Source organism: Apus apus, chromosome 16 (assembly GCF_020740795.1).
Source record: "Apus apus isolate bApuApu2 chromosome 16, bApuApu2.pri.cur, whole genome shotgun sequence".
Classification (NCBI taxonomy): Eukaryota; Metazoa; Chordata; class Aves; order Apodiformes; family Apodidae; genus Apus; species Apus apus.
In genome coordinates, this window is record NC_067297.1 from 10,855,459 (window position 1) to 11,327,815 (window position 472,357).

Genomic DNA, 472,357 nt, shown 5'->3' on the forward strand with positions numbered 1-472,357 from the left:
CAATGGGCCAGCACCTTCTCCTGTCCCCCATGTCACCTGCAAGTCCTGCCCAGAGGCAAGGGCCTCCAGCACAACCTCCCCAATATGGCAGCATAGAAAGAGAAGCATTTAGACAGCATTCCAGCACATTTTTAAGTGTGATTTTTATAACCAACATCCGAAAGAAGACTCAAGGTGAGAAATTTTGTAGACTGGAAAAACACTGACAAGGAACAGATCCCACTTACAGCTCCAGGATCACTGGCCCAGAGGTGCTCAGCCCTCAGAGCACTGGTTTGGTCAATGCCTTTCCAAACTTGTGCTTAAGATGAATAGTAGAGTTGTACTGATTCATCCTGTGCCTCACTCCCAGCTAAATAAAGAAGTATGATCTCCTCCCTCCTCTACAAAATGCTTTAATGCTTTTATTGTCTCTTAATGAAGGCTAATATCATCCAGCTACAAATGAAGTGGGGAAAAATATATGAGGTGATGTCTACAGCTTGTATGATGGTTGCTCTGGCATTGCCCCCCCTCCTCTTCCTGCAGGTCAGCTCAGTTGTGTTGAAAGAAACAAACTAGCAATATACAATGCAAACGGTAATCAACCCCTTTGAAGGATTTGCCCCTGAACACTAGGGACTGTGTGCAAACTGAATGGGTGAAAACAGAAGTTATCACAGAAAAACGGCATCAGAATTCAAGATTTTCCAGCCCAAGTTTTCCCACTCACCTTGCAGGGCAAGCCAGTGGCACAGGACTTGCTCTTGGGGCTAGTGGGAATTCCTGCAGGCATTTCCACGTGGGGCAGCAAACCCCTGGGAGAATCCAGCTGATCACTATCTCTAAGGGCAACAGGGATTTCTTTCCCTCACTCAATTTAAAAGAGAAGGGGATTATTGAGGAACAGAAAAAGCATAAGGAAGAACTGCAGATGAATCAAGAGGAAATAGCTGGAGCTGATGAAGCAGTTTCCTCACCAAAGCAACAGGACCATAAATGCCTGTTGACTGAGTTTGCACAATTCATTGGAGCTCCTCTTTTCTGCATCAGCCACTGAGCCATTCCCAATGGCTTAGCAGGCTCACAGCATGGCTTGTCTTCTATCTTCTGGTGCAAGAGCTGCAAAAGCCAAGTGAGGAGATGCCACCGAGACAGCCAAGCTGCCCAGGGCCATAATCTGGGTCTCCCATACGTGATCCTCAAAATAATTCCTTTCCCAAAGGAGATTTTCTTGTAAGTTATTCCTGTAGGATGTTGCTATACTCTTGCTTTATGCCAACGTGATTTTGCACACAGAGGCAACCTGTCTTATGGAAGATTTGAAAGACTTTGCAGCATTATGGAAAGCTGTTGGGTTTTTACATCACTCAAATGTCAAAAGGCAGACGGTTTTGAGAGAGCCCTTAGGTAAACAGCAAGGATGAGAATTTTAAAGATGTCTAAGCATTTTAGAAGGCAAAAACCCATCTGTGAGATAAGGAGAGGTAGAGATGGGAAGAATTGTGTTTAATTACCTGTTGAGGTGTGTTACAGAATTTGAAAGCTTCCCAAAGCTCATGATGTTTTGGAGGAACTCAAACATCACGAGCTGTCCTTCCCCCACTATAGAAACTTTACCACCTGCACCACATTTGCCAGCCCTGACACTCAAATGAGGTCCTTGGGGGATCTGCCCCCCTCTGCTCCCTGGAAGCAGCTGCAGAGGGAGAAACAAAAGGGCCAAGCTGGGGAGCAGGAGCTCCCCAACTCTCTTCTCCTGGCAGTGCAGGGCCAGCCTGAGTCACAGAGGTAAGTGATCCACCCAGCATCACTCAGAAGACCTGTGAGCAAGGCAAGAACAGAATCAGGGAGGCTTTTTTTGCCTTTAATGATCTTCTCTCTGTCTCATTATCCTAAAAGCCTCTTCCCAGAAGTGAAGGGAGCTTTGTGCACTAGAAGGGAGCAAGTTAATCACTCCCAGGAGGCAAAGCACAGAGCAGTGGGGATTGCGGGGCCCCACCACTGAGCACCTGCAGAGACTAAAAGGTGATGGATTGCCATAATTTCTGTTCCCTCCTTCACCTGTGTTTAATTAAATCAGTTCAAGACAGGGCTGAGCAGGAGACTGGCTGATTTCTCTGTATAACTTAAAACACTTGTATGGTGGGGGATGCTTGGCAAAACCCACATCTGTGTCGGGTTGAAATGCCCCATGTCTGGCAGCTGTAACCAGCTGAAACCCCCAGCCAGCACCACCAGCATGAGCCACCACAAAGGAGATGGGGCTAGGGCACCTGGGGCATCTCCATCACATTGGCTCTGTCCTCTCTTCCTCTAGTTGAGGAAGTACCAGAGATGGGAAAGGATCAGAGTCAGAGATATTACTGATTATTTATGGCAAAGGAGATGCTCAGTGAGCTCAGAGGGCTGGGGAGGGAGCACAGAAGGATTTTCCAGCACAGCTGAGTCTGTGCCAGGAGCCAGGAACACACCAGGGGCAGCAGGTTGATCACACACCCCAGGGATCACAAAAGGGCCAGGGGACACATGTTCATCTTCCCTCAGGCTCCAGCCAGAAGGGCTCAAAGGATGGCACATGAACTTCCTCCTCCCCAGGTCAAGCTCACACAGTCAAGGGGAACCCACAAGAGCTTGGGAACTGCTCAGCCCTACGGAAAAGCAGAATAAATGTCCTTAAACCCAAAACAGAGCACAACTTGTGTCTGTGCCTTGTGCTTGTCCCAGCAGTCTGGGGCTCCTGCAAGCTCACAGAGATGCAGAGGGTTTCAGTGCTGCCCTCGGGCTGGGCTGCACCAGCACAGCTCACACCCCATCCTTCCCAAAATGCCAAAAAACATCCCCCAATGCTTCACCTGATGCCCAGAAACATTATGGAGGGGACATACTTGTTCATGCTTTTGGATCCACCCACACAGGCAGAATGGACCCAAGCAGATATGCTTGGGCTGGTGCTGTTCAGGCTTCCTCCAGGCTCAGCCTGGACACCCACCCCTGCTTTGTTTTTCCAGCAAAGCAACGATGCTTAAAAGTGGGGGAACACTGCACCCCTCTGCAGGGGACAGGAGGGACACAGCCATGGCTGGAGCAGCTGCCCTGGGAGGAAGAGGCTCAGCCCCTGACACCGTGTGCAGTTGTGATCAGCCAATGAGCCCGCATTCCTCAGGCATTCGAGATTGGCATTCCACAGAAAACAAAACCAACCCAAAAAAAAAAAATCAAACCTTCTCCATGGAGTTCACAGCTGGGAAAGCTCTCAGGTAACTCCATCACTGAGGAGCTGCTAAGACAGGAGGCACACAAAGCTCCGTGCCTGCCGGCTCATTAAAACAGTCTTTGTGCTCCAGAAACGCGTATAAAAGACGCACAGAGGACCTGCCACTCTTACAGATCTCTTCTCTTATGTTTGCTCAGTTTCAACTAAACAAAGAGATGCCCGAAGCCGTGGCAGGGGCTGTTTGAAAGGCAGCCTGGAGACAGCAAGGGAGCTGAGCAGGCGCCCGGGAAGCCTCGCTGATCGGGGAGGGGACACGCCTGCTTCCCTCCCTCCCTTCCCGAGCACTGCTCCTGCCTCGGCTTTGAAGACCTGCCACCTGTGACATTCCTTTGCTTCAGCATTTATACTTGAGATATTTTTTTTTGCCTAGAATATCCATACTTTTTTTTTTGCAACCCGTCCACCCACCCTCTGCCTCGCAGCGCTGGAATCTCCGAGCAGGAGCATTTCAGGACCTTGAACAAAGCAGAGAGGAGGTGGCCTGGGCTCCAGAACCACATCCCCACCCCAGGCCATCATCTGTCTGAACAGAGGTGGTTTTTTTCACCGTGCAGGTGCCAGGCAGGCTGAATCGAACACTAGGAGCTTTAAAAATCCAGGTCTGTCTCTCTAATGAAAAGACAGACTTTTGCCCCAGGAGCACTACAAAAATTAATGGATATTATGACTGTAACTACTTGAATCAAATGCAAAGCCATGTGTCACGCAGCCCTTTCACAATTTTAGCAGCTTATTACAAGCCTGTTTACATCTGTCCCTGCCTGATTTAAGCCCAGCAGGAGTAAAACCAATAGGAAGTGAGCAAAGGGAACCAGGAGCAGAGATGCTCTTAACATGACTTGACTGAGCCCAGCCCTCCTGGCATCAGGTCCTGCTGCCACCTGGAGGGGCAAAGCCCAGCAGGTACCAGGGGGAGGCCCAAAGGCACAAACCCAGACCTGTCCCAGCTCCAGGACCTGTTCTTTTGTGTCCAGTGTCCCCTGTACCATAGAGGCAGGGGACATCCTAGTGCACGGCAGATGTGTCCCTGGATCCCTCCAGCCAGCAAAACCCCCGGGGCTCTCTCCTGGCTGCAGCAGGGGCTCAGGTCAGGGCATAGGGAAGGGACTGAAAAACACCATGAGGATCCACTTGAAGTAAAAGCAGTTTCTACAGCAGCCCCAGCTGCAGACGGTAACTCAGGCAACTCGGGCTGCATTCGTTAAGCTGAACGATACCTCTAGGATGAGATTTGAAGAGCTGCTGTAGCTTGAGAGGCAGAGGTGGGAATTCCGTCCTGTTCTGCACCGTCGAGACCTTTAATCTCCACCCACCCCGGAGCCGGGCGCTGCCACCCTCGGCAGCCCGCCTGCCCGCGACGCCGAGACACACAGCAAAGGGGCTGCGGAGCAAAGAGCAACTGAGGACACACTGGCTGTGCAGAGGGGTTTGTCTTTCCAACAGGAGTCACTCCTCACCCCCTTCCTGCACAGAACAAGGTCCCTGGCTGAAATTAAGATACTCCGTTAGTAGATCCCCAAACTTGCCCATCTGTCAGGGAAGGGTTTGGTAGACAACACTGTGCAGGGAAGATGAACAGAACAGCTCCATCAACCCAGAGCAGCAGCATTTTATTAATTACTTACAGGTAGTTGTGGCCTCTGGGCTGGTTTAGTATTTCATTGAGTTTCCATTGGTCGGATGCTGAACAAGATCCCAGAGATCAAAGTTCAGGGCTCAGTCCTGTCAATGCCACCACTTAAGGTTTCTAAGGAGCCACAACTGTGCTGCTCATCCCTGCAATTTGGATGTGATGCACATCACGTGCAGGAGAAATTATTCATACCAAGTAATTCCTCCTGCTTGTATTAGCCTTTGGGAGAGGTTGCAGCAAATCCATAGGACCATACAAGAGCTTCTGCTAAACAGGTACTTAACAGGAGCAGACCTGAGAACTGTGTGGCAAAGGGGAAGCTGGAAAAAACAAAACAAAACCAAAGCCCAGGGTTATCCAAAAAACCCAGCAAAAGCAGCTGCTGAACAGGGCTGAATGTGGCCAAAACCATCATCTGCTGGAGCAGCACAAACTAGAGTCTGCACAGCAGAGGCAGCACAGCAGGATGTGCTGCTCAACTGCTTTTGCAAGGTGTCCTAAACCCAGATTTCTCTGGAATTCAGAGGAGATAAGCAGATATTAGGCCAGAGCTGACCTGCCTCCTGGCAGGTCTATGTTTTATTCCACAGGACAAGGACTTGGACAGGGGCCTGTGGCTGACAGTGTCTCTTAAGCCTGGGTAACCCAGGAGCGTGAGCTGCACATTTCTGAACTACTAAGAACAAAGCAATTGATTTTTCTTACTACTTTAATAAATGAGTGGGAAATTTCCACTACTTAGAGCAGGAGATGCTCTGAATATTTATGTTATTGTTCACCAATTGAAAAAAAGAAATAAGTGCTATAAACGAACATATTTGGTGACCCAATTTGAGTGGCTCATTACAATTAGATCAAGCTAATTGCCAGTCTTGTATTTCATTTGGCAACTTGTTAAGCTAATTGAACAAAATAAAGCTAATGAACAATTATAATGAAGTTTATAATTAGACCATTGGAAAAAAAACCTTAGTGTGAGAATATTTAAGGCATAATGGATATTCAGGAGGTTTGAGGGGGAATGGGAGGTGTCAGGAAAATCATGCCACTCTCTCCCACAAAAATGTTTCTTCCCAGAATTTTAAGTTCTTGGCATGTTAACTATTTCCAAATTAAGTCAACCTGGTGCTTTCATAACTATTTATCACATTAATGCCCTTAACAGACATACATAGCATTTGCAGTGATCCTGGGTGTTGTTACAGCTCTTAAGTCCATCCTTGCAATATGAACCCAAGTCTCAATTAAGGATGGGTTGATAATGCTAAAAGCAAAAAAAAGCCTGTGGTGCAGAGAGGACAAGTTCACAAAACCCCACAGACTGATCTTTCATTTCAATATTCAAACCTGCCTGTCCAGGTCAGGAGGCAGAAAAGGGAGGAACAGAAAGAGCATTGCTCTCCACATGATTAGAGCCATTTTTTAAAAATAAGGTTGTCTTTGTCACATTAAATTCCTACTTAGATTTGAATAAACCCGTTCTGGCTTCCTTTCAGCCCTGCTGCTGAAGCACAGAAAATTAAATACCATGATAAGACACAGAGTGACCTTTCAGAGTTTCAATTTACAGGGTCAAGCAGGTACCCATTGAAACCTAATAGAATTGTCACATCAGACTCTGCACAGCATAAAAACTTCTTTCCTTCCAGTTTGTACATGAAAGTAATTATTTAACATAGAACTAGAGGGAACTGAGGTTTTGCATCAGGGAATTAAGGCAGAAACTCTTAAATGAGGGAAGAAATGTGTTCAACCTTTTCTCTTGGATGTCTAGAGGTTTCCAGGGCTTCCTGTGCTCTGAAAGCAAGTGCATGTTTTCAGCTGGAGCCTGTGGTGCCAAGTGGCATTTGCAGGGCAAGGACAAAGACAAAGCACACATGGTCTGGGTAGACTGAAGGGTGGGGAATGAGAAGAATCAGAGATACTAAGCAGTGTGGTACTGGTCACACTCCTACCTGTAACCCCTGCAACCCCTGCCTAGAGTCCCAGTGATGATCACTTCATTCTTCCCACTTACACAGCTGCTGTCCTTTCCCAAATATTAAGGATAATAAACCAATGCAGGATAAAAAGGGGATTTTTGATCTATCAAAGTCTCTGTTCCTCCCTCCCCAGTTTTAATTCCAGCTGCATTAGGAGAAAAATCTTGGGTTTTACAGCCATCTCTTAATATTATGCCATCAGAACCAGCTGTCATCTTTTCAATCTAATTATAGTTTTCACCAGGGGAGTGATAACATCCTGGTATCAGTGTGTTTGTAGCTGTCTTTGGCACTCCCCACATTTCATCACCTTACCATCAGCTTTGGCTTGTTGTTTTTTCTGCAGGTGTCTTTTCATCTGTCACACTGGAACTGCTGGCACAAACCCACTGGGGCCAGGGCTGCCCTCCCCTGGGTTCACACTGGTCAGAACAGGGTCTGATCCCACCTCAGCACTGGCAGGAGGGAGTTTTGGTGGGGAGGATGCAGGGAGCAGAGGGTTGTGGCTGCCTGCATCTCCCCATGATGCTCAGAGCATCCTACCTTATCCCAGAGAAGACAGTGGAGCTTTGCCTCTGGATCCAAAAAGCCACAGAGCTGCCACCCAGCAGATGTAACCCCCCCAGGTTACAGATCTGGATTATTCTCATTACACCAACCCTGGAAATACTCCATTTTTTGTCCTTTGCATGAAAGGAAAGAAATCCCTCTGGGTGTTTTCCCTGCTAGGCAAAGCACCTCGACAAAACCAATCAGGCCTTTTTTCCCCCCACCCCAGCAATCCAATTCACACCAGCAGAGTTTAATAATTCCTTTCAACACATGCACTGAGGAGAAGGGACAGCAGGCTGACAGGCTGATCTTTCCCACTGCTTCCTCCCAACTATTCCATCACTCCATAACAAGCCACAGGAGCCCCTGATGTGCTAAAAGCTTACACACATCCACATGCAGGGGTTTACATGGGCTTATGCCAGGCATTTCTTTCATACTTCCCTCCCCATGTATGCATATATCCTTTAATAAAAAAGCTCAGGAAATGGGAACAAACCCTGAAGTGAAGCATGAAATAGGCTCCATGATTCCAGATAGCCAGGTCCATGTAAAGCCTTGCTTGGCATTTGCATAATAAGAGCAAACCCTGTACAAGAATCCCTCCACTCTTTACACTCTTGCATTAATTCATGAAGTGTCATGTATCTAGCATATATTATACAGGAGAACTAGGCAGATGAAAATTCTCAGTTGAATATCACATTTGCACACTCAAGGCCACCTCCTTAGGCTTAGAAGTCACACCTGTTTAAACCCAGCTCACCTTTTTAACTGAGTTAAACTAGCTCAAATCTTCATAGTTTTCTTAACACAATTTACTTCCATTTAGCTTTAACCTCTTCATAGCTAATACAAGCTTAAGAGTAACAATCTGGTTTAAAGGGAAACAAATGTGCTGCCAGAGAAGTTCATTGCATTTGAGTTCTTGGGGTGTAGCCACCTGCTTGCTGAGCTGCCACTGCCTGGGTCTGTCCCAGGCCCATCACACAGGTGCCCACAGGACCAGCTGCACCAGGCAAATCCCCCAAGTTTAAAATCCACTGCAAAGGAAGGAAATGCAACTCCACACTTTAGTGAGCTCCTAAAGATAACACACACCTCACCTTTTCCTGGGTAACACAAGATACTGCAGACCCAGGCAGAGTTTGAGCAGTGTGACAGCACTGTAAGCAGACTGGGACTCCCTTCCGGCTGCTCTAGGAAGAGCCTGAAATGAACTCTACATCCATCCACTTTCAACACTTCACATCCTACTGATTTCAGGTCTCCCTCTTGACCAGTTCCTACTGCTCATCTTAGAGCTTGCTCTTATAAACAGACCCTTCTTTCCAAGCCTGGTGATTGAGCCATTTTATGTAATCCAGCGCTTTGGAGAACAAGCTAACACAACCAAGGCATCTTCCTAATGGCAGGGTTACAGCAGACCATAAAATGAGAAGAAGTACTCTCCCATTCCCTGGCAAAACACAATGGAACAACATGCTGGAAGTGTTAAAACCTTCTCCTTGTAAAACTCCAACAGAAAACAGGCAGATACCACATCAGTGTGACTGCTGCCCTGCAACAACCAGTTCTTAATTTCCTTTAGCTCACTACAGAAAGGAACAAAACTGAAAAAGGGATTTATTTCTTGAACAGACTCTTTCATTAGTGGTGTGAGCCTCTATGTGCACACTTTAATATGGTATTGTAAACTCATTAACCATTCTGGTGATGTTTTTTTCCAAGGGACATTATTACTTTAGCTGGAGTCTCAGGCTGAATGCTGATAAGCCTCTTGAACTTTGCAAAACCCACTTGTCAAAAGTAGTAAGATGATAATTTGTTAAGGTCTTCTAATTAGAAAGTACAAGGTCCAATTAAGCCTCTGCTAATGTGCTACATAACCCAGTTAAACAGTGGCCTGCCCAGGGTTTGCCCACCCCCACCACCACAGTTTGATCACTTAAGTTCATCTCCAACTGGTGGTTTGGAAAAGTTTCTCTGGCCATCAGAAGCAATGATGAGGAATTGTGTGGACAGCTGCAGCCTGCTACATTAATACTTTGGGACATCTTATTGTTCTGCAACTGAAATTGTTGTGAGACACTCTTTGACTCACTAATAGCATTTCAGAGCCTACTTCCCTCTCCTTTGCATAACAGATTCACTGTCACTTTGCACACAGATCATGTAGAGCAAGATGCTCAAACTGATGTTGATTATCTCATTATTTGAATCTAAAAAGGCCCCTAATTCCCAGCAAAGAAAATATGCATGCTCTCATCAGCTCTGAGGCTGCCATGCTGGACTGCAGCCACACTTCACAGCAACTCAGACCCTGATTTTATTTCTGGAAGATCAGTGTATGACACAGCTTCCTCTTTCTACAAAAGCTGCAGAAGAAAATTAAGTTGCATCTTGTTGCTGTCTAAGACCTGATTATTTAAGAGCTAAAAATACTCTCCCTCATGAAGCAAAAGAGATTAAGCACTTTTTGATTTATCACCTCAGCTCTGTGGGACACAAGAGATCCAGCCAGTAGACAGACACCTCAGGAACCCAGCAACGAGCTAAAAGATCTAAGTGGAGAAACTGCTGAATGAGGAGCTCCAAAGATCACCTGTAGGAAGAAGCACCTCAGACCACAGTCATGAAGGTGGACAGAGGTTAACTGCTCAATAAAATAACTAACTAGAAGAAAGGGAAGTGCAGAAAAAGAAATGAAACATTTTTTCAAAACATTTATTCCAAATCGATGTCTGTTCCATGCTCTGACCCAAGGAGAGGACATGGGGCAATTTCAAACAATTAGTTGACACATCTGTCTTTCCCTCTCCCACCTCACCCAAGCTCTTATACCTCTGACCACCAGGGAGACAAATCTCAGAATTAAGGACCTGATTTCATGCTGCTCCTGCCCTGTGTTCCACCACCATCCTGCTCCAAAGGTGTCACCTTCATAGAAGAGCTCACAATCCATGAACCTTCTCCCTCAACAGCCTGGTGAGCTCCTCAAGATTCACATGCTATCCAGGAAAATATTTAACAATTCAACCTTGGTATTTAGCCCCACCAAAGCCCTGCTGTGTGCTGCACTCATCAACATGAAGACTATGGCAGCATTTGCATCCAGGCATGTAACATGGGGAAGATCATTCCCAAACATCATCCACAAAGATTCACTTGGACACCACCCATCACTCAGACACCATCTACCTGCCAGAGCATTCCCTGCAGACACCAGTTTTTCCCAAACCCAAACTTAACTGTTTCAGCTCAAGAACAAACTGGTACTCCTTACTAATGCATTTTAAATATCATTTTAACACCCATTTACCTATGTGACTGACTGTTCTGCCTTGTAAATGATATCCCCCTCAGTCTGTGTGCATTAAACTGAAAGACAATAATGGCCCCAGGGAAGTTGGATTCCATCAGGCAATTACCTGTGTTTTTAAAATCACTAAGTAATTCACACAAGCAATTTCTCTTGCACATAACAATAAACTATTTTACTGGCTATGCCCTGCTTGGGCTGTTGTGTACCAGCTCATTTTATTTGTTTGAGAACCACCACTAACCAGGGAAATTAATTGACATCATAAGGTAGTGGGAGAGGGAAGGACCTGCTCTAACAGGAGCTGACAACAGCACATTTCTAAGAGGAGAGTGATAAAACTACATCTCTCAAAGAGTCAAGGGCAAATGGGCTGATTCCATCGTAATTCAATAGTCACTCAAATTTGCAGAAGACCGAGTGAGAAAAGCACCAAGCCTGAAGTACCTCTGCTCTGGATTTCCTTGCCATTGAAAATTTATGCCAGAGGCTCAAAGTTTCCAGAACTAGCTCTTTGCACACCACTAACATCTGCAGATGTAGCTTCCCAGCCAAAGCACTGTGAAGCCCAAGTTATTAACAGGCAACAAAAATGAAAGGGGGGGATACATGTTACAAGGTACAACTAGTTACACACTGACAGCCCTGAGGCTTCAAGGCTCTCTGGGTTAAGAACACCAGAGGTTGAGGAGCACTCCAGTTGCTCAGACACCTTCTGCAAGGGTTACTCAGCTTACACCTTAAGAGCACCACAGCTACAGCACTCACAGGATCTGTTGTTGTTAACACTATGGTATCACTACCCTGCCAAATCTTCTTTTAGCCAAGCATCTGGGCACCACCAGTTTGCAAGGACCCTCCTTGAAACCACATTTGACCACCATTACCCCAAGCCCTGGAAAGAACACACCAAGTTTATAGCCAATGATAAGAAACAAAGAAAACTACTTTCCACTCATCCCTTGCAAACTGGTGAAATAATCTCCCTGCTTTATGCTATAATATTTTTATACAGCCATGTGCACAGCTCCATGGCAGGATCCAAAGCAATGGGCCACTTGTATTTATCTTTGCTTTAGTCTAAGTTAGTTGTTTGGAGAACAGGATTTGGAATGGGAGGAGTTGGACTCAGGAGGTCTGAACAGTGTTCCCAGCCCTGCCACAGCCTCTTCTGAGTGCAAGTCATTTCCCAGCACAACCCCCCACTCACCTCTCATCCCTATATTTCCATGAGCTGTTATAAAGCACATCAAGGTATAAGTAAATCTACTTTGTTTGTAACTATAGTCTGGGAAAAGCTTTGCAACATCTGACATTTGCATGAGATCAAATTATATCAATTAACAGAACTTTCTACAGTGTTTCCAGCAGCATAAAGGATTAATAAAAGCAGCCTCTAGGCATTGTGTATGTTCTTAATGTGTCTGCTTTTCTAAACTATCTTTAATTAATGAAATACTCCAAAATTACTTATTAATTAGGATCTGTGGGCTTTGTAAACTCTAGACATTTTGCATGAATTAAAGAACAATATAATGAAGCTTTAATGAATACAAAGTCACACTTAATGTAAAATTTATATGTAGCATGCCAGAGGGGAAAGGCATTTAAAAGTACTTTTAATCATAGGTTATTGACAGCTGGTAGCTTATTTTTACACTTTGCTAGTGTAAAAATGCTTGGTATTTATATTAGCACCTTTATAACACCAGCAAGGTATGCTGTCCAAATTAGTCCAGTTCAGAAAGTAAAATGGAAACCAGTGCATTTAAAGCTGCATTTTGCATCCTGCAGTGGATGTGAAGCTGGTGTCCACAGTGACTGATCCAGCCAGACCTCTTCAGAAGGGCTGCTCCTCAGCTACAGTTCTAGGCAGCTTCACTCTTACTGAATTATTAGCAGCAATATTTAACCTACTCTGCAACAGCCTTCAGCTTACTGGAACAAGCAAGAAGGCTGAGGTTATCACAGAGTGGCAGAAATAACACTTTTCCTAACTGCAGCTAAACACAAGCAGCTGGATTTTGCCTTCACAGGATACACACCTTTCACTGCCCAGGTTGATCCCTTTTAGCAACATCAACATATCACAACCTGTAACTTCTTTCTGCACTGACTCAAGGCAGATTTTCAGCACTTTCTTCCACTGCTGCTCACCTGTGGCCTCCTCCACAAGCCAGCCATGTATGCATAACTAGCAGCAATGTTTTACTTCTCCTGGGCCCTGCATAAGAAAACAGGATAAAGCTTTCAGAGAATAATAGTTGTGGTGGGTGGACTTGAATTCAACCATTGAAATTAGTAAAAAAATTAAGCTAAAAGTTATTTCATGACATCCAAGAAAAAGGAAAATAAAAATGAGACAATAACTGAGAAAAAGTTGAAACAAATGTAATATATAATATATATAAAGAATCAATTTTAATTAACTCTTTACCAGTGTGGAATGCATTCAACACAATTGTAAGGACATCCATTATTTTAATGCATTAAATACTTAACCCACAAAAGTCAAATAGTGCAGGAGATACTGAATGCCAGAGGTTTTGGTACAACTACTGCAACTGTACTTGATGAAACAAAACAATGTTTTAGTGCTTCCATTTTACTGCTTTAGTATGCTCATTACAGTATTTTTTCCCTTTATAAACTGGAAGGATACAGAGCTAGAAAACATTTTAGTCTTTCACTTTCAATAAGACATTTAGTAAAAAAAGTTACAAAAACATCAGCTTTTTAATAAATGAACACACTGGAGTTCTTCAGCTAACATCACATGGGATTTTTGTCTCACAGCCAGTAAAGAACTTCAAAACAAGGAAGCAAAATCCTGTCTTCAACTGCAATGATGTTAATCCAGAGTAATGCCAGTAAGTTCCATGGAAATAACCTGGAGTAACAGATGGAATAAGGAGAAGCTGATAACTCCCTCACCTTCTGAACCTCCAGATATCTATCAGCTAAAAGCTTAAAACAATAGGAAAGCTACATCACAACAAGCAGCAATTACCTTCAAAGGTACCATGGGGTATTTCAAGACTGAAATTATTCTGAGTCAAGTCAAATGAGTTTAGTGCATTATGATTTGGCTTTATAAAAACATTTAAATGCACATTACATACAGAAAACCTTCATGCTTTGCAATCATTAAAGTCACTGTATATTCCTTACAGATGACTGAAACACATGGACTGAAAAAAATTCCTAAAAATCCAGTTAAAAAAGAAAGCAGGTGTTTTATGAAAGAAATATTATATTTGCAACTGTAACTTATGCTATGGGTGCTCCCATTTGATGGGCTGCTGATGTAAATCTAACCAGAAAAGATGCACTCATATATATAAAAAAAAAATCAAACAGGCAGGTTCTTCCTTCCAGGCTGGAAAAAAACTCCAAGATATATGGCATATTTAACCAATAAAAGGGAGCTAAGCTTTACCCAATCCTTTCATAATGCACTTAATGAAATATTTCTTCCTTTTAAAAGAACCACTGTTATTAAATAGAGCTTTTTCTTTACATACAGCATTGGTATATACAAAACAGAACAAAGATGCAAAAAACCCAAAACAAAACAAAGTGACTTCAGAAGTTCTGAAGCTCAGGAATATTTCTGTACAGGTCCAAAGTCTCTGGGTTTGAGAAAGCTCCTCGCTGCTCAACTTCTTTCCCTGCAATTATTTGCTTCACAGCTACTTCCACTTTTTTCCCATTTATCGTATACTGCAAAACAAAACCAGCAATGATAAAAAGTTACATTTTTCATGCAGTTGCTCTATGGAAATATTCATTAAACCCCCCCACCAACCCCAGAATTCAATCAGAATTTAAATTTATTTCCCTTCTCTTACTCTTGAGGCACCAGAATCTTTCTGAAAATCACTTGGAGTAAGTGGAACTCAAAGACCACCTTGTGTGCTCTTTAGTTTATTATTCCTATTTGGTGATATTGTGAGAACATGATCAAGCCCCAACTTAAACCAATGAAACCAGATCAGAATCATGGTTTCAATACTAAAAATCTTTAATCCTTTATGTTCTGACACATGCAGTTCTCAGCCTTTGATTTTCTAAGTCTGGGCTCAAAGCCCAGATCCATTGGGCTCTGGGAGAAGAAAACCATGACTTTCACATCTTATATGGACAGTCCTTTTCTAACAGGGTAAAGTGAAGTGCTGAGCTTAAGTGGCCCTCAACACTAAAGCATTTGAAAACCAACCATAACAAAGGCTTCACTGAAAGCAGCGATTGCAGACAAATTCTTGGGATCAGAGCACTAATTTGAGCAGTTCAGTAAGGAGTAACTAATTCAATGTTAACAGGAACTTGTCAAGGCTCATTTTAGAAGATGATCTCTGCTTTTATAGGCACTAAGGCTGCTACTGAAACAGCTGATTGAGGAATCCAGCTTGTTCCTGACCTCCAAAGCCACTGGAACTCCAGACACCACCACTTTTCACCAGCTATCTTCCAGAGCCCAGCTAAATAATCCTCAACTAAATATGCTCTTACAAAATTCATCTTGATGCTAAATCAGCCTTTTTCTTCTGAAAACTACTTAAGTCAGATGTAATCCTCCCCTCCTGAACCACCTTAATCAACCACTTTTCCTCCACAACAATTAGCAACCCCATTTTCAGAAGTGCTCAGAAACCAGAAGACCTCAGTGGCCTGCAGGGGAACTGCCCTCTTTAAAAAAAAGCATGCAGCAAAGCAAATTTGTTTACTTTAATCCACATCCACAGTCTTGTCCATGATGACCAAGACGCTTATTGGCTCAGGACAGGACAAGAAAGATTCACACCAAGAGCTCACAATGTTTATCACCTGGATATCTCATTAAAACCATGCTTTTTATTACTGAAGTCCTGATCACTTCAACACAGCTATACTATTTCCACCAGCATAGTGTCAGTACAGTCAGGATCAGATTGTATTTTTAGATAAGGATTCAAATACATTTCTAAAAGTAGCAGAATAGAAAGAGGTTTCTCTTCCAAGCAAAACTTCAGAAGGAAGAAGGGAGACAGCTTTGATCACTTTACCACTAGCCTATCTTCCTGAAAGGTAATTCAAATTCACTCAATTGTAAATTCAGTCAAAGTATGAACTAATTAGTGATCTAAGCAGGCTTTCCTGAGGGGCAGCCCATCACAAACACCTCATGCCATCAACTTTGTGCTGCGCATTCAGGTGATTTACATTGATTACAAGTTCAAAACCTCATGCAAAAGCTAAGCTGCAGCCCAGAAAAATCTACACTTCATTTAGCAAGTGCAAGGGATTTTTACACCCATGCAAAGACAACATTTTGAGCCAACTATTATTTGCCAACAGTGGCTTGAAATAGAAGTAACTCCATAGTTCAGAACCAGATGGAGGCTGGCAGTCCTGAACCCTGGACCACTTTCAGAGAAACCTACATTGGGCATAAACAGGTATCAGAAGAGCAAACTACTTCAAGCCTTTTCTCTAAACACACTCAAGCTTATGTGCAAACGGCCTTGAGACAACTACACTCTTCACCCCCACTTTGCTGCTTGTGGAGCTGTTGAGAAGAGTCTATCAGTAGAGAAGACTAAGAATCAGGCACTCCAGCTGAAGGGTTCAAACAGCAAAGAACACCAGAGAGTAACAACTCTGAAAGACTGAGCTTACAGAACTTTCAGGTATATGAATTCCTCCCCCCCATAAACAAAGATTTCAGTTACTGCTACAGTCAAGACAGTGATACAGCCTCACTGAAGTGACTAAACAGATGTAAAAGTGAAATGGCTTACAAAATAATTTCATAAATTTGTTCAGAACTCTCAGCTTTCCTAAGAATGTTATTCTAAAGAGGGAAACAAAAGCAATAAGCTTGGAGAAACCAGAAGAGCTGAAGTTCAATTACCTTTTTAGTATTGTTTTAAAAGTCTTAAATTTATATTACTGAGAACATGCAATACATTTATAAACTGAGAATGGGCATTTTTAGATATTGTTAAAAAACAAAAACATGCTTAGCTGAAGAGGGAATGAAGTGCTGTTGCTAAGCAACAGAGACCAACTATTTATAAAGCTCGAATACACTTCTGAGATGCTAAAATTTCCATGCATGTGGGTTTGAAGAGCAGTGACAACTGCTCCTTAATTACTATTCAAGGTGACAAAGGAAAAAAAAGGAGGCAGCATTTTTCCTGACATACCGGAATGCCTTTGGTTTCCAGAATGAGGCTGGGAACGTGCCTGGCAGAGAGCGCAATGCGGATGGCATCACGGATCCGTTTCACCAGCTCCTGGCTGAACACATGGTTCAGTGCCATCTTCAGGAAGAGTATCACCCTCTCCTCCCCATCCTTGTTGTACTGAGGGACACAGAGGCTATCAGAAACCTCTTCAAAAGCTTCAACTGAAAAGAAAGGAAGAGTCCTTATTAGCACTTGCATTTGAACATTATTCCGGAAGCACATTTTTTGTGGTTGCACCGAAATATAGAATCATGGAATGGCGAAGGTTGGAAGGGACCTTTGAGATCACCAGGTTCCAACCTCCCTGCTAAGAGCAGGGACATCTCCCACCAGACCAGGCTGCACAAAGCCTAATCCAACCTGGCCCTAAGCACTTCCAGGGAGGGGGCATCCACAACATCCCCAGGCAACCTGTTCCAGCACCTTCCTACCCGCATGGTGAAGAACTTCTTCCTGATGTCTGACCTAAATCTCCCCTCTTCCATTTTAAAACCATTCCCCCTTGTCCTATCACTGCCCTCTCTGGTGAAAAGTCCCTCCCCAGCTTTCCTGTAGCCGCTTCAGGCACTGGAAAGTGCTCTAAGGTCTCCCCTGGAGCCTTCTCTCCAGGCTAAACAGCCCCAACTCTCAGCCTGTCTCCAGAGCAGAGCTGCTCCAGCCCTTGGATCATCTTTGTGGCCTCCTCTGGTATCACCCTCCCTTAGAGCTGCAACAGCAAAACAGACATCTTGCCCAGGTTGTTCTACAACAAGCTTCCCCTCTGGGTTGCTCTGAAATTAACTCCTGCTCAGATGAAAATCCAGGTTTAAGGACCATGTAAATTTAGGCCCCAAGTAGGAAAAAACTTGTAACTTTTAGGACAGAAAACAAGCTTTTACACTAAGTCATGTTCTTTGGCTTTCCTCAGTCCTCATTGCTGCACAGCCAGAAAACGTAACATGCCTGATAAGAACAAGAAGCAACAGGGCCTTAAGTCTCAGATTAGCACCCCAGCAGGCACACAGCTTCCCCACCTTTCACAGCACAGACCTGCTTTGAAATATTAAACACAAGTTCAATAACTTCATCTAATTATTAGGAAAGACACAATAAAAGTCATGTCAAGAGCTTGTCTTGGGGGGAAAAAAGCCTCAGAAGTTAGGTATTCTCAGAAATGTGCATGGTTAGTCTGTTGCTTTGCACAAAAGCAACACCTCATGGAGAACACATCTCAATTCCTTATCTCCAGTCCTACAGGAAACCAACCAATTTCAAGTCTACAAAACAAGAATTGTGCTGTTAATACTAATATGCTCTGTGCTGTCTTCCATTTGAAAAATGGCAAGTCCTGTATTAATCCTTCCAAACACCTTTATAATGCTTACATTTCAGATTTAAAGCAACAGTATCATAGCTAAAAGAGGTGGAAAGTCAATTTCATACCTATGTTATAGATTTCAGAACTTCCGAATCTGACACCATTTGGATTTAACGTACCATCACTGAAAATCACACACAAAACAACAGCATTAAAATGTGATTAGAGTTGGATGAAAATATAAAAGTTGATGCAATTAACCAAGTCTCTCTACATTACATTCACTGAATATACAGCCACACTAGAAAAGGAATTTTAACATTTGATTCAAGGAAGGCATTTTGCTCCTTAGAAATAAGTTGTACAGAGAATCTTAATGTTATTAATTCACCTTTCCCAGTCCCTCCCCTTTCCAGTAGCCTGCAATACACACACACCCCCCTGTGACTACTAAAACAGATGAAGAAACTTGAGTGCTCCATTATATTGGAATTGCATTTCATTACTTTCCAGTCTCTTACAGCTGGATCTTGTGTTTTACACATGGCCACCTCACACCACGTCTGTTGAGTACATTTATTGGTGACAATGCCAGCTTCACAGCATTCACTTAACTTTGTTTTCAACAGCAACTTTTAAATGCAAGCAGAAAATTCAGCCACAACTCTGATCTTGAATGTCTGTGATTACCAACACAACACAACTTAACACCTGACCTTCTATAATTAAGGTTTGCTGGAAAGCAAGTCAATGGCAGAGCCAAGACTAGAAGACAAGTTTCCCAATTCACCACCCTGAATGTGCTGCACTCTCAATTCAAACTCTTAGAGATAATAAACCATGGAACACAAAACCAAGCCAAATACTGTCTTGTGTTCACATATTCAAAAGTGGGGCAGAAGTTCAAAGTGGGCTCCCTTCCCTCTAATCTAGCTGCTCTGGGGCTGAACGGAGTGAAGGGCTGAACTCCACAATTCTGGATCTAACAAAACTAACAAAGCTACCAGCATGACAGAACCATGTACATTATGCTCTGAGGTAAAGCTAGCAAGTTTTAACACTTGCTTGCTCAGAACCCTTCCACCAAAACACTGTACCTGCGACCCAGCATGACAATTCCTCCTGTCTTGGGATTGATTTTGCAGTAATCACCATGGGCCCAAACACCTATTAGAGAATGACAAAGGTTAAGAAAGGTGGAGAATAATTTCTTATTCCTCCAGCCACAGCAGACATCTGTGCAACTGCACTCATGTAACTTAGTAAAACACATACAAAAATATCAGATATAATTTGAGAACTACCCACAAACACAGCAGAACTCAAACAATTCACAGTGCATTTACTACAGAGGTAACACACAGAAGTAGCTCAGACATTAGGATCAAACCCTAGGTTATCTTTGGAAGGTTTGTTTGCATGACTATACAGCACCCTTTAGAAAGCAGATTAATAGCTGCTCTCAGAACTACATTTTGAGGAAACTGGAAGAAGTTTCCACAAAGGTAACATTATCCCCATCATTCTTCCTTGATCCATTTTTTTATGATGTACAATTCTATGCGAGCAGCTTTCTGGGCTTGCACAATAGGTCTCAACAATTCCCAGGGGAACTTCTCTGCTTAATGTTCTTGATTTGTGCAAATGTAAAACCAGATTTAAACTTCAGAGCTGGAATAACTTGTGTATTATTTTTAAGATTAATGCCACTACAGAAAGCTGCCACAAACAAAAACACAAGCCAATTCTACTATCTTTTTCTAAAGAAAGAAGAAACATCAATTATTTGCACATGCATGTGCACATAAGAGCATTTTCTAACTCAACTCTTACAACCTTAAGCCCATTTACAAGGAAAAAAAAAGGGCAGCCTTTCAGACAGAGCCTCTGGGCCACAGTGATTTCAGTCTGTCAGATTTTTTTTTTCGTTATTGTTGTCAGGCTCACATGCAGACTACAATTTCCACATTCCCTCAATCCTCCTGTATGATTATCTCCTGCTGCACGTCCTGACTTCTCATGAATCCCTCTGTATTGCTGCTATTTGTAAAAAACCTTCCATCTCCAAAAAGCAGCAGCTTGAGGTCCTGCTCCTATAAAAGCCTCTGCCCAGTAGGCAGCAGGGAGTTCAGCACTGCTGAGCCACAGAGGCAAAACCCTCTGGATGAGCAGAGTCCTCCACAATTAGGAGGAAAGCCTCTGGCCCACAGTCCCAGTTCTTTTACTCTTCCCCCCACTTGGAAGACTGTATGACTGTGGAATATGCAGCATACACTTAGACTTCATGCTAATGAGGAAGCAGGTCAGCACTTATCCCTTAGGATTCACTGCTCCAGCTAGGCAGGAGCAGCCTGGCAGAGGTGCAGTAGCACTCATTAACAGAGGATTGCTCCCTGACCTATTCAGCACTTTCATTTCACACTGATGCCAAGCAGTCTACATCTGCACTACAGATTATCAGGCTGTTACACTCATATCAGCCCAATGAGAGCAGGAGCAAAACAGGATTGGAGCTGTCCAGAGATTTTTTTATTAAACTGATTTGGATCCTTTTTCAAAATGTAGCATTAGAAAACAAGTGTGAGATATTATGAAACATGCTGTGGAGTTCTCACCCTATCACCACCTTCCTCAGAGCAGCAATACAGGCTGTCCTTGGCCAGTTTGAACTATATCCAAAGCCCCTCATTACGTACCTGGGAATTTTGAAAAATAAGCCTTCCTGTATTTATTCCCATTCTCATCATTCCAGAAGTGTGTGGGCTGACAGGGAATAGGCTTGGTACAAACCAGCTCACCACTTTCACCCCAGACTGGTTTTCCTGTTTACAAAGAAAGAGGTATTTCTGCATTTATCTCTTCTGTAAGGAGGGTACCAAAGCAAAGTGCATCTATAGTTACTAGTTACATGCCAGAGGTGCATGTAGGTAAGAGATGAGCTGGGACTGGCAGTCTGAACAGTTTGTTCAATTCCTAAACTCATCCCTACCTCAACCTCAGCAACCAGGAGAGTTGCAACACAGGGTGGAAGCCAGCCTGGCATCCACAGCAACATGGCTAATTAGCACACAGACCAGAAACTAGAATTTGATCTTGATGTGATTTAGCAGAGCAATGGAAAAGGGGGGCCTTTTTTCCACATTTGTCTTCATTGCAGTCCTACATGATCCATGTCAGATGGGTCCAGATTCAGGTTTTGTATAACATTTTTCCCAAGTGAAATCACCCATTAAAGAACTGACTGTTTACCTACCTGACAAACAAGACCCAAGATCACATAACTACAGTATTTCCTAAGCAAGCATATTTTGAATAATAGTTACCTTCATCATTCCATGCTTCTACAGCCATTCCAAGATTTCTGGCCTGTATTTCTCCTTTGTAAACCGGAATTGTAACATTCTGACCCATGAAACATGAAATTATATCTGTTCCACCTACAATAAAAGTAGTCCATTTAGAATACACAACATTTTTTGGAAAAAGGAAGAGAGATCACATAAGAACTGTAGAAGAGCAAACTGCCACCCTTTCTGAATGCTTCTGACCCACATTGATCAGCATGGAATAGGCAGTATTATTTGGGATGTTATGTGACTTAATAGAAAGCTTCTACTCTTATTTTATATGCCTTTTTTACACATGTATGCCCTTCCTGAGGAAATATTCCCTAAGGCATAACTTCCACCAATAGGTTCTTTAATCTCATTTAAGGAAATTTCTGTTCATATAAGAGTGAGAAAATAGAGCAGTCCTAGTTTACAGACTTAGCTATTCAACATCACTTAGAAATGTTTCCTTGTTTGTTTTCATTAGTTTAAAGTGATCAGTCAATAGTTACTTGGCTTTTCTATCTTGTTCTCAAGGGAAGGGAGGGAAGCCATATCTATAGGATGAACTGACAAAGTGCTTATTTAACTAGAATATTTATAGTCTAAGACTTAAAAAGTAGAATTAGAAGACAAATCCATGTTAACTTTACTCAAAAATAGTCTTCTGCATTTGAGAATATTAATGTCTATAGTAGCAAACTCAAGGTTCAGCATTAGTCTTACTATGACCAAAGTCAGATGATTTCCACAATAAAATACTCAGACTTGACCAAAAAAAAAACTAAACTGAGTTTAAAAGCCCTTTGAAAAAGTCAGTCCTCATTACAAAGCAGAATGAAGAGCTCTATAAAGGACCTTATGTGAATAGAACTTGGCTCAGCTCGCGCTCCTCACAACAAACTGCACAGTATGTGGGCTCGATATTTCTCTAATTACATAATTTACAAAAAAAAATCTGTCTGCAGTGCCAATTACTTGGCACAAAAGAATTGAAATGGGAGCATGGAAAAACCTCTCCAACAGGTATTTTCTGCTAAAGTCAGCTATTTGCAGAACAGTATGTTCTGTAGGTTAATAGACTCTTCTTGATCTCACCCAGCTACCCCTCTAAGGACAGCCAGTCAAAATAAATGATCCTGCTTAATAAAAGCTAAAACCCAAAACATCCACCACCTCAGAAGCATTCCACCTCAAAGCCTTGGAGAGCATGAGCTTTGTTATGGCACACTAAATTATGCAGAAAATCTCTGCACTGAAAAGACAATTAATTCCAGTTTAACTACAACCAAGCCTGAATGATCCAAGACTTAAGCTTCCCAAATATACAGCAGCAAAGCAGCAAGGAAGTGTCCAGGCAATGGTCAGAACTAGTGAGGTGCACCCAGCATAAAAACCTCACCTGAGATCGATCCCAGGAGGACACTGCTTTTTATGTGTTTGTAGACATAGTCGTAGCTTTCAGGTTTGAGTGGTGATCCTGTAGACAGGATAGTGTGGAGTGTCTGGAGATTGTGTGTTTCACCTTAAAAATAAACCAACAAAATAGGGTAAGGTAAAATCTTCTGAAGAGTTCGTACCTGTTTGTCACTACAATCCAGAATAATTACACAGAGGACTTTGTGACAAGATACAGGGCCAGAGCCTGGAGAGGAAAGGCAGGAGGGAGGCTAGAAGGATTTCAATAGCTTTTTGACACTTACATGGCTTCAAATTTTTCTCTTTTAACACAGCCAGCCACTTCGCACCTGTTCCAAGGATGGTGATCCTAGAGGAGAGAAAGATTAAATGCTTTGCATATTTAAATATGCCAAGATTCTAAAGGCTTGCAACTCTCCCTGCAGTAAGCAGAGGCTGTAGACACTCTCTGTACATTGATTAGTCAAGCAAGGCAGTCTCAGAGCTTTCCAAGGAGCATCTTTTGAGCAATCAAAACTGGTCAGATCACATGTCATTTCTGCAGCTTTGAAACATTCAATTCTGTCTTTAAATATTAAGTAAAGCTTTCTCACTTGTGGAGAACATTCACTTATACTTACAGAGATGCCTAACTGCCCAGCACTCCAAAGGCATCTCAAGATATTATGTTTACTTCATTAGTGGGCCATAATTGCCACTGAGCTGTTTAACACCAAACTGCTCCCTTGTTATACTCTTATATATAAGAGTTTTGCCATTTCAGGGCACAGTTTAACAAAGAACACTTCCCTCTGAACACAGCAGCCAGTGATTTCCTTTTGGATACCTGCTTAGCTTTCACTGATGTGAAGTCTTGAGTTGCAGGTGCCTAACTGAACATGAAATTTGGCCTAGTAATTGAATAATTTAATTATGCCCTTGGAAAAAGTGTATTTATTGCTTTCCAATACAACATAATTAAAACTTGAAATGAAGGCTGCACCCCTTCCCTGCTCTATCAGTGGAAGTGCTAGTTTAATGCTTCTGCTGACTTTCAGAAAAATCTTCCCTGCCTTCTGCTAATTCACTTTATATTATAGCAATAAACTCACCCAAGAAAATGCAGAGAGACAGATAAAGGGCTGTAGTCTGAGTGCACAGATCATGGGCAATACATCCATCAGTAGAACTTAATATAAGATCATGCCATATTTGCTTTTACTCCAAAGGCAAGATGGAAGGTAGAACAGCTCTTGAGATAACAGTTTCAGTCACAGAGAGGGCTGTTTCAATACTATCAAACAGGGATGTCTTACTTTGCCATTCAGGAGAATGGATGACAGCTCCTGAGAGGCTGCCACCTCTGGGGGAGGGACAGGGACAGGCTATTTGCACTGACACATGGGTACACAGAGCAATTTATCAGGCTCAAGGGAAGAGGACCATGAGACCCCCCAGAGGTATAGCTACTCCAGTTACACTGCACCACAATCCTGTGAACTTCTACTCTTGTGCAGCATTTTACTTTATTTCAATGCTTCAAACTACTGCTTATTTTCCAGTTAGAACACAATCCTTCTTTTTAAGCTCTTTGACACTTCTACTAGTCTCCTGTTATTTCCTTCCAAATGCCATATAATTGTTGGATGGTGACTAAATACACTCCAGGAGCAGATCTTCAGCTGGTGTCCTCTGAAGTAATTCTTGTCATGCAGTATGAGGAATCTTGATGATACTACAAGAATATGCTATCTGAAGGGAAGGATGGTACATCTTCAGACAAGTAAGGTAGCCTTAACATGTTGAAGCCTTTTTTTAAAAAATATTTAACATATGACTGAGTTGGGAACAGACTGCATTATCAAGTACCACACAGATGGCCACCACTTAGCACCAGATTACCAAAGTGAGACATGCAGACACATTTCAGTTATCTTCACTTACTTTTGGCATGTAGAAACAATGCTTAAAAATAAGCTGTGTTATTTTTCAATTCTAAATTTTCACCTGTTCTGCTGGGGGGGGGGGTTGGGGGATGTCTTAAGCTTGTGGGTTTGATATTTTTTGTACTGGAAGCATTCTGACTAGGCATTAACCTTCAGCTGTAATAGCCAGAGACAAAATGTCAGTCTTTAAATATTACATGTCACAAAAGATGGTGATGTTTAAATTATTAGTTAGAGTCAGAAAGTGAATCTTTTGGCATCCATTTTCTACCACAACTGAATTTTAAGTATCAATTAAAAATTACATTCATTTTACCAGTAATACCATTCAGATCTACCTACAGCCAGTTGGCAATACAGGACAGTTATCAAACAACAAAAAAAAAAAATCCAAGTTTAACCAGTGTACAAAGCAAAACACCAGTACAGGATTTTTCAGGTTTATCCAATACCTGGCATTTCTCTAGGCTTCAAGAGAGGGCACTGTGAGCATCTTTAGGCACAAAGAACTGAGCAAAACAATTAACAGCTCGACAGGGAGAATTAGGCATTAGAGATTAAAAAGCAAAATATTAAAATATGAGCAACCCTGCTGAGCCTTCCCAGTCAATTAATGTCTTTAAGTCAAAGTTATACACTGAGTCTTATGCTGAGCTGTTTTGAAAGAAAGGATTTTTATTTTCCAAGTTCTGAGTGTGCTCAGAAATTACTCTTTAGATTGCTTCCAATTTCTGTGTTTTGAAAAGGCTGCTCTTGAAAACTGGCTATTGAACCAAAAAGTCTTTGTTTGCCTGGAATCCAAACACTCAACTGAAACTTGGAACAACCAGCTCTTTGTGTCTCTGCTCTCTCTCAAAGAACATTTTAATACAAAATTATACAACATAGTTCCACTCAAGGCTAAACCAAAAGATGAACAATGTCATGCCACATACTAGTTTCTGATCAAGGCAATGACACTTCACAAGGTTGCTTTGTTCCTGCTATAATGACTGCATTAAAAAAACATTATTCTCCCATTTCATGTTGTTTACATACCCTAGTCTGTCGGTCAAGTCCCAGAGCACATTTGGTGATGGAACTAGAGGAGACCCATCATACAGGACCACTGAAGCTCCTGTAGCAAGTGCAGTCACTAACCAATTCCACATCATCCAGCCAGTCTGGAAAAGAAAATACTTACATCAGTTTCTGTCTTGGGCAGCCACCTGTCTGCTACAGGCAGGTAGAAAACGGAGAGGGAGCTTTTGAGCATCATCTGGACCAAAGCATGCTCCCTGCCCTTCTGTAAGAGCTGCCATCTTCCCCCTCCACTTCCTTTGCCTTAAGGTTCCCTACTTTAAGAACCTGTTAAACCAACACCTGAGTTTTTGCTCATCTCAGCTGATTATATCTAACTGCAGTATTTAGTAATCAGAAAATCAGGCTGAAGCACTGCTTGGCCTCTCACCTGCCCCAAGCCTGGCTCAGCTGTGTGTTCCTGGTGGATCTTCATCTAATTTATGCTTACAAATACCTATTGAGATGGGGATTCCACACCTCCCTGTACACACACCTTCAAAGTAGGAGTCAAGAGACAGGACAACTTTGGGACAAGGTAATTAATCCTCCATAGAGATATTATAAACTGACTAGTACTGTTAAAGTTCAGAAAGCAACTCCTGTGGGAAGACAGCCTTCTCAAACTGCTACAGTCAGAAAAACTTTGGAACAATCTTCAATACTGACAAACCTTGCATGATGCAGGAAAGTGGAGCATGTTTTGCAGGTGATATTGAGGGGGTAGATCAATAAGCTTGAGACTAAACATCAATCCATTTTCCTCAGTAATTCAATCAGAAACTTTTAACATGAGTTTGACCTTTCACTAGAAAGGTCCCTGTTGCATTTCAATAGTTCACCTGATTTCTTTTAAGACAATCCCTTGCAGGAAAACAATTACAAATTCACCAACATGCACTTGTAGATTTGTAGGAAAAGCTCTCCATCTTTGTAAGCAAAATTTATTAGTGTTTTTAAAAATGTCTTAAGCCACACTTGCCGTTGTATAGTACATAATAATGTCATTGCTGGTCATGTTGCCATGAAGAATGTGTTCCTTCAGGTGCTGTATTAGTGTACCCTGAAAAATAGTGAAAGAAAGACATGAGCTCATCTAATTGAAAAGTAAAATTGACAGCACATGAAGACTTAAAAACCCTGATGTTGTCAGTTCTTTACAGCTTGTACTCCAGGATTTCAGTCAAGTGTTTCCTTTAACCACAGCTGATGTAAATCCCAGGGCCAATCTACAGCAGCAGTTGCATCCTCCATTTTCTCACACAGCTTTTCAACCCCTCTCATTAGGCCCCAGCAAATCCCACTGCACATCACTTGTAATCCATGGAAAAACCAGCTTCCTTCACTTCCAACTCTGCCCAGCCATCAGAGTTGCAGATCACTCCACACAGGCTATAATTTGAACAGCTTGCTTTACCAGTCAAGATTTTCCAAGGTAAGTCCTTGGACAGTTTCATTTTCAGTATATCTAGGCAAGTGGGAGGAATGAAGGACCTGGAGCTGCTATAAAATAGAGCAGCTGTTGTACAGTAACAATATTCAAACTATTAATATCAGGAGATAAATGACTTAACTATACACCTCTCTTGTAGACCCTGAAGTGACTAGCAATGTGAAAAATATCACAGCCCAAAACATTAATAATGTAGTTAAATATATTACTTCCTTTTCTCTTTGGTCGGAAATACTGAAGTACCTTCCTGATAATTATTAAAGTCTAACTTGTTAGGATAACTAAATTTACAAACTACTTTACTAAGTCACTTCACTGGAGTGACAAACTAATTGAGTTGATTTTATAATAAAGATTATTTTTGCATTTACACAAGGAGTTATAGTGGAACTACTAAGAGCCTCATAAGATTTATGCTGAAAGAAAAGACATCACAGATAAACATTAGAAATTGAAAAGGAGAGTCATAAAACTAGCACACGGTTCAGGAGAAAAGGCAAAAAACATGAAAAATAAAGGAGTAAATCTTCTCATCTGCAACTCAAAGGAACCAGATCTGAATTCACCTGCTACTGTTTGAATACACTACACTGTCCCAATGCTGCCATCTACCTATAGCTATTGCTACTAGTAGCTACATCCCAAGAAAAAGCTGAAATCTCTGCAAGGTCTCCACATCAGTTTCTAAACCATTATCTCCTTATTAATGCATATCTGCTTTCAAACAGTCACTTACAAATACAAAGTCTCATGGCAAGTTCCTGAAAGCTGTCAGCAATCAATTCTTTCTTAAAGTACATTATGATAAGACACTATTAAGGAAAAAAGTAACCCAGGCAGTTAAATATAGAAAGTGCAGCTCCAGGAAGGCAAACATACCCCTGCTGAATGAACCATGCATTTTGGTGCCCCTGTTGTGCCTGATGAATACATGATAAAGAGAGGATGACTGAATGGCAGCTGCTCAAACTCCAGCTGGGGGGCCTGGTCTCCTTTCCCAGTAGCAAGGAAGTCCTCTAAAAAGACACTATGAAGAGAATAAAAGAACATTTTTCATCATTACCCCAGCTCATTTAAGATTAACATTGTATCTAATAGTTCCTTTACAATAAGCTATATATAGTTTTTATTTCTAGTTTTGCTACTCTGTTTGAATTGCTAATTGTTTTGTTTCCTTTTTCTGTTTTAAAATAAAGTATTAGGATAATATTGAAGTAGCACAACAAAATCAAACCAATAAATCTGCACCCTATAATCAGCTGCCAGCTTCAAAAGCTCAAAGCAATCTAGAACAATCTCACCCTCAACATGAAGTCTGGAGCTACAGCATTTCTAAAAGGTATTTAACATGTAGTCCTGACCAGTAAACATGCAGAATAATTTCTCTAAAAATGTCACTGAAATTCTTTGTTGTTCATTTCTGGAAGCCACTTTTTTCTTCATGCTATATCCTATCAAGTTTTTTTCCTTCATTTTAGAACCATTAACAGTCACATTGGTTTTGTCAAAGCAAAACACCTGCAGCAACATACTGCTTGTTTTCAGCATGAAGCTGGACCCACATGAAGAAACCTGGCTAAACCCAGACTTTTGCCAGTGCAAGAGGTCAGGCAGTTTCAATATCTATCAGCATCCATCTCATCCTTATTTAGGACAGTCACAGCTCAAAAGCTCTCATTACCTGTTTGGAATCTTAGAAATATCAATGGTTTCTCTTGAGGAGACATATGGAATCACCACCACTTTTTTTAGATCTGGAAGTCCTGGAATAAAGAAGAAAATTTCATACATTCAGTTATATAAACTACAAGTCTTTTCTGTCTGATTGGCTCATACAAGTGTAATGCACCAAGTAACATAAAGCTGAGGCACTGAGTATTGGATATAGTTTTCCATGTTAAAAACCCCAGAAGATTAAATTGTTACCCAAGATACATTTTCCTCAAAATTTTAAGCCTTTTAAAAATACATGTGTAAATCTGCAAGCTTTAGTGCTGCAATACCTCTTCATTTGTTTCCAGCAGCACTTCACTTGGGCCTAATATCATGAGTCCCTGTTCCACTACTTAATTTATTGTGATATATTTAAGCTAAGCTAGCAAAAATCTGCTAGAATTACACAGAAGACTGGTTAGATTTTACTCAAGTTAGTTTTAAAATTTTAAGTGGCCACAGAGATACTATAAAGGAGGAAGGACAGCAACAAGCAGTCAAAACTGTCACTTTTAGTGGCAGTGCAGGCTTAGAGAGCTCACAGAACCACAGCATAACTCAGACTAGATGGCATGCAATGAAATACCTTTTACCACACTCATCAGCTTTTCCAAGTGGTTATGTTCTTTGCCATTGTATATAACAGCTTCAACAGAGAAGATGAGCTTAGGCTGAATTTGTGAAAATCTGTCGAGTACACCCTAGGTACAAAGAGAAAAAACAAGTTTTAAAAGATTAACTGCTACAGTAGGAAAACACTGGATGCTAAATGCAACTCAATTCATTCAAGAATCAGGACAGAAATTAGGTGGGGAATTGTTAGAGGACTGCCTGCTTGTCTTTCACTCACCCAAGAGCTTTAAAGTACAACACATTTGTAGCCATCTATTTCATGACCCCTAAATATATCAACCAACAAAGATAAAGTCACAGATTACAGAACATCTTTCACTAAAGGATCAAGTTCAGAGCTATCTAAGCAGTTAAAAATTCACTTTGAGCATCAGACTTAGAAACTCATCTACAGAGGATAAGCACCTAACTCCTGTCTACCCCTGTAAACTGCCCCCAGTGCTCCTTTGACAATGCACCAGTAGGTTGGTAGTCTGCAAGGGGGGAATCCCAAAACACATCTTCTGGAAGATGCATGTATCCCATGGCAAGGTGGCACTCCACATGAACTGGCAGTTCTGTTCTGCTACAATTAACAAAGGGAAACTACCACTGATTTTTACCAGAACAACTAGATACTGAAAATGCACATAGCACCAACAAGCATCACCACAGCTCCTTTAGAGCCCCTGGGCAGGACACGTTCAAACACCAAGTTTCCAGGTGTCTCCTCCAGCTTAAACTGTTGTAAGGCATTTACCAGCTATCATCCCATTTGAGAGAAGGCCCTTCTGGCATTATTTTTTTCCAGATACACTGCATGCAGCAGCCCAACAGACATGGATCTTTTTGTATTCACCAGCAAGAAGCAAATCCTTTCAGTAAAAGCTGTCAGCACACAGTAATGTTCATCCCTCTCTAGCTACATTACTTGAGACATTAAGAACTACAAGATTACACAAAACTGTACAATTATCAGCTAACTGCAAGTACAATCTCCTAAATCATGTTGCAAGAGTCAGACTTCAGGCATGTGCTTATTCCCCATATTCTTTATTCTTCTGTCTCCTACTTTGCAGCCAAAATGAGACACACTGTCAAGAGATGAACAAAAAAATATCACAATCAACTAATCTCTATTAAAATCCTCCTTTCCAAGCCAGGCCTGTCAAGGTTGCAAACAAGCCTAGTGCAAAAGTACAGAGGTCCTATCCTGCCAATATCTCCATGTTGTCTTTTTAGCAAAGTTCACTGACCACCACAGGTAGGGTCCAGGGATATGACTAAATATAAATATGCAATTGTCACTGCTGAATGTCACTTAACAGCTTTCTCTCCCTTCAACTGAAGATAAACCTGAAGATAACTTTAAGACATGAACAAGGAAATGCATTGTCACTAGTTTATCAATTAATTAAAAACAAGCATCACCAGAACCTGTTCTGGTGGCAGATGATGTTTTCAAGAAGCCCCTAACACACTAGCTAACAAATTCAGAAATGCAGGTTTAATTAAGACACTAAAGTTTCTCTCTAAGGGAACATGAAGTGAAAATGTATGTTGCCATACCTACTTCCTTCATATCATTCTCAAAGACATGGAGCAAGCTGCCAAGTTACTCACAGCACATGGATATATACCTAGTGTGTGCAAATACATGCCCCATATCCATGCTGCCTGATGCAGTGAAAGGACTAAGGGTTCCCTAACTGAAGAATCAAAGCTGAAGAGAAGTGTGAATCAGATACAAAGATGACTACAATTCTCAGGGTCTTACTGATCCTGCTAACACACCCAGTTGGATTCATTAGCACTGGCAGGATCAAATCCCACAGGGCAGCCTGGTATGATACAAAGGCAACACAAACAGATGGAACATGTAATTGCTACACTGGAACTTTAATCCAACCAGATGGCTCAGCAAGAAATTGATTTCATGAAAAAGCTCAGGTATACCAGATATGGCTCCTTCTATTCTATGAGCCTCAAATCCACTGCTAAAAATGGTGGAAGAGGCCATGAATGGAGCTTGCACTGACATTGGAAGGGCTCACTAAAGGTTTCTTGCATGGTTCTAAGAGCAGAGCCTCTTTTTAAACTTAGATCCAAAAATTCAAAGGCCACTAAGAACCACTTTCCTATTAATACACAGAAATGGATAACAGGGACTAGAGAAATGAAGCAAATGCTGCCAAGAGTGGCATCCTGCGTGGGAGGGAGCTCACTGGTTCTCTGACAGCAGATTTCCTGAACACTTGCAAAGTCTCTGGATGTGTGGCATTCAGAGCCTGCAATGTGTAGGCAGCTCTGAGAAGTGACATTTCTAAGCTCCACAAAACATACACACACAATTGGATTTAAAGTGTTGAAAACCCTAAACTATTGCCAAAAAACACAAACAAAATCTTCATTTATATTAACAGGACTAATGCAGCTGCACAGAAGGAATATTTTTTCCTTAGGGTGGAACTCAATATCCCTCAGGACCTCTGCTGATCTCCCTCAAGATTTTAGTGCTTGAATTCATGCCAACTCATGCTGCCAAGCCAAAGGGTAATCAATTATATCGATGGCACTGCTGCTCCAAGGCTGAGATTCATTAAAAAACTATCAGAAAAACTAAATAAAGCTGAGCACTGATAATAACAGCACATCAACATGGACAGAACCCACACCAGTCCTCTGTGCTGCAAGCAAAATGAACAATCTTCCTCTAGATGAGAGATCAAATCACATTGCAAAGAAAATACTCCATACTGTCATTTTCTGAGCAAGCAGACAATATTTGTAGAACAGATTGATCATTACATGCTGTAATGATTTTTTAATCATTTTTTTTTCCCCAGTGCTACACCGTGAAGTGTAGCAGCATGGAATGCTGCTGCCCTCTAGTGCTGATCCAGGCAGGACAGTTCCATATATTTAACCAGCTACCGGGGTTAAACACCGGGATTGTGGGGATATATTACCTGAAAGCTTTGGTATTTTCTGTGTTCTGCAAAGCACAAACAGCACATCCTCCAAATGCTTCCATGCAAACTCTTGGATAAAAAAACTTCACTCTGTTACAAGTGATTTGAATCTGTTGGTGCTTTTGATGTCTGCTAAAGGCTTTCCAAGGAAAATAGAATATATTCCTAAAGCTTCCATGGACACTGATGTCTTTTTTGGTTATAATTTTTACCATACTTTACACACAGTGTTTATTCACACACTGAAGAGTTAAACAGGTTAGTGATATTAGTCTAAAATTCCCCACCTTGTTGGCAAATAAAGCCTTCTGGAAAAGACCAACTGGGGTGTTGCTCAGTTTACCCACATAGGAACAGGCTACTTAGACAAAGGAACAAATGTGGCCAAGCAGCCTGGGGAAAGACTTGGGAAAGAAGGGCCAAGTCCCAGAAAACTCTGCTGCACTGCTGCCCATTTGTACATTTAATATAATAAAAACTCTTCAAGACAATGTACTCTGCCCAAAAATATCCCAACAGTGAGTTAGCTAAAGATTACCATGCTTGAAGTCATGATTGGCAACTGAAAGCGTGGGGTTTCATTCAGTTTGTGGTAGCTGGAAATAACCTGGTGTACCTCGCTATGCCAGGAGGTGGCAGCAAGACTAAAGTGAATAAAGTCTGCCACTTTTAATTTATCACCCTCACAGCTGTCTGAAACACAAGGATAATTTTCTGCAGCACAGTAATAAGGCTACTCACATTAATGCCAAAGTCTGGTGATGTTGAACTCCAGATGGCACCAATACTTGCAGCAGCCAGCATTGCTTCCACTGCATGGATGCTGTTTGGTAGGTACCCTATGGCAGAATTCGAATGGTTATAGATGGAAGAAAACAAAAAATACATCTTATAGTAAATACAATGTACATAATAGCCAGTTCAAACAGATTTTTAAAAACTAAAAATCCTAGACTGAAGCATCCTTTGAAGTTTGCCACACAATCATAACATCCTCCTTCAAAGTCAAAATAGTTAGACAAGGAATGAGAAATCATTCCATTTATAAAAATAGTTGCACCAGGTTTTATATCTGCAAGGTGACTCAAAATTTACAAGTGTTTCTGCTTAATTAATGAGACTTTCAGGATGAGAGGTCAGCACACTGAGAAGGTGAACTAGGAGAGTGAGTTTATGGATTAGATATGGTACATAGATATTAAGAACACAGAACCATACAGAGGAACAGAACAGGTCTGTAGAAACTGCCATTTGAGAAAGACCAAAAATCTGAAAGGAAAGATTATAAATACTCAGTTCAAAAGCAGATATTCAGCTTTACAAAGCTAAACATTGTCTGGTAGACACTGCCAGAATCTTAAACACAAACAAGCAAAACCAGTGTCTCAGCTGATAAGGAAATAATACAGTGAGACAAGCCAGGGGACATTCCCACACAAATGTAGCTCTTCAGGTTTCTCTCATTAGCTGGCAGCAAGATGGCAAGATTGAAGTTCAGTTTATCTATGGAAGAAAAATGTCAGTAAAGCTGGATTTTCAGTGGCTCAGTTTTAGCAACTCTCCAAAAGGTGCTGGGGGGCTGAGATTGACTCAACGGATGAGAACCCAACCCACAAAACATGTACCTGAAATTCACAAGCTACACTGAATTGCATCAAAGATCTGGAGTTTCAGATCCTTTTGAAGCAATCAAAAAGATGTTCAAGTATGTTAACAAAGACCCAAAAAGGCCTAATTGCAGTACTTGGACATCTAATTAGATTTCTGTGTTTGAAAGCAAATTTCAAGGGCAGTAAAAATGCTTTCCAACCCATTTAAAAGTGGTGAGCAGTGACAAATCTTGGACTGTAGTAGAAGTTGCAGGTGCCCCACAAGTATCTACCTGACAGCAAAAACCTCCCTGGTACTAAGCACTTGTCAAAGATATTTATGGATGTACCTTTCAGGACAGGTACCAAGATCAGATTTTAATAGCAATTTCTATTACATTAACTTTATCAAGTAGGAGGGTACTCAGATTTATTTTTGCCAGTGTCTTTACTCAGCTTGAAAAAATCTATCCTTTTTCACCTTTGCAAAAAGGTAGACTTGAAGAGCAAGTCTTTGTTTAAACTGAGATTCTCCTTCACAATTGAAAAAGAATCAGTGATATCAGTTTCTTAGACCAGCTTGGCCACTTCAGTTGATCTATAAGCTACCGTGCTTTTGGGAGTACCAAGTTTGTGAACAGCATCATGACTTCAGCTCAACAATTTCTGGAAAAATTTAATAAAAACCTCATGCCATGTTAAGGAACTGCCTAGTTTGTGGTGTTTTGTTCAGAGAAGTTCTTCAGTATCTAAGATGTAGGAAAAACTTCAAGCCTATGAAGGCATTCTTTATTTTGCTGGTTTCCCCTTAGAGTCAAGGTTCATGAGACAAGGTAGAGTACTCCAAAATTTTAGTGATTTTTCTTTCAAGAGAGATCTCCCTCCCTGAAAAATAGTGTTAAAATCAAGAAATATTAGCCAGAACAGACTTAAATGTCATGTTGTGTGATGGAAGCAGTTCTTTAATTGATGCTAAATATTTCCACTAAACAATTATTGAATGAAACTCTCAGGAGGGCAATTAAAACTGGAAGACATCTCTGCATGCTTTGGAGCAGTTATTACCTTGCCTCTTACAAGCATCAGTTCTATTAAAACAAGCTCTTCTTTTCACAGCTTCTACAAAAGTCCTCAAAGCAAGAACATAAGTCTCTGCTTATTATTGCGAGCCAGACAATTAAGTCATTACTTTCATTTGTCAGTGTCTTTGAGGTGGTGGTTGAATTTAAGGATATCAGCCAAAACTGCCAGAAAGTATGAAACATGCAAGGCAACTTACTCTACGTTTCTGTATCTGCCTGATCACCGCAGGCAGCCAGCCCACCTGCTCACCAGGCTTCTCATGTATTTATCCTAATCCCAACACCAGGTATGAATAAAAACATGGCTCTGTTCTGGCAAGGGATCCTTCAAACATAGCAATGTAAGAATTTCTGTTGCTCTTCTCAACAGCTCCCAGCTCCAAATGGCATTGAGTATCGCTGGTCAATCTTTCAGGTTAAAACTGGATTCTCAGAAATAAAAGATTTCTCCCTTTCTCACATCAGAGATTTTGCAAACCAACTACAGCAACTATCATATGTTAAACTCCCTGCATTTGACTATGCCCCTTGAGATATTAACTGACTCCTCAAAGCTTTCAGCAGACTGACACAGGTCATGAGCTTCTAAAACTTAGTAAACAAGAATGCCACTGACAAAGATGATTAAAAATCCAACTTTCATAGCTGGATGCATTATCAGGGGTCAGAACAGTTACCTGTGTACAGAAGAATGGCACAGCTAATTTAAACATATGAACAAACATAAGTATTCAACTAGAGTCATGTTCCTTGATATAATATTTCAACTAAGAATCAAAACTGGCATTTGCAACATGGGCAAAGTCTGTGAAAGGTACTTCCCTCTATCTCAACTTACCCCTTTCTTAAAAGGTAATATAGGTGGAAACTACTTTCTGTTACTAGAAGGAGGAAGATCTTCACACTTTCTTTGGGTGAACTAGAAAGCAACTGAATAGTGCTCAAAATAAGAGTTGGGAAGCCAGTACCTAGAATTTCAGAATATGACACACCAAGGGTCCTGACAGCACTCTAACTATGGATAGAATCTCCATAAGGAGAAAGAAATAAAAGCTGTACTTTAAAAAACCCGTGACAAATCTCTAAGCAGGACAACTGATACGTTAAAAACACTGTGTGGATTTTTAAGAGGCACTTACAGCCTGATCTGCTGAGGACAGCATTTTCTGTCAGTAGCTATTTACTTAATCTAGCATATACTGGGATTGAACTTGTTTGTTCATTTACACTGCAGGACTTCACCAGCAGAATAGATGAAAAGTCTAATAAAAAAATTTATGGTATAATCATGCTAGAAACTCTATCAAAAGTCTCATTTCTCAGCATGCTGAAAACATTTCCTGCAAGCATTGAATGCCTTCATACAGCAAAATACATGTGTACTCAGAAACAGAAGCAGCCAAAGATCCATAGTCATCTGAATGAAAACACCACACCTGGACCCTGCATCAAGGATTTAGTTTGAGCCCTGGAAGAATGCGTCAGGAGGAAGGGACCTGAGAAGCTGCAAATTAAATAAACTCTCAATGGCTCATCATATTGAACACCAGCTCTCAAAAAGGAAAGATAATTCAAAAACCAGACTTCCAGTTTCTCTTTTTGATGTTAACATAGCAGTTCATACTCCTGTAGGGCTGCAAACTGGTCATCCTACCTAGTATTGCTGCAGCCTGAGACTATTAGTAACACACTAATCTTCTTACAAAGCTAGCTTTAAAGCCCACGTAAGCAACTAGGGCTAATACAGTTACTATAGATAAAATACCAGCTTTAAACAATGTAACTCATTGATGTTTTGTTGAGGATTTTTTGTGTGAACACACGGGGGAAAATTAGTTTTTATCTGCTGACTTGTAAGAGAACAAAGCTGGCTACAGGGATAGAATGGAAACAACCTATCCAGAGATGAAAAACAGATATCCACAGATATCTTATTCCTGCTGCAGTCACTGTTAGTTGCCAGAGAGCCTATGGGAGACCACCAGTACCTCACATGTGGATTTGTGTAGCCTGCATTAGGTGTAATATCCAACTGTTCCAGCATCATTGCCAGCGTTAAAAGACATCTTTAGAATAAGACAGATGTTCCACCACACATCTGCTTCAATCATGTTTACTATTAAGTGCTATTCCCTTTAGTGATGAAAAGGGAGGACTGGGATGAAATCAAGCTGATCAAGTGCTGACAGTGCTGCTTGTCCACCCACATTCACCCACCTCCAACTTTAACACACTATTTACAGTCATGATGCAACCGTAAATCGTATTGAACAAAGCAGGGGATATGTTAAGGGTAATGCAGAGTTAAGGCAGCCTTATCTTAGAGGCAGGAAAGCATGGAGAGCAAATTCACAATTAAACCACATTAACAGTCTCATGTACAATTGTAACAGCTGAAGATCTGAAGTGCTTTTAGGAGACAGGGGCAACAAAGGACATCAGAACCCAGCAGGCTGATGAGGTGTTAGGCAACTATAATAAAATTAATAATTTATCTCCCTTCCATTTAAAAGGTAGTTTTTCAGAAGCCTGCCCTGTATTAGTGGTGCAAACCACATGAAGAATCACCCTTCCATCTGCCATAAATTTTGGCAGAAATTAGGTCCCAACAGATTTCTGGCAAGCTTTGAAGAGCCTGATCTTTGGTAACACAAGTGGGTGTATGACTCAGGTTTTTCCACCCAACACTTAACATCTCTCCCCCATTTCAACTTGGGATTTGGAGAACAGCCTGCAGCTTCAACCCCTGATGTTACGTTTCAGCTCTTCCAAGGGCTGCCAATATCCTCTGACACAGGAGAGAAACATATGAAAGAAGCTGAGACCAGATTTTAAAAAATATCTATCTAAATAGCTGGATTGCTGTCAAAAATCCCATCCTATTTCTTTCACAGGGAAGCTCTCCCTAGATGGGGGCTGCTGCCCAAGGCAAAGCAATCTGTCAGAGTCACAAGTCAAGGACTGGAGGCACCAGGGAAAGGGAGGGAGAAAAGTGCACAACAGCTCCACTGATGGGTTCATCTGAGCAAAGATTACAAGAAAGTCACAGAAAGGCTAAGAGGACAGAGCAGGTTAAAGTAAAATGAGAAACTACCCAGAAAAGCACATGAAGACTCTGGATATTTTAAAAAGCTCTACCTGAGCCCAAAAATGTACTATGATTTTAAGGAAACAAAAAGGCTGCCTAGACTCAGTCTATTATCAAAAGTAAAGGGCTCTCTAAGGACTCCAAGCACAATGTTAACCTGCTTCCAGAAATGAATGATAACTGCTCATCAAGATGTGCTTAAGCTACTGAACTCTGATTTGTAACATGCAGAAAACAAACCAAATAGTTTCATCACTTTGTGTTTGCATCATAGAAGAATTTACACATACTTAGGATAATGGCCAAATACTGCTCAAAGAACATGTGAATCCAGCAGTAAGATAGATATGCAGATCAGCAGAACTATCAGGTAAGAGTGAAGGAGCTTCAAGGATATGACAGTTCTGCCTTGCACCATCCTGACAAAACTGAAGAGTGTATCTTACTTTGTGTACTCTGTACAGACATGAAACAGCTCAGCTGGAAGATCAAAACCAGCAATTCAGAACTAAATGGACTGAGGCCAGCAACTCCTTTCTATGCCTGGACTGTATACTGTACAAACTGCTCATAAGACAAAACTGTTTATATAGGAAATCCACATGACATGCTTATGACAGGAAATATTCCTCTAGAAATCTGGGATCCTTTCAGTAACTTACAGAAGTTTCTAACTACTAGGCTCTGCATTGCTATGACTTGAAAAGTTACTCCTCACCAGCTGTTCACTACCACCGTTCTGGAAAACACTACTCCCAAATGCCCTGGTGGCAGAAAGCAGGACAACTCCACCCCTCAGGAGCTGTAACTCCCAGTGCACTGCATTGCCTGGGGCTGTAGGGGCAGTAACTGCCAGCAGGCACCAAGCAACCAGCCTGGGATGGTCATCTCCAAGACTGCCACCAAGTGAATCTGTCAGACCTTAAGACACAGCTCAGCAACATGCAAAGACCCACATCTCTTCCAGACTGCTGATGAAGCTGACTTCAGTGAAGGTATTAACAAGGTATTTTCCTTCCCCCTCCAGTGCTAAAGAACTTGCAAGCTATTCCAGGTTGCTTCCCTCTAGAAGCATAATCATACAGATGTAAATACAGCAGCATAAGAGCTTTTTGTTTGGAATGTTTCTGTGAAATACTATTTTATGTTCATGTTTTTGAAACCCTGACTACTTGCTTGCATATTTCAAGAAAATTTCATCTCTTGTCCTTTAAAGAAATGTTACTCACCCACAACTCTGTCTCCTACTTTTATTCCCATCTTCCTCATGGCTGCAGCATACAATGCCACAGCTTGTCTCAGTTCTTCAAAGGTAACTTTCAGGATTTCTTCTTTGCCTTCCTCTGAGGAAAGATTGAAACAACCAGTCAGAAATTAGGCATTGCAACATAGATGGAGTCTAGCACAAACACCTAATTCTGGAAGAATATGAAGCAATTTTAGGAGAAGAATTTCCAATAATAATAATTATACATTTTGCTTTTTCAAGCTCCTCTTATGCTCTACCAAGCTTTTCTATTTCATGGGAATAAAATATTAATTAGTAGCATTAAGTTGGCACCAGGACATTTTTTAAGGACACCGTCTCCCACAGCATCCTTGTAGATAAGTTGATCAAGTATGGGTTTGATGATCAGGCAGTGAGGTGGATCAAGAACTGGTTGAAAGGAAGAAGTCAGAGAGTTGTAGTCAATGGGGCAGAATCTAGTTGGAGGCCTGTGACTAGTGGAGTCCCTCAGGGGTCGGTACTGGGACCGGTGTTGTTCAATATCTTCATCAACGACCTGGATGAGGGCACAGAATGTACCCTCAGCAAGTTTGCTGATGACACCAAGCTGGGAGGAGTGGCTGACACACCAGAAGGCTGTGCTGCCATTCAGAGAGACTTAGACAGGCTGGAGACTTGGGCGGGGAAAAACCTGATGAAGTTTAACAAGAGCAAGTGTAGAGTTTTGCATTTGGGGAAGAAAAACACCATGCACCAGTACAGGTTGGGGGCTGACCTGCTGGAGAGCAGTGTAGGTGAAAGGGACCTGGGGGTCATGGTAGACAGGAGGATGACCATGAGTCAGCAGTGTGCCCTTGTGGCTAAGAAGGCCAATGGCATCCTGGGGTGTATTAGAAAGGGTGTGGTTAGTAGGTCAAGAGAGGTTCTCCTCCCCCTCTATTCTGCATTGGTGAGGCCACATCTGGAATATTGTGTCCAGTTCTGGGCCCCTCAGTTCAAGAAGGACAGGGAAGTGCTTGAAAGAGTCCAGCGCAGAGCCACAAGGATGATTAAGGGAGTGGAACATCTCCCTTATGAGGAAAGGCTGAGGGAGCTGGGTCTCTTTAGTTTGGAGAAAAGGAGACTGAGGGGGGACCTCATCAATGTTTACAAATATGTAAAGGGTGAGTGTCAAGACGATGGAGTTAAGCTTTTTTCAGTGAAGACCAGTGATAGGACAAGGGGTAATGGATACAAGTTGGAGCATAGGAGGTTTAAGATGAATATCAGGAAAAATTTTTTTACTGTAAGAGTGACAGAGCACTGGAACAGGCTGCCCAGAGAGGTTGTGGAGTCTCCTTCACTGGAGACATTCAAAACCCGCCTGGATGCCTTCCTGTGTGATGTACTCTAGGTGACCCTGCTCTGGCAGGGGGGTTGGACTAGATGATCTTTCGAGGTCCCTTCCAACCCCTATGATTCTATGATTCTATGATTCTATGATTCTATGAACATACATCTGTGAAAATACAAACTATCCACTGTCAAAAGGTGTGTTCTCAAAGAGCATTTGCTATTAACAGATTGCACTCTCCAAGGCTACTTTCTAACATGGAAAGAACCACCTCATTCTCCCTTTGTGCTCAGTTTTCTCAATAGGTCTAGGAGGCCCAGCAAGGTGCCAACATCACATTTTATTACAGCAAGTCAATGTTGACTAGAAAATCATGCACATATAGTTACTAAGGCCTGACTTTCAATATGCTTTCCAAACATCCGGGTTTGCCAACACACCTCAAAGCAAATAAACTCAACTGGGCTCCATTCATCTCCAAGAACATCTGCAGGGTGTTTTCATTTTGGTAATAATGTCAGATGTTACATAAGCAGTTAATAAATCACTCGTGAAATAAAATGAACAAATCTAAATGTTATGAAAGGCAAAGTTTGTCATCTTAAAGGTCCCTTCCTGTAATTCCTCAGTGTGACTCCCGAAAACTATGTGGCCTGTCCTGGTTCCAGGATCTAGCACTTCTTATCACACATATGCCAAGGATGTTGCAATAAAGATGTACTGCATGCCCTGGTACAGCAGGTCCTTGCAGAACAGACTCCATCAGTCTGATTTTCTTAAGCAGGGAACAGTATTTTTATTCTTTTGCCTTCCTAGACTTCCATCCCACTAAATTTAGACCTACATGGAGCAAAAGAACAGGTGATGGGAAACAAGAGTCAATGTAACATGTAGCTCCTAAGCTGAGCAGGGACTGCTGGTAGATACTGTGGTCCCCTAGAACAACAGAAAACAGGACTCTGATCTTGTTCCATGATTAAAAACCCCAGGAGAAGGGAATCACAAATAAGAGACTCAGTGAGAGCCAGTGACTAGTGAAATTGTTTAGGAAAGTAACCTTTACATTCCTGTGCTGTTATACCCAGATTGCTCCTACAGAATCATCCCCAGAGAATACACAAACCTCCCTAAACACCACTCTGACCCAACAGTGAGGGGTTAACAAAAAATACTCTGACTTAAGAGACCTTAAGAAGATTAAACACAGCAGAAGGTCATTAAAAGAAATGCAGGTGGAATTCTGGTCACCACAAAAGTGTGTTCAGTCCAGCACTGACACAGTATTCAACTGGAAAATATTTCTGCTCTTTTTTCTTATTACACCAAGACTGGGTCAGATTTTCCATTTCTCCCTGAACTGACAGTTGATTTTTAATATATATAATTAGAGAGGTTTCTTTCAATACTTCTAAGCAGTAAAATGCAACTGCTAAGTATTTCTTCAGCAGTGAGCTTACAGAACAAGATTGTTGTCTCACATTGTTCTTAAACAGGTATCAGAACAGTAATATACATGTAATTAAAAACTGACCTGCAGATGTCAGAAATCAGAGACTAAGATTTAACACACAATCAGTCCATAGTTCTGCATAATTTTCTCTGTTAATGAGCTGTAAGATTGCATTTTTTTATTGTTAAGCTATTAAGAAGCATCACTGCTTGGTCAGTCTTATGATAAGGATTAGGTCCAGCAAAAGAGAAGCTCAGAAAACAACTCCTTAAGGAAGCACTGACACCTGCACAGAACTCATCCCATCTACTGGATTAGAATCATTTTTTAAAGTTATCAAAGCCAGCAGATGTAGAGATGGAACTTGTCTTAACATTACCATCTTCATGAGTACACAGCAACTTTATTAGATACAAGTCTTCTCCAATAAACAAAAAAATCAAAACTAAGCTCTAGTGTTCCAAAAAAGTGAAATTCCAAATCTTCCATGCATGCAACTCCTTCCTTTCTGTATTGTCAAAAAGAGCTAATTGCTACCTATGCCCCATGCAGTGTTTAATATTCTTAAAATAAGAGGCACAGGAAGAAAGAAGGAATGCATCAAGCAGATCCAGAACACTTCCTGAAAGCAGGCATCAGGGAAGTGCTGAAGAAATGTGAAGTAACAGATCAAATATTGAGTGATGTTAAACACAGCATGATCTCAACTACTTCAGTTAAGCACATTTAAAACTAACTTGAGTTTGCCAAGGACTCTTCAGAACTATCTGTACTTCCAGGGCATGTGTTGCTCTTTTTTGCAGAGCTGTATCAGATTCTGCAGAGTTACTGACTTTATTTTCCTCTTTTCTCCTCACCCAAGCCAGTTTATTTCAAGGTTTCATAAACAGTGAGCTGTTTTATGAGGCCTAGTCCTGTGAACTGTAAATAAATACAAGCCATTAACTCTTCCTTACTTGCTGCATACAGTGCAATCTTGTCGTTGTCCTTGTGCTTCAGAAGATTCTCAGCGTAGTTCAGACGGCTGCCTTTAAACCACTCTGGGACATCTGCAATACTTTTGGATGTATCAACCACCTGAAAAAACACAATACATCCCATAATTATTTTTTTTTCTTCAGAGCATTGCACAGAAATCAGCTAATTCCAAGCTCTTGGTACACTTTTAGAGGAAAACAATTAATTGCAGCTTACACATGGCAAAGAGACACTAAATCCTGTCATTACAGGCCTGGAAAGATTAATTATTTGTCAACTGCCACAAGCAAAGGCATCATTGCAAAAAAACCTGAAAAAAATTCCTTGCTGACAGTTCTATTTTCAGACTAGCCTTTGGTAATTCAAATTAACCCTTGACTACATAAGTGAACTGTGCAGTTAAATGTAACTAACACATTTGAGCTTTATATTCCAATTCTCCATGTTAGGATGAAGCTTCAGTGAACAGGTGAGTGCCCAGTCTGCAGCAGAACTGCTAGTGCAATACTTCAAACCACCAACACTGCATCACCTACTCTCAGTGCTCATTTCACCATCCTTGATTTTTTTGCTTTCCAAAAACTGGTCCAACAAACCAATAAGACCCTATTAAGTAATTCACCATTTAGGAATGAGATACTCAACTCAGTGAAAAGAAGCCACAAAAATATATTCAGCTGAAATTATTTCCTTCATCTTGAGCTAATTAAACCTCAAAATATTAAGTTACCCCTTAATACTCCAGTTAAGACTATACATTTAGTAACAGTGACAGAAAAGAGTCCCTTAGCATTAGCCATGAAGTTACATAAAGTCCATCCAAAACACCCCACTCTTTAGAGATTCAGCTGCCTGGCAGCACATGTATTTTGTATTCTTTAAATTGAAACTATTTTCTAGTTGTGTTCTTAAAAGCTTCAGTCTATACCCTCAGGTTCTCTTTCATGGACTGCACACACATTACAGAACCAGCATTGTTTCAGACCAAGTAAAAGGCTCTTCTGAAAGCCAGATACAACTCCAAAAGTACCTCTTATTCCAGAAAACCTGATGTGTTTGTGCTCAGAGTGTATGTATGACTGCAGGCAATCCTAACATTTATTTTAGAAGAGAAGTTCAAGCTCATGTGGAAGTGCTCTGCTCTACTACTTGATTTGAAATGAGTTTTCTGAAAACGGGAACTCAAGTAGATTTTTTTTCTTGTAACAATTTTCTAGAACTGAGTTACACCACTTAGAATTTACCTACTCATGCTGCAAAAGTTTTTTGTCCACACTGACATTACTGCAGTAATTAGAAGTCACTCTTAAAACTGACTCATTACTGACTTCCTTAGCATCAATAAGAGTGAGCAAATGTTCTCACCATTCTCCAGAACAAGATCTTATATACCTTTATTTTTTTCCTGAAATGGAACATCCCTTCAAAGAGCTCCACTAGCATAAGGTGCTGGACTCACATAGTTGGTGCTCCATTAGTTTCTTCTCCAGTAACTCCTATGATTCCTAGTTGAGGCAAGTCTCTTTGGCAGTGGTATTTTGTTCCTGATCTCTACCTTAGAGGCAAGTTCCCAGTACACAACAGACACTCAAGGTCTGCTAATGATTTAGTGGAAGATCCCAGTTCCAGCAAGTCTATAAAAACAGAAAGCTCTGCAAACCTTTCACTTCATCCAGTCCCAAGAGATGCTCAGCACAGCCACAGGAAAGGGAAAGGAGAGCAGAGCACAGCACTGCTGACTGCAGCCCTCTGACTCAGTACAGCTTCACCCCTACCCACAAGGGCCCTGAGGCACACAGGGCCCATCTGTGCGGTTAGGTGAACATGCCAAGTACCAGCTGCACTGCCATGCCACCAGCTCCTGTTCTATTACTGCTCTCCACAGCAGCTAATCAGTGACTACTTCCCAAGCCTTAGTAGCTACAAACAAGCATCACATTAGCAATATCCTCTCCCCACACTTCTGCTGTTTCCCCTGACCAAAGTGGTTTGCTCTCTGTGCTATGACCTGCATTGCCCTGTCCCAGAGATTCTGCTTACCCTGGGCAGAGCCCATGCCTTGGAGAATTAATCTCACCCTTACAGGACACAGATAGTCCTTGCCTTACTGGGGTACATGTGATGTTCTGTATGACCTGAAGAGCAAAATAGCATGCCTCATGGAAGGCCAGAGAGCAGATACCACCAGAATGCTCAAAGCAGCCTCTCTACAGGAAAAAACAGCTGTCAGGTGCTTCTTGTAGCAAAAAAAGTTTAGAACACATTCCTCATTTAAAATCAGCTACTTGTGACATGACAGAACAGTGCCAATGCTGCCGTGCCAGTAGCTCTGTACAGTGCAAGTATCTTTGTTCTTTTCAGAACTGACATGGATCTCAGTTGCTGTAGAGTGACAACACCATGTCTACATCAAATACTTAAAACCTTTAAGTTTAAATAAAACACTGGCTGTCTTTATTACATATAGAATATTTTATTGGTTTTTTTTTCTTAGAATGACCTGCTAAAGTAGAAAATGTTTCACTGGCTGGGAACAGATGAGTCAACCCTGGGTCATGAAAAATTCTATTTTTCCTCAAAGCATAACACTTCCTTTCAACAGGCAGCAGGGGCCAAGCTGCAAGACACCTCAAACTTTTCAGCTCTTTAGCTACCACAGAACAGGTCCGTTACTGACCAGCCTTTCCTCATGACAAAGAACAGAAGTGGACCAATGGCAAGAACTAACAGCAAGTCAGCTTTGAGGCTCAACAAAGCTGGAGTCAAGCCTTGAAGCTGACAGTGAGGAAAAGGTGGAGGCCAACAGCCATCTCCATAAAGAGCAGGTCAAGTATTTTCTTCTGCAGACCTTGTCCTTGCTGACTCTACCTCTCATGTTTTAAGATCTCACATCACATGCAGACTGCTGTAGAAGAGGCACACAGAGGCCTAGACTAGTTGTGAGCTTCTAGTTAAAGCCTTCCTAAACATCCCCATCTTCTTGCTTCTCAACCTCAGAAAACATCCACATTTAGGCCACCACTGCCTGCTTCAGTCTCCCTTCCATGTCAGCAGCCACTGGTGGTGCCTGGAGGGACACACTTCCAGGAGTACCAGTCCTGTAAGCAAGGGAACAAGTGGTACTGCCCAGCTCACTCTGTACAGATACACAGGTACAAAACTCCTCTGAACTACTTGCTCAGGACAAATATTCATATGGAACTTTAGAAAAATAGCCCTGCTAGCAGCACAGAATCCACAGAAAATTAACAGTATCCAAATACAACCTGACTAGATTTTGGACTACTACCTGTAGGAAAAACAGGTCAAGTGTTTACAGTCTTCAGGCTACATACTTCAAGAAGCAGGACAGTTCTTGCCAAGTTCCCTCTTACAGAGAGTGGGTCACACTAAGACACCCAAGCACACAGTTTCATGGCAGAAGCCCCTTGGTCCATCATATCATGCAGTACAGATATTTGTAAGAAAGCAAAAGGCAAAAGAAACTTACCAGTTCCCTATGCAGAACTGCCAGTACTGAGTGTTCCTGGAACAGATGACCTCCAGAGATTAAGGTACAAGTCCAGTCCTCTCTACTAAGTCCCAGGAAGGTTCCTCTGCATCAAGCTTTTGCAGTAATTATTCCATCAACTTCCTCAGATGGAAAACCACAGGATGATCTTGATATCCTACACCAGGTCTGTACAGGGGCTCCATTTGCAAGAGCTTCAAAGTCACCTTTATCTCAAAGCAACTGTAACACGGTCTGCTATTCCACCTGAGATTGTGTTCAACCACTAACATTCCCTCAGAGATCCCTCAAGCCTACATCTGATTGCAAAGACTTCCATAACCCGTTCTACAGACCCAGAGTGGAACAGGTGTGCTTACCAGGAAAGCTGACTTAGGGAACATAAACAAACTTGACTGCATGCCAGCATACAGAAAATCATGATGGTATTTTACCAGCATACTCCTAGAGCAGAAGGCAGCATATTGGTAGGCTCCTCACAGGCAGCCAGGGCTGCCAAGGTATGCAAGAGCACACAACCACAAGGACAGTAGAGCAGAATTGTTTAAGACAATAGAACTTGAGGATTTCACTGCCTAAAGTGTATCAGCAACAGAACACCATGATCCACCACACAAGGAAATTCAGGACTACACACTTCACAGATCTTCATTATCACTTGCAAAGGTTCCAGGAACAGGTCAAAAGATTTATTGTAAAACTGGTTTATCTCCCTCTGTATTACACTTGACAGTGGACAAAAAAAGTACTGACTTACCTCATCATACAGGTGAGAGCACACGATGTTACTGTACTTCCAGAATTCTGCCCAGAAGTCTGAGAAGGATTCCACTGACCACTGGTATAAGTCATCGTAGTTGGCTAGAAGTAATAGTTCTCTGTTAGAATTATGCAGAGAATTACAGGACTTCAGACAAACTACAGTTAGAGATATCCCAGATGAAGAAAACTTGTGGCTAGAACAACCAGCAAGATAAAACTGACCACAGAGATCACTTCTGCTCAAGGCAAGTGACTCCAGCATGAACAGAAGAAAGTCTGATTGAGCACCTGAACAGATGGAGTCATCTCACCTGACTGTTACAAGCCATTTGCAGCCACAGATATGGATCTAACAACTTTGTGCACTATCTAGCCTGCCCCAATCAGTGAAACTGGAGATTAGACAGCAGGACAGTGTCAGCACCTGCTGACACCTCTGCTTCCTATCATATCTCCAACATGATGCTTTCATACAGCACAAAGTAAATAAGTGTCCTCTACAGGAGACACTTACTGTAGGGCTCTACTGTGGGACCAAAGACCTCTGACAGCACAGTGACATGGAGATTAGAGGCACTCAGTGTCTAACTGGAGCACCAACAGCACCACCACAAAGCAAGCATGCACTGCTCCTCACTGAGGGGTCTGGCAGATGACAGCTCAACTTCTCATGCTACAACAGCACAGATGAGGGGAAACAAAATGTTTCCTAACTAAATATTAAAACCACAACCTGGCATTAAAACCAGAGAAATGAGAAGTTTAATTTTTAATTGTGAGACAGATGAAGTAACCTGTAGAACACACACCAAGAAAATCATGATTCAAACTAAATACTGACATTCAGTGTGTAATACAATTTTAAGTACAAGTAACTGAGGTGGATGCCTCATCACCAGCTTAAAAGTAACATCTCCAAATCACATCCTTTCAGTCTGAAGCTGTGCCAACAGCCAAATTAAATATGAGTATCTGCCATCAGTAGCAGTAGTAACAGTTCCCTGCTCTGCCAACTGTTTCCCATTAGATGCTTTCAGCTAAACCACTTGAACTCATTTTCCCCAATTATCTTTCGTTTCACATCCTGTTATCAAGCTGCTTGGTTCAGGAGTCACCTTTCTATCCTCCTCTTCCTACAAAGAGGACATCTTACAGCTTTTTAAAAGAGAAAGAATATTCAGAGTAATCTCTACATGTTACTCACACTTGATCACTATTGCTGTTTCCTCACCCAGTTTGTCCCTTCTACATTTTATTCCACTATCTTTTCCATCAGTGTGAGATGACTCCCTGGCTATTACTGACACAGAAACAAAGACTCTTCTCCATAGCTCAGCTTTTGACTACACATTTCCCCAGTCTCAGCCTCCTACATTCCTTTTTTTACACTCCACACAAATTACTCTTCACTATTTTGTACACTGCTGGTGTGGGGATAAGACTTTACCAAAGGGAAGTTCAAGCTTCCATCTCCTCCTTCAAAACCTAATTGTACCACATGCTCTGAATCATTTGACAGTGCAAAAAGCTACAAGTCACCACTGATTTGGTCTCTTACAATATGAAGAATTTGTTCCGTGTTGTCTGTACAGCTTGTCTCTAAATGAGCTTTAGCATGCAAGTCCTTCAGGGCACAGGCCTGTTACTCAGCAATTAAACATTGCGTCTCCTTATTGTATTTTCAGAGTTGGACAGAGCCAAGCTTTTTAAAGGGTTATATTGCCCTTAGCTCCTCAGCCCCTCAACAGCTTGATGTTACATAAACAAACCATCCTTGTTGATGGATAGCACACAGCCCAATGAACATCAAGTCTAATGGAAGTGACAAAGGTTTTATATAGGCTCAAAAATGCACTTTTAACTGGAGATATCCACTTTAAAGTGGGGTGAAAGAAGTTCTAGTTGTTACAGCTGTAAACATGAGCAGCCCATCAGAAACTGCATTCACTCTTGAGCATATGGATACCAGTTACATGACATTTCTACTCAGGGGTTGACTAAAATCCTGTAGTAACTTGTGTCCTTTGTACCAGGAGAGTTAGACACCAAACATGTATTAAAATGGGAAATCCCCAGGGAGTCAAAATAATGACCTGGCTTGCCCACACAGTAAGTTCCCAATCAAGATGCACAATTGTTTTCCAGACATGAACTGCTAAAAATACCAGATACATTGCTACTACTACTCCAGAATGTCACTGATTACACCACACATTTATATTGGACTGACAAACTTGTCAGGACACTTAAAAAACTACTCACTGCCTCAGACAAATGATGACAGGAAAGCTACAAGCAACCTGGTCCTCAAATACTTAGAGAGAATGGACAGCATGAAACAAGTTAATCAGAACTAGAGGGTTTGACCACACACACACACCCCCACCTCCCCCCATGCACTGGTTCATGATGTGAACAAGTCCACACAGCCAGCACCAGACTCCTGACACCCTGAAGAAACAACCTGAAGTTGACAATCATTGCAAAGTGGAACAGTCTGGGTTGAAAGACACCTCTGGAGGTTCACCCCCTACTCAAAGCAGGGCTACCTTCAAAGTTGACAACTTGATTCTAGGCCAAAGGACTGTGTACCTATTCACAGCCACACAGGTACTTCTGAATGAGTATGAAGCACACCTTGAAGTTCAGAAGCCTGGGCAGCTGCATAGCAAATAACCTTCGTTTCCATCACTGAACTGACACATCACGTTTCACTTTGCAGCATACCCAGAAGTTACAGAGACACACAATTCACAAAGATGAGGTTGCAAGCATGGCCTCACCTCAAATCTGTTTAACCTCCCAACCATGAAGACAGCAATCCCTCCTTTCTACAACCCCTTAAACGCTTCAGCAATCCTCTCCCCAGGAAACCCCTGCAAACAGGACCTGAGCGCTGCACAGGAGCAGTCAGGAGCACAGAGCAGGTACCAATGCCTACACTGCCTGTGCTGACATGCAGCAGCAGCACCAGTCACAGATAAGGCTGTCTGCACTTCCCAGCCGCACGTACCTTCATGCTAAGCGAGATGCTGCACCGGGGGCCTCGGCGTGAGGCACGGGCCGAGCATCACGCTCGCAGCCTGGACCACCTCGCCCTCTCAAGCCTCGGAGGGGCTGTCTGGGCACCCCGCGGTCACAGGGGCCCCCTCTCTGGGGGAGGGGCAGCCCTGCCGCGGGGCCGCGATAGGGCCAGTCCCGGGGCAGCAAAGCCCCGCCGACCCCCACAGCCTGAGGGCCTGCCCGCCTGGGCGCTGCCCACCCGCCCCCGCCCGGCGCTCACCCAGGCGGAGCCCGCAGCTGCTGGCCACGGCGGCGCGGAACCGGTCCATATGGGTATTGCGCTTCGTGTCAGGCTCCCACATCACCTGCGACTCCATGATCTCGGGCTCCCGGGACATGACGGCGGCAGCGAGCGAGCGCAACGAGCAGCCTCCCTCTGCCGAGCGGCCGCACGCGCGAGACGCTCCCGCGCCCCGCAGCCCTGACTGCCGGGCCCCTCCTCCGGCCGCCCCTTTTAAGGGCCGCGGATCCCCAAGGGGCCGCCTCACTCCGTAATCTTCCGCCGGAGAGAAAAGAGTGCGGGGCGCCGTGCCCCGCCCCGCCCGCCGAGGGGGCGGTGAGGGAGGGAGGGGGGGGGGGGGGGGGGCAGCCCAGCCCCGCGCAGCTCCGGGGGACGCCCCTGGGGAGCGGGGGGTCCCGTCCTCGGCTCCCGCAGGGTGGGTGCGGAATGAATGGCGGGCAGGGCCGAGCCCGGTGCTGCGCTGGGGGACCCTCAGGGCCCGGCCTCTTGCTGGGGGGTGTCCCGGCGGGCTCTCACCTCCGGCGGCAGCGAGACCACCCCCCCCTCTCCCCAGTCCGGTTTTTTATCCCCGGGGCAGCCCCGACCCGGCGGTTTGCACCGTGACAGGAACCCTGTTGTCTCTAACCACCGGGCTGTAACAGGATTACCGGGCGGATCCCCCCGGTGCCCCCCCCAGCAGGAGTGGGGCGGCCTGGGGGCCACGTCCTGCCCTCGGAGGCCGGTGGGGCCCCGGGGACCCCCCGCCTGACCCCCCCCGGGACCCCCTGCCTGACCCCCCCCGGGACCCCCCGCCTGACCCCCCGCCACCTCTACCGGTCACCGGCGGGGGAACCTTCACGCTTTTCAACGAATCTCTGCAAAATTACCACCGCTTTATTATGACTATTTTTCTTTTTTTCTTTTTTTCTGTAAAATCCCGGCTGGCCAGTGTCTCTGACCCAAGCACGAAGCATTTCCCCACAGCCTCGCCATTCCAGTTACCCTTCTGCCACATTCCCTGCCTACATGTCTTGCCCCTCCAATGAAAATCCATTGCTTCTCTTTCCAAACGCGAGGGCTTTTCTCCCGCGGACAGCAGCTCTGTCCTAACAGCCGGTTTTGGCCAAGAACTGGTGGCAATTAAGTACTTAATAACAACCGATGCACAAGTCACCGTGTGTACGTGCTGCTTATGTAACTGTCATTTTCAAGGTCATTCTTTCCCTTCAAACTCGTAGATGCCTCGAAAAGTGGAAATTTGATGGTAAATTTTATAGGCATACAGTGTAAACGCGGCAGTAAAACACATGTAGTAGGCAGCAATAATAGACTTGCAATAAATTTCAACCATATCTTCTGTGCTGCTAAAAAATAATGATTAAACTTGCAGGCCATGACAACGTGATTTGAACAATCCCGCAATTTTGATTTCCCTCAAAAAAAGACCTTACACGTCGTGTATTCTTAAATAACCCTCTCCGGAGCCTGGAGGACCTGCAGAGATTGGGGGTGGAATCAGGACACGTTATCTGCTTTTATCTGCCCGCCCTGCCTTGGCAGTGAAGCTCAGGGAGGTCAGGGGAGGTGTGAAATCCACAGCATGGACACCCTGCCAAGCCTCGAGATAAGGGAGGGACAAGGGACACATGCCCCAGTGCCTGGGCCCTGCTGCTTCAGCTCTCCAGCTGGACTCGGGAGACACAGCCAGTGGTGGAGGAAACCAGCTCCCTAGGAGCTCCATCCTTCTGCACGCCCACAGGAAAGAATGCTTCTACTTTTTGCCCTTTGGGTTATGAAGGTGTTTATTATGGTAACAAAGCAATAACCGATGTGGAGATACATACTGGCGTGGGACACGAAGTATTGTGGTGCAGCTGCCAGGGTCAGATTTTACAAGGGTACGAGACCTCCTGCCCACACCACAGCCCTCTGCGAGGGATCTGCAGGGCAGCCCTGGCCCTCCACAGCTATTGACCCCTGGCTGGTTTACAGCCCGTTCTGCTCTGGGGTGTAAAGAGAAGCTTTTGGTCCGGTTTTCTTCGGTACTCCATCAATTACACCCGACACAAATACGCAGTGAAGCTGTCAGGGCTGGTGTTCATACAGGTATCATAGAATTGTGGAATGGGTTGGGTTGGAAGGGACCTTAAAGATCACCCAGTCCCACCCCTGCATGGGCAGGGACCCCTCCCACCAGCCCAGGCTGCTCCAAGCCCCATCCAACCTGCCCTTCAACACTGCCAGGGATGGGGCAGCCACAGCTTCCCTGGGCAACCCGGGCCAGGGTCTCACCACCCTCACAGTGAAGAATTTCCTCCTAATGTCTAATATCAATCTAACCTCTTCCGCTTTCAAACCATTCCCCCTCGCCCCATCACTCCCTGGCGCTGTCAAGCCCAGCTCCCCTGTAGGCCCCCCCTTCAGGCACAGCAAGGCCGCTATAAGGTCTCGTCAGAGCTTTAACTCCTGGAAGCAAACCGCGGCTTTCCCATTTCCGCACCATTTCACCCGCCCCAGCCCCGTCCCCGGCCCGGGCCGCGCGGCCGCCGCCCCTCAGCGCCGCGGACGGATCCCTGGCGGCGCACGGCGGCCGCGACGCCGCCGCGCCTGATTGGCTGCCACGCGCCTGGCCCCACATCAGCCCAGAGCCCGCTCTCCCTACGCCCGGGCCGACGGCGCAAGAGCTGACACCACGGGGGACCAATTAGAGCAAAGGTCTCTCAAGGCCTCTTCTCTCTCGACCAATGGGCGGCCGCAGGAGAAGGAGGTGTGCCCAATCGGGGCGCGGCTCTCATCCTGCCCGGCGGGAGGGTGCTGGGTCCCGCCGTGATGCCCCGCCGCGCTGGGGCGAGCTCGGCCCGGCCCCGCCGCTCGTCCTCGCTGTGAGATGGAACATCAGCGCCAAACTAGCCGCCTTCCTCCACCGAAAGCAGCCCCCGCATCTAAAAGGAAAACGTGCAGCCGAATCACCCGAGCAGGGACCCAAAAATCCCCTCATTGCTCTGAATAAGGTGGAAATTAAACGGGATTGACCCATTTGGTGTTCAAGGAGGAAGGGACATGCTGGGAATTTGGTGATAAAACTTGGGCGTTTAGACCTTCTCATTTATCAACAGCAGTTTTACTCTTGCACCCTAACTTAGAATCAGTCATACCGATGCCTCCATGTTCCTCACCCTCATTCCCTTTTTTTTCCTCATCCAAACCCGTCTTTTCTACTTTCAAAAGTGACTTTGGAAAAATAGGAAGGGAAAAAAAAGAAAAGGAAAATTAAACAACCCTCTGATGAGAAAACGGGCATTAACAGGACTGCAGTGACTACTAAAAATAGTTTGGAGACTAGATTAGGATAGCTGGAGGAAAGTAGCCTGAACAAGATTAACTGGAATTGACCATTTTCAAATCTTTTTAAGCCTCACTTTATACCTACTAATAGTAATAATAGGTTAGAAATTAAGTCACGTTTTCAGCTTTAGATTGGATTAGGGGCCCTTCAAAAAAAGATGCTCCAGAACCGATTCACAGGGATAATGCTGCTGATGGCACTACCTCATTTGTGGCCTGCGAGGTACCTCATCTGCAGACAGTCTGTGAAATTAAAACAAGTGATGAAATGCAGGGACCTGTGAGATTAAAGTTTTGTAATATAGCTCACTGCAATCTGCACGACGCTGGGGCCTGATCATTATCCATTGATCCAACAGATGGATTAGGAAATCCAAAGATTTTGGAAAGTTGTGTGGTTTTTTTTAAAAATTCAATATTCAGAGTGGCCACCAGCTGGTTAATGAGTCTGTATAAGAAACTTCTGGCTTCCTTGACAGCCATGATCTTTGCAACCTCTTCATGGTGTCAGGAGAAGTAACCAGAATCAAAATCAAAAGCATTTGCAGAAAGGGAAGAAGAAGGAAAAAAGAAAGAAGGGAAAGGGAGAGGGAGAGGGAAGGGGAAAGGAAAAAAGAAGTAGTAAATGAGCAGTGACACACTGCAAGGAAAGCTTCACAGAGCAGGTAGCAAATGTCAAGAGAAAAGGCTTAAAATGGCATGAGGTCAGCTGTGACAAGTTGAAGCTGTCAGATGAGGTAAAGACAGAAAAATAAAGGTCAATGAGGTTAAGGACTGGTGCACAGTAACACCAGCTGGCTTTCTTCAAGGCTGTGCCATTTTTTTAGCACAAGAATTATTTTAAAAGAGAGAACCCTATGATCTGCTAGAACTTTGATGTCTAGAAGACCCCAATCTATTCTTAATACTGTCCAGATTGTTGTTAAATCTCCGTATTTGAGTAAGACACCTTGCACAGTTTCTAGTGCAGACCAGGAAACAGAGAGGTACACCCATCAGAGGTTCTTTCTAGAAACCTCACAGTTGTCCTTACTCAAAAGTTCAACAAGGTTGAGATCGATATTTGATGCCATGATGCAATGTATTCTTTGAGTGGGCACAATTTCATTTATTTAAACGGGAAGGGTGAAATACTGCTCAGTTTCCTAAGAGCTGTGGATTTGGCGAGATGAATGTACCTGAAATAGGCTCATTGAGGCAGGTGAGGAAATCAATCGAATACCAGGAAAGACTCCCAAATTATCCTGACCTCATCTGAAGGACAACCCTGAGCACAGGCTCTCAAAGGCTGCCCCTAAACTCTGGGCCTTTGGGCCCCTGTGAAGAATGGATGGAAAGAAACAACAGGCACTTTGGGGAATGTGATTTTGAGGGGATCTCACCACGGAAACTCACATAGGGAAGTAGGAACATCCCCAGATTGGCCAAAATGAGACTCATCAGACCAGAAACAGCACAGGGGGACCCAGAGAAGGCTATGCCAACTGGAGGCAATTTGAAGAACTGGTACAGAAAATAATACTCGTGACAGTTAATATAAAGAACTGCAAGGTTCTTTACATGCAAGAAATGTCCCTGGAGCAGCCACTTCACTGTGTGCTGGGAGTTCTGGCACTGCATGGCACTGAGGCCAAATAACCAGAATCATTCTAAGAACTTAAAAAATACCCATTATCAGTTGCCAACCCATTCTGGAAGAGTATGAGACAGACTTCAGAGTGTACGTGGGTACCAACATATCAGCAATTTTGGAACCACCTTAAAAGAGAAGAAAAGCATCAATTATAAATAGATAAAGAATCTGTATCCTACTGAAATCAAGTAGGAACCTAAGTACCTTCCTGGATCTTGGCCCAACTCTTTCAGGACCAAATATAAATAAATATAAAAGGTCTAGCCCATTCTGCTAAATGTGAAAATAAGTGTTTTGGCCAGACTAAAACTAGGAAAAAAGCCATCATGAGAGATGTCTTTATTATAGATGTCTGCTCAACTGCCCAGCAACCAGGCTTAGGCCAGGTTTGAACATCAAGGACAGAGGGTACGAAACTGGAAAGAGATACCCCGAGTTACTCCACTGGTGGAGGAGCTACCAGCCATGCTCCTGGCTCTGGAGGAACTCCCCAGGAAGGGCCAGAGCTTGGTCTGTAGTTTTCAGAGCAGAGATCCTGAATGGTGTCCAGACACAGTCACAGGCCACATGCACATTCCCAAGCACATGGAGAAGCTCAGGGGGGTGTCTTGGGATCCCCCGTGCCTTCAACTTACTGTTGGGCAATTTAGCAAACATGTTCTGCCCCTCTCACGTCGCCACTGGGTGCAGAATCCACACAACAAACATATGGATCTGCTTTTATATTGTCTTCCCAGCGTTCCTATCTTCTCCTCAACCTCCTGTCAATTCACAATGATGAATCAGAAGGTGCTTTGAAGGCAATAAAGTGCTTTTCTTTCTTCTGGGGATTCTTACCTCACTTTGCTAACATCCTGGCTGGGTTTCACCACCCGGAGGGAGCTGATAACATTGTCTAATTTCTGCTTCCCAACAGGTCTTTTGTTAGCTTAGTTAGTCAGGAAAAACCAACACAAAACCTGTCAGGAGAGGGAGCTCTGAGTGGAGCTGCGTTTCAGCATCTACAGCTGAGTCAGAGTTCCTGAAGCATAAAAGACACGAGGGAGGCCTTCAGGATCCCTCGATCAGAGGGGACAGTGTACAGAAAAGATGTCCATTTTTGAGGTTTCATGTGCATATTTTGGGGATCACATCTGGGAATCTCTTCTGAGAAGGATACCCAGGCAGGAAAGGCTGTATTGGCTGCACCTCAAATACTGTGTTCAGTTTTGGGCCCCTCACGACATTGAGGGGCTTCGAGTGAGTCCAGAGACAGACGACCAAGCTGGTGAACGGTCTGGAGAACAAGTCTTATGAGGAGCGTCTAAGGGAACTGGGGCTGTTCAGTCTGGAGAAGATAAGGCTGAGGGGAGACCTCATGGCCCTCTGCAACGGCCTGAAAGGAGGCTGCAGCAAGGGAGGTGGTGTGTCGGTGTCTTGACCCTAAAACAAGCGATGGGACAGGACCGCGTCCCCAGCACCGCGTCTCCACCTCCTTCCCACGCCCCCAGGGACGGTGATTCAACCACCTTCCCTGGGCGGGGGGGTTGCATCTAGATGACCTTTAAAGTTCCTTCCAACCCAGGCGGTTCTAGGGTGTCTCCGGCAGGTTCACACTAGGTACTAGAAGAAACGTCTTCACTGGAAAGGGTTCCCAATCCCTGGAACACTCCTCGGGCGCACGGACCCGCCTCCCGCACCGCCTCCGACCCCCCCCGCCCGAGCGGCCGAGTTCCCGGCGCGGCCGCTACGCGGCGCCACAATCGCGGTGCCGGCGCGGGCGGCCATGGCGGCGCGGCTGCCGGCGCTGCTGCTGCTGGCGCTGCTGCTGGGCGGCACGGCGGGACCCGCGGCCTGGGCAGCGCGGAGCCGCGGCGCCGAGAAGCAAAACAGCCTCCGCCGCGCTGCCAGCGGGCTCTATCAAGGCGTCAGCGGCCTCTTCGGCGAGGAGAACGTGCGGGCCCTGCAGAAGGTGAGGCGCCGGCCGCTTGCCCCCCCCTCCCAGCCCCGCGCAGCCTTCGCTTCCTCTCCCCTGGCGCCCTCTGCGCTGCTCCCGGGGCTGGGCGGGCGGTTCTGCGGGGCAGAGACCCGCGCTTGGCCGCCCTCAGCCCCGGCGGCCTCGCCTGCCCGGTGAGCCCTGCAGCGGCTGCGGCTGGAGCGCTGCTGTGGGAGGAAAAACGGGGCGCGAGGCTTGAGGGGGAGAGAGCTGCGCAAAATACCGATTAAAAATACCTCTAGATCGAGGTTCTTGCGGGTAGGGGAGGCGGCTGGGGCAGGCTGCTGCCTGCGAGGAGCCCTCCGACCGAAATACGGTCCGTCTGCATCAGTAGAGCATCCTGTGTCTTGCGGGGCCGCTGAGGAACTTGCAGGAAATAAGGCGTGCGGGGAGACGGACCTGCACGTTCCTCTGCTCCTTCGCTCCTCTGCCAGGACGAACCAGTAACAAGTACTGCTGAACTGACCTGTAAATACATTTAAAGCGTTTGGGGATGTCCCTCAGTTGCTCGGTAAAACTACAGTTCTCTGGTTTGCTTTACCCATGTCCATTGCTAGTCGTAGTGATTTCTTTAAACTTCAGAGCAATGGTGAAACTAATAAAGTGCATTTTTTGCATCCTGTCAACATACACACCTTCCAAAATGCCTAGAATTAAGGGCAGTTGTAATAAACAAACTTATGATTCAGAGATAAAGAACATATAGAGTTACATTTTTTTCCCTTGAGGGCTTCAAACCAGTCTGCAGCTCTTGCTTCGTGAATTGTGATTTTAGTCATGACTCCAAGTCTCCAACTGTGTTGAAGGAGTTGAGGATTTATTTATTTATTTGTAATTTTCCATTTTATTTCTCAGTTTTTCTCAAGGTTGACAGAGAGGTTTGTGAATGGGGTGGACATATTAATGGACACATTCTGGAGAATATGGACTGATTTGTTAGATGTTCTTGGAATTGATGGTAAGTGTGATGTCTGTTGAACTGTATCAGCCTGTATCAATGTTTACAAGCATAGAGGAGTGGGGAAATAACTACATTTTATCACACTGCTTGAAACATCCATCAGTGGTTTCTGTAGCCACTTCAGATGGCTTTGGTTTTGCTGTTGGTTCTTTCACACAAGACTAGAACCAGCCATTTGATTTCTGTGTATGTAGCTACAGGGTATCTATAAAACTCATTACAAGTCACGGTTGGTTTCCTAGTATCATTAAATGGGTGCACGTGGCCAAGAATGGTGCAGGGAAATAAAGGAGGACTAGAAGAGAGAAAGGTAGAATTGAGAACCTTTAGAGTATAACTTGTACAGAGGAGAATGTTTAGCCTCAGTATGAACTTTGACCTCAGGCCCTGCAATAGTTTGCCTTTAAAAAACTTTTAGCACCTCTGCTGTAAAGGGGTTTATTCGGTTGCCTTGTTGGAGCTGAGCCAGTGATTTGAAGAAGGCCCATCCAGAAATGGATGAGCTAACTCTACCCCTGAATTTAGAAAACATGATCATGACCCTGCAGCCTGACCCCATGAAGCTGTGCTGGCATTTTTGCCCCTGTCACTTCGGCACGTACTCGTTAATGTTCGGTACCTTTTCCTTTTGTATTTTTTTCAGCCTCCAACTTGACTCATTATTTCAGCCCTGCAGCAATTGCCAACAGCCCGACCCGTGCTCTTCTCCTGATTGGTGCCATTTTACTTGCCTATTGGTTTTTATCTCTCTTCCTTGGATTCTTCTTCTATCTCCTGCACATGGTCTTCGGTCGCTTTTTCTGGATCGCCAGGGTCGCCCTTTTCACTCTCTCGTGCATCTACATCCTCCAGAAGTACGAAGGGGACCCAGAACACGCAGTCCTGCCTCTCTGCTTTGTTGTAGCAGTCTACTTCATGACGGGGCCAGTTGGATTTTACTGGAGAAGAAACAGCAACAGCAGCCTTGAGGAGAAGATGGACCACCTGGATAGTCAGATCAGACTTCTGAACATACGTCTTTCCAGGGTGATTGAGAACCTGGACAGAGGCAGCGAGCAGTGAGCCAGCCCCTGCAGAGCCCTGGACACCAGCTCCTGGAAAGTCCTCCTCCAAGTTACAAAGCAACAAAACATCACATGGTAAAAAGTGTGCAAAGGTAGAACTTTTCATCATGTGTAAGACTAATTTATCTAGATTATACACTCAGCCATTATACTTGTAAGGAAAAAAAAGAAAAACGTTTTAAAAAAATCAGCTATATATTCAGAGAGTTTTATCCAGTACTAGAATTTTTCTCAGTAGATGAACGGTTACTTTTACAAGCATTGAAAAGCATCTTTTGTAAAGTTTTTATAAAAGCAAATGGAGTAGTCTTTCAGATATTGAAATTGAGCTAAACATATGCAAATTTGACACTTAAAAATTAAAAAGAAAAAAAAAAAGAGTCTCAAGCTACCAAACACATTGAGAAGTAACTGCTGTGGGTCCACATTTTATTTTTCAAATAGGTTTTGTTTCATTGTTGGCTTATTTCATTGCCTTGAAGTTGCCTTCCACAGAGTATCAGATGAGGAATTTTCTGGTATCCAGGCCAAAAAACTCACACCGTAGCTTTTAATGGGAGGTGGGGAACAAGAGAGAAGGAAGATTTCATAACTTTGAAGTCCTTAAATGCCAGTCCAGCATGAGGAACTGAGAAGTGCATTTCATCTCGAGAGCTTTAATTTGGTGTCTGAAATGTTCTGAAATAAGTTGACACAAAGCGAAGAGATGGAGCATGTCAAATTATAATTCATATTGGATCTTCACAGTGAAGCATCTTCCAAGCATAAATGCATAGGATAAAACATGATTATTTTACCTTGGGGACCCATGTACTTTTCAAAAAAGGCAGCAGTGAAAACGCTTGCAATTGTATTGTTGCTTAAAGCTTTCTCAGGACCAATAAGCAGCAATAAATTATCTTCAGGAAGATCTGGATTTTTTTTTTTTTTCTAAAATTGTAATAGTTTTATAGGAGCTTTTTGCTTGAGGTTGGTGCCCTCACTCTGCTGGGTGTTGGGGAAAGCGAGGCCCGTGCTGAGAAGGATGTATTAAGCAGTGGTATTTCAAAGTGATGTAGGACCTTGGGAGCAGTTTTGTTTTGAAGGATTGTATGTATTTGTAACCTTACAAGTGGGTAGGTGGGCTGACTCGCTGCTTTGTAGGGTTTGCAGAAATGCATTGAAGCAAAAGTGACCTCAGGGAAGAAAGCCCAGCAAGTGGTTTGAACCTAGAAATGTGGACGTGGGGGGAGGGACCTGAACCATAGGGACAAGCACAGTATCAATGCCATGAGGTAAAGTGGACCACAGCTGAAGAGCTACGTGAGGCCGAAACGAACAAATAAAGGAAACAATGCAACAAAAATCGATCAGTGATAGGGGCTGGCTACAAAGGAAGGGGAACAAACCCAGTAGGTGACCCATGTGCTGTTGCTTCCATGCGAGTGCTGGCTCCAGGCAGCTCAGCACTGGGTCTTGGGTTTCTTGTTGCCTTGAGTAGAGCTTTTGTGGGATGTGGTGCTTAATGAATGTAACTGTGGGGTGACTTTATTTTTCTCTTTATGCTGAAGGTTAATACTCTCCTTAAAATGTGTGTTACTTGCCTAACTTTTTTGGGTCTGTAAGTGACATTTACATGAGGGATTATTTTAAAATCCACGTTAATGGCCTTCGCTCCAAACGGTGATCAGTTCAACACGGTTAAACTTCATATGCACTTGGCACTATTGTAAGCCATTTTAATTGTTTAAGTTATCTGGGCCCCTATTTTTCAAAAAATGCACATTGGGAGTTGGAAAGTGACTGCTTTTGATAACTTAGTCTTTTCCATGAACAGATTAGTGCTCTGGCAACAAACAGTTGTTTTGCAAAGTTGAAAATGTAAACTTGAGTACATTCCTTTTTACAGCTCGTTTTCCATAGTATTACAGTCTTCCCTGTAAGCTCAGTTTTCCATACTGTTGTGCACAGAGGACTGGGCTGGGACAACAACCTGGGAATTGGGAATTGATTAGCAAAGCTCATCAGGTCTGTGTGATTTGCTGAGGCCTGAGGACCAAAGCCTGCAAACCTCACTTGTGTCAGTGGCTCCATTGATTGCAGCAGGACCATGTGCATGAGTCAGTTTTGCATAGATTGTATTTCGTGTAATCCATATTTAACATTGAAGCTAAAAGTACTGAATCGTGACATATATTAAGAGGTGTCTATGATAAAGATTTCTTTTAAAATACTGTATAAAAGTTAAATTGGATTATAGTTTCTCCCTGTCTCGCTATAATAATTTATCTTAGTTTTGTAAAATCAACCCTGCTATATTAATACTCTTCATTTTGATCACCCTGCTGCTTGGAAGAAAAAGTATTTTTGTATTTACTTGCATCCCATGTATAGCAAGATGTTATGTGAAAGTGGTATATATAAAATTGGATATTTTTAATCAGTATTTTTCCCAGTGCTCAGTTTTCATGTTAGTCAAATTCAGAAGTAATGATTTTTTTAAAGGCACAATCTAATCTCAAATATATATATATATATATATACATACACTTTAAAAATGCTCTGTATTTTTAAACATGCACTGTAGTGAAAGCGCTTTCGGGACATGAATGTGATATTGTATTTAACCTCTTTCAACTTTTGTAAATGCCTTTTACAAGTACTTTCCATGCCAACTCACCTAGTTTGCCCATGGAGGTTTTTTGCTCTGTTTTTTAGACCTCGTTTCAGTGACAGTGGTTGCACTACTTTTTTGTTGGCCTTGGTAGGAGCAGCTCCTAGGGGCTGGCAGAGATGTGCAGGTGTCTCCTGATCACCCACAGATGAACTGAGACAGAGTTGGACAGACATCCCTGAGTTGGTGACAGAAATGGGAATGAACTCTGGCTTTGGCAGCTCCCGGCCTCGTGCCCCAACAGCAGAACAGCTGGATGGAAGGTGGGAGCAGTGTCTGTGTGCTCCTGCTCCCCTTGGTGCCTGGCCTGCTGTGAGCTCTGGTGCCCTGGGGCAGAGGCACATGCCCCTCTGTCCTCTGTGCCAAACAAGGGCCGCTCGGTTGGAGCGGTTCCAGCTCCGTGACCTTCCCGTTCGCAGCCGCTACGCCAGAGAGCGTCGCTCTAAGGGTTTAAATGGGCGCAGTATCCGGAATTCCTGTGAGGTCTGAAGTGTTTTAAACTTCATACTTTCAGACCTACTCTTTGGAACGACTGTAGTATTCTTGATGTGTTCACATACGTGCAGGACGAACCATTTCTTTGGCAGTGCACGCCTCGCCTGTAGATAACCCATCTGTCACTGGGACGTGACGCTTTCCAAAGTGGCCCTGGGTGCCAGTGCCACGTGTAGAGCCGGGTGTAGTTCAGTGCTGTGCTCAGTAGTGCATCTGTCCAGTCGTGATCTGCTTCCCAAGGCTCGTTTGCACCGTTAGCGTGGAAAATAGACCCGTATCAACCTTAGCTCTTTGGTGGCGTAGAAGTTTCCGGGTGTGATTATTTGCCTCGCGTACTGATCCGTATTTGGCAGCTAATGACGTAAATGACCATGAGTTCTCTTTGTCGGGGTTGGAAAAAAAATAAAATCAAAAGTGTTATTGTATCCGCATGTATTTTACACTTGGGGATGATTCCGCCGCGCGGCTCCCGCGGCGGCCGGGCCTGTCCCTCCAGCCGGAGGCGGCACACGCGGCCGCGCTCGGCGCCGCTGCTGGTGACTTCACCCCCGTTTTGTACATCAGATTTCAGGTGATCGTGCTTAAGTTTGTACAATTGTGTCGATGTAAAAAATACCTTGGTCTGAAGCGATGCCGTGTGAATCCTTTGGAGATACGATCCGTAGGGAACCGTTAGATTCTACTGATAATAGCGTTAAGTAGTTACAAAATAGATCACTTATTTTTTACAGAGCTCTACTTGCCTTTATTTATTACTTATCTGACCACCCAATCAATGTGCTGTGTAGTTCAGTATTTGTAGCCCGATTTCACGAACCAGCTCTGCTCTTTGTGACAAAGCCGACAATAAACGTTGACTCAGACTTTGCCCCGCGCAGTGATTGTTCCGTGCCAGGCCCGAGGGGCTGTGAAATACGCGGGGGGCGGGGGGCTCGGCCGGGCCGGGGCCCGCACCGGTACCGGGGGGGGGGGGTGTGTGTGACCGGACCGACCCCACGCGGCTCCGTCCCGCGCCTGCGCGCGCCGCCCGCCCCGCCCCCTTCCCGCGATATCGCGCGCGCCCCGGAAGCGGCGGCTCGGGAGCCGCACGTGCGCCCGGTGCGGTCCCGTCCGGCCCGGTCCCGTCCGGCCCCGCCGCCATGGGCCGGACCCGCCGCCGCCACAACTGGAAGGCGCGTCTGCCGCCCGGCCCCGCGCAGGGCCCGCCCGCCGCGCAGCCGCTGGAGCTGCCGCTGGAGCTGGGAGGTGCGGGGGGCCCGGGCGGGCTCGGCTCTCCCGCGGGCTGCGCTCGGTAGCGCTCCCGGGGGTGGTGAACGTCGGTGCGGGGAGCGGGGAGGTGCTGGGGCCGGGGTTCTGTCGTGTCTGTGCCCTGTGCTCCCCGTGCTTTCGTGGGCAGCCTTACGTTTATCCTTTAAAAGTATCCCTGGAGGCTTTGCGTTAAGGCCGCTAAACAATTGCTGCGTTTAAGCCTTTCTTTATTAAAGCAATGGTTTAAAAAAAAAAAAAAAAAATCATGTTTAACACTTACATTCTCAAATGTTACTTTCTAAAAGGCGTGTCCTCGGCTGTTTTTTATCCTTCACTCTTCAGTAATAGGGATTTTTGGTAGGAAAAAAACTATGTCTGGGAGAGGCAGGAGGCAGTGGGGTCACCCAGAGTCATGTCCTGCCCTGGACTGTCCCTCTGCCCCCTGATCCTGCTGGAATTCAATCGAGAAAAGAAAAAATGTCCTAGTGTTATTGCATAAGTCAAGGAAAATTACCCTCATGGCTCTAGCAAGTGCAGAGTGAGTGCCCAGTTTCATGGTTTTGCCCTTGCTGATGGTGTGGGTTTTTTTTTTTGCCTGGGGGTGAGGGTTATGTTTAAAATAGCTAAATCTGGTAAGGTTTGTGACCAGGCTGTTCAGGCTGTGCTGAAAATAACCTGTCTGGCATGGGGGAATAACCAAACAAATGCTTTCAGATGAAGCAACACTGAAGGGAATCGATGGAAGTAATGCCCTGGTCCTGCCAGGGAAAAAAGCAAAGAAGAAAAAAATAGCCCATGTTGTGCAACAGCAGAAGAAACCTCTGAGCAAGAAGCAGAAGAAAAACCTGCAGAAAGTTTTGGAGCAGAAGGAAAAGAAAAAGCAGGTATGTGTGAAATACCAGAGGTGGGGCAACCACTGCAGTGCTAGGGAGTGGTGTTGGGATGTGAACTGCCTGGGGTGTCTCCAGGACATGCAGATGTTCTAGGCTTTGTGCTACAACAGCATCAGCCCTCCCTTTGCTGGGTGCTCTGGTCATCAGGTGCTGCAGGAACACACCATTTCTGAGTCCCATCATCTCTTTGGCCCTGGGCAAAGAGGTGCCTGTTGTGAAGTGCATCTCCAGCAGAGTAAACGGCATGAGATTCTAGAAGTGTTCGTGCAGACTGTGTGGAGAGTTCTGTCCTGCAGAGCTTGGGGCCTCTGGCTCTGCCACTGCCAGTGCTTCTGCAGGATTTATTTCTAGCTCTTCTGTGTTTGCTGCCTGCAAATGCAGCTTGTCTGTCCTTGTGAAAGCTTCCCAGGCAGAATTCCTGTTTGTCACAGTGTCTAAATAATGGCTTTGACAAACAAGCTCTTTTTGGAGGTAGTTTAAAACTGCTGTGTGACCTGCCATCACTGTGTCTTGCATGAGAGTTGGAGGGAGGCTTCCATTGCTCCAGCCCTCACTCCAGCTCAAATCCATTTTCCTTGCTGCTGTTTGAAGGGTGCAGCTGAGCTTTTCATTGCAGCCATGAAGAGTCTTCTGGTTTTGTTCTAGTGCAGGGCTGAAACCTTCATCCAGAAGGACTGACCATGTAGCAGCAGGAGCATCTTTACAGCTCCACAGCAAGATCTGCCAGAGCACACCCTTTAGAACTCTGGACCTAATCCTGAAATGAAGTTGTTTCCTGGTGAAAATAAGCACTGATTATGGTTGGTTTTTCCCCACAGCGAGCTGAGCTGCTGAGCAAGCTGAATGAAGTCCAGGCTTCTGAGGCAGAAATGAAACTTCTGTACACAACTTCCAGACTGGGTACTGGGGAGCGCATGTATCAGACTAAAAGGTAAAGCATTAGTTGGAAAGAACCATTCTGGTTTATTGTTGTGCTTGAAAACTTGGCAACACCTTGGGTGTTTTTGCTTGATTTGATTATTTTTTTTCTTCTCACTGCACATGAGTTCTTCAGAATGGTTGGAGTTAAATAATTTTGCTGGTTTTGGCTGGTAATTTAGTAGTTGCTTTCCCAAGGAGATGATGTTAGTTAAAATAAACTGGTCTTCCCTTCCATAAGGGGGTGGGTCACAGCTATATACACCTGTTCTTCCAGTTATGCTAAACCACATAATTGGTGGAATAAACATTTACTTTCTTGTTGTATTGGAACACATCAACTGGTGTGGCTCACAGTTACTGGGTTTATCAAGAGCTGTGTTTTCACAGAAGCTGAAATAAGTGAAACTGCAAAGGTGTCTTTTGAAGAAATGAAAAAATAGCAGTATGGAGCAGAATCCAGGCATCAGATCAGCCAAGGCTTTGCCTAGCAAAGTTGTGAAAACCTCCAAGAATGGAGATCTGTCAGAACTGGGTTAACCTCTCTGGGTAACCTCTTCAGGTGCTGCACAACACCCAAGGTGTAGCAGTTTTTCTCATTTGAGTAAAATGTGGGTTCAGGCTCAGGCAGTGGCTTTGGATGATGCAAGTTTTTTGCATGGAAGACGTGTCTGACTTGAGGTCCCGAAGAGCATTGACCAAAATGTGGTTCACGTGTTGATCTTTTGTTCTAGGGTGATACAGGAGCCAGAGGCTGTGGCACTTGAAAAGATCAGGAGCATCGGTGGTGCAAATAAGAGGAGACGCAGCTCAGATTCAGAATCAGAGCCTGAGGAAGAACCCAGTAGCTCTGAGGAGGAGCAGAAAGAGCAGAAACAAGAAATTGAGAAATCCTCAGCTAGTGATTTGGATACTGCTGAAAAGCCAGTGGAAAGCGTGAAGAAGACAGGGGCTGACCAGCAGTCAGCTGGTCCTAGTGCACCAGTTTGCCAGGCAGCCTCCAGCAAACCATCTTGCAAGCCGGCGGTGTTTGTTCCGGTGGACAGGTCTCCTGAGATTCAGGTGAGGCTCTGTGAGCAGTGAAGTGCTTATCAAAGGGTTGGAGTTGATGATATCTGCCCTCAGACCAGGTCACAGCAGACACTAGTGTTACCTTGTGTCTTGCTAGCAGTACTCTGGCAAGTTGTGCCCTGCTTTTTTTGAGCCCTTTTGAATCTAGCAGAAGGAAAACTAGTTTTGATTTGGTATGTAAGTATTTGTCTCTAGTTTTAAATAATCTCTTAGCAGTCTGTTATCATTCTTTGCTGGAAAACCTTGTGCAGTCACTTTTAGCTCATTAGGCTGGTGTTGGGCAGGGTGGTTTTATTCCATTTGCTCTAAGTAGGACATCCTGTAGAAATGGGAGAACCTGTGTGTGTGTCTGAGCAGATGAGGCAGAGCTGGGAATTTCACTTTCTGCTGGATAAATAACCACAAGGGACTCTGAAGTTTCACAAGCTGAAGTGTGGGGCTGCCAGCTGCTTTTTGGGAAGCTGTTCTGGTGACTGTAGTTCTTGGACAATGTGATGTTAGTTGGTTTAGAGCATTTTGAGCCACCAAGCTTGCAGAATTTCTTTTTGTGGGTCCCTTTATAATCTGAGCTAGGGAATGAGTTTCAATCCTGGGAAGAAAAACCAAACAAACAACAAAAAGGGATGGAAAGACAAAACAGTGCCAGTAAAATATATGGTTTATATTCTTTAGGAAGCAAGACTAAAGCTTCCAATCCTTGCTGAAGAGCAAGTAATCATGGAAGCCATTAGTGAGAATCCCATTGTCATCATATGTGGAGAGACGGGAAGCGGTAAAACCACACAAGTACCACAGTTCCTCTATGAAGCTGGCTATGCCAGGTAAGAGTCTGCTCTTATATGCAGCAAAGGTAGTTAGAAACATTCAGACTGAGCTCAGTCACTTCTGATTTTTCTTCTTTTCCTTTGATATGGCTGCCCTGAACCTGGTCTTTCCTGGGCAGTGGTAGTGGCCGTGTTGAGTGGGCTTTTATATATTGTATAAGTGATACTTAATTCAGAGGCATTGTGCAGAAATCCTGTTGTTCTCAGTATTCCTCTCTTTAAAACAGCCCTCTCTTGTCTTTCCTTCCCCACTCTAGTTCAGGTGGTGCTATTGGGATCACTGAGCCTCGGCGTGTGGCTGCAGTGTCCATGTCCCAGCGGGTCGCTAAGGAGATGAACTTGTCACACAGGTGAGGAGGACAAAAGCTGAGACCTTACTAGGAAAAGAACACTGAGTTGCTCCCTGTGTGTGATAGGCTGAAATCGAGACTTTCACATTGTTGTTCCATCTCTGGTGAAGAGCTGTGGGAAAGTTACTTATAAATTCCTCTATGTGGTCGTCTTTAAAAAAACAAAAACACACACACACCTTTGCTTCTACTAATGGTTATAAGTTACTTTTTAGAAAGAACTTGGTGTAGGTGGGGTGTGGGAAGAGGTCCTAGTTTGTCTCTCTCTGAGGTAGCATCCAATAACAGTGAAATCATTGCAGATGACATTGCTGTATATCCCAGCTTCTAGTGTTCTGTGTGTGCTAGGCTCTGGGGTGTGTGCTTTTTGTCTTGTCATGCCCTCAAGCTTGACTTAGTTAGGCTGAAAGCTGCCCCCTGGTCTGAACATGAATTTTCTGTTTCTTCTCGTGGCTGTTGTTGTGGGTACCCTGTTGTTTCCTCACAGGGTGGTTTCATATCAAATCCGGTATGAAGGCAACGTTACGGATGAAACCCAAATCAAGTTCATGACGGATGGAGTGTTGCTGAAGGAGATTCAGAAGGTAGGTTGGTGTCCTCAGTGTTATAAAAAAGGGAAATATTTTGTATAGCTGGAAAGAGAGGCCAGTTGCTTTGTGTGGATTTGTTGCCAGCCTTTCAAATCAGAATCTCTTTCAGCACTGGAGATGAACTGCATCTCAGCCCTTTGTAGTCCTGCCCAAGTCCATGAGTGTCAGGTTATCTCTGTAAGATGAGAGCAAAGAAGGGTGTCTTGGGAACTAGTCTGCTTTGTGTATGCCTTGGGTCTTAAAGATGTCTTAAAGATGGCTTTGGGTGAGGCTTCATGTCATGAAGTGTATCTCTCTTCTCAGGACTTTCTGCTTTCAAAGTACAAGGTTGTTATCATTGATGAAGCCCACGAGAGGAGCATGTACACGGATATCTTGATAGGCCTCTTGTCTCGCATCGTGCCTCTTCGAGCCAAGGTAAGAGGAGCAGTATTTCCATGTAGGTGTGCTGGGCAGGGGGATGTTAAACACAAAGAGGCTCTGAGGAAGAACTCTTGTGCTATGGAAATTAATGGAAATCTGTCAGAAAGCGTGAAATAATGCTCAGATAATGAGTCTGTCTTTCCATATGATCAAAGAAATGCCCAGAGCCTACAAAAAAGGAAAAAAAAATAGTAGACATCAATACCAACAGATAACTTGTCAGACAATATCCAATGAATTTTAGATTTACAGTGCCACGAGACATGCAAATAGAATTAGCAGCCTGTTAGAAAGCAAGATGCTTCCTGTTGCACTGCAGTAAGCTGCGAGCAGCCATGCTTGGGAGGGGATGTTTTGGGGCAAATGTCCTGACATGTTTGCTCCTGAGTGATGCTGGGGCTGCTGGGCTGCAGGGCAGTGCTCAGCACCTGCTTTTGCTTTACTTCTGGATGGAGAGAGAACACGGCAGTGTGGGGTTCTGTGTATTTTCAGCGAGGCTGCCTGTGGAGCTGTGTGAATCCTCTGCCACTCAGCACAGGGCTTTTGTTGTCTTGGATTTTGAGTGCTTTGGTGCAGAGACTTGTACCCAGTCCTGCTGGAAGCTCTGGGGCTGTGTAGCTTTCCTGCCATGTGCTTTTAGGCACAGAATAACACATTGTGTCCCTGCAGAAGGGGCTGCCCCTGAAGCTGATCATCATGTCAGCCACCCTTCGGGTTGAAGATTTCACCGAGAACAAGAGGCTGTTTGCTGTTACACCTCCTGTCATTCAGGTATTGTGCTCCCTGCTGGCATCTGTGTCAGCTGCAACGGCTGAAATACAGTGAGGTTCCCTTTATAAAACAGTTTAAAAACTGTTTTTAAGCAATCTTACTGTAATCTTTCCAGTTGGTCCTGAAATCTTTCAGCTATCAATTTAAAAATAGCTGTTTTGTTTAGAGCATTGTTTCTTCTGGGACTTGGTGTTTTTCTTTCCACTTGTATCAAAAAACTGGCTGAGCAGAATCTGATAATCTTGAAAAACTGTAAGTTACAGTTCAGGAGAACTAGAAAGCCTTCAATCCACATTGATGGTTTTGTGGTGTTCAGGATAGACAATGCTGGTAGCTTCTGTGGGTCTGGGGTTTTGTAGGTTGCCCAAAACAAGAGTTGAACAGAAAATACAGGCTTAACTTTTCTACTCCTACCATGGAAGCTGTAATGATTATGCTGGAGTTAAAACAGCAAACAAACTCTGCTTTCTGTTTCTTCTCTAGGTAGATGCAAGACAATTCCCTGTAACCATTCATTTTAACAAGAAAACCCCCCTGGATGACTACAGTGGGGAGTGCTTCAGGAAGGTGTGTAAAATCCATCGGATGTTGCCCTCAGGTAAGGTCACTGCTGACAACCTCTCAAATTCTTTACACTTAACATATCCAAAGTTTTCTGGGTTGTAGTTTTGTTGGGTTTGTTTGTAAGTTGGACCTGGGACTGCAATGATGTGCTGTGTGCTTTTACTTAGAAGGTTTTTCTTGTGCAAATTACCTGCTACCCTTAGGGAGCAGCAGAAGACAGATACAGTGAAACTCAGTGTTCCTGCTTGTCACTTCACAGTATATTCAACCTGTCTTTTGTCAAGAGCAGCATCTGAAGCTTCCCAGGATGAAGTACTGAGGTTGAGAGTGATTTCTTCTCTTGCAGGTGGGATTTTGGTGTTTCTAACAGGCCAGGCAGAAGTTCACTCTCTCTGCAGAAGGCTAAGGAAAGCCTTTCCATTCCAAAAAAACAACACTGCAGGTAATGCTGTAGAACAAAGGACTGTTAAACTTTATCTCACTGGGAAATGAACTGGCTTTGCACCCAAAAGATAAGAGATTTTATTTAACAAACCCAACAATCAAAGGTTAGGGAAAGGGCTCATTGTGGCTGGTTTTGATGAGTGGTTGTGAAGTTTGTGCTGTTTGGAGTTTGGGGAAAAGGTTACTGTGTGATGCTTTCCAGTTCCGCAGAACCCATTTCTTCCCTTACTCTGTTGCTCATGAATTCAAGTGGAAATGCTGCTGCTTGTTGGAGACCATATTTAGGATAGTGGCATTTCCCAGAATGACTGTAGAAAGTTAGACAGTCACATTCTAATATAGGTCAGCTTAATTGTCTCCTAAAGCCCAAGACAAGCAGGCACTGTGTGTGCTGCTGTCAGTCCCCAATGGTTCCTAAGTGGAATTGCAACGTGGAACTTGCATCATCCCTGTCCCCTGTGCTTCTTTGCTTCTTCCCTACTGTGATACTTTTTGAATCCCTATGAAGTTGGGAGTAGGACCAGACTCTTCCACCCTACCTTTTCTGAGAGGAAAGCATGCTCAGCTTGCAGTCATTCCACTGGTTGTTTTTTTAGGAGGAGATTATGACAAAGAAGAATCAGTGGAAGAGATCAGAAAATTTAAGAAGTCGAAGAAGCGGAAGAAAGTCATGGTAACGTGTGCTGGCTGGAATTGCTCCAGGAGACAGGGAGGAGCAGGTGCCTCCCTGCAAGACAGTCCTCCTGTGGAGCTGCATTTAGCTGCTTTAGACTTGCATGAAGCCTTGTAGCTGACACATGTCCCCTTGAAGAAATCCAGTTATAAAGCCTGCACTGACAACTGCTGCATTACAAGCTGCAGAGTGCTAAAATGTGTCCCTGGATATTATGGGCTGATCTTGATTGACTGCTGGCCATTAAAACTGTAATGGAAGCAGTTCCAGACTTGCTGGCTCCAGGGCTGCTCCTTATCTTGACATTTATTACCTAAAATTGGGACTGATGCATCAGTGATGAAGGGTTGTGTTTGGCTTCTGCCCAGATCCTACAAGCACTTTGTTAGCAGGAGATGTTGGTGTTTTAGATACACTGTGCTGATACTGGGTCCTGGTAGCTGAAAGGGCCTGAGTTAAGGAAATTGGACCCTTACCCACTATCCTCCAAGTGAAGAAGCTTGACTCAGCACAAAGTGGGTGGGTTACTGACTCTCACAGTTACCAAGTGCTCAACCCAACCTTGGCATACAAGTGGAAACTCTCAATCCCTCTGTCAGCTTCAGGTCAATGAGTGTCTGGAGTAAGTGCTCAGCTTTGCTTTCAAAGCAATAAAAAGTGCTGCTTGTGTCCCCCTCTTAATGCTTTGTGGTCTTCTTTCCTTTCTTTCTCAGACACTCCCCAAAATTGATCTGAACAATTACTCTGTTGTACCAGTGGATGAAGAAGATGAAGACAGAGACATTGAAACTGATGATGATGTTGCAGGCTCTGATATCGACCTTGACTTAGGAGATGGAGACTCAGAAGAAGGTTTGGCACTTGGGAAATAAAATTCAGCATCCCCTGTCACCTGTGGAGTGTGTGACAAAAGCTAGTTGTCGTTTGCTGAACTGATGTGATAGCACATCAGACCTGTGTCATGGAAAAGCTGTCAAGATTTTCCAGCTTTGGCTTCGTACCAGATACTTTGCTGGGCTTAGGTGAAGTGGTGCTGGTGAGGACGTTGCTGGGGCGAAGCCTGGGAGTTACTGTGCATTTAAGAACATTGGTTTGTTTCTTCACAGATGAGAAACCAGATTCGTCCCTTCCGCTCTATGTGCTCCCGCTCTATTCTTTACTAGCACCAGAGCAACAAGCAAAGGTAAAGGATTTATTGTCACAATGAGGAATGATCCTTGTAGATAAGTGTGATCATTGCCTGAAGTCATTTGTGCTTTGTGAGGTCAAATTTCCATCTTGGACTATCCAGGCCTGAATGGCCCAATGGGCAAGTTGGGGTATGGTTGGAGCAAGCCTTGCTTGGGTTGGGATCTCCCTGGTGTGCCGGTTCAGCAGGTTGGGAGAGCTGGAAAGTGTCAGTCCTGCAGCCTGTGGAAGCGAGTGGTGGCCACAGGGCCTGTCAGGATCCTGCGGCTTGTGCAGACTCCTGCGTTCCCCCTTGGGCTTCAGAGGTGGCAGCAGTGTGTCTAGGTACGAGTCTGTGCTGGTGTCTGCTCCACCTGGAGCCCCTGGGGATGTTTTTAAGGGATTAACTGAGCTGGAGAGAGAGCTCCAGAGCAGGAGGCAAAGAGTTACATCCTGGGTTTCACTTCTGGGTTTCAGATGCAGAGCTGTGTGCCTTCTCCTCCTTTTGCAGCCCATCCAAGTGGGTTTCCAGTCTGTTTCCCGTGGCTGGCCCCGCGTTTCACACCCCACCTGTTTCTTGCAGGTGTTCAGGCCTCCTCCTCCGGGCACCAGGCTGTGTGTGGTAGCCACCAATGTGGCTGAAACATCACTGACCATCCCAGGCATCAAATACGTGGTTGACTGCGGAAAGGTCAAGAAACGTTTCTACGACAAGATGACGGGGGTTTCGTCTTTCAGAGTCACCTGGATCTCTCAGGCCTCGGCCGACCAGCGGGCAGGCCGGGCGGGCCGCACGGAACCAGGACACTGCTACAGGTGGGTTGGCTGCCCCGGGGAGGGCTGAGGGAACAAAAAACCCAGTGAGTCTCGGTGTGAGTTTGACACCTTCCCTCATCCCGCTGCCCCTTTCACAGGGGGCTGATGGTGCTTAAAGCATCGGGGTTTTGTCTGCTCATTCAAAGAGGAGAGGTGAAGCTGAAGTTGAGCTGTCACTGGTGATGTTAGGTTGACAGGTTGGCTCCTCAGGGCTTTCTCTTGCTGGAAAACCCTTATTGTGGTGGCCAGATTAACATGGATTCCACTCCCAGCCAAGTCAGCTTTTTGTCAATAAGGTGACGTGCCCCAACCATGTGAATCATCAGATGGTTATGGAAATAGCACCCACAACTGTTAATTTTTTCTTAATTTCTTGCCAATTTTTCCTGCATGTCTTCTGAGTTAAGTTTTCTTCTAAGTCTTTAAGCAGCGTTTCTGATCCACTAGGTTATATTCTTCAGCAGTCTTCATGGACTTTGAGAAATTTTCTGCTCCAGAAATAACAAAGCGACCAGTAGAAGACTTGATACTGCAGATGAAGGCATTAAATATAGACAAGGTGAGGTGTGGCTTGGCTCTGTGTGCAGCACTTGCTGAAGCAGTTGCCCCTAGGAGCCAGAAACAAACACAAATGCCTTTTTATAATCTTTGCCTGAGGCTGTGCCTTGTGTTAGAAATTTGGATCCTGGGACTTGATTTTAGTTTTGCCAATTGCAGAAACTGCTGTGAATTCCACCAGGGCTTAACAGACATGTTTGTTTAGGTATTAAGAGTTTTCTTGTCTTTGTAGTAGTTAAAAAAAAAACATCTCTGGGACTGTCCACGAAGTGGTTGTGTTTTGGAGATACTTGAGCCCTCTCAGAAAGCACAATACTTAGAATTAAAGCAGCCTGCCCTGGGTGGTTCCTGCAGGCGGTGGCAGCAAAGGGTGACACTGGTATTCCTGTTCCCTCATGTTTTTGTTCTAAGTGTTTCCTCCCATTATATGGCCTTTCCTCTCGCTCCTGGCAAACATCCTAAGTGTTTTCCTTTGGTACAGATAACCAGAGGTGAGGGTTTCCCTCCCTTCCAGGAGTTCTCACTGGGTTCAGACTGTTTCTGAGTGGGAGCCATGTCAGTGGTGTGTTCTGAGAGGCATTTTCTCCTGGTGTCCATAGGTAATCAACTTCCCATTTCCAACACCACCTCCAGCAGAAGCCCTTGCAGCAGCGGAAGAGTTGCTGATAGCTCTGGGTGCCTTGAAGGAGCCCCCTATGACAGGAAGGTAATGTCTGTGGTCCTCCACAAATTCCCTATCAGCACCAGTTCTTGAGGCAGAGGGCACTGCTGTCCTGCCTGCTTTTCCATCTCAACCCCCACATCTGAGGATGAGCTTTAGTGCAGAGGCTGGGATCATCCTAACAGCCTCTGGTTCACCTGTGTTTGTTTTGCTGGCCCAGGGGGTGCTTGGACAGGGAAGGAGTGTGCCAGGAATCCCCCATGGTGGGTGGGAGCTGCATGAGAGAGAGGAATCTATCCTCCAACCTGTGGGACCAGCATGTAACAAAACCTGGGAAAACACATTAAATTCTCAGGCTTGCAAAACCTGAAGTTACTTCATAAGGTGACTTTTCCCTTCCTCCCCCAGGCTGAAGCAGCAGCTGGCAGCAAAACTGAGCTGCCCTATTAGTCCCCTGGGCAGGATAATGGCCACTTTCCCCGTCGCCCCCCGCTATGCCAAGATGCTGGCACTGAGCAGGCAGCACCACTGCCTGCCCTACACCATCACCATCGTGTCTGCCATGACCGTCCGGGAGCTGTTTGAGGAGTTTGACAGGTGGGTGGGAGAGCACCAGGACAGGCTGCATCACCTGCTCACACCTCCCCAGCAGCCAGGCCCCTCTGCACCTAAGCATAATATTCATCTGTGCTGGTTTGTGCTTCTTCTAGGCCAGCAGTCAGTGAGGAAGAGACGGCTAAACTGAAGGGGAAGAAAGCCAAGTTTGCACAGATGCAGAGGATCTGGGCTGGGCAGGGCCCGATGCAAAAGCTGGGAGACCTCATGGTGATGTTAGGTATTGCAGGCAGCACAAGCCTCATCCAACCTGGTCTTGAACACTTCCAGGGAGGTGGCAGCCACAACCTCCCTGGGCAGCCTATTCAGGAAGAATTTCTTCCTGATGTCTAACCTAAATCAGTTTTGATCCATTGTTACCCCTTGTTCTCTCACTACAAGCTCATGTCAGAAGCCCCTCCCCAGCTTTCCTGGAGCCCCTCCAGGCACTGGAAGGTGCTCTAAGGTCTCCCTGGAGCCTTCTCTTCTCCAGGCTGAAGAGCCCCAACTCTCTCAGCCTGTCTCCAGAGCAGAGCTGCTCCAGGCCTTTGATCATCTTGGTGTCCCTTCCATTCCTTCTCCTCCCCTCACCCTGAGCCCTCAGCTTCTCACAACCGAAGGCTCCTCATGCTGTAGGACTAAATCCAGCAGTGTTATTTTCTAGGCTGTTCTCTGGACAGCCTGCCTGTGTCCCAGGCTGTGATGTGCAGGTGTTGACCCCGGCAGTGCTGTCCCACAGTTGGTGTGATGAGGACAACTGATCAGCTGAGTCGTTGTTTTCACCTGACTCTTCTCTTCCAGGGGCAGTGGGGGCCTGTGAGTACGCGGGGTGTCCCCGAAACTTCTGTGAGGAGAACGGGCTCCGGTACAAAGCCATGCTGGAAATCAGGCGCCTGAGGGGGCAGCTGACAACAGCAGGTGAGTGGGCTTGGAGAGGAACTGCTGTGTTTATCCTCTGCTGGAGGCTGACAAATCCACTGGGCTGTTGGTTGCAACCTGTCTTGTTTTTTTTTCCTGTGGAATCTCAACTCCCCTTCCCCCCGCAGTGAACTCTGTCTGCACTGATTCTGGCCTCTACGTTGATCCGAAGATGAAGCCCCCAACAGAAGCTCAAGCAACTTACTTGAGACAGATTGTGCTGGCAGGGCTGGGGGACCACATTGCCCGGAGGGTTCAGGCAGAAGAGCTCCTGGATGAAAAGTGGAAAAATGCCTACAAGGTAAAACAGCTTGAATTGATTTGAATTCCTCTTTCTTGGGGGGCAGGAAAGACAGTGCTGTGCAAAGCCTGGGCTTCTGGCTGGGCAGAGCACTGAGGCTGGGTGTGCTGGCCTGCCACAGCTTCTCTCCATAGAATTTTAAGTCTCCAGTGTTGCAGTTTCTTAGTCCTCACATAGGAATTTTTATAAATGAGCTAAGAAGTAGCATTAGTCCATCTTGCAAAGGCAAAGCAGAAAATTATGGGGTTATTAAAGATCTCAATCATTTAGGAAAACCACATAAATGTACACCTGTGAGAGACTGAAATTAGATACAGTCAAGAAATTGGATTGCCAGTAACTCATCTTACTCTGCTTCAATCTTTCTTAAAGACTGCTCTCCTGGATGACCCAGTGTTCATCCATCCAAGCTCAGTCCTCTTCAGAGAGCTCCCAGAGTTTGTGGTGTATCAAGAAATTGTTGAGACTACGAAGCTGTATATGAAAGGTGAGGCTGTTGTGGTCCCTGCTGGTTCTGCAGGAATGGTGAGGATTTCAGAAGAGCCTCAGCAGAATGTTCCCCTTGCCGTGGTAACTGAGGCCTCTCCTTACAGAGTGGTCATGCCTCCTGGGATTTGGAGCCTTATGCTTCCTAGATTTGCAGCAAGGGAAAAAATTGGTGTGGTCTATTCTTTCTCTAGCAGGTTGGGCTGTAGCAAAGCTCAGCTGCTGAAAGAGCTGCTCTGCACCAGCCCTGTCAGCCATACTTAGCTGGTCTCCTTGCTTAGCTGGTCTCCAAGGGATTTAAATCTGTACAGTTGACTTGAAAAATGAGACACAGGAAATTCTGTGGAGATGAGACCCTGACCATGCACTGTGCCCCTAGGGCTGTAGTTGAGGGGCAGCTCCTGGCAGCAGTCCCTCATTCAGTTGTGTTTTCCCTCCCTAAAGGTGTGTCTGCTGTCGAACCCGAGTGGATCCCTGTCCTGCTGCCACCATACTGCCACTTTGGGAAGCCTCTGGAAGACCCTCCCCCATCTTACTGTCCCCAGACCGGCCGAGTCCGATGTCACAGGCCAAGTGTCTTTTGTAAGTGTCTGGACAAGTGTCACTTGGTAGTGTTGTCTAGGAGCTGCTCTGTAGTTACTGCAGGGCTGCTTTTGACAAAACTGTCACTGGATCAGAAAGCTCATGCTCAGCTTGGACTGATCAAAGAGCTCAGCAGTGGTTTGAGTAGTGCCAAAGGTTTAAAACCATTTAAATACCAGCATTTCCCCATGGACACGGGCATTTGATGCCCATCTGCTCTCCCTGTGAAGGAAGGCTGGCTGGGTGGTGGCAGTATCCAGGCTTTCCAGGTTGCCAACATCTCCCTTGGAAATGTACCCTCCTCCTTGAGTGTTGGGGAGGCTCAGTGAGACCTTTCTTTCCAGACCGAGTTGGTTGGCAGCTCCCTGCTGTGGAGGTTGATTACCCAGAAGGTATCGATCGCTACAAACTCTTTGCCAGGTTCCTGCTGGAGGGAAAGGTGAGTGTTTTCCAGCTGCATTATGTCCTTGATGTCATCAGGAGGTTTTTAGCCCAGTTTCTGGAGAAGGTGAGCCTTGTGGCTTCTTCCTCTCCGTGTGTGTGTGCCCATTCTTCAAAGCTTGCTGGTGGCTGGAGGAGTTTGCAGCTGGGGGAGGGTGGGGAGGATACCTTTAAAATACAAAATGGCAGGAAAATCAGCAGTTGAGTGACAGCCCCAAGTTTGAGTCTTGTTCTTGGAAAGGTAAAAAGCTGTATGGCTCTTGGTCCATTCTGAGGCATGGGAGTCATGTAGCAAGCCAGCCAGGATGAGACTGGTGTGGAGATGGGATGGTATGGAGGATTTGGGATAGAAATCCACAATAATCCAAGTTCCCTGACTCTTGACTCCACAAAATAGTTATTTTACCTTGTTCATGATATACTTCTGATAACTAACCTTTCAGGTCATTGCAAAGTTGAGATCTTACAGCCAGTGTCTGTTGTCCAGCCCCCTCATAATGCTGAAGACCTGGTCCAAGTAAGTTGTGTTTAACTTCCTTTTAAATGAAAAAAAATCAATGCTGGGAAGGGTGTTCTGGGTAGTGATCTGGGCTGTACCTGCAGGGAGAGGAAAATTAGTTTCCTTAGCAAGAAGAATTGGGTCCCAGGAGACCTGGGTGATGGTGAGGGCAGCCTGGAGGAGCACTCGGGACCTGCTGGTCACACTGACCTCTGCAGGTGGCTCCAGTCTAACCAACTGCTGCCACCTGCAAGAAGTCCTGGCTTTGCTTCTCTTCAAAAACTGGCTTCCAAAAGACTTTTATTTTTCTTGGGGTTTTGGTGGCATTTCTAGAGCTGTGACCCTGAAAAGGGCTGTCAGCTTTTGCCTCCCTTGCTGTCCCCCCAGTGTCCTCTCCTATTTACCAGAATAATCTGTGAGTTTTCATGGAGCTGGTAGAGGATTTGGAAAGACTGTTAAAATGATCCCACAAATTGTTATCTGAGGGCTCCACCATTACAAAATATTTCCTTTTTGGATCACTCCAGAGCTCAGCACTGGGACCTGGGGCTTCTCTGTAGCTTTACCATCAGCTGTAGAGCCAGGGATATGTCTCTGCATCCCCTGCCTAAAAACAGGCAGAGGATGAATCCCAAGGGATGAGCTGAACGCTGACACACTGCTGAGCTGCACTCAGGAACTTTGTTTTTCTGCACCATTTTATTCTGGACTGATTTAGGCTCCAGCCCAGGACAGAATCCCTCCTACAGGCTCTGGTTGCAGAAAAATGTGACAATCGTGATGCTTTATTGGCTGCATGGAAGAAAAATCCTAAATGTAAGTGGATTATGGATGTAATAGATTGTGAGTCAGAGGTGATACCTTGAGCACTATTGAATTATAATTTAAGAAATGGATGATATCACTTGATATACTCCAAATATTTGCTGCTTGCTTACCAGAAGCAGTCATGCTCTGTGTTTGGAACTGGAGTTTTTTAAGAAAGCAACATTTATTTTTGTATTTTAATAATACAACTAATAATACTACAATACTAATAATACTACAATTAAATACTTGGTTTGGGGCTTTTGAAGAATCAGACTGTGACGGTCCTGCCCCTGGGTACAGGAATATTTCCCCACCCCGAGGTCAAATGGGTTTTGTTCAAGGTTAGAGGACCAGGTGATCAGAGCTCTTTACAAGAGCAGCAGCAGAGTGATGCTGTGGTGGCTTCCATGGGAACTGCCCACACTGAATGTTCTCACATCTGCATGCAGCTGTCCCAGCTCCAACACTGCTGGGAAGCTGGTTCCTGCTGGGAGCAGGCAGGGGCCACAGGACCTTGTCTTTCCAGCAGAACCATTCCTGTCCTTGGCTCCTGCAGCCACCTCACTGCTCCTGCCTTCTGTTGCAGATTTGCTGGCAGCCTATGGCCAGTGGGTCCCTGAAGCTCTGCGGGATGACCTGGCCCAGCACTGGCCACCAGTGGCCCTGGGAGGTTCCTGACCCTGTTCCTGATGGACTCCTCTTCTCCAAGACATTTCCAGAGCTTGAGTTTCCATGGAATTCTGCTGACACAGACGGACTTGCTCTTAGAGACACTTGTTTGAAAGAGTACTGGGGGTGACTCTGGTTTTCTGGGAAGCCTCCTCTCTTCCCAAAAACCCTACTGGCTGCTTCCCTGATATCTTGTAATATCAAAATTTGGATAATTTTATCCATTGTATTTTTACATATATATTTTTTTTAATAATCAGAAGTTTCTCTTTGGACTATATTAGTCATATGAACTCTAATAAATGTGTCTAGTTCCTGGCTGGGTGTTTTTTCCACACGGGACGTTGCAACAAGCAAAACTTCAGGCCTTTCTCAATCTTAGTGCGTGACTGGAGCTCCAGCTGCAGCCTGGGCCTTAGCTGGGACTTTTCCAGATGTTCCGTGTATGGAAAAGGACAGAAAAATGAGAAAAGGGCAGGATGTAGGGCAAAAAAAAACAAGTGGAGATGCCGGGGATTGAACCCGGGGCCTCATACATGCAAAGCATGCGCTCTACCACTGAGCTACATCCCCTTGTTAAAAAGCAGTTGCCGCACAGCGCACATAACACTCAGCAGGGGCAGCGACAGCTGCGAGGGGTACCCGGGGGTGCGGGGTTCCCCGCCGCGGACCGACCTGCCCGCACCCCTCCCCACCGCTCCCGCGGGTCGTGAGGCCGTGACACCCCCCGGGGCGGGAGAGGCTGAGCGGGCAGCGCTGCTTTTTTACGTCAAAGGAAGAGGAATCGGGGTCCGCGGCTTCTCAGGGTGTCTGCTCAGCACCCCGCTGCTGGGGGCGGTATGTGGGGGTGCCTGGGGTTCCGGCCCCGCCCGGAGAAACGCGGTGCGAAGGGAGGGGGGGGAGAAGCCCCGAGCGCCCCGGGGGATGATCCCGCGGGGGTCGCGGAGCCCGGGGGGCGTTGGGTGGGGTCGTATCCACGGCCAATAGAGCGAATGATGGCTGCCGAAATAGCTCAGTTGGGAGAGCGTTAGACTGAAGATCTAAAGGTCCCTGGTTCGATCCCGGGTTTCGGCAGGGCCCTTCCTATTTTTTTGGTGTCTTTTTTTCTTTTCTTTCTCTCCCCGCGGGTTTTTTTGCCGCCGAACGGGGCGGACCCGTCCCCGTGGTCCCGGCGGTGCCCGCGGTGTCCCGGCGGGTGCTGCTGCGGGCGGGGGTTTTGCGGCAGGAGCGGTTCGGGGATGGCGCGGCCCGCCCGGAGCTGCTGCCAAGCCGTCCTCGTTAGTATAGTGGTGAGTATCCCCGCCTGTCACGCGGGAGACCGGGGTTCGATTCCCCGACGGGGAGGTTGTACTGCTTTTATTTTGTTTTTTTTTGTTTTTCTTCCCCCTTCTCATAATTTCCGACCGGCACAGATTTATGCTGATTTCCGAAAGATACAAATCTGTGTGTGTGCGTAAACCCGGAGTGTCCCCGTACTTCCAAGAGCTGCTTAGGCGGGGCTGTGCCGCGCCCTGCTGGCACCCGCAGCGCCCCGCTGCCTGCCCGCCTCCCGCTGCCCCCTGGAAGGAAGGACGGGCCGGGCAGGGTCCTGTGCAGCAGGCAGGGCAGGCAGCGCCGGGCAGGGGGATGTAGCTCAGCGGTAGAGCGCATGCTTTGCATGTATGAGGTCCCGGGTTCAATCCCCGGCATCTCCACAAAAAAAAACGCCACCAGTGGTGTTTTTCTTTCATTTTTTTTCTCCCCCTTGATTTATTTCCTTCCGGGCGCCTAAACGACAGCAAAATGCGCTGCCCAGAAAGACCCACGATTGCTTACTGTCACAAAATGTGTTGTTTTTTTTAGTCACTGGTTTCTCCTCAGGACTGTGCAGATATTTCAGATCCTGGTGTCTCTGGGAATTCCAGGAGCGCAGGGGGACGCGGGCCTGGCAGCCCTGCCCAGCACCAGCAAAGCCTGCAGTTGGCTCAGGGTCAAATGCTCAAAGCCCTTTTAGAGCTTGAAACAGCTTTTATCTACCCTGTGACCAGCGGATTTTCCTGCTCTGTTCAGTTACCAACAGCATATCCAGCTCCCTCTGGCAGGGAGAGCTGAGCAGGGGCAGAGGTAGAGGGACAATCCCTGCCAGAATGGTTGAAATGCTCTTTACACCTTAACAGGAAATCAGGATTTGCCAGTGTATCTGTCAGCTCCCGGTCTGTTTGGACCAAGCTTGTCTTGAAAACCGCAGCAAGGGGGACTAGTGCAGTGCTGGGGAAACATGGAGGGGCTTTGTCCATGGAAAAGCCCCTCCCCGTGCAGGAAAGTCCGTCCTGCACAGCAGCCTGAGGGGCTGGGGGCTCTGTGGCAGTAGGACCTGGCTGTGCTGCTCCAGCACTGGATGCAGACGTCAGGCACAAGCTCCTCCAGGATGCTCAAGGCTGGCTGCCTACCCCAGCTCGATGGAGAACAACGCTGGGTCATCTCCATTCCTTCCTGTCAGAAAGCATCTTGTCACAGATCACACTGCCTTGTGCCTCACCAGCCATTTCCAGACTGGTTGCCAGGGCTCACGTTGTACCTAAATAATCATCTTACCATTCTCATTCACCTTCAGATGAGGATAGACTGAAATTGGAGAGGCTCTTCCAACCCGTTATGTTTCCACACCTCTCCACGCACACGGTACAAGCCCCTCAGCACGAGTCTAACCTGTGAAGAAAGCAAAAGACTTGTGTGCCTTTTTTTCTTTCGTTCTTTCTTTTTGTCCCCAGCCAAACGACCTGGATGTTTGAGATGAGTGTCACTCGTGCAACGCTGAGTTTTAAGACCAACTCAAGGCACCAGCAGCTCAGACGCTCCTCAGGGCCTCCCCGTCCTGTGAAAGCTCCATGTGGCAGGAAAACACAGGCTGGTTCCCCTCAAACCAAACACAAAGCTGTTGCTGGGCCTGCCCTCCCTTTCTCCTGGTGTGCAGCCCCGGGAGTTACCCGAGTCCCTTCAGCCCTTTTCCCCCCACCAACCTGCCTGCGGCCCTTGCCTGGGCCTGTCCCGCTGGGTCTGTGCCCACTCGCTCCGTGCCGGGTGAGACAGACCGCTGCTCTCCCTCTGCCATGCTGAAGCACATCAGAGGCTTCCTAAACAGAAATACGCCTTTCCAGGCTGGAAAAAAAAAAAAAGGCCCCTCACCCCACAGGCACCTCAGCAAGGCCCGCGGGCCAAGCTGCCCTTCACCCGGGCCCCACAGGAGAAAATCAAGGAGGTGCTTTTGAAACTGGGACGCAACGGCAGGGATTTAAATCCCGACAAGAAGCTTTAGGCCCAGGGGCGCCTCCAAACGCCGAGGCACAGCAGCCGAGGCACGGCAGCCCCGCTCCGGGCCTGGCCCCGCTCCCGCAGCTCCACGCCAGGTTTTGCCCGCGCACCCTCTACCGCCCCCAGCCCGCCGAAGCGGACGCATCGCACTTAACGTGCTGACTCCTCCGCCTGGCCGGACCTCACTCCCTTCTACCTTCACAATAAAGCTACGGCGCGCGCCACAGGAAAAGTAGTGCCTGGCGGAGTGATCTGAGCCTCGGGGGCGGGGCGGAAGAGGTTATATAAGGGGAGGGAGAGGAAGGGGTGGCGTAGTCGCGGCTGTGTGAGGGAGTCGGAGTGTTTTGCTGTCGGCTTGGCCTGCGAGCCCCGCGGTGAGTGCGCCGTGTCGCGGCTTGGCCGTGCTTCCGCGGGGAAAACGGAGAGCAGGGCCGCTTGTCGTGGCAGCGGCAGGGCTTGGATGTGCGCTGGGTGGTCGGGTGGGAGATGCGTGTATGCTGGTGGGGGCTGGAGGGGAGGCGGCTGAAGAGAAGCTGGGCTGCAGGCGGGATATGTGCCGGGACGATGCTTTGTCCCTCAGCGGCAGCACCGTGAGCTGGCGGCGGAGATGGGCGGGAGAGGTGGGTGCGAGCAGCCACTGAGAAAATGGCGGCCGCGCAGGCGCAGCGGCCGCTCAAGATGGCGGCCGCGCGCGCCTTAGGCGGGAAGGGAAGGGGGCGGGTGGCGCCGCCCCTCGGCGTCATGGGCGGGGCCTCTGTTGTGACGTCATCGCGGGGCCGGTCCCGGGGCGCAGCCGCCCGGAGCGCTGCCTCGGGGGTGGGCGCCTGCAGACCGGCCTTGCTGCAGCCTCCCATGGGCATCACTAACCTGCAGTGACCTTCCTTCTTCCAGAGAAACATGCAGATCTTTGTGAAGACTCTGACTGGCAAGACCATCACCTTGGAGGTTGAGCCCAGTGACACCATTGAAAATGTCAAGGCCAAGATCCAGGACAAGGAAGGCATTCCCCCCGACCAGCAGAGGCTGATCTTTGCTGGCAAGCAGCTGGAAGATGGGCGCACCCTGTCTGACTACAACATCCAGAAGGAGTCCACCCTGCACTTGGTGCTGCGTCTGAGGGGTGGCATGCAGATCTTTGTGAAAACTCTGACTGGCAAGACCATCACCCTGGAAGTTGAGCCCAGCGACACCATTGAGAACGTCAAGGCCAAGATCCAGGACAAGGAAGGCATTCCCCCCGACCAGCAGAGGCTGATCTTTGCTGGCAAGCAGCTGGAAGATGGGCGCACCCTGTCTGACTACAACATCCAGAAGGAGTCCACCCTCCATCTTGTGCTGCGCCTGCGGGGTGGCATGCAGATCTTCGTGAAGACCTTGACAGGCAAGACCATCACCCTGGAGGTGGAGCCCAGTGACACCATTGAAAATGTCAAGGCCAAGATCCAGGACAAGGAAGGCATTCCCCCGGATCAGCAGAGGCTGATCTTCGCTGGCAAGCAGCTGGAAGATGGGCGCACCCTGTCTGACTACAACATCCAGAAGGAATCCACCCTCCATCTTGTGCTGCGCCTGCGGGGTGGTAACTGAACTGGCCAGTTGTTTGCTTCCAAAGTAAAAGTTTCTCTGCACTTGTTCATCCAATAAAGCTGTTGCATCCACAAAAGTTCATGTTTCCAGTTACATGAAAAACTTGTTTATGCCACTAGCCAGCTCTAACTACTTAATAAACTTTAATTAGCCAGCTTCCACACACAGAGGTGTTGCAAAACAGCCTTACACAAGGGCTACACGTGTGAGCAGTGCCACTAATCCCTGCCGTGGTTCCCTGCTGTTGTGTAAGTGCTCCCGTCAGGAGCTGAAGCCCTGGCTGAGCTTGGTGCCGGTGTGCAGATGTTACGCAGCTGTTGGGGTTGTGTAAGGGCACATGTAACGTGAAACTGGGAGGCTTTGGTAATGCTGCTGTGCCCAGTAATTACTGGTCCTGCCCCTGGTGTTTTTGCATTAACAGTAATAGAAAAAGGACGAGCTGATCCCAAACCAGCAGCTGCTTCCAACATGTCTGCCTGGCAGAACAGCTCTGCTGATCCTGCAACTGTTGCACCAACAGCTTGAGAAGTTCAGCCTAGCTTGAGTTGTCATCCAGCTGCAGACTTACTTTTTCAAAGGCATATTAAGCAAATTTCATTCCAGATGTACTAATTTCCTTAAAACAGATTGCAATGTGCTCTCGTTCCCTCTCTGCATCAAGTGGAAGTGCAGGGTTCATGAGCTGAAGCAGATGTGGAGCCGTTCCCATATGCTGTAAAAACACTGACTAAAGGGAGGTCTCCACTGAAGTGCAGATTCAGGATCTCATGAGTAGGTAAGGGAGCTGTGCTGGGGTAAGGAAATGGGAAACGGGTGGGAAGCTGAAGGAATAAAACACCCAGATGTCCCAGACAAGAGTGGTGATGCCACCTGCCTTTGGAAGGGGATGTGGTGGGAGGTGAAGCGGAGGTTTTGGCTGATGCAGCAAGTAACAATTGTGCAGCTCTTCAGCAGTTCTGGGTGTGCTGCAGTGATGTTTCTTGTCCGTGGGTGCCTGACCCAGTTCAGGGCTGGGTGTTTCTGGAATGTAGGAAGCTCTTATATACAGAGGAAGCTGCAGCCGGATCATGTTATCATAGCTCCTTTCTCTGCACACCTGCAAAACTTTCCCTTTGCAATGTGGTAATCCAAAGGAAAAAAAACCAAAAAAATAACTGGAGATAGTTCTGATTTGGAGGTTCCTTGAGCACTGAGGGGGAAGAGCTGCAGGAGAACAAGGGGACACTCAGTGTCAACAGCCTGCACGAGTAGAGCTGCTTTAAGGAATTCCTTCTATTTTAAATGCCTCAATGAAAAATTAAACAAACCCCTATGCTGCTGTACTTCAAAACTGTGATGCTGTGGAAATGTGGAACAGCCTTGAGTGTCATCCCAGATGAACTCCAAGGGGTCGTTAATGGTGGCTTTGCAAACACTCCAGGGTGCAGCACCCGGGAGCAGAGAGCACAGCCCTGCTAGGACAGCCCCCAGAGCAGCAGTGTTCGGTGGAAACAGCAGAGCAGGGTCTGAAGGTGTTGCTGTGGGCAAACGGCACAGCCAGCAGCTGCCTCTGCTATGGGGACCCAGCCAGGATTGACCTGAGACAAAGGCAGCAGCTGAGGAAAAAGTCTAGAATGAAAAATACAAACCCACATAATTAATTGTAAAGACACAAATACAGGTGGGAGCTGTGGGCTTGTGTCTCCCTGTGGTGCCCAGAGGTCACGGAGGTGGCATTTTACAGGTGGATGCACTGCAGCTCTGAGGCCCTTCAGCTCAGATCAACTGATGCTTTTGATGGCAGGATGATATGTGTAATTATTTTATGAGAGGCTGCCACCGACTTGTCTCTTCCCTTTGTTTCTTATTTACTGCTGACTTGAGGTGCTTTCAAGAAGGGACGAGTCTCAGCAAGGCTTTTATTCAGGGCTACTTCAGGTGCCTAAGATAGACAGAAGACTCAATTCCTTGGAAAAACAGAGGCAGGTCAGAAGGAGCTGATGGATGTTTTCTCCTTGGGGAGACCCTGGGGTTGAGCCTCGGGTGTCCAGCCGGTGGCTGCCTCGACCTGCTCGCGCTGCTTTTGACGCAACCCGTGTATTTTTATCACTGTATCGGTTTTCATCTACTTACATTTTTATCTATTATATATCTTAACATACTTATATACTTTAATACATTTTTATATTTCCCATATTTATCTATTTCATCTATTTATATAGCTATTCGACTATATTTACGTATCAATAGATGTTTTGACAGCCCGCCGGGCTCCGGCTGCCCCCGCCCCCGCCGCGCCGTGCGTGTGGGCGGGGCTCTATATGGCCCCGCCCCTCCCCCAGCCCGGCCCCCCCGCCGCTCCGGCCCGGGCCGCGGGGCCATAAAGCGGCGGTTCGAGGCCCGGGCCGGTTCTGCCGCGGTTCCTGCTGCTCTGCTGCGCCATGGCCGTCGCCCGGTGCGGGCTGGCGCTGGGGCTGGGGCTGTGCGGGGCGACCCTGGCTGTCCTGGGGGTCTGCCTGCTGCTGCTGGGGCCTGTCATCATCAAGCAGCAGGTCATCAAGGTCAGCAGGTCCCCGGGGATTTGGGGTGGGGGGTGCGTGGCTGTGGGGGTGTCCGGGGCCAGGGTGCGCGTTTGGTACATGGGGGCTGGGGAGCCGGGGTGTGCCTGGGGGCTCGGTACGGGGCTGGGGTGCAGCCAGGGCATGGTGCAAGGCGCAGGGGTAGCGGTGGTGCTGGAGCCTCACAACCTCGCTGTGGGCTTGGGATGTTCCACCCTCGGTTACAGCGAGTGTGCCTGGGATGAGTGGGCTCTCACCTCTGGTGAGCAAGGGGCGTGTGGAGCTGGAGCTGGCTTGGGGGGATAGAGCTGGTGGTGCTGGGCTGAGCACCAGCCCTTCCTCCTGTCCCTACTGCCTTTGTCTGCAGCACGAGTTGTTCCTTGAGTTGCTGTTTTCATACGTAGGTGTGCAGACTACCAGGCTCATATGTGCTCTGTTGAGATGAGTTCCAAACTGGAAAGCGGACAGATGATGTGCAGGGGTGCTCTGAAGGAGCCTTGTGCATGGAGCATCCTCTCCTCCAAGACCTGTTTCTCTGAAGACCTGTCTTATCCACAGGAGAGGTTGTGAGGCTGAAGGGGTATTTGTCCCCCACAGTAAAATGTGGATGGAGGTGTTGGTCTGTTCAGTTAATACCACACAATCCTGGGAGCTAGTGCTCCAGTCCTCGCAGTTGGGACACTAATTACCCTGCTGTAATGAAGCAATTGGCCCGTTCCCACATTTAGCCAAACCTTTTTCTCCCCTCGCCCAAAGGAGAAGTGTACCCTGCCTAGGCATCTCTCCAAGCCTTGCATCTGCCCAGGTGAGCACCTGGAAACGTGCTTCTGATGAAAAAGGTGAATAAGTATCCCATGGTCAGCTGGGGTTACATGTACCACCAAGTCTCTGTGAAGAACAAACTGCTACTTAAATGTATCCTCTAGAAGTGCTGCTGGCTGGGCAAAGCCAGTAAAAGTCAAGCTTTGTCCACTTTGGTGGACATCAGGAGTTGGGACCTGCAAAGAAAAGACTGAATGGCCCCTGCAGAACAAGAGCAACATTTTTTGATGAAAAAAAAAATGTTTCTAGCCTCTTTTTAGCCAATCTTGATTTGTTTTACCCCATTAATTAATTCCCGATAACTTGCAGGGAGAACAGAAGATGAGGAAGAGACCAACCCTCTTTCTCTGCAGGTCTCCCTTCATCTTGAGCCCTCAGTCTCCACGTCTACAGCATGACCAAAATGGTCCTGAGTTCCTATGAGGCTTCATGTGAAATGGTCAAGGGTGGTGAGAAATATCCAGGGCCTTACTGAAAATTCCTGGGTTGGTCTTCAGAGCTGTGGGTAAGAGGATGAGCTGGGTCTTGAAGGGTTAGGCAGGTGAGGTGTGGCTTGCCAGTCCTGGCTTACCAAGATCTGCATGGAAGGTCTAGTGTACCCAGATAGAAAAGCACTTAGTTGTGAAAAAGGTTGTATTTTTTGGGGTATCTTTGAAGTCTGTAAGGGAATACAGGGTAGAAACAGGGACCCAGCCCAGCTCCTGCCCTATTTGCAAAAACTAAATCTCCATCAGCTGCTGTCCTGACATTATCCCTGTAAAACTTGGGGATGGTGTTTTTCTGGAAGCTTGTGGAGTGCCATGGACCTGCCTAAGATACAAGTACAATGAAACTGTAATGACTCCTCTCTCTGCCACTTAGCATTTCATCCCCAGCTGGGAACTCTTGTGCTGTCCTGCCTGAAGCTGGCAGAAGACTGGCAGCCCTGTCCTCGCTGTTTTAGCAGGGTGGTGAGGATGGTGGTGGGAGGATGTGGAGGATGAGAGCTGACACTGAGGTTGCACACAGCATGATTGCTCCTCTTGATCTGAAGAGGAAACATGAACTCTTGGTTTTACTGAGCAGGGTGGCTAAAGCCTCCCTCTTGGACATGCAGGATTTGGGCACAGTTGGTGGAGCTGCTGCTCCTCTGACCATCTGGAGAAGATGAGCACTAGCCATTTCCTTTCAGTTCCTCAGGAACACAGATGAGTGTGGTCAGGGGTATCAGACCTCTCAGTGACACTTTGTAACCCATCTAAGTGAAAAATACTCTATTTTTATTTCAGACATGACTGTGTTTGTTTTGACCTACAAGTAGCTGAATCCTAAGGCTACCCTGTTAAGTAGGTCTTGCTTAACAGCATCTGTGGAGCACTTTGAGCTGCTGTGCCCAGCTGGGAGAGGAATGAGAAAGGTTGCAGGGAGCTGGAGTGTGGCTCTATCTGACTGGGTACATATATTATGAATAAATGCATATCCAGTAAGGGATTTAGGGAGTGCAGGGCAGAATAAGCAAGTAAAGGAAAGCAGATGTTGCTATTCAGACTCAGTTGGAGGCTCAGGAGCAGGGATTTGCCAAGCCCTGCTGCCTGTGGGTGGCACAGCCTTGCTATGAAATGGCTACAGAAAGACAGGGCATTAGAAGGAAGCCTCCAGCAGCTTTTGTTCTCAGCCTCCTGTGGCAGCAAATATGTGCATGGTTGGCTCAAGCTGCTCTTGGGCAGGAGAGCAGTTGTGGGGCTGCCAAGCTGCAGTGGGACAATGCCCACAGCCCTTCACCAGTTAGTGGATCAGACCTGCTTCCATAAGCTGGCTGGGTTACTTAACAAGGGAAAGGGTTTGGGCTTGCAGAGGAAGCAGGGATTGTGGTGGAACACACACAAAATAAATGCTCAGGCAGGAACAGGCTGTTGTCCATGAGGCAGGGAAGGAGTGGAGACAGATGTGGCCAGTTATCAGGTTCTGGGCTGGGGAGCTGGGGATGGCTTAAGCTGTGTTTGGACTCCTGCAGGCATTTCCCAGCAAATGGGACAGTGATATGGAAGCCACAATTGTGCATTCCCTTTGACCTGCCTCATGACCAACCATGAGTCACTGCAGGAGGGCAGCTGAGAGGAGGCAAAGGTGTCCTGCTTGGTGCAGTTGGGACACAGCTGGGTCACAATCTCAGTTCCCTATCTGCTTTTTGGGAATCTGGTGGGCCCTCCCTGCTGATACCCAAGCAGTTGTGTGGCTGGGTGTGCCACCTCTCCCAGCCCTTGCTGCTTCCAACTGTACGGAGCTGCCAAACCTGGCAGACGAGCGGGGGCCTTGGGGACAGGGTTGTTTGTGCCAGGCTGGTAAAACATGCAGAGCTGTGAATAATTCAGTGCTGGTTTATCCAGCACAGTGAGCCTCCAGCACATCAAAACAGATCCGAAATCCTGTGGGTAGGATCTGGAAAATTGAGCTTGAATAAATAAGCCTACAGACATCCTGTGGCATGAACTTGATGCTTCTGCTTACATAAGAGTTCCTGGTTTACTTCTGGCTTGATTTCAATCTGCATAACATGTCTGGATCCTCTGGAGAGCCCCTGCTGGAACTGCTGCCTTTGGCTGGGCCTGACATGGAGCTGCAGATGGATGTGTTTAGCTGCAGCCACTGAATCCAAGGGAGTTGTGTCTCCTTACCCCTCTTTTTTTTTTTTTTTCCTTGCAGAATGTCAGGATCGACCCCAGCAGCATCTCCTTTGGCATGTGGAAAGACATTCCCGTTCCTTTCTACATGTCTGTGTACTTCTTTGAAGTGCTGAACCCCAAGGAGGTTCTCCGCGGAGCAAAGCCAGCACTGAACCAGCGTGGACCCTACGTTTACAGGTCAGGTACCACTTGTGGTCCAACTGGGTGTGAGCCTGACCACCCTGCTGCCTGCCAGGCTTCTGGCTGACTCCTCTGGCAGGAGGACATAGCAGTAGCATATTGGTGTGAGTCTAGTGGGGTGACCCAAATGTGCTGTTATTGATGTGATCTTGCTGCAGCCACAAGCAGGATCTCTGGTTCCTGGGGTGGTAGGGGTGGTCTGTGCTTCACTGAGCTGTGGAGCTCAGTCCTGTGCTGCGGCCTGTTGGGCAGCCACACCTGGGCTGATACAAACACAGGCATGAGGGGGGTTGGTGGGCGGTCCTGTTCTTCAGATTTGACTTGTTTCATCTTCACTGTGCATTTAAGAGTCCAGCTCCGGAGCTGGAGTCACCTCAATATCAAACTTCATGGATTGGCCTAAGACCTCTTACCTAACATGAGACCCAGGTCTGCCTAATGGGAATGCTTTGGGCATGGGAACTGGTAGGAGCACTGAAACTTGCTCAGGCCCACCTACAGCAAGGCTGGGTCTGTTTGCCATGGTTGAGAATGGTGCTGAAGCCCCACATGCTTTTCTGGAACTGAAACATGAAGTGATGGCTGATGTTGAGTGTGTGAACTTACCCACGAGTAACAATATTCAACACATTGGTGTCTACACATGTAGGCAAAGTTAGGTCAGCAGCCTAAGCAAGCTCATGTGGGAAGATTACTGGTTTAATCCAAAGCTGTTTGAGTAGTGCTGGGAGGAGACCTGGCAGTATGGATATGCCCTTGTTTCCCCTGGGCTGGCTGGGTCACACCAGACCATGTGGGTTCTGTATGTTGTGACCCCATCAGTCCCTTGGCTTGGGGAAAAGGCTTCACTAACCATAAATAAGAATAAACAAAGGGGCAAAGCTTATTAGTGTCCTTATTTTCCCGCTGAGCAAGATTAGTGTCCTTCCCTCATGTGGGCTGTAAAACAGAGGCTCCACAATAAAGGACTTTGTTTTTGCTGGTGGGTTGAGCTTCAGCTCCCTCTGGACCTGGAACAGGCTCATGATGTTTGGGACAATCTTGTGCTACTGGGGAGCATTGCAGCCCCCCTGAGACTCTGCCACCCCCATGGCATGGAGCCCAGTGGTGCTGGGCAGTGTGCAGGAGATGGCATGGCCCAAAGCCCTGAAGAGGAGGAAAGCCATGATGCTGCACCAAGAATTGAGCTGCCCTGAACCTTGGAGCCATCAAGGAGCTCTGGGGCAAATCAATGTGGCCTCATTGGTGAGGCTTATTTGATCCTCTCCTGTTTTGCAGGTTGTTTTGGCATGTGGGTTGGTGCAGGTCTGCTTATCTGGGCATCTCTCTGACAGGGCTGGGCTTTTCAGCAGCTGTAGGTGAAGTGCTAGAGGTGACTTATTGTTTTGCCTCAGACATTTCTTCAGCTGGGAAGGACCTCTTGGTGTCTGCAAGCTGCAGCAGAATCTCATCTGTCAGGCAGACCTTACTCCTGTGCTGCCATCTCCTCCTGCTAGACCCTGGTCAGGCTGTGAGGTGGCACTGCCTTGTTTCCCACCATGCTGCCTCCCCTGCTGTCCCATGGCTTCTTGCTGGGGCTTGATCCCCTTCCTATGCTTCCTCAGAAGCAAGCAGAGGCTTGTGCAGCCCATCGTTGCTCCACAGGTGTTGAGGGGCACTGAGTGTGGGAACCTTCTCATGGTCTCTCCCGTGTCTTTGCAGAGAGTACAGGTATAAAACAAATATCACATTCCATGACAATGATACTGTCTCCTTCCTGGAGTACCGGAGACTCTTCTTCCAGCCACACTTGTCCAACGGCAGTGAAGAAGAATACATTGTTGTGCCAAACATTTTGATGATGGTAAGAATTGCTCCCTCAGTGGGTACCAACTTCAGAGCTTGCGGGGAGGGCGATGCTGGTCAGTGTTGACTCAAAGCTTGCTTTCTTCTAGGGCTTAAGGCTAGTCAAGTCTTGACATGGTTAAGCTTATAAAATGAGGTTTTCTGCTTTCTGGGTGTTGGTTGTCATATTGGGTTGTTAACCTCCCAAAAGCAGAGTGTGTGGAGGGGCTGGCAAAGCAGCTTGGCTCAAGACTGCAACCTGGTCTGAGTGTCCTTTGGGCAAATGAAGCCCTTCAGCCCTCGACTGCTTTCTTCCCGAACTTAGGGTATGTGGTGAACCTCAGTTTGCTTGAAGGATTTCTCTAGGGCTGTATATGGTGCAGCAGAAGGACTTTGCTGAGCTTTGCTTCCTTTTTTTTGTAAAGATGAGGGCTCTCACCTCAGAGTTCTTTGTTTCCTTTCCCAGGGAGCAGCTGTAATGATGGAGAACCTGCCAAACTTCATGAAGCTTGTAGTGAGTGCAGCCCTGGCTGGCCTGAAACAGGAGGCATTCATGAACCGGACAGTGGGGGAGATCATGTGGGGCTATGACGACCCTCTTGTAGACAGAATAAATAGTCTTGTTCCTGGCCTGATCCCTTTCGAGGGGAAATTTGGTTTATTTCTACAGGTAAGTAAACTGTTGCTTGGGAAGACTAAAATCACAGCAATATTGGTTTTGGGGTTGAGTGTCTGGGCTGTCCTCCTTACAAACTGTTAAGGCTGCCTTCCTTCCCCCCTTAGGCAGAAATGCTTGTTTTGGAAGCTGTTGCTGGCAATTGAAATCAATAAGTTTGGTAGCTTCCAGTGTGAGGCACCTCTAGAGCTGATGAAATGTGCAAAGTCAGTAACACATGGCAGCCTTGCTGCATATAATGGATTAAATGTTAAGTTTGTTCTCTCTGCAGATGAACAACTCCCATTCAGGACTGTTCACAGTGAACACAGGCATGAAGCACATCAGTAGAGTTCACATGGTGGAGTCATGGAATGGACTAAAGAAGGTAAGTGTCAGGCAGCAAACCTCTAATATGGGGCAATGCCTGACCTGAAGTGGGGTCAACAGAGCTCTCAGTGCTGTTGTGTCTCTGGGTTGTAGGTTTGAGGGCAGGTTTCTATAGGACTTGAACTGCTGCAGCTGCTGTTGCATCCAGTTGTCAGAGGGCAGCCCTATGACAAGAGGCTTGTCATGAAGCATTAAGTTCAGGTCATCATCAGTATCTCTTGGCCTCCCTTAAAATGCTGATGGAGCTGGTTTTTCCTAATGGTCGACTGTGGCCTGTGTTTGAGGTGGTATTTAAATGTCCTTGTTAAAGGGGTGATTATTCTTCCCTTGTGGAATTCCATTCTTGACTAAAATCAACTGAATCTACAGATCGGCCACTGTTGGGAGCACTTGGGACAGTGGGATCTTGTCCTGGTTTTCTCTTTATTGGGCCAGATATTTGAATGGGAAAGATCTTGGAAGCTCTTCAGTGTTGCTGTTCCAAGCAGTGTAGAGTGATGGATGTCCCATGCAGGGGCAGGAGCCAACTGTCCAGCAAGCTTCTTGTTCTGAGCTCTTCTCTCCACCTGCCCCACAGACGAAGTACTGGCGGAGCGACGAGTGCAACATGATCAACGGAACCTCAGGGGAGATGTGGCCACCATTCATGCGCCCAACATCACTGGAGTTCTACAGCCCTGATGCCTGCAGGTGAGGCCAGAGCTGCCAGCTTGTCCCTGTGTGGGTGGCAGGAGAAGTCTCATGCACTCAGAGCATCTGTGCAGTGACATGGAGGGCTCGGGCTTTGTTTCTGGAGATAAAGTTCAGCTGTGTGGCAGTGTCTGAGCTTAGCAAACAGTGTAGTTGTCTTACTAGCAATGGCTTGTGGCATTCATAAATACCTTCCAGATCACTGGAGAAATCTAAGTTGCCCATGTTGAATCAGAAGAAAATAAGCAGTCTAGGTAAGATGTGGGAGGCAAGAGGGAGAAGTAAGAGTCGGGGTCAGGAAATCCAGCTCTAACCATTTGGGGAACTGTGTCAGCTGACTAGATGCTTGGAGATGTGATGGGGGTAGGAGAAAGAGGACCTTGTGCTACCATTTCCAAGCTGCTGGGGTTTCTTTGTGTGTCCTTGTGTAAGACACCCTGACCTTAGGTGATCACACAGGGGTTAAAGTACGTGGAAACTCCCTGAGGCTGGAAGGAGGGGAGGCCTGAGGCAGGTGGCGACACAAAACCTTGTCCTCAGCTTAGGTAAGATAATGTTAATTCAGACTTTGTAGATAGTGCTGCAGAACAAGCAAGTGCTCATGTTGAATAGAGAACAATGACCTCTTTCATGGAACAAGCAAAGTCAGCTGAACCAAGTGTTAGTGCAGGAATTCCTCTACGCAGGGACATCGGCAAATACCAAAATGACGTGGAGCCAAGGACATCCAGGGCAGTTTATTGGTAATCAAAGCTGAAATGCTCATACCTGTTTCTGTAAAGCTACAGAGATCTAGGGATCTGAGCGTGTTTCCAGGCAAGACACAAAGTGAAGTGGAGAAAACTAAGCCTGGTTTCTTGTTAGCACAGGTGGTGCTGTGGAGAAAGTGGCTTGTTTTTCTCACTGTCTGTTCTCCCCGGGTCTCTATCTTGGCCACTCTGTTAGCACAGCTGGTTAGAAAGGACTCTCAAAAATCAGTTGAGTAGGAGCATATCTGCCTTGCTGCAGGGTAGGCAGCTGTGAGGAGGGCAGGGCATGGGAAGGATCATCTCCTTTGTTTGCACATTAAGCACAGCTGATGCTGAGATGTCACTCTCAGGATGTCCCCCCAGGGTAGGCAAGGCTTTAAGCGGTTGATGTGCTGCAGCAGCCTCTGCCTCCTTGCTGGAAGGTAAGCACAGCCAAGAGGCGTGTACATCTGCTGAACATCCCCTGAATTCCTCATCCTTTGTCCTGGTGTCAGAGGGCAGCTGGTACAAATAAGCACCCCCCCTAGGCTTGCCCAGGCTGTCTGCATCCCTGCGAGCCTCACTTAAAGGAGCATGTGTGAAGGAAACAAACTTCCCTCCTGGAAACTTTCATTTAATGGCTGGCTGGTAGCAATAATGCAGCAGAACATCACTAGCCTGTTATATCACAAAGAATCTTGCTGCATAATGTAGTTCATAAGGTAGAATTTTCCACCCCCGTGGACAGCCTGTATGCTGGAGTTGTCCTGCAAAAGAGGTTTAGCTGGTGTCCATCCCTGTAACAGAGCACTTCTACCTCTGAGCCAAGGCCTGCACAAAGGGGGGTATTATCTCTTGGAGAGCAGCCCTGGGAATTACTACATGCCTTTAAACAAATCTCATCTGGATATGGCAAACAGACTTCTAAGCCTGTGGTTTCTCTCCATAACTAGTCCTGACCAGCGCTCAATTTCTGCTTAAAATAATGGAAAGCAAGTGGCTTAAACACTCATTCCCCATCCAAAGCCCTGCTCTGAGTGTTTATCTTGATCTCAAAGTCTAAGTTACATGTCAACTGCATCTTATCCACCTAAGATAAGAGCTTGGTTCTGGGCTGGGAGCCTGTTGGCTAATCCTGATCCTTCTCCATTGAAACCCTTCCAGATCCATGACACTTGTGTATGAGCAGTCCGGGAAGTTCAAGGGTGTGCCCACCTATCGCTTCGTGGCACCGAAAACTCTCTTTGCCAATGGCACAGACTATCCACCCAATGAAGGCTTCTGCCCCTGCCTGCAGTCTGGCATCCAGAACGTCAGTAGCTGCAGGATGAGTAAGTCCTTTCCACCCTGGGCTCTCTCTGCCATCCCAGTGTCAATGGTAGGGGTGATACAAGCTCAGCTGTTGGGAAAACTGGCTCTGCTCTCTGGGCTCTGCATGAACGGTGCTCTTGCACTTCTGCAGGCATCTCAGCTGGGAGGGAAAGAGGAAAAATCCTTGTGCCTGAAGTCCCCTTGGTCCATGGCCCTCCTGCAGCCTCATGTTTGTGGGAATGGCCATGGATATGATGGAAATATGATGTCCCCTGGGCTGGGGAGCAAGGGTGGCAAGAGGCAAGTCACGTAACTGCCAAATTAAATGTTATCTCTGGATGCTGACTGCAGATCATGCCAGGGAGGGAATCCAGGCTTAGTGTCCTACTCCATGTCTAGGTACAGTGAGATGCCACAGTGGTGTGGGGGGAGATGGTTACTTAAACCCTGGGTTTTCACCCTCTCAGAGCAATATTGAAGGGCAAGAGCTTTCTGGTTGGGAGGACAAAAGTCTAAAAACCTGTTTGAAACAAATGCTGCAAAGGCTTAAAAACCTCAGCAAAAAGTCTTGGGTGGGTTTGGATGAGCTGAAGGTGTCTTTGCTCTCTTCCAGATGCACCAATGTTCATTTCCCAACCTCACTTCTACAATGCTGACCCAGTTCTGGTGGATGCTGTTGAAGGCCTCCACCCCAGCAAGGACCAGCATGGACTCTTCCTCGATGTGCACCCGGTGGGTGAGCCTGGGGGTCCTCACTCCGTGGGGGTTCTTGCCTTGTCCTGGGACTCCAGCCTGGGCTGAAGGGGAGAACCTGCCACCAGCTGTGTGGCGGCCTCATTCTGTTCTCGTGACACTGATTTGAGCAGGTTCCATAGTGCAAAGACTGACAAGGACATGTGTAGATAAAAATGTCAGAGCTATAAACTAATTGAATAATTAGCCTGGCTTCTAGAGAATTGCAGAACTAATTATAAGCATAATTGTTTTGATAAGCACAATCAAGTTCTTTCTACTGACTCAGGTCCATAACACCAGGAGGTGTATCTAGCAGCAGCCCAGTTATGCCCCAGGCCTGCAAACATGTACTGCTGTGACTGGCTAAATCTGAAGACCATACTGAAGCTGTCACCATAGTTTTTGGGCTGGCTTCTGCTACTCTTTCAACTTGCCTCTCTGGCTTCTTCTGTGCTGGTCTATAGCTAAGGGTGAAGTCACCACTCCAGTGGTGTTGAGTTGGGGTGTCCTGAGCCATCATTATCTCTCTCCATTGGGGAGGGGACTTTGGGATCTTATACTCACAGCCTGAGTTGCCTGTGGTCAGATCTTCCAAACGTTCATTGGTGTTTCCCCAAGCAAGAAGCCAATGCCTCTCTTGAGGGAAGGTAAGATGTGCTTCTTCTCTAGGTATGGGGTTCGCTCTGCTTTTCTTATCACAGTTATGGAAATCTAATTAAATTTATTACAGTATCAAACATATACTGATAAGAGCACAATTGACTGTATTCTTATCTAGCTGCAGCCTGCTGAGTACAAACAGGGGCAATCCAACACAAACTCCCTGCCCTTAATGTGTTGCAAAACTGCCATGTCATGAGAAACCAATGTCAACAAGAGCAGCTTTGAAGTGTGGGGTATTCACAGTCTTGGGGTGTTGCTGGAGAGTGGCTGTTGGTTCCTAGTGATGAGAAATGGTTTGTCCTTTGCTGTGTGCATGAATCCTTTTGCATTGTTGCATTTCCATCCTGCTGCTGGTAGGATGTACAATAAAGGAGGCTCATCAGGCTCCAAAACCCACTGAAGTTGCTGTGAAAACACCCTACCTGGGGAGTCATTTACAGGCTGTTAATGCTCCTTGGTCATTTAAGCCTGTCAAAGTTCAGTCCCACAAGCCCTGGGTCACACAACACTTCCCTGGCTCATGCCCTCTGCCCCCTGAATGTCTGCTGCTTTCTTCTGCAGCAGCCACTTCTGCTCAGGTTACTTTTGTGCCTTCAGACACCTCAGGGGAGATACTTCCTTCTCAGTGCTGCTGTGTGCAACACTCTCACTGGCTGGTGAGTGTTCAAGTGAAGAGGACAGACTGCAAACTGCCATGGGGACTGTGCTGTCCCTCCATGAGCAGTCAGCCCCAGAGCCTGGGGACTGGTGCCTGGTTGATTTGATGCTTTGGTGGAAACCCTAGCCACGCTTCTGGTCTTGTGTGTGGTGACTGCAGTGGATCCCTGGAGGATCCAGTCCATCACTCTGGAGTGTGGCACCCAGAGCAGCTGTGATGGAAAGCAAAGGGCTGCTCTTCTGCAAAGCTCTCCAAACAAATGTTGGCTGTAGTGACATGTTGGTTGGTCTCTTCCTTTGCAGATGACAGGCATCCCCATGAACTGCTCCATCAAGCTCCAGCTGAACCTGTACATAAAGCATGTGTCTGGCATAATGTAAGTAGTCACCTTTCAGGAAAGGCCATGCCCCTTTCTCATGTGGGGAGCTCTGCTGAGGCTGGGGTCACTGCAGAGTTATTCTGCCCAGAGATGAAGCAGCATTAACAGTAGCAGTTGTCTCAGCTGCAGAATCCAGCTGGCTCATGTGGTGAGATGGCAGCTCTTCCAGTGACCTCCACTGCCATTTCTTAGCAGTGCAGCCTGTGGCTGCCTGTTTGCTGTCTGTCACAACTGTCCCTTTAGGAAGAATTGTGTCACTGCTTGTGGTGGGATCAACCAGAAATCTAAGTGTGTACTTACTTTAATTACTACTTTTTTTTTTTCCTCCTCTCCCCTTTCCCCCTCCCCAGGCAAACAGGGAAAATTAAGCCAGTGGTCCTGCCACTGCTGTGGTTTGCAGAGGTGAGCTGCTTGCCTTGACCTGATTCTGCAGAGCCTCTCCTGTGAGAGGAGGGAACCTGCTTCCCCATCACCCAGGGCTGGGGAAACTCCACTCTGAATAAAGCTTTAAGCCAGCCAGACTAATTAAGCACCATCAGAAGGCTTTGCAATAGTCGGCTGTTGTTAATCCCCCCCGAGCTGAACAAACCCTGCACTATACTTGGTAAACCTCTGGCTCTGCCCTAGATGTGGGGTTAAATAGGGCCCAGAACAGAGCTGCCAGCAGCCCTGTGCCAATGTGGGCCAGGGAGTGCAGTCTCCAGCTCTCTGCATGTCCAGCTGGCTCCAGCTACTTAGTAAGAGCTTCTAGCCTTACTGAATCTTGCATATATTCCCTCATCTGTGCTGGGAGGTGGTGGGAGAGGAGCTGTGCAGCTGGTCTGTCTCAGCTCTGGATGGGAGGGAAATGCCACTGACAACTTTGCTTTTTTGGGGCAGAGTGGATCCATTGAAGGCACAGTCCTAAAGCAGTTTTACACCAACCTGGTGCTGATGCCATCCCTCCTGGACTACCTGCAGTATATCTTCTTTGGGCTGAGTGTCCCGTTCATTATCTCAGCAGCTGTACTCATGGTAATGAGTCAGGTAAGACCTTGCAGATGTCTCATGGGAACTGCTGTTAGTCAAATCAGACCTAATCAGATGTAGATTGGGCTGACAATCTAACACTCCTCAGGCAACATTGGCTGATGCCACAAACCATGTCCTCGTGGTGCCAGCGTATGGCAGCAGGACTTCCTTGGCCATCTAGAAACTGGGCTGCAGAGAGATAACAAAGGCATTTCTGGCTGTCTCTGTGCACAGCAGTGATGGAAGTGGGTGCCTGTAGGAGAAGGCATTTCTCAGCTGGTGAAAGAGCAAGCCTAGCTCATCAGCCTGGCCTCCATGGAAAGCAGCAGGTCTGTGCCATTGCACAAATCTGTGCATCTCTGCAGGGTCCCAACAGTTTTCTAATCTGAACAGAGCCTTCTCGAGGGGATGGAGCTCCTTGAGCACAGCTTGTTCACAAACAAAATGCAGGCACTTTGTTCTTGCAGCAGGGACACAGGCACTGTGGCTGCTTCTCAACCCAGATTTTACCCTTTTTTTCCCCATGAAACTCACTTGTTTCCCTGCAAACTACTACAGGTAGCTCTGGAAGTGAAACCTGGGCCTTTTTGGAGCTTTCTGAGAAGAAAAGACCTTTGCATCCTGCAGGGAGCTGGTGGCTGGTAGCAGCTGGCCCACAATGGGCAGGGCAGTTGGTACCTGGCTGGCATACGTGTCTATTTGGAGCCATAAGGACAGAATATAAAACAGCTAAAGCACTTGATGGAGATCTGTGGCTCCAGCTCCAAAACATGCATCTGATACCACTAAGCTCTCTAAAAGCTTTAGCTATTGAAGTAGAGACCTAGCTCCCTACCCTAATCTATATCTAAGCAAGCTTATTTAGTTTTGCAGTATGAATGGCTTGAGTGGGCTCTGAAGCTGCAGGAGTGAGGAGGCTACTTGTGGGGATACAAAGGCAGGGCTTGGGGTGAGGGCAGGCTATAGGGAGGACATGTGAGAGTGGCTGCTTCTGCTCAACCCCCTCTAACTGCCCTTACTGAAATGCCAAGGCAAACCCATTTTAAATAGCACCAGGGTTCTCAGAGTATCATGTAATTGGATTTTAACCAAGCCTACAAGTGCTTAATTGACTTAAAACACATGATCCCAAATCCCCTTGTTCCTCCATGTACTTCACTGCCAGGTGGGAGTGATGGTAGGGCCAAGGTCTTGTCTTAAACCCCTACTCTGCTCCTGAGATGGTCAGGCTTTGTGTGCTGGACTTCTCTGCTTCAGCACATGCAAGTGGTTGCTGGCAAACAGGCTTCACTCTGCTGAGCAGTACCAGTGTGTCTGAAAAATGTCAGTATTTGCTTGGCAGCTCTTTCTGAGACCTTATGCAGCCCCAGGCTGGCATTTCCTCACCCTGCTTTGTGCTAATCTTAATTCCTGGTATCAAAGAGCCTTAACCATGCCAGAAAGGGTCAGGAAGAAAAGCTGGATTTTAAATTTGCTGAAGTCAACTGAGTATCTGCTTGTGAAATATCCTAAACCCAGGCTCAGCCAAAAGTGTCATGAAGTGTTAGAACTAAAAATCAACTGCAGGAAGTGCCTGACTACCTGGAAAGTAATTTAAACAGCCTCAATGACCTTATAAATCCCTAAGGAAGCTATGCAACAGTACATGAAAGTATCTGTCAAATGAATAGATAAGAACAAGCTCTTGTAAACTGGAAGGCAGCAATTGCAGCCAAGGTATGTTCCTCATTTGATTGAAGTGTTGCTGATCTAGTGGTGATTGCTCAATCATCTGCAGTCCTCCCTCTTGAAATCACAGGCCATGTTAGAGGGGACACTGAGTGAGAGCAGTGTCTGCACCTTCATGTGTCTGCCAGCATGAAGGTGTCCCTGACCACAACTCCTTCCTGGAGTATCTTGTGTGCCTCTGGCTTCTGGAGGGAGCAGTGTGTTCCAAACCCAGTCCAGATGAGGTACTGTGAAACACTTAAATTTTAGCCTAGTGTCTTAAGTCTATAGCCAGTTTAAAATGCATCTGTTGGACCTGCAGTTCTGAAGAACAGGCCTAAAATGTGCCCAGATGGAGAACTGTACCTCTTCTCTGCTAACCTGGCCTGAAACCTGTGTGCTGATGCATTTAAAAGGCAAACAGACCATTTTAAAACTGGCTTTTAACCCTGACTGAAATCTTATCTAGAACTTAGTTTAACCTAAATTAACCTTAATTAATAACTAGATTCTAGTCAAACAGTGATTCTAAATCTCCTAAAATTGGAACCCCTCATGGAATTCATGTCCCAGTGCACCATAAATGAGCCTGATTGTCTTCTAGGAAAAATGCTCTTTATTTTGGAGTAGCAATGAAAAGAACTCAGACAGTAATAAGGCCAACCAGGCCACCTCTGCCAAAACCCTGCCTGCAATTAAGGGGACGATGTTGCGGGAAGCCAGACTGTAGGTGGATACCCAGCCAAGGTAACACACTTTTCTCTCATCCTGATTTGATTGAACTTTACTTAAAACCAATCAAACAGATGTTTACCATCCACATCTACCTGACATGCCCTCCTGGCAAGCTTTGATATAATGATGGTGTCTCGTGGCTTTATTCAGGACAGCTTAGATGTGTTAACATTCACACTTAACCAGGTGCCAGGCACATGCTCTTATTGTTTCTCCCAGTGTATCTGGTCCCCAGCCCTAATAATATCAGCAGGGATCAGGATGAAAAGTAGGACTTGGTGTGAGGAAACACTTTTCTTGCCTATTTCCTCTCCCTCCAGGTGTTTGAAAGCCAAAGGTAAGTTTTGTAATGGGTGAAACTCCTGGGGGTAACAGAGGTAGTGAAGTGGGGGAGTCATTCCCCTCCTGCACGCAGGAGCCTGGAGGAGAGGGTTTCCAGAGGGAATTTCTGATGTATAAAATCTGGGTTTGTATTACAGGATCACAAAATCACTGAATCATTGAGGTTGGAAGAGACCTCTGGAGTATACGTAATCCATCTCCCCTGCCCAGCAGGGTCACCTAAAGCTGCTTCCCAAGGAGCATGTTCCGATGGTTCTTAGTATCTCCAAGGATGGAGATTGCCCAGCCTCTCTGGACAACCTGTTCCAGTTTTTACAGTTGTCAGTTAAAAAAAAAAGTGTTTCCCAGTGTTCAGATTGAACCTCCTGTGTTTAAGCATGTGCCTGTTGGCTCTTGTCCTATCCCTGGACACCACTGAGAGGGGCCTGGTTCTGTATTTACACCTTCCCTTCAGATCCTTTTACACATTGGCAAGATCCCCTGATCCTTTTCTCCAGGTTGAAGAGTCCCAGCTCCCTTGGCCTTTGCTCACATACATGATGCTCCAGTCCCTTCATCATTTTTGTGGCCTTTTGCTGGACTCTTCCAGTGTCTCCATCTTGCTTGTCCTGGGAAGCCCAGAATAGGACGCAGTGCTCCAGGTGTGACCTCACTGATGTTGAGTAGAGGGGAAGGATTACCTTCCTCAACCTGGTAACACTCCAAATGCAGCACACGGGACAGTTGGCTGCCTTTGCTACATGGTCAATGCTGCTCACTCATGTTTAGTTTGGTCTCCAGTAAGATCCTCAGGTTCTTTCCTGCCAAGCTGCTTAGGAGTTGGGTGGCATGTACTGGTGAATGGGGTTGTTCCTCCCCAGCTACAAGACATTGTACATCTTCTCGTTGAACTTCATGTGGTTCATGCCAGCCTGTTTCTTCAGCCTATTGCAGTCCCACTGGAGGGCAGTGAGATTTTTCTGGTGTACCAGCCACTCCACAGTTTTGTGTCATCAGCAAACCTGCAGCTCATTAATAAAGATGTTAAACAGGATTAGACACAATATTGACCTCTGGAGTACACTGCTGGTTACTGGCCTCCAACTTCATGCCACTTCTCATGACCCTCTGGACCTGGTTGTTTGCCAGTTTTCAGTCTGCTTCACTGTCTGCTCATGCAGCCCATAATTCATAGCTTCTCTACAAGGTTCTTATGGGAGATGGTGGCAAAAGCCTTGCTGAAGTCCAGGTAGATGATATCCACTGCTCTCATCTACCAAGCCAGTCATTTTATCATAGAGGTTTATCAGGTTGGTCAGGCATGACCTCTTGGTGAAGCCATGCTGACTGCTGATGACTTTCTTGTCCTTCATGTACCTGGAAATGGTTCCCAAGATTAGCTGCTCCATCACTTCCCTGAGGATTGAAGGGAGGCTGACTGGGCTGTAGCTCCCCAGGTCTTTCTTCTTGAATTTCTTCAAGAGAAGAGTGACTGTTGCTTTCCTCCAGTCTTTGGGCACCTCTCCCAATTGCCAGGATTGTTCAGAGATTCTGGGAAGTGCCCTTGTTCTGGTACTAGCCAGGTCCCTCAGCACTCATGGGTGCATCCCATCAGGGTCCATGGATTTATGTCTAGGTTGCTTAAATGTTCTCTGACCCCATCACCTTCGCTAAGCTTATGTCTTCCTTGCTCCAGACTTTCCTCTTGTCTCTGGGGTTCCCTGCTTCACACAGCAACAGGCCCACGTCCTCTGATCTTCCTTTGGTCACCTCTGTATTTGCGGAAGCCCTTCTTGTCTCTGACATCCCTGGCTAGATTCAATTCCACTTGCGCTTTGGCTTCTCTATCTTCATCCCTGCATGCTGGGAGAGTGCCTTTGTGTTCCTGCTAGGTTACCTGTCCCTGCTTCCATCTTCTGTGTGCTTCCTTTCTGCATCTGAGTTTGGCTGGGAGCTCCTTGATCCACACAGGCCTGCTGGCGTTTTTGCCTGACTTGGGATGCTTGTTGGGGTGATCATTCTTGTGCTTGGAGGAGGTGATCCTTGAGTATCGAGCATCTTTTTTGCTCTGTCTCCCCCACCTGAACTCTCTAGTCACCTGTGATACTTTCCAGATGGCCCTGGTGGTATCATTGATGCCCACACAGAAGAAGCAGTGGGTAATAGTCAAAGGTTTGGATAAACCTCACAGCCCTTCCACAACACCCTGGATCCAGGTCCCCAGCAAGCAGCATATGTCTCTAGATGACAGGTCAGGTGGACAGATGGGCGCCTCTGTCCTCAGCAGCAGGGAGTGACCCACTGCTGTCATTTGCTGCTTCCTTCTGGGGGGTCTTGCATGGTTTAGGGTCAGGAGGCCCATATGCTTTGCTTGAAAGTGTATCTGGCTCCCCTTCAACTTTGAGGGTGGTGAACCTATTTGGTAGTTGTAAGTCTTTAGGTGGAGCAGAAGTCTTCCTTCTGGTGCCAAAAGGCAGCTGCTTCCATCCTTCACCTTTTCCAGAGGTTGCATTTACCATTATAGTGGGGATGGGTGCTGCCTGTGTCTCTACTGCAGCTGGGATCTGGGGGTCTTCAAGCTGTTGTGTCCCTAAGAAGATCCCATCATTCTCCCTTTCATCTTGGATGCTGTGCAGCCTGCTGACTTTCTCCTGTAACTCCTCCACTTGTTGACACAGCTCTTCAGGCTGGGTTTTTGGGGGTGTTACAAGTGGTCGTTGGCAGGAATGGAAATGACTTTATTTTGTATGGGGAGGACATACAAAAACTCTTCCATTTAAGAAGTCATCAGAAAGGGGTTCTTGGCAACAGGAGAGTTCAAGAGGCCTGAGGGACATGTCCCCCAAGTGGGGATGAGGTGACGCCTGTGCATGACAAGGTCTGAGCACAGTGCCACCATCAAGGGCGTGGCTGTAACTGCTGTCCTCTCCTCTCCAGAGAACCACTGCCCAGAAGAGCCCAGCCCACCCCACCATGCAGAACCACCCACTCCCCTTCTCAGAGACCACGCCGCTCCTCCAGGCCGCCGGCACCCTGAGCCAGGACACCACCGATGCCTGAGCCACTGGCCTTGGCACACTTCCCACTGGGACACGTCAGTGCTGGGGGCCTGACCTGCTTTGGATCCCCAGAGGTCTCTGGAAGGTGAAGTCATCCTGGGCAACTCTTATCAGAGACCCTGCACGCCATGGCCAAGCCGTGGGACAGCACTGCTGCAGCAGTACTCTGCACCGGGGCACAGGAGACCTCATCCACACCCCCAAAACACAGTCTTGAAGAACCTTTGTCCCCAGGGGGCTGGTGTTTGCCATAGCCCCTCTCCCCCCATGGGTCAGCAGGAACGAAGACAGTCACTGGCAGATCTGGGAAGTTGTTTTGCAATTTAAAACTGTCTTGCTAGGAGTAAAAGGCACTTTAATAGGAGCCTTTAAAATAAATGAGGTTTGTATATGTAGCACTGATGGGATTTAGTGATCTTTTTAAAAGCCACTGTTCATCTCACTCAAATGGGGCTTGCTGTCCTGAAGTCACTTACGGTTTTATTGCCCCTTGATGTGACTGGACTACTCCACAAATCAACTCTGGGTACTGTCACTTCAGTGATGTCTCTTCCCAGGGTACCTGGAGCCTGCCGGGGGTTGCTCCAGCCTTTGTATGTGTTGGAGAGGACAGTGGTGACTTTTAAAGCCCCAATTCTGTGCCATGACCTTGCGTTCCAGTGATTCCAGTCCAGAGCCCTTTTACTTAGCCTGCTGGCTCTCTCCTTGCTTTGGGTGACTGGGATGAGCCTTGCCAAAAAACTCGGCGGTACATCTGACCTGTCACTCGGCTCCTGACAGACAGTTGTCCCTGCTGCCTGCTCAGATGTCCAGAGTCAGCTCTGCTGGCTGTGCTGGAGACCATCACATCTCCCTGCTCATCCTGCCTGCATGTGGGAAGGGAGCAGGCAGGATCTTGACCCTCGAGCATTAACAAAGAAAGATATTTGGGCTTTTGGGGTGAAGGAAGCTCTGTACAATCATGAAAGTAACAATAGCCTCAGCAGGCTTTGACAAAACTATTTCAGATTTCTGAAAGGAGGTCTTGGGGCATCTGGGGCTGGATGTTAATTGGGGGTGGATGGGCTGGGGTCAATCTTCAGTGTAAAAAAAGCCCAAATCCCAGGAATATTCTTGGCTAACTGCTGATCAGTACTTGCCTACCACACCTGCCTTCCCTGCTTCCAACCAGGAACCAGGGTAGCCCTTGGGAAAGCCAAAGGGGACAGTGCTGGTGCCTCTAGCAAGGCCAAAACAAAATTTGGGAAGTCTCTGGTCTCTCTTGGACCAGAGGAGTGGTTGCACTGTGTGTGATACAGATACTGTCATAGTATGGAAACCATTGTAATTGTCTAGAACAGCCCTGTAACCTTGTCCTCTTACTAGGCAGGATGAGCACAGGACCTAAAACCAGCAGCTTCCTAATCTGGTGTTCATGTCCCCAGTCCTGCAGCTGGGCTTGGGCTGTCTTAGCACAGAAACAGTTGTGATCCAGCCCAGGTCACAGAGAACTTGGTCCGTGGGCTGAACTTGCCTAGATGCCCAACGTGTGTCTTGCAGGCAGGATGGGACCAGCAAAGTCACTTCTTGTGCCCACTGTTGCTGGAGTATTTCTGTAGCATGAGTCCTCGCTGAATGTGATGCTTAAACTGCAGCCGTAAAGCCCCTCTAGCCTTGAATCCAAAATTATCCACCTGCAAACAGCTGCTCCCAACCTACGGCCTCCCGGGCGGAAGCGGGAGCAGACGAGGCACCGCAGGACCCCTCGACTCACACAAATAAGCCCCCCCTGCCTTTGGCAATGCTAAGGGCAGACCAAAGAGAACTACCCATGGGCTCACCTGCTTGAGGCTTTAATGATGAACTGGTGCTAATTGCTGCTTCACACGTGAAAAACAAATAAAATACAGGAACATTTGGCCTAGTGCAAGCTGCGTGGTTTTGTTGGTTGTGTTTGGTTTTTTTTTGTCTTTGCAGATAAATATGTTGCAAGAGCTTTTTTTTTTTTTTTTAAAAAGATATACATGTATAGATCTGCGTGTTGCAATCAGTCTGTGCCGCGCTGCCCCGGGGGTGCTTCTGGGAGGGGGGGCCCCGCAGGCCCCGCGGGGGGCCGGGCCTGCAGCGGCGCGGCGCGGCCGCCGGGGGGCGCTGTGGGGCCGCGGAGGCGCCGGGGCTCCCCCGCGCGCGCACAGGGAGGACCCGCGCGCGCAGCTCAGGGCAGGCTGCGAACCCCGCTCTGCCCGCCTCGCCCCCGCGAAGATGGGGAAACTGAGGCAGGGATGAGGAGCCCCGGGACCCGGCCCGCGCTGACAGGGGCCTGGACGGACACAGAAATCGCCTCAGGCTGTTCAGCCATTTTCCCGCCTCAGCAGCCCCTGCCAGGCCGGACTGATCGCAGAGCCCCTTGGGGGCTCGTCCCTGCTCCCTGTGTGATCGTCTTTAGGTGACCCTGCTCGATCAGGGAGGTTGGGATAGATGATCCTCAGAGGTCCCTTCCAACCCCCACCATTCTGTGATGCCGTGTCCTGCTGCAGTTGATCTGCTCGGAGCGCTCCGATCGTGTTTCTCCAGTGCTTCAGCCACCTTGCTGACTACTTGTGAAGTTCCCAATTAATTTAAAAATGCTTCTCATAATTTCCAAACCCTTTCCTGGCCCTGACTCATTCTCCCTCACAGATTCCCTTTGCACAGAGTGTTCAGGGCTCTTACAGCCCCAACACCAACAAGGCCCCTCAGCACTCCCGGTACAGCAGGACGGCACCTCCTTTGTGCCAAGATGGATTAAAGTAATTTACTTTCTCCCAAGGATTTAAATTGGCCTCCATAGGCTCAGTAATTATCACAACAATCTCATTTTACTGTGCAGAGCACTGTGTGACTCCATTCGCCCAGCCTGGCTTGGGCCATGGGAGATGAAGGAGTTCTCTCCATCCATGAGGGGCTTCACCACCAAGTGTCTCCAGCTGAGAGCAGTTGCCTTTTGGTGTGGGCAGCAGTGCAGGTGGGATCAGAGGAGATGGGGGGACATTCAGGGCATGGTGTCTATTTTTTCCCCTCACTGTGTGATGGAACCTCCACCAGCTCCTCTGGAAGACACAGCAGGAGTAATGCAGCCCTCCCCATTTGCACTGGGGATAGGGTGATTTTATAAATGTGCTATAAATGCAGCACAGGAGCTGTTCCTATGTCCCTTCTCCAGCCCTATCCTACCTTCCCTAAAGCACCCCTAGCCCAGCTATCTTCTGGGACTGAAGGGCCAGGGAGGGGGCTTAGACTCCTGCACCTGGAGCAGCCTCTGTGTTATCCCCTTCACCTGCATCCCCGGTGCTCCCAGGTGTCCACCACTAGTTGTGCTGGGTTAAAAGCCCAGCAGGCAGAAGAGATTCTGGTTTGAGCCCATGGTTTGAGACCCAGCAAGCCTTTACTCTGCTCCACTGTGGGGTGTGGCTGCTCCCCTTCTCTTCATTGCATCTGGATTTGCTCCTGAGGACACACAGACTGCAGCTCCAGTCCCCTACATGCAGAACTCTTACAACAGTGGCAAAATCCTCCGGTGATGAAGCCTGGTGAGTGAGGGTGCTGCTTGGGGGGGTTGTGGGCAGGTGCATCTCCTGTGGCTCTTACTGCTTTAAAATACCCAAGAGAGAAGACATGAAACAAAAGAAAGAGCAATCAAACAGAGCAACTGTAGCTGATGCTGTTACAGTTGTGGGGTTGGCATTGTTATGTGTGATGAGGAAGTGTTTTTCCGCTGGCCACTGTAGGGGACTGAGCTTTACATGCAAGCAACTTGGCAGTGTGAGGCTGCAGTGTGGGCCTGCTGGGCCCAAAGTCCAGCCAGGGAAGGTGCCTGGAGGAAATGAACTGAATGGTGGCACTTGGTTTCTCTTGTATATTTCCACAAGGAGTGGCTCTGTTTGGGAGGAACTCATTGGAGGGAGGACAAAATGCTCATGTGACTTTGGAGGAGAGCTGGTGTGGTGCCTGGGCACTGCAGGGTTTGCCTGCGCTCCCAGGCTGGTGGGGTTCAATCCTGCCTTGGCTTGGGGGATCTCTGCTGTGCTGCATTGTGGTGCAGGGCTTGGATCCCAGCTGGATGCATGAAAACAAGAACCCTTCCTAGGTGAGAGCTGGGGGCTCAGTCTGGACCCCCTCTCTCGTGTGTGCACGGGGGTGTGCTCTGGTTTCAGCCCTTTCTCACTGAGCAGGGAGCGTTTCTCTGCCCCGTGCCGCAGTGCTGGCAGGAGCCGTGCCCGGCAGCGCGGGCGCTGGGCTGCCCTCGCTGCTTGGCCAGCGCAGGGCTCTGCGCAGCCGTCTGCCACCTTGGCTGCTGACCAGCCTGCCCAAGAGGTGCCGTGTGCTGCAGAGATCTCTGCCTGCATCCCTGCCCTCCCCGTGTGGCAGAGGGGCAGTGCTGGATGACCCTGGCATTGCCCCCAGCGTGAGCCGTGCCGTGGGTACACCCTCCACGTGTGCAGAAGCGTTGAGAAGCGTGTCGAGCGTGTTGTTCTTGCAGAAAGCAAATAAGGGCTGCTGGGCTTTGGCAGTGAAGTCTCTGCTCCCAAATGTGCATTGGATGTCAGCATTAAACTTTATAGTGCTCGGTGCCTCATTGAAAGAGTGTGACTAAATGTCCTTCTACCTTCTGCTTCTGAGGACACAGGAGCTCAATGTTATTGCCTCACTAGTCACCAGAGTCAGGGCTGGACCATTTCTGGGAAAAAGCCTCTGTGTGCACAACCTCCTCCACCCAGGGCTGACAGAAGTTCTTCTGCCCTTCAAAAAGGGAAGGAAAAAACTATAAAATACTCCCTACTTTGAGCAGTTCCTTTTATTGAGGTGCTGCTGTGTTCTGGCAATGAGAGCAGCAGCCACAGAGCACCAGGAATGCTTTCTTTGGGAGGCTCCATCCTTGCTGCTGTGAGCATGGGGCTTCCTGAGTTACCCTGCCATCACCTTCCTGTGGTGGTTCCCATGTCAAACCCTGGCTCTGATGGGGCAAACCAGACTGTGGCCCCATGTTTTCCTCTCCTCTTGGGGTGTGCATCCCTGTAGGGTGGTGCCCAGTGAGAAGGTCCTGCTCAAGTCTGGGACCAAGAGCCTTGGAGTGGTGATGTGCAGCTGGCGTGGAGCCAGGGCTCCCTGCGTGTGGTGGCTCCCTGGGAGCACTCGTTTTCTGGAGCAAGAGAAACAGTTCCTAAAAAGGAGCAGTCAGATGGAAAATTGATACCAAATGGTGATATCAGTCTCTTGAGAAATAAGGTTTGATCTCTCAGCCCATGGCTCCTGGGGTTTGGGACACAGGCACACAATGCTATTTTAGAGAGATTATTTCTTTTAAAAAAAGTTTATTATTTTCCCCTTTTTTAAGTTGATGATCTTCCCAGATGTGATCTCACTTCAGATTTGATGTTGATGGCACAGGCTGCTGCTATGGATGCTTGCAGTGTCTGCAGGATGAGAAAGGTCCTGCTCCAGCTGCTTCATGGGTCGTGTGGGGCCAGGGACTGTCCCCAGCAGCTGACATTGGACTGGGGGGTCTGCCACCCCACATGGTTGTTGCTGTCAGGTAGAGGCAGTAGCCATGCTGGCGCCTGCCAGCCTGGTGATCCTTCCCATCTCCACTCTCTACCCTTGTGACCACAGATGTTGCTGCTGAGCACTTTTTTCTGGAGAGTATCCAGCTGAATCTCTGGGCTTAATAATATTGCTTGTGGCTGTACTGCTCTGTTAAAACCCCACCCCCCACCTCCCCCAGCTGCTTTCTGCCTTTTCTGTCTGAACTGGTTTCTGGACCTGTTCTTGTAGGAAATTGCTGGTGCCATAGATGGAAGGCTTCACCATGTGCCCACAAACTGTGGGCCTCTGCTTGGTGGTGTCCTGCTGCATGTGGTGCCAAGCAGGAGGCATCACATGGGCTTTGCAGCCAGGGTGGGGAAGGGGGGAGCTGAGCTTTGCAGCTGAGCTTCCAGGGAAGGAATTTCCAGCAACTGCAGATCCCATCCCCAAAGACAGCATTTCAAGGAATTACCCTCTCCCCCCTCACTGCAGACTTCCTCTGCTTTTCCAAGTAAGGCTCTGGCTTGGGGCCATGTATGTAGAAATTAGTGGAACAGATCCATGGGAATGTTGGGGGCTGGAGGCCGGTGCTGGCCAGGTTCACAGTGCATGGCTCTTATCTGCATCAAGTGCCCCCAATTAAGATACTGAGCCTCTCTCTCTTAGTTGTCTCCCCTGTGAGCACCATGTTTCCAGCATTCTGGATGCCACAAGGAGTATTGAAATCACCTTCAGTGCCAACAAAAATAAATGGTGATTAGGAGTTGTGGGTTTTTTGAGCATTATTTTAGCAAATAAGAGTTCCTGGTGTTGGTAACTTAATCTCCTCCCTTGTGGGACTCTGGCAGGGATGCTCTGTCCAGATGTGCTGAGCACCCTGGAGGACTGTAGGGGAGACTTCCTGTGGGATCCATCTCACCTGCACCCCTGATACCCAACTAGCTTGTCTGTCCCCATGGGAGGCAGAGACAAATGGGCAGTCCCTGCCTGCCTGCACAGAGCTGCCAAACAGCCCTGTGTTTCCTCTTCCTCCTGCTCTAGAAGTTGCTCTGTGCACAGCATGAATTTCCATGCCCTGGTGGGGATAGCTGGGGGGCTTTGGCTGGGCTCTCAAGGAGGCAACTCATCTCCCTGGCAGCCAGGAATCACATTGCCTGCTTAAACAGCACTTGGTGCCCTGGTGGGTGCGACCCCAGAGACATACCTTGTGAATTTTCTTTGGCTCATAAATACTCCCTTGCCCTTCCCACTGCCCCTAGCAAATAAATTATCTGAAGCTACATTTCCCTGTTGCAAAGCCTTGTGAAAGAAACCAGAGGGTTTAGCAGCCCTGACTGCCTGGAGTAGTTCACATACCATCCATCCATTTGCATTTGATCTACTTCATCCTGTGTTAAGTAATCCTTGAAAGCTGCAGTGGGCTGCAGGCCCTCTTCGTGCTTATAAATCACTGGGGCGTGTCACACGCTGTAAATGAGTGGGTAAGGAAGTGTGTCCCACCCCTTAATCTGATCTGAAACACCCCCTTGCCCCAGAAAGAAATTGTCCTTGTTGAGTCAGAAATGCTGCTTGCTGTGCTGGGCTGGTTACAGGTGGTGGGGTGGGAGTGTGCTTGGCCCAGGAGGTGTGTTTCCATGCAAGGCTTGAGCAGAGGGCTCACCTGAGGGGCAGGTCTCTAGGGATACAGTTTGGGGATGGATTTGTTGCCCTCCAGGTGCCTGCATCTGCCTTAGTCTGGGTGGTCCCAGTTCACCCCTGCCCATGTCTCCCAGGACATCCCTCAGTAGCCCATGAAAGAGACTGCCCTGTGTCTAAGAGCAGTCATGGCCCTGTGCACCTTCTGCACCTCTTGCCCTTTTTTGTTTACTTTCCATCCCTGGAGGTCTTGTGGGCTGAGAAGGAGCCCTGCCCCATGCAGCAGCCCTGCCTTGTCCCCTGGCCCCTGCTTTGCAATAGGATTTGAAGTCACTGGGCTTGTGTGACTCCACAAGTCCCATGTGCAGTCAGGCTACGGGCTCTCTTTCTTGCAGTAAATCAAAGATTATTCCCCTCTTTCCCACTGCCTCCCCCCAAAGGTCGCTATTGCTCAGCTGTGGCCTGACTTTAATTACAAAATAAGAGCACTAGGTGCTGTTAATTGCCTTTCCAGGAAAGGTTTCAGTAGAGAAGGTTTGACAGATGAGCGATCGATTTATTTGGTGCCTCATGTGCATTAGCTCAGCCTGACACAAGCCCTTTGCCAGGTCCTAAATTCAGTGTACTGAATTTAGGCATTCACCCAAGAACTATGGCCAGCCTCAAGGCTCCAAGGTCCTTTTCCCCAGCTAATTGAAGCCTCAAGGGCTCAGAGCTCCTCTGCCTGCACCAGGATGGATTTTAGCTGATGAGAACAAATTCCAAGGGGGCATGTTGAAATAAAGCAGATGGGATGGTTCTGGAGGTCAGAGTGAGGGAGAGAATGCCCTATCAGGCATCATATGATGAAAACATACTTACTGCTCCAGCAGCTGTCAAAAGCCTGAACAGATGAGGCAAGGTGCCCAAGGAGTGTGCAGGGATCTCATTTACCTGGTAATTAATGGAAATTGTGAAACAAATCAACACATGGTCCCCATGGAGAGCTTCAAGCTCTGGTTTCAAACTGCTGATAGAGAACTGTGTATGGCTAAAAATACAAGGGCAGTAAGTGCTGCCATGATGAGCCAGGACTTGGTCCCACCACCCTGTCAGTGATGGAGCTCCTAGTTTTTTGAGGGATGTCCTTATCAGCCAGTGTGTTCCCTCATAACGTGTGGTTGAGGGATGCTTGGCCCTGCCTGCACTGTCAGGGCACTACTAATTGCTCTGCCCCTGCAGCACACGGGGGACTTGCTGTCTGTCACCAGCAAAGATGCCTTGGTTTGAGGCTGTAGGGCAGGAATGAAGATGTTATGATGAGCCCCATCATCTCCCTCTGATCCCGCTTGGCTGAACATGTCACAGCTGATTTTCCTGGTCCAGCCCTCCCGCCACGCTGCACGGGCACCTCCACCCTGCTGGGAGGGAGGTGAGGATGGGAGCCTGAGCTGGAGGCCAGACATGCCCTTTCCTTTGCTGCTGTAGGTAAAAGCTCATCCCAGAACTGTGCCATTTTTTCTTGCAAGTTAATTAAGTTGGTTCAGTTTAAATATTAAAACCTCTGTTCTCTGGTAGTTTCCTCCTTCCAGAGCAGCGACGTGCAACTCTGCAGTGCTCCTGGGTGGGAGCAGACAGGCTTTCTCTGATGCAGGGATTTAAAGATGAGAAAGTGCTTTGGTTCCCTTGTCTTCTTTATTCAGTGAGTGCAAAATGGTTTTGCAAAACAAAATCTTGCAAACAATTAATGCCAATCAGACTTACTGACAGCCCTGCCCCATCTGCTTGGAGCATGGGCTGAGCTGTGCGTGGCAGTGTCCAAGCTCTTCCTGCTCCTGGGTGCTGCCAGGGAGGGGAACTAACCCCAAAATAGCAAAGGTGAGTGTGTAATTCACCTCCTGGCATAATCCCTGAAGTGCAAGGTTTATAATCCTTTCCAAAAATTTTACCTGAATGTTAACTATATTCTGAAGTATAGTAAATGGTAAATCCCTTTTGAATCTTGCAAAACATCTCATTGTAAAAATATGCAAATGACCTGTCTGTCTGAAAAGCTCCCTCCTTCTGAAAATTAAAAAAATAAACATTGCTACTGGATAAAAATATGTAGTACCTGAGCTTGTGTGAAGTGGTGCAGCTGCCCTGGCTGCTATCAAGGTGGGTCAGGTAAGGATCCTGCCTCTCCTCGATGGGCCCTTTACAGGCTGGACTGGAGCAGATCATTGAACCACTGTAGTAAAATCTCTCCCAGATACCCTGACAGGAGAAACTGCAGAAACTGCCTGAGGGATTGGTGGGCTCTCACTCGCTTTGATATCACTCACATTATAATTAAGAGATAATGTCAATAGAATAAAACATTGTCTCAGGATAATGGTCTCCTGCTGCTACAGGAGTGCCAAGGTGAAGTCAAATCATTTATCAAAAATGAATGTTGAGGCAAGTCTGGGACGTTTGTTTTCACAGCAAGAGGCATTAATCCTGAGACAACAATATTCCAGTGCTTTTATTTCTCCTGTGCCCGGTGATTGATGCCAACGCATCACTGTGCCTGCGGGTGCAGCTGAGCAATGGGCTCTCCTTGCAGCATTATTGACCAGGTGAATTTTGACGTGTTGAAATGCATAACAGTAAATCGAGGAGCACTAGATCATGTGGCTGTGTGGCAGTAATTGTAATTTTTTTTATTTCTAAATGTGAATAGTGCTGCCTGTGTGCTGGCTCTGGCTGGGCAGGGTGCAATTTGGGGCTGTGTCTGTCTTGCTGCTGCAGCTACTGGAGGGTTGCTCATTCATTAATCATCTAGGGCTAATCTCAGAGCCCACTCTCATCCTCAGCCTGACTTTACACTGCTTGGAAGGTTTTTCTGGGCTGCTCTCTGAACGTAGGGGACTGGCTGTGCCTTTCTCGCCAGGCTTGTGCAGGGTCTTGGCACAGGGCTGAGCAGCTTGCTGGCTTTGTGTTCTTTAAGTGCTCCAGAGTATAAATACCACAGCCCAACAGAGGTGAGTGTGGCACTGTGAAGGGCTGGGAGGCTTGGAAATCCACTGCTGTTTGATGTGACACCCACTGCAACCACTGCTGCCTCCATGGCTGGGGAGAGGAGCAGCCTCTGCAGTCCAGCCTCAAGTTTACATCAGGAGAAGTTGCAAGGTCAACACCTGCAATTATAGATGTTTTAGTGCCAATTAGACTTAAAACAAAGTTCCAGAAGGGTGTACAAAAGGCCTTCCAGAATTTTTTTTTCTCCTGGATTTGTTAGTGGAGAGAATTACGCATCTAGCAAACATTTGGGCAGCAGAGGAACACAAGTGCTTTGTACTGTCTCCAAATGGCAGATCATTTTCTGAACTAGAGAACTAATTGGAGGTGACTTCCTGAATTAGGGTTACTCTTAAATTGTCCCCTAGCATTGGACTAGTCTGAAGGACCTGAAGGGGATTGATGCCCTGTGGTGGCAGCAGTGTCTGGATGAGTGATCTGCTCAGTCAACTTGTCCTCTCCTCTCTCTCTGGGCTGTTAATCCTCCATTGCAGCACGTTGCATGGAGGTGCTGTCAGTAGCTTGGACACAGGACAAGGATTGGGGTGCACGTGGACTTTTGGGCACTGAATCTGCCTTTTGAAGCTCTGGGTGGTCCTGGTCTCCCTACAGAGCTGCTTCCTTCCCAATAACTCCCAGCTGTGTGTCGGATCACCTGAGCTGAGCTTGGCAGCCAGGCTGCTGGCTGGGGGGGTCTGCAGGGCTGGCTGTGCTGGCAGCACACAGTGGGCAGGAGGGGAAATGTCCTTGACATTTGGAGCAGCAGCAGAGATCTGCAGAGGTAGCTTGGGTCAGGCAGTGGTGGTGATGCTCAGTGCTGTGGGTCTGAAATGGTTTTTATGTGCTCTCTATCTCAAGTGTAACGAGATGCAGGTTCACTGGGGTAGCACAGAGCTGGCCAAGAACCTGCTGGCTGCCAATATGCGTTCATTTTGTGCATATCTGGCTAAAAAAAAATAAAATAAAAATATTCCTAGTTTTCAGTGCTTAAATCCATGAGGTTTTGGTGCTTTTGCAAGTGGGTAGTGGAGACAGAACTGGTTCTCCAGCTGGGATTGAGGACACTGAATCAGGGCTTGTAATTATAATTACACTTCTGTGTAGCATCTGACAGGTTAACTAAAAAAGGAGAGGGAAGAAACTGTGCATCTTCTGGACTGATGTTAAAGTCTCAGGCCAGAGAACTCCAACTTGTTTGAAAAGAGACAGTTCCCACTTACCCTTGAAGAGTGGGCACCAAGACCAAGCTCAAATGTAAGATGGGCACTTGAGAAAGCCTTGGTCTGCAGCTGCCAGGCATAGTGAACTCCTGCACATGTTGTTATGCTGGCAGCTGCAAGCATATGGTGATTTAGCCAGGAAATTATTCACTCCAAATGAGGAATATTCAAGGGCATCCCAAGATACTGGAGCACCTCGTGCTGGGCATCAGAGACATGCGATTGCTCGTCAGGGTCTGTGTGTGCCATCCCTCTCCTGCACTGAGGTCTGTTCCTGTTGCAAACACCAATGAAGATGTCAAGCTGATGTGTGCAGGGAAATAAATCACAGCTTTTTTTCCTGCCCTGAGCATCAAGGCCGCTTCTGGTGTGGCATGAAGGGAAGCTGAGGAGAGGTGTGCTGTTGTGACTGCAGATGCACATTGTGCTGCAAGTGAGGGCCCCTGAGTGCCACCCATGCCAGGCACAGCCACTTGCAGCCCTGTCGCACTGGCATTGATGCCACAGGTGTGCACAGCCACCAGCTCAAGTGTTTGGGACATGCTCACTGCAGAGGGACAGCTTGTCTGCTGGCTGGTCAGTCACCATGGCCTCAGGGTGGATGTGAAGAGGAGCCCTCACCCCAAAGGCTCTTCCTCCCTTCACCTTTGTGTGCTGCAGGAGGACTGGAAGATAATGCCATTGCCTGAGAGTGGTCAAAGAGGGGGGGAAAAAAAAGGTGGAAAACTTCAAATGATGAAGTGCTTTGAGCCAGACCTTTGCTGTCGGTGCAAAACAGCAAGCCCTGATTTAAACAGCCTCTTCAGTAACTGACCTACACTGAACAAATCCATTTACAGTGTCTTGTTTCTCCTCACTGTTTAACTACCATAGTTCAGAGACAATTCCTTAAATGTTAATGGTGCAGGAATTTGGAAACTTTCCCAGAGCTGCTAGGGGAGCTGTGCAGGAATACGTCTGCTGTGCTTGTGCAGTTCAATTTCCTGCTGAACATCAGGCAGGCTGTTCTCACCTACTGCTATGTAATTAAAGTGCTGAAAGACCATCACTCTTGGAGCCTGATCATGCTCAGATTCACCCCCTGGGCAAGGTCCAGCTTTGTGCCTAGCTGTAAGGAAGGCAGGTTGCAAAACCGACAAAGACACTGTCCTAGCCTGCTCTCATCCTGCTTCTGCCATTCCTCAGCTTGGATGGGGCCAAGGACTTTTCTCTGCACCCTTGACAGACTGATAGAGCCCACAGGGCTTGAGTCCGTATCTCGTTGCTGCTGCATCCCTTGTGCTGCCATCCCCAGGCACCATCCATGGTGCTCATTGCTCAGGGGCCAGGGTGAGAGTTTGTCCCCATCCCTCAAACAGTTCATCCCCAGGGCTCAGTATCAGGAATCTGGCAGGTGAAGGTCTCCCACCATGGCTGTGTGTGAGTCCAAATTGCTGGAGTAAGTTAGGGCCACACTGGAGGGTGCCAGTACTTCTCCAGAGCCCTTTTCCAGAGGAGCAGAGCTAGCCTTGTGCATGCTAAATACAGGGTTTCATCAAAGCTGCTCTGGGCAAGCTCAGCCCAGTGTCAGGTATGAGAGAGTGGAAACAGGCTCACACTGGCTGCCTTCAAACCCTGCTGCTGTGCCTGTCCCATCCTCCCATGTGTCCTCTGGCCCTTCCAGGTGTCATAGGGTACAACCCTCATGTCCTTCAGAGCTGATGCCATGGTTTCAGCACAAACTGTCCCTTGCTCTCAGAAGATGCTCCATCCCTTCCAGCAATGCCCTGGTAACCCTAGTGCAGATCTCCCTGCATCTCAGCAGCTCTAGGCACAAATTTCAGTTTTCTGCTGTGTAGGAAGCACTCACTTCAGCTTTGGGCTCATTGGATTAATGAATTCTGTTGGTTATAACTGATACTATTGTTGGTTTTCCACTACTCAAAATAGCTGCCTGGATCTTTCTTCTGCTGTTCTGCAGATTGCAGTGCCCACGGGGACAATGACAGCAGCACTGCAGAATGCAAGTTTTTTTGCTGGCCTGTTGTAGTTTTACTGTCTTGCCTTGCTTAGTGCAGAGATCTTCAGGCCAGCTTCCAGGCTTGTCCCATTTCACAGCTGGCATTTTGTGACTTGTTGTGTCTCTTGGTGTGTCACCTCATCTGGTGACTGTTTCCACCCCCACCTGCCCCTTTTTTATTGTGTGCATACCCTGTCCTTTTTCTACCATCTATAGGCAAATTCTCTGCCTCTGACTCAGTGCTTGGTGCTTTTTCATCCCCTTTGGCTGCTAACTTTGGCATAATGTCCTCCTGCTGTGTGTGTTGTCGGGGGTAAGCACATCAGGGCATTTCTCTAGCACTCTAGGGACCAGTCTCTGCTAATTTTTCTCCCTTGCTATTTGCTTCTCCCACATCTACATTCTGCTTCCATGCAACATAAGAGGTGTATTTCCCCTGGAGCCTGGTAAATCATCCCTCCCCACGGCTCTGCTCCTTCCCTGAGTCTCTTTGCAGAACATATTCTCTGGCTTTGAACACATTTGTAGGTCTTGGCAGACCAGGACCTTACCTGTAAGGGTGCTCAGTGAGCCAGGGATGAATTTTACCCCACATTATTTCTGCAGCTCTTTCTTATGGCTCTGCACCCCAAGCACTGGCTGAGCCTGAGGTTGCTCTGCTCTGTTCCTCAGCCCTGCTCCTCCTCTACAGCAGCTTAGTGCATCTCTTAAACTTGGATCCTCACAACATCAGCCATCTGGTGCGTTTTTGCAATACAAAGAGCTATTGTTTGCTCCGGAATCCGTGTTCTGGCGAGGTAGCTCTACTTCTGGAGCAGTCTGAGGGTTTGCCAAAGGTCCTTCTGTTCTGCTGGCAGGTGCAGGTGCATTTGGAGCAGTCTTTGTCCCTGACAGAGGCACTGCTCAGGTTTTCTTTTCTTGTTTTTCCATGCCTAATAATAATCCTGAAGTTTCCCACAGTGAGCCTACCCTGAGAAGTGCCCCCATCCCTTGGCAGGGGCAGGACCTGCGGGTGCCCCTGGCTGTCTCCTCATGGGAGCAGAGTTCTGAGCTCTGGGCTTTGTCTTAATGTCTTTCTTAGTGTTAAATCTTTGAATGTCCTTTAGCATCAAACCCTTCCTCAAAGTCAGGGTCTCAGTAAAAATACAATGCTCAAAGCATGTCCCTCAGGAGGGTGGAGATAAAAGGGGTTAAAAGCAGAGCCCTGTTGCCAGCTGGGGACACTGGTGCACGACAAATGTGGCTTTTGCATTTTGTTCTGCAAATGAGCCCAGAGTCAGCCTAATTTTGGAGAGGGCCGCCTCTGAACCAGAGTGACTCAGAGGAATTTGTTTTGCGAGGCGGGCGGCGGTGTCTGGCGCTGCCGCACCGCTTGCAGGTTTAATTTGTAAATGCTGACACATGGCATTTCCTCACCCTCTCGTCGGGAAGGGCGCTGTGTCTGCCGGCACTTCCAATTTGTCACTGTCAGGACTGGCCCCGTCTCCTGCTCATCTCTGAAATATCTTCTGATTGGTGCTGGGGAAGTTATTGGCACATAATTTATCATTTAATATTACCAGAAGGATTTTTTCTACAAACATTCACTAAATGATTATCCAGATCATGTTGGGTAGTGCTTCCCTTCACCTGCAAAGATCCCTCTGTGTCTGGTGCTCTGCTGTAGTGTTGGAGAAAAACTGCCCTTGATGCAATGTCTTGTTCACCAGAAAGCCTTGATTAGCAGCCAGCTGAGGCTGCCCCAATGCAGCACTTTCCTAATCCATGCTCTTGAAGCAGGAGTTGCATCAAGGAGTTTTTCAGGACTGCACCTTCCCGTTGGCATCCCTCATCAGACAGCTGAGAAAATGTTTCCCCAGACCTTACTCTTCTGTATGGAGGAAAGATTTGGGGGTGAATAAAGGCCATCAAGGTGTGTGGACACCCCTTACTTGCATGTGGCTTTCCCCAACTCACAGCCAAAGGCAGGATGTGGCAGCTGCTTTTGGGGCTAAACCACAGTACTTCTCCAAAGAGAGGGGCCATCACAAATGTGTCATTGCATGTGCTCCTGTAATGACCAAAGCAGGTTTGCAGGCTGAGACCTGCAGTGCAGTGAGCTAGATGCCTGCTTCTGCAAGCATGGTGGAGCTGGTGGTGCCACACTGGGGTTCATCAGCATGTGTGGGATGCTGGTAACACCTAGAAGGACCACGCTGAGCACCCTACTTGAACTGTGACTCTCTAAACCACCTCTTCCTGCAAGGTATCCAGTACCTCTGTAACTCCACTGCGCCTCGGGGAAGGGTTAATTCTTCCCTCTAGCCTGCAGGCTTGGCCGAGGCACCCAGTGCAAACGACCTGACCATAGCTGGGCCAAGCCTGGGCCCATGCCACATCCCTTGTGGGGGTGGGACACGCTCTCTTGGCACAGCCCCTCCTCTCACACTCGCCTTGGCTGCTCCTCCCAGGCTGAGCTGTGCACTCGGTTAGAACCCCAGCTGGCCCCCTGACTCAAGCAGGGCAGCTTTGCTTGGAAGCTGGCTCATGGTTTTATAGTTCTGCTTTATTAGAGACATGAAAGTGATTTTTGTTGTTGCTGTTTATGAGACAGACTTCAAAGGACACTGTGCAAACTGGGCAAAGACCTGCTGGTATCTCCTGGAAAACTGTGAAAACGCCCTTCCCTCCTTCCCTTTTGAGCCTGTTCCACAGCTTGGCTTCACTTCTGTTATTTCAATTGAAATTTCTGATTTCTGGGGAAGAGTGCAGTCAGAGAAGGTCTTTGGTGGCTGTGGTCGTGGTTGCTTTCCCTGGCTGGGTGTCCTCATCCCATGTGATATAGCAGAAGTGGCCATGAAAGTCTCTGTGGTGTTGCCACTGTTGGATGATGGCTTTGTGTTCAGAGTGGATGAACTTATGGGAGACAAAGGAACCATTGCTGGAGAATTATCTCAGGAGAGTGCAAAATGGCTGGAAAGGGATGTTTTTCCTGTGTGAGTTGGGCAGTGCTCCTTCTGCAGGAAGTGCTGGGTATGGCTGTGCCTCCTCAGGCATTGACTCTCCATCTTGCCCCATGTCCTCTCTCTGGCTGGGTTTTAGCTCTCCGATGAGGTTCCTGGGGTGGGGATTTTCTGTTCCTTAAGGACTTTGCACACAGGTCTGGTCCCAGCTCAGGGAAGGGGTTATGCAGGTCAGGTACCTCCTAAGCTGGCATCCCAGGAGTGGTTGGGCACCTCCTCCAGCTGACATCCATGGTCTATCACATGTCCTCCCACCTCTCAGGTTGTTTAGGAGACAGTGCTGTATCTGCAGTTTTCTCCCTCTCTGCATTGCTAGGGAAAGGTGCCAGTTCCCTTCTTGCCTGAGCAACTGATCACCACAGGGGACCCTGCCTGAAGTGGGATGAGGGTTGGTTCCCATCAGTAAGAGTGCAGGGTTGATTATGTTTTGGAGTGTGTTGGTTTTTTTACGGATTGTACTGTCAAGAGTCATGGTGCAAATGCCACTGTTCTCTGTGGCTCCTGAGCTTGCTTGTGCAGATACCCTGTTGATAAAATCCCAGCCAACTTCCCAGTTTCCAAAAGCAAACCACAGGTGCTGGGTGGCTTCCCTGGAGTTGATGGGTCTTTTCCTCCTGGCTTCGCTTTGCTGCTCTTCTCCAAGCCTGCAGGCATGGGGAGCCAAGCCCTTTATCAGGCCTTGTACACCAGGAAATTTTGTAAGTGTCTGAGAAGACCCTGAGGCTATATAAAAGTTCAACTTGTGATTCATTTCCTTCCTATTCAGGGGTAGGCTAATTTGAGAGTATGTGCTGAACATTAATTACCTTCCTTGCCACGGTTTCCTATTCAGGCATCCTTTCCCAGATGACTTGCTGCTCACTCAGGTCCCAGGCCATAAAAGCTCCCCTATTAGAAAAGGAAATATTTTACATCAGGTTTATACTGTATGCCTGAAGTCATCAGAAGTACAGATCGAGTGGCAGAAATACACACTGCTCTCTCCTTCCAGCATGAAAGATGAATCAATAACTCATCGATTTAAATTAAAATGTCTGCCTTGCAAAATGCCTCCGAGCACTAATATTTGCAGCCCCCGTGTTTTGTGATGGCGACTGGAAATCTGCCCCTGCAAAGTGTGCAGGGATCCATCTCTGTTTCAGCATACAATTGCTGACACCCAGAAATAACCTTTCCCTTCCCCTGAAAGGATCCAACAAGGTGAACTTTTGGAAATTGCCTCTCCTGGCACATGAATTATGTATCGAACAGGTGGCGGTCAATATATCTGACTTCTTCACAAGGTAATTAAGAATAAATATGGGACTGTCAGCACTCTCAGGCCTAATGTTTGCTACAAATGAAGGAATCCTTCACTGCCTGGTTTATCAACTATTGGACCTATGTCCCTGTCCTAAACTTAAGGGGAGTCTACTTCAGGTCATTTTAGGCAGAATGGTTCTCAGGATCAAACCCTCCCTCTGGATTTGTATGTCAGTATTTTTAAGTTTGACTTTCCAAATAATTTGTCTCAGCATGTTACCCTGTTCAACATTAGTGTTGCCTGTTGAGAGACCAAAGGGACAGATGTTGCTGCTTGTGTCCCTTTTCCACGGCTTGCAATCCTGCCTTCCTCCCGACTGAGGGAATATCCCCCATTTTCCAGAATTCACTGGGTTATTTGCTGCTCTGTGTGCACTGCCAGCCTGGAAGGTGAAACAAGCCCGGATCCACCTTTCCAGGTCTCAACAGGGTTATTACCCCCAAATTGCTGCTCTTGGAGGGGGAAGAAGGCTGCACACTTGAACCTGTGCTGTGTGGGTATCTTGGGATAATACTGACTTCCATCAAAAAATCTGAGCCTCCCTCTCCACTCAGAAATCTTCTTGTGAGCTAATTAAAAAGTAGCTGTATTAGTGAACACATTTATGGTCATTAGCAAACAGTCAGCTAACTAATTTTAAAGATTTATGATGCTGACAGCAGTTAAATTATAGTCTTCAGAGAGTTTTCTTGCAAATGATCTGAAAATAAGGTTTGTTCTAGCCTCAGGGAAACAAAGGAAATGCATTTAATGACCACAAATTGTATGTGCTGATAGTCTCAATAAGATGTTTAATGCCTACTTGCAATTTTAGCAGTTGGAAAAGTACAGTAGCCTTAATACCAGTGTGTGGGTTGCATGTCCTCTCTATTGGTTTGCTCTGGGACCTGCCATCTCCAAGCAGCTGACAGGGCCCCAGGGGAAGGATCCCCCTTTACCTCATTAGGAAAAAGCTGTGATATCTTAGCCTGTGACTTGTTTTCCAGAATTGGTTATAAAAACCCGCTGGTCTCCAACTGTGACATGTATTATGTTCTTGGTGTCACAGTTAGCATAATGTTTAGGTTGGCAATGAAAGCCCAGGGTGTGCTTGCAGGGGAGAAGACACTTGCTGCTCTTTCTAGGAATTGCTTTTAGCCACTTTGGTTTTTATTTCTCCTCTGGGCAGCCCTCCCCACCTGCACTGACAGGTCACTGCAGTGTTCCCTGGCACAGTTGAGGTTCAGGGCTGTGTTGCAGGCTCAGATGGGCAAAAGGTGGGGGACAGCACCTTCATATCTCCTCTCTCTGGGCATTGTGGCAGGGGGATGCCAAGAGCCTCCAAGAGCAGTCAGGCTGATTGCAGGTCACGTATGTGCTATTAAATCCCCACTTCTGATTTTTCCCCAAAAAACCCCATGTGTGAGTAAGAGCACCAAGGCCAATTATTAACAACTCTAGGTCCAGAGAAGCAGTAGATGGTCCTAAATGATTGAAGATGGCAATTTCCCTAACAGAGCCATGGGCCTCTGGCAGTGATTAGTGCCTGAGCAGAAGTGCATCACTTAGCTTGTATTTTTTAAGCAGAAGACACTTGAGCAAGCACACAGAGTTTAGTTTGCTGTATGTTCTTGCCCTCGTTGGAAGGAGCTGTTATTTACACATGCGAGTGCTTGTGGTGTGTGTGGGAGCTTCCTCGCCTGCTTCTGGACCCACATAGAATATAAATGACCACATTTCTCCTTGGTAGCAACAGCTCCATCTGAGGGCTATCTTCCCTGCATGTTAACTGTTAATTATAGGATGCATTTATATAATTATCTGCGGTCCTTTCCTTCCCCCTGTTACATGGCTAATGCGTCTTGCACGGATTCATTCCCTGGACTTCCCCTCCTGTCCTGCGAAGGCATGGGGATGGCTGTAGCTGGTGAGAGCAGGGCTGTGCCAGGCTGGCATCTTGGAGGATGACCCAGTGTAGCTGATGGGATGAGGCTCTGGTGCTCTTGGCTCATTGCCTGCCAAAACCACCGCCCCAGAGAGATGAGAAGTGGAAATGTAGCAGACCCCTGAATGAGGACAATGTGCTGTGTGGCATGGGTGAGAGGCTTGGTGTGAGCCTCGCTGCTGCTTGGGAGGTGGAAAAGCAGTTGCTTTTTCCCTTCCCTTAATGAAGAGGTGTTTCGTGGGCCTGGGAACATGCCTGGCTCTAGAAGATCATTAAATAACCAAAGCGTTCACCAGGGAGGATGCCCCAGGGATGTGCAGCTTGGCTGTGAGCGGGAAGGGCTCCTCTCCCTCCAGCTGCAATTAAGCTCTTGTCAGCCTGAAGCTGCCAGGATGTTGGGGGGAGATGGACGCCAGTCCTGCCAGTCCCCTGGCACCTCCAGCTGCTGGTTAAGCGATTTGTATTTCAACTACCCATTAACTGGCATGAGCCCTGGCAGAGCCTGCTTTCCCATGCACCTGGAATGGGCCTGGCCCACAGGAGGCTGCTGTGAAGGCTCATTCTTGCTGCTGGAGGCTGAATCCTGCTTTTCTACAGCAACCAAATGGCTTTTCATGCCTATGTTTTAGGGGAAACGATTTCTGATGTATCAAGGCAAGGCTGTGTTTTTGCAGAGGTCTGAGGGCTAACATGCTCCTCAAATATTGGTGTGGATTTGGGATGTCAGGGGCTGGCCCTGAGCGTGCCCTGCAGCAGGGTAGGTACCAAAGCTGCAGGAAGATGCGGATTCATCGCTCTACTTTATATGGTGCCTGTTTATATTGAATTGCAAAAAAGGTTTTCCTGGGTTCAGAGAACTTGTCTGTGTCTCTGTCTCCTTCTCCTTTTCTTTCCATAACTGCTGACAGTGGATTTCTGCCATGCCTCAAAAACCTGTTCACATAAAAACATTAAAGGGAGCAAATTATTTAAGAGCTGGAAGCATGGGTGGGAGAGGAGGCAGAGGCCAGCCCTGCATTTTTTGGCTATTAAACTGCATATCATGCTTAATATAGCAGGTGATATCTTCAACCTCCCCACAAGCTCAGGGCAAGAGCCAAGAAACAGAGAAAATGGCTCTTTTCAAGACCAACTTATTTTTACTAGATGCTACCCTTAAATGTATTCCTTTAAATACCCGGCCTGAGCTCTGTGGGTGTTTGCTGGGGGAATTGTGCCCATTGCAGGACGTGTCCATGGGAGGTGGCAGTCGCCAGGCAGATGCTGCTTGTCCTTTGCTTGCTTTCTGTGCCAGGAGAAGGCAGGACACGATGCCTGGCTGAGTGAGAGGAGCTCTTGGAAATCCTGGATGCTTCCATGGGCTGCAAGTGCTGCTTGGGTTTTGGCAACACCAAGTCTGAGTGTTTCCCCAGCCCCAGGGTCTGGTGTCACAGGGCCAGGCTTTGGAAGAGGTCTTGTTGATTGTTGGAGATTTTAAAAATATGAAACAACCCCCTAAAAAAACTTCGCAGCCACCTTGTGAGGCAGAAGGTTAAACCCTGCATACCTTCAGGCTCTGTTTGCATTTTTGCAACTAAAGCTATCATAAAAACTTCAGTACAAAAATGTTATATGTGCTAATAAATGGAGACTGGCTTGTTAGGTTGCTGGTCTTCCAAACATGGCTGGGTGCCTGGGAGCCAGGCTGACTAGGGAGTGCTGCTGGGCCATCCATGAGTGCCCATCAGCCAGGTCCCTACCTGTCCTTAACTCTTACCTTATGGAGGGCCTGCTCCTACAGCCAGCTTGTAACTCCTCTAAGTGTTTTGTCACTGGGCTCTGCTGAGTGCTCTGCCTATCATCATTTCCACACATTTCCTCCATCTGTAATTCCACGTATGGTTGTACCTGGGTGCCAGGGTTGCTTAAAATATTCCTACTTGGCACATGTGTGTGACACAGCTTGAGAGACATGAACATTCCAGAGATGATGGTGATATGGCAGAAGGCACATGGAGTGAGAGGAAACCTAACATGTCAGCCTCCAGACTTGCCTTCCAGAGCCATGCTTGGGGCTTTTCCAGGCTTTGTTAATTGGAGGGAGGTGATGTTTCCATAACCATCCCCAAGGCCTGAATTCAGCCCCTGCCTTCCTTTCCTCATCCTTGGCTGATGCCCTCATTTGAGGAAAGCACAAGACCAGAGGAATCTGCTTAAATCCAGCACAGTGGCTCTTCTCATTCCCTTTTTGTCCCCTCCATTTGGACAAGGCAGAGGGGGAGGCTGGAGGGCTTGTGCTTTGGTTTGCACCTCACTGCACCTTTGCTGTGTCCCTGTCTAAAAATGTTAATCCTTTTCCTGTCCTAAGCTTTTCCTTTATTCAGAGCAAGCTTTTCATCCTGGGAGGCTGTTCCTTATGATCCCTTGGGGTGCTCTGATGTTAATTTGGGGCTATTTACACCCCTGTCTTATGGGGGGATACCAAGGCAGTTATTTTTCTTAAAAATTCCAAGCAAAAGCTCCCCCCAAGAGCCAGTTACTCCCTATTTAAACTATGCAGCTAAAAGCCAGGCTGGGGACACTTAAACCAGCCCTGATAATTTTAATGTACTCCATGGTCTCTGCTTTGGCATCACTGAGCTTCATCCTGGGCCAGGGCTGTAAGGGCTGATGCACGTTGTCCTGCCCTGCTCCTGTCCCACCTTCTGCAGCTGCATCATGGAAATCCCAGCACTTGCCCAAGAACTTTGAAGACATTCCCTGAGGCACAAGCTCTGCTGGCAGTTTCTCTGCTGCTCCACATCCCTCAGACTCATATTTGCAGCCTTTAAATAGGCTTATTTTCAGCATTAATAGATTTTTGGGTTTTTTTCTGCTCTCAGGGATTAATAAAATTTGGTGATTGGAGCAGCTGAATGAGTAGCTGGGGGAAGCAGGAGTTAAAAATGATGAAAAGGTGGTGGTGGGATCAACTCCAGCATGAATTAATGGATGAGGCAAAGCCTCTGAGAGGTGGACAGGAATTTCCTCTGTGCAGTCAAGAGCAGGAGTCAGCCCCTCTGCTTTTTAAATCATTTTATTGTGGAAGTGACCTAAAAATTTGCAGTCCCACAAGTTATAATCTGGGGGAAGGAAGCAAGGGATGCTGCTGGTGCCAAGGGGCCACGGTGAGGGGCAGCCCTCCCATGGGAGGACACAAGCCAGGATGGAAGGGGTGAGGAGCAGCACAGGCTCACAGCTGAGGTGATCCCACATGGGGTAGAATCCAGCCCAATGCAACTCTTCACAGCGGTCCTGAGCAAGCATCTCCCGTTTCCAGGCATTTTTAGGTGGCTTTTTTTCCCTTTCCCCAGAACCTGTGCTTTCCCTGGCCATCATCAATCATTTTGGCTGGAGACGGGAGCTTTATCTTCTTTTTTTGTCCTTGAAGAAGATGCCATTGTTCCGGCGTTAATGCGGGAACATTGCCGTCTGCTTGCCAGCACTTGCTGTTCCCTCAGAGCCTCCTTGGTGGCCTTCACTGCTGCAATAGGCTCTTTTATTTCTTTATTTCCTGAGGCTGAGCTAGGAATAGGGGAGCTGCTTTGGGGCACAGGCAATCTTGTTCACCAAATGAAGCGTGTCTTTGGGGTAGTTAGGTTGGTAGCTCTGAGGTCTGGTCATGTCTTCTGGTGAGACCCAAAACCCCCATGGGTGTCTTGCTGAGGGTGTTGTGCTGGTATTTGGTGACTGTTACATGCTCCAGCTTTGTGCTACTGCTTAAGTCTCATCTAAAAGAAATAACCAGCCTCTCCCCCAAATCATACTCCTAAATTTAGCTTTATTTCCCATCCATGTGTGGTTCCATGGGCACTGTGGGACTTACTGCCTGTGCTCAGGGCAGGGTGAACTCGTAGGCAGATGTTGAGCATCTCCATGAGCCATTCCACTGCCCTAGTGTCACCTTGGGTTTTTAATAATTTCCATTCTTTTGCAATGACATCCCTGTATATTAGCTTAACATGTTGCTAGTGTAATATCTGGGATGCTGATTGAATTAAAGAAAGGTTTCTGCTAAAAATGGGATTTAATTATGTCTGTTAATCCCTTTTCTCCTTCCAGAGGAGATGTTAGGGGAGTGTGGTAGGTGCTTTCTTGCTCTGTGAGGCTTTATCCAACATGTGGTGTGAGCAGCTGGGGAATTAAAACAACAAGAGAAGACACTGCACAGTTTGGTTAGTCAGAAAAAAAGGAACATTTCCTTCACAGACAGGAAAATCCCACTTTATACTTGCCTCTAGTCTTCAACTTAACAAGATTTTGCTCATTTATCTGTTAAAAAAAAATGCTCCTGTGGGAAATGTTTGGTGTGCTGTCTCCCTTGTGGTATTGAGATCACAGATGGGGCAAACTGGTAGCGGGCTTTAAACTTAATTGACTAATTTTTGGATCCTAGGAAAATTTGGACATGTCTTGATCTCTGTCCAGCAAAAAAGCTGATCCAGGATGCTGACTCCTGTGCTGCATTGATGAGGCTTTTGTGGCACAGGGCTGGGTTTGGGCTGGATTGAGTAGGGTGAGAGCAGAACCGACAAGCAGAAGTACTGGGGCCTGCCTTGGTGCTCTTCCTGAAGGGGAATTTCCTTCCCTGCCCCGCTCCTGGGAAGCAGCACTGAAGGTTTTCCAAGCACTTTGAGAGCTCCTGTTAAAAGGTGCGATCAAAATGAAAAATGTGGTTTTGTCTGAGTGGCCCCACCTGTGACTCATCCATCTCTATTAGGGCAGAGAGCCAGAGTGAGTGATGGGAAGTCCTTGTTAACCTCTGGAGAATTTTTTTCCTCATTTTGGGGGTGGTTTTGCTCACTGGGGAGATCTAGCAGAGGGTTCTCAGGAAAACACATAGCTTAATGCTAATATAGCACAGCATTTATTAAAAGGAAATATTTTGCACTTCAAAGAATCTATCAAAGGCATTCATTCAGAAACAACAAAAAAAAATGACTTTATCTGACCACAAAATCTTGTCAATGCATTATCTGTTCGCAGTAGGTAACCAGATTTGAAACTGGGCTCTCACTAGGGTGATTGTTTCCATCCCCAGTCAGGGAATGAGGTAACTAGCTTTAAAAAAAAAAAACAACAAACAAATAAAAAGTCAACATTTAGTTTGGCCTAAAAAATGGAAGCCTCTCTTCTGTGAGACCGCTTGCTCCCCGAGACGCTGCTGACCTCAGGGAGATTATTTTTAGATGACCTCATTTTTAGGCTTCTTCCCACCAGAGTGGGATGGGGCCAGAAAGCAGAGTTTGTCCCCAAAGCATCACTGAGCTGTCTGAGGAGCTGCTTGGTGCTGCTCCAACCCATCCTGACCCATCTTCACAGGGGCAGGAGGAGGAGCAGATGCTGTGATGGTCATGGTGGCAAGAGACAGGGTGGATGGGGCAGCACATCCTTGGGGCTTTTTTTGTTAGTCTTTTAAGTTATTTAGTTGATTGTTTTGGAACATTTTTCTTGAATTTATGAAGCCTGTGTGAAAAGGTATTAAACTAGAGCAGGGGTTTGCCAAATCAGAGAGCATTCCTGAATGCTCAAAATGAGTTCCTGCTTTTTTCTGCCTATTAGACAGAAATATTAACATTTTCTTCAGAGGAGGGTGTGTGTGTGGGAAATCTGGTTTGTGGTTTTAATCTGAAACTAGAAAATCTTTCTACTTGCTGCTGATTGTTGTGAAAAGATTCATTTGGGGACGTGGCAGCATCACTGTCCCTTGCCACTGGTGTGAGTTACCCTGGGACAAAGCTCGTGCCTCTTTCCAAGCCAAGAGGGTGGAAATTCTGGGTGAGAAACTCTTCCCCTTGTCCCCCTGAGTCCCTGGCATGCCGTAATAACCTATATTTAACTTCAGAGCCTGCTTAGGCTAAATAAGAGCCCTTTTATAGGGAATGGGAAAAGTTAAACATATTGCTTGGGTTTACAAGTAACCATTAAATATTTGTTGCTGGGCTGTGATGGGTTCCCGGTCTGTCTCTAGCTTGCTGTCAAGTCTGTTTAAAGGGATATAAATAATCCCGGAGGGGCTCTGTGGCTGTGGTGGCCCAGCCCTGATGGGGACAAGCTCCTGGCTTTGAATTTTTGGAGGGATTTTGGCTTCCTAGTTTTCCCACTTCCCCCATGTCGTACAGAACCACCTGATAAAGCAATAACTCGGCTTTATTGATTATGTCAAAGGCAGTAATTCAAGAAAGCTATTTAAATTCACAAGAGGAAGCTATTGCAATTAGAAGTGTCTGCAGCAGATTATTAATCATTTTTGTTATGGCTATCAAGCCATGAGACAGACATTTTCTGTAAGGCTTACGTGAGTGCCTGCTTTTCAGTAATGACTTGGGTTTCGTTCGCTCATTGGTTCATAATGTGGAATAAAAAATAAGCAAACTGTTCTTTATCTAAATCAATATACATAAAGCTTTATAGGATATTGCTATGGGAATGTATGAACTTTCAGTAGCTTAAATTCATATTCTGTTTAATCCAGCCAAATCCCAGCACTAGCTCCGTGCTCTCCTTCCCCTTATTTTTCCAGTGTTATTCCTGCACTAATGATGTGATTTGTAGCAAAGCAAGTTGAGTCCTTGCAGGGATGTAAGTGGCAGTGAAAGGCTAAATCCTCACCCCTTGCTGTGGCCAGGGCTCTCAAAGGAGGATTGCTGGGTGCAGAGCTGGGGGAGCTCCCAGGGTCTCACCAGCAGGTTGCATGTGGCCGGCGTCATGTCCTGGTCCCTTGGTGGGTTTCCGGGTCTGAGCCTTTGTGTCTGGCACTTCACATCCCCCACTGTTGCCCAGCTCCCTGTGCTGTCCTCTTCCCCATCTGCTTTACTCTTGCTTCGCCCCCTGCCCAGACTCCCACATTGTGCCGCAGCTCCCGGCGGTGGGGAAACCACTGGTGAGTTATTCCTTCACACAGGAATATCCAAGACGTTAGAGGAAATGTAGACAAGGAGAATAAAAACCAGTGAAGTGATGGGGAGTGTGACTGATGGGGAATGATTAAGAAATGATCGAGGACCTATGTGTTACTGGAGACCTGTGATGGTCTCCTGGACAGGGCTGGGGCACTGAGGAAGGGAAGGGGCTGAGCTGGGTCTTGTGTCTCCACGGTGCTTTCGGTGCAGAGGACTCTGGTCCAGGTGATGCTCTGCTCCCCCAAGCTGGAGCTGGCCTGGGGACCCTTCCTCCCACTCTCCTTGCCACCGATGGATGTTTTTGGGGCTGGTTATTGCTGCTCAGCTCTCTTGTGAATATCTGGCTCTTCCAGCCAGGGAAAATAGGCTTTTACACAACTCCTTCAAATTACTACTTACCTTTGGTTACCAGCGAGACCTCAGAGCTGATCACACTGGCAGGTTAAAGCTGGGCAGCCTTGGCTGATGGCCAGTCCCCATTTATAGCCTGGACAGGCTTTTCCTTTTTTATTTTCTCAGAACAGCAGTTAAGCAGAACATTTCTCTATAAAAAGCTGCAAAAGAGATCAGAGCAGCTCTCACTCTCCTCTTCTATCTCCTCTGCTTAGTGACCTAGAACTAAATGTTTTATTATTAGAAAGAAAAAAAAAAAGTAATATATATTCAAGGCAGGTCTTTGATACAGGGCTATTGAAGGGCTGTTCTCTACAGCAAGATGAAGTGATGCTCGCATGGGTCACCTGCTGAAGAGGATAAGAGGCCTAAAGCATCCTCTCCAGCAGATGAAGAGCTGTGGGGTCCCTGTGAGCACATAATCAGCTCCCCACTTTCATCTGCTGAACTGGAGCTTGGAAGCCTTGGTTTGGGAAGGTGAGGGGCTGGTGGGGCTCAGCAGCTCTGTGGAGCACGGTCCTCTGTGGGTCCAGCCCTAGGACCCCCATAAAGGACCAGCCCTAGTCCCCTCTGGGCTTCTGAGGAATGCCCAGGGTTTGGTCACTTGCCTCTTGTAAATCAGAATGGTGGGGTGGGAAGCACAGGACAGGTGGGGAGATGCTCCTGAAGCAAGCCTTGTCCTGTGTGGACTGAGCTGGGGGACTTAATGTCCTCCAAAATGCAGCAACACACCATCTTGGCACAATCCCTTTTTCCCTGCTTAAAGATGTGCTGGTTTTGATTAAATTCCTCATCAAATGTTTATTTTGCCTGAAAGGAAGCTTTTGTTCTTGTTCTGGGGCTTTTCGGTTGTAAAAACTTCAGCCGAAAGCACTTAATTAAAAATGTCTTTTTTTCCCTGCTCTGTCCCTCGGGAGGTTATTTCAAGGCTTATCAGTGCTGGGATGCATAACGGGGTGTCTGTGGGGGTAGCAAACCTGGATGTGCAAGCTGGGAGGGTAGCAAACCTGGATGTGCAAGCTGGGAGGGAGGCAGAGCTGTGGGGTAGCAATGGCTCCTATGGGCTCTGAAACAGCAGCATGAACTCTCATAGAATCCTAGAATATCTCAATTTGGATAAGGATCATTGAGCCCAACCCATCGGTGAGTGAGGATGTTGGACAAGCAGCAGCAGCAGCCTTTTCTGGGAAGGGTGGCATGATTTTCCTTTTGGGTCTAATTTACACTCAGAGGAGAAAAGTAATTTATAAAGTGGTCACGTTGGCTCAGGTTGCCAAAGGATGCGTGACCATGACGGAGCAGAAAGCAGGGTTTAATTTAAATGAAAGGTCTCTTCCTTGAAGATGTTCTCTGCTGTTAGTCAGCCCAGGCTCAGTGTCCCTGCAGCCACGTAGGGCTTTGCCTTTCTGTCCTCCATCAATATCAGTTACTGTGGGGCTGACAAGTGAGCCCTTCCCTGGGCTCTGCCTCTGAACACTTGTACATTCAGATAGCTAAAAATGGCAAAGTAGAAGTGAGATGTTCCTTGCCTTGCTGAGCATGAGGGCTTTTATTTTGGCTTTGTCACATCAGCTTTAAATGGCTATTAGAAAATCTCCTGCAAGAGTTAATGTACAAAATGCTTTGGTTTCTGTCCCAATTATAGAGTGGCAGAAGGGAAAACACTAATGCTGCACTAGCAAATGTCAGGCAAAGAGGTTTTTCTAGGGGAATTGCCCTGAAGATGTAGTTGGCAGTTGCCTTGTATTTCTGCCTGCAGCTCCTGTTTGATTTTCATGTTAAAGATGGCTACAGACCCCCCAGGGTGGGTGTAATTGCAGCTCTGGGTCATCCCTCCACTGGGTATTCTGGCTCTTCATTGAGGAACAATTAGCAGTTAAAAACTTGTCTTTCCAGGCAGTTCCTGGGTATTGAATACAACTCTGGCCAAGAGCAAATGCAGCCGGGAGGGTGCCCTGTGGGTGATGGTTAATAGTGGGGCTCCCTCTAGATGCTGCCCTGGTCCAGGACATGGGGAGAGGTGTCTTGAGGCCATGCTTTGGCCATCCTCCCTTAACTTCCCAGCACAATGTCCTCTGGATACAGCTTTTTCATGAAGGAGTGGGTGCTGGCACATCCCAGCAGGTTCCACTGTGGTGAGTTTGGAGCTGTGCTTCCCAGCACTGCTGCTCCTGTGTGGGCACAGGCATGAGGCACTGGCCTGCTGCCTTTTCCACCTTCCCTATCTTAATTTTCCAATCAAACCTTTAATTTTTGGCAGGCACTGTGCCATGGGCCAACAGAGCTTAGCTGGAGGTTTCATGCTAGGTGAAAAAGGGGTGCAGTGTGTTATTGACTGAGCTGTCAGTGCTGGGCTGCAGTGGGGATGGAGAGAGGAGTGGCAGCTACACACTGTCTTTAGTTCAGGGGCAGATTTAGTTTTCTTTCCTTAAATGTAGATATCTCTTAAATAAATGGACTTGGTTTATTGTGGCCTATGTTTGTGTTGCTTGATTCATCTTTCTTTGTCCTTTTGCACCCTTTTGTATAGAGAGGGATGGGTTGCACAGAACAGATGGGAGGAGAGAGGCTGGAAAAGCACGGTGATTTCCCCTTTGCCTTTTGCAACTGTTGTGAAACTAATAGCCAGAGCCTCTGCTTTGCTAGCAAACAGCTCAGGACTGATGGATGCTGCCATTTTACCGTGTGTCACTTGGATCATATTTTTATTCGTGCTATACAACCTCTCCCTTCCATTAGTACTAATGTTTTTAGGTCCTGTTTTCACATACATTTCGCTGTGTTGGTTCCCAAAGGCAGTGGTGCTTTTGGCTTCCCATGGCAGCTGCTGTGGGCATGTCTCAAAGGAGTAGCCATCCTGCTGGGATGTGCAGATGGACAGACAGTGCTGCCAGCCCTGGCATCAAGGGTGAGATGGTCAGAGCCAAGGTGAGAGTTCACACTGGGTAGGAGGAGGATCTAGAAGTCAGGCAGGAGGTGCTGTAGATGGACAGGGCACGAATTTCATTTTTCTTCAATTTCATGTGAGACCAGGACTTACCGTCGTGCGCAGTCTCTGATGCACCAGTTCTTGAGATGTAAAAAAAACACCCCAACAAACCAAACAAAAAAAAGTCCTGCAAACAACCCCCAAACAGTCTGTTCAAATGGGAAATCTCACCATTTACTTGATACAACCTTTCTGGCTGAGGGGAAGGGAAAGCAGGTTTGTATTTCTTGTGAATCACAGTTTTGTATGACAGCAGGAGGAGCAGAGAGAAAACATCTCCCAGAGCAGCCCAAGGGTAACCCCGTTTCCCAGCCAGCTCTGCTGCTGACTTCTGCCAGAGGATGCTCCCACCTGGTGGTGCCAGCACACCTGCTGCAGTGCCTCGTCTTCCTGGTGTGAAATTTGGCAAGTGATGGAAGTTCAGGGGGGTCAATGTGTCCCTTTGGGGGTGTCTGCTGGCAGAGAGCTTCAGCCAAAAACCATGTTTGTGGGGATGTGGCAGCATCCCTTGGTGGTGGGAGACTCTGGTGAATGTGTGATTAGCAAACTGGGGTAACAAACCCTCTTTGGCAACAAGCTTATTTCTGGTGGGGACCTGTTACTGGGATCTGAGAGTTGTCCAGAAAAGAATTGCAGGACACTTGGTGTAAGGAGCTACCTCTTCCCTCTTCTCTTCCTTTCTGCCTCTGAGAAAGAATGGGAAAGGTATACAAAGAGCAGACCACACTTTCAACTGAAAATGGTTAGAAATGTCCTGTGTTTTGTAGGATTGAATGAAAACATTTTCCTTCCACCCCCTACTGTCTACTGCAGTCTGTCTTCAAGCCTATAGATTTGGTCTGTGGGTGAGCTAATTGCATCAGCACAGGAACCAAACCAGCAGGGTTTTACCCCAAGATGAATGACTGGACTCTGTGGTCCAACTAGGTATTTTTATTGCTCTCCTGGATCTCCAGGAAGGAGTGGGATAGATCTTCCCAGGAGCAGCCATGTGGCCAAAGAATTTTCAGAAGAGATGTGTGGGGCTGGCAGCAAGGGTTTGCCTCTGATGGGAGCTCCAGGCTTGTTTGGTAGCTCTGGCCACCCCTTGGCACGTCCCCAGGGCTGTCCCCAGGGCTGTGTGCCTGCCGGTGTGTGTATCCGCTGCGGCACAAGGCGCTTTCTCTTTGGCAGAGCCATGGGGTAATTAATTTCAGGGCCATTGTGCTGCTGTGGCAGGCTCTGATTTATAGCCCAGGGAACAGCTTCTGGTTCAAAGTGCACATCCGTTGTGTTAATGCTCCATGATCTTTACCCCCTTGAGGAAATGGCAGAGAATGAGGAGATTATTGCCACCAGACTGGGCTCCTGGTATTACCATGATAAAGCCAGCAGAGATGAGGGGTGGGCTGTGCATACAGAGCAGCTTCCCCTCCCTAAAGCAAAGAGCCCACAGTGTCTTCCCCAAGGACAGGGCTGATGAGGGAGTGCTGGTTGCACAGTTCCTGTCCCCAGCTGCTGCTGGGACTCTTCTTATTAGTATTATTTTTCCCCATCCCTTTTTGTCAGTTAATTATGCTGCTAAAAGATCCTTTAGGAAAGGAGTGTGATGGGACAGGCTACAGGGGGAGAGCCTGGTGGGCTGCCTGGCTTGTCTGTGGCTGGGGGTTTTGAGATTCCTCCTTTTCCCAAAGGAAGAGGCTAGGTGGCTTGGAGGACAGGTGGGTGGTGAGCTGGTGTGCAGGGCATTGCCCATCCCCAAACACCTCCTTCCATCCCCACTCTTTCCAGGAGGCACCCCAACCCTCAGCTTCTCAGTTCAGCACCTTTTGGAAGCAGCTTTTCCATTTGCAGAGCCCATGGAAGTCATTCTCCTGGCAGAATTTTGCTGGATCTTTTAACTGGGTTGGTTTTCTCTTGGTTTCTGGGAGTGCTTTCAGCTCTGACATCCTGAAACCTGGTGAGGTGGGCAGGCAGTACCAGGGTTTCCCAGGAGCAGCTGTTGGTATGCAATGAGTCTGTCTCACCTGACACCCAGTGCTGACCAATTTTAGGCTCACCAAAGCTTTTGAGGGTTTGGCTTTTGCTACCTGCTGAGGATGGTTTTGCTTTTTGAAATGAAAGAGTTGCCTTTCTGGCCTGTGTCATGTTTGAAGTAAACCTGGCTTTGCCCAAGGCTTGCCAAAAGGACTTGGGGCAGGCCATGAGAGTGCTGTGAGGGGCTAAGTGTCACCTTTTTGGCTGAGCTGGGTACCTGAGATAAAACAAACCCTGTGTGGGAAATGTGCTCCAGTCACCCCAGCCCCTGGGCTCAGCACGACTCCCCACAGTTGCAAGGGGCCCTAGTGCCAATAGGTGGGGAGAAATGCTACATCCATCTCTTAAGGATGAGGACATGGACCTGTTGCAGGGATGTGTGTTGGGCAAAGGATGATGTTGGGTATGTAGCCTTGCAGGGTACATGCTAAGAGGCAAGCTATGTTTTTGGAAACACTCATAAACCCCATGTGAGATTTTGTTTGGGAAAGATTTGTGGCTGTACTTGGGTGATTTGGGGTAATTTCACAGTTACTTGACTGTCCCTTGGAAAGCAGCTTCTTCTTGTGCCTGGTTTGGAGCCACCCTGATCCACAGCAGTGAGAGGTCCTTTGGAAGCTCCTGAGCACCTTCACTGGGTCCAGCCATCCCTCCCAAGGGCCTTTCCCAGACCTCTGAAGGATCACTGGGCCCAGATCCTGGGTTACTTCAGCAGGATTTGGATCAAACCCAGAATACTTAATGCCTTGAACAGGAGGGCTCTGCACACTGCTGGGGTTTTGTAGGTGTTAGTCTAATACTGATAATTAATACAGTGATGTGTATAATCTTGTGCACAGAGAGCTGAAGCGTTCTCAAAGCTTCTTTGCATCATAAAACTCCTAATCAAATACAGAATAGATCCCTGCCCTCTCCATAGCTTTAATCCTGCTTCTCTTCCACAGCTAAACGGCTTTAAATTCCTCAGCCCCTGGTGTATTCAGCTGCAGAGGCAAAAACTTTGCCATTTTTAAATCCTCCCCTAGTGCCAGACCAAAATCTCTCCAAACACAGACTCCATAATCCTCACTAATTTATCAAAGGTGCTCCTGAATGCTGATTTTCTTGTGCTGCACTCCTGGATCAGAATTACAATTGATTGACTATAAAATTATAATTATACACTGGGAGCTTTGCATTGTGTAAACACCTTAAATTGATTCTCCTGCCCTGCCAGTTGCAAAATTCTTTCCATCGCCTGCTGGCTCTATCTGAGATCGAAATGATTATGCCTTTTAAAAACTTTTCTACCATGTATGGATTTTCTTGTTTAAAGCAGGCAGCAAGCACGGCTTCTGCTCTGCATGGGGCTGATGATGGGGCTGCAGAAACTCTCCCTGAAAACGGTAGATGGAAACAGAGGTTTTCCAAAGGCTGGGGCTGCAAAATAAGGTCCCTGTGAGGGCTGCTGGCTCCAGGGGTGACAGCTGAAATGGGACAGCAGCTTGGGTGCTTGTGTGGGTGTTTGGTGGGAGCTGCTGGAGGTGCTGTGGCTGGAGTGAGGCTGTCCCATGCTTGCCCATGTGCAGCACAGGCATCTGGAGATGGTCCTGCTACTTCAGAGATGGTCAACAGCACCAACAGGATAGTATAGAGAACAGTGGAATAGAAGAGAATAAATTCAGTTGGAAGGGACCTACAACAGTAATTTAGTTCATCTGCCATATTGCAGATCCTTCAGAGGCCATGATTCACCCAGGAATGCCCTTCCCAGGAATCCCGTTTTTCCTCCAGCCTCCCATTTCCTGTGCACACGGGTCTGCCCCGCATGGAATAGTGATTTGCTTTGCAGAAACAGGCTCTTAACCTTAGACATTTTAGGAAGGCTCGCTTTATATCAGTATTCTGTCTATAAAAAGAATCCTACAACTGTAGTCGTGAAGAAGAGCTGCCCTTCCATTTCTTGACACATCTGTATTTTTAGCCTCCTACTTTGAATAGAAGAAAATATTCTTGCAATCTGCCTCTGGACTTCTATGTTCGTTCACATTTCCCATATTCCAGGGAGGGTTTGTTCCGTGAAAGGCATCAAGAGGCAGCCCCAGACAGCCAAACCATCTGGAAAACCCAGAACCCGGACTGAGCAGACTGGAAAACAAACTTCCCTTTCAATCCTCCTGAGGGCCACACTCAGCCCTGCCAAGGGGAGCAGCCACGACGGCTGCTGGGCTGCTCTGCAGCTCCTCTGTCCCAGCTGGGGGAAGGAGAGGTCTTCCTTCCTCCTCTTATAGGACACTAAAGTAGCATTCAGAGGACTGTGCAGCTAAATCAGTATTGCAACAGCATCATTTATTTAAATGCATGCAAACCACTGCCTTTTAATGTCTGTTTTGCATGCGTGGCAGGAGGATGCTGTGGAGTGGGGGAGCGGGCATGGGGCCAGGGCAGCAGAGCAGGGACCAGTGTGGAGTTAATGGACCAAATCCCAGGCCTGACCCTGCTGCTGGGCGAATAAAAGCAAGGGCAGGCTGCCTTCCCCTTGCCCCAGTCCTGTTTGCTCAGAGCTGGCAGGCTGATGGCCATCCATCTCTGTCAGCCAGCGGGGAGCTGGGAGGGTGGAGAGGGAGCCTGAGGGGTGGGTGTCAATGGTTCAAAGCCCCTCATGTGCTCAATGGACAGAGCATCCAATATATGGGGCCAGAGGGGAGGGCATGGCTGCACGCCCTGCCATAGAGCCTGAGCAGTGGCTGTGTCTAGAAACAGGACCAGAGAGAAAATTAAACCAGGGAGATAGATAGGTAATTATGTCTGGCTCATCCCCAGTCCCTGGGGCTTGCAGTCACCAGGAGGCTGTGCAGAAAGTGTGGGGGGTTTTAAGGGTGGTTTGCTCAGCCTGGAGAGCTGGACCAGGCAGTGAAGGGCCCCAGGCTTTCTCCAAGATTAATAGTGCAACAAATGTTTCTATTTTTTGCCTATTTTTATTTTTTAAAGCTGCTGTGGATGTCTTGAGGTTTTGTCTGCGGTTTCTGCCGGTGGGTAACCACGAGGCATACTCAGAAATGAAGCCAACTTTGCTGGGCACCAGAAGCTGGTGGTACCCCAGGGCAGGCAGGAGTACCCTAGGGATTGCCAGCACAGGGCTGAGGCAGCAGGTCCAGGGAACAGTCATCTGGCTTCCCCCTCAGAGCAACCCCTTATGCTTCTGAATTTTTGGAAATCTCTTCTTCAGTTGTTCCCTTAAGTATTTGTTGGATGTCTTCCTTTTATTTTTTCTTTAAAGCTTCTTCATCCAAAATTCTTTGCTCTGTTACTCCCCTAAGGATCATGTTTGCATTTGGCAGGAAGGGAGCTGGCTTGGTAAACACAGACCTTGGCAAAGTGAAGCCAGGGGGATTGCTGAGAGCTCTCTGTACCTCTGTCTGCAGCTTCAAATCATGTTCCTTTCTGTCTTACCCAAGTAGGAGACACAGTGCACCCAAATCCTGGCATCCTGCTGGCTGGCACTGGCTCTCCTTCCCGGATTTTTCCTTGCAGGAAGCAGGCGAGGGCTGGAAGGCTGCACTTCATTATTGACTGTGTGCAAACACAGCCTTGCATCGCCCGCCTCGGCTACGTGCTCTGGAGCAGCAGATTGCTCCCATTTACCAACTTTGGTAGCTGAAGGAAGGATATTATTTTGTTAGCAAGGGCACATTTGCCCATGTGGTTTGGAGCCCCATATTGGTCTGTGTCCCACCTTTTGCTTTCTCTGGGACTGTTCCTTTGAGGTGCCAAGAGGAGCAGTGTGAGTAACCTGGAGATGAGGGGAGGAATGTGAACAATTTGGGACGAGGCAGCAGTACCATGGTGCTGGCTGGCACAGCCACGGCTCCTTTCTGCTCTTCCCCTCTCTTCCTATTTGGGATTGCAGGGGAGCCCTGGGTGCAAATGTACAGAGTACTCCAAGAAATCCCATAAAATCCCTCAGCCCCACCACGGAGCTATGCTCACAAGAGGAGCTAGGCTTTTTCTTCATTAAATGTGTGGCCAGGGTCTTTTGCACCATCTCCCTTTCTCTTTCCCCACTTCCCCCTGGGATGATGTTGAGCCCATCTAATTGCACTGTAAGCGAGTGGCAGTCTAAATCCATGTCACAAAACTGATTGACTTTAATCCCATGATCACAGCTCCTACCTTCCCTTTAGTGGGCGGGCTTGGCTCGAGCAGCAGCTACCTGCAGGGCTGGTGGGCAGTTCCTGCTTGCCTGGGTTTTGGTGGATATCCCCAAGCCCAGGGACCTGACTTTGCAGCAGCATCTGGGCTCCTGTGCACTGTGCAGGTGGGACCTGGACACCTCAGTGCTGTCCTGAGGGATCTGTTGCATCCCTGAGCTACAATAAATTAAACTTTGCTAAAGTGAAGGCATTGCCCAAGTGTCTGGGTTGCATTAACACATGCCAAATGCACATGGAGTGGCTCTGTGTCTGGAGGATACAGATACTCTTTTTAAAAAGAGTCCATCCCAGCAGCACTGCAGTGTGCCAGGCTGTCTGCACGGAGGCTGCTTAGGGCCTGTGTCCCCCAGCATTCCGTCTTCATCCCACACTGGCAAAGCCACTGGGCTTGTTGGCCTTTGGGGCACTGCCCTTGGCTTGGCATTTTCTCCCCGAGTTGGCATGTTTTCAGATAAGTGTTAGTGACCTAGTCAAAATAAACTGATTTACGTACAGGGACCTTTTTCTGTTACAGAGTTTTAATATGTGGCTGGTCTGTTTTTCCTTTCACCTCCTTCAAATGATTCATCTTTGCATGCATCTGGTGTCCTTATTTCAGACTAATGATTCATAATGCTGGTAATGCAGAGGGAGCAAAGGGAGAGGTGTGGGGTTGGTGCCTCCACGGGGAGACTCACTGGGTGAGTCATGGCAAGCGGCCCCGCAGGACACGGCATCCCAGATGCTCCAGCTTCCCAGGGAAAAACCAGTGATGGCATGGCAGCAGGAAGCTCAGCCTGCCCTGGAGGGCCAGGGAGCTCCAGCTCCAGCCTTTTCTCCTTCCCAAGACAGTTATTCATTGGTGTAACAGCTGAAAGCTAATCCTGTGTGATATCAAAGAGCCTTATATGAGATATCTTAGTTTTCAATCCTTATGTGCAACTGGTTGCTTAATCTCACTGTGGGAGATGCCTGTGGCTGCTGAAGCCCCTCTGCCCCTGGTGGATTTGAGCACACAAGGATGTTCAGGGTAGTAGTTTTGGTGACCTGGCTGTGCTGATGCTGCCCAGGACCCTCCATAACCCTGTGCTGCCTCTGGGCTGGTGCCAGCTGGTTCTGGTGTGGGTGTCAAGAGAGTTTGCAGGGGCTTTGTGGAGATTATTCACTGCTCAAGCTACATAGCAAATTGAGCACAAAAATAGATTTTTCTGTGAATTTATTCTGGCCAAAATGTTGAAGAAAAGCCACAAGCCATGGGTGGGGGTGTCCCGTAGCACAGGGCTGGAGGGGCAGCTGCAGAGGAGGTGGGTGCATGGGCATGGTCAGCCTCAAAATAATGACACCCAATGCCACAAGGAGGTAAAGGCTGTAGTCAGGATATGAAACACTTTTGTACAATAAGGCATTTCTGAACCTGTTGTCTAATTGTCCCCAAACTGCCCCATCAATCGGCTCCCACACCTAGAGAAGGAGGAACAGACACGTGTAGGAGTGGGAGGAACAAGTGCAGAAACACAATTCCAGCTCCCCATAATAAAATGACTTCCACGAGCAGATATCTTACATGTCACAGGAGTCAAATATGAGGAGCTAAGTGAAATTGTGGCGTGAGCCTTTTGGGCTTGGGGTGGTTGAGGTGGGGATGAATTTGGCCTGGAGATTTTTGTTCAGCTGCATTGAGTTACCAGCCATCTGGCTCCACACGCCGTAATCCGCAGCTTCTCCAAGTCCATATGGGGAAGCAATATTTTTTTCACTGTATATGTTATGTTTCCCAGAACGTATGGCACATACGTTTAAAATATTTGAGAACTGCCTCCTCTACTAGCAGATAATCTGCAGCAGTGGCACTGGTTATTTCTTTGGAGGAGGATTTATTTCCCTGTGTTTTAGGTGGCTTTAAAACACGATCCTGGGAAATGCAGAGCTGGGAAGGGGGAAATTGGCTTTGTGCCCTTTGCCTGAGCCAGTCGGCGTGCAGAGGCACAGGGCAGCCAAGGGGCTGGCAGCACCAGCACTGCCTAATCCCACTCCCTAATGCTGATACTCTAATAATAATTTGAATTTTTATCCTTTTTATCTCTCCATTTGCAACAATTTGGGGACATAAATCCCTGCCCCTTTTCAGCCTGCCTGCCCCTGGGTTAACAGGGAGGTAGCACCAAGCACGGGAAAGTACATCTAAGCCCAGGGTCAGCCCAGCCTGCAGAGGGGCTCAGGGGGGACCCTAGGTAAAGGAGGCTTCTTCTCCAACAACCAAGCCATGGCTTTGTTGCACTTGGCAGCCCTGTATCCATGTGCCCTGGAGCCAAACTGCCTCTGCCAGGGATGGGCATCGCCTGGGCTTGGTGCTTGCCCAGAGGGTCGGGGTGTTTTAGCCTCTGTTTTGCAGTGGATGTGGCAGAGCATTGTGAACATTATTCTCTGAAAGTCAATAGATCCAGGCAGGGCTCTGATAAAGACCAAGTGTTTAAAAACATGTTGATGGCATAATTTTAAACACAAAATACATGGCAGTGCACTATACAGCTTAAGTGTAAGTGAGTGATTTCATATTCCTTTGAATATATGGACAGCTTAGCTTATGAAATGCATAACTCATCCGGTGTATGGAAAACTAATACATCCTCCATATGGGCAACAAATCAGAGATGATTATCCTCAGGGAAAAAAAAATGGCCATGCTGTATTAAGTATTTTGACTTGGAATAGACACAAGTTTTCATTCCTGCTTCATGACTAAATTTCCTAAGCTGAACAGTCAAGTAAAATGATCTCACTCCTCCTCTGTGCCCTAGCACAGGTTTTCTGACAGCTTCTTGCTCTGTGCAAGAGCTGGAGCGGGCTGGTTTCTAGCTGGGGAGAGCAGCAGGAGTGTTCCCAGCAGCCCTCAGATTGTGCTTGTCCAAAGGCAAAGGGTGGTTGGTGGAGCAGTGCTGGGATTATGGCTCCAGCATGACGGAGCGTGCTGGTGCCTGCCATGGTGAGCCAGGGTTTGGGGAGAGGGTGTGAGGTGGAAGCTGAACTCCCACAAAACAGCTAAGGCCTTGGCAGAAAATGCCTGCTCTCAAACAGCTGGAAAAGCTGGCAAGGTGCTGGCAGGTCCCTCTTGCCACCTCCAGTGTCGGCATCCAAAGGGCCATGGGCGCTCGGACACAGTCCTTCCTCCTGGTACCAGCTCGTAAATATGTCAAGCTCAGATGATGATCTTGTTATGGGAAGATTATGCTAATGAAATGTTTCCTGAGATCAAACTCATTTTGTGTTCAAAAGCATTAAAATAAATGGCTTCTAATTGAATCTTATAAACGGTCCCCTCCTGATAATGAGACACTATTAATTATAATTGAAGGAAGGCAGAACGTAAACACAGCGGCAGCGTGGGGGGAGGCAGTGGGAGGCTGGGGCAGCCGCTCCTCTGCACTGCCTGTCCCTGAGGGGTCCCAACCTTCCTCCCCACGTCCCTCCTATGCTGCCAGGACCCTAGTCCCTTGGGTGATGCATAATAGTTTTGCCAGGGGTATCCCCAGCTGCTTGGGGATGTCCCAGGGGACCTTTCTTGGCTCCTTAGAGAAGAGGGGAAGCAGATGTGTGTGCTGAGCTCCTACATACGCTGTGCCGAAGCTTTTAAAGCCTCAGTCCTTTATTGCTGCTATTACTATTATAATTTTTTCTTTCCGTGGGCCCAAATCCCCGCCAGGCACAGCCTGTGCAGTCCAGCCAGGGTGACTTCATCTGCTTCAAAGCAGAAAATGGGCATCTGAGCTCAACCAAAGAAAATTTACAGGAATTCATCTGTCAACAGGGACGTTTCCATTTAATAAGTGCTCAGTTTGAGATCACATTAGCCCTTCAATTATTTATAAACTGAAATTGTACAACTTCTCTGTTCAGGTCTAAAAAAAGAAGCTAATGTATTTTGCTTTCCTTCCACCTGAAACTCAGGGGGGCCATGGCAGGCGTCCCTGAGGGGTGATGGGGGTGACAGTCTCATGGGACTGTCCCTGGTGCAGAACCAGAGGAGTTTTGGGCTCTGTGAGTATGGGCTTAGCAGGAAAAACCCACCAAGGATGCTCAGTCCTTGGTTACTTTTTGCAATGAGTGCCTGTGGGCTTAGGGTGCTCCTGGAGGGGTGGAAATGGGGACTGGGGCACCTTCCTCCTTGCTTTTCCCCCTTTGACATCTCTGTTTAAAGCACTGCCTCCCACCTGGTTGTCCAGCACTGAGATGGTAGGAGGAGGGGGCATGATCCAGGCTGGGACTTGCTCTGCCTGCCAGGCTAATGCCCCTGCACATCACTCCCCAGTCACTGATGGTCTTTGCTTTTATGTCTCATCTGCTTGAAGGGATGAAAAGGGAATAATGAAATAGCCAGCAATACAACCATCGATAACATTGCACTGGTAATGATGGGAGAAAAGTGCCACCAGAAGAACATAAAGCTGAACTGCCCTGTGCAGAGTGAGGCAGTGCTCCACAGCCACGGCATGTTGGCAGGAATCATTAGGCTGGGGCAGCTGTGCCCGAGGAGCTGTGTGTCCCCTGGGCACGCCTGGCATCCGTGCATTTAGCTGCTGTGAAATCAATGAGAGCGACTCAGATTCCCAAGCTGGAGTGAGCTGGCTATTAGACAGCACTGATGCTATATTTAAAAATGTGCTCAGCTTGTGCAGTCAAGGGGAAAGAGAGTAAAATTTCCCAGGAACAGGGATCACTACCCTTCCTGCCTTGGCAGGCCTGTTGCTGGGAGCATCGCATTCCCAGGGGTCTTGCATCTTGGATGCTGGGAGGAGAGAGAAGGTCCTGCAGCCCCTGCATGGTCCAAACCTCCCTGGTTCCAGCAGCAAGGGCTGCAGAAAGTAAACCCACTGGCACTGCAGAGGGGAGGATGTTAATTTAGCACAGGGGGATGCTTATTTGGTTAAAACATGGAGTGAGGAGGACCTGATGGAGGTCCCAGGGAAAGGTGGAGTGGTGGATGTGATTTTTGGAGGTCAGCTCGATGTTGCTGGTATTTGCAAAAACCAGAGGAGGGGACGCCCTTTGGACTTCCCATTGCTCAATGGTTTCATAGCTTTTTGTGAGGACTAGAGGCTGGGAGAGAGAGGGCCTGGAGCAGCTAAGGGGAGCCACGTGCTGCTCCTCCACCAGAGGCTCAAAAGCATGTGGTGCAAAGATCTTTGTGATTAGAAGCAAAAACTTTGCATCCCCTTGGCTTGAATTTTGCTCTGTCCCAGCAACAATTCAAAACCACTGTGAAATTTTGCATGAGGCCTGTGCACAAAATAAAATGCACTCTACGTACCCCATGGTACTTTCTGAGGACTTTCCCATTCAACACAGTTGAATGGCAGTGGAAGGTCAAAGCATCAGCACCTTTGTCCACAAGTGCCCTGGTTTGAGGAGAAACCCAGCTTTCTGGGGCACAGGGATGGGGGGAAAACACTGAAGCATCTCACGCCTTTGTCCCTGGCAGTTTGTAGGGATTCCCCCTGCTGTTTTAGAGCTGGGAAAGCCAGCACTGATGTGCTAATTAGATTTAACACCCAAGCTAGGAAAGTGGCAAATTAGGCAAAGCGTTAACCCTGTGTTGGAGCTGGGTTCCTGCATCCCTCCCTGGGCGAGCCCAGGAGTTGTGAGCTCAGCCTGGACCTCTGGCATGGTCAGATGCTGGAAAATCTCTTGGTGTTGTGGTTCCCTTTAAGCCTATTGCTCCCCTTTTGATGCCTCCTTGTGCAAATCCATCTGTCAGGATGAAACTCTCCATCGTGTGTCCCTTTCCATCTCTGTGAATGAATGTGCATGGGTGGTGGGGTGGGGAGAGGAGGGCAGGAGCTGATGCTGCTCACATGGATCCCCATCATAGATATCCCATAGGGGATGATCAACCACTGAGGTTCCTACCCAGCTCTTGGAGCTGCCCCAGCTCCCAGCTGGAAAGCAAAGAGACATTAACCCCCACAGCACCCCCTGCCCCAGCAGCACAAACAAGAGACATGGGTGTTTTTTTAAGCAGCAAATCCAATCCCATTGGAAACTGAATCAGCTGCTCATTTCAACAAGATGTGGCAGGGATGGTAATTGTATGTTGAGTGCTCTCCGGTTGATTAAGAACATATTTATTGAAGTTTATCTACTGTAATATGTATGAGTCTCTTATTAGATAATTGCTAAACCTCAAACACCTGTTTAACAGATCATATATATAACCCATTACATAGTTGTTAAACCACACTGGTTTTAATTCATCAAATGCCAATGTGAAATCCATTCTAAATTAAATTCATTTTGAGGCACTTTAGAGGAGGCCTTCCCTCCCCTTCCCTTGTGCAAAGGGGATGTGAGGACTGGATCTCCTGACAGTGACAGTGTCTCAGGCCAACTCTGCTCTCCAAGTGCAAATGTTATCTTTTTGTTTTGGGAAACCAACTCACCAGAGATGGGCAAAAAAGCACTCAAGTGTTTTCATAAAAAGCCAGAATTAAAATGCTGGGCGTTCAAGCCAGGGATGCCGCTGCTGCCTGATCCTGTCTGCAGGCATCTGGAGGAGGAAAAAAGACAGGGAAGCAGAAAGGTGGAGGGGCTCTGGGCAGCTGGGTGGAGATGAGGGTTGCTAAACCCAACCCAAAATGGGATGGTTTGCTTGGCTCTAACTGCTGCATTTTGCTCTAAATCAGCAAATGCCCATTTCATCCCGAAGCGCCACTGACTTACACCCTCTGTGAGCGCAGCAGTGCTGTGCTGCTGCCAGAGCCCCCATCCTTCCTGTCTGCAGCATCAGCCTGGAGCTTTATTTTGTGCATTTAAGGCCCTTAACACCCCAGGCAGCCCTTGCAGCTGGGCAGGGCTCACCTGACATGGCCCATGCAGACGGGGCACATCCCAAATCCCTGGCCCTGCCGTGCTGCCTCTTTGTTTTCTTCTCTCTTCATTTAATTGTCCCATGGAGGAATCGCTGAGTGCCCTTCATTTTGTGATGCAGAACTGGTGTTGACATGCTTATTTATTAACTGAGTAAGGGTAAGGCCCCTGGAGACATTGTTTAAATAAGGCAGAGATCTTGCTGCTGGGATAGGAATGAATAAATGCATGTTGGGCTCTGGTAACCCATTCTTTCCATCATGGTCCTGGGAAAAATTCTGCCAACACAGTTACCTGCACGGTTGCACAGCAAACTGGGCTGTGAAATGACAAAGCCTCCATCCTGCCATAGACACATGGTCTCCATCTTCATCTTTGGGGGATTTTTCTAGCCAGATGTTGAACATCCAAGTGATATTTCTTGCCAACATCAGGCTGCAGCCTCCATCCCTGGCACGCTGTGCTTTATCCCCCTTTCCTTTTTCTGTAGCAGTTTGCTGTGTCCTTCCTGAGGGCAAGGATATGTGAGTGAGCTCAAGGCTTAGGCAGAAGTGGATGTGGGTGCAGGAAGACACCCTGAGGTTGAGAGAGCCTGATCCAATCTCACTGTTGGTGTGTTTCTGGCTAGTGTCTGTGCAAATGCAGTGCAGCTGTGGTGTTTCTGCCCTCATTCCCTTCCTTCCCTGCCAGCTCTATGGGCAAAAAGAGGGCAGACTGGTACCCAGCTTGGCTGCAGCCCCTGCTTGTAGACATCCAAGGCTTTGGATGCTTTATCAAGAGTTTCAGCTCTAAAGTCAACATAAATCACACAGTTGGCAGGCTCTCCCTTTCTGTCTCTCTCTGGTTATTTTCTGTTCATGATAAAACAATGTGGAAAGGAAGCACGCAAGCCAAGGGGAGGGTGAGAAGAAACAAGATCCCTTATCTCATGCATGCCTGAGCTGCTCAAATGTTTCTGTATCAGCAATTATTTTGCCTGGCTTTGGGTTTTTGTAAAGCTCTTGAGTCTTGAAAGTGCAGTCTGAGATCCCGCTGGCAAAGCACAGACCCACATTCTTCCCTTGTCTCTGAATCTTTCAGTACTCTTTGGATGAGACCCGTGAAACATCTCACGTGCACACCAGCACTGGGGAAACGAGCTGGAGGAAAGAATTTACTGGGGAGATGCTGAGCATCTCCAGCTCCATCCCAGAGCCCCCAGCACTGGCTGTCCCCTGCCCCCACTTGCTGGATTCATTAAAAACTGGGCAGGATCAGGCAGCTCGGGGCTGGGGAGGGACTGCACGGCCGTGTGTTTCATAGCAGCCTGCCCTGCTGTGAGTGAAGATTAATATATTCCATGCAAATGACTGCAAATGCCCTGTATGTGGAGGCCTTGCATTCTGTGCAGGCTTGCACAGTGAAAATGCATCGTGGGGATGAGTTCTGTACACACCTCCATGTCTGATGGCCCACTCATTTAGACCGTGAGCTTATAAACTTCTTGCTAAGTGGAAAGAAAAGAGAAAAAAATGCCTTGCTGTTAATAGGAAAGGCATAATATCTCTTCATCTGTGTCTGAAACACCGTTTAAAGCCATACATATATGCTACATTTCAACTAAAGCAATATACAGCACTCAGAAAAGCAATATCCCTCAGCTCTGCTCTAGCCCTCGTGTTTTGATATTTTTAATATTGCACCCAGAGAATGGAGCCCATCAGCCACTATGCACAGCATTCATTTAACTAAGCCAATTTAAAATGTGTAACAATTATAAAGAGATGGGTTCAGATGAGTCAATTTGTCTCAAGTGTTTTCTAGCTGAACTTAATAATATCGGAGATGTGAGAAAAAATGGAAAAAAATTCACCCTCTGTGTTCAATTCTTCTGAGAAGTTGAAATACCTAATTCACTCTGGCAAATTATAAATGTTCCTCCCCTCTTCTAATTACATCTTGCCTTAGTCACAGTGGTGTCTAGTAAATCTCCTTTTGAGACTACACGCATCACACACCACCCTTGTTGGAAAAAAAAAAAAGGAAGAAAAGTTCTTTATTAGAATTTTGTTTTTTTAAGAGCAATTCATTCTGCTTATACAGGATCTGGAATTGGCTTTTCCTGCTGCTAACCCCCTTTGTCGTCGCTCTTCTTTTATGTGTCATATCCTTAAAAGATCCTGAAGTTTTACTAAAAACAAGTGATGTGGTGGCCTATGGAAGTTGTTGGGTGAGTGTCCCTACAGGGAGCTTGGTGAGCAGAGACAGGAAGGAGGGCCTATGTACATGACATTGAGTTTAGTGTTGATGAAGATTTAATTGCCAGGACAACAGAGAGGTTTGAATTTCCACACCTAGAAGATGCTCATTGCTTGTAGACAGTGCCTGTGCTTCACTGTAGGTGCAGTTGTTTCCTCCTTATTTGAAATTGTTGCTGTTTTGAGGCACATTAAATATTAACATTTTTGTCCCCATTTGAATGAAATTCAAATTTTCCAACCAATGAGGATTCCAGTGTAAGAGTAATTTTTGGTATTCAAACCTCTCCAGTACCCCAGAAGGAACAGCCAATGTACCCTTGAAACCTCAGTGGCCAAGCCCTGTCTGTGGGCAGCCCCATCACCTGCAGATCTGCCCTTCAAAATTCTCCCCTTTGTGTTTTAAATAGACTCGGGTTGAGCTAACATGCCTTTTGCAGATGTCATTTGTCTTCCCAATCTCTTACCTGCCTGGGGATAGCTTCCATCATATTGTAATTATAAAATGTATCAGCTAATTTCCCCTTCTTAAAATGTTTGGGTGGTTCATTGCTCTGAATGGGTGGGAGGTGGGTTTGCCACAAGGGCTGGGGAAGCTAGCCCCATGTGGAGATGAATCAGTAGGAAAAATGAAGGGATTTATTTAATTTCCTCCAAAAAAAGAGAGACTTGAGGCTTGCTGGTGGGTTTGACAGCCAGCTGTGGGCTGAAAGCATCCAAGGAAAGCCTGCGGAGGTGGTGTGGGATCTCCTTCCTGGGGCTTCCAGCCACATGCTTTTGGTCTGACCTTTTTTGCTGAGCATGTCCACAAATATGAGCAACATTTCATCTCGAGGATGTCGCCTGGAGTGGCAGAATGGAGCTAGAAGCTGGGATTTATGGCTGGATTTGACAGCAGGTTATATGGGAATGGCTCTGTCTGGTGCCTGTAAAGCCTGTCTGTGATGGAGGCAGAGGGGGGGAGGAGAGGAAAGCCCCAGGGCTGGCCCAACTGCAGGGGAGGTCAGTCCAGAAGCCAAGGTGGGGGTTTCTGGCCCAGATAAGGGCTTCAGCACCCCATGTGCACCCTGCCCTCACCACAGGCTCAGAGCTTCTGCTGGTGCCTGAGGGCGACAGCTCGGGCACACCAGAGGGGTGCCAGCACCCAGCCAGCTCTGTTTGTTTTCTGGGTAATCTGGCAAAATAATGGCTTTAAAGGAACAGGCACATGATGAATCCAAAGGCTTGTCTTGGAGAGAGGGGCTGTGAACAGCTTTAACCCTCCTAATAGGGCCTGGGAAGGAGATGCTGATGCTCCTCCTGGTTCTGTTGGGTCCTAGAGCAGGGTGATGCTCATGGGGTGATCCTCCTCAGGATCGCAGTTCCTGCTGGTCATCTTCACTCCTGCTAAATGCATGTTGTCTTGCTAAATATATATGGCCCTGCTAAGTGTATATGGCCTGTTGGGTTACTGAGAAGGTGCGTGGCAGCTGGGCACTGCTGCTTGCAGGCCATCACCTTTGTGGCTCAGCTGCTGAGCCACATGCCCTATGTCTGTCCATCCTCTTCTTTCAGGACCTGGCACTAGGAATAACTGGCATTCCTCCAGGATGGAGGAAAAATGGATAAGAGCCCTTTACCCCTGCAAGAGAGGCTCAATGTGCCTGTCCCCATGCATTGCCACCCTGTGCTGCAGCAGGACAAGCCCCAGCCCCATGTGAAAGGGGCCCTGTGCTGCTCCGACATAGTGACCTCTGCTCTGCAGCCAGAGACAGAAAAGAGGTTTAGAAATCTGCTTAGAAGTCTGGCTCATTAATACCCTGCCCAAAGCTTTTATCAAATAATTAGCTTTTGTATTGCACTTCCCAGTCAGCAATGAATAAATAAAGAGGCAGATAAAATGAGCGTTATGCTTAAGCTGTGCTTTTGGAAATGGCTCCTCTGACCCTGCTCGAGGCCGCTTCCCTGGGCCCTGGGACTCAGCCACTGCCCCTTGGCACAGGGTTGGTAAGAAGCTGAGGGGCTCCTGCATTGGGCAGACAGGGACAGTCCTGCCAGGCTTGATGTGATGACAGCTTTGATCTTGGTTGCACGATGGGTGTGCTCTCCCTGCAGATGTGCAGTGGTTTGGCTGGAGGGATGTGCAGAGTGGTGGTGGCTTCATCCTCCCTGTATCTCTGCCAGTGGCTTGGGCTTGGACCCTCTGGTGGCTGGGGAAAAGATAGACCATAGGGTAGCTCTGCTTGATGTGAGAGCTGGGAACATTCCTGCTGCCATGTGATGCCTCCATGCGTTACATGCATGAGCTCAAATGGACAGTGTGGGGTCACTGGGGGAGGTCCCTGCCTGTGGGATGTCCCTTCTCCCACTGCTCCCCACCACCACCCTGCAGCCTTGCAGTGGATGGAGCTGGGAGCATAAACGTGCCAAAGCTGCAGTTTCTATTTGGACTGTTTATCTTGTTTGGTCTAATTATGCCAAGAAAGTCATTATAATTTTATGCTCTTTGGATTAACGTTCTTGCCTGGGGCACCACAATTAGTGTATGGTTTGTAGCTTAATGATTCTGAGCGCAGTCAATGCAAACTTTGTAACTATAAATCAGGGGACTCAGGATGTGGGGACTGACACCATAGCAGATCCTCTCAAGAAATAAGCATTTATCTCCCTGTTTACAAGCTGGGCATTCAGCTTCATAGCACCCTCGAGCTCTCTCTCCATCCTAATGCACCCAAGAGGCTGCTGAGGAATTGCCATGAGCCGCATCCCTCTGCTGTGTCCAGAATGCTTCTCCCAGGGAGGCTCCTGCTCTGTGGGGATCCTCAGCCCTTTACCCCCTTACCCTGGTGCCGAGTTGTCCTGCTCAGAGGAGCACACAGCATCCCATGGCTGTGCAGGGAAACAGGATCTACTGCATCCCTGGAAGTTTGCCCAGCTCTCTCCAAGGAGCAGGCAATTTGGATAATGATAATCTCTCCTTTAGCCCCAGCTATTAGTCACTTCAAGCATCCTTTCTTTCTTGATATTAGTATCAATGGTGGCCAGGGGTGTCCATGCTAATGTGGAATGACTCACAGCATGTGAGTCCAGGTTTTGAAGGCCTGCAGCACCCCTACCTGTACTGGGAGGGGTTTATTGATATTTTAAAGAATATTGATATTCTTGATATTTTAAACCCATTATTCAACACACTGAGCTCCTGCAAACATGCTTTTCCACCCCCTCGCATCTTCTAGCTGAGAGGTATCAATGGAGCCAGAGATGCCCAACTCACCCTCAGTGTCTTTTGTCATCCTCCTGGTTTCTTATTTATTGCTCATTAGGCTGGTGATGAGCTCAGAGCCTGAGCGAGACGCCAAGCGGCCAGACTGCAGTGGGCTTGACTTGACAGATTGTTTGGGTAGAATCAGAAGCTCCTGGGAGAGTTTCACAATTTCTTTTCCACTGGAAAATTTCATTAATTCATTACCAAATTGCTAACAGAATCAGGGTCTCTGGTTTTAACTGAGGGATATTCTCAGGATAAATATCATGGCTTCCCTTGAGCACAAGTCCAGGGGAAGGTTAAAGAGCCAAAGCCCATCACCTACAGCACTGGGCATCTCACCATGCACAATCGGTTTCCAATGAGGAGTTTGTCCTTGAGGCCAGTGGCAGGCTGGGAGTGATCCTTGGGGCATCGCAGGGACTCCTGCCAGGGAAATGCCACCATCCTGGGGTGGTCCGGGCCCATCAAGATGTTACTTGTTCCCCCAGCCCCTCAGTGTCCTTACAGCAACATTCAGAGTGGTGTAAAATGCTCTTTCCACCTAAAGCTGCCCCACCTGCCGTGGCCCTGGAGCAGTTTGGCTGGGGGACAGCTGGGGTGGTCAGGCACTGCTTTTCCCTGGGGACAGCTGAGCTGCCATAAGAGGCTGGTGAGTTTGAAGCCTTTAGCAGAAGAATAAATTGTGGTGAAGTGCATGTGAAGAGCAGCTATTAGATTTTGTGCTGGGGTGATTAAATTTTCATGCTGTTTTTGCAAGGCTGTCTCAAAAACAAAGCATTACCATAACCGAGGGAAGGGATGCAGGGAAGAGGCATCTCACAGTGTTGCCACATCTTAACCTCAGGGTTTTTCCTTTCATCTGCTGGGGAAGGTGGACTTCCCAATGCCCAGAGCTGGGTGCTGGGCTGGGCTTAACTTACGCTGGCGACACCACAGCTCTACCGCCTCCTGGCACTGGGGCCACTGCACAGCAGTTTGGAAGTGGGATGGAGAATGAGCTCACCCGATGGAAAGGTGCCAGCCTGCACAAGTGGTGGGGAAGCATTTACTCCATTAAACAAGCCATGCCTTTTGGTATGTATTTTTTTTTCCCTTGGTGCTGGTCTGCAGCCTGGGAGCTGGCAGGGCCCTGGGGACATGGTGTCCAGTGAGCAAGGGACTCCTGACTTCTGACACTCACAGTCCCATGGCACGGCATCTCAGTAAGGATTCAGGATTTTTCTCTCTGTAGTTCACAGTGACCGGAACATTTTTGTTCTCTTCATATTGCTGAGGGTGAGCACTCTGCTGAGCTCTGCTGTCTCTCATTCCAGCAGTGGCTGCATTTCAGGAAACTAATGAAGTGCTGGTTTACCTTAATTGGCCTCACAAATTTGCTGATCACTCTTAAGGATCTCAGGTTAAAAAGAAAGCTAGTGCTGTTATTATCAGTGCTGTGTTTCATGGCCAGTGCAGGTGCAGAGGAAGTTTTTGGAGCATGAGCTGGGTGTTCTGAGCTGGCTCATGGTTTACCATCCCTGGGTGCTCGCTGTGTGGAGTCCTTCAGCTGGTGAAACAGACATACAGGGCTCAGACTGACTTTTGGAGGTGTCTCAGTTGTTAAGTAGGTTTTATGTGGCACTCGCCTTCCGATGCATCTGACGTGACGCCCCAGGGGAGAACAGCAGTTGTGTTTTAGGGATGACATTGGGTGTGCAGACCCAGTGAGCTCCTGCCTGCCCGGGCAGTGTGAGCAGTTGCTTCAAGCTAATGAGAGATGACAGGGAAGGGACGCTGGGCACACTCCCTGCCACGCGCCACCTCCTGACGTGGGACGTGCTGGGCTGTGGCACCATGTCTGGGGGACATGTGCTGCCACCAGCCTGCCCCTCAGCCTGGCAGCAGAATGGCCTTAAAAACCTTCCCTGAGCTGGTGAGTGCACCTCGCTCCAGGGGAGCTGTGGCCCTTCACTGCAGAGCCGGTCATTTGATGAGAAGGACAGGTAGTGCTTTTGGGACAGCAGCAATTACACTGCAGAGCTCCCAGCTTCACTGCAGCTTTAGAGGGAGGAGAGGGGGGCTTGTGCTGGGGGAGTGACCCTGCCCTGCACCAGGTGCTGTCCCCTGCCTGTGGGGGATGCTGATTTGGGGTAGGATGTCAGGGGATCATTGCAATAGGAATAATTATTTTACAGGAGGGGCAAGGTTGAATCCATAACCAACATTTTGGCACGGGCTTTGCAAGGCGTTTCTCTGCCTGGCAGTGCAGGGCTGGGTGGGGAAAAAACATGCTCAACCAGCACAGATTGGGAATTTGTTCCTCTTCAGAATCTGCATCTTATTTGGCTGGTTTGGGTAACAGCATGTCTGGGGAGGGCAGAGGCCAGGAGCGTTGCCTTCCAGTTGTGAGCTCAATAAAAAACCATGTTCATGCCATCGCCGCGGGGTGGCCCAACTGGCCGAGGAAAGAAATCCGAGTCCCAGATTTCATTCACAGTTAAGTGCCCATCCTGGGAAGTGAGTTTCAGGAGGAATCCGGTGCTGGTGTGAGTGCAGAGGAGCCCTGCAGGCAGCCAAGCAGCTGGAGTCCAGCCCAAGCCACAGCTGCAGGGAGTTGGTTACCCAGCTTCCAAAACTACATTTTTCTGTGGTTCCCTCATTTGAATGTGGAATAATGTAGATATTGTGAGCAGAGCCTGCCTGGGAGGTGCTAGTAGAACCAAACAGCGGATGCACTTGTGCTGCTGGTGGTGGTGGCACGTTGGGGACAGTGGGCAGGAGGACATCCTGGCTGCACATGAGGCTCTGGGTGGAAGCAGGAATTCAGCCAGTCACTTTGCAGGGGATGGAGTGTGGGATCGGAAAGCTGGATGCCAACTTTCCATGTGGGGCCAAAACCAGAGCACCCCCAAGAACATCCCCTGTGGGTGCCTGAGGTGGTTTGGGAAGAAGGGAAACACAAAACCGTGCATTGCCAGGGGAGATACCCTGAGCTGCAGCAGAAGAAAGCCCATGTTCAGCAAAGGGACACCTGAACCATGATGTCCCTTGCCCAGTGCAAGCAGAACATGAGCAGCAAAAGCCTCTGCAGCCTCCTGCTCTCTCTGCTCATTGCTTGAAATTCCTGGTCCACCTCAGTGGTGACCATTTTGGTGTGGGACACCAAAGGGTGCCAAATAAGCCCCTTGGGTGTGTGTTTGAACTCTTGTACCAGTAGGGATGTGCCATTTACTGTCCTCACGTCCCAGAGCACCTCTCTGGCCATCCCATCCTGCACAAGGTCTTTGTGGGAGGAGCAGATTGGTGTCAGAGGGACCTCTGTGCATGGATTGTCCCCATGCATGAAGGGGACGTTGCTTTCACAGTGCCTGGGAGGGAACTGGTGACGGAGGGGGGTTGGCTCAGAACAAAATGATTGTGAAGGTGGGTTAATACAGCTTAATCTCTGAACTCCTGTGTTATACATGCAATAGCCCAGCTTTACATCTGTCAGGCTGCCAACCTCCCTGGGGCCAGATCCCGGACAGGTTCCTCCAAACAAACAAGCAGGGCTGTGCTGAGGGATGCAAAACCCTGCTAACAGGACGTTCAGCATTTCTGTCATTCCAGAGATTGCCTGCAAGGTTTCAGCCAGACCAAAAGGCAGCCATGTCAGGGAAACCAGCATACACAAATATTTCTCATTCCAGGACATAACCCAGGCTTATTTTAACCACTCCATGCCCATTTTTATCCTCCTGCCAGCGCAGAGCCCCACAGGAGGGCCTTGGGTTGCACTTGACAGTGTTGAGCTAGTGGGATGTCCCCATCCTATTACTGCTGGTCATCTTCATGGATTGCTTCTACCTTTTGAATGGGGAGGAGGCCCACATGGCAACACGGTGCAGCCAGTAAGGGTACTGAGTGAGGAGGGATCATGAGATGATGGATGGACTCGAGTTCAGCCTTGCCTGGGCCAACCTGCTGGCTGTGCCCAGGCTGGCATTAAGAGGGCAAGGCAAGGGCACCAGGGCTGTGCAAGCAAGTGAAGCCACTCCAGAGGACAATGGCTTTTGAAAACAAACACAGCAGCACCAACGTCCACCACAGGCACAGAGCTATGAGGTGGGGAGGAGGCTCCAGTCCCCAAGCAGAGTGAGTGCTACCACTTCAAAATTAAATGCGGTTGCCATAGAAATATTAATTGGGAACAAAATCTGAAGATGACACTTAAGGAGATGGAGCGTTACGGAGAGATGAGGACAACGATGAAAATAGAACAGTTAAAAGGAAAACTCTTCAAAGGAAGTATCGTGTAGGTGAATATTTAATGCACAGCCAGCAGGTTGCCACGTCAGTGACGCTTTTAATATTGTAGGGTAAAGAATGAGAAGTCCTTGCTGGAGGACAGAGCACCCTCCTCTCCAGCCAAGGTCACCAGGTGCTGGAGGGTGAGTCTGAGGATGGATCCTGCAACAGCTGCAAGTTTCTGCTCTAGCTTGTAGAAGGGCTGGAGTGCAGGAGCTGGCCAGGTGCTGTCTCAGCTAACCAACATCTGCCTCTGACCTGCACGTTGTACTCGCTTGTTGGTTTGCACCCAACCCACAAGCCAAAAGTCAGATGGAGCACATGATGGATGTCCTCACAGTCTGGATTCTCTGCCTCGGGGCAGAGACTGGCAGGAGGTTCCCAGCTCCTCCCAGGAGCATTTGCATGGAGGGCAGAAAAACGTTCCTAGTCCTGCCAGATAATGCAGTGGAACCAGCTCTTTCAGGTCCCTCTTGCTCCCAAACCGTTGCTTGGCCTGGGTTTGTTGGGAACGTGTCTGAAACGCCCATAAGCAGAGAGGTTTTTTTAGGTGAAGCAGGAGTGACACGAGGCAGAGCAGTGTCAGTGCCTGCTGGGCAGCAGTCCCCCTGGGAGGGGTACCCTGAGCTCTGCAGGGACGGGCATGCTGCTGGGTGACCTCTTCTTGTGGTGGTACTGTCTTTGGGAGGGAAAAGGAAAAGGATATTCCTGTAGAAAAATCAGTTTTGTTTGTTTGTTTGTTTCTCAGAAAAATAAGCAGCTGGTAACAGGCAGCCCTCTGAGCAGTGCTGGGTCCAGTGAGAGGAAGAGCAGCTCCACCCTGCTGGGTGGTCTGGTTGGATCTGCTAGATCCAACCTGGTCAGCACCAGTTCCTGTTTTTCCCAGAGAAGACGGTTGCTCTTTCAGTTGATCATGAGTCTTTCATCCCTTTCTTCTCTCTGCTTTGGGAAGGTGTCTCCTGGGGGCTGTGGCATGGGAGCCATGTTTTGATGGGGATGGAAATGCAGATGTAGTGAGGGATGGAGAGAGGGATGGAGCATCTCATGCAGGACCACTGTGTCCAACAGTGCAGGTGGTGACTACAGGCAATCAGAGAAAGCCCAGTCCTAGCACCCTGCCAGGGCAGCAACACAGGGTCAGGGCGTGGGGCTGGCAGCTCCTGCTGCCCTCACCTCCTCCCAGTACAGGCAGCCCAGAGGCAGTGGGACTGCAGCGACTAGGCAGGAAGCAGTGGCTGCCTGGGCTCATCTATCTCCACTGATCTTTCCACTTAAAAGGAGGGAGGATTACAATGAAGTCGTACTTTTCCTGTGAACCACCTCCCACTGTGTTATGCTCTGAAGTTAATTGCAAATGAGGAGATGGAAATAGCTTATTTTGACTTTCCTTAAACAGTGCTTCATTGATTTTTTTTTTGCTTTATTTTTTTTTTTCTGTCTCGAGAGGCAGGCCTGTATCTATTGGAAAATAGCAATTATTTCTGTAATTCCCTAGAATTAGTGGAATTAGTTGAATGGGTAAAATCTGAAGTGAAATGCTGATTATGAATATACTTGAGTTGGAAGCACCACGAGCGTTGTGGTGGAGCATCAGGCGCTCCTCCTCCATCCCCGGCATGACAAAGCTCAACAAAGGTTTCTTGGAGAATAGTCAAAGCTATTTTGGTTGTGGTGGGAGCCCATACAGACAGACTTGCCTGTCCTGAGACACAGGGGAGATGCACTGTTGCCTCCAGCTGCTGTTGGGCTGTGGTTGTGCCTGTGGACATGCCCAGCAGACCCGCAGCTCCAGTGGGGGCTGCAATAAGGCAGCTGAGGATGGGCCTGTCCTCCTGCTTTCAGCAAAAGGAGGTGAAATCCCACCCCAGCCACTTTTCTTCAATGGAACAAGCCTGGGGGGTCCATCCTGGGCACCTCCTGTGGCGTGCAGGGCATGGTCCAGGTCTCGGGATCCTTTGTCCTGCCAAAGATTTGGGGCTTGTGGTGCTTCATAGAAAAAAATAGCAATAATGATCCTGTGGTATTTTTAGTAACCTGATGGTATAACTCAATTATGAGAGCATAATTAACTTGCTGAGATGAAACAGGAGATAAACCTTTGATTTTTTAATTTTTTTCTTGAAGGATGCTGCAGATAGATTTTGAGCTTTGTATTCAATTACTTAAAAGAGAAAAAAATTAACAGGCTCTGATGAGAAAAGCATACTGCCTGCTTCATAAAGAGAGATTTATTAAGGAGAGCAAACGAGTGTACCTCAGGGCTCAATCATCTACTGTTTTTTTTCAAGAGGTGATTCAATTACTTTAAGATGTGTTGCCTAAAAGAACAAACTGGGCTCTGTTACTTGGCAAATTAATCAAGTTCCTTTAGTGGTTTCTCAGGGTTAATAATTTCATTTAGGCGACCTTCTGTTCCGTGGTTTCATCCCTACCAAGAAAACTCTCAAACGAGAGTTGCTGGACGAGGCAGCAAATGCAACTGCAACAGGAGGATTTTTTTCCAAAATCAGCTCACTTGGAGGTGCCTGTGAAAGCAGCAACTCGTTGGGAGATGTTAAAAAAAAGAAAAAAAAGAAAAGAAAAAAAAGAAAAGAGAAGTGTTAAGGCTAATATTTTCACTGTGTAAAAAGGCCATTTGGATTTGTTGTCATCTGTGAAGGGCTGTGGATTTTATTCGTAATGCCTGCGAGTGACATTCTCTGGCTAGTGCGAGCCAATCCTGAAAATGTCACCAATTTTTAACACATTTTTTGGTCTTGAATATTCATAGCTCTGCTGTTTGATACAGATGGAGAAAGCGCAACAAGGAAAAAAGGAGTTTGCAAAACTGAGCTGTCCGTGCCCTTGTAATTACAGTGTTTTCCCAAAGCTCTACCCTGGGCAGGGGGAGGCAGGGAGGGCTGGACCCTCCGCTGGGACAGATGCTGGGGGCTCAGCATCCTTGTACCAGCAGCCTTTGGTCCTGCCAAAAACCACCATGAGCTGGTATTTTGGCAGTTATGCCCAACACTGTTTCTTGGTAGCAAAGTTTTCTCAGTGGAAAGCTAACTGCTCCCACCACCTTCACCTGGAGGGCAGAGGACTGCGATGCTCAGCTGATCCAGGTTCCCCATCCCTGCTGGCTGTGCCCAAACCCCATCAGGGAGAATTTTGGGAAAGGCTTTAGAGCTATTTTCATACATTGTAGAACATCTCTATAAAGGGTGTGAGCAATCAGGTTTTATTCTCCCATCGGTTGGGTATAAACACAAACTTGAACTGTGGCCTGGGTAGCAACATTTCACATGAAATAGGGGTGATGAAATGCCAAATTCTGCAGCTGGCAACATTTCAGCAGAGGGGACAGATGCTCAGTGTGACCTTTCTGTGTAAAAACATGACCCCTGCGGGCACCCAGGGCTGTGCTGAGGGCTTAAACATCAGCCTGTGCCAGCAGAGAGCAAATATCAACAGTGCAAAAACGTTGTGGGGAAGGCAAGCAGCTGGGAAGGCAGGAGGGAGAGCTCTGGCCCCGTTCGCCCCAGTGAGGTGCTTCATTAGGGGCTGGCTGGGAAGTGCCTCCCTCCCTCCTGTGGCTGGGACAGGGATGCTCGTGCCATGGTTCAGTGCTTTTCATTTGGGCAGGGCTCAGGCAGGGATCGAGTTAAAGGGAGGGACTGTAGCTGTTCCCAGAACAAGAGGTCATCTGTTTTCTTTCAGGGGATTTGGCTCTGGTTTCATCATTTTGAAGAACAGTGAGGCCCTTTTATCTGCTGGGGAAGGGCTTTCAGGAAGGGGGGCATGGTGGGCTTGTCTCTCCCTTGAGTGATAACTTATTTTAGATTCTCACATCAAACCTGGGATCTGCTTTCTGGCTTGGGAAAGTGCCCTGATGAGACAGAGCAGGGGCTGCAGATGCTGTGGAGCTGTTGTGACTCGGATCCCAGGGACCAGACGAGTGTGTGAGCACCCGCCACGCTCCACACTGAGCACGCTGCTGTTGGTGTGATGCTGTGGAGATGGCCAAAGTGTCCTTTTTTTTCATCTTTATTTTCCCTGCAGTGCCTGTAACAACTCTTTCCAAGGTTGCAGAATCCGGTACTAGTCTTAGCCTCTGCCTCCCAAATACATTTTTGGATAAAAACAGGAGTGCCAGCATGTTGAGGTGGGGTGGATATTTTTAAAGCAGCTGGCAGACTCCACAGAGCAATTATGCTCCAGGTTCCCAAATAGCCCCGAGCTCAGTCACTGGCTGAAAACACCACATGGTCGCTTTGTCCAGGGCTGGTGTGCACTGGGGAGCTTCACGAGCATCCCAAAATATTGGGATTAGGCACAGCTGAAGCTTGAGCAGGGCCAGAGGGGCCTCTCATCCCTGCTGCCTAAGCCCACATGAAAGGGGATGGCTCCCAGATGTTGCACAAAGCCCACCTTTGGCAAAAAAACAACAGCTGTGGTCTTATTCTCAGGACTCCAGGCATTAACTTTCTCTTCTTCCCACCCTCCATGCTCTTCCCACGTGAGCAAGGGAAACAATGACATTGCTTTAATTATCACTGTCCTTTGAGCAGAGCTAGAGATGGCACCGCACCGACACTCAGCTCCACCAATTCTCCTCTTTAATCCCTTTTTGCATCACTGGCTGCTCCTGGCTCCAGGTTTCTCCAACTGCCCATCACTGCCCTCTCCCTGGCCAGCTGTTGTATGCAGGAAAATAATGTGGCCCAGCCCTTAAAGCTCTTTTGCTCTAAGGTTTTCAAGATGCCCAGGAAGTCTGGGTGTCCTGCTGCCACCCTGTCCCGCCTCAGCTGTGGCTCCTCCTGCCTGCAGGAGGATTTATCACCAGGGCACTGCAGTGCTCCCACTTATAAAAGTAGGGCATTTGTTTGGCAGCTCAAGAAATAATGGGAGATTGGTTTAATTATTCCACAGAAATTCTCAGATTGTGCAGATGTTTAACTTAGGTTTAATATAATTAAGATAACTCACATCTATAAACATGCCTGGGACTGAACCTGATGTTTGAGCCATGGATCCAAGCCTGCAGTTTTCCTCTGATTTCAACTGGAGCTTCAAGTGTCCAACATGAGCAGAATGTGCTCAGGCTCAGCCACGTGCTTGACCCCAAAAGGAACCACCAGACCCTTCAGTTTGGGTCTGTGATGCTGAGGAAAATGTGTTTTTCCTGGTTCCCAGCTGGTTTTTCATGTGGATGATCCATTGTGCTTAATGGAAGAGGACGGAAAGAGAAAAAAATGCCCCTAGAGCTGGCAATATTCATGCTTGAGCATTAAATTGAGTCTCTTTCTTCTTCTTTTATAGAAAATTGCCCTTTCCCCCAAAACATGCCTTTGGGAGCAGCCAGACCACTCTGCCTGGGGTAGTTTTGCAGCCCAGCTGAGCCCAAATACGTCTCCCAGGGCAGGTACTTGGGATCTGCTTGGCAAGGTGAGCATCTCCTTGGCGTGGCAAATTGAGGAACTTGTTAGGCACCAAAAAGCTGAAATATTGCCTTGTTTTTCCTCCACTTCCATCTCCCTCTGGGTTTTTTCTTCCCTCAGCCTGGCTTGTTCCCCCCTCCCCTCTGTGTCCTACTCTTCACACCCTGAAATGCCTCCTGATGTTCCAGCAATTGTTTATCAGCCCAAAATGTGGAAGCTGGGCTGTGACTCGCTAACGGGCACCTTGGCTGGGGTGTCCTGGGCTCTGGTGCTGACAAACACCAGGCAAAGCCCAGCCTGTTGCCCTACTGAGGGTGCAGCATCCCCCTGGCACTGGCTGGCCCCAGTCCCCATTGATCCAGGCTGTGATTAATCTAATTTTTAACTTTGACTTCAAAATCCCAGGCAGCACGGAGGTAAACCTGCGAATGGCACACGTCACCGCTGAGTAATTAGACTGAACACACACACACACACACAGGCACAGCAGTGCTGATTTCTGCATTAGCATGATAATGAATGTTCTCACTAGAAGCTTGTAATTATGTTTCTTCTTTTTTTTCCCCTCCCCCTGAAAGTATAATTAATTATGAATAGATCCAGAGTTTGACGTTAAGGCTTTTTATTATTATTATTTTTAAATTCCCTTTTGGTTCTATTTCTGCCCTATTAAAAATTTATGAAGGAACCAGAGGCAAAGTCATTCTCACAGACAGTTGCTCCTATAAATTTAATGGGAATAATGTTAAAAATGATAGTAACAGAAGCAGACAGCAGAAGACTTTGCAGAGGGTTTTCTCCCCTCTTCTTTGGATCATTGCCTGAGTAAGATGCTGCATTTGCCAGTCAGAAACCACAGGCCATCCATGTTGTGGCAGCTCAGGAGAGCACAGCCAGGTGCTGTTGGTATCCCGAGGTGACAAGCAGCCTCCAGAGGTGCCACCCCTACAGGTCCCCTCCTCAAAACTGCTGCAGCCACATGGGGCAGGTCAGAACGTGGTGGCAATGTGCTCTGGGAGGAAAAATAAGCACTTTCAATACCTTGGGAAAGTTATTTAGGAATATGAGATGCAAAATAAAAAACTTTTAGGGAAGTGCTTTTTTTTTTTAGTTGGCTCACAAAGAGGAAGATGAAGTACTTGCTTTCTTGCTGGTAAGGTGTTTGTGCCTGTGCGGCTGCAGCACACCAGGACCCTCCCAGGATGCCCATCCCTGTGGCGTCCTGGCTGTGTGGATGCAGGAAAAACCTCAGGCTTTGGTGCCAAAGGCTGTGATGGTGTGACTGCTCATGGGGGGTGAAGGTGCCTCCTCCCCACCTCCAGTGTGCCTCAGCCTTTCCATAGGAGATCTGTTTGAGCACACCATCTTCTGGGGACAGAAAGTGGGGAAAATGGTTGAAACCAGCTCAGTGGTTTGGGGTGATTGGTGTGGAGATGCAAAGTGTGGGGACAGGGACCAAGGATGAAGTGTTCACAGGATCCATCCTTCCAGCCAGCCCAGAGGAGCCCCTCCCAGTGCTGCAGGCTCTGCCCCACTGCCGACAAAGCCCATTTTGTTTCACCCTACTGCACCAGTTGCCATTCATCCCTTCATCCCTTGCCATAGGTGTGAACTGTTTTTCTTCTTCAATTGCATTTATTCTAACAAATGTCTCATGCAAACACAATTGCAGGTTTGCTAGAGAGAGATGCTATTTGCAGGCAGCCTTGCACAAAGGCAGATTTATTCTCCTTTCATTCATTTGAAGCTAAAGTAATAGCTCTAACTACATCTGACTTATAATAAGCTCGTTACTGGGAACAAACCTGTATTCTGCATGTATTTCCCTCTTTGTCAGCTCCATCGAGGCACTTTTTCTCCCTTTCTCTTTTTTTTTTTCTTTTTTTTTTTTTCCAATAACAAAATCAGAGCCCTGTCAGTTGAAAGTTTATATGCCCTATTTATAGCTCTCTGCTGCTTCCCGGCTTTTATGTTCCAGCATAAGTAGCTCTTTACCCTCTGCTCACAAGGAGCCCTGCGTGAGCCTGAGCAGAGCCTGCAGCTCCATAATAGCTCTTTTATCCTTCCCCATGGAGGGAAGCAGGCCCTGCTTCCCACAGACTTGCCTGCTGTGGCTCCAGCCTTGCTGGAGGTGAGCAGCCATCCCCACAGGCTGGAGGACTCTACCCTGGGAGTTTTGGCATCTCCTGTGGTCACGGGCCCTCAAACTTGAGGGGTCACTTCATGGACTGGGAGTGTTTTTCTGGGGTTGTGCCATGGTTTGCTGCTTGGAACTCTTGAGCTGGTGATCATGGGTCTCATCTCTTGGCCTGTGATGGCTGGGAAGGCATCACCAAAGTTTGACACATGAATTTGCCACCTGCTAAATGACTTTCATTAAGAAAAAAAATGTAAGTGTTCTTCCAGGGAGCTTCTGTATTTACTTCAATGATTTTTGTAGTTAAGCTGGTACCTCAACACAGTTTGTGTGTTTAGGAGGTCACCATAGATGGGCAAGCCTGGATTCAGCACCACCTGCAGTTCCTCTACAGGCTGAGGTTGGTTCCTGAACTTCTCTGTTCCTTGTCTCTGAGTGTTGTTTGGGATGAAGACTCAGGACTGGGTCTGGCAGAGATCCAGAGCAGGGTGGGCCTGTGGGCAAGCCCCTCCCAGCATGGCAGTGGCTGAGATGGAAAGCAGAGATGGTGGTCTGAAAACAAGTCAGTCACTGTAACCTGCAGTAGCCTTGCAACTCCTCCTCCCCAGGGTGCCAGTTCTTGTGCTTCCCAAACCTCCAGGTCCCTCGTGGTGTTAATCCTGGCTGGCAGGCTAAGAGAGCAGAGCTGGTGGGAGCTGGGTGTCAGTGCTCCCATCCTGCTGGGTGCTCCTGCCCCGGAACACGGACAGGCTGTGTTCCTCTCTCTCAGCAGAAGACACAGTGTCTCCTCTGTTACCGTGTCCTTCGTGGCACATCATCAGGGCTCAGGCAGGACTCTCCCATCTGTTCCAGGCAGACAGATTAGGATAAAAGGGGCCATTGTGCACTTCTCCCTCCAACTAATTTTAATCCCAGTGAAGGAAAAACTCAAAATGCTAAAAAAACACCTGGCTGAGAGTGTCTTGCTCAGATGAGATGTTTACAGGTTAAACAACCATCACAAAATAAAATTGCGAAATAAAATAAATTTTAAAAAGGCAGAATAAACAGTGTTTCAGGCAGTAACACCTGGGCTCCTCCTCAGCCCAGTGCTGGAGAGATGGGGCTGGAGGAGAGCAGCTCCTCTGTGGGGTTTTACTTGCTGAGGAATGGGCCTGTCTGTTAAATATAGCTGATGAGCTGCTCTTGGATTGCACCTAATTATGTCTCCTCTGCAGTGTGCCGGTGCTTCCCAGCTCTTCCAAGCTACAAGGAACTGGATGATTGTGGCTTGAACTCCTCAGGTGGGGTGAGACGCTCGTTTGTTATCCCCGTTTGCCTGTCTTGTACTTGGGAGGAGGGAGATGAAAAGTTGAATTCTATGAGAAAGGAGGAAAAAAGAAAAGAAAATAAATCCTCGTAAGGTTCCTTTTGAACTCCTTGCTCATTAAGATGTCAAAAGGTTGGGTGCCCTGGCAACTGCTTCTCATGTCTAAGCAGGGCTTGAAATGGCTGCAGTCATCGTGCAGGGAATTCACAGGCACTTACCCAGCTCTGTGTCCATGGGAAGGTGCCCGTAGCTGGGTGATTGACAGCTACAGGGTCCCTCCTGGAAAGCTGCTTTAATTTAAGCAAATGCAGGTCTCCCAGGAGGGAGCAGCCACCCCATGGGGATGTGGGCACCAGGTTCCCATCCTGTGTCAGCCCAACACTCCCTGTGCCTCGTCTGTGCCTTTCCAGCCGCACCGAAAATATCCATTCAAGGCCCTCTGGGTCATTCCTGTGAAAAAGTAATTGCCTGAAAGATGTTTGGATTTTATTTTATTTTTTTTGTTTTTAGAGACTGACTCCCAAACATCAGTTTGGTTTTGCTAAGGTTTTTTTTTCTCCAAGATTTTGTGAAATTTCAGCCAGCTGCTCCATCCACCTCCTGTCTGCGAGGCGTGCAAAATTTCTGCCCCAGTTTTTGTGGGTGCTCCCTGGCATGCACATCATCTGTCTTTTATTAAAGGATGGTTCTCTCTCCCAAAGCAGGGATTTCTCTGGAGTGTAAGTGGGTAGAGAAGAGGGAAATACTTTTTTCTCAGTCTCAAAAAACACGAAATGTCTTAAAATGAAAACCCTCAAAACCCTGTATTTCCCAGTTTTCCCAGAACAGCACATAAAAACTGGGGAAGCAACTCTTTTTGCAAGGATGGTGGTGGAAGGGTGAGAAGGGGCTCTGGATCTGCTCCGACTTCAACTTTTTTGGGAAAGTAAAAGCAAACCCTGCTACTCCTTCAGGGCTGGAGGCTGGAAGCACAGAGAGGTTTCTTTCGGTACCCTGTGCCAGCAGGTTATCCTCTCCCATGGGAGTTATCACTCCAGGGCCACGTTAGGTCTCCAAAGGCCACTGTAGGAAAAGGGGGAAAAGGCACAGAGCAATGCCTTGGGCTGGACTGCTGGTGAAGGGGTTCAACCCCCCAGGAAAGGGGCCATCCTGCATGGATGTGTGCCAGGGCATTGCCACCAAAGCAGGGCAGAGGGGTGAGGCCAGTCCCCTCCTTGCTGCTTTCAGGGAGGCTCCCGCACCACCGGCTGAGCTCAGCTGGGAAAGAGACAGCAGCAGTGATGCCAACACGCCTCAGATCTCTTCCATGGAGAAGTGCCAACACGGCCAAAAATATGCAAAAGATCATCTCCCTGGTTAGAAGTGGCCTGGCTACCCATTTAGGTCTCAGGCATTTGGCTTTGCTGTGGGAAGCCCTCATCGTTTTCTACTGTTTTACTCGTAGCCAAAAAATATGATGAAACCAGAACCGAATGTGGTTTTTTCTGTCTCATTCCAGTAAGCATCATCAATTATTCACCCATGAGACTCAACAGCATTTCTTGCTCAAGAGGAGCTTCCCTTTGTTGTCAGGGACTTGGCCCTTGGACCCTCCCTGGGCTAGCGGTGGACCTTAGGGCTTTCCCACCCCCCACAGCCTGAACACATGGGGATGTCACTACTGGCTTTTACCCGCCATCCCCACAGTTCCGTGGACCCAACTAACCCCATGGTGGGAGCAAACCTCATTAGGTGGTGTGGGTGTGAGTGGTGGGACAGAGATGGGGCAGAAGCCGTTTTTGGGGCAGTGCCCAGCATGGACCCCCATGGCAGCACCCATGCACCCCAGCCCTGGCACCAGATCCTTCTAGAAATGCACGTCCTCGGACAATGTCAGTCTAATCAGCGCCCTCTTCATTAGCAGGGTCCTATAATTAGAAGCAGCAGCCAGCCATCTGCTTTTATCTCGTCACATCACATGGTGCCTCTCCGCTGTCCTTCATTACCGGCCATCGTTTTAGATCAACATTTCCCTCCACCCCCAACTGCATCTTATCTCACTTTCATTATTGCTAATCACCAGCTCTGGCACTGCTCTGTCACACAGCAGAGATTGAGCCTGTGTTTGCTGCCTGCCCACCGATTATTCCCTCCCATGTGATACTCTTGGGGTTCACAGCCTTGCCAGGGGACCTTCCCAAAATACCCTCTGCCTCATGCCAGGTACCAGTGCTAAGAATAAGAAAGTATTGGGGAAAATGTACCTGTTCTTAAATATCCCAAGTTTTTTCAGGTTGTAATAGCTTCCTGGTGAGGATGGCATCTGCTGGGACATCAAGAGGACACCCTGGTCCAAACCAAGCAGCCAGGGGCTGCCAGGTAGCAAGATCTGGGATGAAGGGAAGGAGAAAGCCCTTTTTAATGTATCTTTATGTTTGGTGCCTAGACAAAAGCATAAGACATATAAATGGATTAACAGCCATGGTTTATTAGAGCTCCTTAATTCACTTCACAGGGCTGAGGGAAAAGTTATTAGCAGATGTATGGCCAGTAATAAGCTAATTATAACCCTGTCAGATCAGAGATTTTAAGAGGTGGGTAGTTTTGTGTGTGAGATAACTATAATTGTCTGTTAAAGATTATGAATTAATATTGATTTAATAAAGCTGTGGCCATTTATTTCGGTGGTAAAGCCTACTTAGTTATTCTGTGAGCTGCCCCACCAACCTGCCTGCCAGAGGTGTGTGTGCGTTTGGGAAGCCAAATTGTACAGAGGACTGGTCACCAGTCTCCTGGTGATGGGTGTTTTGGGGAGGCCAGATGGAGCATTACCCGCAGCCAGGCCCTGGCATGGGGCTTGCAAACCCAACCCCGCAGCGGGGGAGGAATGGGGCAGCTGCTCAGGACTGCTTGGCCCATCCATTTGGGAGAGGGAGCCAAGAAAACGGCCAGAGAAAGAGGAGATGCCAAAACTGGTGGCCACAGTCAGGCCTGGCCAGGAAAGCACAACCCCTTTGCTACTGCAGTGTGCTGGGATGCTGCTGGGGTCCCTTCCCCACGGCAGGGCTGGTGCAGAAGAGTGGGATCACCTTCTCTCCTCAGGAACCAGGGCAGCCCTGGTGCTGCTTAGGTCATTTCCTGATTCACAGCCACCAGCCACGATCTCTTCAGTTCTTCCCCTCTCAGCACACAGCTGAGTGCCACCTACTTTGGGATACTCACATTGCGTCATTTGTTTCCGTAAACCTTTGCCAGCACGGAAAAAGGCAGGAGCAGTCATCTCCTGCAGATGGAGCATGGCTGTGGGGAGCTGGTGCAAGCACCCGTGCTGCCAGCCAGCTCCCCAGGCTTTGCCTTTCCTCCTCCTCCAGGCTGGCAGGTAGAAATCTTTATTTTGGAATTTATTTTTTTTTTCCCCAGGATGGATCCATTTCCCCAAGGTGAACTCCAGCCCTTCATACCTCCTGAGTCCCACCAAATTCCTCTCATGCCTAGAGCAAGTAAAGGCAGGTCACTGGGGTGGTGGGAAGGTGCTTTGGAGGGAGCTGCAGTGCATCACACTGCGTGGGGGTGCAAACCTGCCAACCCCACCCTCTCTGTACATGCCCCCCAGTGCTGGGGGTCCAAGTGCCCTCATCCCTGTGCCAGTACCCTAGGTCACACGTGGTCTTGGAGAGTAAAAACCCCACCGTGGTTTTTACACACATGGGTCCTAGTGGGCTGATGTGCCAATAAAGTCAATTACAGGATGACTTGGTTGAAAGGCTGCGCTTGCTGGAAGTGTAATTACTTTCCCCTGAAGCTTTCCATGGGAGGGTGGTTTCTGTGAGGTTGGCTCGTGTTTTGCATCTCGCTTCTCTTCCTGGAGGAGTTTAGGTGAACTCAAGTGAGAGAACGTCCTAATTTCTTGCATTTGTGCCGGGCACGGGGCAAGTTCAGTGTAAACCCTCTCAAGACAAAAATCCGAGGCAGGACTCCAGTTTTCCACTGAGGCCTGAAATCCTCGTCTTTGATGCTGCCCTGTTTCAGAGGTGCAGTCACGTTACCAGCTTATCTGATGGAATAGCTATCAAGGCAGCTCCCAAGTGAAGGGCTAGGGAAAATCTCTGTAAGCTTCCTGCAGGCTCCCGACGCGGGGGGGCTGGGAATGCAGCGACAGCCCGTGCCCGTGCGTGGCTGCGGCCCGGCAGCCCCTGCCAGCTCTCCCTCTGCTCTGCCTGATGCTCGAGGCTGGCTTGCTGTGGCCTGTGCTTTTGTAAAGCCACAGCCCCCAGAGCCTTGGGATGCTGCCACAATCTCATCTGTGATTTGACTGCAACAAGGAGCTTCCAGCTTCCACGGTCACAGGGAGAAAGCTTGGAAACACGAAGCCTGGAAGGTCTGAAAGCCAGAACCCCGTTGTGCAGAGCACACCGTTGCTGTCTGGTGTTTGCAAGGCCAGTATTTTAAAGCCAAGCTTGTTATTCTTGCTCTGAGACGGGGAAGGGACTTGCTTTACCAGGATCAGAAACACCAAACAGCCTGTTTTGGAACAGGCTGCCCAGGGCAGTGGTGGTGCCACCATCCCTCGAGGTATTTAAGAATTGTGGAGATGTAGTACTTAGGAATATGGTTTAGTTAAGAACTTGTCAGTGTTAGTTTGATGGTTGGAGTCAGTGATCTTTGAGGTCTTTTCCAACCAAGGGAATTCTGTGATTCTCTGAACAAACACATCCAGCCTCTTGCATTAAGTCACACGCTCCTCGTTAGGAAGTTGTTAAGGTGGGGATGAAGAAGATCTGGGATATTATTGGGTAATTTGTGTATTCTTCTGGGTATTTTGGGTTTACTGGGTGCAGTGGTCTTGCATAATGTTTTATAAACACCACTGGGATCTGGTAGCTGCTAATTACAGATGGCCAGGCTGCCAGAAGATGCAGAAATGCAAAATGAAATAATCCCCTCTCTTGTAAGAGCAATGCCACAGTGAATATTCACACTGCAATACCAACCCAGAGATTCCCTTTGGGACTGTGGCCTTCTAGACTGTAGGAACATGGACAAAAAAAATCTGTCTGTGCTCTGGCAGGATAGTCAGTGTTGCTGGAAAGTGTGTTCAACCCTAAGGGATTTTTTTCTTTTGAAGTAAATTTGATTATAATGTTGTTCTAAGGTCACTGGAATCTAAAAGCCTGGCTCCTGGCTCCTGTAAAATTAATGTCTTGAGTCTTTTTGCCCTGGTATGGGACTTGCCTTCCGTTCAGTAAGTGAAACATCATAGCCATAAAAAAAAGAAGCTCAAGAAATGCTGCATGGCTGGAGAGGACACCCCTGAGTGCAACGCTGATAAACTTGGTCCTTTATCTTCCAAGATAATCTCATCTTTGAGAGGAAGATTTGACATGGCACTTTGCTTCACAAGATGCTCAGCTGGTGAGATGAACACTTACAAGCAGGGACCTGAACCACACGGAGGGTGCTGCCCAAAATCACTGAACACCCAGCTGCTCCTGGCACGAGATGGCAACTTTTCCTACTTTTCCCTGCTTGTTGGGCTCCTTTGAGGCAATTTGACTTGCGTTGCTGGTGGTTATGCTTGCGTTGACGCTTGCAGTGAGGCGTGTGCCTGTGCTTACGTTTCCAGTCAGGTCACTTAAGGAGATGGAGTCTGGGCCTGGGAAAGTCCCTCTGCCCCGCAGCTGCGCAGCCGTATTGGGGCAAGGAATGCCATGAGCTATCGACCCCCCTTCCCGGGGAAATGCCACTCGTGGAGTTGCGGGAAAAAGGAAATAACCTGTGGGGAGGTAGAGTGGCTGGGAACCCGCAACACATCTATCTCTGACCACGTGGAGCAGAAAGGGAGACATGGAGTTTTGCAGGATGCTTTTTTCCCCCGCTTTTGGGTGGCAGCGCCCGTGTGCTGGGCGGTGCCGAGGCCGCACCTCAGGTACTGTCTTCAGTTTTGGGCTGCAGGAATGACACTTGAGGAGCTGGGCCAATGTCCAGAGACGGGCAGCGAAACTGGTGACGGGTCTGGAGAACAAGCGTTACGGGAGGGCTATCTGAGGGAACCGAGCGACACATCTCCCTGGGCGGCTCGAACGCAGCCGGCCCGGCGGGCGGCAAAGCGCGGCCCCTTTAAGGCGCGCGGGCGGCCCGGCCCGGCCCCGCCCCGCCCGCCGGGGCGGCTGAGAGGGCGGCCTGAGGGACCCGCCGCCTCCCGCCGCGCGGAGGCAGGGGCAGGCGCTGCTGCGGAGGGGCGGCCCCCGAGCCAGCCGGCGGGCTGGTCTCCTTGTTGTTATTATTATTTCTGCGAGAGGGGTTGAGGGTGCGGGGGGGCGGGGGGAGAAGAGAGAAAACACGGCACCCCCCCCCCACCTCCTTCCCCTCGCTCCTCATCCATGGCTTTGGATTTATAAACACGGCGCAGATGGCGGGGCCGGGCCCCCGCCGCTGAGCGTTGTCCCGCCGGCCGCTGAGGCGGGAGGAGCGGCGGCGGCGATGGGGAGCGGCGGCTGCCGGCGGGATTAGGTAAGGCCGAGGGGTGGAGGAGCTGTGCGCGGGGGGGGCGGTGCTCGGAGCGGGCCCGGGGGGCCACGGGGACCCCTCCCCGCTGTCAGGCGGCCGGCTCGGAGCGGCGGCAGGGCTGGGCTTTTTTGGGGGCCGTTCCCCTGCAGGTCGGGGTGCAGGCGGCCGCCGTGACGTAAAAATGAGAAACGTGCGGCGGGAGCTGCCGGCTGGGGGAGAAACTTTATTCTTCTTTTTTTTTTTTTTTTTTTGGTTGTTGTTGTTGGTTTTGCTTTTTTTTAACCCTCAAGGGAAACGCGCTGCGCAGGGAGCTGCGGGGTTTGGGGGTGCTCAGGGGGAGCCCCGCGCTTCACGAACTAAGCGGGGACCCTCCGTCTGCAGGGTGGGGGCTCCCCAAGGGCCTTTCCTTGCCCCCCCCCACCCCCCCCTTTTTTTTTTTCCTCCTCCTTCTTTCAATTCTACTTTATTTTTCGGCTCTTGCCCCACGTACATATCTGAAGCTGGTGGTTTCGTGCTGACACAACAGCCCGGGGCAATTAATCTGCATCCAAGGCGTCGTTCAGCGCCAGGTGGGAAACCCAGCGCTAGCCGAGGCTCCCCCCCGTGCCCCAGAAGTGTGTCATTGGTGTGTTGGGGACAGGGCTGGGGTCCTGGGCACGGGTCCCGCACGCCCGGCGATAAGAACTCCAGAGCTCGTTGCGCTCCGATGTGGTGTTTAGTGGCTGGTGTGTAAACATTTATGGTGGGTAAACAGGGCCGGTGTCTGCAGGCAACAAGTGTATGTTTCTCTAAATCCCAGCTGCAGTCTCTGGAGTGATTGCTTTTTGCTGTCGCGTCTGATGATTTCCTGTTCCCTCTTCTCCCTCGGCCCTTCCTCCTGCTCCCTTTGCCCTGACAATGCGCAAAGAGCAGGCTGCAGTGGGTGCAGGCAGCTGCCTGCCATGTAGGCTGCTGCCAAAGCCACTGAAGCAGCAAAACCTGCAGGCTGGGGCTCTCCTGGGGCTCGCCCTGCCCGGGGCGAGGGGCTGTGTTGACCCAATAAAACCATCCTTCTTCCCAGCGCTTTGAAGCCCGTGGCTGTCCCTGCCTGTGCAGCCTGCCGTGCCTGCAGGCGCTTTGCCGGAGGCTGGGTCTGCGCCGTGAACTTTGTGTTTTGGGTCAGCTCAGGAATTTGCCGGAGAGGACAGTGCTGCTGGAGGTGATCTGTGCAATGGGTATTTCCTAACGCTGCCCTTTCAGTTCAGAAGCGTTTATGGTTTGAACTCTTTCTGTGACCTCTTCCTCGGCGTTTGCACGAAGCAAAGGTTGGCACTCTGAATGCCTGAAAACCACAGGGTTTTGCTGAATCTGGTATTTTTAATCTGACTTAGGTGGATGTGATGTTGTTGTGCCTGATGTTCCTTGGCCACATGGGGCGAGAGTTTTTCCATTTAGCATAGGGGTTTTTATCAGCAAGGTTAAGTTTGCCGTGTGCTTTACAGGTAAAGGTTTGGTACTATTACAAGTTCATAAAGGGAAGGAATGTGAGTTGGTACAACTGGATGAGTACTTCCATCTCTTCTGAAAGTGGTGACAAAACTCCCGGAGGGCTGTAGTGATGCTGTGCTTTCCTTAGTGTCTTTAGTGAAGTTGTACTTAATTCTCTCAATTTCACTGCTAACTCGTTTGGTGACTTTGGGACTGTCTGCCAGGCTCTGCACAGGAGCCAGGCCTGGGGTGGGGAATATGGTAAGCAAGGCTTGCAAAGTGTTTTGCGGCTGAGTCCCGAGATGTCACAGGAGGGAGGGGATGTTTTGTGTGTGACAATATTTTATAACTTCAATTGAGTAATTTTCAGTATGAGAGAGACTCTTGCAAAACGTGTTTGGTTTATTGAAAGCAAATGCACTCAAACCCCTGTTTGTTGTTGCCAAAAGGGAAAAAGTAGAAGCTATTTTTGGTGCGAGAGAGGAGATGGGGCATGCACATGTCTGGGGCAGGAGAAACACTGGTACTTTGTTCTTCTGGCTTTATGTGGGTGGTGGTTTCTGTTATTTAGCTGTGCGTTCCTGCCAAGTTGCAAAACGTACCTGGTTGAAAACCCTGCAGAGGTCAGGGCTGGCTCTGCAGAGCTGGTACTGGGCCCATATGGGAACATCTCCCACACTGGCACCTCCAGTGCTGGAGAAGTGGGTGGAAGCTTCTGGCTTCACACGTTTGAGGGCCAGGGAGGTGACTGGCATTTTTTCATAATGGAATCTGAACTGAAACCATAAACTTGTTTCATGCAAGCCACCAGACAGCTGCTGCTTGGCAGTACCTTTCACTTGCTAATGGTTGTGGTTGGATTTGAGCCGAGTTGCCTCAAGTGCAGGTTGTACCAGTCCCTGGAGCCATCCTGTGCTAAATTCAAAGAGGGTTTGGTTCAGGCTGTGTTGGCATCTTGTAATTAGGAGATCCAGTCTGGTAGAGGCAGTTTTGTTACTATTGGTGATGGAGGCATGCATGCAGCTGTGCTGATAGCTACGGGTGTTATGAGAGCTACCCATCTCATCTCCATGGCAGCTCTGGGCTGTGCTGGTCAGAGAAGTCATAGGGCCATCTTTATCTTTCATGACATGGTTGTAAATTATTTGTCTTTTTGTTGACTTCTGCTGTTCCTCCTGCTGCTGGTTCTAGTTGTTAGTGGCCTCTGCTGAAATACAGTTCTGGTTGTAGTCAGGTCATCCTAGGATAAACCTGCTTGAAGTCAACCAGAATTTACATGTTTGAGTTACTGTGATCTTCACAGCTCTTTGGGAAGGAGGAAAGTTACGATCTTGTCAATTTCCTGGTGAATAGGTAGGTGAGCAGGATTAAATTGGTAAATTTCCAGGAGTGGGTTTTGAATGGCTGATTTGAGCAGTTGCAAAGGAGCATGAGTTTGAGAAGGCCCATGGTTGGAACGCAGTACTTCCCATCCCTAACTCAGTGTCTCATTCTGACCAGATTGCTGGACATGTCTGAAAATTGAGGCTGGGGAGGTTACATGAAGTTCAGTGTGCCAGAGCAAGTCTGCTGGAGAGCTGGTGAAGAGGAGTCTCTTTCCCCATGAGTGCTTTGCCCATTCAGCCCATGGGCTCATGGCTCCCAGTGGCAAAGTACTGGTTCCCTTCTGGGTTTCCGCACTGTGAGCACTGATCCCCTAAAATCAGACCATGGGCTAGATGCAAGGGTACTTGAGGGTGGAAATCCAGGGCAATGTCTGCTTAAAAGGACTGTTATCTTTGTGCAGCTGCATTTGTGTGAACAGTGGCTGGCTTTAGTCTTCACTGATTCAGCGGAGAGCAGGGTCAGCTCTAATGGAGTTAGAATGAGGTACAGCAGCACCCAGTCACCTCTGTGATTAGTGACTGAGGCTTTTGCAGCAGCTTAAGGATTTGGGCATCGTGAGGTCATGGTATCTGGTATACTGTGACATAGGCTCTTGTGTGGCTTTGAAGGGCCCTTGCTGTGTATTGAAATAGGAAAGTGGTGGAAAATTGCTATTTCTGGCTGGATTTTTCCTGGCACTTAGGTGTCAGGGTCTCTGATTTGCCTTGTAATGTTGAAGGGATAGATCTTTCCATCACAGCAGAAAATGGAAATGGGTAGCATTTAATGAGCATGGCTAGAGCAGAGGTGCTTCCTAAAAAAGAGTTGAAGAGAGGAGCTGGAGCTGCAGAATTAATGGCACAAAATTGACCGTAACAGCCTGGTCAAAGTCAGGGAAGGATCTGATAGGAAGGGGAGGAGGACAGAAGAGCAGAAGGAAATGAGTGGTGGCAGTTTTGGGAAGTGAACCCTGACCAGCACACGAGGTGGCAGCGGGACTGTACTGGGAACTGAGAAATCTGGGTTGCGCCCCAGTCCTGTTGGCCACCCCACTTGTCACTTCCCTTCTTGAGGCCACCAGTTCTCCCTTCCTACCAACAAAAGATGAGGAGAGTGCCCACAGAGGGGATGTTTCTGGTGAGCAGACAGTGCTCATGTGGTGTTGCTACACCCGTTGTCTATGCTTTGGGTAGTTCAGAGATGGGACATTGTGGACCCTGCTGCTAGCAGTGTGTGCTTGGCCACTGGTCTGAATTTGTTTTGGAGATGTGTGGAGAGAAGCACTGTCTGCAGGGAGAGATGCTGGTGGAAAAGCAAGAAGGATGGAGCAAGATGGCCGTGGCCATGATTGCTCCCATGGTGCTAGGGCTGGAAGAGAGCTGGGCAGGGAGGACACAGGAGAGCAAAGCAATCAGCAGGGTTATGTGCCTGCTGGGTGGCACAGAGGATGCTGGTAATGGTTAGTGCTCTCAAGCGCTTTATAGCTGCGGAGCACTGAGCAAACATTAACGAATGTAAAGGATAGGAGCTTTGTCTAGTTACAGAGAAGGGAAGTTAACTCCAAATTAACTTTATGATCCGTGAAACTGAAGGTTATTTAAAAAAATAATAACATAAATGGAAATGCTGAAGTTTTCCATAGTCACTGAGTGCGCTGCTTGTTGTTTAATGCCTTCCATTTTTTCACTCCCAGACTGTGTTTTTGGCTCAGGAACAAATTACAAGCAATATCAGCTTACGCTTGGATTTGAACCCACATTACTCTTAGTCAGCTGAAATATTTCCCCTTATCGCCACTCCCATAATGTTTATTTTAGACCGGATAGCATCATGGCTTTTCTGCTAGCTGTAGGGAAGAAGCCAGCCTGTGAAACACCCCAGCACCTTAGGAAGAAATAATCTCAAAGCTATTTCGATGAGGTACAGCTTCATTTTGCACCGAGAGCTTTATGCACGGCTGCATCCCAGAACGGTTTGCGGTGTTAGAAGCCCAGGAGGCAGCAGATGGATGAATTGCTGACGGATTTAAAATCGTCTGAGAAACATAAAGCATTCAGATGGGAGGCTAAGGCAGGAGGAAAGGTTGCAGGGGGAGGTAGAGGCAGAAAGGTCAAGTAAGTTAATCTGGGTGGGAGAAGATGTCCAGGCAAAGGTAGGTTGAAGTGGGCTCAGCCTACAAGGGGAAGGTCTTAAAGGAGAGAGATGTGACAGAGAGCATGTTCCCAGCAAAGGGCATGGAGCCCTTGGTGTCCTGTGCCAGCGGTGGGAGGAGGAAGGGAGCCAAGTCCAGCCTCAGCAATGTGGCCAAGAGGAGTGGGGCTGCCCAGGGAGGAGACAATGTGGCGTGGCCCAAACAGCTTCCTTCTGTGGGAAGTGGTCCGAGGGAGAGTGCCAGCGCCCAGGGAGGCAGGGGATGGGGTGGGTATTGTCTCTGGTAGCTGTAGTCCTGGCTGTGGCTCTCATGGTGCTGCGTGTGTCGTGGGAGGGAGAGCCGGCAGGATTTCCTCTCTGCAGTGCTGGCTCTCGGGTTAATAACTAACCAAGCAGTCTAGGTTTATCCTTTCATTGTGGAAGAGAATTATTTACATAATACCGCTCGCCATAATCTTTATTTAGCATTGTTTGCCTGCTGTAACACTGGACAGAGTGGCGGTGCCCAGAAATGCAGTTTTGGCCCAAATAGGTGGGAAGTTAACCCTTACTGTCCCAGATGTGCTTCACCCAGCCCATGCAGCGGCTGGAACTGGCTGTACAGGAGCAGGCTGTAAACTGAAGAAATACTCCTGTGGCCCGGCTATCTGTCACATAGGTTTTTGGACCTTTAGGTCTTCTAAACCCTGTTTTCCGCAGGCTCTGGGATGGTGCTCTGTTTGTACCCGAACACTTCTTGCCAGCTTGCTGGGCAACATTTAAGGTTTGTCCTGTGCGTGTTAGGGCAAGAGAGTGGTTTTATATTGTGCTCTTCTGTGTCTCTACGTTGAAGATGGCAGAAAGAAAGCAATGTGTCAGCCTGTGGGTGGAGTATGACAGGATTTGGGAAGGTTCCTGGTGCAAATCATCCCATTGTCTGTGATCAGTCCCTGAGGACTTACTGTCTCCCAGGTGGGCAGGTTTCATCCTCCTCAGGCAGTGTGTGATTGCAAGGTTGGGAGGCTTAGGTGGTTGTGTACAGCACTGGGGCCTGATTGTTGTGGCACCCTATGGTGAAGGACTGAACCCTGGGCTTCAGTTTCCGTGGGATGCGGTGGGAGAGTGAATGGGTGAGTAGGATGGCAAGAAAGCTGAGCTTTCTGAAAATCTGCCTGTATCTCCAGTTGTGCAGAGCTGGCTGGAGAGCGTGGAGGGTGTCTTTCCTCTGTGCTGTGGGAGGTGTGTGCTTCTAACAAGCTGTGGCAAACAATGGAAAGTTTGCTTTCTTCTGAAAATATTCTAGAATCTTATAAAACGACTGCAATAGTGATGTTTTTATATGACCTGGTCACAGTGGTACTTGATCACTTTGTAAATAGCTCAGTCTTTGGCCTGTGCACACTTCTCAGACTCGTCCCTCCCAGCGCCGCAGAAGCGCGGGTTAGCACATGGTTTATCGGTGGCAGCACCTGGCTCACACAGCGGAAGCACTTTGCAGCTCTGCCTAAGTGTTTACTGCCCAGCCTGCCTGATCTCTTTGGCCTGATGTTGCAAAGAGCTGGCTTTTCAGAGGCTGTGAGTCCCCAGTGATTTACAGTAGATTACCCGGTGGTACGAGCACAGCCCAGGCTGGATGTTGGCATGTGAGGTGCTCTGTTAGCCTTGCTGGAGGGTGATGTAGACCCTGTGTCAGTTTCATGCTGTTGATGTGGATGTTAGTGATCAAGCCTAAAACTTGCTGGAAGAAAGGGAGCTTGTTGGCACCCTCCTTGAACTAGTTACACTTGGGAGGGTGAATTTGCACTGGATCAGTGCTGTGATGTGTGACTGCAGCGTTCCCTATCCACTGCTTGAAGCCATAAAGCTTCGTCTACCGAGTTGTGAAGCCCTCGCTGTTACCATCATGCAATTCATGATGTTGTGTGGTGTGTAATGGGGTGGGGGTGGGGGTGTTTGGTATCAGAGCTGTGCACTTGGGACGTTTCTCCAGTTCCTTACCTAGGGGTAATTTTCCTTCATTGGGACCTTAAATAAATGTGCCCCATCCCCTCTGGCACAAGAGTTTCTTCTGTTTGGTGAAGAGGATGATGCTTGCCTGTTGGAAAGACTTCCTTTATCAAGCCCTTGTTTATCCTCAGGTACCATGTGATATACTTCCACTAAGAAGCTTTTCAAGCTCCATCTTAAAATCAGTTACAGCTTTGTTCTTTTTTCTTTTTCTTTTTTTTTTTTTTTACCCCTTTGCTGCACAGTTTCAAGCTCATGCCAAAGTCTCAGCTTCATTTCTAGGTCACTAGTCTGGCCTTTCATTTCCCCCCTCATGTTGAAGTTGGTCTGCTTGTTTTGATTTGCTAATATGTGAGGTGGTGTCCACAGACAAAAGCAGGCAGGCCAGCAAAGTTCATGTTTCCCTGAAGCCTTATTCCTGGTGTGTGTGAATAATTTCCAAATGGTAGACCAGGTGATTTAGAACTGTCAAAGAAAAAAAAAAAAGTAGCAAAGTCTGCGTTACAGGAATCTGTACATCCAGTGTTTTGGGAAAACTCTGAACTGGCAGTGGAAAAAGCCTTCATTATTCCTACTTAAGGTTTTCTAGTCTTAAACAAATGTCACTTATTTGGGAGGTGCTGATGAGGCAGCCTGAGCGTATCCAGGCTGTGCAGGAGGAAAAACTGCTGCTGGCTGGGTGCGGGCCCTGGGGCTGCAGCGCTGCCTTCCTGCGCTTGCTCTGCAGGGCTGTTTGGGATCCTGAGCTGCTGCTGAGCTGGTTTTGCATGAAGTGGCACAGGCACCTACCTGGGCAGCTGGCTCAGCTGCCGAGCGTGACTGGCAAAGAGCAGGGGGGTGAAAAGCTTCCCTGCAGCCTGAGTGGATGCTTGAGTGGATGTGAAGAGCTGAAAATCCTGCTGGGGAGCAGCACACAGTGTCTTCTGCTTGCTCTGAGTGAGTACAAGTGGTTGTTTTTTACCAAGCTTCAAGGCAATGGATGCTCAGAGGTTTTTTATGCAGCTCTGGTGTTGGGACCGTGAAGCACTTCTCATGTCATCAGTTAGATGCGTTGAGCATCTTTATTTTTGGAGCAAATGATCCTGCTGACAGCATGTATACGAGGTGTCAGCCAGCCCTTTTTCCCTCTTCCTATTTTTTAACTTTATTTGTAGATTTTAGTCTTGATTTTGCTTTGCTGTCTTGTCAGAGTAGCAGCTACATTTTTTTTGTTGTGCTTTTTGATGCATTTTAAGAGGCTATGACTAGAGATGCATGTAAAGAGCTGCTGCATTTTTGGTCCAGCTGGCTGCCAGCAGTGTTCCTAAGGGCTGTGTGGTCATGGACTCAAACACTGCAGGATTTTGGGTTTCCTCCAGCATTAAGAAACAAAAGTAAAGAGAGAGGTCAGCGTGTACCTTAAGGGGTGTGTTTTTGTTCTAACTCTCTCAATGCGGAAAGCTGTGGAAAGACTGGTGCTTAAGAAGTCTAGAGCACTTCTATGAATGTGCTTAAACTCTGCCAACAGCAGGTGAAAGCTGAGAACTGGGGAGTTCAGTTTGCCCAGGCAGACACAAGCATGCAAGCATCCTCGTTGGTCCTCCGTCCCTGCCAAAGGTGGTGTGAGTTTTGCTGTCTGTTTCAGTGAGACAAGAACTTCAAGCTCTGTCTGTGGCTTGCTTTTTCTTTTTGCGTTTTGTTCAGTTGTGCTTTTTAAATGTATGTGGATTTCTTCTCAGCAGGAGGTTTTATTCCCCACACAATGTCTTATTGTGTTTGTCTTGCTCTAGTTCCTTGTTTTATGCGGAAACACCTTGAACCTTTGGCTGAGTTGGAAGATGGGTGCAGAGTCAGACCCCTGGCTCCAGGCGTGGGGCTGCTGCAGGAAGAACATGTCTGTGCAGGACTGCTCAGCCTGGAGTTACCTGATGGCTGCTTCAGACATCAGACATGTTTGGCTATTGCAGGCACTCCCCTGCGTTTGGATCAGGCAGTCCACACGTACTTATTTTTGTTTTACAGAGGCTGATCCCTGGGGTAAAGAAGGCTGTAGCCAGAAATAAGTGAGTGTTCGCACTTGCCTTTATGAACTTCTTGAGTACTTTGCCAATTACTTCTTAGGTAATTGCAGCTAAAATATTTACTGTAAAGGACATGGCTGGGAATGCTGCTAACCTTGGGCCTGATCCTTTCTTCGCAGATTCCAGTTTTGCATCAACTTGATAAAAGTCCCTGTGCTGTCTTGGCTATTTGCAGTCTGCTTTATACAGCCTCTCAGCCAGCAGAAGAAATGTCTAAATAAATACAGCAGCTTCGCCTTGCAGTCTTGCCAAGTCAATTTGGTGAGTATGCTGAGGAGGCAGAACAATTAGTTACAGAGACAAATGAGTCTTCCCTGCGTTCTGTGCTCCCGTCATGCAGCCAGCCCCGGGTGTTGCGATAAGCATAACAGTGAAATCTGTATTAAGCAGCCAATTAAGGCATCTGCAGAAAAAGGAGGAAAAAAAAAAAGAGCTTAACATTAACCTGCGAAGAAAGGTGGAGCTGAATTGTATCTCTTAATGGGTTTGAGGCTGTCAAACAAGTGATTTCTTTTGGCCGTTTCACAGCATCTGGCTGACTTTTTAGGCTGTATTTCTGAGATATGAGAGCTTTGGTTGTAGTGCTGGCTAAAGGAGTTTGTCACCTCACTGCCCCTCACTATCACAGTGCTTTTCTCTTATTTTTGACCTGAGTGGTTGAATTAATATCTTCACCAAGCAGTCACCACTTTGGGGGTAGTATGGGTGCTGCAAGGAGGAGTGGGGAGCCAAGGGACAGTCTGAAATCGAGTGTTAGTGGCTATAATTTACACAGCTTGGTTACATTTCCATTGTCTTTTGTGGGACTAAATTTTACAGTCCTGAAACTTCCCTCTAACTGGGAGATTTTTCTTTCAAACTGGTGTGCAGACCTGTTTGCAGACATCTCTCATGTCTCTCTCTAGCAGGGAATGAACCTATTTTGCAATAGGTAGTACAGATCCTCACACAGAGTTGTATTTGCATTTCTGCAGCAGTAGTGGTTTCAGTAGAGGTAGAAATTAGTCCTTTTCTACCATGCTCTGGACAGCTGGAAAGGTCGGTGGCATTTGCTCCTTTTCAGTAGGCTGGAAATCAACTGCCTAGTTCAGGCAAGTGGCTGGGAGTGCTGCTCCATAGGAGGGTTTGGGCTTTTCTTATTGCCCTCCATGTGCCTGTCACTGTTTTGGGTTAGCTGCTGGCTGCAGGACCTTTGTTCCATGAATCTTGCTTGTGCTCCCTGGGAAACTCAAGCAGTCTGTGATTTTGTGCCTTTGGCCCAGCTTATCCAGGGCCAGAGAGCTGCTAGGAAAGTTGGTCAGACGCCAATCCTCTGTGCTCTGTGGCAGCTCCTGCAAGCATCAGTTGTGGCTCAGTTAAGCACTTGATGAACAGAAAATGAGAGAGGGAAGGGTCCTTTTCCCAAGGGAGTTTAAAACTGTTCTTCTACAGGAGCTTTGCTGCATTGCTAATTGCTGGTTTTCTCCCACTTCTTTTCTAAATCTGCTGCTGTTCTCTACTAGAAGTGGCAGTAGGTTTTACTCATGCCCTAGTGCATAGGTGAGTGTTTTGCAGCATAGAGATGTAACTGACATTATATTGATGATAACTGGGCAGGGTGATGGTTAAAATATTTGTTTGGGAAAATGCTGTAACCAGCAGTGGCCTTTTCCTAGGCACTGGAATAGGTAAACAAGGTTCAGATGTATTTGCATGGTGCTTGGAGAGATGGACAGCTTTCTATCACTTCTTTAACAGGCAGGTTTTGAATTTTTAAGAGGAAAAAGACCATCTTTTTCCTTCCTCCACTTGAAAGCAAACAAACAACAGCCTGTTAAGGGTCGAGTCTCGCGTGCGTTCTGTTTATTTCCATGTACAAATGCATCTTCTTGATGTGTCAGTAACCTGGTTGCTCTCTGGTGCTATTTTTAGCATCCTTTGATCTATGGACAAGGAGCTCTTCCAGTAAGCAGGTGTAAGCAGCCCAGCCTGGGATATAATACGTTTGGGAATAAAACATGTTTGTGCAGGGCCTGGGTTGTGCTGGGACAGTGGGATCCTTCTCTCTGCGCATTGAGGGGGGCCTGGGGGAGCTGAATTCAGCACCCCCATCCCCAGTCCCACATTGTGAAATCTGTGTATAGCATTACTCCTCAGTTCCTGTGACCATAGTAACCGACTTGGATACATCAAACTTGACTAATTAACCTAATGGAGAGTTGTTTCCAGGCTGAGTCTCTCCCCTTGGATTTCAGAGCAGAAACTGTGTTGTCTGATCCACCAGCAGTCTCCATGGCCAGTGCTGACATTCTCAAGGTGGTTTCCTTAGAGTTTTTTTCCCTCATTTGTATGAGCTGAGGTGGATGGCTCTAAACTGGACTGATGTCTCAGGTGCTTCTCTTGATCTACATTGCCTTCTCATTTTATAATCTCTCAGATTCCCAGGAATTAGGGGAAGGTCCCAAACCCAGATAGGGAAAATCTTGCATTTTCTCCTTGGTCTGGGTGAGGTGCAAGTGAATACTCTGCATCTCTTCTATGTCTGTATTGCACTGCAGGATCACTGCCACCCCATCTCTGCTTTAAAATCTGGTCAGATTCTTGGGCTTGAAACAAAACAAGACCTCCTGGAGGTGTCTGTGCTTGTCTTTGGGTTTCCTCATCTCACTGTAATAGTTACAGGCATCACTGCTTTGCACAGTTTCTCCTGGGCTTAATTATTATTTCAGTGATTGGAGCTGCAGACTGCAGCAGGGACTTAAAGAGTTCAGCCTCAATTAAAAGCCATCCTGCGCCAAGCAGATAGCAGCAGGCAGCACTGCTATTCTCAAGTGTCTCCAGCAGTCCATCTCAACACCATGTGATTGGTTCAGTTGAGAAATCTGAGTAGGCAGAAAGCAGTTTCTGGGATAAACCTTGTGAGTGCTTCTCAAAATAGCCTGAAAGCGAGGTTTTGCTTTCCACAGTCGTTTTTGGTCCTTGAGGCTGGTCAGAGTTTTAGGTGGTTTAAAAAAAATATTGCTAACTTCAGATCTTAAAAAAAAACACAACAAAACCATGAGATTTTTTTTTCTTTTTGATGCTGCCTCTGGTGTGTTTGAACTTAAAAGGACATGAAAATTCAAATAATTTAGCCTTAATTGTAAGTACTGAGACCTTCCTTGCTTGCAGTTTCAGCTTTTTATATTTTTCAGCAAAGCTGAAATCACAGCGCGGTTGATGACCTCGTGTTTGACCCTTGGAAACCTCTTGGGCAGCCCAGCAAACAAATGTGCTGTGAGAGGAGCACATGAGAGTAGCCTGAGCCATTACGCTGGTCAGTCATTGACTAGGACTCTTGTTTTTCTTCCTTTGAAGATCTGCTTAATCATTGCCATTGCAGCCCCCACTGTGCTGGGCACCTGGAGGGGTTCACTGGCCGCTCCCTGTGACATCCCGGGTGGTGTGGGAGGTGGCAGGGGGGCTTTAGAGAGTCCAGTGCTGTAATCGGGTTTTGCTGGGGAAGAGATTGTCATTGATATCCCTGGGATTTGGCATCTATATAAATACATGAGCCAAGCTCTGTTTAAGTGTGTAGGTTCATGTCAGTTCATTTGCCTGAGAACAGGGTAGGAAGCATCCCACAATTGTGGTCCTTGCATGTCATTTCTACTCAAAATATAAAACATACATGCTGATGAGGTGGGGCTTGCTGAGGGTAAATCCCTTTAAATGCCGGTGCAGCTGGATGGAAGTCACTGCTTCAGACAAGGCTGATTTCAGGCCTGATCAGCAGATGGGGATAAAATCTGCCTGACTAAAATGGGTACTGTCACACTGATAGAGACCACTGCCCATGGGCCTGGGTGTTGTAAGGGTGACTAACAGTTTGTGAAGCGGCTCTGAGATCTCACAGTTATGACTTGTTTTTTCCACCCTTATTTACCTTAACACCTCTGGGTGACACTGAGCGTTCAGGACACGCTGCAGAATTCAGTTCTGCAGCTGAATTTGCACAGGAGATATAAGAATATTTTATTTTTGTTGTGGAAAAGTCTACAATCCTTTCAGCTTGTGGTTTAGAAAATTGATAGTGAGGGATGACCTGCATATGGAGAGAGGTAGGGTCCTGGCTTTCTGTGGGCCTTACTTGATGAACTTTCTTGTCCTTCATGAGCTTGCTGATAATGTTGGTGGAACTGCATTTTACTGGCAAAAATGTGGTTTTGAATGGATATCTTAAATTCACTCTCAATTACTTGCCTAAGAGCAATTTTAAGCTGGTTTCCAGGAGCATCCCTTGCTCCTGCTGGTCTGCTTTGCCCTACTGGTCCTGCTGTCTGCACGAGGGGCGTCTCTGCAGACAGCAGAAGGTTTCATCAGCAAAAGCCGTGAAAAATGTTGTACAGATGACAGTGATTTGGGGTAGCTCTAAAAAATAGTTTTCTACTGGTGGACAGTTCCAAACTTATTTCCCTCCACCCCTTCTCCAAAACAAAAGAAGAGATGAAAGGATTCATTAGGAATTACTCACTCAGCTCTGCCGCCTGTCTGAGATCTGGCTGTCTGCGTTCATCCCCCAGCTCAGGGAAGGTCAGAGGGCATCTCCCTGGGGAAGATTTGCTGTTGAGTGAATTGCACTCTGTCATTATCCTGCTGGATAACGAATGCAGTGGCCTCATTGGCACTGGCTTCAGAAAAAAGCATGGTCATCTGGATGCAGCCTTGAGGCGAGAGGAGAAAACCTGAGGAGAGCAGTGTGGAAAACCTCATCTTGAGGGAAAGATACGGGACGGACCCTGGCGGTTTGGTAAAGCAGTTTGCTGTCTGTGTGATGCTGAACAGGTCTGTAGGCACTCTGGACCTCTCCCTTGCCTTGTTCTTCCTCGGGAGGTGGGGAGACACAGAGTGTTTAAAGGACAAAACCCCTTCTGATGGGGTGAAACTAGTTAGATTTCCTTCTGCTTTTTTTCAGTGGAAAATGTGTGCTTGTGACACAGTTTGAAATCTTTTAATGAGATTTAGACCTTTTTTTCCCCCCCTGTTTGTTTTGTTTTCAAATAGGTTTCCTGAAAGAAAAATGTACAAATCCCCCTGAGCTAATTGGTGTGTGATTTGAATTCAGCTGCTACCTTGGAAGAGCTTTTCCAGCAGCTGATCTGAAAACAATCTTTCCCACAATATTGTGGGTTGTCAGTCAATTCTAAACGATCTTGAAGTTGCTGGTGGGGAGGAGAGAGATGTATTTTGATATGCTGCATCTTTGAGTTCGAGTGTCATAAAATCACCAGAGATGTGTGAAGAAGACCCTAATGAAGAGAGGCTATTGGAGAGATGAAAGTCTTGGAAGCTGGAAATGAGTTAGAAACAGTTGTGGGTGCTGGAGCCTGTTGGGCTGGCTGAGGAAGTAGATAGGCCTGAAGAAAGTTTACATTTTAAGCAGTGATTCCAGATGATACCCACTGCTTTGTGCCTTGATCTTCTGGCAGCTGCAGGTGTAGAATGGCTTTAGGCTATGCCCTTCCAGCATGTGGTTGCACAGCACTGAGCTGCATGGGGGTGGCCAGATGCAGCCTTGTGAAGTAAAGTATTAAGCTTCAAACACTGGCCTTCATTGCCTTTAGGCTAAGTCAGTTCCCTGGAAGATGCTGTGATAAAATTGCTGGCCCAGGTAATTTGTGGCCTGATGACGAGCAGCAGAAAGGAGAGCAGGAGTTTGTATCTCTGCTTATTAATATATTCTATCTTGCAATCAGAAATTTATGAAACGGCCTTTTGTGTTACAGAGCTGTGTGTGTGAATGCATATTTAAGTGGTTAGGAAATATATCCAGTTGCTAGATTGGATATACACACAGTGATGGTTCACATCTGGATGTCCTGACAGTGCAGTACAGGAGGAGGTGGTCTTAGCGAGCTTTAAATCTTATACCCGAAGCAGAGTAATAGTTGCTTGAAATAACTGCAATTCTGCCACTAGCCCCAAAGGATATAAAATTATCTTGTGCTGTAATAGAACAAACAAAAAAAATACGGCTGCCTGGAAAATTCTTGTTGCTGTAATCCAGCACAAAGTATATGGGAGGGGTTGTGAATCAGTTTAATTGCTTTTGGAGTTCTGTTCCTCCAGATCTTTGTTGCTGAAAGAAATTCTCTTCAGAAGGGTGGTTGTCTTTGGGCTGGTTCGGCAGTGCCATGCATGACCGAGTAGTAGCTTGTAGCATTTATGAACTAGGGCAGAAGTAGATGTTTTTATTCAGGCAGACCCGTATAAGCCTTGAGCACTATACTAGGCCCCACATTTGCCTACGTTATAAATAAGCATGTGGCTGTGTGCTTGTGTGTGTTTCTTTTTTTAAGCTGAAGGCAACCCCTTAAGCTCCTTTCTGCAGGTCTGTTCAAGCTGGGGCATGGGGAATTCCTAAGAGGATTATCATGGTTTACTTGATACAGAACTTGAACTTGAGCAATGGCTTATCTTATCAGTGATAAAAGACATGGAAATGAAGTTTACGTAACCAAGGAGGCCTTGAACATGGCACTTTTTTTTTCCCTCTGCTGGAATGATGGATCTCCCGAGCTTTCCTGTTCACAACTGCATTGTTTTCTGTTATCTGGTGCATACTGCCTGGGTACCACTGGTAATCTAGTTCCAGTGCTGTGTTTGAAGCAGTTCTCCAAGAAAAGAAAAAGAAAGGACTGGAGGGCTGCAGAGGCTTAGCAAGAGAGGCTGGAAGGCTTTGTGTCAGGGCTGGAGAGGCTGGTGCTGATCACAGCTTCTGCTTTGTACTGAGCTTGGCAGGTCATTTGAAGAAGAGCAGAGAGCAGACCCACGTCACTGTTGGGCTGTGAGCAGAGGATTGGAAAGTCTCTAAAAGTCATGAGTAAACTTGACCCTGAGAACCAGAAAAGGCCTGGGAATAGGGAAGGATGCCCTGTCTTGTTCCCAGTGAATTGGAAAAAGCAAGTGTGCAGGGGGGACTCGAATAACCTTTTTGGTGGCAGCTAGTAAATAAATACAGGCAAATGTCTGTTGCTGTACTCCCACTGTGACAATTGCTCTGACACAGGGTGGGACACAGCACCGGTGCCTCAGCACAGGGCAGACAGGCAGTGCTCAGCAAGCAGCTGGGCCATCAGGTGTTACAAAGGAGAGAGGAGCCCTTCCACCCTGCCAGATTTCAGTGCGTTTGCTTGCCTTGGTGTCTTACACCTGCCTAGTCTGTGCTGCGTGGGAGGAATTTTATTTTTTAAACTCTAGCTGTCACAGGTTGTGACAATGCCACAGAGGTCCAGCCAGTGCCGTGCTTCCCGCAGAAGGACTCAGCAGACAGTTGAAGGCTGGCAGGCTGACAGCACTTATTGGAGGTAACCTTCAGGAAATGCCACACACGGCCCTCACTGAGTTTTCTGGCTCTGGGTGCATACAGTATTTACACCGTGCTTCTTGAGTTTCCCTGAAGGCTCTCAGCCTGCAGCTGCCTTTCCCTGCTCTGCCACCTGCCCCATGTCCTCATACCTGGGGTTGGTACTGGCTGCTGGGCTCCCATCATGCTGGAGGGGGCTGTTGACACCAGCTCTTCCTCTGTGTGTGGCACAAAGGTCATCTCCTTTGGCCTCCTAAAAGAGGTTCTTGTGGTAATGTGCTTTTGGAGCCTTGGGTAAAGCCAACACCCAAATGTTCATACTTGTATGTGCAGGGAATGAGCTGTTAAGAAGGTGAGGCACCTGCACAGCAGCTCCTTTTCGAAGTGTGAGGGAATTACATGGGATCAGCTCATCTGACTAAGCAGGTGACTTGCTTGTGTGGCTAGGTCTAGTCCTAAAAGCCAAAGTCTAAGCCCTAAGATTTGAAAATTTTCTTCATATTGTCTTGATGGTGTTTCTCCATCCCACGTAGAGTGGACGAAATGATGTTTGGTAATAATTGTGTTCTGGTAAATGACAGTGCTAAGCAGCAGCACCTGAAATACTTTGTGGTGATAGAGCCTGGGCTGTGTGGGTGTGGGGAGGCAGTGTTGTGCCACACCTTGGGACATTTTATCCGAAGGAAGGTCAGGTAATTTTTCTGCTTACTAGGAGACAGTCTGGAGATTGTGTATCTGCAGAGTGGGATTACAGGATGTGATCAGGTCTGGCCTTGCTCTGCTGCCCCCAGAGTTGGTGGCTCATGTGTCTACTACAGACTGAGGAGTGACTTTGCCAGCAGCAGCCAGCTGGAGGTTGAGCTCAGGTTCAGTTGCCTGAGTTGGTTCAGCTGCTTGATCCACCCACTCTCATCCTACTGCATTTAGTGTTCAGAAGTCTCCTGTTTCCTTGCTGCTGTGCTCTGTTCAGCAGAGGATCACCTGTAATCCATCCCTGTTGAATCTGCCCTGTGAAGAGCAGAAAACTGCCATAATCTTCCTGGGTGCAGCCCTGCCTGGCGACAGCAGGAACCTGCTGGTGCTCAGAGCTGGTGAGATTACACTCCAGGATGCTCCAAAGCCTGTTTTAACACTTGCATTTGCAGAGTGGGAAGCCCTTCCTTCTACCTTGTGAGCACTTACTGTATCAGAGGGGAACCTAAAAGGGGCATTAAAATCCCACTTTATTATTGGTAGTTTCCAGTAATATTTATTGTGTGAGAGGCTCGGAGCGACTCTTTGCTTGGTCTTGCTCAGTGGGGAAGAGCGGGACAGACTGCCTCAAGCTGAGGACCCTTGGCCCTGTCTGCTCTGAATCCCCTGCTTCTCTGGTGTGGATTTAATTTCCACAGTCCTGCAAATGCTTCCCCAGTGCCCAGCTATCAATTGAAAAGCAGTGGGGAGGTCTGCGGGGGGGTGGCGGTGATGGTGGGGAATGACTTGTGGTCTCCATGGCAACCCACAGACGATAAATGGATCAATGTGCTGTTCTGCACCATCTGAAACTCAAGCGGCGCTGGCTAAATCTGGGGGCTGCCTTTGCCTGCCAGATCCCGCTGTGGGGCCATTAGTGTGAGACAGCTCGGCCTGAAGGCCTTCCCCCAGCATGCCTCTGATCCTGGGCACTTGCCCTGTTTGCTACGGAGCATGTGGAGTTTGTGCTGGAAACCCACACCTGGCTCCACAGAGTCCTGCAGGGCTTTGGGTGCCTTCAGTGCTGCAACATTGCGCTGGGCTTAGGTGCTGTTATGGTCAACTGGCCAGGCATCCAAGTCCCTGCAATTTGGAGAGGGTGAAGAGAAATTACTTGTTTCCCCTCTGCCACTTCTTAAAACATCCAGCTCTTTCTGCTCAAGCACAGGGAGATTTATGCTTCCTTTCTGTGAATTAAAGGCTCAGGATCCTGGACAAGGTTTGTGTCAGGGTGGTGGGTAAGGGCAGCTGCCTTTGTTCTTGCCTCTGCCTCTGGTGGTGTGGATAAACAGAAAATCTGTCTTCTAAGCTGCTGTTCCAGTGTTTTCACAGTGGCCAGATTTACTTAACAAAAGAAAATATTGATCTTCCTCCTCTAGATTTTGTAAAAACTTATCTTAGTATGAAGTTTCCAATCCACTGCTTTAAAAAGCAAGATTCTTTCCAGTGCTGAGGTCTTGTACATGCTCAGGAGTCACACCTGGCTCAGAGGTTCTACCAGACACTCCCCAGTTATCAACTAGGACCAAAGGCTGGTGTTACTGGAGCCAGTGGAAGGCAGTGGCCAGCGCAGCCCATCCAGATGTGCTCAGCAGCACTCCTTTACTATTCTGTGTGTGTGATGGGATAATCCCAGGTGTCCGTGGCACTTTGAGGCTGCAGATCTAAGGGGCCACTTTCTTTGGGCATTGGAGGTTGGCTGCGGTGTGTGGAGCTGTGCAGACGAGCTCATGATCTGAGGCACTGCCTGGCTTCTGCTGGTCTTGCATCTGCGTGCATCAATGCATTTCCCTCACAAGGGGAGGAAAAAGTGTTGCTTTCCGTTTTACAAAGGAACCTGGAGAGATGAGTTGCCAGAGGCTGCACCTGAGGCTTGTGATGAAGCTGGGAGTACCTTGCAGAGCTCTTCAGTTCAACTTTTCTACCCAGACTTATATCTGAGATGAAAACTGGTATCTGTAGGGCTCTTCTCACCTTGATTTCCAAATGCCTTTCAGGATGATTGGAGGGACTTGGATTCCTCAGCCAAGTCTGCTTGGGCAGGGATGCGGGTGTATTTAATTTCTAATTCATTGTGTTATGTTTGTAATTTTGTTAATGCAGACATGGAGACCTGCTGTCTGCAGTGGGGTGGAACATCCCTGAAGTATGCTATGAAACCATTTGTTGGTTGTGGTTCTGTCAGTCCAACTCTGTCTGTAACCCCTGGTGTGCTCTGCAAAGCTGTGACTGGGGTGGTGACCTGTGATGCTTTCAGGCACCCGTTTTGGAGATCTTCGTTGCTCTTTATAAAGGCTGGACTGTGGTACAGTCTGGCCTGATATCTGAGCTCTTAATTCTGTGTGGTGCGGCACTGAAATGACCAAGAAATCTGCCATCTCTGTTGCCTTGCAAATAATTTATGTCTCTCTTGACTCCAAGCTCATAAAAATCAATAATTTTTCTTGTTTTTTTTTTTTTTTTTCTTTCAGCAGCAGCTTGGCTAAACTCTCCTATTCTTTTGAGCTGCTGATATTGAAAGGCCGTGGCTTGTTCGCTTACCTGAGCCATGTTTTCTTTTGCAGCAGGATTGATCCAGGCTTTTGCACAGACCTGCCTGTCGCTGTTCTTCACCAGGACATCAGTCTCAGGTTACTGCAGGAGAAAATTGTCCTCCCTTCTGCCTTTTCCATGGACCCTTGAGAGTCTTTGCTGTTAAAACTCCTGCTCTGGGGTAAAGCTGCAGAGCTTGGAGAGCTTGAAGTGTTTTTCTTTTCCACTCGAGCACTGTGGTACCAGCTAACAAGAGGTTAAAGCAGCTGCTGGGAGCGACTGGCAGCAGCACAAGGCCAATTCCTGCCAGCAGAGCTGCAGCCCCCTTAGCCCAATAATTTGGATATGGATATGTTAATTTATTCCTGCAATTTCTAGGCCTGTCTCTGAACACTGAAGCGCTCTAATGATCTTTGCTCCCTGTCAGGCTCAGAAACATAGACTGAAATGTACCAGTAACAGCTGTGCCCTCTGTGTTGGGTTATTATCCTTTCAGAATTTAATAACGTGACACCCCTTTTTACTGGGTAGCTTGTCCTTCCCTCTAGGAACAGATCGATAACAGACCTTGTATCCGCTATTTGGATGTAATTGCTAGTGTCAGCTGATGTCTGGTGCTGTTTGGAGAAACAGCCCTGGGAAGCACGGTGGGCGGTGGGGAGCAAGGATTTATTTTCCAGGCTGGTGCTGCACCACATCTGTGATCCTGAAATGAGGAGATGGTTTTGGAGAGAGGTTTCACTGCTCCCTTCTCCTCCTGTTTGCGTTTTGTGAAACACAAATGGTGTGTTGGGGTGGGGGAGAGAAGGAATGAAGCCTCCAAAGGCAGTGGCAGATGACTGCGTTATGAGCCACCGTGCCGCATTTGGAGGACTCCAAGGAAATTAAAGCTGACTGCCCTGTGATAATCCTGGTCTGCAAAGTGTACAGATTTCAGTAGGTTAGCTGTAGATGGAGGAAGGGCTCAGCTTTTCATGGGGAGCAGGCAAGAGAGCTCTCTGTTGCAAACAATTAATTCTTCCTGAGTCTTTAGGGTAATTGAAGAGGGTAATTGCTGTACTATCATGCATCTAATCCATGGGTTGCCTGGGGAGGAGGGAGGAAGTGATTCAAAGGGGAGGTTTACTCTGGGGCTGCCTGGTCCTCCCTCTTCTTGGCTCTCATTTCCTTCTCCCTGGTTGGTGGGATCCAGCCTTTACTGGGATAACTGGTGGGTTGCGTAATTGGGAAGGAGACCGGGTGAGTTGCAGGTAATCTGAGGACTGTTTTTTAAGGGAGTAGTGCTTTTTTTTAATGAGTGGATTTGAGTTGGGGATTGTGTGCATGGAAATACAGTATTCAGAAAATACCGGAATATAGTAACTATAAAAAGTATGCAGTATCTAGAACTAAAATAATACTTTATAAATACTTCGTAGCAGTGGGGTTGGTCTGTGTAATCCTACAAGGAAAGAGAAGCAGAGTGATTGATGGCTGGCTCCATCCTGCTTTATCCCTAGACAGAGTGCTGTATTAAATATGGTTGTCTCTTGGTATCAAACCCCTAACGGGAGGCGTAATATTAGGTTACAGTCTGTGTAGCTGGCTGGGGGAGGTCCATGGGATGGCATTCCTGCCTCATTTCTGTCTGTGGCAAAACTCCCATAGATGGAGTCAAGGCCGGGCTCTTGCTCTGTATATTTGTTTAATCGCCTTGTCTCCAGAGAATGCAGAACTGCTGGGAAATGCAAAACCATTTCATTAACAGTACTTGATGCCCGTTTTCCCAGCTGAAAGCTGCATGCTATTGTGGGCATATTTTTGTTTATTTATAACACCTGCACTCAGAGCTGTGCAAATCATCTGGAGAATGGAATGAGTACCTAAAATCTGGGGAGGGAGACCAGGGAGTATTTGGAAATACAAAACCTGCCCTGTGCAGCTGCATGTGCTTCCACCGACCAGAGCCATGACCTGCAGTTGGCCTGTGCTTTCTACCACACTTCCCCCTCTTCTTTTATTTCCTTTTAATTTTCATTATTATCTCTATTTTTGAACCAGATTAAACTGGGAGGTGGAGGGTTGGGAGAACGGAACAAGGCAGACAGATACAATGGGGCTAAATCCTGCCCAGCTGTTTTCTCAGCAGCCATCTCCTTTACAATCCCAAGGAAATAAATGCTCCTCTTGAGGGTCCTGATGGTTAATGATGATTTGAAGAGTGCACACAAACATCTCTGCAGATGCAGCCTGCCTGTGAGATTCCGGTCGTGCAGTGAGCCCTGGGACCCCGCTCCTCTTGCATTCAGTGTGATGATAAATCATTCATAGCCTCAGCAAATGCAATTCCCTTCCTTGCTCTGCACATAAACAGTCCAGGACCCTGAAGAAAGCCTGCATTTGTAGTCCTTGGAGAATGAGGCAAGTGCTGTGACAGCTGAGAGGATCCAAAATTAAAGTTATGGGAAGGGCTCTGATCGCAGGGGTGTAAAAGCAATTCTGCCTGGATGGGGGCTTTGTTTTGTAGCTGCCCCAGAATGATTAAGGGAGAACAGGGATATGTTCCTCTCATGTCCTGACAAATCAAAACTATTGTAGTGATCTTGGTTGCAGTCATTCATTGTGGTGCCTTGTATGTGGGTCTTGTGTTCAGGTGCCTCCGTTTCTTCACCTCTTTACCTCTATCCTTATCGCCTGGAGTCCTGGCTGTAGTTGTACAGAGCATAGGTTCATGAAGGTCTCTTTGTTGGTTTGGTTTGTTTCAGTCTGATATGTGCAGCAGGTTGGCTGGGTGGAGGGTGAGCCTGGAGCCAGCTACAGCTGAAGAAGCTGCCTTGCCTAGTGTTGCCCCCAGAGTAGGGATGGCTGAGAGCCATGGCCATATGAGCTGCTTATGCTGAAGCTAGTGTGGAAACGAAGGGTGTGAGGAAGGAATTGAACCATGTGTGGCCTTGAAAAATCTCAATGCATGTTTCTTCAGATGTGGTTTGAACACCCCTGCTGTCCTGGAGAGCTGAGCTCCTGGCCCAGTGTGGTGCTGGCCCTGTTAGCATCCATACTTGCTTCCCTTGTGCAGGTGGTGTGTTGGCTGGTCAGTATTCCAGCCCTAATCCCCTGGAAACCCAGGGCAGGAGGAATGCCCTTGGCCACAGCTGCCAGCTCTGGCCAGCACGCTGAGAGAAGGGTCACTGGGCTGGAATGACTCCACCTCTCGCTGTTTTAAACGGACATCCAACCCTGAGACTTCGTTCCTGTCTGCGAACTAATCTGGTTTCTGGTTAAGAGTGTCACACAGAGCTGCTGCAGGGAACGGGAGAAACACACATGCACCTACACACGCTCTAGAAATATGTCAGTTGGGCTTGCTGAGAAACTCAAGGCCAAGCATGACCTACTTTGAGACTGTTAGAATCTGCAGGGGAATGCCCTCTGTATTAGATCAGCATGATCCTATCAGTTTGTGCTCCGGACTGGAGGAAGCACTGACTGAGTTGCTTATTTTCCCCTTTTGCGCATGAAATGAGGAAAGATCTTGTTTCTCTTAGCACTCAGACTTGAGACCAGAGGAGGTGTGTTTGGCAAGTACAGCAGCCTGAGCTCTCCTTTTCCAATATTGGGCTGTGCTGAGCACTTTTTTGCTGGGAGGCATCCACACCATGAAACTGCAGAGTGTATTTGTGTCTGCTTGATGAGGCTGGCTGGCAGAGCTTCTGGGCCTGGCCATGGAAAGATGCCTCAGCCAATCTCCCCAGTACCCTTTTGATATTAAACTGTTTCAATCTCTTTGTTTGGGTTTGTGCTTTGTCTGATCTGCTGCACTGAGAGACACTTTAATAAAATGTGAGAAATTTTCCAACCCTTGTCTTTCCCCTCTTGTCACCAGCTGTTGTTTATACAGGAGCTAGAAATCTTTCTTTATATTTTCCCAACTAACAAATTGCTTCCAGAGCTCAGCGAGGATGTGCATATCCACAGCAAGAAGGAAATAAACAGGGAGGCTGCATTTAATTTCAGCATCTGCTAGAGAGGGGGAACCCAGCACCTGCCAAGGAAAGATTTTTGGAATAGAGGTGCACCACACTTAATTTTTCCAGGAGACTTTCTGAAAATAAAGAAGCTGGAATGGAAATAAACCTTGCTGTGATGAAGAGAAATCACTACCTGTTGGCTGGGAGTTTAGCCTTTGATTGCAGAGGTGGCTTTGCCTCGGGTGACTCTGGGGGGCTTTCAAAGAGGCTTTTCTCCCATCTGCAGTACCTGGCACAGCAAGAGGAATGAGGAGCAAGGAGTGTTTGGTCCGCTGGTGTGAATTGTTCTGCCAGACTTCAAAGAGATGTGGAAATACCTAATCTGTCGCTTTCAAAGGAAGGAGTAAAATATTCTGATAGATTCTAAATGGAATTGCATCTGCGGTGCCTCTTCCACCGGTGCCTTTGAGCTGCTCACTGATCTTTCTGATTGGGGTAATGCAGTGAGGAAGATACAGTATTCCCTCGAGGGGAGCAGCTTGTGAACATTACTGTTCAGTCAGCCTGAAAAGCTCTATTACAGACAGATTTAGACCCGTCTTTGTGTGCCGAGAGGCACAGCCTGGCTTCCGGGAGTGGGCTTTGTCTGGAGGACAGGTGCATGTTAGGCTGAATTATATTTACCCTTTTTATCTCTTGCAGGCACCACTTTCACCTGCCATCTCAGGGAGGGGGTTGGTTAAGGGGTTTGAACAGGCTGCAGTGGGGCTGGTTACCCGGTTGGTGGGTCCCAGCAGTGAGGCATCTCTCCAGCAGGACTGCAGCATCACTTGCTCAGGCCCATCTGTTTTTGGCAGCTCTCCAGGCACCTAATGAGCTGTTCTCAGCGAGACCGGGAAGGTGAGGAGGGAAATAGATTTGCAAACAACCTGACTAGTATTAATTTTCTTCATTTCTTGCATACCCTGCCAGGTTTCTGTGCACTAACGCAGCAGCTGTGGGTTGTGCATATTGCTGGTGGGACTGAAAAAGCTTGTGGAGTGTTATGGGGTGAGTTGGGAGGGCTGCCCTGCTTTAGCAGTGGGATTTCCCATGGATGTTGCATAGACAGGCTCAGTTGTCACTGCACAGTTCCTTCAGATGCAGTTGTTGGATACAGAAACGGAAGGATTGTGCTTGATGTTGGCTGCTTCTTTTGCTGTATTCTCTATTTCCATGCCCTTACATTTGAGTTTCAGTTCTGAAATCCTGGATCTGCAGTGAAAGACACTGGGTGCTGCACGTGGAAAAAGTCCCAGGAAGTCTCTCTGTTCTTGGGAGCTGCTGAAGACAAGTGGGGGAGATGAGTGTCAGGTAGATAAACCGTCAGCCTCATTGAATATGCTGCAAGAGTGTCTTCAAGGTTTGTCTGCATTTCCTGAGTTCTGTAATAGCTTTCACTGATTTAGAGTGGATGTCATGTAGGAGTTTTTGGAACTGTATGAATATGGAAAAGAGAGGATTTCCTGAAAGCACAGTACAGATTGTTCTCTGTGTCTCAGCTACACTGACACATTTGAGAATGTATCTTTTTCTCACCATCCTTGTGCTCCTCACGTCCATCCCTGCAGTTTCAGCAGGGCAGTTGGGATTCTTCAGCCTTCACATAAATCCAGCTTTTTCCATGCTTCCCTGTAGTGGTCATGTCTTGGGTGTTCGTTGAGTATCGTACCTCCCATGTGTCCTGGAAAGACCACAGGCTCCCCTGTCATGGTCTGCAGAAGCAGCACAGTTAGAAGCAGCAGTACACAGCACAGAGTAAGTGCTCTCACTGCTCTGTGGGACTGGGATGCATCCAGCAGTTTTAGGAGAATCAGGCTGTAAACCTCTTGTACCACAGCACAAGGGGGACGCATTCCTTGGAGATAACAGTGGAAATCCATCTCAGAGTGGTTTTGCTGCCCTGACTGCTGAAAGAGGAGTGGGACTGATTCCCTTCATGCCTTGAAGCTGTCTTATCTCTTCCTAGCACTCATCTGGGACTGCACATGTTGGTGTTCCTGGGGTAGCAGCCTCTTCTGTGGGGGCTTGAGCTGTTGCACGTGAAGGACAAGGATAGGATTTCATAACCGTGCTTCTGGATCAGGTCCACTGGGGTGGGAGGGTGTCTTTGAGGCAGCTTCACAGCTGCAGCAGAAAAGCCCTGGTCGTGCCAGCAAAAGCAGCTCATGGAGATGTCCTGGCTCTGGCAAGTTGTCCCAAAGCACCACATGGTTGGCTCCACAGAGCAGAACAATCTTCCAGATCCAGCTTAGTGTGGTTGCAGCTGTTGGTTGGGCTGCCAGAGGAGGCGATGCAGAAGGGGAGGGAGGAAGGAAAAGTTTCATTTGAAAAATAGCAGGGACAGCAAGAGAGCAGCGAGGGTGAGGCCTGTTGATTACACACATATCTCTGTTTCTTTTGTGCCTCTGAAGCCGCGCTGTGTGGACAAAGAAAACCTCTGCAGTGGTCTGAGGAAGACCATAGTGGAGCAGGGTCTGGTGCAGCCTCTGGGAACTGAAGCTGCCAAGTCTGGTCTGTTTGGACTTAACAAGACTTCACCAGCAATCCTGACTTCTTGGAGACAGGAGAACATCCCTGGTGAGACAAGCTTCCTGGAAGAAAAACATTAGCTCTTAGTATGGAGTCTGAACTTTGTAGTGAAGGCAGCTAGCATGTGGGCTTACTGAGCAGCTCTGAAATTTTGAGGATGTCTTTGTGCGTCACTGTAGGAATCCATAAAAGTCCTATTCATGCAGTTGGCATTAAAAAATTTAAAGGCCCGTTTATGTAGAGAACTAGTCTTGCTCCTAGAAAGAGATAGCTGGCTCAGCAGCTGCACACAGATCTGTTGTGTTGCCACATGGTCTAGGACTTATCCTGCTTGTAAAATGCTGCATTTAAAGAATTTCTCAAGCCCTGAAATGCTTCCCTCAAAGCCAGATTCTTATTGTCTGAGTATATTCCCTTATGTTTCAGCTCTCTGCTTTCCAAGTACGTAATATGGATTAGCTATGGAGAGCTTCCAGTCTTTTTGAAGGCGGGCAATGGTGACTGTGAGCCATCTTCTGAATTAGGAAGCTGAGAAGAAGCATCAAGGTGGCTTACCTTCCTGGAAGCTGGGAGAACTTGGTGTTCTAACTCTGGCTGACTTGCCTGGTTATCTTTGTCAGGGTGTTGAGTGCCTGTTCCTGAATCAAATGTTGTTGGCAATAGGCCCTTTAGTGTAAGGGTAATTTTGTGCCTCTCTACAAGTAGGATAACACCTTCCCTAAGTCTGGCTGGGAGGGCTGTATTCTCCTGTAATTGAGCCAAAAGATGGGACCTGCAGGGCTTGGCATTTGCAGGGCATTTCTGTTGTCTTAGGGCTGTGCAGAAGACGGATCTCTTGCAACAGTCCACTCCTCGTGTTACTCTGGCTGTTCTGTGTATGTGAGAGATGGAGACAGTCTGGTCCTGGGAAATGCCTTTTTTTTCCCTTTTAGGAGGGAGTGAAGAGCTGACATCAACTGGAGGAACAAGCTGTGTGACAGGGGGTGATTGGCAGCCATTTATACATTGGCTCTCTGGCTGGAAAACCTGGGTCTCCTTGGGCACAGACCATGCTGGGGAAGGGCAGTTCTAGGTGGATGTCATCAGTGTCACCAACTGGTGGAAGCAAGATTGCCTTTTGCTCTGCACCTCCTGCTAAAAGTGCCACGGTGTCTTGAGGAAGGTATGATACAGGCTGGAAAGCCTGTGTGTGGGCAGAGAGGTATGGTAGCAGCCTGTTCCTCAGGGAATTGCTGAGGAAATCCAGCACCTTTGGAGTGAGGACCCAGCACACAGTGAGGCAGGTGTTGCGGCCTCTCACGAGGTACGTGGTCTCCTCTGAGAGGGCAGATGTACCTCGTGGCATTTGGGAATGTGAAATATGGTAGGTGATGCAGCTCCTGCCCCAGGTTTCTTACAAAGCCAGCTGTGTCCTCTGCGTGTCACTGACCAAGTAACACACTTTTTTGTTGATCTGGAGTGGGAAAACATTGCTGGAGTGGGAGTGCACATGGCAGATGCCTCTTTTCTTTCAGAAAGCCTGGGGGTAGTAAAGACCTAATTAGCATTCTTGTGAAGGCAAGTCATAGGGAGGCTGCAAGATTTAGGTTTGCAAGGAGAGAGTTGGCATCAGTGAAATGTACAGATTGCTGGAAATGTGGAGGCAAAGTACTTGATGCTCTGGTGGAGGAAAGAAGGCAACATGGCAGGGTGGTGGGAGCAGTCAGGTCGTGGTACAAGGACATGGCATTCCTTCAATGCTGAATTAGTGTTGGCTAGAGTTAGTGTCCTGTCCTAGTGCTTTGTACCTTCTGTCCTGAACCCCACTCTGATAATGCTGAAGTGGGGAGACCTGTCTCAGGGTTTCTGTTTGATGGGGTGCTAACCAGTGCCTGGGTGTGGGACTCTTGACCGTTAGCACAGAGTTAAGTGGCAGGTTGCTTCACCTCTGCGGCTTCGCTTCCTTTGCTGTTTTGGAAGGCTTTCTTTGGAGGTGATCCAGGGATAAAATCCTTGTGCGAGTCCAGTGATTTTCAAAAGTTCATGATTGTTTTTCCCTGTGCCCTTTTGTCTCTGAAGGAGATTATACATGTGCTTGTATTGGCTGGGAGAGATGGTCTTGGAGAAAACCAATTAATGTTTAAGACCTTGAACCTCCGGTGTACATCTAATCACTGTATTTTTGCATTTGCAGTATGTTCAGTGGGTTTCATTTATCATGATGAAGTTTAGTTGAGCACAGCTCTCTTGCTGGTCTTCCAATCCTCTGCCTGAGGCACATATGCTTCCATTAATTTTCTGCTATTATCCACTCAGGTGTCCTGTGTGATCCAACATGCTTAATTTCATTGTGCTGAGCACCAGCTCTTCCGATCTGAAGTTACCAGTGTGATTTGCAAGCATCATAAGGAAATTAATCTTTCTTTTCTGGAGATAACTGCTTCCTGATTTTCTGTTCTATTTGTAATGCACTAATAACTTCCATCCACCAAACGCTGCTCGACTCTTTGCATCCCTTGGGCTTCTGTTGAACTGGAGCATTCCTTGTTGTATTATTATTGATTGCATCCACAGCCTGCTGAGGACCCGTTGTGCTTGGTGCTGCTCCAAGTGAAAGCTGGTCGGTGTGTTAGACATCTTACAGGCTCTTCCAGGAATGCTGTGGTGCAGAGCTGCAACAAACAGTTGCAAGACATGGTGTCCAAGGCCTTGGAAAAGGGAAAAAGACTACGTTTACATGGGCTGCCTATGTACATCTAGGGAATGTGGTGATGGGTATGGTGTAAAGCTCTCATGTAGAATAAAGATGTTATAGAAAAGCTGACTTGAAAGGGGCTGAGTGTTAGAGCTGGCCTTCCTAAAGCACAACCAGGGCAGGGTCTCTTTGGCAGTGTGCGGGTGGACAGGAGAGCTTTGAGAGCTGTGCTGTGGCTTTGCAGCTGTCTGGTGCTTTAAAAATGTGGCTTCAAAGATGCGGTGCTTTGGGTGGTTTTGTTCTTGGGAGAAGAGGCTGGGGTCCCCCTTGGCTCTGACACCCTGGGATCCTCTGCAGCATCCCTGACATCCGGTGCTGTGCTCGGAGAAGGGCATGCAGAAGGCCGCTGCTTCTGGTGCCTGATGTTAATTCACTTCTGCTGGGCTGAAGTCCTTTTTCACAGCCTGGGTCTCTGAGCTGGAAATGACCAACTATCAGGCCCTAGAGCTGGAGAAAAGTGCAGGATACTTGTGGACTGAGCACATACCTCTCATAGCAGACTGTCTGCACAGAGAAGCAAAGTTTAGAAGCAAAAGCAAACACGCACTGGCTAATGGAGAGGGTGAGGCAGGAGAGAAATCCTGGGACATGTTTTTCTGTCTGCAGATCCCTTTGGCTGCTCCTAGGTTTTAACACTGGCAATCCAGAACTCGACAAGGCAACTTCTGGTACATACTTGTTAAACCCCTGAGCCAGTGTAAGGCATTTGAACCCCAACAACTTCTGCCTGCACACGGACACTTAATGGACTAGTGCAGCCTGGGGGTCTCTGCTTCCCTTGGGGGGTCTCACACTGCCTGTGAGGAGTGACAGGGGTGAGTGTGCTTGCATGCATCCTTGGGAGCAGGAAAATGTGCCCTTGGGGCTCAAACAATTGTGTAGCTCGGGTTTGTGTATAGAAGGAATCTAATGAGGCTGCTAACAAGGTTAAGTTTCCTTCTGAATGTTCCCCTACCTAAGGACAGCTCTGTTTCCCAGAACAGTGTGAGTGGGCATGACTGGCCTTAGAGGAGGGAAGGGCAGTGAGATTTATCTTTTGCAATTCCCTTTGTAGTCCCTATGTCATGCCTTTGAAATGCTTGTGTGCATTCATAGACTGGGGGGGTCTGCAAGGCAGCAGGAGGAGGAGAGTTGAGAAATGACAGACCCAAATATTTCATTAGCTAATGATGTTCTATAATTTAATTAAAAGTATCTTAGAATATCTAGGCAGCAGGAGGAGTATGTCTCTGCCTCCCCTCAAGCCTACTGCTGATAAGGGCATTAATCCGTTTGCATTTGGTCTGTAAAGGCATGTTTCTATCGGGTTTTCAGGAAAGTGTGTTTCCTTTTAAATGGAACAAAGATAAGGCAAGACACTTGAGTCCTTTGTGGGCAGAGCCTGTAATCCTCTGCATGAGGGAAGTTCTGTTTGAGGCTTTGTCGAGCGTTTCAGTGGTACACTATGTTGCTGACTGTTCTTAGTCTGCTTTGTATAGGTAATTACCCCCTACAGTAATTTCTCTGTAGTGATAATGCAGTAAATGCCATACTTAGGTGGTTATGTGTGAGTAAATGTAAAAGAACTAGTCATGGTGTAAATGACTGAGGTTATGAGATGGATGCATAGAAAATATTCTGCATTGGGCACTAACAGCAGGCTGCACCCTTTTCAGCATATCATGCAGATAGTTCACACTCTGTTCATAGCCTGAGCCCTGAGGAGGGTACCAAGGGTGCATGCCATGCTTGGAAGATGTTTTTTCAGGTGTTTCCATTTATCCCTTGCAGTGGCAAAGTTTTGTTCACTTGTGAGTTGTTTTTTATTGATGGAGAAACTGAGGTTTGGAGACCTTAAGCGACATGTTCCAGGCAGATGTTAATCGGAGCCAAGATTAGCCATCGGATGTTCTGTGGCTTTCTGTCTTGTGCTGCTGAGCAGCCTTGCAGGGAGGGTGGAGGTTAGACACCCTGAGACACGCTAGCTCTGTGTTCCCTCGGGCTGGGTGGCAGAGTGCACAAACACCAGCTTTGCTTTCTTCCTTTGAGGGACAGAAAGGGCTGGTTGCCAGCAAAGAGCAGAGCTGAAGATGAGAGTTTGCTTGCAGTAAAGAGGAGGCCCTTTATGGAAAGGGCACTGTATATAATTGGGCTGAGCTGTGTGTCAGCTGTTTCCTGCTTGTGTGGCATTTGATCTGCAGCAGAGATCAAGTCCTGGTGACGTCGTCCATTGAAGCTTTTGCTGTTGTTGTTTCAAGGGAAGCCTGTATTACTTATTCATGTGGTTTTCAGAAGTTGTCCCACAAGAATATGTTTGAGGGTCATCTTGTTTGTTTCTCCTTCTCTAAATGTTTTCCATCTATTAGACATCATCTCTGCCTGTCACTTCTTCAGAAGCAAAAATTTCTGGCATTCTTGGTAGTTTATATTTAAAGGAAAATAAGTAGAAAATCAACAAGAAGGCTTCTGTTGTATGTGCATTTATTTCTTTGTGTGCGGGGTCTTTCACTGCTCAATTCTAAATGGTTGAATTACTAAACTTGAAAAGCATCTGCTCCTTAGAAAGCGTTCACATGTACTATAAACATGATGGATAACAAGGCAGAGCCTATTCTGATTAACACAGCTCTGTTGATGTTTGTAATATGGGTTTGTGAGAACTCTTATTTTTAAGTTGTGGGTTTTTTGATTTATCACTGGGGTAGCTGGTGACTGGTCTTCTGGAGTCAGCTGCCTTCTTCTGCAGGACTGAGCATGCAGTGTGGAGCTGGGTTTTACCTGCTCCAGACAGGAGACAGCCTAGGGATGGCCCAGGGGTGGAGGTGAAAGGCTGCTCCAGGCTTACCTTGTAGAGGCCAAAGCTCCCCAGCCCAGGGCTGTTTGCACAGGTGCTGTTGTGGATGTCTTGCGGTTCCCCAAGAACTGCAGTCACCCGTGAATGCACGTCTGACCTACAAGGGGGTTTTGGGCACAGTTCACCAGGGCTGAAAGTGAACCAATGCAAACTTGTGTCTGTCCGCTGGCCACCTCTTGAAGGTTTTTCTTTGGTGAGGTGGTTCAAGGTTAGGACTGAACTGAGCTGTCTCTTCAGAGCTCTGCTGCCTGGCACCGTGACATGGGGGAGGTGTGCGATGCCTGTGGCTGTGGACTGGGGGCTTGGTGCTTGTCCTCCTAGAGGAAAACCAGGGGAAGGTAGTGTCCCTCCTGTGACCTGGGACAGATTTGTATTGGGTTCTGATGGGGCTTTGCCTGGGCAGGAGCTTGAAAGCTGAGGTGCTGCCAGGTCTGTTGTGTGCTGGGGAGAGGAAGGATTGTGCCTGCTGATCTGCTTGAGTTGTTTTTTTGACTGCAATATTTGGGTCTGTTATGTTTGACCATATTGTCTTAATCTCTGTACTGACTTCTAGACCCTTTTCTGGTGGGGAGGCACAGAGAGACTGATCGATTTGCTCTGAGTCATTTCTGAATCCAAGGCTGGCTTTCCTGTATGCTTCCTCCCCAGTGCCTCTGAGCCTCATTTTTTAAGCTTATGGATGTGCAGAATAAGCAGCTCTGTCAACAGCTGCCTGGGTAGAACCAGAGGCCTGTGCAGTCCCTGCATCTGAATCTCTGCTCCAAGTGGCTTCCCCCTACACTGCCTTCCACCCCACCATGAATAACTAACCAGTACAGAACTGATGGTAGTTGAGAGGCCAAACTGGAGCTGAAAACTTTCCCACATGAAACACACTGGCAGTGCCAGCAGAGATGAGGGCGAGAGGAGATGGATCTGCTGTGCCAAAGCACTCTTTCATCTCTTTTCAGCTCTCCCTGTGAGGGGTCCTGGCTCATAGCACTTGGATGCCTTGTGCAGATGTCTTGGCTGGGAAAGAAGTGGCCCCTTTTCCCTCCCAAGCAGAGCAGAAAGATAGAAGAAAGCTATTGATTTGCTTGTAGCCAAAGTGAGCTGAGCCAGGCTCTGCAGTGCTTCATTAAGCCTGGATTAAGGCTTTGTTACTCACTGAAATAATAATAAAAAAGTAAAGAAAAAATAATGTTCAAAGTAGGGGTGTTTTTCTGTGTTGGTAAGCAAATTGGTAGCTGGGATTTGTTTAGCTCCTGGTTATTTCCCAAGCAAAGGAGAGGCAGGGACAGACATTGAATAAAGGCTGCACTTTCTCATCCTGTTGAAGAGGGGAGCGGGGCAGCTCTAGGAGCTGCCAGACTGGTGATGGGCACTCAGAGCTGTCTCATGGCACGGGGTGGCACAGTGCAGTGAGTCGGTGGCAGGAGTCCAGTTGTTAATGGGCAGGTGCCTCTGCTGCTGATGGGAAACCCAGTGAGCTTGTTAGCAGCAGGGAGAAAGATGCCAAGGAGTGGCTGGGGTGGGAAGCTGAACTTCATTGCAGCCCTTTGTGATGGTTTCTTGCCCCTCAGTTGGATGGAGATCTGCCCAGCCTATCTTTGCTGCTTTATTTCACTTCTGCTGCAGGAGAGACAGAACAAGCTCGTCTCCAAGGCTCTTCATCTGGTCTTTTTGACTGAGCTCTAAATTCAACCTTGAAGGCATATCCCTTTGGCAAGCAGGTATTTTTGACAAAAAAGGGATTTGGGGAAACAACATAATTTATAGCCTTGGTGCTTTCATGGAAAAGCTGTTAATTTTGGCTTAGCATTCCCTTTGCTGCTGTCGTGAAGTGGTGGTTCAGTGCCAGGCTCCTGGTGCTGCTCTCGTCAGCCTGGGCAGGTTGGTTAATGAGCCATGGCAGGGAGCGATGGCTGCAGTGGGACCAGCACAGGCCAGAGTGCTTGGGGTTGCCTTCAGCACAGGGAGGTTGGCCAGAGGACTGCAGCAGGCACCTCTGCAAGGAAGGTGAATTGGTGTTGAGATCCTGCTGTCTAGATGTGTGGAATTTTAACTTTAATTGTGTGGTGGGGCATGAGCATGGGATCATACCAAATACTTCTGTTGATCTTAAAGGCTAGAAACTCTGGTTCACCTGGTGAAGCTGTTTGTGTTTGCCTTGGCCAGAGTTGGAGTCTACTGCTTGCTGAATTCACATCACCTTGTTTTATTTTGAGGAAATAAGGTTGCTTTGTGGTAGTGCATGAACTTCAGCTGAGGTGTTCTCTGCATGGTGCCTGCGTGATTGGTGGTGTCACCTCATGCTCACTCTGCTATTGTGTGATGGAGAAAACGCTTCTTGGACTGGGAGGGGAAAGGGCTTTTCTGGGTGTTTTCAGTTGCTAGAGAGCCATAATAATCTTTAATCTTAAGGTGCAAATTGTCATTGCAGCATTTTCTGGGAGAAAACCAGCCTTGGGAGGAAGTGAAGCACTGAATGAGCCTGGCTGGGCTTCTGGCTGAGTGTTTTGAGCTAGTTTGTGCTCTCCCTTTTGGCTCGGGGCCAGGCTTTCAGAGGCAGCTTGGCAGGGCTGTGCTGCGTGCCCAGGTGCCCCCCAACCCTCGCCTGCTGATGAACTGATAAGCAAGTGTGTGCATCCCGAGTTGTGGCTGACTACGTGTGTGCTCACCCCTGCTTGCAAGTTGGTGTGCCCTCCTGGGGGGTGGGGCTCTGTGCTGGCAGTCTGCATTTTACCCACAGACCTGGAGAATCTAACCTTCTAATTTTAGCAGCTGGTTTAGCTCTGCCTCTGAGCAGATAGGCTAGTTAAAATAAATAAATAAAATTTCAAGCCTGTGTTTCCTGTGCATGTCAATATTGGAATAATTGTAAATGGTGTGTTTTCCCCTGGCCACTGACCTATAGTTTATTCCATTATCGACTGCTGGGTTACTGGCTCTTTGTATTCTGTGGTTAAGTGAACTGTAAGGCTGAAATCATTTGGCTGGGTTGGTGTTGCTGGGCAGGAACTCGCATCTGGCTGACTCAGATTGGGGTGAAAGTGTACCCTCTGGCAACTCAAATACTCATTTATCTCCACCTCCTCCCCCTAATAAACGGGTTAAACAACATAGTGGAATATTGATCCTGCTTTCATCTGGCAGCCCCAGGCTGTAGCAGTTACCTTTGTGCCACATTCCTGCTGCTTTCCCAACGATGCCCTACATTTTCTCTAGAGCTCCCTCCCCTCAGTGACCTTGTCCTGGTTCAGCTGTGATGGACTTTGCTGCTGGACACCATCACCTGTGGGGGTGGTCACTATGCTGTGAAGCACATGCAGCGCCAGTGCTAGGCAGAGCTTGGCAGTGTTGGTAGCTAAAAGCTTGCTTAGTTGGTTGGATGCTGTGAACACAATAATAATGAGTTTTGTGGCTTGGTAACATGCTTTAGTTCCTCAGGCTTTGTTCTGTGAACTGTTGGCCACACTATTTTTTCAAGGGCCATTACAGGTAGACTGAAGGCTAGTTGAAGACCACCTTCTGTCTTTATTGGTGTTTGAATTAGTGCCATAGTTACTAGTAGGTGTTCAGTGATTGACTCCTCATGTTCTTCCTGCTTTTGTGGCACTGGTGGACCTCTGCTGATGCAGTGACTTATTTAAAACTCTGATTAAGACTCCTGGAGTGGACAGTGTTGCTGCTGTTAGCGAGGTGCTTCTTTCTGAGAAACACCTAATGCTTCCAACCATGCAGTGCTGAGTGTCTCCAGCCTCTGCAGGGTCTCCATGCTGACTTGCACACCAAAGGCATCTTCTGTTTTGAAGGAAGGAGAGCAGTTCTCTATTTCTTTCCCTTTAAGCTTGAGCACATTTACTGAGCTCCCACATGCTGCCTGGGACTGCTTTTAGGCTCTTTGGGTTTTTTTGGTGCTGTAGAAAAGTCGCTTTAATACACAAATACCAAAAATGCTGTCTGCACAATCCGTTCATATTTCATGTCATCTTTGGAAGTGAGTGATTGGCATGTCTTACTTGTGGGCTATGGGTATGATAACAAGGCCTTTTTGTGTGCTGCTGCTCAGGTTCCCAACCAGATACATCTGTCATTTTCCAAAGAAGTGGAGAGAAGGGTGGCTTATACCTCTTTTTGAGCCACTGGTATTTGGCATCCAAAAAAACAGGTGTTCTGGCAGGGGAGCACAGGAGTACTTGTGTCTCAGAACTGCTGTCTCTTATGTCAGGGAATTTGTCTTGAAGAGCTGGGTTTAGTAATTATTTTTTTTCCTGCTAGGGGATTGCTGAATAGCCAGATTCCTAATTCTTAGTGTCTGTGGCAGGATAGGCTGGTGCAAGAGGTAAATGTCTCTGGAGCACAGCCCCAGAATTGCCTTAGAATTAAACTCTGAAAGTAAATAACACATCTGCTCTGCAGACCTCTGGAGTAATCCAGTATGGAAGGTACGGAAAAAGCCTTCTATGACTGGTGTTTGCTTGCCTGAGCCCTGCCAGGGGTGCGTGCAGATGGCAGGTGGGTCCTTGGGAAGACCAAGACAGCAAACTGGTCAGTCTTGACTGGTGGCGGTGCTGATTCCAAGAGTAAGGCAAACACTGAACTGGCCTAATCCAGGGACCTTGCTGACATCAACGCCTGCCTGCCCATCAACCTTGCTGGACTTTGGGTCAGGTTTCTTTGAAGGCTAGGCACTGAAAGCAAAGAGCTGAAAGGGTAGCTGGGGTCACTCCAGGCTTGGCCAGGGTAACTCGAGTAAAGACGAGGGGCAGGCTGTGTGAACTGAGCCTGTTGGGAAGGTCAACTCAGTTGTGATTGAAGATGGAGAGGTTTTGCCTGGTGCTCTCTCTTGAGTTTCTCATGCAGAACATGTCTTACAGAGCTGCTGCTGATGCTCTTGAAATGCATCTCCTTTTATATGTTTGTTTACCTGCATGTCCTCAGGGTGCTTTGAAAATCTCTGGGGGTGCTTAAGTGGATTGAGGCACCCAAGTGCCCATGCACAGGGTCAGCGCTGCAGTGCAGCTCGCTAGGTTTTTCTTTGACCTTAAATAAAAGCAGTGATGAAAACATTTGTGTGAGAGCTGTGTGCCTTTGTTTTCATGCTGTCTCCCCGAGCATCTAGAGAGATGCATTATGAACTTCTTGCTTTAAAGGGACCTTGATCAGCAGCCTAGCTGGAGTGGCATCAGAGTGAGGGGCCTTGGTTGCCACTTTTCGGTGCTTGGTGTTGTGAAGTGCTGTGTGCTTTGGGGGCTGCCTGTGAAATTCATTGCAGCTCTTGTCACATAGAAAAAAATCCAGATACAAGCCTAGATTTGTAAATTGTGTGGGAATAACATAAGCTGGCCAGGAGACATTGCTGCTAGGTTTTAGACCTCTACATAGCAAACAAAGAGAAATAACCGACATGGGGTTTGCTTGGGAGTAATGTGGATTTACTTTTTTATTGTAAACCATAAGAGAATAATAACATTCACCTAGTGTGACCTTCTTACAGACCGTGGCACTTCCCTCGTTTGCTGCCTCTAGTGCACACTGGTGGTTGTCTGCTCCTCATGTTGTCTACTGTGTTGATTGTGGTGATATCTGAAGTTTCTTGGTACCTTACTGACTGTTGTGCTCCTTTTCTCCCCCTCCCCTGTGCACATGCTGTTTCCTCAAGGCATTTTGGCACCAAGGAGAAGGCAGAAGTAGCATTTAAAACATAAAGGATTCCAGATGTGAGTGTGCCTTGAACACTGCTGGTGTAGGAGAAACTCATAATCCACACAGGTGTTTGCATTATGGTGTGGCCACACGGTATGTGGGGATAAATACATGCCAGATAAAGTTGCTTGTTTTTGTATGTTAGTTTCCTCTTGTCTTTTTAAACTGTAACTTGAAATCCACACCCTGGGGAGCATGCAACTGTATACCTGCTAGCTGCATTCCCTGCTGTGGTGTCAACTTGATGGTTGGAGCTTCACATTCTTAAGTGTCAGCGATTAGGTGTTAGAAGTTCCCCTCTTCCTGCTGGAGGAGGTTGGAAGAGGCCCCTGAGAACTGTTTGCTGTAGGAAATGAGAATTGCCAAGATCCTCTATTGCTGTGGAGTCTACATGATCCCTTCACGTTATGAAGGATGGAATAATTCTGGCATTGCCACTTCAGTCCCATCCCTAGTGAGACAGCAAAGCCTGGTTGTCCTTCTGATGCAACATTTAGCTTCTGCCACTCTTCTCTGAAGACAGGCCAGGAGAAGTGGCTCGACTGTGAAACTGAGTCTCTATCCCTGCTGACGGGAACTCTAGCACTTATATTTTCCCCAACACTGTGCAAATCATTTTGTGAATAGTATTCACAAAGGCAAATGTTTCAAACTGCACTTGGGGAAGGCTGCATGCTAATGAAACTGAAAATTAGGTTTTCTTTTCCTTGGTGTGAGATTTAATTTTGAGCATCTTGAACACAAGATCAGCGTGGGGTTTTGAGCTAGACAAAGTTTTGGTTTTATGAGAGTTAGCTGGAAAACTCGTCACTTCTGCTGATGCTGGTTCTCCTTGAAGGCTTTGTAGTGACTGGTTATTACTGCTGTTGACTACATGTTGGCTTTGTGACAGAATTGCTAATCTTTGTGGCAAAGGTTTCAGTCCTTCTATTTACCAGATAACCTCAAAGTAGAAGACACTACCGGTGGATCTCTTCCGTTAATTTAACAGGTCCCAGAGAGCACAAGCGGGCAATGGTCTGTTCGTAAGGCTGCTCCTCTGAACTTCTCATGCTTTGGAAAAGCCCTGTGTGTTTGTTGGAGCAAATTACATTGAACTTCTAAGCTCTGAAATGATTTTGGGGTCTGGAATTAATTTGGAGTGTGAAAAATGGATGTCACAACACTGTCTCCAAGACGCTGCGTGAGGCGATGATGTTCTTCACACGGTGTGCAACCCGCTTGCCTGCACGAAGGTGACAGCCCTTCTGCGTGGGCAGGGCTGTTGCACAGGGGGTGTGAGGGCCCCCTGGGGTGTTCCTGGTTTTGTGCTGCTGTCCAGCTTTTTTTTGTTTGTTTTGTTTTGTTGGATGCTTAGAATACTCAAAGCAGTTTCTTTTAAAGAAGGAATGTTGAACGGAAGGAATTAATAAAAATCTGAAACAGAGCATTACCTGATTTCAAGCTGGTGTCTATAGCATTTCACACTCTTACTCCTGCCAATCATACGCATATATATGTGTGTATATATATATATATATGGATATTCTGAGGCAGACTTTGCTGTCTGAGGCTGAGATGTTTTCCTATCTATGACAGGTTATTTCAGGGATCTGCTTCAGGTGCTGTTCACTGCTTTTCCATTTTTCAGCCATGGTGCTGCTTCCCTTCTGATCAGGCAAGGAGTTGAGACTTCTGACTCAGTCGTCTGAGGAGCCTCCTGAGGTTGACTGGGTAAATGTTGACATGTCGGAGCTGCCAGAGGGGGCAGGCAGAGCTGACAGATGGGGAGGGATGCAGCTGCCTGAAGTGATGGGAAGGGGGGTGCGTGCAGTGGACAGATCCTCCATTTCTGGGTTTGATTTGGTGTGAAAGGTTCAGCTTCAGGCTGCTGACCTCCCCAGCCCCAAAAGTGTTGCAAGAGCAGTTGCTTGCGTGTGACCTTTTTTGATTTCTGTCCTGACCTGATGTGTCATGCACTGGAGATGATGGTTTTATAAGGATGCTCTTGGGTGACAAATAAAGTTTTCTGATCTGTTTCCCCCAAACTCCATACACTATTATTTTTGTGTATTTCTCAGGTAAAAACAAAAAAGTCTCTGGAAACTGTGTAGGTGGCTGCTGCTTTGACTGGTGTGCACAAGCATTTGCAATGATAAATCTGCTTGGGAACTTGTGTTTTTTTTGTTTGTTTGTTTTTTTGGGGTTTTTTTGTACTTTTTTTTTCCTTCTGAGTTCCTCTAGACTTCTTTGCATTAAGGTAGAAAAATGAAAGCATTAAACCTAAGACATGTAAATGTATCTGTCCCAGAAGAGGTGCTGAGTGTCAGGGGAATGTGTAGGCTTGGGGCTGCAGCATTCCCAAATGCGTCCTCCAGCGCGTTTCCCACTGAGGTGGGGCCCAGAACAGTTATCTGGAACAGTAGTAACCTAAATTGAATGAGCAGTCCGGTTAAATAAGTAATGAAGTTAGCAGGGTGCCTAATTAAATTAAATTCAAAATTATGTATGGATGATGCCTTTCTAATAATTGCTGTCGGTTTGTCATTGAGGTACTCCACACTGCCCTCTTGGCAGGAAGATTCCCCTTTCTCAGATGAATACCTTGGTGCCATGGGGGATGCATTTTACACTTCAGTTTGCTTTGGCTCCTTCCTGATGCTTCCTTGAGGCTGTTGCGGTGTTGCTGTTCCTTATTTTACTGAGACCGATGGAAGGAATTGGGACAGTTTCAGTCTCTGCTGTTTATAGGGTTTTTTTCCCCTTCCTACAAAGGTTCCTGCTATGCTACTGTTGTCTTAGACAAGCCCTGGTGCTTTTTCCTTGATCCCTGTTCCACACTGATCTCATAGGGCTGTTCCCTGTCCTTCCCAGAGTGCCTGGGGTGTCACTCCCACTTTTGTAAAGCTCTGAGGCCTGATGTCATGAATGGGGACTAAAGGTACTAGGATTTAACCCATTGCTTTGTTTGAAAGTAATCTCTTAATTTCCATCTTTCTGAGATTCTTTCAAACAAAAGTGCTTTGAGGTGTGTGTCAGTTTGGGGAGGGAAAGTTGCTGAAATTAAAGACACTGGAGAAGACACGGCTACCTCCTCCCTCCAGGCAGCACATTGAGAACAGTCTCTTGCTGTCCTGGGCATGGTCAGGCACTTAGTGTGCTCTGAAGATGGGCTGTCAAAGCAGAGCTGGCTCTGGCTGGCAATTACTGACCTTTGAGGTAATGTGTCCTTAATAGAAGGATCCGAGTATATCAGGGGAATAACTAATCATTGTCATAACCATCTCTTCACCTCTTTTGAGGAGGACAGGTTTATTAAAGGACCTGTGCTCCTCCAGCAAAACTGGCCTTACCCGTCCGGGAGGTGAACATTGGCTTTTCTGAAGCAGATGTAGGGAAGGGAGAGAGCCCAAAGGACCAGAGCTCTTGCTGGTTTGCTAATTTTCTCCCCACTCCTCCTCCTCCCCAATACCTCTGTTAATTTTGCTTTAGGGTTTATGTATTAAATTCCAGGCAGTGTCTTCATTGTAGTATTTGAGCTTGTATGATAGAGGGGCAGGGCTCCTGGGGGACCCCCAGCTAGGCTAGCAGTGCCTTTGGGGAGGGGAGGCTGGTGTGTGTGAATCAGCCTGTGCATTGCAGAGACACCTGGACAGCAGCTACAGTGATGAATTATGGAAAATCTTAGTCACATTTGGGGCAGAGTCTGATTCTTTCTTGTTGGTCTCCCTGAGAAAACCTCCCACTGATCAACAGGAGGCTCTTGTACCTAGTTTGTTTTCTCCAGGAATGACAAATGTTTTGAAATAAGTTTTCCTGTGCTGCTTTACGAGAGAAACTGAAGTTCCTTTGCAAACCCTTAATCAGTCCTTGCTTGGCCCTGGCACCTGTACCTTGTGACTGAGTGGCAGGATTGGTGAGCCGTGCTACCCCCCATCTCCCAGAGTGGAAATGTGGAAGGAGAAGGATCTTGGCCAGAGCCCTTATGAAGCTGGAGGAGTCTGGAAAACCACAGGGTCTTAGTGACTGATATAACTAAGTGACTTGCATGGGTGCAGTGACCTGAGCAGTGCTCTGCACATTTCATGCACAGTTGATTTAAAGGGATGCTGATCACTTTCAGCATGACCTGCTAATTATTAGAGCAGATGAAAGCCTTTTTTCCTTTTTTTCTTCTTTTTAAATCCTCCTCCCACTACATGTCCTCTTTTCTCTCCTCCTTCCCCAAGTCCATATCTAAGCTAATCAACGTGACACAAACAGCGGAAAAAGCACTATTCTTGCAGCTATGAACTGCAGCAGCTATTAACTAGAAAGGAGACAGCAGACATCTGAAGCCCCTCAGGAGGGACTCACCTAGAATAACCCATTACTTTCAACAGCCTACGTGAGACCTGCAGAGTTGGAACAGAAAAGGTTTAAGCTCCTTTCTTCCGAGTTCCTAATATGCAGTGACCTGTATCCTGTGATGTAGATTTTAAAGATTTAAGCGTGGAATTTCAGTAGTGAGGAGAGGTTTCCCAGATATCTCTTATATCCCTGATTAAAGGTAAATAAGTATCAATATCTATATATCTTTTTCTGCTAAGTGTTCAAAAATTCAGGCCGTATGGCTGGGAAAGTCTTTCCATCCCAAATAACCATTTAATGTTCATGCAGTGCCCCTCAGCATCATAAAATAAAAGTTGGGGAGAGTAATGTTAATTTGGTGCAGTAGTTTCTGTGATTGCGTCAAGCTGAACACATGTGGTTTTCTCCTGTATTTCAAGATTTCTTACCTAGAGACATGGGATGGATTTTTGAGAGTCCTCTGCTCTGTTTTAGATGAATACTTAAAAGTTGTGGTGATGACTGAGTAGGCTGAGACAGAGGATGAACTCATCTTACAAATTTCAGCTGTGATGGTACACTGGAAGGAAGCTGAGCAAATGGACACAATGTTTAAATAGTGTGTCCTGAATTGCTTTCATTTGGTTCTTATTTTGTAAGCCATTGGCTGGGTTTTCCATCCTTTCAGAAATCAGCAGCTTCTTATGAAATATGGAGCTGTTTAAAAACAGACAGCAGCTGCTCCATCCTTGCGTCAGCAAGGGCTCGGCAGAAGGAAGGGGAATGGTAGACGGTTGTTTAGCTGTGATACTCTTCCCTTCATTGCTGTTGTCATATTGTGTTAACAGAAGGTCTGATCAAATATACACCAGGAAAGTAAGACTTAATGTTTCTTTGTTCTCTTGGAATGGTGCTGGGAGGAGAGGGGGGGAATGTTTGAATGAGACTTTTATTTATGTGGTTCAGCTAGCTTGGTGTTGCCTGTGTCAGTAGATATGTTGTTCTGCTCTTATTTCTTAGGCTGCTTGCTGTATTTTTAGCTGGGAAAAGTCTTTGCTTTGTTGATTGTACAGAACCTCTGCGATGTGATATAGAAACCTCTGAGGGAGGAAGGGGATAAATATTTAGGAGGAGGGAATGCTCTGTTCACACTGACTTCCTAACTTGTTTTAAACTCTTTTTAAAAAAATCTCAACCAGATAATTTAAAAAATAAAATGAAAGATGAGGAACATTGTTGCACAAGAACTGGAAAGAACCCAAATATTTTGCTTACTGTTAAAATTGCGACATGACTGGAAGCATTTGGTAAAGAAAAATTAATGGCCTGGTGTATTTGTGGTTTCCTGTTGAATCTCGATTTCTAGAGGAGGTTGAAAAACCCGTGGATGTTTCCTCAGATTACTAGATAGCATTATACCTTGTGTGCCTGATGAAGGACCTTCACCAAACCGTGTCAGATATCCAGGGCTTGCTATAAAATGTCTCTCCCATCTGGAACATTAGTGTTTCTCCTTTTTAGTCAAATGGTTTGAGCAGAGATAAACATGCAATGAAATGTAGCCTGGTCCAGCTTTACTTCACTGGAAGAAGTCTTAAGTCTAGGTGCTGTCTAGAAGCATCCTACCTGTCCTCAAGTTAGTGGTAGGGACAGGGTTTCTGAGCAGTTCATTATGCATTCATCCTTTTGCTTATGATCTGCCTGCATGGACAGTTGAAAAGCCACTTCTGTGCAATATTGGAGCTCCTTTTGAAGGAGCACCTGGTTGTGTACAGGGTTAAGGGTGGGAGGAGCTGGGTGGGCAGGTAAAGTGATGAATGCTGTGGCAGATGGCTGAGGAACATGGTGGTTTCTGTGCCTGGAGGCTTTAGGAACATCTGAGAGCTGCTAGGTGAAACTGTGGGCTGGAGACATCTGGTCAGAGGTCAGATCAGAGGATCTTAGCTCCCCTTTGGCCCACAGCCCCTGGGCTGTGTTCCCGTTTGATCATGCAGATGATGTTTGTTTACGCAAAAGTGTAACTCGTGATGACACAGAGCTTAAGGTTGTGAAATCTTTGAGGCTCCTCTGGATATTCCTGTGGGAAGGGAAGAGTTATCCCTCAGATAACTTCCACGGGGAAACAGTTCATCTCATTAAACACCAAAGGTTGTTTTCTAAAGCAGAGGCTGTGGGGGGGAGTGTGGTTAACCATGTAGACTGGAGACAGGCTAAAACTCATAAAGGAAAAATGTATGTAGGAGTTTGTAGCTGTGTATGAGTGTACTAAAGCTTTAATTTGAGATCACAGAGATCAAAATGAGCTGTCACAAAGCTGCACTGCTTTCAGGGAGCTGAAAGCAACTTTTTGAGTTGGATGTTGGCCCCAAAGCTGCAGGCATGTGATGTCTGAGAACATGCACAGTTACTTAAAATCCGCTTCTTGTTGCCCTGGAAAACAGTGAAGTGTTGGGTTTTTTGGTGTCATTTGAAGGAATGGAAAACTTATTAAAAAACTAATGCTCATCCAGTCCTTTAGCTTTCTGACAGTTTCCCAGCTAGTTTCAGTGTGTGTGTGTGTGTACTCTTGGGTAGTTGGGAGTTAAATTTTCCTCTTGACTCAACTGTGGAAACGGTCTTCATTTATCATTTCCCAGTTTAGCTCCTGTATTAAAATTATAGCAAGGCTGGGTTTATTTTGGTCTTGTGTACATTTATCTCTGTGTATCCTTGTGTCTATTATTGGAGTCCTGCTCTATTGCTAAATGGATTGGCCGAGCTCTTGGGGACAAAATATTGAAGCATATGACTAGTCTGCAATATCCCTCAGCCACTTGGCTTTTGTGGTGTTGCAGTGACTGGATTTACCCAGCATTTGTCATAGCTTGCTTGTTTTACACACTGAGGATGTAGTGGGCAGAGCCAGCGGAGATCTTAAATGCCATATCAGTTTGTAAGTCGAAAGAGGGAGGAGGTGGATGTAGAGGGCAAGCTCTAGCTGAAAATAAACAGAAAGCAGTGGTGTGTGTTTGGAAAGCATCTGAATTGCATGACCAGGGTACAGCTCTCTTCTTGTTTGGCTTTTTTTTTTTTTTTTCCCTTGGTGTGATATTTCTGTTCCAGGCTGCAAATAAGGGAATGCCAAATTCTCCAAAAGAGGACTTCTGTGGTGGTTGGATGGCTATGGACTTACCTTTCCCTGAATTAAAAAATAAATGGGAAGCTTCTGGTGGGTTTCAGCCTTGTTTCAAAATCCCCATGGCTACCACTTTTGCTGATCAGTGGCTGGACACTTGTCCTCAAATCAGTACCTTGCTGCTTGGCTTGCACAAGAGTGATTTCTGTGCCTCCGCTGCTCTTGTCTCCTGTTTCCACCCCCAGCCTGAGCCAGCTGCTTCCCTAGTCTTGCTGGGGTTTGCTCTGCTTTCTGACTTGGCTATTGAATATCTTAGCCATGTTTTTCCTTTTTTGTGCAGGGTCTGTTTGTCCATGTAGTCTCTTAACTCTCCCTCCAGTCTTAGGAAGATACTCAGAGTTCTGCACACTGGAGTGGAATGTCTTTTAGAGGACTAGTATGTTTGTGCTTTTGAAACTTATTTTAAAATAGCCTAGGCAGTGCCTTGGCAGGGACATGGTCCAGACCTCCCTGGAACAATCAGAGAACACTCTTACTGGTATAGCAGGACTTGGGATCAGATTCTTGATTTTGTTTTTCTTCTATTTTGTTGCTTTAAAAGGCATGATGAAATACTTACCCTGTTGTCCTCTGGGTTGTTTTGTGTGTGTGTGGGTGGGTTTTTTTGTTTGCTTTTTGTTTTGTGTTGTTTTGTTTGATTGATTTTTTTGTTGTTGTTGGTTGTTGTTTTTTTTATTTTGCTTGTAAGCTGTTTCTAGTGTGGATTTTCTTGCTTCCCAGCTACTTATCATGTACCAGTTTGGGGTGTGTGTCACCTTGGGTCTGCTTTGCCAGCGTGGGTTTGTTAAGTCCATGGGATGCACTCTGTTGCTGGACTTCTTGATGCAGTTGGAGGAGGGCTGCCTGGGAGTGCCAGCTTTTGCACGGATCCTTGGATGGCTCATTTTTTCCTGTCTCCTCCCTTCTTTGTGTTCCTACGTATGTGCCACGTGCTTCCTTGTTTTGCTTGTGTTAGCAGCATTTTCTAAGGTTGGAGCCTGTTCCTAAAGACATGGCTGGGCTCATGTAAAGCTTTTTCTCTGCTGCAGGCTCCGCTAGTAGAGACAGGTATACCCAGTGTGTGATCTTACCTGGGGCTGGGTGTGTTTGTGAAGGATCTGGCTTGTGGAGCAAGAAGGTGGTTTAGCCCTGGCCACCCAGCTGTGGGCAGAGGAGGCTGGGAGCTGCATGGTAGGATCAGCACACAGGACTGAGTTGCCCAAATGGTTTGTTACTGTGACCACTGAATTACTTGGCAGGTGGGGGAGAATTGATAAAACAAACTGACTTCCACTATTTGTCAGGCTTTTGTATTTGTTTTTGTGATTTTTTTTTTTTTTTTTTTTTTAATGAACTTTCAAGCATACATGACCAAACACTTTAATTAGCTGTGGGAACTGCTGGAGATAACTTAGTGGAATTTTCTGCAAAGCTCACTGCCCTTTTTACATTTTCAGTGCAGCAAAATTGCTGTGAGCAAGCAGGCAGGAGTGCCTGTGAGCATAGCCCAGATAAGATGTTATCACCCAAACAGAGATGAAAGTGACTGTGCAGTGGTCTTGTGTGTAGGCTGGCTGGTGGGAAATGGACCCTGATCTGGTACCCCTCTCCAGGCAGGCTCTCATGAGAACGAGGTGCACTTTAGGCATGGCAGAGCAGACTTCAGCCACAGACTTGAGCTTGTGCTTTCTGGGGATATTGATACACCGTGTGGACCTGCCTCTTTCATCCAGGTCACCTCCTTGCATGCCTCTGTTGCAGGGGAGACCTGACACATCCGTGAACTTCATTAATTGCACTCTAATTTGGTAATCTCTGGGTTTCATCCTGTTCCACCTGCCACCTCAAAACATTCCTGTGGCTGTGAAACTGCTTACAGAAGGAATACCAACAGTCTTGTTAAAGTTACATGGACTTTGTGAAAATGTGGAGGTTTGTCATGGTCTGCCAGCACGTATTCAGATGCTGCTAAAGGGTGATATTCCTGGAGATTGGGTTTGAAATCCTGCTCCCCATGCAGTGAATGGAGGCTCCTCATAGAATGTTTAAGGTTAGAAAGGACCTTAGAGATCATCAGGTTCCAACCTCCCTGCTATGAGCAGGGTCACCTTGCACTAGACCACACTCCACAAAGCCTCATCCAACCTGGCCTTAAACACCTCCAGGGAGGAGCCATCAAAAACTCACCTAGGCAACATATTCCAGCACCTTATTACTCTTATGGAGAAGAATTTCTTCCTGATGACTTTGCAGATGCTGGTGCTCCGACCAAGTTCTCTTCCAGATCCACCAGGAAAGTCAAGTCTGGATCCCTTGCCATGGCTGGACATGTGCTTTCCAGACCATGGGCACTGGCAGCAGAGCTTTAAGTGGCTGCAAGTGTCTCCTTGTCCAGAGAGAGCAGAAGTGATGACCCACCTTGAAATAACAGAGGTTATAACAGCAAGGTTCTGGCTTGTGGTTTCAGTGTTACTAGCAATGACCAAAATTGGCTTTCTGCTGTATTTCTCTTGTGCTCATGGTGATTTTCTGTGGTCACATCTGCCTTCTTCCTTATTTTGTCCCTGCACATAAATGGGTTGTATTTGGAGCTGGCTTCCATGCTACAGAGGCAGCTTCCTCCTGACCCAGAGCTGCATACTCCCAGGTCCTGCAGTCTGTCTGGAGGCTGTATGGGATTGAGTGGTTTTAATTGGGTTTAAATTGTTAAAGGTCAAGGATATTATTACAGGAGATTCATTTTTTAAAAAAGCATCCTGTAAGAGGTGTTGTTATCTAAATACTTAGATTTGGGGTTTGAGAGGAAAAATTATTGAATGAGGTCTTAAAGCTGAATAAAGAAGTCAGTATTGAATGTTTTAATGTCTTACAGATGCTGTGGGGTTGCAGTGTTTTATTTTAAATTTAACAATGGGAGTTGGAGTGGCTCCAGCACTGGAGAGAATAGTCTCTTTAATTAAGGGTTTAAGCTGGAGAAGCCTGTGTAGTGTGATGCCATTTTAAAGTTTCAGCGGGGCTTTGTAGTTGTGACTTGTTATTCCTCATCTGGGATCACACATCTGCGTGTCTGGGGTCGTGGTGGGGATGTCCCTTGCCCAGAGAAGGAGGTTGGTCTGAGTAAGTATAGCAAGGCTTTCCTGCAGGTTTTAGCTCTGACTTTATTTTCCTTTCCCTGAGGCTCCTGATGCCTACGTGGAAGGTGCAGTGTCTTTGCAGGCACATCCACACGGTGTGTTACACCCAGGAGAAAACACAGTTTTTGTTTATCCAAAATACTTTTTATTTTTTCCTTTTCAGGATGGGGAGAGAGTGTTTTGTGGCCATGTTCTTAGATGTTTTCTTGGTAATAGCAAGTTGTGAAAGAGATTGTAGGGTGAAGGCCTAGAAGGCCCAAGATCCCAGGACTGGGATCAAAGGCGATCTGCTCGGGAAGGTGTCCCTGAGACTCACTGAGGCTTCACTGGAGCAGCAGAGTATGGAATTTAACCATGTGCCTGCAGCATTCAGCAGGGCAGGGCTGCATCCCATCCCTGCTCAAGTCCCTAGGTTTCACTTCTCTGTGGCTTGTTTGCCTGTTAGTCACTGGGGTGGAACCCAGAAAATCATCCACTGAAACAAAAAAATTATTGTTCTCCCCTAGAAAACGCAGCTGTTCCAGACACATACCCCTGAGATTTCATCTGACAAAACAGTGTTAAGAGATTTCACGTTATGTCTTTTATCCCAACCTACTCTCAGCTCGGGGGGCTCAGGTGGCTGCTCAATGCCAGTTGTGGTTGTTCCCTGTGCATGGCTTTGCCCAGCTCTGTGGTAGCACAATGTGCATTTAATGACCTGAAGCAATGACTGCTACTTTTGGCTGTCTCGAAGTTTTTTGCTGTAAGAATCAGTGTCTGCCAAGGTTTGCTGCATCCTGGTTTGTGCTAAGCTGATTGCTTGAGTCTTTTCAGATAGTTGCTGTGAGAATTAGGCTCTTGTGTGACATAAGGAGGTGCAGCCTTGTAGGAGCTGCAAGCCTGCCAGGTACCAAGGAACCTTTATGGTTTGCACTTAGTATCTCCTAGTATGTTTATCCCCATAAAATAATTAATTGAACTAGAGCTCCAAGCAATGTTATCACCTTTGCACATTAAAAAAATCATAATCATGCTCTCCGACTTAATGAGATTTAGAAATAAATGTTCTTTTTTTGTTTGCCTTCTGCTTTTCGAGTGTTAAAAACTCCCATGGGTCAGGCATTGAAGCCTTTCCTTGAGATGGTGGGGGCAGGGGGCTGCCTGTGTGTGGATGGCTGGCCGTGGAGTCATTAGCCACTGGTGCAGAGCAGGGGCCTTGGGGCTTCCTAGAGCCATTGCCAGACTCGAGGCTGGATCGTGAATGCTGGCAACACTATTTTGAGTGTTCAGATGGGAGCTAACTGTATTTTTGTGGTGGCCTTGGCTCTGCTATTTTTTAATTTTCTCTTTAATTCCTATTGTTTTCGTTGCTTATTTGCTAACTTGCAAAATTCAGCAAATTGCAGAGGATCTCCCAGCCCTTGGGGTGAGTTTTACTCAGAGCTGCAGTGAGCCAGCACATGGCAGTGGCACTCACTGAGCTCCTGTTTGGAGGTGTAAATGAGGCTGGTGTGGTGGACCTGCTGGTATTTGGGTGGTCGGGGTCTGTGCCAGGGTGTGGAAATAGTTGGGGCAGCTTTGTGTGTTAAGGGTAAATACTAACTTCACATGATCTTGGGAGCTGTTGTATCTGTGTTAGCTGCTTGTTTTGGTAGGAATTGGTTGAAATTCTATCAGAAGCTCCTTAACTTCAGCAGTCTTCACCACACTATTGACTTGAATGCTGTCTTGAGTGTGTTCTCCTCATCTGGTTGAGTTAGTGCTTTGAACTTGTTTAGCTGCAGAGTGCACCCAAACTGTGCACGGGCAGGTTGCCCTGTATTGCCAGAAGGGTGCAGGGCATCTCAAGTGCAGTTGATTCTCCAGGATATCCCTGCAGCTCTGTCCCAAAAGGACATATCAGTTCTCCTGGGACTTACTGAGATAAGATTTGGAAAGTGCCCTGCTTCCCTGCATCTCTGCACATTGCACAGTCCCACAAGCCTCACCACTGCTCACATGGGAGGGCAGTGACAAAATTGCACGCACAAGTGTTGTTTTGCTGCCTGTTTTCCGCCTGAGGGGAGAAGCTTGTGTGCAGTTTGCTGGAGCGAGCGCAGCAGAGCAAACCTACCTGCTGAGTAACTGCCTGAAATAAAACCAGAAAAACCCAAACATTGCGCCGAGTCTGTGGCAGTTGCTGCAGATGCTTGGTGAGAAGTCAACAAATCCATTAAATGGGAAACAGTCCCTCTGGGTTGTCTCCGGGGATGAGGAGCATCCCCTGCACCACTGCTTGCCCACCCGGGGCCACACATCTGGGTGACGCCAGGCGGTGGTGCAGGAAGGAAATGGTTAAATGAGGAGAGGCTGTCCTTGGGTTAGCCATCAGATAGCTAATATTTTAGAGGTTTTTCAGAGCTAAGCTATAAAAAGGCTGTAGCAGTATTTCAACTCGCCCATTGTCTGCTGGAAGCCAGCCAGCGTTGCCATGCCGACGAGGAATTATTACTTGCTGCCAGAGCTGGAGGAAAAGCTCATACTTTTGGCTTCAAAACAGGAGGGGTGGACTTATGTAATCCACTGTGTTTATAGGCTGAGACTGGCAGGAGCATTGAGAAATAATTACAGGCTTTCCATTTCATTTCCAACTTGGTTTTAAAGCTGTGTGGCCTCTCTTTATTTATTTAATTTGAAGTTGAGAGGGTGGCTGCTAAAGATAAAGGAGGTCGTGGAGGTGATGTGGGGATGCTGCTAGGTAAGTACCCCCCCCCTTCCCTACCCAGGCTGGCTGGGCTGCTTTTGTTTTGGTGGCGTTTTGTCTGGAGAGCTAAACTAGGCCACAGCAGAAAGAAGTTGCTTTGAAAAACTGGGACTTGGCCCGCCGACACAGAAACAGTGTTTAGTGCTGGAGGCTGAGAATACACTTCTGCGGTTGCCCGGAGGTGGCCAACGGAGGGAAAGTGCGAGGTTTTGCGAGCCCCTGCTGCTTCCTGAGGTGATTTTATCCCTCCAGCCCTCCTTGGCTTGGAGTGTGTGCTTTCTGGGGGGAAGTGAGTAACAAGGAAAAGGAGAGTAAAAGTTTTTTGTTTGTTGTTTTGGTTTTTTTTCCTGAACATCTTGGGTCTCACGTGTTGCTCCATCGGCTGGAGTGGGATTTGTCAGTGGGATCAAAGGAGTTTTGCTGATGCTTCGTGCTTTTGAGAGGTGAATTGCAAAGTTTAGCCTGTAATTAATGTGGGTTTGTTGCTCCCAGGAGCAGATGATGCTGTAATTTGGGTTTGCCTGAAAAGCAGAGCGAGGTGTGTTTGGACTTCGGTCAGGCTGGTGGGAGTTTGCAGCTGCTGTTATTGTGCTGTTTGTTGCATAAAGGGAGTTACTGCTGGTAAACTCTGCTTGCAAAGCTTTGAGGTCGGGTGGTTTTGCTGGTTGTAAGGGTCATGGTCCTGTAGTCCTGGGCAGGATGCTTCTGGTGTGGTGGGAATCCCTTGTCCGGGACAGATTGTGGGATGGTGCTTTTGCTGCTGCTGGAAAGTGGTGGCTGAGGGGGGGATGTTGGGGCTGGGATGGGCGAGCTGGGCTGGGGCAGCAATGATGCCAACTGAGCTGGGGTGAGGTGTGCCTCACTTCTCCTTCAGTAAATAAAACTAATGTTATGACTGTGACTTTTAAAAATCTCTCTGACGTTGGCTGTAAAGCTCCTAAGAGTGTATGAAGCCTGATTTTGGAGGGGATATGAAGAAAAATGCTTTGATATGCTGCAAGCTTGCTGTAGAGGTTACAAAGGCTTATAGAAGCTGTACTATGCAGTGATTTTTTTTTTTTTAATTTATTACCTTTTCCTTTGTTGCACAGAGTCCTACTAGGGAGTTACATTTTCAGTCTGTGCTAATCTGACTTTTTGCCATTGTTATTTGGTGTGTACAGATTAAATATCCGTACTGCCGTGCCAAGTCTGCTCTAGAGAGCAGAGGCCAGTGTTGGCTGGCATGCTTAACTTCAGAGGTACTGCACTGTTTAGGGGTAATCACAGTCCCACAGGAGCACATTTTGGCCCTAACTTGGAATACAGGGGTGCCTCAGGGGAAATGATGTGCGTGAGGGGTTGTTGAGCACACACTGCAGGAATAAGCTGCTTTTTCCACAGTTTCCCACAGTTGCTGTATGTGTTCAGCAGTTACAGGCAAAAACTTGGGAGAGTGGTGGCACACTTTGGTTGGGAAATGTTCCTTGAAACAGCAGGCCTTATCAGAGGCACGTAGGTGTGTTACACAAAATAATTCAATAATTTAATGATCCATAATAATGTTCTAAGTCCTACCACAGATGCTGTTGGACTCAACACGAGTTAGATTTGTTACTGCAAGGCTTTTTTGCCTTTTTTTCCCTTCCTCTGGGATTCATGCCAAGATGATCTGTATGTTCTGTTCTTCAGAGCTATGAGTAATGTATGTGTGAATCTATAATGTAAGTAATATGAGTATATAAAATGTGTGAGTATGCAGGATTGGTGTATCCTGCATCTGCACACATGCTCTGTGTGTGTTCAGAAATGGGGTGCCATGCATGTCTGGGCAGAATCCATAATGTGCCTTGGAGTTCCTGCTCACCACAGAGCATCTGATGCCCTCATACCAGAGAGCTGAACCCAAATCCCCATCACCAGCTACAGTTTGCCTGTTTAATTGCCCTCTTGCAGGAGTTACAAATTAGGGAAAGCTGGAAGTCCCTCCCTGTGCTTAGAGGGGAAGTCAGCCTTAACAAAGCTGAGGGGAGATGCTTGTGCTGTTGCCTGATGTTTCCTGAGTAGCTGGTGGAGTGGTGGGGTGTCTGGGATCACTGGGGGGTTATGCCTTGGAGCAGGGGGCACAGAGGGTGCTGGGGATCCCGCTTGGTGGTTCCCAGGTGGGTGCAACTCCAGGAGTGGCTTACAAGGAATGCACTCCAAGGCAGGCCTGCTGCTTCTAATGGGATATGTATATTTTTTTAGATGAATAAAATGAGCTGTCTCTCATAAATAATTTTTTTTATGTGAAAAATGAGAAGGTGGCAAGTAGCCAATTCCCCCGCCTCCCTCTTCCCAGCTCCGATGAGGTCATTGCCTCTTAAAGTTTATACTACACTCTGTGAGACATGGCTGGAGGAACAAGAAGGCAACAAATGTCTCTCTCAGGGCGGGTGGGAGCGATGACCGCCAGTCCCTGAAATACTAGTGAGCTGTAAGTGATGCCTGAGCGGGACTAGTGAGTGAGAAGTGGGGCCTGGTACAGCTGTCTGGGAAAACTTTGCAGGATGCAGATCGGGGTGGGAGGAGAGTGCCCTGGTCCCTTCCCCATCCCTGCGATGCTCCAGGGTGGTGAGGCAAGGCAGGACCTGAGGTATGTTGGATGTGGGTGCAGGGGGTGGCTGTGCTACTTGGTGGGCTGTCGGGGGGAAGGAGCCTGCGTGAGAAGGGCTGGACATGTGCTCAGGCAGAATGGGAGGGATGGCAGCTCTGGCACTCCTTGGCTCACTCTTGCATCCCTTTACTTTTCCTTGGGAATTTTCTCAGCGCTGTTTTTTGCAACTGGGTTGCAAAAAGTTCATGACCCAATGAAGGACCTCTCCTAGACCTTTAGGTCCCTGGTGGAGTGTCTGCCTGGAGAAGTTGTTTTTCCCCTTGAACACCATGTTGAGCTGCTTGTGAATTCCTGAGCTATTGTTTTCTCCTTGTCTGTCTCCACCACTGTCCCATTTTGCTTTCCACTGTGGTGGAAGTGATATGGAAACAGGAGTGCCCAGGCCATGAGGTGATCCTTGGGGCTTTCCCAGAAGCTGCGGAAGTATGGATTTTGAGGGCTGTACTGATCTGCCTTCCTCCTCACAGCCTCCACTGGGGTGCCTGGGGATGATGGCCTTGACTGTCTGTGGTTTTAAGGTGGGACACTGGCCCAAAAGAACTGTTTCATAGGTGTCTTAATTACTAACATTTTGTAAGAGCATATTTATTGTTGCATGCCTTTGCCATGGCTCTGATTTTGGCAGAGTTTACCTTCCAGGGGTGGTCAGGAAGAGGACAATTTATGCATTTTTATTTAGCACTTATTGTCTCACTGCCTCATCATTGCTCTGGGGTAGGTGCAATGGGCTGGGTCCATTCTGCGTGATCCTCCAGTTACACACCTAAAGGAGTGTAAATTGTCACTGAATTTGTGTTGTAGCCCAGATATCAAATATTTGCTGAATGAGAAAAAGAAGAGTTGTGGGGTGGCAGAGGAGTGCAGATAGGGGAGAGAGAAAGCAAGAGAGGTGGATACTCAGCCATTAAAAAAACCCACCCCTTTGCAAATCCCTTGGCATCAGTCAGTGCACTGGGTAGAAGTGTGGGTGGGTGTGCTTTGAGGGGTTCATTCCCCCGTGCACTTGTGTAGGGTGCTGTACACTGCCATCCCTCACCTGTCAGTGGTGGGTTTCAGAGGTGGGCTGCTGCTTCCACCATGGGTTATGCAAAGTGAATCTAGGAGGAAGCTGTGAAAACATTAAGAAGTGGGAAGAAGTTGGGAGGAGGCCGTTGAGATGTCATCTGTGACCTTGGAGGCTTCTGAGCAGACAATAAAGACCAAGAGTGGCAGATCAGCCAGCATCTGCCCAGCATCTGCAGTGTTTTGCAAGGATGGTAAAGATCTGGGAGGAGGGCCTGGGAGGTCACTCAATTTGCTGATGCCAGGAACTTAACAAATCAGTTTGTTAAATGAAAGCCAACAGGTAGCTCTTCTATGTATAGATGTGTCCCCAAGGGCCTCAGGTGCACCAGTGAGAGCAGCCTAAAGCTTCCCTGATTTTGCTTTGGTCTTGCACAGGTAAAGATGCAGCTCTGATCTTCCCTGGCACCAGGGGTGGTAATGAAGTGCAGTTGGAAGTTAGTAAGGGAGGGGATTTGGCAGGTGTCCCACATGCTACTGTGCTTTTAGGCACAAACTTAACAAAAAATAATTAAAATTGCTGTTCTACTGCTGCTTGTCCATTCTGTGGAAGTCATTTTGGCATCCTGTTAATTGCAGCTGCTCTGATGCTGCTGCACCTCAGCAAAATCTTCTGTTCACTTCTTTGTTTTTGTGCTTCTCCTTAGTGGTCTCGTTATTTTTTTTTTTTTTTCCTGTTGACACGATACAATCACTCCTTGTTAGCCTACCTTGCTCCTTCCTCTCTCAATGAAGGGAAGGAGCAAGGGAACCAGATCTGATAATTCCAGTGAGTAGAACTGTTCCCCTGAGCCCTTTATAAAGAAATAAAAAGGCTCTCCTTCTCTCTGCTTCTTTTTGAGTACAAGCACTTTACCCTCTTGGATTCCCTGCAGGCTCCTCATACTGCTAAAATTGAAACATCAAGATGTCTGAGGCAGCAGGAATTACCATCAGTGTTTTGACACCTGGAGGTACAATTTCTATTAGCTTTTTATATAAAAACAACACCAGTTTTGCCAACAGAGTTCTTGTTAAATAATGCATGAAGACCCTGCTCCTGGCAGTAGGTATTTTTCTTTCACTTTCCTGGACTCTTGAATAATGGCTTAATTTTTTGTGACCATTGAGGAAAAAGATACACACGGGAAAAATACATGTGAGCACACATGTGCTTAACTCCCAGGCAGAGAGTCAATTATCCTGTTTGCTAATAAACATGAAGAGGTGGGGAAAGCAGTTCAAGGTTGGTCTGTTGGGAAGGCTTGGATCACTGTTTTGGTTTTTTTTGGAAGCAGTAGAAGGTGGTCTTCCTGAGTCCTATTTACTATCTTTCCTGAGATGGTAAATAAAACTGCTTATATGTCATATAGGAGAGACCCTAGGGGAGGGTGTATGTGCCCTCAAATGGAGAGGAGCGTGGGATAATCAGCAACAAAAAATAGGTAACTAGTGGTTTTGCCTAGATGGTGCCTGGCGTCAAGCATATGCTCTGTGCTCGCTTTTGGGGGAAATGAAGTGGAACAGAAGGGCACAGCATGTGGATGTGACTGCTAATAGCGAGAATCAAAGTACAGTTTTGACATTTCTAACCTAATAAGTGGTGCTGTGTGTGAGAGCCTGCTTATTTTTCTTTTCACCATGAGATGCTTTGACAGAGGAGTAAAGTCCCATTTTGACGTTTCTGTCATTTTAACTAAAGAGAGAGATTACAGTAAATTGGATTAAGTGAAAATCTTCTTCAGATGTTTGTGGTTTGGGCTGATTTATGGATAGATGTCATTTGAACGTCATTCTGCATTTTTTAAGCATCTGCTTGATGGTTGCTCTAATGCTGTTGCTGCAAATTGTCCACGCAGAGGAGAGAAGGCTAAGCAAGAAGCAGCTACCCGTGACAGATCTAATGCTGGTATGTGGCATGGGGACAGCAAAATACTGTCCTTGTTGTGTTCCCAGTCGCATAGTGCCAGATTCAGTCATGGGTACTTGGTTCTCGTTTGAGTTCCTGTTATTAAACTCCGTTATCTTCTGCTGAGAGTCATTTAAACATGCTTTTCAAAGTGTTTTTCCCATCCAGGAGGGAGAATCGTAGAATTGTAAAATGCCAGGTTGGAAGGGACCTCAAGGATCATCTGGTCCAACCTCTCTAGGTAATACTGTAGTTTATGGCTCAGCACCCTGTCAAGCTGAGACTTAAAACTGACCAATGTGGGGGAATCTGTCTTTTCCCTTGGGAGACTATTCCAGTATTTGTCCTCATGGTGAACAATCTACCTAATGTGTCCAACTGGAATTTCCTCAGGAAAACTTGTGCCCATTACCCCTTGTCTTCTCCATGTAACTCCTTGTAAATAGGGATTCTCCATCTTCTTGGCAGCCACTCTTTAAATACTGGAACATGGTAATAAGGTCTACCCTGAGCCTTCTTTTCTCAAGGCTGAACAAACCCAGTTTTCTCAGTCTCTTCTCATATGGCAGGTCCTCCAGTCCTCTGATCATCCTCGTGGTCCTTCTCTGTACCCTCTCCAGGCTGTCCCATCCTTTTTGTAGAGGACAATACTCCAGGTGTGGTCCCTCCAGTAGAGAGGGATGATGAATTCTTTATCTCTGCTGGTGATGGCCTTGTTGATGCAGCCCAGCATCCTGTTGGCTTTCTTTGCTGCTGCACTTCACTGTTGACTCATGGTGAGCCTGTTATCCACCAAGACCCTTGGGGCTCTTTCCACAGGGCTGCTCTCCAGTCTGAACTGCACTCCTGGGTTACATGTTCCCAAGGATGGTTCAGTGCACACATTCCCTATTGGAAATCTCTTATTTGCAAATCTTAGGTTGCCCATTCTCCTGTGACCAGCATGACATTCTTCGTGGTTGCACTCATGCGAAGTCTTGGCCTCCCTGTTGCAGGGTCTTGCACTCACCATGAGAGAGTGTGTGTGTGTGTGATTTTCCAGGATCCAAAATATTCTCCTAAGCATGTGCTGGCTTGCTAGCATGTGAAAATACTTTGTCCATGTACTGATATTTCCGAAAGATAATGCTGAAAGTTTTTCCCCTAAATTAACAGCATGAGACTTCTTAAATATGTGTGTTCTTCATGGCTTCCTCTAGATAAGCTATTTAGAAGCTGCTGGTGTCATTTGGAAAGCTGCATAATCTCTTGTGGGTGATGATGTAACCAGCACTGTAATCAAATCTGCCAATGATGTAATTGATGAAGTAGTCCACTGTTGCCTGGTGCAGTGATTAGTGAGATGAGACTGAAGTCTTTGTGCAGATGGTGATGGGGAACTGGGAAGTCTGCATCCCTAAATTGTTCTATTTGCATATGTAGTTTTTAATTTCTGGCAGAATTTTGGAAAATACTTCTGATCCAGCTTCAAAGCCACTAGTTTTGAGTCTAGCTCTAGATGCTTATAGATTTCAGTAGTGGTCTCTGAAAGTTTATTTGCAAGCTTAATGTTGGTTTACAGTTTTGTACCGACACAGAGAGGTGTTGTGTAGTTAAATGCCAGCTTAGTGTCTGGAGCTGACTCTGCTCTGCACCAAGCAAAGGCTCCTCTGGCCCAAGGGAGTGTGTGGTTAGGGCTGGGAATGAGAGTATAAAAATTACCCTTAATTGTCTGAAGGGGCTGGATGTCTTAGACTGTGCCTGTGACCGTTTTTACAGTCGTGAGGCAGGAAGGCACTGCCCTGGTGTAAGTTACGGGGACCAGAACATACCATCAGAAGCAGAGCACGTCAGATCCCAGCTTCTGGGAGTGAATTGGCTGGTGGTGTGTCACATATTCTCTCTGCACCAAGCCCTGCTGGTTTGGTTTGCAGTGCCTCAGCACTGCCTGGGTTTTCCTGTGCTGTTGTTGACACCAGGGCTGCAGTGTTTTTTCTTCATCCTTGCTCCCCCTCGGTGGGTTGTGTCACCCTTGCAGTTAAAAGAAAAGATTTTGTATTTTGCTGTGTGTGCATTTTGTGTCTTGCTGGTGACTCAAAGTGCAATTCTTAGAAAATATTTTATATTCTTTTCTGTGATATGATTATTAGTGGAAGATCACACTACTGAGGGAAGATAAATTTGTAATCCTGCTTAGTGGCTGATCTTATCCTAGCTGAGTAGCTCTCGTTGCATAAGGGACAGTGACCTGAAATAATCTTTTTAAACCCATGGGCAGGATGTTGTTCCCTTCTCCCCTTCACACACATGAGTGTGACACAGACTTTTAAAACGGTTTAAAGTTTAGTGGTTTTACTTTGAACTCTGAATAGCTCCTGATAGCAAACCTTTAGCTTGGTGTGCCCAGCAGAGCAGTGGTGCTGCAGGAGGTGGGTTATTTTAGTGTGTCAGCCATCATGTTAAACAGACTTCTCTGCATCTTCTGCAGCCTGGCTTGCTTTTCAGGAGTGCTAAGAAGCGTTTACAAAGGTTACCTGGCATGAATGACAAGGAGGAACAAGTGAAGAGCTTGATCACAACCCACCCAGGGAGTTTTATGAGGAAGGCTGGGATCGGAGCTCTGAGGGGATGGCTTTGGCACTCAGGCTCAGCTCCATCCCTCAGCTTCACGCTCCCACCACTGGATGCAACAGGGAGAGCAGGTGGACAAGCAAGAGAAGAGCTGCTATTGTGAGCAGTGAAGAATTAAAAACATCTGCTGCAGCTGTGTGCCTCTGCACTTATTGTTTTTAACTTCCTCAGTAAAGCAAATGAGGAACTGGCAGTGCATTTCTTGGCAGGCACCTTGTGGTGTTGAAGAGATTTTCCCTTTCTGCTCAGTTGACCCTTTCTCTTTTCTTCTCTCCCAGACATGCAGCAGCCCCAGGTTGAGCTCAGGTGAGACATCTGGTCTGTCCTTGCTGGGAAGGATGGTGGGAGTGCACTTGATTGCTCCCCCCTCGCATCCGCTGAGAAATGCCATGCTAAATATCTTAGAGTTAAGAGCTCCATCTAAAGATGTGGGGCTCATTCTGTCATCTCACCAGCCTGCATTCAGAAGTCCCCCTGTAGGGAAGAAAGCACAAGCTGCTTGTGTGTGCAGCCAAGAGCAAGGATGGGAATTGCTGCTGCCGAGCATCGAGGTCAGTGGAGCACACTCCTGGTTTTCCATCGAGGGTCAGACCTGCAGTGTGCAGTTCCCGAAATCCCCCTGCTCTGAGCTGGTTGTGACTGGTGCTGGGTACAGCCTCAGGCTGCTGAGGAGCTTCCTCCAAGCTAAGCAAGGATCCAAGCAGACAGATGCCCTCTCCTCTGAATGCTCCCCTGTGGAGGGATGTTCACAGCCCCCTGAAAGTTGCTAAGGCTCGGGATTCCAGCCAATGGAGTGAGTGAGGTTCACCAGCTGTGCTTGCAGCAGCTGGGAAGTGTTATGCTGTAGGCAGCACTTGGGAGGAGGTGCTGCCTTCATTTACTGAAGGTGATATCCTGGTGGCTGGTAGTGAGGAGGGAAAAAGAGGAGGTTTTCTCTCTGGTGTGGGTGAATCAGTGCTGTCTGTGATGTATCCTCACTGTGATGGACTCTAAATGGAAACTCTCAGGGGAAATTAGCCTGCAGCTTTTGACTTATTAAATATTCTCCAGAGCTACCCCAAAGGACCACTTGTTAGTGCTCCACAATGTTTTATCTGTATTTTTAACATCACCTACGTGAAGTGAGACCATGTATGGCCTACATTTACAGTAAAGTATGTACAAATAGTTAAGAAATGGTAGTGTGTTCTGTTCTTCAGGTCTCTAACATATTAATGTCTTATACATAGAAAGGAGAACCTCAGCTGGAGATAATGCAGATTATTATAAAGTGTGATAGCTTACTCAGAGTTATGGCTTATAATGATTGATTTAGCCATTTATTAAAACACCTATTAAATGATTGATTAAGTCTTTATAAACTGTTTGTAACTTCTAATATGTGACCTGATGTATTGTAGCTCCATTAGCATCTAGCTAATAAAATATGCTGTAGACATGTAATGCCTATTAAGTTGACAGAATTTATATTTTGGGCCTTACATGTGTTGAAGTTTTAAGTACCTTGTTACAGATGATTCTTGGTGTATTTTAAGGCACAGAAGTGCCATCTGATCCCTTAAAGTGAGCTGTGGGGCTGATCTGGCAGTGGTGTTTACCTTCTGGGTCTCCTGTCTGCTGGGATGGACACTGTGTGTTTTGGCATCACTGGTCTGTGTAATCTGTCATCACCTGGGACCAACATTGAGCACCCTGATAAAATGATCTCTTCCTGCTCCTGATGAGGAGTGAGTCCATCTTGTGCTTGCCCGAGAACAGTCTAGATCTGGGAGCCAGCAAGCAATGCTCTTGGTTCTGCTTGGTGCCTGTGAACACTGTCCTTGGAAGCAGCTTTGACAGAGCTTTTTGCTGCAGCAGAGCAGAGCCCCAGTCACACTAGGGACTGTTAACAAGGATCCAGCTGACCTGGCTTCCTGCTAGAGCAGATGGGGTCCTGCACTTCCCCCTACGGCCCTGTTTGATCTGTGCTGAGGGAGCTGTAAAACTAAAAGGACAAGGATGATTTGGTCAGAGGCTTGGGATGCCAAATTTAAATTTAGTAGCAGGCTGGGGTGGAGGTAGGGAAAGGGGGAGGTTTGCCCCAAAAGAGAAGAGGTGCAGGTTAAGCTCTGTATCCTGCTTTGTGTCTAGAAATGTGTTGTCTTCCCAGGGTTTCATGGGGTCATAGAATGGTTTGGGTTTGAAGGGACCTCAAAGATCATCTAGTTCCACCCGCCATGAATAAGCAGAGACACCTCCTACTTGACCAGGGTGCTTGAAGCTCCATCCAACCTGGCTTTACCTTTATTTAGCCAAGTACCAGAATCTAAAAGTAAATTCTGCATACAAAATTATAGGGAACACTCTTTTTTTTGTTTGTTTGTTTTGTTTTTTGTTCCAATCTGACTCCTTTGTGTATAGAAGCATTTTTTTTCCTTCCACTGGTCAGCTTTCCATTTGCTTCAGCTGTACAGAGCTGGTTTCTGGGATGAGCTGTGTAATGGGATATCTGAATTGCAGCAGGAAACCTGCTCCAGTTTAAGCAGACCTGATTTAAAAGCAAATTAAGTCAAACCAGTACAAACTCCTGTGTGGAGAAATTAAAACTTCTTTGTGTCTGATTGATGCTACTTTTGCTCAGGTTGTAACTACTGCTGAGGGTTGCTCAAGAGGATAATGAGTGAAACCTCTCAAGTGCAGGTTAAGGGATGGGTGTCCCTGATGCTCTGCCTTTCTCACAGGGCTGTAGGAAGCAGATCAAGTTTGGCAAGGAAAGGTTGTTGGTTTCATGTGTGAACTTCTCATCTGTCCCTGCTGGGCTCCTGCCTAGCAAGTGACTTTTCTGCTGTATGTGGTTAAATGCTCTTGATGAATGGTGTATATTTGAAGAGTAATGCTGTGCTTTTCCTTGGGAGTGTGAGCTTGTAAAGCTTGGTAGTGTTGTGGCAGGGCTGGTGATGTAAATGAGCACATGGGGATTCATGGGATGTGGGAATGGACTTGCCTTGTTAGTGACAGATGTAAAAACAAAACTGAGAAGCCTTTTTTGAGGTTGGGATAGGGGCTGGGTGAGCTGGGAGGTGATTCTGGGGAAGGCTGCAATTAGTATTTCTCTTTTCATGTTGTCAAACAATTCAGCATTAATTTGCTTACCTCTAGCATCTGTCTGCCATATTTATTTGTTTGTTTCTGGAGCTTTCCTACTAATTGGTAAACAGCCTTGCAGCAGGAGACACAGGGAGAAGGGGTTGGCTCTGGTGGCCCATACCCCATTGTTTGGTTCCCAGCCAGCTGTTCTGCAGCTGTTTTCACTGCTGGTACTGCAGGGATTTAATCTGGAGGGGTTTCTCAGAACTCACCCCTATGCTGGGAGGGAGGTGGTGGGAGACAAAGGTATCTCACTGTCCTCCTGTTTTTCCTGCTGCCCTGCTTGCTGCCCTCTCCAGAGGATGTGCGTGGGTGCTGTGGTCCAGTGCCAGGTGCTTCTCTGGGACACTGAGAAAGGGCAAAGAAAGTGAAGGTTTATTTTGCCCTGTCTTACAGCTTAATTTTTTTTCCTTGATTTTGCTTTATCTGTAAATTTTCTAACTTTAACCCAGGGATCAGAATTAAACTGTGGTGGACACTGATGAATTGTGAGGGGGGGAAACAGCAAATTCCCCTTTGGGTAAGAGTTTACCATTTAAGCCTTGACCTTGTTAAAACATGTTAACTCAATAAAAGCCTCAGTTTTAAAGACAAGTGACTTCTTCCTGCCTTGAGGGGTATAATTAAACCATTCCACACCCCTTAAAACAAGAGTTGTGGGAGGAGGACTAAGAAGCTCCTTATCCTGCCTGCCTAAATCAGCAGCCTTCCACCGGGATCACCTCCGTGAGCTGCTGGGAGAGTCTGGCAGTGATTGCGCAGGAAACCCGCAGTTTCCCAACTGCTGGGAGGATGACATTGCTCCTTGTGCAGGGCAGGCAGTTCTTGCATCAGTTGAAATTGTGGTCGAGTGTTTTGTGTTCAACCAGACTGAATTTCATGGGTAAAGCATGTGACAGCTTTGTGGGGGGGGAAGCAGGAGTGGTTATGCTGGTTCATAAAAATTCCCATACAGCTTAAAAATGGGAGAGTTATCCCTTTTCTCGGGGTTTCTTTGTTTAAATATTCCTTATAAGTTTCTAAAGGACATTGTACTTTTGTATTACTGGTCAAAGAATGGATATTAATACACATGGACACATTAATGTGTCCAAAAGCACCTTCAACCCTTAATGTACTACAGAATTTTCAAGGGAAGTACAGAAACTTGCTGTGTTTCCTGTTTGAAGTGGCATATTTGTGCCTACTGAGCTGTAATTGGTACCCGCTGGTGTGAATACTTCTGGAGCTGCATCTCAAAAGATGAACAAATAAGGAATCCTCCATCCCAACCAAATCCCAGAAGAACACACACATTAACCAGCTGCATGGAGGGGTAATCTCTGGTGTGACTGCTTTACACCTGGAGTATTGTTGCTGCCTCTTAGCTATTTAAACAGCATTGGGATTTTTTTTTTTTTTTTTTTTGCTCCTGAACTCTTCACTTCTGTGCTATTTTCTCCCTGGGATAAGTGTGTTTTCCCATACCTTTCTGGACAAGGCAGAGATCTGTGCTTGGCAGGGACTCTGGGAGCGAGTCTGCAAAGTCGCAGCATCCAAGTGGAGTCATGTTTGTACAACTGTCTGGGAGACCTGACCTGCCACACGGGACCACTGTTGACACCCTGTGCCCTGTGGCAGGGGCTGGGTGGGATGTGAAGAGGAGAGAAAGGTGGTTTGGTTGGATTCATGTTCCCTGCCTGGGCTCTGGGTGTTTGTGGGGCTGTGTCTGTCTGTGTCTCGGTACAGAGTCCTCACAGGATTGCTGCTATTTTAAGTGAAACCCAGCATCATTGGCTACTCCCATTAAAATACCAGAGCTGTGAACTGCAATTGTTTAATGAGCAGCTCAGTTGCCCAAGCAGAAGTGATGGAGATTTGGGGATGGTAATCATCTTAGTTATCCCTGTCTAAGCTGCCCTGTGTCCTCTTGATACTAAGGGAAACTCATTCCCTTTGCAGGGGCAGTTTCAGATGCTAAGTCTCTTCTTGCTGTGGGTAGCCAGAGTTCATCCTAATTTAAATGAGGCCTTCATCCAGGTTATACATTCAATGCATGAAGGGACTGGGAAATACCCCTAAGTATTTTCCCCCCACATGCCGTCTGGAAAGATTATGCTATAATTTGTTTCTTCAGCTCCACAACAGCAGTATTTGAGTTTGAGGCTATGACTGCTTTTCCCCCTGCCAGTGTCCTCAGTGGTGTTGTCCAGACCAGTTTTGTCCAGATTAAATGCCTCTGTGGTAGTTTCTGTTTTCCTAAGAGAAGTGCTCCCAGCTGATGAGGGTTGCTTTGCATCAGAAGTTTTTCTTTGGTTTTCTTTGGTTCTGGTGTGAGGCTGAAGGGTTAGAGGGTGATGAACCATTGGAAACCTCAGCCCCAGGGCAGGTAGGTGCAGGGAGGTACCTGCTTGTGCACATACAGCCACAGCAGTGAATGGGCCAGTGAGTCATCTTAGGAATAGCTTGATGTTGACAGCTGAGGTTTTTATTTAAAGTAGTAATAATAATTATTAATAAATAGCTTTGAATTAAGCAATTGCAAAACAGGGTGGACTGATAGCCCAGGGACTAGGCATTTTGCTGGCAAATGAGGCAAAACTCTCCCCTCCCTCTGGTATGACATGGTAGGGTGGCCAGAAGCTTCCAACCTCATCTTGCTGAGACTCATTGCTTCCCAGTGGGGAGGAGCAGACCCTTCGAGATGTCTCATCTGTGTAGTGTGAGTTTCAGGCACCTTTCAGGGATTCCTTCAAACTAATTCCCAGGCTCCCAGATGCCTTTAAGCAACAGGCTGAAAGCCATTGTTCCAAGCTCAGGAAAGGCAAATTACAAAGGGTACAACCAGGTTGTCATTTGAGAACTGTCTTGATGAGAAAGCCGGGACTTCTGGTCTGCTGGGGACTGACTGATGGCTTTGGACAGCTTGTCAGCAGGACTGAGCTTGGCAGGGAAGCACTGAAATCCCATTTACCCACTTGCTTGGGTTCAGTTATTAAACACATCAGGAATCCATCTGCTTTGTAAGCCTGTCTGTAGAAACATAACCCAAAGCTTGGCTCATGCAAAGTGCTGTTTGCCTTTGAGTGAAGCTGGAGGGAGCTGGAGCTGTGCAAGACTGCTTCTTAGGGAAAGGCTCCTCTGTGGATGCAGAAGGGGTGAAGCTCTTTTCTTTGCACTCACTGCCTGCCAGGGCTCTTGTTGAAATGGGCTGTTGGTTTGTGTACTTGGGTATTTGAGAAGGGGATGGAGGAGTTGATGTTCTCCTGTCCCCCTTCCCTCACTGCCAATCCTCCAGCGTTCTGCGAGATGCAACACGTTGGATGCAAATGCTAAAATTCTTTTGATGCCTCTAGAGAGGCTTTGACTTTCTGTCTAGAAGCTATTAATTACCTAGACAAGGAAAGCATAATGTACCCAATTAATGGCTCCTACTGCTTAGACCTGTCTCTCTGGCTGATCTGCTGCGGACTAATGAGCAGCTCCTTTTGCTGGGCTACCAGCGAGCTTGAACTTCTCATCAGTTTTCCTGGGGAGAAATGAAAGCAGCAGCAATGTGCAGGAACAAATGGCTGGAATTTGGTCATTAACCTGGGCTGAAAATTGACTCTGTCTGCTAGTAATTACCTGGGGGACATTAGGAGAAAGGCTTGGTGGAGGGTTCAGAGCTGGTATTTGACAGACGATCACAAGCAGTTGAGTTAGCGTTACTGGAGTTCCCGTCCTGTGTATGAGGTGCAGCCATGTGCTGGGTAAGTGAAGCAACTGCATTGCAAGTCCGGAGTAACATGGGTTAGTTTAAAACAGCTCCACTCACAAATGACTCCCTTCTTTATTGATATTTATGGCACAGCTGCATAGCATCTCATATATTTTTGAGTACCTTAGTTTACAGGTCATTTAATTTATTTGCAGCCTTTGTTTCTGTTCCCGGGGGCAATTTTCTTCTTTTGCACATGTCTTCCTATGGAGGCATTAAATTGTGCAGTTTGTCACAATAGTTGAGCTTTTATGCTGGCAGTCAGTGCTCTTCAAAGATTTTTTGTGTGAAGTTTCGATTCCTGAATCATTAGAGGATCATGAAAGAAAAGGAATAATTTAGAAGGCGAAGATGTTTTGTCGTCTTTGAAATTGGGAACGTGTGAAAGGAGAAAATGTTTAGCAGTACAATATGCCTCAAAGAACTTATCTGAGGAACTCCAGAAAATGAGTTTCTCCTCTTTATTCAGGATGTAAATAATGGAAAATGTCACTCCTGAGCTGAGTAATTTGTTCAACAAAAGGATCTCAAGGAGATGACTCCCCTTGCTTTCATGAACGTGCCCAAGACATCAGAGGACCTGTCTCTGCAGCGATATGAACTGAAGGGCTTGAAAATCAAATGAGCAGCGTGTTCTGTGCAAAACATATAAATAAATCTCACAGGTGGGTTGTAATCTCCCTTGCATTTTAAGAGCCTTGTTTATCTGGGTAGTCTGGGGTTGGGGTTAGCTCCTGGGAGCTGCGAATGGGTGCAGTGATAATGTGTTGTTACAGTGATGGTTGTTAATGTGCTGTTTAATGTACTTGGGAGTGTGGCTGACACAGTCCTATGGTTCCTGTGTCACTATTGCTCATGGGCAAGGAATGACTTTTTTTTTTTCTTGAGTTAAAGTTGCTTGTGTGTGTTTATTAAATGCAGATTGGTGCTGGGTAACAGTTAAGCCCACATTGAGTCTAAGAGGGGTGCAGCTGAAGTGGAAAAGACATGGTATAGTGTGTGCAGGGAGGGGATGGGGCGGTGAATGGGAGTGGGTGCTCCAGGGACAGTCTGTACTACCTTGAAAATAAATTTTCTCCCCAGATAAAGGAGCACCCTGGATCCGGGCTGATTCTGGCTGCTGGGCTGGAAGGAGCTGCCTGCTTCTGCCTGCTCCTGGGGCAGCACCACGGGGTGCTGGGGGCAGTGCTGGCAAGGAGCTTAGCAGGGTATCTTGAAGAGCTGGTGGAGTGCTGAACTCTGTCCTTCCGTGCTGTTTTCCCAGAAAAGACAGGTTTTGGAGCTGTGAAGAACCCCCCCTAGTTTCTGGGGAGCTTAAGAGGAGAGCATAGAAGGAGCTTAGCCCTGGAATAGTCTGTCTGCACTCACCCCACAGTTAAAATTGCTCTGGATCCTGGGTGGATGTGGCAGCACGGGGTGAGTGTTGGCACCATTTTGGGCTGCCTGGTGGGGGGGGGTTGGTAGAACAAGAGGAGAGTTTGGTTTGTGCTTATGCAGTCCCTCTTGTCCTGGCAAATGCATTTTTGAAATTTCAACTTCTGCATTTCTGTATCTGGAGCTTTGGGCTGGGCTTCCATCAGAAAACAAGACATTTTCAGCGTTTTTTCCATCCCTGGAATTTTACTAGTTAATCCTGCTTGTTTGCTTTTACTGTCCTGCACTAGTTTTCTTATCTCTTTTGGCTGCCTACTCTGTGCTCTGGCATTTGGTGGTCACTCCTTTCCTTTCCTCTCCACCTCTAGTCCTCTGCCCCATTTCCCTTTGCAGTCCCAGTGCCCGGATGGTTTCATGATGGGTGTTTTGTGTTGGTTTTTTGTGTGTTTTGGGTTTGTTTTTTTTTAATTTCCTCTCCAGGCATTTCCATTTGTCTTTGCAGATCATCTTCAACAAAGGCTTCGCATGGTCTAATTTGTTTTCTATTTCCAGCCTACACTTAAAATAACTCCTTTGTTTCATGAATGGCCTGTGCATGGATCCAAATCCCAGCCTCCCTCCCTGTTTCTCCCCCCCCCAAAGTGTGTGTTTCTCTTTTGCTGTTCCTTGTCAGTATCTTTAATTATTTGAAGGGTCCCTTTTGGGCACTGAGCCTGCAGCTGCTGGTCAGTAGCTGTGGGTTGCATGTGGCTGTTCGCTTGCAGCTCTCTCCACTTCCTGGTAGAGCAGCATGGGAATGGGTTTGCCAGGCCATGGGAGGCCCTGGTGTGGGAGCAGCTCTGCCATCACATCCCTGCTGTCCTGGTGATCCATGGGTTGTCTGCCTGCTTTTGATGTCTCAACTGCAAAACCCAAGAGATGCTTCTGTTTGTTTAATTGATGAGGAGGGGAAAATCCAGCAACAGGATTAGGGAAACTAAAGGGAAAGAGGCACATTATGGAAGGATGTTAAAAGCAAAGCCTCATGCCAGCCATGTTGATGCTGACCTGAGGCTGGAGATGTGGCCACACCAAGTGCTGATGTGTGGCTCATGCATTTCAGTAAGATGATGTCCCTGCAGCTGGGGAGTGACAGCTGAGTGCTCCTGCAGAGAGAAGCCGATCAGTCTTGTTCATTTAAGCACATACATGCACCTCTGGGAACCATCACAAGGTCACTTGCTGCCTCTTCGCCAAGGGCTGTGAGGGACTTCAACTGTGTGAAATCCATTGCAGGTGCTCATCTGTCAGGTGGTGTCCATGGTGGGGAAGATATCTCCTCTGCTCCCAAGCAACCAGATCATGCTACTGAGGAATGGGTTCTGAATGAGGGCTGGTAGCTACAGAAGTTGCAGGACACAGTGTGGACTTTTCTGCCAGAAGCATCAGGCCAGAGTTGTGTGGCTGCCCAGAGCAGCCTGTCTGGCAGATATGCCTTCCGAAACACAACCAGGAGTGGGGCTGGCACAATCCAACCCTGTGACCTTGCACCCATGCAGCTGCAGTGCCAAGATCTGTATATGAACGTTGGCAGAGGTTATCTCAGGGCAGAGCTAAACATGGGTCCTGTGCCCAAAATAGCTTGAAAAGGAGAAACACAAGTTGCAAATCCTGCTTTGCTGCTTTGGGCAGTGACAGGAGCAGGGCAGAGAAGTCACCTTCCATCGCAGATCAGAACCGGTTCTGCGTGAAGCTGTGCTGTGGTGGGGAGAGCTGGTGCAGCCAGAGGTTTCCAGCAAGGAGGCAGCAAACCAGGACAAGAGACTTCAGCTCCTGGGCTTCTGCCATTGCCTCCGTGGCCTTGGGGGACTGGTTGTATGTTCTCACAAGGGTAACGTACTGTCTTGGGTGCCTCTGTCATGGTGCTGTAGTGCCCTTTCTTCCCCCACATCTGCTGTAATTGCTTGTGCATCTGCACCATCAGCCAGGCTAGAAAATTAACTAGTTCAAAAGTCATCTGCCCAGATAAGGATAGGGAGGAGGGCTGCTGCAGTGGGTGGACCTCAGAGCAAGCTGGGGAATGAGACAAGAGCTGTTACAGGAACCACAGGGTCTGACCATGATGTGCAGGGCCCTGTGGGCCCAGATTTGTTTTCTTCCAAAGCAAGAAAAATGCTTAAAGATCACACACAGGTACAGGCCTTGACCCCTGGGGTTGAAATAACCTCTCCTCTTTGCCACAGAGCTCAGGATGTGCCTGATCTTTCCTGTTGACCCTGTGCTGCTATTTTAATTTAAAACCTCTGTACCCTGCTGTGATTGAACGCTACTGTGCATTCCCAAGCTGCACACACTGACATTGTTGTCTTTGTTATTCTGAAAAGAGTCCTAAATTTATGGCAGATGGCCTGCTTTCCCATTGAAAGGACTTAATAGATACAGTACGTACAAATATTTGTGTATAGTGTCAACTGTCTCCCAAGAAAATTTCATGCACATATTGATTAGACAAATCCATTATCATTACATTGCGGTGCATATCTTAAGAATGTCTCTCTAGCCATTTTCATCACATCTTAATTATTTTTCCTTCCACTAGTCCTTTAAAACAAGTGTGGATAAATCTCTTAACTGCTTTTCAGGTCTGGTTTTGATCTGGAGCTGTGTGGCGTGTCTGTGGGATGGCTGCTGTCAGGCAAGGTGCTTTTCTGCTGTGCTGCACACAAGTCTGTGCTGGGGTTTTTAAAGCATGATGGGTTGGTTGGTCTCTTGTAGGTGAATGTTGTAGCTTGGTATTAATTGAGCATGATAAACAAATGTCTCCTTAACTTTTGTTTCATAATACATGAGCTGACTGGTAGAGGAAAATTAGCCTGTATTTAGCATTTCAGTAAAGATGACTTGGTGGTTTTTTCCTAGAACTTGCATCATTTAAGGTAATTAGACGTTAGCTTTGTTGTCAATACTCCTCAATTAAATGTGCCCTGGTGAGTGCTGGTAGCATTTTGCTTATTTGCCTTGTCTGCATAGCGTGGTGATACTAGTCCTTGCCTTTCAATGAGGTCTTCTGCAGTCATTTTGTGGCCTACATCCTAACGTCTTTAGTAGACTATCCGTGGTCCGTAGACCACAAGTTGAGTAACATTACTGTGGACTTAAGAAACTGAATATTCTGTTATTCTTATTTCAGCATGTCCTTGCTTTGAACTTGAGCAGTGTGTTTTCATTGGGATCTTTAAAGCTTTTGTAAGGACGGATAAACCGGTATTTTCTGGGAGCTGGGAGTGTCTTGTTGTTCTCACCTTTCAGACAGATGAACTCCAGCATGGGGTAATTACGGGAACTCATCCACATGTATATCATGTCAGTGGCAAGTCAGGGACATCACCTGGGAATCCTGCACTCCCTGAGGAGTATGGAGACAATTAGGAGGGTTGACTCCAACTTCGAAGAGCAAAAAGTGTGTTGAATGGCATTAAGTAAATCTTTGCAAATAATTTTAACTTGAGAAGCCTTATTTTAGACTTGTTGGGTTTTGCATGGTCAGGGCTGCAGGTGTCATTTCCCATGAATCTGTAGCTGGCTGTGGGGTGTTGTGAGCTTGTCTGTGCCCATCTTCTGGGCTGGAAAGGAGTCTACTTGGCCTGGTGCTGTACACCTTGTTAGCATGGGCTGTGCTCAGGCTGGCATATGCTGCCAGGAGCTGGCAGCCACTCGGGCAGCCGGGTGTGTGGGCAGAGCTCCTCTGCATGCAGGCAAGCCTGCAGCAACTTGCAGTGGCTTGCAGAGTGCTTTCATGGTGTAAATTAGAGTGAATAGGTGATGGGGAAATTATTTTAGATAGTAAATGGCACATGAAGAGGAGAAATGGAGGAGGAGAGTGGTGGTGGTTTGCTGCATGGAGTTGGCAGGGGGGAGGAGGGGGAATCTTCTGAAGGCTTTGGCAATGGGGCAGGATCCTGGGAGTCTCCCAGACAGGTGGAAATAAATGAATGCAGCAGCCTCTGCCACCTCTCAGGTTTTTGTTGTAGTTCTGGTGCTGGGCTTGCTGGTAACCTCTGGCTTTCTCCTGTTCCTAATCAGAGGCTGTAAATCTCCTGGTACCTTGTGCTGTAATGGCTAATACAGGTCTGTGGATGAAAGTCTCTGATGGAGACTCCAACTGGGAGGGGAGAATACTTTTCCTGTGAGACAATGTCTGTTCCTCATCAAAATCAGTTGAGAAAAGTAGGAACCAAACAGTTCAATCCTAAAGACTTAAAGAGCCTGGCAGCACTATTTCTCTTTTATTTTCATTAATCTGCTCCTATTGTTTGTGCTTCTCTCTTAATGATAATTCAGGGTTGCTGATGGGGAGGCACCCCATTATCTTTTGCTGAGGATAGCTAGCCAAGCAGTGTCCCAGCACCAGTATATCCCTAGCGACATGCTATGGTCCCAGTTTGCTCCCCAGCAGGAGCACCCACATGCCAGCTGGACATGAGCTCTCCTCAATGCACTGCTCAGCTAGGCATGCTGCAGCAGCCCCTTTCTTTGCACAGGGAGCATAAAAAATGGTATCTAAGGCAATGGCATCTGTGAAGCTACCCCAGTGCTTTGGTGACCTCATTTGGCTCCATCCTGCAGTCCAGCTGCAGTGGAGACCATCCAGGGCATTGGACTTGCCCTGAGATCTTGCTGGCACCCTGCCACTGTGTGGTTGGCAGGTGTAGAAATCTATGGGCAGTTCTTTGCCTGTTTGCAAACACGTGATTTTTACTCTTGGGTTTCCAGGGGCTGCTTCTTGAGGCAGAGGTGCTATCTGCTGCCTTTGATAAGGGAAAAAGCATTTATGGTCCTCCTAGCATGGAGTTGGTGCCCACCACCAGCACAGCATGGCTCATAGGCAGTGTGCCTTGGTGCAGAATGATTTGGTTGGCTCCTGAAGTTTCACCCAGTGTGTATCACTCTAGTAGAGAGTTAAGGTTGTTTTGTTTGTTTGATGCTTTTTTTTTTTCCTTTCTGGTTGTGCAGACAGAAGCAAAAAAGCTTTTGAACAGTTTTAGAGCTTGACACTGTGTGGCTTTCCACGTGGTGCTGTGTTTTAAAGGTGAACTTCTGATTTTGAAGGGTTTAAAAAAAAGAAAAGTCATCCTGTTTTATTTACTGTAGACAGATTCCATGGCATGGTCTGGTCCACTTGCTGAGCTTCCAGGGAAGCAATTGGCTTGCTGAAAGCTGCCAAGGGCTCTGGGCCCCTCCTGCATGAAGTGTGTGTATATACTTGTGTGTGTGTGTATATATATATATAATTTTACATGTGCTAGTTAACTCTTCAGTGACTGCAAGCCAAGATGTCAAAATTTGAATCTGTTAGTTGGAAAGTACCTTAAGCTTCTGCAGATCCCAGCCAGCCTTTGAAGCCCTTGAGAGCATCGTGCATGCAACATTGGCAGCTGCGGAGAGGGTTGGGGCACAGTTTGCCCCTGTAGAAGAACCTGTGGGCTGTAGGAGAGCTGGGTGGGTGGTGGTGTGTCCCTGGAGATGAGCAGAGCGGGCTCCTGGCACAGCCCCCAAGCTTCAGGTGGGAATTGGCAATTGGAGTGGCATCCAGTCGGAAGCACAAGGGGAAGTGGGGTAGTCATACTGGGAGGACAAACACACACCGGCCGCCTTCTGGGTGCCTCTGAATTCCCCTGTGTGCGCAGGGGCTTTCCTGCCCCACGGGTGGATTGCACTGAGCTCCTGTCTAGGGAGCCTGTCCCTGACTGGGATGAGGGTCAGGCTGTTCCCGGATCACCAGTGCTTCCCAGGACTGGGGTAGGAGGTAAGGTGCCCCAGGGCTTGGCAGGGAGGTGTGGGTGCAGGGACGGGAGAAATCCCAGCTGCCCCGCAGGGAGTGAGCAAAGAGTGGGAGGAGACCTGGCTGTCCTTCCTCTCCCTGCCCTGAGAGCCAGACATTGCTGGGTGTTTTCTTGTGTGTAGCTTGGAAGAACACCTTTTACTAAAGAGGCTGACCCTCAGTGGGAGCAGGGAGCTGTCTCTGCCTGTCATCCTTAGGCCTGAATGGGAATTTGCTGAAAATTATTATTACTGTTTCTTAAAAGCTTGCACTCTTTGTAAGGGGGCCTCCTTAGGCTGCTTTGCTCCAGCTGCTGTTGCCCTGCTGGTCATGCCCAGCCTGCTGGAGACCGTTGCCTTGGTTTGGTTTTATTTCTGGCTGGGGAGCGGTGCGTGGATGCTGGCAAACCAGCCAGGGGGTCCCGTGCCTGCCTGCAGCAGATAGCAAGTGTTTTATCAGCACGAGTTAATCTGTGGTCTCACAGGAGGAAAAAAAAAATATATAGAAAAAGAAAGACTTCCTCTTTCTTTTTTTTTTTTCCTTTCCCACCCCTTTTTTGGTTTTTGTACACGCCAACTGCTGTTTCAGTTGAAATTGCGTTGGCTCAAGCTGGCTGTGCTCCCTGTGCAGCAGAGACCACGGAAGTGTGGGGAGAGGCTGCCAGGGAGCTTGTGCTGGAAGCTTTCTCTGCTGCTCCTGGTGTGCTGATGGCAGATTTTGGTACTGCCTATAGGTAACATGTATAGGTAACGCAATACGGGGAAGAGGAGTGTGAGTGTGCACAGTGTTGTGTGGGATGAAGAAGGGATTGTAGGGAAGAGGTGTCGGGAGGATGGGGCTCTCATGCCCAGGGTTGGTCCTGGAAACATCCTCTGAGCCCAGGCAGTGGTAGGAATTTATTAACCATTAATATGAGGGTAGTGGTTAATGCCTTTTAAACTGGCAGCAGTGGTGAGCAATGTTTAGATGTCTGTTACTTTTTCATTGAAATCCAGACAAAAAGCAGAAGGCTTGAAATCCTTTCCAAAAAACCTACGTGAAGTATCTATAGATACCAGCAACTTGTAAATCTCCCACTTTGTTGGCTTTCCTGACTTTGCTACAGCTGCAAAATGGATTGCAACATGTGGTGAAGCATCAAACATGTGGGTGTCAGGGGTGTTTGTGAAAATACCTTCAGGACCACGGCATCTTCTCTGGCTCTTGGTCCTGATCAGAAAGGCTGATCTAGTATTTATGTGGCACTGGAGGCATGTGATGGGCTGGAGTGGAGAGGCTGGTGCTGGGTGTCCCTCCTGGCATAGATCAGGGCTTACCTCAGGTGGCTGCAAAAATGGACACAGTTTGGAAAGAAGGGCATTGAAGGAAAAGTGAGAGGACCCAAGAGGACCCAACCCAGCGGTTGGCAGGCCTGGTCCTGCTGGTCCTAGGGGAAGGCTTTCCAGGACAGATGGGTGGGATGGATCTGTGATGATCTTATACTTCGGTTGCTTCCCTGGGATAGGAGTACTCCAAAGCCAAAACAAGGCAGGTTATTTTCCAAGCAGAAAATGGAGCTGCTGTAAAGCTGTGAGGTCGGTCAGGTTTTCATGATGTCCCAAGACTTGACGTTTTTTGTCTCACAGGACTGTGGTTGACTGGATTTTAACCTGCTGCTTTCCTGTTTGCTTTCAGTTGTTGTGTGACGTGGAAGGCAGACACATGATGAAGAGGAGCTCTCGGCTCTCCTAATCCTTTGTTGGTGATTTGGAAGCAGCGACTGCCGTGCCTGCTCTTTCGCCATGTCTGGATCCACGCAGCCGGTGGCGCAGAGCTGGCGTGCTGCCGAGCCGCGCTACCCCCCGCACGCCATGTCCTACCCGGTTCAGATTGCTCGACCACATGCGGTAAGGCAAGAGACTTCCCTTCCCTCTTGCAGGGTAGGAGCTGTGTGTCCCCGTCACTGGGGCAGTGGTTCTCTTGTGCTGGTCTCTGATGTGCTGTTGCAGAGAAATCAGACCATTTCCGTGCCTGTGGTATGGGATTGCATTGTTCCTCTCTCATGGGATCCTCTTTTGCTTCTCCATGCAGTACTTTCAGCTGTTTTCTTCCTTTCCAGACTCTTCCTGGCAGTTGTTGTGGTGGTGTCATGGGCTCTGGCTCATTGCTTATGAATGCAGAAGTTTGTTTTCCCAATGACAGTACCCTTGGTTGGATGGAGCAACCACCCTGGGGGGAGAGGGGAAGAGCGGTTTACCCCCTGCATGAAGCAGGCACATGTGGCCTCCAGCCCTCTTCAGCTTGGCCTCCCTTGGTGTTGAGTCAGAGAGGATAAGCATCCTCTCCTGTTTGTGGGCTTACAGCTTTCCAGTGACCCCAGTCCTTCATCCTCACACCCACAGGAGAGCTCTCCTGATTTTCACTGACTGCCAGGTTGTGAACCAACAGCCTACCCTTTGGTCAGAAGACCTGCCTCTCTCTATGGGCCATTCCTGGCTGGTGATGGTGGCACTCCTGGGGAGCAAAAATAAAACTGAGCTGCTGATTTTTTTTCCCCATTTTATCCTTCCCTACTTTCCCCTGGCTCATTCGACCTGTACTCTTGTCTCCTCTCAGATCAAGGCATAAGCTGCTGGTGATTTTTTGTTAAATGTACCGGAGCTTGCGCAGGTTAATTCACCCAGATCCAGCCTCTCCTTTTTGCACTGTCATTCACGTCTGTGCTTGCTCATCCTGGGTGGTTGAATGTTTCAGGTTTAAGCCCTTAACGGAAAAAAACTCTCCTTAGTGGAACAGCTTTAGTCAGCTCAAGCTGCTTAAAGGAATCTTATTAGGGGCTGGAGTGTGGCAAACACTCGCAAGGCTGCTCTTTGGAGCTGGTTCTTGGTGGGTTACAGTGAGGTGGCCACAGCCAAGAAGATGCTTGTGACATGAGTTAGCGAGGAGACTGTGTCTTGAAGTTACCTTTCTGACAGTGGCGGCTATGGAACAGTAAAATTCCTGCTGTGAAGATTTTAGGGTTTGACTTGAAAGCCTGGAATTCCATCAAGTGTCAGTGAGGCAGTGAAATTCCCTCGCCTGCCCGCTTTGCTGTGCTTCAGCAGAGCAGCACCGGGAATGGAGCTGGGCCTTGGAAAGGCTTTGAAATAGAAACGTTAAGGAGGGCGTGGGACGAGCTTTTGGCTGCGTTGGCTGGCTCATCTAGATCGCTCCGGGCCTGCGTGTTTCTGCACAAAGAAGCTTTTCATCCAGGGCATGAGACATGCTGACCTGGTTTGATTTATGGGAGTTTTGCTTCCATCGGTGCAAGCATGTTTGTTTGGGAGGTGAGACAGAAGGAGAGCATTTGTCTCAAAGAAAATCCCAGTTCTCTTTTTATCTGAAACCTGAGCAGGAGAATGTGACCAGGTGAGCAAAATCTGCAGTTGTTGCAAAACTGTGCTTTAGAAACAAACCAAAGAAACCTCAGTACCCAATGTGGAGATGGATTTTAGAAGAGTGCAAAAGGTTTTTCGCTTCAGGGATGAGTCCCTGTCCCCTGCAAATCCCAGTTGCTTCCCCTTAGTGTCGCAACAGCAGAATGAACCAAGCAGGGCAGTTGTTTGCAAGTCAAACAGAGCTCTGGGTTTCTCTGCCTAGAGTGAATACTGGTTTTATTCTATCATATTCATGTTGGAAGTAGTTGCTGGCATTTGCTTCTAGAAGCTATTTTTACAGCCGTGTGTAATCTTCCAAAGTTATGTGATACCTTTTAGGTGTCTGGGTGCAGGAGAGCTGAGATTCTTTTGGATGGAAAGCCAGTAGGCTCCTCTTGGCAGAGATGTGCCAGCCCCACGCAAACCAAAGGCACCTTGGTTCTCCTCGGGAGGGTAGGGAGAGTGTTTCTTCAAGCGTGTCCCTGCATGATCTGCCCAGCCGCTCTCAGCTGTTTGCAAACACGTGTCTCCTGTTCTCAGCAGTGCTGTGAGCTGGCACTTGGCCATGGCTCTGGGGCTGGAGCTGGTCTCTGGTGGGATTGCTTGGGAGAGAAGAACCCAGTTGCTTTGAAGTCGCTGTACTGTTTAATATTAAAAGCCAGTGGTATTTGCTTGCGTGTCTTGGCCAGGTCAGTTTTGTCATGGGGTGTGTTTGCACAGTGAGAGCTTGTTTGGAAGAAAGCAAGAGAGGCCAAAACCAACCCAGCACTAGCATGTCTTGCATCTAATTACATTTTGGTTCTGGTTTGCTGCTTTCCATGACATCCTTTCCTAAGAGCTGGGAATTCAGCAGCCTGGGGATCCTTATCCTGGTGGTGGAAACACCCTGGGTCACCTCCTGGGCGCCTGCGCAGAGCAGGGCTGCAAATGCCAGTACAATATAAATAAGTAATCACAGCCCGACTGTGATGGTCGCACCCAGGGAAATGCAGCACGGCAGGAGCACTGAGCTCAGAAATGAGCCGTGACATTATTTTAGGCTTGGAGACACTTTATGAAAAGTGATTTAAAGGATTGCAGCTGTTCAATTTCACAGATGAGGCAAGTGAGAGGGGGTGTTGTGAAGGGGCAGAAAGCAGTGGAAGTAGGCTTGGGCACTTTTCTTCTCCCATTGTATAAAACCCAAGGGAGTATTCAACTAAATGGGGAAAAAGACATTTCAAGTGGACAAACAGAAACATGATTTGTGTATATGGGCACTATCTTTCAGTAGTGTGTTCCAGGAGTTGCTGCTGAGTTTGAGCTGGCAGAGAAGATTCAATACTGGTTGAGTGAGGATGTTTGTTGGCTGGTTTCACTCTTAGGTGCCAGTTTTGGGCAGGGCTGTGAACCCATGGGTCTGATCCAAAGTGGGCTCTGATGGATGATGCAGGCTCTTCTGTAGGGTAGGTTGGTTCCCATCCATAATGGGGTGTCCTCCTTCCTTACTGAGAGGCATCTGGTCCCAACAGCTACCAGGATGTGAAAAGAGTACGATATTTTAAAATGACCCTGGATTTCATTCTATCTTACTGAAAAGTAACTTGTGAAACAGCTTTGATAGTTGCTTTTAAAGGGAAGAAGGAAACTTGGTGAAAAGGTTCTGGTTTGACTTTCTTTAGGTAAAACTAAAATCTCCAATAACCAACAGTTTCTTCCTAAGACCACCGTGTGGCTGGCCAAACTCCAGGGGAAACACTTGTGTTCCAGAAAAATTAACTGTAATGTTGGGGTGCTTAGTTGACTACTGTCATGTTCAGCTTGGGAAGAGAGGAATTGTTTGAATGCTACATGACATTTAGCTAAAGGTGAAAAAACACGTTACTTATGCTCTTAACCTTCTAATGTGTCTGAAGTTCATGCTCACTCAAAGGAAACTTTCACATGAAGGACATTCATTTTCAAGCAATCTGTAGATCTTTTCTGTAAACAGATCAGTTTCCCTGTGTGGTGCATGTAACCCTTTCCTTATAAAGCATCTTCATGATCAGTATTCCTTGGGATCCGAAGAGTTCCTGTCTCTTCCTCCCCCATGGATCCAGTTCCTTGCTGTGCCCTTCTTAGCAGCCACTCTTCTCCTTTTAGGGCCCTGACATTTTGGTGCTGCAGGAATGATTCAACTTTGGATGCAAACAACTTCTGCTTTTGGGCTGCTTCTAGTGTTTTACCTACTAGACATACTGAACAGGTTTGGGGATTGGTAAGGTTGGAGTGCACATGTGTATTAAATGGGTGCTCCTTTGGCACTTGAATCTCCATTGGAGAGCACTGTGCCCTCCCTGCAAAACAATAGGCCTTGGCACGTGCAGTTTGCTCTTATTCCCTGCATATTCTTCAGCCGAGGTGAACAGGTGAGCTTAACCCCTCTGCTCCAGCTTTGAGACCTCCAGGCTTTCTCCCATGCTGCCTCTCCTCTCTGGGAGCAGCTCTGTAGTTCCTTCATCAATGTCCCTGTTTGCAAACCAGCACTTGTGCAGGAGCGTCCCAGCATGATTGCTTTTTTTTTCTTTTTTTTTTTTTTTTGGCCCGTGATAAATAACTTCCTTGTCTGTCTGAACCAGAGACAAGAGGTTGGTGCAAACTTGTGTGTTGATTTGGTGTCCCAGCCAAATGGTGGCCTGAGGGGAGCTGAGTGCCTTCCCTGCCCAGACTCCTCCTCCCAGTATTTTGAGCAGGGCAAGTTAAACCCAGAGTCCTGCTGTGAGGAGATGCAAGCTCCTGAGGTGGCAGGAGCCACCTCCTCTCCACAGTGACATGACCAGCACAGCATGGCGACTCCAGGTAAGCCTGCAGAGAGGCTCCATGTTTTGTGTTACATACATGAGGCGCCTTTGCTGCTGTGTTGGTTTTCCTTGGAGTAGTTATTCACACTTTCATCTGTTGGAAGCCAAATGCCAGTCTGTGCCGGTGCTCCAGGAGCTTGCAGAACGGAAGAGTTTACAGTGCCAAATGCTAAAATACCCCAGGCTGCAAAGAGCCTTCTCCAACCACCTGCAAGCACAAAGAGAGGCCTCCTGCTGCCAGCTACGCCACCAGGCAGGGGTGGTTCGGGCCAGAGATTCTTGTCCTGAATTCTGCCTGCCGGGCTCCAGCTCATGTTTTAAGGAATGACTTGAAAATGAAGAACATACCTTGGAAATACCAGCTCTGATGGGGTCTGTCACAAGAACCTGGCGCCATCTCTCTTGAAGAACCTCGAGGTTGCCAGTGAAGGGTTGTGTGAGCTCTGTGCAGCTCAGCGGTGGATTTGGGGGAAATTGGCTTTCTGCTGTGAGACTGGGAGAGCGTGGAGGTGAAGGAACAGGACACCTAATTCCATGCCCTAGGGTCTCTCTCCCATTGCCAGGAAGGAGTTGGCTTGCAGCAGTTTGCATTCCACATTCGTTTTCCCTAGGATACAGCCTATACCCAAACAGTTGTTTTTCTTCAAGCTACTGCAAACTTCTCTGGTTCCTCCCAATCTGCTCTTTGGATGTGATTTGGTGCTGAGGGTGATGATTTGCTTGATGATTTGCTTCTGGTTGATCTCAAGATTATAAATCCACAGGGGAAGAAAAAACTTGGGCTGCTTATGTGGTTTGGCAAAGGTAGAGAGCCACTAACTTTTGGAGATGTAAAGCCTTTGCCTGCACTCCTAGCCTGACTCTGCCCATGTTGCCCCACCAGTCCCTGTTGACACATTTTACAAGACTGGAGGCTTTTGCTGGCTGTCACTGTCACCACATTTATTCAAAATACTGAGCAGGTCAGGTTCTTTGACCTGAAGGATTTGCTGTGAAAGGTGTAAGGGAGTGTAGGAGAGAGCTGGGTCAGGACCATGGAAAGACAAAAGGGTCTTACATGGACCTGCAGATAGGATATGGGTGTTGCGTGGGAGCATGTGTGGTGGGAGATGTTGGGGACTGAGCTGTAGAAGAGATGCTATGATGAGCAAAATGGCCCAGTGCTTTTAAGGTGGAAGTTTTGGGTTTGTTGTGTGAAGAGTGCTGCTCGCCCCACATGGGTGTTCATGGCGGTGAACAGGTCCAGAAGGCAGAGCAGCAGGCAGGGAGAAGGGAGGAAGGGCAGACGGGTCATTCTCAGCTCAAAGGCGCCTGGATGTGACTGGGACAAAAGTCTTGTGATGGAGAGAGCTTCAAAAGCCACACTGTAATGGGTTTGCTGCTGCTCTGCGGGTACCTCTGGCTGCCAGGGAGAGGGGCTGGTGGCTGGCCCCAGCACCCGGCAGGGGTCAGGTGACTGGGAAGCCACAACAGCTGAGAGCTGCCCCCACCGAGACGTGACTTCTCCGTGAATGGCATATTCAGATGGGACAGCTAAATGCCCCTGGCAGCCCTGGTTGGCTGGAGAGGCGGGTGGAGGGCGTTGGGAAGGATGCATTACTGTGCAGCTGGTGCAGACACTAATGGTGTTGGCAGCAGATGTGGCCTCAGTGCAGGGGTGGCAGCAGAAATCGATGCCTTCCAAGAAGGGGCCACGCGCAGTGTGGTCACCTCCTAAAACAAAAGGGCAAGTCAGCAGCGCCTGAGAGATGGATGGCAATGGGACGCTGCTGGAACAATAAGGGCATTTGTCTTTTCAGCACATGTTGCATCTCCGTAGGCAAGATAAAAATGCCTGTATTCAGCCAGGTTTTTATTACTGACCTTATCTTCAACAGTGGAGCTGATTGTGAAGGAGCTGTTGTTTGGTTTATGTTTTTTTTTTTTTCTTCTTAAATCTGCAGTGAGCTCCTCCCAGGGTTTTGGGGAGGAAGTTGGGCAGAGAGCAGTGTACTTGGGGACGACCTGTTTTGATCAATAACCACCTCCTTTGCACCTCAACAGTGACAGGGAGGGTTTTTCTTTCCCAGAGCAGAGGATGGCTCCTCTGCTAAAGAAGCTGAGGCTGTGCCCTTTGCTGGACCCTTTGCAGCCTGGGCTGTGTCTGGACCTCATGAAGCAGCAGCTCTGCTACTGCCCTGGTTCCTCCCAAGCCTCCCACCTTCCTTTTACCTGAATTGGCTTTGGGAAAAAATATTTTCTCCAGGCAAAGGCTAAAAAGTGCATTTCTCAGTCTGATGAGCAACTGCTGTACTGCCAGTGCCAGGGGGTATCCAGGCACCAGAGAGCTTTCCCTTGTCTTGCTAAAATAGGTCATACTCGCTGTTGGCAGAAACATGTAATGCAAATTCTTTTTTGAAAGGTCAGGATGTACAAAGCTGGGGTGGGGGCATCCCCTCTCTCTGGCAAAGTTGTCAGAGCAATGGCCATGCCACTTTGACCACCCAACCCTGGACTGGAGAGCTGGCTTGCAGGTGGCCCAGCTAGTCCAGCCTGCTGCTCCCAGGGTTGCATCAAGGGGCTCAAGCAGCAGCTTATTGCACAAATTAATTGCTGGGTGGTCAGAGTCCCTGGCAGGCCTCAAGTTGGGATATGCTGTTCCATGCTGGCTGTGTGCTCCTGGGGCTGTGGGAAGCTCAGCCTGTCGTCTGCTTCCCGGGGAGACAGGGTTGCGTAGCAGTCTGAAGCTGTGCAGTCAAGTCCTTGCCACAGTGTTCAGCCATTCTGACTTGTGTGTCCTGGCTGTCCTCATTGTCCACAGGATAGCTCTGAGCATCAGAGGTCCTGGTTGTTCTTCGATTTGGGGAAACACCAGCAGAAAAGTGGGAGGGGGAGAGGGATGGAGCATGTGGCTGGTGCAGGCAACTGCTCCAGGCAGTGGTGTCTGCAGCTGCCCTCTGCTCTCAGGAAATACTAGTGGAAACCAGCACACCCACGATGAAGGTGAGGTGTGGGGTGGAGCAAAGTTTTCAGGTCCCCCAGAGACAATGGGATATTGTTGTGGAAACAAGGCATGCAGGGCAGCAGCAGTAAGGTGCCCAGCTCTGGCTCTGTGTGCCACCAGTGCCACGATCTGGGGGTTCACAACCCTGCTGCCCTCACCCATCGATTCCACTGCAGTTAAAAGCAGTTCACAGAATGGCACGTGTGCTGCTCACGAGCGGCAGGAACGGGCCAGGCGTCCTCTACCAAAATTAGGTAAGGGACGATTTATAAACGGTGAAATAAGTAGGGATGCTTTGGCATTGTTTTTTGCTCACAGTTCGGACCACACCATTATTAGTCGGCCTCATTTGGGCTGCGCGCTTGGGAGTGCTGCAGCGGAAACTGCACGTCATTAAGAAACAAAAACTACCCGTGGTGCAAACCTGGGCGAGCTCGGGATGAGCAGCCCTCGACGTAATCCTTGGTGGAGGTGGTGAGGAGCTGGGATTTGCTCCTCAACGAGCATGTGCAGTGTCCTGGCCTGTTTGCCTGCCTGCAAAAGGTGACAAGGACAGCGTGGGGCAGCGGCTCGTAGCTGGGTGAGGGCTGGGGTGCCCGGGGCTCCGCAGGTGAGGCGCTGCCTGTGCCAGTGCCACCCAGTGCCACCCCCCGCCGGGGAGCCAGCTCAGCTGGCGGATGTGGTGACTGACCCCGGGACGGCTCCTCCTCAGCGTCACTGCAAAACACGAGCAGTGGTTTCGAAGCGAGGCTTTGCACCGAAACTCGGCGGGGAGCTCCTGCTTCCTCGGCTGAAGACGTGGTAAGCGACGGGGGACGGATCTGGTGCTTTGGGCTCCTCAAGCTGTGCTGCAGGTGCCTGCCCGGCTGGGTTCTAGCTCTCCACAGCTTTGCTCCAGAGTTGTTTTCCAAGGGAGCCAGAAGCACTGGGCGTTTGCACTTGTTCTTCTGCTGGTGGGTGGAAGAGAGGAGGAGCAGCTTCACCTTTCTCTTGCAAGACCGGCACCAGGTTTCCTTCCTGCAGGCCTCATGTCTCTGGGGTCTTCTCCTTGGGGACTAATTCTTGCAGCCATGGGAATGTCATCTGGATGGAGCACTTGGTAGATGTGGTCTACGCTGGAGCAGGGAGGGTAGGGTCAGAGCTGCTGTTGGCTGTGGTGTAGCCTTGTCTGGCTCTGTGTCTTGTTGGTCAGTACCCTGGGGTGCTTCCAGCATCGCTTCTAAACCTCCCTTTCTTCCTCCTCATTGGAGGTCAGACAACCCGGACCTGGGGAACTGCTGGCAGGGGAAGAAGAAGTGAAGCACACCAGCAAGTGCACACGTTCAAAACAGAAAGTGAAGGAGGCAGAAAGGATGCACAGCTGCCTGCAGTTCTTAGTTTGTGTGTGGGTTATCCTGAGGTCAAGGGAAGGCACAGAAGATTTTACTGGAGAAGGGATGGTGGAGAAGACAGCAGGCTGAAAGCTTTGAAAAAAGCAGAGGAAAAGACTTCTTTTATTATTTTTTTAATTCTACAAGGCTGCCTCTGTTATGGTGCTGCTGATGGTTTTTCTGTAATACTGCATCTAGTCTCCTGGCTTTATACAGTTTGATCAGTGTATCTTAATGAGCCTGGTAGACTGAGGTTATTTAGGGTCAGAGGATTTTCCAGCAAGGGGAGGAAGATGGTGCTCTCAGCACTCGAATCAAGTAATAACACACAAAGATTTTGAGACTGGGAGTGCTTTCACTGGCTCCCCAGCACCCCCAGGCAGGGGTCACAGATGTGTCCTGCCTTCCAGGCTGGCAGTAAAGGACACTTTTGGCACCTCTGGCTGGGCCCAAGTGCCTTTTCAGTCTGCTGTGTGAAGAAGTGTGTTTTAATGAGGCTGCTTTGGGGTCTTTAGCATTTTATTTATCTAAACGTTGGCCTGGTGCTGTATGGCTCTGTTGGGTGACTTATGGTGCTCTAGGTACTCTTGGTGTCTGTCTTCAGCCATGCTGTTAGTGCTGGCTCAGCCAAGCTACTGGATTTTTGTGCTGCTCAGAAGGACCTGGAGGAGCCAGCTCTCATCTGGGCAGGTTTCTGGCTTGGTTTAGGTAGAAAGCTGCTGTGTTTCAGTCATTTTCCCCGTAAAGATACTTCCACATCAGTGGCTGCAGCAGGCAGCAGTTATGAGATCTGTTTTCTTTCACACCCATGTCAGGCTTCAACTGAAACAGGTTTGATGTGAGGGAGAGGGAGTCAGACCCCTGTGAAAAGGCCAGGGGTTGGCAGCAGCTTTTCTGACTTTGGGGGGTGCTGAAGTCTGGATGTCAACCGGCTCCCAGCCACAGGGATCCAACCTTCCTCTCCCAGTTGGGTGATTTGTATGATTTTCCAGGTGTGTTCCTGACCCAGGCTCATCATTGCCCCTGGCTGGGCACCCATGGATGGGTGTTTGCAGGACCAGGAGGCACCAGAGCCAGGATGCACATAGAGTTGTGCCCTGGGGATGCTGTAGGACAACTTCCATGATGGAGGGCTGGTTCGTCCTGGCAGTAATCTGTGCTAGAGGCATTTTTGGTGGCCTCTGTGCTGTGTCTCCTCACCTTGAACAAGTTTCCCAACTGCTTACAAGGCTGCTCCTATGGCATTGTGTGGATTCACTCCTGTTGGAGAGGATGGATGGACTAGCCTAAATGAAACACTGCCGTGGAGAGCGACTGCTGGAGAGGTGTCTGTGGGACAGGAGGGGTAACCCTGACCATGACAGCTCAGCTTTGGCATCACTGGGCTGGTTCTTGAACCATCCACATGTCTAGACAGTGCAGTGATGGGAGAAGAAACTCAGGCCTGTTTGTTTACACATTATTAGAGAAGGGACATTTCCTGTCACCTGGGGTTAGGTTTTGGGAAGCTGCTGTTTTATCAGGAGAATGATAAGGTCTTAACCTTGAGACTTCCAAAGTGATTTTAGTTGCTTTGATTTGAATTTGTTTGGCAAACATTCTGCCTCTTTTGCTTAAGTAAAGAAGCTTAATTTCTATCAACAGTGTGTTCTATTATACTTCTTGCTCATCCACTCTTCTCTTTGCATCTCTTGCCCTTGCCCTCTGCAAACCCTCCTGCTAACCCCCAAATCTGTTCATGTCTCAGAGCACCTTGACTATGCATGGTCATTCTGCTTTCTTAGTTTCTGTTTCATGACATTTACTGTATTTATGAGGTTTTGCAAAACTTCCACAAAGTTCATTGCGTGGGAGCACCTGAACCACAAGGAACAACAGGAAGGTTGGTGTAAAAGGAACAAAGTCTCAACCAGAGGCAGTGGGAGAACTGAGGGCCCTGGAGAAGGTTCTCCAACACATCACCAGATTTTTGGGGGTGGGAGGAGGTTTTGCAGAGGACAGGAAGAGATGCAAAGAAAGGAAGAGGGAGAGGATGAGCAAAAAATAAACTTGAGCAAAAACCAGTGGAGCAGTGGAGAGGAGAATGAGTAACAGGTAGCTTGGGGCTGCACAGTGTTTTAGTTGCTTTATTTCAGGCATCTTACAGCCCTTAAGCAGGTGCCAAGGCAGTGCTAGAAATTTTAGGTCAGGATGGGGACTAAATGATACTTGTGCTGTGTGCTTCGGCAGCAGGGGATCAAAATGGCACCTTCTGGACACTAGACCCTCATCTCTGCCTGTGTGTGGAAGGTGCAGCGGTGCTGGCAGCAAGGTGCCTCCCAGCATGTGTTTAAAATGCTGCTAAGCCAAATTAAAGGCTTTTTTGAAGGCAGTTCATAAACCTTTCCAGTAGTTGTGTTTGAAGAACACAGTCACAGCTCACAGTGCAATTTACTGTAGTAACTTTCTGAGCGATTAATCCTCCTACGTCCTGCCAGGTCTCCTGTGGTTAACTTTGACAGTTCATCACAGGGCACAGAAACCTGTCAGTTTTAATCCTCCTCACACATTTTTAGGTTATGTTTGCTTCTGGTGAAACTGAATGCTGATGTAAGCAAAGCAGAGCAGGTCAGGATGAGTTGGGCAACGTCTGGAAAAGCAGGAACTGGTCTTCTCCAGCCTTGCCCTTGGTGGAGAAGCTGGAGAGGTATGTCTGCCATCCGGCCCCAAGCTAATGGCCCAGTGTAAGGAGCTTCCCCATCACTTCAGGCCACACCAGCAGGATCTGAGCTCCAGCAGAGATATTCTGATGAAGGTTAGAGAAGGAAAAGGCAAAGCTCAGCTGAGCGTGGGCAGGGGGAAAAGGAAAAACAGATGGTTCTCGGGACATGCAAGAGCCTTTTTATTTTCTCAGGGGCACAGCCTTTGAGCCTCCCAGACGGGTAATTCTTGTTTATACGCCCACAGAAGGTGACAGTCCTGGTTGTGGATCTATTGGTGAGTCTTCCCAGACGTGGTGTGTTTGTTTTGTAGGTGGATGTCAGGAGCTGCATCACTTTTTTTTTTTTTTTTTAAATTTAAAACCGGGACAAGTGCAAACGTGGGGAAGCTCCTTGTAGGCAGCCATTCTTCTTTGGCTGGAGCTGTGGGAGCTACTGAGCTCCATCACTAGTGATGTCTGAGTTTGTCCTATCTGTGGTTGGACCGATGGTGTATTCTGTCTGGCAGCCCCCCATTGTGACCTTGTGTGGAGAGACTCTAGATCTGAAGGAAAAGCAGTCTCATGGGGTAGCATCCTCCCTTAGCACCTGGATTTACAGCAGAAGAGGAGCAACTTCCCTGTGAGGATGAGTAGACACTGTCCCAGTCATGCCCTCCCTATGTTGCAAGTCTGTCTGAAGACACCCCTTGCCCCAGAGGCTGAGGGATGAAATGCCCAGGCTGGAGGTGGAGTTTGGGGCTGGCAGAGGCCCCTGGTTCCTGGTGTTTCCCAAGATGGGTCAGAACAGAAAAGGAGCAGCACCACCCTATTGCTGGTACTAGGAAGAAATTAACTGGATTCCAAAAACTGGTGCACCTTTCGAGGCTCAAGGAGAAGTGGTGGCCATTGCACACTAGCATTCCCCTTCCTCCTCTGTTTGATCTTTGGCTTTCCAAGCTTTTGTGCAAGAAAGCCTGAATGTGAGATAGAGGATCTCCTTTTCTTGGCTTCCCTACATCAAGTGCTCACCATTTCTGTTTTTCTTCCTGGCTTTCTGGAAAGCTACTCTGCAAACATCTTGTCCTACTGTCTTGTAGCCAAAGATGTTGGGCTTTGATATTCCCATCTACTCTGCAGCTGGCTGGAGGAGAACATGGCACCCAGTGCTGGGCTGCTTTGTTTATGGCTTGGGAGAGGGGGTCTCTAGGTGCAGGTCATTGGTATTTAAGCTCCCAAATACTTTATTTGCCTTTCATGCTCCATGGTGGGGCATTTGTCTGGTTCCCTAGTACTGGACCATCTCAGTCTTCACTACAGCAGATCAAATGTTTCGTGTTGCAGCTGTTAGGGCTGAGAGTCCTCTGATCACACACCCAACCACATGAACTTGCCATTTTATTTATTGATTTTTTTCTTTTTTTAGCCTCTGAAATTCCTTTTTTCTCTTTGTGAGAGTTACATTTTTTTTGTTTTTTTCCCTAGCTGAACTGTTCAAAATAGACTCCCAGGTGGGATTGATTCTCCTAACGTAAATGTGTGTCAGTGTTACCAGGGATATTCTGTGGCAGGGCTTTTTGCTGAAGGTCTAAGTTAATTAGATGATTAGTCTTCTGGTCAAGTATCTATCTGCAAAGAGAAAAAATAGCAGTTGAGTGTAGCTGCTAAAATGCTGTTGCTGGAATCAGTCTGTGGCAAAGAGCAGGAGGGCTTCTTATTTAATTAAAATCAGGAACATACTGTACTGTACTCTACAAGGGTCAAGGAACAAAAGGGACCCTACACATAATAAGTAGCAAACTGTCCTTTCAAACCCCTTGAGCTCAGCCCAGGAGAGCTGTGTTTAAAGGGACACTCTCAAGATAACATTTGTGATTTCTCTTCTTCCTTTATTTATTTTTTTCTTTTTTTCTTTCTCTGAACCACTGCGTGAGTTACTGAAGCTGAAAGTATCCTTTGACTTTTAATTTTCTTCTTACCTGCTCTTCCTCTTGGATTTGAAGTTATCAGGACTACTTGGATGCCAAAAATCCCAGTGTGTGTGCTTGGTGGCTGGGTTGAGCTTGCTGGGGTCCCACCCCTGGAGCCAGCCTGTGAGCAGCCTCAGGGAAAGGCTTGTGGGCAGGTTGGGCCAGGCCTGAGCTACCATCCCACCATGGCACGGGACTGGGTGTTACTGGGAATCCTCTGGGATGGGGGAAAGCACCGAGCTGTGATACCCAGCACCCAGTGTTTCAAAGGAGGAGTATCTGTATGGTTTACGCTGAATTGTTGGTGTTCAATGGTTGCTTGAATGTTGCCACCAGCCTAATGAGCTCCTCTGTGTTTGTTCCCGCAGGACGTGGCACTGCTGGAATACCAGCACCCTTCCAGGGATTTTGCTTCCCACCTCCCGCCGGGGTCAATCATGCAGCCGCAGCGGCGGAGGCCGTCCCTGCTGTCCGAGTTCCAGCCGGGCAATGAAAGGTACCAGCACCTACCTGCCATGGGTGTCCCCTGGGCATTAGTGAGCAGTTGGCCCAGCACTGCGATGTGACACCTGGGGCAACGTTGTCACCTGGTTGCATCAGTTTTCTTCATTGTAGCAAACAAAGCCGTGTGGTTGGGTTTGGTCTGTGGCTCCCGAGGCTGGAGGGGGAAGAGCTCATTTCCACTGCACATCTCTGCTTCCTCTTCTGCTGCTCTTCCTCCTGCTTTCATTGTCTGTATTCTCTTTGCATTCCCCTTGCAACATTCTCTGAGCTGTTTGTTCCTGCCTGCTCCCCTCGTGGGATTCCCAGTGTCACCCATGGCCTTGGCACCCCCGTGAGAGGCTGGCAGTGTTCTTGGGTGCGACTCCGGTGAGCGCCGTGTGGCTAGAAGTGCAGTAGATGCTTTAACCACACGAGCTGCTCTGTTCCAAAGGCCATCACTCTCACTCTCTGTTTTGTCACAAAATGCTGCTCTCTCACAGTTTCTCTTCTGCATTTGATGCTTAGTGGTTTTGGAAAAAAAATGGCCTGGGAGTGAACGAAGAGCCTTGCTACAGTAGATTTATGCAAAGCATTTTTTTTAATGCTTGTTCCTTAGTTGGGCTAAGAGCAAAACTGATGCAGCATCACAAAGATGGATCTGTCTCTGAAATGGTAACTGCTAGGGTAGAGGAGAAAGACCCCAGGGTGGTGGATGCATGAGGGCATAGGTACTGATAGGAGCCTCTTTTTCTAGTGGGATGGGTTCAGCTTGATGCTCAGCAGAAACAAACCCATGAGAACTGGAAGGCAGAAAGCAGCATTCCAAGTTAGTTTTGCATCTGCCCTCCTGGATGTGCTCCTGGGTTGTGCCTGTGGTGCTTGCACACACAGAGGGAAATGTCACTTCTGATGACTAGTGATTTATTGCAGCATTTTCCGTTTCCTTGGCTTGCTTTGATTTCTTAGCACAGAGTAACACGTGGAAGTTGGAAGTGGGTCAGATTCGGCTACATTTGGGGGAGGTGGGTAAAGAAGACCCAGCAACACACCTTTGCCTGGCTTTGTTTTTCACACTTCTTATGGTTTGTAAAATGGAGAACCAGTTCTGCTCTCCAGTAAAATGGAGGTTTCAAGGTCTGAATGGGCTATTTTAAAAAAATGTGTCTTGGTTCTTCCATATAACTAAAAATAAGCAACTGCAAACCCTGGTGGTCTGTGCCACACACCTAATCTGCTGTGAGCACCAAAGCATCTTGCTTCAGCTTACAAATGTTTCAGACTCTCCAAGCTTATTCATGCAATTGATAATCACATGAATATGGGTAAATATTTTTGTGTTGACAATCCCATCAATGTGAGTAAATGTTAGTGGAGGCTGCCAGGTCTAGATACACGTCCAAATGGTTATCATGGCTACTTCAGCACTTTCAACCTGAGTGGTGAAGTTTTGGCATGCTATAAAAAAAACCCCTTTTTTATAACACAACCAAACTTGCATTTCTTTCTTTTTCCCTGTAATATCTGAATAATTGAACTTTTGCAAATATACTGGATAATAAAGCTAAAAATACCACTTAAGTTCAGGTCAGTTGGCATCTTGTACCAGAATGCTGGGATATAGACTCATAAAAAACATTTTTGGATCATCTGAGAATGCAGGATGGGGTGTCTGCAGAAGTTTTCAACCCACTGTAATTAATTATTGAAGTAATTCAAACTTGGTGGCATTTGGGTTGGAGAGGTGTTAGTCCATTTTACAGTGCCAACTACTGTTTATCTGCATCTTTCAGCACTACACTTAAAAATCTATCCCATGGGGGCTTTGCTTTTTCATCTTTGTGGTGTGAGGATCTGCTCTAAGCCAGCACCAGATGTGTTGTAAATGGAGCCCTTTAGGTGTTTGGTTGATCATCTGGGAGCTCATCAGGTGCTCATAGGCCAAGTCAAGACAATGGAGCTTCTGGAGCAGGTTGGGTTGGTCACTGGTGTCAATCCTAAAAAATATCTCTGGCTCTGCCTGGTATGGAGTGAAGCCTGGATGAGGGAGGGTGGTGAAAGCAGCCATCTCTGCAGCTGAATCCCTTTGGCAGGTTCATGCTGGGCGCATCTGTAAGGGCTTTGGCTTTGTTCCTGGGCTGGGATTGATGGGTTTTGAGCAGAGGCAGCTGGCTCGCAATGTGAGGGGCTGGGGAGGAGGGAAACAAATACCCTCTGCAAAGCAGGCATGGAGGGGAAAGTAGAGGGAAGCACAGGGGTGTTGCTGTGTCTGAAAGGAAGACCCTCACCTTGGTTCCCTGCCTGATACCCCACCTGGCACGCAACTTCCTCTTGTCTCTCCTGGCTGCTATTCTGCTGTAACCACTGGAGTGGTGGTTAGTTGTGGTCCAGTGGAAAAGGAGTAAAGGTGAAGCATTTCACCATGGGCACAGTGTTTAATCAGGTGTTGGTAACAAAAAGCTCTTGAGTGGTAACTTGCTGGAAGGGATGGGGTGCTGACATGGTTCCATGTTTTGGGGCTCCCTGAGCAAGAAGCTTGTTGAATATCAGGCTCAGGCAGCTGAGCCTGGTGGGTCAGGCAGGGTGGGGATAACTAGTTCCTGAAGCGTCACACCATCGTGAGTTCTCTTCCCTGAGGGGGTGACGTGCTTCCTGCTTCTGCTGGTGCCCATGCAGCACATCCTGATCCTACAGGAGATGCTGGGGAGTTGCAGACTACCCTTCTCCAAGTACATCAGCCCTGAGAGTTGTCATCATCCCTTGGTGGATGGGTAGAGACTTCAACTCCCTGTGCAGCAATTCTGGCTTGGAATGAAGAAGGAAAACTTGAACCACTCTGAATCTGTTGCTACGGGGAAAGTTGGCTCTGTCTTTGCAGGAATATACTTCTTTCCTTGATGGTTTTTTTGGTAGCAGGCTTTTTCTTGGAAGGATCCACAGACTTCCCCTTAGCTTATTCGGTTGGCTGTGCCAACTGGACTGCAGGAACGAAGAGAAGTATTTCAGGATCTGTTGTTGGTACAAATCGTACCATGAATACTTGCAGAGGAATGTCCTGGCAAGGTGACAAGGATTAGGGGAGTCCTCTATATATTTTTTTGGTCTGCAAAAGAAGTGAGAAAAATGGGATTGAGTGTTAAAATGGTAGGTGCCAGTGAGGTGAGGGGTCTGGAAAATGACGGAGCTGGGATTTTCTGACTTTTCATACATGTTATGATTTTAGAGCAAGAATCTGTATGAATGCAGGAATGCTGGGGTGGATGATGGCTTCTCTGGCAGAAAATGTGGCTGTAAATAAGCAGTGTGCAAGTTAACACAGTATATTCCGCTGTTACCCAGAATAAGATGAGTCACTATTTTGATAGATTATTTTCCCATTTCTTGAGACCAGGCTCCTTTTCCGGAGCCTTTCTTCTCAGCAGCCATGAGGACTTTGGAGGGTTTTCCTGATGCTGATCTGAAGTAGGACGTTGAGGGTACGTTCAGCAGCTGCTGTGTTTCTGCAGCCATCCGAGAGAGCCATGTGCAGTATAGCATGAGAGGAGGTCTAATTACTCTGCTTATTGAATGTGATTAATCCTGCTGGCTGAGGAGCCCAGGGAGCGGTGGGAAAGCGGCGCGGTGTGCGTGGCCGCTGGAAATCACGTGCAGCTCTCGATCTTCATCTGTGCTGGGCCAAATGGCACCAACTGCTCCCGAGTTAACAGCGCGACCAATCTGATTTTATTTATGGTCTTTAATTAAGTTTCCATTTTTAAAGGTGACCCTTTTCTCAGGAGTGAGCAGCAGTAAGGCTGAAATCCCTGCAACCATACATCTTTGTGTCTTTGCACACTTGAGATGATGTTCTTGGAGCTGCATTTATTTTATTTTTTTTTCCTCTCCTTAAATGAACGTGGGAAAATAATAACAGGCAAGGGCAGATGCTGGTGGGTGGACACTTCGTGCCAGGGTCAAACATTTTCTTGGAAGTACCCTCTGCTGTGGTGGGGGCTGGGAACACGTCCATGGGTGGGCATGCAGGGTGCAGAGTAGATGAAGGGGCACTGGACTTTGTGGAAAGGGCCAGTTTACCCTAGCAGGGAGTTTTGAGGGGGAACCTGGGCTTTGCCTGGGCTGGGCTGGAGAGCTAAAAGTTAATGAAGCAACTTTTCTGTGCATAATCTTGAACCACATTTATTTTGGGGAAGGAAAGGTGATCTTGCAATGTGTGCAGTATGCTTGGGGAAATGTGGGATGCCCCTCAGGCCGTTAGTCCCAGGAGTGCTCCAGATACCTAGGGGCTGTCAAAGAGGTGGGGCTCCAGGTTTTCGGGAAAGGTGGATGAGGAGAATGTGGGGGAGGTGGAGACACACAAGTAGTTCTTCTCCTGAGTGAGCCAGTGCCATTGTGTGGCAGTGTTAAAGCTTCTGCTGGTGCTGTCCATGAATAATTCAGGCCCTGTGTATAGAGCATTTCAGTATGCAGGTTTTAAACACAGCATCTGCTCTCATCTAAATTGCAGTTAGTTTGGGAGAAGCTGGCTGAGGGGGTTGTGTGGGGCAGCTGAGGCACAGCTACCTGCCTTCCTGTGGGAATGCCCATCGTGGGGATGCACATGGGGCTGCCTGGGCACAGCCACAGGGTTGGACCTCGTGGGGACCTTGGAGTCCTTGGGCTGGACCACGTGGTGAGCTGAGCATCCTGCTTGAGGCTGTCCCACACCTTTGGCTTGTGAAGACTCAATCCTGCTGCTGACAGACATTGCTTAGAGCGTGAGAACTTCACCTTCCCCACCCAGACAGGCGGCTCTTCCCTTGGCCTCTGTTGTTAAGTCATGATGGTTTTTCTCCCTCTCCAGCTCTATGACAGAGGGAATCTGTCAGCCGGCCCTGTACGTGATTTTTCTAGCTGCCTGGTTGCAGGTTTGCTCCTACAAACCCTCTGGTTTCTGTCCTTAACAGGTCTCAATTTGTCCAGTCTTTCACTCTTGATATCATTAGCCAGGAAGAAGTTGCTGAAACCTCTGACAAATCTTAGCATTGGCTATAAATAATTCACTTCAACACCAGTGGTTTTCAATATTGCTTGCTCTCAGAAGCATTTTACTGTCTGTCTGTACCTGTAGGGGCTGGAAACTGGTTCTGGTGTAGGTACAGTGCAGCAGATGTTTTCCCGGTGACCCACAAGTGCTGGAGTGAGTCTCAAGTGCCCTGCACTAGCTGTAGGATTTTAGCTGCTTCTACCTTGCATGAGTCTGCTGAAGAAGTGGAGTAATGTGGCTCTGCAGCTGGTGGTGTGTGGTTACTTTGGGAGATTAGTAATAAACCAAAGTTCTAATCTTGGGTTGTCTTGGTCTTCTGGACTCAGACCTGCCCAAAGTGAAGTGGTGTGTGGATGGCTGGAGGTTGGGGCAAACCCTGGGCAACCAACCTTAGTGTCTCACCAGATCTCACTCTGCTCTGCTTCTTTTTAAAGAGTTCAATGTTTGTGGCAAGTGAGGACATGCCTGCCCCACTTCATAATTAGTGTTGGCATTTCATAGAATCATAGAATGTCTTGGGTTGGAAGGAACCTCTAAAGGCCATCTAGTCCAACCCTCCTATAATAAGCAGGGACGTCTCGCACTAGAATGGATTGCTCAGAGCCTCGTCGAGCCTGACCTTAAATGTCTCTAGGCACCTCTCTAGGCAACCTGTTCCAGTGATCCACCATCCTCATGTTAAATAACTTTTTCCTAATGTCTGACCTAAATCTACCCTTTTCTAGCTTGAAACCATTACCCCTTGTCCTATCGTTTATTTGGTTTATTTCATTTAATCATGCATAGCTCACATGCGATTAAAAACGCTTTCCCTTTAGCAAAGTAGGAATCTCTGAAATAAACCAGCCAGGTGGGAACTATTTGGAAAATGCAGCTAAACCTCAAACTTCGTGTAACAGGAGGGTTTTCCAGGCAGGGCTATTTTTATGCTGACAGCAACATCGTCACTGTATGAAAGTTTTGTAAAGAGCTCACTGCAGGTGTGGATGTAAAGAGTGAAAGGTGTGAAGGCTTCAAGCAAGAACGTTGTATTTGCAGCCAGGACAGGCTGAGCCAGTTGTGTCGGGCAAAGTGTTCTTGGGAGCGGCTGGAAATTCCAGTGGATAAAGTTAATGGCAGTTCCAGTGGATGTGGAAATGGAAATAAAATAGCACCCTGTAACACTGCAGCTGCTTTCCCTGGCACGGCCCCTGCCTTGCTGTCAGTAACTGCCTTTGTAAAGCTGAGTGTTGCTCTTATCTTAAAAATACATGGGGCTTTTTTTCTGAGAGTAGCAGTGCTGGGTTGGGTTCCTGATGATCACTGCAGAGCTCTGGGAGCAGTCCTGTGTCAGCAAGCAGCTTCTTGGTAATACCTTAAAAAAAAAAAGAGGGGGGAAGAAGTGAAAATAAATACATCTGACTTTTAATTGCCTGGGTACAGCAGAGCCTTGGGTGTTAGAAAATTTTAACACCTGCCCAGCTCAACAGTTGCTTATTGTTCCTGGCTTTTACAGCAGAGCCCGAAATGTCAGCGTGCAGCTGCGGGCGGGGTTTGCATGAGGGCTTGGGACAAGCCAGCAGGAAACTTGAGAGGTGCCAGGAGATATTTCTAGGCTTGCTGAGAAAAGCTGCGATCATTCAGTGTGAGTGTGTTTGCAGGTGAAGTGAACTGAGCTCCAGGGCCAAGAGTAAGAGCTCTTCAGCACTGAGAAGTTCTCCCTGTGAGCTGTGTTTGCTGTCTCCTAGGCTGAAGGTTGGAGTGGCAAAGGCAGTGCCAGAGCCTCCCTGGGCCACCATCCCCTTTGTCCCTGGGGTGGGAGGAAGAGGATGAACTGGATTCTGTTCCTGTGTGTCCACAGCAAAGCTGCTGCCTGAATCTCAGTGCCAGCCACCCGCACCAAACCCCCAGAAGCAAAGCTTGGCCTGCACATGCTTTGTGCCTACTGTTGATGTTTAAATTAAAAACTAGAAGAATAAAACCAAACCACTTTATCTTGCTTCTCTGAAGAGACAGAGTTGTGGTTGAGTTTGCCATGCTGCTGCAGGGGAGGGCAGAGGGCTTTGCTTGGAGGCGGTGCCCATGAGAAGGTGGCTTTAATCAGGGTTCTTCTCTCTGGAAGCGGTCCAGAGTTGTTAGAGCTGCTGGAAAAACTCCTGCTGGCCTCACAGGGCCCTGGGTCCTTCCTTTTTTGTCATCCTCTCCAAAATATTTAATTAGCTAGGTAAAAACGAACGTTAGCAGTTGCAGTTTGTGGGTGGGGGCCAAACAGTGCACAAGACCCCCTGTTTTTTAAGCTTGCTCTTGGCAAAGAGCTTCCTCTCCTTTGAGTAGCTTCAAAGGCTGTTTAGTTTGTCAGTGTTTGGTAACTGGGGAGGATACTTCATCGTGTAGCTCTGGAGAACTTGAACAATCTTGTTGAAGGGAGAAAAAAAGCAGTCTTCCAAGCTTTGAATCTCCTGTGCTTCATTTTATTTTTATTTTTTTTAAGTTACACTTCTGCCTGAAGTGTTAAAAACACACCCTTGGAGCTGCTGCAGCAACACTGATCCTTGGGCATAGTAAAAAGTTTAATGTATTTTTGTAGGATCCCTTTACCATTCCCACAAGAGAATCCTGCTGGGAAAAAAACAGACCTACCAAAAAAATTTTACAGTTGTTTAAAAAAAGCAAAACCAAACCCGATTTCCAGGTATTACCAACTGCAGATATTTGACAGGTGAAAGACATTTGAGCCCAACATGACTCGTTGGTGCAGTTGCTATCACTGGATAACGTGCCTTTACAGCTTGCCAGGTCTGTGTTGGAGACGTGCAACTACATGTGGCCAGTTTCTTTTTTCCTCCCCCTTCCTGGAAAAAGAAATCCCTCCTGTCTAGCCACGGAGGAGTCTGCATTTTTTCCCCAGCATATAATCCTTGGTATTCCTGTAGAAGATGCTAAATAAAAACAGGGGTGCAGGTGCCTTTGACTAAATAACCCAAAGGTGGGAGAAGGGAGCTCTGCCTGCTTTAGGGACCACAAGGGAATTGCTGGGCCAGATTTTAGGATTTTTCTGAGCTTTGGCTTGTCCTGGCCAGCCTGACCCACATGGCATGTCAGGGAAGGTGCAAACCTGCAGCCTTGTTCACTTTGCCCTGGCTTAGCGACAGCCCCCTCTGCATGTGATGAGATAGGATTTCCAGGGGACATGGTGGTGGTGCTGAGGAGGGGGATGGCAGGGTGACCCATAGAGCTTGGAGGGTGGCTGTGATGGTGCATCCCATGTCTTGCTCCCTTGGTTGATACCTGCATGCAGTGAGCACTCCAGGAGATGTGCCATGCCCAGAGACTGAGCTATGGAGCTGTGCTTCCTGACTCTGCAAGACCTGAGATGTTTGAGTCCAGGGCCACCTGGCCTCCCTTTGTGCATCCTTCTGGGAAAAAGGCAAAAGTTGAGCCCTCTGTCTTCCCCAAGTGGCTTGCAGTCATGGAGCAGGGGAGAGCAGAGGTGGTTTGTTTTCTAAAGGTTCCTTTCTCTTGGCCCCCAGATCTCAGGAGCTGCACCTGAGGACCGAGGCGCATTCCTATCTCTCTGACCTGACCAAGCAGTCAGACTTGGAGTTCATTGAAACCAAGAGACCACGCCTGGATCTGCTGCAGGACCCGCTGATGCGGCACTCGCCTCTCGTGAACCAGAGCCAGCAGGGAGGGACAGAGGATCTCTCAAAGGTAAGGGGACAACAGCCATGGATGCTAGCTGGGAATGGGGTCTGCATTTTGGGCTCCCCTTGGTTTGTGTAGTGTTATCTTTGAGGCTCTGAGCTGCTACTGAAATTGGTGTAGGTGGTGGTTCTTAATGCATCAAAGAGTGCTTGGTAGTGTTGGACAGATACGAGGGGACCTCTTTGAGGAAAGAGAAGCTTATCAGCCTTTCCCATAACTGTTTGAGTCATGGACCTGCATTTACTGGGCTATTAAATGCACCAGAACAATTTGGAAGCTCTTGTAAGCTGAATTAGGGGTGGTCATGTCTGGCTTTCCTGGGTACTGTGCTCTGATTTGATTTTTACTTGACCTTTCTCATTTATCACATCTCTATATTTAATATTGGTGTTTGAAGAGTTTGAATCGGTTGCTGGTGGTTCTTTAATACAATCTTCCCCAGGAAAGCCTCCCTTGTCCTAGTCTCATTGAGCAAAGCAAATTGTTTACTTGCAATAGAGAAATCCCTTGCTTGTGTGCCTGTTGGGATGTACTTTCATGCTCTGTTGGGGTAGCTTGTATTTTATTTTACCTCGAGCTTGGACACATTTCTATTTGGCAGTAAAGTCTTGCTGGGTAAACAGGCTGGGGGCAGCTTCTGCTGCTGCCAAGGTGGGCTCCAGTGCTGAGCACTGAGGGTTAATGCAGCTGCAGGTTGGGCTTTGTGGTGCTGGATCCCTCAGTGAAATGAAAAGGAAGGGATGGATTGCTGTGTCCATGTGGGAGCTGGCTGAAATAATATGTAGGCAAGAAAGCTCTTGCTTGGGAGTGCTGGGATATTCACTTATCCATACAACTTGCTCTCCTTTAGCTCTTGGTAGTGTGTTGCCTTGGAAAAGATGCCTCTGGGATGCTGTGGCCCTTTGGTGTCCCATCTTTGCTGCTCCCTCCAAGATGTGCCTTAAGGCCACGAGTCTGCTCATTGTGCCACTGGGACATGTTGTGGTGGCTCTGAACTGCAGAGTATACTCAGGGGTGCTGGGTTGTGTAGCTGATGGGGAAAATAAACTGTTGGCCATGAAATAAAAAATATCCCTCTCCAAAGGTAGGAGAAAACCAGGGTGGCTTTTCTGTCTGCACATTATTTCCATCGGCAGTTCTGTTCTGCCTCTTGCTGGAAAACCATGTATTGTCTTAGCTCTTTGTTTCTAGTAGGCAAAGCTGCTCTTGAGTCATTAATTGTTGAGTTTAGGGGCTGCGTTTGCTTCTTCGTCTGTGACACGTTTCCAAGAATCACATGCATTTTATGAGGCTTAAAACATTTGTTAATGAAAGAGAGAGAGAAAGCTATGAGATACAATTCAGCAAGACAAGATTATGCTTTTAGTGGAGCCATCTGTAATTGCAGAGTCTGGAAGGAAGGGAAAAAAAAAAAGTGTTGTCCATGACTGGTGAGAGCCTAAAGTGGAGCTGGGATTAGTTGCTCAAAACCAGTGGGGCCTATTTCCAGAATCGGTTTGATGGAGTTCACAGCAAAACTGGCATGATCTTGGTGCTGTTCAAGTGGTTGGGAGCAGAAGGCAAGTCTGGGGTGTATGACCACCATTGTCTGTGAGCTGTGTGTGGACTGGTGGCACAGGTATGATGACGGGATGTGTGTCCTGGAGTGGTGGTGCACAGGTAGTGGCAGGACGTGTGTCCCAGTGACCAGAGCTGGACAGAAACTGGCCATTCTATCTGTGCTGCTGGATCAGTGCCTGATGGAATCGTTGGATGCTTTATCTAGGGCAGCTTTGCAGGCCAGGTGAGGTGCACCATGTATTGCTGAACACAATGGTCAATGTTCAGACAGAGGATCCGAGAAGTTGTTCACTTACCCCTTAACCCCATTCCACATTGTTGCAGTCACTGCATGTGGAGGAGCTTGGTTTACTCCTCAGAGTAACAGTGCTGGAACTGCTTTTTGTGGTGATTTTGACTGAGCTAATTTTTGCACAGTGAAGAGTTCCACAAAACTCTCAATAAAAAGGGCAGGGTTTAGTTACATTCTCTGGGTGCCAGCCTGACTGTCTCAAGGGATGTAACTGTAATGCAGCAGCAATGCATGTTGCTTTTGGGCCATGGATACCTGTTGGTCTCTGTTAGTTTCAGAGCAGCAGTGCAGCTGAGGTGCAAAATCAGGTCTGTGGTTGTGTGAATTTATAATGTTCCTCGTAACTGTGGGTTACACTGCGTTTACTGACCTTCAGCCCAAGGAAGAGAAGTTAACTCCATTCCTGCACATTTCCAAGGCCTCTGTTTTGGGCCATAATCTTTGCTCTGAACACGGATGAAGTAATTGACATGGCAAATGCTGGTAACAGGTTCCAGAGCCTTTTCCCCCAAAGAGGCTTAGATCTCTTAGGTCTTTTATCTCCCATCTACCTCTCCCCAGCATGGAGTGAGCTGGGCCCCTTTACCCCATTCAGGATCACTGCAGCCTTGCTCCAACCAGGGCTTGGTTTGTGAGGAGAAGGTAATGTCTGCTGTTAGTTCAGTGTGTTGCAGCTGGAGAAGACAGATGTGCTGTTGGGCAGCATGTCTTTGGAAATCTCAGTTGGTCTAGTAAAAAATGTTACCTTTCCTTACAAACCGCATTGCTCATGGCCTTGAACACTGGTGTTTGTTTTCAACTGGGGCAATGAAGGTTGTTTTCTTGCCTGTTTTCCCCTACTTGAGTATTTTTTTCCCTGTGAGGGGGATTGCTGTGATGTTGTATGTGGTCCTGGGTTCCTGCTGCTGGATGGAGCCAGGAGGGCTCAGGCCAGTCTGCTGGGGGAGAAATAAAATCTCCCTGTGCCATTGGGGGCTGATGTTGCCTCCCAGAAGGTGCTCCCTTGAGCTGGCTGAGAATAACCAGGCAAAAACTAAAGCAGGACTGTTTTTTCAATCACTACAAGCCTGGATGTGAGATTTGCTGGAGGAGCTGCCATGAGGCAGATTTGCCGGGTGTGCTCTTGGCAGAGATGCAGAAGCTGGTTCCCAGGACCCTTGGTGGCTTCTGCTTTCTTTCCAGTAGAGAAAGTCACGGACCTTCATCACGTAACAGCAGATAGCAGTAAACCAGACGGCTCCAGAGCAGGCCAGTAATGCATTTGCAGGCTCCCCTGTCTCTGCACATACGTGTGCAGCTGGTGCTGCCTGTGATCCTGCCCCGCGGGGACGGGGGGCAGGACATGTCTGGTCGAGCAGTGCCTGCTCTCCAGAGCTGGAGATTAGTTACTCCTGCCTCTCCCCTTCCATCCCTTCTTATTCCCGTTATGCTTCCACTTGCTCCTCTTCCCATTTCTGAGACTGCTTTTCCACCACGTACGTGGTTTGCTGCTCCTTCCTATAGGATGTGAGTCAGTCGTGATCTGCATTTAGTCCCCTTGTAAGGGCTGGCTGGCTGCACTTTCATGTAGCCTATTGCTCCAGCAGGAATATGCTCGCAGGGAGCCATGTAGTCCCATGGGGACAGGGCTGGGTGGAGGCTTAGGAAACCTGAACCTTGCTGCCATCTGCCCTGGCAGGCTGCTGGTCACTGGGTAAGTCTCTTCCCCTTTCTGTATCTCAGATTTCCCCATGTGTACAAGGGACAATGCCACTTCCCTCTTTTGTAAAATAATTAACAACTATTGATGGAAAAAGGCTATTAGGAAGCCATGTGTTGTTAGGGCTTGGACTCTGCTTTACATTGTTGAAGGGTTTTAATTTCTTCCCTTGCTGCATGAATGTTTTTGTTATGCTACAGACTGAAAAATGGAATAAGAAAAGGGAAAGGGGGAGTCTTGGAAAAAACAGCACCAAGGCCAGGAAATATGTATGGCAGAGCAGAAATTAGGGCAAAGGGCATTTGCTTTGATGCACGTTAATCTAGCTTTAAAAGCAATTAATTGAAAAAGGAGGAATTAACACATTTAAAATGCCTTTTTAATGATGCATTGAAGCCAGCAGTGTACATGCTAAATTTCACACTGGCTGCCCATTCCAGAGCCCAATTTACAATAAACTCCTGGAAAACAGGCGGTGGGAGGGAAAGGCTCTTGGCTAGCCCACTAACTCCTGCCCTGGCCACAGGCCGGCAGAGCACCCAGGACAACCAAAAGGCCTTTCAGGAGCCCTGCTTCCTCCTTGGCATGCTGGCCAGTGCATTGGCAGTGTTGTTCCCTGGTAGCTGCTCCATCCCAGCATTCCCAAAATGCAGGGCTAGGCGTGAAAGATATGCTGGGGACTCCCACAGTGGGATTTGCCTCAGCGTGAGGAGGGATGTTCAGAGCAGCTCCCGGTGTTGATATCTGGGCTGACCAGCTGGTAAATCACCAGTGGCATTTCTGCTCCGTGGCTTTGTTATGGGAACATTGATCTGTTGCTGGGATTAACCTCTCAGAGTTTCCAGTGGGTTGGTCTTGCAGTTATTAATGAAACTGGCTGCAACTTGTGTTGACCTTGGCAGAGGCCCCAGTTGGCTTGGAGGTAACTGGCAAAAGCATAATCTCTAATTGAGTAATCCAGTGCTGGGGGAAGGGAGTGGAGGGGGTGGAACCACAGCCATGCTTTGAACTGGGAGAGCCGCAGTGCTCCGACGGGATGTGGGGGAGTGGAGGTGGGTGCTGAGCACGGCGGCCGCCGAAGGAATTAGCAAGGAAAAAGGAGGTGGCATCTGGGTTCCCGCACCCCAGTCTCCCTCTTGCAGAAATCAGCCTGAATTCCAGCACCTCCCTGTGACTTATTGCCATGGAACAATAGTGCAGAGGGGCTGGAGAAAGAAACGAAGCTGTGAGCATCCGCTGTCCCTGGGCGCGTGTCCTCCCGTGGCCTCTGAGTCTGCAGCATGGATCATGCTGGGCTCTCCCTTCCCTGCTGGATGTTGTTTTTCACTTGGGGAAAAAGAGTTCTGGGCTCATTACTGGGGCTTCTGATGAACTTGCAAGTGGGGACCCAGTGACAGCACAGAGCTCTGTCATTTTTTGGCTGTACACCTCTCCTGCAGGAGGTGGAGCCATTTCTGTGGCCAGAATCTTGTGGGGAGGGAAGGGGAATCTGCCAGGGAGTCCCATGGGATGCCCAGGGTGAGGGATCCTGGGGAGCAGCAGTGGCACTGTTGGAGAGCGGACACACTGGTGCGGCCAGCACCCTCCTGCTCACTCCAGGTTAGCCGAGACCCGAGCGAGATGCCAGCATGTGGCTGCATCAGCCCTGGGAGAGGTGAAATGCATCAAAATAGAACCATAGAACTAGTCAGGTTGGAAAAGACCCTTGGGATTACCGAGTCCAGCCATCATCCCTACTCTACAAAGTTCTCAAAAAATGGGCAAAAATGGCTTCTTGGGGCAAACCCAAATTCTCTTCCTGCAGGATGTTCAACGCAAAGCCTGTATGTGCTGCCATGGCTTTCCAGCTGCTTCTTGAAGAGAGTGGACTTGTATGGAAGTGGCTCTAACCTCAGGTCTTCTGAGCACAGAAATACAACAGTTTAGTGGGTCCAAACATACGATGTCTTTCCAGCTTTTGTTCTCATTCTCCATTGCAGCCTTCTTGGCCAGGAGGCAGGCTGGGCTTTCCCCTAGGTCCCAAGGCTGGTGATGCAGTTAAGTGCCCATCAGGAGCGAGTGGTGTGGGGCTGCTGAGTTCAGCAGCTGTAGGAGGATCCTCCTGCAACGTGTTCAGCATCCACCCATCTGCTGCACGGTTGCTCATGCTGTTGACTTGTGCCTGATAAATATCTGATTGCAAAAACGATTTGGTGGGGTGGGGGAGGGAGAAGGGAGGACTTTGTGTTAGGGCAGCAATGATTCAAAGCTATTTCTGGGAAGATGAGGGAGATGTTGGCATTCTCTGTCATTCCAAACATATTTAAAAGCTGAAATATTTGCATTGTTCACGTTGTCACAGTGCAAACACTTCTGGCTGGATTTTTTCCTTCCCCTGCATTCCTCCCTCCTCTGAAGATAATTTCCAAGTTGCAGGAGAATGAGTGTGTGTTGTCCACTGCTCTCCTATGGGTGAACACACCTTCAGGAGTGTGTGTCTGCCTGGTGCAAGCAGTCTGACTCTTGGGGTGTGCCTGGGAGCCCATTGCAGTGGCTGTGCCAGGATGGCTGTGAGGGCTGGTCCAGCAACTCCTGCCAAGCACCAGCGCGGGACAGGGAGCCGAGGGAGCAGCCAGAGGAGTCCTGTCTCTGGAATGGGGTGCTCCATCCTGTGCACCATGGACTCATGCTGGTTTCATTTGAAAACATGGCACACAGTTAGGGGTTGTGTAGGCCTTGGGAGGTGTTCAGCTTCTCCAGCTAGCCCTGGGTAAAGGGAAGGAGCACTGAGACAAGACAACTGATTTTATTTCATTTTTCAGCAAAGAGTCTATGGCCAAAGAACTGGACTATGGCTTGAGAGGTGTGGGCATGGCTGGGAAAACCCTCATGGGCTGTTGAAATGCTTCAGAGGCAGGATGTAAAATATGAGCTTGGCCTTCCCTGAGCTGTCTACAGCCCAGCTCTCCCCTGCCCCAGCTGCTCCAGCCTGGAGCAGTTCTGGACCCATAGAGAGTGGGGCTGAGACTCAGCACGGCTGGAAAACCGACAGGTGAACTGAGGGTGCCTTCGAGCACGGGTGGTTGTTTCACACTTTTTCAGCTCATTTGTGGTGATTGGCATCAAAACAACCTTTTAAATTGCTTTTCAAACTGGAGCAGTGGAGAAGGGTGGTGTGGTAAGGCTGGCTGCTCTGGGGAGCCTGCTTCATCATTTACATAATTGGACTTTTCTGTTCCATTCAGTCAATATTACAAGGCTTTCGCAGTGTGACATCTCACCTGGTCTGCTTGAGGGAAAGCAAGTGCCTTGATTCTGTGCCTCACCCCTGTAATTGGAAGAAATGCTGCCAGTTTTTCCTGCTTGCAACAGGGCAGTGTTGGGAGCTGGGTGTGCTGCATGCTTTCATGGGGATTTTTCTTCTCCATCTTTGAAGTGTTGGTACATCTGTTATGTGTATCTGTTTTTTTCTTTAACAGCAAGGATTATTATGTGCCCTTTTATGTTCTGAAAATATGAGAGCAAAGCTAGTTTGCTGTTTCGCTTTGTGAGTCCTTGGATGGGAATTAGGCAACGGGGTTGTGTGGCAAGGACTGGCACCGGTCTCCTGTGCATCATTTCAGGGCATGGGGATGATGCAGGGTGAGGAGGGCTGTGCTGGCTGCTGCTGGTGTCCACCTGCAGTCAGTATGTTTTTGCACATTTGTGGTGAAAATTAAACCCCTGCCTGGAAAAAATCTCCAGGGAAGAGTTCAGTCCCAGTACCCAAAGTGATATTCTGGGTATTTTCTTCTTCCTATACATTTTCAGCTTGATCTGGATTTCTTCTCTTACTTCATCTTCTGGGAAGGGGTGTGGGTGCTGCCAGGCACGGAGCACTGTTCCAGCTCCTGCTGGATCCAGGTGTGCTCCAGGATGAGTGTATGTGAATCTTCCCACTTCCATGTGATCTGGCCAGTCAGTGCAGGTGACAAAGCAGCAGGAGATGGTTACTGATTTGCAAGCATGGATGTCTTCTCACAGATGAACTTTGCCTCTCTCCTTGTTGCACATCCCTTGTGTCCCTTCTCACCAACAGTCTTCCTGGGGAGGGAGACTGATTTAGTGGGAGCAGCCCAGGTGTCTTCTCCATGAATATAAAGCACCAAGCACATTTTTGGTGCTGTATTTTCCATCATTATGAAATGCAGCCCATCCACAGCACTGACTCACTCAGCAAAAGCCAGTGAGTTGTGACACCAATCAAATTAATTTTGTGAGTATTTCATTCTAAGTCCTTCCGTCCCAGAGCTGGGTGGAGAGCTGTGGAGGAGATGCAACAACCATCAGTGGTGCTTGCCTGCTGCTGCTGGAGGGGCTGGCATGGAGAGTGATTTCAGAGATGGATTTGGCAGAGAGGAGTCCCTGCTCTTTGTGCCTGTGGTGATGGAGCTGTAATAACATATTGAACATGGCAATAGCCCTTGCTAAAGCTCTGTGACTTCATGTCCGGGCTTCGTGGAGCTTCATCTCTTAGCACCAGTCTCAGCTTCGATAACAAGAGAAGCTGTCAAGTTCCAAAGGGCCTAGTTACAGTCACTTGCTGAAAACCTCCTTTCTTTTTGGACCCAAACCTGATTTTTAAACATAAAACCTCATTGGCTGTGTATTAGGCAGAGAACATGCAGAGAGTTTTCTGGCTTGCTCTGCCACAAAATGCTCTGCAGCTTTGTGCTGCATGGGGGGGCTGAGGGGCAATGGACACTGGTGTGTATCAGGAATGCTGGCTGCTTGCTTGCAAAGCAGAGAGGGGTTGTTTTAGGACAAGCTGACAGGACCTTGGCTTGTTCTGCTGCTCTCAAAAAATTTAATTCTAATTCTTGGCACCTTTTTCGAGGAGGATAAGGAGAGAGGCAGAGTCTGCTCCCTCTGTCCTTGGAAATGGGCTTTCTCCCAGCGGCAGAGCTGGCTGAGGGGGAGCAATGTGCTCTGTCCTGCTCCCAGTTTGGTGAATCTAAAGCAGAAATTTAGTGGGGTAGAGGCAGTGTGGGATGAAATAATCTGAACCTCCTCCTCCTCCCCAGATACTCCTTGGTCACCTTAGCGCTCTGACTGAGCATCTTCTGCATGTGCCAATGTTCAGCCCAACTTCTGCTCATCCTGGGTTGGGACTAGACCCCTAAATCCTGCAGCTGATACCTTTTCCTGCAGGATGCAGGGCAAGAGCAGAGCACTGTCCTCTGGCAGTGCCCAGCAGCAGAGGAGGAGATGGGCAGCAGACTGGTGGTTGCCCAGTCCATGGTGGACATCACTTGGATGAATGCCTCATCCTGAGGGGTTCCAGCACCTTGCTCCAGCAGATGCCAGCAGTGGGTTTCTCTGCTGCCCTGGCACTTTATCATTTCCTCTCCTGCAAGGTAGCGCCTCCCAGACTTGCCTTTGAAGGACCTGCTCTAATTGCTGCCCTGACAAGGGACATGGCTGATTTTTTTCCTCCCTGCACTGTTCCCAGAGGAGCAGCAGTGATCCTTTCTGCCTTCTGATCTCCCCTTTGGATGCTGTCATTCCTGCAGCTGCTTAAGAAAGAACGATTGCCTAGTGCAGATCAGGCCACCCCATGTGGCTACGTTACCAAACCAAGCTCAGGCTTTTATTCCAGGCTGCTTTTCAAGTCTGTTATTTTATCTCGTGCCAGCCATCCCAGGTATGACGTAGAGCAGATTGCCCCCAGCACCTCGTGTGTGTCTGCCTCAGCAGCAGGCAGAGTGGCAGATGTAAACACAGGAACGTTACGGTCTTTGAAACACAAAAAGCTACTAAAGAACAGGCAGATATGTGTATATAGATATATAGTCTGCATTAGAGTCATGGCTTTCAATATATTTGGAGAGGGATTTGTAAATTCATGCATCCATGAATGTTTCATGTGTGTGTACTTTTTCACAGGTCTTTAGGTAATTGAAAGGCTTACATTTTTTTCATGTACACATACAAATAAATACATAGATATGCTGCTTTATATACTTGTGAGCTTTTTTTTTTCCAAAGGCTTCTTCTAGCTGTGCAATTCAGTGCTCCTGCCTTCAGCAGCCGTGCAGAGCAAGGCTTACAGTCTCGAGCAAAGCTAAATATTGATTTGAGTCAATCTGGGTGCACTTGGAGACATCACTAGTGTTCATGAATACAGCATAATCGCTGATCGGAGTGGGGAAATTTCATCATAAAGGCCCCAAAAGGGAGGTTTATTATTGCTTTCTTCCAAATGCCTGAATTTTATTAGCTTCAGTCATTCTTGGCAGGGCAGTGGAATGGGATTTTATAGTTAGCAAAGGAAAAGTAAACACAGTAATCATTTCACAGCCCTGTTCCTGCCAAACCAAGATGGAAATTCCAGCCTTGGTGGGAAGCTGCTGCTTTGCTAACAGATAATAACAAATTCACTGGGGGCTCATTCTTGCTATGGGAGCAGAGATGTTCAGTTTTCTCCCTGTAACATCCTGGTTTGGAGGCACGGGTGCTTCATGTTTTTCTGCAGGAGTAGCCTGGCCAGAGGTTTGCAGTTTGAGTGACTCCCACAACCATTTGCAATTAGAAATGGTTCTTCTGCCCTGAGCCTTTGGGACCTGCTTTGTTCTGTGCTTTTGTCACTGTTTGGTCTTTTCTTGGTCAGTCTTGCTCTGATTGCAGAGCTGAGTGATCCTTCAGGAGCATCAAGCTGGAGACACCGGGATACTTCCTGCACCCTGAGACTGTCTCTGCCCACTGAATGGGAGGAAAAAAAACGATCACGGCCAAAAAAAAAAAAATCTCTTCAAATAAATCCAAAATTCTTGTGAAGGGTTTGTTTTGCATGTTCTTCTGGGCTTGTCAAGGCAGAGGGCTGGGCTGATGGTTCACGTCTGGACCAGCACCCACCTGCATTTCCTGCTGCTGGGGGACATTATTTCCTCCCACCTTCCTGTCCCGCCGGCTGTGGGGATGGCCACGGGGATGGCCACAGGGTGAGCCACGGGGTTGGCCACAGGGATGGCCAGCACTGCTGCTCCCCTGCCTGGCCCCCCGGGGCACAGGATGCGGCCTCCTGACGGAAAAGCAGGCGGAGCAGTGAAGGAAATGGCTACTCAAACAGGCGGCGAATGTCGAGGCAGCCCCTTCCACGTGTCTGCACAATTATTAGAACAATAAACCATTGAACGCAGCCGGCGGCTGGCTCTGATTGATGGTGCAGCTGAAGGTTGCTTTGCACCACCCCTGCTCCCCTGTCAGCACGGATCCTGCACAGCAGCGCATCCCGCTCCGCGCTGCGCCTGCCTCTGGCAAGGCGGAGGTGCCTGCAGGCAGCAGGGGCCGTGCCCCATGTCCCCAGGTGTGTCCCAGCAGCACACTGTGTGTGGGGTGCTTGGGGCTGCAGCTGGTGCCTAAGTTTTGGATGTCCAGAGGGTCTGCCAGGGTGCTGGTGGATGCCTTGAGCAGTGGAGAGGCAAGCAAAGGTGTTGTCCCCCCGTGTCCTGTGCATGTCTGGGACAGTGTTTTGCAGGGTGTGGGGCCAACACACACTTAAAGGGGAAATCCCAAAAAAGAAGGAGGAGTTAAACAGGCTTCAGTGGTGTATTGGTAACAGCTGAGGCCACTAAAAGCTCTATGAAAAGTCAAGCCAAACTGTCTCCAGGGGAGGGCTGTTTTCCCCAATGAGCCTGTTCCTTACATTGGTTAAAATTTTTTCAGAAGTGTCCAGGCAGCTGTGAGCCTTGTTTCATGCCTAACAAATTTTCCAGTGCAGCCACACATAATGGAAGTCAGATCAGCTGGAATTCCTGATGAAAAAGTTGCTTGTTTTTTTGGTTTCAGCCAGTGAGGTTCACAGCTCAGCTTCATCAGTGACCTCCCTCTGCTTCCAGGCCGCTCAGTTCAGATCTCATGTGCGTGTTTGAGTCTCATGAGACATTCACACATGTGTACTGAGATGTTCTGATAGAAGATGTTCTGATGTTTCTGATAGAAATCTCACTAGATTTTAGGGGCAGGGGAAGTCTCTGGAGTGTTGCCATTAAGTCTGGTTTTGTTGCAGTCTTATAGTTTCTGTTTTATATGGATGAGAGGAATTTGATGTCTTGCTTTGATTACCCAAGAGCCCAGCTGGAATGAAGCTGTACCTTGAGTGACCTTAAAGACCAATGAAGTGGTGGCATGTGGTTGGTGAGGGGAGCTCGGTGGATTGCTGTAGGAGCAGTGACTTCTGTTTTTTGAGCTGACAGTGTTGGAAGAGGAGCTGCTGGGAGGCAGCAGGAGTTCAGTGCTGGGACCCTTCAGCCTGTGACTGATGTGCAGCGAGGCCCTTGCGGCAGTTTTTTATGATCTTGGCTTAGTGCAATGGCTCTTAAATGTAAGCAGAGGTTTGGGTTGGTCCCACATTTTGCACCTCAGCCACTGTTCAGGCTGGTTTAGGTCTTGGTTGCATGTCCTTTCTCCATCAGTTAAGCTCCTCAGTAGGCAGCTCAACCTCCAGGATTTGTGGAAAAATAATTGGGGTGATGGTTATGCAGGGAGAGCAGAGGGACGGAGCATGAGCAGCCTTTAGGTATATCTCACTTGTGGCTGGTTAAATAGAGCTGTCTTCAATCGTTCCCTTCTCTCCCCTCTAAATCCGATGCCCCTTCAGGCCAGCTTCCCGATATTAATACCGTGTGCTCGTCCTGATTAACTCCCTGCCAAATCCCTTCTCGACAGGGTGCTGCCCTGAATGGACCTTGTTTGGATTTGCATGGCTGAGGAGTCCCTGCCCGCTCCCCTGCCTCCTCCTTCCTCCCTGGCAATGGGAGGAAATGTAAATGTTTCTGAAGAGCAACATTTCCATTTCAAAAGCTGTTCGCTCAAGTGCGTCTGGAGTGCGATTTCTCTCCCCCCACTTCTCTCTGAATGGGAGCTTTAGAAGTCTCATTTCCTCTGCTTGATAACACCAGGCTGAGAAGGGCTTTTGTCTTTTCATTTCCCCTCAATTTTTTATTTTTAAATAAGTGAGGTTTGTAGAAGCTGCCGTGGTGGATTTTCCCTCCCCCGTGTTTGTCCATGTGCTGGAGGATGCACCTGGTGTTACCCAAGTGAAGGAGATGGAGCTTCCTGGGGTGCAGGGCAGGACTTGCTCCCTGGCTCAGGGCTTGGCTGGGCTGGGGGCTCCTGCTGCCTTGCCCTTCCCGAGGGGGCACCAACCTGGGGCCACCATGTCAGCTGCCCACTAAGGCTTCTGCAAGCAGAGGAGGAGGTTTGCTGGGCACATCCAAGCTGTGGAGCAATGTGCTGCTCTTCCTGGCCATCCCATGGGCAGCAGTGGCTGAGTGGCGCTGAGCGTGCTTCAGGATCTGGCCCCACTTTAATCTTGCTGACTTGTTGCCCACCTGCTTTTTGGCTGGTGTGGCTACCCCAGTTGGGGTGAAATTATGTTTGTTTTTTAACATGAAGCTTGGTGGAGAGCTGCAAGAGGGAGATGGGGACGTACGGCTGAGGTGACACGTGACAGGCACGATGATGTTCTTGACAGCTCGTTGCTGAATGCAACACCAGCACAGGTGAAATAATGCTCAGGATGGCTGTTGGGTGGACAAAGTGTTGAAAGAACATTGAAGTTGCAAATGGAGGAGTGGAAGAGCTTGCTGCTCTATGGGCCACCCTGACAACCCTCACTTGTCCTCTGCCTTTTTTGCCAAAAGCATCAGGACATCATCTTCAGTTTATATGACCCTTCTCAGTGCCCAGGATGGCTTTCATCTTGGGCTGAGTGGTTGCTGATTGCTTTCCTTCATCCTTACCATTTGTTGGGTGGTTTCAGGCTCTACCTGCTCTCCAAACCACAATTCCTGCTGTTGTTGGTGGCTCTTATAGGGCACTTAATGCTGTTGGCCCAGAGCATTCCACACGTGCCAGTAAGGTCCATCCAGCTTATCCCTTATCTTTCCTATGGGCAGACTGTGATACCTGACCTGGAGCTCCCCAGGACCCCACTCACATGCTCAGTTCAAAGTAATTTTCACTATGCAAACACTGAGATTGTTTTTTTAATATAATTTTATATATATATACTTTTTTTTTTTACTTGGATGCTTTTTCAGAGTTAGCAAAAGGCGAGTCACTGGCACAGAGCAGTCTCGCCAGATGTATCAACTGTGCAGAAGATGCTCAAAGAAAAGGTTCCCAGAATCTTTCTGAATGTTGCAAAAAGGCATATTTTCCTCTAAACTTGTTCTTGGAAGCAGCAGAGTTGTTTTGGCTGAAATTTACTATTTGGGGGGGGAAGCCAACACAACAACCCTAAAAATGTCTGAAGCAAATACTCATCATGGAAAATTACAGTCCAGACAGTTAATGTTGTAACAAACTTTGGGTCAACTGAAAATCCAGGGATGCAGGGTAGGAAGGCAATCCTTAATGAGAGGTGGAGTGATTAGCTCCTCTTTGTAATGAGTAGATGGGTAGGTGAGAATTCATCACTCCTGCATAGTCAGTAGGGAATGTCCCTGTTCAGTGCAATTATTATGCATTAATGGTGAAAGGCAAGAAGGTAATGAAAGGCACAACATCCTAATGCCTTGGGCTTCGGTGGGAGTTTGCCTGAAGTAGGGTTTTCTGGTTTTCACCCGTTATTCTAGGCTACCTCTGAGTCCATGAGCCATGTTTGCTGCTGCTTCTGCTAATATCCTGTGATCCTGAGCTCCAGCGGCAGCATCTGTTCAGGACAGCACAGCGCAGTGGCTTTTTTGAGCACAAGTTTTGCAAAACCAGATACTAGGCTCTGGTTAGTGCATTTAACTGTGTCACTCACTGGCGAGCTTTTACACAGCCTCGTAAATCTGCTGGTGGGGGTGGGGAGGGAGGGTCAGCATTTGGTACTGGTTTTGCAATTAAATTGCTTCAAGCTGTTGAAACATTGGGGAAGTTTTTTGACCTACTTTCGTGCAAGCTTAGAAATTGTTGAGATATTTTTTGCCCTGGCTGTGTGGAATTCAGCTGGATTACAGGGGAGAGGAATTCCGTAGGCCTTCTCAGAAAGTCACAGACTTATTTAAAAATAAATAAATAAAGAGTCAGCTTTGCCTTCAAGCTGCTCCTTAGTCTCCAGCTTCGTGAATTCCCATTAGAGCATGTGCTGGGCTACATCCAGTGAAAGCAGCCCCTTGCCTGCACGTGCCATGGAGTGTAGGGACAGTAGACAGAGGTGGGTGATGCCTTGATCGGAGGTGTGATGTTCCTCAGGCACACCAGTGAGCCTGGCATGGGAATGCCTGTTTGCTCCTGGCTGATGGGCAGCACCACTCGGGCTCCCCAGAGTCATGCTGCGTATTCCCAAAGTGCACATCTACCTCCCACCGCCGAGACTCAGCCCAGCCCTGAGCCCAGCAGAGTTTAAGAGTTAAAACCTCTTTTGAAGGGTTGGGTTGCTGAAAGAGCCATTAGCACAGCAGATGGTCCTGAACAAAAGAACTGCAATAACTTGATGTACTTTTCACTGCTCAGGAGCTCTGACTTCCTACTTGAACATCTCACTGGGGAAACAAATTGGTAGTTTTCAGCCCCTTTGACTTTTTCCTCCTGTTAGTGCTGTCATCTTGGGGCTGCTGATGTGCCAGAATGTACTGAACACTTTTCCAGTTTAAAAACATTTTCCCTTGGTCTATATTTGGCCTATTTAAGAGCTTAATGGATGTTTTTACCTTAAAATCTGAGGGATGAAGGTGTGAGGTATTGACTCTCCTGCTTGGTGTTTGTCCCAGGGTGTGTGGGAAAGCCCTGGAGCCCTGTGTCTGCTGGGGTGTGTGATGTGGCTCAGCTGTGGGTCCCTGGATGGGGGGACAAGCTCCTTCACATGGAAAGGGTTTGGGTGGGGTGTGAGTGTGGTGGGCTTGAGCCATGTTCACTGGCTCTGTGCTGCTGGGAGAGGATCAGGTGGGGGAGGCATCCTTGCCAGCGGGCCACCCTCATCACAAGCCCACCTTTTGTTCCTGTGGTTATTTGGGGAGAATAAATTTGAGCAGCCCTGGCCCACCCTGCCTGCTTTGGCAATCTTCTCCAGCCACGAGGGTGCATGATGTGTGAGTGGGCAGGAATTGGAGATAACACCTCTTAATCCCTCCTGGTGCTGCAGCAGAAAGTGCTGCTGCTGACTGATAATTAGAAAGTGAACAGACTGTGGGAGAGCTGATGTTGGCATCCCCAAATCTCTGTCCTGGGCTTGGGGGAACACCACTAATGATCTGATTTAGAAAGGCAGAGAGAGACCAGGACTTATCAAAGATAATATGTAGGGCAAACACCATGGTGCCGCTCTAGAGATCCTGAGGGTCATCCCCAGCAGGCAGGTCTGTTTGCTTGGTGCCCACCAGTGCCGCACTGGCACTGCCTGCGGCTGTGGAGCCTTGGCAGTTCCACCAGTGTAGTTTTGAAGAGGCAGCTGGCGTGGCTGGAGGATCAGAAGAGTCAAAATGCATTTTGCAGAGAGAGTTAAGTTCATGGCAGAGCAGTAGCTCAGCTCCACCTCTCCTGAAGGTGGGAAGTAGCCAAGAGAAGTTAAGTTTCATGGAGGCTGGGCTATCCAGCCATAGGTGCTGGGCTGACAGGTGGCACAAACACCCTTCTCCATCCCACCAGTTCCCATGAGCTCCCTGGGGGCATCATATCGATAACGCAAAATAAGGAGGAGCCAATGGTCTGGTGCAGGTTCCAGCATGTCCTGGGACCAGGGTTGGGGTTTATACCATCTTTTGTCTTCTGGACCCCCTTGGCAGTGTGTTTAAAAGCAGGGATGTCAAATTTACCCACTAACTTGCTCTTCAAGGCATTGACATGCAGTTGCCTTACCCTTTTTCTTTCCCTTCTTTCTTCCATGTTTTTAAAACCCCTGCCTACTAGTGTGTAGCAGGCTTGCACCATTAACTTTAGCTGTGTTGGGAAGAAAAGTGTTTAGAAGAAATCCACCCCCAAAGCCTGGCCTTGCTCTTTGATAGACTCCTCAGTGATAATTGTCTTCTTCAGTGCCAGCATCTCCTCTTGCTGTAGGAAGGTTTAAGCAGCCTCTGCCGCCCGCTCGCCCACCCTTGTTATCATACAAATCACATAATAATAAGGCCAGGGATAAACAGGAACTACAGTAGCTGTTAGCTGTGTATAAAAACAAATCACATGGAAACAGTATAATTACTGAGAAAATATCAGCTTGAGTAATGCAGTAATTGTTTTCTTCCCTCCAGCAGATTTATTCCAGCTCTCCCAGCTCCTGCTGGTTTCAAAGTCTGTGGCTTCACCTTAATAAGAAGAATTTCATGTTTCACACTGCACTTGTTCACAGCCTGGGTGCAATGCTATCAGAAGCAGAGGAATAGATTTTGAGTGGCTTCTTAAGAGAGCTGGGAGACAGAGCAGTGGTTAAAATGCCTTTACCCATTGGAGTCCACCCCAGGCTCTGGGTGGACTTTCATCTTTGCAAACCTTTTTTCAGCCCATTTTTTTGATTGAGAATGGCTTCTTCGTGCCTTGTGTAAATCTAGGAGCTCTGCTTTTTGGACCTCACATTGCACAGACAAGCACTTTTTTTTGCCTTCGTTTGATTTTTCCTTCCTCTTGCTGCTTGTCAGTTCCTTTATTTAGAGAGGTGCTTGTGAAATGCCAGTGACCAGTTATTTGAGGTCCAGGGACATGGCCTCTCTCTATTGCTATAATCATCTCCTAATACCAGATGATGATAGGTTTTGTGCTGTGACTTGCAGCAAGTTCCCCTTACTCAGCTTCGCTGCTGTTTTGATTCAGATTCTGCAAGGTAAAATGATTAAAATGTATCAGAAACAGTTTTCTAAAGGGTTTTATGCCAAGCAGGAGTTTAAAGATGCCCTCCCTTGCATATTGTCAGATGTGAGAGTATTTTTTGTTTCAAGTGCATGGAGAGAAGTCTTTTTCTCCTGCATTTTTGGTGAGTAGCTTGCTTTCCTTTAGAAAAACCTGCCCACCTACAAGCCACTGCCGCTTCCCCTTCCCATGTCTGAATCTGAACGAGATTTTATGAGCACCTGACTCATTTTTTGCTTCTCGTGGTTGTCCTGCTCCTCTTGGCGTGATAAAAAACCCCAAACCACCAAAATAAAACCTCAAAAAACTCCTAATTGTGGAGAACACAAATCCTTCCTGCTGCAGCAACCTGACCAGTTCTAGCGTCTAATCACAGGGAAGTAAAACAAGACAGCATCTGCTCTTTGGTATTCTCCAGAAACCTTTGATGTTCTAGTTTCTCTTCTGAACAGATACTGGAAACAGTCAGCTTAGCTTTCTGCTGCCTCTGTGCTCTTGGGACTGGATGACCCCCACGCAGGGCAATGAGGAAGTTTTCAGATTGCTCCTTTGCTTTCTGTCCCTTGATGGCAGCAGTGAGAAGTGCATCGATGCCTCCAGGCTGCACCCAGCAGTGGTTCTTCCCTGACTGGCTTGATGTGTTCTTCAGCTAGAATAGGGTTTAGCAGGGAAGAGGAGGAGGAGGAAGAAGGCACCAGTGAACAGTGTTGGTGTCCTGGGACATGGCCACCTTGTTGGGAAACATCCTCCTGGTTCCAGCTCTGCTGTGGACGTTGTTGCCTAAAGGGGTCCATGCCATCCTTGTGCCACCAAGCTCCATTGTGTCACCCTTGCCCTGGCAGCAGGACCAGCCCAGGGAGAGGGTTGGTGGCCGTGAGTCAGCACGGAGGGGAGGACACTCAGCACCATTTGGTGCAGAACAATGTCAGCTTTGTCTGGGGGTGCAGGGCTGCTGTAATGAAGGTAGCAAAGTTGTGTGAGCTTCTTCACTTGTTCTCCTCTCCCCTCCCCAGCAGCTGCAGCTGCACAGCCTGGCTCTGGTGTACTGTTACAAACCAAGCTGCAGCTCCTCTTCCTGCCCCCTCCAGGAAAAGAAATCCATCCACTCACTAAGCAAATAAATAAACTTTTAATTAAGGTGTTGGGTAGCTGCCAGAGAGGAGCAGCCTGGGTCAGGGTAGGCTGGTGGTGTGCTGTGATCCCTGTTTGCATGGCCAGTGGCTGTTAAACAGCTGCTTAATCCAAGGTGCCTTCATCAGTGGTGGACAAACTCATCCAGGCATGCAACTTGTACTTGCAGGAGATGGACTCTTTCATTTGGAGCTGGAGGAGGGAAGGATGGTGGGCAGGTGAGGTTGCCTGGTTCCAGGATGCTCGTGGGGTACTAGCTTCTTGGGCTCAGCGAAGTTGTGGTGCTGGAGGAGGAGCTGAATGTTTTGATGTGATTTCCCTCTGCCCCCAACTCATGGTCATTAGAGCTGCTCCCTGTGATGACCACAGAGGTTATGCTGATGCATCCGGGCTCTGATTTGAAGGGTGTTGTTGAGCTGATAGCTTCTTTAACTGGAATTTAAAATCTGGTTTTCATCAGTTTGGTCTATTTTTATCTCAGCTGACCTCACCTCTCCCCATTCCCTGCATTTCTGGATGGGTGCACTTGACATCCAATGCTCAGAACTCCCTCAAGAATTTAACAAGAGATGGAAGAAGACCTCCATGAAGGAGGTGGGGGTCCTCTCTCCACCCGGGGGCTGTGCTCATAGCCCCTTCTTGTTTGGCATGGTTAATGCCACTCTTCCCTTCAGCATGGCCATAGCCTTGTTGGAAGAGGACCTGACTGTGGCTACCTCATTTTTGTGGAGAAGATGTAGCCTTGAGCTGGCTGCTGAGGTGTGGAGGGACAGTGCTGCTAGAAGCTCCTGCATATGGATGGATTTCTTGATTCTGTAGGAATGTGAGTAGCCTGGAAGGTGGTGGGAATCTCTGAGGCTTTGGCAGGAGGATGAGCTGCAGTCAAGTCGCTGGGACACTAACCTGGTGCTCTCTGGAGATGCTGGAGGTTGCAGAGCACTGTGATGATGTGATCTGGCAGCTGATGCTGCTTAGACTAGCAGGTTTTTGAGGGGGGTGTGTCTCAGAGGGCTGGGAACAGACCAGGGAGCTGTGGCAGCTGGCATGGGTGGATGAGAGGAGGATCCAGAGCCTCCTGGGAAAGAGCTGACCTGGTTGCTTTGTGCTCCCCAGGATCGTGGTCTACCTGGCAAACTGGAGCCTGTGTCGCCTGTGAGCCCCGCTCACCCTGAGGCCGAGCTGGACCTGCTGCCGGCCCGGCTGTCCAAGGAGGAGCTCATTCAGAACATGGACCGCGTGGATCGCGAGATCACCATGGTGGAGCAGCAGATCTCCAAGCTGAAGAAGAAGCAGGTAAGAGTCCGTGGTCTGGAGGGGAGCACATATCCTCACTTCTGCATGCTGCCTTACTCCCTGTCCTTGCCCATGCATGTCCACAGAGAGGAAGTGGCAGGGCCAGTGCCACCAAGATGGTCTCTGTCTGTGCTCTCTGTCATGGCATGGGACATTTGCAGCTGTGCCAGCAGTCTGGAGCTGGTAGTTGCAAGCCAAAGGAGCTTTGAAAAACAAATTTGTGGCATCCTTTGCATTTCAGAAGACCTTGAAGGCAGAAAAATCTGTCCTTGGTGACTTGCTTATGGTCATGCAAGCAGTCAGTGGCAGAGCTGGAAATGCAGCCTGGGTTGCCCAAGTCTTCCACACAGCCAAGCATTAGCACAAGGTCTTTTCTTTTTCCTTTCCAGCAATTGTGTCTCCCCGGTGCTGTTGCTGCCACTTGCAGTACTGGGCTGTTGAAAACATGGCTGCGATGTCCTAGTGGCCCTTCCTGTGCATCTTGTCCCCTTCTCTGGGGCTTTGCAGCTCTGCAGCCATGAGCAGCATCTGTTCCAGCTCCAGTCAGGGCTGAGCCTGAGCCAGGGATTTGAACCTGATCTCCTTGCTTAGCGTTTTACCCCTGCACAAGAGCACTCCCCAGCAGGACTGCCAGCTCTGTGTTGCTGTGTATACAATTACCATAAACCCATTAAGAGATTAATATGACAAAACCTTGGGGGACGTCTGTGAAAAGACCCACAGACTTAAAGGCTTTTCCATTTCCTTCCTGAACCAAATCACTTCTCTTTGCCTCTCTCTTACTGGTGGCTTTTTTTTTCCTTTGCTTGGGGTCAGTTTCTAAACTCCCTGGCTGCTCATCCCAAACAGCCTGAGAGGAACAACCTCTCCTGAGGGTTGTGCAGCAGGAATTTGAGGATGGAGTAAAGCCTCTACTTGGGCTGTCAGTGCTCCTCAAGGACAAGCGTGCAGTTGACCTTCCTCCCCATCAGATTTATATTTTTCCATACCAGATACTATCCCTTTCTTTTCTACAAGACAAAGCAAGGAGTTTTGGGTTTGTTTTCAAACAATATGGTCTAATTAATGTGAAGGACCTTTTTGTTTTGTGTGTGTGCTGCTTTTTGTCTGCAGAGGTATCAAAGTGCTTAGGAAGAGGGAGCCAGGAGTGGGCAGAAGCAGCTGGGCTGGTAGTGCAAGGAAGTAGCCCTGTGGACTGGCTTGCAGGGGCTGAAGAAGCATCTGGAGTGATGGAAACCACGGAGGTTCCTCTTGTTGGGTTTGGTGGGAGCTGGGTGAAGTCAGCCCTTCCCCACTCCCTCCTAGGAAGCTCAGACAAAATGTTGGTGTCATCTCACAGCTGGCAGTCCGGCTGCTGGTCCATGTTCTCCACGCATGTGTGAGGAAGGAGGCGCACACCATGCACGTTGCCCACTCTGGAGAGGGGCTTCCAGAGCAGGATGCCTGGCACAGTGGTGAGGCAGCCAGGAGAGCTGACAGCTCTGCCGATCCACTGCCTGACTTTTTTTCAGAGATGCTGAGGAGCTGCTATTGAAGCTGACGGGAGCAGCATATGCTCGTTGTCATTAAAATCAAGCTGTCCTTCCGTTAGGAAATGGGATTTTTATTGTTGGCTGCTTGGTTGCTTTATTTCTTCCCTCTGAATCAATTTTATGATTCTTCCTCCCCACAAAAATGCTCTGCTGAGGGGGGAAGAAGGTGAAAGTGGTTGTTGGCAGTAAAAGCTTCCCCTTCCCTACTTCTTGTAGCAAATTCCTCCCCCCCTCTGCCAAACATGGTCTCTTTTCCCCTCCAGCAGGATCCTTCCCCAGCCTGGTCCTTTGGCAGAGCTGGCACATCTGGGAGGAAGCACCTTCAGGGGGTGGAGGTGGTGGTGTGGTGGTTCCTATCTGAAATGTTCTGGGAACGTTTTGTCCATCTGTGCATCTGAGCTGCCAGCGCAGGAGAAAGATGAGCAAGGGAAAGCAATCAGCCTGAAACATGTCCTGCTCCTGCAGGAACGGAGCAGGGGAGGAATTGTACACAGCCGGAATATCCTAATGCTTTTCCCCTCTGTCTTTGGGAGGCCTTCTCAGGGTAATTAAATACATTTGTATGGAAAGGCTGGGCAAGAAAAGCCCCAACCAACCCCAATCCACCATCTCTCTCTCTTTTTTTTTTTTTCTTTTTTTTTGGCTGTTCCTGAAATGACAAGGAAGGCTCTGCCTGGACTTTGCAAGAAGCAAATGTCTTCAGCAAGCTCAGAAACCTTTCCCAAACCCTGCACACCCCTGGCAGAAGGCCACCTCCATCAGCCATCCCCCGCTCATTCGTGTGCCATATGTGCTTAAATCTCTCGCTGAGTCCTCTCTCCCCCTCTTCCTGACAGGGAAGGATAATCCTTATGCATTTATTCCTGGCAGAAGTACTGGGGATCTGAAGGAGGAATAAACTGCAGCAGTGCCTGATCCTCCCTGGGCACCAAGCTCGGCCAAGGGCTTTCCAGGAGTACAACACTCCCACCTGGTGATGGAGGTGGAGCCAGCCGGGTGGAAGAGCTCCAGGGTTTCCTCTTCCATCTATTTCCTGGCTGAGTTTCCTCTCCCCTCAGCTCTTTGAAAGTGGTTTTCAGAGATGCCTGTGGCTGGAAGCCCTCTTCTCTCCCCAAGGCAGGTGAAGCATCCCAGTATCCAGGCGATGGCTGCCAACGCAAGGCAATGTGCCCACTGGGTACAAGTGTAATGACCTTGGCTTTGTCAGGCAGGTCCCTCCAGCACAGGGGCTGCCTGTGCAGGGATGGGGTCTTCCTGAAAGTCACCCATCTTCTGGCCAGCACTGCAGGCTCTGATGGCCCCTTTGCCGTGTGTGGTTGAGCCTGGTGTGGTCTCTTACCTGGAGAAGGCACCTTCTTCACTTGTAAAGGGGTTGGCTTATGGGTGCTGTAGGAGCCGAGGCTGTGGCTAACAATGGCTTCTTGCATCCCTTCAACATCACTGCACTGTCTTTCATTTGGGGAGAGGAAGGGGCCTTCGGGCTGGCAGTGGGGAGGGAGAGAGTGTGGAGCCGTCAATACTCATCTCTCATCCTGCTTCTCTCCCTGTAAAGGTCACAGTCCCAGCCTAGCTTTTGTGGCAGACCTTTAAGAAATCCATTTTGTCCATGTCTGGGAACCCTGACCTATTTTGCTTTGCCATTTCCGACAGCTCCCAGGGGCAGCTGTCATGGGCTGAACCTGCTGTGGTCAGGTGTGCTCCTGTAGATCCCATCACATCCTTACCTCCAGCATCTGGCTCTCTAGTAACCATACAGTGTATCACTACAGAGAGTAGAGTTTAATTCTCTGCTGTATTCCAACTACAATTAGATTTGTATTTTTCTTTTAATGAGCTGCTTTTAATAAGCCTCCACTTACTGGCAAACTTTCCTTTCCTGATACCCCATCAAATCCTCTTGTCTGAAGTCACTTTACACCCAGTTGCTTCGCAGAATTTTTGTGGGTTTCCAGAGCAATGTAGCCAAGTCTCTGACTTTTTTTTTAACCAAATATTTTCCTCAAGAGAAATAGAGGATTTGACTGATCCCTTTTGTGGCTCTTTCTTTTGAGTTTTTGGTGTTTAGCACTTGGGAGCGAGGGGGTGTGATGGGGGGTGCCTTGGCTGGTCTGAGGACACTGAGCAAGAGGAGGCAGGTGTCTGGAAGAGCTGCTTCTGCACCAGAGCAGATGCTCAAAATTGTTTTGCAGGCTGTGGTTTCAGCCGTGGCTTCCCAGAGAGCTCATGTCCCCTTTTCCGCAGTGATGTGATTTAAGCCACCTGAGAAACAGCCATGGTTGAGAAGAGAAAGGAGCTTTTGGTCTGTTTCATGCCTAGTTTGTAGCCTTTGGTGTGACACAGCAGTGTGGCTGTTTGCAGGCAGCAAGGGATGGATCCCACAGTGCTGGGGATGGTTCCACCCCTTCCAGGATGCAGACAGTCCAAGCTGGACATTTCCTGGCCATCCTCACATGTGGTTGGAGTAACCCCTAGGTTGTGATCCCAGCATGGGCCAGCATGTCCTGCCCACTGCCAGAGCCTGCTGCCAGGCCAGGACAGTGCTCAGCCATCTCACTGGTGATGCTGCTTTCTTTTTTTTGCTATATCACAGAGTTTCCAACACAAAAAGTTGTCCACCTGTGGGGACGTGGAGCATGAGTGGAGTCCACAGGACAGGATTGCTTCATCTGATGAAACACATTAATTAAAGAGGTGTGAGTTATCTCAGCCAAGCCAGTTAGACTTATCTGGGTGCTTAAGTGTTTTCTTGAACTACATCCTGCAGCCCAAGCATTGCTAAAGAGATATCACCAACAGGAGCAGAGATGATCTGAAGGAGGAAGAGATGGTTCTTCTCAGCCCCCTAGACACTGTTGTCTCTGGGAGGACAGTGATGTGCTTGCCTCTGGTGCAAACTGATTGCTCTCAATCTCAGGTGCATTTTCTTCCCAATAGAAGACTTGCTTGGTTTACCCCTTGCTTTAGCCGCGGGAAGTAAAACCACAAAGATTTGGAGTTTCAGAGACAAGCAGTGAAAAAATCAGAGGAGCTTTTCAACAACCTCTCTTGTGCCTGTGCTGCCCCGCAGCTGCCGTGTGCCGCCGCTGCTCTGCCGCCTCGCAGGGAGCCCACGGCCCCAGGAGGAGCCCAGAGGAATCTGTAATTTCCTCTTTTCAGCTGAGCAGTTCCTCAGACTTACTGGAAGGGCTCAGATGTCTCCCCCTGCCTCATCCCAGTCAAAAGAGCTGGAGGCACAGATTGTGTGTAAGGCATCCCTGCTGGTGGTGGTGGTGTTTGAAGGAGCTCTCTTAAATCCTCTGGTTTATAACTAATGTTCAGCACAGCCTGAGCGGCTCACAGGTGGGTAGGGACATGTTAGAATTCAGTGATTTCTCAAGGTGTGTGCATGGATGTGCTCACTTCTGCTTTCCATCTCCCAAAAAGGTAGTTGGTACTTGAGGCAGCTTTGGGACCAGCTGGATTTTACTACATATGTAGTGGGGACATGGTAGACGTGCTCATGGAACAGCTCTTGAGCTCCTGGATGTTTCTTCTGTGAGTGGGAGTGAAGCTTGTGGTGTTATTGCCTCCTCTGCTGTACTTACTGGCTCATCTGACTGCTCAGCACAGGGTTGTCCAGTGCACAAGTCATTTCATTGAGAAACAGATAAAGCCAAAGGTGGAGAGCAGCCTTGCTGCTCACCCCTTGCACCTCCACCTCCTCCTGGCAGCCCCAGGGGCAGGTAGCAGCAGGGAGCCAGGCTGGAGCTGCGTTTCCCTTTAAGGGTTTCCAGTAAAATAATTATTTCCAGTCTCAAACCACCTTCAGGAGGCTTGTTTGAGGAAGGTCCTCATCCTCTACACCTAAAAAGCATTGGACCGGGGCAAGGCAGCTCTATGCCGGTGTGGCAGGGGGTGTTGGGCAGCTCTCCTCCCTCTCCCTGTCCCTCTGTGGCCTGAGCCTGGCCATGTCTCACAGGAAGGCTCCTGCCATGGTGGTTTCTGTCTTGGTTGCGGCACCGCAGAGAGTCTCGTGTGGACAGGGACGGCTGCGTTTCTTGCTGTGACTCACCCTCCTCCTCCCCCCTCTCCTTCCACAGCAACAGTTGGAGGAAGAAGCAGCCAAACCACCAGAGCCTGAAAAACCCATCTCCCCTCCTCCTATCGAGTCCAAACATCGCAGCTTGGTGCAGATCATCTACGACGAGAACAGGGTGAGTCTGGAAGCGATGGAAGTACAAACGTGCGATCGCGCCGTGTCACCCTGGCCAGGGCTGGGGAGGGTGGCAAGGGGGGGTGGGGGATTCCCTGGGCAAGAGCCACGGGGTGGAGGCCGTGGGAGGTGGGTTGATGGAGCCTGCTTGCTGTGCCATGTGGATTGAGCACAAATGTCTTCTGAAGAACTTGCGGGGGGAGGTTTCCTGCAATCACTCTTAGATTGGAAGCATTCAGGAGATGCTTCAAAGCCCTGTCTGTTAAATAGCTTGTTTCATCCTTTCCTCTGGGACTGAATCTGATTGAAAGCTGTCTCAAAAGATGGGCTTTGGTGTGGTGGGGTGGACTGCATGGATGGAGGGGGACATCCATGAAGCTCCAGTGCTGGTTGGCCAGCTGCGAGCTCTTCTGGCTGCCTCTAAGCCCCACAGGCTGGAGCAGAAAGAATGTGGATGCAGCCAGGGCTGGATTTGTGGATATTTGACGTGGTAAATAGCATTAGCAAAGGTCAGGCTGGCATCCCTGGCTCTGGATCTCTCCTTGACTGCTCTTGTTGCTCTCAGCCATTGCCTGTAATAGCAGCCTGAGGAGACACAAATTTTGCTGTGTGCTTTGGAGTGATTCTAGGAAATTGGGACCTTTGGTAGATAATCAAGCATATTCATTTTCATTTAGGTGTTGGATAAAAAGGATGATTCTGCATAAAAGGAAAACTACCAGTCGCTAATTATTTTGAATTGCGAGGCCTGCGATTTCACTGGGAGCTGCAGAAATCCAGGTGCCCAACTGCTAAACAGAAAAAAAAAAAAAAATGCATACCCTGTGGTCCCAGGCAGTGCAATTTTCCTGGTTTTCCTTTTCCATCTGCTTCTCTCCCTGAGCAATAAGAAGCCCAGGGCTGGCACAGTCTGTTACGTGAGTGAGTGAAGGTTGAGGTGGATGTGTTGGAAGTGTCAGCACGCACTGGCTGGTGACAGCTTTACAGACACTGGGCACTGGGGCGGGTGCCAAATGTTCCTCAAAGCGGTTTTCCCCCTGGCACCACCAAGTGCCCTCTCCAGGGGTCTTGAGCCAGATGGCTTGTGCCTCCTGTGCAAGGGGTTAGGTTCAAAAAAAAAAGGTCTTAAACATTTTTATTCCTATTCCCTTGAGCATCATCCTTCCTGGACATTCACATGTACATGGAGCTCATTAGGAGGGGAAGAAATGGGGCAGGGAGAAAAGGTGATCCTCACCCATTGCATCCCCAACAGCCTGTGTCATAGCAGTCCCCATTAGCTGGCCCTGGCTCAGGGCTGAGTGTCCTGCAACACCATTGTCCTGCTTTGTCACCTCTTGTCTCTGCCCACACCAGCAGCAGGGTCACCCTTTCCCTCCTGTCTCCTGGAGTCTCCCATCACATCCTCTGCAGCAGACACAATCTACTCTTGAAGCCTCTGCTGGGGCTTAGGGCACTCCCACTGGTGGTGGCAAAAATCATAGCAAATATGGAGTTCTAAATTTCTCCTTGAAAGTGCATGGCCATAATACCTGGGACACTGTCGCAGGTGGTGCTCAGAGCTGGTGGCATCCGTTTGTCAGCGTGCCTGACTTTCTTCTGAGTTACACTGATCCTCAGAGCCAGGCTGCTACAGAGCTGTTTTGCTGTTAACCTTTGTGGTAGGGTGCTCTGGTTCCAGGTGGGTGCTCTGCAAGTGGGGGTCATGTCTGACACCAATGTCTGCATAATTTCTAATCTGGCTCCATGTTCATGTCTTGTGTCATCTCTGGGAGGGGTAAATGATGATTCTTCCCCTGTTCTTGTAAAATCTGCTTACGAGTGGCATGTGGCATGTAAGCAAAGCCCATCTGTGGGTAGGAGACTCAAGCCAAACCACCTTTCCCTTTTGCTTGATAGAAACCATGGCAGGCTGGAGGGAAGTTCCTCCTTTGAAGAAGACATGGTCTATTCAGAGGCTACAGAGAGACGAGAGAGTCAACAGAGCCTTGCTGGTCAATTGCTGTGGCTGGGTGATGAAAGGACTTTTACATCCCATTGCATGGAGGTGCTGAGCTGCAGGCTGCAAGGGGAAGGGTGCTGAGCCTTGCCAACAGCATTGCCCTTGGCATGGCTCCAGGTGTGATGCAGGATGCAATTTTCCATCTAAGGGGCATCCCTGAGCTCAGCTTTCAGCCTCTTGCCTCTGTTGGAGACATTTGGAATGCTTTTCAGTGATGATTGCTCTTCCTCTTGGGGCCAGAAGAAGGAAAGCTGGAAAAGGAAAGGACATGGGAGCAGCATCAGTTAGGATCATGTAGGGAAAAGGGTGGCTGGTGGTCGGACGTCAGGTTGCTTTGGGTGGGTGTGGTGGCAGCAAAGCATCAGGGCGTACCCATCCATCTATGGGATGGGAGAGCCCTGGGCACCCCTGTGCTGACCCACAGCTTAATTGCAAGGTGAGGTTGATAGGACCAAAGGTCTGTGAGCCAGACCGACACACGTTGATCCACAGCAGGGAAGGTCACTGAGCCAAACGTTCAGCCTTTCTGCTGCTCCTGTGCTGCAGCAAGCAGTGCAGTTGGGTGCCTCAAGGTCTGCTGGCAGGAAAAGCAGCGGTAACGGCAGAGCCAGGGCTCCAGCCTGTGCACAAAGGGAGGAAGAGCCTGATTGACTCGCACGGCTCAGCTCGGGGCTTGCTTGAGGGAGGCAGCGCGTGGTAAGAAATGCAAATAAAAGGAGGATATTCAGGTCTCGGGAAGAGACGAGAGAGCAAAGCACCCCAGAAGAGTTGGCAAAGCCCGAAACGGTCTTTGAGAAACAGGCTTGTGGAAGGGGCAGAAAGCCAGCGCCAGAGCAGGTGGGAGGCGCCGCAGAGGGGCTGTCGCCTGGCTTGGGTTTGATTTTCCATGAACCGCGGGTCTGTGCCTCCCGAGCAGGCGGTGCCGCCGGGCCCGTTCCCACCGCTCCTGCCAGGCCGTGCCAGAGTTGCACACTGTGTGCAGTTATACCCCGAACAAAGGAGACACCAGAAATGGTCCATGGGAAGAGAAGAGGTTATGTGAGGACAGAGCAGCTAGAAACGCCGGAAAATCGAGTTAGCCAGCCATTCTGTGACCTACTTTCCTTTTGGCGATAGCTGTGGCTTTGCAGGGGTGAATGGTTTCTAATTTTAGCTTACGGTTCATCAAGGAAGTCTATATATTTTCTCGTCGCTGCACTGGGTATGGCTGAGGGGCTGGGAGGCAGGTCCTTGCTGGCCTGTATCTGATTTTCTCAAAATTCACATTGGCTGATTCTAAATGCCCATCACGCTGCTTTTCCCTCTCGTGACCTACTTAACACGTGCAGTTTGAAAAGTTCCTCGGCGTCGGGGAGGATAATTGCAGGAAACATGCCCTGTGCTCCCCTCTTGCTACACTCTGCTGGACAAGTAATTGATTTCCAGAAAAAGAAAGTTGACTGTACAGGTTCTGCTGGGAAAAAAGCCGCTCCTGGCTGCGGCAAAATCCCGTACTGTGAGGCTGTGGTTGCCTTTGGGAAGGTTTTAGGAGACAGGTTATGTAGAGGAAGCTGGTGTTGAAGATCCAGGTGCATCCTGCCCTGGGTGTGTGCTGACTGGAGCCACTTTATCTTGTCTCCAAAGGTGAGCTGTGAAGCTGCACCTGAAGAAGTACCTTGTGGGAAATATTTGCAGTGTAACACAGAAAAACACACACATGTGGATGCAAGCCAGAATTTCAACTGTGAGTGCAAACTGTACCATTTCTGAAAGGATGTATGAGGATGGAAGTTAACATTTTTGTTACTATCCCTAGACTAAACTGAGAATAAACAGTGGGTAGCATTTTGAGAAGCATCCGAGTCCTGTTTTTGAAAGTGCTTTTAGTCCTTGAAGAGACAGAACAATGTTTGAAAGCAGTCATGGGTGCTTAACTCACCAAGGTTGTTTAGCAAGTGCAGTGAGGAGCTCAGGGGACCATGTTGGCAGTGCTGGGTGGGGATGGGGAGTGTTTGCCAGCCCCCATCGCCCCTCCCCAGGCACGAGGTGCCAGCAGGGTGGTGCAGAGGAAATTGGGTTGTGATGAGAGCTTTGGTTGCTGCTAGAGACTGGCAGCAAAGCAGGCGTTGGGGATCTTCTGAATTAAACCATGTGAGCAACATTTAGCAACTCCCCTGCAGGGTGAAGCTGATCCCTGCTGGGTCTGGCACCTCTAAGGGGGTGACTCTGGGGCACAGCCTCTCTGCGGGCTTTAATTTGCCCCTCTGGGATGCATTATTGTGTTGAGAGCATTTTGCTTCCTTCCACCTCAGGGCGTATCCTCTGTGTGTATTCTTAGTCATGGCTTTATTCCACTAGGCTTTTCAAGGGATTCCTTGCATCCATCTTCCCCTGAAGTTGATTGAGCATACCTGGGCTTGTAGATGTTTTGGTGCTTTAAATGGTAATTTCCAGGTCCCTTGCTAAGCACAGGAGGAGAACAGCCTTGCTGTTGCTCCAGATTGCTCTCCGTGCCCTTTCTGAGACTGTGGGCTGGCTGAGCTTCCCTTGTTCTGCAGGATGCTGCACAGTGACAGCCCTGCCCATGCCAGCAGCCCACTGGTGCCTGACTTTGCTGGGTGAATTCTCCTCCAAGTCCTCTGTGTGCCCAGAGTCCCTATGAGCTACTGTGCAGGCAGATGTGTTCGTTCCTTCTCTCTGACCATCGTGACAGCCTGGAGCCCATGTGTACCCATCACCAGCTCTCTACAGACCAGATCCAGGTGATTGAAGGCTTTTTACAGACCTGATGTGCCTCAGAGGCAGGCAGAATTCCTACTTGGAGGCCAGCAGATAAAAAGCAGCCTCCATCCTTGTGTCAGAACTGTCTGTGCAAACAAGCACACATCAGCTTCCCTCTAAAATATTGAGCTCATTTATCAGGGAGGCAGAGGTCACGTCAGGACATGGCATGACTTCACCCTCCACAGTACCAGGGAGGGGACACTGTGTGCTGTGACCCACTGCAGCATGGGGAGGGCTGGGACAAGTGCCCCCACGTCACCTCTGCACCCTGTGGGTGCCAATGGCTTGTGGCCACTCGAGCCCATCCCAGCTCTGCCGTCAGGCCTCTGAAAAACTGGGTTTGATGCGGTGCAGGTGGTGGAAGCAGGCAGCAGCCTCTGCCTCGCTCTGGGGATTGAGTTGGTGGAAATCAATAAGATTAAATTTTAATTCATTTTCTGTCTCAGTGCTTGTTCCTTCAAAAGGGCACAGCTCTCTATCTATAAATTCAGCATTATGCTGTAAAATTGGAATTCAAAGGATTGTTTTCAACTCTTCCCACCCCCTGCTGCTGTTGTGTCTGTGCAGAGTGTGTTCCCAGCTCTATCTGTTTACTCTCCTCAAATACCTTCATAAAGCATTAATGCCCCATCCATAAATGAGAGAATAAATTAACTCTTCCAACATTGCAAAGTATAATCTAGCCATTAACTACTCAAAGGCACCAAGTGTGTCTCAGATCCCACGGGGATTTTACGTCTATAACTGATTTTGTGAGAACTCCTGGTTTACATTAGAAAGGGAAGAATCAGGCCAGTGTCCTCAGTGTGATGCTGCTGCAGTAAATAAAACCTTATCAGTGAAACCACTTTGGAGCATTAAATCTGCAGGGTAGTGTGTGCGTGTCTGTTTGTTTGTTTCAAATTCTAGTTTACAAGGTGAGGGCATTTCATGTTTTGCTGCTGAAAGGGCCAAGTTCATTCTGCATTTGTTGGTGATAACTTTTATTCTGGAGTTGCTTCATCTTGGCTTGGTGATGAGTGATGGGCTTTCAGGTAGTCCAGAGGAACAGTGGACAGGTTCAGAGGTTAGATGCTATTAAGACTTCTGCATGATAGCAAGATCTCCAAAAATACAACATTGAAACATTTAGCCTGGAGAATGCATTCGTTTTCTCTTGGATTTATGGACATTTTTTTGGTGGCAGTTGTTTTTTGGTGGTCCTGATGCCTTTTTTTGTTTTTTAATGCCTCCTTCAGAATCTGGAGTTCCCACTAGGTGTATTGACTGAGAAGCTTTGTCCACAAGTAACCCAGGCCACATAACGCCATGTACTGTGTTTTCAGGTCTTGAAAACACAGATGAGAAGTGCAGAGAACCCAAACCTGTCAGAGGGAGCAGCATAGACCCTATGGGTAGGATCACATGGGGCGTGACCAGAGCTTTCCTGTAACTTTTCCAGTGCTAAGGCTTTAATTTCTAGAAGCCTCCTGTGCAATGGCAACATTTTCAGCAGTTTTGCAATGGGTGAAACATTCAATAATGGTTTGCAATGGCTAAGCCTTGTTAGCACCTTGCTTTAAAATTAAAACATCTTTAAATGGCACCATAACCTTGCAGGCAAGAGAGCATGGTGCTGGGTCAGTGTGCAGGTGGAAACCTAGCCACAATGAGGGGTTCACCCCTTGGCTGGAGATGGTGTATGAGCAAGCTGACTGTGGAAACCAGCTGGCAATGACTAGCCGAAGCTGGAGCAACCAAAATGAGTTGGTGTGTCATGCTCTGCACAGGATAAGTGGGGACTGGTGTTAACACACCGCTCCAATGTGACTCGTTTCCTCAGTTTTGTTACTAGTTGTGGTTGGTCACTGGTAACCACCACAGCATGCATCTGCTGGCCTGAGCCTCAGGGATGGGGCTTCATTGCTGTTGGTGTGTTGAGGAGATGGCTCCAGCCAAGCACAGGGAGCATGCAGGGCACCCGCATCCCCTGGAGACCCTAGGAGAGCATCAGCCCCTGAGCTGGGTGTGAGGAGCCTGGCATATACCACTGAGGCTGACTGATCTCCCCTGGTGCTCAGGGATGACTGGGGTCAAGGAGAGCCTCATGCAGGCCATGCCTCCTTGGGCTCCCACAGTTGGCTTAGGAGCACCAGTGCCAGCCATCCCTGCTGGCTGTGGGAGCCAGGGAGGGAAGAGCCTTCTTTCCCTTCCCACAGTGCTGGGGCTCATCCCACCTGCTTTATGGGGAGAGCAGCAAACTGCTGGGATTGTGTGGCTCTTGGAGAGAGGGTGTTGAGGTTAAAAGAGGAAAAAATCAGTGTCCATGGTTGTAGGAATGCAAGCCTTTCCCCATGAAAGCAGCATGGCCAGGCTGTGGTTTGGCCCTGGCAGGTTTTGGCACAGAGGTAGGGTCTCTAAATCCCCCGAGACTGTTAGCTTTTCTGCTTCATGTAGAAAGGTGTCTCACTTGAGAGTTTCCATGATTTCTACTGTCTTCAGCCACACTTCTCCTGAATTGTGTTGAAAACCAAGTCCAACTCCAGCCTGCCCCTTCGCAGCACCGCCTGCCCCTGGGATGTCGTGCTGCTGGGACAGGAATTTTTCCCAGCACCGCCCTGTGTGCAGCTCTCCTGCCTCTCAAAGGGCTTTGCTTATCTCTGTGCAGGACATGTCTAGTCCCAAACAGAAACTCTTCCATTCCCCAGCACTGCTGCCTACAGGCTGCTATAAATATAAAAACAGGCTGCTACAGGAGCACGGTTCAGCTGCAGCAGCTTTGTGCTGCATGGAGCTGTGGCTGGAGCCAGTCCAAGAAAGTGCCACCTCCTAATTCCAGATCCGCTTTCTCAAAATAACTCGTGTGTTTCCTTCTCTTCCATTTTTAAACTTCACTTGAAGAAGAGCCCACACGAAATCCCAGACTCTCCCTCCTCTGGTTTCAGATACTCTGCTGTCTCGTGGGGTCGGCTCATCATCCCCATGGGAGCTCACATGGCCGGGAAGTTGCTCTCCTGCCCACTTCCCCCTCCCACGCCTATTTTAAGTTTCTTCAAAGGAAACTCAAGGGGCTGGAGTTTGCTTTGGAAGCCAACTGCTTTTTAGGCGAGAATGGAGATTGTCATAGTCTGGAGAGAGGTTTTTGTTGGTGGCGAAGATATCTTAATCTCCAGGCCTGTTGGAGGAGCATGAGATGGGGTAAGAGCACACCCTCCCCAGCCATGGTCTGCCTGCCTGTGCCTTTGCCCATGGGAAGATGAGGAGGGAGGGGTTTTGGGGGCAGATGCTTCTGCTTGCCACATCTGCAGGTCCCCTTTTGCATCCACGGGCCCCACAGTGATCCAGGTCAGTGTTTGCCGTTCAGCCACACTTACTGAGACACCTCAGTCCCTCTGAAATTGCAGATGGAGGACTTGTATGCGATGGGTTTCACCTCTCCATCTGCACCGAGCCCCGGTGCACTTCACTGGAGGTGCCTCTGCCCTCAGACGTGCCTGCAGATCACTCGTGCCTGTACTGGTGCCAAACCCAGAGCTGCTCTGCCTGAGCAAAGCAACTCTGATGGTAAATGGGAGCAAAATTCATCCTGGAGGCTCCAGTCCCTCTGTGAACACTGCTGCTCCCAGTGCTGTGGCAGTATTTCAGGACTCTATGGAATTGGGAAAAGGAGTAATCAGCTGCTTGCTGGGGAGCTGCAGAGGGACTATAAAACCAGCAGGCATCTTCACACATCTCACCACAAGTAATGGCTTCAGTTTGCTTCCTTCTGTTAAATAACAGGGATTGCAGGCACGGGTGGGGTTATTCAGCAGATGTAGGATGAACCCTCTGGTTTCCTTCTTGGTCCATCACTATAAATGTACTAATGACATTAATATTGGATCCAAGTCCTAGGTGGCTGTGGAAATGAAAGGATTTAACAGGGCTGCTAGTGGCCTTCAGCAAAGGTCCTGTGGCTGCGGGGGGACCTGGAGGCTGCCTTTGCACAGCAGTGGTTTGAGGTTTGCCTAAATTCTCAGCTAGGCTTCTGGCTAGCTGGACTCCCTGGCAGGAGCACGTCTCCCTCTGTCTGTCTGTCTGTCCTCCAGGACGAGCCCCAGCATGGTGGGAACCTTCTGGTAGTGGTACATCCTTCCCAATTCTGCCGCTAGCTCTCACCTCAGTCTGCGAGGTCTTTCAGACAGCTCATTACAGTTCCGCTATGATCTGATAAATGCAGCAAAGAGCATCAGCAATTACAGTGGGTGTCAAGTGTTAATTGGGCAGCTTTCAAGATAGAGGCATTTCTTTGTGTACGTACAAAGATATGACGTGCTCGGAATAGCTTCCCCTCCTGATCTTTCGTTCTGGAGACGTGTACATTACAGTTGGTTAATGCAAGACAAATTATGTCATTCTTCTTGATTTGCCACACGTTCTGCCTACGGTGATTTGCTTCTGGGTTGTCTCATTAAGTTGTCTAAACATGGCAAATGCAGCAGCTGAAAATACTTGCCTTTTTCTCGAAGTTAATCGCATTGTACACACGGGCCTCCAGCATCGTGGGTTCCTGGCTGTGCCATCCACTGCTGCCAGGACACCTTTCACCAACGCTGGTACCCAGGAGAATGGGCCTTTGGTGGGACCAGCTGCCTTGAGCTGGGGCTGCAATCTTCTGCCCCACAATTATGCTGCCTGCGACTAATCAAGGTGCTGATTTTTGTCCCAAGTATGCGCTAGAATGTATCTGGATAAGCTGATGCTTCCTGCTGCAGGAAGCGCCAGGCATCTGAGATACCTCCCTGCCCATGGTCCTCCTGGGATGGCGCAGGGACATGGGAGAGGTCAGAGGGGCAGAGCAGCTTGCTGGGACGTGCTCCAGCTGCGTTTCAGGCTCTGCCACAGCATCACTACCTGCTCTGCTTCTCTGTGTGTGTGTGTGTATGTGTGTCCTTGCTTGTGAGGTGCATGCAGTGATGGTGACATCTGTGAATCCCAAGGTCTGCTGCACAGGAGCCTTGTGGATGGTCAGGGGGATGCATTAACAGCAGGGCTGCTGCCCACACCCTGTGGGTGTGTGGGGATGGTGCCAGAGCAGCTGTGCTTGGTGGTTACATCTCTCCTGGCATCCTTGAAGTTGCTTCTAAATTGCAAAGAAGCGTCTTCTGAGTGTGCAGTAAATAGAGGAGCTGGAAACATGTTCTGGTCACGCTGAAGCACCTGGGATGGGTTTTGAGGCACCTGGGGGTGGTTGCAGCCAGGCTGTGGCTGTGTTGTCAGGCTGCGGGCTCAGTGACTCACTGGCTGCTCCCGGGGCCAATGCTGTGAAAGTTCATGCTGGCAGATCAGACTGCACATGGGTGTGCAGAGCCCCAGTAAGGGACTGACACACTTACCAGATGCATCTGTGCTTTTGAGGACCTGTCAGCGGTGGGCAGGGAGGTGGGTGAAGCTTTAGGAGACCCACTGAGTTGGGCAGACGCAAGGGCAAGCCGGCAGGGCGATGTGCCAGCTTTTGGTGAGCCAAACCCCCCTGCGCTGAGACCTTGGGAAACTCCTCATCCCACTGTGAGCCCAGTGTGAAGGTGGGAGGTGCCTGGTGTGAGAGAGCAGTGTGAGCCAGACCCCTGGAGCTGAAATCCCCTCCGAGCCCCAAGGGGGGTCTTCAGTCAGGGTTTGCCAAAGCCCAGAGCTCAGCTTCGTAACTCTGGGGCTCAGCTCCCATCCTGCAGCTCCAGCAAGGCTCTAGTGTTCTATGGGTTAAAATGCTGAATGTGCTTCAAAAACAGGTCATACCCCCAACCTCTTCCCCCGTGTTTAAATTCTGGGGAAGCTTCACCCGTATTTTAGGCAGCTGTGGATTTTCTATCCCCCCTACCCCAAAATAGCTAGAATGACCAATTTTGTTGAACAAATGCCTCTGAAAATCTATCTCCTCACCCCCCCTTGCTGCAGGTATTTGGCTTTCTTGGCTGAGCCCCATGGCTGATCGGCAGCATCCAGTGAGCTGGATTCATCGGGCTGTCAGTAACCCCCCTGAAAAGCCTGGCTCTGCGAGGAAGTGCTGTTTACTGAAAATGTCATCTTTTATTTAGACTCTTGATGCAGCCAACCCATGTCTTCTGTTTTGGGTTATGTTTTTTTTCAGCCTTGTTTAATTAGTAACCACTGCACAGCCCTTGACACGTGTTCCTGGGTGGTTGTTTTTTTTCTCTAATAAGCACTAGGTAGCTTGGCCGGGGGCGGGAGGGAGCAGAGAAGGCTCCTCTGGAGCGGGGAGGGGAGGGAAGCGAGAGCAAGACGAGGAGCCAAGGGCAGCTCAAACCTAACGATCACATGCTCATGAAGCAATGAATCCTAGAAAGGGCATCTCTGCCTGCCTGCCAGCTTGCCCGCCCTCCCGCTCACCCAGCAGCTGTTCGGAGGTACTGGGTGCTACCCACTGGCCTGGCACCCAGAGGGGTCAGAGATTCGGGTCACTTCCCAGGCAGAGCTCTGATGCATTAAGGTCGTGATAGCTCAAGCGCCGGAGCCCTTCACCCATGGGGTTTTTCTGCAGGTCCAGGAGCTGAGATGAACCTTTCCACCTGCAGGCAGGGGTGGGATTTGTGGCGGCTCTGCAGAGGTTTTGGAAGGGTATTTAGCCCAGGGGGAGGGCTGGAGCAGAGGGCTGTGACTGTAACCTGTGGCAGAAATAACTTCTCCCTCCTTTCTTCTTTGCAGAAGAAGGCAGAGGCTGCCCATCGGATCCTGGAAGGACTGGGTCCACAGGTGGAGCTGGTGAGTGTTACCTCTTGCTGTGGGGAGTGGGAACCGGGTCAGGTTTGGAGAGGTCCCTGAGCACAAGCATGTCACCCTGTGTATGTGTGTCTAAGCTGTCAGAAGGAAGTGTGCTGCTGGCCTGGACCTCTCATGGCACAGCACCAAGGCAGGAAGCAGAGTGGCTGAGATGAGTATTGAAAGGCAGGCAGACACACACACAGAGCTGTCTTTGGAGAACCTGAACCCTTGGGCTCCTTCCTCACATGCTGCAGCGGAGCTGGGTGGCAGAAGGGGCTCCGGCACAGTCTGCCTCCCCTCGGGATACTGATGACTTTGGCACCGGGACTGCAGGACTGCCTGGCCAGCTGCATGGTGCTGGCTGGGAGGAATGGGTGCTGCTGTCCTCTGTCCCACCCTGCTGGAACAGAGAAGGGTGCTGGAGGGTGCTCTGGAAGCACAACCCGGTCACAGCTGCAACAGGCTGAGGGTATCGGGGCTCACATGCATCCTATTGCTGCATCCTCATGCACAGGGAAGCTGAGAAAAACAACTTCTAAGTTGTCAGTTTGGTGCTGCCCCCTCATCCAGCAAAATCTAGCGGTGAGTCAAGCAACTGATTGCTGGAGAGGTGGCTGAAAACAACCCCTGGGGAGGCGAGTCCTGGAGGCGGGTGCTGGGAAACAGTGTGTCTGCAACCATGCATGGAAGGGTCGGAACGGGACAGTTGTGGTCTGATGGTGCAGTAGAAGGAGTGGGCAGGTCACAGTCCTCATCAGCTGCAATTTGAACTTGCCTTGTGGAGGTGGCACTAATCACTGTCTTCCCCCCTGTGCGTAAGGGAGAGGTCACAAGGGATGAGTGCTCAGTGCTACGTGTCAAAGCCCACTTCCTTGTTTGGGGAGGTAGCGCTCGTTATTTTCCCTTTGAGTCACCAGGGTCAAACCCTTTGCTCTCTTTCTGCTCTGAAGATTGGCAGAGCCTGGGGTTGGTGCTTCCTCATCAGAAAGATGTTGTGTTTCCTTTCCTGCCCCCCCAATCTCTTTTTTTTTTTTTTCCCTCTTCCTTTTTTTCATTTTTTTGTTTGTTGATGCTTTGTCCCTGGGTGCTGATGCTGCATAGGTAAAACATTTCCTCTGTTGCCCTGCCTTACTCCTTGGAGGGCAGGGAAACCTCTGCTGAGAAAACCCTGCAAAACCCCGGCTGGGCTCTGCATGTGTCTTGCAGACTTTCATCTGTCTGCCCAGAGAGAGACACTTCCTAAGGCCCAACCCCCACACTGTGTCGGGCAAAACTGCACCCAGAACCTGCTGATGGCCTCTGGGAGCTGAGATGAATAGTCAGATCTTCTTCTGAGTTGGAAAGGAAGCAGGTCCAGGAAGGAGAGCAGCTTTGCACGCTCTGCCTGATGTGCACACCTGCTCCACCATGTCACACGTGACACGCAGCAGCCCTGGAGCCCTAGTGGTCTCTTGCAGGGAGGTTGGGTCAGGCTGGTGCTAAGCCTTTGCAAGAACTCTGCAAGGAGCAGTGGTGGCTGTCACCCAAATGCATGGTCTTGGATTGCTGTGGGTTTCTCTTGCTTTTAGTTGTTCAGAGAGCTCTGGTTATTGCATGTGCAGCAGTGATGGTGACGGATGCACATCTGCTGGGTAGCTGGGCAAGAGGACACGGTGCAAAGGGTTTAGTCACAGCAGAGAGGCTGGAGGTGACCACAGCACTGGCAAATGGCAGCTCTGAGCATGAGGTGCTGCAAGGTCTTGGATGCTGCTGGCAGGACAGAGCCAAAGACTTGTCCTGGCATGAATGGGCAGAGGTGCCACGGTGGGGCTCTGCATCCTGTCCTCCTGCAGCAGGTTGCTCTAGAGGGTCTGTGTTTGAGTGAAGAAAGAAATCTTATTGCCTGAGCACATTGCTGGGCTTGTTGAGGCTGTTTGTAGTGTTATCTGGAAGGAGGAGGATGATCCAGTGTAGCATAAGCAGGGGTTTACCGAGGAGTTTTGGGTCTGTGTCATTGGTTTCCCCTCAACTTGGAAGCTCCTGGGAGATGGCCCAGCTCTGCTAGGAACAGTTCCCTCTAAGCTTTCAGGCTTACAAGCTCCTCACTGAAACTGGTGTCCTTGGGTTGTATGTCTCAAGGAAGCAGTGAGTGTTGCTGATTCCTGGCTTCTCATTGCTTTGACCTTACAAGGGCTGGCCCTGCACTTTTTGTCTTGGAGGTGTCATTTGTGCCTGATCCTTTTTGGAGGATCTTCATTTTTGTGCTCCTAAGGTTTTAAACATGCAGATTTGTACCACAATCCCTTTGTCCCTTGCTGGTGCCTCTGCATGCTGCCTGCTGATGTTTTTAGTGTCCCTGCTCCTCTTCCCTGGCTCCCACCTGAGCCCCTGCTGCTCCAGAACACATTGGTGAGCCGCCTGGTCACAGCTGCTGGGACTCAGCTCCTGGTCCATGTGGTAGGTATCACCCCTGCCCAGGTGTCCCTAGGAAGCAGGGATCCCATTCAGGTCCTGGGAAGCTGGTGCTCCCCTGTGGGTCAGGAGGAGGTTGTGACTTGGTAAACCAGGACTTTGCTTGTTTCATCCCTGCAACGTAGTGGGACCATTTTAAAAATGACCCCATGTTTTCCCCAGGGGGAAATGTCATTGAGATGTGTGCTCTGAACACTGCAGTGGCCAGCAAGCAATTGAGACTTTCAATTCAGTTTTATTTTTAATGAGCTTTCAGTATATCCAAGGTTTTTTCCAGTAATAGATTTGCATTGCAATTATGTTTTTCTTAAATGTCATCCCCCAGAGAAATGAGTTACATGTCCCTTACCCTGGAGAAACACTGTGGATGTTTGAACATGTCACCTTACCCATCTGATCTGCCAGGTTTCCTTCTGCTTGCTCATTGAGAAAGTTGTAATTCTGTGCAGGTTGTGGATGGCTCTGAGGGAAAATGCTGCTTCTCAGTCCCCAACCTGTTGAGAATCAAGTTTCTTAAACTATTTAGTCTGTGAGGATGTGTTCTTTATGGGGTAGGTTTCAGAACTGGTCTTCTGGGCTTGCTCCACTGTGAGGGCTGAGGTGCAGTGCTGAGGTTCTGTGCAGACAGAAATCTCTTTGAGATGCTGGTGTCATGTGGGTCTTGGTTTTGAGTCCCAGAGTTTCTTATTTTTTAATGTTTGCTCATTTCTTTTGAAGTGATGTGTTCCAGTGGCTGGCTGTTTACACTTAGATTTGCTAACTAAGAATGTAAGTGGCTGTTTATATCATAGATAAGTAGTTGTGGAACAGAATCAGCAGCCTGTGGTGAGCCAAGTGGCATCAGGGCATCTGTGATATTCATGTGCTCATGAGCAGCTTCTAACCCAGGCACAAACATTTACTCCACCACCTTCTCCCACAGGAAGGCCTCTGTGACTTGGCACGTGCCAGCTTCTTTGCTTTGATTTTTATGAGCAAAGAGGGAAGAGAGACACTTTTATTTTTCAGTATGGCCAATTGATGCAGTCCTCTTCCAAGAGGCAGTTGCTAGTCAAGGCCACCTAGCAGTTCCTCCAGTCCAGCTTTTCCAGGGTGGCTGTGGAGGTAATGCTCCAGAGCTGCAGCTTGATTTCTTCTCCATGGTGCAGACCTGCCTCTCGCCAGCTACGTGATGAGACAGATGTCTGTGTTCCTCTGAGCTTTCCAAGCGTGAAGCACACAGCCAGCTCTAAGCCTGGAGTTGGACCAGCAGTTCTGAGAGGATTCATGAAAGCAATATCCCTGGGGAAGGGACACCACTGAGAACATCTCCTTCTGGGGGACATGCTTGTTGTCCTCTCGTCTGCCCTGGTGCTGCTGGGGTGTCTCCTGGCAGCCCCGCAGCCCTCCTGGGATGTGGTGGTTCATCTTGCCACCTCTGTCTTGCCTGGGTTCCTCTGTGTGTCTCTTCCACCACCTGGGGATTGCATGTGCTTTCCTAGCAAAGAGGGACATGTCCAAGGGCAACCAGAAAAAGGTGATGACCACCTGGTGCCAAGATGCAGTGGTGATGGGCTGCAGCCAGTAGGGAGATCTGTGCCTGGTCTCCTTTCTGTACAGATGGATATGGCTCTCCCAGTGTGTAGCAGGGAAGAGGTGAGGCAGGATCTGCTTTTTACAGGGTGACAGAGACCAGCTGGCTGTGTGGAAAAACAAGTTTCTGTGCCAAGCACCTGTGATGGTGATGGGGAAATACCATGGAGGAGGTGAGAATAACACCTTCTCCAAACTGGAGGAAAAAGGGACCCACCTGTGCTTGCAGGTCCTGTCCTCTCCAGTGCTGCTCACCTGGTTGAGCAGATGTTCAGCAGATGCTTTGCTCTTTTCCTGTGTTTAATCTGGGATGAAATTGAGTGGACCCAGAGTGTAGTGGCAGCCAGATGACCACTGTAGGAAGGTGAGCTGGTTTATATGTAGCCATGGCCTGGATGTTGCCTTCAACCAGGACCTGGCTGTGTCCCCCTTTAGACTGATTCAGTGGAAGTTTGCGGATGAACTGCTTGAAAACTTGGGCAATGTTTCCATGGTTGGACAGGAGCTGTGCTCGTTAGGTGCCCAGTTGCTGATGATGGTTGGGCCATGGCAAGGGCAACTAGGGATGGATCCAGCTCTCCTGGACTCCCTGTGTAGGACCCTAGCACATCCCCATTGAGGGTGCAGGGGGGCAGAGCAGCCTCCTGATGGGTGTTCACATCTGATGTTGGAGACAGCCATGGTTGCTGGGCTCTCCAAAGGGCAACCCTGGGCAAAACACTTGTCCTGTCTGAGCCCAGTCCTTCACCTCCTGGGTGAAGGACAAGAGCATCACTCTACACATGGGTGCTGTGGGACTGTGGCAACATGTCCAGGGGCCAACAGCCTCCAGACGTTGCTGGGAACCGTGGAGGTGAAGACTTGTCCTGCCTGCAGTTGCCTGTGCTCAGCCTCCTGTGGGATTTTGCCGTGTAGCCGTAACAATGGGTGGCACACACAGGCTGTCTCCTCACGTTCCCCTCACCTCCCCCGTGTCGTATGTTCCCGAGCAGCGCGCTGCGTTTGTCAGTCACTGAGTAACAACCACGTACTTGCTCGGGCTGCTTTATGTGCGTTACAGCACAAACTGCCTGTTCTGAGCCAGCTCACTCAGCTGCTGGCCCTCCCACGGGCTCTGCTGGGATGCACCAGGAGTCACCGGAACTCCAGGAGTCAGCACCCTCCAGTACTACCAGGGAGAGGGACTGGGGGTGTGGAGACGGGCACCTGGGCTGGCACTGCTTGGAGGGACGGGACCCTGCACTGAGGCAGCAGTGCTTCTGATGGGTTGTAGGTTTCTAAATGTCAGACAGTACCATTTATGCCTTCATTTTTCTTATTTATTTCAGCCATTATACAACCAGCCTTCAGACACCAGGCAATACCATGAAAACATTAAAATGTAAGTACGTGGCAATAAAGGCTGTTTGAAATGTCAGGTTGAGCATTAGGCTGGAGCGGGAGGGATGCCAGCTCATTCCCAGACCCTGATTAAAGCTGCTGAGGAATCGTGAGCACCCTTTTAGAGCTGGTGTTTCACTCCTCTGGGTGCCTGAGGCACAACCCAGCTCTAGGAGCAGTGCCAGGAGCCCAGCGGGTGGGGGCTGGAGCTTCAGATGGGTGCTGAAGGTGCTATTAGATTTTTTTTCAGGGGTGTGGACATAAGTCCTGCCTGTTCTCAAGGTGTTTTACCCAAAACTGCTCATCTCGGGCACTTTTTTCTGAGTTTCACATATACTGAAGTATGAAATCAGCTGCTATCACGTGTGTGTGTGTTTGCATGCAGGAAAGATGCAATAAAATGAAAAGCTGCAATTATATTTAGATTTTCATGCAGCACCTCTTGAATGTCTAATAACAACTGGTTATGTCAAAGATACTTACCGAGACTTAGCAATCATCTTATTTGACTTAACACTTCAATACATGATATAATCATCAACCTGCATTTAATAACCACAGTGACTTCATGAACATAGAAGAAATAAAAGAGATAATGAGATTAGTGATAATTGTGATCATTGTTGGAAATTTAAATAGTCAAACCAGATCTGAAACTTTTCTCTGCTTTGAATGAACCGACGATTGCTCTGAGCTGCCTGCAGTGTCTCTGTTTTGGTGTGGGCTCGGTCAGCTGGCAATAGTCATCTTTAATGATCTATTAACAAAAGTTAATAATAATTTGCTTTTCAGTGGTATGTTAATTGATGCCAAGGGAATTACAGGGAAAGAGTTCATGTACCTCTGTTGTCTGCTCTTCTGCAGGGGAATGTGGTGGGTGCTTGGTGGTGTTTGGGTGCTGTCTATCCCCAAGGGCTGTGGGAAGGAGGAGTGTTTGCTGAGGTGACCCCACTTGGTTTCTGCTGCACCCAAGGCTCCCTGTGTCATCCAGGCCATGTGCTCCCTGTCAAACATGCAACCCCAGAGTCACCCCAAGCCTGTTGATTCCCGCAGGGTTCAGAAGGTCCCTGAGCAGTCTCACCTCCAGTGCTGGGCACTGGCACTCTTTGTGCGAGGGTCATGTTAGGGTGCTCAGTGTTGGCCTGGGTGCTGTCAGTAAACCCAAGGTGCTGCTGTGGCCTGTGTCTCAGGGGCAGAGGAGTCTTACCTTCTGGAGGTGGGTGGGGAGGGCAAGCAGAAGGAGAAGTCAGTGGGAAATGATTCCTTTCCTGCAGCTGAGAAATCTGGGGTCCCTGATGCCCCTCATCTCTTGAAGGGCTCCACAGCCGTCACAAGCCAGGTGCTGAAGGTGGCAATTTCAAGCTGATGGCTAGTTTTGTCCTTGAAAGAATGAGTTAAAAGTATATCCAGATACTTCGTCCACTCTCCATTCTCCTACCGATATTTGTGGGTTTGTGATCACGTTTTCCTGTGATTTAAACGATTTCCTGTCCTTAGCTGCTGCCCAAAAGACAAGCGCAAATGAGAGGGAACTGACTGTGCAGGTCAGAATGAAACCTGTAATGAGACATGAAGCCCCATCAAACCAGCCTCCTGTGCCAACAGAGCAGACACTCCTCTCCATCCCTTCCTTTGTGGGCATCCACAGGGTTATCCCAGCCCCAGGCAGCAGGCGGTGCTCCCAGGTGGCTGGAATAGTGGTGGTGATAGACCAAGGTGAGGTTGGAACAGGCAGCTTGGGGTTAATGTTTACTGTCATTAGTGCTGCAAAAATAGGGAAAGGAAACCACATGTTTTAATGAAAAGCCTCCGTCTCCTCCTTCCAGAAACCTGGCAATTAGCTGCCTTTAGCTGGTTATCGGTGCCAGCCAAGTGCATTTACCCATCTAGGTCAGTGAAAGGCCCTTGAGCAATCTGGGCTCCAGATGTTTGCTGCTTTTGACCATGGGCCTGTCTCAGAGGCCCTGGGGTCTGAACTGCACTTTGCTACTTGTTGATTGATGTGCAAAGAAATCAATGTGTCCTGTTCTCCCATCTCCTGTGTCCCTGCTGCACTTTAAAGGGCCTTTGGATGCTTGGGGGGCAGATAGAAACCAAAGATTTCAGTGATTCTTCCAAGCAAATAATTCGGGGTGTTTTTACCAAGTCGTGCTTGGATGTTCGAATCCTACCTACAACTTCTCTGCATTTGAAAATAATTTTTTGTTCTTTCCTTTTTCTTAATGTTTGTGCCTTTCTGCTCTAGAAGAGCATCTTCTGCTCCATAGCCTGGAGGTGGTTGTTTTGGTAGGATATCGAGTAAATCCTCAGGCTGCTGGGAGACACCAGCCAGGACCCCACAGGTTATATTTTGCCAAGGTGTAATTGGATGCACATTCTTCTGAACAACTTCACCCTATGCAGATTGAGCCATGATGAAAAAGCCTTTTGGCAGGTTGCTGGAAAATCACAGAATTGTTCTGGCTAGAAAAGACCTTTAAGATCATAGAGTCCAACCATTAATCCAGCACTGCCAAGGCCACTACTAAACCATGTCCTTCAGCACCACATCTGCACGGCTTTTAACTCCCTCCAAGGATGGTGGCAACACCACTACCCTATGCCAGTGCCTGACAACCCTCTCAGGGAAGAAAATTTTCATAATACCCAGTCTCTAATTACAGATATCCAAGCAGGCACCAGGACAGCAGGAGGTTGTGAGTCCATGCACAGAACCTCATTGCATGCTGGCTCTGTTGTGCTCAACAGAAACTGCTCCCACATGAAGCTGGTTTGGAGCCTCACACCTGGGCTCAGGAGAATGACCAGGCTGTTACTATTCACAAATAGCTTTTTTTTTTTCTTTTAAACTTTTCAGAGGGTGGACTTTTTTTCTCAGTTGAATGTTTGCAAGTGTCAGTGGGAAGGCTTTTGAATATCACCAAGCCAGGATGCCTTGATTTCTCTACAGGATCCTCTCTGCCTTGCAACACGAGTTTCATTCTTCCTGCTTGTTTGCTTTGCTTTTCAGCTGGGATGAGTCACTTACGCTAGTAGAGCTGACTGGGACCTTACAGGGAGGATTCCTGCTCTTACTAAAACGTTACCGGTCTCTTATTTTCATGGAGTTTTATGGCCTATCTCCTATTCAGTGCAGTTAAAATTAATTTCATGCCCCAGTTCATTCCAGTGTTTGCAGCTTCAAAAGCTTTTAAGTCCTATTTAGCTGCCTGGCTGTGCTGAGTTACCGCCTGCTGGGGTCCCTTTGGTTCACCTGCGAGCGCAGGCTCCGAGCAAACCTGGTTAATTTTGTATGTTGCATCTGCCGTGGATCCGTGGCACCGCTGAGTGGTTTGTCCCACTTTGATGGGACTGTGTCTGTTCTATGTGAAATACCTGCTGTGTTGAAGGCCAGGACTCTGCCACACTCTTAGCAAGAAAGAAGAGAGCAAGGTGGCATTTGGTGGCCTTGTTTTCATAGGGGTGGAGAGAGCGTTGTCCCCATAGCTAGCTTGGCCCTTGCTGTATGAATTTTTTTGGCTTTGCAATGGGCTGGCAGGTTCCTTCAAGGTGCCTCGCAGCCCCAAACACAACTGGAGGCCACTTGAATGACTCTGCATTGGTTGAGGAGGTTGCAAAGACCCATTTTTATTTTAAGGTTTGGCTGAAATACAGCAATAAACACAGAGGACATGTACTTGTGCACCAAGTTGAGCACCAGTGCCCCTGGTCTGGGTCTGTTATTTCAGTGTTTTGCCAGCTGGATGTACAAGAATAAGAGCTGTTCTTCCTGCCCTGCCATACCAGTGATTTTGCATATTCTCCAGACTCCTGGCACCAAAGATATTCACCTTCTTTCCTCGAAGTGTTTGAAAAATGACAAGATGTTGTTCACATGAGCAGGATCAATTACCTGCTGTCTACCTGGAGAGTTGTTCTCTGAGGGGGCCTTCATCTCTATGGCAGGAGATTCCTGCTCAGTCAGCCATGAAAGACAGCCTGGTAGGACTTTCCTCCCCCCTTCCTGAAGCAGTCATCTGGAAATCATAGTCTGTGGGCTCTGTGTTTGAAAGCAAAATGTGAGCTTCTGAGCCTGGAAGAAAAACACACACAAGGAAAACTGCAAAGCCCAGGGTAAGCACATGCAGGATGCCATTTATGGGGTTTGCTTTAAACCTTCCCTTCAAGAGCTTCTCCTTGCTTTTATGCTGGAATTCAAAAATACTGAGGTGAAACCAGGCTGCATCCCTATGAGGTGCTTGCAGAGGAGTTGGAGAACCAGGGTCTGGTTCTGTACCAGGGTACAGTTAAAACGGATGAAGAGCTGGGTGTGATTCTGGTTTTCATGCATGTCCAGATTCAGCAAAGCTGTGTGTACGGTTAATATTTGCAGGTCTGGGTTGCTGTCTGCAGCTGATGGCTTTTTCTGGGGGGGAACTTTGCCTCTGCAGAATCAAAATCTGAAGTCAGGTATTTCAGATAGGTTTAAGGGCTTCTGGATATCATTCTATTTTCAAAATGTCCCCCTTGCCCTTTCTCCCAAAAGAACAGCTTTTGTGTGAAAATCTACCAACTACAGCTTTCGAAATCACTTGTCACTTTGGAAAATTTAAGTCATCTTTTCATTACTGGCTGTTTAGGGGTTTTAGCAGTGCTGGATTGCCTATAAATTCCTAGTCAATGCCTGACATGTAACACAAATGCTCTTCCAAACCCTGTCATTACTAATGCATTCTCTTTCAGGTCTTTTTATTAGGGCTTGTAGACATTTTCCTCATTAGAAATTCACCTGGCAGCTCCCTGCTCATCCCATTCAAGGTTTCTCATCTCTTTTATTCTCTTCTGGCACGCACTAGGGCAGCACTACTGCCTTGTGATGAATTGCTGAATGATGGAGACACACACTGCAACCTTCTGCTTCTTTCTCTTTCCAGTGCAAAGCCAGGATTTGCATTATCAACCTGGGCTTCGAGGGAAGGCCAAGACATAGGACGTGTGCCTGATCGATGGCCAGAAGTGCTTCTGCACTCACACTTGTCTCATTTTAGTCCTAAGTTCATAGGTGCTAAAGGGGATTGGCATGAATTTGCCATCTGATGTTAAGAGCCGTGGTTGTGGGTGTCACTGTTGCCCAAGGGAGTCAGGTGAGCAGCTCAGTAGGAACATCTTCACAAGGAAATGGCACCACAGGGACCTGGACAAGCTGTACTGGGAGTCTGGCTGGGACAGGCTCTGAAAACAAGGTGCCCACGATTGCCAGGGCATCTCCTCCTTGAGGCACAAGCTAACTTCAGCATGTGAACACCAAGTGAATTAACAGCACAAACTTCTTAATGAATTGGGGTGATGACTTTGGACTTCCAAAGCTGAATGCATTTTGGACCTGCAGAGGACATGATTTGAGAAGCTGGGGGACCTCTGGACAGCTTTTTTCCTTGGAGTGTTCTTTCTGAGCACAGACACAGTCTACTCAACTGTACATCCAGAGTGATGGACTTCTGCCACTCTCTTCTTGGAGGCACTGATGGTGCTTGTGATTTAGTCCATCACAATGCTTAAAGGCTCTGGGGTAAATTAGCTAAACATCTGCCTCACTCTTCTTCAGAGAGCATTTCTGAATGTTGCAAGGAAACTGCTCTGAGCAGCTGGCTTTCCAGGAACATGCTGTGCCTTGGAGTTAGTAGGTTACAGTGTGTTACCAGCTGGAGTTGTGTTCTCTGGCCACTTCAGAGCAAGGAGAGGGCTGAGTGTGATGACCTGCTGGGGCTGGGATTCAGTGACTGCCCTGAGCTGTGGGATCTTGGCAGCAGCCATGTGCAGGAGTGGGCACACCTGGGGGGACATGACTCTTCCTAGACACTCTCCATTGTGTCTTGGCTGCTTCCACCTTGGAGTGTTCTTGCTGTGCTCCACAGGTCCCCTGGTTTGCCCATCTCCAGTCTTGCTCACAGCACTTGCTTTGGCTGAAGTTGCAAGGAGGCTCCTTGTTGTCCGACCCTCTCCTGTGTGATCAGTCTGGCTGTGCAGTGGCTCTGCCAGCTGCTCACTGCCTCCTTCCCATCCCTCTTTCCAGGCTGATCCCTGCTTTGTTTGCACTGGCTGTTTGATGAAAGACGTTCCTGTGTAATGAAATACCTCTGATTAGTTTTGATCAAATGCCAAACTTCCTTTCATCTCATCTTGCTCCGGCTGAAGGTCTCTGCAGGCAGGCCCAGCCAGGTGTGCTGCCATGCATTGGCTCTTTGTACCCTTGGGATTCTTATCCCAGGGCTTTGGCAGTGTCCACATGTCTGTGCACACCAGCTCCGACCTGCATGCGCGCGCACACCCTTTCAAGATCCCGGCCTTCTGAAGGATCACAGCCAAGTCATTCACGTGGACCTGAGCCAAGTAACTCAAAAGTCAGAGTTACCGGTTCTCTCCTTGACTGGCTCCATTGTGAAAGCCAAGAAACGACAACAACCTTGAGCCAAGCCAGTTAAGGTGGAAGTGACTGCTCCTAAGGGGCTCTCTCTGCTTTGCTTGGAGTGGGAGATGCATTTCACTCAGGGGTTTGGAGGCTGGCTCTGAGAGCCATGCTTGGGTGTGGGGTTCACCAGGTGGGTCAGTGGGGCTGTGGGATGAGGGTGAGTTACATGAGGAAGAAAAGATCTTTTAGAATCACACCCACATTACAGGCAGTATTTGAATCCTGTTTCCTGCAGAAGCTCACAGGGTCAGCGACTCTCTGGAGAAGGATGTGGTGGCTGCATGACCCACACTGGTTGGTCTCCCCTCTCTCTGCAGAGGAGAAATAAGGTGCAGTAGAAGCCCCTCTGGTGACTAAAGGACTGGAATAGCTTTTGGCATGGAGAGGGTAACTGCACATGGTGTCCACACCTTGGGGAAGAGCTGCCTTCAGAGGGAAGCATTAGGCTGGAGCTGCACTGAAGTAGGCAAGTGGGAAATGCCTGTTGAGTGTCATTGCAGCCAGTGCTGGAGGATGCTACATGAAGCTGAGAGCCCACCAGAAGGAAAGTCTTTCCCTGTAGGCACACCAGGGAGCTGTGGAGCCCATGGCTGCAGGGAGGCAGAAATGCAGATGAGCTCCAGTGGGGATTAGATGAATTGTGGACCACAAGGATGGGGATGTGCCATCTGAAAGCCCTGAACTCCAGTTCTCCAGAATTTGGGTGGGTTCTGTGTTTCGCTGGGTCCCATCCCAGCCTGCCCAGCCCTGCCTTAGCTGGGAGACCCGTGGAGGGCAGGGAACTCGTGTGTCCTCAGGCCAGGCGTGGTGTGCGATGCGCCAACCCAGCAATACTTACAACTGTCCACAAGAGTCACTGTTGCTTTAGATAAGGAGCCGCCGTCCTTCCGCCCGTGAGCTGCCTGATTTCCTCCCCCCGTGGAACTTCAGCTTTCCGTTCATAACACTTCTCTTGTGCCCCAGCAAACCACAGGCAGGGAGCTGCAAGGGTTTGTGCTGCCGAGGGGGACGATGGAGGAAGGTTGGCACGTTGCAAGAATGACCTTTCCCGTGTGCTGCTCCACGCCGGTGATTTCAGTGCCAGACTCCCAGCAGACACAGCCCTCTCCTTCCTGCCGAGCCTCAGCACTTGTGCTTGGCTCTTGGATTTGCCCAGGGAGCACAGCGTGTGCCTGGGAGATGTGTGGCCCGAATTAACCTCCCTGCAAGTGGTTTCTAAGTAACAGCAGTACGTGTAGCAAGATAAACTGGGAAGCCTATTTATATTTACCAAGTTTGTATTAACCTTTGAGAGCTTGACCTTATGCCATTAAAAAAAAAAAAAGTGGCAAAAACATTTAGGGCATTAGTAGGTTTTGTTGTTGTTTTAATCCTTTCACTCTCTGATTACTTCAGCCTTGGTGGTGGTAAACATACCCTGGCTTTCAAGGCATTCCTGATTTTTGCAGCTGCAGAGCCATTAAGTCTGGATTAGCACTTTCAAGGTCAGCCATGATGCAAAACTCAAGGCAACCCATCAGCTTTGTAAGAGCTGCTGATTTTCTTCATTTACTCTCCTCCGTTTCTGGGTAATTTGTGCAGCAGATCCAGCAGGAACATGTCAAAGCCCCATGTTGCTGCTGGATGTCACCCAGGCTGGCACGAGGAGGGCAGGGGTTCATGTGGCTGTGCTGACCTCCATGGGTGGGCAGAGGAGCTCTGGGTGTGCTGGGGCTGGCTGGACTGACCTTGCCTGCAGGTCCCGAGCTGGATGCTCTAGAGCATTCAGCACAGCCCAGACCAGCTCCCCTTTTCCATGCCGCTTTTTCTGCATGAGTGGGCAGACGTCGCTGCAGCTCCCGTGCCTCAGTTTCCCTACATTTAAAAGGAAGCAAATGCTTTTTGCTTGTAGAGGTTTAGCTCAGCCAGTTGCATATAGCTGCTTTGGGCTTCTCGGTGGATGCACCACCCAGGCAGAGACACAAGGCAGTGGAGAGCAGCCTTTGGCACCACCATTTGTTAATGTGTCTAATGAGGTGGCCCTGGTCTTTGTAGTGCAGCCCAGAACAACAGCAGCTCCTTTGTAAACATACCATCAAGAAAGAGCAAAGGCATAAAACGCCCCATGCGTGGAGTTATTAGTGTTTTTCCACTCTGATGATCAATGCCACTTGGATTTCTGAAACAGAATCAAAGGACGTGGCTTCAAGCCCTTGCTCAGAAAACTTTTGTGGATCTGAGTGTCTGCTCTGCAGGAGCTTTCAGCCCAGTTGCTTTGCTGTGGTGCAAAGACACCCCCCAGCCCCCAAGGGAATTGGTGTCCTAAATAAACCCCTAATTACTGGGTGCCAGTATTATAGTGGTGGCCCCAGGCTCTCTCTGGGTCCCCTCGTGCAGGTGGGCTGGGATTCCCCGGCAGGACTGCCCCCAGTCCTCCTCCTAAGTGAGCTGGATCCTCTTCTCCTTCCCAAACAGTATCTTTTGCTGCTGATTAGCTTTAGGGATTTATGGGGGAGGCAGGTGGGTTTTTTCCTCTCTCCAAGAGGTAGGGAGGGGAATGAGGAAGCAGCAAGGGTGTCTTTTCATTCTGTTAAGTCCTGCAGAACATGCCTACATGAGACTGTTAAGCTTCCAGTCGGTAATTACACACTGCAGCTCTGCCTTTAATCAGTATAAAAAACTTAGGGAAAATACTTTGCCACTGGTCTCCTGCCTTTTTACCTAGAAGTTCTATTGCTGTGAATATTAGTAACAGGACCAACTGCAGGAACTCAGCTCCTGGGTTCGTGCTGCCTCTGGGATCTTGTGCAGCCTTTCCAGCTCCTTACTGCTTTGGCCCTGCTTCTCTTTGAGCAGTTATTTCATGCTGTCTTTAGAAAGTAGAAAGAAGAATAAACCAAAGGGGTGTGTGGGCAGATGCTGGGTTGGTTGGGGTTGCAGTGGCTAGTTTCTCTCTTGAGGTCCCAATTCTACAAGTGGCTGAGCTTTCCTGGCTGGTTGGTTTGCAGCTTTGTTAGGCATGGCTCCAAGAAGGCAAGAGGTTAGGAGATAAGTGCTGCAAGGCCTGCCACAATCCTGCCTCCTTATCAGGGCCTCGGAGCCTGCCGGTGAATAACCTCTTGGGAGTGTGTGTGCACTGGCTGCTCCCTCACTGCCAGCCCTGGAGACCAGGATGGCTCAGGGTGGCCTTTGCTCAGGGGGTTCTGAGCCACCTCCCACCACACAAAGCTTGGCCTGAGCCCCTCAACTCTTGGGACCGCATGGGGTTTTTGCAGATCAAAATGTAAAAATAATCAGGAAACAGCCTGGCCTGTTGGTAAATGCAGAGCTTAATGTCTGTCTGGGTTCAGATGAGCACACAGTAAAGGTGTGAAGAACTGGGAGTTTATCATTTTAGTTCTCAACCTTAGTTTTGCCAACAGATGTGTCCCTCGTGCTTGAGGGTTTGTTGATCTTTCTCTGAAGCTGGCATGAGGTCCCCAGGTAACCGTACTTGCTGCTCTGAAGTGGATGCCATTCCTAGTTAAGGTAGAAGCTGCAAACTCCTTCAGGAGTGGGGAGAGCCAGGCTTTGGATTTTAGCCACCTTGTTAATGAGATCTCTCTCTTCTTTTTTTTTTCTTTTGCAGAAACCAGGCAATGCGGAAAAAGTTAATTTTGTACTTTAAGAGGAGAAATCATGCTCGTAAACAGTGGGTAAGTGATTCCCTTACACCTTATCTAATGTGTATAAAGCAGCATAATTTATTATGTGAGACAGAAAAGGAGACTTTCCAGCAGAGAGGGGCTGGTGCTCAGTGCTTGGCCTTGTGCATTGCTGGGGCTTAAAATAACTTGGATGTAAGGGAGAGGTCCCTGATCCTGCTGCAGGCAGCACCTCCCTCTGCCAGTACCTCCTGCAGAGCAAACATAAGGGGTTGGCTTATACACAGCAGAGCCCTTCATTGATCTCAGAGAGCCTATTCACAGTATAAATGTCTATTTTGTGAGTAATTGAACCCTAAGAGAGGTGTGAAATAAGCTGAGTTTGCTTCCGATAAATGGTCTGAGGACTCGTCTGACTTTTTCAGCTGACCACAGGGCAATGTTCTAGGAATTTGTGGTTTAAAACAAAAATCAAGCCCCGGCCAATTCATTTCTAGGCAGCTTTGCCTGGAAGATAGTTCCAGTGTCCTTCAAGGAGACGGTTCTTGGTTAGGTAAGGGGAAGGTGGGGTTTATTATGATACTTCAAAAGCATTTGTTGCAAGTCCCTAGTAAATAGAGGAGAAAGCTCAAGTGAGATTTACAGAATTTGTACATTTTTGGTGCTGGCAGTTGCTTGCAGTAGTCACCAGCAGGAGCTGAAACCAGCACAGAAGAGGAAATCCGAGAAGCAACCAACAGCCCCACCAGGAAGGTGGATTTTGTGTTGTCTTTCTATGAAGGGTGATCCAGCTCTCAACACAGGGCTTCAAGTTTTACGTGGCAGATGTAAATGCTGGTTCCTGACTCGGTGTCTCTGTTCTGGGGCAGGCTCAGGTGCTGGTGTTAGTGTCCTAAGTTGCCAATGGTGCAGGTGTTCTCAATATCTTTGGTGCTGATTTTGGTCAGAAGTGCTCCAGCTGGGAGGAATTTTTGGAAAAATTCAAAATAATCAGCCCTGGGAAGTGGATTGAAGGCTCTGCCTTTAAAAGCAGTTTCCAGTAATGCTGTTTGCAGGGACATTTATGAGCCAGCAATCAAATTATTTTCTTGTTTTTCCCCCATTTTGTGGCAATCTTCCAAAAGCCACAGATGTTGCACTCCAAAAGGATGGTTGTGTCTCCCATTTGTGACTGAATCCGTGTTTGTTTAGTCTTTTTCATGATAAAAGGTTTTCCAGGTTTCTAGCAGAGGGCTGCAGGGCTTCCACTTCAGCATAACTCTGCTGAGGGCACCTCACTGAGGACTTTTGCAGTTGTGGGAAGCAGATCAATATTCCCTCCCTCAAAACAGGGATTGCAAAGCTTCATGGAGTTTTATTGGAATCAGAAGGGAACTGCCCAGGAGCTGCTTTCTGATGGAAATGGATGGCTACTGTGCTGAATCTAGAGTGACTTACTCTGTTTTGAATATCAAGGAGCTGGGGGAAGAAGGTTTAATTAGGCTGCAAAAGCACAGTTCCTAAAATACAGCTTGCAGTGAAGTCGCCTGTCATGCAAACTAGGTGAATTTCTGCCAGCCGGTTTATTCAGTGTCCTTGAAAGGGGATTTTTCACTTTAGGGAAGCATTTTGCCTATTCTACAAAATAGGCAACATACAGTTGCTGAATTTGCAAAGTGAATACATTTGCTGATGCTGTTTGCAAAATGGGTACGCTTAGCTATTTTTCTGCCTATTTTCTAGCAGACCCTATTTTTAGCAAAGCCCATCTACGTGCCAGCATTTCTTTCTGGCTCTTTTACTTTCTAGGGTATTGTCACTGCCCAGAGCTGGCTGGAGCAGGGTCAGAGCTCAGTCCCTGCAGGGTCCAGCCCTGAAAGCCCCACCAGAGGATCTGCAGGGCTTCCTCCTGCCTCCACTGAGGTCAGCATTGCAGAAGACATTTAATTGCCATCAGAGGGGGTGATGCTGCAGAAAGAGAAGGGTGAAGGGAGCTGTTCTGGCCACAAGAGGTTCATCTCCATCAGCCAGGGAAACAAAACTGTGGGGCTTTCATAGGAATTGGACTGGTTCCTCCTGTCTCCTTTGCTGCTCCCCTCCTCCCCAAAGAGCTGCTCTGTTCCCTGGAGCTGTGAGAATGTGGGCTGCAGGAGGGCACAGCCCACAAACTGCCTTCAGCTGCTACGGCAGCGTTACTATTAATCCATTTTTAGATACGTGTGTCAAGTCCAATTTGGCTCCCCCCATCAGTTCCCTGGTGATTGATGGGCTGGTGAGCCTGGCCGGAAAGGGGAGCGGAGGAAGCACCGATGCTAAAAGCCAGCACAGATCGTTGCTCAGGAATGGACACACTTGCTTAAGGCTGCCCAGAGGATGCTTGAAGAAGGAATAGACACTTTTGCTCTTGAAGTGCCTGACTGGGAGCTTCTGCTGGTAATTAAGCTGTGAAGATCTGGGCAAGGCACAGTGCTGGAAGGTGCCTGTAATCATGGCTTTTGAAGGATGGCAAGAGCTTGCAGGGAACATGGATCCCAGCTGGACCAAAAAAGTGCTAGATGTGGATGCTGCAGGCATGGTGGGGTTTGAAGCTTGCATGGCAGGAAGGATCTCTTTGCTCTGTAGTGGGAAAGGGCTTTAAGGATGCAGACTCAGGTCAGAAGTGCTCAGCCCTGGGTGAGCGGTGAGCTTCAGTGCTGTGCACGCCGCTGCCAGGGTGTGAGCACACTACTGGGAAGATCAGCAGTGGGACGCTGATGCTGCTTTTTCCTTCTGCAAATACCAGTTCCTTAAAAGAGAAATTCTGGATAAAGATTTCATCAAGCTGTCCCAAAGAGTGAGGGATAAGGAAGTGAAAGAGCCACCCTACATGCCGTGAAACAGCCCAGTGGCCGTGCCGGGCCAGTGGTGACGCGGGACCCAGCGCTGGCTCATTCCCACAGGGCGTGAAAGGCCTTTCAAAGCCTGGAAGCTTTTCAGCAGACCCAGCCCCGATGCTGGGCTGTCCCTGGGCCATGCCACGGGCTGGCACACAGCACAGGGCACCAGCTGCCTCTAGCACTGAGGCTTGATAAACTTTGTAGGGTATTTTTAGCCTCTTCCCAAATGCAACATTCTGAAAGCAGGAGGATGTGGCAGGTTTGCTGGCAGGGTCGGAGTTCTTGTTTCAGGGGGCTGATACCATCTCTTCAGGATGGGTAGAAATGCAGTGGCTGTGATTCCACTGAGCTGCCACGGTTTCTTGGAATTACCTGTATCTCCTTACTCATGGTGTGTGATTTCTCCTTGGCAGGTTTCAGGGCAGTTTTATTTTGTTTCTCATTCCTCGGCCATTTCTTTTAGCTCCCAATGAAATCCAAGCATCTCCTGTGCAATCCATGCGGGGCAGGGAAGCCTCTGGCTCTGGGCATACAAGTGGGAATTGATTTATTAGCAGGGCCAGGAGTGTTAGTCTACATCAGCCATGGGGTTTGAGGTGCTTTGTCCACCCCACGTTATTGTCAGGGTGCCTCCAGAAGGCCACGGGATCACAGGACGTGCTGCTGTGCTTGGGTTAATGCCAGGTCCGTGGTGGCTAGACCAAACCCATGTGCCAGGATCGATGTGACGCTAGCTGTGGGTGTCTGCAGGTGCCTGGCACCAGTGCCAGGCCACAGAGCTACTGGTCCTCAGGGTCCACAGTACAACTGACCTGCTTGGCTCGGGATAACCCAGCTGCCTCCTGGCCCAGAATCAGGTGTTTCTGTTGGTTCGGGTTTGGGTTTTTTTTACCTCTTCCCAGTTTTTTGGTGACTGAGCAAGACAAGAGGCAAGCACATCTGGGAAATCCTACAGCCTTGGACTTCCCTCTGGTCGTGGGGCTGCGATGGCAAGAGATGAGTTCCTTTGAAATCTGGATTCCCCCTGTCCCTGCCGTGGTGCCGAACGTGCCGGTGCCGAGCTGTCTGTTCTGCAAGTGGGGAGGGTGGGGGGCAGGAGCTGACCTGGGGTTTGCCATTGATTATTTTGCAGAGCAGCATCTGCTTTCGCTTCCTGATTTGGGGCCTAGAAGGCATTTGTTTCACTCAAAGTGAAACCTTAAAAGCCCCTCCGGTTGCCCAGCTGCTTTCACATGAGGCTGGGCACCATCGCTCCTGTCACGGCTGCAGCAGTCGGGGACTGTGGTCAGGCATCTTCTCAGTGTGGACCTGACCTTTGAGTCTTTCTCCTTCAGCAAGAGAGTGGCCAGAGGAGAGAGGAGCATTTCAGAGGGTGGTGGTGGTAGGCTGATTTGTGTTGCAAATGGTGTTTTAATGTTATGGTTACTGGGCTGCTTCCATAAATACAGGCCTAAGATAGGGGTTGGGTGCCTGGCTCTTGGTTCTGAGGCGTCGGGTCCATGTGCAGAGCTGCCCTGTCACCCTAGTCCCCTCGATGTCACTGGCATGGAGCCGTCAGTGCCAGGCTGGATGGGAAGGGCTGCTGGCACCTCAGAAAGCCTCTCCCTCGCACGGTGAGATGGTGGCTCCAAAATTACAGCTCTGTATCCCCTGCTGGCATGGAGAGGACCCTCTCTCCTGCCCTTTAGTGTCCCTTCCCAGGGCCATGTTTCAGTCCCTTCTCACTTGGTGGCCTCAGGCAGGTGTCCTGCCCTCTGCCCATGTGTGGCCAGCTGTGTCAGAGCAGGAGTTCCTTCCCCTCCCAGCTCCACAGCTTTCGTTGCTGAATGAAGTGCTCAAGGCACTGGAGGATTAACAGGCAGAAGGTGTAGTGGGTGAGCCAGAGTCCTGGTTATACCATTCTGTATGGGATCTGGAAGGGAAAAGCCTGAGGGTATCTGGTGGCCTGTCTTGAGAACTTAATCTTAGGTTGTTCCCAGACCCTGGAGCGTGTCCATGTCCTAATAAACCACCTTTCTTTAAGCACCATGTGACTCACCCTCAGCCTGAGCAGCCATTGAGGGACAGGCCCAGAGGAGCTGCCTTTCCCAGGCACCTCTCCTGAGCTCCATCTCTCCCTCTGCCCTTTCAGGAACAGAAGTTTTGCCAGCGCTATGACCAGCTGATGGAGGCCTGGGAAAAAAAAGTAGAGCGCATTGAAAACAACCCCCGGCGCCGCGCCAAAGAGAGCAAAGTGCGGGAATACTATGAGAAGCAATTCCCGGAGATCCGGAAGCAGCGGGAACTGCAAGAGCGCATGCAGAGGTTAGAGGAGAAGCGGTAGGAAGGGGCTGAGCTGGTATCAGACAGCCTTTCTCTTTTCTTTGGGAATGGGTGTGGGATTGGTTGGCAGGAGGAGCGGGCTGGGGTGGCTGTCGGTCCCTTTTCTCCCCTTCTGGTCAAAGGCAGAAGACAGCAGACAAGCAGCTTTGCTGCTTTTTCCTCAGGATGGCTCAGCACAGAGCCAAGAGAGAAGGAAAAGTCTCACCTCTGCTGCTAATCTCCTGGCTGGCCATGTCAGAGCAACGGCAGCTCCCTTGTGCCAGCACTAATTGCTGCCTTTACTGGTGAGCCCAAATTAAGAAGTACAAGACTTGCAGGTGTAATTGGTCATGTTGATGGTGTAGTTCATGCACCTGCTTTGGTTGGAACATCTGCAGAGGTTGTAGGAATTACCATGAATGATATGAAGGAAGCAAAACATCTCTCTGAAAGGGCTATCCCCTGTCTTTCCCATCCCATGTCCATTTCCTCCTCTTCATTGGAAGTGCAATTGAGGTCATGTTGTTTCCTGCCAAGAGGAGACACTATTTCATGATCTCCACCCTTCTTGCTGAAAACTCCCTGTCCTGGAGTTTCAGCTCTGGGATCTTTCCCAGAGACACCTGGTGTGCACAGAACACAAACCCTTCTGCCAGCTCCCCATCCTTGTGCCCTGCTTTAACAGCTGGATGGGTCCAAACTTCCTAATCAGTGGCTTGATTGTATCTTGAAGAGAAGGGGAGAAATGGTACTGAAAAATTATTTAATTTTTTACCTGCCTAATAAGAAAAGTTTTAATTCCTTGGGACGTGTATGACTGTTACATTGGGTGATTTGGGGGGGATAAATGTCGTTGGCTGGTTTTGATGTAAAGGTTTCTGCAGTATTTGCAAAGCAAATGTTGTGGCACAGTGCTGACAGCTCAGACCTGATGCCTTTGTGCCATTGTTGTGGTGTGATAAAATAATGGGGGAGAGTATGGTTGGGTTTGAAGTGTCCTCCTGTTGTGGCAATCCAAGAGGTTGGCACAGGTAAGGAAAGCAGTTTGAGGCTCTTGACCTGTGAGCCAGAGGACACAGGGGATGGTGCTCTCCAGGCAGGATGAAGCCCACAGGGCTGCAGTAGGTGCCATTCCTGCAGGGTGGGATGGGGTGACCTGGGTGGGGTGTTGGGATAAGGCCATTGTGGAGGTCAACAATGAGGACAACAGGGCCAGCAAGTTGTCATGAATGTTGTTTGTTTCTTATGAAAAGGGGCATCAGTGTCTGAGTGTTTCACTGCCCTTTCCCAGCAGGGTAGGACAGAGGGGCAGTGGCGGGCTCTCCATGTCGGCCGCGCGCAGTGAGCATGAGGTGTCAGAGATCATCGATGGGCTCTCAGAACAAGAGGTGAGATCAAGTTGTCCTTTCTCATTCCTCCCTTCTCCAAGGAAGCCAAGGCAGTATCACCCAGTCCCATGATACCAAATCCCACTAACTTCAGGCCACACTTGAGGTTGGGGATGTTGCCATGATGCCCAATATCCCTTCTGGACAGGATCCAAAGTTAGGTGTTAATTTAATACCCAGCAGCATCTTCCCAGCCACTCAAGTGATGTAACAGAGCTGTGCCCTGGTTCTGCAGGAGCCAAAAATGGAGCAAAGCACCTCAGGAGGTCGTGGCCAGTGGGTTAGCAGCATTCAGCTGCCTCGTAGGGACCTGAATCCCCAGTGTGGTGCTTATCCTGGCTAGCACCCCACAAACACCTCCTGGCTTTGGTTTAAGCTGGAAGTGAAGGTGGGGAGGGAAGGGAGCTGGTGCCCTAGCTGCCAAGGTGGAGGGGTTTTTCTGTTTCGTTTTGTTTTCAATGAGCTGTGTGGCTTGACACAGGGGAATCCTATGGAATGAATGGTTTGTACGTGAGCCAGTTGGCCCACATCTTCTGGGAGTGCTCCATTCATCTTGAAACATCCCCGTGACCTTGGCTTCATTTGGATCTGGTTTCACAAGGGTTCCACTCTCTTGGCACGGAGGCGAGCTGCAGTGAATGGATCATATTTGGGAGGGGAGACCAGCCATTGCCCATAGCTGAGATGTTTGCTGCCTGCACACCACGGTTCCTCCCTTCCCTGGGTCCTTTTCTGTTAGCCAGTTAAGGCAACAGCCTGGAGGACATGTCTTGGAAGCAGAGGGAAAATTCACAGTTCTGCAGAGGTCGTGGCCAAGGGGAGCATTAGACAATTGCCTCTGACCTCCTGCACAGTGTGTTGCTAAACTCCACCCCAATAGCTGAGCCCCAAGACACCCCTTTGCTTGTCTTGGAGGAGACCTTAAGAGCTTCCAGCCCTTTCACAAGGTTGGAAGGAGCCAGGAGGTGAGATCTGGGGAGCATCACCATCGGCAGGGGCCAGCTCTCTGCCCCAGCATGTTGCTGGAGAGGAGAGAGGCCTGGCTGCCTGCTGGTGGGGTGTATCTGCAGCGCTCAGCACCCCGAGGCCCTGCCAGGCAAAGGCAGCAGCCCAGTGCTCTTGACTGCCGGCAGGTCCTGCCCACTGCCTCCCTGCCTGCACCCGCCTTTTCTCCTCCCACCTGGGGCAGGCTGTGGTGCTCAGGGTCTCTGCTCTGGCTGCAGACTGTCTCTGACCTTGCACAATGAGGGAGCTCCCCCAGGGCATCTGAAGAAGCTGGTTGCTAAAAGGGAGGCTTCTAGTGAGGATGAGGAATGTGATGAAACGAGTTAAAATGTTTGTGACCATGCGGAGTGCTGTGTTTCAGGGAGGGGAGGCTGGGTTTGGTCAGTCACAACGGGCAAGCAGAGCAGTGCTGGGCAGCAGGCCTGGGTCAGCAGATTGCTGAAAGGATTGGACGTTACTGTTCTCCAGTTGGGAGACTGTTGTGATTTGTGTGACCAGCGTCCACCGAGGTGACAGGGAGGACTGGGAGTGATGGTGCTACTGGCAAATGAAAGAGTGGCCAAAGTGTCCCTTTGCCCCTATAAGGCAGACCTGTGCTGGGGACCAGCAGCAGTTCACCCAAAAGGACAGCCCAGGTGTTCAGGCAGGGGATGGCACAATGGAGACATCAGACTGGCCACTCGGTTGCAAATACTTGAGGAAACCAGTGTGCCTGGTCTGTCCTGTCCTGGTGTGCAGCCAGGGCTCTGGATGAACTTTGCACTTGAATAGGATGGAGCAAAGGCATCAGATTATGTCCCAGGGTGTTGTAGTAAGAGGAAAGAAAGGAATTACACCCCTGTTCTGGTGACATTTGAAATCTCCTGGAACAATAATAGGTTTCCCATGGAAGGGAAATGTGGCATCTCTTTATGCCCACCCTTTCAGAAAGCTCTGCAGAGCTGACCCCCTTCCCTCCCAATTTGGAGTGAGGGGCTGAACCTCCACATGGTTGTGGGTTTGATGGCTGGAAAGGGGTTTGCGTTCCCTGTGCCACTGCTGCTTTAACTTGTCTCTTGTCGTGGTCAGGAGCTGTTTTGCTTAAGTCAGACATTTCCATACAGTATCTTAAAGCCTTTCAAAATGAAAGATTAATTGTTTCCTGGCTGACAGCGATAGCCTCTTTCAGCATTTAATTTACAATTACTCTAGCAATAAAGCTGTCTAGTGCTTGCTTTTGAATTCTCCTGTTCCTCCGCCTGTCCTTTCCTCTCGAACATCTGTCCCCTGCAGTCCCTGCAGGCCTGTGGTGCTGACCAACTGTTCTCTCTGCTTTCCCCAAAGAACCTGGAGAAGCAGATGCGCCAGCTCGCTGTCATCCCGCCCATGCTCTACGATGCTGACCAGCAGCGCATTAAATTCATCAACATGAACGGCCTCATGGATGACCCCATGAAGGTCTACAAGGACCGGCAGGTGATGAACATGTGGAGTGAACAGGAGAAGGAGACCTTCCGGGAAAAGTGAGTGCAGTCCATACACCTCTCGTTGCGTAGCCCTTGGGAGGTATGAGACAGGACCCATGCGATGCTTTGGCCGGGGCCCCAGCACGCTAAGGCATCAATTTCTCAAGGGCTTGTCCTGCTCCCCTGGGACACAGCCATGATCAGTGTGTTGCTTTGGACCTGGGCACAGGGTGATGCACCTGCACAGAAACGTCAGGCCTTTCCTATGTGGCTGATGTGTTTGTGCCCGTGTGCAAGGGGGTGGGAAGCTGCTGCTTGCAACAGGGTGAGACTAAAAGTTTTTCTGCTTCTGCGTGCTAGAGAACAGCTTTGCTTTATCTGAGATCACTTGGGGAATTGCTGATCCCTTCCCTAGTTACCACTGTGCTGTTAGCCAAGCTGTGGGTCCCAGCTCAGTCTCACATCCAGACTCCCCTGTATCTCGTAGGCCAGCAGGAACCCAGGTGTGTTTGCATGGAAGACCAGAGCATCCTTAGTGCTCCCAATGTGCTCTGTGTGTCTGTAAAAACTGACCTGGACTTTATTTTCCAGCAGAATGAGCTCTTGTCAGGGCTCACTGCTCAGGGGTACGGGGCTGTGGCAGAGCCACCTTGTCCCTTGTGGCAACACTGTCGTAGTCTGACCTCCAGAGGTCTTGAGATGGCTCCATGGATTACCAGCAGGCCCACAGCCAGCCATGCTGGAAGCCTCTCCATGTCCAGAATCCCTCCTCCTGTCCCTGCTTGTGACAACTCCTGTTTGCAGCTGAAATAACTTAATTGCCAAGATGGACCAAAAAAGAACAAAACAAGCAAATCAGCTCCAAGGCTTCAGTAGAGGAAAATCCTCACTGCTAATTAGCCTTAAAATGTGACATCCAAACAGCAAGGCTTGCCCACAAATGACGCAAAGGCTTAATTACTTGGTCTTTAATGGTGGGGCCATGCCTGGGCTAATGGGGCTGGAAGTATCCACACCCAGCTCGTGCATCCTGCTGTGCATGGTGGTTTCTGTGTCATCACCGTGGGTGATGCAGAGCTCGAGGCATAAATACAGCAGGATTTCAGGGCTCTCACAAAGCTCATTTGAGAGGTGGGTACTTACGAGCTGCAAGGAGGGGCCAAGGGAGACCTGCCTCTGCTCTTGCCCTAGTCCCTGTGTGCAAGTTGCTGAGCTGCCTGGCTGTGTTGCAGTTTGTGGTCTGGGTATTTAAGGTGAACCAGAGTTGTGTCATCCGTGATCGTGACCCAGAGCTGGCCTCTTCCTGAGAATGTGAAAATGTGGTGCAACCTTTTGTTCAGCCCTGATGGCATGGGCTTTTGGATAAAGCAGCCAGGCATTGCAAGGCCAGCAAGCTCCAAGTCTGGACTCATTTTAGCTGTTAAAACATAACCACAAGGAAGAGTCTGATGTGATTTGCTTCTGGGCAGGATTTCAGGTCTTTTTATTGAGAGCCCATAGCTAGTCTGCTCCCAGGGGTGGCTGCGGTACCGCTTATCCCGCTCAGGCATTGAGACCCTGTTGTGCTGAGCACCGTGAGAATAGAGCATCGGTTCCTTGTCATGGGACGTGGCCTGGCCCTTGAAAGCAGTGCATTGTCATCTGCATTGCCCCTGATGCTGTGTGAAGCATCACTGATAATGTGGCCTTGAAAACCCTGTCCCTTGGTCAGCCCTTGGTTTGTGCTGCCCACAGAGTGCTGAGCCAGCTCAGGGCTGAGCTCTGGTCCCTGTCTGGCTGTGTAGCCCAGCTGCTTTGCTGCTTGTTTTTGTTTGGTTGGTTTTGGTTTGGGTTGGGTTTTTTTGGTTTGTTTTTTTGCCTAGCATTTCTGATGCCTTTTTTCTTTTACTTATATATTTAGTCACATGTCTTGGGGGATCTCCCTTGGTGTCTGTGTTATCTCTGGGGTGGGGGGGTAAGTTTTGCCCTTCAAAACACTTGGTGGCAGAAAGGCTGATAGAGATTCGGATCCCCATGAAACACCTGAGCATCACATTCCCATTGCTGTCCACGCTCCCACTTTACCCCCATCCCATGCTGTCACCCACAAAAGCCTTGTACTGGCTGTAGGGGAGATGAGATCCCTTGCTCTGCTGACTGGTTACAGTGACAGGGCTCTTGCAGTGCCACCCACACAAGATGAGGGTCCTGCCTCTTGCCTCCTCCATTTCCCCAGGACACAGAGCTGTCAGCTCCTGGGAGCTGGCAGAGCCACACATGCCAAGCAGGGCTGGCCCTGGCTGCTCAGCTCCTTGGGACAGAGCCTGTGTTGGAGGAGATGTCTTTGTGCCTGGGGCCAGCCTGCTCCTGTGTGATGCTCCCTCCTGGGCTGCTGGAGCCAGAGCTGGGCCTGCTGACAGCTCTTCTGCTTGCTGGGCAGGAGGCAGCATTCCTTGGAGCTGCTGTGCCACCGGGGATCTCTTGAGCAACTCTGCAACGTGGCAGCCCTGTGTTTCCTCCCAGGGTTTGGGTTTCCCTTCCTGTACATTGCAGCTTCTCCTGGCCTGGCTGGGTTTGGGGTCCTGCTTAGCAGGGGACAGCCCTGGCTGTGCTGCCTGGCCCTTGTGCTCAGACATTGATGGTGATCCCTCAGCCTTTCCTTGCAGAGTCCTGGCCAGGTGTGCAGCTGCCTCTGCCTGTCCTGCCATTGGTACGGGCTTGGGTGGCTGTGCAGTTAAGCAGGGTGATAGGCAGCTGTCAGGCACTGCCAGCCCTCCTGATCTCTTCCACCCCATGATGAACATCTCTGCATTGAAGCTCTTGACTAGCCTGGCTCCACTGAACTAAATTTAAAGCTCCTGCCTTTCTGGGAAGCTGAGCAGCAGACAAATATCTTCTCAAACCCTTGAGTCCCTCAGGGAGCTGGCCTCATCATGCAGGGCACAGCAGCCTTGCTTCAAGGGGAGTCGGAGCTGACACCCACACTAACCCTCTCCCTTTTGCTCCTCCAGGTTCATGCAGCATCCAAAGAACTTTGGCCTGATCGCGTCTTTTCTGGACAGGAAGGTAAGCCTCCTTGCCTGGCTTTAACCTGCCTTCACTGCCTCTTCTCCATCACACAACTCTTCTGGCACTGGAGCAGCCAGCAGATTTTGGGCATCTGTGGGCAATGGTGGCTCTGAGCCCCAGGCACCATCCAGGCACCTCTTGGCTCCCTGCAGAGACAAGGGACTGACTCCGCTGCAGAGGGACAGGGAGCTCAGTACCCTGAGATGTGTAAATGCATCCAGCCTGGTGTGTAGGTGTTGCACCCCATCCTGTGATCTGCCTGGGGCAGCTGCTTTCCAGCATCTCCTAGAGGTATTTCACACCAGCCAGACTACTCTGGTCCTTGTAGTTAGTTGCATCCTCTGCCCATCTCATGCAGTGTTTCATCCCCACAGTGTCCAATGGCTCTGGGCGAAGCCCTCAGCTTCCAGGGGAGTGGCCTGTAGAGGTCCCTTGCAACCTAAATTATTTTCTGATTCTGTAGGACTTGGGCTGGGAAATAATTTATAAGACCTTGACTTTCCTGCCCAAAGTAGCAAGGGAGCAAAGGTCAGCAGTAACCTCATGCTGCTGTTGTTGCTGTGAGATATGAGGCTCTTTTCAGCCTTTCCCACTTGTTAAAGCCAAAAGTGGTGGGACTTGGATGATGCTCACAATCCAGTCTGCGTTCCAAGCTGTAAAATGTCTTCTAATTTTATTTGTACTCGTTTGTAAATCAGGCTGTAATTATGATACAGAACACATCCATTATCCTGTTGGAGAGAGATGCAAAGTATGGCTCAATGTAATGAATTAATAGTTTTTTAAATTGCATTATAAAAAAATAGTGATCTTAGCCCTTGGAACAGATGACTGTAAGTTTCTGTGTTCTTGTGTGTGCGAATAATCAGGACTAGATTAGAAAGAGATCCAATTAACACTTTAAAAGTTGCAATCTGTTTTTGCAAATGGTTCCACTCCTTGCACAGGGATAGGGGGGGAGTGCAGCTCCCGGGTACCCCTGGGAACACGCAGCAGCACCCTGCTCCCAGGTGCCTGCAGGTGTGATGGGTCTGTGGGATTATTTTTGTTCATGCAAAGGCTGATCCTGGATATGCAGGTGTAGCCCAAGACCAATGTTGAGGTGCCCACCTAGTTCAGTAAAGACTTTCCCAGCGTGGCACACTCTGTTCAGGACCAGAATACGTCCTGGCCTCAGCCCTTCATTTTCCCAGTGTGTCCTGTCTGGGACAGTGCTTGTGGAGCCAGCTGCTGGAGTTGGGATGGCAGCTCCTGAGTGCTGGGATCTCAGTCTGTCCACGAGAAAGTTGTGTGTGCTTGAGCCAGCGAGCTTAACGGCTGGAAATAACCCCAGCTGACAGTCGTGTGACAGCTTGTGCCTCGCACACCCGCAACAGAGGGTGACAGGCGACTCTCCTTCTTCTGCCTTTAGTTGCCACAGTCATCTGGGGCCACAGCCATCTGGGGCCAGTCCTTGCCTTGCCCCCAGCACAGAGTGCTTTCTGCTTTGCACCCCTGTCTCCATCTCTGTACGCCTGCAGGACAGCCCTGGTCTGTCCTGTGGAAGAGCGAAGTCTTTTTACCTGGACAATGTGCATCATCCTCTTCTTCCAAATCCACTGAAGGGTGTTGGGAGGGAGGTGCAGGGAAGCCTGTTTGGGCTGCAGATCTTCCACAGCAGCAGGAGACCTGGCAGTGGCAGGCCTGGACATCTGGCCCCCGACAGCACAAGGGCACAGAACCTTCTGTTCCCTGACTTGCCCATGTCATTGCAGACGGTGGCAGACTGTGTCCTGTACTACTACCTGACCAAGAAGAATGAGAATTACAAGAACCTTGTAAGAAGGAATTACCGGCGGCGCGGGAAGGGCCAGGTAAGAACTGGAGGAGCGTGTGGAAATGTCATCCCTTGGGCTGAGCGAGGAGCTGAGCACTTTGCACTTGCAGCTTCTCAGCAGCACTTTGTCTGAGCAACCCAAATGCTTCTCTCCAACCTCCCCACCCCAAGATGGAAATCTTGCTTGCAGACTGCAATGGGCTTGTGGTTTTGCTCTGTGGAGCTTTTCAGAACGTGCTGTTTTCTGGCAGTTGATGTTTGTCCGTCCCTGTGCCGAGGTCACAGTAGCTTTAAAAAAGCAAACAACAAACCCAAGATGCTTGAAAAGGGGGATGGAGTGAATGTAGAAAACCTGACCACACATCAGGAGTAGCACAGGGTTGCCTGTGCAGGCTGTGGCTGTGCAAGAACAAAGCAGGGCCCGTTTCTCTGTCCCCTCTGGAGATGGCAGCTGATGTACTGATGGGGACAAGGCTCCTGCCTTGCAGAATCTGCCCAAGGCTCTTCCTGTAGGCAGAGGTGTGGGAGGAGATTTACTTGGGTGGGAGTGTCTTCTGGTGACTGCCTAAGCAGAGGCATGTAACTCTGTCTGAAGTGCTGGAGTGTGTCTGAGATCTCCATGGGGGCTGGCAGATTTGGTGCTGAAGCTAGAGGAGACCTGTAACTCTTTGGTTAAGGGCTGGGCAGGTAGCCAGGGCACCATGACGTGCCTGGGGTGGGTGACTTAGCCCTTGCCATTACCACGGCCAAGATACAGATCTAAACATGACCATGCCAGTGTTGCTGCTGATACCACAGTACCATGTACACAGAAAAGAGCTAATCTTTTGGGAAGGTACCTTGTCCCTGCTAAATGCTTTTAGCCAGAGGAAGGTCCCACTGGTGGATGTCCAGGTCCATGAAGTGGACAGTTATCTATGTCATGAGGAAAGTGAGGTGACCACAAAGGCAGTGTCTCTCCAGATAACATGGGGATAGGGATGGAAAAACTGTCCTGGCCCATGCCACCACTGACATCAGCAGCTCCTCATGCTGCATGGCCATAAAAAGCAGCACTTGGGTCTAGATCCTGATTGGGAGGCAGATAGGTAGCCTCACTCCAATTTGATTTCTGCAGCATTAAGACATCAGAATAGCTAGCACATGACGAATGTCATGGATGGGGCCCAATTTTCCCTTATTTTTTTTCAGAGACATTAGAGATGGATAAAGCCCTATTAGATTATCCAGTCCTTCTCCCAGCAAACACAGGGTGGTTCCCTCCAGTACATTTTTATAGTGTTTACCATGGTCTGTTTTGTTAGATCACAGCAACTAGAACATGAGGCCACATTTGTTTCTTGTTAACGGTGGAGACATTTAGCACAGCTCCTTCTGGTTTCAATGCTAAGTTGAGCAAGTAACAAGTGTGGAAGGAGAGAGGCGATCTAATGCTCTGCTCTGCACCTACCTACCTACCCACCCCTGAGGCCACAGACCTGTCCACCCTGCACCCAGTGGGTACTGTTTGCATTTTGGTTTTTAAAAGTATCCAAAGCATCGTGAGCAGCAGAATTTCCCACGTTTTTTTTCCCTGGCTTACAAGTCTGGCAGTGGAGAGGCTGTGCTGCCCTTGGGAGCCTTGCTCAGTGCCAGCCCTTGGGAGCAGGGACTTGTGTCGACGGTAGCAAAAGGCAGGACTGTTCTTGCAAGCAGGGGACAGCAATATTTTTGTAAACCATCGAGAGGGAGCTGCTGGGCACCGAAGGCAGCTCATGCCACCAGTGCTGGAGCAGACCTTGACCAGAACGTTATTGATTGGAAAGAAGAGTCACATCCCAGAGTCTGAGGGGAAAGTGAGGCAGGGAATATTTCCTGTTACTGTTGGATGCTCAGGTGGAAGGCGGGGTGTTCAGACAAGCTTTAAGAGCTGAGGTGGCAGGAGTAGCAGTAGGAGAGAGGTGCAGAGCCAGATTTGCTGCATGGAGTCCAGCCTGGAGCAGTTCTCCCCCAGAGATGTTGCGGGGGGGGCGGTGTCCCTTTGTGCACCCTTTGTGCTGCGATACCTCCAGTATTTCTGTGTGTCATTTGCATCTGTCAGGGATCATGACATGATGAGGGATGGGATACACAGTGGGACAGGCAGGGTGCAGGGAGATGGGGCTGCAGCATCAGGAGATACGGTGCTGCCCGTGCTCCATGCATGGACTTTCCTGCTGCTAAAGGTTTGAGCAGCTAAATGCCAAAAGTGAGGTGTAATTGATTTAGAGGAGGGGAGGAGAGGTTGGCCTTGATGTCAGATGAGAGGAGCGGATGAGGTCTGACACAAACTGTGTTTCAAGTGGCCCTGTGCTGTTTTCTTGCTCATTTTCTCACTGAGAGGTTGGTGGTCTTATTTGCTCTTGGAGGCTGCAGGGAGCTTGAGAACAAAGTGAAGATAATTACACGTAGAAATAAAGCTAGTCTGGTGTCGAGATTATCATTGTGGCCTACTTATTAAAAGTCCATTAAAAAATAAGAATCCCACTGCTCCCTGGCTGATGGTCCCCTGGCAAAGGATATTCCTCATAAAGCTGCTACTTACTGCTAAAAAATCTCCTGCCAAGAGCAGGGACTGCACATGATTCTGCTTCCAGGTTGTCAGAACACGGGTGCCTGCTCCCGGCCCAGCACCCATGAATGAGAGGCTCAGGCATCTGATTGATGATTGTGCATAATATCCAAGCTCCCAAGATGGAGCTCCTCTCTAAAATAACTCTGTGTTCAGGTACGGAAAATGCCACTTAACCGTGAAAGGGAGAGAAATCAATGAGAAGAGGAATAATTTCCAGGCGTGTCATTTCTCGTTGGGAAAAAATAAAAGTTTGAGTCATGGTAAAATGATTTGATTTGATGTTCAATATACAGTAATAAGCATAAATCTGCATGTAGTGGAAGGACCCAAAACTGAAGATAGGCCATTAGCAGTGGGTGCTTTGCTCCTTGGGCAGGCTGCTCCACTGGGCTGTTGGAGTGTCAGCACTGGGCTGAAGTGGTGCTAGAAGAAAAGTGACCCTAGTGCAAGAATTACTCTGCACAAGAGTGTGGGGGGTTTATTCCAGAATAAATTAGGTTTGCTTTTGGAGTAGCATTGCCCACGTGGAGTGGCTGCAGCTCACCGGTTATGCTTCTGCAGCAGTGCTGGTCAATTCCCCAGGGCAGAAGCTGCCCAGGTCCCACGGTGGGAGGTGAGCAGCTGTCCCACCCGGCAAAGCAGCGATGCTCCTGCCGAGTGGGTCAGCAGCAGCGAGGGGCGGCGGAGGAGCCGCCTTCCCTCCCTGGGGATGACTCAGAGGAGGGTGAAGTCAAGCAGTGCAGGACGCAGCCCACAGGACGTGCCGTCACGCCGTTCCCCCTTGGCGCTGCTGTCAGAGGGTGCTCAGATATTCCGTAGTGAAAGGGCGCTGACGCTTTGGAGGCCTCGCTCTGTGGCACCCGGGAGCACTGGAGTGGGTCGGACACCCCCTTCCTCTTCCAGTGAGCGGTGCCAGAGCTGTGCCAGAGGGACAGGGGCTGCAGCAGGACCTGCCTGGGCAGGCGGCGCAATCCCCTGACAGGGCTGACAGCCTTTCCCAGGCCCACCCTCTTCCCTGCCCCTGCCAAAAGCCAAATCAAATTATCCGTCCCGCCGGCTGGTCCGCCCTCCCCAAACACAAACCATTCCCCTCGCCAGCATGGATAAACAGCCCCAGCCCAGATTTTTATAAACAACCCGTTTACTTTTTTTTCACGGGAGTACCAGGGCTGGTAGGGACTCAGGCTGCCAGGCAGACTCTGCCTGCCTGTGGTTCTGGGTCTCCATGCACCCCATCCTGGGTGCAGAAGCAGAGCACCTGCCACAGTCCAACCTTACCCTGCTATCCCCTCTCCTCCATCTGCCAGGATTCAGTCCAAAGCTCAGCAAACTGCCTCTTTCACAGCAGATTGTACATGTGCCCCTACTCCATTAACCATGAGATAAATTATATTTATTTCTGGGAAACAGTCGATTTTCATCAGTCCAGGGAGGGGCCCCTCATTAGCGACAAAGGGTTTGACAGCTTCTCTCTCAGACAAAGGGAGATACTTGTCGTTAAATCCTGGTTTAATGATGCAGCACATCATATAGAAACAGCCCTGGATGTGGCCGGTAAACTTTGCTGCTACAAATACCAGTAAATTAGTCTGTGAGCATTTAAGCCTGTGCTGACTGAAGCTGTGTATTTTAAGGAGTACTGAAATTATCTACTGAGGAGGTGGGGGGGGTCTGTAATGGAGCGTTTGGTGTGCTTGGAAATGATGCCTGGGATGGCAGTGTTGGGGTGCGGGTTTCTCTACTGATGAGATGTTGCTGCAAGATGGGCCTTGGTGTCCTGTTCCCCAGCTGCTGTCCTGTCCCTTGGCTCTACCCTGTCCTGCTGTTGTGTGTGGGCTGGGTCATCTTGCTGCTGGGACACAGAAGGATTTTACTTTGGCTCATTTTCTGGAGAGGTCTGCAGTGTGACTGCACTATTAGTGGCTGGGGAAACCTGCTGTGGCTGCAGGACCCATGAGAAGTTGTCAAACCTGGCCAGACCCCATGGTCTGAGGCTGGTAAAGGGCTGTCACCCAGAGGCCATGACTGCCCTGTCACAGGTGAGTGAGCATTGGTGTGCCTTGGCAGAGCGGGTGGGAGAGATGTGAGACACGGCCACGTTTGAGCTCATACTGATCCTGTAACCCTCTGTTGGCATCTACTCTTTCAGTCTGGGCTCCTCTTGTTCCCAAACCCTGTCCCCCAGGTATGCCCCATAAGGTCCATCTTGCCTCTTCCCCCATTACCAGGGTGTTGCAGCTTTCCTGCAGCCCTGCCACCTCTGTAGGCAAACACAATGGAAACTCACATTCCTGAAATCCCAGCTGTAGTTTTGGGGGTGATTAAACAAGAATGATGTGGCCATATTTGGGAAAAGAATTGAAGGATGCGCTGGCGCAGGAGGATGGCTGCTCAGTCCCCAGGTCCCAGCGTGGCCTCGGGCTGCTGGCAGTGCAGGAACAGCAGTGAGACCTGTGGGCTTGGAGTGGGGACAGGCAGTCGCTTCCCTCCAGGGTATGTGCTGCTGATGGACCACTTGTGGAGGAGCCCTTTGGCCACCACAGCCAGGCTCTTCCATGCAGCTTGATCACGTCTGCAGTTAGCAATAGTAAGAGTCACTTAAAAGTGACGTGAACCCCTCTGTTCTGGTTGGCCTCTGCGCTCGGACTCGTGTTTCTCCAGCAGCCCATCGATGCATGCTCCCGGCAAGTGCTTCTCCACTCCTGCACCCACGTGAGTATTCCTCAGGATAGGGGTTTGGGATCCAGGCTGGGCTTTGCTGATCCCGACAGGGGACCTGCAGCATCTGCCCCGTGGGACAGCAAGTGATAGAAGCAGTTGGATTTTGGATTGAGTTGTTTTTTCTGTTCTTGTGATCCAGGTTTGACTGGAAATGATGGGAAATAGGTCATGTAATGGCTAAATTGTTTTCTAAAGCAGGCACAGCTGAAAATCCCAGAGAAAGCTGCTTCCGTGAGGATACAGGGTTTGCTTTGCCCCGGGCATGTCTGCAGAGCGCATAGATGCAACTCTGTGTCCCATGACCTGCCAACCTCTGGCACCTTCCTCTGTTGGCAGGGCCCAGAGGGGGGTCAACACACGGCCGTGGGCTGTGAGCGGGGGAGTGGGGTAGAGCAAACCACAGGGAAGGGAAAACACGTGTTCCCTGCCTGGGACAGAGCGGGGGCTCATCTCCACCGCTTCCAAAAATTACACTCTCTTCCCCTCGGGTCACTTTGCCTTCACTAGCAATCAAATCACTTTTTAAAAAACTCAGCAGCGACCCAGAAAAGAAACATTTCCTCTTATGGAAAAGCCCTTGGTGGTTTAAGGAGGGATCCGAGCAAGCAGGGTCCTGTAAAGATCTCTTCTATGCTTCACTGAGATGAAGGAGCAAGCAGTGGGAAGGCATCAGTGCCTGCTGGGCTGGGCTGAGCTGCGCAGGGGGCCCTGCCTGACAGACTCCTGGTGCCCAACAGGCTGCCGGCACTGCTGGAGATGAGCCCATGCTCAGGAGCGTGCACAAGACACAATTTTGCTTTGGTGAGTGCTGCTGCAGGATCTAGCATCTCTGCAGTCCCACAGCCAGCCCATCTCCTCATCCCCAGCACGCCGGGAGATGGCACAGGGTGTTCCTGCAGCACAGCAGGGCAGCCCCACTGCGGCTGCCGGTGTTTTGCTGCTGGCACTGTCCACGTTTCATGGCCTATAGTGCTGGAGAGCTGCACTGGTAAGTGTGCTCAGGGCCCATCGTGTGCCTCCCTGGCATGCTGGGTACAGCCCCGGCATTTTCCATCTCTGCCATGGAATGGATGCTGGCTTGCGGAGGTTGTTGTTCACCAGTGGAGGAGCAGCATAACTCCGGGCTGTCACGGTCGGAGCTTAACCGAGTGAGCCCCATGCTCGCTATCATTCTCCTTATCAAACGCGAGCCTGGCCCTTTGATTTTTCAACTTGCTTCCGCAGCCAACAGCATCAAACCCAGCCCTGGGACGCAAGCGATCAAAGCCAAGTTGCCGGCAGACATTCCTCTTCTTCTCCTTGTTGTTTTGGCAGCAGCTTGTTTTGCTTTGTGGTTTTTCCCATAAGCAGAGGGTGCCGCGCACGGCCGTGAGAAGTCAGGCTGTGTGACTGTGGGTGGCAGTGAGAGCTGGGGACATCCAAACCATCTGATCAGAGGCCTCAGGCCCTGGGAGTAAGTTATGTGATGTGTACATGTATTTCTGAGGCATCTTCCCTGTGCTTCATATCCAGCCTGCCACCAAGGCATGGGTAGGGAGATGTGGGGAACAGTGTTTGCAGTGGATGTGCAGCATCAAACCTCAGCAGCGGTGCCTCTGCTACAGCATTAGCAAGCAGGGAAGGATGCTCCAGGGGAGACCTCAAGCACCTGGGCAGCGTGGTGGCTAAATAGGAAGCTGTCACTGCTGGCACTTGGTGGCCAAGTCCCTGCCCTGACTCTTGTTGGTGGGACCTGCCAGAGGGAGGCTTTGAAACAGGTGGAAGGGTGGATGTGAGTGGTGGAGGAGAGGGCATCCTCCCAAGCCCCAGCTGTGTGTTGCTAGCCCTGCTCGTGGCAGAGATGCTGTGTGAGGCTGGGGAGAGGGGTGGGAGCTGAGTACTGTGTCCTGCTGGCTGTACCACCAAGAGCACAGTGCATCCTGCCCTGTGGGGCTGGTACTGAAACCTGTGGGATGTTCAGGGTGATGCCAGCAAGCACCCACACATGCTTGCGGCCATCACAGGCATGCTGGGGCTCCTGGAGAAGCAACAAAGCAAACCCCAGGTGTTCCTGGCCACTGTGGCACAGGCCTTTTTTCTTTGGCTTATCTCAAGCTGGTTTTAATTTGGAACTCTCTGATTGCATGCAATGACCTCGGCCTGAGCCTGCTCTGCAGCCAAGTGCCCCTTGAGGACATAATAAATGCCATTGATCTGAAGTCACCCATGGGAGAAGCAAGGAGCCAGCATGCCACAGGTGCTCCCGGCTGCTGGAGGGGCTGGGTCTCCTGCCAGTGAGGTGCAGCTCCCTCCAAAGCTTCTGTCCAAACAGGCTTTGGTGTGACACGGTGGGGAGAGAGTTGGCACATGTCACTGTGCTGCTGCCATGAGCCTGTGGCAAGGGCTGCAAAGCTGCCTTCGAGCAAAAACCTTGCAGCTCTCTGCCTGTGGTGCCTGGGGGTGGACTTGAGCAGCACCAAAACGGGTTGTTGGCACACACAGCTCCCTCTGAATGAGGGCATAGAGGGTCGTGGTTTGCTCCCTTCTGAGGTAAGGAGCAAACAGGAGTTGGTGGTTTCTGTGGTGTGTTCATCTTCTGTAAGAGCTCAGGGCATGAGAATGACAGCAATGGAGGTGACACACCTGCTGGCAGCCAAACAGCATCTCCTGTGTGGCTGATCCACCCTCAAAACCTGCCACATGAGAGAGTTGTCACCTCCAGCCAGCACTTGGGCTTGAGGACAGGCTCTAGCACAGTGCTATCACTGTGACCTGAGCTGGTTCCCCATCAGCATGTCCACCAGCAGGTGGTATGGCCAGGGGTGGCAGGAGCTGGTGATCCTGGGGCAGGACTGAGACTCCAAGGATGAGCTCAGCTAAACATCACACCTGCTGTGAAATGGTGGTTGCGTCTGACCTGTCCCCAGCAGGACCAGGGCTGGGGTGCCAAGCCGTGTTGGGAACAGTGGTGCTTTGGTGCATGCTTCAAGGGTGTTGCGGAGCAGGGAGTGAGGGGACTGGGAGAGGGCGCGGGTGCCTCCGCTGCAGGGTGCGCAGCCCAGCAGGTAACGCTGGGATGTTCTGTGGGCCGTGAGGGGAGTTTCTGCGTGGGGCTCTGGCACTGTCCCTGATCGCCTGCCACAGCCCAGCACATCTCCCTGTGGAAGGGATGAGGAAGGCAGGAGCAGTCGTTTTCCGGAGATTTGCAAGTTTGGAAAATAAATAGCCCTGCGCCGTAGGTTAGACTTGGCATCCTGGTGGATTAATCACGCTGGCTGCAGCCAGCACTGAGAGCCCCGGTGACGAGATCTGTGGTTTATAGATGATGATTCATCGACTCGACTTAGAGCAACCACGTTATTCCAGCAGATTGCAAAATCATAAGAGGAATGTTGTGGTTAGTTTACGGCTTAACTATGCAAATCGTCAGGAAGCCTTCAGAGCCGGAGAATGTGAGGCACAGCGCGCCCGGATGGCTGGGCGGTGAGCAGGGGCCGGGAGCCGGCCATGGGGCTGTCGGGGACTGGCCGCTCGCTGGAGCCGGGGAGTGGGGAGGTGAGTGATCTGGGGGGAGACGAGGGTCCAGAGCTCACGGTGAGCACGCGAGCAGGGTGCTGTGGAGGCGGGGGACGCGGCGGCGCGGCTGGGAAGGGGCTTCTGGCTGGTCTCGCCGTCTCTGTGCCAAGGCGACTGGCGTCTCGACAGGGCTGGGGAGGGCGAAGGTGGGGAGCTGCTTCCCCACCTCCTCCTGCCCTCCCGTCCTGCTTCCAGAAGCAGGCAGTGCCTCGGCAGAGGAAGTAAACAGAGGGGGAGGAGCCGCACCTCTTCCTCGCCGGGGCTTTCTCCCAGGCAGACTCACTGCCGGAACGTGCGGCGAGTTGATCAGTTCTCAGCAGGACGGGTGTTTCGGTATCCGGGACCTACCTGGACTCCGACGTCCCTTAAAAGCGCCGTTGGAGGCAGAGCTTTAGAGCAGTTGCAGTCCTTTGTGTCGTGCCAGACCCGTGAAGCTGGCCGGGCAGGGCAAGCCGTGTCCCTCCGGAGGGGAGCCAGGCGTGGAGCGACGTGCCGGCCTGCGGGCCCCGGCGAGGGGTGGCCGCGGCGCGGGCCGTGTTCCCGGGAGGGCTGGCAGCGCTCTGCTCCTCTCCAGCTGCTCCGGGGCCGGTGGGAAATTGGGGTAGAGGTGAGCAGATGTTTGTAATTATGGAGCAGCTCAAGCCAGAGTGTGGGGAGCACACGGGGAAGGAGGCTGCCCGTCCCTCTGGACTCGGAGCAGAATAGGCCTCTTGCTCACACGTCCCGGTGTGCAGTTTTTGTCCTGGGGCCTTTTTAAATAAACAGGATGTGTCGGGAGCAAAAACAAGCAGCAGCGATGCTGAGGAGGAAGGGCGGTCCGGAGGTTAGAGCTGGGAGGGAGGGACAAGAGGGACAGCCCTGCCCTCTGCCACAGGCATCTTGCCTGGCCTCGGGCACATCCCTTCACCTTCTTGTTCGAGGTGGGGAGCACGTACCTGCATTGCCTCCAGGAGGTGGGTGCCCCATCTCTAGCTGACAGAGATGAAGGCAGAGAAAGGTTTAAGTTTGCCTGGAGCTGAGCAGTGCTGGCCTTTTCCACATCCCCTGAGAGCTGACCCACCTGCCAGTCCACCTCTAGCTGGGGCAGCGTGAATCAGAGGGAACACCAGCTGGTAACTGGGGAAGCATTTCCTGGCCTGTCATGCTTTGGGATGGCGTCCCGTCCCTTGAATCATCCAGAGCTGGTCCACGTCCAGCACTAAGAATAGCCTCCCCGTTCAGTGCGGGGGCAGCCGGGTGCCGGGAGGGGCGACCGGCCGGCTCATGGGTTCCCGGCTCTGGCTTCCTGGGGCTGTGCCCGTGCTGTGGTCCAGCTCCAGTGCTGACCTGTGAGATAGGGGGTAGAGCACGTAGTATGCATGGCTGAGGCAGTTGCCCTGGTCAGGCCCCAGGGGGGTGTCCCACCTCCTTCCTCCATGTGCCACTTGTAGCTGAGCTCTTGCACAGCTTTGTTTAGGACCCTGGGGTGCCTGCCCTGCCTCAGGGTTCTGGGTGCTGACACCAGCCCCCCAACCTCCAGACCAACACATACCCCTGGGTATCTATGATGGGATGTCTGGTGACATTTGAGAGTGTGGCTGTCCCCAGAGGTGCTTCCTGGGGTGTTTGGGGGATACCGGGGTGTCCCCTGCCATGCAGCTGAACTCCGGCACAGCAGATAAACTGTCACCATGTGCTTATCAATATTCAAAGCAGCATTTAGCCAGGAGCCTTTTTCATAAATACAGCTACAAATGGAGTAAGGAATAGTTTTCCCTACCATGGCCTTGTGCTGACAAAATTGTCCAGTGTTTGCATTTCAGCCCAGTGGGAGAGGGCTGGCAGGGGACAGCCACCCTGTCCCACCATGCACAGGGTGCTGTGCCTGCCCAGCTCTTGCCCCTGTCACCAGTCACCCTGCTGTGGCTGGAGCAGGGCAAGCACTAGAGGGCATCCTTGGATCGAGATGCTCCTCTGTGATGGGAGAATGATTTTATGTTTCATGACAGGGTAGTAGAAATACTGTGAAGCTCATCTGGGCTCCCCTCCCTTGCCAAAGTGCTTAGTGAAGGGAATGCAGGTGGGTGGTGATGGCCAGGGCTGGGGCAGAGCCTGCCCTGGTCTGTGCTCTGCTCCATGCTAGTCACAGCCCTCATTTCTTGGGTGTTTGTCTGGGCTGAACCCACACTGGGGGTTAACCATGGCATGACTCAGGAGTCAAAGAGTTCAGGGCAGCACTGGGTGATGGGTGACAGATGCCCTTTGCTCCTCTGCAGCCAGTGCAGGCCTGCCTGCCTCCCTCTCTGGGCAGGCTGCTGGTTGCCCTGTCCTGCCCCCAGGTTTGGGGGCTAGCTAGGGCAGTGCCTGGCATGTGGCTGCCATGCTGTTTCTTGGCCGGTTGCTGCAGGAGACCGTCTGTTCCCCCGAGGCTTAGAGATTTATGGACTTTGGAAGATATAAAGCAACTTAGTACTCACCCCAGCTTTTCCTGGATCCTCCCAGCTTTGCGTCCCACAGAGCTGTTCCTGGGGGTGTGATGGAGGTGTGAGCTGATGATGTACGGGTGTGTTTGACACATGTGTCAGCGTGGAGGTGCCGCAGGGCTGACCGAGGCTGCCACGTGTGTGCTGCTGAGCATTGATCCTGGAGGCACCGCTGCCTTCCCCTGTACAAGGAGGAACTGAAAGTCTGTGAGGTTTCAGTGATGGCAGTGCCTGTGTTTTAAGGACTTGTGTTGACCTGGGCCTGAAAAAATCAGAAGCCTTCTTGTTAACCTGCTCTGAGGCCCATTTTGACAGCTCCGCACTGTTCATTTTAGCACCAGCCCATGGGGGCAGATGGTTTAGCTCGTACCCAGTGTCACTGCTGCAGGGATAACAGTGTTCAAGGCAGTTCCTGCAGATCGGGGACAGACCAGTCCTGCTGGCTGGAGAGATGTGAGCACACCTTGTCTACACTTACTGAACTGCTCTGTGCCAGCCAGACTGGGCCACCTGGGATCATACTTTCTGTTGATAAACCCACTGTTAGGCAGTTTTCCCCCACCCTGTTACATCACTGAACCCTTTCCCAAGGGGTGGTGGAAACCCTGCAGCTTGGGCAGGGGCTGGGCAAGCCTGGCTGGGTTTCCTGGAGCAAGCAGCCTTACATTAGCCAGGAGCAGGATGGTTTAATAAATTCTGTCTCTTATTTCTACTTCTCTGTGAAATGCTTCTTGTTTGCTGGTCACCAGCGGGAAGGGAGGTCAGGAGAAACGGGCCTCCCCAGCATCCTTCTTCCTGCAGCTGTTGAAACAAAATCCAGAACTATATAATCGCTCTGTCCCTCCCTTGGGTACCGTGGCACCTTCAGTCCCAGTGACAGCAGTGGTGTTGGGGCAGTTGGGTGACAGCCTCCTCTGAGGGTGCCAAGCACTGTGGAGCAGGCAGGGAGCCAGGCATCTTCCCTTCTCACTGATACAGGGCTGTAAACTTTCCCTGTGGTCCATGTCAGATGCTTGGGAAAAAGATGACAGCTTTGGTACTGCTGAGCCCAGGGCATCTCTGGTGCCCCCCATCTCTTTCGTTCTCCAACAAAACACATCCCACTGGCTGCAAATCGCAGCCAGTCTTGCTAAGCCACCATCTGTGGGGAGCAGAGGGGTTGTTCTCACCTGCCTTCTCCCTGTGTTGGGTCCCTGCTTGCTGCCTGCAGCACTGCCTGACTCCAGGGAGCTGCTGGGACTGTCCCGCTGCCTGGAACAGGAGCCGGAGTGCAGCTGCCATGCCTGATCCCAGACTACCTCTGATCTCCCCAGGAAGCTTTTGGCCCCTATGGCCTCTGTGAGCTCCCTGCCTGCACCTTCTGCCTGCACCCTCTGCCTGCAGTGCTCCTTCCTCTTGGCCACTTGCCCCCCAGCATTGTTTCACCACGTTTGTTTAGGTTGGCCCAGGTGCTGCAATGTATCCGCCTCAGCACTCAGGGTTTGTTTTGTTTTATGTCCCTTGTTTTGCAGCAGCAGCAGCAAATGCCCCGGAGCAGCCAAGAAGAGAAAGATGAAAAAGAGAAAGAAAAGGAGAAGGAGGGGGAGAAGGAGGAAGACAAGCAGGAAACAGAAAATGACAAAGAAGAACTGACAAAGTAAGGACAACCCTCCTTGCCTGGCTCATTTGTGTCTCCAGCAAGGTCTGGGCATAGGGCTGGGGTTGTGGTGGTGGGACATGGCATGAGCCAGGGCTACCTGACCTTGTGCAGGACCATATGTGCCCACTTCTCCTCCGCAGGTTCATTCCTCCTCCCTGCTGCTCCCAAAATGGGGAAGCAACTCTGATATGCCTTTTTTTTATATAAACAAAATAGACCCACAAAGCCCCTCTGATCCTACAGATTGTTTTATTGTTGAAGAGCCTCTAGGAATCAGAGGGGCAATCTGGGCACATCTGAGGGTAGCACTTCACCTTTACAGAATCACAGAGTCTTAGGGGTTGGAAGGGACCTTGAAAAATCATCTAATCCAACCTCCCTGCCAGAGCAGGGTCACCTAGAGCACATCACACAGGAACTTGTCCAAGTGGGTTTTTAATGTGTCCAGCAAAGGAGACTCCACAACCTCTCCGGGCAGCCTGTTCCAGTGCTCTGTCACTCTCACAGTAAAGAAGTTTTTTCTGATATTTACATGGAACCTCCTATTCTCCAGTTTGCACCCAAATGTTATTGATGTCAACATGAGCACTTCCAGACGAAGGGCTTCATCCAGCCCTGCCTCCCTCCCACCTGACAGGAGCGTCAGAGCCGTGGCAGGGAGAGGTTGGCACGCAGACCGTTAGCTAGCTGTAATGGGCTTAATACTTGGTTTAAAAGAACATCTGGCTTCATTATATCTAGGCTGCGAAGACATTTACCAGCAGGTCTCTTTCAGGAAGATAAATGAGGAGGAGGCAGGGATGAATTTGAATGATCTGGTATTAAACCTGTCTCTGTCAGGTCTCTGCGTGCACTTGGTGGTGGAGCTGCAGCCAGCTGTAGAAAGCAAACCCCACCACAAATCACCCCACCACCAACCCAGCCCTCTCCCAGCCGGGAAAAGAGCCTGCGTGTGCGAAAAAGTAACGCAGACCTGCCCCTTGGAAAGACCAAAAAAAAAAATCCCCAAACACGTGCAGAGAAATAATTGCTTGACCTAAAAATGAGACCAACCGAACAACGTTTTTTCTTCTCTCCCTGATTTTGCAGGGACAAGAATGACGACACATCCGGGGAAGACAACGATGAGAAAGAAACTGTCACCTCCAAAGGTCGCAAAACCGCCAACAGCCAAGGCCGGCGCAAGGGCCGCATCACCCGCTCCATGGCCAACGAAGCCAACAACGAGGAGGCAGCTGCCCCGCAGCAGAGTGCTGAGCTGGGTGGGTAGCAGTGTGTGTGGGGTCGGGGAGACCTTGGCAGGGCTTTCCACTGGGCTGGAATGGGATGTTGCCCTGCTCACAAAGGAGGGTTTTCCTTCGTGAAATCCTCCTTTTCAGGGAAGCAGCAATGAAGTTTATCTATCCTGTGAATTACCCAGCATGGTTTACCCAGGTAAAGTGGAGGCCTTTGCAATCCTGGGTTATCCTGGCTGAGTGTGAGTGGGTTTTATGGGCTCAGAGGGAAAGGAAAGCATTGTGGAAGATGAAAAGGGAAGATGGCGTTTTTACCAGCACATTGGCTGGGTTTGTGCAGGGCTCATGCACCTCTTTCACCCAGAGTTGTGTTTCCATCTGTGGTGACTCAGGCTTCAAATACCCTTGAGCTCTGTGTAGGAGCCTGCTTTGTCTTCCTGGGCTTGTCTAGGGCCCTGCCAGTTCTCCTGCCCTCCATGTTTCCAAATTTGCCTGGGCCTCAAGCAGTTGCAGGCTGTGGGGTTCAGCCCCTGGCACGGGTAATCAGGCTGGTCCCTTCTTCATCCCTGCAGCTGAAGGACATGGTGAGGAGGCAGCAGGTTACAGCTGCTGAGGAGCCTCTACCCTGGCTACAGTCATGCTCTGTACCCCAGTTTGAGCTTGTTCTGCACAAAAAGCAGTGTTTCCCATGTTGGTCCCCAGTACCCCTGCTTGTATCCCCCATCTGTAGCCAGCCAAGTGTGGTGGTCAGTATTTTCCTTCCTGTTCCCCCTGCACAAGGCTGCAGGGTGGCTGAGCACAGTGGGAAGAGGCCAGGATGGGCTGGATGAGGCTCAAGATGTGCCAAGATGAGGCCAAGTGTGCTGCTCATAACAGAGTACCCAAGGACCATCCCAGTTGGCCAGAGCTGGGCGATGCTGCGGTGCCTGTCTCAGGCCAGATGGGAATTTAGGCAGCATCCACAGCCCCCTGTCCAGTGCATCTGCCTCTCTTATCTGCAGCACCAGTAGCGATCAGCTGGGGGAACTGCCCATATATTGACTTGAAGAAGCCAATGAATGCATCAAGGAATTTGGCTGATTTTCCTCTGTTTTGTACTCTTTATCAAGTACAAAATTATTACTGTGCTACCTAAGGGGAGTAAAAATAAAAGCAGGGTGACTTCTCTCAGTTTCCTTGCTCTGCAGTTTCTTGCTTGTTCTGTTCTGTGTGCTATAAATCATCCGGAGGTGTTTCGCCTCCCTGTTCCTCTGCTGACAACTGGCTGAAGCCTTGATTGCGAGTGCTCTGTTTTCATACTGGTGATATAAATAGTTCCCAGCCCAACAGAGCCCTGCTTTCCCTCTCAAACTTGTTAAGCAATGCTGCAAAGAAGCAGCAGATAATGCCAGTAACTTAGAAGGGATTTTATTTTTCTTTTACCCCAGCATCTCAGAGTCATCCATAAACTTCACTGTGAACACAGGAAGACACTTTAGACCATGTTAAATTTGGAGAAGGGAATGGATCGATTCCAGTGACATATCTGAGCAATTGGTTTCACTTTATGTCTCTCCAAGAGTGCTTTAATTTAGGTTGGCTAAGAAAGTTATTGCATTTTAAATACCAATTGAACATTAAAAAAAAAACACAAAACCGTATTGTGGTTTAACTGCAGCGTGCCGGAGCTCCCCGTAGGCATCTGTTTCATAACTGTGCAACCTCAGTAAATACCATTAATCAAACCAAACGGGTCGTTTCTTTGACATTTCTTTACCATACAATAACAGTCGTCCTCAAGCTGAGCGAAGGGCCTCGCGCAGCGTGTTGGGGACACTGGCTTTTACATAAATGAGCAATGTGGCCCCGGCTCTGCCCGCAGCCAGGGGAAGCAGCAAGGTATCTGCTTCCCTCCCTCTTGGCCAGCGTCCCAAGGGACGGTGTTTCTGGGGGAGGTGGTGACCTGTGCTGGCTTCCGGGAGGTGACACCTGCAGTTGTGCTCAGCTGGCTGTGAAGGAGATTGCCCTGCCCGATGCCGTGGGCATCGCAGCCCGCGTTGTCCTCTCGCAGGGCTTCAGCTTCTTGGTAGAGCTTCTTGGAAGATGCTTCCTTCTTTCCTTGCCCGTATCCTTTATCCTGAACCTATCAGACTGTTTTCCATCTTAAAAGGACACTGTCAAAACATCTCTCATCACTGTTGAAATAATGCTTTGCCTGTTGTTTAGAGTAATAACCCCTTGGCAGCCTGAGCCGGAAATCTGTTTCCTTACTGAGTTGTTTTTTGCCTCTGACTCACACCCTGGTTTGTTATTGTAGGGTTTGCTCTAGTGCCAGGCTGCCAGCAGGACTGTTGCATAGTGAAGGCTTTATGCAGGACTTCAGTGTCCCCAGCACCTCACCTGGGATGGAGAAGAGAGGGAGCATCACATGCTGATGCCCCTCTCTGCCTGTCCTGGCCAGAGTTACACATCCCCCTATGATGGGCACTGCACTGGGTGAGCCCCCAGAATTGCTGGAAGTGGCTCTGAGTTGTCCCAGAGCCTGGTGAAGCCACCGAGGGAGCCCACAGTCAAGCTTGCCAACTCCCTTGATGGATGTGGTCAGGCAGAGTCACTGCTGAGGTGACGCTGTTTCTCCATCTCCAACAAGGGTGACGGTCCCACCCTGTGTCTGCCACCTCCTAAGCACACAACCAAAGTCGGCTCCATCTTAGGTACCTGGTGGTGTTGGGCCAAAGTGCATGGCACCAAATCAGCAGGAAACCTGCTGCCACTCTCCAGTCACCTGCCTTCCCTTCCAGTCCCAGATGAGAGGTTTTGCATCATCCAGACACATCCCAGGGGGCTGCTGTGCGGGGGTTACTGTGGAAAAGCCTAGAGAGCCCACACTGTGAAAGCCCTTTGGCACTGCATCTGTCATGCCTCTGGGGAATAGGTTGTGGGACAGGGTTGGGATATCTCCTCCAAACTCACTGGACTTGTTGGGTCCTGCTCCCACTGACTGCTCTCCTCTTCTTCCTTCTTCCCAGCTTCTCTGGAGATGAATGAAAGCTCTCGCTGGACCGAAGAGGAGATGGAGACAGCAAAAAAAGGTGAGCCACTTGTTTTTTTTCCTCTTGTTGACTCTGCTGGAGTGATCGGTAATGGACAGTGTCTGACAGCCAGACTCGGTGCAGGGAGGTGAGCCTAGAGCTGCGGGGACAGATTCTGCCCATCTTGGCGTTGGTTTGTTCCCAGCAAGTCTCATTGGGGGTTTTGGCAGAGGCAGGTGGTGGCAGCTTGGCCTGTCCAGCCCCAGGAGCTGTGCCGACACCAGGGACATCTGGGCTATGTCTGGAGGTTGCGCATCTCCCACGAGGCGGAGCCAGCTGTAGGAAATGGGGACAGCACTTTGCCTGTTGCATTTTGCAGCTCCTGGTGCCTGTAGCGTGAGGTGCAGCTTCATTCCGCTCTCCGGAGGTTCATGCTATTGGCACAGTCTGTTCCAGGCATGCCAAGAGCATTTGCAGCTCTGGAATTTAGGGAGAAGATGGTGAACCCCAGCACTCCGCAGCCATGTGCCGGGGAGCTCGCGAGAGCTGGGGCTGCTGGCAGTGTGGGGTGACTTTACATCCTGGCACTGATCCAAAGCCTTTGCTGAGACCGTTTTTAAAAACTGCTGAGTGTAGCACAGCCCTTCTTGCCACTTCCCCCTCCTCGTGCCGCTCCTGCGCCAGCTCTTTCGCTGCTTTATGGTGTTGGTTTTTTTTTGCCAAAGTCACGTCCTGTTGATGGGCTGTCGAGCTCACGTCCCCAGCCCGTGCATCCCGCTTGTACGGCTGCCGACTCTCCTGGCCCAGTGAGGATTGTAAATGGGAAATTAAAATGGAAATGAGGGCCGATGGGAATGGCAAACGCAAACAGGCGTGTTAGTGTGCTCAGCTCTGCTTGGAACATGCACCTGCTGTCGGGATGGTGATTACACGTTCTGGAGCTCCGGCTGCCCAGGTGCCGATGGGAGCTGTGGGCTTGGATTACTTTGCCTGTGAATATCTCAAAAGTGTTTGGCTCACTCGCCTTTAAGCTGTTCCAACCCTCTTCACAGCCCAGTGCCAGTCCTACGTGTTGCCGAGTGGGGCCTCTATAGACACAAACTTAATAGATAGACCTTAAGCAAGCAAACTGGCCTGGGGCCAGGTAATGGGGCGAGCAGGTGCTGAGCAGGGGAGGGTCATTAGAGGGATCTTTTCTGAGCGCCGCTTTCTTTTGGAGATTGCATCTGGTTGTTAAAAAGTGCCTCTTGCTGTTTTACGCTGGATGCTGGAGGTGTGCTCAAGTTTTAAAAAGAGCTGCCAAAGCCTGCATGGAGGAAGGATGAAGCATGGGAGCATGTAGCATCATTCCAAGTCAGGGGCCAGGACAGGGCAGAGTGATTTGCTGCTGTAAAACCCAATTGATGATGTTTTCCCCTCTGTTACAACCTGGGAAACTAAGATTGCAACACCAGACTTCTACAGAGAAGCCAAATTCCCCTTTGCCAGGAAGCAGCCGCTTTATTGCTTTGCACTGGCTCAGTTTGGCATTTCCAGGGACCAGTGCAGTGGGGCTTTCCAACTCACAGCGGCTGTGAAACTCCAGAGGTAACCTCAGGGTCTGGAGGAGGTGGCATCAGAGCTGGCTGCCAGCACAGCAGGGCAGGGGTGGAGGAGGCAACGGGCACTGGGCTCAGGTTGGGCTCCGAGACACAGGCACCATCCTCCTCACTGTAAGGACTTGGCTGCTGCAGGCACACTCTCCCTTGGCTATCGGTACTAGTTTGAGCCCACAGCCGGCTGGTTCGGGGAGGTAAGCAATTAAGGTGTGAGTCCTACAGAAAGTCAGCCCTAACACTCTGGAGTGCTTGTGCAGATGGGGATGGGGGCCTCTGCTCCCAGCACCCACTAGCTGGGAGATCAGTCTGACCTTGTCCATCCCCAGCTTTTTTGTGTGTGGTGTGAAGCTCTGGGCCATTTCTGCTCAGCGAGGTAAGAGAAAAAAGCCCTGGCACAGTGAGATGCCAACATTGTCTGCTCTGCTCCAGAGTCACAGAGCTGCACGGAGAATTTCCCACCAAGGGAAGGCAGGACTGTGTCTGCTGGGAGAGACAATAAAGGGGAGTACCATGTTATTAAAGTTAACTAGGGGAACGAAAACCTAGTGAGAGGCAAGCTCTTGCTTAATGACACTTTTATTACGCAATAAACTTTGATTCTCTGGTCTGTCAAAATGTGTGGAGATCGGTATAATTATGGGGTAGCGTGTTTTTCTGATACTGCCTTATTGCACTGTGGCTGTGATCCTAAAAACAGGAGGTCTTGATTAAGAGGAGTTGCTCGAGGATTTACCCCCTTCCCTTCCTGAGCCAGGAGCAGGCAGCACCCACTGCTCCACCTGGCTTTGCTGCCGGGCTGGGTGTGGAGACTTTGGGCAGTGGGATGGTGCTGCTCCTTAAAAGGCAATGTTTAGGCAGCTCCTGCCTTAGGGGGACCCACTGGCAGGAGCCCATGCAGGCAGAAGTTCAGGGTAGGCTGGCAGGGAGTTTGTGAGCAGCAGGCGAGCACCAACCTGGAGCATCTGAGTGGGTTTGTTGCTCCCCAGCCCCTCTGCCGAGTTTTGCTGAGTTGCAGAGCAGCTGCAATAGCACTAGAGCTGAACTTGATGAACCAGGAGGTTTCGGTCTGACCTTTGTCACTCTTTAAAGCCTGGTATCTGTTCTCGCCCCAGCTCTGGGTTTCCCCCCACCCCCCTTGGTGTCTAACAAGTGGTTTTGTTCTTTGGAAAGAGGTGGTGTGGAAATGGCAGCTTCTTGCTCACCTGAGGTTTGCCCGTGCCTTGTCGAGGTTCTTTCCTCCTCACTCTTGGGGCAGAGCCAAGCTCAGGCTCTTGATGCCTTTTCCCAGGCCAAGGAGCTGCAGAGGCCATGGGAGGGAGTTGGCATGATGAGGCAGAAGAGTGTTGGGCACGAATGAAAAAAGCTGATACCAGAGAGTTAAATAACCCATGAAGACTACTGAATAGTTCATTTTGGGTAGATATAAAATATTTCCCTGGATACAGAAGATATTCTTTTAGGGCTGATCTTCAGTTCTGCCAGCAAGCAGCTCAGAAAGCAAGATGAGTTTTGGACTGACCTGAACCATTTTTTTTCCCCAGACTCATTCTGTCCACAAAACTGAAAAGCAGGATTTTATTTTTTTTTTAAATACTGATTTCTTCAAATTAACACACAATGTGAAAGCCCATTGCAAGGACAGCCCAGCCTGCCTGTCCCCACCACCCACTGTCACAAGCAAAGCACCAGCATCTGCCTGCTCCGAGCAAGCTGCATGTTTGCCCTGAAGTTCACACGAAGCAACATGGAAACTACCAGGATGGGTGGACTGGGTGCCAGAAGGGCAAAATGGTGTCCGATACGTGAATTGCCCACGCCTGCCCTGGAAGAGTCTGTGGCCAACTGCTTCCAGTCCCCACCAGCCCAGATTGGAGCTTCTCTGCTCTTCGGCCAAGGTGTTACCCCTGGGGTGGTGCCTGCCGTGCCGCACCCCCGGAGCGGTGCTTTCTATCACCCTTGGCTGAACGTTTCTCCAGCACGTAGGAGCAAACTGCAAGGATTTGCTTAGTGAGTGTCAGCGAATGAAGCACAAAAGGCCTGTCAGGGGGAACTGCTGCGTAATTACTATAATTTACAGCCGGCATTTTAATTTTGAGTGTGTTTTTTTTCAACAATAAGGGAGCAGGAATAATATCCGAATCAGGTGAAGGAAGAGAGCTGGGCCCACCAGGCGTGGCTACTCACAGACTTGCTGCCTTGAGCCAGAGACTCCAGTTTTCCTGGCCCTACCAGAGAGGATGGCACCTCTTGGAGAGCAGGGAGGCTTCCCATCCCCTTCCAGGGTGAAAGGGTGGGGACACAGTGCAAAAGGAGAGTTGTGGTAGGAGGAAGAGAGCTAGGGAGGTCTATGGTCATGGGGTGGATGTTTCTGCAGCAGGTTAATGCAGTGGTCCAGCAACCAGCTCATCCCAAGGGGAAACCTGGGAGGTAAGGGTCCCCCGCTGGGGCTAGTGGAGGGGGAAGATGGCATTAGAGCTGAGCTGGCCGGGGGTCCTGACTCCAGACCTACACCTGGTTTGCTGGCACTGCCTCCCTCCAGAGAGGTGGCATGGTGGGTGTGGAAGCTGCTGGAGAGTTTCGCTGCAAGCTCATACCCGTGGGACACATCAGAGATATGCTTAGGTCCAGCTGCCAAAGGAGAGGTCCAGTGGGAGCGTGGCAGGCTGGTCCCAGCATCTCCTTCCCAAGAAATGCTGAGCATCACCCACCACAACGGCAAGAGCACACCAAGCCAGTTGTCTGCGTGATGGTCCCTCTGGCAACGTCCCTGGTGCCGGTGGGGACATGGGCTCACTGCCCGTGCACCATCCCCTCTGCTTTCCTTGGCGCAGCATCAGGAGCCTGACACTTGTCTGGATCTGCCACCCACTGGTTCCATGGCCCTGGAGAAGTTACCTTTCTTCTGCCTTGGTTCTCCCACGCACTGCAAACCACCCTGACTTCAGCGGGGGGGAGCAGTGCTGCACTGCACTCATTCATCTCAGCGATGCTGACCACGCTGTGGGGAAGCATTGGGTGGTGTCACTGACTCCATAGTGCCAGTCTTTCCCAGGATGGGGTTATGCCATGTTTTGGCTGTGCCGTGGCCAGAACTGCCTCCATCTCCACTCCTGAGAGGGTGCAAGAGGGGCTGGGGAATTGCACCAGGTACCGTTGGGCGTATGGGAATGAGATAACTTAGTTTTTTCCCCTGTAATCTTGATCTATTAATCCACGCAAGCTCCCATTAAGGGATCGTTTATGGACTCCCTCCACCCTCACCGAGGCTTGGGTGGAGCAGGGAGAGCCTTGGAACAACTCTGGTAAAAACCCACAGCTGCTGAGAGCTGAAGGGGGGTGTGAGCTGATGGCCCTCGGCTGCTGTACTGCCCCTCCAGCTTTCTCCTCTGCCCCCAAAAACACCAAGTGCACACTCCTGCGCTCTGTAGGCTGCTCTTATTTCCAGCCTCCACTTGTCAGTACCCTGGCACATGGTGAGACGGATGCCAGACCTCTCCCCATCTCTCCTCCGCCAGGGCAGCAGTGTGCCGGGGTGCCACGGCATCCTGCCGGTACAGCGCTGGGCTCTCCAGCACGCACCTCCCCAAAGAAAAGCGCCTTTGATTCACTTGAGAACGGAGGAAACTATTAGCCAAGCTTTGTTTTCCTGGATCCCTCCCCCTGCCGCTGACATTCAGAGGAGAGCGAGGGAGACAGAAAGTGAGGGAGGGAGGGCGGGAGCGGGTGCCAAGTGGCCGCACCCCTTGTCAGCTTGGGTCAGCGCCACGTTTGTTATTAATGCTCTGTCTAGAGGTCACATTCAGATGCAACGAGCCCCGGGTCAGCCAGAAGAACAGATTAGAGCTCGCTCGCTGCTCCGCCACATACCGACAGCACCGGCTCCCTGTCCCCAGGCTGGCAGGAGCGGAGCTGCAGCGCGCGATCGGCTGCTCCCTCCCCTTTCTCCTGCCTTTTTAAAAAATTATTATTATTTCTTGGCAACATCTGGCATCTCCTGGAACTGCACAGCCTCCCAAGCTGCTGAGTGAGGAGGTGAGGCAGGGGAGAAAATACTGGAGGCACTTCCATCCTCCTTAACAACCGTGGCTGCAGCCAACTGGAAAGCTCAGGCGAGTGAGCATAGGAGCACGGAGGACGCCGTTCCTTGCAGCCCCTCCGGAGGGAAGAGCACTGGGGACGGAGCATGTGTTCCCACCAACTTCTGGCATCGGGGTCAGGAGTCTCCCACCCGTGACCTGGTTTCCAGCCTTGGTATCCGCTCACTCGCCGCTCTTGGCTGCCCATGGCTCTGAAATCCTCTCACCCCCGGGATTTAAGGAACCAGCTTTGCTTTCTTCTCTGTCTCCGGCTGCTGCGAGGGAGCGAAAGCAAAATGCGTGGGGAGGGTGTGAGCGGAGCACTCGCAGCGCTTCACAGCAGGCTGCCGTGCCCAAGGGGGCTTTGAAGAAGTGCCCCGACACCCGCGTCTTTCCCGGCTCGCCTGCTGCACGCTCCGGGCACATTCCTTGCCCGCCGGAGCCGGAGAACGTAAGTCCAGCAGTGGGGTCTGAAGGATGGGGTTAACCTCGGGGCTGCATGTAGCTGCGTGCTTGCAGGCAGACCCTTCGTCCCAGCCAAGAACCGCAGCCTTCGTTAGGATCTGATAACTCGTTAGTCATAGTTTCAGTTGTGCTGGGGAACGAAGGGCTGTGCTAGGGAGCGTGTGGCAGGGGTGGCGGGATGCGGGGGCTGGAGGTGGCAGAGCTCATGGAGCCAGGGGGCCTGACTAGCTGAGGGCTTACTGGCACATGCTGGGGTGTCTTGGCTGATTGCTCCCCAATAACTACAGCGTGTGGAAGCAGGTGTTGCTGGTGTGGTCTGGTTTTAATGTAAAGAGGAGAGTGGCTGGGCTCCCTGCAGGGGGTTGCATGCAGGGGCTGCAAGCAGCTCCCTCCTGCTCCCTCCTCCTGAGCCCAGCAGGGGTGCAGCCACCTGTCTGGCCAGCTGCAGGCTCCCTGGACAGAGTCCCTGCCCCCCAGCTCTGCGTTGGGTAGGGGCACAGCCAGCCAGGGCAGGGGAAAGGGCAGCAAGGAGCTGGCATCACCCACAGCTGTCAAAGGTCACGCCACGCTGGGGACCACTGGCACAGGCAGCTGTCACCTCCCTGCTCCTGGGCTGTGCTGTGCCAGGTTCTGCTTTCCCTGGACGAGTCCTGCTTTCCCTGGATGGCACAGCATCTCGCCCACCACAGCTCCCAGCGTGCTGCTGCCAATGTTGGGCACAGCAAACTGCTCCATCCCTGCTGTCACACTTGGTGCGGGGCCACCGGCGCGCGATGAGCAAAGGGGGCCCAGCCGCTTGTTTGCTTTGGACAGCAGCCATGGGTTGTGACACAGGGGATGGGTTGTGACACAGGGGACTGTCCTCTTTTCCCCTGCAGCCTTCAGCGACTGGGGGGTGGGACTCCCACCCGGGCTTGTTATCTCTCGTGGTAGGTGGCCGGACATCCTCTTTTTTTATTTATTATTATTTTTGAGAAGTCTCAGTCTGCCAGCAGGGTGATGGAGGTCGTGGGTTTGGCTGGAGGGAGGCTGGGAGTTGCAGAGTTAAAGCTCCAACTTGTTTCTTGGCTTGCCAGGGCTTTTTGTGGTGCTCAGTGCCTGTGATGCCTGCCTCTTCCATGCAATTTGATAAGCTCTGGTGCTGGGATGGGGCAGGATACAGGCACCAGCTGAATGTTAACTCCTACTGTGCTGGGTATGGTGGTTTTCTCCAGGACCTGGGAGGCAAGGGAGAGGGGTTTCATTTTTCCTGGTGCCATCTGTTCAATACAGACATACCCACAGTCCCCAAGCCATGCCCTCACCTTGCACGGATCCTACCAGAGGTGCATCCCTTGGGCCCTGATAGCTTGTGGTTGTGCCAAGATCAGTCCATCCCGTGGGGGGTTTGTTGTTGGGTTGAAGCAGAGGTTGTACTGTCCCTTATGTCCAGGCTGGGGCTTGGAGGTGACACGTGGCAGCAGCATGGTGAAGGCTGGCAGCTGCCATGGCTCCCAGGCATGAGCAGGGCTGTGACCTGGAGCCCTAGTGTGGGATCACTGTGGTCCAGAGCCCCACAGTGTCAGAGCAGCCAAGTAGGGGTTTGAGAATGGAGATGCCCAGGTAGTACCTATTCCTGGGCTTCATGTTTGGTGGCTTCTAGGCAAAAAAAACCAAACAAAAGAGGAAGATGTTCTTTGGTTCATTCCCTGCTGATTTTAATCTTGAAGTTTTTTTTTGTGACAGTACTATGTCCCTGGGCTCACAGTCTCTCCATCCTGCATCCTACACAAGGTGCAGGGGAGGACCTTGGGAGCTGTTGGCTCAATGATGGCATCACGTGGGCAGCCAGGAGCCAGACAGACCGGAATGACCTGGCAATGTCCCGCAGCTCTGGCCCCATCAAGCACCACAGGAAGGACTGGCCATGCACTGGGCAGGGTTTCAGGCTGTGAGGTCTTATTTCCCAAAAAGCCTGGATGGTCCTCACCTGAGTCACCTCCTGGGATGGACAGACCAGGGTGCTGCTGCACCCATCCTTAGGCTGCAGTTGTGACTTCCACCTCCAGCTGTGGGACTGGGGATGCCCAGACACCCCTGCAGAGACTGCAAGGACACGGGGGCCAGTCTCACTCCTTCCTCCTCTTCCTCCACCGTGTTGGGTTGTCCCAGTGCTGGCAGGAGCCCTGTGCGTGGGTAGCACCATCTTGCCAGGACTTTCCCCCTTTGGCATGATGCTTTTGCTCCCAAGTCTGGGATCAGCACTAATCCCCTGGCGCAACCCTTCCCAGCTGGGACATCACCTGGACTTCCCTGCCTGCCTGCTGCCACCTCCTTGCCTGGCCTGGTCCTCCCCATCCATAATAGGGCTCTCTGCTCCAGCCTCTTGAACTGCCTTGTCACCCCAGTCAGAGTCATCTCTGGAGCATAGGAGGGTGGGGAGAGCCTTGGCTTCATGGTAGGGACTAAGAGCTGCTGCCCCAAGTTCTCCCAGGCATGGCAACACTTCCTGCAGCCATCCCAAAGGAAAGGGAGCACTGCTCACCTTCCTGACTGCCCAGTGGTGGCTGAGACATGGCTGTGGGATGTATTTTGTTCCAGAGGCAGTCAGCATAGTGCCTTTTTTTCCCCTTGGAAAGAAAAACACTCTTGTAGGTCATCCCCTGGCCTAGGAAGCTGTTCAGACGGGTGCTGGTGACCGTATTGTTCCTGTGGAGTTTGGCTTGCATGGAGAATGTTTCCCATCCTGCAGGGATAATGCTGTCCTTGTGCAAGTGTATCTGGTGTTAAACCCTTCTCCTTTTTCTCTCCTGTGTTCACAGGTCTCCTTGAGCATGGGCGGAACTGGTCAGCCATTGCCAGGATGGTGGGCTCCAAGACCGTGTCACAGTGCAAAAACTTCTACTTCAACTACAAAAAGAGGCAGAACCTGGATGAGATCCTACAGCAGCACAAACTGAAAATGGTGAGAGCCCTGTCTCAGCCTGTGCTGGGCACTGTAGATACTTCCCAGGCAGTGCTTATGTGCTTCCCACGGCCAAGGAGGGTCTTTATCATCTTGGAGAACATACTGGAGTGAAAAATCTTGGGCCTTGGGAGTGGGAAGCAGTGCAGGAAAGGGTTGTCAGGCCCCAGGAGGTCCGGAGGAGGGGGAGCAGCTGTGTGGGAGATGCCTGGGTGTCTGGAGCATGGCTGGTACGCAGGGAGATAAGAGGGAACAGAAGGAGGAGCGGGGCTGTGGTGTGTTGGCCAAGACACAAGCTCAGTCCTGGCTGCACAAATACTTTGACTCCGTTGAGGTTTTGCTGTTCTGCCCCCAGGAGTAGAGAGCCTGGCTGGGCACGCTGTCTTTGTGCCTTGCAGGTACTGCAGTTACCTGGTAAAATGCTGGTTTGCCCCAAAGAAATTCCAGGGTTTAGGACAATGTGAGGAAGAGCTGTTCCAGACAGAGATGACAGTTTTCTTCAGGGCTGCAAGCAGATGCACACCTCTCTGTGCCTCAGTTTCTCAGAAGGGGCTAATGCTGCTGCTTTTCTGGCATGTGGTGCAGGGCATGAATGAAGTGGGGTTTGTTTAGTATTCTGGAGATAGGACAGACAGCTAAGAGCCACTAAGGATTATAATTATTTCATTTGTAGAGTATCCTGGGGTTCCTGGTTTCTGGCTAATAGAATTCACATGGCTAAGCCCCCAAGGGGTGCTTTGAAAATGCAAAGGACAATGTTCAATGCAGGAATCTCTCCAAGCCAGCTATTACAGCAAGAGTAAAAAGAAAGACAGGAAAACATTCAATGACTCACCCAGGAATTTAATATCCTAGTCAGTCTATAGGAATGAGAGAAAGAGAAGACATCGGCGATTCTTTTTTTATTAATTCTCTATGCACAGAGACACTCCTGTGTTCCCATGTTTCACTGAATTGTTTTTAGAAACAAAGCAAACAAACTATGTAAAAGACCCCAAGACCAATATAAAGAGTGGAATGAAACGTGCATCAAGCCCTCCAAATATAAAATGCTACATTATAAAGGTATCATTGTTTGTTACTGGGGAGAATCTGAAATAAGATCATAGAGCTTAGCTGGCAGTGGAGCTGGTGTATATTAATTTACTCTGCTTCCTAATGTTTCAGAAATTATATCACGGAAGTCTTTTTCTGCAGAACTACATTTTTCCCTGCATCCGTCCCTCCAAGGCAGCCACTAGACTTCTCCACTCTAATTGCTCACTCTCACTTGCAGTTTATATCAGGAGCATCATTTTATTTTTTGAGCATTGGAGGCTATGGGATTCTGTTGTGGAGAAGAACAATGAACGTTCAGCTGTTATTTATTGTGTTCTATTGTTTTGTGGCAACAGCAGATGCCAGAAAGCTGAATAAAATAAAAGAACAACTGAGATTAAATGGCCATAGACCTTCCTTCCTGACTCCTAAATATACTTGCAAGCAAACCAGGCCTCCAAATCTCATCCTGTACCCAGTAGTCAGCTGTGACCTCTGTGGAGGAAGCATGTGGTGAGGCAGTGTGGCAGTGCCATGGTATCTCCAAATTATTCCCTGGCCTCACCACCAACAGCTAATGTTGATCATGTGTGGGGAAACACAGTGGTTCTGCTTTTCTTCCTCTTGTTTAGCAAGAATAAACTTAATTAGCAGATCTTGTTCGTTTCCCAAATGGGGCTCATTAGTATTGTAGCCCTGTCTTCCAGGTAGGTGTGACAGCAGGTTTCAGGAGCATGCAGGTGACTCGAAGGAGCTGCAGGGATGGGTGGACAGCAGTGACCAGGGTGGGACGTGAAGCAGAGCCTGGCAGGTCCCCTCCCTCCCCAAAACGTGGCACAGCGCACTGTGGAGCAGGATGAGGGAGATTTGGGGACCCTCCAGGCATCCAAGGAGAAGGCTTTGGGTTGCCGCAGGTTAAAGTGCCTGGCATGCTGACACTCCTTTTCTGCCTCTCCAGAGCCCGCATGGTCTGTACACTCCCATGTGCCATGACAGGGGTTTTAAGTCACATCCTTTTACCAGAGTGGTTCTTCCCCAGGGCAGGAGCACACAGGGGCCAGGGAGCTGCACGTGGGCAGTGTCAGCACACAGAGCCCCATCTCCCCCCACTCCCATGCTGCTCAGCACTCACAAGACCTTTCTCCAGCCCAGAATCCCACTGCGCTCCAATGGGGCTGGGTGTTGCAGATCCTCACCCTCTTCCCTCTGCAATATCCCCATGGATCAGGGTGTCCCTGCCAGCCAGCTGCAGCAAGGGCCAGGCAGCCTGTCAATGCTGGGGCAGGGTCAGGCCACCTCGAGGCTTGGCTGTGTGTTTTGGGTTGGTTTCGCTGCCGAGCCGCTCGGGTGTGTCCCTGGGATCCGCGTCACTTAGCTCTGATCTTCTGCATGCCGCGCTCTCTAATCTCACATCTGAGGAAAGCAGGGCATTGGGGCACATCGTGTCCTCAGAGTTGTTGCTCTTGTTAGGAGTTGGAGATTAGATGCTGTCTTCACCAGGACCTCTTTGTGGTGTGATTGTTATTTTGGTCTAGTGACTGCTGGGGCTTGTTTTGGCTTGTGTAGTGAAGATGAGAGAGTAATTTCTTGGCTGGTGATGATACTACTTGGAGGACCAGTCTTTTGGACCCCTCCAAACAACACCTATGCAATTCCTTGCTTTTTTTTTGGGTGGTACTGGCTTTGCACAGCAAAGCTGCTCCAGGAGGACAGCCTGATGACCTCTTCTTCTGGAGGGTGAACAAGTCTATCTTGCATTGCTGGAGAGCATTTATCTGAGGATGTGGAAGTGATACCCTCCTCGCCATGGTGGGCAAAGAAGTCCTGTCTGTGGGATCATCTCTCAGTCTTTTCCCATTGCTGTTGGCTGCTCCTGCAGCAGAGAACAGGAGTCATGCTGTGGTTAGACCGAGTCCTGGTGCAGTCCCAAATACACATCATTACCTCACACCAGTCGGGGAGTGCCTGGTCCTGCTGAGGCTGATGCTGATGGGAGGTACCAGTGTTCGTAGTGGGGTTTGGAAGCTGTTTTGGCTGGTGCTTCCACATCAGGTGGTGAATGCAAGGAGGGGCCAAATTTGTCAGGATGGCTGCTCTGCCTGCAAGGCAGAGGGCCAGAGAGATGTCAGGTCTGAGGGCTTTTGGCATCTCCATCTCGTCCTCCAGGACAAGACAATGCAGGGAGGGAGGCAGTGCCCAGACAGTGCCTGGAACAGCAACAGTGGGAGGCAGGGGAAGAACTGCCCACCCTAGCCAGGCTGGGAGTCAGCTTGCTGGATGATCTTGGTGAGGCAGGCTGCTCACATGGCACCAAGTCATGGATGCTCCTGCAAAAATACCTGGTGATAGGTAGAGACCAGAGACCCCATGGACTGGGATAGCACAAAATGAGCATCAGAGTACCCACAGGAAATGGTTGTGACATTTTCTTGTGGCCTCACTGGTAATTACTTGGATTAAGAGTATGTTATGACAATGGGAGATGCCTGGTCCCAGGCATGGCTCACAGAGACTGTTCCATGTCCACCACAGTCATGGCTGGGATCCCATGTCAGATGTGGTATCCCTGTGGCTGCTTACAGAGACCGAGCAGAAAGAGACCCCTTGCTTGGGCAGGGTGCCAGGAGCAAGGCTACACAAGGGGGCCATTCTAAGAGCCACAGTGGTGGCCTAACCATGTCTCTAGATACATCCAGGATCTGCTGCCTGGGTTTCACATAATCTTCCCTAAATACCAGCAGTGAGATCTGCCAGGAGAGGGACCCAGAGTGCCCCCAGGGCAGCTCTGTTGGCAGCTGCCAGGCTCTGGCCTTGGAGGGTGCCAGGGCAGAGGCTGGTTCCCAGCTAATTCCCCAGCGAGGAGCCTGTTCCTGCCTGGGGCTGAGTCATGGACCCGTGAGTAAGAGGCAGAGAAGCCTTTGCCATAGTAACGTCGGCGCTTTGTGGCAGCATTAGCATGATGGGAACTGCTGCTCAGACAGGAACGTGGGGCTGCTGAACGGCTGCTGTGGCCGAGGCGCCAACACTGGCAGTGCCAGGGCATCCCCACGGTGCTGGGATGGGCCAGGGCACCAGGGAGCCCTGCCGTGCTCCCACCACCTCTCCATGCCTTCACAGAGCCCTTTCTCAAGTGCTTTTTTCCCCTCTCTCTTGCCCTGTTTGATAAAAATAGATTTTGAGCGAGCAGTGTTTCCAAGCAAAAAGTAGTTGTATTTGTTTGTTTTATCTGGAAGTTTTTTACAGGATTGAAAAGCTGGGAGGGGGAGGGGGGAGGGACCAGCTCTTCCCAGCACAGAGGTCCAGAAGCAAAGTTAACGTTTCCACCACGGCTTTATCTTTTCATCCATGTAAATAAACGTCCTACACACGTCATTCGTGTGGGGTTTGCAGGGAGAGCCGGAGATGATGGGCCTGTTCCTACTGGTAATATTTACTCAAGCAACAAGAGCAGGAAACAATAGCAAAGCCGAGACTTTTCCTTTAGGTCGGCGGGAGGGAGCAGCTCTCCATGGCCTCGTGGCTGTGGCATGTGTCCCAGCAAGTGGGGATGGGGCCATCATGGGGCAGGATGGGGCACCAAGCACCTCGCCTTTGGGATGCTGTGCTGCATGAAGTGTCCCCACCACCCATCAGTGACAGCCTCCCCAGCACGAGAGTCAAAGTCCTTTGGCAGCACCTGACTCAAAAGCTGGTGCACAGAAATGTTGGCTGGGCCATTTCTGGGGCATCAGCTCCGTTATCTGCAGCTGAGCGTCAGGCATGCAAGTCTGGTCCCAAGGAGACTGATTTTTGGAGGGTTTGCCCAGGGAGACCGTGGCAGTGTTAGCATCCCTCTCAGCCCTGCAAGCAGGACCAGTGCTGTCTGGTCCCACATGGCTTCCCATGGAGTTTCATTCTCACCATCTTCTGCCTCTTCCCCAGGAGAAAGAAAGGAACGCCAAGAGGAAGAAGAAAAAAGGCACCGCTGTTCAAAACGAAGAAGCTGCCTTCCCTCCTGCAGCTGAGGACGAGGAGATGGAGGTGTCGGGGGCGAGTGGGAATGAAGAGGAGATGGCTGAGGAGGCAGAAGGTGAGGGGGCTGTGGTGGGGGGACACACTCAGCTCGTGGCATTTTGGATACCTCTGGATTTCACGCGTGTAAGGAGTGTCCTGGATCACTGCCTTCTCCTGGTCTGTCTCTTTGGATGGTTATTTTTGGGAGCGCTTTGGTTCCCAATTTCCATCAGTGCACGCTCCAAGAGCACCCAGCTTATCAGAGCCTTGTGTGGCTTGTGTGCCCTTGTAAACAACACTTCATGGTGGTTCCCTCCAAAGGAAGGTCTCTAGGTCCTTCACAGGGTTAGATAGCCACCACCATGGGCTCGTGAGGAGCTTAGGATGGGCTCCAGGAGGTTTAACCCGTCAAGGTTTGCATGTGCCCATCCCTGTCCCATCAGTGCACCGCTGCTGCTGCTACCTTGGGCAGTGGAGCTCCCAGTGGCCAGCACTACCAGCAGAGGCAGTGGAAGCCCCAGTTTCCCACTGACAAGGCTGGTGTACCTTAGTGGGTCTTTTCCTCCTCCTTTTCCCTTTTAAGGCAGCATTTTCCTCCCTCCCAGCCAATACCAAGGAAAGGAAACAACTTGAAAGTGACAATTTTCAGCTATTTATCGCTTAGAAAGCGCAGCAGCGAGTTTGGAGAAAAAGCGCATAATTTTCCAACAATAGCGCCATTTGACTTTTGTCAAAGTAATTTAATAACTTAACCAGCACTGCTGGCACCACGCTGGTTCCTGGCCTTAGCACTCAGGCTAATGGGACTCAAAATGGGAAATCTTTTCAAATCATCGTTGCGAGTGACTCATTACAAGGCAGATTCCAGGTAAATCTTTGTGCGAGGTGATACGTGACTCAGAGGCGCAAAGTAAAAGGTAGTTATTGCTCTTTGTAAGAGCACTTGAGAGGAAACAATGTATTTTTGAGATTAGAGACGGATCTCTTGACATGCTCCCCAACCTTATCAGCCAAGCCTTGTTTCTTGTTCTGCTGCTGGGTTGGGCTACAGAGCTGAAGAAAGGCAAAAGCAGGGGGATGAAGTGTCACGGGTGCAGAAGTGCTGGGGCTGTTGCGCACAAGATGGCTGGCTCCCAGGTGACATTTGGGGATGATCAGGGAATAGCTTGGGGTCATGTGGCCAGCTGGAGATGGGGAGAAGGTTATGGCATGGGGGTTCAAGTGTAGACCACTGATTCAGCATCTGGAAGGAGCATGCTGGAGCCTAGAGTTTGGCTGAGCCTGGGACAAGGCACCATTGGATGTCTTGATGTGGCATTTAGGGTAGTAGTTGGGGGGACAGTTTGACCAAAGGCACCGTAAACCTTGTCCCTGGGTGGGGGACGGGACACCTTATTGCTTGACTGCAAGTGGGTGAAAGGTTGGAGAAGGCTGAGATTCCTGACCAGTATGGTGCATTTTCCTGTGGAGGAAGGATGGATGTGCACCAATGTACAGCTCTTGGGACACAGTCCCTCTGTGCCACTCATCTTGCCAGCATTTGAAAAGCTGCCTGCACTGCCATGGAAAGGGACAGGTCAAGGAATGTGTGGGAGGAAGGCTTTGGGCACAAGTATGAGAGCCATGCCAGGCAGGGACATGCTGAGATGGGACTGTGGAAGTCTCCTAGTGCTCCTGGCCCTACTTACGTGTGTCCAGCAAAGCTTGGAGGGAACGATCCTCTCTCCAGCTGTAGAGACAATCTTTCAGCAGCACCTCCATCTGCAGCGACACATTGAAGTGCGTGCTTCCAGCTCACTGGAAGCCGTTGGTGGCAGATTTGAGAATGATCCTTTCCATGTAATAATTAATTTGTCCCACAGCACTGCCAGGGCTGTGCTCTCACCGACCCTGACCTCCTTTCTTTTGCGGCTGGCGGCTTCAATAACAACAAACACACGTGGTGTTTTGGGATGGTCCCCAGCTGCCCTGGGGTGGCAGAGCCAGGGACACGGGCGACGTAAGTTGGCAAGCAGGGTACCAGTGAGGTGCCTGACCTGGAGGGAGCAGAGCTGACCCAGAGCCAAGGGTGAGAGGGCAAAGAGGTAGCAGGTCCTGTCCTGTGGATCCAGCCAGCTGCCAGGGTTTTCCCTTAAAATCCAGCTTCCCAATCACACGGTCTCCAGGCTTTTGGGTGTGTGGTTTTGCATTTGGGTGGGGGTTAACAACAGCCATCATGCTGGGCAAGCAGAGAGGCCCCCAGAGCATCCCTTTGCTTAATAGGCTCTGGATCCTGGGATCCCGGGACTGGGATAGCAGCCTTGGGATCATCTCCCCCTCAGAGGAATGAGAGCGTTCTCCTCCCATGGGAGGGGGCGGAGGCAGTGATATGGGAAGCGAGAATCTTGGGCTGATCCTTATTTTTATTTCTTCCCTTTTCTCAGCTGCAGTAAATAACAGCTCCGACACCGAGAGCATTCCTTCGCCAAGGCCCGAAGCCAAAGAAGGAGGCGAAAACGGGGCCAAGGCACCACCCGGGCCAGGAGGTGACTCTGGTACAGAACCGGCAGTCAAGTTGGAAGAGGCTCCAACACCCCCCGAAGCTCCCGCTGCTCCCACCACCAACCCCGCTCCCGCTGCCAGCCCCCCGCCGGAGGCAGCTCCTGAACCACCCAGCAGCGAGGAGAAGGTGCAGGAGGACCTGGTGGTGGACGTGGTGAAAACGGAGGAGCCAGAGGAGAAGGTGAGCGAAGAGCCCTGCAAGAGCGAGGTGAAGAAGGAGGAGAGTGAAGACAGCCAGGAGAAGGACAAGGGGAATGACAAGAAGGTGGAAAGCAGCATCAGTGGTGGAGGGATGGCGGGGACGGAGGGGACGCCCAAGGCCGAGAAGAAGGAGATCCATAAAGGCAGCAAAGGCCCCGGGGTGAACCCTGACAGTGACTCCAGCGCGACCTGCAGCGCAGATGAGATGGATGAGCAGGATGCTGTGGACAAGAGCAGGTAGGAGCGGGGAGAGAGGTGGGCAAGTACACGGCCCGAGGGCCAGACAAGAATCTCCGTTGCGTGCTGCAGTGCCCAAGTGTGCTTTCATGAGCTTCTCCTTGGGAATATCACCACTCAGGCGCTCCCCCAGGCAAAGGGACGTGCCCAGCTGTGTCCTCAAGTGACTGTCGCCCTTTGGCTGTCACTTGCCAAGGGGCTGTGACACAACGGGCAGCACCATGTCCCAGCGTACAGGTGCTACTGGGTAATGGCCGCAGGCAGGTGTTGGATGCAGAGCCACTGTGTCTGCTGGTGACAGCCCATCTGAGTGACGCAGTGAAGCAGGACATGCCCTCAGGGACAGCAGAGTTATGCAGGGACACAGGCTGCTTTGCCAGTATCTGGCATAGGGATGGTTTCTGTCCGAGTCAGCGTTGGCAGGAGAGAAGTTGTGTCAGAGTTGTGTTCCCAGAGCAGAGTGGGAGTGAGCTGCTCCCTTGTTGGAGATACTGCTTGGATTTGTAGGTGTGAATTATCCATTCTGGCCATAGAGGGAGGATGTTGATGTGGACCGGGAGAGTGTTCCTGCAGTAATGCCACTGAGTCTTTACATGAGCCATTGCTGTCCCAAGCCCTCCACCCACCTCTGGGGCCTACAGCTGAGAGTGCCTCTGACCCTTCCTAGGTGGCTTTTGGGACAAGGAGGAGAAACACTGGCCTCCTCTTGTCCTATTCACCTCCTGGTCCTTCCCACAGAGCCCTCCCCACCCAAGAGCCTCACAAATGGGTAGAGGGCTTCCTGTCTTTTAAAGAATACATATGAATACATACATCTCTGTAGTGCTTACTTCTCTAATGGCTCCTGCTTCCATCCACTCTGGGTCAAGAAGGACCTCTGAGTCCACCCTGGAATTGTACATAGGGACAGCACTCTGTTCCCACTCCCCACTTTGAAGCTGAACTGGGATGAGGGGCCCTCTTCCTCCTTCCCGGATGGGAAAACTCCCAGCAACGGAGAGTTGAGGCCAGTAGAGCTGTGCTCCTCAAGTTTAACATCAGCGCAACCAAAAACAGGACAGCAGAGGCTTGTACCTACTTCCCAGCAGCAAAGGAGCGTGTCGTCTTGGGAATGACACTTTCATCCCCAGCTCCTTGCTGAGTCAGCGCCTGTGTCACTTGTCAAACAGTTACCAGCTTCCAGGAATATTAAACATTAAACAGGCATCCCTCAGCTCCCAGGCCACTCCTCCAGTGCAGCGGTGAAGTGCAGCTGATGGCAGAGCCTGCCAGCACAGAAAGCACCAGGCCTGGAGCTGCCCAGCCTGGGAGCCCCGAGAGCTCCTGCAGGATCTGTCTACAGCCAGATCAGAGGTTTTGGCACTGTTGTGCTCCCGGTGGGGACTCTCTTCCCTTCCCTGCTGTAGCTTTCTCCTTAGCATTTCCCACGGGCCAAGGGCTGCTCCCTCACGGGCGGTTGCCGCAGCATGATGGGATGAGCAGGACGAGCAGCCGAGATGCCGCGTGAGCCGCCCCGTCACCGCATCACCCGATGCTTGCCCGCCCACCCAGCACCAGCAGGGCGTGGGTGCTCTTCCCTGCACTTGTGACAGCACCAAAATGTCTGTGGCATCTCCCAGAAGGGGCCAGAGGGTGGCTGGGATGTCCTCACAGCGAGAGGGAAGAGACGCAGGGTTTGGTGTGAGGTGTAGGGGCAGCCTTTTTTGCGTCCTCCTGCAGTTCACACTGGCAAGACAAGTCTGGGATAAGAATTACAGCCTTAACTCATCAAAGCTGAAGAAGGCATCAAATTATCTATGGTTCCACATGGCGTGTGCTGCAAGAAGACTGCTGTCTTCTTCCCCTCTGATGCCAGACACAGTACAGAGCGAGGACTGGGGTGATCCCAGCACTGAGATGAGATTGTTCCCTGCACGTGGCCTTACCACGCTTGTTTATTCATCCAAGAGTGAGCATGGGATGACCTTGAAATTTATAGGCTGAAGAGAGCAGTGAAAGAACAGCTAAAATAAACAAATCAAGCTGTAAAGCTTGAAAACTATGAGCTGGTTTCAACACATTAGAGTTCGGAAGGAGAGAAGACAGAGATGGCCTGGAGAGATCACAGAATATTAGGGGTTGGAAGGGTCCGAAGACCATTGAGTCCAACCCCCCTGCCAGAGCAGGAAAAAAAAACCAAACCAAACCAACAACAAACAAAAAAAAACAACCCAAACAAACAACTAGGGCAGATCACTCAGGCATCCAGACAGGTCTTGAAAGTCTCCAGAGAAGGAGACTCCACAGCCTCTCTGGGGAGCCTGTTCCAGTGCTCTGCAACCCTCAAAGTAAAGTTCTTCCTCATGTTGAGGTTGAACTTCCTATGCTTGAGTTTGAGTCCATTGCCCCTTGTCCTATCACAGGACACAAGTGAAAAGAGCTTGTCCCTGCCTTCTTGGTGCTCAGCCCTCGTGTATTTACAGACATTAATTAGATCCCCCCTCAGTCTTCCCCTCTCTAGACTGAAAAGCCCCTGGTCTCCTAGCCTTTCCTTGTAAGGCAGGTGTTCCAGTGCCTTAGTCATCCTCATAGCCTCCGTTGGACTCTCTCAAGTAGATCTCTGTCCCTGAACTGGGGAGCCCAGAACTGGACACAACACTCCAAGTGAGGTCTCACCAGGGCTGAGTAGAGGGGGAGGAGAACCTCCCTCGGTCTGCTGGAGACACTCCTCTTAGTGCACTCCAAGATACTGTTGGCCTTCTTGGCCACAAGGGCACATTGTTGTCCCATGGACAGCTCTCCAGTGGCTGCAGGTCCCTTGGGCAGCGCGGCAGATTTTCCTGCTGAGTAACCTCCTGTCAGACAAGCGTCCTGATGGTGGATGCTGAGATGTGTGGAGGGGTAGTTGCAATCTAGACAGGTTTGGGGCCAGGGCAGCAGCTTGCAAGGCTGGAAGCCCGAGTGCATAATGTGTTCAAGATCCCATATTCCCAGCAGCCAGCAGCAGTCCAGCACAGTCCTCTCCAATGAAGGGGATGTGATTCGAGGCTCAGCAGCGTAAAAGAGAGGGATCAGGGCACGGGGGAGCGATGGGACATGGAGCTTGCCCATGGCATTGCCTGGCTGATGTGCATGCTTTGTGTCCAGGTTGCTGTCCCCCCGGCCCAGCCTGCTCAACACTGCCAGTGACACCAGGCTGAACTCCTCCCCTCAGAAGCCACTGGACCTGAAGCAGCTGAAGCAACGTGCTGCTGCCATCCCCCCCATCGTGAGTACCCCTGGGACCGGGGGTGCAGCCGCTGCTGCTGCCTCCTGCGTGCTCGGCCATCAGGCTGCATCGGGGGGACAGAGACCTGCTCATCCCCATGGGTGGCTGAGCTCGTGGTCTGCAGAGAGCAGTGCCTGGGCAGTGCGAGCCCCCAGCAGGGAAGGTGCTCTCCATGCAGAGCATGTTCCCAGCTGCTGAAACGACTCTGCCAGCACTGGTGGGATGTCCCTTGAGCTCTTGTATCAGAAAGTCGTGGGAGGTCCAGACAGAAAAAGCTTCTCATTGCCGCGTGACTGCTGCCTCCCATTGCTTTAAAAAGCGAGTGTGCACCTTCCCAGCCCTGTGCTTCTTTTCATCTCATGTGCTTGAAGGATACCACATAAGAAGCAATTATTCTCTCGCTCATCCAGAACCTATTCTTGGTTCCCCTTTTTGGCTACCAGTAACTGTGTACTGAAAGAACTTGTGTTCTCCAAGGCTGATGGTTCCTCCTGGTGCAGTGGCTTGGGCTGTGACAAAAAGCACCCTGGTATCTCCAGGGCCAACACCAGAGGAACAGCATTAGTGAGGATGCAGGGAGGAAATCCCTGATTTGGGGGTTTGTGTGCTCAGGGAGGATCCATTCCTGATCTTCTTCCAGTTTCCCATGTTACAGCTTCTGATGTGGCTGCTCCAGTGTAATTTCTGGCAAAAGCTACAAGCACTTAACTACAAATTAGAGGTTTTAAACAAGGGAAGTCTAAGGATCTCCTGCAGTGTCACCAGCACGGAGTTGATACTCTTTGTTTTGGGCTTTTTTAATCCCCTGTGGCTGGTGAGCTTTGGAGCCCTGTTTGGGATGGTTAGACTTGTGGTGACAGCATGGGGCAGGTGCCTCTAGTAACACCTTGATGTCTCCAAGACTCTCACGGATGTCAACAAGCCCATGGCAAATGCCACCAATTCTTATTGCTTTGCAGATTTCCGAAGGTTTCTCGGAGGGGATATTGCAGAGTGGAAGTGTGAAGCCTCAGGTGCCTCCCCATGCCTTGGCCCTTTACCAGCAGCAGATCACGAAAGCCCACGAGTCTGCCCGCGAGGACATGCCCCCAAACAAGCTGTCACAGTCCCAGCAGCAGGCAGAGAAGGAGCAGCAGCAGCAGCCAAGCAGCAGTCCCAGGGGAAAAAGCAGGAGCCCAGCCATTGGTGACAAGGAAGGTAGGAGGGTGCGCGTGTCGGTGCATGTTCATCCCCACAGAGGTGCCCGGTGTGTGCAGCTGCAGGCAGCCAGCAGCTTTCCTCCTCTTGGGTGGAAACTTGCTTCAGCCCTTGAAAGCTCTTTAATAGCATCTTGAAGCAGGACTGGAGAGGCATGGCTAATTTCCCATGTTCATTAGACAGTACATCATGTCTCATTGAGCCTCCAGCAAACACCGGGCCAGTGTCGAGCGCTGAGGAGGTGAAGATTGCCTTTATTAGCCTCTGCCATTCACTTGAGAGCAAAGAGGCCTGGAGGCATGCCAGGGCTCCGGGTACAATGGCTCTTTTCTACCTTGCTGGCTTTGGATAAAGAATGCTTTTAATGCTCAGCGGGGACCATTATTCATTTAAAATCAATGCTAATACTGTGACTCGGAGTCCAAAGGTTCCTGTAAAGATTCCCAGTGCTTTCTCCCCGGAATAGCTCTGATGTGGTTTGGCTGCCTAATGAGCAATTCCGAGTTTCCCACCGTAGAGCATCTGAAGCGTTATTAGCTTGAGCACCTGGGGATCAAGGTTAAGGAGAGACGGGAAGTCCTGATGAGACCATCTTCTAAATGTGTTTTTAATCTGAGTGTCAGAGTCTGTTCAAGTTCAGAGTCTCTGTCCCTTCCCCTCGTAGTCAGCCTGCAGTTCAGTTGTGTGTGAAGATGAGACACTGTCACCAGAGGCATGGTCAGAGGGGCAGGGAGGTCAGGCCAGGAGGTGCAGTGTCCCCCAGTGCTGGATTCTGCACGGGGGTGGGTGCAACTGCAAAAATTACCTGCTGAGGCATGGAGGTGTAGGGTGGATGAGACCACACTGTTGAGGCAGATCTGCATTGGACTTGGGCTGTGATCTTTGCTGGAAAATCACTGCACTAGTTCACCCTCTGGCAGCCAGGATCTTGGCAGCCAACTCCGCAGTGTCCAGGCCCAGGTATTTATTCTTCAAGCTGTCATGTCCCTCTGGACAGAATTATGTGTATACAAGAAGATCTGGTTGCTGGCACTTGGCCACATTTTCTTTGAACAGTAAATAGCTCCGTGTGTGCATCACACCTCCAGGTTGTTTTGCATGTAAGCAAGGAAGGTGACTGCTCACCTTGAAAGAAAGGGAGTTTCCCCCAAGTCATGGTGTTGCCACTCATTAAGTCCCATCTCCAGCTGATCTTGTCCTGCTGTGTTCCTGTTTGCTTCCCAGGTGGAGCGGTCCCCTCCAGCTCTCCCCACTGGCAACGGGTTATCAGGTTTGATCCCTTCCTGCTCTGTCATCCTGTGTGGATCTGGTTTTCCCCAGCTCAGCTTCCTGGGGAGCTGGGAGACACAGCCAGCCCTCAAACCCAGAGCTCTGCATCACTGTGTCCCAGCACTGCAGGTCCAGCCTCCTGGCCACAGGAGGATGAGGAGATGAATCAGATTTGTGTGTGTTAGGTGCAGGGCAGGGTTTAGGAGTTGGAGGTGAGCCGTGCTGTTCTGAGGCTGTTGGTACCATTATTTAGTGCAAGGGTCGGATAACCTGGGTGGATTTTTAAGGCTTTGTTGTCTGCAAGCACTAAGGATACAAAGTACTTTCTTCTCTCCTCCCGCACCTCTGTAGACTCTGTGTTAATGAAACTAATTCCACCTCCCTGAACCCCTGCAAACATCTTAGCAGGTCTTGGACTCTACTGTGTGATCTCCCAGCCTGCATACCTGTGCGTGAGTGCTGGGTACCACGGTGGGTATGGGCTGCACAGGAGGGTCATAGGCTGGTCTTCCCTGTTTGTGGTGGGAATGCATCTCCCATTTGGAAACTAGCAGGTTAGTGAGTCACCTTGAGGGAGAAATCAAGTGCCCCAGAGCCCTGATTATAGTATGGATATGGGCTCAGGCAGCTGCTCAGCGCTGTCTCTGCCTCTTGGAGCACATCCCAACTGTGGATCAGGGTTAGAGGGGAGACAGCCAGATAGTCCTGGCAAATCTGTATGTCCCTTCCCTCCCCGGCTCACCAAGGCATCCCAGTGGAGTGGCAGGCATGCAGGCTGCAGGCATGGTGCTGCCCCCCACCTCCACAGGGGCCTCATGTTCAACGGGCAAGAAAGACCAGCACAGCCATCGAGAGAGCAGCCTCGTGCTCCCCCCTAGCAAGGGGCCAGCTCTGCCCAAGCAGGTACTCCCATTCCTCCCTGCTCAGTAAGAGAGCTTGAACTCTTGCAGCTGCTCCAGAGATCAACATCCTTTACACCGCTCTGGATCCGCTTCAAAGCCACGTCCTGCACACATCCTGACCCAGGCGCTGCCGCCTCGTATCGGCTTGGAGGGCGGCCAGCCCGGCCGTACCTTCCCGAGCACTGCCCTCTCTTCCCTGCCTTCCAGGAGGAGCTGCTGGTGGTGGGGCTGGGCAGAGGCAGGCAGCCCTGCCTGGATCTCAGGGACAAGCAGACAGATCCCCTTTCCCATTGCCCATATGCCCATCAGGCATATCTTTGGGTATCGCTCGGCGGTTTGAACGCCAGCGGCGTGTTTTGTGTTGATGTAGAGTTGTGTTTCATTTGGCCTTCGTAGGCGACGAGGAGCCAAGAGCATTAATTTGGATGACGGATCATATAAACTCTGACTCCTTCACTCCCATTCCAGGGGCTTGATAAACGGTAATAGGAACTCTCTCTTCCCTGCATAAGTGCTGTTTTATCAAAAGCTGGCTGAGTTATAGCCACCCTCTAAATGCGGGGGCAATTAGGAACTGGCCATATTTTACAGGCTGGAGAGGCAGGCAGGGGAGGGACAGCTCCCAAGGGAAGGAGGATGGGGCTTGCCAAGAGCCAGCTGGGATGCTCACAGCCCTGGCTGACAGAGTCTTGGCACCTGAGAGCATCTTCAGCTGGGACATCCCAGCACCATTCACCCCCGTGTGAGCAGAGCTGAGTGGGGCTGTGCTGAGGGGGAGAAAATCAGGGAGCATGACCATGCCAGAGCCCCTTCATCAGTCTGGAAGATGTGCTTGGATTCCCCCATACTGGCAGGACAAAGGGATCCTCCCTGGGATCCAGCATGGGGAGAGAAGAGGCTGCAGCCGAGGTCTGGCCCCACCAGCATGCAGAGGTGTGAGCACCTGGATACCTCTGTGTGCTGATAATGGATTTCTTCTCTCACTGAAGGGGACAAGAATAATCTCCCAGCTTCTGAGTACACTGAGCATTAATAATGATAATGCAGTAAATCCTCATTAAATTGAGCCTCTGATAATCTACTTGCCCTATTATTAGGCTTAGCAGGATTCTAGCATCTATTTTTATCAAAAAATTGATGGGTAAAGGCTGGGTTCATTTGTGATTGCTATTGTTTACTGCCCAGTTTCTAATTTCTGGTCAATGTGGATGTTACGCAGGTGGGTCTGGGGAAGAAGGACAGTGTAAAATTAAGTGTTTATCAATTACAAATACATCCTACCAAACCTGCCCGTAATCCATCCGGAAAAGACTGTCTCGTCTGTCTGCTCGGCAGTGCGTGAGGATGCACTTGGGATAGAGCTGGTGCAGATAAAGCCAGTCTTTCCCCCAGCAGCCTGCAGAACAAGGCAGGGTTCAGGTGTCTCCAGCAAGAATCCTCCATCATTAAGCACTACTTAGCCTCTGATCAGCCTTTTTATAGCCAAGTGAACCCAGCCTGGCATCCAGTATACCCCCAAGCCAGATAATTTCAGGAAGCTTTCCTGCCCCAGCCCAAGTGCCTTGCAACGGACCAGGAAGCCGTCCCAGTCCCCACAGGAGCATCGGTTGTCCCATCTTGATCTTCCTTTGCCTTTGGCAGTCTTGTACAGCATAGTTATCCCAGGTTTTTGGAGAACATCTGGCTGCCTCAGGCACTGCATGTTATTCCCTTCCTATCCCAACAAGCTGATGTTGATTTCTGCCCACTTCCTGCATCCTGCAAATGCAGCCGTCCTTTGATAGTGGCTGAGCTTTCATGTTGTGATGTGACATGGGGATGAGCTTGTTCCCCATGTGCTGGCCCGTGGTGGTCCCTGGCAGTGGGCTGGGGTTCCCCAGGCACCCCGTGTGCAGCTGCACAGTGAAGACTGTGTTATCACCAGCAAGCCATCACCTGCTGGATGTCCCCCATGTGCCAGAGGGATGCCAACCTTGGAGCCTCTTGGCTTTAGCCTCATTGCAGGGTTTGGCAGGACCATTGTTAATCCTGCCAGCCCTGCTGTAGGGACTGATGCAGAGCTGTGGGCACAGGCAGGATCTGCCCAAGAGTGGTTTGCACATGACCAGGCCCTGGCAAGGAGCTGAACCCTGTGCTCATCCCAGTGATCAGCTGCCCGCCCAACGCCGTCTCTCCTGGGTGGGGTGGGATGTCCATGGAGGTCTGGGCTGGCAGCAACCACCAGCAGAGTCACCAACACAGACATCTGTCCTCCCCACTGTGCTTTAAGCATCTGCATAAAATAAACCCTGTCAAATCCAGGCAGTGACACTGAGGCTTTTTCTTTTTAGTTTGGTTGGGGAATTCAGCCTTCATCCTATGGCCAGATCAGACAGAACTGAAGCCACTTCCCATGCTGGGAGCTGGCTCTGGCTTCCCTGTGCCCACAGGGACTGCTCAGCAAGCTGTTTGCTTTCTGTTTCCCTTGCAGAAAAGTCTGTGCATTTCTCCTCCATAACAGAGGCTCAGAAGCTGAGTGCGGAGCCGACGGCTGCCTCGTGCTGGCCTCCTGTCCTGTCCTACTCCCGGGATGTGATCAAAACCTCTCCCCAGGCAGAGCCCCACTTGTTCCAGTATAACCCACCAGGCAAGTAAAATCCACCGGCTGCGTGGCATGTGCCCTCCATCCCGACCTGGGGCTGAGGACAGGGACTGTGGTTGCAGCCTATATCACAGGTGGTGGTCTGAAATCAGTGCAGTTTTTTTGGAGGGTAAGGGAGAAGGTTGAGCAGAAACCTGCTAACACCAGGCTTTGGTCTGGCCTGGAGCTCCCTCACTGCCGATGCAGCAGTCTGGGGGTGGCCAGGCGGGTCTCCCAGCTCCAGTCGGGGAGATTTAGGGACACAGTTTGTTACAGAGCAGTGTGGGTGCTCTTGATGCTGCTCCCATCCAAACTCAGGCAGATTTTAGCCCTCACTGCACTGTCCCTCTCCAGCTGGAGGGCAGACGAGTCGGGCACAGAACATCCTTCAGGCTGCAGGGGGAGCGAGGCGGTGATTTAAGTTATTCCAGTCGTTTCCAAAACAATTATGTTACTTGGATCCTAGTGCTGGAACACAGCCAGCCAGTTCACTACATCCAGCCCCTGCTCTCTCCCTTGCCCCTTTTCTCTCTGATTGCTGCAGCCACTCTGCCTTCCTTCCATCTTGCTAACACTCAGGTTTTCCACACAGGACACCCCATCCCGCTAAACCTGCATGAGAGCTCTCGCTCAGGGCTACAGAGGCTAGCGAGCATCTCCAACCCTCCTCCCCTCATCTCCTCCACCAAGCACCCCTCCGTGCTGGAGAGGCCCGTTGGATCCATTTCCCAGGTATGACATCGGGTGTGAGCGGTTGGGGAAGCCTCACAGGGACTGGTGGCCACTCCCTGACCTCTCCTCTTGCTCCACAGGGCATGCCCATCCAGCTCCATGCACCCTACAGCTCCGAGCACGCCAAGGTCCCTGTTGGCTCCATCACCATGGGCCTGCCACTGACCATGGATCCCAAGAAACTGGGTAAGGAATTGGGTGGCAGGTGTTTTCTCGCATGCTCCAAGAGCAGTGGGGAGGGAGCTTGCCAGCAGGCAAAGGAGGAGCACAGGACACAGCAAGGGAGCACAAAGGGACCTGCTAAGAAGATGAAGGGATTAGTCTGTTAAGAAAGCAGAAACATAGGGAGCTAAATTTGTGCAGTACAGGAAAGCGGCAACTCAGTCAGGGATGCATCCCAGCCTATAAACACCCTCCAGCTAATACTGTGATTGAAGGAAGGAAATATATTGCTGCTCCCCAGGCTGGTAGGATAAAGAGTAAATGGCCTGAAGTGAACAAAGAAAATGTTTAGTCTGCAGATTTGGAAGCGTTTCTTAACAGCAGGAGGGTTTGGAGCAGGATTGAGTCTGGGGAGGGGGATCTGGGCCCTATTTCCCAGTGTACACTGTTATAAACCAACACTGGCTTTTCAACTCCAGCCCTGTCCCTGGTGCAGGCAGCACCTGGCAGCACTTCCACCGGGGCAAGAACAAGGGTCTGGCTTTTCTCTTCGGTGGTTGTGTGCTCTGCTAACAGCCACAGCCTTGGTGAAGTCCATCCCAAAGTGGTGGGGATGGCAAAGGCACCGAGGAGGTGCTGACCCAGGGCTGGTGGAGCTGGAAGCATCAAGCAGCCAACAGCTGCAGCCCCGTGTCCTGCACCTGCACTGATCCGTGGTTAATGTTTTTCAGTGCCTTTTCCTGGAGTAAAGCAGGAACAACTTTCTCCTAGAAGCCAGGCCAGCCAGCCGGAAAGTCTGGTTCTGCAGCCATCCCAGGAGGGCTCCATCCTGCGGGGTGAGGAACTGGGGGGCCCAGGGAAAGGATGCAGGCACTGCCGAGCCTGACAAACACTGTGCTGGCTGCAGCTGCCCAGTGATTTCAGGCTTGATTGCTGGGTTGTGCCCAGCTGAAGGGTTCTTTTCACCCCTTTTCTCTGGCATTGCCAGTGGGGTGGCAGATAGGTCTGTACAATGTCTCAATATTTCTAGCCATCTCCCCAGATCAGAGAGTTGTTCCTGATGGAGCTTTTATGTTCAAGGAGCACCTGAAAATCTGTTGCTTAAGACAAAGCAAGACATGTTTAAATTCCATTGCCTTTTAAAAGCTCTTCACTGTTGCTTCTGCAGCTGGGTAGGGACGACATTCTGTTTCAATATAGCCACTGCGTGTTTCTCTCCCCATTAGCTAGGCAGAAGAAAACAAATGCAAAGGTGTTGCTTTTAAGTGCAAATTCTGGTTTGTGAAATGCCTCAGCTCAGGCAGTCGGAAGCCTGAGTGCGATGGGCTGGCTCCAGCCCAGGACACATGCACCCAAATGAACTTAAACCACCCCAAGCTGCATCTCACCAGAGATCTGCTCTGATCACATCAGGAGAGGCTGAGACAGCCTGTGCTTTCTCCCAGGCCTGTAGATCTCCCCAGCCCCTCCACCAAGGCAGCAGGGAGATAATAGCCTCAAAATACCCATTCTCTCCAGCTCCTAGCCCCACACTCACAGGGTCCCTCAGGGAAGAGGTGGGGAGGGCTCTGCAAGCATGGGATTCAACAGTGACATTTCTTGGAGGGCTCCCCCTGCACTACCTCAGCTTGCTAGATTGGGTCATATCCTGCTCTTCCTCCATAGACTCAGACTGTTTTGTTCCGAACATCAAATCCAGCCCCAGCTCACTGTCTTTGTGTCTTCCAGGTACTTCCCTCAGCTCTGCCTCGGGAGGGAGCATCACCAAGGGAACACCCACATCCAGACCACCTCCGGAATCGCCCATCACCTACCGAGGATCCATCACACATGTAGGTCACTTGTCTCCAGTGGATTTTTCTTCCTGGGTGCTGGTGGTTGCAGCTTGTGGTGCTGGACACATGGTTTGGGAGTTTGCAGGGTGTCCTGAGCCTACAGCACAGGGATGAGCAGTACAGGGCTGGGATGTTCCCATCCTGTGGAGAGGTCTGTGGCCAGAGCCTTTGCAAACAGCCTCCATGGGGGCTGGGATGAGCCCTGTCCCATGAGCCGAGTCTGCAGAAGAGCAGAGCTCAGCAAGCAGCAGTGCAGAGCCTTGCAGCGTGTCCAAAACCCACTTTCCTTTTCGTAGCTGTCAGGTACAGAGGTGAAAGCAGCTTTTAATGGCTCTGGGAAAACAATCTTGCCAGTGCAAGAAAGTGGAATGGAGAGAAGAAGACAGATGGAGGAGAAGGGGAGGCTGCAAGGTGCATGTAAGGTAGTGAGGTCTCCTGCCAGGGCTGAGCGTGCTGTTCTAGAGGTCCTGCCCAAAGGCTCTCTTGAGCAGGAAGATACTTTGGCCTTAATCTCCACCATCCATCTTTGGAATAGCAGCTGGCAAGCAGGCTATAGATTTTTGCAGTGTGAGTTATTGCTCATCTGGTAACAGAGCAGAGAGCATTAAAAAAAAAACAAACACAACAACCTGTTTCCCTTGGGGATTTTGTCTGGCCATCATTCAGATATTTAAAGCAACTAGAGCTCAGATTTTTGCCTGACTCCTTCAAGGAGAGTGACCATTTTTCCTATGGCCCTGGGGATCTGAACCTGAGTCCTGGCCCAGAGCAAAGGCTTCACTTCTCTGCTGCTCTGCATCCAGCAGCTGCCAGGAATGGGTGCTCAGGGGCTGTAAATAACCCTTCAGAGCAGATGTGGGCTCTATCTCTTCCTGTGGGAATGCTTTGGGCAGCAATAAGTGGGCATGAAGGGTCTCGAGCACCATGTGCCAGAGATCAGAAGATGCTCAGAGTTTGCTGAGGCACCATTTTGCATAAATCTAGGTTGCTTTGTTTGGCTTGGGAATAAAGTACCAAGCTGAGACCCAGGGCGTTACCTGCCTCTCCTGGGCCAGCAGTCAGCACCCCTCTGCTCCCACTGGGGAGCAGGAGCCCCCTGTTCCAGCAGTAGCTCCGGGTACCAGAGCTGATACTTGATCTCACATTAGTCATCCAGTTCACAGAAGGCAGATCTTGAATATATGCTCTCTGCTCTGAAACCATCTGTCATCACTTGCTTTCAAATCCCCTCTGAGCACGTCCACGGAAGGAGGATGACTTAGCCGGGGCTGGGAGAGCTGGTACCGGGTGTGCTGCGAGGGCAAATGATCAGACCTCTGAACCTGGCACATCCCAGCAGCTGCAGTGGGGTTGAGGGACACTCAGCAGGCTTGGTACAGAGCAGGGATGTCTCCAAGCTGGGGTGGGGGAGTAGTCTGCCCTGGCACTACCTGGGAGCACCAACAGTGCTGCCTGGGGCATGGCTTCCCCGAGGCTTCCCACGAGCATCAGTCCTGGAGGTTGGGGCTGTCTGGAGGTGACATGTGCTGCCAGCAGATGTGCCCTGGGTGGGCAGCACATCTCCATGGCTCCTATACCAGGCCAGGAAAATAAGCTGCAGGGAAAAGCCAATGCTTGAGCAGTCCCTGCCATCACCGAGGTGTCCCCAGCTGGTCACCAGCCCTGTCTCCCCAAACCTGTGGGGCCGAAGCGAGCCAGGGAGCTTACTTGGAAACACGCAGGGTGACAGGACTGCTATTTTGGAGATCCATGCTGTCCTCACCCCCCACCTCTTCCCAGCAGCCTCACACAGATCACGTACCTTTTTACCGCTCCTCGTTACTGTCCTCATCAATAATTAAGCTGCAATTCCCTCGCTGTTGGCTGCGCCAGGAAGGGGAGGCCGGGCGCGCTCTCCCCGCACTCAGCTTCCCGCCGGGAACAGCCTGTTCCTGCGCGCGCGCTTGCTTAATTGCTTGTGACACTGTTAAATATGGATCTTGGTGGCTTTCCAAGGGCACCCCGGCAGAAGTGCTGTACAAAGGAACCATTACCAGGATAATCGGAGAAGACAGCCCCAGCAGAGCAGAGAAGGCAAGAGAGGATGCCATGCCCAAAGGACATGTCATCTACGAAGGGAAGAAGGGCCACGTGCTGTCCTACGAGGGTAAGTCATAATCCTCTGCCTTTTTAGGGCAGGTGCTGTGGGTTTGTGCCACCATGGCTGGGAGTTATTTGAGGAAAGGCTGACAAAGTACAGAAGTCCTGTCTTGCATCTTTACTTCAGTGTCATTTCTCTCCTTTCCCACCCCACGTGCCTACTGCCTGCCCTGGCTTCCCTCTGCCCCATGGGGTTATCTCACCTTGGAGGTGGCTTTGCCAGCAAGCAGGTGCGTGATGAGGCCCTGGCCATGGTCAGGCTCTCTGATTTTGGTAGGTTTTGTGGAACAAGAAAGAGGAGAGGACCAGGTGGGAGCATGTTGCCTTGATCCCTAGCATCCTGTGCAGGAGGGGACTGTGAAAACATTATGAGAACATCCCCAAGCTCTTGGGTCAAGGTGGGACTCAAGACCCTGCAAGATGGAGCCAAGTCAGGCAGTTTGGCATAAAGGTTTTTTTCAGACATCAGATTCCTATCAGCAATGTCTCAGGCACCATTCAGCTTTCCCAGCATGGAGCTGCCCTGCAGGAACCCGGCAGCACCATGCTTCAGTACCTTGTGAGCTTTGCTACAGCATCTGTAGCTATTGGAGAAGGTGAAGCCATTCCCACATACGGCAAGGAGCCTGTCTGGGAGGTGCATTGGACAGTGGCCAACTGCTGTCACCCAGGGGTGCTCAGGAGCCCGAGGCATCTGCCCAGAGCCTCATCAGGGGTGAGAAGTGATGGTGTCATTTGCTAACCAGGCTGACCCTGCCTGCCTGAGGAGCAGAGTAGGGCAGAGCAAAGCCAGGCGAGCAGCTGGGCTGCTCCAGAGAGGGCTCTGGAGAGACCCAGAAGCCATGTTGCCACTCACACCCCTGCTATCCTGTAAATGCCAGCAGTGCCCGGCTGCCAGTGGTGTCAGCAGGCAGGCACCAGCTGCTCCTGCCTCCTCTGCGCCTGCTCATCCCGACCCAGCACTGGCCATCGAAGCTGCTCTGCGAGTCCCCGTGGCTCCCAGTAGCAATGAGCAGATGGTCCTCTCCACTGGAGCTGGAACTTACTCCTCAGTGCTTGTCTTTCACTATGTGCTGGGTCGGGCATCGCTGGCGTGGAGCCGGGCTTCTCCTCACCTGCATCTGGAGTTGGGAAGAGATGAGTTACAGACACCACAGCCATGTCCTGCTGGGGTAAAATCCTGGCATGTTCTCTGGCATGCTTGGGTACAGCCCCCCTCACATGTCACCTCTCTTCTCAGTTGGATTTGGAGATGACTTAAGGAGCAAATCCTAACCTCAGCCACACTCACAGAAGTCCCTTTCCTCTTGCCCACAAGTGCAGGCAGATGGTTTCATCCCAGGGCTGGAGGCAGAGGGGTCAGGTCAGGTCACTTGGGACAAATCACAGGCTTTGGCTGCTGCCACCTCTGTGTGTGCCCTGGGGCTGCAGGGACCTTTCAGAACAGAATTCTGCACCGTGCCTCTCACCCACCACATGGAAACCAGCTTGTCCCCTGCCTGCCCACATTCTCTGTCAACTTTAGCCCAGATAAGAAGTGTCACCATGGGAGACTTGTGTCTGGCTGCCCTTCAGGACAGTTGGCAGGGCTCAGACCAGGCAGGGCTCAGACCAGGGAGGGCGCAGGAAGCATTTCAGGACTTGTTTGTGCAAGGAGCTATTTTCATCTTCTCTGTCCAGGCTTGGAGTTGACTGAGGTTGATCTCAAAAGTGGTGCCACCAGTGAAGAGCCGAGGAAGGCTCCCAACAGCAAGGACTGCCCATGCCAGGAGCTGGAATCCCCTTTCCCAGCAAAGGAGACCTGCAGACCAGACTCTTCCCCATTGCATTTGTCAGTGTCAGCCTGAGTCTCAACCACAGTCTGAGCCCATTGCCTCTTGTCCTACCCTCTGTGGACACAGATGAGGAATTAATTCCTTCCTCTCCACAGCAGCCTTTTACATGCCTGGTAGCATTGACCTCACCCCAAGTTCTTTTGCCTGCTGCTGCAGCCCAGCCAGCCCTGCTGCTTGCCTCCTCCCCCTGCACAGCCCAGCACAGCCTGCAGGGGAAGAGTTAAAAAAAAAATTAAATAAGAAAACTGAAATTGTTGGTGATTATGAATTTTGGCAAGCAGAAAAAAAAATTTGCAAATTCTTTAGTGTCATGAGGGTGCTTAAAATAAAAGAGCTGTAATGAGACAAGATCCTGTAGCATGTGCGAGCTGAATTGTGCTAGATTGGTTATTCTCATTCTGCATATGATTGCTGATGGCTTCTGCAAGGCAAGGGACGTGGTTTTGGAGTGATTTTCTTTCTGCTTAGTCCCTTTTCTCCCTCGTGCCCTCCCCCTGCTTCCCAGTGGTACAAAGGGTGCCCAGGACCACATCCCCTTCTGCAGAAGGGCTGTTGGCAGCAGATGTGCCTTGATGACAGGGAGCAGGCACGTCACCCTGCAAGGTGCTTGCCTGGCTGTGAGCATCACCCACGGATTTTTCTGGTCGAATCAATCCAAAGTGAAGGCTCAGGGACAGATCCCCCTCTTGTCTCCCCACACCCTTTCTGGATTTAGTGGGTGCTGATTGCAGAAACCAATAGTGGGTGAGAAGTTGTAATAATCCTATTTTATTAATTACTGGGTTTGCCGAGGAAGACTTTTGTTCCTGATTGTCCACAATGGAACGAATGTTTTTAACTTCTCCATTTTCTCTAATTGTATAACCACCTTCTCTGCCCACGAAGAGGAGGATCTGGGCACCAGCAATACTTGGCAGGGGCAGCCAGGCCAGGGATGATGGGCAGAGATGTTCATCTCTCCAAACCAACATTCCCGCTGGGAGCTTGTTACATAAACAGGAGGCATTCGTAGGTCAGAAGCTGCCTGATGAATTCACAGCCCGCCGCACATGATGGATGCCCATCGCCCAGGGCGCGTGTGCTGCTGCCTGGCACAGGCATGGCTGTGCTAGCAGAGGGGTGGGGGCTGTAGCTCTGTGTTGTCCACTGTTGGTTTGCAGAAGAACCTGCTGCAGGTTTGGATGAGAAGTTGGTCAGTGGCCTTCTGTCATGCCGGTGCCTTCTCCATCAGTCCTGCTGGGGACTTTTCGCTGTCTCCGTTCTTGAGTGCACTCACTGCTGTTTCAAAGGAATCATTCTCAGCTTTGCCTCTCCCCCATTTTCCCTGATTTTCTCACCCAGGGAGTGTCTTGGCAAATGTTAAGGCTGGCCAAGATCCCGAACAGTAGGTGTCTAGCAAAAATCAAAACAAACAGGGAGGGAGGGAAGAAAAATCAAAATCCCCAGACCCACAGGGCCAAGTTCAGTGGAACCGCAGCTGCTCCCAGCAGCGCCATGCTGGCTCCAGGCTGTCCTGCTGCCGACATCTGGCCCCCACAGGGGAGGGAGGGAGTGGGACAGGACAGGGCGGATGCTCCTACCCAAGTGGGAGGCACAGCTCTGGAGTCTGAGGCAGGCAGGGAGGGGAGAAAACACCAGCTGAATTTCTTGGAATCCAACCTTGTGCGACGTTCCTGACGCTGCCGAGCGGTGGCTGTGCTGGGATGGGACCTGACCTTTCAGCAACACACGCAAACAGCACACACCCTCCCATGGCCAGTCCTGGCTTTCTGTGCTCCTGATGGTGCTTCTTGGTGTTCTCTTCCCCAGGTGGAGTTGCTGCTTCACAGTGTCCCAAAGAAGACAGCAGGAGCTCAGGAGCTTCGCATGAGACCACGGGAACCAAGCGGACCTACGATATGATGGAGGGAAGGATCAGCCGGGGTTTATCAGCCCGTGATACCTTATCTGCCAGCATTGAAGGTAGGTCTGGGTGAAAACTTCTACCTGTGCTGTGTTAGTAGTGACCTGCAGAGACCCCATCTTGTCTATATGATGCCCCTTCACTGCCCATGTTTTGTCAGCAGTACCCTGCTGGTACTCTGCAGAACATCTCAGTATCTGACCATTGTGAGAAAACAAGGAACACAAACTGGCCCATTTGCCTTTGGTTTCTGTCCTGGTAGACCAGTTTAAGGACTAGAAAAAAAGGAAGCACAATTTTTAAAAAGAGAGATCGAGTGAATTAGATGTTGATGATGCTTTTTCTTGTTGTCCCATAGATCCCTGGTAACACTGTCTGTTCATTGTAAATGAACTCGTGTCCAAGCTTTTCCCCTTGTATATCTTCTAGGTCTCATGGGTCGAGCAATTCCTCCGGACCGACACAGTCCCCATAACCTAAAGGAGCAACATCACATGAGGGGCTCAATTACCCAAGGTAAAGCCTGCAAGCAGAAGATGGCCATGGCCAGAGGTAACGTGGGGAAATATTTCACATTGTTCTTGTCAGGCTAGGGCTGGAGGAAACAAGGATGGACACACCAAGGTCCAGCAGATCTCTGCAGCCTCAGCTCTGTGCCCAAAGAGACTGTCAGTCTTGCTCAGCTTCCAGCCTAAGCTCTCACCAAAGTCAGGGGTAGAATTCCCAGTGACTTGCATGAAGGCAGGTTGGAGCTAGTGCGAGATGGGTGCAGCAAGTGGAAGGAGGTGGTATGGGGTCCAGCTGCATTAGGGATGTAGCTGCTCTGTGTGCTCAGCTGGGTACCAGTCCACAGGTTACAAGGCATTAGAGACCTCCTGAGACTGAGCATCCCCACGGGGACTGGAAATCCAGTATCTGGCTGGGAAATCACCCTTTGCATCCATTGTCTGCTTGGGGGTTGCAGGAATACCTCGGTCCTACGTGGAGGCCCATGAGGACTACCTCAGAAGAGAAGCCAAACAGCTCAAGAGGGAAAACACTCCACCGAGGGACTTATCTGATGCCTACAAGGTCAGGTCTCATGAAGGCCTTACTCCCCTGAAAATGAAACCAGCCCATGAAGGCCTGGTGGCCACAGTGAAAGAAGCAGGAAGATCAATCCATGAGATTCCCCGGGAGGAGCTGAGGCGGACACCAGACATCTCTCTGACGAGACCTCTGAAGGAAGGCTCCATCACGCAGGTGAGTGTGGGAAAAACAGCAGATGAGATCAGTCCTACCCAGGCTGCTGTACTTACCTTCCCATGGTAAAAGGAGAGCAGAGAGGACTTGGGGTTGGAAACACATCACTAGTGAGACTTGAGGTTTTTCTTGGGTACAGGTTGCCCTTCCCCATCATCTGGTTTTTAAAGGTCCCTTCCAACCCAAACTGTTCTGTGATCCTTCCCAGCAGATAAACACACAGCCTAGGGAAGGGAGCTCAGCAGCCGCTGGCATGTTAAGAAGGTGATGCTCTGTCTGCTCACACACACAGAAGGGGACACATTTGGCTCTTGTTCAAGGCCAGAGTCATCTCGGTGCCCTTGGCAGTTGTGACTCTGGGTGCACATAATCTTGGTCTCCTCCCCTTATGGGCAAGTGTCAATCCAGCAAGCCCAGTAGTTAGGATGAAACTTAACATGCTGTCTCCTGTTTGGTTCCAAATATTTGGAGGGTTCCCATGGCACCTTGTAGTCCTACCTCATTTCACAGTGTGTGTAGGAGAGAGGCGTGATGGGCACAGCCAGCCTTTGGTGGTGACTCATCAGCATCTTGCTGGAGCACAGCGAGACATGCAGGATGGGCCCTCCACCCTGCCCTGCGTGGAGCTTTTATCTCTGCTTTGCCAGTGGCTATTGCCGTTGGACCAAGTAAACTGGTGCACTGACCCGTGGAATGAGGAACCACAAGTCCTGTTGAAACTCAGTGGGATGCGATCACTGCATCCCCATCTGCTCTACACCCCTTTGACATCACCTCTGCCTTCTGTCCCCAGGGTACCCCACTGAAGTACGACAGTGGCTCTTCCTCCTCGAGTACCAAAAAGCACGACGTGCGGTCCATCATCGGCAGTCCCGGGAGGACTTTTCACTCTGTGCACTCCCTGGATGTCATCCAAGACCCGAGGAATCTGGAGAGAGCTTACGAAGAGAGCCTGAAAAACAGGCCAAGCCCGGTGACAAACTCGGGTGGCTCCATTGCCAGAGGAGCTCCTGTGATTGTACCCGAGCCGGGCAAGCCCCACCAAAGTGCCCTTGCCTACGAGGACCACCAGACAGGGCACAGCACGGCGTTCAGCAGCCACTTGCCCAGAGGCTCTCCAGTCTCCACGCGGGAGTCCACGCCACGGCAGCATGAAGGTACTTGGCAAATCTTTGGTTTGATGCCAAGATTTCTGGCAAGGGGAGTGGACATGGTGTGCGGGAGGCAGTTGCAGACCTCACCTGCCTGAGTTGTTCCCAGCAGGTGCCCATCCAACCCGTTCTCCCAAGCACCCCGCACCCACTCCTGCCGGCAGCGCAGCTGAGTCACAGCACTGGGGCAGCTGCCAGGGATGGCTGGGGCTGAGCTCCCTCTGCAGTCATCAGACAGTTGCAGGGACGGCACCTCACATCTGTGCCAGGCTGATCACAGGGAGATGTGGACTGTGGCTGGTGAAGCTGATGACATTTAGAAAGCATCTTCCCTGTCCCAGCTTGGCGCAGACACCCCTGTTTGTAAAGGTGTGCAGGAAGGTGGTGCTCCATGCACTGGGTGGGGGACCTTCAGGCTTTTCTTAGGAAGAATTTCTGTACTGGAAGGGTTGTCAGGCACTGGGCCCAGCTCAGGTTGGGAGACCCAAGAGAAGCCCTTGACATGATCCAGCCTCCCCTCTTATGTGCTGAGAAAGAGCTTACAGTTCCTGTGGGTGCTGTAGCCTTCTGAACTGTGTTTTGTCACCATTGCCAGGAGTTTTGGCGTCCCTGTCTCTGCCCAGCAGTGGTGACTTCCTCATGCCAAGGAGCATGGCAATGCTCCACCACCAGCTTCTTGTGCAGGATGAGCCCACAGCCCACCCTGCATGGCCATAGTGGATGCGCCAGGGTGGAGGGGTTTGGGACAGGCTTCTCCTCCCAGGTGTGACCAGGGTCTGACCTATCTCAGCCTTGGTGGCATAATGCAGCATGGCAGTGCTTGGAGGAGAAAAAGGTCCCTTGAGTTCAGCGGGAGCCACAGGCGTCACTGGGGGACACGCTTGGCCACAGCATTCAGTCTCTGATTAGTTTTCTTCTGCACTGCAGGGAGTATCACTTCTGGGAAGCCGGTGTCCCAGGACAGGAAGATCAACACCTCTTCAAGAGAACTCACCAACTCCAAGTCTCCACATGCCCCCGTGGCCGACCACCACCACCCCATCTCCCCGTATGAGCACCTGCTCCGTGGTGTAAGTGGGGTTGACCTGTACCGAGGACACATCCCCTTGGCTTTCGACCCCGCCGCCATCCCAAGGGGAATCCAGCTGGAAGCAGGTACCTTCCACAGGGCAACAGCCTTTTTGGGATTGTATTTTTTCTCCTTATGCTCCAAAAGCTGGAGGTCTCTGAGGAAAGCCACTTCAAGTCTGCATTCTTTTCTCTCCCAGCTGCTGCTGCTTACTACCTGCCGAGGCATCTGGCTCCAAGCCCTACATACCCCCACCTCTACCCCCCATACCTCATCCGGGGCTACCCGGACACAGCTGCCATGGAGAACCGACAGACCATCATCAATGACTACATCACATCCCAGCAGATGCACCACAACGCCGCCGCCACGGCCATGGCGCAGCGGGCAGACATGCTGCGTGGCTTGTCACCCCGGGAGCCCTCCCTCGCCCTCAACTATGCAGCAGGTCCTGCCAGCATGGCACCAACCAGGGGCTTGGGGGCATTTTGGGAGGAGGAGGCTGCACCAGGTCAGCACCACCAGCTTCAGTGCTGGGTCCAAGGCCCGAGCCAGGAGAATGGTGTCACCCAGCAGTGTAGGAACTTGGCTGGTCAGTATGGAGGACAGCGGGGGGAATTTGATGCTCTTTTTGCCATCTTTAGTTACTTGAGGCTCCTTAGGTGCCAGCTCTGGTTTTGGGTCATGTGAGCACCTCCCAGCCTGGCCCTGCTGGCCTTTCGAGGTTAAAAGATGCTCACAGAGGGATATCTGGCTTCCTGAAAGAAGTGGGGTGCCGTGGGGAGGGCAGTGCTCCTGTCCCTCCACAGCAAGAGCCGCCTCGATCTCTGGCTGATGCTGCCTGCAGCCCCCTCACCCAGCAGGGAGAGTTCTTAGCATTTCTCCTCCCCATTATTTCCAGCAGTGGGAAATAACACTTCTTCCTTCTCTCTCCAGGCATCATCGACCTGTCCCAAGTGCCACACCTGCCCGTCCTTGTGCCCCCCACCCCCGGCACCTCCGCCACCACCATGGACCGCATCACCTACATCCCTGGCCCCCCCCAGACCTTTGGCAGCCGGCACAGCAGCTCCCCGCTCTCCCCAGGTAATGCTGCAGGTTGCTTTTCCCATGGGAAAGCTGGACTCCCTTAACCTATTTCAGGACCACAAGCTTAGTGTGCCGGGGCAGATGGGGGGAGCCCAAAGTCATCCTCACCCAGGGTCCTTCTGACTGGGTCCCTCAAACCAGTTCTTCTTATCCTGCTTATTGGGTGCTTCCTTGCTTTTCCCCCTTCTTCCTTAGAGTGGCATCTGGCAAACAGTTTTTTGGAAGGTCATACCCTGGAGATTGTACCAGGACAGCTATCATGTGATTTGCCCAGGTTTTGTTGCACTGGTTGCCCCTATCTCTCCTGCTCCAGGTGATTTTGGATGGAGCCATTCCTTATCTACTCTGCAGACAGTGATATGAAGAGCAGGCAGTGTTCCCCAGGGGTATTCTCTCTGTCTGCAGCCCTTTCACTGTGTTGTGGTTGGGTTTCAGGAGGCCCCACGCACATGACCAAACAGTCAGGATCATCCGTGTCTGAGCGGGAGCGGGAGCGAGAACGGGAAAGGGAGCGTGAAAAATCCATCTTAGCATCCACCACGGTGGAGCATGCACCCATTTGGAGACCAGGTAGGCTGGGGCGGAGCCCGGCACCACATCTTGGGGCCTGTGCTGGGTGAAGGTAGGAGTTGGGGCTATAAAACAAAGAGCTGAAGTCCTTTGTTGTATTTTCCTCCAGGTACAGAGCAGTCCAGCAGCCGTTCGTCCTCTCACTCTCACAGCCACCAGCACTCTCCCGTCTCGCCCCGCACCCATGAGACCATCCAGCAGCGCCCCAGCGTGCTCCACAACACAGGCATGAAGATCATCTCCTCGGAGACGCCCACCCCTTCCGTCCTGAGGTACGTCTCACTGCTGTGGTTCCTGTTACTCACCTGGACCCCTGCGCTGGGGCAGCCGCGGTGGTTAATTAATGAGCATCCCACGGGGCACCTCTGAGGAGGAGTGAGGGTTGTTTTGGCCTTCAGCCTCAGCAGGAGCAGGATTGAGGCTCACAGGGAGGTTGTGATGGGGAGAAGTAGATACTGATGCCCAATTCCTTCACTTTTCCTGGTGACTTTTACTGCTACCAGGAAAAAAAGCAGGAGCATTCCTGTGCCCAAATAGAGGTATCACTCCTCTTGCTCAAAGTTGCCTGTTAGTGGAGTTATGAAGGTTTCTGGGGCCTGTCTATGGGTTTTATTCTCTCTAGTCAGTTCATCCAGGCCACAGCCAACACCTGGTGGCCAGTTACTGTGTTGGAGCCTTCATCTGAGCCCTCCTCACCAGCTCCAGCACAGGCCAACCTCAGCAGCCCTGGGAGGACCTGGGCCAGGCAGGGCTGGGCACTAGGGCTCTGGTAACAGCACTCCCCTTTCTCCTTGTGCTTCCCTCATCTTTGCTTCATCTTCATTTACCTTCCAGATCCTCCTCCACCACTACCACGTCACCAATCCGCTCTGCCGCCTTCCCCTCAGCCTCCACCCTGCGCTCCTCCATCAGCACAGATGGCTATGCAGCCCTGATGGACCCAGCTGTCCTGCAGAAAGAGGCCTCGAGGGCACGGGAAGGCAAGGCAGAACGATCCCAGACTGACAACAATGTCTTCGCCTCGAAACTGCCCAGTGGGGCCAGTCTCGAACAGTCGCCTTCACCCATTAAAGCCATGGAGTCAAGATCTTTACCCGCCTCCGGACCTGGTTCTTCTCATCACTATAGCAGAGGACAGGGGAAAAGCCAGCAGCACCATCACCCTCTGGACCAGCAGCACGCAGCCTCAGGCCCTGAGCAGCACAGTAGAGAAAAGAGTCAAAGTAAACCCTTTTCAATGCAGGAACAGGAGCTCCGAGCACTCGGTAAGACCACCACGACAGCGGCCAACTTCATAGATGTGATTATCATGCGCCAAATGTCTTGCGATAAGGGGCAGCGAGAAAGAGGCTCGCTGAGTAACGACTCCACTAGTGATGGTAAGAAATTGGAGGGAGAGGCGAGAGAGTTGTGGCCTGAAACCCATTTTATTTCATTGTTTCTTATTTTTAGTTGCACATTTTGGCTATTGGCTTTATCAGCTCCCCCAGTGTTCTTGTCCCTCTGCTTCCCAGTGGTTGTGTTATTCCAGACTTTTTCATTTGCGTGTGTTTTAAGGATTTTCCCTCTCCCTGCCTCTTTTTATTTTTTCCTGTTGCCAAGTCCTGTTTTGCAAATGCTGTTCAGTTCCTGGTACTGCTTTTTATAGACAATAGCAGTTTGCTGATTTTGATTTCCCCATCGTTAGGAATTCTCAGGCAGTCTAAGGAATGGTTGTGGGTAATAAATCAAACAAGAGAAGCAGAGAATGGGGAGTGTGAGCTGGGACGGGGCTGCTGGTTGTCAGACACACACCTCCCTACTCGCAGTTGTACCACTAAGCATGCAGGATCTCAGAGGGCTTCATGGGCTGCTGGATGATGCATCTTGAGCAGGGTCCATTCTCTTGGGGTGACCTTGCTCAGGGTCCAGGTACAAGAGGGCAGTGTGGGCAGGGCTGTACAGGGATCACTCAGCCCAGGTGTACTCAGCACCAGTTTCCCAAACAGACCACAGGAACCACCTGCTTGCAGTCTTGTGTAGCACACAAAAGTGCTGGGATGAGTTTCACCAGAAGGAAATGCAGGGAAGAGGAGGCTGGATTCAGGATCTGAGTCATTTTTGACAGGACTAGCTTTCACCCAGAGCATTCATCCAAGCTCCCACCAGCATACAGAAGCAACAGGCATCCCACAGGGATTTGATGAGACCCCATCTTGAAGTTGAAGCATTTGCCTTGACCATCAGCAGTAGGGGTTGCTACCCAGCTCCCCTTCTTTAACCCAAGAGTGGAAAGGACACAGCAGCATGGCCAGGGCAGGAGAACTGCTCTTGCCAGCTCTTCCCAACCCACCACTTAGTCATGGCTGGTCCTGTCCCCTTCTAGCAGCGTGCTCTGAGACCAAGGACCTGCCTCTGGCCACAGTGTGCTGTCTGGCTGAGCTTTTCCTCCACCTTTTTCCCTGGCATCAGTGTTTCCTCCAGCTGAGGTTGTTGTGCTGTGAAGGAGAGGGGTGGCTTTTTTATAGTCGTGAGCTTACAGAAGGGAGCTGGTGTTCTTCAGGATTTACCTGTTGGTAAAGGAACCTTCCAGGGCAGGACTCATCATCTTGGGTGAATCTGAAGTGTGGTCTGCTCAGTGCTGGCATACATGGGATGATGGGGGATGCTGCATCCCTGTCCCTGGCACAGGGAGGTTCTCCATGAGGGTTCTCCCCTCTGTGGCCTGAGTACAGGCAAGGTCAGTGTGTGGATGCCTGGGCTGTCAGTTGCCTGCCAGATCTGCCTGCAGTGGGCAGCTTCTGGGAATTGAGCATTTGGAGTGTAAAGGTCTGTGGAGGCAAAAGTCCTGAGTGTTGCCAAACATGCTTAGCTGGCAAGAGGCAGGGTGTGCCTCCTCCAGGAGTCCCTCATCCTCCACCCTTGGTCTGTGGAAGCATAATCCATCTGTGGCTCTGTTGAAGGGTAATGGTGGTCCCTCGTTCCAACTCCCAAGCTTGTGTCTATGCAAAGGGCTTAAAAGGCAGAAAAAGGTCAAGAAGCCTTTTTGTCCCTGCAGTGTGTGTCTGCTGTCTCTGGAGCAGGATCTGGGGTCTGCAGGGCCTCATGCCCAATGTTCAAGTCCCCGCTCTTGGCCATGCTGGGCTTGGGGCTTTTTTTTTTTTGTAAAGCACTTGAGACCTCCCATGCAGCCACCCCCATGCCTTGCAGGGCTTTTTCCTTCTGATAGAGGGGGAGTGTTATTTTTCTATTTTGGTAGGTGAGAGAAGAGGGGGGAAATATTGTGAACCGCTTGGGTTGAATTTGATTCCTGACTCTGGTGCTGTCTCTGTGAACTGTTGAGTGTCCAGCTCTGCAGGAATGAAACCTCTTTACTGCAGCTGTCACCACATCAGAGGTGGCTTCGGAGGGTCTTGCAGGGTGACCTGCTAGGTCTTCCCTCACCTCTTTTTCCCCCCCGTGTTGAACATGTGACTCTCCCCTCAAGCACTGGTTACCACAGCACTAGAGAAAAGCCAAGCAAGCTCCTGGCTTCAACTCCTTCTCCTGTTTCTCCAGGTTTTCACGGAGGCTACAGCCCCGAGCGGATGGAAGTGGTGAGTCCTGTGAGCTCACCCAGCCTGTCTCATGAGAAAGGGGCCAAGCTGCTGCAGGATGCAGAGAAGGGGCACGGGGAGCATGACCTGAGGCAGAAGCAGCAAGGTGAGGGTAGGGGCTGGCAGGGCCAGCCAGTGCAGGACAGCCTGAACTGGCATGTGGGGCTTCATCACCCAGTTCCTGTTCACCGTGCCCCAGTGCTGTGCTGGGATGGTGTTGGAGAAAGATGGACACAGACATCATCTCATGCCTGTTGTCTGCTTTGTGTGTCCCCCAGGCTCACTGAAGGCCTCAGCTGCTGAAGCAGCCCACCTGCAGCACCTCCGGCAGCCCGATGGCCCCCAGCCCCAGTGCCAGCCCCTGCAGTCCAGCCAGAGCCTCAAGGGCATGAACCAGCGGGTGGTCACACTGGCCCAGCACATCAGTGTAATTAACCTCGTTCTCACCTTCCTGCTGGGGCTCCAGGGTGGAGGGAAGAGCTGATACAAAACATGTCTGTTGGGGAAGGGCCCGGAGAGATGCTGGAGACCTCAGCACCTCTGGTTGGGGGCTGGGAAGAGCAGGGTGCATCTGGCTGTTCAGCCCAGGTGCTTGTGTCACCAACAAGCTCGTCACAAGCACTGCTGCAGGCAGGAGGCAGAAGTTACATCCCCACAGGGACAAACCAGCCTAATTCCCTCCTGTTTGCCCTGTCTTAGTTGAGCTTAACAAAGCCAGAGGTGGAAACCAACTCTGCTTCTGACTTGGGGATTTCTTCTTCTAGGAGGTCATCACCCAGGACTACACACGCCACCACCCGCAGCAGCTCAACTCCCACATCCAGACCCCGGTGTACTCCTTCCCCGGGGCCGCCTGCCCCGTGCTGGACCTGCGCCGCACCCCCAGCGAGGCCTACCTGCAGCAGCAGGAGCACCCAGTGGCCTCCAGGATCTCCCCACAGAACGAAGGTGACAAAAGGTGAGGTCTGAGAGTCCAACCAAAGCTGTTCCAGTCTGAGCTCAGACAGATCAGGGCTACCCAGGGTGAGGAGCCAGGTGGGTGCCCTTGGCTGCCTGGTAGCCTGGTAAGGTGGCGCATAGGGCTGGTGTTCGGTATTGCTGAATTTATGTTCCTGGGCTCAGGCCTCAGATTATTTGCTTGTTTATGTGGCCCAGAGTATAAAATTGCCTTCTGATCTCTTCTCATCTGGGCATTTTTCCCCTGTGGTGGTGCCTGTCTTGCCATTCCTGTTGTTCTAGAGATGCTCTCCAGACCCCCGTAGAGTCCTTCTTGATCTGGTCGGAGTCACAGAATCATTTAGGTGGGAAGGGACCTCTCCAGATTGTCCAGCCCAATGCCCTGCTCAAGCAGGTCAGCTGGAGCAGGTTGTCCAGGGCCATAGGGTTTTCAGTATCTCCAGTAATGGAGACTTCAGTATGTCTCTAGGCAACCTGTACCAGCATTTGAGCACCCTCACAGTAAAAGTGAGGATGAAATTTCAGGTGTTTTGGTTTGTGCCCAGTGCTTCACGTCCTGTCACCGTCCTCAGACCCTGGCAGGTCACAGTGCAGGTCTGATTGCTGTTGTACCGAACTCAAAAATGGGAAGTGTGAAGATGGGGTCTGTCCTCCCACCTAAACACCAACAGAGACCTAGATGCATCCAGGAAAGAGTGGTGTCTCCAAACCAATGGTTCCTTTCCAGTAAATGCCGAGAATTGGCTTTGTAACATCAGGGGAGAGAGCCCAGCCCTGGCCACCCAGCGATGAAAAAAAAAGGGGGGGGGGAGGGGAGCAGAAAGAAACCGCAGAGAGAACAAAGGCTGAAATTCCCAGAACTTGCCGTGAGGAATTCCTCACAGAGTTGAACCTGGCTGTCTCCCAGGCCCTGGCCATGGGCAGGCATTCGGGTGGTCTGTGTGGGTCTTCTCGGGGCTGCCTGTGGTGCACAGAAGTGCCCAAGCTGTGCTCTTCCCCCGGCTCTCATTGAAGGACGCCATAAGCCCCCAGGGGTGGGGAAGGGTTGCCTGTTTTCCCTGCTACAGGAAAGCTGGTTTAGTCCTTCACCCCCCCTCCCCTCCCAACCCCAAGCTGCTGTGCAGAGCCAGAGGATGTTGCAATGGAGCGATTTCACCTCCCCGTCCCTCTCGGCAGGTCCCCGGAGCAGAGCAAAGCTGCGGCCGCCAGCGGGTCGGACAACTGCATCGAGCCGGTCTCTCCACCAGACGGCGTGGGAGAGCCGGAGCACGCCAAGAACGCCACGTACCCCGTCCTGTACCGCGAGGGCGAGCAGATGGACCAGAGGTAACACGGAGGGAGGGGATGTTCCTCCCGTCCCCACGCTCACCCCGCCCCAGGCTGCTGTTCTTGCAGCCAAAAGCAGCATCACATCCCAGGTTGTCCCATCCGTTTTGTAGGGGCTCTTCTGCAGTGTTTGGTACATTTACGGTGGGAGTGGGGAGAAAGGCTGGAGATTCTGAGGATTTGCACTAAGGGAAGAGTTTGTCTAGGTAGGACTTTGTGAACTGGACGCTGCAGAGATTTCCAATGGTCTTTTTCTTCACAGGATGGGGTCCAAGTCCCCAGGAAACAATACTCAGCCTCCAGCTTTCTTCAGCAAGTTGACTGAGAGCAACTCTGCCATGGTGAAGTCCAAGAAACAGGAGATTATCAAAAAGCTCAGCACGACCAACAAAAATGAAACGGAGTACAGTAAGGACATGTGGGGAGGCAAATGTGGGCAGCAGGGGGGAAGAAAAAGTCTTGAGGACACATGAAGCAAAGGAGACTTAGAAATGGGTGCTGCAGTGTGAAGCTGCAGCCAGTGCTCAGCATTGTGCCGTGGTTTGCTGGGAAGCGTGAGGTCCAAATGCTCCCTGGGATGAGCTGTGCTGGTGCCAGCAGTGGCCGTGTGCATCTGGGGAAGCCACAGGAAGCTTCCCAGCCCTGCAACTCCTGGCTCTGGGGCTGTCAGTCCCACCCACAGCAGATAACCATAATAGGAAGGAAATAATGAGCTGAGCTTGGAGGAGACTTTAGAGCAATTGATATTTTAATGAATGGCCAGCCAAGCTGAATCCTTCCTCCTTGAGACACATCTCCCCCCAACATTACTTTAAGCCCTACATCAATATTGGTATAACTCTGTAAAACTAACCAGGCTGGCTTCTATTAGAAATTCAGCCCGTTCATTCATTAACCACTAATAGAGTAGATAGGATCATAATTTAATTTAGCCCAGCATTATACAGTCAATACTAATTCAATTTGAATCCATCTTACAACAGCTGTATCGGATAAGAGGGGCTGAGCTGTCTCGTCTCCTGGATGATGTTACCATGAGCCAACAGTATTGTTATCCCTCTTTGGGGACATGTGGCTGAACCCTGAGACCTTCCACACTTTCCTTATCAAGGAAAAATATATAGAAATAGGAATCACCTCTTACTTGGTGAGAATTTCTGTTATTCTAAGGAAAGTGATATCCAAGTCAAACAGCTCAGCTAAGAGGGAAAATATTGATTTAACATTTCTTCTCCTCCTCGCCTTCCCCACTGCCCAGACCTGCTTCCTGGATATGGGGATTTGAGCTTTTGGAAGTCCCATAGGCAGGAAGAGAGGGGTTAACTTCACAGAGCTTGTGATCCGAGGGGCTGGAGGGAGGTCAGCACTGAGCATGAAGCTCTCTGGGCTCTGCTTTTCTGCCCTTTCCCAGCTGGTGAGACGTGCTCACTGGTTCCCCCAAAGACAATTACTCCTGGTCCCAGACAGCACCCGCAGACCCACCCCAGTGTCATGCTGGATGCTGTGTTTGGGACACTGGGATCTTGTCCCAGCTGGCATGGCAGGTTTCTCCCTACCTCCAGCTGCACATGCCTCTCTCCATACTGAAGAGCTTCTTTGTTTTTCTCCAGATGTTGGGCAGCCTGGGACAGAGATTTTCAATATGCCGGCGATCACTGGAGCAGGTAACTCTCCCCATGCCTGTATCTTACCTTATTCCCTACAGGTCTCAAGCCATGAAGAGCAGGAGACTCAGGAGATTTAAGCATCTCCTTTTCTCCTTTTGCCATAAGACCAAGCATAACAGTTCCTAGGAGGCTGAAGCCTGAGGATACACCATTAACTCCTTACTGTTGGGTTGGAGACAATGCAGTCTAATTCCTGGGAAAGCCTGGCAGAGTTTGAGGAGAGGTTAAAAGCCAAGCAGGGGTTGGTCATCTGATACCAAGAGATGACTAAACTATATAGCAAAGTGGACCTTATGCTTGGGAGAGACCACCTCACTCTTGGTGGGACCTTGCCGATGGGTAGGAGGACAGTGGTGAACAGGAACTTGAGGGTGGGAAACAGGCCCTGTGTCACCATGGGCTAGGTGGGCTGTAGGAGCCAACTGTGAAAGCAGACTGGGTTGAGAGCAGCTCCCGGTGGCCTTGAACCGTGAGTGTTGGGCTAACCAACCATGGCTGAGGACACGAGGTGTTATCCTGGAGATGGAGGTGTGGTCGGGCACAGGGCTGCTGGCAGCATGCTCAGTCCTCCAGGTGCTTAAAGCATGGGTTGATTCTGGTTTCTCAGCAGGTGGGGGGAAGTGTTCAGCTGGTGGCTGGGTCAGGTGCCACACAGAAGGGCTTTGTGGGCAGGAGGGCTTGGACCTCTGCTGCTGCGCAGGGCAGGGTGGCTTTCAGCAGATGGGGGGGTTCTTGAGGAGAAGTTTTGGTGGTGGTATCTGGGTGCTGCTGCAAGCAGCCATGGTGGGCTTCAGTGAGTCCCTGGCCCTAACCAGCATTAACCAACCAGGCTGCCTAACCAGGAGTTTGCTGGCTAACACCTGGAACCCTGCCCTGGCCCACAAAGAGCTGTCAGGGAGAAAGGGTGCTGGGAAGGGCTCATGATTGTTCCCCTAGACACTGACAGAGATGGATTTGCCATGCTGAGCCTGAGGACCACCATGCAGGAGCTGAAACTGAGGTTTTGGAGCTTCCCTAGGGACAGTGCACCCTCCCCAGCCCTGCTGTGCCTGCAGCCTTCAGCCCAGCTGGGAAAGGAGGAGAGGGAGCAGCTTAAGGAAGGGATTTTGGCAAAAAGGGGGTGAAAGCAGCCCTGTGGAGTTGGACAGCCAGCATGGGCTTCCCTGACCCAGGACAGACACCAGCCTGAGGGACAAGGACAGCATGCAGACTCTCAGGCTGTTGCCACCTGCTCAAGCAGTGTCTGGGTGGGCACATGAATGAAGTTAATCCCCATTGAGGAGTCTTAATTAATAATTAATCATTATATGACTATTATTAATATATTGTAATTACAGTATTATTAATAGTATTATAAGTTATATAAAAGTTAATATAATGTAGGTGTTATTATGTTGTATTAATACTATAATAATAATTTTAATTAAATATTAATTCCCTCCCACATCAGGAATACCTTCAGGTTGTTTGGTAAAAGTAGGAGGAAGGGCCAGACTTGCCCACAGCCAAGGAAAGGGAACTGAGGGCACAGACTCCGTACAGTTGGAGTGCCAGGGCCAGCCGTGGGCTTTGGCCACTTGCTGCTGCAGAGATGTTTGGGAGAAGGAGCCAGCTCACATTGCAGCTGGAGGAGGGGGTGGAGCCAGCCAGGACTCGAGGGTCTTCAGCACCCAAAATTTGGAGGGAGGGAGGTCTGACCTCCTGAGAGCATCACCTGGTTAAAGCTGCTCCCACCATGCTAGAGGGAGGTGTAAAGGCAGCGCAGAGAGCTGAGGACTGGGGTCTGGCCAGAGGGGACTGGAGGGGCCCTGCCTGTTTACAGGAAAACAAATGAACCCAGGATCCATCCCTTTCTGAGCAGAAGGGCAGTGATCCCAGTGTGAGCACCCGTGGGATGGGGCAAGCTGGGGAGGGGCAGGGGGACTTGCTGGTGGGGCTTCCCCTGCCAGCCTGCTCTTTTTGTGTCTGTATTTTGCCCTTGCTTGTTCCCTGTAACCGCGCGTTGGGAATGACGGTGGCGTGGCTGAGCCTAGTGCCCTCTGGTCCCTGTGCTGCACCATAACTGCATGGCTTGAGACTCACAACACACCCACACACCCACCACTTCGCCTCTGCATCCTGCCCCGTAGCTGCTGCTCAGCCCGGGAGGGGACCTGGGTCTGCAGCAGGAACCTGGCCCGGGGTAGGGGAGGGTGTGGGCCAGGACGATGGGCTGGGGGTTTGCAGAGAGCGTGATGAGGGACAAAGGGACTCTGCCCTCTTCCCAGTGTAGCCTGACCCCATGCAGGCAGCATCCCCAGCCCTATCTGGGGTCTGCTGGTGTTTGCCACTTCTCATACTGGGGCCAAATTCAGGCACCTCTTTCCCATCAAGTGTTTTTGGGGGGTGCCTCCTCTTCCTTACTTGACTTTTCCTCCATGAGAAACCCACCCGGACTCCAGATTCCCAGCACACGCTGACTTTTGATCTGTGTGTGTATCCATACACATCCAGGTGACTCCTGCCCCTGGGCCAGCCTGGCGCAACCCTTCCTTCTTGCAGTCACTTCCCAGGGCTCAGTGACAACCCCTTCCCCACCATCCTCAAAGCCCTTTGCCACAGGGAGCCCTTCCTGCCTGCAGCACTCCAGAAACCCACATCCCAGCCTAAGTCCCAGCCCCTGCCAAGCCCTGGGGCGGGATGGAGCGGGAAGGAGGAGGAGGACGGGTGCATCACAGCGCTTTAAAGAACAAGATGACAAATTTTTTTGCTTTGCGAGAATGTGCTGACTGTTTGTTTCTTCCCTTCTCCCTTGTCTCCTTTCTCCCTTTTCCCCCATCCCTCCCATCTTTCTTCTCATTTGGCTCCCCCCCACCTCCCGTCCCCCTCTCTCCTCCCTCTCCCGTATCTCCCAGGGCTAATCAGTTGTAGAAGCCAGTCGGTCCAAGAGAATTCCAGTACCAACATGGGGTTGGAGGCAATAATTAGGAAAGCCCTAATGGGTAAATATGACGAGCAGTGGGAAGAGCGCTCACCTCTCAGTGCCAATGCTTTTAACTCTCTGAATGCCAGTGCAAGCCTGCCCGCTGCTATGCCCATAACTCCTGCTGATGGACGAAACGAGGACGTGCGCTCCTTGCCAGGTCTGCAGCCCTCTCCACCTTCGCTCTCTGTGTTATTAATTCTCAGCCTTTGTATTTCCCCTTTGGTGGGTGGATTTGTTCCCTGCCCCCTTCCCCCCCCCAGTTTTTGTTCATTTTGGTTTTCTTTTCTCCCCTCCCTCCCCCAGCTTTGAGCTTTGTGAATCCTGCTGATTAATCCTGGTCTTGTTTGATGTTAATTTAATAGTCTTGGAAGGTGCTGTTGCTTTCTCTAAACCACTGACTGTGCTCCTTTCCCTCTTTGTTGGTTTTTAATATCTCCTTTTTTTTTTTTTTTTTTTTTCATACCATGGAAAGGTTTTCTGGGGGGAGGGGAAAACCCACATTCCAAAACATGAAGCTGTAAACTTGAATAGTCACCCCAAACTGTCCATAAATCCCAGGTGGGATTGTTGCTCCCAAAATAAGGGAAGGAGCTGAGAAGGGCCAGCTCAGGGGGACACAGGGCAGGGTACCCTTTCTGTCCCCACCCCAGGCTCATGGGGGTCAGGGCAGGCTCTGGCCTGGGATAGAGGGTTGGATGGAGCCTGGAGATGCCTGGAGCAAGAGGGAAAGCCTGGGGGCGGTTAAAGGTGGTAGAGACACGGGACGAGTTCAGAGAGCAGGGCTGAGCATGAGCTGCCCCATGGACTCTAGCATGGCTTGCAAAGCCGGCTGGGCACCACAGCAGGATCTGTCCGGCTTTGGGGGAGGCTTGAGCAGAGCCTCGGGGGTTGTTCTTCTGATCCCCAATTAAGGAAGAGAGGATAAGGACCTGGGATGGATGGGGGAGAACATTTGTCCCCCATGCACTCAAAAAAGGCAGATTGGCTCTTGCACGTTCCTTGCGCAGAGCACAGCAGCCAAGGGGGTCACTCTTGGCAAACAGGCCACAGACCCCGAAGCTGAGGAGCAGGGTCCTGGGGACACACAAACCTTCCTCTGGATCATCTTGGAGCAGGCACTCTTTAGCTTGTTGCAGAAAAGCTTTTCTGGCTCCTGCACGAAAGCAGCAGCTTCTCTGGCCACGCTTCCCAATGCCTGGCGCAGGCTGTGCGGGCAGGCAGGGTGGGATGCAGAGCCCTTCTATCTGTCCCCCTTTGGGAGCTCCCTCCAGTTTACCTGGGCTAACCTCCCCAGCAGAGGCCCTTTAAATTTTTTAGAAACTGGTTAAACATCATCAGGGATTTTTCTGTAAAACTAAAGACTGTCTTGGCCATGTAGGCATGGGAACAGGGTATGTGCTCATGGATCCAGCACCCACATTGCTCCCAGGGGTTCCCTGTGGCACATGGAGCTCCTGTCCCTTGACCCATGTTTGTGGGCTGAGCCACAAGCCAGCTCGGGAGCGATCCCTGTGGAAAAACAGCCTGGTCAAAGCAGCACGGCTGCTCCTGCCCTGGATCTGTTCCACAGGATGGCTGGTGGCATCAATCCACAAAGTGGAGAGCAGCACAGGAGGGGACAGAAACCCGCCTGCTCGCCTGCCTTGCTGCTGAGAGCTCGCCCCGTCACCCTTCCCTACCCTAGTGCCATCGGCCCCTGGCTGAGCTTGTCCCCTGCCAAGAGCCATTTTTGCAAGCTCTAAAAAGGGAATCGCTGGGTACCCGACCCCCCTCCCCGAACCCCGTGGTGACAATCCAGGTGACAAGTGGCTGCTTCTCTTTGCAGGAGGAGGGGGGAAGCCAAAGATCGCTGCCCGGCCCAACAGCCGCAAGGCCAAGTCCCCAGCGCCGGGGCTGTCCTCGGGCGAGCGGCCACCCTCCGTCTCCTCGGTGCACTCGGAAGGGGACTGCAACCGGCGGACACCGCTCACCAACCGCGTCTGGGAGGACAGGCCGTCGTCTGCAGGTACGGCTTGGAGGGAAGGGGATGGGACGTGTCCCCGAAGTGGCCGTGTCACCCTCTCAGGTCGTGTGGGGACATCCCCCGGTGCTGACTCTGCTTCCTCCTCCCCGTGCAGGTTCAACGCCGTTCCCCTACAACCCGCTGACCATGCGGCTGCCCAGCGGGGTGGTGACAGCCGCCCCCGCCGCCCCACTGCCCCAGGGCACCCCTGGCAGCCAGCACCACGCCTGGGACGAGGAGCCCAAGCCCCTGCTCTGCTCCCAGTATGAAACCCTTTCGGACAGTGAATGAAGTGAGCCAGGGGCAGGGAGACGGCGACCAAACCCAGGGCACGGGGAGTGAGCAGGACCCCCAGGGTGGGCACCCACCGCCCCAGCCCCGCCGGCTCTCACGAGCGAAGATGCAGGAGCAGAGCTGTTTTGTTGTTTGTTTTTTTCCTTTCTTTATTTTAATTTTTTTTTCCTTCCCCACCCAACCAGCCAATCTTGGAGGGAGATGTTGGGGTTTTTTTGTTCTTTTTTTTTATTATTATTATTTTTTGTTCGTTTGTTTTTCTTTCTCAACATCTGGAAATTTCTGCAGCCTCTTCGGTCTGAAGGAAAAAAAAAAAAAGAAGAAGAAAAAAAAAATAAAAAAAAGAAGAAAAAAGCCTTAATGAGACAAAACCCAAGGAATTCATCTTCGATCGTGGCAGCCTCGCTGGGCAGTGACCCCTCCGAGCGGCCACACACCCACGTCCCGGGGCCGCGCACTCGGACGCTTTGCCAGAGTCATATGAGGGGCTGTGGGATGCTCCCCTGCATCCCAGGGGCTGTGCAGCAGGACCTTGTGTGGGTTAAAGAAAGACAAAAAAAAATACACGTTTAAGAGGTGTAAGAGGAGGAAACGCCCTGGTTTGGTTCCCCCTGGCTGATCTGAGGGCTGGGCAGCCCATCGGTCCCGCGATGCAAGAGGGATTGGCCCCAGAGCGGTCTGAACGTGGTGCAGACGTGGCTGGGATGAGCAGGCAGGGGAGGGAATGAAGAGTTGTTTCTTCAAAACAAACAAACAAACAAACAAATCCTGGTCCTTTGGTGGAAGTGATCCCAGGCTTCAATCAGAGCGAGCAGGGATGTCCCTGGGCTGGCTCGCGCGCTGCCCCTGGGGGGGCTCAGTTGCTTTAAGTGCATTGTTTTCTGAATGGTGAGAAAAGGCAATTGTAAATTGTATTGGTCTACAGGGTATATTTTTGATACCTTCAGTGAATTATGTCAATATTTTACGCAAGGAAGGACTTAAACAAAACACAGTATTATGTGCTGTAAAAGAGGTTCTGTTCCTACATGCAGGCTTTGATGAGTTTGTCCATTGTATGGAAGGGTTTAAAAAAAAAAAAACAACACACAAAACACAGAAGAGAAGGTAACAACAATCCATCAAAGTTATCTGTGAGTCAGGAGAATGTATGAACATAGTTTAAAAAAAAAAAAAGAAAATCATAATAAAAATCTTGCCACGGTTGCAGGACACCCCCCCCAAACCCCACCCCGTTCCACACACCTTTGCTGAGTCAGCAGAAATAGTTTGCTGGTTGTAGATGTTGATTCTCCGGGGTCGTCGGAGCTGGCCGGGTCTGGGGCAGAGCAGGCAGGAGGCTGGCCTGGCAGGGAGCTCACAGGAAGCTTAAAAAAAAACAAACAAAAAAAACAAATACAAAATGGAAAAAAAAAAAAAAAAAAAAGAAGAAAGAAAAAGGAAAAAAAAAGTTTTTATTGTATTTTTGTGATACACACGAATGCTCTACTTTACATTATGTTTTTTCATTCCATGATGTTGGCTCATATCTGCAGTTACATGGTTAAAGAACAAAATATTAGACTTTTTTTTTTTTTTCCATTCACTTCTGCTTTCTCGCTCTTGGGAGGGTGGGAGGGGGGAGGGGGAGGAGGGAAAAAAAAGGAAAAAAAAAAAGGAAAAAAAAAACCAAGAACAACAAAAAAAAATATGTATTAAATGCTTTGCATTCTATACGCTAGAGGAACCCGGAGCACAGCACAGACTCTGCCTCTGCTGCTGGGTGGGCAGCAGCATCCGACGCGCGAGGCCGGTGTTGTTCCCTTCCCAATGGATCTTTCTTTTCCCCCTGCAACGTTCCCAGGTTGATTCTGATTTCCAAGCAAGAGAACGATGGTGTTTGTAGTTTGTTCAGGGTTTGGGGTTTGGTTTTTTTGTTTGTTTGTTTGTTGGGTTTTTTGTTTGTTTTTTTTACAATGTACAGGTTTTTAACGTTCATCGATGTTTGTGTCTTTTCTGTTGTGCTTTTTTTGTTTGTTGGTTGGTTTTTGTTGGTTTTTTTTTTAAAAGAAAAAAAAATCCGAGACAATGCACAAGTGATGTGGAAGTCTTTCCATTCCCAGGTTATTGCTGCTGGTGTCTCCGTGGCTCTGAGATGTAAAAGCTGACAGAGCTGTTGTCTGGGCATAACGCTGTTAAAGTGTTGCAGAGTTTGATGGGGGGGTGGGGAGGGAATCCAGATCTGACCCATCTTCAGAGCCGCTTCCTTCACCTTTTCAGAAAAAGAAAATAGCCCCCCAAAAAAACCCACAAGAATGAATAAAGTGCTGCTTTGGTGTCTCCAGGAGTCCTGAAGGTGCCTGTTGCTGCTGGAAGGTGGCTGCAGGGCTCGCAGCCCCGCTGGCCATTGCAGGCCCCCCCCGCTGAGCCACACAGGGCCCCTGGCATGGGTTGAGATGTGGAGAGAGGGGCGAGAGAAGCTGGAGAGAGAGGTGAGAAAAGCTGGAGGAGAAGCTGGAGAGAGAAGGGTTTGAGAAGTGCCTCAGGGCGGCCACAGCAATCCTGGCCTTGCCCCACCCTGGCTCTCTGATGGTACCCATAGCATGCCAGGGATGGAGGCACTGGGGTGGCCTCTGGGTGCCTCATCTCGTGCTGACCCCTGAGCACAGCAGAGTGTTGGGACATCTGGAAGGGCATCAGATTCCAGCCATGACCTGCAGTTGCCTCCTCACCATTTGGGCCACAGCAGGGTTGGGTTGTCCTACCCATTAATCCTGGCAGCATTTGCCCTGTGCCATAGCCAGCACCTGAAGCCACCAGCTGCAGGGTAAAGAGCTTGTCTCACCCTTTGGTGCTAACCCCATAGACACATTTATATTTTCCCCTGGTTTCCACTGTGTCTTTCATGTGCAGGGCAAGGGGCTGGAGCTGGCAGGGCTGGCCAGGAGCCCTGAAACACCACTGATGGCCAGGGCTGTGATTTGGGGGTGTCAAAGGAGATACCAGATGTTTGTGAGGTTGTTTTAGTCCTTTGGAGGTGTGTGACTTTGTGCTGGTGGATGGATGGTTGGGCAGATATTATGCATCATCTTCTGGGCAGGGCAGTGTTTGCTGCGGGGCTGAGAGGACATGAAGGTGCCAGGGAGAGGCTGGTGACCCCAACTATAAAGAGCTCCAGCAGCCTCAACCCCTGCCTGGTGAGATCCTTCAGGATCATTTCTGGAGTGGGGAGCAGGGTATGTCACTGATGTTCCTGACTGTGTAAGAGCTCAGGCCCTGGCTGTGGTGCATGTCTCCATCACAGCCTGTCCTGGGCTCAGGGGCTCTGGTGGGATCCTGTGTTTGGGAGCCCTGCAGAGCTCTTAGCCCTGGGCCTGGCCACAACCCAGCTCCATTTTGGCATTTTCTGTCTTACTGAGTCTCCATCCTCTGGTCTCCTCTCACACCATCCCGCACTGACCCTCCTGCAGCCGCCTGTCCCCAGCATGTCCCTGCAGCAGCAGGAGCAGGAGGACACCATGGGGGGGACATGGGGCAGCAGCAGCTCCTGTCAAGGAGCTCTGAACTCCCTTGCCAGGTTGGCAGAGCAGGGACCATCTTCCCACTGTGGATTAAGTCATTGGGGTGAAATGGATGAGTTGGCTCCAGGCTGAGGCTGTGGCCGCTCCATGGGGTTGCCCCTGGTCCAGGGGGGGCTGCTGTGGGGTGCCCCCCCCTCTGCTCACATTTGGGCTGGGGGAACACAGTTTTGGGAAAGGAGGAGCTGCTGCTCCAGCAGTGATGCTCCCCCCATCCTGCCCCCCTCTGCTCATGCTCCCCCCTTCCCAACCCTAGCTGGGGACCCAGGCATCCCTGAGCACCCCAAAACCTGGCAGCAGGCTTCAGCCAACACCTCCATGCACTGCTGGCTGTGGTTGTGCAATCCAGGAGAAAGTCGCCTTAACATACTTTAAAAAACAACTGAAGACAAAACAGTTTAAAGTTATCACTCACCAATTTTGTAACTTTTGCAAACAGACAAGTTACCGGACAATTTATTGCTTGAACTGTACTGGGGGGAATATCTATCTTTTGTACAACCAGACTGTGCAGAGCTGTTTCAAAGTGAGTTTTATGATAGCTGGGGCTGTAGGGAGAAACCTCCAGGTGTAAATATTTCCACAGCTTTGCTCTAAGGGGGTGGGTTTCTTCTGCCAAAGCTGATGGGGTTCACTGTTGCTTTGCTTGGTGTGCCCTGCAGCCAGCAGGGTGGGTAGCAGTGTCTGAACACTGCCCTCCTGGTCCAATATTTAAAAAAAAAATCAAAGAAACTAATCCCCTCCAAAAAATACAGCTCTGACCTGCCTGTTTGTGTGTGTGAGGCCAAGCAGGGTGAGCTGCTCACCAGGCAGCTGCAGCGGGACGGAGCCTGGCGAGGGGTGCAGGGTGGGCTGGGGACCCCAGGCTGGTGGGCACTGATGGGGATGCCCAGGGTGGAACGAGCTGAGAGAGAAGGGAAAAGGGCCAGTGGGGGCAGTGCCCAGTGCCCAGGGCTTGTAGCTCGCTCTCCCCAAGGCTGCCCAGCACAGCCCCTGGCACCTCTGCTCGGCTGGTCCAGGGGGTGGGGTCTATGCACCCTCCTGTGGCACTGCTGGCAATGGGAACAGGGCTGCTGGAGGAATCTTGGCAAGGGATGACTTTGCTGGATGAGGGATGAGTTTGCTGGTTGACAGGACATCCCACCAAAGCCCAAGGGTTGGTGCTCTGGCCAAGTCGCAGCTCCCTCCTTGCCTCAGTTTCCCCATCTGCAGGCACGGCTTGCACCCTGGTGCTGCTTTGTAGCTACTGATGGCCAAGAGCTGCTTAAGCTTGATGTTATCACTGAGCTGGGAGTAGCCTCTGGATCTAAAGAGGCCCCAGAGCACCTGGGGCAGCATCCCCAGCACATCCCACCACCGAGGCTTCTTCCTGCACCCAGAATGTTTCTGTTGGCTTCTCAGCCGAAACAGGAAAACCCTTTGAATTCTTCTGAAGTAGCTTCTGCCAATTCTTTTGGGTGATTTGGCTGGTCCAGAGGAAGGGGGCCCAGGGACTGTGGTCACCAAGGGATGCTCAAGGAAGGCTCCCTGATGCTGCATGATGGGTTTGTCTGTCCAGGGGATGTCCAAAAGGTTCCTGTCCCTGTGCTGGTGAAGGATCACCTCAATCCTCTCTGGATCACCCAGACACCATCTGAAATTCTTCCAGATAGGTGCCCACACTGACCAAACCTGCTGCCTTTGGTCTCCACGTGTTCCACCAGCCTCCAGCTCCCACAGGGATGTACAAGGTAGGTGTCTGCTGGCTCTTACTGATGGTTCAGAAGATCTCCAAGACCAGGGGTTTTGTCGAAATCCTCCTTGGAAAAGCTTTTGCTGCTCTGAATGCAATTAGAGTAAGTTAATAAATAGTGGAAAAAGAAGCCAAGCAGTGTCAGCCTCTCACATCAGGGTTTAAATGCTGACAAGGGCTGACAGCAGTAGCCCTGGTTAATAATTCACCCTGATGCTGAAGAAAGAGAAGGTGGGAAAACGCTAAACTCAAGGCCAACATTTATGATTTAATGATGGAAAAACTTTAGGTCTACTCGAAAAGTTATTGCAGGAGATGAAAATGAAACAGGACAAAAGCAGATGGCTTCAAAAAACAGCAATATAAAAAAAAATGTCAGCAACCCAGACAACTCACCCATATTTTGAGTGGGTGGCAGGCAGGGCTCTGAGAGGGAGAGGGAAGACAAAAGATGGTCCTAGATGTCTTTGCCCTGGACAGAGGCTGTTAGAAGGCACAGGAGTGTTGCCAGCTTCTCCTGGTGATGAACTGGTGTTTAGTTGGGATTATGGGGAAATCTTTCTTTCAGAAAAGATTAAAGCAGAAGGAAGATGTTTTTTTTTATTTATTTATTTATTTATTTATTTATCTATTTATTTTTAAGCTGGGTTAGCTAAAAAGCAAACTGAGTTAAACAGGGAGGAAAGGGCACGAGGCTGAGGTTGTCCTTGCTGTGCCAGCTGGGACTCTGTGCCTTGGGCTTCAGCATCCTGTGCCCTGTGGGCAAGAGGGAGGGGACAGGGATGCAGCTGGGGCACCCAGCCATGACCAGGGTGAGATTAAAAAGGGTACAAAACACACCAGAATACAAACCTATGTGGTGGTGGCACCCAGCCCTGTACCCTCCCCCTTCCCCAGGGGCTCTTCAACTGGGCAGCTGAATGGGCCAGATGTGCCCTTGGCCAGTAAAGCTGGTAACTGTTCCTGGGCTCCTGAGAGCAGGAAGCATTTTATACTGTCCTGACAATTGCAATGCAAATAGCCATTCATCAGGTCTTGTGATTTGCCATGGAATTATATATGCTCTCTGATAACGGTGCAGAGGGCTAAAGAGCTGATCTTGGCAGGAGATGAGACATTTTAGGCTGGTGAGTAACTTGGAAGGAAACTAGAGCAGCTTTTGATGGGATGTCTGGATCTTATCAGTGTTGGGACACTGAAGGGCGTTGGGCAGAAGTGTTTTGGCTGGCTGAGCTCTGCCCAGTTTATGTGCCTGTCTGGGAAGAGTTGAGTTCATAAGACACTTGGGAATGGGTGTCGCTGTGTTGGGGGGGGGTTGGGTAGCAGCTGAATTAATTGTCATGTTTATTTATCCTCTCGTTTTTGGCCTCCTGTAATTACTAAAATGAGTATTTGTCAGGAGCCCAGGCAGCAGAGTGGTAATAAATCACTCACCACTGACGGGAGGTTGGAGCAGTTGTGTCTGAGCGAGCTGAGGTTGGTGTTGGCTTTAGAGAAGTGCAAGTGCTACTGGAGGAGCTGGTGGGCTGGTGCACCAGCAAGAAAACAAACCCCCGAAACAGCTTTGCAGAAATGCTCCTAAAAATAAAATCCCTGGCTGCACTGTTCTGCAGCCTGGAGCCTTGGTTGCCTCAGCCATTTTGAGGAGGAACTGCCTAAGGGGAAGGACACAGGGGAGCCTTGGGGCAGGGAAAGCCTTGGGGTGCTGCCAGGCCCTATGGGGCTGTGGGTCCCTTCCCATGGTGGCACCAGGGTGTCCAAAATTGCTGTGATGAAATGCACAGCGAGGAGGGCAGAAATAACACCTAAGAAGTGTAGAGAGGAGCCTTGATCACACATCTTTTCCACTCCGTATTTTGGAAGAGGCCAGTGTGTTTCCCGTCTTTGGGGGAATAACCCCAATGTCCCTCCCTGTAAATGCATGTAACCTGACGAAGTGCAGGGTGTTGGGAATGGTGGTGAACTCCATCTGGAGAGTTCTCTGCTTTGAAGTCGGGTGCTGTTTTAAGCTCTGCTGGGTACTCTCGCTTAGCAAAAGCAGCAGTTGTCAGTGAAGATTGATCTTGGTCCAGGAATTTTTGCTGCCCCCCCTGACTTCTTTTCATATTTATTAGTCACTTGCAATCTCTTTGATGACTAGATGCGTGTTCAGCTTGAAAAAAACTCTTGTAGTATTTGCCAGGGTGAGGCCAGGGGATAGGAAACACCAGTCGCTCTAGCTGTGAGGTCTGGCCCCGCTAACGATGGTTCAATTTTGACTTGTCATTATTAATTGCCACAGCAGCCCCCAGTGCTCCTGAGCAGAGGCTGAGGAGACCCATGGGGGTCTCACCCATGGGCATGCAGCCCCAGCTGAGCCAGCCAAAACCAACTGCTCCACACGTTGCAGGTCAGTATTTGCAGGAAACTCTATGCCTGCAGGAGAGAGACATCTCTGGGGGCTGCTGGGGACTCCACTCTGGCCTGTGGTGGCACCAGGGCAAGGGGAGGTTTCATGAAGAGCAAAAAACAGAGCAAGAACCTCCAGAAGCTGCTCTCAAAGACACTTACATCCTCATTCAGCATATTCCTCAGACTCTGCTCAGAGCAGCTGTCAGCAGCGTGATGGGCCCTGAATCAGCTCCAGTGGGACGTGGACTCTGAGGAGGTTTGGACCCATTGACTTGGGTGTTTGCAAAAGGCCCAAGTGTAGATACTCAGTCCTCATCCTGCTCTGCCTGAGATCCAGGAGTATTTTCTGCTGCCATTTCATCCTGAGCCCTTTCCAGAAAGCAAAGCAGCTGCCAGAGGTCAGACACGAGGAGCCTGGTCGGTGAGTGCCTGAAGATGGGTGCCAGGTCTGGATCTGCATTCCAGTTGGACTGAAGCCGAGCTTTTCCCCATGGGGTTGTTAATCCTGGGCCTTGGCTTAGTGCCATCTCCAGCTTTTGTGGTTTTGGAACTGCAAAAGAGCACCATGCTGTTCAAGGGAAGAACAAAATCTTACACTCCAACCCTATACCCTGAAGAGAAGTCACAACCAGTTCAAGTAATGCTGGCTCCTTAGAAGTGAAACCCATCTACCTTCACCCCACTGGACCTGTTTTTAAGTTACAAGGATAAATTAAATTCCTGTGAGCTGCTGGAGCATCCTGCTCCCCTTCCAACCAGCAGCAACCCCTGAGCTGGAGCTGACTCCTCCGTCCACTGGTGAAGGAGAAACCAAGCAGCAGAGGTTGGAAACCAAATAGCAGAGGTTGCTCTTGGGTCTCTTAGTGAGGGAGGGCAGCCTTTTTATTAGGTCCAGATGTTGCTTTCTGCCCTAGGCCATGCTGGGAAGTAAAGCAAAATGTGTTAATGTTGGCTGGAAGAGCCTCATTGGAAGCAGGCTGGGAGGAAGGAGGGTTTCTTCTGCTCCCCCATTATCTGGGGGCCTGGGGGAGATGGGCCAGCAGGGGAGGCACAGGCACAGGTGAGGGGTTGACCTGCAGTCTCTTCCATTTGCTCTCCAAATATCTCCCAACAGGGTATGGCTTTACCCAGTCACCTGCTTCTCCAGGGGTCTTTGAACCCTGCTGTTCCCCAGCTGGTGGCCACTGGCCTGATGGCTCTCACTGGGTGAGTGGTCCCCATTGCTGAGCTGGTGGGGCCTTTCTGGCCAAATTTCCTGCTGGGTTTTGTATAGAGATGTGGAGAATGGAGGACTCTGTGTGAGGGCCAAGGCTGCTCCCCAGGTGTTCTTTTTCACCACTAGGCAGTGTTTAAAAATATAAATACTAATTTTTGTAAAAAATCACATACTTTTTTCATTCTCCCCTTTTCTGAGTGCAGATAAAGGAGAGACCTCTGGAGGGGTGAGCATCAGGGGAGGGGCTGGGTGGGGGAGAGCAGCAGAACCTTCTTCTTCCCCCATATCAGCAGAACCTTCCCCCAGACCAGCTGCTCCCCTGCAGGGGAAGCTCTTCCCACCCTGCTGGGCCACAGCTCAGCACTACACACCAGGTGACAGAGCTGGGCTCCGGCGGGTCCCGTGTTTGGTGCCAAGCCTGGAGGCCTTCAGAAGACGTGGCTCATTAACAGGGTGTTTCAGCTACAGCTGGGGCTCCCATCAGGGCTGGGGCTGCCAAAATGTTATCAGTCCTGGAGGAGCTGGGAAGGGGTGCAGAGCTCAAGGGCAGCTCCTTGTGTGGAGTAAAGTGCCCCAAGCCTCAAGTGCTGCTTTGTCGTTTCCTTCCCCACTCCACCTTCACTTCACTTTGGTAACAGGCTCAGGCTGGAGCGGTACGGATACTCAACTCCTCTCCTAGATACTGGTGAGGGATCTGTGTGGCTCTGGGTGCTATTTCCTCTGTTTCAATCTATATTCCAGGGTAAAGCCCTTGCTCAGCCAGCCAGGGATGCTCTTCAGCAGCCAAAGCGAGTGTCCTGGAAGTGCAGAGGCTAAAAGACACAAAACACCCCAGCCAGAAGCACAGCAAAAACCCATCTGTGAGTGGAAGGGGTCAAAAGAAGAATACAAAGGCTTGTATTTCCTGAGGCATTTGTCAGCAAGACAAATGTGGTGGTTTTTTTTTAAACTTGCTGCATTTTCCTAGCTGGCCTCCCACGCAAACACCACGTGGACTTTCACTAGCAGAAAGCAGGGTGCTGGCTTCTTGTGGCCTTTGTAGTGCAACACTCGAGGACTGAGATGAGAAATCGGTTGGATCACTGCTTGTTATCAGTAAGTGGGGCATATTTAAAGGAAATGGGCTGATTTCAACACTACATCTATAACTAGTTTATTGCTGGCTCGTTCCTGTCTTGCCCTTATTATTTATGTTGAAAATGATAAATGAGGGATTGATGGTTCTAGCTGGTTTATGAATAATCAGGTTATTTCACTAAAAGCCCCAGGGGAAGGTAATGTTTCTGCAATCCTCCATCAAAGAGAATGCAGTTTGCACTCGTGTGTGTGTTGCTCATTCCTCCCCTGCTTTGCACTTGGTGTGCTTTTGCACCTCCCCTCTGCAGGTCTCCATCTCCCCACACCGTCCCACAGCACATCCCAGTGCCCACGCAGGTTTCCTGCTCCGTGCAGCCCCTTGGCATTGTCCCCCACAGCCAGGCAGTGGGTGTTTGGAGCAGTTTGCTCTCCAAAGCAGGAGGTGACGGACATCTTGGTGGTTCATGTCACAGCTGGGGTGCAAGCCAGGTGCTCTGCATGGAGGACACCAAGTGCAGCAGCTTGGAAGGAGCCCATTTGTACTTCAAGGAGCAGCAAATAGTGGCTGGTCTTCAGGATTTGCTTGTGAGACAGGAAGAGCCCTGGGGAGATGAGCTGAATGTTTGTGTATATAGAAATGTCTAATCACCAGGCTCAGAACAGGCTCATGAAGGGAATCTGGAGGTGGTTAGCTGGAGAGGAGGATTTTTTTATGCTAGAAATGTGCTGTCGGCCTGTTTGCAGGGTAGGAAGGATACGATGAGAATCAAAGACTTGGCAGGATGAGCATTTTCATCCTCGTAGATGTGAACTCCCCGTCTGTCTTGGACTCCAAGGCATGGAACTGTTTGGATCCAGATATCATCATTAGAAGCAGAAAAAAGAGCTCATAAAACTCCCTCTTTACGCCCCCAAAAAGCAGTTCCAGGACCCTCAGCCCTACTTGTGAACAAGCCATTTCTACATTAATTTCCCACTGTGACTGGGCACACTGCCAAAAGAAGGGGACCTGGAGCTTTGGCAGAAGCTGTGCAGCTCTGGGGCAGGCTCTTGCACCAGACATGGAGACTTAGAAACAGGCAGGAGAGCTGGGGGTGGTTAACACGGTGGCAAACCTGCATGGCTAAGCCATGTTCCTTCTGGCCCACCAGGGAGCTGGAGAGGCTGCATCTGTGGTGGGAATTGCTCCCCCAAGCAACGGGTGGAAAACCACCATGTACCGTGGCTGAGCAGACACTGCAGAGAGCAGTCAGGAGTGCCAGCCAGAGAAGCCACCATCCCACCACCAGACCAAGCACCCAGAGGCTCATGCAGCCACCCTGAGGTCTTGGTTGCTGCCTGAGACACTGAACCTGCATCACAGGATGAGAGGAAGTTGCAGAGTCACATCCAGAGCATCTCAGGTGGGTTCATTCACGCTGGGATGGCTGCTCTGGGAGGTAGTTGTGGCGCCATGGGGTGACTGCTCTTTGGACAGAGGGACCTTGTGGCATCTCTGCTGTGACAGACTGCCATCCCACATTTGCTCCCCATAGAGGTGGCCTAAGTGTCAGTTCAGTGACCTGTGGCTGAGGAGACACATTTCGTGTGGGTGGCTGGGACCTGCATCTGTCCAGGTGTGCTGCTGGTGGTTCCTTCATATGGGCACAGGTTCGTGACATTTTGAGGACTGTGAAACAACTTTCCTGCTGCTTGGCATTGCCTAGATTTTCCAAAACCACTTCTGCAGGTCCAGGCTGTGACACTGCTACCTGCTGAGTGTAAAGAGCAGAGAACAAGCCCGAGGTCTTGCACGTAGCCGTTTGGAGCTGATGGCTTGGCAGCAGGGGGAAGCCTTTACTGCTCTAGTATCAGGTAAGGTTCTTTCTCTTGCAAATCCCTCCATCATTTCTTGACTGCACGTAGCTGTGGAATGAAATCTGAGAAAGGCATCTGTTGTTCCTTTACAGCTCTGCTTTGTTGAGTGGAAAGGGGATCCTGGTATGTGGGGGTTTATTATTATTTAATTTGTAGCTGCCCATTATCAGCAGCTTCTTTTAGGTGAGGCTCTTGGCATGTTACACTCAGCATTCTTGCTGTCTGTAAAACCAGCCTAAACTTTTCCTTCTGTTCATACAGGCATCTAGTCTAAATTCAAAGTCCATCCATTATAGCTTCAGCACCTTGTAATCCCTCCGAGATACGTGCAATTACTCTCTGAAATATCCCAGGAGCAAAACTAATACCAAGCATCATCTGCTTAAATTTACAACATCCAAATGGCACAGTAAAAGTCTCTAGCTTAGGGGTTAGCTCAGCTGAGCACACTTGCCAAAACACATACCCTGCATCTAATACTGCTTTTGCTGCTGAGGATTTAGCTGCCACCTCAGGAATCTTCATTGGACAGCATTCCCATTGTATGGCTGTATTTAACTAGCAGCAGTGGAGCACAGGGCCTTCATCTGGCATTTGGGTTTCACCCACTGAGCTCGCTCAGGCTCTGCACCCTCTTGCCTTCCCATGTGGTTGCATTCCTGGGGGTGGTGAGCAGGTCCATGTCTCCCATCCTTCATCCTTGGAGCAATTCAGCCGTGATTTGTCAAACAGCTTGGGATGTGGACATGGGCCCTTCCCATGCACCTGAAGCAAGCTTCTTGCATAACATGGCTTCCCTTCTCCTTTCCATTCCTTAGAGTTTAACAGCCCTTTTTGTCCAAGCCTATTGACTTCATCCCTATAAATCAATATGATTTTTCCATAAGGATTAGTGTCAGCTTGTCCCTGCAGACATCTTAGGTCTTGGAAGACAGCTGAGCCCTCTCCTGAGCTGGCTGGTGAGCCTGAGACATTTCCAGCACTGGCTTTAAGACACCCCTGACTGGGCAGGGGATCAGCCCTGCTGCAACCCTGCTGCCTTGGGCACTGAGACAGCCAGGAGGTAGCAAGAATCCTGCCACTGTGCTGGAATGTGGATACCTGGATAGGAAAGGATTGTATTGCTTCTTCCTGTCCTTCCTTCAAAGCCATGGGAAAGCTGGGAGAGAAATTACCTAGATTGAACACCAGGGCTTCACAGCTGGGTAGAAAAAGATTGAGCAGGAAGAGGGAAATTTAGGGTGAAGAAATGGTAAAAATGCCTCTGCAGGAAGAGTGAGTTTCATGCCCTTTCCTTGAGCTATTTTCAGCCTTCCCTGGGCACACGTGACAGAGCAGGTTCCACACATCTGCAGCCAGAGCCTCCTGACCACAGGGAGCTGGGCTGAATCCCACAGGTGAGGGATGGAAAGACCAAAAACATTCCCTCTGGATGGGAAAGGGGCATTAGGGACCATGTAAATGGATAAGGAGGAGGAAGGAAACTCCAGATAGATCAGCATGACAGTTTGAGCATTTTATTATGATATATAAATTTTGTCTTCTTAAATTACTCTCTATGAGTTGAACAGGAAGGGATTATTGTGGAGGAGGGAATATACAAAAATAAAAGGATATTGTGAACTACTGCATCACCACATATACAACAGTACTTTACAAGCACTTAGAGAATCAGACTTACAAAAATAAAAAATATGACACATCCTTAAGCATTTCCACCAGTACTATGTTCGTTTCTTCCCTCTCTAACCTTCAAACACCTTTCATCCCCATCTTCAGGTCACAATTCACATGGTAGGACACTTTGCTTGTTCTGATGGTAACCACAGTAGCTGACAAGGAATTAGTGCCTTCCAAGACTTATCAATAGGTTATCAGACAGCTTTGGGGGAGGTGTCCAGAACAGATCCATTTGTGAGTGATGGGGTGATCCTCAGGGAGCACAGATTACCTAACAGTAGAAATGTGAATTTCCCACAAGATCCATCATTCCCTAGGAAGTGTTCCCCCGTCCCACACTGGGACAGGTCTGTGCATCTGTGCTTGATACACAGACTCCCCCACAAGCCTGGCAACACTGACACTCACACACTTCAGTGGGGCTGAATAACTGACAGGGGATGGATCTGGTTTTGTTTCAGCTCTAAAGAAGGCAAGGATGCTCTTTCCTGCTGGAAAAACTACAGTGGCTAAGTATCCTAGCTCACAGTGTTCACACACAGAACCATTCACCTCTAGATCAGATTCACACAGTCTTTAGTCCTCAGTTTGCTCCACAAAGTCCTTTTCATTAGCCTTCAGGTGACCTTTCCCATTATTTTTTAAGACACATTCAACATAAATAGTAAATAGCACTCACTTCTCTGACCAGCAGCTCACTCAAGCACTGCTATCAACACCCAAACCTCATTTTATCATTCCCAGAAAGTCTGCACCCAGGGTGCGAATCTGAATTTCACATTTAGAAAAGAAGAGTTGGCTTAGCAGGATGGAAAAAAAAAAAATTAAAGATAAAAGAAGCAGTAAACTGTTTTGGTCAAAGCTGCTCTCTGCGTTTTGTGCAAAGTATTCTGCAGATTCTGAAAGGTCAGTATTTAGGTAGAGTTCCCTCTTTCTGGCCCCAGATGCAATGACAGCAATGCAGGCAGACCAGCACAAGCAAGCCCTGCTGCATTCAGGGGCAAAAGGATGACAGGGATGAAGGGCAAACCCTGCACCTTTGAGATGGATAGGGACTTTCCATATGGAAAAAAAAACCAACAACACAACCTTCCCCTCCTCAAAACAGATGTCTTCTGAGAAAGTTTCTGCTCTCAAAAGTAACTTTTGAGGAAAAATAATTCCTGAAGGCAGAGCCTGACTACCTGTCAGGCTTACAGGACTGTGGGCAACAGGCACGTTCAGATCCTGGGGAGAAAGTGTGGAGCCACAGTCCCAGCTGCTCAAGGAAAGTCACCTTTCTCAGCAGCATTTCCATGATGGTCTATATTTATCATTTTTATCTTTAAGAAAATACACACGAACAAAGATCTCTTGGTTAAGAAGAATAATGTTCCATTTAAAACAAAACCACCTCTCTAGTGGGACTAATAATTCCTTTTAGAAGTACAGACATGCTACAAGTCAGGCACTTGGTGGCTGCTGGGAGTGATTCTTCATTGGCAACACACAAACACAAAATTCAGTTTCTGGTGTTTAAGCAAAACAAAAGTCATTGCTTTCCCCAGGCATGAGCAAGAGGAAATTTGGCTCTTCTACCATCGCCTAACCAGCCACAGGGATAGGATCAATAGGGACAGAGGGTGGGCAGGCAGTGTGGGATCTGTGCCCACATCAAGGTGAAAACCTAACGCTTTGGCTTTCTTTGTGCTCAGGAAAAACAAAGTCCTTTTCCAACACCAGCTTCCACTGAGAAGAAAAGCAGCTTGTGATGGACCCGTGAGAGTCATCGTATAAGAAGGTATTTAAAAAAAATTCTACAGATCTCAGGCACTTGGCAACATCACAATTTGGAGGTAGTCCAGGGTGGTAGCCCACCATGGCCTGTCCATGGCTACACAGCTCAGAGTGTGCTCAAAAGCTGAGAAACCCAAGCTCCCAGCTGGCTTTTTTTTCCTGACATGGCAAAACCAGAAAAGCTGCTTAAGCTCAATGGAGTAGGAGCATGTTAGGTCATTTCTAGTCTATTTGTAGAGAAAACAAAGCATGAAGCTTCAAAGAGGCCTGGCCTGGACGTGTGGGGCTGCAGCCCTCCACTGCACCCTCCTGGGGTCACAATGACCTGTGAGACTTTGCCCTAGCAGCCCCTGTCCCTGTGTGGTGAAAGCCCAGGATCTGGTTCAGGTCTCTCCCCTGGAGTTGTGTTCACACACTAGTGTTCTGCCTTTATTTTTTATTTTTTTGCCTCTTTATTTCTGTTGCCGCCAGCGTTCAGTAAGAACTAACAGCGGACAAAGTGGGCAGAAGCCTGCAGCTGGTCATGATAAAAGAGATTTTCTGGGGGAAACCTGTCCTGACCAGAGACCAGCGTGCTCAAAAACTGCAGCTTTGGGCTTGGAGCAGGGAAATAATCTGTTTAGAGGAGAAAAGCATGATGTATGGTCAGCATAGGGAGTCTCTGGCATCGCTTTGGCTTGGAGGTCAGCCTGTCTCCATGCTTGTTCACTGGAAGTGCCTGCAATCTAATCTAATCTAATCATGCAGGGATCTCCTGGGTGTGAGGACTGGCCCTGCTTTGGAACCTGGATTACACTATTGTTCAGCTTGGAAACCCACCCCCTTTGCTACAACCTCTCACAGGTGCATGGAGAGCCTTCTGCAGAGACAGCTCAGCTGCTGGTGAAGTGGCTGCTGCATTGCCTGGCTAAGTAGGAAACACCTGCACAGATTTGGGCTGGTGTACCCAGGAAGGCAGATGAGTGTTTCACTGGTCACAAGGCTCCCTCACCAGCACTTGGCAAATGGGACAGATCTCAAGAGGAGCTGGCAAGTAAGTGCATCACCAACTTGCACTGCACTGTGACCACACTCATCCAAGCTTCAGCTGCCCTGCTAACTCCTCAGCTCTTGTCTGCTGGAGCTCTGGGGAGAAAGGTTGCTTTGGGCATAATCATCTTTTTGAAGGCAGATGTTGCTTTTACAGGCTTTGATGCTGTCAGTGATGGCAAAATCTGACCAATAATAAACATAATCTTTGTTTCTGTGTTGCTAACAAGAATTCAACAGTAAGTGGGAGCCTTGGGAATCCTCTGAGAGATTTCTCCCTACCAAATCCTAACTCCCAAACAGAGGCAGAGTTCATCTCCAGTACTAATGATGCTTCAGCTGTCAGGATTTAAGTTTGTATATAAAGACCTGATATTTACCTCTGGTGGAAAAATTGTGCTTCATTTTAAACAAGAGAACTCTGCTTCATAAAGGTCACAGGTCTGCTCATATCTATGAATTGCCTTTTGAAACAGATGGAAAAAAGTATCTTTTAAAGTCACTAATTATATTATCTTTTTAAGTTTTTCAGCTTTTTATTTCTTTTAATCTTCATGAGTTGTGAGTCAACTGTTCTGGGCAACCAGCTATGTCTTGTTGATATTGTTAATAGGTTTTCTGACTTGGCTGCTCAGTTGTGTTCTGAAACAACTTGATCAGACTCGCAGCAAGTCAGGAACAAAATGGAAACTTTAGAAGAGGGAAAGCTGGAAATTAATTTCCGGAGCTGTGTGGTTATTTTCTAAGTCTGGGCTCTTCTGAGCAGCATACAAAAATTCTTGGTAAGATTTCTGGAGACAATTCCATGCCATTTGTAAAGGTTATATGTTTGCATGAACCCAGGCTCTTGAAGATTTTCAACAAGCTACCAAAGTGAAGAGATAACAGGAGAGGAGATTGAGTGGGGAATGGTTTGCCTTGGGATGGCTGTGGTGACTCTGTTTCTTGATCCTTTTGCAGTGACAGCTCAGCTGTTTGTGAAGTACCTGTTGAATTGCTGCAGCCTGGCTAATTAGGAAAAACCTGCATGGATTTGGGCTCTTCAATACTTCAAGCTCTACACTGAGAAAGTCTGGCTGATCCTCCACAGTCAGCAAAGCTGTCCACACCACAGGTATGGAAACTATTGAGAGGGTGAGCAACCTTGTCTTGAGTTAATCCTGCACTGGCTTCTCTGAAGCTAGATAGCATCTTCCTGTCTCTACAACACAGCAGAAACTCCAAAGGGTTGCAAGTGCGTAAAGATGTCTGTAAATTGGGTGTTTAAGACAACAAACAGTATGACACCCTTGGACTGACAGTACTTTTGAAAAAGGGCAGCGGGCTCCTCAATCTCTTGGACACGTTTAAAACAGCCCTTCAGGTATTCAGTTTCTTCAGTCTCCCCTGCATGCTTTTGGCTGGGCTCACAGAAGAGGTGGCCCGTGTATCAGGGTAGGGCTTTCTCCTATTTCATGATTGTCTGTACCTTGCTAGAGAAGATAAACATTTAGCTGCTAGTAAGAGCACCTCTTCCTCATTTGCTTGGTGACAGTCCTCTTCCCTCCCAGTAAATTAGGCCTGAGGTGACTGCAGTGTAATATTGCAGCAATCTTGCAGATGAGCTGTTGGAGCAAGCTGTGATGTACTGATACAAGTAATTGTCTCCTCTGCATTTAAGCTCTAAGAGACCTGGCTTGGTGTGTGCTGGGCAGACTGGATGCTGACTCCGCAGCTGATGTTCCCTTTGCAGAGATCAAAATAGCTCTGAAGGTTACAGTGAGTCTCATCTATGTGCTAGATGAGGGCTCACAAGGAAGGGCTCACAAGGCAGCACTCTGCTATGGGTAGTAGGGTCCTTTGTCATCTTGATTTCATCTAAACACAAGTCAAAAATAGATATGCTTGGAAAAAAAAAAAACAAACACCAAAATAAAATCCAGAACATGAATGTCGGGAACGTAGCAAAACACAAGCCAGCCTCTTGCTGATCAAAACCATCCCGTGCCCTGCAAGCCTCCTCCCAGCCAGTTCAGCCTCACCCAAAACAACGTGTTCTCCAGCCATTCATACTCAGTTGCCACCACTGAAGGGCCCAGCCAGAGACCCAGCAAAAGCCACAACCTCCTGGAGGTCACCAGGGTGCCAGCGGCCGGGCAGATCAGAGGGTCTCGCTGTAGATGCCGCACGGGCTGGTGTCCTGGCAGAGCTGCAGCTGCACGCTGGACGCAAACCAGCGCCTGGCACAGCCCAGGCTGTAGTTGAGGGTGGTCCTGTAAATGTTCTTGGCACGCTTAGGAAAGATGATGGTCGTGCTCTGAAACCTCAGTGGCTTCTGGCGGGGCTCAAAGATCAGTTGGGACTTGTAGTTCCGCCAGGTGCAGTTGGGAGCAGCGATGACCGTCTCGCTGTAGGTGGTGACGGTGGGGATGGGGCTGTAGAAGATGTCATCCCGATAGTGCTTCTCGGAGTCGTACTTCACCTCGGAGTTGCACCTGCAGAGGACAGCAAGGTATCAGGAACACAGCCCAGGCAGCAAAGGAGAGAAGATAGGCAGGGCTCTTCGCTATCCCTTTGGAGCTGGCAATGTAGATGACCTCTTACTGCACAGGTGCTGAGCAAGCTGCCAACCCTGCAACATAAAGCAGAGGGCCAAGAGGACTCCTTCCTGCTGGTGAACCTTGGTGGAACTCCAACTGGCTGGAAATCCATCTCAGCACTTCTGCAGTGCATGCACACAGAGGACCAAGCCTGCCTGATGGTGCCAGGGCAGAAAAGACCTTGTTGCACAGGCTCCAAGCAACTCGCTACCTCCTCTGGTTTCCCCCATGGGCCCCACTAGGGGCTCAGCCCTGAGCACTACACTGGAGGCAAATGCCCTGTTAGCAAAGGATGTCAAGAGGTGGTGAAACCCCTCAGCTGGAGTAGGTCAGAGGCTGAGGAATGGACATTCATCCATGGACTGTGCAGGAAAAGCTTGAACTCCCAGGAAAATTCTAGATCCAGCCTTTCCCTGAGCATTTTTAACAAGCACAGCCATGCAGCATCCACTTGAAATGCTGAGTGTCCCTGTGAAAGAAAGGTCCCCTGATAATTGACTCACAGTAGGTCCCACCACCCTCCCTCCTGCTAGTGTTAGACCTTGGGGGTGTCACTGCCCAGAGACCAGGCTGGATAGATGCTGCTGGTGGGCCATGGGCATAGGATGCCACAAAGATCCCTGGCCATGGGGAGCAGCAGGACTCTCACTGGTTCTTCCCGCTCCCCAAACGCTCCTCCAGCAACCAGCAGCCAAGGAATGTGCAGCTCCACGTAAAAAAAAAAAGATTAAAAACTGGGTGTGTGCTTGTCATTACCTCCACCCGGAGGGGGGTTGACTGATTGTGCAGCACATGTAACCGGAGCTCCTGCAATGTCCTGTGCACAGCCAGGGTGTGAGCAAGCTGCTCAGCACACATCAAACAACCGCCGATGTCATCACCACAAAAACAGGCCCGCCAGCAGTTCCTCAGCAAGCAGAGATTTACTGGGGTACATTTCCAGAGAGACGTTTGCAGAGGTGGAAGGGGTGGAAATTGGGCTTGCAGTCCTCCCACCCTCCCTGCCCCAAGCTGTGTGTAACTGCTCCATGTTTTTGGCAGCAAAAGAAGAGCAGAGACCAACATTTATCCATCAGCCACAGCACCAGCCCCACAGGAGGTCAGAACATCTCCAGCACTGGCTTGAGGGACCATCTTCTCACAAAGAGCTCATTCTGTTGCTGTGGGCTGGTTAAATGTTGGTTTCTCTGCTGCAAATGCTAACAAAAACAGGTGCCAGTTATGAAGGTGTTGCTCCTTCTGATGCTACAAGTCAGCAGGGAACAGGATGAAGACCATAAGGTTAAACAGGGGAGGCCATCAAGCCCACAGACAGTAATGGTTTTCTCTCATAGTCTTGGAAGGAAAAGCCTTCTTCTCTTACAAGCTCCTTCCAGTTCTTCTCTCTACCTCTGCTGCTGACAGTGTATTTAGTTCAGGCATTACTCTCCCAACCATCCCCCTATTCCCATCAAAATAACAATTCCCATTGGTAAACCTTTTAAAATTTTTTTTGCAGAAGTAGAAGCACCAGGAGAAAGACAGAATTCTGCACCTACCCACCCAATCCCATCTGTACCTGATTTCCTGCACAGGCTCAGGGCTGACCTCAATGCTTTCTCCAAAAAACACAGGGTACATTCGAGGCCTTATCTCTGGTGTGGATGGGTTCAGGAGCAGGTAAGGCATCTGCAGGGCAGAAGAGAACAGCAAGTGTTGGGACACAACACATGGGGCTGGCACAGTTCATCATGTGTCCTGGCTGGCAGCTAAGCAGCCACCAGCAGCACATTCAGCAGGGGTAGGAGACACCAGTGCCTCCAACCTTGCTAAACTCCTCTCCTCACAAGTCCCATTGGAGACACTGCAGGTGACAGGCTCTTCGGCAAGGAGAACAGGTGACTGTGGCTTCATCAGTACCAACTTTGTTTCATGCAAGCTGAGCTTGCCTTGCTTGCACTCTCAGCACCATCCCCTCACACTCCCTGTCTTTTCCAGGTTTGTAGCAGGGCCCCAGGTCAGCAGTGTGTCCATCACTCTTCTCCATGTTCAAAGGGACCACTCAAAAGGACCGCTGTCAGGATGCCAAAAAACACCCTTAGGATGGTTGGCAGAGAACAGGGCCATTAACCCCCCTCCTCACACAGACAAGCCTTGCACAAGCTTTACATTCAAGATGCCTTGACTTTCTGATCAATTACAGATCAACTGATCAACTTCCAGCTCCCAGGGCTGATGTGATGCAACAGGCTGCTCTCCACCCACCAGTACCACCCTCTCCACCTCCCTCTGCCCAGCACATCACCAAGGTAAGTGACTGCCCAGATCTCTGGCACTCCATGCTGCAGCATCTGTTAAATTTAGCCCTTCCTTTCCTTCTTCCTTTCTTATTTCTCATAGGAATTGCAACAGATTGAGGGTTTTCCTTAGCACTGATGTTGCTTTCACTGTTACGAATTAACAAGTCTTGTGAAGACTTAAGAGTGTACCAGGTTGGAGAAGTGCTGTCTGATGTAACACAGAAATAGGATCTCAGCCTGCTGACTTAAAGGATGTAGGTCTGCTTAAGTTATATATATATTCTGAAAATAATGTATCCCTTGCAGCAAGGGAAGTGGTAGCCTTGCTGTTGCTGAAGTCTCTCTGCCAAAACTGGCTGTCGTGCTCCAAGGGACACTCTAGTTAACCATGCACAAGGGAGTGTGGGGTGAGACACTGGGGTACCTTGTGGCCTCTGCAATGCAAGAAACCAGTTTCAAACCAGGACTTTTTAATTAATGGAGCTGCTCCAGTTAATTATACAAAAAACTGGATATTTAAGACTAATTAGACCCTGAAGTTACTTACTCTGACCAGTTGTCACAGTCCAGCTCTCTACACTGCTCTGCTCACCACGAAAATGAGTAATCCCACTTCTGTATACTGGAGTGCTCTTAAACATCAGTTCCTACATATTGGGATCCTGTGTCTGGACCAAGCCCAGCAGCTAATTAAGCCTAATCCTACCCTCCTGGAAAAATGTCATTGCAGGTTTTGGTCCCTGCCACCACTTTTCTGTCAGCAGAAATTTATGACATGCAGGGACACAGGGCATCTTTAGAGGAGATGGCTGGCATCCTCTGTGCAGGGTTGGAAAGTCTCTAGATGGCTGAAAAGCTCATGGAGTTTTTCCATTTCCTTTTTTTCCATGCATAGGCCATATGTGCTAGAATGACAGCTGTATTTCATCAGTGTAAGTCAGTACAATCCACTGACAGTAGCTGAGGATACAGCTCTTGTACTGGCTTGCCCTTCCCGTATCATCCCTTTCCACTTTCCCCAGAATCTTTTGGTTGGGTGGTACAGGAGGGAACACTGGATCTGTGACCTGGTTCCTACTGGCAGTGCTGGGTAAGGTACCTGCAGCTTGTGCCCTACCCTGTACAACATGCAGGTCTCCAAATGCTCACCAGCTTATTCTTCCAGCTGGTGTTAACTGGCAAAGCTTTGCCAAGGCCACTCAACAGCATCAGCTCCCACCAGACAAGGTCTGGTTTTCTCTAGTGGCTTGGGCTTTCTGCCTCAGGCTAAGGCAAAAAATGTCATTGCTTCATCTGAATTCACTGAGTCCTTCAATTCTGTGTCCCAAAGCCACAGAGCTGTTTACTCTTTCAATACTGAAATAACCTGGCACTTTACTACTGTGTTAAACTGTCAAGCAAAATGGCCAACCCCTCTTTTTGACTGACTATTTCTGTTCCATTGTTAAAAAAGGACAGAATTTGCATAGGTCGGGGGGGGGCAAGGAGAAAAGAAGGGGAACAAAAAAAAGAGTTATGTTCACCCTCACTACCAAGCACTGGCCAAAAAGCAAAGTTCACTCCTGGATTGCTTTCAACACTCTTGACAGGGGAGGGCAAGGGCAGCCTTTCTGCTCGTAAATAAAGCTCTTTGCTTCTGAAATGTGAATTGTTTAGATCAGACAAGCCTTAGTTCACAAGGGTGCAGATCTCTGGCTTTTAGTGCCTGCACATGGCCAGAGCTCTTTCTAAAGACATCTTGTGCATGAGGAGAGGTTCATTGGGGTGAGGGAGTCAAACACCATGTGCACATGCATTCGTGGGCTCTGCACGTAACAGGCGGGCTGGCCTTTTGGGGGTTCAGCCTGCAAAGAGATGCAGACTGCTTTAACCAGTGAAGGCAGAAAGGCCGGGGATGTGTCCCCCTCCTTCAGGAGACTGTTCTCTTGCTCTTTATGCCCCTGTGGTCACACTTGACATTGGCAAAACTCCACCTGAGAACCTGCCTTCTTTTTATATTGTGCCTACAAGAGAGGTCTTGTCCAAAAGGCATCAAACTGGTCTCTGCTTGCACGTGAGGTGAGAAAATTATCCCCTCTGATCCCCTCTTTGAAAAGCTCAGCTCAGCAAAAGGTGTTTCCAGCTTCCCAGATGAAACACTGAACTTCTGCAGGGCAGAAAGGTGGGCCTTTTCCTGCAATATGAGAAGCAGACCTAAAGGTACGAACACCTCTTAGTGGAAAATATTTGAATGTCCTATTTTTACCATGAACTAGAACTCTCAGCACAAGATAATGTTGACTTATAAGTGACTTGGGTTTTTCTATCCCATCCTGAAGACAAGGTGGCTGACCAGGGTGCAGCTTTGCAACAGGTTGTGAAGGGAAAGCCTCTTGCAGTTATAGTTGTTTTTCAGAGGGCATTCACTCAAGTCCATGCCCAGCCCCATGCTCCTCTGTGTGATCCATCAGCCTAAGAAAGAGCATCTGGAATGCTCTGCACTCCCACCTTTCTTCCATGCCCTACTTTTGGGGAGTCTTTGCAAGGCTCACCTTGGCTGGAGAGGAACAATAGTTCTTTTTGAGTGTAACCAGCAAGTTGGTGGTTTGCTGTTTCCCGTAACAGGTAAAATAAGTGATAGCCACCAAAGACAGTTTCACACTCTGGCACCAGTCACCCAAATAATGAAGAGGGAGAACAGAACTGGTAAGGCTCTTCTATCCCAGCTTCTAAACAACAGATGTTTTCAGGCCATGCTGCCAAAACTGATTGCAAACTTAGAAAACCAGAAAAAAGGTTGGGAGGCACTGGTCTGTTTCACCTCGTGATGTTCTGAAATATCTGCTCATGCACCTCACCTGCAGTTGGGAAGCAAGGATATGAGCTTTCCAAAAGATTTGTCTTTGGGGCTGAAATGTTATATGCTTGGCACATGTCAAAAGCTGACTTTCTGGCAAGAGTCTGACACCAGCTCCTTCCAATCTGTCTTAAGGTAAATACAAACAAAAATGTTCTGCCTGTCAAAAAAAGTACTGACTCAATTCTTTTTCCTTCTGCACAAGAACAGTTGAAAGAAGAGGAACACTGGACTGCTGAGCTCCCTTGAGAAAATTATGATCCTTGGCACATTTCTAGCAATCACTCAGCGATCTCCAGACACTTCACAAACAAGGCAAGTTTCTTTATGGCCCTGCACCACAGATGGGCTGGCAGGAACACTACTGGGATCCCTGATGGTGAAGAGGAGCAACCCACATGTATTTACACCAGGCTGTCCACATGTGATCCACAGTCAAGGTCTGTCTATCCTAAGAACAAGCCCTGGGGTTGCTGTGCTGGGAGGATACAGCTGGGACCTGCTTAATCTGTCCCCAGGAACTGGAGCTGTGCTGCTACTTACCAAATGCAGCTCCATAAAAGCCACCACAACCTTGTCATCTTTATGCAGGGAGGAGTCTAGTAGTCCAGGAAGGTTGTGGAGGAGAAAGGGAAGATAATTGGAGAGATGAAAAAGTGCCCTCAAAACAGAGCCAAGTAAAAAATTAAGCAGTGAATGTGCTATCATTTTTATTTCCTTCCAGTACATAATTTGTTTCAACCAGCAAAGGGTTACAGTGTTATTAAAAAGCTGAAGTGCTTTCTTGTTTGGCTGCATTTTTCTCTCTGTCTTTACTCTGAAGCCTTTCAGGCATGTAACAGCCTGGGCAGCTAAACTCTGCTTTTCTCAAGGAGTACATAGATAAACCCAGATAAAACTGGTTGCTGAACGGAATTCCACATACAGCTAATGAACAGCACTTCCTTTATGGAATAAGTATTAGGAGGGGGGCTCTTTAGGACAGACACGTGTCCTTCAGCTCCATCTCATTGGTTTGTACCTGCCCCAAGTGCCACCTCAGTGACTGGTTCTTGGGGTTTTTTTGCTTGCAGAGCTCTGAATAATGGCAAAAATAATATGGTGGGCAGAATAAGGCTGTTTTACCACTAATAATTGTGTAGAGTCAGTGGGCTCTGTTAAGATACTTTTCATTTGGGGTAACTTACAAGAATGGAAGCAGGGTTATCAAATAATAAACAAAGATGAGGAAAGAAATGCCAAGAAACTGGCCTGAAATATACTAACTACTCTTTAGCTTCCAAATTCCAGTCAGCAAAGCAAAGCAAAATAAATTTAAAAAAAAAATTAAAAAATGAAATGAATGTGACTTGAAATAAATAAACCCCAAAAAAAACCTTTCCCCAGAGAGCGAGAAAAGACCAGAACTGATGGACTCCTTTTGCTACGGTCAGTATGTGGAAGGTACCAAGATGTGGCGTTAGATCTCTGGGGACTGTAAGGGGAAATGGTTTTTCAAGCACCAGGACTACAAACAGGACACAGCTTCCCAAATTCCCAGCTCCTAACTTAGCTAAGGCATAAGCAAATCTTTCACCACATTTTCCCACTATGGTAACATGTCAGGTCCATGAAAATGTCACTTGACTCAGCTGTTATTTACAGCTATAATGAAAGATCTGGCTGAGTTATTTGACACACATCTACATTCCCTGCTCCAGCTGATAAGCAATATTTGTTTAACAGACCATTTATTTTCCCAACATCTTCACATATTGCACATTATGAGTAATTTATACTAGAGCCGGATGAGATTATATTTGGAGGTGATAACAGTAAATGCAGACCTCAGGTAGAAAGCAGGGCTTTATTATTTCACAGAGTTAGATCCTTCCTGCCTATCTCATTCTTTCTTTCCAGTGGGAAGTGTGTGCTGCTTTGCTGAGTGTCCACTGCATTAATGGAAACTAAACAGCTAGAAGACACAACCCCAGATAAAGCTGCATTCTTCAGAGATGATGATTCCACTCTGACCATCTCCCTGCTCTGACCATCTCCCTGATCTGCCCAGCAGGGATGTCTGTCACAGTCTGCAGAGGCCCAGAGCTGTTCCTCCTCCTTCACTGCTGGTGTTGAACCAAGGAGGAAGAGCTGGTGTGTGCTCAGACCTGGAGGGGGCTGAGGGACAAGGGACAGCCAGGTGGGGTTGGCCTTTGCCAGGCACCAGACAGAGGCATGAAACTGAAACCACTGCCAAACCCTGCAGGGTAATTCCTGCAGGATCCTGTCCTGTGGGAGCAGTTCACAAGTGGGTCAGGATGCCGGGCTGCAAATGCCAACCCTGCAGGCAAGCCCTGCTGCTGTTCCAGATGGGTGCCTGGCTCCCTGCACAGGCCTGGGGCTTTCCCCAGAGCTGATGGGATCCATGTGGGCTTGGAGAATCATGTCACCTGCTTTGTGTGCGGGCTGCAAGCTGGCTCAGGTTGGGGGTGCTGGGCCTTTCTCTCACGTGTGCTTTCACTGTAAGTGCTGGCAGGTCTGGAGGTCACATATAGCCTGGAAACCCTTTGGTGGCCACGTTCCCCACCCAGAAGACAGTCCTGGTGTGCTTTCAGTGTAGCATGAGGTGCTGGCTCTGTGGCTCAAGAACTCTTCAAAATGCAGCATGTCAGGAAGAGGTGTTTTATCGGTTTTGTTTTGGTTTGGTTTAGTATCAGCCATAAATCCAACAGATCCACACGTGCAGCTCCGGATCCCATTGTTGGAACCATGCCTGTGAAGGCTGTGCCAAGGGGCAAGCTATGGTCCTCCTCTGCACTTGAGATGAAGCTCCAGTCTCCTCCCACCACACCAGACTGACTCTGGCACCACACTGTTGTCCAACACAGCTCCTGAATGTAAGTAGAAATCCCCTACGTGGGGGCATTCACCTGACAGCTGATCCACTGGGATAGAGTCCTACAGAAGTCAGTGCACAGTGAGGCAGGTTGAGTCTTTCAAATGAAAAGGAATTTGTTGCAGTGGTAACAGTCCTGGGGAGGGACAAGAAGTCTGCTGCTTCAAGAAGGCACCACTGATAGTTCTGCACACAAATGTGATCCTGATCTCCCCTGACAGCCACTGGGAGTTATGCTCTTGAATGGAAAGCACTTATTTCAGCACAGCCCCAAAGCAGTTCTTCTAGCCTGAAACTATATCCCAGGGCAAGAAGAGGGAAAACTCTAAGCAGATCTTGCTACTTTGATGTAATTTTGTTCCCTAAGCTTCCAGCAACTGCTTTTTTGTGCATATTGTTAGAGATTCATTTAATTGCATTTAAGTTCCTTTTGACCCAGTGTTGCACACAAAGCCTTGAGAATTCAGTGACCCAAGTCCTAAGAACCAATTTAATCATGTTTCAGATTGAAAAGGCAGAACTAGGTAAAAGTCACCTTGTATTTTTATTAGGATATTTGCACTTAAGGACAAAACAATTGACAAATTCCCCACGTGGACTTTATTTGAAGAAATAAAAGCCAATTTCTCCTGCACTGCAATTAAAATGGGGAAAAAAAAAAAAAAGTCCCTAAATGGTGTTGAACTTGTGGTATTTATGACTCTGGCCCTAAATTGCCTTTCATATTTTCTTGGATCCCAACACTGTAGCCAAATTGGCTGGTTAAATGTGAATAAATGGCGCATTGTCTTTGAAACAAAGTCGTGCTTATTAAAGAGAAAAGAGTTTACTTTTTCAGAGTCACAGTTAATAACACAAGGCAGGGACAGTGTGGATTTTACACAAGAGAAAGTCTTCTGTAAATGCAGGCAATCTCATTTTAGTCTGTATGAAAAGAGCTATCCCAGAGCACAAAAAAATCTCCAACATATTTGTGAAGCTGGGGGGAAATAGCTGACTGCAAAGGAAGGCAACTGGGTTTAGATTGGTGATTTGGATAGGTCTGGAGTAAGGAATAGTATGAATTACTTCCCACAGATCTGGAATGTTGTTTTCTTCACCTGACAGCAATTTATTGTAACTGTACGTACTAGAATTTTGGCCATTAGTGACTAAGCTTATATATGGTTTTATAGTACTGTAACACAAAGAGTGCAGGCTCCATTCCTGGCTCTGTCACGTTTATAAACAAAACAAACACTAATAAGTGATTTTAAAAAGCTTGCCTTGGTGTGCAAATAGCTGCTATTATTGATTTGCCAATTCTGCATGCTCTGATGAACAGCAGAGTAGTAGAGCTAAACAGAAGCATATTCATGGATTGCATAATTGCTCATAGATTTGCAAGTCCTTGTTAAATGGCAAGATTAAAGCTAATTAGACACTGAAATTTAGCAGTATGAAGAAAGAAATGCTCTCCATATTTTTCCTGCTTTCTTAGTAACAGCTGCAAGTACAGTATTTGCAGGGTGGAAATGAGAAGTTAAACTCTCTGTACAGTCAAATAGAGGGGAAGTTCCTATTTACTTCATTATTTTGCAGTGTACTAAACAGCCTGAGTTAAAGGGCAGTCCTGCACCACTCCAAATTATACAGTCAAACTGGTTTCAGTGTTAGGATCTCTGTAACCTCCTGTACCTATTAGGGGCATGGGAATATACAAAACCCTTCCCTCTAACAGCAGGAGCCCAGGGCTACCCATGCTGCTGCAATGTGATACAGACTTTGGAAACATCTACAGTGTGAGTTCATTTGAAATGTGTAAAATTTCCATTTATGATTAAAATGAATCTAATTTTGCCTTACACAGACCATAGGAATTACTTCCTTTCTGTAGAAGTCAAGCACTATACCTCTCAGTCCTAACAGCCCAAAAGCTGGAATAGGTTTTTCTTGTGCTCCTTCATCTTTGATATCTAAAGCCTTTCTTGGGAGGAATGGTGGCCAACTGTCATATTACTAGAATGGAGGCTGTCAAATCCCCATTTCAGAGCTTTGCAGATACCTACCCCCAGCTGTTTTCTGGTCCAGCAAGCCTTCATTCATCTTCCTCCCACATTTTATTTTAGAAATACACAGCAACAGCCTGATCAGAGGTGTGAGGGTAGCTCTTTGTACATAAACAGTCCCACCAAGATGGCACACACAACCCAGGCATCTGCAGGTAAGGCTCCCTCTTTGGAACCACAGCGTTAGCAGATTTGACTTTCGTAATTAACACCTCACACCCTACCCACAGGAGGCTGGTGAGAAGGAGTCATTGTTCGTGGGGAACGTTTTGGCATGTTTGGGAGTAAAAGGCAGTTTTAAATAATATGATAAAATAGCCTTAGAGCCTGAGAAAGTAAACGAAGGTGTGAGAAGTCATTGCAAAATGTCTTTGAATTCTCACTAATCCATAGGTAGATACATTTTTCCCATGGAAAGATTTGTGCTGCAGTTTTTATCCCATATAGAAGCCAATTAACTGTGTTGAAAACACCTACAAGTGTATTTTATATGTGTTAAAGAAAATTTGAAAGATCCCTGGGGAAGAACTTTAATCATCCTTTTAAAACCTCCACCACCCTTGCATATGCTCTGAACTTTGTGTTTTAAAAACAGTTTTTATAGCTAAGGGACAGAAAGGAACAAAATAAAGCAGAATAGTAGTCATAATAAATCTACCCAAATCCTACTCCACAATCAACCCCTTCACTGGCACTGTGTCAGGCTAACAAATCTGCAGTGCTTCTGCCAGCTGTCTGAGCTTGCAAACCACTAACCCTCCAGCACACAAACCTTCCACACAGACCCATGCCACAAAAGCTCACTCCAGCTAAGGGCAGCAGCACACAGCCTTCCCCAGACCCTGTCTCCACACCAACTCCCCGGACAGACATCCGTACCCTGCCCCGAGTTAATGGACAGTTTTGTCTTTCTTGCAGAGGGCTCCAGCAAACGTGGCTCCACGCTCCTGACCAAACAAACGTGGGATGCTGGAGTGTCAGGATGGCTGGCAGCCAGACTGCCCTGCCTGGGCCCGGGCAGATGCAGGACCAACCTGTACCGGGCAGGACAGCGTCACTGGGAAGCAGTTACACTTTTCTGTTCTTAAGGTAGGCAGGGGAGCCTGTTTCAGACCTGGGCTTTACTCCCACACCGTTATTAGTGTCTACCCAGCCAAACTGCGGCCGCTTCTGCGAGTGCATCGGAAAACCCCAGGCCAGCACCGGGCCGGCCCCTTGCCTGGGCACACCAGCGGCAGTGCCAGTGCCGAGCTGCAGCCACTGGGCACAAGCAGCCCGGGAGAGCCCGTGTCCACCAGTGCAGGCACTGAGCAGGGACACAGCCCAGCGGCGCCCCAGTCCATGGGCAAAAGCTCCTCTTTCCTTGCTGCCCCCCATTCCAGGGCCCGGCCAGTCTTTCGCCCCCCCCAGGACCCGCAGTGGACAGAGCCCAGTGCCCAGGGTTTGGCTCTTACCACTCTGCCGTCCTTGGCGTCTCGACGGTGCCCCGGGGCTGGGGGGTCCGCGCCGCTGCTGCCCCCGGCTCGGCCCTCGCCAGGCGAGAGAGAGTAGAAAGGGGGGCTGGGGCTGGGGGGCAGCCCCGAGTCCGGGCTGTCCAGCAAGCCTTCCCGGCTCTTCTCCTTCAGGCTCTCGTCCATCCCTTGCAGCTGTAGGTGACCTACCATGTCTGGGGGGCAGCGAGGGGGCCGCAGCGGGAGAAAACCCTCCAGCGCTGCCCGCCGCGGAGGGAGGGAAGGGGAAAGGAGCCCCCCCTGAGTCCCGGCCGCCGCCACCAGCCTGCCGGAGCCCGTGCCGAGGCTGCTGCGGGGGGCAGCGCCTGCATCAGCCGGACCGGGCTGTCCCGGCCGCCTTACCCTCCACCCGGCCCCGCGTCCCGCCCGCCCCCTGCCCGTCAGGCAGCGCCCGGGAAGGGAGGAAAGGCCCGATCCCCCCGCCCGAGCCCCGCGGGGGATGCGGGGGATGCGGCCGTTCACGCGCGGCGGAGCCCGGGCGGCCCCGCCGCCAGGGAGCGCTGGGGGCGGCGGGGAGCGGGGCCGTGCGGGCCGCGCCGCTGCACAGCCCGCGGCACAGCCTGCTGCCCGCCCGCCGCCTCCCGGCCGCCCATTTATCCGGAGAGGGTGGGAGGGGAGCCGGGGAGCGCCCTCCCCTTCCCCCGGTCCCCCGGCTCTGCCCCGGTCGCTCAGTTCCAGGCGCTTCCCGGGCCGGGAGCGCGTTTGGCGCCCGCCGCGCAGCCCGTGCCCCCGCCTGCCGCCCCCGGGGGGACCTGCGGCGACCCCCGCACGCGGCGCTGCCCGCGGAACTGGGGCCTTCCCCCTCACCCGCCGTCGCGGAGCGGTGGTTTCCCTCCACCGATTTCCTTGATTTCTGGTTTTCCCTTCACTTCTGCACGGTTTTTACCTCAGTTCCGTCAGATTTTAACCTCAGTTCTGATTTTCATCCTTTCACCCTCTCACTCGCTAAAGCAGCTCTTCTCCTCTGTGTCAAGGCGAGGGGGCAAGAGGGAAGAGCTCAAGAGCCACCATCCCTCTTTGCTTCGAAGTGGCAGTCTTGGCCTCTGGGATGTGCATGCCCACCATGACCTCTGGTTGGCCGCACCATCGTGGCAGCCCTTCCTTCTGCTTACTGCAGCAATCTCCTTGTAGGGCTGGCTCCACAGCTGCTAGTCTGCAGCCACCGAGCTGGCCTCCCTATCCTGGCCATCGTGTGTTTGTGGCCACCACAGATGCAATGGGAGGGCATCCCAAAGCCCAGCACAGCCGCTAGCTGGGAGGCGTGGTGTGTGCCAGGGGCTCTGCTGGCCCTGAGGGGAGCGGAGAGTCCACGCCAACCCTTGGGGTTTGGAGAAGTAAGAAACGTTTAAACAGGTCATGCTTGCAGAAGCTGATATGGACCACTATTGCACAATAACTGGCTGACATTAATGTTACCTTGTCTGCAGCCTTAGTTATGTTTTTCTCATCACATTTTCTCTCTACGTAAGAGTTCAGACGGTGAGAAATTTGGGGCCGGCCTAGTAGGCCCTACAGCTCAGCCCTGCAGAGCTTTGTTTGCAGCAAATAGGTTTCTGTGGAAAACTTGGAATCCAACTGGCTGCTTCCTCTTGGTCAGAGCTGTTGGCTACCACTCAGCAGCACAGGATTACACCTGTTTGTGCTACAAAACCAACAAATGCAGCATTTGTTATGGCAGCTGATGACAATATTAGAGTTCTGGTATTGTACCTAGGGATGAAGACTTTGATACTCAAGGCCTCAAGATGGAAGCCCGCAAGATGGCACAAAGTCCTCAGAGGCTAGATTTGATCCTAAAAGGGCCCACGCTCCATCCTGAGGGAGTGGGTCACATTGTATGGTGGTAGGTGAACTCTCTAGCTAATGAAACTGGATTTGTTTAGGCTTATTCTTGCTCAAGTCAAAAGGAAAGGCTGAGGATGCCCAAATCCACCCTTGACTGAAATGAGGGGCCCTCCTCGGAGTGACTGACGCGATCTGTATGCACCGAGCTGTGCAAAGGAATGTCACTGATTTATAAATGTCAAACAGGCACCGAGCAGCCCACACATGAACCTCTGTGAATTCCTACCTCTGACCCGCTCATCGTCGGCTCCAGCAGCCACACAGGCTGATTTAGAGCCCCTTACTTGTAAGGGCTCTAATGTCTCACACAGGCTGTGGCTGATCTGAAAATGTCAAAGGGGACTGAAGGTCAAAATTTCCATAAATTAGGCCCTGGCTTGCTACCTATCATGTAATAGGATTCTCCAGCCAGTTAACACTGTGAACTCAGGCTTCAGCACAGCAGTTGCCCTGCAGCCCTGTTCCCCTGCCCCTCTCCTGATCTGGGGAGACCACATGTGTGAGGGAAAGAAGCATCTTCAGAGCTGCTTTCTTCCAAGAAGGAAAAAGAAGCAGGACAACAGGACACTGAACAGGGGTGAGTGATCTATCCTTTACTCCTAAGGAGGTACATTTTAGCTTGGGGAGTATCTGGGGGGAAGACTGTTTTTTTCTGATTCTTGTTTTGAGAAGCTACAATCCAGTTTTTCTTAGAGCTACATAATGTATATTTCTCATGGTAAATTTCAGTACAATATATGTGTTTAGCACAGAAGTGGGTGTTCATAGGTTAAGGTTTGCTGAGCTCTAAACAGTTCAAACACTGTGCACTGCTGAGCATCTCCAAACATTTGTAGGGAAATTGACTTCACTCATTACTGGCAGAACTGCTGGGTTCTGCAGAGCATATGTGTGCACATATTATGGTGGTATTCTTATTGTTGTTGTTATCTTTGTGAAAGTTAGTAGTGGGTTGCTCACCTGTCTTGATGGCTGTGATAGAAATGACTCATTCTTTGGTCAAAAAGTCCTTTTGGAGCCACAGTATCCGGCTCTTGGCCAGTGAAAATTTGCCTGGATGGGAGCTCAGTGAAAGGATACAGTGCACAGCCACAGATGTGTGTATGGGGTAGTAGAAAAAGACCTGTTGAAACAGGACATAAATATTGCATGGTGCCCTACCAAAGGAGAAAACCATCGAGTGTGGGATTTTCAGCTGAGGCCATGTTGCTCTACTGAAATCCTCCTTAGTTTAGCAATTCTTAATTTGCTAGAAGAAATCACTAGGGACTGGTACATTCCTGTGTCTTGGCTTGGGAACAGGGAAAGTGGGCCCTTGTATGTATGGTGGGACAAGGAGGAAGAAAAAGTCTGGAGGGCAAGTTTTTTGAAGCAGCTGAATGTGGACAGACAGGTGCAAATCCAGTGGTACAAGGGCAGCAGTGTGTGAAGGTATAGGCTGTGGGACAGAGGCATCCACTACCAGAACTAACTCTGAAGGAATGACTCTGCCTAGCTGGGAATTTGAGTGTTAAAAAACCACACAGACAAAACAATAAATTAGGAGTCAAGTAGAAGAAAACTGGGGAGAAATCCCACAGAACTTTATCCGTTAAGATTCGCTCTCAGGCAGAGGTGTAATTCTGACATCAATTAGAGAGGGCTTTATGAAGCACATTTCTCAGATCTTCTCCAACTTTTTTTCATTGGTCTACTTCGTTAGAAAACACAATCCCTAGACCCAGTCCTGAAATGGGTAGATAAACACATGTGAGGAAACCCCTGTGCTTTGCTGGGAGCTGTAGGGACTGGGTGCTGCTCAGGAGCAGAGACTTGCTGTGTACCAGGCTGGTGATACCACACATGGCATTGACACTTCTTCTTAGGTAAAGCGCAGAGCATCAGGGATGCAATGTGATCTGCACCGTGGCTCACCAAGCTCCATTCAGTTGTATTTGAAGTTTCCAGGTGAGGCTTTACAAACCAAAATCTGCTGAGAGCTATGTGGTCTTCAGAGATCCATCAGTTAAGTGCTGTGACTTCATCCACATGCTTGGATGTTTGCTTTTCTTTGCTACTGGCTGCCTTGCTAAGTGCTGTGGGCACTTCTCTGGCACTTCTCTCACTGGTCATTTTCCTGGGATCCCTTTGCAGCCTCTCTGCAGCCTTCCACTCTCCTCTGGCCTTCTTCCCTATCTCCAGTCTCCAGGCTCTCTCTCTGGGCTCCTGTATCCAGCACAACTGTGCTACAATATCCAGCAGCCCTTTATGGCCCTGAATATCCCACTATTAAGATTCATCCTGCATGGTGGATCGAAATGCACAAAATGATGCAGCAGAGGTGGGAAGTCATAAGAGGGGGATTGTGTGGGAAGTGGGGGCAGGAACCCAGATAGCCTACCTGGTGTGAGCAGCCCTACTTCTGGATAAAAGTCAGTATCCCTCCTTGAATCCAGTGCGATTCAACTCTCTCCATGCTTTGATGAGTCCTCTACCTCCTGTTTTCCTGGCTATTCTCTAGATTTGAGTACTTGAGGAATCTGCCATCCCACAGACATGGCAGAATGTCAGCATCACGTGCTAAGTTTCCTTCCACTGCTGCCAGGCTTGAAAGACAAGTACAGTGAGGGAAGAAGGAGACAGGATACAAACACCTACATCAGGACTTTTTCTGAAACAGGCTGGGTGGCGAAATGGGAAGAATGCTTGGAATGTCCATTCTGGTTCACTGTCGAACCTGATCCTTCAGAACACCCGCAGCATAACTAGTCCCAATAAGAGTGGCTTGGGCCACACTTGGATGTAACTATGCTCTTTGGGTCCTTCCAAAGAGATGCAGCCTCTCCTCACTGCAATGTGTTCCTGACAGTAGAGCTGAAAGGCACCAAAGCAGCATCATCCCTCAGGGGAATGTGACCAGAGATCATGACTCAGGTATGTCAGGCCCAGGTCAAATTTGCCTGGCACCTCATAGAGTTGTTCATCTCGGCCCCAAATGATCCAGAGTAGAAGGGTGACATACTGCTGCTTACTGCACAGGTCCAGGTGATGATACAAAGAGCAGAAAGTACATCCATAGTGCTGGACCTGGAAACCAGCATGGCAGAGTTCAAATCGAAGGAACCTTCCTGCTTGAAAAGCAGAGGCCGTTTATCAAGAGACAAAATCACCTCCTGAGAGGTCTACTCATTTATATTTAGACAGCCCCAGAATCAGAAATGTTTTTGAACTGGACTGGGAGTTTTGGCTGTCTGGTCCAGTGAAGGCCACACAGCCCAGAAGGAAACAAACTAACACAGGCAGTTGATTCTGAGAGCTTCTTTCAGGAGATGCCTCATCTCCTTGCAGCATCCTCTGGTATGGCTTTGCCAAGTCACCACTAGGGCTTGTAGCTTGTTTCTGTCTCCTGTTAGCAGTGTCAGTCCTACACTGTAGGAGCAACCAGAATGTTCTGCAGCTCCTTCCAGTCATGGCTGCACCTGCCCTTGCCCTGTTACCCTCACCAGATAAACAGTTCCTCCCAGCAGTGACATGGAGCAAACTGTCTAGCAGGAAATGAGAATGAAAGCCACAAAATCTCCTCTTCTGGGGTCAGGAGTGCCTGTTCTTGGCAATAAATGAAAGGAAGCAAATTTCCTTTTAATATCTTGGGCTTGGCATAAAGACAGTGCATCTCCCAAACAAAACAGTAGACTTTGCAACTGCGGTAAAGAAGGATTATCTTTGAAGGACAAGCATTGGGTGATTTGCAAATGTTGTCTTCTCACATTTGAATGCAATTTGTACAGTTTGTGCCACAATCAAGACAAAAAAATAACTGTATGCTGTGTTACAGAATGAGGAAAGGATCTGAAGCACAAAGAAGTCATCCTGAAGACTTCTGCTGACTCTGCTTGCCTCTGAGTAGCGCCACATGCAGGGTGTTCCATTACCTGTGGAGTCCAGTCAGCATTTGCTGATACTGTTACATACTTGAGTCAAAACACCTCCCTGCCTCACTGCCCTGGAGAAGGACCTGCCTGTTATCCTGTGAAATTTCCTCTGCTTGTCTGTCAGGGCTGCTGTTCTGTCATCTTGGAGGATAATCAACAGCGAAACCATTCATAAATCACAGCTAACGGAAAAGACGCCAATAGGGTCTTAAATTTCAAGCCTGTGAAGCCATCATTTCAACAATGACAGTCAAAGGGGAGATTAAGAATTCTTTTACATGGAAAAGTTTTTCTTGGAAGAGCAACCTCCTCTTTGGTTGCCTGTAAATACAGTCATGTGGATTTGATTTTTTACATGGCCCTTCTGCCCACTTGCAGGGAATGCTCTGCAACCCCAACGGGCCTGTTCTCGCACCAAAGTGGTGTGTGGAGGAACTGCAGCAGGATTTGAATAAGGCATCAAAACTGAAGAACTAAAGCTTTGCCCGGTGCTAACAGAGGCCAAATGGGCTGCCTGTTTGGGAGGTAGTGGCAGGATGTTCCAGAGAACCAGACCCCTCTTGGCTCAAGTCCACCATGCCTCTGGGTCCAACTTGCAGAATGAAAGTAAGACCAGTGCCTTGTTTTATGGTGCAAGGAAAGCATTTGGAGATTTATCTGTCCTTGCACATCGTGGTGTTTAAGGCTGTAGGGGTATTGTGATGTCTATTGCCAAAAAGTGAATGCAGAGCTGAATTAAAACTCCACCTGGAGGGTAGGTGCTCTCTCTCTGATCCAAATGGAGTCTTGCCTTGTTTTGTTCATTTGAACTAAGTGCTACACTAGGAAGAAGGGGAGGGAGAATGTCTCTGTGTAGTTCTTGTCCTCCCTGCTGATGACCATGAGTGCTCACAGCATCTGTCTTCAGGTTGAGAAGAGCAAGTCTCAGACAGGCTCCAGACTTATGCTTGTGGCCATCCGCAAACAGCCTAGCTGGAAATGGACTTTATCTGCTCAACACAACTCTGGGAGAGCAAACATTTACAGCATAGTTTCTTGCTAAGGCTAATGAGTTCTAGTTGAATTATTACTAAGAGTAAGGTCTGACTGTAGCTTCCTCCATTTCCATTCACAGGGCAGAGTAGCTAATAATGACATTACTGGTCAAACATGAAGAGCCTGAAAACTGTAGGGATGTAACTTCTGATCTGTAGAGGATTTAGTGCCAACCTGGGGCATCCTCACTTCTGATAACTGCATGTATTTAGAACCATCTTACTAAATTAAAACCAGCAGATTAGTTAGCTCAGTTAAGCTACCTGAGGTTGTGGAGTTTTAAGGAGGTTGCAGAGCTTGATTGAACCCTTTTTTGTAATTGAAGAAAAAAAAAAGTCAACAACAAATCCTCCTTTGTGTAACCATGTGGGGTTTGGTTTTTGGTTTTGTTGGGGTTTTTTTGCAAGGGAAGCATCACCCCTTACATGAGAAAATATGACTCATAAAGCCTGGTGATTAAGTCTTGCAAAGGAGCAGAGTTTTCTTCTCCAGGTATCCACCCCATTTAGCACATTTATAATGCTTGGAAGGACAACCAGAGCTCTCAAATTGCCTGTGAGATGAGACATGCTGAATACAAGGCATGATACAGTGACATGTGAAGGACAATGGGGGAGATGGCTTCACTGGTCTCTTAACTCTATTTCCTACAGCTCTAAATCAGGTATGGCATGAAAGAAATTATTTGTGCACCATATGGTGACCTGAGGATTGGAAGGCCATCTTCCAAGAGCAGTAGCTGTCAACCTGTCACTTGTGGAAGAAAACCAAGAAAAGCAATACCAGTCAGTTTATATTCACTGTACAGGAGCTGCATCACTGCTGAGAGACCACAGATGGAAAAAAACAGAACTCACTGTCCAGGGACCTTGGCAAGTTAAAAGCCTTTGGTTCCCACGTCTGAGTTAATATCCCACTGAAAACCAGCTGCTTCATCTCTCCTAATGGAAGGATGGGAGTACATTTGTTGTTCCAGGTCATTTTGCTGAAAATCCAGTTTCCTTCTTGATTATCCATATCAGCAGGCTCTTAGATCCCTCACACACAGCCCTTCCCATGGCTATCCAGGAATAACCTTCTATCACTGGGAATCTTCTCAGCCTTTTCTGTAATAATCAGAGACAGAGACCTCTCTGTGTGTGGTGCTCAGAGGGACTGACCTAGGTACCTCGTGTCAGTGTCTGACTGTGCTGTATCCAGCTGCTTAACAGATGTGCCTGAGCAACACCCCCAGGCATGGGATTCAAGGTAAGGCAAGGCTGGTCAGCCAAAGCCCTCTAACTTTCCTGAATTGCCATCAAGGTTTTAGCAGTGGTGGATGGCCAAGTGTGGTCACTTGTCCACTGACAGCTGGGCTGAGACCACTAGAGTAATCAGCTAAATTACCTTGAATTGATGACCTGCATATTTAAAGCACTATAACCCAGTCCCCATTATGCACACAGCTCCCATTTCCTTTAGTATTTCTTTAATAGAAAAATAACAGGAAAAGCAATTACTGGCCATATGAAATGTAAGTTCATACAGAATCTCATATAAGACTTCAAGCAACTCCTTGTTAAAGCAGATAAGTTAATCTGTCTTTTGGTTCAGGTCACAGTAAGTTGTCAGCTTTAAATAACCATTGCACAGTAACTAATGGCATTTACCATCAAAATGATGTTGAAAAAACAAGGAATCTGGGCTATTACTAGGTGTATATTTCTGGTGAAAACAACCCATGTAAAGACAGTGTCAGTGGAAGGGATGAATTATTATCTGCATTTTGCTCCCTTGCATTTTCTTGCCCACATTGTCTATAACACAGTTTTAACTGTTGTGCAATTATTGTTGTCCATGTGCTAGTGGAACTCTCAGTGTGAGGAACACTGGCACTGCCAGGACAGGCTCAGCAGGGCTTCTTACCTGTGGATGCTGTAACTGCACAGCAAGAGGAGCACAGTCCCTTCAAGCTTTAACTCCCAGAGAGACCAAGGTAAGAGCTTTACCAGAGTTGTGGGGTTTTTTTCCACTTGGAATTTTTGGTGAAATGTTGTGTGTTCCAGTCTTGACTCAGAGCTCGTTAAAGTCAGTGCAAAGACTCTCGTTGATTTTAATGAGCAGTGGTTTGAACCCTAAAGCTATTACATGATCAAAACTCTCACCAAACTGTAAATATGGAGGTGGTTTGTGTGCATTGCAGATATAGTATTTGGCTACAAGGCAGGGATGCTTGGGATTGTTTCCTGTATGGTCTGTGTGCCTCTTTCAGATGCCCAGTAGTTTTAATGGATTGTTTATAATTACAACTTTGTTTATTAGGTTAAAGAAATTGTCCAGATTCAATCTCAATGTAAAACAGAAGCCACTGAAAGCTACTGAAGTCAGTGAGTGAAATTTGGCCTCTCCTACAATATGTATAGTTTTGTTCAGCTGTTGGCGGCTGGTGTGAGAGAGCTTGTTCTCATGGTACATCTGGTTCACCCACATGCCACAGAGCCATGAGAAAAGTTCTAACACTGAACCTGTGATACAGAATTTGCAGTGGGAAGGACAAGTCCAGGAAGCAACAGGAAGCAAAGAGAATCACTGTGCAAGGGAAAAAGATGTGCAGGGCACACAGAAGTATTTTATTTCAAGCCTGCTCAGAAAAAAAAAAAAGAATCAGAGACAAACCCCCAGAGCTTGGAGCTCAGAGCTTCTCACTGAGCACTATCATGCTGAACGGTCTTTGGAAAGGTGTGTCACTTGTTTTCTAGACTGCCACAACACCCTGGGGTGCTGTAAAAATAGCTGGCAGTGCCTGACTGACAGGCAGGAGACGTGTGACCCTAAATTATGATGTTTTCCTTTTCGGGATGAATTGAATGCTGCCTTAGACAGGGGCTGAAATACATCTGTTTGCGGTGGGAGGGCCATTTTAGGCCCGTTTCTTTTGAAACTGGGGCTGGAATTGCCAGGGATCAGCAGAGCTATGGGCTCACAAAGAGGGCACTGTCTTTGAGGAATCTTTACATAAGCCCTGCACAACCCAGGCAACAGGAGTTTGCACAGCTGCTGCTGGAAGCAAACATGTACTTTTAGCTGACCTGGGCTGGTGACTTCGGGCGTTAAATCTGACGCTTTCCAGATGTACAGACCTCTCCTGCCACAGTCCCCAAACATTCAGTCCCCAGGTAAAAAGGAATATAATAACAATAATAATAGCAGTAATAAAAGGGCACTGTAAATACCACAGTGTAGTGTATGTTCCAGAGCTGACATTTACAGATTGCAGGGTCTCGTTTGAAGGTGAGTGGCATTATCCTCTCCCTAAGGGCTGTGTTTTGAACCACATTTGATTCAGAGGTAACTAGTGCTGCATTTACCTTAAGTCTCATCTCTGGTCAAGCACCTTCTTCAGAAAAGGTGGTTAAATACCTAGAGCTTTTATTACCTGCTGGGAACTGGCAAATATCTGTCTGTGACCACAGGATCCTCAGGGAATGGCTCTCCATCTGTGCTGGGGCCCAGGAGCATTCACAGGACAAAGGCATCTGGCCACATAGTTAGCAACTTAAGTTTTGTGATTCATGGCAAAAAAAGAACCTTGCACATCAAGGGACAGACTTACCAGTGAGGATGTGATGCTTGTGAAGTATTGCCACTAGTAAAGTGACAGGGAGGGGACTGGCTGCTCCCCCACACCGTGTCCTGACTCCATCCATGCTGCTGCAGGTTACAAGCTGTGCTGTGGAAGTCACTAACGGCTGCACAGCAAGCTCTGGAATGACATTGTTCACTTGATTCTCAGAGGAAATGGAACCTCATCCTTGCTCCAGAACCAGCATAAATTGTTTTTCTCCCTAGACTGGTTATTTTTAACAATTTTTCCCTCCCTCATTCATCCCTGCAGTCCTTGGATATTGAGATGTACTTAGGGAGGGTGATGGAAGGGTGTGGGGTGCCTGAAGAGGATCATTTATTTTATTCCATTTTATTTAGGTGTGGTATTTATAAAGGCTCCAAAACTGGCAGCCAGAGAAACGCAAATATTCTTCTGAACTGGAGACCGCCCCAACACAGACAGCTGCAGCCCAGCCTCTCCTCATTCTCCCTGCCAGTTCTCTCAAGCATGACCTGGTTGGAGGACCACCTTCAAGGAGATCAAAAGGTGATTTTCCCAGTCCTTGCTCCACATGCCACTTTACTTTCCCACTGCCTGTCAGCTGCGTGGTGAGCATGTGAGACAGGGATGAATTCTGGCCTCCCTTAGTTGAACCATGAATAACTCCAGGGAAGACAATGGTGCAATGGAGGTCAAATTAGATCTGAGAGAGCCTACAAAGCCCTAGAGACGTGTTCTTGCTGGGGTGATCTGGATCCAGGGAAGTGACTACTTAAAACTCTCTCATCAGCTGGCAATTCTTTAATTTCTCCAGCCTGAGGGAATTGCCTGTTATCCTGGGAAAGGATCCTGGAAATATGAGGCAGACAGCTGCTGAGAGAGGGTAGATATTTGGTGCTCATTTCTGTAGGGCTTTTCAGCTACAGAGCAGTAAGCTTCTCACATCTCCTTTCTTCCTCAGCTTCTTTGCTTTCATACTAATTGCAGTTCTTTGAAAGGGACATTTGACCCTTGAAACCTTTGTTTCTCTGGCTGTGAAGAAACACCAATGTTTCCAAATTTTTAATGGAGTAAAATTTCAAAACATCTTAGTTTGCAGATGGAAATCAGTTTTACTCCAACATTTTTTTCAGCAAAAGTAAATGTTTTGGCATGTTCCAAATTGACATAATTTAGTTTGTTCAATTAACCCAAAAAGTTTTGCTTTAATTCCATTCAACCCTGAGCATCCAGCTCTTATCCAGGAGCTTAACATCTGTCTTATTCAGGGGGTAGTGCATTCCTGCTATCATTCCTACAAACCTTAGAGTTCACTCTGCATCATGGCAGATATTTCCTTTAGGAAACAGCCTGCAGGAAAGATGAGCCCTCTAAACCACAGCCCCAGTGAGCCAGTGTACTTATGGGGAAATGAGGTTTTAATGGTTAATAGAACACACTCAAACCAAAACATAGTTCTCTGATTCTGTTCCAGCTAGCCCTGAAGAAAATACTGCTTCTTGACTGTTCCTAATTGGGAGGGGTGGGGGGGTGGGGAGGAGAAGTATATTTTTATTTCTTTATTCTGAAATGAAAGAGGTTAAAAATCAGGATGTTTTTCTCCCTGAAAATTTCAGTTTGGTGAAAACCACCTCTTTATTGGGCAGCCTTCCCAAAGGGAATCCCCAGCCAGCCCCAGTGCTCATATCAGTGCACAGTCTTTGGAGCGGATCCAAAGGTCATTCACGCCATTAGACATTTTTATCGTGGACTTGAATAAACTTTGGACCAGGCTCTTTTGGCAGGAACCTACACAGTCTGGAAATCTAAAAATAAATCCTGATTTGGAGCCATCCACAGCTTTTCAGCAGTCATGATGGTGCATAGGTATGAGCTTGTCAGAGAGAAGGTGATGAGGTGATTTGGCCACCTCTGTGGCCAGAGTATCTTTAGCTGTTTGAGGAAGTAAACAAGGAAGATAGCATTGTGACAGCTCGGTGTTAAGAGTTCTTGATGAAGAATTTATCTGTGAAGCATCAACCTCAGAAGGTTCAGATGGAAGATGTTGTCTTGAGAGATTATGTGGTTTTCTCTTCAACAACTTCTGCAGCAGTCATAGCTCCTAGAATATGTAACACTGTCATCCTCAATCCTAGGGAACGAAGACATCCCTCCATGATGCAGTTTGTCTAGAACAGTAGTTTTGGGGGCCTGCAAAAGGTGCTGTCCCAAAAGAGAAGAAGAACTGGTCACACCACAGAATTTGTACTTTCCCTTATTTGTATCCCGTCTGTTTCCTGAGAGGTCACAGGAGTAAAGAGTGAGAAGAAAACCTTTGGTCACAATGAGTTACAGTCCTCTCATTGGCACTGCCTATAGCTATGCACCATGAAGGGATGGCTCTGCAAATCCTGACAGGGCATCTCATGCTGGAATTACCATGCCTAAACACTTCCAACCTGGAGCTTGCTCCAGCTCTCTGCCATGACCTGAGTCAGATCTTTGTGCAACAAAAAGCAAAGCATTCCCAGCATCTCTGTTTGATTTCTACTGCCACAAGTGTCTGTGTGTCTGTTACTGTTTGCTGGGTGTAGCTACAGGGATTTTGGCTTTATAGGTCCTTCCCACAGTCTGCAAGTCTCTGTGGGGTTGCTCTGCTGAAAAAGGCAATTGCAATGGAGAAGGAGCATGGTTGACATGAGAGATCTGGGAAGATACAGTGAGGAGGTGGTTGTACCATGTCAGGACATCAATGCAGAGAGAAAGAGATAGAGAGAAAAAGAGACAAGGTAAGGAGGAGGGACAGAAAGTTAGAGGCTCTCAGTTCTGTGGCAGTGGGTTTGCTTATGCCAACAGAATGTGGTGGGTATCTGTCCAAATTCCCAAAGTGCTAGTGACAGCATCCTGCTGGAGCAACGTGTTGGCTGTGGTCAAGCCACCAGCCAGTTCAACCAAGGGGCTCCATCTTCAGCTGGTTGGTCCATTTCTTTCCTACACATCTGTTTACATCCAAGTACCATGTATTTTGTTTCCTGCCCACAACAGGAAAGAGTTTGCCTCATTCCTGAGGTTTTTTCTCTTCAGTCGATCCCTGATCAACTGGTTGCTGTGATTGTCCTGATGCCCAAGACAGCTCTAACAGCTGCAGCAGTCTCTGTTTAAGGGTGTTAAGTTGTGGCAGTAATGATACTGGCCCTGGTGAGCATACAAATGTGTACTTTGTTGATCCTGGACTGCAAAGCAATACTACTGCCTGGCAACCGAACCACAAGAGCTGGCAGGCAGACCTGTTTCCAGCACACTTCTGAAAGGGGAAAGGGTGTTTTCAGATTTCTTCTTTCCCTCCCTCTCCTCCAAGTCAGAGCCTGCCAAGAAGCTTTGGAGAGAAGCTTTGGTGCTTATCTGTGCCTCCCAAGCTGAGTATGATGTCTGGGCCTTCTCCAGGACTTGGACACCCAGCAAACTTTGCTGGGTCTCAGCAGTAGGTGTGGGTCACTGTAGGTTGAAGGGGAGCCAACCCCCCAGCACCTGGGGTGGAGGAGAAGAAACGGGGTCCTGCCAATGTGTGTTTTTGAGGGACTCTTGCTGCCAGAAGTGAGGGTCACTTCACAAACACTAAACAAGCTAATTCTGAAAGTAGGAGCCAGGGTGTCAGATGCTCCCATTGTCATACATTGCAGGGAACATCACACACTGGTACCGATCCTTGAAGAACTGAAGCATGAGCCAAATGTGCTTGGCTGAATCAGGACCTCTGCTCAGTCATCCTGTGGCTTCCTGTGAACTGCCACTGCTGAAGGGCAGTAGAGGCACACTGAGAGCTGGGGACATGTCACACCTCCACATTGCATTGTGTAGGGACATGAAGTAACTCATACAGATTCCTGAAGAGGGAAAGCTGCAGATTTCTGCCCTTTAGCACTGATTTTTCCTGAACTGGTATTTCCTGTAGTGTTCAACCCAGGGCCTCTAAATCAGGAACAAGTTCCATACACTTATTCTAGGGCTGTATTTTGCATCTGCCTTAGTGGGACTGTCCTACCTGGCAAGAAGAGGCAGAGCTGTGGAGAAATGGGGATTATAAGCTGTGTCTGTCACTGGCACTTTGCCACCATCCCCTCTGCAAAGAAACCTGCAAACCTCTTCTGGGAGCAGCATATTGTCCTAAGCACAATCAGGTGTTCAGTGCATTTAGCAGTTAAATGTGTTTGTTAGGGGCCAACTTTTCATTGAAGCCTGGTCCCATTTCAGTCTCACTCCTGAATGTTCTGTATAGGAGTGAAAATGTGCCAGGGGGCTTTGCTGGGGTTATTCACCAGTAGAACAACTATGCCAGCAAATTAGGGAGAAAACAAGCACCACCTGATCTGTTCTTGCCCAAGGGCAACAATAATTTATGCATCCTGTTTGCTCTGTATAACATGGGTACACACATGTGTTACCCTGTCCAACCAGCTATAAAAATGCTGTAGACCCTTTCTGGCCCCTGGGAGGCCTGGCACTATCTTTTCTCAGGATTTAAATGAAATATTTATATCCGTGGGGCTGAGTGTGAGGTAGACATTACTCCATAGTGGAACTTTCTGATTTAGGTCACTGTAGGGTGGGGCAAATGCAGAGCCCAGAATGGCCATCACACAGATGTGATGCTGTGTTTCTTGGCAATGTTTAAATTACCTGGGTAGATCTGGGGAGCAGCTGCATCATTCATATTGGGTGAATAATAGGGAGGGGGTGGTTCCATGGCTACCTGTCCTGTAATTCATGGCACACCTGTCACAACAGAGAGTAGGAAAGGAAGGGAGCTTATTCACCCCTTCCCTCTTCCTCCTGTCCACCATGGCAGATCTGTTTCTGCCTTTGGGGCCGGGAAACCTCTGTAATTGTTTCCCTGTCAAGTTTGCCATCGTGGGGAATAATATGCAATATACTTTCCCCAGGGAAACGGCACGCTTCTCCCACCTTCTAAACCAAACCTCCTGTGGACTTGCTCTCCTGTTTCTCTCCACTGCAGGTCCAAGCAAAGAAGGCAGCTAACCCTGAACTGCAGCTCTTCCCATCCATTTCCTGAGCCAACAGTGATCAGCTACATGGTGGTCTCCCTTTGGTCAGAGCAACTACAACAGCTGCTGTCATGACTACCTCTGTCAGGACACCCTGGGATAAGTTGCCACTGTGGAACACAAGGATGCTGGTTGTAGGGGATGTGGCCAGCCCAGGGGACGTTAGCTGTAGAGGCCTGACAGCCCAGAAGCCAACATGAAGAGGTAACAAAATGTGGAGGGCTGAGCTGGTGACCTGGGCTGGTGTCTTTGCATAAAGCAGTCCTGCAGTGGTTTCATTGTGGTCTCCATAAGGGAGCAAAGCACTGATCCAGTGCAGTGAAGGTGACACTGCTTCCTATCTGCCCAGGGGTCATTTTTCAAGTGCACCTTCACAGTCTATGAATTTTAGGCACTGTCTTCATTAATTTACCCTTTACAACAATAACATCTCCAACCTGGTTTTAGAGTGCCTTTCACAGCTTGCAGTATCAGATTTGCCTGTCAGTGCTCTTGTGAAGATGGAAAAGCCTTCACTCCTTGCAGTGACAGCATGGCTTTGATTTGGAACTAGCTTGGGATGACAGTTTGGCAGACTGTCACAGTTTGCACAAAATAGACCCAGGAACACATCACCTACCCTCAAGGTAAAGCCACCTCAGGGTGATAGACAGGAGCTGTTTCATCATTCACATAAATAGTGACAGAAGAATATAACATATAACTGAAACTTCAGAAGGGGATCTGCCTTGGCAAAAGTTAATTGCCCTGTTTGAAAATGGTCTAGAGAGAGAGATTAATGCCCAGAGATTGTAGAACCTTGATTTTCCATCTACTTTGATGTCTCAATTAGCAGAACTCAGAGCAAGGGAGACCAACTTCTTGGCTGTTTCTAGCTTTTTTTTGGGGGGGGGGAAAAAAAGGTTTTTTTATTAGAATAGGCAGGTCACAATTTAACTGAGAGATTGTTAAAGGAATTCAGAGCCTGTGGGATTTATGACAAGGTGATGAAAGAGGAACTCTGATAGTTACCCAATAAGCTTCTTTTTCCAAGAACATAAAGTTAAAAAAAATAAATTTTAAAATGAGGATTTTTTTTTTTTATGAATGGGTTCTTGTGGTGTGCAGGCTGCTAACACTATCAACATTGTTTCTGGGGAACTCCAGGCATCTAATCAATCTTCATTCTGTAAGAAAACGTTCCAAATTATACGAAAACCACATGGCTTCTCCTGCTTGTAGGGAAAAACCTGACCTGACCTCATCTGTGCTCCAGAATGGCTGAATCCCCATCTTAGGACTCATTCCAGCAAGGCCTGTCATCCATTTTCATTGTCCTAGCACTCAGAAGAAGGCACTTGGTGTAGGGATGCACCTTTCCTTAGGAAAAGAAGGAGTTGTTCCAGAGATGGGGCTGGGATCATTGCAGTGCACATCCAGGCCATTCCCAGACCATGTCCTTTAGCTTGTAGGGGTCAGGGCAGATACATTCCTAATCTTTACCTGGTATAGCAGAAGCACCATTTGCCTCACATTGACTACATCCATTTACTCCATCCTCCAAGAATTGTGTCCATTATTTGGTGGAGGCAGGATTTAGAGTCCATTGGGTCATGACAGTATCAGCCACTGTTTATGAGACACCCCTTGGCTGCCTCCAAGGCCAGGTTTGTTGCCCACCAGGGCTGTGAACCAGAAGCAGAGCTGTAGCTGGGGGCTACCCTTCAGCCCACTGCAATGCCCAAGGAAGCCTAGCCCACAAGGTGTTAGCAGCTTCCCTCTGGCCTGCTCAGGCAAGCAGTTTGCTGCTTGGAAATCCTTGCCATGGGAAGGAGAAAGACAGATCAACCAGGAGGCTGCATCTGAGGCTGTTCTTTAACCTTCTGTTTAACAGCAGGGGACAGCATTGAAGAGTTTGGGGCAGGGGAGCAAATTGGTCTCTAGTCTCAAAAGGGGGGCAGTGAAATGAGTTGTCCAGCATCAGCCACCAGGTTAGAGTCACAGCTTTCCCAGGCCAGCACTACAGTCCTGCCTTTCTAATTATCTGCTTGAGCTTGTTTTCTCTGGAGGCTTCTTGCTGCCAGAGTCATCCCTCCACGTTCCATTCATCTGTCAGATGCTGCTGTGCTGTCTGCTCCTGTTTGAACTCTGGCCTGTGGGAGTCCAGCCCTTGCTGGTTGCTTCCACAGAGCATGTTACAACTCCTCTTCAAATTGCAGAGGGCCTGGGAGCAGCCATCTTCATACAACATCTCTTAACAACACTTTGAGGGCAGTTGCTTTCCTTTGGCCTTTATACATACACACAAATCACACCACAGACATGGTGGGTGTAAAATAAATATTTGTTATATGTATGTATATAAAAAAATGCAAGTTCAGGAGGCAAAGGCAAATTTTCCTTTGAAGAAAAGGGACTTCTGCTGAAAAGATGTTACCCTTTGAAGACTGGTAGCTTGTCTCATAAATTACCCTGCTGTTTCCTCAAGACCTTGTGCAGAAGCAGAGTGCACCCTGGTCACTAGTTTCAAAGCCCCGTTCAAACCAAAGCAAACTGCAACAAGTCATCTCTGGAAAGCAACTGAACTGTGAATAGCTCTGGAGATCAAAAGAAAAAAGCTGCAGACAAGACACATCGGTAGGGTATTAGGAAATAGGTTGCAGTGACAGGGCTTGTAGCCAGTTTTCAAAATCCAGCAATCATGGGGAAGGATCTTAGGTCCCAGAACGTGACTTGTAAGAATAGAGAGAAGAGTGTGGATAAAATTAAAGGCAACATGATGTAGCAGAGCACTAGGCTGGGATCCCTCAGGTGACTGGACTAGCTGTGTCCCTGGAACTTCTCTGTGCCTTATTTTTTCCAGTTGTAGAATAGAGGACATACTCCTGTTTTGTGCCACACTTTAGCAGTGAGCAGGATTAATTCATTCTCTCTCTAGTGCATGGATGCAGCTTGCCAGAGTTCAAGATCAAAAGCTGGCCTTTTGATCTCTGGTGGCTTATCTAAATGCAGGAAAGTGTCTGCATCCTAAATTTCCCTGTCCCTCCTCCATAACTTGGTCTGCAGCTTGGAAGGAAAGATAAGCACTTTTCCACTGAGCTTTCTAACACATGGGCTGAGAACCAAGGAAAAGATCACCCGTTGAATTGAAAACACCCTGGCTTATCACTAACAGATCACCTTGAAACTACCAAATGAGGAACTGGATTTAGTGGAGGGAAAGGCTGCAGGCAATAGAAACCAGGCTTTGCTCAGGAGCTGGAATTGAGTGGTGGTAAATGAGCTCTCACTAGTCAGGCTATCACAAAGTGTTGATTAGCCTGGAACCTAAGTGCCCAAGGACAATGAATGTGACTAAGAGTTAGGACTAGGATGCAGAAAGATTTGGAGCCTATATCTATGGTTTCAGAGGCTGAAACAACACAGTATCTGACAGCAGCAATAGAAGATGCTCTCAGCAGTAGCTTTCATTGAGATATTATGGCAAAAGCAGTTACTGAGTTTAAGCCTACTCAGGTCCTCATGTAACAAAATTATCTTCAGTTGTATCCAGCATAAACTGCAATCAGGAGGCCAAAATCTGTCCTCCTGTGTTTTCTCTCTCATGCAGCTGCTGTCCCTGCTTCAGGCCCTGAGTGCATTAATTGACCTTAATTGTCCTGACGAGCCTCACCTGGGGTATCCACCCACACACTCTGCCTAAGGGCGTCGTGACTCCATTTAAGTTCAGACCTGAGCTTCTCCTCTTTCTTTGAGCTACGTTGTAGGAATTTGTGCCACTTCCTCCAACAAGCTGTGCTAGTGCCTGGTTGTGGACCTTACTGATGTGGTCCCTGACCTGGTGACTTTGTTCTTGTCTTGACTTTGGATGTACCTTGCTACTACAGACTTGCTTGGTGGCAACTGGACTGTGTCTGCCCCTGACCTGGCTCTCCAGCAGGACCTCAGAGCTGCCCTATCAGCATGGACTTGCCTTGTGATCTGGATTCACTCATCAGCTGAAGTTGGCTGCCATCTCCATGTCTGGCCCTGCTTGCTTCAGTCAGGTACTGTAGGGATGGGTCCTGGTGGGCAGGGTTGGCCTTGTTCCCATGCTTGATGTTTATCTCCCTGTCCTGGAGGGAGCAGCTGGCCCATGCTACTCTCTGACAATTCCTTATGCAGAAAATGCCCTGTTAGCAAGGGAACTATCTTGAATAACTGTAGCCTTTTAGGTCATAGCTCCCTCAGCCTTTTCTTGCTTTCCTGGCTGGATCTCACCCCACGTGGTCTCACGTGTAGACACAGTTAGCTAGTGAGTAGCTCCAGGGTCTGGTGCAAGGCTCTTTGTTCCTACAAAAGAGGGAGAAAGAAAATAAGTCCTCTGAGGTGAACCTGCCTGTACAAATGTTTTCCTACTCAATGAATGTTTTTCTAAATATAAAACACCTGCCATCTGGCTAAATACACCTCAAGGAGAAAGAGGTAGTGTCTGGGGCAGGTAAGCAAGCTTGCCTGGACCTTCTCAGATGTGTTTGGAAAAACACAGTCAACTGGAATATCCTAACTGTTGATGCCTTGGAGCTGCTGTGCTGGTCTTTGTTGCCCAGAAAGCTTGGTTACCAGCTTTAATACGACCAAACTGAGTGTCTGATAGACGTAGTGGTGTGTATGGGCTCAAATGTCTATTAAGGATCAGTGTGTCTCCTCAGCTACAAAAAGAACTCCTGCCAAGGCAGTTACCTGAATGCTCTGCTGAAAGTAACATGTCTAGGTGAGGAGTTGTGGGAAACTGGGTATTGTTAAAGGCCATGGCATAATAATAATAACAATAACAATAATGTGCTGTACTGCAACCTGTTCCAAGCTTATGGGGCAAAGGTAGGTCAGAGAGATGTTGAAGGTGTTCTGGTTTGGGTGTTTGCAAAAGCAGTAGCATGTGTCCCTTGAGACTATTCCTGAGCCATCTGAGCAAGTGGTTTGTCCTAGGTCAAAACTGGGGCAGGGTGAGACCTGGATTGCCTGACTCCTGGTTATTCCCTTCCAACCCTGCATGCTATAAAAAACACTACAATTTTATTTGTCCAGGAAGCCAAGCCTGCTCTGATAGCCAAACTGGTTCCCTGAATGAGGAGACAAAAAAAGTGTAGTTTGAACCCCTTCTGTGGAACACACGTGCACTTGCTCTCTCCTTCTTAAATAATGTCAAAAAAACCTGAGAAAATTCAGCAGGAAATCTGTCCTGCCCTTTCCTTGTCTACCTTCAGTGTGGGTTTCTTTCTTTCCAAAACAGTTTTCTGGACAAAGATAATTGGGACTCTTGAGTTTCTTGGCTCTTCTCAGTTCATGTCTCTCTGGTCTTTCCTTTATTCCAGCAGAGGCTTTTGTACACAGTATGTGAGGTTGAACCAAGGGCAGATATTATTACAGTCTCATGTTCTGGACTGACACCAGCCAAGCCTCCCTCTGCACTACTCTAGAAGAACTTTGTGTCAAGTTGGTCCCCATCTCCCAAGGTCTGACTGTGCCCTTTGGCAGAGTTATCCGAGTCCTTTGACTCTGCAGGGCAGGACTGTGGTTGGTGCTGTTGAGAGAAAACCAGTGACTTGCAGTTGCTGCCTGCCTAACTAGGAATGGGTTGCACAGCTGAAACCCGGGTCCTTTATCTGGGAAAGGCAAGTGCTGAGACTTCTAGTGGCCTTCACAATCAGGAGAGAGAAAGCAGCAGTTAGATCTGAGCCCTGTCTGTGGACAGGGAGCAGCACAGAGTTCAGAACTTAAGCAGGTTTGAAGGAAAGTGACTCCTCCAGGGACAAGGTGGGAAGGAATAATTGCAGGATAGCATCCAAGAGCAGCCTTGAAGCTGCTAATAGACTGTTCATTATCTCTCCCTACTTAGTTCATCTGATATTTTTTTTTTTACCAATTTACCTTTTCCTGATGCCTTCCTCTTTCATCTCTTTCACTAATTACTTCCTTGCTTAAGTTTGAAGCCCTCAGTGGCTGTTTTTTTATTTTCCCCTTTCAGGTGGTTAATTGTTTTCATCCTTTGCACTCTTTGGCAGGAGCAAAGAGAAGATGACAAGCAGAAGGAAGAGGTGTGAATGAAGGAGACCAAGCCAGTAAGGAAACTGGTCCTGTCCCTTTGTGGAGACATCCTGAAGGGACTCTTGCTCTGGTCAAACATTCCTGCAATGGCAAATGCTATTTATCTGAGGAAACTGTGGCCTGTGACATGCTGTCACTGTGGTGGAATACCTTGCTGGGAGAAACATTTGGTGAGTGTGTTTTTCAGTTTTTATGGGGTGTTATCCCACCTTAGTCTGGTAGCACGTGCACTGTGATTTGACAGAAGTTATAGGTACTGATAAAGCCCTAAGAGACAATGAAGTGCTAGATTTGATACTGGGAGAGGAGAGGGAAGTCTGGATGGCTGCTTCTGGGCTTTAGGGAAAAGACAATTAACTTAACAGTTCAGTGGAGTATGAAGCATTGAGCCAATAATTGCAATTCCCATCTAAACTGCTCACCCTGCCCTGTCCTTTTGTGTCCCCATAAGGCTCCACGTTTATTCCTGTTGACCCATCTCTTTCCCTGTTTTGCAGTTTATGCTTCAAATGCAGCCTTTGCCCTGCCCCTCTGATGGAAGCCTCCATGCAGATGTAGCTAGGTGTGGGTCTGGCTCTCCTTGGAGCTGGTCCTTCTTTGGTGTGATTGCTGTCTCCTGTGAGCTATTTGGCAGGACTTCTTTAATCTTGTGCACTTTGGAAAGTTTCCAGACTGTCTTTTTCTGCCCTTTGCAGACTCAGAGGCTAATATGCATGTTGCTTTAATTTGTTCTTCAAATGAAACCAAATTATACCTGTAGGTGCCTGGCTGTTAAGTCAGTAATTTACTTCATGGTAGCTTAGCATGTTTTGTAAATGCCTGTTTTGCTGTGGGGTTTCTGTTCATTGCAAACCTGTAAAACAGCGCTGGAAAGAATTTCTTTGGAAAAAAAGAGGCCCAAGGTGAACCATGCTGCTTTTTCTGTTCACCCAAAGGGCCATAAAAGAACTAAAGGGTTGGTGCTGCTTTACAAGCTTTCCAAACTTGTAGACTCTGCCACAGTTAGTCTGTGTATGGGGTAAGGATCTGGGGAGACAGGGACAGGGGATGTGACATGGACTTTCTGGCTGCATTCTCAAAATGTGTGACTGTTGGTGGGACGAGCTTCAAGTGTCAAGGCATCTCTGATCTCTAGGTATCTTCCCAGCCCTAACAGAGGACTTAAAATCTCTCCCCTTGTGAGAACCATCTTGTCTTTTCCAGCCTCTCTAGTGACATTGTATTTTATTATGTCCTGTGCCCCTGTCTTGCACCTGATTTTGGTTGTGTCAAGCAAGTTCTCTGGTAGAGCAGGACATGCTTCCTCAGGGAATTTCCTGAATGACCTAAAGAAAGAAGCCAGTGCTTCAGGGCATACATGTGGGCTACTGACCTGCCCCTTGTGGTAGCTAGAAGGGGTGATACTCAGATGCCCTTTGCTTCTCCTTTGCACTGGTTTATTGTTGCTTTGCTCCTCCAGAGACAAAGGCAGCAAAGATGGACACTACAAGTGGAGTTGTGCCAGGACTGTAGAGACCTGCTGCACGGGTTGGATGTGTGCTTTTACTGGGGTAAACTGAGAGTAGCATGACTGAAATAGGTGAGGTGGTGCTGGGTAATGCATGGGGAAAGACTTGACAGCAGTGGGCCAGAGAAGGAGGGACTTGGGTTGAGAGGAGGCAGGGAGGCTGCATTTCATTCTGCTCCTTTCCAGTGGTGCTGTAGAGCTACTGAGCTGCAGAGAGTAAAAGTACTTGGAGGGATCAGAGCAGCAGCTGCTGGCAGCCCCACCACCAGTTGTGCTGAGGTGGTGTACAGAACTCTGCACAGCTTAGGAGGGCTGTGTGAGCAGTAGTAGGTTTATGCTGCAGCAGCCAAAACTTCAGTTTAAACAAACCAAATCTGTCTAACCTCAAAGCCACAGGCATTCATCAGCCTTCACAGAGGCCATGTGTCCTGGGGCCAACTGGGACATTTGCCTGAGGATTTATTCCTGCAGGAGCCCTTGGTTCCCAACTGGGTTAAAATTCTAGGCAGTCTTCTGCACAAAGCCTTACTGATCTGAGGGGATCTGCTTCTGAGGCTGCTTGAAGCAGGACCAAGGATCTTTGTGGAATAATTCTACATATTCAGTATGGACACAGCAGCACCAGTGCTTTTATAGTGGCTAAACTGGAGTCCTTTCCAACCCATGTGCTTTTACTTGGTCCTCAGATTTGCAGTCCCCAAATGTAGCAACCCTCCTTCTTTCTGCTCTGTTTTTGCATACATGTCTTCAAAACAGAAAAGCTAAGTATTTCAGAGCTGTCTGTTAGGATTGTCTTTCTGGTGGTGTGGCTTAGACTGGTTTGCTCTATTGCATATAACTGTTTAGTATTAAATGGCATTTGCTTTGTTGGCACTGTTCCTCTCTCTGCTAGCTACCCACTTACAAAGTAATCATCTGCACTTTGCTTTAATAGGATGCTCAAGCAATCTGCTGAGGACTGATTTTTCTCAGGTGAGGTGCTTTGAAATGAGGAGAGAATCAAAGGACACCACTGCTTTGCTGGGAACAGGCCAGGATCACCTCTCTTGATAATGTTCTTTAGGACTTTCTAAGAACCAAACAAGGCTACAATTTCAGCTCTGAATCTTGGTAGCCTTAGGAAAGCTCTTTTTCATTTAGATTCTGGCGTTTACTTTTGTTTGCTTGGACTATAAAGACCTTTTGATTCTGATCCTCAAGAGCTGTTTACCATTCAGCACATGTGGTCTGCATTGCTCACACTAAAATCTTTTGAGGACTTGGCAACCCTTTTAGTTCTCTGATCAATGCTGGCTAAGGAACAATGGCAAAAGCCTGTGGAACTCTGTTGCCCAAAATGTGCTGCTCCTGTTCTGATTAACTAGCAGCCTCAGCTGAGGTGGGGAAGGCTGCCTTGATGTTTTTCAGCAGTGCTGATGCAAATCTGGGGTCATTATGCTGAAGTGAAATCAGGTGTGTCAATGTAAAACCGGAGGACAACTTTGCTAGCCACTTGTCTGCACAGGAAGTTAAGATCTGAGTTTTGTTCTCTAGCCTGAGTTACAGCTTAGTGCTTCTGTGCACTGTTGGCCCTTTCATGTCAGTTTCATGGGCAGCTGCTCTCTAAAGATGCCTAAAGCTGGCATCAAGGCCTGTATCCTGTAGGATCCAGCTTTTGGCATACCTGGAGTTTTGCCTATAGAAGCCACTCCTCTCTGTAAAAGAACTAAAGCAGCAGTATGAATCCAGTTCCTTCCACCCTGAACTGGGGGATTTGTGGAACACTTTCTCCTATTAAGGGTAATGTGAAGTTGTTTGGATTCCCAACTTGGGATGGAAGAAGGAATCAGGTCTGTTACTGGTCATAGGCAGTGACCAATTTTTAGTTACCCTTAGCTGGCCTTTGTACGCATTTGAGGGCTCATGTTTCACCTCATGTGGAGAGGACTGATGTGGTTTCTGTTTACGGCAATGAAGGACTTCAGCTAGGCCCTTGGCAGTGCCCTGGTAGGACCATGCTGCTGCAGCAGCTCCTATGAAGAAGGTGTGGAGGTCTTAGGAGTCCTCACCAAGGAGCAAGCCCTGATCCTGCTGGGCAGAGAGCTGTGAGAATGAAGAACATAAAACCATCCCCAGCCAGATGGCTTCCAGTTGCAAGAGCACTGCACTGAAGCACAGTCATAAAATAACTAGATGGCTTTTAATTTCACTGGTGGTTTTGTGTGGCTTGTAGAGGCCACAGCTTAGCAAGGCACCTGCCTAAAATTAAGCACACTGCTACTTCTATGCCCTGCTTTGCTTTTCTGAATTGGATTAAAAGAAGTCTGGTTCTCTTCCTATCAGTTTATTCAAGCAGCAAAGTGAAATAACTGTCCACTGTGCTGGCTTGCTTGCACCTCTTGGATTCTGTGCTTAAAGGAAAAAAAATAAACTAGAGGGTGCAAGTCCTGATGGGGTGGGGGGGAAGTCAAGTCACTTCCTCAGGAAACACCTACAACAACAGAGCTTGGAAAAAATATTCAAGAAAACATCTCCTGTTTTGATTTTAAAAAAAAAACAAACAACAAACCTTCTCTGCTCTAACTCCACAGCATTCTCTTCTTATTTATTTTTCTTGAGACATGGTCCAATTTTTATTTTTTGCAGAGTTAAATGAGCAATAAGTAGTAATCAGATGTTGACATAAAGTTATGTGTACACCTGCTGACTGCCTTATAAAGAACAAGAATGTTTTTAGTTAAGAAATGGCAAGTAAACTAAAATACAGAAATCAAGTTCACTAATAAGAAGCCCAAGCAGTTAAATTATATGTATTTATTAAATCACACAAGACTTCTGAATGACCTTTTTAATTTGATGGTGCCTGATGAAAGCAGGTCTGATTTCAGTTCTGACTCAAATCTGGTGTTCTTCAAGGTCTTGCCAGTTAAACAGTGTATTTAAAGGAGCTTTCAGATGGAAGGGAGAGGAGCTGTGTTGCACCCTAGTGTAAATTCTGGGTATGTGCCAGCTGGGCATGTGACTGTTGGATTATTGGTACCTCCTCGAATTTGTAAAAGGTGTAAAATTATCACTCAGTGCCCCAGTCAGAATCACTAGAAGTCTGTAAATAAGTGTAGATACTTGTGTGCACCTCTGTCACCCCCAGTGTCATGACATCAACCTGAGGCCCTGCAGTGCACAAACTTGTGAGTTGCTGCAGTTTCTAAATCCAGCAGCCTTGCTAGCTGAGAGCTCAAGAAGGTCTAGATCTGCATGCATGAGGACCTGGAGGGACTTTCTCAGCTTCTATGGCTCTGAGGCATCTGAGGAAGCAAAAACAATGTGCTCTTGAGGGGGCTCTCGCTGATATTTTTTTGTCATGTCTTTTTTTAATATGAGGAAGCAGAACAGGTACACAAAGGAGCTAAAGTGTAGAGTAGGTGAAGGTTCTTAATGTAAGCATTCATGCCATTCTAATTGTAGAGAGCTTTGGAAGGCTTCTTTAGACAGCTTTCAAGACAATGGTGTTTTAGAGACAATAAGCTATCAAGAAGGGCTTGGATGATGCTGCTGGAATTTGACTGTTTTCTTGAAGGCTCAAGGCCAAGTAAATGTGAACTTCATGATGGTAAAACCAGAGTATTTAGTGTAAAGGGGGAGAAGACAAAGGAGGGGTGAGATAGGGAAGAAAGGAGGCAAAGGCAGTGGGAAAATAAGTTCTTTGGCTGACTGCTACTGGAGACTTGGCTGGAGCTGGGGAATTGTGAATGTGTCTTGAGTTCTCCTTGGGATACATTGCATGATGGGGTAACAACAGCCTGTAGGAGACTTATCCACTGCTCTCATAATATTAAGGTCGAACTGAGAGCCCTTTCAAATGGGTAGGGTTCTCCCATCTGCTGTGTCCAGGTGTTAAGCCCTGTAACTGAGCATATTGCTTCTGGTATGTGCTCTGCTTTCATGCTAAATATGATCTTTGATCTTTGAGAGCTCTCAGATGAAATTTTTATTTGGAATTTTGTGGTCTTCCTGTCTTAATATTGTCAGACTTACTACAATCAGTTTTCTCGAGCAGACCGCTTTGCTCTTGTGCCGGGCAGCGTCAAGTATGAGGCCTCTTTGAACTCAGCCTGGTCTTGTTGCAGAGCTGTGACATGTCTGTGAACAGAATCTCAGTCTTCAATGGTTTTCCAGTCAAAAAAAAAAGTCACAGCAAAGAGTGAACTTGATCCTCTCACCATGAGGTGGAGGGAAAGCAATGGGGTGGTCTTGAATTTCAAGCATGAGAGTGTCTTTGAGCTGAACCTCTGGGCCAAGAACAATATCTCAGTAACAGGATGTGATGTGAATTTTACAGCCTATAACTGCTTCCTAGCTAAGACAGATACTGATAAGCTGTACTCATGAGGTGTACTGTGAACTCCAAGGGCATTCTTAGTAATGTCTCAGTGGTCCCTTGCAGTGCAGTGATTACCACCTGGTTCCTGTACAGGTTGTATTTGTGCTTGGGGGCTCTGGGAATTCACAGCTATTGGTTAACATGTATTAATCCAGAAAAGGCACTTGACTGCTTTGCTCACAAGGGTAACACAGACTGTCATGGTGCAAGATTAGGCCTCTCGACATGCAAAAATCTTCCTGGTGGTGGATGATAGTGTAATCCTGGGAGCTCTGTATGCATGAAATGCTACAAAACTGCAAGGGTGGAGTTTGAAGGGCAGCCACTCAATCAGTGAAGGGCCAGGGTCTGCAGTGCTCCCAAAGACAGCCTCAGGATGAGGGCAGGCTGGAGCAGTCTGGCCTCATAGTTGGAACATGGACTCAGACAGCATTTCTGAATTGAGCAAGTCTAGTCTATCAAAAGGCTATTTGAGCAGCCTGCATTCCTGCTGCTCCTCTCTCCACCAGGCAGTTTGCTCATACAGCAGTTACTGGGGGTGCTGGAACAGAGCTTTTCTTGTTGAAATTTCAAAGAGCATTACAAGGAATGCAAGGAAGTTGTTGGACATGTTAATCAAAGAAAACTCATATTCAGGAGTTTGATTTATGCCTGTGCACTAGGCACAGATCATGTAAGCTGGTAGATTGATGCTCAGGCTACAGGTTGTAAAACTTCTCACATGAATTCTGCCCTCTGCCCCTTCCAGTCACACCAGACTGGAAGCAGCTCATATCTGTGTCCCAGATGCCTCACATGAAAGAGGGTCAATCTCGGCCTGTCAAGAGGAGGTTGTGAACTCAGAGTTGCTTGCATCATCATCATTTTCTCTTCTCCAGCCCAAATCTGTTTACCTCATAAGGACTAGGACATCAAATAGCCCTTGTCCAGAATCAGACCCTGCACCAGAAGAAACGACAGTCCCTAAATATAAAATAGTCTCTCTAGTGAAGAAAGTAGGGGGATATTTATCCCTGTCTGCTGGATCTGGAGGATCCAGCTGGGATCTAAAAGCTGAGCATAGACTTTTCTTGTCATTAGAGCCTCTTTGTCAAAGGTCTGGATTTCATGCAGGAAATCCTGTGCTAGAATTGCTTGCAGAATCTGTCCTTCGTGCTAGAAAAGAGAAGTAACACACTGTGTTCCAGTGCTGCAGCATGCCCTCTGTCTGCAGCTCACAGCAGGTTAAGCAGACAAGGAAAGGCCACCATATTGCCCACAGAATGTATGCTCATGCTTGTGGCACTGTTGGGGAGATTAGGAGCCAGTCCTCAATTCTGAGCTTCCATTACCAACGCAGCTCATGAATAAGGGCTCAAAAAATGCTGGCAGTTTTCATCCTTTCAAGTCCTATCATATAATTGGGGATGCCAAGGTCTGACTTCAAAGTGTGAGTCTCCAAATCCATAAACTGATCAACAAGCACTTGCATGTCTTCATGCAGAGGGTCTGATGAGGGGGTGGGAGCACATTCCTTCCTACCCCAAAGCTCCTGGGTCATGCCTGGAGAGGCTGGATGCTCTGGTGTGATTGCTTCTGGTCTTTGCTTTCCTTCTTCACATTGTAAATTATTAAGGTGACAGCATCAAAGATTGGAGAGAAGCACAGGAAAAAAAATCTCAAGTAAATGTTTTATACTCCTTGGGATCATCTGTCCAAAGAGCTCTGTGCTCTTTGTGGGTATGGGGCTGTATTCAGCCACAAAACATCCCTGTAATAGTTTGCATCTGGGGAAACTGAGGCATGGGGCTGGTAAAACGTGACTTGGCTAGAGCATCTGCACAGTTTCTGCCAGAACTGGGAGGAGTGTTCTGTCCTGACAGCCCCTCTGCATCTGCAGGAGCAGGCTTCCTCCCTCCAGCAGCTTGCCAGAGGCTGCACAAGGGAGACCCTGCCCCTGCATGTCTCACCGGTGCTCTGTAACATGGCAATTCTTCTTCCATGGCAACTCCCAGAACAGCACAGACCTGCTCCACATCTACACCCACCTTGCTGGCCACTTACCCTTTCCCTTATCTCCACTGTATCACATACACTCCTACCTCTCTGCATTCCCATCCCGATACATCATCAGCCTTTTCTGCAAAGCCTTGGCCCACATACAGACATTTTATGAGAGTTCTGATCCATTTAAGACTCTCCCAAATGGCTATTCATTCACTTGTTTTTCCTCATTGGAATGGGAAGGGCAAATCTTTACAGCTGCTCTTAGGGGAGACTTTCCCCAAGCTCTGCTGTACTGTCCCTTTCCTGAGTCAACATACAGGAGTGTCAAGCTCCCTGGGGATGCTGTCTGCTTTGCTTGATTTATCCAGGCTCCTGAAGAGGACGGGTGTCTTGTTTCTTTTTATTTGCAGGGAAACACAGTAGGTTTAGCCAGCAGTGGAGTTCAAGGTTGCTATAAATAGTTTTCTGCCTTGTCATGGGAGTTACCCAGTTATTATAGTTCTCCTTGTCAACAGCCTTTCTCAAAGCTGGCTGTAGCAAAAGCTTTGGGAGCCTGTCACTGCACAGCTCCCCTTGAAAATGTCCAGAACACCTGATCTAGCATGACAGCAGCTCTCTGACCAGGGCAGGGATGCCTGATGTCCTGAAGAGCCATGCCTCCTCTGGCCATTAAGTTTTATAACCTAATAACATGGCCTGCACCTTCTTCAGTGGGTCCCTTCTCCTGGAATGGGTCTTCTCATATCCTTGTTAGTTCCACAACCGCCTTCTGCTTCCCCTAGGAAAGACTAGTCAAAGATCCCCAAGTAAGGGGGAATTATTTTTTGTGGGAAAAGAAGAGACACTCATGTGAGTTAGGCTTCACAAACACCCCTTTTGGAAACATCATAAAAGGATTGCTTCCTCCCCCCACTCCATTTCAAACAAGTGAAATCCATCCACCTCTGGAGTGGAACGCAGCATCCATCGAGCAACATGTGGTAAAACAACCTGCCTGGGTTCAAAATGGAGAAGTGGATTATTTTGTCCCTCTTGGAAGGTTACAGAGAGTACAGGAAAGCTCTGAAAGCTGTCCTGGAGGGAAGGGCCAGGCCATGGCTCTTAGCTCAGACCAAGATTGCCTGTGATGCAGAACATGGTTAGAGGTCAACTGAGGTTTCTCACAGTCCTGGGCCAGTGGGCAGCCCCTGTCTCAAGTTTGGTTGTTGGCTCTGAGTAGGTTTTTTGGTGTTGGAGGAATTAAGTGTCCAGTGAGAGATGGTAAAGTTTGCAGTTTTGGCAGTTCCCACATTTGTGCCTGAGTGCTGGTGGTGCCTTCAGCATGAGCCTCTCCCAGAAGGATTTCTGTACTGCTGAGTGAGGTACAAAGCTTTCATCAGCAGCAGAGAGGCTTACCTGCAGAGACAGCCCCATCCAGCACCGAAAGGGCAGAGATCCCTGTTATTAGTCACATGAGAGAGGTAGCTGTTGCTCAGGTATCAAAGTGAGACTTTTGGGACCTGCCATTGGCTATTTTCTGATGTTGGAATCACATGTGCTCTCACATCATGCCTCAGGTTCCTCACCTCAAAAAATAGAACAAGTTTTCCTTAGCCTTCCCTATCACTCTATGGTTATGGAAGAAAACCTGGTGGATACTGGTTTAGATCTTGCCTTAGAACTCCCAGTATTGTCTGCTTTTAACAGTTCAGCCTCATAGAAGGAACCAACTTACAGGAAAGCTTTACTTGTGTATGATTAGTAACCTCCCCAAAAAGGTGAATCAAAAATATCTCATCTCTGAAATAACATATTAAGGAAATTCTCTTTTTCTAAAGCCTTTCAAAATCCTAAGTTTTTCCTCTTGGAAGTTATACAGCTTGGGAAGGTGAAGGCAGGAAAACTTGTTAACCTTCAAGGGAGTGTAGAACAGCAGACATTGGAGATGGAAACCATCAGTTCAGTGTGCTGTAGGGAATGGCACAATCCAAGCCTAGGATGAAATGCCTCAGCTGGGCTGCTCTTGAACCCTCTGGCATTCAAACAGAGAACTTCTGTCTTTTCTTGAGCTCAGGCTCAACCCTGTGTCCAAAAATGCCCAGTGATTCTCAACTCTATTCTCGGCTCCTGCAGCCTTCACATGCATGGAGACAGAAAATTAACATGTATAAATTGGACTAATGAAGACAATTCATACAGAGCTTTCAGACTGGATGGAGATTCCTCGTGTCCTGCTGGTTGAGAAACTTGCTCAGAAAGGCTTTTGAATGCATGCAGGACTTGAATGAATCCAAAGGAAAACAGTGGACTGTTGGAGGAACATCATGTTCCCCAGCTGATGGTTTTAGTGCCTGGTGGAACCCCCCAACAACTGATGCCCCCATCTATCCTGGGGCTTCAAGCCTCTCACTGTGTCCCTGTGGTGCCTTAACCTTTGGATTCTTGTAATTGGTGGATCTGCTGACTGGGTTGTGGACCCAGTGCTATTTTTATCTACTTATTTAACAAGCAGTTTGAAGAGCTGCAGCAGGCAGGAACTAAAGTCTCTCCAAAAATACAGATGGGTAATGTTTAAGAGGTAGATTTTTTTAATTGCTGCTGGAACAAACTTTTATAGTTTCCATGAGTTTCCTCTTTCCCATCTCCTCTGCAAAGATGAACTTGTCACATCTGTAGCCTCACGGGCCTGTGAGTCTGTGACCCTGCTTTCTGTGAGCTTCTGGCATGGCTGCCAAGATCATGCAATAGCAGCCACAGATTGTGCCTCTTCAAGTCAGGCTAAGGGGAATCCAGAAAGAGAAAAACTGAGGAAATTGCTTTTCTCCCTCTTTGGGGTATAAAATGTTCTCTTCTTTCAAGTTAATTTGTTCTGTGAAAGTTCCCCTTGAAATCATTTTCCAACTACTTTGAAAGATCAAGTAGATTATATTGAAAGCTACTGTAAGATGAAGTGCCCATTTGGATTTAATAAATGCTGGTTTATAGAGCTAGCCTCATTATTTCTTTGGGATAAACCTATAGAGAATGGAGGGGAGGAAAGATTTTAATGTTTCTGAAAAATTTATCCCACAAACAGTAAAAACATACAGTAGAAACATACCAGCCACAAAAATGACATCTTAAACACACTATTTATGACTTTCTATATTTGTTTTGCATAAACTTTTCTGGTTTCTATTACACAGATTGATTTGTGGAGTTTATTTGGAATAAATGTAGTGCATATTTAAAGCAAACAGAGCCCCAATCTGCTAAGCGCCCAGGAGCTATAAAACCTCTGGTTCAAACTGGGATCCTGCAAGTCCTTTTTATCGGAATATTATTTTTTTCCATTAAAAAATGCAGAAAAATAGTAAGAAAGCAGATGAAGAAAAGCAATTTGAAAATCTATCTAGCCAGTGCTTCGACTATAATTGTTCTGAACTTTGTATTTAATGCCTCGTTCTGTTCCTTAATGAAACACTCTTTATCCAAATGGAAATTTTACCACGAATATCCTTTTTCACAGCTTTGTTTGGGAGGTTTGGGAAGGGCTGGAGGGGATTTAAAACTTCTCAGAAAGCATTTTGGTTTTACTGAAATTCACGTAACTTTGGAAAACACACCAAGCTAGAAACTTCTTGGTAATTTTTCCATTAACTTTAGCTTCAGAAGTGAAGGGAAGCAAACAAGGAGCAATTTGCCTGTAAGCCATCAGTGCCTGATTTGTAAATGAGCTAATTGCATCTTTTAGAAGGTGGGGGGGGGGTGGGGAACAGAAGAGCAAGGATTGTATTTATTGATTGATTTTTCAAGTACGTAAGTTGTATTTATCTCTGCTTTCTCCTGTTCCCCTGGCTTGGCATCTGCCCCGTTCCTTCCTGTAACTGGGTTACTCGTGAACTTTTTTAGTGCACTTCTAGATTGGCAACAATAATACCTTGTCTGTATAATTTAGAGTGGCTTTGCAAGTCATCACAGCACCAAGATTCTTTCAGAAACCTGACTGATGTCCTTTTACATGCCCACAGCAAAGCTCCTGGGACTTGAATACCTAAAACCAAGGGAATTGCTTGTAAGTGATCTGGAGACTGGTCATGAATGGGCAAATAAAATGTAGGATTATCCTGAATTTGTTGTTCCAAAAATGCTTGCAGTTAAAAAATGAGGCTTGTCAGATCTTAAGTTAGTTAAAATTACACTTTAAACTGCATTTGCTGAAAACATGCCTGCTGCCACAGGGCATATCTGAGGGGCTGCAGACAGGAGGAGTGTCTGGTCATATTCTGTTCATAACTATTCAGTGGGTCTTTCTTCCAAGTGGGTCATCCTTCCCAAAACCATCTGGTATGTACTATCATGAGGTGTTATTTTCACAAACCATAGAGAGTTAT

General features: G+C 48.9%; 7 protein-coding genes and 4 non-coding genes across 27 annotated transcripts; 8 read left to right on the forward strand and 3 right to left on the reverse strand.

Moving 5' to 3' along the window:
- Positions 1-13,125: 13,125 nt before the first annotated feature.
- On the reverse strand, positions 13,126-51,252 carry AACS (acetoacetyl-CoA synthetase). Its single transcript, XM_051634085.1, has 18 exons — positions 51,059-51,252; positions 47,771-47,874; positions 43,481-43,601; positions 39,743-39,856; positions 33,496-33,593; positions 29,757-29,871; positions 29,139-29,220; positions 28,337-28,484; positions 26,987-27,067; positions 25,984-26,108; positions 23,305-23,369; positions 23,004-23,126; positions 21,596-21,709; positions 20,969-21,094; positions 19,370-19,439; positions 18,398-18,456; positions 16,934-17,136; positions 13,126-14,468 (listed from the first exon to the last, which is right to left on the reverse strand). The coding sequence occupies exons 1-18, from the start codon at positions 51,174-51,176 to the stop codon at positions 14,331-14,333; spliced, it is 2,004 nt and encodes a 667-aa protein (XP_051490045.1). The 5' UTR covers positions 51,177-51,252; the 3' UTR covers positions 13,126-14,330.
- A 6,535-nt stretch (positions 51,253-57,787) lies between these two features.
- On the forward strand, positions 57,788-64,047 carry BRI3BP (BRI3 binding protein). Its single transcript, XM_051634107.1, has 3 exons — positions 57,788-57,987; positions 58,867-58,969; positions 59,616-64,047. Exons 1-3 carry the CDS (start codon positions 57,802-57,804, stop codon positions 60,032-60,034), a joined length of 708 nt encoding a protein of 235 aa, XP_051490067.1. The 5' UTR covers positions 57,788-57,801; the 3' UTR covers positions 60,035-64,047.
- A 205-nt stretch (positions 64,048-64,252) lies between these two features.
- DHX37 (DEAH-box helicase 37) lies at positions 64,253-80,773 on the forward strand. Its single transcript, XM_051634248.1, has 27 exons — positions 64,253-64,429; positions 65,147-65,316; positions 66,144-66,256; positions 66,978-67,305; positions 67,987-68,135; positions 68,396-68,488; positions 68,976-69,072; positions 69,382-69,495; positions 70,171-70,272; positions 70,756-70,870; positions 71,183-71,278; positions 71,877-71,953; positions 72,667-72,805; positions 73,060-73,136; positions 73,704-73,936; positions 74,384-74,495; positions 75,094-75,200; positions 75,564-75,752; positions 75,866-75,990; positions 76,551-76,667; positions 76,796-76,968; positions 77,341-77,455; positions 77,899-78,036; positions 78,381-78,475; positions 78,921-78,994; positions 79,695-79,792; positions 80,373-80,773. The coding sequence occupies exons 1-27, from the start codon at positions 64,324-64,326 to the stop codon at positions 80,462-80,464; spliced, it is 3,444 nt and encodes a 1,147-aa protein (XP_051490208.1). The 5' UTR covers positions 64,253-64,323; the 3' UTR covers positions 80,465-80,773.
- Positions 80,774-80,956: 183 nt separating this feature from the next.
- TRNAA-UGC (transfer RNA alanine (anticodon UGC)) lies at positions 80,957-81,028 on the reverse strand. The gene has a single exon. It is a non-coding gene; the product is annotated as a tRNA-Ala (tRNA).
- A 428-nt stretch (positions 81,029-81,456) lies between these two features.
- On the forward strand, positions 81,457-81,529 carry TRNAF-GAA (transfer RNA phenylalanine (anticodon GAA)). Its single transcript has one exon. It is a non-coding gene; the product is annotated as a tRNA-Phe (tRNA).
- Positions 81,530-81,727: 198 nt separating this feature from the next.
- Positions 81,728-81,799, forward strand: TRNAD-GUC (transfer RNA aspartic acid (anticodon GUC)). The gene has a single exon. It is a non-coding gene; the product is annotated as a tRNA-Asp (tRNA).
- Positions 81,800-82,077: 278 nt separating this feature from the next.
- Positions 82,078-82,149, forward strand: TRNAA-UGC (transfer RNA alanine (anticodon UGC)). The gene has a single exon. It is a non-coding gene; the product is annotated as a tRNA-Ala (tRNA).
- Positions 82,150-84,035: 1,886 nt separating this feature from the next.
- Positions 84,036-85,409, forward strand: LOC127391545 (polyubiquitin-B). The gene is made up of 2 exons (XM_051634415.1): positions 84,036-84,120; positions 84,638-85,409. Exon 2 carries the CDS (start codon positions 84,644-84,646, stop codon positions 85,331-85,333), a length of 690 nt encoding a protein of 229 aa, XP_051490375.1. The 5' UTR covers positions 84,036-84,120; positions 84,638-84,643; the 3' UTR covers positions 85,334-85,409.
- A 2,244-nt stretch (positions 85,410-87,653) lies between these two features.
- On the forward strand, positions 87,654-106,796 carry SCARB1 (scavenger receptor class B member 1). Of its 2 annotated transcripts, XM_051634413.1 has the most exons (13): positions 87,654-87,873; positions 91,375-91,532; positions 93,237-93,378; positions 93,826-94,029; positions 94,307-94,402; positions 94,982-95,094; positions 96,987-97,153; positions 97,747-97,865; positions 99,492-99,565; positions 99,919-99,970; positions 100,448-100,594; positions 102,891-103,033; positions 106,280-106,365. In XM_051634413.1, the coding sequence occupies exons 1-12, from the start codon at positions 87,754-87,756 to the stop codon at positions 103,014-103,016; spliced, it is 1,518 nt and encodes a 505-aa protein (XP_051490373.1). In that variant the 5' UTR covers positions 87,654-87,753; the 3' UTR covers positions 103,017-103,033; positions 106,280-106,365. The 2 variants fall into 2 exon arrangements, with proteins under 2 accessions (XP_051490373.1, XP_051490374.1); XM_051634414.1 differs by lacking the exon at positions 102,891-103,033 and having other exon boundaries at positions 106,280-106,796.
- A 67,441-nt stretch (positions 106,797-174,237) lies between these two features.
- NCOR2 (nuclear receptor corepressor 2) lies at positions 174,238-409,785 on the forward strand. 16 transcript variants are annotated; one of them, XM_051633721.1, is made up of 47 exons: positions 174,238-174,502; positions 249,119-249,330; positions 263,030-263,157; positions 271,674-271,854; positions 291,429-291,608; positions 297,220-297,333; positions 308,779-308,835; positions 314,187-314,239; positions 324,294-324,360; positions 329,296-329,483; positions 330,757-330,853; positions 333,182-333,360; positions 336,294-336,348; positions 338,106-338,204; positions 351,010-351,134; positions 352,227-352,399; positions 355,381-355,443; positions 364,324-364,466; positions 369,426-369,573; positions 371,921-372,476; positions 375,603-375,723; positions 376,683-376,920; positions 381,562-381,717; positions 382,304-382,443; positions 382,524-382,629; positions 383,337-383,441; positions 384,334-384,437; positions 386,436-386,586; positions 390,224-390,376; positions 390,747-390,833; positions 391,282-391,559; positions 392,353-392,716; positions 393,638-393,865; positions 393,979-394,227; positions 394,716-394,865; positions 395,304-395,438; positions 395,548-395,710; positions 396,273-396,817; positions 398,976-399,119; positions 399,292-399,440; positions 399,778-399,971; positions 401,147-401,296; positions 401,559-401,704; positions 402,907-402,960; positions 405,858-406,085; positions 407,754-407,933; positions 408,046-409,785. In XM_051633721.1, exons 2-47 carry the CDS (start codon positions 249,226-249,228, stop codon positions 408,219-408,221), a joined length of 7,605 nt encoding a protein of 2,534 aa, XP_051489681.1. In that variant the 5' UTR covers positions 174,238-174,502; positions 249,119-249,225; the 3' UTR covers positions 408,222-409,785. The 16 variants fall into 16 exon arrangements, with proteins under 16 accessions (XP_051489681.1, XP_051489689.1, XP_051489687.1 ...); XM_051633729.1 differs by having other exon boundaries at positions 405,858-405,944; XM_051633727.1 differs by having other exon boundaries at positions 396,273-396,703.
- An 11,766-nt stretch (positions 409,786-421,551) lies between these two features.
- RFLNA (refilin A) lies at positions 421,552-439,004 on the reverse strand. The gene is made up of 3 exons (XM_051634334.1): positions 438,611-439,004; positions 428,677-428,786; positions 421,552-427,013 (listed from the first exon to the last, which is right to left on the reverse strand). Exons 1-3 carry the CDS (start codon positions 438,818-438,820, stop codon positions 426,680-426,682), a joined length of 654 nt encoding a protein of 217 aa, XP_051490294.1. The 5' UTR covers positions 438,821-439,004; the 3' UTR covers positions 421,552-426,679.
- Positions 439,005-472,357: the final 33,353 nt, after the last annotated feature.

Excerpts from the sequence above, each read along its gene's own strand:
- BRI3BP (XM_051634107.1), top strand. The coding sequence starts at position 57,802 with ATGGCGGCGCGGCTGCCGGCGCTGCTGCTGCTGGCGCTGCTGCTGGGC. Across the intron at positions 57,988-58,866 it reads ACGTGCGGGCCCTGCAGAAG|TTTTTCTCAAGGTTGACAGA; the intron begins GTGAGGCGCCGG and ends TTTATTTCTCAG. Across the intron at positions 58,970-59,615 it reads AGATGTTCTTGGAATTGATG|CCTCCAACTTGACTCATTAT; the intron begins GTAAGTGTGATG and ends TATTTTTTTCAG.
- NCOR2 (XM_051633721.1), top strand. The coding sequence starts at position 249,226 with ATGTCTGGATCCACGCAGCCGGTGGCGCAGAGCTGGCGTGCTGCCGAG. Across the intron at positions 333,361-336,293 it reads AAGGAGACCTTCCGGGAAAA|GTTCATGCAGCATCCAAAGA; the intron begins GTGAGTGCAGTC and ends TTGCTCCTCCAG. Across the intron at positions 402,961-405,857 it reads GCCGGCGATCACTGGAGCAG|GGCTAATCAGTTGTAGAAGC; the intron begins GTAACTCTCCCC and ends CGTATCTCCCAG.
- AACS (XM_051634085.1), bottom strand. The coding sequence starts at position 51,176 with ATGTCCCGGGAGCCCGAGATCATGGAGTCGCAGGTGATGTGGGAGCCT. Across the intron at positions 21,710-23,003 it reads CCTCCTGGGATCGATCTCAG|GTGGAACAGATATAATTTCA; the intron begins GTGAGGTTTTTA and ends CTTTTATTGTAG. Across the intron at positions 17,137-18,397 it reads TTCTGAAATCTATAACATAG|TTGAAGCTTTTGAAGAGGTT; the intron begins GTATGAAATTGA and ends CTTTCTTTTCAG.
- LOC127391545 (XM_051634415.1), top strand. The coding sequence starts at position 84,644 with ATGCAGATCTTTGTGAAGACTCTGACTGGCAAGACCATCACCTTGGAG.
- DHX37 (XM_051634248.1), top strand. The coding sequence starts at position 64,324 with ATGGGCCGGACCCGCCGCCGCCACAACTGGAAGGCGCGTCTGCCGCCC. Across the intron at positions 70,273-70,755 it reads TTACACCTCCTGTCATTCAG|GTAGATGCAAGACAATTCCC; the intron begins GTATTGTGCTCC and ends TTTCTTCTCTAG. Across the intron at positions 75,991-76,550 it reads AGACCTCATGGTGATGTTAG|GGGCAGTGGGGGCCTGTGAG; the intron begins GTATTGCAGGCA and ends CTTCTCTTCCAG.
- SCARB1 (XM_051634413.1), top strand. The coding sequence starts at position 87,754 with ATGGCCGTCGCCCGGTGCGGGCTGGCGCTGGGGCTGGGGCTGTGCGGG. Across the intron at positions 93,379-93,825 it reads TGCCAAACATTTTGATGATG|GGAGCAGCTGTAATGATGGA; the intron begins GTAAGAATTGCT and ends TTCCTTTCCCAG. Across the intron at positions 94,030-94,306 it reads AATTTGGTTTATTTCTACAG|ATGAACAACTCCCATTCAGG; the intron begins GTAAGTAAACTG and ends TTCTCTCTGCAG.
- RFLNA (XM_051634334.1), bottom strand. The coding sequence starts at position 438,820 with ATGGTAGGTCACCTACAGCTGCAAGGGATGGACGAGAGCCTGAAGGAG. Across the intron at positions 428,787-438,610 it reads ACGCCAAGGACGGCAGAGTG|ATGCCTTACCTGCTCCTGAA; the intron begins GTAAGAGCCAAA and ends TCTGCCCTGCAG. Across the intron at positions 427,014-428,676 it reads GAGCCTGTGCAGGAAATCAG|GTGCAACTCCGAGGTGAAGT; the intron begins GTACAGATGGGA and ends TGTCCTCTGCAG.